Below are 576,716 nucleotides of genomic sequence, written 5' to 3'. Positions count from 1 at the left end.
CATCTCTTATTATTGTTGTTGTAGGTGCCCAGGATGAACCCCAGGCAGTCTCAAGATGAGGCCAAGCTGGGTCAAATGCTTAGGTGTCTCAAATGAGAATTTTGGCTTATGGTTGTCATAGCAGCATAGAATCATAGATTTAGAGCTAGCTGGGATGGCATAGGCCATGTAGGGAACTAGGTAATACAATGAATAGAGGACAGAACTTATAGTTAGGAAGACCCAAGTTCAAATCCTGACTGTTTGGCTTTAGGTATATTACTTAGTTTTTATTTGTCTCAGTTTCTTCATCTATAAAGTGGGGACAATATCTCTCAGGATTACTATGAGTTAGAAAAACCACTTTTGCAAATCTTAAAGTGTTATGATGATGATGATGATGATGATGTTTGTCATCAGGGAGGGGATGACATGACAAGCAAGTGAATTGGATGTGAATGAGGAGGGGCTGTGCAAAGTCAGGTCTCATTTTCTCCTCCAGAACTATCTGAGTCCAATTCAGATATGAATCGAGACAACTGGAGATGGCCCTGAATCAAGTGTCTGAGGTCAGATTTGAACTCAGGTTCTCCTGATTCCAGAGATGGGGTGCTCTATCCACTACAACACCTAACCCCTAAAATGTTATATAAACACTAGTTATGATAATTTTTTCTTACTGATAAAAAATTGGACAAAGAGAAATTAAGTAACTTATTGAAGATTGTACTTTGTAAGGAAGTCAGTATATGAACCTGAGTTCCTTTATTCTAAAGCTAATGAATACTCTTTCCCATTGGATCATATTACCTAAATTCCTACATAAATGTTCTACATAGGTTTATAATTATTATTATTGAAAGTAATTTATATACTCTCTACCAATCCCTATTTCTACCAAAGTCCTTTAGGAAGTTTATCTTTATTTTGCATTTGTATAGTGCTTGAAAAGATTTTAATCTTTTTTATTTTTAGGCAGCTGAGTGGCAGGGTGGATAGAGCACTGGGCTTGGAATAAGGAAGACTGATCTTGAGTTTAAATCTAGTCTCAGACACTGACCTTGGGCAAGTCATTTGACCCTGTTTGCCTCAGTTTCTTCTTCTGTAAAAATTAGAGAAGGAAATGGCAAACCACTCCACTATCGATGCCAAGAAAACATCAAAATGGGATCACAAAGAGTCCAACATGACTAAACAACAATAACAATAATACCTATAGGACCTATGAAAATGACTTTAAAATATTATCTCATTTGATCCTCATATCAACCCTGGGAGAGTAGTGCTTTTATCATCTCTATTTTCTAGTCAAAGAGACTAAGGCAAAGAAAAACTTACCCAAGTTACATTCCTAAGTTCATATAATGGGAATTAGGGTAGAGCTAAAGCAGGGACTGCCTTCCAGGGTTTTCTGCCACCAACCTAACCCAGCCCAAATCTGACCACTCATTCATTAAATATTGGCTGAGAAGCTACTACAGATGCTGTCTGTTCCCTCTGCACTTAGATACACATGTACCATATGTCAGTTTGTACTTGTGTTGTGGAAGTGTTTTTTTTTTTTAAACTCTTTTTGACCTAACAATTCAACTGAGATTGTTAGTTCATGGTTGGCAGAGCCTATGACTACAGCATCTGTGATTCCTCTTCTGGTGCCATGTATACATTAGGGGTTGTTGAGTGATTGCCATTCACAAAGAAGATAAGAAACTTTTGTTGTGGGTAACAGCAATTGGAGTTAACATTCTCTTCTTGCCTGGGAACACTAAATTAATTCCTACCTGAAGTTTTATCATATATTTTAATTTAGTGAAACTATACAGAACCATTCTGGGCTTATGTGGCAGCATAGCAGAGATGGCTACCATGGACTGGCAACTCTTTCAAGGCAAGGGACTCCTTCAATTTTTGTCTTAGTGATGAAGGGTCCCAATTAATGAACCTCCTCCCCAATATTCAGATCTGCAGTTGAGTGTCCTTTCTAGGTTCTTGGTAGAACCAGGAATTTTAGCTATATCTTAATTACTTCTGCTTTTGTCTAAGACCTTTTTGTCTTCTGGTTTTCTGTTATCAGTGACCATTGCTAAGGGTCATCCTTACCCTTTTACCTTTTATGTAAGGATTAGGTCTGGTCTGCCTAGTGACTTAATCACTTATTATTATAACCTGTGTTCTTTTTTGATGTCTAAAACCCCTCTTTAACAAGCAAGTTTATAACTTAATTATAAGTTCATAGGGCAACTAGGTGGCATAGTGGACAGAGCACTGGCCCTGGAGTCAGGAGTATCTGAGTTCAAATATGACCTCAAACACTTAATAATTACCTAGCTGTGTGGCCTTGGGCAAGCCACTTAACTCCATTGCCTTGAAAAACTAAAAAAAAAAGTAAGTTCAGTCCCTTCTAACTGTCCCTTAGTGGTACCAACTTCTGATGTCCAGACCCACTTCAAACAGACTTTATTTATTTGAGATCATTTTTTCTCTCTTCCTTCTTCTCTCCCTATATAAATGAGAATATGTCAGATTTACTAGACTGTCTCCCAAGTTTCAGGCCATTGTGCCATCACAGTGTCCAAAAAAAATGTCTATTTGCCTAGAAGACAGCCCATGGCTCAGGAATTCTTTCTAAGATATCTTACACTGAACCTCAATATTTTGGTACCCTGGGGCCTAGCACAGGACTTGGTATATGGGAGGTGCTTAACTAGAGCCTTGTTGAATTGAATGTTTGTTGGATTTAATTAAAAAATAGATCCTTCCTATTAGGAAAAGAACAGATCAAATTAGTCAAGAGACCAGAGTTCTATTCCTGAATGCCACTTACTATTTGGGAGAACTTGGGGTGAACTAACCCTCCTGGGGCTCCATAGAATCTTCATTATAAAATGAAGAAGTTGGATTATCTGTCCTCTGACAGTCTTCCTAGTTCTAACTCTATGATCTTATGATTCATGCACTGAGAGATGTTAAATTCCTTGTGGTATATTTTGATAAATTCCCCCAAAAAACCCCAAATCACAACCCTACTCCCATCCCCCTCCAAAAGATAGGTGGATTCTCCAAATTGCTAGAAGGGATCCCAAAGGTTTTTTGTTCCAGACCTCTCATTTTCCATCTCCCTGTGGTCCAGAGAGATTAAATTACTTGCTTACTGTCATATATGAGATTTGAACTTGTATCCTCTGATTTTATAGCCAATATTCTTTCTACCATATTACAGTCCCTTGCTGAAGGATAAACAGGCCAAAAGTAAGAAGCTGTATAAGTAATCATTGCTGAGGCACCTGTTTATACAGATGACATAGTTTTGATGAGGTAGGTTTATCTGATTAATGTATAAGAAAATAAACATTGAAACCAAAATGTAAGTATACAAGCCAGCTCCCAATGCCCTTGTGCAACAGAAAGAGCATGACTCTATAAACAAACAAGGAAAATAGCAGCAGCTGAAATAAGATCCCTCAAGATATTTCGAAAAGGCAGAGAAGACATTAAAAAAGTAAGTAATAAATTCAAACTAGGGTTCCCAGTACAAATACAAGGAGAAAAATATCTGGAGTTGAAGAAATGGTAAGCCCAGAATGATTGAAGAGTAGGCTAAGAAAAATGACAAAAAAAAAATTAAATACAAAAAAACAACAGGCAGAGGAGTAAAAGATCATGGAAAGATTGAAGGAGGATAAGAAAGTCTAGACTGAAGAGATAGGAAGAAAGAAAATGTAGAGAAGGGTTATGAAGGATGAGTTAATGTATACCACCTAGGGATGGAGAGGAGGACTAAAAATAAAGTTCCAGGTAGGGACATAAAAGTCCAGTTCTGGAGTCAGGAGATTTGGACCCAGTTGTTTTAGTTACTGGCTATGTGAGCACGAACAAATCATTTAACCTCTCTGGGTTCAGTTCCTCCATCTATAACATAAAGAGGTTGGATTAAATGAGCTCTACACCCTCTTTTAGATTGAAATCAGCTAAATGATCTAAAAAGTTTTTAACTCAAGGTCACTGAACTAGTCTTCAAAAATATTCTTTTAAGTGTATCAAACTGTGATTTAGGAAAGAACTAGATTTTAAGAAGCCAAGTTCTCTGACTGCATCCAGGGCCATCTCCAGTCGTCCTGATTCATATCTGGTCACTGGACCCAGATGACTCTGGAGGAGCAAGTGAACTGGTGACTCAGTACAACACCCCCTTACTTAAATTCAATTCAGTTGTATGTCATGGCATCACCTCCTTGATGTCATGGTTGTTTTCAAGAACAAATACAAAGATAAATGTATTTCAACATAATTGTTATCCTTTGCATTCTTATGAATTTTATGTGATGTATTTAAAAACATATAAGAAGGGGCCATCAGTTTTGCTAGACTTCCAAAGGGGTCCATGGCATTAAAAAAGGTGAAAGATCCCTGATATAAAATGTCATGACAACAGTAAAAATAATTCACATTGATGTAAGTCTCTAAAATTTAAAGAGAAATGGATCCCAGACTACCATGGGGCCTCCACTGGGGACCACTATCCATATATGTACACCCAGAGGAATTAGGCCATTTGGAAGCTTACTCTTTAAGCTACTCTTAAATGAGAATCTTAGTGAGTTTGCACAGCACCCCCTCACTTAAATTCAGCTCATTTGAATATCAAGGCATCACCTCCCTGATGTCATGATCTTCTCTGAAGGATAAACAACAGCAACAACAATGAATAACATATTTCAATGTAATTGGTATCCTTTGCATTTCTATGAATTTTACATGATGCCTTTAAAAACATGGCTTAGTTCAGGGATTCTTAACCAAGGGTCCAAGAACTTGTTTTTTAAAATATTTTGATAACTTTATTTCAATATAACTAGTTTCCTTTGATATCCTTTTATATGCATTTAAAAACATTATCCCAAGAAGGGGTATCTAGATTTCCCTAGAGTATTAAAGGGGAACTTGGCACCCAAAAGTTCAAGAATCTTTGGTTTAATATTTATCACTCAATTTTTGACCTGGTTTCAAATCCTGCCTTAGATTTACAATCACTTAATTGCTCTATGCCTCAGTTTCCTCATCTTTAAAGTAAGGAAATTGAACTAGATGTTCTCTAAATTTGTCATTTTATGATACATATAATCAATATAAATATAGTTACTTGATACTAACAATTGATGGGGGGGATAAAAAAAAGCAGAGTAGCCTTTCTCTAGCAACCAAACAGATTTGAGGGAATGAGCTAAAAGAAGCATTTGAAGTCATTCTTCCATCAAACTTCCCTCTCCCCCAATCTCCCCAAAGTATCTCATTATACTCAAAGAGGTATAATAAAGTGAGGAGACAAAGAGAAACAAATGAATTTGCCCAAAGTCACAGGAAAACTGAATTTCAACCCTTATTGAAAATGAGGATGACAACTATGGGGGCAATGACTTAACAGATTCAATAATGAGTATAATGGACTTTTTTTGTATTATATGAAATAATGACTATAAAGAATTCAGAGAAGCATAAGAAGATATATGAATTGATACAGAGTGAAAATGAGCAGTCTGGAAAATAATATATGGAAGTAATATATTAATATAAATAGAAAGAACTAAATGTTCTTTAATTATACTGATGAGCCTTGACTCAGACAAGAATTAAAGAAATTCACCTCACTTCCTTCTTTACAGAAGTGGAGAACTATAGGTATGAAGCAACATAGCATATTCTTTGATTCAGTTGATATGAATACTAGTTTTGCTTATATGCTTTTTCCACCCTCTTTTGTTTTTATTTTTGTTTGTTAGTAAAATTGGTTTGATGGGTAGGGGAAGGAAGAGGGATATACTCAGAAATAAAGATTTATAAATTAAATGTATCAATATTTTTTTAAAAAAGAATGGAATGTGACCTGTGCTTAATTTTCTCTGGGTGGTCGTGAGTTGACAACATAGATCTTTTTTCCTATCATACTCCTTTCTTTGTTCACTCTGCCTCTTAGATGACCTGCCTCCAGTGATTGACATGTCAAACTTTCTCATGGAGTCTCTGTGTTTTTAAGTAGTTTAATGTTACAATGAAGACAAGAGATCTTTACATTTGATTTAAACATTTTTAGTTAAAAGCATGTGTTTAGGTTACATTTATGCATAGTCAGCAGAGATTGATGGGAAAATTGTAGTTAAGGAGAGTTTGCCTAAAGGCTCTCTCATTCCTTGTTCCAAAGAGATCTGAGGAAAAGAACCCATATGCACACAAATATTTATAGCAGCTCTTTTTGTGATGGCAAAGAATTGGAAATTGAGGGGATACCATCAATTGAGGAATGACTGAACAAGTTGTAGTATGACTATGACGAAGTCATTGTGCTATAAGAAACAGCAAAAGAAATGGTTTCAGACAAACCTGGGAAGACTTAAACAAACTGATGCAAAGTGAAGTAAGCAGAACCAGGAGAACACTGTATTCAGTAAGAGCATTGTTATAATGAAGATCTACTATGAAAAACATGTCTCTTCTGATCAATACAATAATCCAAGTGTATAGGGTGTGTTTAAGAAAGATCTCTGGTGTGAGGGCTGCTGAGCCCTTTTCAGAGCTGCTTTCCACCTTAGATGTCCACCTGAGCCACCTAACTCTCACCCATGACTCCAAGAAGATATAGCATACACAGGGGCTACATTTCAGTAAAGCCTTTTCAGCAGGCAAACTAAACTAGGTTGAGAGTAACATAGGGAATCTCAAAGTACTTGATGAGTTGTGGTGGGGGGGGGGGGCTGGGGTGGTGTGGGAGATATCTGTCCCAAGATATCTTTGTGACATCTTCCTCTGGGGGCAGCTAGGTGGCACAGTGGATAGAGCACCAGCCCTGGAGTCAGGAGTACCTGAATTCAAATCCAGCCTCAGACACTTAATAATTATCTAGCTGTGTGGCCTTGGGCAAGCCACTTAACCCCATTGCCTTACAAAAAGAAAAAAAAAAGAAATCTTCCTCTGGTGGAATGAGCAGATGAGAACATTTTGTTCCAATGACCATGAGGGCAGCTGAAGCAAGTGCTGTGGAGTGCTTAGAACTTGGTCAGACATCAATAATGCCTGACCAAGTTCATCCACTGCATCTAAAGCTATCACCAGTTGTCTTGATTCTATCTTGCCACTGGATACAGAAGACTTTGAAAGAGAGAGTGTGAGGCTTATGTGCAATTCTGCCTCACTTAAATCCAATTTACTCATGAATCAAAAAAACATCACCCACACTTTACCATTCCAATCTCAAAATCCTGGGTTACAGGTGGCCCAGGCCATAGGGTTGTTTACTTACTGAAAGTAGCAATGGAACTCTGCAGTCCCCTGAGTGTCTGAGCAGTTTTTTTAAGGATAGCACTGCTTACCTCCTGGTATGAGAAAGAGGCTAGAAAAGATGCCCTAAAAAATGTCTGCTTGCTCAACTCTGGCCTGATTACCTTTGCCAGAGGGATTCCACCCAGAAGTTGAAACACAAAAAAGTCTACAAAAACTTCTTCAAAGAAGATTCCATTCACCATCTCACCATCACAGCATGGATCGTGTGTACACTCATAGACAACACAAGATCCAATAGTCTGAAAGAGGAACAGCTCTCTTGCAAGAGAACTCTACAGGTGTCATATCCAGTAGCAGCCCTGAGTGAAAGGATGCTGGCAAATGAAGTCCAGCTTAATGAAGTTGGAGCTGGATACACATTTTTTTTCTGGAGTGGCCACAGTGAAGGGTAGTCCATGTAGTTGGGCTAGATTTTACAATCAAAACTAATCTAGTCAGCAAGCTTGAATCCCTACCAAAAGGAGTGAATGACAAGCTCATGACTATTAGAGTGCCACTTGTAGGAAAATGCCATACTATTATCATCAGTGTCTAGGCTCCCACCATGATGAACCTTGATGAAGTCAAAGAAAAATTTAATGAAGACCTGAGACCCTTATCATCAATGTACCAAAAGATAAGCTGATAATTCTGAGTTATAATGCTAGAGTTTGCTCAGACTACCAGTCATGGCAGGGAGTCCTTTTGAGGAATGGAGCTAGAAACAGCAACAGTAATGGTCACCTACTACTGAAGACTCATACATTCCATGATTCTCATCACAAACACTCTTCCATTTACCTAAATGCAATAACACTTCCTAGATGGATACTCTTAGTAAATCTAATGGACTATGTGATTTTAAGGAGAAGAGACAGACATGTATATAAGAGTGACAAAGGTAATGCGTGGCATTACCAGCACTCTGGACTGATCACAGACTAATCCTTTCCAAGCTAAATATTCACATTCAACCAATGTGGCAATCCCAAGTCGAAATGACTACAAGAAGAATGCATATCAAGAGATTCTTTGTCTGGGAACAGTTTGTTGCTAACTTGGAGGGAAAGCTGAACCCAACACAGTTGGCAACAGTAAAGCAGAAAAAGAGGGAGCAACTTTCTGAGATCTGGTGTATGCCACTGCATCTGCTTATCTGGGCCAGAGCACTCACAAGCATCAAGACTGGTTTGATGAAAATGATAGGGAAATACAGAAGTTGCTAAATGAAAAATGAAAATTCCATAGGGTTTACCAGCAGGCTAGTTCATTCCATCAAAACTAAAGTACAGAGGTGGTAGGTGTAGTAGTGGAAAAGAGCAGTGGCCCTGGAATCAGGACTACCTGAGTTCAAATCTGGCCTCAGACACTTAAAGATTGCTTAGCTGTGTGGCCTTGGGCAAACCACTTAACCCCATTTACCTTGCAAAAAAAACCCCCTAAAACAAACAAAAAAAACCAAACCAAACAAAACTAAAGTACAAAGGAAGCTTAGAGAGATGCAGGACTCTTGGCCCAGTAAGAAGGTTGATGAAATTCAGTTTTATGTGGATAGTAATAATCCAAAGTACTCTTATGATGCCCTGAAGGCTATTTATGGACCAAAAACATATGTATATCTCAACTAATCAGAACTGATGGAGCCACATTGATTAACAATAGGGACATGATCCTAGAGAGATGGGTTGACAACTTCTATGATGTTTTTAACAGACTGTCATCAATCAATGCAGAAACCATTGACCATTTCCCTCAAATTGAGATCAGCCTCTGACTGAAGTTCCAACTGAAGAATAAGTTTTGAATGCCATTAGGCTTCTTTCATATGGCAAAGCACCTGGTGCTGATTCTATTCCAGCTGAGATCTACAGGGTGGGGGTGAATTGCTCATTCAAAATTGACTAAAATTTTCCAAATTATATGGCATGAAGAGATTATCACCCAGGAATTCAAGGATGCCTCCATTGTCGTTCTCTAGAAAGGTAAAGGAAATAGAATATCCTGTGACAAACACAGGGATGTTTCTCTTTTAGTCCTGTCAGAGACCTTCTCAATAGATTGATCCTTCACCTGGAAGCCAGTGTGGCTTCAGAAAAGATTGAGGAACAGTTGATATGAGGTTGGCTGAACTGACAACTCCAGGAAAAATGCCAAGAGCAGAACAGAGGCCTGTATGCAACATTTCTAGATCTGACCAAGACCTTTGATATCATCAATCATGAGGGTTTATGGAAAATAATGTCAAAATTTGATTGCCCAGAGAAGTTCATCAGCACATCAGTTTCATGAAGGCGTGTGTACCTGGGTTCTGGATAATGTATGAAGCTCTTGAGATTTCCCAGTCATCAGTGGAGTAAAACAAAGATGTGTCCTTGCTTCCATGGTTTTTAGCATGATGTTTTCAACCATGTCATCGAATGCTTTCACTGAGAATGAACACAGCATCAAAATCAACTACTGTACTGATGGTAAATTCCTCAACCTGAAAAGGTTTCAGGCTAAGACCAAAATGGAGGGAGTGTTGGTGTATGATTTTCTGTTAACAGATGATTGTACAGTCAATGAAGTTTCTGAAGCTGAGATGCAACAAAGTATAGATCTATTCTCTGGTCCTTGTACTCATTTTAGTCTAACAATTAACTCAGAAAACACAGGTGTTCCATCAGCCAGCACCACACCATCCATATGTGGAACCATTGATTACAGCAAATGGAGAAGTTTTGAATACTGTGGACAGGTTCACTTACCTTGGCAGTGTCCTTTCCAGGGAGATACACATTGCTAATGAGTTTGACACATATATTGCCAGAGCTAGTTCAGTATTTGGGAATCTTTGAAAGAAGGTTTGGCAGAGAAGAGGTAGCAGACTGACTACCAAACTGAAGGTCTACAGAGTCAGTGTGGTGACCTCATTGTTGTATGCCTGGAAACCTGGACAGTCTATCAGCACCATGCTAGTAAATTGCATCACTTTCATTTAAATTGTCTTAGAAAGATTCTGAAGATCTCCTGACAGAAGAAGATACCAGACACTGAGGGCCTTTCTCAAGCTAAACTGCCAAGTATTTAAATGTTACTACAGAGAGTGCAACTATGATGGGCTGATCATGTTGTTAGAATACCAAACTTATGCTTGCCAAAAAGACTATTTTATGAAAAATTCATAAAGGGCAAACACTAAAAATCTCTCTTAAGAACTTTAGAACTGGGGCAGCTAGGTGGTACAGTGGATAAAGCACTGGCCCTGGAGTCAGTAGTACCATCGTTCAAATCCGGTCTCAGAGACTTAATAATTACCTAGCTGTGTGGTCTTGGGCAAGCCACTTAACCCTATTTGCCTTGCAAAAACCTAAAAAAAAAAAGAACTTTAGAACAAATTGTACAGCACAGGATACTTTAGCACAGGATCACCCAGTATGGCATGTCCTCATCAAAGAAGGTGCTGAGCTCTATGAGCAAGGCAAAATTGAAACAGCTCAAAGGAAATGTGACATTCATAAGTTTGGAGTAAACACCCAGGTGTTCATATGGACCATTTATCCCCAACCTGTGGTAGAGCATTCCAAGTTCATATTGGTCTGAATAGCCACAATCAGACAGTGTAATTTGTCTCTAACATAGAAATGTCATTTTGATCTTCTTCAACAATGAAGGAAAAGAACAAACCCACCAACTGAATGACTTAAGACAATTCCAAAAGATTCTTCATGAAAAATGCTGTACACCTCCAGAGAAAGAACTGATAAACTTTGCATATTGAAACCTGTTGATCTTTTTTACTTTATTTTTCTTCCTTTCTTTTGGAACATAGTTAATATGGAAATATATTTTGCATGACTTCACATGTATAATGGGTATCATATTGCTTGTCTTCTCAGTGGGTGGTGAAGGGACTGGAGGGAGAAAAAGAATTTGGAACTAAAAATTTAAAACAATGAATCTTAAAATTTTTTAAAATATAATTGAGAAATAGTTAATGAAATGAATAAAAATATCTTAAAATGTAAAAATTAAATTAAATTAAAAAGTTACACTGTGTTGTAATTAGTTTTTCTGCTTGAAAAAAAGAGCAAGTGAAATTCTGTTTGGAGCCTGTGAATAGGCCTCATCTGTCTGGGGATCTGACTGCTTTTCACAGAGTGAGTCATTCCTTGTACCTTCTGGCTTTCTTCCCTTTCAGTCTGGGGGAGAGGGAGGCTAGGGAGGGTGGGAAGAAGATGAGATAACAACTCCTAAAGAACAAGAACAGCATCATTGAAAGCTCCATAGCTTCCTGGAATTCTTCATGCAAAGCTTCTTCTCTCCCTAAAGTCAGTGCTTTATGAAAGTCCATCCATTACCATTCAAAGAATGTGTCTGTCTGGTAACAGCCTGACTGGGGTCATCCCAGAAATGTTCCCAAGGCAATGTAATCTTAGGACCAATTATCATTTCAACAAGTCACAAAGGAGAATCAGAGTAGATTAGAGTAGACAGTGTTATAATGTCTCACAGTGAAAATACACAGTGGAGTAGCCTGGATACATTGTCTTGTCCAGGAAAAGGAATCATTTCTGAACTATCTTGCCTTCTGGGGGTTCACAATAGAAGTAGAGCAATAAATAATTGAAGGCTTAATATTCCTTGTCCTTTATTTTCATTTCTCTTTTTCTCTAGGATGTCTCAATGCTGTTTCTTTTTGAAAAATTCAAGAAAAAGATGGGGCTGAATTCCACAAAACAGTCAATACTGATAATTATAATTATTATGTTGGATATTTGAATTCATTGACTCTGTGGTTTCATTTCAAATGTGTATTTATGTTTTGTGTCCTTAAAATGAATATAAACTTTCATGATTTACAATGCACACGAGGAGAGGAAAATAATAGGGAAAAAAAATCAAAATTTATACTTGGCCCTGTCTATTTTCTTAGGATCTCTTATGTAACTCTAAGGGCAATGTGGGGACAGTGAGTACAGTTAAAATACTTGCATTATAGCCCTAGCCCTTGGAGTATATATCTCTCTCCTGCGCTGTTTCCCTTTAAAAATTGTTTCTAAAAAGGTCCAGTAATCATTTTCAGTTGGGAATTTGCTAACAAGAAACTTCTTTGATAGCTTGCAGGTAAGCTATTCACTATTTCTTTTGGTCTGTCAATGCAATTATACCCTCTCTAACAAACTAGCACTGTTGCTTACCTGTACATGTGCACTTATCAATCATGCCTGAATCTTTCTAGAAAAGGTAATTGTTAAGTGGAGCTTAGAGACAGACTTATTCAGGCATGTCAGTGAAATTTGAGGCTGGGAAAATTCGAATTTGAAAAGCTCCAATTAAGTATTCAGAAGTTGTGTGTAATGCCTAGCTTCTCTAACCTTCTGGGCTTCTGGGCTTCCATTCCTTCTGGGAACCTCAATTCATCAGTACTATGAGGTAGAGTGTGACTGACCAATGACAGAAAATAAATGGAATTACTTAGAAGAGGTCTATAAAATGCCACCAGCAGTGGAAAGCTTTCAACTAAATTATTTCATTTGGCCAATGTAGGCAGCTAAACTAGATAATTCAAGGTTAATTTGAAACCTTAAATAGATTTTTAGGTTTGGGTTTTAAAATCTGCCCATTGAAATTCTAGCTTATTCACTAAGTCCTGAAATCCTAGCTTATTCATTAAGTTCCAGTTCAAATGTTATTGCATGGAGACACAACGTGGAAAATGAAAAAAAAAAATGAGTAAGATACTGTCCATAACCTTCTAGGAACTTACTCTCTAGAGGTCAAGTTATCACTCTAGTCAAAGAATGAGAATATAAACTAGAAGATGAGGACATAAAAGGAGCACAAAGCACTATGAAAGACATACTGAAAAGAGAACTACAGCTGGAGAGAATCAGAAAAGGTTCCATACTCGTGTCATCTCTTCATTTCAATTCAATTCTGCAGCTAGTTACATAAGTGTTTCTTATGGACAAGGGGGAACTAGGTAGTGTAATGAACAGAGAGCCAAGTCTGGAATTAGGAATACTTAATTCAAATTTGTCCTCAGACACTTATTAACTATGTTATGCTGGGCAAGTAATTTAACTTCTGTCTGCCTTAGTTTACTCACCTGTAAAATGGGGATGATAGTAACAGTTACTTCCTAGGGTTGTCGTGGGGATCAGATAATAGCTTTAAGATGCTTTGAGATATAGTAGGCACTTGACAGATGTTTGTTCCCTCCTCTCCTTCTGTACAAAGCATTGTACTACAGATATAAAGACAAAATCAATAATCTGTGTCCTTAAGGGGCTTACAGTGGTCTAGAGAGATACAATTTTGATAGGGGCAAAGGAAGGACCAAGTAAATAGTTCTAGGAATATTTGAGGCAGAAGAGAACACTGTTTATTGGGAGCTTCAGGGAAATTCTCCTGGAAATGGTAATGCCTAAGTTGAGCCTTGTCAAAAGAGGAATGTGAATACATGGTGGATTTGGGGAAGGGCAAATAATTCAGTTTAGCTGAAATATAGAATAGTATAAAAGGGATTTCTATGAAGACAGTGTGGAAATCTAGCCAGATTGTTGAGGGTGAGCTTTAGATGCCAGGTTGAGGAGTAGATATAGGGGATCACTAGTGGTTTTTGAGAAGATATTGTAAATGGTAAGACGTATATTTTAGGAAAACTATTTTGGCAGCTGTATGAAAGCTTGCCTGGACAGGGGAGAGGCAGGAACTTTATTGGGAGTCAATTATGATAGTCCAGACCATGAAGTAATGAAAGCCTAAATTAGAATGTGAGTGGATTTGTGAATGGAGAGAAGAGGAAAGAAGCAAGCAATATTATAATCATGACCTGAGTTCAAATCTGATATCAAACACTTAATAATTACCTAGCTGTGTGACCTTGGACAAGTCACTTAACCCCATTGCCTTGCAGGAACAAAAATAAATATTATAATGGTGGAATTAGTGGAATTTTAGAATTAGTTGGATATTGGTGGTAAGAGAGAGGCATGATTCCAAAATTACTCTGAGGTTATGAATTTGACTAGGAAAATGGTGTATTTATGTGTATAGTAGGCATTTAATAAAAGCTTGCTGTTATAGACCTAATATCTAACAGTGTTTCCCCTCAATATGGATTAGATTCATACCTCTTCCATGTCTAATCATTTGTTAGGTTTCCTCTCCTTCCTTGCTATGGGATTAGTTCAATAAACAGGCTCTTTTTTTTTTCAACAAAATTTTTATAATGAACAGTTCTTAACCATCTACTATGTGTTAGACATTGTGCTATGTACAGGGAATCTAAAAAGAGAAAAAACTAGTCACTATCATGGAAGAGCTCACAGTCTAATTGGGGAGGCAATAAGAGAACAAATATGTACAAACAAGATATTTACAGGACAAATAGGAAACAAGAAAGGGGAGGATCTAGAATTAAGAAAGGTTGGGAATTGCTTTCTATAAAAGAAAGGGACTTGAAGCAAAACAGAAGGCAGTAGACAGAGATGAGAAGAGAAAGCATTCCAAGACAATCAGAGCACATGGCAGAAGCCAAGGGATGGTTCATGGAACAGGAAGGAGGTCAGTGTCGCTATGTAAAAGTATATGTGTCAGAAGACTGGAAAGATAGGAGGGGGTTAGCTTATGAAAGACGTTGTATTTGATTCTAGAGGCAATTGGGAGTCACTGGAGTTTATTGATTAAGTAAATGACATGTTCATCCCTGCTCTTTAGGAAAATCACTTTGGTGGCTGAATGTGAAGCCAGGAGAATGGATTTCTGGGAAGGGAGCTTGAGGATCTATGTAGGTTCATTTTAGGTGAAAGAAATCACCAAGCTCTCTGACTCAGGAGGGTAAGAAAAGGCATAGATTTTGGTTCAAGTGGTTACAGCGAAAAGTTCACAGGTTAGGTTCTTTGGAGAAACTTCAAGAGAGTGAGTTTTAGTAGAAGTAGAGAAGTCCCTTCCTCCCTGTCTCACAAGATGAGACAGCTTTATTCTCTACCAAAGCTAACCCCTCCATCTGCTCATGTGATCCCATTACAGCACTCTGGCCTTCACTGATAAATTCCAGGCCAAGCCCCATTTAATCATTGTTTGGGCCCTTATTGACTGGGAATGAATGCAAATAGCAGTTGTTTCTGTTTAGTCAGAAACCCTGAAAGTCTTTCTTTCCAGATTGATTTTTTTTGAGCAAGCAAAATCCTTTCCTTTCTTATCTAGCCTTAATCACCAAATAGGCTTCGCCTCTGTCAAATTGAGACCTGCTAAAGACCTTAGATTAAAAAGATCAGGCGATCTCCAGTAGTCCTGATACATACCTGGTCACTGGACCCAGATGGCTCAGGAGAAGCCCTCACTTAAATCCAATTCAGTTGCATGTCATGGCATCACCACCCCTGGTGTCATGGTCCTCTTCAAAAATTAGAACTAACAGGGGCAGCTAGGTGGTGTAGTGGATAGAGCACCGACCCTGGAGTCAGGAGGACCTGGGTTCAAATCCGGTCTCAGACACTTAATAATTACCTAGCTGTGTGGCCTTGGGCAAGCCACTTAACCCCATTTGCCTTGCAAAAAAAAAAAACCTAAAAAAAAATAAGAACAGCAACAACCTTTTTTCATGTCCTTCTATTACTTATTTTCAATCTCCCATTCTATTGACTTATTTCTTACTGCCTACAAACATATCCATGTCTTTCCTGTCATGAAAAAAGCCTCATTCTTGTATTCCCATTAATTATTATTTTAGATATCTTCTACCCTCTGTAGGTAAACTCCTTGGAAAAAGTCTTCTGCTTTAAATGATGTCTCCATTTTCTCTGCTCTCACTGTCTTCTTTTTTTTTTAATTTTACTTCAAGGCAATGGGATTAAGTGACTTGCCCAAGGTCACACAGCTAGGTAATTATTATGTGTCTGAGGTCAGATTTGAATTCAGGTCCTCCTGACTCCAGGGTCGGTGCTCTATCCACTGAGTCACCTAGCTGCCCCTCACTGTTTTCTTAATCCCTTACAATCCAACTTCTGACTTTATCATTCCATAGAAACTGCTCTCTCTAAAGTTACTTTCTCTAAAATGTTTTCTTGGTTGCCAAATCCAATGGCACAAGGCAACACCATTCCCTCAGTCCCTCAGGTTCATAGTGCCATTCTTAACTCTTCCCAGTCTATCCAAGTATGTGTCCAGCTTACCTTTGCAAACCTTCTCTCCTCTGATATTGTCACCATGCCAATGTAGGCCCTCAATACCTTATACCTGGTCTATTGCAATAACAAGTTGATGGGTCTACCTACCTTGAGACCTTTGCCCCAATTCCCAAATGAATTTGGTCCTAAATTGTTTGAAAGAAGAAGAAAATAGGGGAAATGTTAAGAGAAATAATGTTCTATAACTAATCTGTTCCCTCTGCACTGACCACATACCTTGCATTGACACTGACTCCCTCAAATCCCCTTGTCCAAGCTATGAGAAGAGGTCAATGAACTTTTAGAAAAGTACCTTGCCCCTCCCTGGCAAGAACCTACACCCCTCCACACACACACACAAAACAAAACTCTCATTTACATATCCCTAATTACCTCATGTTTGTTCTCTGATCTACCTACCCCCATCTTAAGTCTCCCTATTATCTTCCTTAAAGGCTTACTCAATCCTCAATTAAGTTTCTTGTCTTCCTTTAGGATTGTGGGAGTCTGATCCCCCAAATAACCTCTCACTTTCCTATTCCCTTCTAAACTATGTATCCCTTGTTTGCTTAACTTTCTTTGAGAGGCCAGCCCACTCTGGGGGAATGTGATTTCCCAAATAATCTCTCACTTTCCTATGCCCTTCTTTACTATGTATCTCCTTGCTTGACTTCCTTTGGGAGTGATCTCCCAAACTCTCCCATTCTCTTCTCCAGGCTACTGGATCCACATTTATCTAAACTCAGTCACCATCTAGTGGCTTGCCTCCCTCTTAGCTGTCCTTGATGTTCTCACCAACTCAGCTTAGGGCTGATATATATATGTATATATGGATAGACCACCACCCCTGAGGTCAGGAGAACCTGAGTTCAGATCCTCTGACATTTAATAATTACCTAGCTGTGTGGCCTTGAGCAAGTCACTTAACCCCATTGCCTTGCAAGAAAAGCAAAAAAAAAAGATATATAAGTAATATGTGATGGGGAATAGGAGAAAAGAAGAACCTCACAAAAATGGCTGCAATTTTTCCTATAAAAGATGAGATAAGGTTCTTGACTGAGAATATGGGTGGGCCATGGAAGGTTTGAGAAAGGATGAAAAACTTTGGAAGAGCCGCTCTGGAGTAAGGTAGTGAGTTACTAAGTGAGGGCTAGTAGGATTTTCTAACAGCCATGAAAGCCCAGTGGAGGTTGTATAATATAAAAGTATAGTAAAGGATTAATGTACCCTAAAAGGAGACAAAACTGTCTCCAGTATCTGAATGGCCTCCGCTTCTCCTAGTGCCAGTCCTGGTTCACCTCAGAGTTTAAAAAGTTCCACCCACACTGTGTTTGGGTTTCTATGACTTGGTGTGTTTGTGATACCCCATGAGTCACCATATCCTGCCCTGCTGATAAAGACCCTAAATGTCACTGTATCATTGATATATTATGGCAAAGAAAAACTCCTTTTATAGCTGTACAGTGTCTCATGTCTTCCCAAAACTGAACCTAAACTTACAGGGTACTACTGGCCTTAATCCTACCCCTAATACTTGGTGATTGATGTAGTTTCAGGGATTTAGTCTCCCTCTTTTCAGTTGCTACAACCTCGGAACATTAGGAGCAGATAAAACCGATGTTTTGAAGTATCAAAATTTCTCTGAATTGGAAAGGAAGCTTAACACTGGCTTTCTAAAGATTAACCATGCCTTTTAAAAAGCCCTAAACACTGAAAACAGAAAGCCTATATTTTAGTTGGGAAGTACTTGTGTAGAAGGTACTATTTGCATTACTGTCCTCTGTGGCACCTTGAGGTAGAGTTCTTCACCATTTAGGAGAGACTAAATCTCACAAGGAACAGATGCATATATTCTCCAGGAGCAGAAAAACAAATTAAGGAAGCATCCAGAAGCCCAAGATCTAGGCTCAGGCTTCCCTAGGAAGCATATGTACCTATGGCTATGCTCCAGAAGTCAAGACAATTGCCATGAAGTAGAAGAGGAAGAAGTAACCCTTCCCCAGCCCCTCCCCGCCCCCCCCCCCACCTCCAGAAAAGTCTATAGAAAAGATTTAAAGGAAGGGAGAGAGAGAAGATAAAGTCATTCCTTTTTTATTTTTAGAGGTTTTTGCAAAGCAATGGGGTTAAGTGGCTTACCCAAGGCCACACAGCTAGGTAATTATTAAGTGTCTGAGACCGGATTTGAACTCAGGTACTCCTGACTCCAGGACCAGTGTGCTCTAGTCACTGTGACACCTAGCTCCTCCATTCCTTTATTTTATTAAAAAAATTTTTAAAATTCTATTTATTTTATTCTTTTTTTTTTTTTTTTTTTTTTGGATTTTTCAAGGCAATGGGGTTAAGTGTCTTGCCCAAGGCCACACAGCTAGGTCATTATTAAGTGTCTGAGGTTTATTTATTTTAGTCTAAATTTAAGAAAGAAAACAAGCATTTCCATAATGTAGTAGAATAGAAAAAAAGATGATTGTACATGAAACTACAACTTTCTATTCCTTTTAAATATATAATAAAGTGTTCATGAACCTTTTTTTCCTGTTTTTCTTTCCTCCTCCCTCTTTCCCCACCCTAGAGATAGCTATCATTAGACACAAACACACACACACACACACACACACACACACATACATATATATGTATATGTGAAACCACTCTATACTTCTATTTATCAGTTCTTTCTTTGGATGCATCTTCCTTTGTATGTCCTTTGTAATAAAGGTGAATATAATAGTAAAAATGATTTAATTGCTCAAAGTTGTTCTTAAAATAATATTGCTATTACTGTTTTACTCTTGGTTCTACTCATTTTGTTCTTTATTATTTTGTATAAGTTAATCCATAGTTTTCTAAATCCATCAAGCTCATTATTTATTCTTTTCTTTTTATTTTTCAAGGCAATGGGGTTAAATGACTTGCCCAAGGTCACAGCTAGGTAATTATTAGGTGTTTGAATTCATATTTGAACTCAGATCCTCCTGACTCCAGGGTGAGTGCTCTCTCCATTGCACCCTAGCTGCCTCAAGTTCATTATTTTTTATGGCATATTATAGTATTCTATCACATAATATACCACATTATATAGTTACTCTTTTTAAAGCTTAGTAAGTGAATTGATAAAAAAAAATGAAACAATAGTATACATAATATCTGTGATGGGGTAGTGGGGGTTGATCTGGAGAGTCTCTGATCAGCTTGCTGTATCCCTCCAAATAACATGATGAATTTAGAGGGCATGAACCTTTGTTAGGAGAGAGTATTACCTCCCTTGAATCTAGACATGCACCCTAAATCCTTGCTAAGAGATGTATACCCTATTTCTTTGCTGAGAGGACAAAATGAACTCCCCCCATTAGTGACTGGGATTGCCTTCTGATGACTGCTTAATTAGCTCTAGCTCATTAGCCAGTTCTTCTTTGCAATAGTCCCCTCCAATTAATGGGGATCAAGGGATTGCTACATCAACTCAAAATGCTGTGAGGGGCAAGTTCTGCAATAGTGTTCTACAGATCACAGGGGGTCCTCTGTTTATCCCCATTATACAGAAACAGGGAAATTTGAAAGAGTGGCTGTGGAAGAGGGGATATTGATTATACTATATGGGACATGTTGCATTTGATATGCCATTGTAATTGTTTAGCGGGTGGTTGGGCATATGAGACTGGAATTTGGTAGAAAGACTATAGTTGGACATATATATGTGGACATCAAGTGTCTGTTGAGTATTGTTGAGTGTACCAATTAGTATTTGACCCAATTAATCAGATAATTGTGAAATTTTATTTCACTTTGTAAAGAATTGTGAACATTTCTTTTCAACCTTCCTTGGAAATATTCTCAAATTTTTCTCTCCTTTTTTTAGTAAAAGGTTCTGATGCCAAATCATTAAAGTGAGATGGAGTTCATGAAGACCAACAAAGAAGAGCAAAGAGGAATGCCTTTCCCACACATATATTGCCACTTTAACTAATCTCCTTGATTTCGGGTTCTCCTTTGTTCAGACTCCTCAAGGCCATTGTTATCCCAAATCTGCTTTGTGTGCTTTATAACAAAAACTAACATACTGGCTAAAGTTTGTTTGTGTAATTCATCCACTGGCAGTCAATCACATCCTATGGTAATGTAAAGTGGATGGGATTTCCTTAAGTCAGACTTCAAGCAGTTAAATTGGCAGTCAAGAATCCACAAGCATGCTCTTCAAATTAGGTACTTTTCCAAGGAACTCTGGTTAATAGACACTTAAATTTCATTTTAAGTACCCAAACAAAATCTGCTGCTCTAATTGTAAATCAGAATTGAAATTTTAAGCACAAAAGATAGAAATGATGCTTCCTGGAGCAATGTAAACTTCTAGGTAGAATGTAAGTTCCTTGAGGGCAAGGAACTGTTTTCTAGGTTTTTGTGTCACCCTATACTTTTAGGGGTTTGCCCTTGATTAGTGCACTGGATCATTTTGGATAGTTTTGGAACCTTGCAACTTATGTATCATTGTGACCTACAATCATAATAGTAATTCACATTTAAATACATATACATATACATATTTAAGGTGCTTTTAAAGAGTGCCTTCCCATCTTTGTAATATATGTAACCTATACCCCAGTTCTTTTTCCCCTCAAAGACTTTCCACTCACATAGATTGAGTCCCATTCTGAGAATTTGACCCCAAAAGTTAAATCTCACTTCTTTTATTCATTGGCTTAATATGGATCAATTTAAGAAAGCTATCAAAGTAAAATTTATCTCCTTCATGTCTTAGAAGTTCCAAATATGGGTGGTAGTGCCCCCAAATTTTGTACAGGCATTCAACATACAGCTTATTTATTTCACCCTTGTATAGAAGATATGCTAAAAATACTAAGGACACATGAGTAAAATCAGCAGAAGAGAGCTTTCAAATAACCCATCCTTTCACATGAAAAGAGATTTGATCTTGGGGGCAACTGTCAGGTTAACCCTCCATTATTTTAGTGAGACTCTCGTTCCCATAAAACCCTACACAATATCAGCAAGACTCATATTATCAGTTTGTGGTAAGTCTCTTCCAAAAGTAAATTTGCTTTGTAGTTTGCTGAGCACAAAAACACCTTCTCATAGTAATATTGTACAAAATTGGCAAGATACAGATCTACTGCACCGGCTTGGTTTGTTCTAAATTATCCAGTTTGAGGGTGATCCTGTTGACTAAGCTTGTCTTCCTTGGGTGAGTTTATGCTCAGTCTTGACCACAGTAACTCTGAGACAGGATATTTTGAACTTGACATTGTCTATTAGGTATCTACAAAAGCTGGAGATGTCCTTTCTCAGAACTGAGATGTAAAAATTACCATCTTTGGTCCTGAATAAGCATATGTTCCTCATTGCCATCTGCTTCTGCTATAAACTGCTATTTCAGAGGAATCTCCTCCCTTCTACCTTGCTACATTCCATCTTAGAAGTCCAAGGGTGAGAAAGCACAGAAAAAAGGTTTAAAAAGGGTACATAGTGTATGCTTATAACTGTAGGAATGGTTGTTTCTCTTACAAGAGTTGATTCCTTTGAGTCTCAATCAACTGGTCATTAGAAGGCAGCCCTAGCCACTAATTATAATGTATTGAGTCCTCTCAGTAAGGGATTAGTGTATAAGTCTCTTAACAAAGGGCTAGGATGCATGTCTAAATTCATGGAATATACCTCTTTTTAACAATGATTCATGCCCTGGAATTTCATCATTTTGTTTATAGAGGGATTCATTATATTAATCTGAGTCTCTCCAGATCAACTCCAGTTTTACCCAATGCAGTCATTACTTCATTCTCTCTGAAAAACTCTGGTATCAATTGTATGACATGGGGGATGCTGGCAGAGAGGACCACCCATCAAAGGCTACCCACATCAAAGTGAATATAAGAGAATTGAAGTAGCTCAAAAGAAATGCAAGATGCACAAATTTAGGGAATCCACCTCAAATATTCACATGGGTTATTTGTATCTGACTTGAGGTAGACCATTCCAAGTTTATATTGGTATTATTAACCACAGTTAGATACACTGTAACTTGACTCTAACAAAGTGGTGTCATTTTGGTACTCTGAGAATAAAGAACAACCAATCGATATTGCTTCATTTATTATTTGTTCCTAAGTCTTTCTGCACTTCTTTGAATTCTTTACATTTGTTTTTTCTTAAGAGAGTATAATAATAAGTTATTACATTCATGCTTGTTTAAGCATTCCCCAAATGAAGATCACCTACTATGTTTCTGATTCTTTGCTAGGGAAAAAAAGTGTTGCTATGAATATTTTGAAATACATGAGATAGTTCTTTCAGTCTTCGACCATTTTGGAGAACATGCTTAGAAGTGGAAACTCAGCATCAAAGGATATGGGCATTTTATTCACTTATTTTGAGGTTTTTATTGTTTTAACTTTTATTTTGTTAAACATTTCTCATTTACAGTTTTTTAACTTATTTATTTATTTAAGGCAATAGGGTTAAGTGACTTGCCCAAGATCACACAGCTAGGCAATTACTAAGTGAGGTCATATTTGAACTCAAGTCCTCCTGACTCCAAGGGTGGGTACTCTATCCACTGCACCACCTGGCTGCCCCTACCTTTTATTTTTTAAAAAATGTTAAACTTTGTTTCCAGTTACGTGAAAAATAATTTTTAACATTTATAAAAGTTTTTTAGTTCCAAATTCTCTTTAAGAAAATAAGCAATTTAGTATAGATTTAACATGTGCAGTAATGTTCAAAACATATTTTCATATTATCCATATTACAAAAGAAAGCACAAAACAAAATAAGAAAAATGAAAAAAGCAAAAAGAAATATGCTTCAATCTACATTCTGACTCCAGCAGTTCTTTCTCTGATGGGAAGGGGAGTGGATAACATTTTTCATAGTAAGTCTTCATAATTGTCTTGGATCATTGTATTTTCTGAGGATAGCTAAGCCATTCACAGTTGATCATACAGTACTGTCATTTCTATGTACAATGTTCTTCTACTTCTGTTCACTTCACTTTACATCAGTTCATACAAGCCTTTCTAGGTTTTTCTGAAATTATCCTGCTCATCATTTCTGCTTTGTGTGATTTATAACAAAAACTAACATACTGGCTAAAGTTTGCACAATAACATCCATCACAATCATACTACAACTTGTTCAGCCATTCCCCAATTGTGGTGTATCCCCTTAATTTTCACTTCTTTGCCACCACAAAAAGAGGTTCTATAAACATTTTTGCACATATAAGTCTATTTCCTTTTTTTTTAAGTTTTTTTTTGCTAGAAGATGGATGGATATGGCTTGGTCTGAGATAATGCAGTTTTATAGCCTTTTGGCATTGTTCTAAATTGCTCTCCAGTTTCACCAACAGTACATTTCACAATTTACATACAACCCTTCTAATATTTATCATTTTCTTTGTTTCTCTTATTAGCTAATCTGCTAGGTGTGGAGAAAATTAAAAAACCCCTACAAAATTAAAAGTGAATGTTGCAGGCAGCCAGATGGTGCAGTTGATAGAGCACTGGCCCTGGAGTCAGGAGGACCTGAATTCAAATCCAGCCTCAGACACTTAATAATTACCTAGCTGTGTGACCTTGGGCAAATCACTTAACCCCATTGCCTTGCAACCCCCCCCCCAAAAAAAAGTGAATGTGACAAAATTACTAAAATAAAGCATAGCCTCAGAGGAGAGATGGGAGAAGACACTCCTATTCTATTCTTTGCAGAAATAGGAATTTGAAAGAGTGGAGCATTGCATATATTTTCATGCTTTTAAAAAAAGTATTAAATGGTTTTGCTAATATTTTTTCTCTTTATCCTCTTTCATTTTCCCCCTTAAAAACACTTCTTGATATTAATGTCTCTGGGAGATTAGAGGGGGAGGAATAATTGTAGAAAATTTGGATGTAAAAGCAAAAGATATCAATGAAAAATTATTTATTTAAAATGCAAAAATATTGTTTTTTCATGAATGACAAACGTCCAAATGAATAAAAAAGTATTTGTGAAATGCTTACTATATTACCAGACATTGTGCTAAATCATAGAATGAAAACACATAAAATAATCCCTTCCCTCCAGAATTCACATTCTAGTGGGAGGGGAGAAAATGCATCTAGGGGAGTGCAGACTAGGGAAGAGTGAATTCCCAGATATTGTGAATGGAATCTTAGGGAATGGAGTAATGCCAACTTCCCAGAAGCAATAATAGCTTTGATTTGTTTGTTGTAAAGCATTTGGGTTGTTTGTTTGTTTTTTCCATAAAAACGCATCTGTTTAACTGTGAGAAGTAAGTAACCATCAGGACAGTAATTCTCTGCAGACCTACCTTTGAGTCATTATTCACATAGTGGTTGTCGATTTCAAGTTCATCATTATTGATTTTTAAACTAAACCAATAACAATCCAAAGCAACTATTCGCTTTACCACCAAATGTCAGCTAAAGTACAGAGAATAGACAGATCATGAAGGTGGAATGGTGAAATATTCTTTTCCCCCATACTCCTACTAAATAACAACCTCCCCAGCATCCCATAAATGATCATAGAGGTGATGGGGTTATATTTTAAAAGCATGACAATCCACAAGTATTTATTTGATCCCAGAGTGGCCAGTTTATTTGAAAAAATATTGGAGTTATTATAATAGGAGCCATTTAATACAAAAAACAGATTGTTTGGGAATACATTTGGGAAATTACATAGTATTTTGACCAAAATCTAGCACAAAAACCCATCTTCTACTTTAAACCTTCTTTCATTGCTACTATTTACTATTGAATAGAAGACCATAAATATCCAAAGAAACAAAATTGTAGATGCCTCAAAAGACAATGGAGAAACACATGGTGGGCATTCATTAACTGTAGCATATTATCCTCAATGACTTGTGTTCATAAAAAATATCTATCTAGTGAATATATAATCAGAAAAAGAGGTGACCACATCACCTAGACAGACAATTCAAATGATGCTTTGATACTCACATAATATTAAAAGACCTAAAGGAAGACCACCAGTGCTTTAGAGAGATGTTCTGTGGAGAATCAACTAATTAATAAACATTTAATTAAGGACCTACCATGTGCTAAGCACTATGGTAAGACTGGAGAGTTCATTGGATAGACAAGATGAAAAGGTACAATTGGTTTGCAGACTATCACTGGGGGCTACTATTGAGAAGGAGACTGCGATTCCATTGTAGTATGCCAGGAATGAATCAGGAAAAAGCAGAATGTTATAGTCTAGCCAATTTAAGAGAGAAAAAAAATACATCAGTCCTGTGTAGCCCCTTTCCATTCTAATAATGGTAATAGGATAGAAATAAAAGGGACTGGGGTTTCAAGGACTATCATCTCATGGAATTTATGGAAAAAGGAATATCAGTGCAACTAATTTGCCAAAATCTGTTATAGAGGATGAAATGATAGAGACCCTATAGAAAGTCTTAAGATCTTCCAAACTCAAAACAACCCCAGTTTCTGTCTCCTATTCAGTAATATCTATTGTGTCAGCTTAACCTAATCTATTCAAATAAGACTGATATTCAGTAACTCCAATAAAAAAGTTGATTTCCTTCACTTTTCATCAGATCATATAAGCCTTCCCATGCTTCTCTGTATTCTTCATAATCATTATTTCTTATAGAACAGTACCAATCCATCCCATTCATGAACCACAGTTTATTTAGCCAATTCCCAATCAATGAGAACCCAAAATTTTCCCAGTCTTTTTCTGTCACAAAATGTGATCCTAGTTTTGTTGTAAATGTAGATTTTTAGCTCTGACCTCCTTGGGTGTGTGTATGTATGACATATTCTTACATGTATGTACACAAGCATATTTGTTGTTCATCTTTTTTTTTTTAGTTTTTGCAAGGCAATGGGGTTAAGTGGCTTGCCCAGGGCCACACAGATAGGCAATTATTATGTGTCCAAGGTTGGATTTGAACTCAGGTACTCCTGACTCCAGGGCTGGTGCTCTATCCACTGCACCACCTACCTACCCCTCATCATTCATTTTCAAAGAGGACTAATCACAGCTTAAGTCATGACTTGAATGTGAATTGGATTTAAGTGAGACAGAGTTATACAAAGTTGTCAGCCTTAGTCTCTCTTTCTGAATCATCAAAGTCCAATGGCAGGACAAAAGTCAAGATAATTGGCAGTGGCCTGTGTTGCCCTCTTTTGCACCAAATAAACATAATCAAGCAAAGCAAATTTATGCATTTTCCAAGTCTGAAAATGTGTCATATTATTGGTTTCTAGTCTATCATGCATCTCTCTGTTGAGTAGTTGCTTCTCCATCAGCTGTTTGTGTCCAGTCTTGATGATTTGGAGAAAAGGTCAAAACAAATACCAAATTAGTAGAAAAAAAATGAGGGTTATGGCAGCTGCAATCTCACTTGTTTAAAGAACTTGTCAGTAAAAATCAATGATGCTATCAAGATTTCATAGAATAGGGTAAGCAACACAAAATTGGAAGAAAGAAGCTAAAGGATCCCCAAAACGATCTCAGCCAACAATTTCTTTGCCAAGTGAAGAAACATGGTAGCCAAGTACAACATCAGTTAACAGCATAGTCTCATTTTTAAACAGTGTGGATGACAATAAAATTATAAATATCATAAAACAAAACAGGAAGAAGCATTTAAGGGGAAAATGAATCTAGAGAGATCATTTATTAGATTTGGCTGTCAGATAATTCCAAAGACATTTGTAGATGAAACCAGAAGACAGCAAACAGATAAGAAGCAGAACAGATCCACTGTTGCATCTGCATTTGTCTCTTCTCATCAATGGCTACACCACTACATTTAGATTCTACAACTTCAGTACTCAGTGTGAGGAAGTGACAATGTCACTGAATAGAAAATAGAATGGCTGGACCAAGAGCCTTACGTAGCATGGTGTCATAAACACTTTGCCCCCAGGACACTGACTTCTGAGCTATATATTCTTTCTGTCTTTAGCGATCATGTCACAAAATCAGTCAGTGGAGAACACTGATGGGAAGCAAACTTACCCATTTGGATATCAGGACTCTGGGGAGCAGAAATGAGGCACTATTTCCTCTGCCTAATCTCACTCCCCAAGAGTCTCTTGTAGCTATCATATTCTCTCCTGGGTCACCACATTCTCATCACATTGTATTCAGTAATAGTATGCTGTTTTAACACAGTGTAAAGTAATTATTCTGAGGATCCCTGACACATGGTTCATCAAGAATCACTAGCAGAATCAGTGGTCGCTGTAGTCTATGTCTCTCCCTAAATATCCTGAAATTTTAGTCTCATCCCTTTATTGTTCAACTGTACTTGTTCCAGGTCTTGTAATTTCCACTTAGGGCTTTGGGTGGACTTGATCCAAGTAAAAAGCAAGTGCAACATAATTTTTTTTTTTACTTTAATGATATTTTATTTTGCTCAATTACATGTAAAAACATTTTTAACATTCATTTTTTAAAAAATTGGTTCCATGTTTTCTCTTTCTCCCTCTCTCTCTGAGACAGTAATTTAATATAGGTTATATGTGTGCCATCATGTAAAACATATTTCCATATTTGTCATCTTGTGAAAGATGAAACAAACAAAAATTCCACAAAAAATTAAAAAAATAGTTTGCTTTGATCTGCTTTCAGACTAGATCTGAATAGTATTTTTCATCATAAGTCCTTTGGAATTCTCTGAAATCATTGTGTTGTTGACAATAGCTATGTTATTCACAGTTGAATATCATACAATATTGCTGTTACTCTTATAATGTTCTGGTTCTGCTCATTTCACTTTACATCAGTTAGTTTAAGTCTTTCCAGGTTTTTCTGAAATCATTCTGTTCATCATTTCTTATAGCATAATGGGATTCCATCACAATCATATACTACAACTTGTTCAGCCATTGCCCTGAATTTCCAGTTCTTTGCCACAAAAAGAACTAATACAACTTTATTATTTTCCAATTACATGCAAAGATAGTTTTCAGCTTTCATCCTTGTACAAGTTTTTGAGTTTCATATTTTTGAGTTTCATATTTTTCTATCACCTTCTGTTCCCTCCTCCCTGCCCATGACAATCATTTTTAACATATTTCCATATTAGTCATTTTGTGAAAGAATAGGGATCAATTTTTTTTTTAGGTTTTTGTAAGGCAAATGGGGTTTAGTGGCTTGCCCAAGGCCACACAGCTAGGTAATTATTAAGTGTCTGAGGCCAGATTTGAACCCAGGTACTCCTGATTCCAGGGATGGTGCTCTATCCACTGCACCACCTAGCTGCCCCTGGGATCAATTTTTAAGAAAAAATTTAAAGTGGCAATTTGCCCTATCACAAAGATTTTTTAAAAAAAAATTATTGTGAAGTAAAATTATTTGCATTAGGGTAAAGGTTTTTTAAAATAGAAAATATCACAGACAATGCTATTACATTTTAAACAATCAACTGAGAAGATGAAAGCAATTACCAATCTTTGTCTTCCTTTTTTGTTTGTTTTATTTTTAATTTGGTTTTAGATTAATAATTTCCCCCTTTTTAGAAAAATAAATCAAAACATTTTTGTGACTTGATTAATCTTGTGCTTCCTTGCCTCATTAACTTGGAAGACCCACTTAATGATAAATCAGAAATAACATCTCTGTGCTGAGGCAAATTGCTCCTTTTTGAAAGGACAAAGAAAAGAAAGAATCATGGGGAAGGGAGATCATTATAATGGTTTGGGGTCTTTGGGAACAGACTATCTTAGTCACTATAGATACTCTTTTTAAAGTACTAAAAACATTTCTATGGGTAATACTTCAGGGGTCCCTGCTCCATTTCTAAATATCCTATTTTCCCTGCCCCTCCAATGTTGCTCCATTTTGTGGATCAAGGTCTCTTTGTGTGAGCCTCTCTAGGCTTGTGTTATACAGGTTTTTTAATAGAGTCAGATTTCTTCCAAACCCAAGTCAGGGATCCACATGCTTCACTGACATTCTAGATTTAGTTGGCCATCTTCCCCTCCAAAGTATGGGACTAAGAATGCAGGTCAAGTTGGCAGCAATTCCCAAGGGACAGATGAAGTCATGCGGCAGTTCCAGTAGCATCCATCAGCTCTGCATTTCAATTGACCTTACGTTGGTATCCACTTCCCTAAAAAGAGAAGCAATTTCCTGTCATTTCTTCTTAGTAAAAACCTGATTATTGGACTGAACCATTTCCTCTGTATTCGGGGGGGCCTTGTGATATTTCCCCACTATTGCATGTGTGTGAATACATGCATGTGTATATATGCGCAGCCATGTAATATAGGCGTGCCTGCCTGAAACTGTTTCTAGTGGAATCTGGTTTTATGGATGAGAAACTAAAGAGTTTTATCAGAGCTGAACAGCCTGAATTGGTTCACAATCTCCCTGAATTTTGCTTTGTTAAGATCCTGTTTCTTTGGGGGGGTTGTTTGGAACCGGGACCAATAAAAGGCTATACATCTGATCTTTCCTTGAGTTGTGGGCTTCTTCCCAGGTCCAACTCTCTTCTTTTTCTTTTCTCTTTAAAACTTTTACCAATATTTTATTTGTTTTCCAATTATATACAATAGTAGTTTCTACCTATCATTTTTTGTAAGGTTTTAGATTATGCAATTCCCCCCCGCCCCCATCCCCCACAGAAGGCAATCTGATAATCTTTACATTGTTTCTATGCTATATATTGATTGAATTGAATGTGATGGGAGAGAAATCATCCCCTTGAGGAGAAAATAAAATATTAGAGATAGCAAAATTATGTAGTACATAAGACACTTTTTTAAAAAAAATTGAAGGTAATAGACTTTGGTCTTTGTTTAAACTCAACCATTCTTTCTCTGGATACAGATGGTATTCTCCAATACAGGCACTCTAAAATTGTGCCTGATTGTTGCATTGATGGAATGAGCAAGTCCATTAAGGTTGATCATCAGCCCCATGTTGCTGTTAGGATGTACAGTGTTCTTCTGGTTCTGCTCATCTCACTAAACATCAGTTTATGCAAGTCTTTCCAGGATTCTCTGAAATTCCATCTATCTTGATTTCTTTCTTTCTTTTTGGGGGGGGGGTTTGCAGGGCAAATGGGGTTAAGTGGCTTGCCCAAGGCCACACAGCTAGGCAATTATTAAGTGTCTGAGACCGGATTTGAACCCAGGTACTCCTGACTCCAGGGCCGGTGCTTTATCCACTACGCCACCTAGCCGCCCCCATCTTGATTTCTAATAGAACAATGTATTCCATAACATACATATACCACAATTTGTTCAGTCATTCCCCAATTGATGGGGATTTCCAATTTACTCTTTTGCATGATCTCTTTAGAGTATACCCAGTAGTAGTTTTGCTGGATCAAAGGGTATGCACATTTTTATTGCCTTTTGGGCATAATTGCTCTCCAGAAAGGTTAGCTCCACCAACAATGTATTAGTGTCCCAGATTTCCCACATCTCTTCCAACATTGATCATTGTCTTTTCTGGTCATACTGGTCAATCTGATAGGTGTAAGGTAGTATCTCAGAGCTGCTTTAATTTGCATTTCTCTAATCAGTAATGATTTAGGGCAATTTTTCATATGAATATGGATAGCTTTGATTTCCTCATCTGTAAATTGCCTCTGCATATCCTTTGACCATGGGTCAATTGGGGAATGGCTTGTTTTTTTTTTTTATAAATTTGACTCAGTTCTCTATATATTTTAGAAATGAGTCCTTTGTCAGAAATACTAGTTATAAAAATTGTTTCTCAATTTACTACATTTCTTTTTATCTTGGTTACAGTGGCTTTGTTTGTGCAAAAGCTTTTTAATTTAATGTAATCAAAATTATCTAATTAATTTTTTTTTTACTTTTAGAAAGATTTTATTTATTTTGAACTTTACAATTTTCCCCCAATCTTGCTTCCTTCCCCTCCACTCCCCATAGAAGGCAATCTCTTAGTCTTTACATTGTTTCCATGGTATACATTGATCTAAGTTAAACGTGGTGAGAGATAAATCATATCCTTAAGGAAGAAAAATAAAGTATAAGAGATAGCAAAATTACATAATAAGATAACTTTTTTTTTTTAAACTAAAGGTAATAGTCTTTGATCTTTGTTCAAATACCACAATTCTTTCTCTGGATACAGATGGTACTCTCCATCGCAGAAACCCCAAAATTGTGCCTGAATGTGGCACTGATGGAAGAAACAAGTCCATTAAGGTTGATCATCACCCCCATGTTGCTATTAGGGTGTACAATGTTCTTGTAGCTCTTCTTATCTCACTCAACATCAGTTCACACAAATCCTTCCAGGCTTTCCTGAATTCCCATCCCTCCTGGTTTCTAATAGAACAGTAGAGGTCCATGACGTACATAACTACCATTTGTTAAGCCATTCCCCAACTGAAGGACATTCACTTAATTTCTAATTCTTTCAATACCACAAACAGGGCTGCTATGAATATTTTTGTTCAAGTGATGTTTTTACTCTTTTTCATAAGCTCTTCAAGGTTTAGATCCAGTACTGGTATTGCTGGATCAAAGGGTATGCACATTTTTGTTGCCCTTTGGGCATAATTCCAAATTGCTCTCCAGAAAGGTTGGATGAGTTCACAGCTACACCAACAGTGTATTAGTGTCCCAGATTTCCCACAACCCTTCCAACAATGGTCATTGTCCTTTCTGGTCATATTGGCCAGTCTGAGAGGTGTGAGGTGGTACCTCAGAGATGCTTTAATTTGCATTTCTCTAATAATTAGTGATTTAGAGCAATTTTTCATATGTCTATGGATTGTTTTGATTTCCTCATCTGTAAATTGAATTTGCATATCCTTTGGCCATTTGTCAATTGGGGAATGACTTCTTCTTTAAAAATTTGACTCAGTTCTCTGTATATTTTAGAGATGTGTCCTTTGTCAGAAAGACTAGTTGTAAAAATTGTTTCCCAATTTACTACATTTCTTTTGATCTTGGTTACAGAGGTTTTATCTGTGCAAAAGCTTTTTAATTTAATCAAAATTGTCTAGTTTGTTTTTTAAATGATGCTCTCTATCTCTTCCTTCCATAGATCTGACAAATAAACTTCCTTGATCTCCTAATTGGCTCATAATGTTGTCTTTTATGTCTAAATCCTGTACCCATTTTGATCTTCTCTTAGTATAGGATGTGAGATGTTGGTCCAATCCAAGTTTCTGCCATACTAACTTCCAATTTTCCCAACAGTTTTTATCAAAGCAAGTCTCTGCTTTTTCACTGTCTTATCATAGACAGGAAGGTTCAAAATACCAAATCTCATACAAAACAAACCAGTTTACAAGACAATGAAACAAACCAATTTTATTGAGGGGAGTTGATGATGATGATGATGTTTGTTCTTTCTTTTTTTGAAGAAGACCATGACAGCAGGGGAGATGATTCCATGACAATATGAATTGGATTTGAGTGAAGGGATGTTGTACTAAGTCACCAGCCTTACTTTCTCCTTTGGAACCATCTGGCCAGTGACCAGATATGGATCAGGATGCCTGGAGATGACCCTGGAAGTGAGGTGATCAGAGTTATCTGACTTGTCCAAGGCCACACAGCTAGTAAGTGTCTAGTGTCTGAGGCTGGATTGGAACTCCCATCTTCCTAACTCCAAGGCCAGTGCTCTATCACCTAGCTGCCTTTGAGGGGGAGATAATCACAAAATGAGGGGTAACTAGGTGGTCCAGTAAATAAAGTGCTAAGCCTGGCATCAGGAGGACCTGGGTTCAAACATAGCCTCAGGTTGTTGGGACCCTGAGCAAGTCACTTAATCTTGTTTGCCTCAGTTCTTCATCTGTATATTATTATATAAATTTTATGCCCTTTCTGAAAAGGTGACTAATGTTTAGGTCATTCTGAGTATGGAAAAACAAGTTCTAAGTTTCAAAAAATTTAACTACAAATGAACTTTTAGAGCATGACCTATTCAGAAACTGCTCATTGCCTTCTAAGCCCGTCTTATACAAGGTTGGAACAGTGTGACATTCAGAGACTCAAAAACATGATGAAAGGCCCAAGGGGAGAACCTAATTCATTTATCCCTTCAATGAAAGGCAGGAATGCTCCTTGAGGACTTTTGCTGTGGTATGTGTATTTTTGTTTATCTAAAATTTATAATCCAAGTCATTAATTCAGACCTCCAATCAGACAGTGAAACTTAGAGGACCAATTTGTTTTTAGAGGACCATTTTTGGCCAGTTTGATAACACATAGGGATGTTCTTGGTACTGTCCTGAATTATTTGGGGAGCTAAGATCTTGCAAGGGAAGGGAATACCCAGTAGCTATTTATTTAGCTTCCTAGTTTCTTTTTCCCAGATGACATTTAAATAGTTCATTGTGCATGGCCAAGAGAAGAACATCAGACCTACTTAAGCAGAACAAATCACCATCAGGTCATGGGTGGGCCAATTATGGCAAATTCTAATCTGGAATCCACAGATGTTAGAGTAGATAATTCTTGACTTTTTTTTGTATCCTGGCCTTCTTTGGCAGTCTGGTAAAATGTGATCGAATTCCCATTTCTGTAAGAGACCTTTGTTCTTTCCATATCCTCCTCCTTACCATTCAACCAAGACTTGTTAAAGACCTTAGTTTAAAAGGTCGAGGTCTCCCACAGCATCCAAGAACATTCCCAATCTTTTTAATCTGTATCTGGTCACACTAGTCATACCTCACTTAAATCAAATACACTTGCATGTCATGGCATCACCTCTATGATATCATGGTCCTCTTCAAGAATGGAGGAGAAATAACAACTCAATCACAGCTAGTGTCTTCCCTATCTTTCCTTTTATACTGTATATATATCTTATGTACTTAGTAATTTGCAGGTTGTTTCCATTATTAAAATATGAGTTCTTTGAAAGCAGGCTCTATATTGGTGCCCTTCTTTGTGTTTCTACTGAGTACAAAGACACACAGTGAGCACTTGATAAATGCTTGTTATTGATGATAATGATTAATAAATGCATAAAATAAAATACATAGGATTGCAAAGTTATCAAGATATATATTTTTAAAAACCAAATTCATGGACACCAGATTAAAAACTCCCTTCTCTAGAATAATTTTTTGAGTAGCAGAGCTAGAGAGCAGAGAATAAGATCCCTCCTAGGAATTTGGCTCAATTTCCCTTATCAAAATGATAAATTCTACTCATCCAACAAACTGGATCCTAATCCCCTTAAAAAAACTCAGAGGTTGGTTGATATAGTCATAGGCTATTCCTCTATCTGTCATATCAGCCCACACTCTGTGGTTCCTTACTGAAAAATTGTTTCCCAACACTGCTTGAAATTCTACTAGTTTAATAATAGCTATCCTCTTTCAAAATGAAAATACCACTAGGAGAGTTAAGGAAGATTGTAGTATAATTAGTTTAAATTGCTTTCCTTTTACCATGGAAGTTTGAGGGACTTTTACTGAGAAAAAGGGAAGGAAAAGAGAATTGCTCCAAACAATATTGATTGATTGCACAGTTAATTAAATTTATATTTATTGATGCCATAGGATTTTTAACATGGTCATTTCTTGTGTATCTTCCCTTCTAACTATATAGTTACACTTTCCCCTATAGCAAAGAAAAATAAGGAAAACAAGTAACACAACAGCTGAGTGTAAATCTATGCAACATTTTGCCCCTGTAGTCCCTCACTTCTTTTGCTGAAAGGAAGACAGTATATTTTCATTACTCTTCTATAGGACCAACTCTGATTTAAAAAACCAATTTTATTCCCATTTCAGTCTCATTTTTAATTCATGTTTTGAAAGTTGTGAATATTGAGAATATGAGAGAAAAAGGGAAAGAGAAAACTGTGGTATTTTTTCCATATTTTTTCAAATATAATTGATAGGAGCTTTTAAAAGAGGATAGCTACTATTAAACTAGTAGAATTTCAAGTAATGTTGGGGTATGATTTTTCAGTAAGGAAATATAGAGTATTGCTAACCCAACCTTTAGCCCTCTTTTGTTGTTGTTGGTTTTTTGTTTGTTTGTTTGTTTGTTTGTTTTTTTAGTTTTTGCAAGGCAAATGGGGTCAAGTGGCTTGCCCAAGGTCACACATCTAAGTAATTATTAAGTGTCTGAGATCGGATTTGAACTCAAGTACTCTTGACTCCAGGGCCGGTACTCTATCCACTTCACCACCTAGCCACCCGGGTCTTTTTTTTTTTCTTCCTCTTAAGGATCAAATATAAACTCCTTTTTAAAATTTAAAATTATTGGCAATCTGATCCCTTGTTGTTTTTAATATTTTACTACCCCTCCATGAATATTTATGATTCAATACAATGGACTACTTTAATCTACTCACCATACTCCACTCCTGTCTCCATGACTGTACACTGGCTGTCCTCCACGTCTGGAATGCCTTCCCTCCACATCTCTGACTCTTTGAATTTAATTTCTGGTTTTCTTCAAGACTCAGAGAAAAAATTCCTTTCTTTATGAAGTTTTTCCTAGCTGATAAGGCTCCCCTCACAAACTTACCTTACATCCTTAATATAGAGCACAAGCATAATACATAATGTGCTTTGGCTCTGGACTTACTCTCCCAACATTTCACTTAGAGCTCAATTCTTTCCATTACCTCGAGGCTCTAAGAATATACCTAAGGGACTAGGGCATATCTTCCTAATACTATACCTCATAAACTCCTACTAGTATGCTTCCTTCCACCCCCATGATTATCCATTGATATCAATTTGTTAGCCAAGCATTTAACTTTTATTTTTTTGCAAGGCAAGGAGTTGAGTGACTTGGCCAAGGTCACACAGTTAGTGTCTGAGGTCACATTTGAACTCAGGTTCCCCTGACTCCAGGGTCAGTGCTCTAACCATTGTTCCCCAGTTTAACTTTTAGGAAGTGATATTTACTATGGTAGTATCGTAAGTACATACCATTCTTAGCAGGCATGGAGTCCAAAATCCATGAGGAAAATGTTCTCAAGCTTATTGTTCATTTTTTATTCATATTCTACTCTTTGTGACACCATTTGGGGTTTTCTTGGCAAAGATCCTGGAGTAGTTTGCCATTTACTTCTCCAGCTCATTTTACAGATGAGGAAATTGAAGCAAACAGGGATAAGTGACTTACCCAGGGTCACAAGCTACTAAACTTCTGAGGTCAGATTGAAACTCAGGAAGATGAGTCTTTCCGGCTTCAGCCTGAGTACTCTATCCACTGTGACACCTACCTGCTCCAATTTCAAATTAGAGAGCATTTATAGAACAGAAGGGATTCCTGGAAATTTGTACTGGTATGGTATGGTACAGTCTTTCAGTTGGGCTCTTTTTACAGCCTTGAATCAGTTTTCCTCATTTTATCCATTCTGTACTTTACTTGTGATGCAGACATTACCACCAACCTCTGCTATCTGGAGGATTCTGCTAGAATACTGATGAAAAAAATCCAAATCCTCTTAAGTTCATGAGGTCCTCTTTTTGCCAACAGTTGTTGGGGAGGAGACCCAGGCTGAGGGTAAAGAACTCTCCTACCCTCCAAGGAATTCTTTGTCAGCAATCACTCTATTTCTTCTCTGCTGTCAAATATTCTAATCTCTGGTTCCAATTAGATGGATGATTTTATATAGGCTCCACAGGGCATAACCAACACCCTCAACCAATCTGGAGATTTCTGAGATTATTGAGGGAGGTGTCCAGGACGTGTTCACACTTAATGAAAAATCCAGATGTGTTTACATCTGAGAAATGCATCAGAATGCAGCATCTTGATACTTTAAAGAGGATGGATTGATTTGGTGGTCTGGCACATAGTAAACAAGTAATAGTTTTGTTAATTGATTGATTGCCCTTACTAATCACAATCTTATTGGTTTACTGTGACCTCTTTGGGTTCTGCAGTTTAAGAGGAGTTTAGGGAAATATAGAAAACACAGTAAAAAACAAGAAAAATGTTGAAAGAATTGGAAATTGTTACCTACATTCAGGACTGATTATCCTTTGTAACAGAGTTGAGGATAATATGAATAAGTGAAAACATAAACCTTGTTTTTGCCAATAATTTGAACATATGCTTTTTCTCCAATCGTGGGTGTATATAAAGACTAAGAGCCAAGTTTTGTCATGTGATTCCACTTGGCTTCATAGAGGATTATAAAAGAGTAATCTTAGGAATGATTTCCCATGGGCTCTTTGATTGACTAGAGCATTAAAGTTGCATTAAGGTACTTGCCTGAGCCCCTCCAGACCCTTTTGGAGAGGCAAAGCAAATGTTTTGCTCAGTGTGTATAAGGCAATCCCTATCCACCTTTTAAAAATCTTCCTTTGATACGAAAATGAATTTTACAATGGAAGTAAAAGACAGTTCCTGTCTCCCTCCTTAATAAATGTGCTAAGCCTTTGGCAGGGTCTTTTCTTAATTCATTCCTTTTCTTTTGAAAGTTTTAGGTTGAATAAGTCTTAATGCTGAATAAGAACTCTTGCCAGCTCTGTCACCAACTCCCATGAAATTAAGGGAAATGGTTTCATCTGTGTTTTCTATGTTTCTAGTCCTTTACTACCACAAAAAAGTGCTGCTTTGAGTGTTTTTAGTGAATAGGGACTTTCCTTTCGGTTTTTGACGGTTTTTTGGTTTCTGCCTGGTAAGGAAGGGGAATTGTTGTCATTGTTAGGCCTTTGTTGTTGAAGACCATGACATCAAGGAGGTGATGCCATGACAAGCAAGTGAATTGGATTTGAGCGAAGGAGTGCTAGGCTAATTCACCAGTCTCATTTCTTCCTCTGGAGCCTTCTGAATTATCCAGTGACCAGATGTGAATCAGGACGACTGGAGATGGCCCTGGATGTGAGGCAGTCAGGGTTAAGTGACTTGCCCAGTCACAGAGCTAAAAATTATCAAGAATCTGAAGTTTTCAACCCACCTTCTACTGCATCTTCTAACTAATTAGTATTACCAATAGGGAGTCAAAGTATATGAACATTTTAGTCACCTATTTCATTTTTAAAGTTTCAAATGGTTTTTTGAATGCTAAATCAATTCAAATCCCTATTAGTAGAATAATAATATTCCTGTCCTTTTATCATCTTTGAGAAAATTGCTCTTATGTCAAAAAAGTACAGTCCTTAGTACATAGAAGTTGTTATATTTATATATGTATGTATGTATGTATGTATGTATATAAATTTATTCCTTGGAGTCAAGAAGACCTGAGATCAAATTCAGCCTCAGACGCTTGATACTTGCTAGCTTTGTTACCTTGGGCAAGTCATTTAACTCAGCTTGGGCAATCTCCATTTGTCCTGATTAATATCTGGCCCCTGGACACAGATGACTCCAGAGAAGAAAGTGATGCTGGTGACTTAGCACATCCCCACCTCATTCAAATCCAATTCATGTGCATCACCTTCTCTGACATTATGGTCTTTTGCCTAGGAAGGCAAAAGACAGTCCCTGCTCTCAAGGAACTCCCAGGTTAATAGGGTAGACAACTTGCAATGAACTATGTGAAAAAATAATCAACAGAGGTAGGCACTAGAATTAAGGGGGAATCAGGGAAAGTGTCATGCTCAAAGTAAAATTTTAGTTGGGGATTTAATGGACTGCAAAGAAACCAGTAGGTAGAGATGAGAAGGTAGAACACTCCAGGTATGGGGAAATAGCCACTGAAAATGCCTGGAATGTGAGGATGGTAGCCAGTGTCACTGGATTGAAGAGTGATGCAGGGTGACAGAGCAGCAGATGAGACAGAGCCAAGTCTCACTTCTGATTGAGAAGGCCCTGGCATGCCTTTCTTCTTATTATGATTTTTCTGGTATTTGCAAGGCAATGGGGTTAAGTGACTTACCCAAAGTCATGGTAATTATTAAGTGTCTGAGGCCGAATTTGAACTCAGGTCCTCCTGACTCCAGGACTGGTTCTCCATCCACTGCTTCATTGAGCTGCCCCTTGGCATGCCTTTAGTGTATGGGCCAGGGGTATGCACTCAACCCTTAGCAATTAGAGATGAGCCTCAGCTCTGCCTCCCCTGAGGCTCCATCACCACACATCCCTAAATTACATGTGGGAGAGGCCAATATAAGATGTAAGAAGGCTGAAAAGGTGAGGGGAGACCAGGTTACAATGAAAGGAGTGCCGATCAGAGTGGGGAGAGACTTAAAGTAAGACTAAATACAATAGTATATTTATCAACCACCAGCCCTAGACTGGCTGTTTTATTTTAAAAATCCACAAAATGTTTACCTTCAAAGATCATATTAACTCAAAACCTGTACTATTATTAGTTTGACAGCTTCTCCTCCTCCTTCTGGAGTAGAAATTATATATATATATATATATATATATATATATATATATATATATATATATATATTTTACATACATATATTCTTATGCAAGCAGCTTTGACTTTGGGGGCCTGGAATCTCATGGAAAATGTAGTTCAGAATCAGATGCTAGTTCCTATTGTGCAGGTAGGTCACTGGAGAAAGCAGATTTATCTGCATCTGACCAGTTATATATAATGTGTTGGGTACCAGGGGCAGCCATAGGTAAAACTGAAAGGTTAAAAAAAACCAATTTCAATGAGCAAATTTCCCCACTTCTTTCCTCCCCCAGGATCTCTCATTGACCTCATTTTGTTCCCCAGATGCCCAATATCCCTCTTGCTTCCTACTGTGTTCCTCATGAAGGCTGCTTCTTTGAAATCATTAGAAAACTCAGCTTCCTTAACCTCATTCAGACATACATACGCTAAATACATAAGAAAATGTTGAATTGAATTAAAAGCCTTTATCCCCTTAGTGTAATGTTATCAACTGGTTTTTTTCAAAGGGAATTAATCTGATGAACTAAATCAAGCAAAGCTTTTAAAGATAGATTGGAGGGCGGCTAGGTGGCGCAGTGGATAGAGCACCGGCCCTGGAGTCAGGAGTACTTGAGTTCAAATTTGACCTCAGAAACTTGATATACCTAGCTGTGTGGCCTTGGGCAAGCCACTTAACCTCATTTGCCCTGCAAAAAAAAAAAACCCTAAAAAATAAAAAAATAAAGATAGATTGGAAAAATTCTGGGCAGCTAGGTGACATAGTGGGTAAATCATGTGGTCTGTCATTGAGAAATCTCATCTTCCTGAATTCAAATCTAGACTTAGAAACAAGCTGTATGACCTGGGCAAGTCATTTGTTTGTCTTATTTTCCTCTTAAAGATTTTATTTATTTTGAGTTTTACAATTTTTCCCCTAATCTTACTTCCCTCCCCCCACCCCCCCACAGAAGGCAATTTGCCAGTCTTTACATTGCTTCCATGGTATGCATGTCTTATTTTCCTCAACTGTAAAGTGAGAGGAAGAAAGAAATGGCAAACTGCTCCAGTGTTTTTCCCAAGAAAATCCCAATTGGAGCTCCAAAGAGTCATAAAAGACTGAAAATGATTGATAACAACAAGGAAGGTCTTTAGTGGAAATTGAGGTTGGAAAACTAGATTGGGTTCAAAGAGAGAAAAACTGGGCTTAGAATATGGAGACATAGATTCAGATTTTAGCTCTGCTACTTATTCTCCATATGACTTTGATTGGGAGGGCAGGCAGAGTGAGAGATTTAGGGAATGTACCTTGGTAGAGGAACTTTCCTTGAATCTCTCAAAATACACCAGACAATTAATCTCTTCATCTACTTCTTTCTTTTTCTTTTTTTTAAAGTTTTTTAAAAATTTATTTAAGGTGGGTGGCTAGGTGGCACAGTGGATAAAGCACCGGCCCTGGAGTCAGGAGTACTTGAGTTCAAATCTGGTCTCAGACACTTAATAATTACCTAGCTGTGTGGCCTTGGGCAAGTCACTTAACCCCATTTGCCTTGCAAAGAAAAAAAAAACCTAAAAAAAATTTATTTAAGATAATGGGGTTAAGTGACTTGCCCAAGGTCACACAGCTAGGCAATTATTAAGTATCTGAGACCGGATTTGAACTCAGGTACTCCTGACTCCAGGGCCGGTGCTCTATCTACTGTGCCACCTAACTGTCCCCCATCTACTTCTTTCTAAGGACAACCCCACTTGAGACAAGTCAAGAATTATTTTTTTAAGTGAACACACTAGGATAAGTGCTGAGGGGATTTCAGAAGAAGATTGGATTTTAGCTGGGACTTGAAGAAAGCCAGGGAAGCCAGATGGACATGAGAAAAGAAAGAATTACAGGCATGAAAATGCATGGAGTCTGGTGGAGATGGAATATTTTTGAATATTTGTGGCAATTAAAAAAATAGATTTATAGTCAGAAGATCTAGATTAGAAGTCTGCATTAAGTAATTTAACCTCTTTGTGCCTCGGTTTCTTCATCTGTAAATCTGGAAGGTTGGACCTAAATAAGTACTAGAATCTATATTCCATTAATTCTACAGCTCAGGATAGGGAAAAACAATCAGTTATTTGGATTTTTCTGAGTATTCGTAAGTTTGGCATGTGGTAGAAAAATATCCAGCTATTTGGCAGACTTGCTCAGTTTTCACCCGGATAGTTGGTGACCTGTAGAAGCAGCTCTCAGTAGGGACAGTGGTTGGTTTCAAATTTTGTCATCACTAGACCACATTTGACACTCAAAGTATGTTAAAGGAAGCGGACATATTTTCCAAGTAAACACTCTACTATACTTCTCCTCCCTTCCCCCTCTAAGCACTTAAGATGTTATTTTCAAAGGATAAGAAAATTTCTGAAATGGAAGAGGGGGAGAGTTGTATTGAAGTATTTCCCCATGGAGCTGAACCCATGTGCCTGGTTAAAGAGCTCATGTATGTATAACTTATATGAGATTACTTGCTAACATGGAGAGGGGGGAGAGTAAAGAAGAGGTTAGAAAAAATATGAAACTCAAATGTTTACAGAAAAATGAATGTTGAAAACTATTTTTGCATATAATTGGACAAAAAAAAGAAAGATCACTTAAAAAAAAGAGATGACATGTACAATCAAAAGGTCCCTGGTCTATTGATACAAAAGAGATAATACTTGTCAGGCATTTACCATAGAGACTGTTAGATCTTTAATAAAATGTTTATTCCCTTCCCATTCACTGTCCACCCCACCTCCCAACTTGTGACAGTCATGGGGTTGTTCCAAGGAGTGCTGGTGACTGATTAAGGATGGACCATCCACTCTGCAATTCAATTCAACAAATATTTATTAAGGTGCCAGACACTCTGTTAACCACTGGGGTTACAAAAAGAGGCAAAAAACCAAGTCTCTTCCCTCGAAAAGTTTACAGTTTAATTGGAAGGAGGGAGACAACATACAAACAAATAGATATAAAGTCAGCTCTATATAAGATAACTAGGAAATCATTTACAGAGGGAGGATGCTGAAATTGAAATTAAAGATGCTTGGGCAAAAAGAAATGGCTCTTGGTCTTTCCTGAGGTGGTCTCTTGTTTGGGACACAGTTAATACCCACTCTCTCTTGGACTTCTGCCAAGGAGAGGGGGTTTTCTCTTTCTTCCTCCATTCTCATTCTACGTGAGGAATGTGTTTGCCTTGGTGAGCCTGGGACTGCCTCTTCTGCTATATGCTTTTTACCCTGGATACAGCTTATTGAACAATGATCTTGAGACAGGAATTTCTCAGCTCAAATGCCTGCCTAATGTGTTCAAGGGCTATAGAGGTTTTTACTACCCCATAGTAGGTCCACTATTCTTGGAGGAGAAGATGGCATTGTCAGGAGGTGGACTCATACCCTAACTGGTTGGAATGGACTTTGCAGAATTAGTTGTTATAGTTCATCCTTCATCCTCAAAGTGGATCAATGACATCAGGAGGGTGATGTCTTGACTTGCATATGAATTGGATTTGAGTGAAGCAGAGCAGTACCAAGTCATCAGTCTCACTATCTCCTCCAGAGACTTATGAGTTATCTGTTAGGTAATCCCACAAGTATATTACAAATGATTTTTAAGGTTTTAAGCAGTTGATGAATGTTTAATAAGAGGGGGAACTATGCATAATGTTCTTTTTAGTATAATCTGCATTATTAAGATTTTTCTCTATCACTTTCATAAGTCTAGATAATTATCAGAACAATAAATAAAACCTTAATTTGTAGTCTTTGCCAGCTTCTGAGCTGCAAATATTCATGCCAAAAATTTAACGATAAACTCTATAGAGCTAGTTCCAGCACACCTCTGGTTTTAATAATGTGTGCATTTGTATTATAATCATCTGTGTTATGATAGATTATAAATAACTGTTTTATACCCAATATCTACTATTTTCTGCATGGATAATTTCTCTAAGAAGGGACCCCTTTTGGAGAGATTATGACATAAGCCATATCTAACCTTTGTTTTAGGGATGTTTTCTGATTGCCTATGGTAGAATAATAAGCCAGAGAATATAATGATCACTTTCATATTACAACTTTTCCTTTCATGGTTTCCATATATCAAGGATCATCGTAGGAAATTAAAAAAGAATTTTGGGGGAGTTTTGTAGAAGCTTGCAGATGACATGCAAAGGCCTACAGATGATGTAGAAAAAGTTTAGAAACTCAGAAATGCATAAAATATATGCATAGTATTATATAATATCAACCTAAATTTTATAATAAAGTATTATAAACACTACATAAAAGAAAAAAATTAAGATTTCTTCTCTGGTACAAAGGGAGGGCTGAAAATATTTATGTATTTTTTTTTCAGATTGCAGAGACACAATGCTCTTAAGCTCCATGATATAGAAGAAGGGATAAGAATAAACCTGGACTTCTCTTGGTCATCAAGTTGTCCCAGGACTGAAACTGGGTCCATTTGAGTTCAGAACTAGAATGCTGTTTGTAGAGGGCCATTTTTGGGCTGTCATCTCTGCTCTCCTCCCTCATTACTATTAATCACATCTTGATGCTATCCTTTACATAGATTCCTTCCTTCATCCTTAAATAAACATGAAATAAATTTGACAACAAGGTCAATCCATGTATGCATGGCAAAGCAGACACTGCCATTACTAGAGGTTCTAAAATAAACCAGAGACAGAGGACAAAAGCCAGGGCACTCCTTCTTAGTTCCATTTATTCATATAGTGTTGAACAACATTGTCTACTCTGAGATAATGTAAACAGCATTAATTTGCTAGGCCAATATCTATCTTCTCTCTACCCAAATGTTCAAATCAAAAAAAAAAAAAGATGGAGATTGTATTAAGTAACTTACCTATTGCAGAGGGTCATTGTATTTGTCTTATTAAAGATTTTATTTGAGTTTTACAATTTTCCCCCAATCTTACTCCCCCCCCAAAAGCAATCTGTCAGTCTTTACTTTGTTTCCATGTTGTACATTGATCCAAATTGAGTGTGATGAGAGAGAAATCATATCCTTAAGGAAGAAACAAAAAGTATATGAGATAAGATCAGACAATAAGATATCTGTTTTTTTTTCTAAATTAAAGGCAATAGTCCTTGGTCTTTGTTCAAACTCCACCATTCTTTATCTGGATACAGATGGCATTCTCCACTTCAGACAGCCCAAAATTGTCACTGATGTTTGCACTGAAGGAATGAGCAAGTCCATCAGGGTTCATCATCACCCCCATGTTGCTGTTAGGGTGTACAGTGTTTTTCTGGTTCTGCTCATCTCACTAAGCATCAGTTCATGCAAATCCCTCCAGGGGGTCATTGTATTTGAAAGAGCTCAGGTTGAAAGGTAATGGTGTATAGAATGTTAAACTTTGTATGAAGATCTGCATTCAAATCCTACCTCAGATACTAGCTATGTGGTTTTGGGCAGGTCATTTAGAGTATCAGTTTTTTCTTTTCTAAAATTATGTGGATCAGAAGATAGTGAATTCAGTTTGAACCTAGTAATGCTGGAGTCTAGAAAAGAAATTTTTCTTGCCTAATCTTGCTTTGAACAGTTTGTGGACTGCTTCCTAAACAATTTCTCAGGCGTGGTTAGGTAGTGCAGTGGAGGCAGGAGGACCTGAGTTCAAATCCAGCCTCAGACACCTAATAATTACCTAGCTGTGTGGCCTTGGGCAAGCCACTTAAACCCCATTGCCTTGCAAGGAAAAAAAACTAAAAATAAATTCTCTTATTTTATGTGTTATCATCGGTTTTCTCCCCTGTCCCAATATCTGGAATCTTTATTTCTGGTCAGAAAGTTACAGTTTGCTAGTTGATTGGTATTTCTTTGTCTATAACTTTGAAGGGAGGCATAGGTGACATAATGTATAGAATGATGGACCTGAAGTCAAGATGGGTCTTCCTGTGTTCAAATCTGGCCTGAGACTTATTAGTTGTATGACCCTGGCTAAGTCACTTAACCCAGTTTGCTTCAATTTCCTTATCTGTAAAATAAGCTGGAAAAGGAAAAATAAGCTGCCAAGAAAATCCCAAATGGGATCACACAGAGTTAGACAACTATAACAACCACAAGTCTTAAGAGATGGAAAAAGCTCTCAGTAGGATCTCCTCCTCACTCTAAAAAAATCTGGGCTTCTCTAGGCTCCCAGCTGCTCAGGCTGCCCTAAAGCACTGACTTAGGAGTCCAAGGGGATTCATTGGCCATATTCCTAGTCCTCAAGATCAACCTTCCCCATGACTCTTATGGACTCCTTTTTGCCAAAACCCGAAGACCGTCTTGCCAGAGGCTTCCTGGCGTATCCTTGTCTTAGTTCTTTTCTTTCCAGTCGTTAAAGGCAGAGTTGACTCAGGCCTGTATCCTGTTAGTTGAGATTTGATGTTAGAACAAAGTGAGATATACATAGAACATTCAACTGTTAATAAAAGCTTTACCCAGTCATAGCACAGAAAGGAGATTCCATAAGCATTCTCTAGTACTTGGTATGAGTTAACTCCATATAGAAATATGGCAGGCAACAGGACAGAGAATGTGATTCAGGTGACTTCTGACTTGCAAGGGCTTGGGATATCTATGAAGTCTGAGAGCCTATTCTCCTCTAGTCAGCCTTTTTTCTTTGGCCACCTCAGAGTTTTCCAGGTATGTTAAGGAAGGCTTCATCTCCCAGAGCCAATCGAATTCAGCAAAAACTTTGTCACCTTTCAGGGAGAAACTAGCTTAAGTTGCATGGGAGGAGTTAGGATATTGCTTCTTGCACACTAGTCTTTGTTGGGACCTAATACGGAGAGTTAGCAGTTGCCCTGGTACTCTTTCCTTGTTTCCCCATTCTTACCACTCTATATTCCCTTGACATTTTCAGTTTAGTCCTATGGTTTTTCCTGCAAATTTTCCAAATAAATGAACCTATGGCTTTTGGCATTGCTTAGTTCATTTAATTCTGCTGCAGATTCCTAGCAGTAGGCTGACAAAGGTATGATTAATAGGTGGTTGTTAATTTGAATTAAATTGATTGAATGGCAGAATTCTCTCTTTGTACTTTGGTTAACTGGTTTGACCAATTGACTATAGCATACCAAGTAAACACTTTGGAATAGTTGGTCTTAGGTTTTTTTCTCTGATTATTTGTTACATATGTTAGCTTTTTCTTTTTCTTTTTTTGGAGGGGGGGGTTAATTTTGCAAGGAAATGGGTTAAATGACTTGCCCAAGGTCACACAGCTAGGTAATTATTGAGTCTGAAATCGGATTTGAACTCAAGTCCTTCCTGACTCCAGGGCCGGTGCTCTATCCACTGCCACCTAGTTGCCCTGGCTTTTTCTTTTTTTAAAAAAAATTTAAAAACTGTTTTCCAATTACACATAAATCTTTTAATATTCATTTAAAAAATTTTTGGATTCTAAATTCTCCATTCCTTTCCACACCCCCCTTATTGAGAGAAGTAATTTGATATAGGTAATACACTTGAAGGCATGCAAAATATATTTCCATATTAGTCATGTTGTAAAAAAAAAAACATAGCTCCCCCCAAAAAAATCCCCAAACAACAACCTAAGAAAAATAAACGTTGCATAAATAGGCTTCTGTCTGTATTCAGACTATCAGTTCTTCCTCTGGAGGTGATTAGTTTTTTTCATCATGAATCAATCCTTCAGGACTGTCTTAGATCAATGTACTGCTGCTAACAGCTATTGTTGTCCAGTCATCCTGATCCATATCTGGCCAGTGGACTCAGAGGACTCCAGAAGAGAAAATGAGGCTGGTGACTTAGCACAACACCCCCTCATTCAAATCCAATTCAAGTGCTTGTCATGGTGTCACCTCCCTGAGCTGAAATGGTCTTTTTCAAGAATGATGGATAAGGGGCAGCTAGGTGGTACAGTGGATAGAGCACTGGCCCTGGAGTCAGGAGTACTTGAGCTCAAATTTGGCCTTAGACACTTAATAATTACCTAGCTGTGTGGCCTTGGGCAAGCCACTTAACCCCATTGCCTTGCAAAAATCTTAAAAACAAAAGAATGATAAATAAACAATACTGAGTACAGTGTTCTTCTGGTTCTGTTCCCTTTACTCATGAAAGTCCAGGTTTTTCTGAAAGCATCTTGTTCATGATTTCTTATAGCTCATTAGCATTTGTAGGGATTCAAATTGTACCCTACAACAAGAGACTGAATTCAGAGCTCTGAGTCAATGTCATTTTATTACAGAATTCATAGTTCCATCTAATGAAGTAGACCTCAGATCCACTCAAGATCTGAGATGTGCCCTTCTTCTGCTGTCTTCTTTTAATAGGATTTGATACCCAAGTATTCAAAAGAGATTTGGTGAACTATAGGATCTCATTTGTTGATAAATCTTACTCTCCAGTACCAAAAATGCCACATTAGCAGGGGGAGTATAGACTGAGTGAAGCATGTGTCATTTCCCTTGACTAAGTGGTCATAAGCTGTTCATAAGATGGATAGGCTATTTCTTAGGTTAGGCAAGAGGAGATGACACAGGCTACATATCCTCATTAGGTGAATGTAAGATGGTCACAAGGTGGTCCGTTGAATAGTCTGGAGGTAGAAAAATAAATTAGGAATTTCTATGCAATTGCATCATCTCTATCACAGATTGTGCAAGTGATTTTACCATTTGGATTTCATAGCTCTGGGACCAAAAATCACATCAGATTGATTGATACTAATTAGAATTGAGTAGTGGGCCTCTTTCATTAAATAACTTTCTTACATTCCATCAAAATTATGAACCACACCTTGTTCAGCTATTACCTAATTGATGGGCAGCCCCCCAATTTCCAATTCTTTGCCACCACAAAGAAGTTAATATCAATATTTTTGTCATATAGGTCCTAATTCTTTTTTTCTTTTTTAAATCTCTTTGGGATACAGACCTAGTAGTGCTATTGCTGGGTCAAAGAATACATAGTTTTATAGCCTTTTGGACATAGTTCCAAAATGCTCTCCAACAGTGTATTAGTGTCTCAATTTTCCCACATCCCCTCCCAACATTTGTCATTTTCCTTTCTTGTCATGGCCAATCTGATAGGTACAAAATAGTACCTCAGAGTTGTTTTAATTTGCATTTCTCTGATTAAAAGTGATTTAGAGCATTTTTTCATATGACTATAGATAGTTTTCATTTCTTCATCTGAGAATTGCCTGTTCATGTCCTTTGCCCATTTATCAACTGAGGCATGACTCTTCATAAAAATCTGAGAATTTATATATTTGAGAACTGAGATCTTTATCAGAGAATACATTGTCTCTTTCCAACCTGCTGATAAAATCCAAAAGGTTTCGGATTCTTTTGCTGATTTTTTTTTAATCCCAAGGTGGAACCTAGCCCAGTTGCAGGGGCACTTAGTAGGTATTGCATTAAAAAAAATTTAAAAAAATTAAAAAAACAAACAAACCAGCAAAACAGTCCTTGGCTAGAAGCAGGCAACACTGAAGCTATGTATGGATGCTACCACAGCAACAGACAATTGCAATGCTTTGTTTAATTGTTAATAATTTAATATTGAAGAGAAAAGTCACCCACTTAGATTTTGTGAAGGAGAACTGTATTTTTAAGGCAGAAAAAAATTCTTCAGTTTTATCAAAGATCTGTGAATTCTTTGGTGGAATATTGATGGCCACACACACACACACACACACACACACACACGTACAGTTGCCTGAAGTTCTGAGAGGGTGAGTCATTTTATTCACAGTTACCCAACTAAGCATTAGAGGTAGATTGTGATCCCAGTTATACTTCAGGTATAGATGCTGAGGTACATGGAGTAGCTTTCAATTTTTATAGTAAAGCAAATAGAAGATCTGAGTTCCAACCAATCAATTAAAAAATATTCCTTTGAATCTTGCAAACAACTTTCCATAGTCCCTTATTAAAATGCAAGATACTTGTGAAGTGCAGTCCTTCAAACATTTGATCAGCAGAAACCTGAGGTGTTTTTCCCCACCTGGGGCAGGGAAAGGGTATTTAAGAAAGGTGTTGTTGCCTTTTGTCCTTCATTCTCGAGGAGGACTGTGACATCAGGGAGGTGATGCCATGACAAGTAAGCGACTTGGGGTAGTGAGGGAGCACTGTGCAAAGTCCCCAGCTTCACTTTCTCCTTTGGAGTCATCTGAGTCCCGCGGCCAGATTTGGATCAGATGTGGAGATGGCCCTCATTTAGGAAAGGGATTGGTTTCTGGAAGACGAGTGAGACGGAAGACTACACAATACTTTTCAAGTTTGCCAAGGCAGTCCTGCGAAATAAATGACAAAGCAGCTTTTAAACTTGTTTGGAGCAGAACTGGGCTAAACATGGGGGCATAATTTACAAAAGTAAAGTTGAATCTGCCCTCAAGGAGCTTACTTTCTAAAAAGAAAGGAAGAGAACAACTAAAGGATTGAGGGCAGACTGTTTGTTTTGTATAGTCTTGCAATAGGTCAGTGGAATTATAGATCAGTTCATGGGCCACAGGCTTTCTAGAAGAAGTGGAAGTGCTGATTTGATTATCTAGACTTTTAAAATTAGTTTTGGTAAATGTGGTCTAACTCCCCAGTCCGGCCTCAGAGAAAGTCTAGTTTTTACATTTTTTGTTTGTAAGAGGAGAGGACGGACGGGGAGGGGAAGGAGAGCTGCATTTCTGAAACTTGGTGAAGCAACGAAGGTCACAAGGGTAAAAATACCAAGAGTTGTTTTTCTAGACACCCAGCATGTAGGAGACAGATTAGTTAAACATGGACAAAGCCTCCCTGGCATAGTGATATGGTCCTCTCCAAAGAAAACTTAGAGAATGGATTAATTTTGCTTCCTTGGAGGAGACAAGGAATGATTGATATATTTAGTATTCTGCTCAAATAACAAGGTCACTGAACGGTTCACCATCTTGATGCCTCACCTCTTCTGGGTTGGACAGCTGAGTTGACTGCAGATCTTTCCCTAGAGTATAAGCCAACAGCAGGGGAAAAGTCAAAGGTGGAAGGGGGGGGGTGGTGGTGGTGGTGGGGAGTGGAGAAGGGGGGCTGAAAATGTATACTTACGAATGAAGTAAGCAGAATAAGTAGTCATCTGTTTTCGATAGGCTCCATTAAAACGAATTCTCAAGTCATTGGCCTGGTCAATTGGTCATTGGCTGATCAACTTCAAACATAACCTTAAAGTTAGCTCATAGAACTGCAAAGGAATGTTTGAGATTCTTTAGTCCAATCCCTTCATTTTATAGGTAAAGAAACTAAGACTCAAAGTTTCCATTTAGAGGAATGATAACTTCAAGTATCTGACATGGACCAATGGCGATAGAATTATTCTTTTAGTCCTAGGGCAAAAGAGGGATAAAAAGTAGAAGTTACAAAGGGGCAGATTTAGGTTTACTGTAAGGAAAAAATATTTAAATAGAGCTATTCAAAAATGGAATAGATTGTAGCAGTATAATCGGTTTTCAACTCACCACAGTCTTCAAGCAAAGGTCAGATGGCCCCTTGTCAGGTCAGAAAGAGGATTTTTGTTCAGAGACTTAATGCCTTTCTGAAGTCCCAATTCTGACATTGTTTCTTTCTTTTTTAAATTATTATTAAATATTTTTAAAATTTATTTTTTCAACTACATGCAATGGTGGTTTTCAACAATCATTTTTTGGTTAGGTTCTGAGTTTTACATTTTTCTCTTCTCCCTTCTCCCTTCCCTCTGGCAGATAGCAATCTAATAGAAGCTATACATGTATAACCATGGTAAACATAGATCCATATTAATCATGTTATGAAAGAAGTCGATATTTCTGAAGGTCATGTGGGTTGTGATGTTGATGAGGGAGTTGTGCTTTGACTATACAATTGTTTCTTTCCACCATATGACCATAAGGGTCAAAGGAAATGGTGGGTGAACTTTTAAATTCTTTCCTCTCTTTCAGAAAGATTTATTTTTCTAAATTTTATATTTTGGGGAAACACCTTTTTAAAAAAAACACCAAAACCCACAAAAAAAAAATAAATTCTATGATACTTATTTCCCAGCAAAATGGGGGGGGGAAGAGGGGGGGGAAACAGTATGTTTGATAGCATATTTAATATTCCTTGCTTATACTCCCCCCCTCTGTGAAGAAGAGAAAACAGTACATCTTCTCACCTGAAGTCAAGCAGTTCCTGGTTTTTTCTTCTTTCCAATTATGTTGTCATCATTTTTTATAATACATTCCTGGTTCTGTGGACTTCTCTCTATGTCAGTTTATATTATAAGATTTCTATGCTTCTCTGAATTCCTCATGTTCAAACAGCACAGGAATATTCCGTTACATTTATGTACCAGTCAGTGTATTTAGCCATTCTCCAATAAATGGGCATCTATTTTATTTCCAATTATTTGCTAAGAAAATAAGTATTGCTATACAATAAAGATTGGTATATAATATATTTTTTAAAAAAACCTTTCCTGCTGTCTGTTACCTCTCTGAGGTGTAGGTCTAGCATTGTGATCTTAGGTCAGAGTATGGAACTTGGAGTTACTTTTTTTTTAAAGTATAATTCTGAATGAACATACTTTAAAAAAAAAGTAACTCCAAGTTCCATACTCTGACCTACTCAAAGTCAAGCAGGAATGTTTGAAAATCAAATATTTTGACCTCTCTGGAATATCTCTGACCCAACCATGAGACAAAATGATATGTTGAAAAGAGCACAGAGGCTCAAATCTGGCTTTTGTTGCTGCCTATATGATCTTGGGCAGGTCACTTAATTTATCAAATTTGTTATTTATTAAAATTAAAGTTCGCATTTATTAGGAACCTTTAGCTAGTATTTATAGTAGCTCTCTTAACAGTGGCAAATAACTGGAAATTGCAGCCTTGCCCATGAATTGAGGAAAAGCTGAAAAAGTTGTGGCATATATATATATATATATGATTGGAATGGAATACTACTGTGCTATAAGAAATGATGAGTTCAATGATCTTGGAAAATATGGAAAGACTTGCACAAAAAAACAAAGAGCAAAATGAGCAGAACCAAAAGAATATTGTATACAGTAACAGCAATATTGTTTTAAAAGTAACTTTGAGGAAATAAGTAATTTTGATGATTATAAATGAACCATCAAGGACATATGAAGAAAGATGCTATTTGCATTCAGAGAAAGAACTGATAAATAGAAATATATGGAATAATTTTACATATGTGTATGTATACATATATGTATGTACATGTATATGTGTACATGTCCCTCTTTGTGTCTAATGATAATTAGTTCTAGGGTGGGGGAAGGGGGGAGAAAGAAAAAACAATAATTTACATGATAGTTTTGTTATATATTTAAAAGAAATAGCAAATTATACATAATATATTTGCAGTTTCATGTGTAATCATTTTTTTATTATACTACCTTAAGGAATGCTTGTTTTACTCCATAAATTAAAAGTAAATTTGAAAAACATTCAAAACACAGGGGCAGCTAGGTGGCGCAGTGCATAGAGCACACACCCTGGAGAGTCAGGAGAATCTGAGTTCAAATCTGACCTCAGACAGTTAATAATTGCCTAGCTGTGTAGGCAAGTCACTTAACCCCAATTTTAAAAAAACATTCAAAACAAACAAAAGTTAAATCTAGTAATTATTAGGAGCTTTAAGCTTTGCAAAACACTTTGCAAAAATTATTTCTTCTGATCTTCATAACAATTCTGGGAGGTAGACAATATTATTAAGCCTAACAAGGCAAATATCTAAGGTCAGATTTGCCTGGTTTTAATATTCTAATAGACCTTGCCTACTAGTTATCTTCAAGTATCTGTTTCCTCTTATGCAAAATGAGAGCAATGACCCTGATGAACTCTGAGGTCCAGATCAGCCCAAAGTTTTATCTCTCGATTTACCTCTTTATCATGTTTTTTTTTTGTTTGCTTTTTTTTTAGTTTTTGCAAGGCAACGGGGTTAAGTGGCTTGTCCAAGGCCACACAGCTAGGTAATTATTAAGTGTCTGAGACCAGATTTGAACTCAAGTACTCCTGACTCCAAGGCCAGTGCTCTATCCACTGCACCACCTAGCTGCCCCTATACCTCTGTATCTTAAAAGTGCTATCAGAGGGGACAAATATGAATAAAGGTGGGACTTCCAAAATTTGAGCTCTCAGAAACATCTAAGCCTTTCTAGAAGTCCAAAATAACATCACTATGTTTGAGAAAAATTACAATGTGTCCGACTATGGCTGATCAGACCAATAGGAACTCAGAATGCTCTATCACAAGTTGGGCACAAATAGTCCATGTGAACATTTGGGGTGGGTATACTCTAAATTTTTGTATGTCATATTTCCTTTGAGCTGCTTCCATTCTGCCTTCCTCATAGAGCACAGCCCCCTCACTGATGAGGGCACACCATGTTGGGTGGTCCTGTGCCAGGGTCTCCCATGCTACACAATCAATCCTACAATTCTTCAATGAAACCTTCAGGGTGTCTCAGAATCACTTCTGACCCCGTTGTGAGTGCTTGCCCTATGTGAGTTTTCCATAAAATAATATTTTGGCAAGCATACATTTGGTGTTCTAACAATATGTTCGGCCCATCGTAATGTTGTAATGTTGGAATGCTAGGCAGTTTAGCTGGAGAAAGGACCTCATTGTCTGGTATCTTCAACTGCCAGGTGATCTTCAGAATCTTTCCAAAACAATTTAAATAGAAGTGATTTGGTTTCCTGACATTGCGCTGCTAGACTGTCCAGGTTTCACAGGCATATTATAACATTGAGGTCAACACAACAGTTCTGTAGACCTTCAGTTTGGTAGTCAGTCTAATTTCTCTTCTCTCCCATACTTTCTTTTTTTTTAATTTATTTTTTATTCTCATTTTGTACAAATTTTTTTTACATTAATAAAATATTCTTGTTTACAAGTAAACAAAATACCCTCCCCCCATGAATATAGATAGACTTGCTTGGGCGAAAAAAGTAAAGGGGAGAGAAAAAAATTAAAATTAAAAAAAATAATAGTAATAATTGTACGTATGGCCAGTTGGCACAATGGACGAAGCACCAGCCCCAGAGCCACGAGCACTCGAGTCCATATCCAGCCTCGTAAACCCAACAATCAACAGCCATGTGACATGCAAGCCACCTGATCCCCACTGCCCTGCAAAAACCAAAAAAAAAAGAGAAAAAAAAGACCCAAAATAAAATAAAATAGTAATAATAGTAGGGGTGGCTGGGTGGCAGACAGAGCATTGACCCTTGAGCCAGGAGCACCTGGGTCCAAATCCAGCCCCAGACACCCAAAGATCCCCCTGCTATGTGGCCCCAGGCAGGCCACCCAGCCCCACTTGCCCTGCACCCTCCCCCAAATAATAATAATAATAATAAATGTGCTTCAGTCTTTGTTCCAACACCAACAACTCTGTCATGGGTGGATCTCATTCTTTATGATAAGTCCATCACAAAAGTTACTTCCATATTTTTCCAAGGTTGCCATTGCTGATCGCAACTCCCTCCCTTCTTATTTCTCCACTACCATGTACTATATTTTCTCTCTCCTTTCACTATGACTCTGCTGTAGGGTCGCTGAGTGGCGCAGCAGACAGATCCCTGGTCCTGGGGCCAAGAAGCCCTGAGCCCCCATACCATCCCTTAGGCCCAGAATCCACCTGGCCCTATGGTCCTGGGCAGCCCTTCCAATCCCAGCCCCTTGCAAGAAGTAAAAAAGAAAATGTGTTATATCTGACCACTCTCCCCCCATGGTCCATCCTCTCCTCCTTTATTCACATCCCCTCCCCTTCCCCCTGTTCCCCCCTCCTTCTTACTCCAGATGTCTATACCCCATTGAGTATATTTGCTGTTTCCTCTCCTAGCCATCTCTGATGAGAGCAAAGGTTTCCTCATTCCCCCTTGCCTCCCCACTTCCATATCATTGCAATAAAAAAAATCTTATTATGTGAAATATCTTGGACTATTCCCCCTCTCTTTTTTCTTTCTCCCATTCCATTTCCCTTTTTTTCTATTGACTCCATTTTTACACCATATTTTATCTTCAAATTCAGCTTTCTCCTGTGCTTCAATTATAAAAGCTCCCTCTACCTGCTCTATTAACTGAGAAGGTTCATATGAATATTATCAGTATCATTTTTCTATACATGCAGTTCAACATCATTAAGTCCCTCACATTTCCCTCCTCTGCTCCAATCTCCATGCTTCACCTGAGTCCTGTATCTGAAGATCAAACCTTCTGTTCAGCTCTGGCCATTCCAACAGGAACATTTGAAATTCCTCTGGTTCATTGAAAGTCCATCTTTTTCCTTGGAAGAGAACATTCAGCCTTGCTGGATAGTTCATTCTTGGCTGCATTCTAAGCTCTTTTGCCTTCTGGTATATTGTATTCCAAGCCCTACAAGCTTCCAATGTAGTTGCTGCTAAGTCCTGTGTGATCCTGACTGCAGCTCCACGATATTTGAACTGTGTCCTTCTGGCTGCTTGTAATATTTTCTCTTTGACTTGGGAGTTCTGGAACTTGGCTATAATATTCCTGGGGGTTGGTTTTTTGGGATCTCTTTCTTGGGGGGATCGGTGGATTCTCTCCAGTTCTATTTTGCCCTCTGCTTCTAGAATATCAGGGCAATTTTCCTGTAGTAATTCTTTGAAAATGATGTCAAGGCTCTTTTCCTGATCATGACTTTCAGGTATTCCAAAAATTTTTAAATTATCTTTCCTAAGTCTGTTTTCCATATCAGTTGTTTTTTCCATGAGATATTTCACATTTTTTTCTAATTTTTCATTTTTTTGGTTTTGAAGTATTGATTCCTGATTCCTGGTAAATTCATCAATCTCCCTGAATTCTATTCTTTGTCTGAAGGATTTGTTCTCCTCAGAGAGTTTTCTTATCTCTTTTTCCATCTGGCCAATTTTGCTTTTTAAAACATTCTTCTCCTCAATAACTTTTTTGAACTGTTTTATCCATTTGACCTAAGCTGTTTTTTTAGCATGCTATTTTCTTCAGCATTTTTTTGGATTTCCTTGACTAAGCTGCTGACTTCATTTTCATGTTTTTGCTGCATCTCTCTCCTTTCTTTTCCCAGTTTTTCTTCCAACTCCCTCATTTGATTTTCAAAGTCTTTTTTGAGTTCTGTCATAGCCTGAGCCCAATTTCTGTTTTTCTTGGAGTCTTTAGATGCAGGAGCTTGTGCTTCCTCATCTTCAGACTGAGTATTTTGATCCTTCTTCGGCTCATTTGCAAAATATTTCTCAATAGTCTTCCTCTTATTTCTCTGCTTGCTCATTTTCCCAGCCTGGGCCTGGTTTTGGGGTGCTTCCTGAGCTTTTGGGACACTCCCATAAGGGTCTCAGTGTGTGAGGCTCTGTCCTCCCTCCTGGTCTGTGAATGACCATAAGCACCTCCCTCTGCCACGGGGCTGAGGTGGGGGGGCCCTGTTGTTCTATGGGGGGGCCTAGACTGCTATCAGGATCTGAATGTGGTCAGGGCCCCAGAGTCCTGTTCCAGAGGCAGAGGACAGAGCTCTGCAGTCTCTCTTCACTCTCCTACCTCAGCTCAATGGGCTCATGCCCTGGGTGCTCCTGCTTACCAGCTCCGCCTGCTACTGTTTCTGGGTCTGGGCTGGGGAAAGACCAAGCTGCTGGCTGTGTGCCCTGAGGGCTGGGCTCCACATGTTCTCTCTGGCAGAGGTCCTCCGCTTTTCCTCCACTTTGTGACCGGTGCACCCTGGGGTGCAGCTCAGGAGACTCCCAGCGCCCTGGGGCTGCCTCTGGGAGGCTGAAGTTCTTTCACTCTGGCGGGCCACCCCTCCGACCCCGGGGAGCAGAGCCTTTCTGCTATTTTCCAGGTTACCTTGAGTAGGAGAACTGCCTCACTGGGTCCCTCTGTGGGTTCTATCTCTCAAAAGTTTAGTTAGAGTCCTTAGCTTATGAGTTTTATCAGAGAGCTCCTAAGACTTGATCCCTTCTTGTCACCACCTTGGCTCCGCTCTCCCATACTTTCTTTCAGAGCCTCCCAAATACTAAGCAATGAGAGTGTCACTGCCAAGTAAGTGAACTTGTCCACAGTACTCAAAACTTCTCCATTTGCTGTAATCAATGCTGGTAAGATTCTTGACAGAGTCCTTCTCAGTAGGCTGATCCATTGCCTGGAAGTTGGACACCTTCCTGAGAGTCATCGTGGCTTCAGAAAGAGTCAAGGAACAGTCAATATAGTGTTTGCTGCCCAACAACTCCAGGAAAAATGCCAGGAACAGAGCAGAGGTCTGTATACAACCTTTGTAGATCTGATCATGATCTTTGATACCTTCAGTCATAAGAGTTTATGGAAAATTATGTCAAAATTTGGATCCCTAGAGAAGTTCATCAGTATTGTATGTCAAATTATGATGGCGTACATGCTCAGGGTTCTGGATAGTGGACAATGCTTTCAAGATTTCCCAATGGAGTAAAACAAGAATGCATCCTTATTCCCATACTCTTTAGTATGATTTTTTCAGCCATGTTATCAAACACCTTCAATAAGTATTAATATGGCCTTAAGGTCAGCTATCTCAGTAATGGCAAATCCTTCAACTTGAAAAGGCTATAAGCCGAGGCCAAAGTGGAAGGAGTGTTGGTGAATGATCTTCTGTGTGCAGATGACTGTGCTCTCACTACAGCCTCTGAAGCTGAGATGAATCAAAGTATGGATTGATTCTTTGCTGCTTGTGCTAGTTTTGGTCTTAACAATAAACACCAAGAAAATACAGGTGCTCCATCAGCCAGCCATCACACCATCCATATTCTAGACTAGAATTTATTGGAATGTAGCAACTATGACAAATAGGAGTCAATTTAGTTTCAATTCCCTAGGCCTATTTCTCCTGGTATTTGTATTACCTATTGACCATGTGAATGGTCTAACCTGTGAAGCAGACTAAGTCAAAATTTCATTCAATGACTTCAAAAGTCTGAGATTTCCTTGGTGTGGGTCCTCTGTCCACCAAGGCAGATCAAAACCTCTCAGCAACTTAGTAGATAGATTCAAGAATTTCTGAGGCCCCAAAATGCATCACCCTTTGGCCAATATAGTAAAGAGTCTCTGACTTTAGAGAGACTCTTTGATTAGTCCTTGATTGATGACTCAAAAAGCTAAATGTCTACTTTGGGTTGGCAAGCTGGTGAAGTAGATAGAAAACTGGACCTGGTGTCAAGAAGATCTGAATTTAAATTCAGCCTCATACACTTTCTAGGTGTGTGACTCTAAGCAAGTCACTTAATATCTGTTTGCTGAAGTTATCTGTAAAATGTGGCTAATAACAGTACCCACCTTGCAGGATTTTTGTGATGATAAAATGAGATGATATCTGTAAAGTGGTTAGCATAGTAGGTTGTTTATATACATGACACTATATAAAATGTATCTGCCTTCCCAACTTTGTCAGAGATTGTCCCAGGCTTTGGGGAGAAAAAAAAGGAAACTCCCTGGCCTCAAGAATATTCAAATGGGGAAGACAATAGGTAAATGAGTATATGAAATATATACAGATTCATTTGGGATACAGGAGAGCGGCAGCTGCAGGGTAAGGATGGAGGTGAACTGAATTAGGAACAACTTTATTTAAAGTGTTTCATCAAAGCAGAATTTTGAAGTTAATAATGGATTCTAAGTACATTCTGGGTGTGTGTGTGTGTGTGTGTGTGTGTGTGTGTGTGTATGTGTGTGTGTGTATTGTATGTGATAGCAAAAAAAAGACCAGTTTGGCTGTACAATCGAGTATGGAAAGAGAAATAATGTATAATAAGGATGAAAAGGAAGGTGGAGACCAGATTGTAAAGGGCTTTAATTTCCAAAAAGTGGGGCTCATCCTCAAGGTCTTTCAGACAAATTGTTTGCAATACTGGAATAATCTTCCAGAAGCCAGAAAGAATACAGAGTCATTTCCTCTCTGAGAGGCCATGAAGTATGGACTCTACTGGAGGGTTTTGTTTTGATTTTTAATGTTGCATTTGAAAAAACAGGAGTACATTGGCAGCACTGATGTGTGAATCTGGGAGTTAAAAGTAAACCTATAAAGAGAACATTTTCAAGCTTCTAAATGACTGAGAATTTGCTATAATGACCATATTTAAGTAATTGGATACATTCACTAGTAGGATGTCTGTATTTCTCTCCTACATTTTTTCCCAAATTATTAAATTCAAATCCCAGGCACTCTGTATTCCACCCAGCTGATGTATCTAATTGGCTACAAATTGAATATAAATACTTTGTAAAGCCAGTTTGCAAACTACACTATCCCTTAGAGAAAATGATTTTACAAATGGTCCCTATTGGAAATGTGTTCTTTTAGGTCCCAACATGTACGTAATGTTCATTGGCTTTCCACACTTCAGTCTAATGGGAACAGAGAACTCCCAAACCTTCATGTACTTGTACAATCTGTCTTAACAATTAGCTTTGGCAAATCCCAGCAGTCTTGAGTCCATGCAGACTTGCTTTACTTCAACAAATGCAATAAATCAAAACTGAAAGGAATAATATCATATCTCAAGGTTTGTTTGGTTTTTTTTTAGAAAACGCTAATTTATGAGGTTGCACTGACCATTGAGGCCAAGTAGTCCAAATTCTCGATAACTTAGTTTTTCCTCAAAGAAGCAAATTTTATTTGCGATTAAGTTCATTGCAAATTAATTGCAAAGTTGCAATTAAGACTGAAAAAATCAGTTCACATATTCTTCAAAACCATCTCTTAATTCAAGGGTTAGAGTAACAATTGTGTATTGTCTAGTATTCCAGAATTCCTGGAATCCACATTAGGTAGATATGGCTATCCCTTTGTTCAGACTGAGATGTCCATTCCAAAAGGAAACAACAAGCATGGGACAGCTAGGTAGTGCAGTGGATAGAGCACCAGCCCTGGAGTCAGGAGGACCTGAGTTCAAATCCTGCCTCAGACACTTAATAATTACTTAGCTGTGTGACCTTTGGCAAGTCACTTAACCCCATTGCCTTACAAAAACAAACAAAAAAAGAAACAACCAGCACTTATTTTAATTAAATTCAATAAATGTTTATGAAGGACCTACTATTTATTTGCAAGTCAGTGGTTTAGACTGGGGATACATTAACAAAAGCACAATACTCTGCAATCTAAGAGCTTCCATTCTGCTGTGAAGGGACATGTATATACAGTACACATGAGAGAAATCTTAGGGAAGGAAACTTCTTCTGTGTGTTATCAATGAGATTTGAATTTGGGTCTTCTTCACACTGAGGACAGCTCTCTCTGTCTACCCTGTTCCACAGGGTCTATAATTTTAGTTTTTTAAAAATATACTTTTGATAACTGTTTTTTGAGATAATTTTTAAGTTTTTCCTCTGTAATTCTATATCTTTTACATTGTGCATTTAAAATTATTTTTCTAAAAGGAGTTCATAGGCTTCATTAGGCTGCCAAAGGAGTCTATAACACAAAAAAGTTGAAATCCCTGCTCTTTAGAATACTAAAAAAAAATGGATAAAGATTGAACCTATAATTTCATTGAAATAAGGAACTCCTGTTCAAGAAACTGCCCTTGCTAATGCAAGTTAGATGGTACCTTCTTTTAGAGTTACCCAGATTCCTGGGGTTTAATGATTGGCCTGTCAGTTTGTGTCAAAGGGAGGTCTTGAACTCTTTTAATTCCCAGATCCCCTCTGTATTTGATACCATTCTATCCACAACCTCTCTTACAATTACCTATGTAAGTGGATATGAGATAATCTGAGGAGGAAGAGAAGGGTGCTCAGGAAGGATTTCCAGGAGAAGTCTTAAAAAACACTTGAGATTCTACAAGCAAAAGGTGAGAAGGTGATGCATTCCAAGTATGGAGGATGTCATCTCTGTAAAAGCAAAGAGACAGGAAATGGGAAGATGCTGAGAACATCCACTAAGTTCGACTTGAACCAGAATGTAGAATGAGTGAAAGAGAGTAATATGAAGTAAATCTAGAAGGGTAGATTGGAATCAGGTTGTGGAAAACTTTAAATGTTAAGCAAATGAGAGAGAGAGATGATCAGCAAAAAAAGTTTGTTTGGCTTGTTCTTCTGATATAATAGCAATAATATAGGTAGGTTTAGGCCAAGTTGTAAAGGGCTTTAAATAACAAACATAAGAATTTGTATTTGATCTTGCAGGTAACAAGGAACCATGGGGGCTTATTGACCAAATGAATAACAAGAGTAGATCCGAACCTTGAGAAACCTGTTTGACACCTGGGTGAAGAAGGGATTAGAGGAAGTTGGAAAATTGAGAAAGGGAGGTCTAGGAAGAGGCTCTTGCCGTAATTCTGGTAAGTAATGAACTAGGGTGGTGATTGAATAGAGAGAATGAGATAAATGGGAGATAATTCTGGGAAGATCAGTGAACTGATTTTGCAATGAAATGAATTTAATATATGGGAAGAATGAGAAACATTTGAAAGTAGATGGCCAGAAAGATGGTGGACCCCTCAATAGAAGTGGTTTAAGAAGAAAGAACAAGAACATCCTTATCTCTTCTTCAGGACCATTCTTCATCATTATAAAGATACCATATGCAGTTTTGATTTATTGTTTGATTTATATTGTTATGATTATTATGCTTGTTATTTTCTTGGATATAGATACCTCTGTATCAATTCATGTAGATCTTCAGATATGTAGTCAGTGCAACAGCCTAACCTCCTGCACCCTAGATTTTTCCTCAAAATGTATTGAGATTGTATTCTGGACTTGATTAACGTAGAAACTAAGGGTAGTTGTTATCTCTTCCAGATTTCTTGAGATAAAATAGCAGACCATAATGGGCACCGATAGAGGAATTTTGTTCAAGAAGTGAACCTCAAAGTGTTCTCAATTAATTTCATTGTATAGTTTTCTACTCTCATGTCTTAATTAAATCTGCTTTTGTTAACTGTTGAATAACCTATGAGTGTCTCTTTTATTCAAGCTAGTAGATTAGCTTGAGTCAAGCATAACCCAGAACAACTTGCTTTTCTGAATTCCCTGTTTGTCTATTCTTACAATGTAGTGACATTCCATCCCAATCATGACTACAATTTGAATATTTATGTTTGTTTCTAGTTCTTTATGATTACAAAGAGTGCTGCTAAAAATATTTGGTATACATGGGGCCTTCCTTTACAGCTTGGCTTCTTGAAGTCTATACCTAGCAGTGGGATCTTTGGGTCAAAACAATGTTATTATTTTTTTTTAGTTTTTTTGCAAGGCAATGGGGTTAAGTGGCTTGCCCAAGGCCACACAGCTAGGTAATTATTAAGTGTCTGAGACCGGATTTGAACCCAGGTACTCCTGACTCCAGGGCTGGTGCTTTATCCACTGAGCCACCTAGCCACTCCTGCAATGTTATTTTTAATAGGTTTAATTTGCTTAATGAAATTTGACTAAAACTGGAATCTGGTCAATAGGCAAATCGGTCAATCTGATATGTCTTCCTGCAGATCATACACTTTTCAGGCATTCCTCCTAGATGTAATAGACCTTCAGTAAGCATAGGATACTTCCAATAAGACCTTGTTGCCCACAAACTACATTGGCACATCCTCAAACAGAAAGTGTGATGGATTTGGAGCCAAGACATTTGGGTCTGAGTTCCTGCTCTTCCTGTTTATTGTGTGACCCTAGAGAAGTCTCATAAACTTTCTGAAACTCAGTTTCCTTATCTGTTAAATGAGGGAATTGTCTCTAAGGGTCCATCTAAATCTTTTTTTTATTGACATTTTATTTTATTTTTCCAATTACATGCAATAGTAATTTTTCAGTCTTCATCCATTTGCAAATTTATGAGTTCTACATTTTTCTATCATCCTTCCCTTCCCTCCCCCTCCCCATGGTGGCAAACAGTCTGGTAAAAGATGTACCTGTACAACTCTATTTAACATATTTCCATATTAGTCATGTTGTGAAAGAGGAATTAGTACTAAGGGGAAAGGAAAAAAAAGACATGAGAAAGGAAGAAAAAACATAAAAGAAGATTAAAAAAGTGATACATTCAGATTCCATGGTTTTTCCCTCTGGAAAGCATAGTCCATAGCAAGCCTATGAGAGTGGATCTTGGTCTTATAACTGCTGAGAGAAGTTGCGCCCATCATAGCTGATCAACTCACGTTGTTGTAAATATGTACAATGTTCTCTTGGTTCTGCTCCCTTTTCTCAGTATCGGTTTGTGTAATTCTTTCCATGTTTCCCTAAAGTCTGAATACTCATGATTTTTTATAGAACAATAATATTCCATAGTATTCATGTACCATAACTTGTTTAGCCATTCTCCAATTTATTGGCATCTCCTCAATTTCTACTTCTTTGCCACTACAAAAAGAGCTACTATGAATATTTTTGAACATGTGAGACTTTTCCCAGTTTTTTATGATTTATTTGGGATATAGACACAGTATTGGTGTTGCTGGGACAAAAGATATGATCAGTTTTATTACTCATTGGACATAGTCCAGATTGCTCTCCAGAATGGCTAGATCAGTTCACAATTCTACCAACAGGGCTCACCTAAATCTTAAAGAGATAACATATGTTAAATTCCTTGTGAACTCTCAATTTCCAATTCTTTGTCAACACAGAGAGAACTGCTATTAATGTTTTTGAACATATAAATCCTTTTCTTTTTCCCCCCTTTTAATCTCTTTAGAATACAAACCTAATAAAGTTATCGCTGAGTCAAAGAGTATGTATGCCCTTTGGGTAGTGTTCCAAATTGTTTTCCAGAAAGGTTGTATCAGTTCACAACTACACCAATAGTGCATTAGTGTCCCACATTTCCCACATCCCCTCCAACATCTGTCATTTTTCTTTTCTATCATATTAGCCAAATGAATAGTTGTGAGGTTGTATCTCAGAGTTGTTTTAATTTGCATTTCTCTGATTAATAGGGACTTAAACTTTTTAGGGACATAAAACTGTAGACAATTTGATTTCTTCATATGAGATGGTCTCTTCGTGTCCTTTGGCCATTTATCAATTAAGAAATAACTAGTATTCTTATAAATTAAACCCAGTTCTTTATGCATTTGAGAAATGAGGACTTTATCAGAGAATATGTTGTCTCTTTCCAACCTGAAGATAAAATCCCCAAGAAGTTATTTATTCCAAAATCCCATTCTGTATAACAATTCTTCCTCCCCACAAAACATTTTCAAAAGATGACCTCATTGTGTTTTGAGACAGCTCATTCTATCTGGAGGGCTTTAATTGTTGAAGTCTCTTTATTTTGAATTGAAATCTACCTCTTTTTCCCTCTGTCCCCATCCCACTGCTTTGGGGCCATCTTCAGTCATTCTGATCCATATCTGGTCACTGGAACCAGATGGTTCTGGAGTACAAAATAAGTACCTTGCACAGCTGCCCCTCCCTTAAATCTAATTCACTTGCGTGTTAGGTCATGGTCCTCTTCTGGAACAAAGAACAAACCACAACAACCACTTACCCCTATCAACTAATTCTGTGTAGCAACACAGGATATATTGGAGAGTTGCCCCCTCCACCTCCTCTTCTCAGCTGTAGTCAAATTTTATAAATCCCACCATGTCTCTCTCTGGCCTCCCTTGTGAAGGTTTCGTTAAATCATCTTTATTTCAGAACAATGATTATAGCAGTTTTCTGGCATGGGTCTCCAATTTCTACATAAATATACAGAAAAGTCTAGTATGAATCTGATGAAGCTAAGAGCCCCTTTCCAGAAGAAAGGGTTAGTTGTTACGGAAGAGGAATCACACAAATATAAATCGTGCTGATAAGTGTTTATGTAACTGGATTGAAGTTTAAACAAAGCAACTGGAGATAAATCTACAAGCCTTAGCTGCAAATCAAGCTTGGTAAAAGTCAGGAAAGTTATGAGATACATTTGCTTTGGTCTCTCTCCACACAGGGAAGCCATAAGCTCGAACAGATTTCCTGACAAATCAGATGACTCAAATCAAAATCTAAAAGTTAATTTCATCATCCTCATCAAGATGCTTGTACAATTATGATTGAGGAACTGAAGGATGAGTGGCTTGCTCCAAGCCACATAGACCTCAAAGAGCCAATGACCATTTTGATAACCTGACCTAATTCTGGTGAAAATGGACAATATATCTATATCTATATCTATATCTATATCTATATCTATATCTATATCTATATCTATATCTATATCTATATCTATATCTATATCTATATCTATATCTATATCATCTATATCTATATCTATATCTATATCTATATCTATATCTATATCTATATCTATATCTATATCTATATCTATATCTGTCTATATCATCTATATATCCTTGTTAACACAAGTCAACTCCCCAGAGCTATTTCTAATTTCATGAGACAAGAAACTTATCTGGGAGTGATGGAACCAGATGACCTAGTGGGACAAGGAAACATGACCAACCCAGTCAGTAATATTATCGTTTCTGTTGGAATTTTTGATCTTTGGAAAAGTATTTTGATCTAGTCTGAATACAACCTAAAAGAATCTGTAGAAATGAACTTTGGTGAATGTGGTTTGCTGAAGTGTATGAAGATATTATTAATTTATGTATATATGCATATATATGTGTGTGAGACATATATATGTCTGTATATGCACATAAACATAACATATACATATATGCATGTATTGTATATACACACTATTTTGGGTGATGCCCCCCCCCTTTTTAGTATTTGGTAAAGAAGGACAAATAATCAAGAAATAAGAGCCAAATGCTTAGGGCATCAGATAGGGAGGGAATCTTATTGCATTAGTGGGGTTCATGAACTGTCCATGCTTTTTATCATGTCACAACAATGTTTTATGTAAGTGTTTTTATGGTAAACTATTTTATATCATATGTGAATAATGACAAATATGAAATTATTTACTGAATTTTTAGCTTAAAAAATCTATAGCTCATTAATTTCAGATGTTGGAACAGCATTAGGTTTAAACATCATTAAGTATGTTTATAAGTAGGTTGGCCCAAATATTGGGAGTTATTTGGAGCCAAACTGAATAAACTGGGTGGGAAGTTACTGTGGGAGTGACAGGGTGACTTGATTTATTGGATCTTCCTAGACTCACAGATGTATGGTATGTGTTAGAACTTGGAAGACTTTTCTAAATCAACAAGGAGCATCTAGATGATGTAAAGAGCAGAGTTCTGAAATGTAGTTCAATCCTGTTCCTGATATGAACTGTGTAGCCCTGGACAAACCACTTTAACCTCTCTCAACCTCAGTTTCCTCATCTGTAGAGTGAGGATAATATTACTTCACAGGATTGTTTTGAGGTACCATATATTACACTTTCAAAACATTGAAGTTCTTTATAAAGGGTTATTATTAGTCTTACCATGTCATTTTACAAATTAATGTTATTTTTTTATTTTTTCAATTACATGTAAAGATAGTTTTCAACATTCATCTTTCTGTAAACTTTTGAGATACCACATTTTTCTACTACCCTTCCTGATTCCTAGTCTGGTCTCCTTTAAATCATATCATGCTTCCCTATCACAAAAGCTATTTTCAGTCCCATGATTTAGGAAACTTCCAGAAGTGAGTTTCTGGCCCAAAATAACTGTCCCTGTTGCAACTAGGTGGTGCCTAGTGGATAGAGCACTGGCCCTGGAGTCTGGAGGACCTGAGTTCAAATTTGACCTCAGACACTTAATAATTGCCTAGCTGTGTGGCCTTGGGCAAGTCACTTAACCCTATTGCTTTGCAAAAAAACAAAGAAAAAGATACAAAATAACTGTCTTTGTCCAAATTGATCAAGAACACTTCCCATTTTTGTGAAAGCATGCTATAACCCCTTCTCAATGGTAGCTGAATAATGATGAGAAGCATTGTGGCATAACCTAGTTATCTGTCCTGTACCTGCTCTGATACTACACCCTAAGGACCCCTGGGCCTTTCTGTCTGCTCTACAACTGAGCTTTTTCTATATGTGCTGTCTCCCACTGATTAAAATATGAATTCTTTGAACACAATGACTATCTTGGTTTTCTTTTGGTGGTTCCAGTACCAGCACTCAGTAGGTGCTTTCCTTTTCTATTCCAATAATATTAATAACTGAGACAATGTAGAGTTAGCTGCATCTTCTTTAATAGTCCAGTTAATTGCTAAAGCTAGGTAATTTTTGTTGGCAAAGTTGAATAAAAAGCAAAGATAATCCAAAAATCAATATAATTTCCTTTTGTATATATTTTAAAACTATATTTGATTATGATTCTGTAGAATCACAATATATGCAGTTCAAAATAATGAAGCCAATACTTACCATGTCTAACTCAACCTCTCTTCTACCATCTTTCTCTTTTCCTTCCCTACTCAACTCCTCTTTGCTAAGAACACTGCTGCCACCATAGTAATGAATGTAAGATAACAATCTAAGAATGGACCTCTGACTTTCTCCAAACTCACTATCTTCCTGACTCATTCAGGAAGCAATTAAAAATGTTGACTTCAAAGGCCTTTGCTTTTAAGCTATAGTAGGAACTAAATTGCCTAGAAAATGCTGTATGTCCTTATTCATTGTAGGTGAGGGGGAGAAGAATTCATAAGCAAAGCATTTTTCATTATTCAAAATATGCAGTGGGAATCAGAATGATTCCAGTTTTTTAATCAGAAAAAAAATTTTGACTACAGAAAATGTTTAGTGATATAATATAGTCCGGATTTTAATCTGACAAATGAATCTCTTTACTTCCTGATGTTACTTGATCTTTGGATGGTTTAGTCAGTTGCTTTTTACTGACTGTTGACTTCTTCCAACTTGATAAGAATAAAAAAATTGAACATTTATTCATTTCTTTCTTATTGCTTCTATTTCTGAATGTATCACTATCCCTCTCTTGCCAAGCCATCCATCCTGAGTAATAAAGAATGAAACAGAAAGGGAGGCGGGGGGGGGGGGGGGGTGGGGGGGGGGGTGGGGGTGGGGGGAGGTTGTTTAGTAATACCATTTAACATAGCAAACCAAGGTTTCACTGTTTTCAGTGTTAGTCATCTATGGTCCTTCACCTTTACAAAGAAAGGAAAATTTTCTCATCTCTTTAACAGAACTAACTTTGGTCGTTCTCATTATACATGGATTATTTTTATTGCTGTTGTTCTTTCCATTTGCACTATTATAGTTTGATGACAATATTTATTGTTTTTTCTGGAATTGCTTACTTCATTCTCTATCAGTTCATATGTTTGAGTTCTTCATATTTGTCAGTTCTTATGAAAGCAACTAATGGTATGGTGGCTAGAATGCAGGCTTAGAGTCAGTAGGACCTGAGTTCAAATTTGCCATCAGACATTTACTAGCTATGTGACTCTGGGTAAGTCACTTAACCCTATTTTCCTCAGTTTCCTCATCTATAAAATAAGATAGAGAGAAATAGCAAGAATCTTTGCTAAGACAACACAAAAAGGAAGTACGAAAAGATGGATGAGACTGATAATAACAAAAGATGGAAAGTAATATTTATTTCATTACATTGTAAAGGATGTAGACGTACCCATTCCCACAAAAGTGCTGTAGCTCTGGACCCACACAAACCAAATTTAGACCAAAGGGACCCTAATTCCTGAATGAGGAGATTTGGGTTTTTCTCATATTTTTTTGACTCCTTATGCATCAACTCTAGAATTCTAGAGAAAGACTTCTTAAAGTCTTACATATAGTTCATATGTAGAGACTCCTCTAAAAGACATTAATAGGGTCCCTTTTGGAAGAGGTACTGAGACAACAACACAGTTATTGAATATGGGCTCATTTCCTGTTTCATATAAAACAAAAAAAACTATAAGATATAAAAGACTGATAAGAATATATTGACAAATGCAGTAGATTCTCCTCATCTGTAGTAGTTTTGTTCCACAAAGTTGCTGGGAACATCGAATCAGGGCTTACCGAACCATAGCTCCTAGGGGATAGATAGGGTTAGGTTTCTGGGAGCCTCAAATCACAGTATCCTTGATCACTCTCCTGAGGAATCTCATGTACAGATTTCTTTTTTTTTCTGGATGTACTATATTGTTGATTAATTAACATTGAACTCATAGCTAACAATAGTATAACTTACTTAGTACATAGTTTCTCTTGAAGGAACATAATATCTTACGTGTACTTAAGAACACTAGACCCTACTTCAGTGCTATGCTTGGGGGGACCATTTAAAATGCCAAAATCACCAACAAAAAAGCAAAAACCAAATTAGAAAAACAACATTAAACAGAGAAAAGGATACTTGTTTACATTATGAAAGTTGAATCGAGAAGGCGAGCCTCTCCTTGTTTAGCTGAATGAGCATGTTAGGGGGAGTAAATTTTTTTTTGCCACTCTGTGAATGGCCACAAAAGCTTCTTAAGAAATGATAAATTTTAGGGAGTAGATAAATTTGCATATGGAATCCATAAATAATGAAACTTGACTATACTTAAAACCCGAAGAGGTAATCTATTGCTCCTATTATTTTCTCTTGGAAAGCAAAGGGAATTTTGAAGGATGATTAAACTGATATTTCATCAAGTCTCAGTACTGTATGACCGACTCTGAAATTCTAGATTTTCTTGCTAACCAGGCAAATAGCTATATAAAACACACTGTTTAGCTCCAGAATCCTGCTATTCCTACCTTTCTCCTCTGAGAAAATGTTGAGAAAATCAATGTTTGGATGATCGGCTCCCAACCATGGTGCTAGAAATGTCCATTTCTCAGGACTGGTATTTAGTGACCTGTTTTTCAGTGCAGGGAGGGGGAAGAAAGAAAAAGAAGAAACCACCAAGGATTTAAGGTCTAGTCTCAGAATTACCTATGTGGATAAATATTCCTGAAGCTTTTATAGGAAGTCTGACTTGCTTTCAGGGGAAGGGAATTTGAAGAAGGGAGAGTTAAAATGAGCTATTTCCCAACAAAGAAGGGAGCATTCAGGAGGAGTCCAGAACACATCTTTCCTTGTTTTGTGTAGTTGACAGAGCCAACTCTTTTTTTGAGGCTTAATCACCTTTAGCGTAGCTCTTAATCCTAGGGACTCACAGAGACTAGCCAGGAACCATTGTCTGTCTTTTAGAAAAGGGTCAGAGTTATGACTCAACACAAAGGAGCCAGGGTAAATATTCAGACATATTCTCCCTGTTATACAATTCCCGTTATGTAATCACTGTGATACAGAAATTTTACCACAATTTATTTAGTCGTTCCTTAATTGATAGGCAGGGCACCATACACACACACACACACACACACACACACACACACACACAGAGAAAAAATTAAGAACACTTTCCTTTTCCTATTGGTTATAATGTTTCAATCATTTCCATGTTTTTAATCTCCTTCCTCTCCTGGGCTCTCTTTCTCTGTCCTTACCCTCCAGCCCTTAAGTTGCCTTTCCATCATGATAAATAGGGATTTGTCTTTGCTATCTGAACACTGACATTGTGGTTTCATACTTCCACACCACAGTAACTGCCCTCCTTATTCCACATCTAGTGGTCCTCTGTTGGTATATAATGTAATCTGGCCACCACAGTCCCCATGCCATGGTGACCAATTGGAAACTTCTGTCTCTTTCCAATTTGAAGTAGTTCAGTCTTTCACATCACAATGTCCCATTTTCAGATTTTTCAAACTATATTCCTCACAGCCTGCTCTAGTCCACCTAACTCCAGATTGAAATTATTTTTGGATTAGTCCTGGAGAGTTACTGTTGGGTTATCTATTTCTTTTATCTTAATTTAACTTCATAAGATTTAGAAGCACAAGTAGAGGTGATGTGGTATAATCTCTTCACCCCCATTTTACAGAGAAGAAAACAGTCCCAGAAAAGAGAAATGTCTTGTACAGGTAGATTTGAATTCATGTGCTCTGATTCCAAATTTAACATTCTTGCCATTACATTGCTCTGTTTAGATACTACTTTCCTTTAACAATTCATTTCTACAAGATTTCCATTTTGTGTTTCTCTCAAGTCTGATCATAATACCTCACTCATCATGGGATGATGATATTGAGTTTCAAAGTCTAAGTAAGGGGTGTATCAGAGCAGACAGGTTTTACTCCTGGATCTAGAAAAGTGTTGTTATCTGAGGACAATCTTAGCTAAAAGTGGTGAGACACCACTATGTTGACTATAGGGTAGTAAATTTTTTTGGTCCCAGAAACTTTCAAAGGCTATCCAAGAACTTGTGAGTGATGGGGAGAGGGGTGTTGTATTCTGTACTGGTAGAGGGAGTACCCATAGTCACGAAAATCACATGTCCTCAGAATATTTTGTACTTTTTACAAAAGCCTTGCCTCGTAGTGGCTGCAAGGTAGATACTGATAATACCATTATGATTATTTTATAGTAAAGAAAATTACACAATTAACACTTGTTCAAACTGGAGTTCAAAGCCAGGGCTCATGACATCAGATTTCGTGGTCTTTCCACTGAATTACCCTGCCTCTTGTCTCTCTTCTGAGCTTTAAAATTTAAGGTAAATTGTTCCCTCCTTGTAAAGAAGGTTGACAGTGGCATATGAGTAATAAATTTCAGGGGAGCAAGCAGCATGCTTATTGCAGGTATTTTGTCCTGGGATCCTGAATAATTCATAGAAATAATGAGGATGAAAACCAGTAGTCATAAATCATCCTTGGTAACCCTCCAAGATACAGTTACATCCTAAAGATTTAAGAGAAAGCTGAATTGTTATTGCACTGAAAATGGAAAATCCCAGCCATTGGTAGAACTCATGTAAAATAAATGCTCTGAAGGTTGAAAGTCTGTTGATGCTGAAAGGACTGTTTATGTGCCTGGGCTCTTTTTAGCTGAAATGGTTCTATTTTTAGCTACGATATTCATGAAGGCCAAATTTCCCCTTCCTTGCTGGGGAATAGCAGTATAACATTAATCTGGTAGCCATTTTAGAAGACCTCCCTGTTGAGTATTGTGTGTGTGTGATCCCTTTGACATTCTGATGAAGGTTATGGACCCCATTCTCAGAATATATTTATATATTTAAACATCAGATGGAAATGCTAAATCCCAGAGGTTAGTGAAAATAAAAATATAAATTTTCCCCTTCATCCATCTATCTATGGATCTCAGGTTAAGAGACCCAAATGTAAAGAAAGGCCCTGAAGTTGAAGATTATTAGAAAGGAGAGACATGAGAGAAGTTGTGGTGGGGGTCACAGGATATTTAGAGATAGAGATTCTGACAGTGAGCCATCCCAAGAGAATGAGGACAAAGCCCTATGCTAAACCAAAAAAAGGGAAATATAATTTAAAAAGAAAAAAAAAAGATCATTAGAGTTATTTGGTCATAAGAGTTGTCAGCTAGCTGCCCTGGGGGACCATGCAGGATTAGTCCTTGAATTCTCCTCTTAAGTGCTCTCTCTGATTTAGTTGAGAATGATTCAGACATTATAGCACTTAGAGCCTTCCCTTGATGACTCTCCATAATCTCTTTGGTCTCTCCATTAGGGTATTTTCACGTGTAACTTAATTTTGTTTTTTCAGTTTCAAGTGACTGCTTGCTTCCAGTCACATCCCTTTGGACACATCTACTTGTCTCTCTCCCTTGTTCATCTCAGAGTTACCTTCTGATAGACTGCAGATTCATTGGCTGATACCATACCACCACTTGTCACTCCCACCCTTCCTTCTCCAACATTATCTTCTTCCTGAAATTTCACTTTTGGATTTTTTTCCCTTTTTGCTGAAGATGAATTTGTTAAAAATCAAATAAGCTGGTGAAGGAGTTGAGGCAGGAAGTGACATTGTAACATTACTGGAGAACAGAAAAGACTGATTTGGAAGGCAGGAGACTGGGTGTAAGCTTCATTTTGCCATTAACTGGTAGTATTGACTATGACAAGTCATTTCATCTTCTTGGGTTAAAAAAAAAGTATGGGTTGTTGGATATGAAATCTAATGTCAGTTTTTAAAAAAAGGTATTGATTAATTTGCTGAATTTTTTCCCCATTTCCTCTTCCTCTTTTTTTTCTATAAAAAATTCTTTGTCATAAGGTATGGTTCCCCGGGAGAGTGAAGAGGGTGGATATAGTGGAAAATCTAGGTGATGGAAAAACAAAAGATATCAATAAAGATCTATTAAATAAATAAGAAAAAACTGATTGTATTAGATGTTCTTTAGGGTCCTTTTCAGCTCTAAAATTCTTTATGACCCTATTTATACCTCAATGTGAAAGATTTCAATTCCTTTTTTTTTTAGGTTTTTTGTTAGTTTGTTTGTTTTTGCAAGGCAAATGGGGTTAAGTGGCTTGCCCAAGGCCACACAGCCAGGTAATTATTAAGTGTCTGAGACTGGATTTGAACTCAGGTACTCCTGACTCCAGGGCTGGTGCTCTATCCACTGCACCACCTAGCCGCCCCTCAATTCCTTTTTAAAAATCTTAATAGCATTTTCTCCCAATTACATGTTAAGATAGTTTTCTTTTTGTTATTTTATTTTTCCAGTTACATGTAAAGATAGTTTTCAGCATTTATTTTTGTAAAATTTTGAGTTCCAAATTTTTCTCACTCCCTCTCTTCTATCCCCACCTCCCCAACATTATGCATGCTCAATCATGTTAAGCATATTTCTATATTAGTCATGTTGTGGAAGAAGAATCAGAACAAAATGGAAAATCCAAATACAAGTCAAATAAAAACCAAATTAAAAAGCAAATAAAAATGTAAAAATGAAAACGTTTAATCCTCATTCAGACTCCATGCTCTTTATCTGAATGTGGATGGTATTTTCCTTAAGTAGTCTTGTAGAATCATTTAGTTGTTCATCATACAATGTTATTACTGTGCACAATGCTCTCCTGGTTCTGTTCACTTCACTCTGCATTAGTTCTTGTAAGGCTTTCCAGATTTTTCTGAAATCTACTTGTTTATCATTTCTTTACTTCACCTTCTTTTTTGCAAGGCAATGGAGTTAAGTGACTTGCCCAAGATCACACAGCTAGGTGATTATTATTATCAGAGGCTGAATTTGAACTCAGGTACTGCTGACTTCAGAGCCAGTGCTCTATCCACTGTTAGCCAACCCCTGTTCATCATTTCTTTGTTTTCTAAGGTTTTTTTTTTTTTTGCAAGGCAAATGGGGTTAAGTGGCTTGCCCAGGGCCACACAGCTAGGTAATTATTAAGTGTCTGAGACTGGATTTGAACCCAAGTACTCCTGACTCCAGGGCCAGTGCTTTATCCACTACGCCACCTAGCCACCCCATTCATCATTTCTTAAAGAATTTTCAGCTTCCTTTTTAAGGGCAGGTTTTGATAGGTAGAATTTTACAAGGATATTGAATGCCAGAAGGGAGGAGCAAAGAGCACCAATGAGGAAAATTAGTATATATAATAGGATGGAAAAGAAGGTCAAACTTTATTATTTTGTGAGTGGCCAACTCTGATTGAAGTCTTTAATTAACAAAAGGCACAAGTGACCACACAGTCACGGTGACCTTCATCTTTCTTATGAATTATTGCCTTTGGGGCAATGATTATAAAAATATAGTTTTATTATATATATACCTTCTTTTATAATCAGCATATAGCCTTTGCTCTCAGCATCTTCCCCCAAACTGGCTATACAAAATAGCCAAGTGCTTCCAGGGGACCTAGGTTTTTGAACTATAATTGACATGTGTAGTAACATTCCTGAGGGATAGGGTTATGTAAGCAGAAGAACATTATATTGGGATTGAAAGATCTATGATTGATGACTAGCTCTGCTGCTAACTTTCTGTTTGGCTATGACCTTATCACTTCAACAATTTGGGCCTCAGTTTCCTCATCTGTAAAATGAGTCAGTGTAGATTTAGTACTCTACCCGTAGCATTCAATGAGTAAAAAATGACAGTGGGGGAAGGGGTTTGCTGCTGCTGTCTTTTTCCCTCTATCACTCAAACTATTTCAAATCAGTGGAATGCTTAAACATCTATTGTGTGTAAAGAATACTGTTAGGCAGTAGGAGATATACAAATATAAACAACAATACATAATATTACATTACATATTACATTAAATCTAATTAAACTCAACCAACTTTTAGTAAGCTCCTATGTCAAGACATATGCATGATAAATGCAGCAGAAGAAAATGAAGTATGAGGTCTGAAGAGGCAGGATATCATTAAGGAGTTATGGAGAAAATGGCATCTTATCTAGATTTTAAAGGATAAATAAGAATTCATAGACAAAGTAGGAGAAGGTAGACATTCCAAGGATAGCAAATATTTTAAACAAAGATGTACTGCAAAGGCATGGAGGTGGGAAAGTATAGCATAGGTGAGGCAAACCAGATAACTCCTTTTGGCTGGAACATAAGAGTATTCCCTATGACTGAAATGTGATTACTGTAATTACTGATGTTGGTGTCCAATCATTGCAGTCGTGTTTGATTTTTTTGTGATGCCATTTGGAATTTTCTCAGCAGAGATACTGGAATGGCTTGCTAGGTCCTTTTCCAGCTCATTTTACAGATCAGGAAACTGAGGGAAACAAGGTTAAATGACTTGGCCAGGGTCACATAGCTACTAAGTAACTGTGGCAAAATCTGAACTCAAGTCTTCCTGACTCCAGATCTATTCACTGAGTCTACTTTAACTGTTACCTTTAAATTCTCATTAAAATTCCACCTTCTACAAAAAGCTGCCCCCAAACTCTCTTAATTCTAGTACTGTTCTTCTGTTAATTATTTCTGATTTATCCTGTATATAGTCTGTTTTGTATATATTTGTTTGCATATTGTCTCCAACAGTAGACTGTAAGCTCCTTGAGGTCAGGGGCTATCTTTCATCTCTTTTTGTATCTCCAGAACTTGGCAAAATTTGTGGTACATAAGTAGGGACTTAATAAATGTTCATTGATTGATTGATTGTATATAGGAGAATAATATGAAATAAAATTGGAAAGATAGGCTGATCAGAATGACATATCTTCAATACTATGGAAAGGAGTTAGAATTTGAGAACCAATAGGGAGCCACTGAAGTTTTTTGAGCAGAACACGATTAGATCTTTTTTCTTGAAATTTATTGATAGGGTAATAAAATTAGAACTATATATGAGCAATCATGTAAGGAGGGTGATAACAATAAGAAGGAAATTGTGAAGGTAGAAAGGATGATAGATACTGGAGAATAAAATTGTAAAGACCCAAAGGAAAAACAATTCATTTTTTTGAAAAATTTATTTAAGGTAATGGGGCTAAGTGACTTACCCAAGATCACACAGTTAGACAATTATTAAGTGTCTGAGGCTGGATTTGAACTCAAGTACTCCTGACTCCAGGGCTAGTGCTCTGTCCACTACACCACCCAGCTGCCCTGAAAAACAATTCCAAAGAGAAATATAACTAGGATTTGTCTAAAGAGCCCAGTATGAATAGATGAGAAACTTTCCAATTATATTGGATTTTTAAAAAATACATATATACCATGCAGTAGATAATATAAATATTATCAACCTTATTTAACAGATGGGGAATCTGAGACTCTGAAAGAGTAAGTGACTTGGGGGCAGCTAGGTGGTACAGTGGATAGAGCACCAGTCCTGGAGTCAGGAAGATCTGAGTTCAAATCTGACCTTAGATATGTAACCTTGGGCAAATCACTTAACCCCAATGCCTTGCAAAAACCAAAAAAAAAAAAATGACTTGCTCATAGTCATATAACTAGTAGATTTCTGAAATAAAATTTGAAACCAGATTTTCTTTCTCCATTATACAATGCTACCTTTTAAGAGTATAATGGGCTCAAATAACTTAAAGGGAATGAAAATGAAAATAAAAAATGAACACTTATGATTCCTGAATAGTAATGTGATCTTTGAATAAGCTTGACAAAGTTGCTCCATCCCATTTTTTTCTCTAAAGGAAAAGAAGATGGAAATGACAAAATATAGACCAGTGGGTTTGATTTTCTAAAATTCTAAAGTGTATAAATAATTTGGGAGGTTGCATGGTATTATGATTAGAGAACCAGCATTGAAGACAGGAAGACTTGACTTCATTTCCAGCCTCAGACATTTACTGTATGATGCTGAGCAAGGCACTTAACTTTTCATTGCCATAGGCCACTCTCTATGACTATAAGGAGCAAAGAAATTATTAACTTTCATTGTTATAGAATTTTCACACTCAGGAATTCCCTTTATCAATTCAATTGAAGGGTCAATCTTATTAGTAATGGGATGGTTTATGCCCATAGAGAAAGAGAAGTCATGGTGTCATCAAGAACAGGTATTGTTCAACAAACCTTTTTTTGATAGTCTTGTTAATCTGGTAAATCAGGGAATGTTGTAGACACAATATACCTGGACTTCATCAACAGATTTGATGAAATGTATCATTGTATTTTTCAAGATAAGATAAAGAAGTTTAGGCTAGATGACAGTCAAGTGAGGTAGACTCCAGAGCTTCTTAAGTCATAGGTTCCAAAGAGTAATTATTAATGGGTTGATGTCACTTGTGAGGAATGCCTCTAGTTAAGTGTCCCAAGCATCTGTCCTTTGCCCTGAATTGTTTGACATATTATCAATCATTTAAATGAAAGCATAGATGTCCATCAGACTTTCAGATGACACAGAGCTGAAAGTGATAGCTAAAACATTTTATTACAAAGACAGAATAAGAAAAGAAAAAGTCTGGCTTTAGATTGATGGGACAAAAATCATAAGATGCAAATTTGAAAGAGATGCATGTAAAGTCATGCCCAGGTTTAAAACATCACCTTGAAAAGTAAAAAATAAAGGACACTGAGTCTGGAGAAATGGTTTGATCACACTAATCATACCATATCTGAAAACTGCATTGTCTGACATCATATTTTCTTTAAATATTATTTTAATTAAAAAAATAATTACCTTTCAAAAATAAATATTTCCATATATAAAATAAAACAGAAAAAGAGAAGCTATATGAAATCATGAATCTCCATTACATGTAGCTTGCTTTTTAAAAAAGTATTTAATAAATTAAATATATTACTTCCAAATCTATCCTGTTTATTGCTTCCTTATGAATTTATCTTCTCTATGCATTTTAAAAATGCTTCAGTACCCTCTTACCCCCCCTTCTTTTTGGACAATACTATCAACAACTCCCCCTTTCTCCCTAATTTCTCTCCTCCCAAATAAAAAGAACCGCTGCCCCCGAAATTCTTGCAATCAAAAAGCATAGTCAATCAAAGTAAACTCACACATTGGTCATGACCAACTATGTATGTCTCATTCTGGGTCTTGAGTTCATCCCTTGATCTCAGGAGATGAATAAAATGCTTCATCATGGTTTGTCTAAAGGCATGGCTGGTTATAACATTGTTCATAATGCTTAAGTCTTTCAAAATTGCTTTTTCCATATACTATCATTGATTTTAAAAAATACTTTGTTTTCCAATTATATACAAGAGTAGTTTCTACTTATCTTTTTTTTAAGGTTTTGAATTTTACAATTCCCCCCTTCCCTCCCTCTACTCCCACAAAAAACAATCTTGTTTCCATGCTGCACATTGATCGAAATTAAATGAGTTGAGAGAAAGAAACATATCCTTGAGGAAAAAAATAAAATATTAGAGATAGCAAAATTATGTAGTACATAAGATAATTTTTTTTTAAATTGAAGGTAGTAGTCTTTGGTTTTTGTTTTAACACTACAATTCTTTCTCTGGATACAAATGGTATTCTATGTCATAGATACCCTAAAATTGTCCTTGATTATTGCACTAATGGAATGAGCAAGTTCATTAAGGTTGGTCATCACCCCCATGTTGCTATTAGAGTATAGTGTTCTTCTGGTTCTGCTCATCTCACTCAGCATCATGCAAGTCTTTCCAGGCTTCTCTGAAATCCCATCCCTCCTGGTTTCTAATAGAACATTTACACTGTCAGTGTTACTGTTTAAATTAATCTCCTTGTTCTGTTCATTCTTTATCAGTTCATCAAAGTTTTCCCAGGTTTCTCTGAAACTATCCCTTTTTGACATATCTTGTGGAATAATAGTATTCCATTATATTCATATACCCAACTTTGTTTCCAATTCTTTGCTACAAAAAAAGAATTGGGCATCATGTTTTCAGATGGACATTGACATGATTAGAGCATATAGGGAAGGATAATCTTCAAAACATGACTTATAAAGATTAGTTTAAAAAAAACTTAGGGCTGTTTAACCTAGAGAAGAGAATTTTTGGTGGCAAAATTTAAGAATATAAGCTGAAAATGATTTTCATATCCCAAGCTCCTATTACAATACCTAGCACACAGCTAGTCTTTAATAAAGGTATCTTTGATTAACACATGTTGTCTTCAAATATTTGCAAGGCTGTTATCTGTAGAAGGGATATACTTAAATCCCTTGGATAGATCTTTTTTTTTTTAAAGTTGGGGATAAGTTGGAATTGAACTCAAATGATGAGGTGTTGCCATATTCTGGTGTGCTGTATAGAATATGCTAGATTGTCCAACTAAGAACTTTATTTCCCATGAGATAGGGTAATTGAATTTTTATGTCTGTCAGTAATGGTGAAGGGTGATTGTGTCAACAGGGATCCAGAGATGACTGGGAGAAAGTAGTGGAAGTGACCACAATGTAGAGAAAGTAGAATGGAGCCATGGAGCCAAACAGTTTTCTATTTAGTGGATAGACTGGCCCAGGTAACTGGTAGCACTATGAAGAGTTTTTGAAGTCTGTTGTAGAAAGGTGGTAAAACCAAGTAGAGGTCCAGGTAGACTGGCCAATCTGGATTCAGTCACACCAAAGACTTTGCCACGCCTCCTCCATTCCCCATTAGTCCATGTTTGCATTCTCCAACTATATAGTTAGATTAGGGGATAATAGGGAGGATTAGATTGTATTCCCTGGGGAATATATATAAGGTTGCTCCATTCATTTGCAAATTATTTTAATACTGATTAAATGTTTTACTTTTAAATCAAAGCTCCTGCTTATCCTCTTCCCTCCCTCTTTTAAAACTTTTATTAATAAGTAAAGTTCCTGCTGATGAGAGAGAGGGAGGAGGTGGAGGAATGTTTTTGGGAATGAATGTGATGTTAAAAAAAATTAAAGGGGCAGCTAGGTGGCGCAGTGGATAGAGCACTGTCCTTGGAGTCAGGAATACCTGAGTTCAAATCCAGCCTCAGACACTTAATAATTGCCTAGCTGTGTGGCCTTGGGCAAGCCACTTAACCCCATTTGCCTTGCAAAAACCTAAAAATAAAATTAAATACTTATTCTATAATTGAGCAACTAATAAAAAGTTGTAAATAAAGTTGAGCAAATTTTTAAAGCTAGTCTGGCATGGAGATTCCTTAATCTGTCAAAAACTAAACCTAGTAATTACTATTTTCCTAGGATTGAATGACTCATGATTTATACTAGAAACAATGGATGGAAGTTAGATTATAAATTCTGTGAGGGCTGACACTATTTTTTGCCTCTTCTTATTTATTTATTGATTTTTGAAATCTGTAATTATTTACTTAGTAAACCTCTATTGACTGACTTACTGGTAGTTGTAACAAGAGATTGTGGTGATTCTGAAGCCTTGGAGCATCTAAGGATAAGGATTTTAAAAAAAATACACTATAGGACTTCAATATAAGGGGATCATTGATGACTCTTAGAGAAAGTTATTTCAGTTCAGTGGTGTGGCAAAGAGGGGCAGATATCTTTTTTCAAAGGTCTAAGAAGAAAATCATTTATGAGGAAACAAAGGTATTGGTAAAGTATTTTTTCAGAAAGAGCTGGGTTAGGGAGAAGAAGGCTAGTTTAAAAACTAAATGGAGGTAGAGTCATCTTTGTTGCAGTTACCTCATTTTTAATGCTGTGTCTGATTTTTTGTGACCCCATTTGGGGTTTTCTTGGCAAAGATACTAGAGTGATTTGCCATTTCCTTCTCCTGACACTTTACAGATGATGAAATTGAGGGTTAAATGACTGCCCTGGATCACATAGAAAGTAAGTGAGGTTAGATTTAAACTCAGGAAGATGTCTTCTTGACTTCAGACCTATTATTCTATCCACTGTGTCACTTAGCTGTTCCTTTCCCTTCAAGGGATATGGCTTCAACCTTTTCGGGAACATTGGAAATTAAGTTATCTATAATAAGTTTGGGGTTTGGGGGCTGCAATTTGGGATAAAAGGAAACAGTTTGAAATAGTTATGTGGGGATGTGTGCAAACATTCCAAATAAACAATATTATCTTCCTATAATGTTATCTTGTTCTGCATATCTAGCAAATATCCACATTTAAACATTGCCACATCAAGGTAAAGAGTTTTGTTTTTTTCAGCTTTGTTATAGTTATTTTATCAGGTCATATGGCCAAGTGTGCTAGATATGGGCCAAAACACTGATTCATAAATAGCATTATATTATTTATTCAACAATTATAATATATAAGAAGAAACTTTCCAGGTTCAGAGAATTCTAAAAGATTTAAACTTTCCCCCCCTTTTTATTGTGAATTCAACAAACAATAACAGCCACAAACATTTCAATATACAAGGAAGTACCAGAAATGATACTGGATAAGAATCAGCAACTTCTGCCTCATGGTTACTCCATGGACAGAACACTTAGCCTGGAGTAAGGAAGACCTGAGTTTAGATCCAGCCTCTGATACCTATTAGCTGTGTGACCTCTGGGCAAGTCATCTAACCTCTGTTAACAGAAGTTTCCTAAAATGGAGATAATAATTGTACCTCCCTTTCAAGCCTATTGTGAGGATCAAATGAGGTGATAATTGTAAAGTACTTAGCATAATGGTGGTATCTTGCCATAGTAAGTATTACATACTTGTTGACTATTGTTATTGCTATTATTGTGTGTTTTGAAGGAAATATCTTAAGGTAGTAACAAAACTGATCTATTGGTGTCCCCCTCTGCATTTATTTTTGCTTTCATCTATGCATATTTGAAAATGTCTTACCAAGGCTCTTTTTGTCAGAGGTCCTCTCTGCTCCCCTACACTCTCCCTTGCAACAAATATGTGTATATTTAGTCAAGAAAATCAAATCAAGCCATTAGTTGCAGTTGAAAATATAGATAGGACCTTATTTTTAATAGAAAATGGAAGGACTTTTCAAAATGGCAGAAGCTTTTGATTATTTTAGGTAACTACGAATAACCATGTTGGGGTATATAGGATGTTCAGGGATAACTAGTACCTCTGGAGTGAAGGCCTGCAGAGCTCTTTTCAGGCTGTTCATCTACCTTTGGGGGTCCTCCTGGCACTCACCTCTTAACTGTGGCTCCAAGAAGCAGTAGCACATGCAGTGACCATACCCCAATGAGACTGTCTTTGGCAGATGACTTGAACCAGGTTGAGGGATAAATGACAGAGCTTAAAACCATTGGTGAATTAGGCAGATGTCTACCCCAAGCATGTGAAGACTTCCCCTGGCAGAATGGGCAGATGACCACTATTTTTTCCAAAAGTCATGAAATTGACTGAGGCAGGTACTGTGGAGTGTTTGGAGCTTGGTCAGACATTGAAGAAGACAAGAGCATCCGCTGCATCCTGAGTCATTGCTAGTCATCTTCATTTTCTGTCTTGTCATTGAACATGAATGGCTCTGGAAGAGTGAGGCTGATGACTGTGCATATCATACACTTTCTTTGACCTTTTCACTGTTTTTGTGAGATCTTAACTCATGAGTGGATTGGATTTAAGGGAGGTAGTATACAAGGAAGTACCAGAAATGTTACTGGATAAGAATCAGCAGCTTCTGCCTCATGGTGACCCCATGGATCCCTTAAATCCACCTGTGATTTCATCTAAAAAAATAGTTTCCTTTGCACAGAAGAATCCTCATGGAGAGGAGAAGGGAGCAAATGTGAGCAGAAAGCATGGAGAGCTCCAATAGGGCCCACCTCAGGAAGCTTCAGTGCCATCTCACCGGCCCACTCCTGACATAGACCGAATGCTCCCCCAGAAACTTCAGCCAAGCTGTGAGGAGGAGGAGGAGGAAAAGAGGATAAGACTCCAATTTCAGAACTGTGTGAGATACCATACTGAGCCTGTGTTCCTCATATGCAGAGGCAGATGGAATTCTCAGATTCCTGTCTTCTCCCTTCTCTGTCCCCCCACTATATTAGACCAATGGGATTCTTCTTTGGAAACAGCCCATGTTTGCATTCTATTTTGCTAATTGCTTTAAAAGAAACAACTCTAAGCCTGTATGATCATTATTGTTGTACTGATTTATCTGTGTGTATACCCTTTGGGGCTACATGAAGCTAGAAGATAGCCAGCAGTTCATTTTCTGGAAACAAAGAAAGGCAAATGCATAGGCCCTACCTTCAAGAAGTGCCTATTTTAATGGGGGGGGGGGAGGACAACATGAAAAAAATCATTGCACAATCATGTTTGCCCTTCTTTCTCGAAGAAGACCAGGACATAAAGGAGGTGCTGTCATGACATGCATATGAATTAGATGGGGGTGTGGGGCTTTGCTAAGTCACTAACCTCACTTTCTCCTTTGGAACCAACTTGGACCATTGGTCATATATGATCAGGACAGTTGGAGATAGTCCTGGATGTGAGACAGAGTTAAGCGACTTGTCCAAGGTCACACAGCTATTAAGTCTCTAGTGTCTGAAGTCAGATTTGAATTTAAGTCCTCCTGACTCCAGGGTGAGTTCTCTATCCACTACCACTTAGCTGCTCTAAGATATATACACAATATACCATTATGTAGAGAGAAGGCACTAGCTGTGGGGTATGGGGCTGGGGGCTAAGGAAGGCCTCATAGGTGAGAGCTGTGTCTCTAAGGAATCTAAGTGGGAGGGAAGGGGGTAGGTTGCAGAGGAACTCAGGCATAGGGGACAATAAGTGATAAAGTGGCAGTGTTAGATTTTTAAGAACTATTCTTCCCTGGACTTAGAGAAAGATAGAAAAGATATTTTACTGATTCTTATTTTGGAGTTTCTCTCTCAAATGAATCTGGAACAAAAAACCTAGGGACAAATGGTGCCAAGAGCAGTCCCTGGGCCAGAGATAGGTTGGTGGGGAGTAGGATGAAGTTAGTTCTGCTGAGGCCAGTTGCTTCAAGTCACCTCAGGTTCCTTTGTTCTCCCATTTAGGGTTGAAGGAAGCCAATCCTTCTGAGGGTCAGAACTGAGGGTGTTGACTAAAGACCTTGAAAGCAGGAGTTGAGAATAAGTGCAACACCCACAAAACTGAGGGGTCAGCCAAGAGAGAATGACCCTTCTTCCTGTTCACTATCCCTTTGCCTAACCTAATCACACTGCTGGAAGAACAAACATTCACTATAAAGAATGTGTTAGAAAGATAAAGTTTGTAAAGCTCTTTGAAACCTTTAGAAAGCCATAGAAATACTAGTGATTTTTATTATTTAATCCATTTAAGGTTTTTAGTGGCAGCAGAGTCATATTCAGGAAGTGTTGAATTTAGAAATTGACAAGACCTGGGCTCATGGTCTGCAAGTTGGCATGAGCCTAGGACGGTCCTCCAAACTTTAGGTGTCTAAACTTCCACTTGGGGAGTTCATTTGCTTATTACTCTCTTAATATTGTTTAAGTATCTAATTTCATTTCTAATTTCATTTTCTTCATCATTAAAGTTTCTAATTTCATTTCTAGTCAAAGAGGGAGGTTGAAAGTGCTGTGTTGATGAGGCTGAGCAATTTATTTATCTATGGTTGTTACTTGTTCATTTTGTCCCAATAAAGGGTTCTCTGGCATGACGAGATTAATATCCAAACTTCGTGTTGAGAGCAGTCATTTCTTTTTTTCTTTTTTAAAAAGATTTTATTCATTTTTAATTTTACAATTTTCCCCCAATCTCACTTCCCTCCCCCTCCCTCCCACAGAGGGCAGTCTGTCAGTCTTTACATTGTTTCCATGGTATACATTGATCTAAGTAGAATGTGATGAGGGAGAAATCATATCCTTAAGGAAGAAAAATAAAGTATAAGAGAAAGCAAATTACAAAAGATAACTTTTTTTAAATTAAAGGTAATAGTTTTTGGTCTCTGTTCAAATTCCACAATTCTTTCTCTGGATACAGATGGTATTCTCCATTGCAAATACCCCTAAAATATGCCTGATTGTTGCACTGATGGAATGAGCAAGTCCATTAAGGTTGATCATCACCTGCATGTTGCTGCTAGGATGTGCAATGTTCTTCTGGTTCTGCTCATCTCACTCAGCATCAGTTCATGCAGATCTTTCCAGGCTTCCCTGAATTCTCATCTCTCCTGGTTTCTAATAGAACAATAGTGTTCCATGACATACATATACCACAGTTTGTTCAGCCATTCCCCAACTGAAGGATGTTCACTTAATTTCCAATTCTTCAACACCACAAATTGGTCTGCTATGAATATTTTTGTACAAGTGATGTTTTTGTCCTTTCTCATCATCTCTTCAGGGTATAGACTCAGTAGTGGTATTGCTGGATCAAAGGGTATGCACATTTTTTGTTGCCCTTTGTGTGTAGTTCCAAATTTCTCTCCAGGAAGGTTGGGTGAGTTCACAGCTCCACCAACAATGTATCAGTGTCCCAGATTTCTCACATCACTTTCAACAATGATCATTGTCCTTTCTGGTCATATTGGCCAGTCTGAGAGGTGTGAGGTGGTACCTCAGAGATGCTTTAATTTGCATTTCTCTAATAAGTAGTGAGTTAGAGCAATTTTTCATATGACTATGGATTGCTTTGATTTCCTCATCTGTCAATTGCCTTTGAGAGCCATCTTTTCTTAAGCAAGGCTAAACGATTCTTTTCACCAAGCTGTTTTGCTTATGTCAGGACTCTGCTTGGGCAGCAAAGTTGGTATGTGTGTTTTTTACTCTGCAATAGGTCTTGCTCAGATGCTTGATCTCCTTAATTAGTGCTTTCTAATGCTAAATCGTTGCTAGGTGATTTATTACCTGCTGTATTTCCTTCTATTTAGGTGCTGGACACTTTTCTCTATACTTATGTAAGCTCCTTGAGGATGAGTCAGGACTAAATAAAGCAGATTTGATCCCCACATATTTAAGCTGTGCTTTTTTTTAAAGATCTCCAAAATAAATGGAGCTTTATTAGAATTGCAAACTTTCTATTCAGTTTCTTATTCATATAACTGACTTTCTACTTAGTCTGATTTTTATCCTCTGTTCCAGATCATTAATAAAGTTAAATTAAACACAGGTTGGTATCAATCACAAGTTGCAAATACAAGCTGGTGGGTTTTTACTCAGTCTAGGTAATTATGGTGGCCTTTTGCAAATAGATTTTTGTGAGGCATGTTTCATAAAGTAAAACACATGGAATGAGATAAGTTTAGGGCATTTTGTAAATTGTAAAATGTTATATTAACTACAATTATTAAAGCTGTAGCAATCTTTCCTTTTTATTTTTATTTTTTTTTTGTCAATTCAAAATCCACTGAAGCAGTTAGCTTTGGGGACTTGGTTTTTGTTAGGGTTTAAAATTTTAATGACAGTGTTGGGGGAAGATCAGCCAGTGAGGGTCATTCATTAGAACATGTTCAGATGTACCCTTCATGGTTGGTCATCCAGAATCTGAATAAAATCTATGACTGATTTAAATCCAACAAAAGTAATTTTGGAGAGTTGGTTTCCAAGATATTACTCAGGGGTTGATATGCTATGATATTGAAAAGTCTTCTGAACAGCTAGGTGGGGGCAGTGGATAGAGGACCCATCCTGGAGTCAGGGAAAAAAACAAAAAACACACAAAAAAACCCCAAAAGTCTTCTGATTGGTTGCAGAGTGGAAGGAATTGATAAGTCACAAGAGGTTGAACCAGAACTAAGTCTGAATACAAAGGAGAAAAAGATCTTTCCTGGTGGCAAGAGAGATAAAAACTGCTATGAGATGCCAGATAAGGGAGTCATTAAAAGTTACATTCTCCCTACCCAGCCACCAGTTGTTCATGAACACATGGTACCTCTTTTTCCTTCATATTTTTCCTCTAATCTTAGGTGAAAGAGGATTTTGGGAGGACAGTGCTCAATGATCAGAGTTATTAGAGGCAATGTTGGCAACCAGCATTGGTAGCAGAGTTTGCTGTTGACAACAGGGAGGTGATACCATGACAAACATATGAATTGGATTTGAGTGAGGTGTATTGTAAGTCACCAACCTCACTTTCTCCTCTGGAGTCATCTGGGTCTGCTGGCCATATATGAATCTGGATGACTGGAGAGTTTGCTAGATCCAATGATAGAGGAAACAACTATGGACAAATTTTAGGATGGTGATAGCTTTAGAAACTATGATTCTTTGTGACAGAGAAGTTAGACATCAACACTTAGAGTCACATAGAGAGAGAGAGAGAGATATACCAAAGGAGATCCTCCTCATGACCCCTCAATGGAGAAAAGGACTTCTGGGGCCAAGAGTTGGAAGGAAGGTACCCTTGCTCAAATTATATCTATACATGTGGCTCATTACCATTCCACTCATCTAAATGGATAATTTGGGGTATTGTCTAAAATCAGCAATACTTTAAACACAATATTTCTGTTCTTGCAATATTTTTCAATATTGTATTAAAATAACTTGCAAATGAGTGTTTTATAGTAATTTTTGTCACACTTGCTTTTTTTATTTGACTGCTAAAAAACTGGAAGTGATCTGTGGTTGCAACCACTCAGAGCATGAGGATTTTGAGAGTTAATAAAAGAGCATTGACTTTAATTTAAAAATCTGGACTACTCTAACAAGGAAGAAAGGTTTCGAGTGAAGGGATTGAGTGTCAGTGTCTGTCATCTGAAAACAAACCTGGCTAGGTGGTAAGCAGTTCATTACCAAAGAATTAGCTTTCAGGTCAGGACTCCTCTTTGGTTAAGGCACTGAGTACCCTAGTATTCCAATAGATCTGTGATCTCAGTGATGTATCTACTACCTTTCATAATGCAGATAGCAACCCATCCAAGCTGACACAGTCTATGTGATTCCGTGTATTTCTTCCTGTATGTTCATCATATGGGGTGCTCCCAAAGAGTTTGGGGCTTTCCTTGAGTTATCGGAACATGCAAGAATGTCAGTGGAGCATGTAGGCTATCTATTATTGCTGATTGGTTAGCCCATTTCCTTTTTCATTCATACACTTCTCTGGTAGCATCACCTTTTCCTGCGTCATCTGAATAATTACTGCTTTCAACTTGTTGTAGTCTGGCCCATGCCCTTCTGTTTCTCCTTATTCTCCCTTTTGAAGTCCTTAATTATATTTCCTTAAACGCCAGTGTTTCATGACTCTAGTCATGGTAGAATATAAAAAAAAGGTATTTGTTTGAAGGTGAATCTTGGATTATTAAACAAACATCATAATTTCCCAAAGGAAATTTAGCTCATTCTCCTGTTCAATTCTTCATCCAGCTCATGGTCCATTTGCAGTAACTTAGGTAACATTTAGTTCTATACCTTCATTTTATAGATGAGGAAACTGAGACCCTAAGAGAGGAAGTGTTTTGCCCACCATCACACAAGTAGGAACTTGTAGAGTCTGTTGTTTCTCCTGATTACAAATCATGTGCTCTTTCTATACTATTACTACTGCTGCTGCTGTTGCTAATGCCAGACTGGAGAAGGAAAATGGCAAACCACTCCAGTGTTTTTGCCAAGAAAACCCAAATGGGGTCTCAAAGAGTCCAAAAACAACTGCAAAAAAAAACTGAACAACAAATGTGCCAATCACTGTGCTAGTATTGCTACTACTAGTCAATAAACATTTATTTATAATTATTTATTTATGGCTGAACAGGTTGTGCTATATGATCAAGATGAAATACTAATGTGCTAAAGGGAAGGATGAGCTTGTTGATTTTAGAAAAACATGGATAGATTCCACGAAATAATGAAGAGTGGGGCAGCTAGGCGGTATAGTAAGCAGACCATCTGCTCTGGAGTCAGAAGGATCTGAGTTCAACACTAGCCTCAAACATTTATTATCTGTGTGACCCTGGGCAGACCCTGAATGACTGGACCAAATCAAAACAAAAACAGAAATAATGACGAGTGAAATGAGTAGAATCAAGAGAACTTTGTATACAATATTGATTTAAGAAAAACTGAGCTATCGAGTCATTTTGACCATTATAAATCCTCAGGACTGATTACAAAAGGCACATGAAGGAAGATGGTATCTACGTCTGGAGAAAGAACTGATAAAAAGAAGTATGTAAAGAATGATTTTACATATATATATGTATGTGTGTGTGTATATGTGTGTGTATGCATATGTATATGCATACACATATTTGTGACTAATGGTAGCCATCTCTAGGATGGGGTGAGGGAAAAGAAGGAATAAGAAATTCACAGGATAACTTTATTACATATTTAAAAGGAACAGTAAATTGTACGTAATAGATTATAGTTTCCATATGCAAAAATATATTTATATAATGAATGAAATACCCATTATGTCCCAGGAACTATGCTAAATATTGTGTTGCTCTTTCTAGGTAATGTTTATAAACTATTATGCAGTTAATAAAGCAGTTTTGGTCATCATTATCTCTTTTGATTCTCACAATAACCCCAGGAGTTGGGTACAATTATTATTTCTATTTTATAGATGAATAAAATGAGTCAGAAACTGGTTCAGTGAACTAAGATTACAGAGCTATTAAGCATCTGAGTGAAGTTTCAACATAAGTCTTTCTGATTCCAAATCCCACAATGCCCCTACAACTCAGTGAAGTAAGTTAGTGTCTTTCTAGCTTTAACTTGTGACTTTAGAGTGCATATCATATTTTTTAGGGTCCCTTTCTCCAGAATCCATTATTCAATGAACAATGTGGAGGTTGCTTGACCTAAATAGACAATGGAGATAAGAGTATTGGATCCAAGATTTAGATCTGGAAGGGACCTTTCGGGTTAACTATTATAAACACACTTTCACAGATGAGGAAACTGAGACCCAGAGAATTTTCACTAAAATAACTTAGCAAATAAGTGATGGAGCTGGGATTCAAGCCTGGGTCCTTTGGCTCTAAATTCAGTACTTTTCCAATTGTATCATGTTATTTTCTCTCATTCCATCCTTCCCCTCTATCCACAATTGTTCAAATGGATCTGGGGGTTTATTGATTACCCTATCTCTATTTAAAGTGATTAGATCATATTCAGATACATTAATTAGGTGATAGCAAGTCTAATCAATTTATCATACACCATTGAGTAAAAAATCCTTGGATGACTTATAGAGACAATAACAGGAAGAGCTCAAATTGGTTCGGGAAACATGGTCACAGTTGAGGGTTGAGTATAAAGTAAGAAACTATTTCAGAATTCATGCTATTCAATTATCTGGAGGAGATTTTTGAGAGTATAGTGATAGAGATAAAGGAGTGGGAACATCTGGAGATAAACTGGAGAGAACTAGGATCTCAGTGGAAAGAGAAAGAATAACTGAGTTGAAAAGAAGGGAGATTTTAAGGCAAGTCAATGACCTTCTAAGCATCTAGCAGCAGGACTTGGACTAAGGCCAACTGTTATATATTTGTCTTCTTATTGATTGAGAGAAGTTCCAAGAAAAGGTCTGCTCTTTTCCTAACTGTATCTCCTGGACTACTTTTTAAAAATCAGTTTACATAATTTTCAATTCTATTTCCTCTCCCTCCCACCTCCCCTGGCCCATCTATTGAGAAAGCAAGGGAAAACAAAACTTGCTATAAACATAATTATAAATTATGCTATATATAAAATATATATATATATATATACAAATAAACATAAAAATAATCAAGAAAAACATTCATTTCCATTTTAGCCATGTCAAGAAAAAAATATGCATCAATCTACACTCTGAGTTCATCAGGTCTTTATGTGGAGGTGGATAGAATGTTTCATCTTGAGGTCTTTAGGAGTGTGATTAGTCATTGTGTTGATCAGGATATCTAAAACTTTCAAAGTTATTTACTGTAACAATATTATTGTTATTGCATAAATTGTTCCTCTGATTATATTCACTTCATTAGACCTCACAAGTTTTTTTGAAACCATACCCTCTGTCATTTCTTATAGCACAATAGTATTTCCATCATCTTCATATCTTATAATTTACTCAGCCATTTTCCAATTGATGGGCACTTTCTCTGTTTCTAATTCTTTGCCACCATGAAAATGTTTGCACATATGGGTTCTTTTCCTTTGATTTCTTTGGAGTATAGATTCAGTAGAGTTGGGTCAAAGGGTATGCAGAGTTTAATAGCTTTTAAAGTGCAGTTCCAAATTTCTGGGCCTGTTTATCAACAGCCACTGTTGATACTCTGTATTATTTTGCTCAATGATCTCATTAGCTCCCATGTTTTCAATTACCACTATTCAGATGATGCTCATATCTATTTATAGAGACTAACTGTTCTTCTAATTTCTAGTCTTGCCTTTATAACTTCCTGTTGGACACCTTGAAGTGTTATATCCTTTGGAACTCTTAACCTCAACATAGTCCAAACTGAACTCGTTTCTCCCCCAAACCTCCTCTCTTTTTAACTTCCCTATTAATACTGAGGGCATCACCATCTTTATAATTACTCAGGCTCAAAATTAAGGTGTTATCCTCAACTCCTCACTCTCACCTTATATATGCAATATGAAAGAAATTATTTCTTGCTTATATTAATAACCAATTATTAATTAATTAATATGAAGATTTCTTTCCTATTTCTTCATTCAGAAATAAACCTCTGTGGGTTATTACAGCCAGTTTTTGAAGGACTTTATTGACCTTGCCCCAAAATTTACCCCACCTAGATCATCTCATCTAGGTGGTATTATTCCCTACCCAACTAGAAAACCTTACAAAGGAAAATTCTTTTCCCTTTGTGCTAGACTGTCTAGGATTGGGGATAGAACCCCTTTGTCTAGATGCCCAAGGCTGGGGGTGGTCTGAGAATAAGAGTAGCATAATCAAAGTCCTGTCTCATAGTCTTTCATTAGAATCGGTCTGCCTCTAAGTATAATATTCATTGTTGCATTAATTGTTAATCAGAGTTGATTGTCACTTGTGGGGAATATCCTCTCTCTTTGAGGGGTTTTTGATTTATGGGAGAAAAACCAAATAATCATCCTTTTATTAACTATTTGCTAGCTATCATTAATAAATGATTTAATTATTCATAAATGATGTTTCTCCTACTTTTCATAAATTTCACTTTCATAGTGATTCTTACAAATATCAAGATCATAACATAAATATCAATTGATATCAATACTATTTGCATGCAGGCTCTTATCACCTCTAGCCTGGATTATTGGAATAACCTGGTTGTTTTCATTGCCTCAAGTTTCTTCCTAGTTCAGTCCACCTACCACTCAGTTATTGAAGTGATCTTTCTTTGCATTTCTGTGCTTAGCACAATGCTAGGATAAATCTTGATGACTGATGGACTGATTCTTTATCTTAATGTGTCTGGTATCCTGAAATTCTACCAGAGAGAAGCCAGGGGTTAACTAGAGATAGATATAAATATACATTAATATCTAGAGAGTCAAACCTCTATATAAATGTTGGGAATTTTCCTATCTGGGGACTTGGGGAGTTTGTGTTTGTACTCCTAAATTTTCATCTAAAATAAACTACCACAAATTATCAAGGAGGAAACCCTGTCAACCTGAGGAAACTTCATAGGCTTTAGAAGAGTTAAATATTGTTACACGGTTGTCCAGACCCAGGTGCTGCAGTGGAGACAACTTTGGATCTGGAATCAGGAAGACCTGAGTTCAAATTTGACCTTAGACACATAATAGCTATATGACCCTGGGTAAGTCACTTACCCAACAATTTCCTCATCTGTAAATGAGATGAAGAAGGAAATGGCAAAGCACTTCAATATCTTTGCCAAGAAAACCCAAATAGGGTCATAGCAGCATGACTGAAATGACTGAACAACAACAAAAAAGTCTATATCCATGTAAGATTTGAACCTGACCATCTGTTAAGCTGTGTTTATTATTCCTTCTTTTTAAAAAATATAAGTAGGAAGTAGTACATCATGAAAGAGGATGTATTTAGCTGTTCAGTAAACATTTTTCCTTTACATATAAATCTGTATGCTCATGTCTATTTGAATTATAGATTTGACAAAAGAACTACGAGCACATGACTACTCTGGTCATGCTGCTAGAAATTTGGCTTTCACTTATACATAAACACTGGCTCCTCACCCTCTGCTTGTGCTGCATCACTCTGTCTTCTGTGCTGTCTGCAGGGGCTGGTGTTTCTAGGGCAAGCCTTTCTTTGCTAACATTTTGATCTCAGGGTGGCACTTGGTTAAAAAATCACCAACAGTGTATTTGGGGATATTTCTATTAACACATTTTTAGAGACCAAAAGAAGCTAGAGGAGAGCAATGAAATGAGAACAAGGAAAAAAAACCCTTCAGATTCAGAAAGGCAGAAGTCTTCCTTTCTCTCCTCAGTTCTGTCTACTCCTCTCAAGTCCTGCTCCTCATCAGCCTTGTTATTGTTGTTGCTTTGTGACCCTATTTGGGGTTTTCTTGGCAGAGATATTGGAGTGGTTTCTTCTCTGGCTCATTTTATAGATGAGGTAAACTGAGGCAAAAGGGTTAATTAATAACTTGCCTAGGATTATACAGTTAAGTGTACAAAGCTAGACTTGAACTCAGGAAGATGAATTTTCCCATCTCTAGACTCAGAACTTTATTCATTCCAGTGGCCTGAAGGACTCCTAATGGGAACTTTGGTCAGTCTTAGCTCCTTCCCCAGTTTTCCCCCGGATTTATGAACTATATAGCAAGTATGGTAGTCTAGGCTGGAATGATGTTATCATCATACATTTCTTGCCTCTTTGACTACCTTGGAACAAAACAAAACCACTTAGTGCACAGGTCTAGGGTCGAGTAAAGGATTTACAGATGTAGAACTGAAAGAGAAATTAAATTTTTTTTTAATCCAACCTCTAGCTTTACAAAGAAACTGAAGTCTTTGAAGCTTAAATTTAAGATTTTGCTAAAGTCACATAGGCAGGAGAGATATCTTAGCTGCCCAGGTTAAATTGTGAAAGAGATTGGGGGGTTGAAAAAGCCAGGAGGTATTACCAGTCAATAAACATTTATTAAAGGCCTCCCTCAGCCTCCTCTCCTTTCTGATTGAAGGACTGGAGAGCAGAGTACCAAATTTCTCCAAAAATCTTCCTTTATAGAAGGCAGAAGTTGAATTTTCCCCTCACTGCACTCTGCATCTGCTGCCTTGCCGGGTTTCAACTCCATGGAACAAGATTCCCTTGCACTGAAACTCCCTGTTTTCTTCCCCTTCCTCCTTTTGTGTATTATCTTCACATTAGATTGTAAACTCCTTAAGGACAGACCTATCTTTCTTTTCCTTAATTGTATCCTCAGTGTTTAGCACAGCAACAATCTCATAGGTTCTTAATAAATAGTTATTTAATCGAATTAAATTGCTAGGGTCTGTGCCAAGTGCTGGGGTTACAAATACAAATTTAAAAAAAAAGGCTGTCCTGTCCTCAAGAAGCTTACCATGTAAAGGAGGAAGTCAACACACAAAAGGAAGCTGAAAAATGGAGGGAAAGAGGAGAAGGTACCTGTTGCCTAGACATGATGGAGAAGTCTCAAAGTAGTGGGAAATAGAGAAAAGATTATACTAAGCTTCCTTGTGAGACCCTGGACAAGACACTTTACTTTTGTCTGCTTGGTTTCTCCAACAGTTAAAATAGAATTAAAAATAGCATTTACTTCCTAAGATTAGAAACTCCTAAGAGAGTTTATAAAGAACCTTGCAAATCTTAAAGTGCTAGATAAATATAACTGTTACTGTTATTATCCTTAATTTTCAGGGTAAGGAAGAAAAGGATTGTGAAGAACCATGAGCTTTAACTTTAGCTAGGTAGATTCTGCCCTTGCCAGCTGTAATCATCACATCTTTCAGAAATATCCAGAGTGCTTAAATTTTCATGGCCTAAGCCATGGTTAAAATAGTATTCCATTTGATTTTCTGCTAGTCTTTGCAACATTCTGTTATACTTACTATAAATGCTAAATATAAATTATATATATATGTATATGAATAATATTTCTTTACACTTGAAACAGTATCAACTCTGTATCAATTAAGCATCTCATCAAAAAATTGGGTTTTCTAGAAAGAAAACCTCATTCACAGTAATTGGGGGACTTGAGTGAAACTTATCTTGCAGAACATCCACTATAGACTTATACACCAATGATACAATTTTTTGCAATAATTTTTTTAGGCCCATAGGAGTGTTCTGGTAAATGTTTAACAACTGGCTATCTGAGAAAAGAAAAAGTATAGGACACAAAAAGTTAATCTGATATAACAATTTTCTCATCACTTTAAATCCAGAAAATCAACAAAATAATAAATCAAGCCCTGATTAGTAGCATCTGCCAATTTTCAAGATTCCAAATGCTTATTTTGTTTTTTAGATTTTTCAAGGCAATGGGGTTAAGTGGCTTGCCCAAGGCCACATGGCTAGGTAATTATTAAGTGTCTGAGGTCAGATTTGAACCCACTCCTGACTCCAAGGCCAGTGCTCTATCCACTACGCCACCTAGCTGCCCTGTCCAAATGCTTAAAATGAAAATTTAACAATGGGCTCAGCTCATTGTTAGAGCTGATTCTAGCCTTTAACTTCATCTCCTGGATCATTCTTTAATTTTAAGGACAGTGGAATAAAAACCTCTGGTTATGAGCACCTACAAAAATATACTGACTCTATAACTCCCATCCTCCAAAGTGCCACTGAGAAGGGAAATGCTGACTTTTGAGATTAGCATTTGAGGGCTCTCTCCTGGCAGAGGCTCCCTTTCAAATTTTTGTGGCAGTCTTTGCTTTGCTCTCAGGAAATTCAAATATTTTGAACCGGAATTATTTTTTTTTTTTGTCCATCTGTGGTTGAATGAAATCTCAGATTAAAATGAAGCACCACATATCAACTGACACAGATCACAACAATTCAAAGCATAGAGTTCAGTATATAATGCTTTTAAGATTGAACATTTCTGAATAAAATTCATAATGACTATTTTCTCCTTGGAGAATGTATCAGATCCTTTCAAATGCAGCTGCTAGGTTTTGTTTAATTATTTTTATTTATTAATTTTCTTTGTTTAATTGTTCTTATTTTAATTATTTTATTCATATGATAAGGGAGAGAGGGTTGTCCTCTCCCAGGACTTGGTATATCATGCAATGATGATGACATAAAAGCAAAATTAAAAAACAAATTCAACTGTAGCTGGTACAATCAGAGAAACCCTTTATCATCCTTGATGGGCTTTGTTTAGGATACATCCCATTAAGGCATATTTGGAACTTGGTCCTTTAGGTGATAAAATAGTAAGATTCAAAGTATGTCTAGAGCAGGGGATTCAAATTTTTTTGGGGGGCCGGGTCATGGACCCCTTTAGCAGTTTGGTGAAGTTTATGGATCCCTTTTCAGAATGTTTTCAAATGTATAAAAGCAGTAGGGATTACAAAGGAAACACATTTATATTGAAATATAATTATAAAAATATTTTTAGGAATCATGGAACTCTTGAATTTATCTAATTTGGAATATATCTTTGGACTCCATGTTTAGGAACTGCTGGTTTAGGGATTACTAGTCCATGAAGATTATTCATTTAACTACCAATTACTGATTATTTACTATATGCAGTATACTCTACATATAGTAAAAAATCAATATGGACTTTACAATGTAAGTGCTGTGGCCATCATTTGACCATCTACATTGTTGTTATTTCTGGCACAATTGATCATTCACTTAAGAATTTCCTTATCATAGTGTTTTTGAAAAGATTTATCCCATCCTCTCTGAGGGGCATTTTTTTTTTTTGTCAGTGGTAAGAAGAAACCTTTCAACTCATGAAAGTTGTCAGTGTTCACTTTTGGCTTAGATATTTAAGAGAAACTTTTCACTTGGCAGATTCAGCTGACCTAGACTGAGAAAGTCTAGAAGGAGGAGAAATGTCTTCAACAGAGCACTTCTTTTTTTTCCCCCCCAGGCCCCATTTGGTAACCCCGAATCTTTTTTTCTATGATTACCACCCACTACCAATTCAGTCTTAATTAGACAGCTTGTTCTCCTTTTGTAATTGGCCAAGCCCATAATTTGTCTCACAATAGTGCTTGTTTCTCATTAGTGTTGTATCTTGATTAGTGGTCCTGATAATGGGTAGCTAGATTACACAGTGGGTAGAGAGCCAGTCTTGAAGTTAAGAGTTCAAATCCTACCTCAGACATTTACTAGTTGTATGACCTTTGATAAGTCACTTAACCCAGGTCACCTCATATCCAGGGCCATCTCCAGTCATCCTGATTCATATGTGGCCCCTGGACTCAGATGACTCTGGAGGAGAAAGTGAGGCTGATGACCTAGCACATTCAATTCACATACTTGTCATGGTATCACTCCCTGAAGTCCTGGTCTTCTCTGAGCACAAAGGATAAACATCATCATCATCATCATCATCACCATCCTGACTGGTGTAGAATTATTCTGATTCTTGTTGCTCACTGTATAAAAATGGCATGGCCCATGCTTCTTCCCTCATTCCTCTGATACCACTGCTTGGTTGCTTCAATCAATATGGCAGTCATCCAATTCAGAAGAGAGAAAGTCATTTCTGGAACTATAGGAACCAATCCGTTGGGAAACTGTAGAATAGTCAGCACTGAAAAAGATTGGGCTTAAATGACCTTGAGATACATTGCAACCATTTTCTGTTGTTTTTTTGACTATATCTTAGTGCTACTTAAAATACAGTACTTGCAGGTATTGTTGTCCATGCATGTCCAACTCTTTATGACCTTTGGTATGATCTTGACAAAAAGACTAGAGTGATTTGCTTTTTTCTTTACCAGCTCATATTACAGATGAGGAACTGAGGCAAATAGAGTTAAGTGACTTGCCCAAGGTCACACAGCTAGTAAGTGTCTCAGACTGAATATAAACTCATGAAGATGAATCTTCCTGATTCCAAGCCTAGTTCTTTAACCATTATACCAAGGTATAAGACAAATAGATTTAAAAGTAAGGCTCAGCTCTCAAAAAATCATTGAGACAATTTAAAAAAGATCTGCAATTCTATTGGTATTGAGAATCTGTCAATTAATTCTCTTAGTAAATGCTTTGGGAACTCTGAGAAGTTAGCAATAAAAGATCACATAGAAAGTATATGTCGGGGTGGCTAGGTGGCGCAGTGGATAAAGCACCGGCCCTGGAGTCAGGAGAGTACCTGGGTTCAAATCCGGACTCGGACACTTAATAATTACCTAGCCATGTGGCCTTGGGCAAGCCACTTAACCCTAATGCCTTGCAAAAACCTAAAAAAAAAAAAAAGAAAAGAAAAAGGAAAATATATGTTAAAAGGAGGATATGATCATCTTAAATTTACCATGTTCAAAATTGAATCTCCAAGGGGCAGCTAGGTGGCACAGTGGATAAAGCACCAGCCCTGGAGTCAGGAGTCCCTGGGTTCAAATCCGGTCTCAGACACTTAATAATTACCTAACTGTGTGGCCTTGGGCAAGCCACTTAACCCCATTTGCCTTACAAAAAAAAAACCTAAAAAAAAAATTGAATCTCCAATCCCTCTTCTCTAAGATCCTAATTGTTTTATTATTATTATTATTATCATTATTTTTTATTTTGCAGGGGAGGCAATAGGGTTAAGTGATTTACCCAGGGTCACACAGCTAGTAAGTCTCTGAAGACTCATTTTCACTCTGGACCTCCTGTTTCCAGGACCACTGTGCCACCTAGGTGCCCACCTCCATGTACTCACATCTAGTAACTGTGACCTCTATAGCTGTTCCTTGAATAAGAAACCCATCTCCTAATTCCAGGCATTTCATTGACTGTCTACTCCCCTTGCACCACCACTTGAAATTCTCTATTTCTTCATCTCAACCTACAAAGTATCTAATTCTGAACTCAATTATTTCCTACTGTTCTTAGTGTTATATGGGTCATATAGAGATAAACCAAATCAATCATGGATCTCCTGGATTTAATGATCTCTAAATTCTCTTCCGGATCTAAAGTGTGATCTTTTGTTTTTACCAGTCATCTAGGAGTGAAACCTCAGTCATTTTTGCTTTGTCCTTCTTTCTTTTTCAGCAGCTGTGTTCAATTGTTGCCCCTCCCACACACAAGGACAATACTCTTGTTCTGTCCCTTCCTATCTAGCTCATTATAAGAGCCTCTAATTCCATGTCTTTACTTCCACTCTCCCCTTCTCTAATCTGTCCTTCATAGGGTTGCTAAATTAGTCTTTCCAAGGCTCAGAGCCAACCATGCCATTTTCCTGCTTACACATCCTTTGGAGCCGTGATGTCAAACTCAATTAGAAATGAATCCCTGCAGACACATATTAGCCTAAAAAACCCTCAAATTAACATGATTTGGATTTTTAAAAATATATTTTGTAAAATATTTTCCAAATTTTGGGGGGATAAATTAAAAAATATTATGTGTTTTAAACATTCTTTTAAAAATTATGTTTTTTTGTAAATTTAAAAATTTATCATGTATATATTTTAAACATTCTAATCTCTTTGAATTTGGAGCTACAGATTCCCTCCCTCTTACCCCTCTCCCAGTAACTGAGAAGACAAACAATGAATCAGTTATACATGTAATATCATGTATAACATTTCCGTATTGGACACATTACAAAACAAAGCAAAAAAAAGAGAGAGAGGGAAATTAGGCTTCAGTTTCTAACTAACAGTTATATTTTAATCTGTTTCCTTGTTTTAGGGGAGTTTTGCAGGCTCTCAGGACCCTAGTTTTGACACTCTCTGCTTTAGAGTCATCCTATTGCTTGTAGAATAAACTAACTTCTGGCACATATCTACAACCTGACTCCAGCTTATCTTTCCACTTTGATTTCATATTATTCATCTTCTTATACTACTTGTACTGGTTAAACTAGACTATTTATTCTTCAAAAAATATTTTTTAAATTGATGCCCTTTGCTTTTTATTTCATCCTATATTTCTTTACCATCCCTCTCCTTCCCAGAGAACAACATATAATAAATAGTGTTTTTTAAGACCAAAAAAAGGGAAAAGAACCCCCCCAAAAAAAACCCCAACAGCATATCTGATCACTACCTCGAAAAAGTTCCAAAATATATGCAATGTGTAACACTAGCTTTTCCCTATCTTCCATTTCCATGAAGGGCTAGCTTGGGAGGTTGGGTACTGAATCTTAGTTCTTCCTCAACTTAATATTTCATCTCTTGTCTCTGTGCATTTGCATAAACCATTTCCTTTTCCTAGAATGCTATCTGATTGACCCCTCTTAGAATCCTTACCTTCTCTCAAGCTCAGTTCAAGTCCGCATCTTCAATGGTTTCTATGGATTCTTGATCTCCTTTCACCTCCCCAACAAGTTGTTAATGCTTTCTCCCTTCTCAGATTACCTATTATTTATTAATACAATTGCTTTTAATCTAGATGAATAAGTTTGTGGATAATGTAAGTTCAAAGATGGTTTTATTTTAGATCTCTAGATAAAGGCAAAATTCCCTTGTTCTGGACTATCTGTAAAAGAATATATATATATATATGACATATATTTGTGTTTTATATATATATACATATTTTTTCTTTTCTAGTTCAAGGTAGTTCCCCCCATCCAGTGCCTCTTATAGGCTTAGCTATTATATTATGTTATATCATAATAATATAATACAATAATGTTGTTAATAATATAAGGAGCTAGTGGTGAGAGTATTAAGAAGACTGTAGTCCTTTACTCATTCACTATTGTATACAAAATCCAGTATTACAATTAAATGCACTCTCTGGTCCCCATTAAGAAGCTTGACATCCCATCTCTGGGCTAATGCTTAATAATTTCATAAACTTCTCCATTGTAATGACATCTTCTTTTTTGAAACAGGTCAAAGTCCATCAGTTCTACCTGATCCATTTCTTCAGTCTCCTCTACTTCTTATCTTTCAGCAAGGAACTTTCCTAGTAAAGTTTTTTTGATGAAAGAAAGTTTCTCTGGAAAGGTTACCTAAAGTTCAAACTATTAGAACCTTTTTTTTTTATAAAATCAGTGAGAAATCGGCCTGCCTTCATTCAGCACACATTTGACATCTCCACGTTTGATAATCTGACCAGGGATGAGTCCTACTGTGTTAAGGGTTGGTATTGATTTCTGAGAGTCACCTAACTGCATAGTCATATTTATGAGATGGTCCTCACTCACCTGGTCCTTCTGATCTAAAATAATATCTCCTGGCTCACATTTTGGTTCCTAGTTAATTTTACCATGATATTTTATTTTCTGACCATTTTCCATGTCCTTGTCAACATGAATGTCCAAAATCCTTTTTCTCTTGAGAAATTATCTTTTCATAAAAATTTTTACAATCACATTTAGGGTTTATTAGATCTCCATGCCCTTGGTCTTGTACTCTAATACCACTGCAATTGGGTCAATGTTTTACAGTTTTCTTTTTCTTTTTTTCTACCCTATCCTTCACATTTATCACAAATTTAATTATTTTGTAAAATCAGTTTTCTTATTGCACTATAATATAAATCTTTTAAAGTAACCAACAACTGAGGAACAATATTTTTATTTCTCTATTACCTTTGTATTCTTCCAACTCCTCCAAAAAATTAGTTATTCATTAGGAGAACCAAAGTCACAACCAGAACCTTCTTTGTGAACCTTTGTCATATAAGTTTCTTTTCTTTGTATCAGAAAGCACTTCATAAGCTTGAGAAATATGTTTGAACATTTTTCTTTCAATAGATTTTTATTTAGTGATATTTTCATTTTTGTCTTTTTATGTTATATTCTTTTATTTTTTCCAATTATATGCAAAAATAGCCTTCAACATTCATCTTTTTGAAAGCTTTTGAGTTCCATATTTTTTTTTACCACCCTGTCTTCCTTCCCTCCTCATGACAGCGAGCAATCTGATATTGACTCTACATATACAAATGTGTTTAACATATTTCCACATTAGTCATGTTGGGAAAGAAGAAACATGAGAAAGAAAAAAACATAAAAAAAGTCTTTTTTTTTAGTTTTTTTTTTAGTTTTTTTTTGCAAGGCAATGGGGTTAAGTGACTTGCCCGAGGCCACACAGCTAGGTAATTATTAAGTATCTGAGATTGGGTTTGAACTCAGGAACTCCTGACTCCAGGGCCAGTGCTCTATCTAGTGCGCCACCTTGCCGCCCCCAAAGATTTTTCTTCTGGATATGTATAATATTTTCATTCACAAATCTTTTAGAATTGTTCTTGATCACTGAACTAATGAGGATCTGTGTCCATCATAGTTGACCATTACATAGTGTTGCTCTCTTAATGTGTACAAAGTTTTCTTGGTTATGTTCACTCTTTCCAGGTTTTCCTGAAGTCTGGCCACTCATGATTTCTTAGAGGACAATAGAACTCTAATACATTCATAATTTGTTCACCCATTCCCTAATTGATGGGCAATCCCTCAATTTCCAATTCCTTACTACCACAAAAAAAAACCGAGCTGCTATATTTTTTATACATGTGGATCTTTTCTCCTTTTTTAAGGAGTTTTTGGGTTACAGATCTAGTAGTGATATTGTTGGGTCAAAGAATGCGTACAGTTTTATTGACCTTTGATCATAGTTCAAGATATTGAATTTTACCCTTAAAACATCATAATGAATTATTTCTTTTACCATTTTCAGTAGCTAGGGAGAGTAGGATACTGTATCAAAATGTCCATGTCTGTGAGGGTAAATGCAAATCTCCCAGGAGCTGGTTGGGATGTTGGGGGAGTGAGTAGAAGAAAGAGTGTGTGTGTATGTGGAGGGGCAAGTTTTTGTGAACAGAGTTTGGGCAGTTGAAGCTGTTGTACTCTGCTTTTGCTTATGTTTTCTGGGAAGTTCAACATGATGCGCTTTACTAACACAATTAGGCACTAAGTTTCAGTCAAACTAGATGATTCGTTGTTTGATTTCTGTGATTCTCTGCTTCTAAACCACACCTTTTCTCATCTAGGCTTACTTCTCAACAGCAACTACACCATCTTTCACTTTCAACTTCAAACTTGGATTTATAGAATCTGTCCTTTCAAGTCTTTCTTCTTTCTGATCTTTCTGACTTCAGACTCTACATTGTCTCTGCAAATAATTCCAACTCTTGCTCTTGCCTATAATAAGAATATGAAACATTACATTTTTTCATAATCATATGGTTCTGATTTCCATATCTCCCCACTCTACTGAAGTTTATCATGTTCGAAGCATAGTAACAATTGCTTGCTTCAGAACTAAGTCAGTAACTGTTTTTCTTAGAATTCTGCCAGATTTCACTTAGTAAGGATCTTTAAGAGGCAGTGGTATACCCCAAGATGACTTGAATGCTCATCCTCTTCTCTCATTACTGAAAAGAATGTTTAGAAAATAGAAGATGAAGAGGTAGACAATAAACTTCTTTTCAATCATTGGAGTGGTGATGGAGAAAGAATTAGTGGCTCACATAATTATTCTCTGTAGGAATTCAATATAATGTAGGAATAGTACAATTTGGTGAACTGATATGCAAGGTTATTTTTATAAGCCCAAATTTCCTATCTTAACTGAAGTTAAGATAGGAACTAAAGTTCTTAATCTGGGGTCCTTGAATTTGTTTTTAAAAAATATTTTGATAATCGGATTTTATATATTTAAAAACATCCAGGAGTCATTTTATCAGATTATCAGAGGAATCCAAAACACACACACACACACACACACACACACACAAACTTTACATGATGAAAGTAGACAGGATTATATCAAATGCTGGTACAAATTAACTCAATGTAGTTTAAAGGCTGATTATATAAAATTACATAGTAAATATCCTAGAGAGCAAAGGCTAATGTTGACTCGATTTTAGATAGCTGTTATTTGTCATTTTAAGCAAAGTTACATTAATTTCTTTACTTTCAGAAATTTTTAAACAGCAATGGGCGTTGTATTTTATCAAAAGCCATTTCTATATCTTATGAAACAATCATGATTTTTGTTATTATTATGGTCAATTATCTATAATTTTTCTAATATTGAAGCTTCCTTGAATTCCTGGTGTGAATTTAGCCTGATCATAGTATATGATCTGTGTGATTATATTGCCATATTTTCCTTGCTAATATTTTCTTAAATTTTTTTTATCAGTTTTCATAAGGGGAAATTGATCAATTGTTTTCTCTTTTAAATTATCTGTTTTAGGTATCAAGACCATATTTGTGTCACCCTTTGTTAAAAGGGTTTAAAAAATCTGTAGTATTGGAATTAATTTTTCTTTTTGGTAGAATTCAGTTGTAAATCCAACTGGTTATCTATGGCTTGTTTAACTTCTTTTTCTAAGGTATTTTTTGTCCTGTTCTGTTAATCTGGACAATTTATATTTTTAACAATGATTCATTTAGAATGTTAGTTCATTAGTGTATAGTTGAGTGAAATAATTTTATTTATTTTATTTGAATTTTACAATTTTCCCCCTAATCTTGCATCTCTCCCCCCACCCCTTCACAGAAAGGCAGTCTGTTAGTCTTTACATTGTTTCTATGGTATACAGTGATAAAAGTTGAATGTGATGAGAGAGAAATATCCTTAAGGAAAAAAAATAAAGTATAAGAGATACCAAAATTACATAAGATTATGTTTTTTTTAAATTTTATTTTATTAAAAGGTAATGTCTTTGGTCTTTGTTTAAACTCCAGAGGTCTTTCTCTGGATACAGATAGTATTCTCTACCGCAGATACCTCAAAAGTGTGCCTGATTGTTACATGATGGAATGAACAAGTCCATTAAGGTTGATCATCAACCCCATGTTGCTGTTAGAATGTAGTGTTCTTCTGGTTCTGCTCATTTCACTCAGCATTAGTTCCTGCAATCCTTCTAGGCTTCCCTGAATTCCCATCCCTCCTGGTTTCTAATAGAACAATAGTGTTCCATAATGTGCATATACCATAATTTGTTCAGCCAATCCCAAATGATGGCTATTCTCTCAGTTTCCAATTCTTTGCCACCACAAATAATAATCAGTTGTTTTTGTTTTTAATTTTGTTTACCTCTATTTTTTTCAGGATTCATATCTTGGTATTTAAATAAGAGCTTTTAATTTGTTTTTTTTTAAGTTGCATGGCCAATTAGTTCTCCTTGATAGTGATGTTTAGAAATATATAATTTTCCAAATATTGCTTTGAAAGCTTCCCTCAAATTTTCAGAATGTTTCATTTTTAATGGAATATATTTTACATGATATATAATTTGACCCACTTTTTTTGGATTATCTAATTTCCAGTTAATTTTTAATCTTTGTTTCAATGGCCCTTTATTTTAAACAATTTTATTGAATTCTGGTCAGTAAAAATATAACTACTGCTTTTCTGCATGTGTGAGATTTTTAATGTCTTAATAGTCAATTTTTGTGAAGGTGTCGTGCATAGCTGAGAAGTTGCTATTCTCCTATTTCCATTCAATATTCTTCAGAGGTCTATTATACTTAACTTTTCTAAAAATCTATTCAAGTTATTCATTTTTTTGGTTGAGATTTAGATTTCAGAGAAATAAATCAAGGTCCCTCACTATTATAGTTTACTGTCTATTTCTTCCTACCACTCATTCAATTTTTTTCCCATTAAAATAATTGATTCTATGACATTTGGAACATGAGTTTAATATTGGTAATAAATCATTGTCTTTGATATCTTTTAGCAAAATGTAGTTTTCCTTTTAATTTCTTCTACTGAAGAAATGTGTTTTGCTTTTTGTCTGAGATCATGACTGCATGTTTTTTTTTCTTTCAGTTGAAGCATGCTATATTTCTCTCTGGCTTTTTATATTATCTGTCTTTATGTTTCAAAGTTTTTTTTTGGTGAGGACAAACTTATCTCTCATACAGTCATAGCTATTACTTGGTACTGTCAGAAATACAAATATGGTGTGTTCTTTTTTTTTTTATTCTCATTTTATACAAATTTTTTTACATTAATAAAATATTCTTGTTTAAGAGTAAATGAAATACTCCCTCCCCCCATAAATATAGACTTGCTTGAGTGATAAAGGGGAGAGAAAAAAATCAAAATTAAAATAATAGTAATAAATGTAGGTATGGCCAGGTGGCACAATGGATGAAGCACCAGCCCTGGAGCCATGAGCACCAGAGCCCACATCCAGCCCTGTAGACCCAACAATCACCCAGCTGTGTGACATGCAAGCCACCTGATCCCCATTGCCCTGCAAAAAACAAAAAGAAGAAAAAAAAAAGACCCAAAATAAAATAAAATAGTAATAATAGTAGGGGTGGCTGGGTGGCAGACAGAGCATTGGCCCTTGAGCCAGGAGCACCTGGGTCCAAATCTGGCCTCAGACAACCAACAATCACCCTGCCATGCGTCTCCAGGCAGGCCACCCAGCCCCATTTGCCCTGCACCCTCCCCCAAATAATAATAATAATAATAATAATGAAAAATGTGCTTCAGTCTTTGTTCCAACACCAACAACTCTGTCATGGGTGGATCGCATTTTTAATGGTAAGTCCATCGCAAAAGTTACTTCCATATTTTTCCAAGGTTGCCATTGCTGATCGCAACTCCCTCCCTTCTTATTTCTCCACTACCATGTACTATATTTTCTCTCTCCTTTCACTCTGACTCTGCTGTAGGGTCACTGAGTGGTGCAGCAGACAGATCCCTGGTCCTGGGGCCAAGAAGCCCTGAGCCCCCATACTACCCCTTAGGCCTAGCATCCACCTGGTCCTATGGTCCTGGGCAGGTCTTCCAATCCCAGCCCCTTGCAAGAAGTAAAAAAGAAAATGTGTTATATCTGACCACTCTGCCCTCATGGTGTGTTCTTAGCATACATTGCCAACTCTTTCCTTGTTCTCAAAACTTCATCAGATCCTCACTCCTTTTGTCTCTTTTTTGTAGTTCTTTTGAAATTCTCTACTATCTGATATCTATTATAGCCTTTTGCCTCAGTTTCTTTTTTTGGGAAAGGGGGCTACTAAGAAAGAATTATTCTAAGGGCAGGCTTCCCACCTTTTCTCATGTAGGAAGATACAAATTATTTCACTGTTTTATTTTGTAATTAGATCATTCTGGCGATATTCTAACACTAGTGGAAAGACACATTGATTCACAAGTAGAAATTTAAGTGGAGAAGCAAGATGTGAATTCTGATTTCTCTGACTCCAAGACTGGTCTTCCTTTATCTATACCAGTTTTTTTTTTTACCTGTGAGTTAATGTATTTTAATAACTGTCATCCTAAAGGATTTTTAGTAATACTGCAGTGTATGAAATGCTTTGAAATATAAAGAGCTACATTCTACAGTACAGTAAAGTGATTATGTATAAGGAAAATATACTTTACCTTAGAAAGAAGAGTTAAAGCAAGGAGGTCAAAATAATCATGAATGGAAAAATAATTTTGAAAACGTGTAACAAAATCTGTCCAAGACATCCATTTTCCCACCACAAATGATATTTTAAAATGTTTCTTATGCCACTTTTAGGATTTTTTTTTCTTTATTTAATCTATTTATTTATTTTTGCAAGGCAATGGGGTTAAGTGGCTTATCCAAGGCCATACAGCCAGGTAATTATTAAGTGTCTGAGGCCGGATTTGAACTCAGGTACTCCTGACTCCAGGGCCTGCGCTCTATCCACTGTGCCACCTAGGCGCCCCCGAACTTGGGAGTTCTGACCCTAGGAATTCATATTGGGATGAGCAGTTTTATTTTTAAAAAGAAGACTGGGTTTATTTAAAATGTTTAATGCTTTGGAACAATTTAAGCAAAGATACACAAAGAAACATTGAGGCTAAGGAAAGAATGACCAGGGTCACTAAGGGTTGTGCTCTAAGAATGAAGGAAAGATCTGCACAAGGAATCTTTTTGGAGGATGTGCCTTGGGGGAAATGAGCTATTTATAGTGATTACTTAACTTATATTGCTAAGAGGACAATGGGTAACTATTGTGCTTTCCCCAACTTCCATTTTATTTAAATTTTGTACTCTGATTAGGAAGAAGTTGGAAGGAAGGAAGGGTCAAGCAGTTTTGGAGAGGAGGGAAGGCTAAGGAAAAAGAGATAAATATTTATCAGACACCTAACCTTTAAAATGCACTCTCTCTCTCTTTGACTTAAGGACCTTTGAACTAGAATAGGGACTGAGAATTTTTTTTGAAAGTTATATATAGTATTTATTATATTTTAAAAGAAAAGTAAACTATATCATGGGTCCAATTTCATGAACAATTCTTTTTCTATTCTATGTATACGAAAATGTACATTTTAATTGTAATTTGTTAAATTTGGGAAAAAAAGTTTTAAGATGTCTGAGTAGAAAATAAAGGTGAAATAATCACCTGATCCAGATGAATTGCATACTCAGATACTGAAACAAAAAGGAATTCCCCAATAGATGAATATTCAAAAATATGAAGTCATTTTTCAAAGGAAGAATTCTCAGTTATCAACCACCATATAATGATGATGATGATGATGATGATTGTTGTCCTTCATTTTTTGATGAAGACCATGGCATCAGGGAGGTGATGCCATGACAAGCACCTGAATTGGATTTGGGGGGGGGGGCTGTGCTAAGTGACCAGACTCATTTTTTCCTCCAGAGCCTTCTGGATCTAGTGGCCAGATTTGGATCAGGATGACTGGAACCCAGCCCTGGATGTGAGGCAGTCAAGGTTAGATACTGAGATTTTTCATAAAGGAATGGAAGAAATAAAAATAAATTCTCAATGACCAAATTTTTTTTGTCTTGAAAAACCAGGTATTGAATATCCCATGTCTGAAGTACCTTAAAACTAATTTTTGACTGTTATCAGAAATGTCAAAGGAGAAGTTTAGAGAAATATAGGAAGATTTATACAGAATCAGGAAACACTGATGGAAATAAACATAATGATTAAAAATGAAGCCAAAGATTGTGCTTTTATAGCGACTAGTTAAGACCTTGGAGAAGTGGATAAATACCTTTCTTCTTTCCTTGGAAAAGTCAGTGACCATGTCCAATAGCAGGTGGTTGTTTTGCTTCAATGTTTTTCTTTTTGTTACTTGGAATATAAATGGGGAAGAAGAGAGCTATATCCAGAAATGTTTGTAGATTTTAAAAAAAGTTCTATAATAATAAAGGGGATTTCAGAAATAGTTAGAAACAAAGTGGTATTTATTTTGGTCAGCTCTTCAAAGTTCTTAAAAATAGAAATCCCAGGAAATGAGTATGGGAGTATGTGTGTGTGAAAACTTGAATAGCAATATAATTTGTTGCTTCTAGAAAGTAAAATTTTACTGGTGTTATAATCTTGTTTGACCCATTTATTTTCAGTTCAAGACAATATAAAAACACTCACAGAATAAAATGTTACACCTTTGCATCAAGAGCCTTTTTATTCTTCAATCTTTATAAAATAAGAATTATTTTCCCCCTGTAGAGTTTTTTTTTAATATTAATGTTTTTCTTCCTCTGGACATGGATAACATCCATAGGAGGTCTCCTAGAGTTGTCCTAGCTCTTTGAATTGCATCCATCAGGGTTGGTCAACTCACAGTGTTGTTGTTAATGTGTACATTGTTCTCATTGTTCTGCTCCCTTCACTCAGTTCCTGAAAGTCATTCTATGCTTTTCTAGAGTCCGACCATATATGGTTTCTTGTAGAACAATAATATTCCACAGTATTAATATACATAACTTGTTCAGCCACTCATTAATTGATGGCACCCCCTCATTTCCAATTCTTTGCTACTACAAAAAGCTGCTATGAATATTTGGACCGTGTAGGACTTTTCCCATTTTTTTATGATTTATTTTGGATATAGTTCTCGAATTGGAATTGCTGGGTCAAAGGGTAGAAACAGTTTTATTGCTCTTTGAGCATAGTTCCATATAGCAACATGGAATGGTTGGATCTGTTCACAATTCCAGCAGCAGTGAATCAATGTCCCAATCCTCCCACAAACTCCAACATTGATTGTAAAACAAGCATTCTTAAGAGTAAGCAGAGGAAAATGTTAATTTTAAAGAAACAGAAAATAAATTGTTTTTTCTGTCCAGTATGGTATAAATGCTTTTGTCGAATACTGTCAGTGTAATCCAAAGGAGACATCCTGAATGGAGAATAAATCTTTGGCCTATTTCATCACGGTTTGGGCACTGTGTAACAGATAAAATTCCATAAAATTCACTTATCCTGTGAAAAGAGAAGCCATGGCTGTTTCAGATATCTGAAAAAAAAAACCCCAAAACAAAACATAGTTTAGTGTAAGAGTGGCTACTTCTTCAATCATACTCTAACACAAATGGCAAAAAAGAAAGAAAAAGTGAAACCAAGTAAATGAAACTACTGAAAAGTTAAAGATGGGATGAGAGTATGCAAACCTTCTGTCTGTGGGACAAAAACTTTTGAAAAATACAGTGTAGACAGGAAGTAGGATGGATTATCTAAATTGTACTCTGAGCTTCACAGACGATTTACTATGGGACCTAAAGTTCCATGACTTCTAAATTGGACTTCTGTCTCTAAGAGTTAGTTTAGTGCAAATTGAAATTCCCTGACTCCAGAATGATGTCTCTTTTCTTTAGATAAGCTTTCCCCACTTTTATAATGGCACTAACCGGGCCTTTAGGTGGTGCAGTGGATAGAGCACCAGCCCTGGAGTCAGGAGTCCCTGAGTTCAAATGTGGACTCAGACACTTAATAAAATAAAATATAATGGCACTAACAGATTTGGGGGAATACATATGAGCTAATATGGTAGGGGAAGGGATTGGTAATTTTACTGTTTCAAACTTGCAAATTTTAAGTGATCAAAGATAATTTCCTGAAAATATAAAAATGTACCTTGAGGTACATTAAACTTTAATCTGAATTTATACATGTGGGAATTTATTTGTTTATCAAGTCCACTGAAATATAAAGCTGACCTTCCAGATTCCTAAAGAGTCTGGAGCCAGAAAGGATACCAGAGTAGTTTCAAAAGAGAAGACACGGATGAAGAAAGAGAATTAGAAACTTCAACTATTCATCTTAAAGTTCACTTATAATCAGGAAAGAAAACAGAATGCTGAGAGGTGGTAGCAACAGAGTAAATAGAAATAATAAGAAAGTATTTCAAATGGTCAAAGGTTGGGGCTGAGGCTGTTTCATATTCAGACACAAGGCTCCAATGAGGGAGTATTCAGAAAATTTCAGTCCTGAATCCACTGCCTAGTTACAGAAGCTGGAGTTGGGGCTAGGGCAGTAAGGTCACGAGGACCAGTGAGCATCTCAGGTTCCAGACAGCCCTGCCTGGTGATAGACCATTTCCCTGTCACATGTGCTTCCTTGCATCATATTTATACTTGCTGTATAACAAAGTATTGACTGCTTGTGGTCTCCTATTGAAAGGGCTGGCAAAGGTACAAAACTCTTATCTCTGTAAAAGGAAAAAATGAATTGAGATTTTTATTCAGTAAAAGAGTATATGTTAAATATAATGAGAATGAAAGAAATGGAGACTAAAAGAATGAAAAAAATGAAAAAATTGAATGTAGTACAAAAAGGAGTTGGGACACATTCTTTTTTAAAGAGAATGAAGGATGATTTAAAGCCATAATTGTGCTTTGAGGGTGGTCAGTTTTCCAAGTTTTTGCCATAATGTAGATACCTATATCGAACTGTTTTTCTTGTAATTTTTAAAGATTTTTGCAGACCCAGAAGCATTATATAAATGCTCGCTATTATTACTATCAGCCCTAAAGAAATCTGTTTTAGGAGGTTGCTATGGCCATGACAGTTAAAGCTGAGAAAAACTAACCCTAGTTCATTCTCCATCCCTGACATCTTTTAGCTGTGTAATCAGGATTGAGTCACTTAACTTTTCAATACCCCAGGCAAGTTGAAAAAATGAGAGATGAAGGGAGTTTGTACCAAAAGGGAATAAAGACTGTCAGAATGGGGGTGTTACTACACAAATTATAAATGATCATGGTTAACCAATTTTTATATGAAAATATGAATTCATAAAATTTTATACAGGGGCAGCTAAGTGGTGCAGTGGATAGAGCACTGACCCTGGAATGAGGAGGACCTGAGCTCCAATCTGACCTCAGACATTTAGCAATTACATAGCTATGTGACTTTGGGCAAGTCACTTAACCCCACTGCCTTAAATAAATAAAATTAAAAAAAATTTATACACATGGTGAGCAATTCCCTGATTTCTTCATCAGAATCTAATCTTAACTGATTAAAAGAAAAGTCACTACTCTCAATCCCCCACTATGCAAACCCCTAATAGCTAAAGACTACAGAAAGGGAAGGAGAATGTGATTTTGGATCTGTCTCCTCTGGATAAACTTCATGTGCAATCCTTCTAGGTGCTGATATCCAAAAGAATGAGTCATGCCCTCATTCTAACAACAGTACAAAGAACTGCAGGTGAGATCTTGGACTGAAGGAAAGCTTGGGTTCTGGCTACTTCTCAGCATCTCAAGTTCATATTACATTCTCACATTTTTTCCCTAGCAATGGGAGTGGTAAGGGTTGGAATTTTAAAGGAAAAAAGTCAATATATTTAAGACAATAATAATCTTTCCTTGTATGTGGTGGATGTCACTAGTATCTGCCGTAAGGAATAATAAGCTTATTAACATAAAGTTGAGTATATGTAATTTTCTAATCTAGTTTTATTGATGATAAAATACACCACTCAAATAGTTCATTTTATTTTCAACAGCCTATCTCAGTGGATTAAGATCCAAACTTAAATGTTCTTTTTTGTTTCATGCATCCTTTGTTAAAGTCTTTTTGTTAGCAGGAGGTAAAGTGAACTCTAATAACACAGTAGCAAATATGCTGGCTGGACCATTCAACTAAAGGGTTATACAAAGAATGTGAGGCTTTGTAAAAAAGGGCTTATCTTAGGAGACTGAATTCGTTTTTGGATTATCTGAGCTGGGTCAAATGATGAGTTCTGAATTACCATTCCCCAAGCTTACAAAACTACACAGAAGTTCACAAACAGGAAATGGAGCATTGAAACAAAAAAAAAAAATCCAACCAGAAGCTAAAAGTATCGACTTTTGCTTAAAATTTTGGTAAAAGACAGAGTTTCTACAAAGTTTGTCCTTTAATATCTAAACTTCTGTCATGCTGGATAAAACTACTAGCCAGGAGAACTAAAAAGTCTGTCTAAACAGTATCAGTTTGCAGTGTGGATAAAAGATCAATTATTTTTGTAACTAGAATTAAAATGAGGGAACCAATCCATGGGAACAGATTTAGAAAGTTATTTCTGCCCACTGAAATATCTATAGTAAATGGAGGCTTTTGGTGAATGATTAAATCTTTCGTAATAAGGTAAAAGCCAAACTTGTCTCCTTGATGCTTTTAGTGTATAAAGTATATAATATTAAAAATACCAATGTATAAAAAGATGTGTCAAACCATAAAGAAGATGGCAAAGAAATAGTGTAATGAATTTGACATGCAGAAAGAGGTTAGGATAAGGGTCCATTTTTAGTTTAAGAAGGCTGTGATTTTTTCCAACTGGCATCTAAGAAGTGACTAAACATTGCTTGATTGTTTTTTAATTATGCCTGATTCTCTTTGACCCCATTTGGGGCTTTTTTTTTTTTAGGCTTTTGCAAGGCAAACGGGGTTAAGTGGCTTGCCCAAGGCCATACAGCTAGGTAATTATTAAGTGTCTGAGACCGAACTTGAACCCAGGTATTCCTGACTCCAAGGCCGGTGCTTTATCCACTATGCCACCTAGCTGCCCGATTTAGGGCTTTCTTGCCAGAGACAGTGGAGCCTGGTTTGCCTTTTCCTACTCCAGATTAAATCAAACAGCTAGGCAATATAGTAGGCAGAATACCAGACTTGGGAGTCAGAAAGTCTTGAGTTCAAATCTGCACTCAGACATTTATTGGCTGTGTATCTCTGAGCAAGTTACTTAACTTCATTTGTCTCAATTTCCCTCATCTGTAAAATAAACTGAAGTAGAAAATGGCAAACCGTCTTTGCCAATAACTCCAACAACAACAATAATAATCAGAACTAGCATGACAATTTGGATGATTCAGGAAGACTAAACATTAGCACTCCCCTCAAAAGAAATGTAGTAGAGCAATTGTTAAAATGAAAAACCAACACTAGCTTTACAATCATAGCTAAAGATCCCAGACCGTTTGACTAAATTATATTACTTACTATAACGGAAAACATCTTTGAAAGATACCATAGTTCTGCTCAGTGCAATGACTGACCACTGATCATTAAAGAGGAATTATGGAGAGGAATATCTCACTTCTTTAAAGAGAGATGACTGATAGGTGCAGAGTGAAGCAGCCACAGATAAATCCATTGATTTCTTTTGCTTAATCCTACCTTGTTAAAAGGGAGGGAGTTTTATTTGTGAGGGGTGTATGTGTGTGTTCATGGAAGTTGTAATTTCTTTTAAATCGTTCAGGTTCTTGAATTTAATTTTCTACAACTTCTTTGGATGAGAATTTGATTTTTTTAAAAATGTATTTATTGTGTACAAAGAACTACAGGTACAAGAGGAAACAAAGAGAAAAGAGATCCTGGCCTTTCCCTTTGTTCTATATAGATACTGAATTAAAAGTGAATGTACTTTGCTACCAGTCACAGGGAAAGTCTAGCTTTAATAATAAGGTAAGAAATGGGAAAAGGTCTTGAATAAACTATGATCACCTGGAGAGAGAGTGAATGGGGTAGAAGTAGGGTAGGCTGAGGAGAAAGAGGATATTTTCTAAAAGGCAATATATAAACCACAACAGAACAGACAGTTATAAGTTTAGAATGGTTAAGGTAGTAAGATTATAGAAATAAGAGGGAAAAAAGCTCTCAAGTAATTCTGCATGTAATAATTTTTCTTCTCTAAAGGCAAGGAACTAGAGTCAGAGGATCCCAAATGACTGATTTAAAGTTAATTTCCAGTAAATCAATGAGGGTTTATTTTATTTTATGTAATAGGGTTAAGTGACTCGCCCAAGGTCATACAGTTAGGCGATTATTAAGTGTCTGAGGCCATATTTGAACTCAGGTCCTCCTAACTCCAAGGGCAGTGCGCTGTGCACTGTGCCATCTAACTGCTCCTCAATGAGGATTTATAAAGTGGCTACTATGTATTTAGCACTGTGCTAAGACCTGGGGATACAAAGAAGTATAAAAAGGTAGTCTGCTCTTGAGAAGCTCACAGTCGAATGGGGATGAAGACATACTGGAGATAATCAACCTAGGGAAGGACTTTTGGGTAAAGCTTCCTGAACAAAGTGGGATTTTAGTGGGGATGTGAAGGCAGCCAGAAGTTGGGGGCAGAAAGTGAGAAGGGAGAGAATTTCAGACAGTGAGAATGTTCAGAGTCAGGAGACATAATGTCTTCTCCTACTCAGGTACTCCTGACTCCAGGGTCGATGCTCTGTCCACTGCGCCACCCAGCCCCCCCCCCACCATTCTGTTTTTAATTCTTATTTTCAGTTCTAAATTCTCTCCTTAAGCCTTTCCCCCCACCATAGGGAAGAGAAGAAATGAGATATCTATTATACATATGAAATCATGCAACACTTATTTCTAAATCAGCCATATAGTGGGGAAAAAACAACAAATATTGAAAAAGAAGGAAAAAATGGTTCAATCTGCATTCAAGAGTCTTAAAGTTCTCTAACTGGAAGAGAACAGTATTTTTAATTATGTGTTCTTGCTGACTTTGGAAATGTAAGCCCACCTGCTCTCATAAGCCATTTCCCTGATTATTGGGATACTGAATAATATAAACCATAACTTTATATAATATAAATGGAATAATATAAGCTATAATTTTATATTTTACCCAAATTAGTACCTGGTAACTTTGTTAAGTAAGAATATCAAATAATATATTGGCTAATGATCACAGCCTAGGCACTCCAATATTGCTAACAGAGATAGGCTATAGAAGATGGGTTTTTAAAACTTGGGGTCCTTAAATCCAAGAAGGACAAGACTTTTGGAACCAATGCATGTTTTATAAAGGAGATTTATCTGTTGATCCTATTGAGAAAAGCCTCTAGTTACCTCTATTACTGGTATGTAACTGGGAAAATAACTTAAAATATACCCTTTCTGCTCTGAAATCACTGTACTGGAGGTTCTCATCACTGCATTCTGGACAATTTTAACAACCTGCTGGTTGGTTTCCTTGCCTTGAATCTCTCCTTATTCCAATACATTCTCCACTCTACCAGCAAAATTATTCTTCTATTTTAACCATATCATCACTCTTATTCAATTAAGTCCAGTGGTTCCTGATCTCACGTGGAATCAAATATACAAAACTCCTAATTTTGGTTGTTTTCACTGGTTACCACCCAATGCTCTCTCCTCATCTCTGCCTCCAATCTTCCTTGATTTTCTTAGTCTCAGCTTAAGTCTCACCTTATCCAGTCCTCCTCCACCTCAGACCCCCTTCCTCTGAGACTATCCCTCATTTGCTCTAGTAAATGTCATCTTAAAACATCATTGTTTGCACATTCTCTTCCCTGTTATATTGGGAGTTCTTTGAGAGCCAAGCCTATCCTTTGCATTTCTTTGTATCCAGGCACCATAAAGCAGAATGAACATTGTTGCAAATTACTTTTATGAGATGACATGAATATTTAACACCTTAGAGGCTGCTGTTCTAACCACCTTGGCAATATATCTTGGCAAAACCAATACCAACACCAACCCCCTCTACCCTCAGTATATGACCGTGCTTGTTTCCTTTATGAAGAGAAGAAAGAACTGTAGCTTACCCATTCTGGATACCATTCTTTTAGAATAAGCCTTTCACTTGCTCTGTTTCAGTATCAAGATCTATATCATAAAAGCAAGGTCGAGTAGGTAGTCCTGGCATGGTGCTCATCTGTGGAAACAATAAGACATTTGGACATGAACAAAACAAATTCAAGTGGTAAATCACACCGTGGATCTGATGCTTCTTATGATGTAAATTATTATAGCACATTAAAATATTAGTGCTGGATAGTACCATGGAGATCAGCTTATCAAATTCCTTTGATTTTTATTTTTGCTATTATTGTTCAATCATGTCTGGTTCTTCATGATCATATTTGGGGTTTTCTTGGCAAAGGCCCTTTTCTTTTCCAGCTCATTTTACACATGAGGAAACTGAAATGAACAGGGTGAAGTGACCTGCCCAAGGTCACACAGCTAAGAGTCTGAGGGCCAGATGTGAACTCATGAAGGTGAGTCTTCTCGATTCTGGGGCTGGCACTCTATCTACAGCACAACCTAGCTGTCCTTCTGATTTCATAACAGAAACTAAGATTTGAGAGAAATTGTGACTTACTGACAGAGGACCTTGGGTTATATTTCATTTCTAATATTTTTTTTTTATCTACAACAACTTTAGGCAAGTTAATCTCATTTACTTGTCTGTATAATGAAAGGTTTGGGTTAGATGGCCTAAAGCCCATTCAAGCTTGAAATGATCATAAATATTGTTCCACATAGTGTAGAACCATATCAAGTTAATGGTGGGTTAAATGGGCTTTTTGTAAGCTGGCCTGGAAACCAGCTACCCTATAACATTATTTCTATGAGGAAATGCATTTCAAGACAAATTACTTAGACATAAACTTTTGGAACATGTCCTATTTGTGAGGGGGGACTGTCTTATTGTTCAAAACTTTTTTATATCCAGTGTCATATTATCTTCATTAAGTTTATGCTTAGATGATGGGGATAAGATTCTTCTCTGGCATTTAGTTCAAAAGTCTCTAGAAAGAAAACTGTCAGCTGTTTTAGCTTCAGAAGGCACAATGTAAGCTCTGGCTGGAATAATTTATGATTTCTCTCATCACCTGTGTGACAAATCACTTAAGTCTATGAAGTTATTCCCTTGTATAATTAGATCACAATTTTTACATTAAATTTTTTTTTAATAAATCAGGAGGATAGACATGAGGTAGTGAAAAGTCATGTTTTTACTATTTCTTAAAATAAAAGATGACAGAAAATGGTGGAGTAATATGCAGAAGAAGAAATAGATTTTTGGATGTGGTCAACATAGGAATCTGTTTGGGTTGACTATATTTTATAGTATTCTAGGGTTCTCTAGTTCTCTTTGTCTTTAGAGTGAGTGGGAAATGGAAGAGAAGAAAAATAAAAACCTTTGATAAATTAAAAAAACTCATCTTCAAAATAAAAAAAAAACAGGGGGTGGGAACATACAGTTCAGGATGTGATATCACCATACTTAAACCCCTTAAATTAATACTGCAAGAGCACAGTATTGCTTATAGGTAGATCAGTAATGAATTCTAATTTAACTTTAACATGAACACTTAGTATATTGAATTTAATAATGATTTATGGATTAAAGAAGTAAAAATCTGAGAATTTACATTGCAGACTTGGTTATAATCCTCTTGGTCCCTTATCAGGATTTGTGATTTGTCATATAATTGTACATGCCAATTTTAGTTCAATCTGACAGCATCCAGTCCTCAAGAGGTTATTCTCAGACAATTTTAGTTAACTGTGTCTGGACTGAGTCAAGTCAACCACAGAGACAGAGACCCCGGAAGAGAAATACACCCCCACCTATCTCTTGGCTGTTTTCCCAGAAGGGTCAGTCTATTAGCAGAATGCTTGAGAACCTAGAGAAGGGGATGCCTCAGAGAAACAAAATCACCATTGCTGTCCTGCCTTATTATAACCAGAATCTTTAATGACTTCTAATACCTTTTCATGTATTCTATCTCTGCATCAAGATTCTAAGAGGTTGGTTTCCAATATGGTGGGCAAGATTTGCATTGGTCTTTTCTTCTTCAAAAATGTTGATGCCGAGTAGTGAGAATACCAAATTTAATCCTTTTACATCTTTGCAGTCACTCTGTGGTACCCCCTCCCCCCATCCCAATATTAGTAATATGTCTCTTCCTCTTTTTATAGACCAAAGCTGACCTAATTCCCTAAAAAGGATTCTGTATAAGGTAAATGAGTCCCACCCTACACTTAATGTGCACATTTCTTTAAAATGATGTCATGGAAAATGCTCTGAAGAGTATATAGAATCCCCTATAGAGACTGTCAGAGTATGAATAAGGGGATGGAGATCCAGTTTTGGAGTTGGGGAAGACCTTGAGTTTTAAGATGTACCTCTGATGTCTCCCAGTACTGAGTGGGCTTTCACAAATCACTTACAATCTTAGTGCCTGAGCCAGGCACTAAGATTAAGAGGCATAGAATGATGCCAATCTGCAATGGCAGAGGCATCTTGTTATACCAATAAAATCATAGACACTGGACCCAAGTTAAAGTCCTCATAGTTATATAAATCAGCCCAAGAAGGGTCATGAAGATTTTGGTGTTTCTGATTCTCCCACAGTATAGGTACAAGGTGCCAAGCAAATACAAGAAAGAAGGATGCACTTTTCTCTTGTTATTGAATTATCCCACCTGCTTAAAACTTACTTGGAAGTAACAAACACAAAAATATCAGCACTAGTGGAGCAGGGAAGGTAGTCCACTGGAAGTACAGCATATTATCATGAAGACTAACCATTCATTACATCCTTCTTATGGGTAGAATTAACATTATAAAGAATTATTACGTATAATTTACAGATTAACAATAACCTAAAAATCAGGTTGATGTCAGCTCACAGTGTCATTAAAAAAATCTAATCTGAAAGCACCAGAAGAAAATGAACCCTTTAAAATGGAGTAAATTTAAACTATCCTATTACTGTTATCATATAAGTTACCACATACCACTTTAATTCCATAGTCAGCCATGTCCTAATGAATGCAATTGAGGATAAATCAACCTGGATAGTTCCACAAACCTAACATTTCTAGATCTGGAGCTCTTTTTCAATGGAGAATCAGTTCTTATTTCCATACTTTCTAAGAAAGGCTAATTAAGCTAGCATATTGGATTGATTTGATAGGTTGAAACAAACAACAGATGACCACTTGTTGAGAATGCTGCGGAGGGAAATCTTTTTCATAAAGGTTGCACTAGATGGCTTTCCAACTCTGAAATTCTCTTTTCCTAAATCCCTCATCTCTACAACTTGGGTACTTTCTCCAACAACAAAGATCAAATCGCTTCATTTGTTATCTTTTCAACTTCTAGTCCATGTAGTCCTATAAATTTTGTAAAGTGAGAGTGACTAGAACTAATTTTGTTGTGCAAATAAAATTAGAAATAAATTTTTTATGAGGATGAAAGGGGAAATCATGAATAGAAATGTAATGAGAAACATTTGAATTTGTCACCTCATATTGAAGTACTCATTAGGAACATTTAGAAAAAGACCACCATAAATACAGTTGCATATTATTTGCTAACATCTAATGAAGAAGGTGAAAAGGTAGAATAACGCAACAACACATTCTAAATTAAATTAAAATATACTTTGAATCTCACTTTAGGTATTTTCAACTTGTGAATTATGTTAGACAGCTACTTAGGGCCCTTCTAGTTTCAGATGACCTTATTTTTCATCTTTCTTGGTTCTCAAAAAAATTATCACAACCAAGTTAAAGGTAGTTTAAATGTTAATAACTAGACTCAAAAGAAATGTTAGAACTACAAGGCTCTAGGTCTAAGAGGTGGAAGAATGGGAACCTGCAGACTTCCAATATCCAAGTCCACTGATGTTCCTACTGGACTATAAAACTTTCAGGGCATATATTTTAAGAAGTAAAGTCTTCTAGTTTTAATAAATTAAGCTAAAAGATTTTTTCATATTATAAGTATAGAATCAAGAAATTTAGTGCTGGCACAGTACTAGAAAAATCCACATGGAATTAATTAACCATTTGTGTGTGTGAGGGACATAAAACTATTTGTACCATTTGTCCTTTTAAATTAGTATCTTATCTCCTTTGAAAATTTAAATTGTTTGACATGATGATCCAATTAAAAAAAAACAATATGGGTGGCTAAGTGGCACAGTGGATAGAGCACCCGATGTGGAGTCAGGAGTACCTGAGTTCAAATCCGGCCTCAGACACTTAATAATTACCTTAACTGTGTGACCTTGGGCAAGCCACTTAACCCCATTTGCCTTGCAAAAACCTTAAAAAAAAAAGTCCAGTAGAAAAGTTAGAGGACAGAGAAGAGTGATACTTTGATTTATTATTATTATTTTTTACATCAGGGATTCATTCTGGCTTAAAATGGTGGAGGTAAAAACCTATATCTGTCAAAGGATTCTTTTTTAGTTGCCCCCCCCCCCCCCCAGGCAATGGGGTAAGTGGCTTTGCCAAGGTGACACAGCTAGGTAACTATTAAATGTTTGAGGTTGGATTTGAACTCAGGTACTCCTGACTCCACATGGGTGCTCTATCCACTGCACCATTTAGCCGCCCCTGTCAAGGGATTCTTTCAGATTTTTCTCCATAAGAACTCTCTATTATAAAATGGCCATCACTTTTATTTCTGGCATTCTGCTCTGAAACCCCGCCCCCCAACAAAAACCAAGTCAACCTAACCATAAACCTAGGGCCTTAGACAATGAAAAGCAAAGTCAAAAAAACAGGTGAAACTAATTTTTTGGTGGTGGTGATAGGATAGTGATGAGAAGAATCAATAAAAAAGACTTTAGTCTTAGAAGAAATTTTCTTTTTTAAAATGTCATATAATAATGCAAACAATACTAAAGGGTTAAAAATTCAATTGAAGACTTAAAAAATAAGCAGTATACTTGATAATAAAATTTAGAAATTTTAAGTTATTTTTAGGTTGTTTATATTTTTCCATTAAATAAAACCAGACATTATCAAAAATGACTGGATTCTAAAATAATAAATCCTGATTTATTATATTTCCAAATCTTTTACACTTATAAAAATATTCTTTTTTTAGTAGGTGATATCTTTAGACATTAAATATATTAGGGATAAGAAAATATTTTTAATTTGTTTAAATTCTAGTTTCTGTTTTATATTTAGAAGATAACATTTATAATCATCCTCCGAGTAAAAGAAAGAGCTCCAAGTAGTTATTATTATTATTATTATTTTTTTTTTAGGTTTTTGCAAGGCAAACGGGGTTAAGTGGCTTGCCCAAGGCCACACAGCTAGGCCAGATTTGAACCCAGGTACTCCTGACTCCACCCGTGCTTTATCCACTCACTATGCCACCTAGCTGCCCCTAAGCTATGTTACTTGGGAAAAAGCAAATTAAACCTACAATTCAGGAGACTTGGGGTTTTTGTTAATTATGTTATCACTCTTGAGGTAGTATTACAATGGGCAAGTCAAAATCTGTGTCTCAGTTCCCTTTCTATTCTAAAATTGGGAAGCTTTTCCCTTTCCAATGTCTCTTCAACAAATTTCATTTACTTTCCAGTTTTTTCCTTCTAAGTCTTATTTAATTTATTCTTTTTTTTCTTTTTTTGCAAGGCAAATGGGGTTAAGTGGCTTGCCCAAGGCCACACAGGTAATTATTAAGTGTCTGAGACTGCATTTGAACACAGGTACTCCTGACTCTAGGGCTGGTGCTCTATCTACTGCACCACCTAGCCACCCCGTCATTTAATTTATAAAAAACATTTTACATTACTTTTAAAATTCTTTTTTTTCATCTTTTCAAGAAATTCTAGTTGAATTTCTAGTGTCCAAACTGCTTTTCTTTTGATGCTTTGGAGTTATTGTCTTCTTCTGGGTTTATATAATGGAGCGATTTGTTTTTGGTTTTTCTTCCACACTAGGATTAGGCCCAGTTTTGTGGATTTCTGGCCTATGTACGTTGACTTTGTGTCCTCTAGATTTCTGCTGCTGCCTTTTTTTCCAGTAATGAGATATATCATTCTAGGATCTCCAAGAGAGCTGAGACTGGGGATGTGCAAGCTTTTTAGTGCTCCCCCAAATGCAGACATCTGATATATGGCAAAAATCTGTTCTCCTGGTTTGAACTCTGAAAATTTCTGGCCAGGTTTTGGGTCTGAGTAAAACCTGTGGGCTGGCCCCTGCTTGGAGTTCTGGTAGCCAGTGAGTGGACTCAGCTGCTATCTGCTGGTTCAGAATGACAGAACTGTAGGCTTTAGATTAGGCTAGATTTAGGCATGCCACTCCTGCTGTCAAACAAAACCAGATAGCTGCTGTTTGCATTTTGCTTTTGCTTTTCTCAGTACACAGATGAGGACCCACTAATATTTATCACCTTGGAATACCAAACCCTAGGCACAGTTCCCTTTTTCAGTCCTTCCTACATTTGGGAAGTGAATGATTATAGAGTTAGGTCCCTAGAATGCTCAGAGGGGTGGTTTCTGGCTAGTTTATAACTATCTCTATGCTAATCTGGGTTGGAAAAATCACTGTGTTTTTTTCCCTTGAATTTTGTCTAGTGCATTTTCTAGGTCCGTATGGAAGAGTTGTAGGGTAGAGTTCAGCTATTACTGATTCATTCTCCTCTGCTATCTTGGCTTTGCCTCCTCCCTATTTTAAAACAATGTCCATTAATGAAGCTCTGGAACACCTAAATACCACTTTTCACATGGGTTTGATTAGCAGCATCTAAGTGATGCAGTGGTTAAAGTGCAGGGCTTAGATTCAGGAAGACCTAAGTTCAAATCCAGCCTTATTAGCTGGGTGACCCATGGCAAATCACTTAACTCTATCTGCCACAGTTTTTTATCTGTAAAATGAACTAGAGAAGGAACTGGCAAACCATTCCAGTATCTTTGCCAGAAAAATACCATATGGATCACATCAATAACAAACTCTTGGTATGGCATGCAACCTCCATTTTGGTATTTTCAACTGTAAAAAAATTAATGATAATAACACCTACTTTAAGGGTTGTTGTGAGCATAAAATGAGATAATGTGAGCAACTTTACAGACATTAGGGTGCTACATAAATATTAGCTACATTACTAATTATCACCACCAGCACCACCACCATCATCATCAAGTTACCAAAAGAACTGGGCTGTTAAGTGACTTGTCTACAGTCACATTTATAACTAAAACATATGTCTGAGACTAGACTTGAACTCTTAACTCTAGAGCTGGTTCTCTATCCATTATGTCATAATGGTATTCCTCTATTCCTTTATAGTATTCAATATTCTTGGATGATGTTATTTCTTTAAGATTCTTTAATTTTCTAATTAAAAAAATTCTTTAAATTAAAATCCCAATAACCTATCATTCATTAGAATACTGATACTGAGTTTATGGTCTGAGGTATACTTTTTGGTTATTTCTTTGCCCTTCAGGCCAAATAACTCTAAGTTGGAAGCAAAATTTACTTGCACAAATCTTAAATATTCTACTTCAGGTAAAATTTCAGTATGAATAAAAGTGGGCTACTATTACTCAGGAGTTCAAAATGGTAGACTGAAAGGAACAAAAGAGCTTAGGAATCTGAGACATCACTTAAAAAAAATCTGATTTCCTGTTCTTTTGTGGTGGCATATCCTTATTTTAAACTCTGTAACCAGATCACTTAAAGAAAAGATTTCCGGGGGGGGGGGGGGGGGGGGAGAGTCATCCAAGGATGCTTTTTATGAACTAAAAAAATCCTATATGCATAAATTAATTCAAACAGTGGAAGGGGAGAATTTAGGATATATTTCCCAAATACTAAGGGGGGGGGGGAAGGTAACCAATCATAAGACAGAAAAACTCTTCTGACTGCCAAGGAATGAAGATGTGCTGGTGAGACAATGACTAAAAGTAGTGAAAGTCTTAAAGTAAAAGAGTTTGGATGTTTTGCTTAAGGAGAAAATTTTCTTGTTTGATGTTTAATGTTTACTTAGGACTGATCGTTTCAATCTATTTTTGGATAAGTGGATTAAGAACTGGAAAGGGGACTTGGAGGCCATTGAGTACAACCGTCACATTTTACAGATGAGGAAACATGGGCATACTTTCTCTTATAGGCATTACGTAAATTTTATTTATTAATTATTTATTATTATGTATTAGATATGTTATATAAATGCATTTTATATGTATTATATAAAATGAAATAGAAAACAGATCTGAAACTTTGGACTATGGTTCAAATCCTGAATGTGCTGCTTATGATGTCTGACCTTAGATAAATCACTTTAAATCGCTAGGTCTCAATTTCTTCCCTTTAGAGCCCATTCCAGATCTCAGTCTATGATCTTGTTAAGACCAGTCAAACCTCCGGGGAAATCGATTTCCTATCTCTCATAACTACATACCCCTGGTCACTGTGCCATAGGTAACAACATTCATAGAAAAATAACTGGTAATGCCATTGAACTACTTTAGTGTCAAATCTGTAAAAATTTATGTCAAGAAGATTATTGTAACATCATGTACTACCAACATGCCAGGGTAAAGCATTTTAGCCTTGAATTAGTATTTTCAAAATAAGCCCTGAATGATCTTGTTTCTCTGCATCTAGAAGAAAATCTTCTGTTCAGAGTTATGTAAGAGGTAACTTAATATCCTTGGGGCTGTATAGTACAACAATTATGAACGGGAAATAAACATTTCCAAAAGGTTATGCACTGACAGAATTGATTGGCCAAGGTTTCTTGCAACAGGCAAATAGCTGTCTTGATGTTCTTGGGCATGAGTCAGAAAATATGGATCATTTATACATTCCCCCAAAATGTAAATATTTTTCAGGTTCTGCTGACAAAGTGTAGAAATAATCATGAATGTCTTTTCTCTGACTTCCATAATTATAATTATTTATTTAAATATTTATCCCCCCCCCTAAATTTTCTTTGGTTATGAAATCTAGCTTATTGGCAAAGAACCAAGATGACATACTAACCCTTAAATTGGTACTGCTAATGAGCTAATAATTTTTGCGATGGAATTCATGCTTTATACAAACTCATTACTGAAAATATGCATAAAGGTCACAAATTATCTAGATGTTAAATTATAAGCATTTCACCCTTCATTTTCACACTGGAGAATTAGGGTTTGTAGAAGAAATGACATAAGCTCCTATGCATAATTGCTGAGTACCTCAACAGAGTCTCTAGTAAAGCAAATTCTGCTGAAACACAGTGGCAAATCCATTTACCTACTCACAATCACAAAGAATCTTTCACCATTCGTGGCTAATTAAACGACATGAAGAAAAATGTTTCCCAGATGAGTTATAGTTTGATTTCTGACTAGGCCGGGGGAAATCTAACTCCCTTAAAGCAATGCTAAATTTTTCTTGCATGTCAAAGAAAACAATTTATGTTGAAAATAATTAGGTTCTATCCTATCTTTCTTCATTATGTCACTATAATGGCCAAAATAATATTCTTGGTCATACTATTAGCTCCTTATATTTTGGGACTTGTGGAGGAAATGGAAGTTTGAAATCAAGAGTTTCTGAATCTTCAAATTTTCATCGTAGAAAAAAGTTGCTACATAAAAAACTACAAAGTTACATCTAAATATTTGATTTTTTGAATGCAATTGGATGACAAGTCCACTGAGTTACATATATTTAGGATACCATGAGTGAAGTCCACAATTGAAGAGAAGGAAGAAAATAAGATCAACTAGGCAAACTTTGCAGGGCTGTAACTGGAAAAGAAAATGCTTCTTGGTATTAAACCCCATTAAAAATTCTAATTTTCCTCTTGGAAAAGATATAAAGCTGTAAGTTTTGGAACAGCATTTTCTCAGAGAGTCAAATATATACCGGGTCAGTGTAGATGCAAGTGGGCTGTGGTATATTTCCACTGACAATCCATACACATAAATATTGTGTAAGGGACATCTTTAAGGAAATATATATTTGAAAAAAGGTGGTTTAGTAATAGAGCAAGATAATCAAGGCACATCTTTTTATGACAATATATTTTTAGGGAGATGAAAAGTTAATGGGGTTAATAGAAACAGGGACAGAGTAGAAAGGTGAGTTTACGTTTGGAGTACGGTTGTTTGTGATCAGAAGGTTTCCCTGGCTATGATACCAAGGTCTTTTCAGGAATCGAAAAAAAAAGAAGCTTGAGGAGCTCATATCCTCCATCTAAGTGCAAACAGAAAGTGAGTCACCTGTAAATAAGTGCTGGGGGGTGGGGGTGGGGAGAATAAAAGAGGAAATAGTCTTACAGAGCCACTGCAGAGAGTGAGTTGGTGAGGGCAGGAGAGGGATGTCCAGTCTTAAAATCCACAAGGATGGACTGATTGGGAGCAATGACTATTTTAAGACAGAAGCCCCAGTGAATTATGTTTTGGAAATACACAACAGAAAGCTAAGACTCTAAACTGACCTTTACAAGCCTTTAAGGAAGGAAAAGAAAATCTTTATATGGGCCACCAAATGCACTCTGTGTTCTGAGGTTGCTGGGCCTAAAGGCAGATCTGCTATTTAACAACAGTTTGCTTTGTGGGTTTTAGAATGGTCACAAACATGATGGAGCTGTCATCTCAGCTGCAGTTTTGACAAGTTTGTATACTGTGATATCAGCATCACCATCTGGTTTGGCAGATTTTGTTGTTGTTCAGTCGTTTTCAGTCACGTCTGACTCGTTGTGACTCCGTTTGCTGTTTTCTTGGCAAAGATACTGGAATGGTTTGCCATTTCCTGATCCAGTTTATTTAACAGATGAGGAAACTGAGGCAAACAGGGTGTGAATTGCCCAGAACTCGCAACAAGTATTTGGCAGAACCAAGCATTAAATAACATGCTCAGATATTTTAAAATAGAGAAATGTTAAATTATTCTAGGTATGAAATATGAAAAACAGTCATTTTACTTGTTTACAGTGTACACCTGAGAGTTATTAGTATGCAAAATCTATTTAACCCATATCATGGACCAGTTGGTTAGTAGCAGTTTCCTGTTCTGAAAAACACAGATAGTCATACTTGCATCCCACTGGGTTATTATTGCAAGGAAACTTTATAAGTTGTGAAACACTGTAAATAGACCCATAATATTTTTATTTGGAAAAGACTGCAAGGAATTACATACTGGGACATCTCAATCTGCTAAATCATTTAAGGAACATGCTTGAGTTCTTGCACTCCCACTTGAACATTTCCCACTACAATAAATCCATTCATTCATACCTTCTGACTTCTACACCCATTTTGAAATGGTAATTGCTCTGCTTGTAGAGGCTTTTTTTCTTTTTAAACTTAAAAAAATTAAATAAAAAAGATCATTTCCATTCTTAAAAGTATAACAGAAAAAAGATATGAAACTATGAATCATCATTATATAGCTTGTTTTTCCTTAAGTATGAATAAAGTCAACACGAAAATTTCAGAGCTATCTTATTTCTTTCTTTCTGTTCTTTTCTGTACATTAAAAAAAAGCTTCAATGATCCTGTTTTTTTGGAGGGGATGGTGGTGGTAACATTACAAAAAGCAGCTCTCAGTCTCTTAATTCTAGTGCTTTCCCTCTTTTAATTATTTCTCATTTATCCTATATATAACTCATGTGTACATGTCTTTTAGCTTGTTGTAGTCTTCCCCATTTGATTGTGAGTGCTATGTAGTCAGGGACTATCTTTTACCTCATTTTGTATTTCCAGCAGCTCTTAGCACAGTGCAGAGCAGGACCTTAATAATAATTACTTATTGACTGGACTGACTTTCCTGCCCAACTCCACCCTACCTACTTTAAATTCCCATACTGGCCATATCTGAAAATCTATCTTTATTCTGTCCTGAGTCTTTCAACTGTCAATCAAGAAGTGGGTAGCATACTCACTCAATAGTTTTCAGGAACTGGTTGATCACTGCATTGATAGAGTTCTTAAGCTTTTCTTTACAATGCTGTTGTTATAATTATTAGTTGAATAATATTTTATTTTTCTTGACATTTTAAAAAGCATTTTTCAACATTTATTTTGTAAGTTCTGTTCACTTTAATCAGTATCCACATTCAATTTGGATCAATGTATATCATGGAAATGAAATTTACTTTAGTCAGTATCAGCTCATTTCCAGCTTTCCAATTTCTTTTATAGCAAAATATTTAATTGTATTCATGATGTTCATGAATTTCCCAATTCATGAGTACTCTTTTAGTTTCTACTTCTTGGTGCTCCTACCTATCAATGTTATTAGAATGAGCATTATCACAGCCTACCCCCTCAAAAACAAAAAACCCAAAATAGGAAAACAACTTTTTATCCCCTCAAAATTTATGGGAAGAGGTACTTCTAGACAAATATGCCTTATTCCCTGACCATTCTTACCATGGGTTCACCCCCCCCTCCACCTTTCCCTAGTCTGGTATGTGAGATCCCCAAAGCACATCCAGTGTGATGGGGAGCTTGCACTAGACCTAGGCTGTGTAAGATTACTTTGTGCTTTATTAGCTAGGTGGTGGCATAGCACTGGGCCTAGAGTCAGGAAGCCTTAAGTTCAAATGTGACCTCCAATGCTTACTAGTTCTGTGACCCTGGGCAAGTCACCTAACTTCTATCTTGGTTTTCTCATTTGTCAAATGGAGAGAATAGCAATTACCTATTAGTTGTTGTGAAGCTCAAATGAGATAATAATGATAAAGAGCCTGGAGGCACAGTAAGCAATATATAAATGCTAGGTACTGTTGGTTAGTCCTGTCTGGATCTGTGAATTCATGGAACATCGCACACCAGACCCATCCATACTCTGCTACTTCCCAAAGTATCCATCTTATCTCCTGCCATTCCCTTCTCCTTTTCACTTCAATTATTTCCCAACATCAGGGTCTTTTCCAGTGAGTCCCATTTTACGTTTCAGCTTTAGTATTTGTCCTTTACTGAGTAGTCTGAATTAATTTCTTAAAATACTGATTGATTTGATTTCCTTGTTGTACTAGAGACTTCCAAGTTTTCTCCAGCACCACAATTTGAAAGCCTCAATTTTGTGGTGATCAGCTTTCCTTAGAATTCAAGAAGATAACATCTGACACTTCTTCCATTTCTGCTCCCACTATTTGTCAGGAAGGGACCAGTTGTCATTATCTTAAGTGTTATTTATTTTATTTTCTGGCTGAAAGAAGCCTAAGGCTCAATTTGGATGTTAACAAAATAAACCCTAAAATTAAATACTTTTTTCCTTTTTTTTTTTGGCAAGGCAATGGGGTTAAGTGACTTGCCCAAGAACAAAATGCTAGATAATTATTAAGTGTCTGAGGTCAAATTTGAACTCAAATCCTCCTGACTCCAGGGCCGGTGCTCTATACACTGCACCACCTAGCTGCCCTTAAAATTAAACATTTAACAAAATTCACTCCACTAAGGAAGTATGGGCAGTACAACTGTGGATCTAAAGAAAAAGAAAGCTAAGATGGGGAATGGAGGTTCTTACTCTCATCTCAATCTTCGGTGCTAGCCTGGAACTTTAGTCTGTTTGAGCTACTAAACTTGCTTAATTTTGTTTTGTTTTTATTTTTTGTTTTGCTTTTTAGGTTTTGTTTGCAAGGCAAATGGGGTTAAGTGGCTTGCCCAAGGCCACACAGCTAGGCAATTATTAAGTGTCTGAGACTGGATTTGAACCCAGGTACTTCTGACTCCAAGGCTGGTGCTTTATCCACTTCGCCACCTAGTTGCCCCCTTGGTTAATTTTGAATGGGGATCTTGTTTTCCATGCTAATGCTGCCCTTCCCACCACTTGACCTGTGTTTGGTTTGTCCCCCATCCCCTCCTGTTCCACCTCTTTCTCTGATGGTAACTGGCCATCTACTGCTTGAGGAAGGAAATTTATGCCTCTTTTTCTAATTTTCACAAATATGCATTATAGAAAGAGTTTTACTTTAAACAAGAACTTTCCAAGAAGTATTTTTTTAGATGATTTTTCTAGGTTTCTTGAAGTATGCCATATCATCTGCAAAGAGTGAGTTTTGTTTCTTCATTATCCATTCTAATTCCTTCAATTTCTTTTTTCTTCTTTTTTGCTAGAGTTATACCAGTTATTGTTTTAAGGAACACTCAAGGAAGAACTTTTATAGAAATCACAGTATTTTATCTTACTGGCTGGGTGACCTTGGGCAGGACACTTTCTATTGCTCTTTCTCCATCAGTTTCTTTTTCTGTAAAATGGGGGACTTAGCCTAGTTGACCTTTGATGTCTCCTCTAGTTTTATATTTATGATCCTATGAACTCTGGATTAGTCATTGCTGTCTAATAAAAGGAAGCAAGTATTTTAAATATTTAAGGAAAGTTGCTAAAATTGGTAGCAGATTCCTAGTCACATAACTCATGACTTCTTTTCTATGATATACTACCATTCCATCATTGGAATACCACTACCTTGGGAAAGTGGAAAACTGCATTGAATAAACACAAGAATAACTTAGTTTTAAGGGGAAGGACAAAGAATTATGTATTTCCAATGGCATCTTAAGAAATGGTTAAATATAAGCAAGGAACTCACTGGCTTACCTGGAAAGAAGGCTAACACATTAATTTATTTCCTCAAATGCAAAATAAATCTAGTGTCAAGGAGAGTTCCCTACCTGCCAGTGTGGTTAAAATGATTTACACAATACGATGATTATCATCAAAAAACTAAACAAAACACAGAAAACCCAAAGAAAATAAAACATTGGAAAATACCCTTCCCCCCTCCAAGCTTATGGGAATTAGAATAGAGAAAAACACATTTTCTGTTATGTTTGGTTTACAGGCCTAACCACAAAAGAAGATTCTTAAGTTACAGCCCCAGGATCCACTTTTTCTTAATCAAAACAAGTCAGTTTTCTCTGAACTTTTCTTCTTGGCAAGTCGACCGCTTACAACTCGACTGCTTTGCTGGTGACACAACCAGCAAGGAACCATTTGAAGTCCGACTTGTCTCCCTCTGTTGCCCTTTCACTGACCTTGGTAAATGAAAACTTCCCATGATGGCACATTCTTAAAGAAATATGGGAACCCAGCACTGGAGTCATTCTGTAGCATGCTCATGCAGGATAATACCATTGTACCAGTAGCTGTTTCCCCACAGAAGCTAAGTCAATGCCTTTTATTTTACTAAATGTGTAACAGAAACAATCAGGGCAGGACTACCTTACCACCAGCTAACACTTACATGAAGAGTGTCACTTCTATTCTAGGTTATCTTAGTTTTGACCAACATCTTACCTCTATTCTCTCTCCCTTTCCGTGAATATTCTATCTCTGTTTCTTAACTAAAGAGGATGCTTACATGTAAATAGGCAAAACTACAAAATTTACTATGAGGCATATTTAATAATCTAGGCAACACAGTGGATAGAATACTGGGTCCAGAGTAAGGAGGACCTGAGTTCAAATCTGGCCTCAGACACTAGCTGGGTGACCCTTGGCAAGTCACTTAACTGTTTGCCCCAGTTTCCTTATCTGTCAAATGAGTTGTAGAAGGAAATGGGAAACCGCTCCAATATCTTTGCCAAGAAATGGGACCATGAAATTAAGAAGGAAGAGAACTTTTATGGATTACCATGGAAAAGTTCATAAGGAGGTGGCACCTGAGCTGGAACCTGTAGGCAGAGAAGGATTTTAAAAAAAGACTGAAGAAGGAGGTGAGGAAAGAGTGTATTTCAACACAAGGGTATAATGTTAAATGCAAAGAGCTAATGAAAGAGTGCGTAGTGTAGCTGGAACACAGACTGTGAGATAAGTGTAGATAGCTATATTAAGATCACATTTTAGAAGACCTCAAATGCTGGGCTGAGCTTGAAATTTATCCAAATGGCAATTGGGCCTTGTAACTCTTTCAGCAGGTGAACCACACAACCAGACCTGCCTTTGGAAGATTAATTTGACAGTTTGGTGAAGAATATCTTGGAGGGAGATAGGTTAGAAGGCTAATCTTGGAACATGAGGTGAGTGCAAGGTAAGTAGAGAAGGGGATGAATATGAGTAAGAGGAAAAGTAGAATCTATAGGACTTGGCAAATGATTGCACAAGGACTCAGGGGCAGTACTGGCCCTGGCATCAGGAGGATCTGAGTTCAAACATGGCCTCAGACACTTACTAGCTGTGTGACCTTGGGCAAGTCACTTAAAGCAGACTGCATCACCAAAAACAAAGTAAAAACATAAATAAAATGGAGATAACTAAAAAGAGACTAAAGGTTAGTGAGGCAGGAAAAGAACCTGAAGAGAGCAACATTATAGAACCCAAAACAGGAGACATTATTTGGAAGGAGTCGATTTTTGAGGTGTTAAAAAAATTAATTAAGGAACCTGATTCAGCACTGTGATGGAGTTACAGTTAGTAGACTGGGATCTCCTAGGAGATCTTCAAACCCCACTTTCCTCCTCATTCATTTGCATAATCCACAGTTCCTTCTTACTCTAGTGCCTTGCCCCTACATCTGTAATCATTAGACATGGGAGAAATCAAAAGTAGCTCCTTATTAGGAAAAGTCAGGGATCCAGGACTATACATTAAATATACATAAATGATGAGCTGTATATATGAAAAACCATGACTATCTTTTTCTTTATGAATATCAGTCATAAAAGATAAGAGTTTAATAAAAACTAAGAGAGGTGGAGGTAGTGTTCATTCAGTGACTTCACCAAGGGTGCTAAGAAATATTTTATTACAATCAAAGTATGGAAGCCAAGTTCAAAGCAAAAGGCAGGATATTTATAGCTCTTAAAAACAGAACCCTAGCTCATTGATTAATAAATTCTTTCAATGGCAGGGAGTCAAAGGCCTTACCCTAGGCTGCTTACTGTTCCCAATGCTTTTGAATGATCTAGGCATCCACCAAGAGATGGTTATTTTTGGATAAACCTATAGTATATATGTATATATGTATTTTCTTTTAAAAAAGGTCTTTCTCTCTGATTTACTCCATCCTTCAACAATCAAAGCTGCTCTGATGCTGAAATTCAGGAAGTTGACAATGAGCTATTCCTATTGGGCCTACACACTACTTGGAAGTAAAAGAAACAATTTTATTTACCATTGGAATGCTAACAGAATAAGGACTATTGGTAACTGATATTCCTAACACATTACCTGTTGGGCCTCTGGTTGAAATGCTAGCTCTGATCCTTCTAAACTTATTTATCATCAGTACTTTGATAAATTATGACCAAGTTATAATCTTCCTAACTTGGGTACAAAGAAAAAATTAAAATAAAATGAGCCAAATTGTGGAGGCTCTAAATGCAAGAATAAATATTGTGTCCTTGGTCCACTGACAGCAGTGAACCACTTAAATTTCTAGAGAAAATAAAGATAGTTTGATAGGGTTGAAACTATTTGTAACTAAGGAGTATCATTTTGGCACATGTGACAGATGAAATTAGAAAACAGGAAATGGGAGATTGGATATTATAATTCTCAAAGGCCATATCAGTGAACTGCTAATTTAGTAAATGTTATCAAGCCAGAAAGGTTTCAAGTTTGGGCCTAGTGGTGTTTGCTACTTGATGGCTAGCCTAGCTAAATTCACAGAGGCTCTAACTTACTGGTCTAAGGGTTATAAAATGTTGACTCACAACTTCTAGAGAAAAAACTACATTATAAAGAGGCTGCCATCTTTATATTGGGGGGGGGAGAGAGAGAGAGAGAATAAACTGATGGAATTACAGGTCCTGGAAGTTATTATAATTAAATAATAGGTCAATTCTGAAAGAATGAAGAACTTTGAGCAAAGAAAATAATCAAACATGACTTCAGAGGGCTGATGAAGAACACTGCTGACATCACTAATCTGCAGAGTGAGAAACACAAATTTGCATGGAGCCAAAGTGGGGGGTGTGTTCTGCTTGATTATGCTTATATTTATTAAATTAGGATTCCTTATTTCTTTCTTACCTTCTGAATGAGTGAAAAAAAATAAATGCTTGATAATAGAAAAGATAATTTAAAAAATCATGACAAAAATCACTGTGGGCAGAGCAAAGTGGCCCACTGAAGGCTGTGTGCTCTCTATTCATGTGTCTAGAGTGAAGATTTAAGCTTCTGGGAATAGGAAACTTTTAGCTTAAGTAAAGGTTGAAAGTTGTAGGGGAGAGATCTTCTGAAGCTTTAATTAAATTAAATACAATTTATAAACATACAACTAAAGCTGTGGTCTAGAAACTGGAAATAAAATGGGTATCCATCAACTGGTAAATGGCTAAACAAAGTAACAACAAAAGAACAATAAAACAATAATAACAGCTACCAGCTGGGTTAAACACGTTAATGAAATATTATTGTGCCATAATAAAGAAAGAGATTCAGAGACATGAGTTCTTGTATGAATTGCTACAAAGCCAAGTGAATAGTAGCAGGAAAATACCTGATAAAGTGACTATAACAGACCAATGTGTGACTTTTGCTTAACGATATTTATTTGTTATAAGGAAAGACTTTTGTGGAGGAAGAATTTGGGGGAGAAGATAATGATGATGCTTCAAAAAAAAAAAAGGGGGAAAAAAATCACCCCAGCGAGATATTATAAAAATCTACAAAAAAGAGTAAAAGAATATTCAGAAGGGGTCACAGGCAAGAAGGGCTGTGTTGGTATATCATAGTAAATTTAATACAGTCTTAAAAATGGAAATTCTTATGTCTGATGATATTTGTCACATTTATAATAAAAAAAAGAAATTTAAAAAGTCACCAAACACAGTAAAAGAAAACAAACTGGTTAAAATAAATAAATCTACAGGTAATTACTGGTGCCCTTTTCAAGGTTAGTGATGAAGCAGACTAATATCACTGCTGATAATGGCGAGCATGGGAAAAACTTTGCTAACTGATTTTTTCAAAAACGTTTTAAGAACATTAAGAATCTTATCTGCATATCTAGTTTAATGAGTTTAGAGTTCAGCTATTTGAGGTTGCTAAATTTTTATTATTTGAACTCCAAAGACAAGATTGAGAAAGTTTGATGGAGACAAATATAGCTGGGTTATAGAATAATTAAATTATGATCATCTTCCTTTCCTCTGTCTCCTGGGACAGCAGAAGAGACCAGAAACCTAAAAGAGTATAGAAAATGAACTGAGGTCAGAGTCAATCAGAAAGCATATGGTTGCTATAACTGAGCATTTGGTTGGGTGATGTTCAAGAAGAAATCTGCCTATGGCAGATTGCTTACAGACTTGAGGACATGCCCTAGGATTGAAAGACTTGGTGGCATCATTAATCATCCTATAAACAAGCAGAAAAGAAAATATAGAAAATTCCAAAGAATCTGTCACTGATAAGACCTTGGCTTGAGCTCTTCCAAACTGCTTACTGTGGATGCCTAGGATCTCTATGAAATTTTCATTTAGAACCAGGGGAAAAAAATGTTCTTTTGTAGTATTTGGGGATACAAGGGAATTCAAAATGTAGCTGACCAATTTCATTAACATGATTTAGGCTTTATTTAATGGTCTAACAATATACTTACTATTAATTACTTAGAAAATTCTCAACTAATATATTTCTTTATATAGGCATGCCTGAGAATCAACTCAGGCTATTTTTTTCTCATCCTCTGGGAAAACTTTTCCTTTAGCAAATTTGGAGACTCACTGAAAATTTCCGACAGCCATCCAAGATTGTCTATCTGCTGTTGATGGGAATCAGAATTGTGCAGAAAGGAACAACTTAGGGTTCATTTGGGAAGTATGTGAGTCAGTTCAAAATAATGAGATTAAGTATGCTGAAAGCAGTCATCACTCAGACTCTTAGTCAAGGACTGATATAGAGTCATTTCATGTATAGGTGAATCATAATTCATGGTCAGAATGAGCTGGGTACCCATGTTAGTGTATATTTGGGATAAAAGTATTTGAGAATTTTAAGAATATATTTGCAATGTGCACAAACTATACTTAATATCAAATGGCAATGCAAGCTTATGGTGGATTCCTAGAGCATAGTGGAACATCTCCAAAGTCATGTTCACTTTGCTCTGGGAGATGGATATCTGAGAAAGATGAATGGCAGCAGGAACTGCAAGGAACTGCTGGGTGACAAACTTTCCATGGGAGAGAACACAAGTGGGTAGAAAATGAAGCAGACATATTACCGAAAATAATGCATCTGAACTGCAGGCTGTCTGGAACAAACAGTATCAGTCTCGTGTCCACCAGAATTGAATAAGCTCCTTTAGGAGCCAATTAGTTAGCCAACAAACATTTATCGATCAAGTAGTCTATGCAGGGACTGTGCTGAGAATAAACATTAAGATACCTACCTTAAGGGGCGGGTAGGTGGCACAGTGGATAAAGCACCGACCCTGGAGTCAGGAATACCTGGGTTCAAATCTGGTCTCAGACACTTAATAATTACCTAGCTGTGGCTGTGGGCAAGCCACTTAACCCCATTTGCCTTGGGAAAGGAAAAAAAAGATACCTACCTTATTCTTCAGTCACATCCTTAAATGGGATATTGTTTATATATGAATTCATTAGAAAAAAGAGCCATCGGAATCCCATTGGAAAAACAATACATGATGCAGAATATTAGCAGTAAATGCTGATGTTAAATATTATTAAATCCCAGCTTAACACATGTTTGTTAAGTTGGTAAATTGTCATAAGCAGAGTTTTGATGCAATGGTTTAAGAATATCACTGGGTTATAAAAAAAGTTAATGTTACATAGATGACTTTTATCAAATAGTTTGCCTTCTCAATGTGGGAGAGGGAAAGAATTTGGAACTCAAAAATTTAAAAAATGACTTAAAATTTTTATACGTAACTGGAAAAAAATAAAACATTAAAAATAACAAATGCTTATTTTCCCCTCTCTTTTAGCATTACCTTAAATGCTTACTAGGTGCAAAGCATTTCATAAACCTTTATTTTACAGTTAAGGAAACAGAGATTGACAAAAGTTATACAACTTTGTCAGAATCATATAGCTTTCTAAAAAATTTTTGATTTAAATCAATGGTATTAAGTAACTTGCCCAATGTCACACAGATTGGCAATTATGAAGTGTCTGAGGCCACATTTGAACTCAGGTCCTCCTAACTCCAGGGCTGGTGCTCTATCCACTGCGCCACCTAGCTGCCCATAAATCATATGTCTTTTAAGTATCTGAGGTCTTAATGTCAGGCTCAATGCTTTATCTACTGGAATTACCCAGATCTGCACCTGTTCCAAACTTTGCTGACAACTGCTTTGGATCTTAAATCTGATTCCCTTTCTATCACTTTTACAAGACCCCCTTGATACCCTGCTGGAAGCAGGGTGAGGGAAGGTTTTTTTTTTTTTTGGTTGACTGAATTGCAGACACTTTTCTTTTTCGATTCTTTTTTGCCTAATCTGGTAGCTAACCATTCAAGACCTACTTCCTGCTGCTCCCTGGAAACTGGAGGCTTTCTGGTGACTCATATTAGTACACAGTCCAAGATGTAGAGGACATTTTGTGACCTTAAGGAAGTTATTTAATTTCTATGAACTCCATTTTCCTTTTTTTTTAAATGGAAATGATAACATTGGGATTTCCTACCTTACAAAATTGTTCTGAAGATCAAACAAAGAGGTATTTGAAAATGTTCTGAAATCAAAGTGTTAGAGATATGCATGCTATTGTTATTATTAGTCAACAGTTTCCTCCACATTACTACTCATCTGAAAATATGGCAATGAAACAGAGGATGAAAAAAGATTTGTTGTTGTAGTTGTCATGTCTGATTCTTCATGACTCTATTTGGGGTTTTCTTGGCAGAAATATTGAAGTGGTTTATCATTTCCTTCTACAACTCATTTCACAGATGACGAAACTGAGGCAAACAGGATTCAGTGACTTGCCTAGGGTCACACATTAAGAGTTTGAGGCTGGTTTCAATTCCAAAAAGATGAATCTCCCTGAGTTTAGGCCTGGCAAAATACCTAACCACTGGACCACCTATGAATAAGATATGTTCATAATTTCAGCTTTACTGGTGGCTCACTTTTCACTGTCATCTTGCCCCTTCTTTCAGGATGTCACCTGTAATTTAGAATGGATTTTCCATTTCTGCCCAGTGAAATCCTTCTAATCTTTAATTATACCACGGCTGCAGTGTTGCCAGCCTTTATGGAAGTCCCCTAACCTCTCCAACTGTAAAGGATTAAAGGATTATTCCTTCCTCAAATTTCTGATAGCAATTTTTAAAATAGAGCTCTTTTCTGTGTTTAACGTTATGCTTGTATTAAGTTATTTGTTTACATGTCTTTCCTCCCTACTAGGTCACGAACTTTTTTAAGGGAAGAGGCTATATTGTTTCATGGTTCTATGCATTTAATATATGTTTATTGAATAGAAATTATAACTGGAGACCTTTGCTACCTTCCTAATCACATTGCCATGTAGGCTACACTACAACCAATTTGGACAACTAATTATACCCCTGAACAGCATCTGTTCTTTCTTTTTTCTACACATATTATATCCCTAAAGTGGAGTTCCCTATCTCCCCTTGTTGCCATCAAATCCAAATTTCAAACCCATCCAAAAGTAATCTCTCCGTATTCTATTAATACTTTTCTTATTCACCCCAACATTCCTTGATTATAAACTCAAGGGGCTTTGTGACAATCTGTCCAAAGTAAGGTTTGTATTATAATCTTTGTATCTTCCTAATGATTTGTACTAAGAAATGATTGGTCAATTCTTGGTCTTCAAATCTCCTTTTTTTCTATATTCTGTACCTTTTGATTATCTGTTTTCAAAGTTATTTATAATATCTTTTTAGTTTCAATATTACTTCTTACAGACTAGCTTTTCAAGGGGCTGGCCCTAAATTTTCTCTAGGAAAATGTCCTAATCCAACACTGGACAGCTGTTAGTCTCATCTGTTTCACCTTTTTGACCCCAGACTGTTGTCTCCTATCTAAATCCTGGTTGTTTCAACCCTAGAGGCTGAATTGTTCACTTTGTCCAATACATATTAAATGCATGGAAGATTTCAAACTGGAGCCCATCACAAGCCTCAAATCAGTCCAGATATTGATTTACTATCAAATGAATAAAGCTGACAGTTCCCCAATGTGATATACAATGGTTAGCAAAAGCCTTCCTTCATGGTCTCTTGTGCTGATTATTTGCATTAATGCATAGATGTGAAACAATTTCCTGAGTCAACTTTAAATACAGCATCATATACACTTTAGAAACCACTCTGAGAAAGTTTTCACCTCCACGTAATCCTTTCATGTACTTAAGATCTAAAATTCCTTTCCTATAAATTTCATAATTATACAGTCAAGTTTCTCAGCATATAAATATTCCTACATTTATTGTAATGGTTCAATTTTTTTTTTTCCAGTAGAGTCATTTTGTTCAAAGTGGTGGAAAAATGGAATGGAGATAGTTACTGGTCAAGGGAAGAGCAATTAAAAAAAATTAATTGATGGATTTTTTTTCCATCATCAGCATAGCTCCCTGCAGTATCTCTCTCCATCTAACAAATAGTATTTTTTTAAAGACCAAAAAGGGAGAGGGAAAAAAAAAAACCCAGCCTGGCCATGTATATGTATTCTTTGTAATTTTATAACATACATTTATTATTTTTTTTGTGGCAAATGTCTAGTTCTTCCATTATTTTGTAGTCGTTGTGTATATTGTTTTCTTGGTTCTGATTAGGAAGACAATTTTTTAAATGGGAAATGTTTTTACAAATCAATAGCATTATGTTAATATATTTATCTCTCTATGTATGCATATACATAAATTAGTGAAACTAGTTAACATTATTGAGAACAGAGATCAAAAGCTGGACATTGCCTAAAATATAATCTGGTCTAAATTGTTCATTTTTACAGATGAGAAACATGAGACTCATGAAGGGATGAAGGGAAGAGGGAAGAAAGGAGTAGGGCTGGTACTAGTGGTAGTGAGGGGAAAGTCAAGGTTCAGATCACACAAGTAGAATCTGAATCCTGGTCTGCAGAATCACTGTTTCTTCTAATCTACCACTTATGTCTCTCAGTAATTCATTTGTAACGTAAAGTCTATTTAAACTAGTAAAAAACAAAAAAGCAAAACCCAAACTTAACATTCATGGCAATAACAATGTCTATATGGATAAATCTGCAGTTGGTAAATCTTACCAATTGTGCAGACTTGGCCTGACAGGTGAGAACTCCTACTCTGATATCATGTTTCCATCTCACTGTGATGGTTTGTATGTGAAGTCAGGGGTAGGAAAAAGCTAATTTACAGCACCATTCATTGCATTCCTAATCTCTGAGCAACCTGTTTCATGTTTTCCCATAGAACAGAGAAGGAAGCACACAATTGTCTACTAAGCCCATCAAGCTACTAAACCATTTTCTTTTACATTAAACTACTTTTATCTAATCTCTTAAGCATCTCAAAACAGCAACTGATGAACTGCTTCATCAACTCTACAGTGCTGGAATATTCTGGGGGTAGATTAGAATAAGCATAAACTATGAAACTGGAAGATGACATTTGTTAACTAATATAGTTCATTATTCCATTGATTTATCACATTTCAAAATATCAAAAAACATTTTCAGGAGCATATTAAATTTGAAAGGATATTTTTATGTTCTTAAGCCAACCGAGTAACCACAAAGGCCCCTATTGGCTAGAATGATAAACTAAGCATAATTTATATATAACATTGCTTCTATCAGGATAAAAAAAATAAAAATACTTCCATACACCTGATTTAAAAATAAACATTCAGGAACACAATCTGATTGTGACTCCTCCCCCAAAATGAAATTCTTCCTTTTGACAAGAGTTTAGTCAAGCAAAACAAAGAAGCACATTGAGAGTGTTTGAAAACGTGTACTTCAATCCAAATCTATTGTCCATCGACTCTCTAGTAACAAAAAGAAAGAATGATTCCCTATCAATCTCCTAAAGTCACAAATGATCACTGCATTAATCAGAGTTCTGCAGGGAACTACTGCTTCCTTTTAAATTATTATGGTTTTTGTTCGAAATTTTCTCCTGGCTTTGTCTACTTTATTCTTTATCATAAAAGGCTTCCCAAGTTTCTTTGAATTATTCATAGTAATTTTTTTTCATGGCACATTCCATAAAACCCACATACTGCACAATTTGGTTGCTTCCCATTCTCTTACAAAAAAAATGGTTATGAATATTTTTTGTATTTATGGGGCCTTAAAGGTCCCTGAAGGATGTGCTTTTAGGTGAACTTCAAAGTACCTTCCAAATCTAAAATTTCCTACATTGATATGTAGAACTGGCAGAAGTAAATAAACCTGTTTAATAAGGAGAATATGAAGATCATATAGAACATAAAAGAAAAAGCAAAATACAAATTTCAAAGAAATTAAAGAGAACTTCCAATAATACAAAGGATATGGCACTCACCAAGCTTTTAAAAACTAGCATTTCAACATTTTGTGTTCTTCTATAAGGCTCAATAGGGTGTGGGGAGAACTGTACCAAACCCTCCTATGGTATCTACCAGAGATAGATATAAATCTTCCTTAGTTATACTTTTATATTTCAGTAGTGATCAGCAAGAAAATTCAGTTAATATAATTAGTTATTCTTATATGCCACTGAGAGGCAGACCTGCTTCTTGTAGTGTGGCCTTTAATGTATTTTTTTCTCCTGCCTTTTCTAGTAGACTATTTTGGAATATCATTAATCCCTCAAATCAGAGGACATAGGTCAAATTCTCACCAATTTTGCCACTGGTATGAATGTGGACAATTTGTACTACCTCTTCACACCTCAGTTTCCTCATCTGTAAAACAAGAGCATAAGGACTTTTAGAATTTCTACGAGCTCCTACTCCATGATTCCAGGGAGAAGAAAGGAAGAAGGATGCTATTTTTCCAGTTTTTTTGAAGGTTCAATTCACTTTTGCCACTTTTGAATGACATCAAAGCATCCAAAGAAGAAAATTTATTCAACATTTTCAGTTCTTTAAAGTACTGAAAAGTTGAGGATTAACTAATTAAGACCAGGGAGCTGAAAGAAGTTAATTAACTAATAAATTATCCTTTCTTTCTTATTATCCCAAACATTATGTCCCTACCTTTCTCCTCCTCCTATAAATCTAGGAGATAGGCCCTAGAAAAAACCTGGGATGCAGAAAAATTCCTTCACTACTTTATATCTTATAGTGACTGTATTTAGTATATTTTAATATATCAAATTTATGAACAGTTAAAAGATGTATACTTCTGTTCTTAAGGCAACAAAAATAACTGTAGAGCTATAGAAGATAATAAAGAAATTATGCACATTTCAACTGCTCTCCCTATTTCTGATCTCACCTTGACTGGTTCTCAAAGCTATTATCCCTTATGACTTAAAACATTTCCAGAAATCTGGTAGGGATTAGAGATTCTTAATGCTTTAGAAAGACTTCCTTCTTGGTCAGTGAGTCATTGTGATACATAAGCATGTTATGAGAACCCTCAGAAATCATCTAATCTAAACTTTTAAACTTTAGAGAGCAAAAAACTTCACTTCTAGGGCCTCTGTGGAAGTCTAATTCACAAATACAAGGTTAATATTGCCAACAGAGGAATATTGCACAGAATATCCTTAATTGCTTCCAGGTAAAAAGTAGGTAAAACAGTGTTAACAAAGAACACAGAAACAATGACATAAATGGACATCTGGTCCATAATATGAGAACTGATTTATGTGACTATACAGTTTTATTTTTAATAAATTAACAGTGTCATTAAAGCATAGCAAATCATATATGATTTGTTTCCAAAAAAACCAGTCTGTTTAAGCTGAGCTTGGTAGAATAGGCCTATCATTCCAGCTTCTTGGTAAGCTGAGTTTAGAAAATCTGTTGAGTTTGAGAATTCTGAGCTGCATCAGTGATAAAGCCAGTTGGGTATTTCAATTAAGTTTGAAACCAGTATGGCAAGCCCCAGGGACTAGAGGGATGCAGGCTGCCAAAAGAAGGGTGAACTGGTCAGGATGGAAATGGAGCAGGTCAAAACTTCCATGACAATCAGTAATGGTACTGGGCCCATTACTACTACAAGTTTGGACAAGAGGTAGACCTACTCTTAAAATTAAAACATTTCCTACTGAAAAGAAAGATAAAAAGGGCCCATTTCTGCTATTTATCAAATGAAAACTGGGAATAAAGGTATTTCAAAAAAGATGAATAGATTTCTTTTATCACTTTAGAATTCAATTACCATAGTATCTGGTTGTCTTTTTTCTTTCTCCATCATACACCTTTTTCAATTTTCAAAAAAAGAGCACATTCCATTCCATCAAACCTACCAAAATTAAATAATTACCACCAGCTGTCAAAATAACTTGGGGGGAGGGTTAAAGTCATTGTTATGGCTGTTCTTACAAAATAAAGAACTTTTGGCTCCCCATGCAGTGATTTTTCACCCACATGAAACTCATATTTAATTAAATTAAGTGCTTTAGAAATGGTACAGCAGACACCAAATGAGTAATAAAGATCCACATACTCAAAATTCATTACATATTAACTTGGGAGAATAATGCCAGTAACAACAGGGAACTGGAAGCACTATTGATGTGACCTGTCTCAACTTGAAGAAATGACACATTACAGACAAGCTTCGGTGAGATGTAATATAAATATGAATATATTCAATGCAAACTAAAAGCAGATTTTAGCAATAAGGCCAGAGTCAAGATTTACATTTTATTATACTTCAAACTGTAAAAGAGAACTTTTCATCTATCACAGGACCACTGATAATATGATTTTGCAGCTGGGAGATTTGGCCATTGCTTTTCCTTTCAAAATAAAACTCCACATATACTTACTCACTGATTGTTAAGAGTAGCAAATCAGGGAACTCACTATGAGTAAAAGAAATGAGCATTGGATAGATACATGCTCGCTGTTCAACTATGGATAATTCACTCAATTTTTCTTAGTCTTATTTCCCTCATCTATAAAACAGCACCTATCACACAGGAGAGTTGAGAAGATAAAATAACATATATAAAATGCCTGGAAAACCTTATTTAGTAAATTGTTGCAGTTTAATGATACTGAAACATGTTTTAATGCAAGTGTTTTAAATCTGGAATTTATAAACTTGTTTTAAAAATATTTTGATCATTATTATTTCATTGTAATAGTTTTCTTTTGTATTCCTAAGCATTTGGCTTATGAATTTAAAAATATATTCTGAGAAGAGGTCCTCTGGTTGAAACCAGAAGAACCTCTTACACCCTAACAGCAACATGGGGGTGATGATCAACTTTAATGGACTTACTCAATCCCATCAGTGCAATAATCAGGGATGATTTTAGGGTATCTGCAATGGAGAATATCATCTGTATCCAGGGAAAGAACCGTGGCGTTTAAACAAAGACCAAAGACTATTTACCTTCAATTAAAAAAAAAGTTATCTTTAATGTACAACATAATTCTGCTATCTCTAATATTTTATTTTTTCCTCAGGGATATGATTTTTCTCTCAACACATTCAATTTTGATCAATGTATAGCATGGAAACAACATAAAGATTATCATACATACTGCCTTCTTGAGGGGGGTGGTGGTGAAGGGAAGGTGAGGTAAAATGTTTAAAATTCAAAGCCTTAGCAAAAGAAGATATGTAAAAACTTCTATTGTATATAATTGAAAAACAAATGAAATATTTATATAAAAAAGAAATGGAGTAATCTATAAATATTTTTAATGTAAAAAACAAAAGTTCACAATAAAAATTCTTTAAAAAGAATGAATCATGAGTCACTCAATAAACATTTATTAATTGCTTAATGTTAAAAAGAACCCCTACTCTAATGAAAAGTAGTTAGTTCAATTAAAAGATGCTCTTAAAATACACTGACTTTACCTCTTCAAAGTTCTTTCCTTCCTTTGCAATCTCAAAGCACTCATGTACTATTTTTGTCTCTCATGTACAGTCTTTTTTTTTTGTGCAAGGCAGTGGGGTTAAGTGACTAGGCAATTATTAAGTGTCTGAGGCCAGATTTGAACTCCAGTCCTTCTGACTTCAGGGCCGGTGCTCTGACCACTGTGCCACCTAGCTGCCCTTCAGGTACGGTCTTGTGAGATTTTTTAAAATTATTTTTTAATTTGTGACTCTACAATTCAACTAAATGCTTTACATTAGAATTCCATGATCCATTTTGTCCTACTGCCATCCAGGATTTCTAAAATCTCAACCTTGGATTATCCCCCAACAACCATATCTTTTCCCCACTAAAGTGCTGTGTAAACAGTGCTGAAAGAAGTTACAGACCTGGGGTGGCTAGGAGGTGCAGTGGATAGAGCACTGGTCCTGGAGTCAGGAGTACCTGAGTACAAATCTGGCCTCAGTCACTTAATAATTACCTAGCTGTGTGACCTTGGGCAAACCACCTAACCCCATTGCCTTGCAAAATCCTTTAAAAAAAGGTTACAGACCTGTATTGACTGGGGGTCCATTACAATTCTGTTAATGAATATGACCTGGTCCTTCACTATAGCGAGGTATCCTTTTTATCTTTCCTAACTGACTATCAATACCTAGTCACCCCACACTGGCTGTTCCAAACCTCTCCAGAAAAGTCTATCACATAACTCCATGATTTTATGAATAGGGGAGAAAAAAGGACAAATGCCCAAAATAGATTCAATTCCAACCTCATTAGACCTTGGCTTTTCCCCTATCAATTCCCAAGTATTCTTTTAATACAGAGTCTATAGAAATATTCTCTATGCCAATTTCTGTAGGAACAGGAAATCAGAAAAGAAACTAATCGTAGTTCTTTCATGAGTTCAAGGATTTGGTGAATGTCTCCAAATGAGTCAATTAGCATGATGTGCAATAATCCTAGGAAATATTTCTAGGTACATTAATATTGTGCTTTAATTTAATGAAGAGATCTAGTTGGAATCATTGAAATCAAGTCACTCCATTAAAAAGTTGCTGATTATGAAACAACAACCAGAAAATAAATGCCATTTCCTGGAAAATGCTTTAAAACCTAGATCTAATGGACAAAAAAGCTTTACAAATGTTTAGCCATGCTAAGTTTCTCTGAGGAACAGATAATTATCAACTTTGAGTTCCAAGCATTATTAGTTATGATAAGGTCAAAGCTACATTAATTTAAAAAGAAATTACTGACATATTTTCCTTATCATTTTATCCTTCTCTTTTTTTCAATCTATAACTGAATATACAAACTCTTATCTGCAAGGGTGGTCAGCTATTCAATCTCCAAAAACTGCTAATTTTTTTCTACGCAAATTATATTTCCCTGCCACAAATTCCTTAGCATGTTCCAATTATATGCTTCTAATTAAAGTTAGACATGTTAGACTAGACTAGATAGAAATTTAATGAGCAACAATTTTCAGGGTATATTATAATGAGTTTTAAATTTGGAAGATTTGACTGCATAAAGAGTTTCTGGCTCCCATTCATTTCTCCTTAATGACCTAAAGAAACCAAACATGAAGAATAAGAGTAGTTAGGGAATAAGAAGCAGACTATGACAACAGGAGAGTGATCTTTAGTGAAGGAAATGAGGTAGGCCCAAAAGAAGACTTCACAGGGTCAGACAACAAAAGGAGTTAAAGACACCTGTCCCTCTGTAGGTTAGAAATCCTGAAACTGAGTGACACGACATGGATGAGGCAGGACCAGTACACTGAGAATTTAGCAGCAGTAGGTAAAAGCATCTGTCTACTCTATGACCCAGAAGACATCCTTGATTAAGGATGATATGGTTGGCAGTTTTAATCAATGTGACATTGATTCTCAACATCATATTCATATTAAAAACCTTGAAGCTACTTATTAGTGTGAGTCATATTTCTAGTATTATAGTTATTATCTTGTATTATAGTCCTATACAGATGCCTTATTGTGGTGTATAGGTAACCTTGAATTGCTGAAAGCTAAGCTTGGAAAGCAGTATGATTCATACTGATAGGATGCTGGATTTAGAAGTCAGGAAAGTCTGGGTTCTAAGAGGGTTCTGGTAAGGCTTAAAATGAGACATTATAGTCAAGGGACTTTGCAACCTTAAAGGGCAACATATTTTCCTGTTATCATTATGTAAATAGAGTACAAGTGTGGGCAGGTTCTGTAAAAGTTTCAATAATTGGTCTGGTTACCAATTGTGAGTCTGCCATCCAAAAACTAGTAAAACAATAAATGTTAATAAATTTTATTGAATGTCCAGGTTTGAAAAGGTTCAAATTTGGAAGGTTAGTCACCAGATAGTTAATATTTTTAATCACTGAAATTGAAATGCAATTGTAGTTTAAGCTATACTGAAAGGAAGCACACAAGAAATTACTAATCTTCCAAAGCATTAAAGAAATATATTCACATTTATAATAAAGGACTTAAGATCACAATTAAGCCCTTGCCCAATCATAAAAAATTCAACTTTAAATAGGAAAAGTAGATAATGAAATCAGAGAACCTTATAAGAAAGGCAAAAAAGGGGCAGCTAGGAGGGGCAATGGGCAGATTACTGCCAGTCCGGAGGACCTGAGTTCAAATCCAGCCTCAGACACTTAATAATTATCTAGCTGTGTGACCTTGGGCAAGTCATTTAGCTCCATTTAGCCTTGCACCCCCCCCCAAAAAAAGGGCAAAAGTTTTTTTACCTGAATTATGAACTTCCTCTTATGAATTATATAGGCATATATGTATATGCATTTTTGTATATACATATTTTAGTGTAGCCATATTTGCATACAAACACATGTGGAGAGAATGACAGAAAGACAAACACAGAGAACACCAGACTTTTGACTGTTTTAGGAAATTCTAGCTGAGTAAACTTCTACTTAAGCAGATTAATAACTGCTCAGGAAAATTAAAGTCTTAGGAGAACTGCCTCAGGCTCCAATATTAAGTGCCCAAGGTCACAGCTAGCCTGTATCAGAGCAAGGACTTAACCCAGTTCTTCCAGACTGAGGTCAGCTCTTTAACCACTCTGTAATCCTTTTTTCTCTACTCTGTTTAATCTTTGGAAATACACTCATGAGAACCATCTTCCTTCTGCTGTAAGCACATGGTTAACGGTCAATGTACTGAAGTGATGACATCTATATGACCTACTTATGGCATGAACATTTCCTGTCTATTAAAGGGACACATGCAGCCAATTTTCAAGAAAACCTCCTTAAGTTTGGACTGTCTGGGAAAAGCTCTCAATCACAACAGAACATGGCAAAAAAAAAAATTAGGCAACTGAACTCAAAGAAGGTGGTTAACAAGAGAAGAATAGGATATAGAAACTGCCCTACATCAAGGCCAGAAAAATAGAAACATTTAGGCGGGAAAAGGAAGGGTGCCTCTGCTGTGGATATAAGGAGAGCCAGAGGAAGAGTAACAAGAAGCTGAATGATGTGTCCAAAGGAATGAAAGGAAGAGGAAACTTGGCGGTAGCCCTCTGAACAGAGGACAAAGAGGTGAGAAACAAAATGACATTGGACAAGGACGTCCTCCTCACAGATTACAGGTCAAGTCTAGTCTGTTTCCTCACCCAGGGCAGAATGAGCAATTCCCAATGCAAGAATGTTCCAATCTCCACCAACTGGCCAGCTTTCAGTTAGGGCATGTCTAAGACCAATGTATTGTAGGAAGAAAAAGGAATGGGAGACTTCAAGGGAAGGAGTTGCTTTCTTTGGGTCAAAATGACTTCTGTAGAACCCAAGGTGAAAACGGTTGTTGATGCTCTTTTTGACTTGTGATGGGTGCTAACATGTTAATAAGTATAGCATTAACATCTCATTTACAGTGTGGTTTGGGGTGTGAGTGTTAAAATTCCTCACTGATCTAAGCCAGCATAAATCACTTAACAAGATGAGTGGAAATGGTTTTGACTTAAACCCACATGGTTTGGATTAATGTACTTCAGTGAAGGTCCATGAGAACAAGTTTGTGGCCCTTAGTAAGGGTGGAGGCTTAGACAAAAAAATTAAAAAAAAAACCACCATTCAGTTTGGAAAAAGCATCTCTGGCCTGAACCTGATTCAACAGGAAACTAAACATTCAGCACATACTTTTACAGAAGAGGGAGGAGAACAGAAAACAAAATGAGTTGAACTGAAACGTGAGAAAGTACAACATAGCAATTACTATCCAGGGTGGGACAGCAACTCTTTTTACATCTCCCCAATCCAATAATTCTCCACCCAAGCATTAGCTGTGAATGACCTCATTGGTTTCCCAAACACACTCCCGCAGACCTTCCTGCTCTGGTCCCCCAGATCAAGTCAAGCAATGATGTCAACAGTGCACCTGTGTGAGTGAGGTGGCCCAGGGTCAGGGCCATGGGGCTCAGAGATAAAAGCTTCCCTCCATTGGTGTTAATTAAATGAAGCTTTTGTTTTACTGCTCATCTTCTCAGTTTAATTTTCCTGGAAAGACTTCCTCATTTCTAAGAGATCAGACTCAAGTTCAACAGAAGGTTATCACCATATCTACAAACAGAATTTCCAAAGAGCCCTTCAAATACTTCACCATTAGGATTTCAGGGAGGGGAAGGAGAGACTGTAGTGGAGTTGTTGAACAGAAGGCAGGTAGGTGTGTGGAATCCTACAATAGTACAGTAGCAATTAATTGGCTACTTAGCCTTATCAGTGTTAAAGAGATTAACCTTAAAAATTCATATAGTGAGTGGAAAGGTTATTTTACTCCTAGTGTGCTATCCTGGTTTAACTACATTATTTTATTCCTATTCCTATCGATAAAGGAAAAAGCAAGTTATTTACACTTCAAAGCCTTATTATTAAATTTAATTAATATCAAATCTTCAATAATATTCTATTTACTTCTTTTACATTATGAAAGTACAAATAAAGTAATTTTAAATTAAGTCAAATCAAAATACAGTAAGCTTTAATGGCTTAAACTGAACTAGGACCTTCAGGGTCATCACAAAAGGAAGATGTACGAAGGACTAGCTCTGTATTATTAACACTGCAGAAAAGGGTTTATAAGTCAACTGTCTGCAGTTGAATGCCAATCAACTATGACAATCTGCTGTTTGTTTAACCACCACATTCATCACTATTTAAGGTCTTTATCAATAACAGTGAAGTGATTTGAACTCTACCAATTAAAAAGAGAGCTCAATACTGATATAACTCAAAAGATAAAATAGAAAGAAAATTGCAAAGAATAGAAAGTTTGCACAGCATGGAAGGGTAAGAGTTAGCTTCCTCTTTTTTCTCCATATAATATTCAAAAATGCTCCTTGGACTAACCAATTATAAATAGAACCTCTATACCTAAAACAAATTAAAACAGCCCAAAGGACATTTTGCTGAGACAATGTACAGAATTTTTCCATTGTTTTTACTGCCGTTAACCCAAAGAACAGAGAAGCTAACAGGAAAAAGGGAGGAGGAGGAGATTGATCACTGGGGTGATACAATTGAGAGTAGGAGAAAGGAGAGGTTGATTACTTTATGAATAGTTTTACTTATGTGAGAACTTCCTTGCAATGATATAGATGTTGGTATGGGTCTGAAGCCCATTAAGAACTTAAGAGAAAATTTTACATTCCGGTCCATCTCCAGTTGTCCTAATCCAAATCTGGCCACTGGACCAGATTGTTCTGGAGGAGGAAATGAGGCTGGTGACTTTAGTATAGCTCTCCTTCACTCAAATCCAATCCACTTGCTTGTCATGGAGTCATCCTCCTTATGTCACAGTCCTCTTCCAGAAGAAAGGTGAAACAACATTCACTTTAAGGACACAAGAGGAGACAGGCTTATGTATAAGGAGGGGGAAAAAAACTATAAAGAGCAGAATCATCCCTTCCTCCTTGCAATTTAGTGTTTTTTAGTGTGTGTTTTGTGTGTAGACACTCAAAAAATAATATGATGACTAACTGGTAATGATTTTCATTCCTCCATTAAAAAGCACACTATTTTCTTGACCTTACTACTAAAGATGAGCTGTATTGTTTACTGGAAAGATTGCTGGATCTGAAATCTGATGACCTGGGTTCATATCCCAGCTCTGTCACTAAATGACTTTGTGACCCTGGATAGGTTGTTTTTTCCTCTCTGAGTGAATTTCCTCATCAATGAAATGAATGGGTTGAACTCTTTATGAAGATCTTTCCTTCCATCCTCTGGAGTTTCATTGCTTTTTTACTGCCCACATTTACCACCCAAGAAGCAGCAGTTATACTCACTGTCAGAGTTGTTTAAATGGACTAAAAAACAACAACCGATGCTCTTCCCGTATTAGGAAATTCTATAGCAAGTTAAGAAATCCATTCAATGCACACTCACTGCTTCCTGACCACGTCCTTAGAAAGCATCCCTCTCTAAGGCCACAGTGTCCCAGTGACACAGCTTCCTCAACTCCAGAAACCTTTTTGTCAGGAACTACTTCCTTCCTTGCTCCTCACATTCCATTGTCTCAGAGGAATTCTACAACAATAATCCCAACGTTCATTGCCTTTCCCCAAATGTGTTGCTAAAGGAGGAAATAAGCTGTGTTCTGGGAAGAGGAGATAACTGACAGAACTCTCTCTTCCGGAAATCCAGTGAGTCTCCCAGTCCCCATTCTCGGACCATGCTGCACATTCACGCTGTAGCTAGTCATAACTCACAGTGACGTCAGAAGCAGGTTGGCTATTGTTCAAGAGCAAGATGTAGCTACTGAAGATCAAAGGCTAACCTTAGAAACTTCTAATTTCTTCAAATCTGTTTTGGTTTTCTCACAGAGGACAAAAAGGCCAGACCACATATTTATTCTATGCCTTTGTATTTAAAAATAAAACTGGCACATTCAGCAAAATAATTGCTATAGGATTCATATATTTTCTATTCGCTAAAAATTTTCTACCACTGTCAAACTCTCTTCTGACTACTTTTATCTAGACTGAGAACTTGCTGACAGAAGGGACTGTGTGGTTTGCGTATTCCCATATCCTCTCCAACCTAAGCCCCTATGGAACCCCAAACACAGGACTAGCCCTAGGTAAGATCTTTACTCTTTGTTGCCCTCATCTTCTCTTTGCTCTTGCTCTTCTTTCTAAACTAGTTATGTAGTGCCATCACGACTGAGTGGCTCCGCAAGATACCATCCCATGCTAGTCTGCTTATCCTGCTGTAGCATGCCTTCCTTTGGAATATGGACCCAGTCCACCTTTTAATCTACCAGGTACCCTCCTATCCCTTGCCTCTTCAATTGTTGCCCACACTACGGTCCTTCCTTAGTTAGGACTGGTAAATCAATCAAGACTTATATGATAAGTTAATGTGTCACTACTGTCACAGAAGTGATTATAGGTTGTATGATAGGCTGGAGGACATATTAGTTGTAGGTAGCCCTTTTTCTGACAGAATTCTTTCTTTTGGAAATTTGGTGAGTCTTCTGGTCCCTATTTTTGAGCCATTCCTCACTTTCACACTGTAGCTAGTCATTAACAAACAGTGATGTCAGAAGCAGATGAAATAAGTAGCCTCTTGTTTCAAATAAGCATATAGGACTGTCGGAGTTGTTCAAATGGGATAAAAATAACAATGGATGCTCTTTCCAGATTAGGAAATTCTGGTGGCAAGTGAAGAAATTTTTCCACAGACCACTAAGTTGGGTCTTCTTACTACCTATGTTGACTTGAGAAAGTTCTCTTACCTCCACTGCCTAAAAAATGAGGGGGAATTGGAGCAGATGTTCTCCAAGGCCCCTTCTAGCTCGATATTTATGATTATTTTTTTCCCATGCCTAGGTTTTCCCCCTGCAGTATTTCCAATTACTTAAAATATGAAGAATGAATATAAAACAATATTCCCATTTTGTGGGTAGTTAGGTAGCACAGTGGAAAAAGTACTAGACCTGAAATCAGAACTCATTTTCAGGAATTCAAATCTGGCCTCAGATATTTACTAGCTGTGTGACCCTAGGCAAGTTACTTAACCTGTTTTTCCTAGTTTTCTCATCTGTAAAATGAGCTGGAAAAGAAAATGGCAAATCACTCAAACCATTCCAACATCTTTCCTAAGAAAACTTCGAATGAGGTCACAAAATCAGATATGACTGAACAGCATTTTGCAACTGAAGGAATGAATATAAGTGTGGTAAAGTCACTTGACCAAGACTCCATGGTTCCCAAGTTGCAGAACTTGGGAGCATGAAAGGAACCTTTGGTTTGGAGCCAAAGTACACTGTATCAATGATCATATATTAGCTCTGTTGCTGTGAGACCTTAGATAAATAGAGCATTTTCCTCGTTTACAAAATGTTGAGATGTCTCTTTTATATATCTTCTTCAAAGACAATTGGTTATTTTCTGCGTTTAATTCAAATATTCTTACTACAGGACTGGTACTAATTGCAATATCTTAATTACAACATGGGACCATTCCTATAGTTTGGTTTCTTTTTTCCCTCATAGGCTTAAGAGCTCTATTTATTGTTTTATCAGATACATGGTAACTTAGTAAGTTATAAGTTTAAGACAAACAAAAAGTCAAGATGCTCATCAATTTTCTTTGAATTTGGTTCAATTTCCTAATTAATTCTACCAGTTTAAAGTATGGGTTTAGTAAAACCCATATGGATCAGCACTCAGGAGATATTTATAAATGGATGCTGATAATTCAGCATTAGGTTTGGCTATGAAAGACATTTGGTCTATTTTAAACAGTCAGATCTATTATCAAAGCATAATTTGCTAGCACTAGAATTAAATAATGTGCCAAAGGTTCTGAAAACCTTTGTGATTTGAAGAATCTATTGGCAAAAGCGTGCTCATTAATGGGGACTGTTTTGAAGGACAACGGTCATTTGTATATTTAAGTACTGATATCTCATTACCAAGTCAGGTTTATTACTTTTTTTCAATTCAACAGACACTGGCTATCAACTCATCCTGGGCCAGGACCACAAAGCCGAAAAACAACTTCGTCCCTGTCCTCAAGGATCTTAATGCTCTTAGTCACGAAAGTTCAGTAATAATAATAATAATAACACATAAAAACAAACTCATTAATCCTAAGAGGGTAAACTTAATTTTTCTCAAGTTATTTTATCCACTGTAAACAATTAAATAACATAAATTACATTTCAGGTATTAAATATTAAACATCAGATAGAAGCAATATTTTTTTCTCAATTTGATAAAAGAAATTAATTATTTGATGATATAGAAAGTAACGAAAGTCCTCAAGGAAATATATACCTTAGTTTCCTGAGTCTGTATGATTTCCCCCAAAATGGTAAAATCAGAGGAAATCATTTTTAGTAAAAATAAGGGATTGATTGGGTATTATCACTCACCGTTCCAACCAATGGGTAAATGAACCCAGCGCCAATGCTGGCCCGGACATCGTTAATTGGTAAAATGAAACCAGTTGGGACCCCTTTCTTCTCAGGCTCATGAGAAAGAGATAGGTGGGTTTTTGCCATGCAAATGGGCAAATTTCCAAAACCCTGAAGGAAAAGAAAGATTTGTGAGTGTGTTTATTTTTAAAACTAACATATTTCTCTACACTTGTTCAATCTTAACTTGCATTTCAGGAAAAGACCAGGGTGAAGGTCAATCCTATGCTAGGTAGGTAGGTGCAGACTAACCATTATACATGAAGCTGAAAGAAACATTCCTAGTATACATAGATTTCTGAGAAAGTGTTTGATTTCAGAAAGGAGATCTATTCTCTAAGGCTATCAATATGCTATTTATAGGAAGGTGATCTGGGTAAAGTATCCTTCAACAAGAGACTGTTAGTCATTCGCTTACTAATTCTGAATATATCAGGATGCAAAGGGTCCCCACTGTGTTAACTTATGAGTCATGGCTTTTTGATCTGGAGTTATACTCTAAGAACTAGAATGAAGTCACTCATTAGAACTTCTTATTTTCAAGGACCAAAGGCTAAACTTGAATCAGAACCCCAAAAGTGAAAGGGCAAGAAGTCACATGTGGTGTCTGACAAAAAAGTACAGTGTACTCAAGTAGTTTTGATTAAATAGTATATAGTGCCCTCTTTTAGAAGTATTTTATGAACTAATTACAATTCTAAAGATGACACATAATAACTTTTAAATTCTACTTTCTCAACTGGCATAGAAAAAGAAAAAAACTCTGCAAACGTAGAGAAATTAAAATAAAGTTTGGACTTTTTTGGGGGAGAAAATTTACTGAGAATTACAAACAGTAATCTCTTTAAAAGAGGGCCTGCCCCACTTTTACAGACTGAGAAGACTTGCCAAGGAGCAGATGAATGTGATGCATTCCACAGCCCTTGAGATCAATGCAATCACTCCATCACAGTCACTCTACAGAACAACATGAAAGCAGAATCTCAAGTGGACCGGCAAAGCACATAGACCATTCTAAGAATTCTTGATTTGCTGTCAGCCTTATGAAATGTGGAAAGTCTTGGGCAACAACTCTGGTGAAATCCAAGATCTCCATTGCCAACTTAAAAAAAAAAATGACAAATGATGATTAAAAAAACAGGGCAAGAAGATAAGAAATTCAAGAATGAGAGCTATATATGAGTTGCAGACCGAAGTGCCTGAGACTGTCCACAGCTTTTCTCATCCTTTTCCTGATATTTTTTGAATGAGAATCCTATATTCTACCAGACTCTTTGAAGGGAAAGAAAGGATATTTAGTTTGGCTGACTCTTCTGGGTAATGGTGATTGCAAATGTGTCTTTAGGATCAAAGAATCCCTGACACAATCAGCTAGCTCACTGGTCCTACTGAACAAAAGGGTCAACCAAGGACCTCTAAATACTGTGGCAATGTAAGTTCCTGTGTCACCTGATAGTTGATGGAGGATCTTTCAGGATTAATAAACCAACCAAGAGAATCCCAACTAAACATCATGGTCACAGCATGCTATTCATTGCTGTATAATACTAATACGTAAGAGTCATAGCCTAGTGATGTAGTTAGAGCTATAAAAAATAACTGGCTATAAAACAAAAGTCAAAGTTAGTATCTGGAGTCATTTTAACTCAGCTTAACAAGCATTAATTAAATGCCTACTATTTTAAACGCAGCGTGCTAGGTATTAGGGATACAAAGATCAATAAAAGGATGCAATCTGTATTCTCATTTGGCAAAAGATTGGGACAGGTACACAAATAGAGGGCAAAACAGAAATTGACTAAATACCTAAAAAAAGCCAAATGAAATAACCGAAGATATTCAAAAGGGAACAAAGACTGTCAACTAGACTTTGTGTACAAGTTAGGACCTGAATTAGATCACGAATGAGTTGATTTTGTCAATAGATGGAAGAAGATGAGACTGAGGAATGAACGTGTTTGAATGAAGGAGGATTTTAGAAAAGACTACTTTCTAGAATTTTACACATTGTGGCTCTGAGGTCACTCATTCATATGTAGTATATTTAAGTCAGCATATCATTGCATCTGGGTAGATAGTAGTGTCAGGTCAGGAAGACCTGAGTTCAAATTTGACCTCAGGCAAGGAAGTCCTACTTGCAAGAAAATACATTACACATGGGGTATCTAATGAAATGTTTGGCAGGTAGGCATGTGGAGGGCCTTGTATAAGGATGGTCACTTAAGTAGAGGATGCTAAGGATGGACGTTGGCATTTATATAATGTTTTAAGGTTTGTAAAGTGCTTTATGGGATACTATCTTCTGATCCTTACAATAACTCTGGAGAATAGGCATTATTAAGTCTTCAATTTACAGATGAGGAAACTGAGGCTGTTAGAAGTTAAGTAACTTGCTCAGAATCAGGAAGTTAAAAATTGTCTAGGTCTGGTGCTCTTCATTTAGTGACCCAATTGAGGGCACCACTGAAGTGAGATTACATAATTTGGAGCAGATTAAGTTCAGAACAATTTTATAACTTCCTAGCCCTACCCAAATTGGAGAGAGGGCTGATGCTAAGGGTTATTTAAGATGATAATCAGAGCTGAAACAACAGAAATTCAGTCACTCAGTTTAGGAATTCAGTTGCAAATTAGACTTGCAAACATGGATAATATCCTTAGCAATAATACTGTAAGGACCCCCTCCCCCCAATTTTCATTTATTCAACATTTTCACCCAAGGACCTCATAGTCATTTCTTGCTGAAAATAAACACAGATTAAAATAAATTCAGTTAATATAATCTAGCTATCTGTCAATTTCTAATTTTTAAATTAATGCCTGAGAATTACTTAGACAAAGCCCCCCCCCCCCCCCATTAGGTTTACCTGTTGTGTGTACCGTTCGATTTTAGATTGTGCCTCAGGAGAAAGCTCAATATCTCGGGCTCCATAGACTTTCTGAGCAATGGTTCTTATTTTTTCTACAATGGGAAGCTGTAAAAACACAGATGGGAATAAAAAATTGGCTGCAGCAGGCTGAAGGAATAAACTTTTAAAAAGTTTTTTGTTGTTTTATATTCAATTAACATGCATTTTTCATGTTTCCCCACCTTAAAATGATATAAGAAAAACAATATGTACAAAATGTGCACAGTCAAATAAGACATATTCCAACATTGTCCGATATTTCTCTTTGTGGGAAGTGGGGACAAAGATCATTATCAATCCTCTAGTCAGTACATGGATCAAAGTTCTTAAGTCTTTAAAATTGTTCCTTTTGACAATATTGGTTCCCTCCTCCCCATAAATTGTCATCCTGGTTCTACTTCATTTACCCTGTATCAATTCAATTGAGTCTTCCCAAGATTATCTGAAACCATCTCTGGTCATTCAGGTCATTCATTCACATATCATAATATGATAGAGAAAATACCTTACCTAAACAAATACTTTTAAAACTTTCAGTGGGAACATTTACACTCCAGAAATAGATAAATCAGGATTTGATTTATTGTTTTATTTAATGTCTAGACTTAAGAAAATGACAGAGAAAATGTAGAATTGTTTTAAATGTGTATCGTCTGTGTGTGTGTGTGTGTGTGTGTGTGTGTGTGTGTGTGTATTCCATTCCAGCTTGCTGATTAACATTTACCAATACCTCACCTCATTCCTAGACTATTCCCCAGTTAATGTGACAACCCTCTAGTTTTTTGACACTGAAAAAAGCTACTGTAAAATTTTTTTTGGGGGGATACATATAGGCCCTTTTCCTCTCTTTGATCTCTTAGTAGATATCACTGTGTCAAAGCACATTCATACTTTAATGACTTTAATACTTTAAAATACTACAGAAGGTCCCTTCAAGTTTTACTTTACTCACTAAACTTGTGAAAGAGATTCTGAATAGTAATTGAAGTACTTAGGTCACATTGACATTTTCTATGAAATTTTCTATAAACATTTTCTATAAACTGTCAACTAAATTTAAGAAGCCTAAAAAGCTTAGTCTTTTTTGGAGATTGGTTGAATAATTACTGGTCCCACAGTTGTAATTCAGCAATACACAAGAAGAGGAGCATTTCTTTGATATGCTTTCATAATAGACAAAAGTCTCCCTCTTTTAAAAAATTTTTATTTATTTAAGGCAATAGGGTTAAGTGGCTTGCCCAAGGTCACCCAGCTAGCTAATTATTGTCCGAGGCCCAATTTGAACTCAAATCCTCCTCCAAGGTCGGTGCTCTATTCACTGCGCTACCTAGCTGCCCCTATAAGAGTCCCTCTTAAAGAAAACAGCTATAATTTTTATAGAAAGTGAAACTTACTGTGAAAAAAGAATATAGGCTTAGTTTCTGAAATAAGTTTAGAATTGGCTGGAAGAAAAAGAATACATTAGAACAGAAGGATCAACCAATCTTAAGAGTCAAGTGGTGACAGGTTATCATCTCCTTTAATTCTACAATGAACTGACCAGTTGGTATCACAGTGAATATAGAACTAGATTTGGAGTTAAGAAGACTTGAATTCAGATTCGTTCCACTTACTAGCTGCATGACCCATGACAAATAATTTAACTTTCTCAGTCTCAGTTTTCTTAACAATCATTTTACCGACTTTTTAAGGTTTCTGTGAAGATCAAATGAGATAACATATAAGTGCTTTGTGAACCTTAATGGGTTATTTAATTGCTTGCTGTCCTTGGGTTGTTTTAGTCTTGTCTGACTCTATGTAACCTCTCTTGGGGTTTTCCTGGCAGAGATACTGGAGTGTTTTACATTTCTTTTTCAGTTCATTTTACAGATGAGGAAACTGATGCAAACAAAGTTAAATGACTTGCCCTAAGTCATACAGATACTAAGCTGGGGTTCAATTTGAGCTCAGATGCTACTGACCCCAGGGCTGATTTGTCACCCATCTGCCTAGATGTAATGAAATGCGTATTTAAATATACTACATGTGGGGTGGCTAGGTGGTACAGTGGATAGAGCACCAGCCCTGGAGTCAGGAGTACCTGAGTTCAAATCCAGCCTCAGACACTTAATAATTACGTAGTTGTGTGGCCTTGGGCAAGCCACTTAACCCCAACTGCCTAGCCAAAAAAAAAAAAAAAAAATAACAAACAACACATTTATGAACACTAGTTTAAAAACCTCTGTTCAAATGCTAAAGGTAAATATACTACATGTGAATGTGTGACCTCAGAGTCACAATGTGTAAAAATCTATTATTAGGAAGGACATAGCAGAGATAAACTGCATACTCTCAGTATTCTTTGAGTAATCATGCACAGAACAAGAGAGTTAAAGAACACAGAAGATAGGTAAATACTCAAAGAGCTAGCAAATGGTAGGCTATATTAATCTTGGTTAGATCTCCAGTTCAGTCCTCCTTCCTCTATACTATAACAAAAGGAGTCAGCTAAAGAGACAAAAGGGTCAGAGAAGTAGGAGGGAAGAGTATTGATGAAATTGAGTATTTGACAGATGAAGCTAGAGTATCTAATAGGAAATATAGTAATGACAGAAGAAATAGGAAGTGGATTAATTATTAAAAGCTGCATTAAAAATATCTTATACTTTATTTTTCTTCCTTAAAGATATGATTTCTCTCTTATCACATTCAATTTGGATCAATGTATACCATGGAAGCAATGTACAGACTGGCAAATAGCCTTCTGTGGGGAGAGGGAAGTAAGATAAGGGGAAAAGTGTAAAACTCAAAATAAATAAAATCTTTGAAAAAAAAAAAGGAAGATGAGGGAACACAGGAATGAGCAATCAGAAAATCATTCAAAATTTTGAGAGAGCAGGAGATTGGTTGCAAGGGCCTGAAGAGATATACCTACTTTCATCTCTGCATTTTTGCATCTATCATCTCTGGAATGCACTTCCTTTGCATTTCTGCTTCATAGAATCAAGAGTTAAGTACTACCTTAGTTTTTTTTTTTTTTTTTTTTAATTTTTGCAAGGCAAATGGGGTTAAGTGGCTTGCCCAAGGCCACATAACTAGGTAATTACTAAGTGTCTGAGACTGGATTTGAACCCAGGTACTCCTGACTCCAAGGCCGGTGCTCTATCCACTATGCCACCTAGCCGCCCCAAAGTACTACTTTAAAAAAAAAGTTTTATAGATGACTTGTTTATGCATTACAAATATTTATAGATTACTCCCACTTCCTGAGGTCTTTGTTACAACAGTTAAAAAAATTAATAGTGAGTGACCTTGTCTAAAAGTTCATAGAACATTCTGCATCTGTATTACCCCACCCACATACTTAAAAAAATGAACACAAATCTATTAATTTTTTCTCCTTTCTACAGCTCCCTCCCCAAATTGGGGAAGGAGAGAGAGAGAGAGAGAGAGAGAGAGAGAGAGAGAGAGAAAATTTCTTTTAAGTATCATTTCCATGACATTTTTTCCAACTGTTAGTGTTCAACACAAACTATCTTCTCTTGAACTTTGTATTCATTCTGTATACAGACTTCTATTTCAAATAGAGTGAAGCAATGTAAACACACACACACACACACACATATAGATCTATATCCATATGTATGCATATACACATTGAAACTGGTCATTTGGTATCAAAGTAGATATAGTATTGGACTTGGGAGTCAGGAAGTCTTGAATTCAGATCCTGCCTACTTATTAGCTGTCTGAACCTTGGCAAGTCACTTAACCTTATTTCTTCCTCAGTTTCCACATCTGTAAAAGGAGAACATAAAGAACATTCCAATATCAGAGATGTCTAAAGCTGGAACAGCTGGGTTGCTTTGTAAATATGGAGTGCATATGTATCATATGAAGATGTGTGTGTACATAAACATATACATATATTACTTATATGTATGCATGCACAAACATATACACACTATTTCAAGAGAGTTTTTCTACTCCAAACAGAATCAAAGCTCCTTGTGAGTGGGCAAGGAGCTTTGATTCTGTTTGGAGTAGAAAAACTCTCTTGAAATAGTGTGTATATGTTTGTGCATGCATACATATAAGTACTCTACACTGGAGCCAGATCCTTTTGTAGTGCCTTGTTTAATTCTGGGTATGACATTTTATAGGGGATGACAGACAAATGGGGATATGTGAAGAGAATGGTAGTAAGTCAATCAGTAAAGTATGATGGGTCTAAAGACTACACCTGATGAGAATTGGTTGAAGCATATAGAGATAGATAGCTTGAGAAAAACTCTAAAGGGAAGACAACACTTCAAATATTCAAAAATATTCTTTCCCATTGGGAAGACAGAACAGATCTGTTCTACATTGCTCTAGAGCAGGGATAAGGAATCTTTTTTTAAGGAGCATTTGGATATTTATAACATCATTCACCTGTTATTTTTAGTCAAACATTTAATTAATTCATCCAAACAACTCCTAGCTTTATTGAATTTTGAGTCATGCCTGCAGATGCTGTGGCAGCACCAGACCAAATGCTCTTTGGGTTGCATGTTCCTTGCCCCTGTTTTAGAGGAAGACATGGGACCAGTAGGTGTAAATTACTGGGATAGAGAGATTAGTGTAAAAGAAAGAGTGTTTCAACACTGGACATACAGAAGGCTGAAACGAAGTTGCTCTGTAAAATCATGAGTTTTCCAATGATGAAAATATTTAGCACAGGCAACAAATTGTTCAAGAATTTAGCGGGAGACCACAAGATAACAGAGTAAAGCTGGAAGAAGAATTAAAGGCATAAACCTTTCATTTTAAAGAGTCTGAGACCCCAGGTCAGACAGATAGCAGGTATAGAGGGAAGATTTGAACTGAGGTCTAACTTGAGAGTCAGTACTTGTCCACTCACCACCTCCCTATACGGTGATAACTGAAGAAATTGAAATTTAGAGCAGAAGACCTTTTTTGATCCCTTCTAAGGTCAAGATTTAAACAATATATAGTTGGAGAAGAAAGTATAGCTGGATTTAAATCTGCAGACAACATCAAAAGATAATTCCAGAGTAATTTCAACAACTGCCAAAATTTTAAGAAATCCCAAGTCGTTTTAACCCATAAGGCAGCTTTTGGAAATCTTCGAGGCAAGTGGTTGTGTCCAATTCTTTGTGAACCTGTGGAGCATAGCACACCAACACTATCTACAGGGTTTTCTTGGAAAATATACTAGAATAGTTTGACATTTCCTTCTCTAATGGACAAAAGCAAACACGTCAAGTGACTTGTCCAGAGTCACATAGTTAATAAGTGTCTGAGGCCAGATTTGAACTTAATTCTTCCTGATTCCAGATCCAGGGCTCTATCCAGGGAGTCACATAGCTGTATCTTTGGGCAAGTGCTTTTCTTTTTATTCTAATGGTTCTGTCTCTGGGATGAATTGACTTCTTTATCATAAGTTCACTAGAGAAGTTTCTTCAATATTTTTCCCACAGTTGCTATTACTAGCTATATTTCCCTCCATTCTATTCCTCCCCACTCTCATCTATTCCATTCTCTCTCTCCGTTCATCTTGTCCCTGTTCAGAAGTGTGTTGTATCTGAGTACTTCTCCCCTTCCCCCTTTGCTCTCATTTTTCTCTAGGGTAAGATAGATTTCTATACCCTATTAAGTGTGTATGTTATTTCCTGTCTGAGCTATTTCTAATGAAGGTTCATTCATTCCTCTTACCTCCCCCCCTTCACTCCATTACAAAAAGTTTTTTTCTTGACTATTTTATGTGAAGTATCTTAGTCCATTCTTCCTTTCCTTTCCCTTTCTCCCAGTACTGTATCACCCAGTGACTCCATCCTTATACCATATTATACCATTATATTCAACTCCCTCCTTTGCCATGTCTATATATGCTCCTAATTGCTCTTTAAATGAGAAAGTTCAAGAGTTATCAGTATCTTCCTCCCATGCTGGAAAACAAACAGATCAACATCATTAAGTTCTTCATGATCAGTCTTTCTCGTCCACCCCCTTTATGCTTCACCTGAGTCCTATACTTGGAAATCAAACGTTTTGTTCAGCTCTGGTCACTTCAATAGGAAAATTTGAAAGCCCCCTATTTCATTGAATGTCTATCTTTTCTCCTGAAAGAGGATGCTCAGTTTTGCTGGGTAGTTGATTCTCTTTTGCTTTCTGGAAAATCATATTCCAAGCCCTATGAGTGCTCAATGCAGATGTTGCCAAATCCCATGTAATACTAACCATAGAGCTGTGGCAGTTGAATTGTTTATTTCTGGCAGCTTTGACTTGGGAGTTTGGGAACTTGGTTATAATATTCTTGGAAGTTTTTCTTTTGGGGTCTCTTTCAGGAATCGATCGATGAATTCCCTCAGTTTCTATTTTACCCTCGGCATCTAGGATCTCAGGGCAATTTTGCTGCATTATTTCTTGAAAAATGAAGTCTAGGCTCTTTTCCTGGTCAAGACTTTCAGGTAACCCAATAAATTTTAAATTATCTCTCCTGGATCTGTTTTCAAGGACACTGTTTTTTTAATTTGATATTTTACATTTTCTTCTAATTTTTGGTTCTTTTGGTATTGTTTCTTGATTTCTTGCAAAGTCATCAGCTTCCTTTAGTTCCATTTTATATTTGAAGGGTTTTCTTCAGAGAGCTTTTATCTCCTTTTCCAGCAGGCCAATTCTGCTTTATAAGGTATTCTACTCATTTGTCTTTTGGGCTGCTTTTTCCATGGGCATAAACTGATTTCTAACATGTTATTTTCTTTAGTATTCTTTTGTATTTCTTTTATCAAGCTGCTGACTTGGTTTTCATAATTTCTCTGCTTCACTCTCATTTCTCCTCCCAATTTTTTCCTCTCCCTCCCTTAATTGTTTTTAAAGTCTTTTTTGAGACCATTTTCTATTTCTCTTGGAGGCTTTGGATAAAGAAGTTTCAGCTTTGTCACCTAATGACTGTGTATTTTGATTGTCCATGGGGCCAAAGTAATTTTCTATGGTCAGATTCTTCTTGATCTCTTGCTGAGTGAGTGTTTTTCCATAATTATTTAAAGTTCTTTTGTTTTTGCAAGGCAATGGGGTTAAGTGACTTGACCAAGGTCACACAGGGAATTATTAAGCTTCTGAGGCCATATTTTAACTCAGATCCTTCTGACTCTAGGGTGAATGCTCTATCCATTTCACCACATAGCTGCCCCTATTTTTTCTATAATTATTAAATTATATGTTAGGAATAACAAGGTAGGACCCTCAAACCTGCAGAGGGGCTCTGAAATTGCCTTACCTCATCACTAAAAATTAATAGGACACCCTTCAATAGTTCAGTAAATGCTTGGAAAAGAACTATACTTTTAAAAGAATAAAAGCTAAAAGGATGTCTGCTTTTCTGTCAGCAAGGAAAAAAATAGAGGAAATCAATGGTCATTTTTAATCAGGACAGGTCAACTGTCCCAAATACTTTATGTACTTCATGGTACAAAAGGAATAGAAAAGAGAAAGCTTCCACCCCTCAATTGTGTTCAGGCTCCCATCCTTTTGCTGAGGAGCTATAAAATTAATCTGGTACTACATCAATGAATGATTCCATTAAGAAAAAAGGCTTACATTGGAAAGGAACTTTTTTAAAAAGGAGGTGGCACTATTTCTGATGGTATATGGAGGAGGGTCATACCACACAGTATGCCCAATCCCCCAAAACACATCCCAAACCTCAAAACTGAACCCTGGCTCCAATTTCATAGATGAAGAAACTCAGGCTCACTGTCTGGGTCTTGAGCCTCAATCTCCTTCTAAGACACCAGTTCCTCTAGCAGTCTACCTCCTGCAATCAGCTTCTGAAACATTACATACTGTACTCCCACCATGTCTACAAAAGAAACATCCTGGCAATTTTTCTTATAATTCAGATTTTTTACAAAAAAAAAATAATTTATTTTGACTTGCATTCAATTTAGATCCTCTGATGTGCATATCAGTAGCTGGCCATGGAGGAAATGGTAGTGGCTCAGATGACATAACCTTCTCCCCAAACATCCAAGTTCATAACCTTGGTAATTATAGAAGAGGAATTCTTAAAAGTGCAGGTAGGTGGCTCAATCGAAAGAGCACTCCACCTAGAGTCAGAAAGACCTGAATTCAAATCTGGTCCCAGACACTCAGCTGTGTGACCCTTGGCAAGTCATTTTAACTGTGTCTCCTCATCTGTAAAACTGTGATAATATCAAAGTCAACACTGTTGTTGTGAGTATCAAATGAGATAATATTTACAAATTTTGCAAACTTTGAATTGTTGGGAACCTTTAAAAAGTGTTATATGACTATATTTCAATATAATTAATTTCCTTTGTAATCCTATTTTATAGGATTTCATAAAATTTAAAACTTTATCCTAAGAAGGGGTATATAGGTTTCTCCAGATCAGCAAGAGACTGAGATAAGAAAAAAAAATTAAAATCTTTGGATGAGACTCTTCTCCTAAACCTTCCAAATTCTAATTAGTTGAGCCTACCACTATAGCATCTTTCCATTTAATATGACTATTACCCTAATTACTAAAAAAAAATTCCTGATTTCCTTCTTTTGAGTCTTTTCTTTATGCTATTGCTCCATATTCAAAAGCCTTTGGTGGTTCCATAGAACCCATTAATAAACTCAGTCTATTACATACTTAAAGTCTTTTACAATCCAACTTCAACCTATCTTTCTATTCTCATTCATCTTATTCCCTACTACATATTCTTCTTTCTAGTCAAGTAAGACTTGCAATAGCAGCTCCAGAACCCATGAAATTCTACCTCTGGTCATTTTCCATGATAAGGGTGAATCTCTCCTTTCATCCAACCCAAATTCAAGACTGTTCAGGTGCTATTTCACCCATAGCATTTTTTTTTTGCTTCTTCTTCAAAGTCCTTTGGTTGTACCCTGTTTTTCTTTCCTTGCCCCTCCCCTGAGCTCCATGAGGACAGGGATTTTTTTTTTTATTTTGCTCTTCTATCCCCAACAGTCTCATGTCTGATATGTAAAAAGTACTCAATAAAAGTAGGTTGAAATGAATCAAATTTATACTGGTCTCTTTCTAAAATTATCCTGTTTCAAGTCCCTACCTCCCCAACTAAGTGTGCTCTTTTCAAAATTGTATCTTTCAAACAGTCTCCTGAACTCCACATGTGTTGGGCTGACACATCTGTTGAGCTTTGTTCATCAAGGTCAAACCACTGGCCAAATATAGATAACTAACACAGGAAGAAAATAAGCACCTACTATGTGCTCAGTACTTTTACAAATATTTCATTCGATCCTCACAAGAATCACGTGAAGTTAGTGTGGTTATTATTCTATTTCACATATGGGGATTTTAAAAAGCATACTTTTTAAAAAATAAGTTACCCAGTATGTGTGTGTGTGGTGGTGGTGGTGGTGGTGGTGGGAGAGATAACCACACAGCTAGTTAGTATCTTTGAATACGTGAATTCAGATCTTTTTGACTCTAGGCCCAGAGGTATATCCACTGTGCTTCCAGCTGGCCCTAACAATGCAAGTGGAATATTAGGTATGTGATTATGTGTGTAAAGTATGACATATACACACACATGAGGAAAAACATGAGCCAAAATGTAACTGAGAGGACTTTTTAATCCTTCCCCAGCCCAAGCTTGCCAGGGCTGACTGTATAGGACCAACAATGTATTCCACAAGCATGATGCCCCTTTACCTGAACATCACTAGTGCTGAAATGGCTGAAAGCATAGAGGATGCTGTATTTTTCTCTTCAGGCTCCTTTCCAGGTTTCAAAAGGCACAATATTATCTACTGAAAACTGGAGATAATGCAACATAAACATCCTGGACTCAAATCCTGGCAGGAATATCCTGAATGGAACATTCTAGTTTGTTCAGACAGCAGTCTTGGGAACCAAATTCCTCACCCCCTCAAACAAAAATCAAAAACTTTTTCATGTCAGTCATCATTGTAATCCTCTGATAAAAAAGAATTAGTGACAAATGTAAAATATATATATATATATATGCAGGTTTTGTCAATGAACCCAGAGTTAAATATGGCAGTAGATTAAAAAAGTAAGTATATTTGACTTATTTACAATTTAATATAACACATTTCTGTAGAAAAGATTAAACTCAGCTGTACTGCAATCAAGCACACTTTTCAGTTTAATAAATCCTACTTTTTTCATAGCCTCATGATACATTAAAAAATCCTAAATTGTTTCTTTAATCCCATACAAAATAAAAATGGTCATATCTTGGTTCAATAAATATGCTCTAATTAGTATTTCCCCACCAAAAAAGTATTATTTTTTGATTTTATCACTAGAAAGAATTTTAAAATACCTCAAAGGACCAAGCCAGTCAACTGAACTAGTGCATTAAAAAAAAAATCTATTAAGTCAAAGGAAAAGGAGATAATAGGATGAAAATTTTTATTTCAAAGCAAAATTATGTATTTACATCAGTTGACACACCTGGTCCTTCTACTGTTAAAAGGAGAGGGAAAATGATGTAGGTCATAAGCATATGGTCAGGAAGTTCAAGTCCTCACTCTAACACACTAGAACTGGGAGACCTCTGTAAATCCAGTTCTTTAGCTTCTTGAGGGTTCAGGTAACTCTAAATACATGAAAGTTACAGATGAATTTCTGACCTGCATTGCTGGAAGGAATTTCTACAACATGAGTTCTTCTATGTCAATTAAAAAAATTAAAAACTAACCTAAAACATACTCAGCTCACCTCAAACACATTCTTCCTCAATTACATAGAATCTTTAAAAGTTTTGTCAGTATAAGAAAAGCTAAAATCATTGTAGCTAGGTTGAAATGCTGTGAAAATTATTCAGGTATCCTTAATATTCTTTTAAGTTTTTTTTTTAACATATATTATTGCTATGACTATGGCTCATTCTTACTGGATTGTGAACAGTAAATGTAAATTTTTAAGATTAAGATTTTTATATGATTCTAACAGTTGGCTTGACAAAATTTTCATTTCAAAAAAAGAAAATATATAGTAAATTAAAAAATTAATTCAGAACATTTATCCATCAATTGCTGTAAAATTCTCTACAAGATGAGTAGTCATTAGCCTATTATTTCTATTTTGATAATATAAAGATCAAGTACTTGGTGAGGAAAAAGATCAGAAAAAAATTTCAGGGAATAAAAGGGTATAAAGGAAAAAGCAAAAGAAATTTGTTCTAATAAGATCTGCTTTTAAGGGAAAATAAAATTGGATAAAATTCTAGAAGAGATGTTTTAAAATTTTTCTAACATTGAAAATCCATTATCACTAGTGTAATCTGAAATGAGATGCTCATAAAGTTAAAATAAACTTCTGCTATAAATAGTTGGGGAGAGAGAAGAGGTAGTATAGCTTTATATGGACAAAAAATGTTTAAAAGTGTTTGAAATGTTTAAACAGAAGTGATCAGATGATAAACTTAAAAGTTGAATGGGAAGCTTCAGACATAATTGTTTTATTTACTTTTGGTCTCTTTGTATGTGTCAAAAATGGGGCACCTATTTTAAATGAATTATAAATACATTATAGGTAAACACAATTGTCAGAGAACTCCTAAATCTTAAATAATCCTACAAAAAAAATTGATGTTCATTTATGATGGCCGTGACACATGATACAAAGAGGTTAAACTACGTACACACTTCTAATTGTTAAAGTTGCCTGGGGTTGTTATTAAGAACAACAGGTTCCTATAATATTGATCTTAAGCACACCCATGACTCCAGACTAATCCATCCTAGACTCACATAGGTGTGTTTTTGTTCCTATGAGACTGGCCCTTAAAAACAACAGCAGCCACAAACATTAAACAATTAGTTCTAAGGTTTCCTTAATGAACCTCACTCTCCTTTGGTATTTATAGTCTCACAGAAACTGCCTGGATGTTAAGTGTAGATTTGCTGCCCAGAAATGTACATTTTTAAAAATCCCACATGGAAGATTAGTATAAAGATGTCACAAATTTAGCCTACTTTATTGAGCAAATAACAATAAAAATATTTATTAATCTCTGATTCAAATATGATGCACTGTGAACATAAAAGAGGAAGCAAGTAGTTACAATATAATGACAGAAATGAAAAAGAGTAAAAAGGTTGGCAGGGAGTTATCTATGATTAGTGAAGTCATTAATATTTAGTTGATGGTGAGATTCTTTTTTATGACATTATTTCTATTTAAAAAAGCCCCACCACATGGATTTGATTCTTCCTTCACAACATGATTAATATGGATCTATGTTTAGCATAATTACACATGTAGAGCTGCTATTAGATTGCTTTCTGTCAAGGGGAGGGAAGGGAGAAAAACATAAAACTCAAAACCTTGCAAAAAAAAAAAAAGGATAGGTGCAAACTACTGTTGCATGTAGTTGGAAAGACAAATTAAAAACAACAAAACCCCCGCCATCCTCATTTATTTTTAACACTTTAAGTTTCAAACTTGTTCCTTCTTTACTCATTCCTCACCCATTGCAAAGTCAAGCAATATAGTATAAATTTTACATGTGAAATCATGTAAAACACATTAAGAAAAGAAAAGAAATTGAGAAAATTATACTTCAACTTGCACTAAGAGTTCATTGTTTTTTTCTCTGGAAGTGGAGAGCATTTAGTTTTTTAAATCATGAATGCTTTGGAAATTGTCTTGGATCACTATGGTAAATAGAGTATCAGGGAAGTTTTTTTACAGTTATTCATTATTACAACATTGTTGTTACATTGCACAATACTCTCCTATGCCTTCTCACTTCACTGTATATCAGTTCATATAGGCCTTGCCATGTTTTTCTAAAAATCAACTCCCTCATCATTTCCACAATCATATGCCAACAACCAGTTCAGCCATTCCCTAATTGATAAACTTCCTGATTTTCTTTTTTTTTTGCCAGCACAAAGAGCGTGCTCTCACTCTCACACACATAGGTTCTTTTCCTTTTTATTTGATCTCTATGATATAAATCTAAAACTTTGTACAAAGTTCCAAATTGATTTCCAGAATGTTTGGACCAGTGTACACCTCTGTGAACAATTTATAAGTATGGTTCCCCCCATTTCCTCCAATATTTGTTGTCATTTCTCAAAGGCGTGAGGAGATAACTTATAGTTGTTTTAATTCTCTAATGATGATTTAGTGCATTTTTTTCATATGACTACAGAAAGTTTTGATTTCTTCTAGAAACTATACTTGTTCATATCCTGTGACCATTTTATTAACTGGGAAACAGCTCTTTATTTTTATTAAATTGACTATTCTACATTCAGTATATATTTGAGAAATGAGGCTATTATCAAAGAAACATTGTAAAATTTTTTTCATATTACTTCATTGTCTATATACCTTTTAGCAAATTGTTACCAAATAATTTCTCTTTCTGTTTTTTTAGATTTTTGCAAGGCAATGGGGTTAAGTGGCTTGCCCAAGACCACACAGCTAGATAATTATTAAGTGTCTGAGGCCATATTTGAACTTAGGTGATTTAAATCTAGTCTCTCTTTTTATTTCAACATAGAGGCTTCCTTTAAAAATGCTGAGCTATTTAGCTTGATTTCTAAAGATATTTTAATCATTATTATCTGAATATTTATATAATTACACTCTGAATGGTTGAGTGCTTACTTTGAGTTGGAAAAATGAATTCCATCAGTTTCATAATAAACCACATTTAAAAATCCATCATTTCAATTTTAGGTCACAAAATGAATGCATGATAAGTAGCTGTTTGTAGCTGACTTTTCATTCTCCTAGTCTTTCTACCAATGGGACTACTGAAGATGAGGAGGCACATTTATAAACACGCATAAAATAGCAATTGATTTTTTCCCAATTTAAAAGCAAGCACTTCAGTGACATTATAAGACCCTTATGATCAATAAGAATGAAATAAGAGAATGCCTAACTCAGAAGGCAGTACTTCAAATTTGATAGATACTACTCCCAGGCAGAAAACAGGTATTCTTTTGCAAGCTCAAATTACAAGTAGAAAGACTGAAAAAGTTTTTCTTTTCTCTAGCTATGTTTATATATGTCTTGGGAAGCAATAATCAACATTTTTCATTGAGTCCTGGTGGAAAGGTTCAATTGGATAGGCTTTAAGAGAGCAGGAATATCTGAGTTATTAAAGAAAAAAAAAGAAAACCCAGAAGATCAAAATAAAGAGAAAAAAACAGAAAAAAGAAAGATAATTTCTATACATATAATAAAGATTTTTACACAAAACAATAAATCTCTATTTTATACTACTTGCTTTTAAAAGGGTAAATAAATCTGTATGTTATTTTCAAAACTATCCTACTTTTCTATGCTCCTTTTCCAGGCATTATGAAAAAAAGTATATAAAATGAGTACATTTGATTCTAGTAATGAAATGCTTTATGAAAGGCAGTATGGTCATAGTGAAAAGAGATAGTTTGGAAATCAGAAAGATGCCAGGACAAGTCCTTCTTATGTAACAGATTTATGACACCATGCAAGTCACTTAACCTCGTAGTGCCTTGTTTAATGCTCTAAGACTGTAAGCTGCATTCTCTTGATTTTTCCCTTTTGTTCTGATTCTTCTTTGACAATACAATTAATATGGAAATAGGTTTAATAAGACTCTACATATATAACCTATATCAGATTGCTTGATGCCTCGGGAGCAGGGAGAAGAGGGGGGGAAAAGAGGAAAGGAGAAAGAAAAATTTGAAACTCAGAGTTGAAAACTATTTTCACACACAATTAAAAAATACAATTAATTAAATGAGAAAAATTTTAAAGGATTCAATTAAGAAAAAGGAAAAAAAGACTATAGATCACAGGAGTTGCTGTGGTCACTCCGATTCTACAGCACCCATCCCAATATTCCTCCCCAAAAGAATCAGTTTTAAATCAGAAAAAAAGTGAGGTGTAAATAAGTGAATGAAGCACTTAGTAAGAGAGAAGGGAACAGTCACATAGGCCAGGGTCATACTAAGAGAGCCAAGAAGAGCCTGGATTTTCTTACTAAAAAATTGATTATAATTACTATAAGAATGTAATGATAAGGACATCAAGGGTAACTGAAGTTTTGTAGGGTAAAAATAAAATATGTAGAACAAGAAACATTTTTGGACATGGACAATATGGGAATTTTTTTCTTGAATATATATATATATATAATACACACACACACACACACACACACACACACACACATAAAAGAGAGATCTACATCTAGGTGGGGTGGTCAAAATTTAGTGGGTATAAAGGATGTGGATAAAGTTTCCTCTGTTACTTCATTTCTTTCATAAAAATGGTCAGATCTTTGGCTTGGGACTGAGATCACTTAGGGAAGAATGGTGGGTGAATGAACTGAGGTAGTAAGAATGATTAAAGTATTACAGGATTCAGAGTCAGAATGGGGACTTGGTGATCACTCAGAAAAATGTTCTAACAAAGACAAATCTAATGATCACTTCTAAATACAAGAGAGAGGATGAAAGCCAAGAGTCTGGAAAATCCTTTCCAAGGAAAGAGACTGAATTCTATAGAGCATTTTTAAAGAGTAAGGAGGCCTAATGATGGATGTGTAAGCACTGATGAACCACAGAAAAGCAAGAAGACTGAGGAAGGAGCTGGGCAGGATGTCCACAGGCCATCCAAAGTGATGGATACCAGTAGTAAAGTGGGTAATTATGTGAACTGAAGCTCTTTCCCCTTTGTGTTTTTCTAATTCCTTTAATAAATATGCAGTATTTGTTTTTCATTTTGAAACTCCAATTCTAAGGCCAACTGAAGGTTGAATCTCAAAGCCCAAAGAGAACCTGGCACATGGTCAAGTTGGAAAGATTTAAAAAGCACAAATAACCTTCAACCACTCCCCATCTCTATAACATTCCCAGAAGGAAAAAAAAATCACTACCAAAAAAACCCCCCTCCCCCCTCCCCCCAAAAAACTTTAAGTGCAAGAGTTCACAAATTGCTGTCTCTGCCTGTGGCCTGAGACTTAGACTTATTTTAAAAAAAAAATTGATTTTCCTCCTCCTTCCAATCAGAACTGTATTCAAAAGAATGACTTCAAGAAAAGACCAGAAAGGGATTTTAATAAAAACAAACATGAATTTGCCAATTATTAAAATTATGCTTTGAAACTTTTCTAGTGTCATCAGAAAAAACAAATACTTCTTGAGCATATAATTCAGGAAAATGTTAATACTTTCATAAGTAGATTTCTGAGACAAATGTCTCTTTATTTAGCAGATAGACTTTCTATTATCTAATTACATGGTTCCCAATTCTAATGGAGAAAAATGAAATGATGCTACATATATTGGCTTAATTTGGTGACGCCCATGGATTATGAGTGCAGATGGGACATCAGTTTTACTCTCAGTGTGAAAAAAAGACGTTTTGAGTTGAAAAACATCACATGTAAAATTGAAAAGGGAACAATAATATAAAAATCTGGGGCAAGCTTTCTGTATGTTCATTTCTGACTTTTCACATTATACACCTTAAGATGATCACTGAGTACAACATTTTTCAACCCATAGGCTAATGAGAAATACAAAGTAAGTGAAAGTAAGATCAATGTATGTTTTGCTAATACAAAACATACTGATACCAGCTCATTTGGTTTGGATTGATTGCTAAATTTTTGGTCTGAGCATTCAGGTCTTGGGGGATTGGCAAACCCTATCAACTTATTGTTTTGTTAATTTTTTTTTAGACCAAATGATGGAAAAATGTTAATAAAACAGAATAACTTTTTGCTCACCTCCCCTAATATACTATCAAGTTGGCTGCATCCAGCTAATAAAATACCTTGCCAATAATTCTCCACCAAGATGCTATTCAAAATAGTTAATTTTAAGAGTGACTCTGAATTCTTCAAGGCTTTTTCAGGAAAATGTAAGTATGGCACTGGTGATAACTTGAGCCAGAGGTCCATCTTTACTAAGGTTAAGAGAAGCTCAGAACCAAAAAGCTAATTATGCAATGATTCCTTACACAATAATTCATAAGACTATCTTGCATATCATAGGAATTTAATAAAAATTAGCTTTATTAACCCATGTACTAAAATACAGAGGGACTGCAAAACTTATCAGGAGAGGGAATATACTTGACTGGTATGTAGTCGTGATTTTTTAATGCTATGCTAAGAATATATAAATATGTAAAATAGCTAGGTGCTGGGTTCCATCAAATATAAACTCTTATTTCAATTGATTTTCAAGTTTTATAAGCTATACATTGTTTTGGAAATTAGGTTTTTTGCATTTCATCTTTTTTTTTTCAAGGCTATGGGGTTAAGTGAGTTGCCCAAGGTCATACAGCTAGGTAATTATTTAGTATCTGAGGTCATATCCAATTATAACCTCAGTTCCTCCTGACTCCAGGGCCAGTGCTTTATTCACTGTGCCACCTAGTTGCCCCTTGCATTTAATCTTTAGTTCTATTTGGAGAGATGTCATCTCATCTGAAGCTACTTTTATTGGTTCTATATAACTGAATAAGTTCTCTAAATTGATTACTAATGTACCTGAGGTTTATATACTGCTAAATTTGTGATGCATATATTAATTTCAATTTAATCACGGAAAACTATCACATGATTTTTACCCTCTCCCACTCAAAAGCAGACTTTAGGTACTTTCCCCGATTTCAGATGGGGATGTCCCTCCTCCAAAGAGTTAGCATGCCAAGTCATTGGGCCACCCCTTTCTGCTTGCTCTGGGAGGGTCAGCCTGGTCTCCAAATTCAGGGTTGGAAACAACTAGTAACTTACTCATTTTATCCAGCAACCACACCCTGAATCCCAACAGTTTTCTGTATCTCCCAAGCCTCCTCATGTTTCTTCCTAGGAGGGGAAACCAGCCCTACTTTCTGAAAAGGGAAACCAATCATGGGGTGGGAGTACTAAGGCAGAGGCTACTGAATAAGAATCTAGACAGAAGGAAGCATATAGAGAAGTTTAGGCTTACAGGTGGCACAGCTTCCACTGGGATGCAAAGAGCCATCCTAGAGCGAAGTCCCAAAGACAGGAGGGTGGGCTGCTCCAGAAAGCATAAGAGAAAAACTTCCAAGTCATCCTATGAGAGCTCCTCTGAAACACAAGCTGACCCAGATGGAGCTAAGCCCGGCATGAGAGCAGACAACAAAATGTCATCATCTAGAACATAGGCCTGCAGAACATAAATCATTTGGTCTGATGCTGCCAAGGCAATGCATAGGCGACTCGAAAGTCAATAAATCTAGGATCTTTTTGGGAGGGTGAATTAATTAAATGATCAAATAGAGTGGGCCAATGGCCTGTGTGTGAATGATGTTATAAAATATCTAAATGCCCTTGTCAGAAAAAAAGCTTCCCCATCTCTGATCTAGAATTTGGAGTTGCCCCAGTATTACTTTTGCAAGATAGAATAGCACAAGCTTGAGCTCTGGACCTCATTGATTAAGCAGTTTAGAATATTACAAGGCAGGATTTAGTAGGGGCTGGATTATCCAAAGCTTTCCAAAGGGAAACAGGGCAAGCCAAGTCAGTAGTGCTCAGGTTTTTCAAAGGCTACCATGCAACTGTAGCCAAGGTACAGATCCCCACCTGTCTCCAACTGTTTCCCTTTTAATAGTCAAAGGGGTAGTGAATACAAATTGATCATTCCTCCTTTTCGGGGAAGGTCCCTGAAGTAGCTCCCACAGCCTCAGGACTTGGAATCAGAAAGACCTAAGGGGCGGCTAGGTGGTGTAGTGGCTAAAGCACCGGCCCTGGACTCAGGAGTACCTGGGTTCAAAGCCACTTAACCCCATTTGCCTTGCAAAAAAAAAAAAGATCTCACTCAATTTTAGTAAAATGAGTATCATAATAGGTTCTACTTCCTAGGGTTCTGACAATAAAATGAGGTAATTACTATATGGAAAGTACTTTGCAAATGTTGGGGCCAGTGAGACTGCTCAGAGGATAGAGTGCTGGGCATGGAGTTGGGAAGAGCTGAGTTCAAATCCAGCCTCAGATACTTCCTTAGCTGTGTGACCCTATGCTAGTCATTTAACCTCTTAGCCTTAATCCATTGGAGAAGGAAAGACAAATCACATCCTTGCCAAGAAAACTTCATGGACAGTATTGATGTGTTGTGTTTCACAGAGGTGATGAAAAGTCAGAAATGACAAAATTTAAAAAAAATACTAATTATATCATGATGTTTGGTACACAGAGATAGCAGCATACTGGGAAGGTAACATTAAGAAGACATTTTGTTTATAAAGAATAACGGATTTTGCCAAAATAAAAATTACTAGAAAGTTGTTTAGAAAACTGGAATCTCACTCACGGTCTTTTTTTTTTTTTTTATCTTTGCAAGGCAATGGGGGTCAAGTAGCTTGCCCAAGCTAGGTAATTATTAAGTGTCTGAGGCCAGATTTGAACTTAGGTACTCCTGACTCCAGGGCTGGTGCTCCATCCACTGTACCACCTAGCTTCCCACTCCCAGTCTTGATAATGATTAAATTAAATGCATGACTTTGGTTAGGTTGTAATACTTACAGCTAGTCCTTGTATAATGGAGTAAAGGTAAAAATCTTACTAGAACAAACTCCAAGCGATTGTTGACATTTCTACACTAAAACTGCTGTCATGCTGGACATATGTGGAAACAAGCTGCTGACCATCTCTGGGAAATATTTTTGTTAAAAAGGAATTTCCATTAGAGTAATATGTGAGTTATACCATAAGTTTCAGTGATAAAAAAGTTTCTGTCATAGAAAAAGTTTTTGTTCTATTTTTTCTTATTTTTAAAAGCAAAAACAGTGGGTGGCAAAGAACTGAAAATTGAGGGGATGGCTAAACAAGCTGTGAAATATGATTGTGATGGAATACCACTATGTTATAAGAAATGATGAGTTGGTTGATTTTAGAAAAACTTAGAAAAAACTTGCACGAAGTAATGAAGAGTGAATGGAGCATGACCAAGAGAATTTAACAGTAATATTCCTAAAAAGAACTGTGAACAACTAAGCTATTCTGAATATTATAAATTCTCAAATCAACCACAAAGGATCTATTAAGGAAGATGCTATCCAGCTCCAGAGAAAGAACTGATAAAGATAAGTATGCACAGTAGGAGTTTGCATGTATACTATATGTGTCTGTGTATCTATGCCAAATGGTGGCTTTCTCTAGTGTGGGGTGGGGAGAGGAAGGGAACTTAAAACTATAACAAAATAAATTAAATTAAAATAAACAAAAAAGAGATCAAATATCTTTAGCATCCCTAAATTAAATACTGAATAGAAATAAATAAAAGTACTGCCTTTGAGAGTTGGGGACAAAAAGGCAAATAGCAGAAAATAATAAAAAGGGTTCATCTCAGGGTTAGTGTATTTCTGTAAGTACTATTAAAAAAAACCCAAACCAACTCTTTTCCCTACTTAACCTTCTTTTCACCTGCAATTATTTTCTTGAGAAAAGCCAGAGTATATTTTAGTATTCCATCATCACTTAGAGTGGGTTAGTAGTGTGTGAAAAAACACATGCTTAGCCAGAACAGTGTGGGAAGAAACTGTGTGTGGTTGAACACAAGGTGCTGTTGACCTATAAAGAGGCAATGTCAGAGAAATGTCCTAAATGGAGTAATAGGACAAGAGCCCATTAATAGCCCACGTAAAACTAAATATGGTAATTATAGTAAAAAGTCCATCTTTACATGCATAGAACTTTCCAATTTACAAAGCCAAACTCTATATTACTGCTTTTTATAGTTAAATAACATTATAATTCCCAATTAGGTTTATGATTTGCTTGAAGGATGTGCTTTAGATAAATCATCTCCTCTGGATCCTGAAACAACCTTAGGAGGTAAATAAGTATTATTGGTTCCAAGAGACATTAAGAGACTAGTCCACGGACACCCAAATAGTAAGTGTCTGAGGCTGGTTTTCTCACACTAAAACCAGTACTCCATTAACTGTGTCACCTAGCAGTTATATGAAAAAATTTGTTTTTACATTTTAGTTAGGGAAACAAAGGCTCAAAAAATCATTTGCCCATGACCCTATAGCTCTATGGAGTAAACAGTGGGATTATAACTAGAAGAAAAGAAAGGATGGCATTCTGTAACCACTTAGAAAATGTATACACTGTGAGGGCTTAAAAGAGGTGAGGAATATATGTAGCCAAGAAATTAAAAAGCAAAACATCACAGTATTTACCCTGCTCTCTCTCTCTAGATAGATCTAAATGTATGTAGCTCTTGGTTTGAAATACATAAAATACACTATCTCTGTACAGATGGATATAAAGAGATATTGTGTATAATTCAAGTATTTCACAAAGAACTGCACATAGCTATTTCTCTCTACATGTGTAAATATACAACAGACAAAATCAATATATTTGTATCTATGCATAAATGTGTGTGTATCGATATGGGTAGAGAAACAGCTGTTACGAAAATGGAACCAAGAAAATTCTTAAGTAAGGGAATCAGGAGGGCCAAGATGAAATTTCTGATTAGACACAAGTTTTGGAATTGTTTATCTAGGGAGGGCCCAGCTAACCTGACAACAGGCCCAGTAATTAGAGATTTTTAAAAAGTGATTAAATCATATCCAACAAATTTGTAAACACTTGAAGATGGTAAAGATCAAAACTGAAGGAACTTTGAGGAAAAAGGCACAATAATATAGTTAGTGAAAGTATAAATTAGTCCAATTATCTTGAAAAATAATTTGGAATTATTCCAGAAAAGTCACTAAGTTATTCTTACAAAGCTTTTGAATCATCAATGGCACTGCTGGGATTTATACACCACAGAGTTCAAAGATAGAGAAGTCTCACATATACCAAAATGAGTTAGCAAAAAATCCCAAATCAAACCAAAACTAGAAATAAAGTGACTGTCCACTGATCAGGGAATGGTTGAAGACATGAAGAAAGAGATGATGAAAGTGAGGAATGCCAACAATTATGGGAAGATTTGCCTAAATTTATTAAAGAATCAAATAAATAAAACTAGGAGAACAATATTCATGATAACTACAATAATGGAAAAAATGATACTTGCTGGCCATCTTCATGTCATATCACCTGAAAATCTTTTTCTCAAATCACCAGCAATCCCCTCATTGCTCTACCACTCCACTCATCTTCTCTCTGGCTTCCCAGTTCAAAATACCCCTCCAAAAATACATTTTCTTTTCCTCATAAGGTCTTTCTTTTTGTACAGAGCACATAATAAATGGGCATTTATTAAGTGCTTTAGTATGCAAAAAGCACTTCTTGTTTAATCGTTTCAATCAAATCTGATTTTTTATGACCCCCTTCTGGGGTTTTCTTTGAAAAGTTATTGAACTGTTTTGTTATTTCCTTTTTCAACACATATGACAGATGAGGAAACTGAGACAAACAGGATTAAGTGCATTACCCAGGGTCATATAGCTAATAACAGTTTGAGGCCACATTTTTTTTTTTTAGGTTTTTGCAAGGCAAATGGGGTTAAGTGGCTTGCCCAAGGGCACACAGCTTGGTAATTATCAAGTGTCTGAGGCCAGCTTGGACTCAGGTACTCCTGACTTCAGGGTCAGTGCTCTATTCACTGAGCCACCTAGCCATCCTTGAGACCACATTTGAGGCCTTCCTGAATCCAGGTCCAGTGTCCTCTCTACTGGGCCATTTGGATGCCTCTAGATGTTCAGTTATTTCAGTTGAGCTCTACTCTGTGTGGTTCACACTCTGTGGGGATTTCTTGATAAAGATATTGAGGTGATTAGTGTAGATCACTAAGGACACAAATAGAAAAGATAGTCCTTCCACATGAAGGTCTATTCATTCATTCATTCTTTCACTAAAAGGAAGTCAAACTGAATAAAGGCTGTTTATGATATTAGAAGAGATAATAAAATGCACTTCTCTCCTTTTGGTAAGGAGACAGTGACTTTGAAATCTGATTGTACTATTTTTCTGTGCTAACAAGGAATTGTTGGGTAATCTTTCTAATCTTCCTAAAAGTGGCTAAGATATAAAAACAAAAAGAATGAACCCCTCCCCCTTTAAATGAACTTGACAAAGCTCTAGAAAATTCCATGGGGGAAATCTGTGATGCTTTTGTCGGGTCCAGGTAAGGTGTGAAACATCACAATAGTCTCAGTACTTGTTAAATCTTGGGAGTTAAGTGCTGACTTGTCACCTCCCTCCTCCCCTTCCCCTCCTTACTTGGACATCATAGAGGAATCGGAAGTGACTTCTTTGGTTTGCAGCTTCCCTCACAGCACGAGCCAAGTCCACGGACCCTCTGCCGCCAATAGACCAGTGATGGCAAGGGACAGCATCAAAGGCTCCAGCCCGTTTTGCCAGTTCACAGACCAAGTCAATCTCAGCACGCGTGTCATTCCTGTTGTTGATGGAAATATTGATGGATTTACTTAAAGAATGGATTTTTGAAACATCAGAAGGATGCACACCATGTTTAAACAAATGGGACTTTAGATTTTTATCCATCCTTCAAAATGGCTGCATGCTTTAGGCACAAGCTTTTATTGGATATGTTGTGTCAGTGGTTTTAAAACTATGTTTTAGGGACCTTATAGTCCTTGAGACCCTTTCAGGAGGGCCAAAGATGTCAAAACTATTTTCATAATAATACTAAGATATTATGGTAAATAGTGACAAATATAACTCACATAAAGAAAAGCTCTTTGAGGAATTCTCAGTAATTTTTAAGACTGTAAAGAAGACCTGAGACCAAAATGCTTAAGTACTGCTATTCTGGACAACAAGTCAAATACAATTATTGGTTCTTATTTTTTTTTTTTTTAAGGAAAGGTAAAGAATGAAGAGAAAGTCAAATAATTCTTTTGGGGTTCTGCAAGGACCTGAAAAAAAAATTCAAACAAAAAATCCAGGTTTTTAAAAACAATTCATCTGGTTCTCATAATTAGAAATGTGTTGTATGACACATTAGATATTCATAATAAAAAAAAATCCTAAAAGATCAGCTTACTGGTGATATTCTCTTTCCCTCACCTCTTAAGTATGAGGTCCCAAAAGAACAGAGAAATGCTGTTTGCCTCAAGGTTAGAATAATTCAAAAGGGAACTAATGATCCAATCTTGGTAAAAACATGAGGTTTGACTTACTTGAAGACATTTAGAGCAACCACAACTGGAACTCCAAAAAGTTGTGCAATCTGAATCTGCTTCTGAAGGTTACAGCATCCATCAGCTACCAGCTGAAGGTTCTGCAAGAAAAACCATTTGGCCCGGTGCATTATTTCTCAGGGAGCCCCATGAAGCCAAGAAAACCAAGAACAGCAGGAATGCTTTGGAGGGGTTTTATTTACAATTTGTCTTTACTTGTTTCTCCCCCTCTTCTAGAGTTACTTTATCAGAACATTACGAAACACCTTTTCCTAAAAAGAGGACTAGCTGCTTGTGAAAAGCTTCATCGACCACTTTAAAAGCGTAAGGCAGGATGCTGCTTCCTGGGATCCCCGACAGCATTAGTTGGCCGCCACGCCAGGAGCAACATGCCAAATACATCCGTGGGCTGGTTGACACGAGGCACAAGTAATGGGGTGAATCAGCGCCAGTTTTCCTTCCATTGTAGTCTTTGCTCCATCTTGAGCAAATCCCCAGTAGTAACAGGCCAAGGGAAAGATTATCTTAAAAAAAGATGGGTCTTGAAACATATTATTTCTTTCAAAATCTGAAATCTAATTTGATACCCACTTTCTGTTTGTGAGTCATACTGCACTCAACAGTATGTAACAAAGGCTATGCCAGGCTGCCTTCATTCATATATTTTCACAGTACAACTACCCAATAATTCACACTTCTTCCAAGTATCCTAGCCTGCTGGGTAGTCAATTTTTATTGAATTAAGTCTGTGACTAATTCTGAACATGAAGCATCCTACTGCTACTTTCTTCTGGACTAATCCGGTCCTATTTAGTTAAATTATAGAATCATGGCTTTTCTTCCTAGACTTTCACAATTTTAAGTTTGAATGTAATTCAGAGGCTGTTACAGAGATACTGCAGGAAGAATAGGGATTCTGGGATGAAATAATAGGTTGCCAAAGTAAAGGACTTACATAAAATAATTTTTATCTATCAAATACATTTATAAATTTGAGTTTCCTGATTTTTTTTTCTGGGTAAGAGAGAAGGGCTTGATTACTTCATGGTACCTTATAGACGGAGTACTTTTTGTTTCAAAATGGTCCTTCATGGATTGCATAATTCCAGATATAAGCCACCATCTTCTTTCAAAAGTTGATAAATAAATTCAAATGATACCATATAGCATATTTTTACACAACCACTCTTACCTCTTCTGTATATTCTCTTTTAAGAGGGACACCAGCAGTCACCTAAAATTAGGAAAGAGGTAAATTAAGGAAAATGTCATAAAATGTCTAATTCAATTTAATTCAAGTGACCAATGCTTTAATTCCATCTCCACTTTGATGGGAAAAATACCTAGGTATTCTCATGAAGTACAAGCTGAACATGAGAAAACAGTATTTGCAAAAAAAAGCCCAAAAGCTGATGTAATCTTATGCAGCAATAAAATACAGCGTCCACAACAAAGGAGGTATAAAACTTCAGGCTTCAAAGTGATCTAACATATATCATGTTTGTTACCATCAACATATATTAATTGTTTGAAACTATTCATTTATTCAGCCCTTCTGTGGACCATATGCTATCAAAAAGATCAGAGATGAAAATAATGAAAATACCAGGATGGAACTCTATAGCTAGGGAACCTGCTAATAAATGGAGAGTCTTCACAGAACTGATTTCTTTTCATAAATTCCAAGTTTTTAACAGTTTGAAATTTCTTGAAAATGGAAAAACAAATTTCAATAAAATAAAATTTAGAAGGAGCAAGGCATTTTCTTTTAAAAGATTAAGTTTTTGAAATAAATTCATTACTAAAGCAATTCAACACTAGGACATAACGACAGAACAACAAAATTTTCAGATATTTGATGAAAGATGAACAAAAGATCACAAAAATAAAATAATGAGAGACATTAAACATTAACTCATCCTTTGCAATTCTTCCGTTTTTTTTTTTTTTTTTTATTTTTCAGGGTGAGGACTTTTAGCCACCCCACTATTTACTATGTAGTTGTAAAATGTGTTAATTAAAAAAATAAATTCAAAACCTGGCACAACTCTGTGTGTCATTTAGAACTTTTCAGCCTTTAAGAGGCATGCAGTCACTGATGGAAGCAAAGAAAAAAATCAGGATAACTAAATGCACTGAAATGGATTAGCAGCTCTGTGTGAAAAGTTCCAAGTATGAAGTGTGTGCTTCATGAATGTTTAAAGCCAAACTTTTATGTGAAGATGTAGTGTGAACTTACGCTTGGGCCACCTCCATGCATCTTCAATGCCCTTATGGTTGCAACTAGAACCACTACGTTGGGAACCAAACCAGAAGCTCTACACTTGATATTGAAGAATTTCTCCATTCCAATATCAGCTCCAAAACCAGCTTCTGTGACTGTTGGGAATAAAACAAAATAATAATTATTAACATCTAAGAACATGATTGCCAGAGTAGCTACGGAACATCAATGTTGTCCATTTCCGGTGAATACTAAGCCATCTCCAATGAGTGATGTGCCAATCTAAAATCTTCCAATTTCCAAATTCCAAAGCAATGAATGACTACTGCAGTCTCTTGGAAGCTGATCAGATATGGCCAGAGGATGTCCCTAGATCTTCATCAATTCGGCCTTATTTGTTAAATTTCAAGGGGTACTATTTTTAAAAAATGCATAATAAAACATACCTTAAAAAAATAAAAACAAATTTGACTTTTCCATTTTGTTTCAAATAACACCAAAAGAGACTGGATAAATGTATCCATATGAAGGAAGACATTTTCAATTAAGCAACAAGCATTCACTATGCACCTAATATGATCAAGTCATTGGGTATATACAAAGTTAAAACTGAAAGAACCAATGTATTTTGATGAGTTTTATGTTCACCAATTTAAGTCAAGTAGATCTGTGGGCTAGAAACACTGTTAATGAGGCTGGAGGCTCCAGGACTGATTCATCTAAAAGCCCAACTGACTTCTCTTTGCTCTAAAGATGTCAGACACAATTTGTCTGTTATCTGCCTAGCAAACAAGTACCACTGGTCACAATGGTATATACTCTTCTACCATAAAGTGTGAATGGTTCAGTGAAAATCTGTTGCTACCAATGGAAAAGCACATCATAAAATAACAATGAATAATCAGCTTCATGTAAATCTATGCACACTTGAAAAGTGCCTTACAACCACACTGATTTTTCTTTTATTGTACTTGCATATTTTATGTAATATTAAATTATACTAATACAAATTGTATATGTAAAAGGAGACCATAACCATATAATGAAATCTAGCAAGAGTGAGCAGTATGGTGTTAGAGTGCAACTAATTTAAAATTACTGAAATTATAGTACAGGAAAAAGCTCTCATCAAAAGTTTTCAATTATGTATAAGCATTTTCAAAACTCAATTCTGTGAAGAAAACTACATATACTTTATACCTTTCATTCTTAAAGATTTTATTTTATAGTTTTTTGTGGAGTGATGAGAACACCATGATAACATTCAAAAAAATAAATACATTCTGTGTACAACTGAGGCTTGGATTACATTGAAAATAACTGAATGACTTCAGTTAAGACCAATTTATCCTTTAATAGCTTCTATGAATTTGACTAAGGATGGAATCCATTGATGCAAAATGGGCTCCTTTCTACATGCTGGATGTTAATGTATCCTATCTAGTATTGTCTTTCTTGGGATCACATTTCAGTTTTTGAGGTGGAAGAACAACAGGTACCATTCATTCCATTTCCTCATTTTATAGATGAGGAAACCAAGATTCTAAGAGTTAAGTTAAATACCCAAGGTCATATTGGTTTCATGGAAATCCTTTACTCTTTCCAAGTTTTCCAGGCTATTTCCCAAGCTCTTTTCTCATCTCCTGACATGATTAACATTTAAAATCAATTTCAGAGAATGTCATCCAAGGATCACAATTTTACACAAGTATATAATCTGAAGCCATTGTGGGAAAGGGCTTAAATATATTTTTGCTATGACCATACAATCCAATTAGATAAGGTTGAATCATGTCATGAAACATGAGAATGATGAATTTCTATTCTCCCATATCCTGCCCATAGCTTCAGTTTTTCACAAAGTCATAGGTTCAAGTTTGGTTACAAAAACTACCAATATGAGATCAGGTGGCATGTCATATCCCTCTTTATTCATTCAGAATTCCCAAAGCAAATTATATTTTCTCTTCTGCACTGAGCATGCATCAATACCCTACAAATACCTCAGGGTCAGGGATTTGCTTTATTTATCATGACCTCTTCACATAGCTCATCATTCATAATACAAAGTGGGTGGGGGGGTTGGAGAGGGCTTTACAAAAGAACCAGATGCAGCATCTGATAATGGAAAGAAAATTTTAAATATATATATATATACTGACTAACCACATTTAATTTTAGAAATTCTAGAGACAAAGGGAAAAAACCCCACAACAATGCTAGGATCAGCAGAGAAAGTTTAGCCCCAGCTGGAGGAAGTAAACAGGATACAGTCTCAAAGGTGAAAGGATGGCTTCCAAGGAACCAAAACCTCAAGGAGAATAGGAGAAAGTGACAAATTCTTGAACACAGAAAACTGCTTATGTTTGAATGTGCACTATAATCCTTTTCATAGTATTTCCTCCTCCTTCCCAAAGAAATAGGCAGGCCCAGGAGAATTAAAATTTTAGGTGCAAATTGGACAACAGCCAATCATTGCATGATACATGAACTGCCATAAGGTCATAATGAAGACTTATTAACTGAAAGAGTTATGCACAATCTGTGATGTGTTACTACTATTTATTTAGGACTATAGTGAGTAGTATGAAAATTTAATAATCAACTCTCATTTAGAGGCACTACACATCCTTAGTCTTTTCAGACACATCAGGAAGTCATTCAGTACATGAGAACTATAACTTATAGTTTGCCTAGTGGTCTGAAAGTTAATACTCACTAATGAAGACTGAGGTTTAACATGTTTTAGAATGAATTTAGCACAGCCAAAGGCATAATAGTCTATATTTTTTTTTTGGGGGGGGGAAGGGGTATAAGTAAGAGGAGTGATATTAATATGTAAGTACAAGGTTATTAGATACTGCTTGTGAAGCATAGCAGAAACCAAACTGCAAAAACCCACAATTAGCCCAAAAGGGAAGTTTTAATGGATTACTGGCTATTTGGATGTCTAATACTAGACAAATCTGCTCTTAATAAAAGAAGTTAACTGTAGGTCAGACTCAAATCCTTCTATGCCTTTGAAGTGTGTGTTAGGGTGGAGGAGGGGGTTAGGAAGAAGGGGGAAAAACATGGAAGTTGGGCATTACCAGCCTAAAAGAATACACCAGAGGGCTATTCTGTAATGTGTGCTGAATATATATTGGAGACCTGTCAACAAGCTGGAGAGTATTTCTGACTCACCAAATATCTAAAGGAACATTAAAGAGACAAGGGCATTATGGGATTATTTTTTTTGTGAGTTAGGAGGTTTAGGCTGGGAGAAAGAACACTGGACTGCTGGCCTTTATTTATAAAAATACTCTTTTTGACTTCCTCATCTCAAATAAGGCATTTTCAAAAATTAAGTTTTATTGATACCTTATTTTTATATTACCTTTGTCTCTCAATGTATTCTCCCTTCCTGTCCCTTAAGAATTTTAAGAGGAGGAAAAAAAAAGTTCATTTAAACCAGAGATTCCAATGATCCATGAGGATCCTTAAGATGTGTTCAGGAGGACTAGGAGGTAAAAAATGTTTTGGGCTTTTTTTTTTTTTTTGATAACACCAAGTTATTTTCCTACAACCCTCCCATGTTCAACTACATAATGGTTTAAAAGGGCCGGGTGGACAGAGTGCTGGGCCTGGAGTCAGGAAGACTCCTCTTCCTGAGTTCAAATCTGGTCTCAGACACTGACTAACTAGGTGACTGTGGGCAACTCATTTAACCTTCATTGCCTCGGTTTCCTTATTGATAAACTGAACTGAAGAAGGAAATGATGAACCGCTCTGGTATCTTTGTCAAGAAAAATCCAAATAAGATAATTTAGTGTGGACCATGACTGGATACGATGAACAACAACAGAAACTACCTGAAGCTGAATTATTCCTCATCTCCTTCAACCAAAATTATATCTTGGAAAGTGGAAGAAGGTATGAGAATGTCATCTGTTAAGTTGAATATTAGTTTTATGAAAATATGTAAAATAATGTTACACGCCTCACAATTTTTTTTGGAAGAGGATTATTAAGTTATTTGTGTTAATATATAATGGATCTATTAAGGTTATTATAAAATTAATTAATATTTTAAAGATTTACCATTTTTTCATTTCAAAAACAGTTAATTATCAGTAGATATAACACACACAAATAAAACTTCTCAATTTTTAATAGTATTAACCACAAAGTTAAGAAACACTGATCTAAACTAACCAATGTCTAAACATTCTGACAACATACATAATATTAGCCACCCATAGTTTCCCACATCTGCAATGAGGCATGGGGAAATATTTTACCAATTCATCTTTCTAAGCTTGGTTATTAGAATTTTGCAGGGTTGTTTTGATTGTTTTATTCCTGCTCTCTTTATTTTGATTCATGTAAAAATTTCCTTTTCCTTATTCTCTTCACTTCACATAAGTTCATGTAAATCTTTCTGTATCTTCTCTATATTCATCATATTCCTTATTTTTTTATAGTAGGCATATTTTATTACACTCAAGTAACAAAAGCAGCATGATGCAGAGGAAAGGGCAGTAAATTTGGAGTTTGGGAGCTCTAAGTTAAAACAAACTCCAATAAAAATACAAATCCAAATCTGTGAAACAATTACTAGTGTAACCCTGGGTCTCAGTTTCCTCATCTGTAAAATGAGATTGGTGGAATCAGTGGCCGCTAAATTTACTTGTCTTTTCTTTACTCAAACATTGGGCACCTATTTTGTTTCTGATACTTTGCTACTACACAAAATGTATGTTTTGGTATATATGAGGTCTTTTTTGTTTTTTGAGAGGGGGAACCATTGACTAACTTGGGATATTTGTCCCTCACTGGAGTCTCTGGGTAAAAAGGCATGAGCTTTTAGCCACCTTCTTTGCATATTCTAGATTGAAAATTGCATTTCCTTAATAGCTAGAATGGAAGAAATCATCCAGGTTCACCACATCATCTTATTCATAAGTAATTGGAGACCCAGAAAAATAAAATGGCTTGCCCAAAGTTATATAGCTAAATAATGGAAAAAGTTGGGGATGAAATACAGGTTTTCTCATTTTCAATCTAGTGCTTAACTATACTATGCTGCCCTGAACATCTGGCATTCTGTAAAACAGAATATTCCTTCTTAATGAGCACTTGGGGATATCAATTGACCCTAAAAGTATGACAAGGTCCTACAAAGCTTTCTAAAGAATTTTTCATGTACCAGGGTATTTTTTTAAAATTCAATTTCTTTGAAAAGTGACAAATCTCTGGATAGGTGTCATCTTATTACTCAGAATTTCCTATTCTCCAACCATGTTTGATCCAGAAGAATTTACTGCAACATGCTAGGTCCCTATTGTCTAGCTGGTATCTATAGACATAAATCCAATATGGCATTCTCATTCCCTTGGGATCCAAGTCATTCCTTGAGAATGTCAATAGATTCTATAATGGTGATGGTCCATATCTCTGCTACTTCTTTCTACCAAAACAGCAGGAAATTAAGCTGGTTAGGATATTTTCCAAATATTTGGTTGGCTCCTATGCTACAGGGGACTGAATAAATGCTGTGAGAGTAGGCTGAGCTACAGATTTGTCTAAACAACTGATTCTCCTATAGGACAGTTGACACTTTAATGGTATAGTGGTCAAAATAGATGGTCAGATTTCACAGTCACTTTTTAAAGGAAATAATTTCTTTAATCTTGAAAACTCATTTATAAAGCAGTAGCTCAATAATCTAATACAGTATGCTGTGTTGTCCATTACCTTTGGGCATGAGCTTGGATTTATGGGCTGCTACAGGAGTCAGCAAAGAATCAGGACTTGTAACCTGCTAATCTAGAAATGGACGAGATGAGAAACCTTTGCCCAAGGTAGCCTGGTTTGCTTAATCCTCAAAAAAGATTTTCTTGTAAAAAGGGGTGGAAAAAAAAGCTCTAACTCTAATTCAGTCAGCACTTTATTTTCTCACATCAAATCAGAAATAAAAACAAAGCCTTTGTGCTGGAAGAGGTATATGCTGGGATAAACTTCAACATTAAAGCCGTGAGCCACAATTCCTGAACAATGCTAAGGGAAATGGAAACTCAATGCTTAAGAATTGCTTCTTCACTCCCTTATGTAAACAGATCTGGTCTACTGCAGCTGTTTTCTGATAAACTCAGGAAAACTAGAGTTCAAAGTCACAGAAAAACACAAACCCTGAATCTGGAGCTTAAGGTGGGTTAGCCTTGGAGACTTTATGGTATTTTAGGCCTCCCCACCTCCCCCACCCCCAGTGACTAGTAGAGGCAGCAGCCAAAGTAAAGCAGGATGAATCACTAATTTATCTACACTGAAAAGTCAGGGTCATTACAAAAGCTGTCAGGAAGAACAGACCAGATGTTTGGCCATTTTAAACTCTGGAGATCCTTGCCAACTGAATTTAAACTTGGATCTATTAAACTTCTTAGAAAACTGCAAGTTTTCCTTGTTTTTAATGTTTCTCCTTGTAACCGAGCCTATTCAGGTTCCTGGAATGCCTTTAACATTCACATTTTCACAGAATGTGCACATAAAAGTTATTCTACAAAGTTATGCCTGACCTGCCGGGGAACATATATATATCAGGAAACAAACCAAAATGAAGGACAACTCAGGAAAATTGTGTTGGTGGTAGAATCATGACTGCCAAACACATAAATTTAATCTGGTTGTACTTTTTTGGCCTCAGAGGGGATATCCCAAAGAGTTACTTCAAAGAACAGAAACAGAAGAATTTACCAGTTTCTACAAGTTTTTTTTTTGGTGGAATAATTACTCTACTAGGTATTTTAAAATATAAGACTACCGAACTTATGCCCTATATACACTAAGTCTTTGTGGCCATTTCCATAATTTTTTAATGTAGGCAATCAATGTGTTCTAGTTCCATACTCCAAAAAAAGCAGTTAACATTTTAAAATAGTTCAATAAACAGAATTTATTGCAATTATACATATAAGAACTTGAAGCTCTCCACCCATCCCATCACTCCTTGTAGTGATTGGCAGCTGCTGATTGATAATGAACTTCAGAAGTGAGATAGGGGATCAGAGAACACAGCTGTAAAAGCAGCAAAGGAAAGATGAATAGAATGGAAAATGGGAAATTTGGAAAGAGAAGATGATTGGGGAAGGATGGTATGACAGGAAAAATGACTGGCAGGATCATGGGAGTGGGTGGAACAGAGCTGTCCACAGGTACCATCAGCTAGCAGAAATGTGATGGGTCTGGATCAGACTATTTATGAAGAACTTTTTGTTTATATTACCACAGTGAATGTATACATTGTTTTCCTGGTTTTGCAAACATGATTCTTTAAATCTTCCATTGTTTCAACAAATACTCCATTTTCAGCATCTTATGGTACAATAACATACCATCATATTAATACACCATAATTTCTTTGGTTATTCTCAATCAATGGCACCTATTCTCTTTCAAGTTATTTTGCAGTCATGGAAAGTGTAGCTGTTAAGTGTTTTGGTGTGCATGGGACCTGTTTGACTCTCTTTGAACTCCACAGTATATATTCTGAGCAATGGGATCACTAGGTCAAAAGAGCATGTATGAAGAGGTAAGTACTTTTCTGGCATAATTCCATAGTATTTTCCAGACCAAATGAAATAATTCACAGATTGACTAAGAGTTTAATCCTGTGTCTTTCTTTTCAAAGAGGAAGCATGTGGGAGTAGGACAGGCAGGAAAATATATTTCTTTGCTGTAGTGTGCATCACGCTCCCCCAACAGGAATAAAAATTCATAGAACATAAAAATGACCCACATTAAAACCAATAATTTTGGGCCACAATAAGGGAGACTTTCCATTACTAATAATTTCATTTTTTAAAATGCTGAAAAATTTCAGTGGAATATTAATTATGGAAAATGATAATAAAATTAAAAGATAAACAATGCTTAACTTCTTTCATAAAATTCAACTAATACAAAATTAATTCACTAGTTTTCCAGGTATTGTTGATCCTACTGTAGACAAAATTATTATTTATATATAAAGTGTTACCAATGTTCTTAACATCTGAACAAATTTTTGACAATGAACCAAATTTTAGCTTAAGTTTAATGATTTCAGTACTCACAATGGCATAAACCTTAGAGGTGCAATGTTAAAGCTTTAATAAGACAAGAAGGAGAGAAAAGCATACACATACGTTCAAAAATAATTTGCATTATTTCCAATTTCTAAAGTCTAGGATAATCAATAAAAAAAGATTGACACTGCGCATTTTTTAAACATAAATGTTCAAACTGAAAATAAAATTCAACAATGGCTCTCAGAAGTGGGTCAGGCACACTTTAGGACTTGTTCTCTGAAGTGTATTATGACACAAAACTAGGAAATGCCAAAAAATGCAGCTATATTTCTAAGGGAAAGCATGAAATTGGGGGGGGGGGGGGGGGAGAAGTCTTATGTAAGACAAACTTACATTCTTTAAGGTAAAAATGTCATGGAAAAACTAGATTTGGGAGTCAGGAGATGTCAATCAGTGATTCAACAATTATTTATTAAATATTTTCTATGTGATAAGCATTGGGGCTATAATGATAAAGATGAAAGTCTCTACCATCAAAGATATTATATTCCAAAGAACAAGACAACATGGACACCATCACAAAGCATCTTTGAAAGGGAAGGCACAAATAAGTTGGAACAGGAGGGAAATGTGCAGAGGAAAATCAGGAAAAAACTCAAATATATGGTGGCAATTTCAACTTTCATTAAAATAGTGGCTTTGATACTCTGGGATCACAGAAAAGTCCCTTTAAAAAAACACCCAAAGCCTCAGTTTCTTCATCTCTAAAATAGCTTGTTGCACTTCACATAGGGGTTGCTATAAATAAAGCATATCGTAATTTAAAGATACTATAGAAGTGTGAGCTATTGTCATTTTTATGTTCATAAAAAGATTTTCTCATAAAGTTGTGGAAGTCTTTGAGTGAAAATTGAATTTTCTTTCTTCCTTCACTTTTTAAAAAAAGAAATATGGCTAATAAGGAAATGTTTTTGCATGAATTCACATGTATAACTGATTCATATTGTCTGCATTCTCAATGGGTATGAAAGGGATACAAAGGAGAGAATTTGGAACTCAAAATTTAAAAAGAAAAATATACCCCAAAAAACAATAAATTGAAATGATCTAAAATGAACTAAAAAAAAAGTTATTGAAGTCATTCATTCAGAAGAGTCCTAAAATTAATGTGATGTTACCCTGCAGGTGTTGGATAAAAAGGATATGTGAATAAATAAGACAATGCAGAACAAAGTTTTAGAGATTTCCAAGAGGAAGAAAAAGAGATGGTATAGATTGGTGTTCAAAAAAGAAAAAAATGGAAAAGATGATATTATATAGTCATTTAGTGGGCATCCCCCAAAAATATTATGCTTATTAATACTTCTAAGCAGAGCACAACTATGCAAAACAATGCTGCATTATGTGGGAAAGCACTGGGCAGTGGGGTCAAGGGTCAGTCATCAATAGGGGAATGGCTGAACAAGTTGTGGTACATAATTGTGATGGAATACTACTATGCTATAAGAAATTGTGAGTTCAATGATCTTTGAAAATTATGGAAAGACTTATACAAAGTAATGAAGAAGGGGGCAGATAGGGGGCGTGGTGGACAGAGCACAGGTCTTGGAGTCAGGAGTTCAAATTGGCCTCAGATACTTAATAATTACCTAGCTATATGATCTTGGGCAAGTCACTTAATCCCACTGCCTTTCAAAAACCAAAAACCAAATCAAAATACCACAAAATAATGAAGAACAAAATGAACAGAACCAGGAGAAGATTGTGTACAGTAACAGGAATATTGTTTTAAGGACAACTGACTATTAATTTGACTATTATAAATATCCAAATTAACGATAAAAGGACACATGAAGAAAGATGATAATTGGAAATGTGTATCGAATAATTTTATATTCACATGGCTATTTGTAATGGTGGGTAACTCTAGAAATGATGGGAAGAAAAAATATGGAAATTCTCAAGAGAAGTTAAAAAAATTTGCTATAATGATGGCACATAGTTTATTTAAAAAAATGTATTTGACTAAATACAGTTGCCATTAATACTACGAGTCTTAAACAGCACTTTTATATAAAAGTGTTCTCTCAAATTCCCAGTGGAATAGGTCAATATCATCTTCACTTTCACAAACCAAGTAAGTTAACTGAAAATTCAATATGTCACTAAGTTCATGAACTAAACATAAACCTCATATACTTCCTTCCTTCATGGGAAAGTCCCTTAGGTCCTTGCACCGCACCTATCTACTCTTTATACAGTTCTGACAAACTTGGTTATCTGGTTTTCTGGCTAGCAGCAAAACAGAAGCAACAAATTTGTTCAGGGAAACTGATAATAGAAATGATAGCTCATAATGGGAACAAAAATGAAACTACAAAAAGTAGAGAGCTCACAAAACAGAACAATATGAAACAATTTTACAGGAGCTCAAACACCAATACTTTGGAGGCAGGAGGCTGGCAGTGTCTATATTATTAAATAGTACAATACCTGATGTTCATAATTATAGGATGATTCTATAGATTTAAGTGTTAGAAAGGACTTTGGGGGATTATATTGTCTAACACTCTAAATTTTATAGATAAGAAAACTGAGGACCAGAGGGAAGTGATTTACTCAAGGTCAGACATGTGGAATGTCATTTTCAGGATTTGAATAAGATAAAATTATTTTTCATGTTTTGTTTACAAAGGAAAAAATATACATGCAATCTCTTTTGAAAACATTTCCTTCCCTCCCTTTCTTACTCAACGATTTTCAATGATCCATTTACCTCTTGAAGTTTCCACCCCCGTTAAAGATTCAGCTCAAATGCCACTGCCTTCTCCAAATTAGTTCTTATACTTTTGGAATGTATTTTGGAAATGTAGTTCCTTCTTGTCTCCTCATTTGTATATTAGCTCCTTGAGGTAAGAATCAGTATTTTTTTTTAATTCTCAGGGCTTTAACACAGCAGGTGTTGTTTTAAAAAAAAGTTTTCTTAAAGTTTTGAAGAGTTATAGTGTTCTTTAAAATGGGGAGCTAAGGCAGCATGTACTGGTTGTAGATTTAAGAAACTTTTGTCTAATTTTTCAGAAACACATCTTTCTTGAGTAAAGCATAAATTTTTTTGCATCAAAGTCCCTTCAAACTCTAAATCTATCTGTTGTAGTTTATTTGTGCTTGACTTTGTGAAGATGAGTCTTTTTGATTTCAAGTGCTGCACTATTTACTGCACTACTTCTACTGCTCTAAATTTCTAGAATGATCCTAAAATAAGAAACATTAATTTTATTGTGCTTGAAGTTAAATCATCTCAACTTTCCACAAAGGGCCAGATTTCAGAGTTATCATGAAAGGAATTACAACTTAAGCCTTGTGCTGCTAACTTGCCCCCTACTATGGGGATAGAGGGTCAATAGCAGAAAACAGGCATTACAGCAGCTACTAAGAGTATTAGGATAGCCTTGTAATGGAAATATTTTTCACTTCAGCCCTTCAAAGAGTCCTTTTCCAGGGAATTAAAATTCATGGTAGAAAACTAAATGCAGAAATATGGTGAAGACTACATGTTATAGTATTGCTGTGGACATTTGCATTTATCTCTGAAGATTGGAAGATAGAATAGTGGGATCAAATGATGAAATCTAAAATTTAAGAGCAACAAAGTGTAGAATCTTTGCCATGGCATTAAAGCAAAAAGTAAAAACATATGGGCCCTTAGATTCAACACACATATTTAACATATCATCCATTTTGTTGGTGCCAAAAGAAATCTTATCTAAAACACAAAGCTCTACGTAGTTCCTTATTTGGGAAAGACAGACTACTAGGATTGGGGGATGGTGGTGGAGTTAAAGGTTTTTATAATCAGAAAAAAATCTAGGGGAAATACCTTTTATATTAGTTGAATCATTTAATAAGCACTTCAGTATATTTACTTTGATAAGAATGCCAATTGAAAGTCATATAGCTTAAAGCAATCTATTTCTATTTGAGGATTTTATATTTTCTCTAAATGTTAATAAAATAATGATAATAAATGGGATATGAGAGTCTCATTCAAGGGCCAAAATACATAATAGATTGTTTACACTGGGATCAATGATCAAAATCATATACTTTTGGTAAGATTCTGAATTCTCTTGATCACACTACAATGTATTTGAACAGCTTATAATATTTATGTTTTTACCATGCAATTTGTTGTGCATAATCTAAATGATTTTTTCATAAGGTCTAAACCTGACTTGCAAAAGACTTTACAAAGGCCTGATCAAATACTCAATAAACATTTAAGAGGCACTTATTATATGAATGGCAAACCACTCTAGTATCTTTGCTAAGAAAACCCATGACCCCTCTAGGGTCACCTAGAGGTGGACATGACTGAACAAATGAACAGGAGTAGCAGCAGCTAAGTAACTAAGTGCTAAGGATGCAAAAAAAGGGAGAAAAATAGCTCTCGTCCTCAAAGGCTATTACAATCTAATGGGCGAGACAATATGAAAACAAATATTTACAAAACATACTATAAAGGGGGGGGGGGAATAACAGAATGAAAACATGGGAATTAAGAGGGAGGATTGAAGTTCCTTCCTAAATAAGGTAGAAGTTCATTTGGGAATTAAAAGAAACCGGAGAAAAATGATAGTTACTGGCATACATTTTTGCCTTACAATTCAATACAATACAAAACAATTCAGCAAGGTATAAATAGTGACTATAATATATATTTGGGGGCAACTAAGTGGCACAGTGGATAGAGCATCAGCCCTGGAGTCAGGAGTACCTGAGTTCAAATCCGGTCTCAAACCAAAGTCAAATCAGGAATATTTTCTCATATTATACTTAATAAAGTCTCTGTTTACTAAACACCCTTTAATTAACCTCATTCTGTAAACACAGTAAGTGGGAATGGAATCTCTATTTTCTTGTCAAATGTACTAACCCAGTACACCAAGATCCTCTGTATAAAAGTTGTCCCAAAAGTTTGAGTGTATTTTAAAGATTTCATCTTGACTTAAAGGACATCTTGAAGTAAAAAGGTTCCACAGTTTTAGAATAGGAATTGAAGAACGTGTTATAAAACATGAAAACTCTTGGGTCAACACACTGAATATAACAGACACAATAAACATCTGACTAATTCAATCTATTTCAACAGAATGGAATTTGGTCAGTGGACCAATCTTTCATGAATAATGGTCAAAAATTTTAACTTGACTTCAATGGATGGATGCCAAAAAAAAAAATATTCACTGTGACACTAGGTCTGGACATGCCAACTAGACAGAATATAGATAGCAGACAAAAATGGTAATTTTCAGAAGGGTAATTTGGTTGTAGGAAATAGGCATTTTAGTCTGATTTAGGGAAAACAAGGAGGAAAAAAGACCAACAAGAGAGACATCCAATAGTTATCTTCAAAATAGCCAAAGATTTATCAAGTGGAAACATTTACATTTGTTTGGATTAACCCAAGAGGGGAGTACAAGGAATAAGAGGTGGAAGCTTTAAGGAGGCCAATGTAGGCTTGATTATCAGGAAACCCCTCCAATGACTGGAGATTTCCAAAAGTCAAATGGGCTACTTGTCTTTCAGCAGGGCTGAAGTACCATTAATCTGGTATATTTTAGTATATATTCCTTTTATGTTGGGTTTTAAAGTCCCTTTTAAATCTAAAATTCTCTATCTGACCTCAGTACACAAGTATTATCATACTGTTTTCCAGTTTTCTCAGCAATTTTTGTCAAAGAGTGAGTTCTTATCCCAGAAGCTGGAGTCTTTGGGTTTAATGAAACAGTAGTTTACTACAGATTTCCTACTGTTTCTTTTATACCTAAACTATTCCACTGATCTACCACTCTCTTTTTTTATGTATTAATGTATTTTATTTTTTACCAGTTACATGGTAAAAACAATTTTTAACATTTGTTTTAAATACTTTTGAGTTCAAAATTCTCTCCCCTCCTTACTCTCTACCTTCCTCAGTGAGAAAGAAAGTGATCAATGTTTCACATGTAGAGTCAAGAAAAACATTTCCATAATAGTCATGTTATGAAAGTAAACAAAAATAATAAATTAAATTTAAAAAGTATGCTTCAATCACTATTCAGACAATATCAATTCTTTCTCTGGGGGGATATACAACAACTTTCATCATAAATCCAATCATTCAGAGTTGTCTTGGATCACTGCATTGCTGAGAAAAGCAAAGTCATTCACAGCTGATCATCCTAAAATATTGCTGTTATTTTACATACAGTACATTTCACTTTGCATTTGTTCATGGAAGTTTTTCCACATCAACTCTATTTTTCAGTCATTACCACAGTTTTGATGTAATTTATAAAATAGTGTTAGATCTGAATACACATGTATTATCTAATAATTACTTAGATTCTATTGTAAACCTGCAGAAAATCTTCCAAATCATTGTCATTACTTGTTGATTCATGGGACAAAATTAAGTGAAGAGAGTCTCTTCACCTATTAACTTAAGGTCCCCTTGTCCTTTTTTGGAGATGGGACTGAACATCATGAAAGTCAAATCCTTGAGGTAAACACTGAACTAGACTTAGAAAATCTTCTTCTTGTGTCTGGCTCTAAAATTACTCCTCATGTGGGACATGCAGTCTGAGGGGGTTGATATTAGATGGCCTCTTGAGATCCCTTCCATTTCTGACACTCTGATCTGATGATATTCCATCACTCAAGCTCTATAAGCTTTCATCTCCTTTTCTGTAAAATGAATGCAATGCTAGCTATCTTCTCCATCTCATCAGATTATTATAAGGATTAGATGAGAAAAAAATTGAAAAATTTTCTAAAAAATTCAGAACTCTATGGAGATGTAAGGTATTACCAATTTAAAAACAAAACAAAACTCCTGAATTCAGATCACTCAACATTTACTAGACTGTGTGCACCGACAAGGAGATCCAATAAAGATGTTGATTTTCTAAACCATCTATCTCAAAAGAGAGAACCCTGAAGTGAGAAATGAGAAAAGAGGCTATTTTATAAAACAGCATGCAGAGAAAAGAAGGTTGTGAATAACCTAGGGGCAGACCAAGAGGAAGTGAGAATAGGCTCATAAAAGTGATAAATTTCAAAGGGGAGTATAAGCACCTATGAAGAAATCAGGACTGGTGGGGAAAAGCAAATCCCTTCATTGTTTCCCTGTATATGTAGGCAGGAAAAAACATCATCAACAACATTAGGTGTTTTATTTCCTGAATGGTGCATATAACCTTCAGCCAGGCTCTTCCAATACCCTACCATCTACTATATCCTGATTTAATTACTAACAAAATTACCAAGGAAGCAATTTGGAATTACTGTAAAAGAAAAATGAGATCCAGATAGAGCTGAGCATTTTAAAAATCCTGGAAAAAGAATTGAAGGTTGAGTAAAGTAGTGGGGAGATAGCTAGATGAAGGTGTATATATATGCACGGACCATTACCATGACCTTTGCCTGGCAAGAAGCCCTATGGCTCATGTCATCAGAGATTGAAATAGAACTTTTTTTGGGAAGACAGCAATATTAAAATTTGGATGATATGCTAAATGTTTTCAAAGCCTCTCATGACATCATTTTAAACCAGGACAAAGTCAAATAGTCTTGACTACCTTGTAAAATGACCCAGAATAAGATCTGTTAGCTGGAGAGTGCCTGGAGAAGATGGAATAAAGGGAAGGGGCACCCCTGGGTGTAGGCATATTTCCATTGCTTCATCTGCAAAATGAAAGTAAAAAACAAAAACCTCAAGAAATGTTAAAAGGGAAAACAGAAGGAAAAAAAAAGTCTAAAATTCAAAGGCTTAGAAAGTCCAAGAGAGAAATGCATGTGAATCAGTTTAGAAACAACTATTAAAGACTCAAGTCAGCCTTTTTTATAAAGCATGAGTGGTGTTTGATGCCAAAGATACATGTTCTGAGGCAATAACAAAATTACTCTATCATATGGATTGCTGACTGGGTAGAGAAATAGATAGTCCTTGGGGTGACCGCAGCACTTTATAATAATGCCCATGAAAACTTTTATTTTAGTCTGAGAAATTTATCTAATTAATTAAGAAGGTTTCTGTCTACTGTCTGACTAAATGGAGTATTGATTCCATTATCCTGGAATAATTAATGCAGACAAGACACAATGTTCCTAGCCAACGTGTATCATCAATGTGTCACATAATACTAAATGTCTACGTGTACGTCAGCAAAACTTAACAATAGAGAGAAAAGTCTTCTTGCTGGTGTCAGTATACTTTTGGGGCAAAACACCCTTATCTTGAAAGGCTTTAAGTTCACCAACAGAAAATGACAACAATGGTATGCCTGACCTATTTTGAATAGTTCAATAAAAACTTAAATGATTAGCTTTCCTAGGACACAAGATGCTGTGCCAAACTGCAGCGACATCATGACCCTGATTAGACTGAACTACTTCCAACATCAAAAATCAGTTCAGCAGAAATCCAAATACCACCCATGAAAGCAGGATAGAAGTCTTTTGGCACTTACATCCTATAGAAGACCTTAGATCTATGCATTTACAGTGCATCAAGAGTTTCCACCTTGACCAAGTAGAAAGAAAATAGAGGGAAAGTTGAATCATCTTCAGTTTTTCCTGTCAAAGTACCCATCCTACCATATCTAGAGCAGATAACTAGATCTGAAAATTTAACCTCAAAGCAGATAAGCCTGGAAGTTCTCATAATGGGGAAATGAGTCCAAAGTAAATTCTGTGGGGCAATTCAGAGAGAATCATGCCCTAAGGACTCACATCAAAATTAATCTTGTTTCAAATTGAGTAGATTTGGTGGAACTCAGGTTGGCTTAATTATGGTGCCATTCTTCCAGAGAAGGATATTATTTATGTATTCCTCACTCAAGCTGCTATTTCATAAATAAGAGTTACACTCACATTTTCAATGAGGTAGTAATAAAGTTGGAGACTGATAAAGTAAGGATTCAAATTTTAATCATTGATAAAATGAAATAGTATTTGAAAAATGAAATGAAAACCTTAAATTATTGTTATCTTATCTGACTCCTCAGAGTGGTTTGCCATTTCCTCCTGCAGAAGGATGAGGATGAGGAAACTAAAGCAACCAGGGTCACACAAGCTTGTCTGAGGCCAGATTTGAACATAGGAAGATAAGTCTTCCTGACTGAAGCCTTATCTCTCTATATGAACGGAGCTACCTAGCTGCCATTGTAAACCTAATTTTGTGTGTGTGTGTGTGTGTGTGTGTGTGTGTGTGTGTGTTTAGCAGCTGCTGCTGCTACTATGGCTAATACTATCTCTACCTTGTCCCACTAGGATCATCACAGGGATATAGGGCATAGGGAAAGGGAGAATTAACTCAGTTTCAAGCTCTTTCAATACTTATTGATTCACTCTTAGGGAATATGAAAGCTAATGTAGTTTTATGTGATAATGAAGTTTCTATGACCCATTCAATTGGAACTCTCAATAACTATAGTGAATGGAAAGTAGTAGTATTAAAAAGTACACGTTTCTAATAGGAAGGAGGATTTTCATGATTAAGATTAACATTCTCCTCTTTACTATAAATGGAAAGCTAGCCTCATTTTTTTTAAATATCTTGCAACAATGGAGTACATGTACGTAGGGCAAAAGAAATGACTTACCCACAAAACCTTCTTCACCAACCAGTTTCAGGGCAATTTTATCAGCCAATACTGAAGAGTTGCCATGAGCAATGTTAGCAAAAGGACCAGCATGAACAAACACAGGTGTTCCCTACAGCATTTGAGAAATTAAAAAAAGATGTTAAAAAATTTGTTTTTGGCATGTAATTAGAAGAAAAAATAAAATATATTTGAAAAAACAGAATGGTGGAGCTTCTGAAATGTATTTAGAGTTAGAAGGGACCTTAAAAAGGTCTAGTCCCAACAATAGCAAATATTGAATACATTCAACTGGAAAACAGAATCTGAAAATGGGATCCTAGCGATTTCAGTGGTAACTCAAGAAAGGGTCTCTGACTTCTTCATACCATCCTTGGAACATGCATAGAAAAGTCAAATAAATAAATAAAATTTAAAAAAATAAGAAAGGTTACAGTTAGAAGACTATATAAATACAGCAGGGGCCCACCCACTTTTGAGGTATTAAGAAATACCAAGCAGAGGAAGGAAGAAACTTTAAACTTTTTGTGGTTTTTTTTTTTTAGGCTTTTGCAAGGCAAATGGGGTTAAGTGGCTTGCACCAAAGTCACACAGCTAGGTAATAATTGTCTGAGGTCAGATTTGAACTCAGGTACTCCTCTGACTCCAGGGCCAGTGCTCTATCCACTGTACCACCTAGCCGTCCCTAGGAAGAAACTTTAGAAGTAATATCTTATTTCATCCTAAACACAACTTTGGAACCATTACATCTTCATTTTAACAGTTGAGGAAACTGAGGCAGACAGATTTTAAAGAACTTGCTTAGGGTCACACGGTTAATAAGTGTCTGAGGACTAATTTGAACTGAGGTCTTCCTGATTTGAAGGTTAATTGCCTCTATGAAGGACAACATAATAAATTCTTAAGTTGTTTCAAGAGCAATTGTGTCATTACAAGATGAGAGTGCCATCAAGGCCCTAGGTCAGAGAAAATGGCATCCTGCTTTTTGTGACATCACTGAAAAGATTATACGATAATTTAATTTTGTAAACAAGTTTTCTCATAATGGTTAAGATAATTTTTGCTTTGTTCCCCCCCAGTACTCATCATGTACTTAGCACACAGTAAGCATATAAATTCTTGCTGATTCATTTATCATAAGAATACAAATAAGGAGCTCCAAGGAACCAAAAAGTAAGCCAGTTAGAACCCTAAAATACAGTTGAGGAAATGAAGCCACAAGGGGCAAAATAGCTTGTTGCTGGTAACTTCTATATGGGTGCTAAGTCGAGGAGTCAGGACAGGAAGTCTAACTTTTAATTTGCCATTCTTTCCATTGCCATGATTTATTTTGGCAATACTTAACATGAAATAGGAATGTTTATAGGGCTATTATTTCTTTCACCAATTAACATGACTAGCTTGCAAACATCTATTAGGTCAAATCCCTCTGAGTAGGAATGGACATAACAATCAGTTTAAAGTAAAACTTTGATTTTGAGCAAATTAAATAACTGTATTTATATAGTTCAGGCATGGTCTACTATTTGAAGTAGTCAGAGAGAAGTCATAACAACCATAATAAATGCATTCTAAATGTTTAATTAATTGCTGTATTGAGATATATTTTTGGACACTACTAACTAAGCGGGATGGATCTTAAACTATATGAAAGGGGAAATCCAAGGAGCCCTAATTGACCTAAAAGTTGGATGTTAAAAAAAAAATTTTTTCAAGACTAAATTAATCTGTCAATACAAAAGAAACTGGAACCATCAGAGCACCTACAGAAACTAATATTTTTTAAGCAGGTTTTGGGCAGCTGTGGTTCAAAAGATTCTCTTAGGTTACTGTCAATTACTTCATATGGATTTGCTACTTAGAAATTATTTCGCTTAAATCCCAAGATTATTTTTTTTCTTTATAGCTTTCTTTCATTCTCTAATTCTTACAAATGCTAGAAATTTGTGAACTACTAAAATATTAAAAGGCAAAGAAAGCATAATTCATTAAATGTTTTGTTAATCTGTAGTAAGGGAAAAAGAAAGCAATTCTCCAAAAGGGTCAAATTTAACTTTATTGTCCCTCTAGGCTCATCACTTTAATCTAATTACATTTACATTTCACCTACACCAAATCTTAGACTTCAAATGGATGACAGGTTTTTATTATATAACACCAGCCTAGACAAAGCTGACCCAATACTATTTGGGGCCTGAACACATGAAACCATGGGCTCCATCTGTGAAAACACAAGCTGTTCTTTCATTAACTCAGTGGGAAAACAAGGAAAGAGGTAGGGGCCATGGGGGTAGGAAAGATTGAAAATTCCCATGAACCATGACAGGCTCCTTGCTTAACATGTTTCAATGATGGAACAACAGAACAAAAGACAGAAGAAAAAAAAAACAAAAGAAAAATCATTGCTGAGAATGACAATGATACAGACTATCAGCACCACTGAATCACCATCCCTTAAACTCAGTATTTACTTCCCACCCTCCCAATATCCTTGGGGGATGTAGCAATAAAGCTTCAATATTTATCTTAAACTTTTTCTACATAGTAATCTTTGCTCCCCTTAAATTCTATTCCTATGGAGACAAATCTTAAATCTTTGGGAACGAAAGAACAATATAGTTTCCATAATCTGTCAGTTTTTCCTATTTTAAAGGTTTCTAGCCCACAAAAGGTAATTCACTGGTCAAGTTTCAATCATTCTCAGTAAGGGAGCTGACTTTACCTTGAAATTCTACAGTCACAGACTGAACCCTTAACCCCATCACACTATTTGTCTCATAAACAAAGAGGGACTACGTGACAGGGAATTGATAGAGGAGTACAAATTCCTAGTGACAGAAAAATAATTCTAGAAGGGCATGGTCACTAGGTCAGTTATGCCATTTTTTATATACAAAGCTGTTGCCATTCAGTCATTTTTCAGTCACATCAGATTCTCCATGACTCCTTTTGGAAGTTTCTTAGGAAAGACACTGTAGTGGTTTACCACTTCTTTCTCTAATTCATTTTACAGAGGGTGAAATTGAGGCAGACAGGGTGATTTGCCTACAGTCACAAGGGTAGGTGTGGGAGGCCAGATTCCAGGTCCTACACTTTATTTATTGAGCCATCTAGCTGCAGCACTTTATTTTTTTTTTAATTTAAGGCAATGGGATTAAGTGATTTGCCCAAGGTCACATAGCTAGGTAATTATTAAGTGTCTGAGGCCACATTTGAACTCAGGTACTCCTGACTCCAGGGCTGGTGCTCTATCCACTGTGCCACCTAGCTGCCCCCTAACTGCAGTACTTTATTATTTTTTTTAGAAAGATTTTATCGATTTTGAGTTTTACAATTTCCCCCCCATTCTTGCTTCCCTTCCCTTCCCCCACCCCTCACAAAAGGCATTCTATTACTTTACATTATTTCCATGGTATACATTGATCTCAGTTGAATGTGATGAGAGAGAAATCATATCCTTAAGGAACAAAAATAAAGTATAAGAGATCACAAAATTATATAATAAGATAACAGGTCTCCCCCCCCCCCCAAATTGAAGGTAAGTCTTTGGTCTTTGTTCAAATTCCACAATTCTTTCTCTGGATACAGATGGTATTCTCCATTGCAGATAGCAAAAGTTTTTTAATTTAATGTAATCAAATTATCTGGTTTGTTTTTAATGATGCTCTCCATCTCTTCCTTGGTCATAAACTGATTCCCTTTCCATAGATCTGACAGGCAAACTACTCCTTGATCTTCAAGTTTGCTTATAATAATGTTTTTAATATCTAAATCCTGTGTCCATTTTAATCTTATCTTGGTATAGGGTGTGAGGTGTTGGTCTAATGGAAGTTTCTTCCAATTTTTCAAGCAGTTTTTATCAAAGAGTTTTTATCCCAATAGCTGGACCCTTTGGGTTTATCAAACAGCAGATTACTATAATCATTTCCTGCTATTGCACCTAATCTAGTCCACTGATCTACCACTCTATTTCTTAGCCAATACCAGACAGTTTTGATGACTAATGCTTTATAATATAATTTTAGATCTGGTAGGGCTAAGCCACCTTCTTTTGCACTTTTTTTTATTGAATCTCTGGAAATTCTTGACTTTTTATTTCTCCATATGAATTTACTTACAACTTTTTCAAATACATTAAAGTAATTTTTTGGAATTTTGATTGGTAGGGCACTAAACAGGTAATTTAGTTTGGTAGAATAGTCATTTTTATTGTTAGCTCAGCCTATCCATGAAGCTGCAGTACTTTAAATAAAATATGTACAGCACATTAAATAAAATGACTAATAGATAACTTTGATATAGGTATTATAATACAGTAGAAAACAGAGGATGCTGAACTGGTAGACAGGAATTCTTTGTCATGGCTATATATATATATATATATATATATATATATATATATATATATATATGTAATCTCCCTGGGCATGTATCATAGAGTTTCTAGATTTATTTCCTCTTCTACAAAATAAAGAGCTTGGACGATAAATTTCCCTTTGGCTCTAAATATCTTTATAAGACAGCTGAGGATTTTCACAATTGTTTCCCCCACTATATTACTCATTTTTTGTTTTTTTCTAAAGGTTTGTTTTGTTGTTTTGGTTTACTGGAAAAGTACATCTCATAAGAGAAGCAAAGTAATAAGAATTGTAAGATTGATTCAACTCAAAAGGAACATTCAAAGTCCATCTAGTCCTCTGTTGAATTAGGTGAAGAACCTGGGGAATTTATATGACTGATATAAGGTTAAGAATAGTAAACTGAAAGGCAGCTAAATGGTACAATAGATAGAGTATTGGCGCTGAAATCAGGAGGACCTGAATTCAAATCCAATCTCAGATATTAACTGAGTGACCTTGGGTAAGTCATTTAGCATGACTGCCTTAAAAAAAAAGCAAAGAGACCACAGAGACCAGAATAAAGGCCTCTTCAGCTCCCATACCAGGGCTTGTCTAAGTACTTTAGACAGTGAATTCCTTGATTTTCTACCTCTCATTATTTAGCACTAATACCATTGACTATGTTCTAACGCTCCCCCCAAAACAGAACATTGTTTGAACTCCAATTTTCTTAAATTATCCAAAGTCAATCCAATTATAAATTTATAAGAAGTTGATTGTACAGTTACTGAAAATTCAATGACCAAGTTAATTCCCAGTGCTTAGCTCAGTTAATGTTGTATGGAAAACAACTTCTTTCATGGGCATTTGGGAGTTGAGGAAATACCTAAAGGAAAATCTAATCTCATGGTCTGATGAACAAAGCTCAGAACATTCAACATGACAGACTTCAGAGATACCTCCAGAGAAGTAAACAATGATCAAGTTCATGGACATCCAATCTTACAGCTCTTCTGGGTTGCATCGTCCAAGAAAAACTTGTCAAAGGCCACATAGAGAAGTTAGTAGTTCTTTATGTCTACAATGTAACCCATATTACCAAGAAGTATAATATAAAATGTAATAAATAATAAAATGTAGCAAAGTGTAATAATAACGAGTATTATAAAACATTTACTTTTATATAAAATTAAGAACATGTCATTTTTATTATGATCAGAGCCTGCTCTGTCGATACCAGCACATCTACATTTAATAAGTCATATAATGTTTTAAAGATTCAAATTCTGATACAAATAGCTTTCATGAAAAACCAAACAAATAAACAAACAAAAAAGAAACAAACCAAAAAAACTCCAATGGTCTGTGAGTAACAATGTTAGTTATATGAAAAAGTCAATCCATGTCACTTAAGGGTTAAGCTGATCTGTGATGTCACAAGGTTGGCACATGGGTTCACCTGTTCCTTCATTTTTGGATTATTTGACTTGGGCAAGATGAATGGACTCTGAGGGCTGCAGGTTGGACAAATGTGCTCTAGTTGCTTGCTCCTTGTCCAAAAACTTACTGTTAATAGCCATAAAAACCATCCCCTTGCTTTATAGAAGAAACTGAGGCAAAGGGCACTTCAAAGAGAGGCAGCAGCAGTAAGTTCAAACAGCTTTGTAATTACAGTCAAGAGTCCGTGGGTGAAGTTCTCTCCCTTCAGTAGATATGGGTCAATCACTAGGGCAGGGAACGTTTCTCTCAGTCTACATTTCCCAGGATTGCTTCAAAGTGCTGTGTCAACCCTAACATAAACATGTACAATGATTACTCTGCCTATTACTCCCTCAATAAGTGCCTCAAGGGACTCTCTTTGCTTTCTGTAATTGTATTTCTGGATTTTAGTATGTTGCTCTGCTTTTCCTTTCTTTCATTTGTTCAGCTAATTCTCAGTATTCTTTAGTAGAAAACTCATTGTAAATTCATGAGACCTCAAAAGCTAAATGGTGGACCCTGCACTTTGGGAATTAAGTATCTGGGCTAATATTCTTCTTCAGATGTGAGACTGTAGACAAGTCATTTTTAACCATTCTTTGCATGGGTTTATTTATTTGATAAATGAGGAAGACATACTAGGAAGTCTATAAGTTCTCTTCCAGCTATAGATCTGCAGCCCTCCTGGCAATAGCTATAGAAGCATCTTAATATTTAATCATGCACTTTGCATTGTCCCACAGAACTGTAGGTCACAACTAACATGCCCTCACATTCAAAATCATACAAAAATATATTCCCAGAGTAAAATTATTTTTAGATTATTCTTTCTTTTAGACTGAAAATGCAATGTATTAATGAGGATAACTGATATTTATTAGTAGAATTGTAGAAGTCATCCATCCTTAAAATATTTCAGATGAAACTAATCTTGTTTGAATAGTCCACTTTCTTATCAAAATATTTCAGAATATCTTGTGCTTCGAAAGCAAAATGTCCCTGACCTTATTAAGAACAATCAAGATTGTTCTACCTGCAACTCTACTAACTTCCTGAATAGGATGGGTACTTTGTATCATTAAATAGCTAATTAACTGAAATCATGAATTAAATCAGCTTTCTGAAGCTACAACATTAAGAAAAACTGATTGGGTGGCAAAGGAGAGAGAAAACTAAGCTACTGTACCTCACACACATTTTGTTTTGAATCTTCCTGAAATGCTTCTGTGATGCCTGTCTCCCCAACATATACAGCACATCTTGCATTTAATTTGTCCAAATGAAGATGCAAAATGCCAGGCTTTTGATCCTGGTCTTAACATGATTATGAGGAAGGATATAATGAAAACATTATTTAATTATTATTATCCTCTAATCTTATTATCAATGGACAGAAAGAAAACTGATTAAAGAATAGAATAACGGTCACCTTTCGAGGTAGTTGTCCATGTGCTGCAGGGAATTGCTATCTAACAAAGACTGATCTGGTCTATGAAAGGTTTTATTACTTAGTTGTTTGATAAATACTTACATATTATTAATGAAATGTTATAGTATGCTTTCTCTCAAAAAAACAATGATTTCAATATTATAGGGAATTCCCTCTATAGCTCCAAGTCTTGATTGGCAATTGCTTTGTAATTTTAATCTTAAGAGTTTTTGAAAGGCAAAGGGTTAAGTAGCTTGCCCAAGGCCACAAAGCTAGGTAATTATCAAGTGTCTGAGGCCACATTTGAACTCAGGGACTCCTGACTCCAGGGCCGGTGCTCTATCCACTGCACCACCTAGCCACCCCTGTAATTTTAATCTTAAGAGAACTGAGAAGCTTGTGAAGATGTCATGTGTCAGAGGACTTAAATCCAAATAGTTCTTACTCTGAAGTTAGCTGTCTAATCATTAGTCTAATCTCATATTGCTTATCATAATGGTTCTATATAAATCTGGATCTTAAAATATATATATATCTGTATAGTCATAATGGTTCCATGATATCTTTGTGTTTATACACACATATATACATACTCACATCTCAGGGCTACTCAAAATCAAGTGCAGATGGCTAAACACCTCCATTTAATTAAGATTTCCATAAAAATCATATGGTAACTCAAAAACTAAATAATAATTTAAAAATACACAGTAAATCAGATAAAAGAAAAAAACTATAGGATTAGGTTCAGGTAGGACAATTTCAAAGGTTCATTCACTTCAGAAAAAGAAACAATCATAAAAGTGAAGCTGAGTGGAAATTGTATCATTCCACAACAGTAACCTAGTTATTTAGTAGTTTAATTAGGAAAACAAGACCTTCAAGTTATGGTAGGTTGAAAGTTAAATTTGGTACTCAAGCAAATGGGCTGATTCTTTTAGTCACACTTGGAATACAAATTTAAACCTGATTTTTTTTTTACTTTTGTCAATAGCCCATTATCAGCTGAAACACTGCCAAATGTGGCTGACTGAGACAGATTACATTTCTTTGGCTCAGAAAGCGACTGAATGTTGTATCTTGGCAATGGTTGTTTATGGGGAAAAATTACAACTGTAGCTATAAGATCAACTCATGGTTTTGGGGGGGGGGGACTGGGGGAGGAGGAGAATAAAGAAAATTGTAAAGAAATATGTGAAATTGGGGCGGCTAGGTGGCACAATGAATAGAGCACCGGCCTTGGAGTCAGGAGTACCTGGGTTCAAATCCGACCTCAGACACTTAATAATTACCTAGCCGTGTGGCCTTGGGCAAGCCACTTAACCCCGTTGCCTTGAAGAAATATCTTAAAAAAAAAAGAAATACGTGAAATTGGTAACTAAAAAACCCACCTCTAAGGTCTGCATCAGAGTTGGCTTAATTGCATCCTTCATCAAAACAGTCAAAGCGCCAGTCACTCCCTAAAAGAAATTACACATGCATCAAAAATTTATGCTTATTTTATTGTAATCAGATACAAGTATTAAGCTTTCCATCTTCACTTGGATATGTGTAAGCAAGCACAAGTCTGAAGTCAAATTCTGATCATCCATCTGAATGACCCGTTCTGTAACAGTCAAGCAAGATCTGCAGTCACTTTCTCCTGCCATGCTTCCAAGTGAGAGTTGGACAAATCACTTTTTCACTCACTCAAGTGACTCATTTCACTGGACCCTCAGGTCCAGTTCCTGGCTCCCAGACTTCCGAAACCATGTTTTTTCATCCTAAAACTCCCCTTATTCAATCACCCTTTCAGCCTTCTCTCAAGCTGGATCCCCCCCCCCACTTCCTGAGGCATCTCCTCACTTCCCACTGGGGAGATCTTTCTGGGAGCCTCAACTTTGTGGAGGGGTTAAGGGCAGCCTTCATTATCCTCCTGTTCCTCCTTCAACACCATTCCAGTACTGAGGGGTTTCCTTTCACCCCCAGCTTTTCAGCTCCCAATAGAATGTGAGGTCCTTGAGGGCAGGGAGGACTAGATTGGTGACTTCATGAGTGTAGGGAACTCCTGGGTGAGAAATCTCTCCTTATCAAGGGAAGTCAGCCTTTTTTCTGCAACTCAGTGTGAAACCTAATGAAAATACTGGGTAGTTACATGACTTGGATAGGGTCATTTTCTATGCATCTGAAACAAAATTTGAATCCTGGGTCCATTTCTCTTTGGGACCAGTTTTCTATCCATTAAATATCTCTCTAGCTATACATTGTATATTAATTGCACTGCAGAAGAGGAGACATTAAATCAAAGAGTGACAAAGCCCTATGGGAGTTTTAAAAGGGGAAAGATCAGTTCTCACTTTGATGGCATGACAGGCTGTGGGAGAGGTGAGGAAATCACCAAATGTTTCATGGAATGTCAAATTTCATCTGTATCTTGAAGAACAAGCAGGATTTCAAAAGGGGTAGGCAGTTTATATAAAAGGTGTAGACAGAAGGAAAAACACAAGGAATGGTATGGATTATATGGAAAGTGGAGCAAATGGGGGTTGGGTGGGGAAGATAAGGGTAAAAAGGAAGAATAATATGAAATAAATGGGAAAGGTAATGGATGCTACATTCACTGTCTGGCTAGAGTCTGGAGAAGTGAAGGCACTAAAGGATTTGGGCAAGTAAGAATATATGTGGTCAGGGGTGGCTAGGTGGCGCAGTGGATAAAGCACTGGCCCTGGAGTCAGGAGTACCTGGGTTCAAATTAGGTCTCAGACACTTAATAATTACCTAGCGGTGTGGCCTTGCCAATACTGGCCTCCTTGTTGTTCCTTGAACATGTTACTTTCTGTCTGAACTCCATGTATTTTCACAAGCTGCCCCCATCCTGGAATGTTCTTCCTTCTCATCTTTGCCTCTTTCTGGCTTCCCTCAAGTCCCAGCTAAAATTCTACTTTCTAAAAAAGCTTTTTCCAATCTCTTAATTCTAGTGTCTTCCCTGCATCAATGATTTTTTCCCTTATCTAGTTTGTAGCATGGTTTACAAATCTGTTTGCCCCGTCTCCCTCATTAGTCTGTGATCTCTTGAGAAGAAACACTTTCTTTTAGCTTTCCTTTAGTATTCAGTAGGTGTTTAATAAAATTTTAGATACAGACTGGCATTACAGAGAAGATTTATTAGAGAAGTAGAATTTTAATGGCAGTTTTCTGAACCATTAATAGTGGTTTGGTACTGCTGTATAACCATTTCATAGTAGAATATTACATTTGTCTTAGAACATTTAACTTTCAAACTTTTAACCTCTGTGACATAAGCAAATGCTTATTATTGACTTCTACAACAAAACACTTATTAAGAGGAAAAAAAGCATTCTCGTCTGATAAATACATTCCACACCCTGTCCTCTTGAAGTTTACAGACAGAAAAATCTCAAGTCAGTAATGCTCTGTCTCCATTACATGAGAGGGGCAAAAGAAGTGTAATGGCTTTATTTCCCGCAAATCATTACGGCTTGCCATCTGCAACCATGTAACATTAGCTAGGGAAACTAAAGAAAGAAGTAAAGCTCAACTGGATGGATGGCCCCAAGTAAGATGGTAGCTAATCAGTAGCTCATTCATCCGTGACACATTCCCTAAATGCTGCTCCTTAAAAATTTATAGAAGTCAAAATATTCTAAGTACCGCCTTATTGAAATGGATGAAGCCTTCTGTGGCCACAATTCCCAGCAACAGCTTTGGTGATCCTTAGAGCACTTCTAGTAAATACCATTTTTTCTAACATTCAATATTTTACAATCTATGAAAAAAACATGCCTGGAAGTAGTCTTTCTTCTTTGGAGGCGTGGAAAGCAAGGAACTTTCATTACTTAACTGTGGAGATCTCAAATGCAAAGATGAAAAATATAGACAAGGTGCTTTGGGAACTGAGAAACATAAGGCATTTATGGGCTGCCTACTACGTGAAAGGCAACCCGGTAAATAATTTACAAATATTATGTCATTTGATCTTTACCACAACTCTGGGTGGTAGGTGCCATTATTATCCATTTTTCAGTAAAATGAGGGGAACAAAATTTAAGTGACTTGTCTAGGGTCACAGATAATAAGTATCTGAAATTGGATTTGAACTCAGACATATCTGCTTCCAGGACTGGTGCTTGATCCACTGCAACTTAACTTAGGGTCAAACAACTGGTGAATATGTCTGAGAGAGGATTTGATATTTCTTTTTAAACCTTTGAATTCCAAATTCTCTCCCAACCTCCCTCATTGAGAAGGCTAGCAATGTGATATAGGTAATACACCGAGAGCTTTCAGACTCCAATGAAGCACTTTGGCTAAGTTAGCCTCTCCCAGCCTTAGTTTCCCCAATTGTATAATGGCAAGATAATAGCATGGTTTTCCCAGTACACTGAAAAGATGAGGTCATCATACTACTGGAAGACTGTCTTCATTTGTCAATCTTTTTAAATTCAAAGACTAATAATATCTCAAACATATTGACTCGTCCCTGGGAAAGTAGGCTGATGTGAAGACAGATAACTGAGGCCTCCTCTCATCCGCCTGTCTGGCCCTGACAGATGGGAAGAATGAAATACCATGCTACATTGCATTATTTCAGACAGACATTCATTCCTGGGGGGAAGCCATAAATGGGGGTTTTACTCAGGGAGAAAAACAGCTGGTGGTCATTATTATCCTCAGTTTGTGGTGAATGTGTATAATGATTATAGGTAACCCCTCTCCCCCTTTCTCCAGTAGCTACTTGCTTCTACCATGCTCTCATCTACTCAGGTTTCAAAGAATTAAACAAGAATTTATTATAAGCTTAATGCATGCCTATATTGAGGACACAAAAATTCTTGCCCTCTAGGTTACATTCTACTAGTGGCAAATAATGTATATATATATATATATATATATATATATATATATATATATATATATGTGTGTGTGTGTATGTGTATGTGTATATACAGACAAGAAAATGTTACAGACAGGTAGATATAGTTAATATAACCAGGGGAAGAACAGTGATATCTTTGCAGGATAAGAAAAAGATCTTATACTTGAGGAGGAAATTGAAAGAAATTAGGGACAATAATAAGGAGAAACAAGGAGGAAGAGTAGAGAATAAATGGGAACGGGGAAAGACCCAGTAGCTAAGTTCAAGTATTAAAGGGAAGAGGACCTGCACAAGGGTGCTGACAGTATTATACAGAGAAAGGCGTGCACATAAAGGAGATGCTACCAAAGTAGAGGCCTTGGCAACAGATCGGATGTGGGGATTAAAGAGTCAAAAATAATACCCAGGTAACAAGACAGGGAAGTGATGCCCTCAAAAGTAATAGGGAAATTTGGAAGAGAAGAATATTTCCATGAAAACATAATGGGTTCAATTTTTAGATATGTCAAATTTGAGATATTTAGAAGAAATACAGAGTTCTACATGTCTAAGAGGAATTGGAGATGTAAAACTGGAGACCACCAGGACTTAATGATGGGCCATTTTAAAGATTGCAGTAAGAAATCATCAGTATTAGTATACAATAGAGCATCAATACTTTTGAAGTAGTAGCAATTAGATGGTACAGTGGGTCTGGAGTCAGGAAGACTCATCTTCCTGAGTTAAAATCTAGCTTCACACCCTTGTTAATTGTGTGACCCTGAGTAGGTCAGTCAATTCTGTTTGCCTCAGTTTCCTCATCTGTAAAATGAACTCGAGAAGGACATGAAGAGTCAGACATGATTGAACAATAATAACAGAGAAAGTGAAGACAAAAAGGTATAAATGGCTTGATTTTTGTTTTTTAAAATTTAGCTGAAAAAGGGAAAATAAAAGATCAAAAATAAGAGGTAAAGGCTGGGTCAAATTAAGATTTTTTAAAGGATGTGGGAAATCTAGGTACGTTTGTAAGCAAAGGGAAGAAGCAGTGGGTAGATTAGGAGAGAAAAAAGGATCAAAGGGTCAAGGTCAAGTAAATCAGAGAGAAAGGAATCAGGACTTCGGTGAGGAGGAAGATTACTTCATTCTCAAAGCCTGAAAGAAAGGAAGAAGAGGGCCAAGGGACATTCAGGCATAGAACTGGGAAAAAAGAAAGCTCACATGAATGGTCAAAGGAGACTAGGATGTAAAGGAAAGAATAAACAACCTTTCAAAGTGAAAGATAAAGTCCAATATGTGTAGATATTTTCTTATCTATATGAAAAGGTACAACATATGGGAGGGAAAAAAAGGGACATATTGCTTCTTAAATCCTCAATTATCCAAGTATTTATGTTAATCTTTTGAAATTCTAAAGTGCAAACTCACAGAAATAGGAAAGTCTGCACTTTTCATTGTAGAACAAAGGAGGGGAGTTACAAATCAGGAGTTTATTATAAGCCTACCAAATCATCAGCGGTTACAGGTTGTCCTTTTTTATCACTGGCCACCACCATTCTTCCCAGACGTTTTTTCATATCCGCCAGGCTATTTGTTAGTGCCAAAACAGCCATGATCTCACTTGCAACAGCAATGTCAAACTGGGCCTGAAGTAGACAAAGCAAAAATATTTATTAGTCACTAAGGTGCCCTTCCAGGGTGTTCTAAAAAGGATAAGATCTATTCTGAATCATAAGAATAAAAATCAAATCTGTACCTGTCCTTCTCTTGTTCAATGTCTCACTTATCCATTTAACAAATATTAATCACTTAGTTGTGTCTTGGAAAATGCTGGCAATATTTCCCTTTGCTATTCATATTTTCTGCCTTTCCTCTTTGATGAAATATTTGCAAAGCTCTTCAGGCACAATTCCTAACACACAGTAGGTTTTATATAATTGCTCAATCTCTTGCTTATTTCCTTTCTCCTTTGTACTTAAACAAACAGAAGAACATTTGTGAATTCATTCCCTCTGATCTGAGAAATTTTTTTGGAGACTTTTTTGGAGACTGTTTTTAAACTAGCTCATTGAATTTTCACATCTGTTTCCAAGACTGTGGTCCTGATTAGGAAATAATAGAGAAACCTTTTGGATTAGCTATATTTCATTAGCTGAAAAGTTCACCACAGAATCAATTAATCTCACAGATTGCACAAAATCTCTCAGCTTTTCAGTGGCTAAGACAAGATGAATGATTTTATTTCTAACAACATGATATTCTTTTCTACTCTTCTGATTCTACTCATAAAGTCAGTTAGAAAACTATGGAGGGACAAAGGAATGTCAAGGAAGTAGGGGCAGAATTCTGAGGTCTCCTTTGATGGATTAAAACACTCTAAAAGTACTTTTGGTTAAAAGCATTTTATTTATGAAGAACCAACAATGGACAAAGCTCTGTTAGGTACTGGGGAAATAAGATGAAGATGAAACTTGGATATGCTAATAAAACTTAAAAAATTTTGAACCTATTTTATTTAGCTGGAATAGTTTTTAAATCAAGGAATGCTTTTAAGTGTTATCATAGTAGAAGGACAACCTGCTATTTTTTTTTTATTTTCCATTTGATTCTTTTAGTGACCTACAGATATATAGAGCTTATTTGCTATTAGGTTTTGCTAATAAAACCAAACATTCCAACTAACTATGACCTACCCTTTCCAAGAAAGACAACTGGATACACCCTCAGACTGGATGTCATTGGGGACCTTCTCTAAACCCAGCTGATTAGAATAGCAGGAGTAGTAATTAGCTAGTCATTGTGGGTAAAGAAAAAGTCAAAGATGTACTGACCCAACATAACCACTTCAAGTCACGTAAAAACCATGTTCTTAGCTGTATGTAAATTTACCCACCTGACGAAAAAATCCTTTTTCTGTCTTTGCCTGCCCAATGGTTATTTTTCGTAGAAATCGGTCATTTGTGTCCAATACTGAAAGAAAAGAGAAAAGATTAAAATAGGCTCACAAATAAACTCTTAGTTTTCCTAAACATTTTTAGCCAATATATTGTACAATGTCCGGCAATATATATTGAATGACAGCTAAATCAATGATTCTCAGCAAATAAGAAAAAGTTAAACCACAGAATTTTACCATAATTTAATCCTGTTTTCACATCTCTCCACATATATTTCTATAATTTTATTAATTAGAACATTCAATATACATTTGTTATAAAGCAAGGAGCCTGGGAAGGATAGCTAGACACAATAAACATAAAGAGCTCCCTCTGAAGGAGTTTACAGTCTAATAGGAAAGAAAGATATAATTTCATAACTATGGAGAAAGGGATTTGGAAATAAAACCAGAAGGCATACATACATAATAGAAAGATGACTTTATTTTTAATCAAGAAACTTTGTTACTAGCTGTATGACCTTGGACAATTACAAGCTTTTTTGATTCTCTAACTCCTCACAAAATGGGGGAATTGGAATGATTTACAAAATCAGTCTCTGAAATGACCAAGTTAAAAATTTTTTAAACTAAATCTATACCATAAAAGGAACCCCATTGTAATATCCTCAGGTAGTCACCCAATTCTTGCTTAAAGACATCCAGTACAGGATGACTTTACTATTCAATAGTGCCAACTATTAGGTAGTTTTTCCTTAAATCAAACCCAAATTTGCCCATTTGCCATAACTATCCATGGATCCTACTTTTGCCATCTGGGGCTAAACAATAAATTTTAACCTTTCTCCATATGACAGTCTTTCCAATACACATGTTCCCCACCGGAGTCTCTTACTTTTCTCCAGGGTAAATATATCTTGTTTGTTCCATTGATCTTCATGTTTTGGATTTGAGGCTCTTTAATAAACTAAAAAGAAGCTACCATTCTGGCTGCTTTTTAGTTTATTAATATTTTCTTAAAAAGTGACACAAAAAGCTGTAGACAATAAGGTGATGGGAGGGATTGGTCCACTTCGGCAATGATGTTGTGCAATAGATGGATGGCAGAGGAGACAGAATGGAGACAAGGCGGACATTTAGGAGGCTAAGACAATAGTCTAGCTAAGAAAGGATGAGGGCCTGCCCTAGGTTAGTTGCCAAGATAGTTGGGAGGAAAGATATGAGAAAGACAAGGGAGGCAGAGCTGACAGGATGTGTGGATGAGAAGTAAAGGAAGGGCTCAGATTAGGAGCCAGGGTCACTGGGAGGATGACTATGCCATTAACAGTAATAGATAAATTACAATGAGAGATTCAAGGAAACAATGCTATTAAGGTAGCCTTGTAAAGGGAGTACAAAACATTTAGAAGAAGATACTTTCCCCTCCTACTTTAACTTGTCCATCCCAACTTGCACTTTAACCAAGCAATGATGGGGCAATGTACATGATTTTAAGCCAGCCAGGGTTGCAGACATAAAATCTCATAGGAAAAAAAAATCAACAGTACAGGAGGGAAAACTTATTGAAATTCTTATAGGCTGCTGCCATTTTTGCCTGAGGCCTGTGGTACTTTGCACGGTTGCTTTAAAATATGCCATTTGAATAGATTACAACTTGGTTATAAAAAAGAAAAAAGAAAAAAAAAGGGAGAGTTCCTTCTCAGATCTGCACTATACACAACCTTGGCATAGGAGTAAAGTTTTCTTTTTTATCAAATTTCAAAAAAAGGCCAGCAACCAAAGTTCAGCTGGTTTTCATTTAACAAAGTTAAAAAAAAACCCAACCCACAAACACACACAAAAACCTCAGACAAGAAAGCAGCTGGGGAGATCTTTTGGAGTCGGTGGCATCAAAAGCCCATCTGCATCTTCAGGATGCCATCTGTACTAAAGGGTTTCTCACAATTTCCAATTTTATTGATGTTGAAGGAAAAAAATATGTACAAGAGCCAGAGAGAAATAATCATAGGTCACATTTACATATCAGTTTCAATAAATGAGAAAGTGAATCTAAAGGATTTCTCTCAAACCCAGTATGCAGACAGATAGTGGAAAGAAAATTACAAGTAAAGGGTAAAAAGTATTTCTGTAAACTCATCTCCCTAATCAGCTAAAAGGTTTCAAATCTGGTCAACCCACGGTGAGGTCTTGTCTGGTAATTTTTGTTGCATAATAGTCTTTGAACCCTACCATGGATCACAGCTATACGTAACATAATTCCTATTCACTAGACTCTCCTAGTTGAAGTTACACAGAACACGTGATAGACATAAGGCAGTTTGTTAGGTTAGCATTTGTTTTTAAATTTAGTCAGTGACATTGTGCTATGGTCATTGCTGAACCTCATGTTCTCAAACAAGGCTGAGTGAGACATGCTCATTCAGAGGTTGTTGTTCCTCGTCCTTCCTGAAGAGAACCAAAGACAGGAGGGCAAGGACTTTAAGTGAGGCAGGCCTGTGCAAAGTCATCAGCCTCACTGTTTCCACCAGCCATCAAGACATGGGTCAGACTGGTAACAATCATGGATGCAGTGGGAGGTCTTGGCCTTTTTTAAGATAAGGTCTTTCTCTCAGTTTCTGGCCAAAATATAAACAATTGCTACTTACACTTAAACTGAGCCATCAAAACTAGATGAGCAAGTGCACTTTGGGCCTATTATTGGCTAATTGGTAAGAACCAGAGTGATATGGATTTTAAGGCAGAGTCAAGTAGCTCTATTTAAATCCCAATGAGTTATCAACCTGGTTATCCAGAGCTATATTTTGAGAAATAATAAAAGAAAATGTAAGAAAAGAGTTAATTGTTCCAATTAAAAAAAAAAGCAAAGCAACAAACAATGGTAGAATAAATAAGTAGGGAAGAAGAAAAAAAAATTACAGCATATCAAACCAGCAAAAATTTACTGACATTCATTCAACAGGAGACTCTAGTAGAAAATATGTCTGCTGGGGCAGATTCAAATTTGTTTCACTGAAGACACAGATCTATAAGAGTACAGAAAGATCCCTCTAAAGCTCTGGTTTACCCACTATCAATGTGTCTTGAGGCAGAATCTCCAATCCAATTACATCCCTTTCCAACTGAGTTAATCTAATCAAATTTTAAAAAACCTAATTGTAATCATAAGGGCAAAAAGATATATTTGCTCTAGAGAAATAAAAAGCAATGGTTTCTCCTCCCACATCAGGAACACTACATAAGATCAATATGGTAAGGTTATCAATTCCAAATTCTTCTGACCCATGTATATTTACATTAACACCATAACTTTCCATAGATCAGTACCAAGTAGTAACATGATTCTTGTATTTATTGAAATAATTATTGGAATAACTTTTAAAAGCTGTCATGTCCTTTCATATTGATCCAAGGTAACAGAATACTTTGATTTGTTCTATCTTCTCAGAAAGAAATCAATCTGAGAACTGGTATTTGGAATAAGTCATCAGATGGAGAGTTTTTTTTAAACCAGGATCCAAGAATTGAGCTCACTGCTATATTTCTATTCGGGTTAAGTGACTTACCAAGGTCACACAGCTGGGTAATTATTAAGTATCTGAGGCTGGATTCAAATCCTGAAACTGCTATGTAAATGTGACCTATGATAATTTTTCTCTGGCTTTCACATTTTTTTCTCTTTATCATTACATTGTTAAAAAAAAATCCAAAAAACACAAAACACCAAACCCCACAAAACTCTTAGAAAGATAAAATCCACTCAACAAATGTGTACAAAGCTTCTCCTGGGCTGAACACTTGGCAAACAAGTCATTCCTATCTTTTTTATCAAACACAGAGGAAAGGTTTATCTACACTGATAAACATGCAACTAAGGAAATAAAAATAAAGGAATTGGTATTAAAAGAACAGAAGAATAGCTGCAAACAGTGCAAAGAAGAGTGACAGGGAAAAGATTTCAGGGAAGAAGTCATAAAATCAAAGGATCATTGGATTAGACTCAGAAGTGGAGGCAGCTAGGTGGCACAGCATAGAAGCCAGGAAGACTCATCTTTCTGAGTTAAAATCTGGCCTCAGATACTTACTGGCCATATGACCCTGGGCAAGTCACTTAACCTATTTGTCTCCATTTCCTTATCTATAAGTTAAATGAGCTAGAAAAGGAAACAGCAAACCATTCCAGTGCATCTGCCATTGGGTCACAAAGAGTTGGACATGAATGAACCACCTCAGATGTCATCTAGCCCACTGAGACTACATCTTACAGAGGAGGAAGGCAGGAACAATGAAAAGAATGACTTGTTCTAAAGGTAGAATGGGAATAAATATTTATTAAGTACATACTGTGCCTTACTAATGCTGTTAATTTGATTCTCACAATAGCCCTGTGAAGAGTTTTAGAGTTGAGAAAACTGAGGCAAATAAAAGTTACATGATTTTCCTAGGAACACACAACTAATAAAGTGCCTGAGGCAGGATATAAACTCAGGTCTTCCTAACTCTCTATCATATCCAATATCACTTCCAATTTCCAACACTATATCCACTGTGCAGCCATGCTAAGGTCCTCCTCCTTCAAGACAATCACCAGTAGTTCTGATCCACATCTGGTCACTGGACTCAGATAGCTCGGGGGAGAAAGTGAGGTTGGTGACTCTGCACAGCCCCCCCCTTCACTCAAACCCAATTCACCAAGATGTCATGGTAACACCTCCATGATGTTCTATTCTTCTTTGAGAATGAAGGATTAACAATAAAAAACAACACACTGCAACAAATTAAAAGGCTGAGCCAATGTTCACAGACCCCTGGTCTTCCAAATCTAGCATACTTTCCACTAAAGCATGCTGCCTCTCAAGGTCAGACTTCAGAGAGCCTTTGAGGTATAGGCATAATTTGGATGATTGCAAAGGGAATGTCTTTCTGGTTGAGAGAGAGCACCTGAGGGAACAAGAGGCAAGAAAGCGAGCTAGGGACTGTGGATCAGTCAGTTTGATTAGAGTAGACTGTGTGAAGAGGAGGTGGGAGATGAGGTTACAAAGGAATATTCCAAATAAACTGTTAAAGACTTTGAAATACAATTGACTTGATCAGGGAAGGGAAGTGATGAAGCAAGAGCAGGACCAGCCCAATGAGAACAGGGAGAGATCAGCAGGTGGAAAAGCCATTGAAGGGATGTCCCAGACACTGTCAGCTCAACAGAGAAAAAGCAGGGCAGGAGGCAATTCAGGGTAGGCAGGTGCAGTGAGGCTGCCAGAGAAGTTGTTGATGGGTTGGATATAGAGCCTAGCCCCCTGGAAATCTGTCACAGTCTCTGGGTTGTTTGGGGACTAAGCTAAAGCTCCATGGGAGGTGAGGGGGAGAGGACTTGGGAATTCTTCAGGTGCCCTCCCTTTTGGGTACATTCTCTGGAATGTCTTTACTTTAGGGAAAGCATTAAGAAAATACTATTTCCCTTCATATTAAGTCTTGTGAGTCAAGGCAAGGATATATTGGGTGGATGTCTTTCCATGCTTCAGAGATCTGTGATGCTAAACACATTGTAAGAAATGGCTTTGAGAATGATTTATCAAATTTGAGCATCACAAAATCTGAGGGATAGTTAACGCGGGGAAGAGTTATGTATGCTTCTTTGTATTCCTAGCACTTATGGCTTCTTGACTGACAGTGGCAAGATAAAAAAATACTAAGAAGCTAGTGTATTTGTAAAGAATCTAATAAAACAAAATGTAATAGGGATAAAATTTTTTTTAACTCAAGTACAAAAACCTTCCCAAGTACAAGATGGATGTGTTGCGACCAGAGAGCAATGTAACTGGAAAAAGATCTTGCTGTGTTAGTGGAATTCAAGGGGGGCGGAGCCAAGATGGTGCTCTCTCTGAAAACTTATAAACTAAGGATTCTAACTACATTTTCGAGAGACAGAATCCAGAGGGACCCAGTGAGGCAGTTCTCTAGCCCAAGGTAACCTGGAAAAGAGTGGAAAGGCTCTGCTCCCCGGGGAACTTCAGTCTCCCAGAGGCAACCCCAGGGCACTGACAGCCATGGCTCACGGTAGCGGGGGCAGTTTCCTGACCTACACCTGGGGGAGCACCGAGCACAACTTGGGGGATCAGCGGGGGACCTTTGCCAGAGCGAGCATGTGAAGCCTAGCCCTCAGGGCACACAGAGAACAGCCTGGTCACAGAAACCAGAAGCAGGCAGATCAGGTAAGCAGGAGCCCCCAGGGTATGACTGCTGAGCCTAGGGAGGGGAGTGGAGAGAGACTGCAGAGCTCTGTCCTCTGTCCCTGGAGCAGGACTCTGGGGCTCTGACCACATTAAGAACCTGATCGCAGTCTAGCCTCCCCCCCCCCCAATAGAACAGCAGGGGACCCCTCCCACCTCAGCCCATGGCAGAGGGGGGTGCTTATGGTCATTCACAGACCAGGAGGGAAGACAGACCCTCACACACTGAGACCCTTGTGGGAGATATCCCAATAATACTCAGAAGCTCAGGAAGCACTCCAAAACCAGGCAAAAGCAGGAGAAATGAGTAAGCAGAGAAAAAAAGAGGAACACCATTGAGAAATACTTTGCCTGTGATCCCAAGAAGGATCAAAACATTCAATCTGAAGATGAGGAAGTTCAAGCTCCTGCATCTAAAGACTCGAAGGAAAACAGAAATTGGGCTCAGGCTATGATAGAACTCAAAAAAGACTTTGAAAATCAAATGAAGGAGACAGAAGAAAAATTGGGAAAAGAAATGAGAAAGATGCAGTTAAAACATAAAAAAGAAGTCAGCAGTTTAGTCAAGGAGATCCAAAAAAATGCTGAAGAAAATATCAATGTTAAAAACCAGCATAGGTCAAATGGATAAAACAGTTCAAAAAGTTATTGAGAAGAATGCTTTAAGAAGCAGAATTGGCCAGATGGAAAAAGAGATAAGAAAGCTCTCTGAGGAAAACAAATTACTCAGACAAAGAATGAAACTGAAGGAGGCTGCTGATTTTATGAGAAATCAGGACACAACACTTCAAAACCAAAAGAATGAAAAATTAGAAGTAAATGTGAAACATCTCATTGAAAAAACAACTGAAATGGAAAACAGATTTAGGAAAGATAATTTAAAAATTATTGGAATACCTGAAAGTTAGTGGAGTTTAAGCTCAGAATGACTCAATATATGGAAGTCAAAAAAGGGAGGAAGGAAAGAGAGAGAATGAGGGCAAAAATTTGGAACTGAAAACTATATAAAAAAAAAGAATGTTAAAAGTTGTCTTTACATATAATTGGGAAAAAAAAGTTATCTACTGAGGGAAAAAGAAAGCAAAATAGCCTAAAGCATAAATTATCTAGGACCAAGGATAATGTAGTGAAGGACTGTATTCAGTTAAGAAGTATGAAGGCTCTCATGCTAATGCAAGACCCACAAAAGGAACTGGGGTGTTTCACTTGGAGAAGAGACAATTCTGTGGAAATAGTTGTTTTTCAACAGCTATTTTTAAAGGGTATCCTGAGGAGAGGGATTAAATTTGCTTTTCTTGTCCCTAGGGGACAGATCTTAGTTCCAAAGAGGCAAATTTATATTTGTTAGGAAAAAAAAAAAGAAGAAACAACAATAACAAAACAAAACCCCAAAACATCATGGTACAGATTGCTTCAAGGAAAAGTTAGATGACTGCTTGTTGAGGAAGGTACAGGAAGATTCTTTAGGTGCTTGGCCTGGATGAGCTCTACATTCCTGCAATAAGATTTTCCAATTATTGTTCCAATGTCTCCTTGGAACATGGAAGTAGTTGAACCCTTGAAAGGTCTAACATCACAGCAAAAACTCTGGCAGCTTCTTAGCCAAGCTGAAAAATATTAGATTACAAGGGGAGAGCCCCTTCTAGGCTTCAATGGGGTTGCACGATTTCTATCCCTTAGACAATTTTGTGTCAGAGACCTTATTGTGTGTTACAAAGTTTATACCACCTTAACTGGGTCTTGTTCACACCTCAATCTCAATCTCTCTCGCTCTCTCTCTCTCTCTCTCTCTCTCTCTCTCTCTCTCTCTCTATATATATATATATATAATATATAATACACATACACACACACATTCATTTAATTTCTTTAATTAAACCATTCAATATACATTTATTAAGGATGAGTTACCATAAAGCAAAGCTCTATGCTGGAAGTGGCTTTGTATGGAAACTACTTTTCACATGTACTCATCAACAGATGTATGATTAAGTATCCCATATATCTTTGCAGTAAATTGGTTTCTCCAAACCACATTTAATTAGGCTACTTATTGTTTTGTGGACAATGCAGAGTTCCTGTCACAGAAGCATTTAATAAATGCTCAATCTTAACCTTGGCTTTATTATCCCCAACTATAAAATGGAGATAATAATACTTTCCTTTCATACTACAGAAAGCTATGGTGAGGGAAGTGTTTTGTGGATTTGAAAACACCATAAATGTGACTACCTCTCTGCCATGTGATGGTAGCTGGGTCAATGTCAAGCCGGGCAAATCTGGTCATTTCTTCTTCTGTCAGCATGTGTGGATCAGTCTTATTTATTCCTAATTTCTATAGAAAAAAAAAAAACAAGTCAATGCAATGAAACTTACCAAATATATGTTAATATAACTCTTTCTCTTGGTTTTAGATTTTGCCCCCACAAAGTGCTTGCTAAGTGTTACCTTCCATGGCCACTATGTTCAGGACAGAGGAAAAATTCTGTCAGCATAATTGAAACTGTTTTGTCAGACTTGACATCTAATCCCAAATGCTGCCATTTATGACCATAAATATTGTTTTCTAGGTTGTTTCCTTCTAATTTAGCAAAAAACACTTAAACATTTTTTGAGACCTGCATAATCCCCCAGTGAAACATTACTTCCAAGACATAGTTCTAAAATGAGAACAAGAGGAGGGAAAGGATAAAAGTCTGAAAGCCAATGTAATGTTAGGCAAAAGAAAACATAAATTTCATGTAATATGAAGTGAAGAGGAATAGCATACTAACCACTAATCCAATTACTTGAATTATTCAGTGTCCTGTAGTATAGGAAACTTCCTGAAGCTTTAATCAGATTTCTAATGTGGACCCTGAGAGACTAGTACAGTGTTATTATCAGAAGGGTAGGTCTGATGTCAGTAGGTCCTGGGTTTGACTATTCCTCATAAACTTACTAGTTGGGTACCCCTAGGCAATTTAGGATCTTTGGCCAACACCCTAAATTCTATGCTGATTTTTTTTTTAGTTTTTGAAAGGCAATGGGGTCAAGTGACTTACTCAAGGTCACACAACTATTAAAGATTTGGACTCAGGTCCTCCTGACTCCAGGGCTGGAACTTTATCCACTGTGCTAGCTAGCCACCACCCTAAAATTCTTTTCTATCACTAAATTTGTGAACTATGGATCTCTTAAAAATTCACATCCATGTGAAGAGAGGCTGTTCTATCTGGGTTGGGAATTAATTCTTCCTCATGTAGAACTTGCAGTGGGTGCCCAACCTCCCAAGTCCCACATGCCCATGAGACCTCATGCCTCTTCAGTGTTCAGGCCAAACTAGGTTACATGTGAATCTTGTTTATACCAGCAGCAAATTCAGTTACTTACAGAGGTAGATTAAAAAAAAAAATCATACAATTTTAGCTTGAAATCAGGGAGCATGTAAAGTTTCATCCCAATCCATTGCCATTTAAAGGCTGAAAAATATGACAATCATAGACTTTTTTCTCTGCTCGAGAACTGGGGCAAAATCAATGTGATAATTAATGTATGCCTAAACTATAGGACCCTGAAAACAAGTAAAAAAGTATTAGAAGTGAATTTTGCTAACTCTTCAAAGCTAAACTCAAGTTCCATCTTCTGGAGAAAATTTTTTCTGTTCTCCTCAGCTGCTAGCTCCATCCTTCTTCCCCACATTTTGTTTTTGTTTAGTCATGTCTAACACTTCATGGTCTTTTTTTGGGATTTTCTTAACAAAGATAATAGAGGGGTTTGCCATTCAGTTTATTTTACAGATGAGTAGACTGAGGCAAACAAGGTTAAGTGACTTGCCCAGAACCATACAGCTAATAAGTATCTGAGAGCTTCTGACTCCACTGTTCAACTTGACTAGCTTTGCATTTACTTATATGTTGCTTCTTCCCAAATAGTATGAAAGCTCTTTGAGGGCAGACAGAGACTATTTTATCTTCTTGGTACCCTCAGACTTAGTAAAGGCTCTGGCACATTTTATTAGTGTGTGATGATGATTTCATTCATATAGAGAAAACTAGTGATGAGAACAACTTCTGCAAGCAAATGCAGGTTAGCATCTGCTCTAACGATTTATGGTCTAGAGCTATAATGTGTTGAACCCGTGCTCTACAAGTGCTCATTCCTGAAGCCTGTGGCCCATAACCAGATAATGAAGGAACAGGTGAGCACATGTACCAGCATTAAATCAAAGACCAGCATCTCTTTTTGGGAGAACATATGTTTTCAAGCAACTTTTTCTCCATATGAAGCATACAAAAAATAAAAATAGAACCCAAATTTCAGGCAAGCACCTTGAAAATTATCTTTGCATTGCTACAACCTCAATAAAACCAGTTATGGGCACACTGGTATTGAAAATGTAGTCTCAGTGTCCAAATTAAAAATGGCATGTTCTTTTTGTTTAAAAAGCAGATGTTTTACTATTAAACTCATTATTTTTATTATTTTACTTTATTGCATTATTACAATTTATTAGTATACATATTGGTAATATAGGTTACAGTGTAGTTATCAAGAAATATTAAATTCTTATGTGACCCTTGACAGGTTTTTATGGATGATGCAGTCCAGAAGAGCTAAAAGGTTGGAGCTCTAGAGAATATTCCCTGGGGCAATGAGAATTAAGTGATTGACCCAGGGTCAGGTATAGTCAAGTGTAAGACCTTGAACCCAGGGAATCCTGAGTCTAGGACAGCTCTGCTCCATGCCAGTCTATCTCTAATACCTGATGTATAATAAACCTTTGTAGACTGATGGAATGATTATATTATTTATACTATTGTTTTATCACCCAGCTCTATTATATTTATATATTTATAGAAATGACTTTTTTGGATTTTTGACAGAAAATTGAGGATTACAAACTAATATGAAACCACTAAAGAAAATCAAAAAAATTCTGATCTTTAGAAAAGAGGCCAAATATACTAAAATTCTGATTTGCCTGTTTGTTGACATACTTTTGAAAAACTTCACAGTACATATTAAATCCATCTTACTTCCATCTAAGTTTCAGAATATTGAGACAAAGTTGAGGGTAAAACAATTGCTAATGGTTTTTAAAAGGTTTTCATTTTACTGCAGTAGGTTCTCTCCATTTCCCCCTTGGAAAACACAAACTGGAAACTTACTTTCAACCGATCAAGTTGAATTCCTGAAAACTCTTTCACACCATTCACTAATGGCACCAATCGATTAAACAGTGCCTAAGAACCAACCAAAACAAAAACAAAATCAAAATCAAGTTTAATGGAAATATATAAACTTGGATCATTTACAGAAGCATGGTATACTTTGCTATCTGAAATATGGGTTGTTGAGATCAGAATCCACTAAAATTCTTTAATTTAACAAACAAGATAAACCTTAACTAAATTAAAAAAAAATTCAGTTAAATTTGAATATATCACAATCAGTTTGTATAAACAATTCCTTAACAGAAATCCTAAAAATTCTCAAATTAACACCTATCTGGATATGTTCTCTAGTTCTTATAAATGTCACATTAAACCTTTTTTTGACTATAAAAATTAAATTTTTTCTATTTACATGAAAAGATAATTTTCATCTTTATTTTTTGTTAGATTTTGAGTTCTATATTTTTCTCCTTGCCTCTCTACTTTCCTCCCTTCAAGTCAGCAAGTGATCTGTGATAGGTTAAAAAAGTCCAATCATGTTAAACATATTTCCATATTAGCCATATTGTGAAAGAACACATTAAATCTTAAATATTAATGCTACAACTCATGCAAAAATGTTGAGAAAACTATCTTCCTACCAGGACTCTATCTCTATAAGTAATTAATGATACATTCACACAATCACTGTTGAAATCTTCATTTTTGACTGCATGAGCCTGGAGATAATAATTTAAAAATGTTTAGCATATTTCCTGGAAACTAATAATCCTGGACAGTTGTTGGGGATACTCAAAAGTCAAATGATTTGCTCACCAATCACAAAGCCAATGGGTACTCCTTGACCTGCCAGGCCTGCTTTAGATCAAAGTCAGGTCTCTATTTATGCTACACTGACTCCTTAGGAAAAAATAGCAATGATGGTGATGTGGAGGAGGTTGAAGAAGATCATTTTTATATAAGTTTACATAAATTTGCAAATTACATCATCTGATCCTCCCAGAAGGTAGGTATTATTATTCTCCCCCCCCACCCCATTTAACAGTTGCAGAAACTGAAGGAGACAGGTACAGTGACTTCCCCAATGAGAAACAGCTATTAAGTATCTGAGGTTCAATTTGAATTCAGGTCTGATTCCACATCCAGTACTTTACCCACAGTATCACATAGCGATCTTAAATTACTGTACTGATTAGAATAGTGAAGTCTTCCACAATTAATCACTGTTACAATATTTCTAGTACTATTTCTACTCATGTCAGTTCATGTAAATCTTTCCAGGTTTTTCTAAACCATCCTGCCTCTTCATTTCTTATAGCTCAAAAGCATTCCAACACAATATATACCATAATTTATTTAGTCATTCCCTGGGTGATAGGCATCTCCTCAATGCCTCTTATGTGAGAGAGAAAAAGCTCACAAAAGCCTCAAAAAAAGACTTTGGCTCTACAAAAAAAGATCCACAAACACCTTAACAAACAAATCTATCTTCTTTCAATAAATGATTAGAGAACCAGATAGCAAGTGAAGATGAAAACCAAGGTCATCCTCACCTTATCTGTTTGAGTGCTTTCGTGCAAGATACGGGTATCAATAGCAGCAGCCAGCAAATTATTAGCAGCAGTAATGGCATGAATGTCACCAGTCAAGTGAAGATTGAACTACAAAAGAGATGTAAAAAAACTTTTTTCTGCTGTTCAAGGCTACCAAAGCAGTGTTCGAGGCATGCCTGAAATTACAAATTCTTAAAGCAGAATAAGCAAAATGAACTGAAGTAACAAAATTTTAAAAATAAATGTACAGTATTAGATTTTAATATTAATTACATTAATCACAATTACATTAATTAACATTATCACATAAAATTAATACATGTTAGGTTTATGTTAAATATAAATTTTTATATTTAAACATGTAAAATTATAAAAGGAAATTTATAAAAAAGAAACAAATGTATACCCTGTCAGCCAATAAGAAAAAGTAAGAAAAAAGGAATTTTTAGGACTTGTTTTTCAGTTAAATTTGAATAACTTCATACTCCAAATAAAGGAATACTGAAAAACTGGGACACTGATTTAAGACAGAATTTTTTTTTTCTTATTCTAAGTTATTATATTTTTATTTTTTAAAAAAAGGTCTAGGGGAGTCTTACTGAGAGTGAAATGATACCAATTGGCCTAAGTAAGTTTCAGAAAACTGTTTTACAATTCACTGTTAATTATCAAGACTATTCTCACCTAAAAATAATTATACTTTAATATTTACTTTTAAAAGTTTTGGGTTCCCAATTCTTTCCCTTCTTCTGTATATACCCAATGAGAAGGCAAGTAATATGACATTAATTATGCATCAAGTGAAAGCCTATTTCCATATTAGTCATGTTGAATAAATAAAAAGTAAGAAAACTAAAATTACCAAAAAAGCATGCCTTCATCTGCATTCAAGAGTTCATCAGTACCCTGAATATAGATGGCATTTTTCTTCATGAAGTCTTTGAAGTAGTTTCATATTATTGCTCTGAAGCTAAGTAGAGCAGCCAAGTCTTTCACAATTGATCAGTTACAATTTTTGTTCCCATAAACAATGTTCTGCTGTTTCTGCTCTCTTCACTTTCTATCAATTCATGTTTTTCCAGATTTCTCTGAGAGAATTCTAATTGTCATTTCTTATAGCACAACGGTATTCTGTCATAATCATACAACAACTTGTTCACCCATTTCCAAATTTATGGACATATCTTTCAACTTTCAATTCTTTGTCACCAAAAAAAAAGAGTTGCTATCAACATTGTTGTGCATCTAGGTTTTCCTTATTTTGATCTCTTTGGGATCTGACTCACTAGAGACAGAAAACTGTTTTATAGTCTTACAGACTAATACAGTTCTATAAAATTATTTCCAAACTGTTCTACAGAATGGCTGTTCAGTTCAAGATTCTACCAACAGTGCATTAGAGTAGTTATTTTCCTACATCCTCTATAGCATTTTGTCATTTTAGCCAATTTAATAGGTGTGAAGTGATACCTCACAGTTGTTTTAATTTGTATTTCTCTCATCAATCAACAGTAACTTAGAGCATTTTATCATGACTATTGATAGTCTTATACTTCTTTTTTGGAGGACTCAAAATTATTTTAGATCAGTAATTTCCTAAACAAAGGGGCGGAAAAAAGATTAATAATAATTTTGACAAAAGAAAGGAATACAAATGGAGCTAGTGCTGTTGTTTTTTATTATTCAGCTGTTTTAGCTGTGTCTGACTCTTCACAATCCCATTTGGGGTTTTCTTGGCAAAGATACTAGAGTGGTGACATTTCCTTCACTGGCTCATCTTATAAATAAGAAAACTGAGGCAAACAAGGTTCAGTGACTTGCCCAGCTAGTGAGGCCAGACTGAAATTCAGGAAGATGAATCTTCTTGGCCCAGCACCCTGTCCAAAGTGCCACTCAGTTGCCCCTGAGGTTATGAGAAGGAAAATGCTAAGGTACTAATACCCAATGTGATCTCTCTTTATGCTCTTACCTCTTCCATGGGGATGACTTGTGCATAGCCGCCGCCTGCAGCTCCACCTGCAATAAAAATTTCAGCAAATCCTTTAATAGCTGGACTATGATTGTTATCAAAAAATATTTATTACCCTAATGAATGAAACTGATAAATAAGTTACAAACTTAACCGATATGGGGAAGGAAAGGGAACAAACGTCTATCAAGTTCCTACTATGTACCAGGCTAAACACTTTACAAATATTACCTCAATTATGAGGTGGGTAATATCATTATCCCCATTTTACGGTTGAGGAAACGGAGGCAAATCATAATTTAAGTAACTTGCTCAGAGCCACATAGATCATATCTAATGTCTGCTTTGACTTTGGGTTTTCCTGACTCCAAGCTCAGCATTTCATTCATTGCTAGCTAGCTGCCTCTATAAAAGGCAAAAGATGAAGTGATCAAGAATATTCAGAAATCTACATTAAAACACGGCAGGACAGGAAGAATTTATAGCCTATATAAGTGAAGTAAGTGAAGTACTCAAATACATTAGCTATAATAGACAAAAGAGCCACATGAAAAAACATCTCTGAGACAAACATTCCTGGAACAGGATATTCTCTTAAGAGTTTCATGATTACATTTATGTGTTTAAACTGCATACTGCCTGGAAGCAAAAATACTTTAGTATGACACCTGTCATTTTTCATTATTATCAAGAAGAAAAAATATCTGTTTCTCAAATGAAGAGAGAATGAGATGCTATGTGTAGTTATAGGATAAAATACCTTTAACACCAAAAGTAGGTCCTTGTGAAGGCTGCCTCAGACAAGCAAAGGAATTAATGTGCAGGTGTGCGGTCAAGGCTTGAACAAGTCCAACTGTGACTGTGCTTTTCCCTTCTCCCAGTGGTGTAGGAGTGATCCTTATACAAAAATAAACAAATACTGAATTAACCCAAAGTAAACATAACCAGGTGGTCTCCAATGCTAGAAAGAACACACCATTCCAGGTATTCATTTCTTGGACTCTGTTATGATCACTGAAATTTGGTTTTCTAAGGTGAAGTCTAACAATGTCCTTTTTACTCATCATTTTTATGTGACTGTTTATAAAAAGGAGTTAGAAGAGCATTTTCAGAGTATTGCATGGTATACCTTCTCTCTTCTCAGACTTGACTATTTACTAAATCTGCCAAGAGATATTAAAATACTTAATATGTTTATATTTGTGAGAGCTTTACTATCCACCCAACAATGGCAAACAAACTGAAAGCTGCCATGTCATTAAAACCTGCCTATACCACTCAAATCTTCTTAGATAAAACCAGAATACAGATGAGTGCTTTCACACCAAGAGGATAATTAATAGCCAGTGATACTAAGGAAATCACCAATTTCTCTCATGTCCCAAGAAAGAGAATTTAAAAATACTTCAAGAGTTTATTCATATCATTTCCTTACTCACTGTATTCAGTTACTCATTAATTTAATAAAAATTTATTGTTACTCACTATTTGCCTTGACACTTTACATGCAGCTCAATAAATATTTGTTGAATTAAATAAATGACAGGATGCAGAAGCAAAGGATAATATCAGAAGTCATGTCACACTATAGCACTCTAACTGGTATATTCATTTGGTAATTTGTATCATTTGGTAATTTATATTACACATGGGTCTCAGAAACTAAGAAACAGAAACGGGATGAGAAAAATGTGTGAGGACTCAGATGATTCCTGGGTTCTTCAGATACTGACAGATGAAACGAGATTATGTAAAGTATTTGTAAAACTTTAAAACATTTATATAAATGTCAGTTACTGCTTATTATTACTATCAAAAGAAAACAGTTGAAATGATTCTGATATAATGTGTGATGAATGAAAAGTTTGAGATATAATTTCTGGGTAATTAATCATTTTATTAATTATGGCCAATGAATAATCAATAAAAGGATAGTCATTTGGTGGTCTTTTGTAAACCAGAGTTGAATCAGGACAGCCAATTGATGCTTATATGATCTTGAAAAATGAAAGTTCTTGACTTCAACCAGATGAGTGGTTAGCAGTTAATGAGAATAATGAATATCACAATGAGAAATAAACCTAATTCTAATGAGGGGTTAGGGGATTAGACTGACTAGGGATAGACCCTACTCAAGAGACCTACCCTTCATTTACCAAAGCCTTAATAGAAAACAATGGGCTTCCCCAGCTAGGTGGGGTCTGACAAGATTGAGGAGAATGTTAAAACCAAACTCATTAGCCCTATTCTTCAGGATATGATTTGACCCAGGAGAGAATGAGAAAACAGGAAGGGAAAGAATCCTGGATCTCTTCAAAAGTAGCAGGTTATTAAAATAGGAGAAATAATAATTTCTTTCAATAGTTATTGCATATTTTTGTCTATGTACTCAACTTTCCTTACCTTAAGGACTCTAAGACCCATTGCGGGGCTAGGATTGTGCTCTGATTATCTTAGCTGATTTAGAACAACTCAATGAAGGGACAGTAGTATTCTTTGGACCTAGCAGATACTTAATAAACTAATTTATTGAATAAAGATAGAGTGAAACCAAGGTAATTGCAAAAGAGTGGCAAGATAAAGTCAACATTAAAACAAACTTTAAAGGGGATAAGGAATAGATAATAGGGAATGGAAGAATGAACCACTTTTCACAGACTTGAACTTAGGAACAGCCAACTCTTGCTAGATAATTGCTAGAAAGAAAAGTGATGGGTAGAGAAAAAGACATTGCCAGATTAATCTTAAGACATTTTAAGACAAATAGGACATTTAAATATACCCAATAGAATGATAAAATGAAGTCTAAGGATTTTAAGCTGAATTCCAAACTAAGTGTGTAATCAGCAAAGGAAAAGACTTTGGGGGAACTGGTTGCCTACTGTTCCACTCCTGGGTAACCCCATTATATAGATGAACTATAGAATCACAGATTGTCATAGCAAACTAGCTCTCACCCTGGAGAATCTACTGGCAATACTCACTAGGCTAATAAAACTATCTGAGTGCTCCTGAGAATTCTGAAGAATTTCAAAACTACTAAGTATGTTGACATAATATCTACAACCACATCTGTTTATGTGCCAAATTCTAGAATCATGCCAACATCTTCAACCTAAAGGATACTCAGATCATAGTTCTGTCTTCCTTGTTGCCTACCCTTCTAGGAGTGACCTGAAGAGTTCTGAATTCTGTTCATTCATAGTCTTCTTGCAAAAACATATAAAGGAAAAAATGGTGGAGTTTAAAATTCTTCCAAGTTCATATCTGTGAGGTCTTTTCTTTTCACCAAGTAGAATCTGTGCTTCTTTTCAGCTATGTGACACTGAACATCATATTTTTCATTCCCAAGGAAATATTAGTATACTTGCCTAAGGGAGCCAAAAAGGGACACGCCTAGTTAGTGACCTCTTCAAAACTTGGACTAAAAAGACAATTTTAATTAGAAACATATTATTTCCCCATGTCTTTTGGGGCCATTTTTTTGCCATTGTTATTACAATTCAGCAAAAGTATGAAAGTAGGAAAAAAAAAAACAAAAAATGCCTTATATTAAGTGAAATAATGAATGATATTAAAAGGAAATATACTGAAAATATATCTGTTCATTCTTTACATGAATATTTTGCATCAAAATTTGGTGGGATTTTTAATAAATGAGTTTATATTTAATTCATTCTTAGTCTAGTATAAACAAGGTTATTATACAACATTTTATTATATAAAATAATATAAATATTATTATATTATATAGTACAAACCAGGTTATAGTACAAAACAGGTTAATTAACTAAGGAACTTTTGATTATGCTACCTCAAGGTCCTTCCTGTTGTGACCTTAGATTCTAGAAAGCTTTAACTCCTGGTTGGTCTTACCAGTCTAGAAAACCTTTGAAAATGTGACTGGTGATAGACTGTGTCTGTTGTCTAAAAGTAGCCTGGCTTTCAGAATGGTCAAGAATGATATTTTTTTTTTTTAGCTACAGTTTATCTCAATTCATTTATTAAGTTACAAAGTGATTTTTGTGGGGATGGAAAAAACACCTATACCTAAAATTACAAGTACATAAACCATAACCAATGTTTTATTGTGAACATTAAAACCACAATGATCACACTTTAACTTGGAATTATCAGTTTCCAGAATCAATTTTACTTTATTGTTTCTATGAAAGCAAGGTTCTTCTAAAATTAATGTGTAAGATAGCCAGGGGAAAGAAGATACTGAACTGACAAAAAATACTGTGAAGCTTTTAAGAAAACTAGTAGGATGTTTAATTACTAAGTATTCTTAACAATTCATTAAAACAGATCCCCAATAAGTTGTTTCAAATACTTAATACTTAGCACAATGACCTTGGGCAAGTGATTTAACTACCATGCCTTGCAAAAACCATGCATTGCTAACCCTTCAAAATAAAGAGTCCCATTTATTTGATAAGTTAGTCAGAGAATTCTTAATATATATATATATATACATATATATTATATAATTTTTAAAGGGATGAATAAAAGTTCAAACTGGTTGAAAAATTAATTACAAATTTCCAAATACTGTATGTTATCATCAATTTAATACTTCAGTCAGATCTGATCCTTCCCAGGTAACTCCCCATCAAATCACACTCAGGAAACTTTCTTTTAGGATGAATCAAGTATATTATTTATTATCAGACATTCTTTTAAGACCTGATCTTTAAGAAGAAAACCAACTACCTGTACTGGCTACAAGACCCTTTACATTTGCATTTCTTTTATAACACTCAGAAGTTCAAATTAAGTATAAAAAGTTCAAGGATCCCTGGGAGTAAGTCTATTATCTAAACACAGCTGTTGTGTTCTGCAGACAACAGAAAGCCAAGTGACCTGAGACAAATAAAGCCCAATAGAAAAAGCTACAAGAAAGCTGCAAAGACAGCTTTCAAGGCAGATTCAGTAGAATACCAAAACAAATGACTAAATAATGAAAAGCTTTTAGTCAAATCAATTATTTTTTTTAAGATAATTTAAGCAATTTAAGGGGGAAAACATGAGGGTTTAATTAGTTAACTGGTGTGGGGGGGAGAATCCCACTGATTGGTGCTAAAAACGAAAACATAACAAAAACCTAAGCAATTGGGGGGAATGTGGAATTAGAAAGTTCTGAGTTAATCCTCTTTACATACTTACTTCCTCTGTGAGTTCATTAGCCATGATTTCCCCATAGGTAAAATGGGAATAACACCTATCTTCCAGGGTTTTTGTGAAAGGAAAAGAAAAGTGAAGAAATATCTTCAAGTGTTTTATAACCAATACTCCATATAATTCTTGGCAATTAATTCATGTGTAGACCAAAAGTACAATTTTTCTGTAAATTTATTTTTAAAAAATCCAAATCATCATGAGTAAATATGTATTACAGTAAATATGTATTACAGATGTTATGTATGGTCTAAGTCCACGCACATGCATACACGCACACACCCATTATGTATACTATGAGTATGTATTATGGATCTTCATTACATCATATATATCATGTATATTCATAGCCATTCATACAATGTGTGTTTGTAAAAAGTCATCCTTTTATCTCTCACTATACAAATATATAATTAATAAAATGCTATTTATATTTCATATTACCAAGTAGCCCATATATTTCTCCCTCCTTACACACACACACACACACACACACACACACCATGCCTTTTAGCAGCAAACAAATAGAGATTAGTCCTTAGGGGTCAAGGGGGGGGGGACAGTGGAGGTGCCCAATCTGCTTGTGCTATGGGGTGGGGAATGAAGCAGGTAACTGCCAGAATCAGGGTGGGGGCTGTGGCAATGGTTAAACATGTGCATTATTAGATATTACACACTGAAGAGGGCCTACAGAAGGTCCTGATCCTGTGTGGAGCCCATGGTGAGCAAAGCAGGCTTTGTGTATATAGAGTAGAGCCCTCCCGCAAGGGCTAGCTGAGCTGTCTGGGGAAGGGCCAGAAACAACTCTTAAGCAATCCCAGAGGACTTCACAGAGAAAGTGCCAGGTCTTCTCCCTCCCAGACATAATTTAGGTAGGGTGCGCATGTGTGTGTGTGTGTGTGTGTGTGTGTGTGTGTGTACACTTAACCTTCTCAGATAATTTTGAAATTGGGATTTACAGAGGAGTTCACCTTTGAGTTCATCCTCTAGGAGTTCCCTATATTAATGAAATCACAAGAGGATAGTCTAAAGTACACAAGGAGGCACTTACGCATGTATCTATTTCACCTTTAAGGATCTCTCTCTCTCTCTCTCTCTCTCTCTCTCTTTCACTCACTCTAACATATTGTGGATATAGTATGAGTCTAGTTCTCAAACCAAATTCTTTCTTGTTAAAGTAACTGGGAAAATATGTAAAACTCAAGAGCCCTTAAGATTCTCTGGCATATTTCCCTGAACAATTCCCAGTGCTTTTAGTTTTGTCAGGCAAAGCAAATAAAGAGATGTGTAGGTGTAAACACCATGAGATGTGGAGCTGATGAAATACAGATGATCTTGACTGATCGAGAAATTCCAAAGTTTAATCTGTTCAGCATTTAGGTTATCTGTACTATAGTTTCTTGGAGAAATAATTCATTGTTCTAAAATTCAATAAAATTTAAAAAATGCAAAAGTGAATTTTAAGATCATTGAAGAGTATTTAAATAGTTCTATCTTGAAATCTGAAAATATTGAATGGGGTAATGCATTACATTATAATGATGAAATGAACTATTAGTAAACTATTCAATAAAGACCAAATTTTCCATTAATGATCCATCAGAAATCAAACGATTACACTGCTACACATTGGGGCTGCTAGGTGGTACAGTGGATAGTGTGGGGCCTGAAATCAGGAAGACTTCTTTTCCTGAGTTCAAATCTGAGCTCAAGACACTAGTTGTGTGATTCTGCACAAGTCACTTAACCAACCCTGTTTGCCTCAGTTTTCTCAGCTTAAAATGAACTGGAGAAAGAATGGCAAACCACTCCAGTATTTTTGTGACCCAAAGAGTCAAACATGACTAAAAACAAAAAATGCCCGAACACCAAAAATTACTATCTCTCTCTCTCTCTCTCTCTCTCTCTCTCTCTCTCTATATATATATATATATATATATATTTGATGCCCTTGTAAAACAGAACATCTGTTAAACTAATCCTGAAAATACTTTAAGAAAGTTGTAAATTATGATATGGTTTATTCAATCACCCTTCTACCCCTCCCCCAAAGAAACATTTTAGTCCCTTTGAGCAATTGTTTCCCATAACACTACAGCTATATAATCATTTATTTAAAAAAAATGGCAGAACCCTACAAGCTTTAATGCTGTTGCAGAGGAAAACTATATCTTCAAAACTATCTGTTGGAATACCCTTGTTCACTGTACTAGATATGTAATTTATATGTTTTGAAAGTTTCCTTTGAGGAAGGCAGCTAAGGCTCAAATAATAAAAAGTTAAAAAAAAAAAAGAGAAGTTGCTCTCTTGAGATTAAACACATTCATTCAGATTTAAGTTACAGACACACATGCTCTTTTGTTATATTTAATAGAGTGTCAGCAATAGTACAGACCAGGTACTGCAGTCTAACAACTAGCTATATCACTCTTTAACTTGGGGCAACATGAATAACTGTGGCTTGTGAGCCAGACTTTGTTCTGCAGCAACCTTGTGCAGCAAGTGCTACTGGGGGTCCACTGTCATTCTCAGGAGAATGTCAAATCTGATGACTAAATATCATCATATATGTGTGAGAGTTTCTTGGGCCAGCTTGTGACTCCTCAGAGCAGATGCCAAAGCAGCCCTAGTCTGATGTCATTTTACATATTTTATGGCTTTCAAATTCACTCAACAAACATTTATTTGTACTAGGAAAGGCACTATACTAGGTCTGGGGATAGAAATAAATAGAGATCTTGCTGGCAAATAAAGCAATATATATGAAAGAGCAAAAACAACTGAACAAGTCACTGTGATAGAAAGGAGAGTGAGTTGAGAAAATGAGTGAGTGTAAGGGAGGGTTGTGGGCAAAGATGAGTATTCTGAGCAAGTCATTTAACCCTAATGACTCTGCACCCAGGGCTATCTCAAGTCTGACCCATATGTCTTCACTGGACTCAGATAGTTCTGAGAAAGTAAGGCTGGTGACTTAGTACAACATCCAATTCATGTGCTTGTCATGGCACCACCTCCCTGCTGTCATGACTTTCTTCAAAAGACAAAAGACAAACATCATCATGAAAATTTTAATGAAGAAATGACTTCATTTGGGGAAGGAAAATGAGGGAAAATCTTCAGATAACATATGAGTGAGGTTTTGATGCATGGGACAAACTTCAACAGAACATAAAGAAAGAAGAAAAGGGGAAAATCTCTTCCAAGCAAGAGTAATTATAATGACCTTCTATGTTAGAGGTGGAAAGATTAGGGGAGTGTACATGAAGGAGATTAGGATGTGCTATACCTGAAGATGTAGCTGAAAAAAATATTATCCTCAGGTGGCCAATCTGATGGGGAGTTTGAAAGTCAGGCTGCTTCTTGGACAACAGACACATTCTCAAAGGTTTTCTAGATCAGGAGCACCAACTAGGACGTATACCTTTTTGGGCAAAGCTTTTTACAATCCAAGGTCCGAATGAGACATCGTAAGAAGACAAACCTTAAGCTAACAGAAACAGAGTAGATAGACTGTGCACCTTACTGTAAAGTATAACTACATAGTTCATTAAAGTATACATATAAACATATGTGTATATACCTACACATACACATTTGGTATTTTTGTTCAAAAGTTTTATATGTATCTCCAATGACAGGCCTCAAGATAATGACATATGAATAAAGGTTGAAGGAATGAGGTAATTTTTAGCCTGCAAAATGGCTAATGTTTACATATCATTTTGGCTTTTTTTTTTTGGCTATTATTTAACTTGATCTTTACAACAATTTTTTGAGGTAGCTGCAATTATTATCCTCATTTTATAGAGGAAGAAATTGAGTTCAAGAGGGGCTAAGTAATTTGCCCAGCCATACAGCTGATTGAGGCAGGATTTGATCTCAGGTCTTCCTAACTCTAATTCTAATATTCTAAGAAGAGAAAATTTAGGGAGAATAAGATAACTGTCTCCAAAGACAAGCCTTTCTAAAAGTCTTAGTGCGTTTTATCCTGTGATAGATTTAGGGATATTGTAGCAACACCCTATATTTTAAATATTTTCACCAGGGAGAAGAATTAAAATTATTCTAGTAATATTGGGTATAAGAGGTCCAGATACAAGTTTGGGTTTGATGTAAGGACAAAAACTCCAAAAATTAGACTGTCAGAAAGGTGTAATGAATGGGAACCCTGAAGAGGTGAGGGGTTCTTTCACTTTGGGGTCTTCAAGCAGAGCCTGGATGTCCAGGTGCATAGAAGTTAAAAGAGTAAAATTCTGATATGTATATAGTGGACCAATAGGAGCCCTGTGGAATGGGCTGCCCTGGAAAACCTACAGTGGAGTTTTTTCTTCCTCAAGATTTTCCAATGGGATGTGTGAATTTTCTAGGGTATATTGCAGACTGAACCACATTTCCAAGAATATTCTCATTCCTTTCTCTTTCTCTCATGGCTTCCAATATTCCAATGCTGGTATAGCTTTATGTATTATTAAAACCTAGGTTCCAAATAATATTCATTTTTGGTTTTTGCAAGACAATGAGGTTAAGTGACTTGCCCAAGGTTACACAGCTAGGTAATTGAGAGCCCGAGGTTGAATTTGAACTCCAGTCCTCTAGACTCCAGGGTCGGTGCTCTATCCATTTTGTCACCTAGCTGCTCCTTACGCATTTCATTATAGAAATTTTCCATGCTGAGCTGAATGGAACATCCTTGAAACACATGTCCCAGGGTTTTTTTTATTTACCATCAATGAAAGAGATCAAAGACAGGAAAGGAGAAAGTAAGGAAGTAAAGAAGAAAAGGATGAAAACTTCCACCTATTTAAAAAACTTTCCACAACAGTTAAAGTACATGTAGGTAAACTGAGTTGACTGTAGCTTAATGAACAAGGCTTTGTAAATATCAAGGACTTTTTATTACTACTCATATCTCTAATGCAGCCAGATCTAGTCTTCTGAGTTTTAGTCCATATCACCAATTGCCTATTGGACATTTCCAAAGGAAACCTATAGTCATCTCTACTCAATATGGCCCAAACAGAATTCATTATCAATAACTATCTTCTAACTTCCCAGCTTCTGAAGAGGGCATCACCAATTCTTCCAGTCACCCATATTTACAAGATGGCATCCTTGCCTCTTTACTCTCCTTCATATCTTTTGTACCCCATGGTCTCCCTTCTCTTCAATTCTTTCATCTTCCACATATTTTTTATGGCATCAGTATAAACAAGTCACACTCCTATATAAAAATGTTCTAGAGATTCCTATTGCCTCAAGGGTAAAACCAAAGCAATCCTGTTTGGCATTTAAATTAAAATCAATGTAAATAAAATGTTCTATCACAAAATAATTAAAAGTTAATATTGGGGGCAGATAGGTGGTGCAGTGGATAGAGCACTGGCCTTGGAGTCAGGAGTACCTGGGTTCAAATATGACCTCAGACACTTAATAATTACCTAGCCGTGTGGCCTTGGGCAAGCCACTTAATCCCATTTGCCTTGCAAAAAAAAAAGTTAATATTGGAAAATTACAGATAAAAGCCCAGTTCCAAAGAAGAGATATGAGAAGATAGCCCTACAAATTTGCTGAGGTTAGAGATTCTTGGATGAAACACAGTGGAAGTGCTTTTTAGACTTTTTAATGCATTGATGAATATTGCTAATTTCCCTTTTATTTTTCATTTTTTTTCTTTAAAAAGTATTATTTATTAAATGAGATGACTGTCTGGGAGGAGGGTAGTGAGAGATAATGGGAGAACTGTGATACGATAAAAAATCAATCTGGTCTTCTCCAGTCTGCATTTCCAGGATTGTTATCACTACTCACCATCTGGCTAACTCTTAACCTTTCCTGCAACTACTGCCATATGGGCTATGTGATATTTTCCCCATCCTACATTCTACCTCTAGACTCAGAGCCTTTGATCAATCTATCCTCTATGCCTCATATGTACTTCACATATCTGCCATTCACAATTCCTAACTTCTCTCAAAGATATATACTTACAGTGACCATATACTTCACAACTAAAAACCAAATACAGTAGGATGTGAAAACTTAGGGATAGTTTGTATATGACCTGGACAAGATAAACTATATTTTTTCATTACGAAAAGGGGACTCAGGTTCAAAGATAACAGAGTTAAACCTTCAGAATGTCACTTTTCCTGACCACCATGTGAGCACTTGCCTTGTGTGAGTCCAGTATTTGAACAATATGGCCAGTCCACTGGAGTTGCCCTCTTGGCAGAAGAATTTGAATACTTGAAAGTTTAGTTCAAGAAAGGTAACAAAAGGTAGTGAGGTTTTGAACAACGTTCATCTAATTGCAAGTCTAGTGCTCTTTCTACTGGTCTTTCAGTTAGTATATACTATCCACTAGGGCAGAGAAATAGCTTCATTTTATAAAATGGAGCATCATGAGGCTATTGGTTAAAGCAAGATTCTTTTTATGTAAACTTTGAATGATATATAGGGGCTCTTTTTCTCAAAATTCAAAAACAAATATTATTGTATACTGCCTACAAACCACTGCATACGTTTTCAAAGTAAATGAAATGAACAAAGTATTACCTAGTTGAAAAACAAAAAGATAAACATAGAGTGAATTTGAATTTCATAGAAGACAAAGTGCTTAAGTGGGAATATTTTTTGAGGACAAGATGACATTAAAAAGGAGGGTAGGTTAATCACGGTCTTACCCAGCAACTAAGATGTATTTTCCATCTGCTTGATCCTTTAGCCTTTCTAAAAGGGACAAGCGTATTTTGGCTTTGCTTTGGCCATAGATTTCAATTTCATCTGCAAGCAATCCTATTTCCTTGGCAAGGACATCAACAGCTTTTGGAGTCTGTCCTCTGGAAATCTCAATGTCACTGGAAGAAAAAAACAAACACAAGACAAGGAACTTCTCAGCCTAGGTGGTCGACAACACAGCGCAAAAACAAGTCTTAGGCCACTATTATCTGTTTAGGGCTTTTCCCCACAAGCAACATGCCCAATATATTATTTATATCACTCTTTGTTCTGAAGGATACCTAAACCTGTGCTTTGAGTAGATCCTTTTATGTTCTTTAGACATTCACATATCAAAGGTTACTTAACATTTTTATAATGGTTCAGTCACATGCATCCCTTCCAGGTTTAAGGATACAAAGTTGGGGGGCAGCTAGGTGGTGTAGTGGGGGGCAGCTAGGTGGTGTAGTGGATTAAAGCACCGGCCTTGGAGTCAGGAGTACCTGGGTTCAAATCCAGTCTCAGTCACACCTAGCTGTGTGGCCTTGGGCAAGCCACTTAAACCCATTTGCCTCGGAAAAACCCTGGAATTTCATTTTACATGTGGATCATTTGCTTTCTTTTTCCTACATGTATTGTCCCCTCTCAGTAGAATGAGATTTCTGAGAGCAAAAACTACCTTACTTTTTTCCATTTGGATTTTCAGTGCTAAGAAGAGTGCTTTGTAATGGGTATCTGCTTAATACATCTTTTCTTTTCTTCTTTTTTCTTAAGTCTCATTCTAAATGCAAAAAATATGCTTCAAAATAATTTATTAACAGCTTAATTCAGATAGAGAAGTAGTGAGGCAGAGTGGATACAGGGCAAGTCTCAGCTTCGAGAAAACATGTTTGAAGTCTGGCCTTTGACATGTATTTACTGTGTAAATCCACATTTAGCTAAGTCACCTAATGTCACAATGCTAGCAGGAAACTTTGATGATAAGAATCATAAATTTAGAAGAGACCCTTAATAGCCCAACCCCTTCCTTTTACAGATGAGGAAACTGAGGCTGGGAAAGGTTAAATTATTTCCCCTAAGATCACTTATGTAGTAAAGGGCAAAAAGATGAGACCCACACCCAAACTTAATGCTCTTTTCAGGATACCACAGTGGGTCTTTGAAGGCAGTGTAATTTACAGAGCCTTTGCCAGTGTTCACAGAGAACGTTTTTTTGCTTGTGTGTTCCATGCACCAAGGAAATCACAAGTCACTGGCAAAAAAGCTAACAAACAAAAACACTGATCAATTTCTCATTTAGTTAATCCAGTTTGGATTGTGCCTAGAGAATACTGGGAAAACCACAGAGCCGATCAAATCTAAATCTCTGTAAGAACAGTGACATTCTGCCAAAGTCACACTATTACAGCTCTTGTGATTTCCCAGCGTGCCACTCAGCCTGCTCCAAATAGGTAATGAATCTTCTCTAATCTCCTCTCTAACTCTGCCCTTCCTACGGCTATAGACAAGTTCATCTGTTAGCCCCAACGTCAAATCCTACCCCTCCACCGTGGCTTCCCCCTACTGTATGATTAATTTAGTGAAGGATATGAAGCCAGCCACATCCTACAGGGGGTCTACTACATGTTAGGCATGCAGAGGGCGTGAGATCAGAGTGGAGGATGGAGGATAAACTTACTCACTGAAGCAGAAAAGACAGAATGATACCTAAGGAACAAAAAGTCCAAAATGAGCTCCACAGACCTATGATGCATGGAAGAGTAGAGCAATACATGTCCCTCTGTGGACCTAATCAAGTTCCTAGCATGCTTATTTCTTCCTACTTCTTCCTTTTATCCCTCTCTATTCCAACATTTTTTAATCCTCTGAATCCAGTAATGTTAAATCAGTAAGACAGAATTTTAAAATTCTTTAAAAATTATTTTCTAACTCCATGCTAGCTTCATTTAAAATTTTTTATGACATAAAAATTCCCTCAATATGTCTTGGTTTCAGGGGCACAGGAGGCCAAAAATTGCAAAACAAATTAATGCATCTTTAAAAGAAAAAAATTTTACTTTCCAAAGGTTAATACAGAGATTTATTGGTTGACAAGAGATAGCGAATCTACTATAAAACTCAGTGAAGGACTCTATTTTTGTATAAACCTGCTAACTACAATAGGTAAAATGACTTTCTGCTAGAAATACTACACAGTTTCAAACAGGGAGCTTACAAAGGTAATGATTTTAGGTAATAGAATTTTTTTTAACTACCAAGAAAGACTAACTTGGCTATATTACTTATTAAGAAATGACAAATAATACAAGGCAAATAGGGGAAATAAATGATGAGCTTCCAAATCACATAATTAGAAAACACATCTAGATATCAGAATAAAATATATTCTTTTACCTTGGTACTGGTGAGAGTGGCTGAAGTTTCAAACATCGGAGCTTCCACCTTCTGTACTGTTGCTCCCGAAGCCACCTCCTCCCACTGTTAATTACATTCTTGATAAAAGGAATAGAAAAAGTTCTACATTTTAAAAATCATAAGCTATACTTAAATACAAAGAATGTGAAAATACTTAGAGAAGCTAAAATATCACATTAGTAAATATTTTCTTCTTAACAATCTTCCAAGGTAGATAAAAGTAGTCTAAATACTAAAAGATAAAGCTTCCTGCAACATATTTAGAGTCTGCAGGATTTTGACTGGGCTGGGGTGGGGGTGGGGGCTGGGAGAGGAGGGATTGTGTAGCTAAGAGGTTAAAAAAATTGTACAAGCTGTATACTGTTAGCAAAAATTAAAACAGGATCAGGCAAAAAGATAATGAGCAAGTTGCCTTCAAATGCAGTTATTCCATGTTTAGTTTGCCAGTACTACATATTATGGAAGTAATTCTCTTTTCCTACATCCTAGGGTTTTTTGAGGAGTGAAGGGGAAATGTGGAAAGCACCTTTACTTTAACTTTTATTTGCTAAGACGCTTTTCCTGCCCCACAAGAATAGTGGAAACATAAAGTTATTGAGGCAGGAGGGGTTTAAGTGGAGGTTTGACAGAAGTAAAGAGTTAAATTTTACAGATAGGATCTGCTCTTTTATTATTATTATTTTTCAAGTTTGTTGCTTGAACTTCAAAAGGGTGAAAAATAGGATACAAACAACGGGTTTATGTGTCTACAAATGTCCCTTCCAATCTCTCAACCTCTGTCCATTCAATCACCACTATCTCAAATACTTTCAGTAAGACTGTATTCTCATGAGGAAAATTAAAAATAACAAATCAGCAAATTACTTTGGGTCAGATGCTTCACAATTCTTGTTATTCGTATTTGCTTCCTTTCAAAGTGAATTAAGAAAGATTTAAGATATATGTATGACTACAACGGGGGTAGGCTGGTCACATTTCAAGATCAGAAGCTATCAGCCCCCCAATTCCTCCACTGGTATCCATTAAATACCAGGAGATCAAAGAGGGATACCTCTAGCAAGCTGGATGGATACCATATGGAGGATGTGCAGGAAGACACAGACAAGAGTTACACAGGATAATGAAGGTTAGGGTTCTAAAGGACAGGGGGCATCTGTGCCCTGGAGGAAGTATTCTCACATCTGTCCTGTTTTTCCCACAATACTGGAATATTTGGCCAGCAAAAGGTAAAAGGTCTAACATTAGGAAAAAACTTTGATGGGGGGGGGATAGAAGTGCATAAAAAGGAAGATATATTTGTCTCCAAATCCAAAAGTTACATCTAAATTATTCTTGACTTTCTAATACTCTAATGAGGAATAACAACTCATAATCATTCTCCCTCCCTCTCCCCCATCAAAAGAATACAAGGTTGCAATAAATGGTCAACACAGATCACTGCTGATAAGCTTACCTGTATAGAACATACACTCCCACAATACAGCTGTCCCTTTTTTAAATACTTATACTTCCAGAATAGTAGTGTATACTGTATACAGTATATTCAAGGTTATACTTAAGGACAGTTACTGAAAGGACACCCTATTACTGTTTTATTAAAGATTTACAGTGTTCAATAATAATATTGTATTGTTTTGTGGTTTAAAAGTTTCACCTGCTTATGGTTCTTGTAAAGAAAATAGAAATGAATCATATTTTGTTTCTATAACAGCTATCCATCCAATTTAGATCTCAGGTTTCTTCTCTTGTAAAGAATGTCACTGCCAATTACTGGGAACACAGCACTGACAACAAAGAAGAATCAATCTGCGCCTTGTCAAACATGCAACCCAGTGAACTGAGTGAAAGGCAAACAAACCTGAATCCTCAGAGCTGCTGCAAGGAGACCTACATCATCTTCTACAGTCAAGCCACCGAACTGAACACCATATTCATGCTTCTCTGCAAAATGTTGGGAAAAAACATCATTGTGAAAGTTTGTTCTGATGAATGAATAATCCTTAAGAAGGTAGTCACAGGCATAGTCAATAACCTAGCAAGAGATTTATGATTCTGGGGATAGATTACATCAGGTCAGCAAAAAGAGGTCAGAATTTAAATCTCTAATTCAGACCTCTTCCAATATAATAAAACCATGGCTGGCATGGGTATTTAATGAAATACCCCTTACTCAAGTTTTTAGCTATGAAAAAAATTGAAACAGTGCCATTTATTCAGTGATATAAGCTTTTCTTCTATTAACTAAATAAAACATACAAATTTCAGAAAAATTTATTAGCACTAAAACCTTACCACGGAGAAATATATTCCATTTGTTCACTAAGCAAATTCCTTTGAGCAAGATTGAGTATTATATAATTAGAATTGTTCATTTAAAAATATGATTAAATTAGAGCTACAGCTAATTGCCCAAAACAATAAAGCAGGACTTTTACTATAACAAAAACAATTCAAGTGAAAACTCTGAGTGACCTATACCCTACAGAGTGAAATTCTTCAATTAGAATGGCTCCCCTGACAAGGAATTTCAGTCCTATCAGAAACTGCTTTGTTCTTTACTAGACAATGTAAATAAACTAAGAGACTAGGTTCTAGAATACAAAGTTAAGCTATAAGGCACCCTCTTCAATAATAAACCAAAAAGAAAAAGGGAAAAAAATGGGAAGAGGTCAGAAGGCTTAGTCAACAGGGAACAGGTTTGCTTTGAAAATCTCAACTTGAATCACAAAACTGACCTGTCTTATTTTTCCATCAAAGCAGGATATAAAAACTATTAAATTTAGAAGCTTTTTGGCAAAAATATCAGTCTATACCGACTCTCTTTTTTTCCCTTTAAAGTTTTTAAAATCTCTTTCATTACTTATGAGTGTGTAGAAAAAATTCAGGTCACCTTAGCCCCCTTATGGATTTTTTTCTATGATACCATGCTCTCCTGCTTCTCCTACCTCTCTACCCACTCCTCGGCTGGCTCTTGCCCAGTAACCATGGGTTTCCCCAAGGGACACATTTTCCGCATTAAAATGTCATGACTCCTACCATTAGAACATGAATTCCTTGAAAGAAACTGTTTTTACCTTTCTTTTTTTTTCCCCTGGTGTTTTGCAGAGAGCTCAGAGATTAGTGAAGGTTTGTTATATACATATATATTCTATACAAACATTCCAGTGATAAATATAATTAAAAGTAAATAAATAATATTTTCATGGCACCTCTGATGAAGGAAAAAATATCGACTATGGTCATGCTCTGAAATAAGGATCTTTTTTTTTTTTTGCTTTGAATCTATTATGCTCTTAAATTATCCATTTTGCTGACAACATATTGGAAGAAACAGCACAAAATACATGAAGTGAATGTTTTTGTCAGATTTCTTGAAGGCATTAGAAAGTCCCTCCCTCAGGTATTGTGTGAAAATTAGCAGCCTTTCACTTTTATAAATTATCTTTAGGAAAAGGACAGAAGTCCAGTTGGCTTCACCTCTAGAGATTTGGGCTCCAGGCCTCATCCACCCACCAGTGAAAAGAAATGTGCTATTCTCATTCTTGTCCTCGTCTGTTTAAATCATAAAGCTGGGAGTGGGGAGTGTAAGTCCGTGGAGGATGATGCCCACAGAATGAAATTGCTTCTTTCTAATTTATCTTTCTTCTTCCTCTTCCTTCCCTTCCCTGTAATAGATATACTTCTAAGCATGGTCCCACAGGTGGTAATGTGGAAAATCTTTCATGCTCTTTTCCATATAATGTTCCATTTCTTTTAGTTTTTAATGCCTTTCCCTTCATGAAACTTCAGGAACATGTACGAGCTGCCTGCATTTATGTATTATAAGCACAAAGTAGTTAATGAGACATTCTTAGCAAAAGAATTAAATCATCCCACAAATAACCCCAAATTTTTTTCACGGCAAGTAATTAGTATTATCTTCATTTAGAAAATTTAAAAAACTGAGTTGAGAAAATTCAACACAGTTAACAAGAAATGACTAACATGTATATGTTGTTCTCATTAGTCTTTTATCCAAGCAGAAGTCAATCAAGTAAGCAAGCAAACACCAAGTTTCTATTATGTGTCAGACACAAACAATGGTAGTAGATACAAAGACAAAATTAAGACAGTCCCTGTCTTCAGTTTACATTCTACCAAGGGGGAAGATCTCTGTCAAAGACAGAGACACTCTGTCTTTGTCTCTCTGTCTCTGTCTCTCTCTCTCTCTCTCTCTCACACACACACACACACACAGACAGACACACACACACACACACACACACACACACACACACACACACACAGACACAGACAATAGCATCTGGGAGGATTGTGCATAACAATGTTATAGGTGAACATGGAAGGAAACCTTAGATTCCAAGACTTGGAAGACAAAGAGCATTACAAGCATGGGGGAGAGAGCCAGTGCAGAGGCTTGGAGAGATGAGATATGAGTATTATGTGCGAGTAACAACAAGGGGGGCCAGTGTAACTGGGTCAGGTCCAGATCTTTAGAGCTATTATATCATGCAGTCTTACAATACAGGCCAGCAAATTATTTTAAAAGATAATCTTTCATTTGTAATCTTTCTCATATTAACTGATTTTTTGGAAGGTTTTATTCCTTTTTTTTAAGGATAACATATTGCAAGGTTTTTCCTGGAAACATGAGCAGCTTTTACCCCGGTCACTAACAGATACTGGTTGTTTTGAGATCACCCATGGAACTTTGCCAGCACAATAAATGAAGTGGGAGGGACCAAGACAAATTCCTTTGTCCAACTGCCATCTCTGTTTCATAGAAACACTTTAGCTTTTTATTTGATTTGGCTGTGGGTGCTTTCCTTATCAAGAGAAAGAGAGTTTGGGTGAACACAGAATGAACCTTGTTTAGTCCAGGTCTGCTTCACTCTGTATGGGCCATATAACTCTGCAACATTTATACAAGACCAGAAATTACTAAAATGTAGATGCTGTACTCATTAATACAGAAAAAGGGCTTTTGATTAAGTGTAATTTTCAAAAAGGAGAATTTTAAAGAGTACTCTAAAAGATTCTAGAACAAAAATCAAAAGGAGCAAAAGGAAATTTTATAATGGAGTTTTGAAATGGAAGTAGAATTACAACAAAAAAACCCCCCAACAACCACAACTTTATAAAATTTAGAGTGCTTTCATTAATCCCAGAAGTAGGGAAGATGCAAATCAGAAAGGTGGAAAGAAAATTAGTAACAATCTCAACACTAATATAAATAGGGATTTTCAGAATCATGGATAAAGGAAACCATTGGCATATTTTTTTTAAAGTATAAAACTTTAAAACTGAAAAGTAGAAATCAAATAATATATGAAAAAAATCCATGAAAACATTTTTTAGGTTTTTTTTTTTTTGCAAGGCAAATGGGGTTAAAGTGGCATGCCCAAGGCCACACACAGCTAGGTAATTATTACGTGTCTGAGGCCACATTTGAACTCAGGTACTCCTGACTCCAGAGCTGGTGCTCTATCACTATGCCACCTAGCTGCCCCCAGTCCATGAAAATATTTAAGATAAATTCTATATATTTCTATTTATTTCCTTTTTTTTGCTGTTTATATTTATATATGCACTTATTGACCCTCCACCTTTAGAATAAAAGAGGCAAGTAGAAAGGCATTTCCTCTTATTCAAGTTGAATCTATTAGAATTGGAACACCAATCAATCAATAAGCACTTAATATGTGTGTGTGGGGGGAAGCATACAAGTACACAGAATGGAAACATTTTCTATTTGTAAGCAATTAGAATTGAGAATATTACTAACTTTATCCTCCTTTCTTATAGAAAGTAGTTAATTAAGAACAAGACAGGGAGACAGGACACTGAGCGGATGGACCAGGAAAGACCATGTAAAAAATGTACAGGAGTCATATCTTAAAGGAATGTAGTGTTTCTGTAAGGTGACAGTGAGGAGAGAGTGAATTCTAGCTTGTGTGTGACTGCCATTGTGAAGACTTATATATGGGAAGGGTCTTCAGAGCATGTTAATTTGGTTATGTTGAGAAGTGTGGAAGGCAGAATAATGTTGAGGCTAGAAAAAGTCAAGTCAAACTGAGAATAACTTTTGTATATGCACAATTCTTGCTATGGCTTTGCAATACTAATCTTTTCTAAAAAGCTAGGAGACAGATCACTAGTACATTTGGAGAGAATAGTTTTCGGTTGTGTAATATTGTGGAAAGCCAGAATTAAGAAGTGAGAAAAGAGAAAGTGTAGACAGAGAGTACACACAGCTTTTTCTAGGAGTTTGTCTGAGGGAGGAAAGAGAGATCTGGTTTATGAGTTTGATTGAGTGGTAGGTATTAGTGAAAGTTTTTGAAGGACTAGGCAGAGTTGGGCATGTTTAAAGGCAACAGAGAAGGAACTAGCAGAAAAACTTACACTGCAGGTTAAGGAAAGATAGGGAATGATTTAGGATAGAGAAGGTAAGGAGATGAAATGATTTTTTAAAATTTAAAATCACAAAATAAATACTATCCAATGTCCCCTTAATTTTCCAGATCTTTTTTCATTCTTAAAATTCTCAGGTATTATTTTAAATATCAAATGATATTCAGCTAGTAGGAGGAAAGATAAACCCAGAAAGCTATTTTTATGATTTTTTGGAAAAGGACATTTAAATTTTAAAGGCATAATTGTACATATAATTCTTAGAGCTGGGAAAGGCCTTTGCCTAAAACTCATATGTATGCGATACACACAAAAAGAAGAGAAGGTCAAATACACTGATGGTCACTGTTTTCTCTTGGAAACCAAAGACCCTAATAGAGACTTCAAATGACTTAAATAAAATTTTTTTGGTAGGGAATGTCCAGAGGAGAAATCATCCCTGATAGTGAATGATTAATGAGAGGATAGACATTTAAATGAGGGGAATGGGCTAAGTCTTCAGCATCTCTTGCTAAGAACTTGATTTCCTCATGAGAATTAGCAGCCTCCAGAAATCTACACAGAGAAATCCATCTCCACCCAGACCACTCTGCTTGGTTTTCTCCTTCATGAACTGGTTCATTCTAAACTCCAATGAAGGGATGAAAGGAAATGGCCTCATTATTCTCTCGGGGCAAAAATTTACCCAGATTAGTTTCTGTTATACTTCAAACAGAAATAATGTCTCCTGGTTGGGCAAGGTCCTACCTAAAAATGGTATATAAGCCAGCCCAAGGATTAGGGCAATTTCCCCTATCAGTCATGTCCTTCGGAGACTGGCTGACTGATTTACAGGGGCTGGTCCCTGAATGAGGAAATAATTCTGGACCCCAATTAAAAATGGGTTATTTATATAATAGAAAATAATAACTTCTCTCAGCTGTGTCCTCTGGGTCCATCTGAATATACTTCAACTTTCACTGAATTTTTTACATTACAAACACTATTATAGTGAGGTCACAGAAAATTTCCAAAGTTTTAATTACAACATTTTGAAATAATTCTTATAATAACTGATCCCTAAACATCTTAATATCCCTGTTTAAAAGTATAAATGTTTGTTTCATAACATAACACAATGATAAGGTTCAACAAGCAAGGTGGAATGATTTTTCAAATGTATAAATTCTGAGATACTAGCCATATGGGACCTTTCTTCTGAGATTAGTTACTCAATAAAATAGCTCTATAGAATTACTTTATCATAAATCACTATATCCCATTTATTTCTTATGGAGAAAAAATAGTAAAGATTAGAGTGAAAATTCCATTATAAAACTCTTGTCTTCACCCAATCATACATTTATTAAAAAAAACAACCCAAAACGCCATCTCTTCCTGGGAAGAAGTTTCTAGTTGCTGACTGGAAGAAATATAAATACTTTTTTCTTTAAGAAAGAACCTGAAGTTTTCTCAGTGATTTTCAGGGGTGAGTAGGAAATAATATTTTTCTTCAATAACTTACTGTCTAAATTTCATACATCTTAAAAACTGCTAAAGTTAAAATTTTACCCCATTACGGTTGGGATCATATTACCTTTATGATGGTTGAGGACACTATTTCATTGTTAGATTTTCTTTGTTTTAATTATCATCCAATCTTATTTAAAAAAATTAAGCACAAAAACCTTAGGATATTGCTGAGTCTGAGACACTTCAAACTACATGTGAAAAAGTAAAAATGGCAACTACATATTTTTGAATTTGTGTTTCACAGAAATCCACACCCACTCTATAAAGCCCAAAAGGAAAGTCAATGCAATCACCAATTTGGGTCCAAGTGAACTTAAAATGAACTTTTAATGATCAATCTATTGAGAGAACTCTAAAAAATAACAAAACTTTGACATTCCTAAATTATCTGTTCAAGGGGAATTTTTCAGATTAAATTCTAATCTTTCAGAGATACCAATAGAAACTAGATTCTTTTACAAGGAAAATTTGCACAAAGTACTATTCAATTACCAAATTGCACATGTCATTTTTCATAAACTCATGGAGACTTGAAAGGTTTAATAGATTTTCTTAATCTCACTGGGATTCTGAAAATTTCTACAGATGAGAAAGCATTTCTTAGCTCAAACATCAGAAATTATGGACTAGTAATAAAAAGAGAACAGTAGGAATGGAATAGTAAACAGAAAGTTGATCTTTGACAGCTGAAAGAACTGTATTCATCTTTAATGCAAGGTGACTATATGACCTTGGGAAAGCTACTCATCTCTTGGTGCTCCCAGTCATTCTTCAAGAATAAATATTGCAGAATATCCTTCTACACAGTAAAAAGTAGAACAAAACATTTTCTTCAGTTATGAGTCTAATATTCTTGGGTCATGAAGAAGCTTCCTTTCTCATACTTATCTCACAAGAATATAAACATTCTCTCTTGAGAGAGAGGGCATTCTTAATTACTTTGAATGGTTGAAATTGGGAGGTGATATGGGAGATGAGGAGAGATCTGATGAAACTGGCACTCTGGTCAGAAAACCAAAATGTGGATGCTAGTGCAACATTAATGGAACTGACGTGATTTAGTTATCTTTCTCATACCTCTCCTTAGCAAAGACTCCAAGAAAATGTGTTGGAAGCTTACCTGAAGGAAAGTTGTGGCAGCAATTGAGAATCATAGTTCCTGGTTGTATCCAACTAAGTGGAATTTCATCTGGCTTAGGAGAGCCTATCACCACAATTTCAGCCTCATTAAGCTAAAAAGAAAATTCACAAAATGAGATTTAATTTGATTAATTTTCAAAAATGTTCATTATTACTACTGTTAAGTATTACTTACATAGTTCTTCCTATTAGTCTATATTTTCCCAAGAAAATAAAGATGGTAACTCAAAGGAACTTTCCAACTCTCTGGACAATGTTTTGCATAAATATTTGTTGAATCAGAATGAATGGAAGTTACAAATTCATTGTAAAACAATGAGGATATAATTGTAAGGGAAGGGAGGGGGGGATAAAGGCAGGGTATAAAACTTGAAATCTTTAGGAACATAGTTCTCCAATTTCCTGTTCAAAAAGGGGGTGTTATCTATGATTTCTTATAAATAGGTTCCAAGCTTACTTTGGTGATAAGAAATTGGTAACCTATTCACTCTTATACACAGCAACTTATTTTATGCCATGGAATCCAAATTAGATTTATTAGAAGTTGTATAAGGACTTTTTTTGGGGGGGGGGGGGGGGGCTTTGGCAAGGTAGCTAGGTAATTATTAAGTGTCTGAGGCCACATTTGAACTCAGGTCCTCCTGACTCCAGGCCCAGTGCAAGTAGGTATAGGGACAATTTAGAAGCTCAAGTAAGACTCTTGTTTACAAGAGGGGACTTGGCTATATTATTGCCAAACTCCCTAACTGAGCTAGGTAACAAAGTAATCACTTTCACAAAATATATTCATCATACTTACTGAATTCATTTAGTATGGATTTTAGACATTGCAATGATTTGTAAAAAGGAATTTGGTCTGGGAAATGGTTCTGTACTGATATCAGAATAAAAGGAGCCTAACTGCCCCAATACATGGACTAAGGGAAAGAGAAGAATCTTCTCAATCTTTTATCAATGCAAGAGAGTTTACAGATCTGATGGCCAATCTCTCCCTTCAAGCCCTTTTTGGAGTAGTTAAAATATGTGAGAACTTTCATGCCCTTTCACCCTCATTTCCACTCACTTTTCATTCCTTGCTTGTCTTTGTTTTTTAACTCCTTCAAAAAAATAGAAACAGAAAGAGTTAAAGGACAAGAGGGAATGGGAAAGAAAATCGTGTTTCTTTAATAAAATATCAGATATGTTCATGCCTGAGGGTGAACTTGGGACTGGGGAGAAAAGAACAGGGGGTTTGACATTTTACATACTAATGAGAACAGTTACAAAAGAGCTTCTTCATAAGTATGATTGCACTTCAATATCTGAATGTTAAAAAAAAAGTTCTCCAAAATATTTTTTTGGGATATCCTTAGTATGGACTAGGAAAAAAAAAGTGATGCAATGATGATAATTTCTTGGATTTGGTAGTATACATTATAATTTTGTTATTTCTTCTTCTCCCTCTCCCTCCACTCCACAGACAATCAGAACAATGGTATTTTCAAGATTTTGTGACATTACTCTCTCCTGGTTCTTCTATTTGATCTGTCCTCAGGGATCTTAAAGAAAGACCTTCTTCATCTATGGGTGTCTCACAGGTACTATCCTCAGTCTTCTCTTATCCCCCATAGATATGGATCAGCAGTCAACAAACTGGCCAAATCTATCCAGATTCCTTTTTTTGTATGGTTCTTAAGTCATACAAAAAATGGTTTTTATGCTTTTATAAAATAAAACTTTAAAAACTATTCTTAGCTTAAAAATGTGCAAAAAAAAAGGCTGTAGTTTGCTCACCCATGATGTATATTTAGTTCACACGATGATATCATCAGCTCCCATGGATTTAATGTTCAACTCTGCTGATTCGCAAAAATCTCTTATTTAGGCCTAATCTCTCTCCTCACCTCCAGTCTTACACCTCCAATTCTACATTAGATATCTTAAACTGGATGGTCTAGGCATCATAAATTCAACCTATCCCAAACTGAATTCATTCTTTCTTCCCAAACCTTCCTGCCTTGTAAAGTTCTCTGTCAAGGACTCTTCTATCCTCCCAGTTCTCTGGGCTTGCAATCCATCCTTGACTCCTCTTTGTCTCATTTTCCCTGCCTACCACCATATCCTACCTATTGCCCTGACCAGTCAATTTCACCTTACAACGTTGCTCAAATACACCCCAACTCTTTTCCTGTGCTCCCTCCACCACAGTACCCCCATCTCCTTACACTGGAGTATTGAAACGGCCTGCTGGTGGGTCTACGTGCCTCAAGTGTCTCTCCATTCCAGCTCATTTTCCACTCAGCTATCAAATTGAGCTCCCTAAAACACACATCCTATTATATCAGTCACTCTAGTCAATAAATCTGCAGTTGGACAGGATGGTGGATAGAATGCTAGGCCTGGAGTCGGGAATACTCATCTCCTTGAATTCAAACCTGGCCTCTTACTAGCTGTTCAAATCATATATTCCTGCTTCCCTCAGTTTCTTCCTCTATAAAATGAATTGGAGAAGGAAATGGTGAACCACTCCAGTATGAACCAAATGGGGTCATAGAGTGGACCACAACTGAAATGACTAAAAACAACAGCAAAGGTCAATAAAACCTAGTGACTTTTTTATCCCCAGTATGAAATATAAATTCCCTGTTTGGCTTTCAAATTCTCCCCTGCCCAGCCCTGTTTTCCAGTCTTGTTACAACTTAACTCTTCCCTTATACTCTGTAATCCAGAGATAATAGCCTCCTAGATGTTTCCCTAACAAGACATACCATCTCTTGGTTTAGGATTTTCTCTAGCTATCCCCCATGCCGGGAATGGGTTTGGCAGCATCTTTTCATCTCTACCTCTTGGCTTTTTTCAAGTCTCAGCTAAAATTCTACCTTTTATGAGAAGCCTTTCTTGATTCTTCTTAAATCTAGTGCCTTCTTCTGTTGATTTATTTCCAGTTTATCATGTCTAATCTTGTTTAAGCATTGCTATCTTCCATGTTGTTTCTTCCATTGGATTATTATTCTCCTTGAGAGCAAGGAACTTTGTGTCTCCCGCACTTTGCATAGTAGGACCTTAATAAATGTTTATAGATTGTCTGTCTAACATATAAATGATGAGATGATTACTTAATTCATCTCTAGAAGGAACCTGAAAAAGCAGAGTCCAACATAAGTATGAAGGCAGGGATTAAAAATAAAAAGTAGCCAACCTATGATTCCTCTGTCAGAAAACAGATTTGCTGTGATTCACTTTTAAGTAATTACATAGAGCCAATTAATCCTCACTTTAAAAGTCTGTATCCAGAGGGACTTGATCAGTTTGAAGGCATGCAAGAAGGAAATACAAAAGTTCTAATGTTGCTATAAGGGAGTAGCCTGATTAATCATACTATAAAAGGGCAAAAAAAACCTAACCCTACGAACACTTGCCTAAACAACCACTCTTGTTTCTATAACTACAGGATCACAACACAGAGAAGCTGAACAGAAGACATGAAGCACAGTATTTTCTGCAGCCCAATATCAACAGCAGTTGGGTCAGTTCAAGCTGCACATGCTATCTGCAAGCTTATCTAAAAAACAGCTGGACATTTGGGTGATGTCACAAATGAGAAAACATTTTCCAGTGGGTGGAAGGCTTTAAACATCTGCATAAAACAACAGCTTTTCCATACACACACACACACACACACACACACACACACACACACACACACACACCACTGTACCACTGTCAGAAGCTGAGCCACAGTAAAGGGCAAGCTTTCAGACAGCTGTATTAAAAAAAAGAATCAGTTATTCAGCAATTCAATGCCTTGAGAAGGTATCAAATAAGAGCAGTAAAAAGGTAGCCCTTTAAATTTGCATGCAAGTGAAGATAATACCACCAAGACTTAAATGTTCAACTTAAGAAAAATGAAGTACTATATGTATCAGGTTCCCTCAGGACCCCCAAGGTTTGTTTATTATGCATTGTGTCTCTGCTACAACTAGTACTTTCTATGACTTATAAATCACTTAAACATCAGCCTTACCTCCTCCTCCAATTTATAAACACGTATACTCCTAAATCAAGTGTTAATATACAACTAGGGGACAGCTAATCCCACAGTGCAAGAGAACAAACTATCTTCTTGTCGCAATAATCATAAGGCACAAATTATAGTATACTAGGGGCAAAGGCAGGGAGGGAAGGAGCCAAGAGAGAAGGCAGAAAGTTGGACAATCAAATGAATAAGCAATCCACTACAAAACAAGGAAAGATTCCAGTGGCTAGGACTCTAGATATATAAGCAACCACACTGTCTGTTTTTTCCCCCCATTCTCCAACTTAGGAGACCTGTGCCAAGAAATGACTTAAACTAAATTCTTTTTTTTTCTCCAATGAGATGAATACTTAGAATGAACCACCCATTCCCAGGATGAAAAAAATATGAAATCAAGATTAAAATTAAAATGAAATCAAGATTACTAATGATACTTGATGGTATGGAATGACCATACAACACAGATGGTCCAAAACCTATTCTCTAAGTGTTGGATTACTAAAATTTCCCATACCCCTTTTACCATATTAAGAGGACAGATTTTGGGGCAGCTAGGTGGCGCAGTGGATAGAGCACCGGCCCTGGAGTCAGGACTACCTGAATTCAAATCTGGCCTCAAATACCTAATAATTACCTGGCTATGCAGCCTTGGGCAAGTCACTTAATCCCATTTGCATTGCAAAAATTTAAGGGGAAAAAAAGAGATGGATTTTGAAAACAGAAGATAAAAATTGGGTATATGTTATTGTTTGATATTTTGGGAAGTTTTATTACTATTTTTTCACTTCTCCTTATTACAAGAGAGGACTTAGAGAAGGATGTGGGGAAAATATACCCAGCCATGATTATAATAGAAATAACAAAAAGCATCATAAAAATCTATTTTAAAAAACTGAACATGAAAAACATAGATTAATTTTATACATATATTCACACATAAATGCATACACACACACACACACACACACCCCCACACCCACACCCACATCATATAACATTTTTTTAGTCCTTAGAGCAGCAAAGACCAAAATAACCCTTATCCAAAAAGTTCAAAGACTTAAGATTCAACTCCCAGTGTGGAAACCATCCACAGCAATGCTGAGAACTCTTTGGTAACCAATAATCTTAAGGAATTGCCTGGGACTTAGAAATGGTTAAGTGACTTGTCCATACAGCTAGTACATATCAGAAGTGGATCTTAAAATCATATCTTGTTGACTCCAAGGCTTTTCCTACTGTAAATAGAGGGAATTCTCAGCCTCTTAATTGCAAACTGTTATTCCATAAAGAATTTCACATTTGTTTTCTCCTCTTCCCTGAAACTGCACAAAAAGTTTACACTCACCCTGACTTCATATCAATACTTCCCTGGATCCATGATTATTTCAGTGCAGATATTCCCTCTACTACTACAAATTTACATTAGTATTTTGGACATATACATCATAATTGGTGTCCTGTATACCTCTTCTTAGATTCAAGTCATCCTTAGTGCCACAACTTACTTTGTTTTGTTGTTTTTCAGTTGCATCCAATTCTTTATGACCCCATTTGGGGTTATCTTGTAAAGATACTGGAGTAGTTTAGCATTTCCTTCTCCAGATCATTTTACAGATGAGGAAACTGAGGCAAACAGGGTTAAGTAACTTGCTCAAGATCATACAATTTAGTGTCTGAAGTCAGATTTGAGCTGAGGAATATGAGTCTTCTAAACTACAGACCCAGTCTCTATTCACTGTATACCTAACTGCCCTTCCTTATACATCTGCAATATTATATCTTTCAAAAATGTCATTTTCCAAGATTATTACTGGAAGAATAGTAATGCTTAATTCAATTTAATTGTGCTAGAATCTTTCAATTACCTTCTATGTCAGAGACACAAATACCAGAAGTTTTTTTATTCTCTTAGGAATCAATAGAAACTAGTCTTAGACATATAAAAGTCTTTTGTAATCTGGTCCCAATTTACCTATTAAGCCTTATTAAGCATTATCCCCTACTCAACATATATTATAATCCAATCAAACAGTTTCTCATACATAGCATTCCTTCTACAGCTAACTCTATGTCTTTGCCCAGGCTCTCCCTCATATCTGGAATGACCCTCCTTTCTCAGAATCCCTAGTTTTCTTCAAACCACCTTCAACATCAAACTTTTCTTGATACTTCTAATTGCTAATGGTCTAAACTGCCAAAAACAAAATAAAACCTAAAGAGTCCAAGGTCATACAATGAAGTTCTTTTGTTTTTCCATACAAGCCTGGGTTCTAAACTGGTACCCTTCACACTACATACTAAGTTTGAAAAAGATATCAAATGTTTCTTGAGGTAGGTTCTAGGTTCTTTTGACTTCTTCATTTCTGCTGACTGTTCTACATTCTTTCTCGATTTTCTAAATTAAAAAGGATGAATCCTCCTAATGACATACAGTATGTTTTTATCTTTGTTCTTCTCTTTCCCCCCCCTCTAATATTGAAATGGCTCCCACTTTGTAACTCATCATTTCCTATTAAAATGTAGTTAATTTTTTATGGAAGTGATTTCCATCTCTATTACAATTTTTTTTGGGGGGGATGGTGAGGCCATGAGGTTAATTGACTTACCCAAGGTCACACACTTCTTAAGTATCAAGTATCTAAGGTGGGATTTGAACTCAGGCCTTCACGACTAGGGCCAGTGCTCTATCCACTGTACCACCTAGCTGCCGCCACCAATAATATTCTTAATGACAGTACCAGAACTATGAGTAACTGATAAAAAAAAAAGCTTTTCACTTCTTTTGTTTCCTAATCCTAAATTTCCTAATTTTTTTTTTTGCTGTTTCTTAATGTATCTACTTTTTCATCAGAATTATTACATATTGAGCTAAGTGTTAATTTGGATGATCTTTTAAGTCTTTTGCATAATGTCTTTACTAAACTAATTTCATCCTTTGTGACAGATATTGCTGCAAAAGCCACAACTATCTTCAGGGTGATTCCCACAGTATAATGTAAGTAATGTAAATGCAAGATGACCAAGCATTCTATTAAATGATGTTTCTTGCAATCATCATCTCTGTCCATTCTTTTATCTCCCTCTCTGAGTAGAGACTGTGAATTAGTTTTCCAACTATCTTCAACTTCTTTATGGCTGATGCAAATATTCTAAATTCACAATACCTACAAAGTGTGCCGAAAGTAACACCCAGGGCCAGTGCTATTGGTAGAAAAGGGGAAAAAAGGCAGCAGAGACAGATTTTGGACCCCTCCTGCCTGAAGTCTTAAATAGGACATGAAATGTTTTCCTGTGAAAATGTTATAAAATTTAGTTCAGTAATTCTACCATTATGGTTCTATAATTCTAGCATTACAGTTTAGTTATATCATGGGATTAGGAAGTGTTTTGTGGGCTAGTCTGGAAAACCAATCACCATTTATTAAGTTTATTTCTCTGGGAAAATGTATTTGGAGTTTCAAGCAACTGACTTACAAGTGAACTTTTGAAATCCAACCCATATAATAAAAATGGAGACTGCCCAAAATTAAGTTTAGACCAACATCTTGTAACACATATCACAATAAGGCCAAAATGGATGTACAGGCTATACCATAAACTTAGAAAAGACAGATACCACATATAACCTTTATCAGATGAGGCCAGTGAGGGAATTCTTAACCAAGTATGGGACAGTGACAATCACAAGAAGATAAAAGAGATTATTTTAACTATACAAAAACCAAGAAACTACTACAGTAAGAACAAAGTCAATGGGGGGGGGGGAATTGCACTGAATATTTTTAATAAGTGTTTGATAAGTAAGATAATAGAGAACTAACAGAAATATGATAGAGCTGTTTTGCTATAATTAGTTCAAATTAAATGAACATTTCTCAAAAAAGTCAAACTGTTAACAACAATGTGAAAGACTGTTCTAAACCATGAATAAGAGACGTGCAAACCACAACTGTTATTTTACTTTACACCAAGCTAATTGGCTAGGATGACAAAGGATAGGAGCAATTAATGTTGGAATGACTATGGAAAGATCCAAACATTAAAAGTGTTGAGTATGCTGTGAATTGATCCATTTATTTTTGATAGCAATTTGAAATTACGCTAAGAAGACTGCTAAAAATGTCCATGTCCTTTGATACAAAGATCTATGTCACTGGTAGACATATACCTAAAGACAGAAATAAAGGTCCCAAAAAGGACTGGCATTTTTGTTAAATATACTATATGCTGCATATTACAGAATATGACTACATCCTAATATGAACTACAGAGAAACATGGGAAGATTTATATGAACTGATGCAAAGTGAAGTTAAAAAAAAAAGAAATTTAAATACTCAAGATTATAGTACATAAGCAGAAAAAAGGTAAGTAAAAATGAACTGATAGTTTTTATTAAAATAACCAAGTTTGATCCTGAAGAACAGATGAGAAAATGTGCTACACTCTCTTTAACATAGAGGTAGGGGTCTATGGACAGAGAACACTGAATGTATTGTTTCTTTGTACTGCCCAATTATCTTTTTTAGTCTTTGTTATAATTTTGTGGAGTGGGAAAAATATACACATGTATTTGGAAACAAATGAAAGCAAAATTAAATAATAAAATTATTTTTTTAAACTGGAGAGGAATATATTATTTTATCAATTTATATCAATCCCATTTTAGAATATAACCTTCTAGAGGGTAGAGGTCTTGTGAATATTTTCTATAGAAAATTTCTAATGTAAAATCATTACTTCTTGGAAGTGAATCAATGTAAAAATTTATTAAAGAAACAACTATGTCAACCACTTTCACAAAGACATTACATAAGTACTCAGATTTTGGCAACATAATTGTACTTTTCAGCAAATGGTATTTACCCACTTCACAAACACTCAGTCAATGATTCAGTGATCTCACTGCAGGAGAATTTTTCTGCCTTTCAGAAACTGGGTATATTTATTATCCCTTTTCTCATTTGTGATCAGAAGAAAAGATTATTAGCTTTTGAAATGAAAAGCACTTCTTAATGTTATGTCATAAATTAGATCTACTACAAGCCAAATGAATTCAGAGGGAATTGTCATTATGACATAAGTCTACCAAAGTTTACCCCACAGATTGTAAATGACCTTCCTCTAACTAAATACTCCCAAGGTCACCTCTTACTTTATCATTCAGTTTATTTACTATTCAATATAAGAGAATTTCAAAGATATTCATCTGAGCCCAAAAATGAGTTCATAGAATGTATTGTAATTATGACAGAAAATTCAAGAAAATGTAACAGAAATATTGCAGAAGAAAAATTACATTGCTAAATTTGTTTAAAATAATTTTCCTTCTTGGGGAAGAAAAACTAAAAATGTGTGGGAATGCAAATGGGTTTCTTTTAACATTAAAAAAAAAGCACTTTTCCTAGTTTCCCAACAAACAGAGAAATCCAAAGTTCTGAACCTCAGAGCAAAAGAAATCAACACAGGTTATATGAAGACACAAGAGGATCACTGAATTATGTATATGCTGTTAACAATATTTTTAATTTTGATTTAAATATTTAATACATATAGCATGGTTCAAGCTAATTTGAATTAAAAAAATATGGCTGTGGGGTGGGAACATAGGCCTTTTATCTCCTGACATTTGGGATTTTTGATATTGAACTTCCCATTATGTTAATAGGTTTCTGCATGTTGCGGCCTTTGATTTTAAAAACATTCTCTTTGTTAAATTAAGGGGGAAAAAAGGAGTCCATAACAGTCCATGAGGTATAAAAATTAGAAGAATAAAAGATTTTGTCCTTCATATAGGATGATGATGATGTAGAAGCCACACTGTGATGTTGGGTTCTGTTCCCTAGGGATGGAGAAGTTTGAGTGGGTAATAATGAATTATTTGGTGGGTAGGTAGATATTCTATTAATATATGCTGCCTTTTTAAAGGGACTTTTTCCCTCCATAAGCCTAGATTTCAAAAATAAGAGAAAGGGCGAGAGACTAATGAAATACCATAAGATATAGATATCTGAAGCAAAAATTGAAAGCTCAGGTTAAAAATAACCATTAGGCTGAAGGAAGACTATATCTGAGGATCACAGAATCACAGATTTGGAGTTGGAAAGGGTCTTAGAAGGTCATCCAATGAGAGAGGGAATTAACAGGCTCAAGAGATAACAGGGACCCTTCTACTGGGAACAAACACGAGGGAAAACCAGTTTTCCCTCTTTATAGTCTCTGACACTGTCAATCACTTCTTCAAATTCTCTTCTTTCTAATTCCAAGCCTTTCATCCAGGTGGTGCTTGTTAACTGTGGTGTCTCCAAGGATTCTCATCTGGATCCTCTTTTCTTTTCCCTCTATATTATTTAGCATGGTGATCTCTTCAGTCACCATGAATTCAATTAGTCCTAACTTCCAGATATCCTGAAGCTACAGACTCACATCTCTGTCTGACAGCTTGGATTGTAGACATCCTAAAGTCAACATGACCAAAATGGAATTCATTATCTCTCTTATTCCAAACTTCCTTATTAGTTCCAGAGTACCACCATACTCCCAATTACCCAGGCATGCAACCTAGATGTCATCCTCAATATATTTTGTCATTCCCTATATCCAATCTTTTGCCAATGCCTATTCATTTTATCTTCATAAAATCTTTGGCATATAACCCCTTCTCTCCTCTGACACTGCAAACCACCCTAATGGAGGACCTTATCCCATCATGCCTAGAATCTTAGAATAGTCTGTGGGTTGGTTGATTTTAAGACTCTTACTATTTTAGATCATCTTATAATCTGCTGTCAATGATATTCCTAAAGTATATTAAACTAAGGATTATAAGAATCATAAAATTAGAGCTGGAAAAGATCTTGGAGGGACATCCAATGAGAGAGGAATTAACAGGCTCTAAGATATCAGGGAACCTTCTACTGGGAACAAATAAGGCAAAACCAGGTCTGACCCCTCTACAGTTGGCGACAAGGTCAATCAATTTTTTCTCCTTCATACTCTCTTATCTCTAGGTGGCTCCCTATGATTTCCAAGGCCCAGTAGAAAATCCTGTTGTGCATTCAAAGACCTTCATCACCTGGCCCCCTCCTATCTTTCCAGTACTCTCACATTTTGTTGTTTGCCATCTCTTTACAAGCTCTGTAACTTAGGGACCTGGTCTACTTCCTGTTCTTTGCATAAAACACACCATCTTTGGCCATTTTCCCTGGCTGTTCCCTAAACCAGCAAAGTCAGCTGGACTAAAAGCTAAATAATTGTTTTTACTTTCATTCATTCTTTCATAGAGCCTGAACAACTTTTGCTAGCTATCCAACTTGCGCAACATTTTCCTTAGCTGTTTATTGGGACTGGTTTTAAATAACCTAGCAATAGAAAGAGAATTTAAGTAGGGGTGGATTAGTCTACCTCAAACCCCTCTGACTAAAAAAAATTTGTTCTCCATACAGTTGAAAGTTTGAAAAAGTGCCATTCCTGCTGACTCTGGACATGTGAATAGTCAAATTCTCTGGAGGCTGAGGAAAATTCGAAGAACATGGGAGTTGAGAGTCTGGAGATCTGAATGAAAATCCTGGCTCTGCAATTTAACCAGCTGTGTGACCTCAAACAAGAAGGTTCACATCTCTAGATCTCAGGTTTCTCCTCTCTAAAAAAGGGGATTAGATGAGATGATCTCTAAGATGCCTTTCAGTTCTTATTTGCTCTTTCTCATTTCCAGTAAAGGGGAAGGCTAAGATCCAAGTGAAGGAAGAATGAGGTAGAGGGTAGGAGCTAAATGGCTTTTTGGTGACATATCCAACATAAGAAGGAAATATAAAATGATAAGTTATCAGCAGCAACATTACAAGTAAATTTAACCCAACTATCATGGTTTAGGAGAATTCAGATAATAAAAATATTAGTTGACATTTATAGGGCATCTTTTGGCTTTTACATCTGTTCTCTCACTTGCCTTGAAAGGGCTATAGCAGGAAGAATACAGGACTCAGAACCAGAAGTCTTGGCTTGTCCTTGAACTTCTGGAAAGCTCAATTTCCTCATTTGGAATGCAGAAATAAAATTTGTATCGTATGTATCAGAGTTGTTGCAATGAAGAAAATGCTTTTCTAAATCTTAAGGTATTTTGTAATTGGAGTTATTACTTTGTGGTAAGAAAATTTTAATATTGCTACCATTTCCTTGAGGCAACAAGTCACACTATTAGCCAGAGCTTGTACAGTTTAGCTGAGGTATCAAATTTTCAGCTCAGCTGAATAACTAGTAAGTGATAGAACAATTTCTGGTTCACTTCTATTAACTAAGATTATAATTGAGTATTTCTGCTCATTAACTGTAATTCTGCAAATTCCTTTAGTGCTTACTTGAACAGTTTATTATTTTACCTGCCTAAGATCTTTTACCTTTTGCTATTGATTATCTGATATGAAAATCTTTATGTTCCTTTTCTGCCTTCTGTAAAATTTCATTTTATCTGTTTTATTGCTGGTTTTTATATACCATGAGGCTATGCTCTGAGCAAACAATAAACAGGTTATTAAAATATCTCTTGACGGAGCCAAGATGCTGGCATGAAGGCAGGAATTCTCGGAAACTTGTTCCCCCCAAAAGTCATCAAATTAGGACTAGCCAAAATTTAGAGGGCCAGAACCCACAGAAAGACTGAGTGATACAATTTCCCAGTCCAAGACAACTTAGAAGATCTGCAGGAAAGGTTTGTTTCACCAGAACTGGGGGGTTGGAAAAAGCTGCTGTGAGCATAGCCCCAACGCAGCCCAGTCCAACCCAGTGCCTAGATCCCTGGGGACACCTGGGTCCATGGCAGAGGGGGCAGTTTCCAGACTTCCTGGCCAAGGGATCATTGGGAACAGCTTGAAAGGGGTAGTGAGAGAACTCTATGGGACCAGCTGGTCTCAGAGCAGCCCTGCAGTGAGAACCTGCAGTGGGAATCAGGGAAGCCAGCCTGCATTCCAGAGCAAAGCCCACAGATGGTAAGGGGGTTGGAGTGTCTGCAGAGAGATTTCTCTCTATTTTCCCTGGAGTAGGGCTCAGCTGTTTACCCACACTCCAATCCAGGTTTTAGGCTGGGCCCCCACAACACCACCAGAGCCAAGCAGGGGGACCCTCCTCACAGCTCCAGAAGGGAGGGCCTGAACACAGGCAAGAGAGCAGTCAGAGCCTCTCATAAGACCTTGGAGGAATTAAGGTCCCAGTTGGGTGTCCCAACCCCACCCCCCCAAGACTTGGGAGTGCAATAAATCAGTCATGGGCTGAGGAAATGAGCAAACAACAGAAAAAGAAGAGTTTGACCATAGAAAATTACTTTGGTCCCATGGAGGACCAAAATTCATACTCAGATGATAACAAAATTGAAGCTTCTGTATCCAAAACCTTCAAGAGAAATAGAAAATGTGCTCAAGTTTGGATGAGTTCCAAAAAAGACTCTGAAAAAAATTAAGAGAGGTAGAGGAAAAATTGGGAGTAGAAATGAGTATGATGCAGATAAATCATGAAAACCAAACCAGCTTGGTGAAAGAAATACAAAAAATACTGAAGAAAATAGTATGTTAAAACACCCATTTAGGCCAAATGGAAAAAGCAACCCAAAAGGCAAATGAGAAGAATTCCTTAAAAAGCAGAATTGGGCAGCTGGAAAAGAGATTAAAAAACTCTCTGAAGAAAATAATTCTCTCAAATGCAGAATGGAACTAAAGGAAGCTGATGATTTTGTAAGAAATCAGGAAGAAATAAAATTATTCCAAAAAACCCAAAAATTAGAAGAAAATGTGAAATATCTCACTGGAAAAACAAATGACCTTGAAAACACATCCAGAAGAGATAATTTAAAAATTATTGGGCTATCTGAAAGTCACAACCAGGAAGAGAGCCTAGACTTCATTTTTCAAGAAATAATACAGCAAAATTGCCTTAAGATCCTAGAAGCAGAGGATAAAATAGAAATTGAGGGAATTCACCGATCACCTCCTGAAGAAGATCCCAAAAGAAAAAGCCAGGAATATTATAGCCAAATCCCAAAACTCCCAGGTCAAAGACAAAATACTAAAAGCTGCCAGAAACAATCAGGATTACACAGGATCTGGCAGCATCTACATTGAGGGCTCATAGGACTTGGAATATGATAGTCTGGAAGGCAAAAGATCTTGGTTTACAACAGAGAATCACCTACCCAGCAAAACTGAACACCCTCTTTCTGGGAAAAAGATGGACTTTCAATGAAACAGGTGACTTTCAAACTTTCCTACTGAAACAACCAGAGCTAAAAGAAAGTTTGATCTCCAAGTACAGGGCTCAGGGGAACCACAGAGGGGATGGACCAAAAGGACTAATTATGAAGAACTTAATGATATTTAACTGTTTGTATTCCTGCATGGAAAGAAGGTATTGATATCTCATATAAAATTTCTCATTTATAAGAGCAGTTAGAAGGTGCATATTTAGGCAAGGCACAGGAAGGAGTGGAATATAATGATATAATATAATAAAAAGATGGAGTCAATGGGCGATAAAGAAAAGTATTGGGAGGAAGAGAAAGGAGAGGAAGAAGGGGCTAAGATATTTCATAGAAGTGTCGAGAAAAAATCTTTTTAATGGAGTGGAATGGGGGAAGATGAGAGGGGAATGAGTGAGCCTTCATTCTCATCAGAAATGACTCAGGGAGGAAATAACATACACACTTAATAGGGTGAGGAAATCTATCTTACCTTAGAGAAAAATAAGAAGGGACAGATAAGGGGGGAAGGGGGGACAGGTGCTAGAAGAGAAGATCATGGGAGAGGGTACTCAGATACAACACACTGCTGAACAGGAACAGGATGAAAGGAGAGAGAGACTAGAATAGGTGAGAGTGGGGAGGAATAGAGTGATGTGGGAAATACAGCTAGTGATAGCAACTGGGAAAAATATTGAAGCAACTTCTTTGGTGGAGTCATGATAAAGAAGGCAACTCATCCTAGAGATAGTCATTGGAATCTGAACACTGTCTCACTATTCTTGAGGTTTCTTATCTTTTTTGGGGGGGAGAGGGGTTTTATGTTTACTCTCACAACATGATTATTTAAACAAAAAATATGCATATACATATGGATAAATGTTGAAAAACTTTCAGAACATGTATCTGAAAAATAAAATATCAATTAAAAAAAGAAAAAATCTCTCTGTTTTGCTAAGTAAATTGGGCAGCAATACCTATCAACAAATCCTTGGACAACTTTCATTTCTACTAGAAGTAGTAGCGGCAATAATAATAATAATAATAATAATAATAATAATCATAGTAATTTTCTCTTATGCCACATAATCACATATAATTTTAATTTCTTTAACAAATCATCTAGTTAAAATGCTAATGAGCAAATGGAAAGGTCAAAAGATATCAAAGAAGAAGAGAATTGGGATGAAGAAAGGAAACAAACGAAGGCATACTTATGGCCCAAAGGTTTCAAGTGCTGGTTTTCTAAGTTCAGTCCCAGGAGCCAAGAATGTTATTTTACATTTTAAATACAACAAAAATTTTATTTAAAAATGTACAAACCATTCTTAGCTCTAAGGACCAAGAAGCCTTCGTTTGAAGACACCTAATCTAGAGAAAACTATGCTATCAATACATGAATACTACAACCTTCCTTAAAAAAAAATAGTATTGTTTATTTTTACATTAGAAAATTGAGTAGGGATAGCTTCATCTTTTTTATTTGTATCTCAGGTGCCTATCATAGTGATGGACAAACAATAGATATTTAAAATGCTTATTGCTTCACATTTAACTCTTAGTTAACTATTAAAAGGCTAGGCAATACATTACTCTCATAGTTTTGAGGTACAAAGTTTGAACCTAAAAAAGGATTTCTAATTTGGATTCCCACTACTAATTTCTTGCACAGTACTCTACTTACAGTAGAGGCACTTAAAATGTTTATTGAATGGAATCTAATTTTTGGATTACGCCTGTTGGCAAGGGGCTGTTTTCATTACTCCAGGACCTAGGTCAAGTCCAGGGGGAAGAATAGATCCCAATCACAAAGGTCTATGCTCTATGTTGGCTCTAGTCTATTGCCTCTAAAATTAACATTCACTTTTATATTGCACACAGAAAAGGTGATTCACCCAAGGCCTCATTGCAAGGTAAATGACAGTTTATATTAAGTGACACAACTTGAACTCATCAAGTCACCATCTCAATGATTCATTTTCATCCTCTGATATGAAGCACAACAGTCATAGGACTTTAATAGGAAATGTAATGAAAACATGGGTCTCCACACACTTGGCTTCTATCTTCTATCATCTATGTGGGTACTTTAGTTTCTCCAGATTTTTTTTAATGGAAACTTAACAAATGGAAATGTATACTTCTAAACAAGTCATGTCAACTTTAAAAGCACTCTTTTGATAAAACAAAATTACCACAAGCTTCACTAGAATACCTAAAATTAATGGGCCCACAATGATAGCTACAATTACTTACAGAACCTCCTAAATCACCTTTAGAACCTTTTTTTCTAAACACATCAAAATTAGAATTTGGTCTTGAGATCTATTTTTTGGTTGAATGTATGTGAAGGATCTCATTTATTTTTACTTCATGTTGATATACCTCACATGTGAAATCCATCTTTTTTTGAGAGCTTGTGGTTTGGGAAAACAAGAAACAAAATCCACTGGAGCAGAGTAAAACAAACAGCCCTCTGTCTTCTGGCTTATTTCTTCTACACACAGTTGGGATTTACCTGATTTGTCACAGCTGGAAGGTCTTTAAAATATGACCTTCCAGCTGTGCCTTAGATCCTGGCCTTAAACCTATCACCCAAGAGAATGGGTGTGCCTTCTACAGTCTCTCTACCTGGCAGTGCCACCACTTCATGGAGATCTGCAGGTTTCGCAGCAGGCTGCTTTACAAGTAAGAAAGGGTGTTGCCTGGGGGGATGCATGTTCTGGGTGCAGGGGGCTTCCTTTAAAGCCCAGGGTGTCCCCAAAAGTGGTTTAGTTTTAGAGCCCACCCCATAATGCTAATATAGATTAAAAGTGTTCTAGAGACTATGAAAGGGTGTAAGAGATGCCTCAGACCTCAAGGGCTAGATTCAGGTCAGGGCTTTGGCTATAGAACAACCATCAGCACTTTTTAGCATATGGTTAAACTGGCCAAATGCCCAGACATTCCCCTCCCCCACTCTGGGAAATGTATATTGAATGCATTCCCTGCCCCCCATTTAGGGAATCTCAAGCCCAATGAATAATGCATTAGGAAGATCTCAGGGAGTGCTCAGGAACCAAACCTTGCACTCAGCTCCTAATTCTCCCCATAACAGCAGAAGCTATTCCACCATGCTGCTGTTGTTGGCTTCTCCATAGAAACGTAGAGGCCAGTCACAATTCCTGCTTCTGCTGCATGGGGATCACACGGATCATTTGACTCCACATTTAAAAAAAGGAAAATACTTTAAACTGTAAACTCCCAGAACACAGGGCTCACAACTGAGAACAAACATTGGGATGTGCTTAAGATGAACTTTTCCATTTGGATAACATTCCCTAAACTCAGGACCACACAGGAGCTGGCCCACTCCCTCCCTAAAATCATAGGTAAAAAAAGAATCCTACAAAAGTCAACACAATTTGATGACCTGAGAGAGGGCTTTCCCTGGATTCTATTTACTCTGATGATTCATTTATAATTTCAAATAACTGTTAGTTTATCAGTGGAGAAAAACCGACCTTATATTCTTACAGAGTTCTAAGTGGTATACTGGAGAGGAAACGGAAACCTTGGAAAAATCACACATTTACATTGCCTCATGCTGGATTTGCATTTTAATAAAATATTTTCCAATTAGAGTTATCAAGGTAGATACTACTGGTGTAGTAAACTGCAGAATTTGGAGTCAAGGGGATATGAGTTCAAATCCAGCTTTCCATACATTTCCCAGTTGAGTGACCCTGGGCAAGCCTCTTAAAAATTCTCCCAGTCTCAGTTTCCTTAATCTGTAAAGTAAGGATAGTAACTATTGCCCAGGGTTGTAGCAAGGATCAGATAAGGTCTTTTATCTAAAGCACTTTGCAAATCTTTTAACAGCTGTTCCAAATATATTAGGTATTTTTATGATTGAATCAATCAATAAAGCTTAATTATAATAATTTTTACATATACATGATATTTAACTGAAATTCAGAAGGTATAACATCATCCTTTTTGGCAGTCAGCCCAATTACTTGACTGGGTCTATTTTAGGAAAAATATCTATTAAGCAATTACTAAATAAGAGTCACTGTGCTAAATACTTTTACCAATTGATCCTTAAAAAAAAGAAAGAAAAAAAACAGGAGGCTGGATAGAGCACTGGCCCTGGAGTAAGGTGGACTCAAGTTGAAATCTAGCCTTAGATACTTAATAATTACCTATCTATGTGACCTTGGGCAAGTCACTTAACCCCACTGCCTTGCAAAAACCAAAAATTAAAAAAAAAAAGAATAATATTTGGGTGCAAAAGTCACAATTCCCTGCTCTTTCCTTTCCTCCCCAAATTCAAATCACATGTGAAAATACACACCAAATTTTTCCACTGTTGTGCATAATACTGAGCCAGTGGTTTGGGATTTCTCCCAACTCTCATTGTACCTCTACTACCCTTAGCCTATTGTTGCTTTCCCCAGCCTCCACATGCCAAAAAGCCACTTAAAAAATTAAGCTGAGGGACCAATTAAAATTTCTGTCTCTCTCCTTCAGAACCAGATATGAGCAAAGATTCTTAACTGACATGTGGGAAATTGTTTCCCAAAAAAAACCCTAATCAGAAAAAAAACCCAACTTCAACATAATTGGCTTCCTTTATAATGTTATAAAGGCTTTACCAAATCTCTGATATAGAGGGTACATTAAGTGTGGCCTTGGCAATGACCTGTAGGGAGCAAGCTCTGTGGTTGAGTGCAATGTTGCCTGTTGTTACCTCCCATCACAAATTTTGAGTCTAAATTCCTGAAGAATTAGTTCTATAAATAAATGTAGACCATTAAATGTAGACCAATATCCAGTCCTTCCAAGATTCAAGAGCACCTAAAAACAGTCATGGCATCTGCTGCCTCCAAATCTTGTGGCAATCTGATAAACCCAGTATACTTGGAGACCTGGGTCTGACTGCCTTGAGGTCAGTCACTAGGCTCAGTTCCCTTATCCTATATATAAGGGAGTAAGAACAGAAGCACCACCAATCTTGAGGAAAGCACTCCATAAAACTTCATAAAATGGGATTATTTTTCTGAAAATTAGCATTATCATAGAAATAGAAGAGACCAAGAAATGAGTAATTAAAATCAATGACAAGAAAGGAAATTTATATGGAGAAATAAAAAGTCAAGAATTGCCAGGAGCTTAATGAAAAAAAAAAATGCAAACAGAGGTGGCTTAGCACTACCCGATCTAAAATTATATTATAAAGCATCAGTCATCAAAAATGTTTGATATTGGCTAAGAAATAGAGTGGTGGACCAGTGGAATAGACTAGGTGTAAAAAGCAGGAGAGGAGTATAGTAATCTGCTGTTTGATAAACCCAAAGAGTCAGGCCACCAGGATAAAAACTCCCTCTTTGATTAAAAACTGCTGGGATAATTGGAAGTTAGTATGGAAGAAACTTAAGATTAGACCAACACCTCACACCCTTTACCAAGATAAGATCCAAATGGTTACAGGACATAGACATAAAAAACAATACTATAAGCAAATTAGAAGATCAAGGACTAGTCTACCTGTCAGATCTATGGAAAGGGGAACAGCTTATGACTAAGGAAGAGTTGGAGAACATCACTAAAAACCAATTAGATGATTTCCATTACATTAAATTAAAAAGTTTTTGCACAGATAAAACCAATGTAATCAAGATCAAAAGAAAAGTAGTAAATTTGGAAACAATCTTTACAACTAATGATTCTGACAAAGGACTCATTTCTAAAATATACAGAGAACTGAGTCATATTTTTAAAACAAAAAGCCATTCCCCAATTGACAAATGGTCAAAGGATATGCAAAGGCAATTTACAGATGAGGAAATCAAAGCAATCCATAGCCATATGAAAAAATGCTCTAAATCATTAATTATTAGAGAAATGCAAATTAAAACTTCGCTGAGGTACCACCTCACACCTCTCAGATTGGCCAGTATGACCAAGAAGGATAATGATCATTGTTGGAAGGGATGTGGGAAATCTGTAACACTATTACACTGTTGGTGGAGCTGTGAACTCATCCAACCCTTCTGGAGAGCTATTTGGAACTATGCCCAAAGGGCAACAAAAATGTGCATACCCTTTGACCCAGCAATACCACTACTGGGTCCATACCCTGAAGAGATGAGGAAAAAAGGGTAAAAACATTACTTGTACAAAAATATTTATAGCAGCCCTGTTTGTGGTGGCAAAGAATTGGAAATCCAGTAAATGTCCTTCAATTGGGGAATGGTTTAGCAAACTGTGGTATATGTATGTCATAGAACACTATTGTTCTATTAGAAACCAGGAGGGATGGGATTTCAGGGAAACCTGGAGGGATTTGCATGAACTGATGCTGAGTGAGATGAGCAGAACCAGAAAAACACTACAAGGCCTATTCCCTTTAATTCAGAAAAAAAAAAAAACCCAGATGTCTTATGGTTTGATCTGGTACCTCGAAGAATTTTGTTCTCTTTAAGGATATGATTTCTCTCTCATCACACCCAATTTGGATCAAGGTACAACATGGAAACAAAGTAAAGACTGATGGAGTGCTATCTGTGGGGTGGGGGTGGGGGGAGGGAAGCAAGATTGGGGGAAAACTGTAAAACTCAAATATCTTTAATAAAAATTAAAAAAAAAATGAAAATTAAAAATGGGCAAGGAAGATAAATATTCTATGTGCCAACAAGAAACAAACAAAACTGAAAGAATGAAAAATAGAATAATGTGTGAAATATCTCATTAGAAAAACAATTAACTTGGAAAATTGATGGAGAGATGATTTAAGGATTATTGGACTACTTGAAAGCTTAGACATCATCTTTCAAGAAATTATCAAGGAAAACTGTCCTGATATTCTAGAACAAATGGGCAAAATAGAAATTGAAAGAATTCACTGACTACTTCCTGAAACAGATTCCAAATGAAAATTCCCAGGAATGTGTTTCCCAGAGTTCCCAGATCAAGGAGGAAATCTTGTAAATAGTCAAAAATAATTCAAATATCATTAAAATATGAGAGAGCCATCAATACAATGATCTATATCAATTCCAAAGGACTTATTATGAAAAATGTTATCCACTTCCAGAGAAAGAGCTGATGGAATCTGAATGTAGATTGAGGTATACCTTTTTAAACTTTATTTTTCTTGTTGTTTTTTTCTTATTGTTTTTTGAGGGGAATAGGATTTGTGTTTTCCTTCACAACATGACAAATATGGAAATACATTTTGAATGACTACAAGGGTATAGCCTTTGTCACATTATTTACTTTCTCAAGGAAAGAGAAGGAAGGAGAATTTGGAACTCAAAGCATAAAAAAAATGTTAAAAATTGTTTTCACATGTAATTGGAAAAATAAAATATTTTAGAATAAAGAATAATGGTTGCCTTAAAAAAAAAAAAAAAGAAAGGAAAAGGAAAAGTTGCCCTCAACTCCTGTGTGGTTTGACCAGGATGGGCCTTCACACTGTGCAAGCTACTTATGTCACAGCTAAAAAAGGCCTGTGTTTTCTGGGGTTCTGGCAGTTTTGTCTGACCAAGTCAGAAGGCCAAGGAGAGGAAACCGTGAGTCCATTCCCTATCTCAGAGCCAAAGTGAAATTTCTTTTTTTAGATTTTTCAAGGCAAATGGGGTTAAGTGGTTTGCCCAAGTCCACACAGCTAGGTAATTATTAAGTGTCTGAGACTGGATTTGAACCCAGGTACTCCTGACTCCAGGGCGGGTGCTTTATCCACTTCACCACCTAGCCGCCCCCAAAGTGAAATTTTGAAGGCAAAGCTTGGGGAAATTCAGACCTTTTTTTAGTAGGAAAAAGTAAGAGAGACAGCCACAAATAGTAACGATGGGGGTGGTAGCTGGTATGGATGGGATTGATGACACCCTAGATGATGTAAGAGCCATGGATGCTCAGGTCTCAAGTGTTTCTATATAGGCTCTTTAAGAAAACCTGAACGTCCACATATTTCCTGTAGAAAAGTCTCAAATTGCTTATTCTGAAAAATTAAGATGTTAGGAGACCTTAAAAAAAATGTAACAATGACTTTTTTTCACTCTGAAGATTCAATTAAAAATAAAATATCAGGGGAAAAGGACAGATGTACAAAGTAAAAAGGACTTCTTAAAATGCTGTATTGTTTCAAAAATAAAAATCAGACAGCAAAAGCATCTGTGGCAGCTGTGAAAGCATTCAGCTGCCAATGGAGGTATTTTCTCTTCTAACCACAGCTGTTCAGCTCAAGGCATATTTTGTTTTCCTTTTACACTGAGCTTCTGAACCCAAAATTATTTAGCTCTAAAATATGATGGTTTGAGTTGGCTGCCACCTTGTGGAAATCTCTGGAAAAGTAGCTGACCCTTCATTGCTGTTCAAAAACCATCCGGCAAACTGGCCATCTTCACCAGCTCTCAGAGTCTAATGGTAGTCCAAGAAAGACCCCCAAGAAATCTAATGTGCATTGGATAGATTGCCTGAACTGAAGTCAAGAGGGACTCAGCTTGATCAAATTGGGCCTCAGACACATATTAGCTGTGTGACCCTGGGCAAATCACTGCCTACCTCAGTTTCCACATCTGTAAAATGAGCTGGAGAATGAAATGGCAAACTACTCCACTGTTTTTACCAAGAAAACCCTAAATGAGGTCATGAACAGACATGACTGAAAAAATGACTAAACAATAGATTTTTAGAAGTCCTTGAATTTGGATGGATGAATGAAAAAATATTTATTTTCACTACTTCTAACAGAAATTTAATTTCTCCTTCATTTAGGAAGGTAGGCAGCAAACTCTTGTAATATTAGTTGGCTGTCCTCATGGCTTTGTTCCTAATAGAACTCCCAGATATTTCCATATTCTCATTAGTTGTTGAAGTTATTTGAAATAGTATATGCTCATAACTATTTTGAAATTACTACACTTATTAGACTCTTTAACTTACCTATATTTTAAATGCATTGTTTTGCTATTCAATTTGTCATTAAAAGAAACCATATTACTATGTTTAATTTGGTTTTTAAAGTACTTTATAACTATTTCAATATAAATGGTACATATTTGATAGCTATTTCAATATACTCCAAATATATAAATGAACCTTATAGTATATGCTTTTTATTTTATGCATTTAAAAATATTCTTTCTGAAGATGGGTTCACCTGTGGCTTCACAAAAGGGGTCCAGGTCACAAATTAGTTAAGAACTCCTTGACTAGTCCAACTTTTAATTGATTCAAAATCTCATTTACAAGTCTCACATATTTTAGAGGGATTGTGCCAAATTTTACTAAGAATTCCAAGAGTATGATGAATAATGATTGTCAGATAATTTCATCATTCCAAAAATTTATCTGAAGTACAAATTATGCTCTTCAATTTTTATATGATAGGTGAAGGTTTACTTGGAAAATGAGGTGTGTTTGTGAGAGAACTAATATACTACTTGGAGTTGGTTCTATACTTCAGACTCAACAAAAGCATCAGCACATACGCTTAGAATGGAGGTCACCAACTTTTTTCAAAAGAGCATCTATTTTCCAATTCCAGGAAGGCTTAAGATTGACTGTGAAGAAGGAAGGAAAGGAGTGGAACAAAGATGAGCCAGAATCCTGAGGGGAGAGGGACCCTGTCTAAGTATTGACGGTGAGTGGTGGAAGCTAAGGGTACTGGGGTAGTGGGAAGTGTAAGGGGAGAAGAGTACAGGCTGCTACATCTCTCATTCTATGTATAATGGCCCAAACTTGACAAGGAAAGATACTGCAGACCACTGGTCCCATAATTAATCAGATCAAGCTTCATCTTAGACTGGTCAATCAGGAGAACAATAGATGAACATCTAACACTGACATCGAATAATAAATGCATGATGACTACAGAGAGTCTAGACTCTCCAAGACAGGATAGTCATTCTCTTTTTAATGGAATAAAGTGCATTTGGATAATCCAGTATCCTAGACACATTTCAGTAACAGAAGTACCCTGCATGTAAATTATGACTTCAACTAAGCTGTTGTAACTTAATAGGTTGGAAGAAAGAAACAGTTAGCTCAGAACTATGAATGATTATAATCTAAGGATGAGAACCAATTATAGATGATGACCACATTTAGGCTAAGAAACACTAAAGCATCCATCCACTTCCTGTCACAAATACAGGTCAGTCACTAGGATAAAGTCATACATTGTAAATGCCTGAAAAAGAGTCAGTGCAAAGGACCAGGTGAATGATGAAAAGTCATTGCCAAGGTGAGGAGGTATCAGGGAAGGTTTCATGGAGTAAGCAGAACTTTACTTGGGTTTTAAAGAATCCAATGAGCAAAGGGTCATTGTAGGTTTTTACCCATATATTGAGGAATCTGGACAGACTGGTCTTAAATGCTAGGCACAAGAAAAGCGACTTCATTCAGTAGACAACAGGGAGTCTGTACACAAAAGAATTCTTCCCAGGTGACTGTAATTAATAATCTTTTTTTATGCTAAGTCACACCCTTTCTTTTTCCTCTAAATATAAACAGGGCACTCACTCTCCTCTCTTCCAATCCTGGCTGGATACTTACAGCCGGATTTCCAGGGAATAAAAGCTCTCTGGGTAGCTCAGCAGCATCCAGCTCCCCAATGCCACTTCCAATATCGGCAGCTCAGTGGTTGGCTTAAGACTTAAGTGACCACCTGAGGATTGCTGGTTGTGCAGTTTGTGCTTTCCTGTATAATGGCCAATGACTCTTAACATTTTCATTTCCTTGGAAGGATATTGCCACTCAAAACCACCAAAATTCCCAGTCTACTTTTTCAAAAACTTTGAGGCCCAAACCTAAATTTGAGGAAATAACTCAGAGTTCTGCCCTGCCAGGGCCACCTGGGAGGGCTCTTTACCTTGCTTTGAAGCTGAGGAGTTTTCCAGGAGCAGATCATTGTCATGGCTCCCTTCCTCTGGAACAGGCACTGCAGGGAGGCTTCCAAAGGGCCATGGGCCCCTACCACGAGCACCTTCTTCCCATCTATGATAAAATCTGAAAACCAAAAAAATTTTTTTAAAAAATCCAATCTATCATCACCATCAAGACTTCTGGTCTTTTCTCTGAGTCCTAGATGTGAAAAAATAAAAAGCCCTGCTTTTCACAATAAACCAGCTGCAACTACTCAGTGAAGGAGAAGCAGCATGGGAACAATCTCTCCCACCAGAATGCTCCCTGGGGTGTGGAAGGTTCAGTTCTCCCCAACCCAGGGAACAGGCCATTCAGAGGAAATCAACTGTTAACTGATAAAATCTGTTTCAATCTTTGTTATAAGGAAAAAGCCTCCCTACCCTGCATTCCAAAAACGTACCCTCCCTACCCTAGAAGGGACAGCCCAGCTATCAATGAATCTGTGATCTGACTGCTGTGGTTAATTCCTTCCACTGATGCAGAATAGAACCAATTCTTACTTTTCTCAGTCTAATTATTGTTTAAGAGCTGATCTATATATATATATATGGTATAGATATTGGATCCCAGTACAGCTCTGGAGGAAAAAGTGTGTGTGTGTGTGTGTGGGGGGGGGTGACAACACAGTAACTCCTCACTCAAATCCAATTCACACACGACCTCTCCTCCCTAATGCCATGGTATTCTTTGAGAACAAAGGACAAATATCATCATTAATTACTGTTCATATTTTCCCACAGTTCCTCCAAACAGAATCTAATCAATATGAAAAGAAGTATTCTTTGGTTCTTTCTTTTTTATAAGCATGTGCATGTGTGTGCATGTACACAAATACACAACAGGGTAGCATTTGTTTTGTTCATATTATCTCTCTTTTCCTGGATATATTTTTCTCACTCATATCCTTTATACCCATAAAAAACTGCAAAAATTCTCTTCTTCATTTAAAAAAAAATAAATGAAGGTTCTTTTAGTGTCTTATGGGTGATCCCTCTGAAAAATACATATAAACTAACCATCATGCAGATGGTGTAGTCACTTGGGCTTTCTGTATTCAATGACCCAAAGACGAGTCCTAGAAGTAGATGCTTTAATAAATGCCTGCTATAATCTTGTTGTGTTGGTCATTTTTTTTCTTTCTAAAAGTAAACTGCTTAAAATAAAATGCACTTGAAATTTTATGTATGCTATGATTAAGGATAATGAAATAGCATATTCAATATGCTACATATCCTATAATCATTTATTCATTAAACTGAACAGTTGTGAGGAAGAGAATACTGCTATCTTTATACATAGAAGAATTCAAGCCAAGGGGATAAACCTGAATAATCTCTGACAGCGCTGCTTAGAATGGGGCTTCACACTGAAGAGGCTCCTCTAGACTCCCATTCATTGAATTAAATAAACTATAATTTGTTATGCTGCTCAGGAGGCTTGACCAAGATTCAGAAAAGACCCAGGCCCTACTCTAGCCTCTACTAAGAGCTAGTTGCATGACCTCAGCAAGGTCACACTTTTCCTCTACAGATCTTAGTTTTCTCCCATGAAAATATCTAATGCAATAATTCCAGGAATCTATGCTGATTCAGGATAGTCTTTCCAATAGCAAAATATGGTGGATTTTATGGTATTCTAATTATCCCAGGTATAAAAATTAGTCAAGAAAGGATGACTCTTAACTTCCCATCTCTCCAGTTAAATGATTTCAGGGAGAAAAAAAAATTTAAATTTTAGATTTCAACTAGAATCTCATAAAAAGTCACCTTTTTCAAATAGAACAAAATATAACACTGATGTCTTAGATAACTTTTTATAAGATACTATTGGAGGAAAGAATACTACACTTGAAATTAAAAACCTTGAGTATCAGCATTTAATTACTTTACTGGGCAATTACAGGAGAATAAATTACTTAATCTGACTGTTCATTTCCTCAAGTTTAAAATAAAGTTAATGATACCCTGTCCTGCCTAACTTAGAGGGTGTTGGAAAAAAATCAAATCAGAAAGCATATGTAAATCTATTTGTAATAATAATAGTTACTGCTAACACAGCACTTTAAAGGTTTGTGTCTGAGGAAGGATTCAAATTCTGGTCTTCCTTACTCCAAGGCCAGTCCTTCTATCTGCTATCTCTAAGGAGAGTGAGTCAAGGGGCAGTATGTATAATAGCTAAGTCAAATCAGATCCCCTCAGTCTTTTAGGAGCCCTGGGAAAAGTAATGCTCCTCCAGTTACCATATGTCCTCAAAGGTCAGTTCATGCAGTTTATCTTTGAAGGGAGAAATCTTGGTACAGCAGTGGTCCACCTTACTCACTTACACCAGTAACAATTGATAACCAATTGCCACCAGTAGATAAAGGGCAACAAAAGCCCTAGGAATGCCAGCCCACCCCAGACTATTTCTTCTTCTTGCCCTCACCAAAGATCAAACAAGTGACCCAGGGCCTGCAGAAACCGCACCCTAAGGGGCAGCGGCAAGTCAATCCATTACTGCCACTCTAACTGCCATCTCCCCTCAGACCCTGATGTTTTCCAGGTCTGAGAATCCCAGAACCTTGGGAACAACAGCACTTTCTGCCATCACACTGGAAATGCTACCCATATGGAGAGAGAGCTAGGGAACAATTCCTGCAGGTACCATGACCACAGTTACCCAAGACCCAGGAAAGAAAGTCCTTGGTTGGCACTGTTCAAATGGTTCAGCTTCAGAAAATGGCATGGATTTTTAATATATACTCACATATACTTCCATATTACTCATGCTGTGAAAGAAAATGATATAATTTTACTGATGAAGATTCTAAAAAAGAAGCATTTGCTTTGTCAACACACTGTAAAGACCATGAGACATTTCCATCTTACTTGAAGCTAAATCCATCCTTTCTCCTTCCCTTCTTTCTTTCCATCTCGCTTGCAGCTGACCCTTTTTTCTTCTTCCATCTCTCCTTTCAACACTATTTAAATGACAATTATTATTGTTGTTGATATTACCTGATTTCTCAAGAAGTTCAACCACAGCTCTGGCAGTAGGTGAAACAAAGCATTCATGGGCATCTCCACGTACCAACTTTCCCAGGTTTACATCTGTCACCCTGAAGCAGAAAACAATGAATGAATGAGATATATAAATGAAGCAGTAGCAAATTCATTCTAGAGAAGTTTGAAAGAAACATGAGCCAAGTGCTTGACAAACTGAATGTTTAAAAATAAGATTAAAAGAACAGAGAATGAAAGAAATTTACTTTGTAATGAACACTTCCTGGAAGAATTTTTACTTTGACCCCCACAGGCCAACAAGGAGATGGCAATGGGAGACATAATTTATTTTTCAAGCCTTAAATTCATGCTTCAAGATTGTTCTCAAGTCTACTGCTAACCATTTTACCTCTGGATAACTCAGAAGAGTCAAAACTCATAAATTCACCCCCATGTACATTCCAACTCTGTGACTGTAGGACCTTGGAAAGTCACTAAAGTTCTTTTTCCTCAGTTTTCTCAATTGCAGAATAAAGACAATATAATAGATAATTTCTAAGGTTACCTTCCTGCTCTAAACTTATGTTACTATAAACTTTTGGTACGAAAATGATTAAAGTACAGGTGGAAAAGCGGAGATGTAACTGAGTTTAATGTTGGTCAGTTCAAAATCAGACCAAAGTGACCCATATTCTCTAAAATGAATTAACATGAGTTGATGGTCTTGATGCAAAAGATTATTTACAAAATATCTACATTTTTGTAAAAAGAATTTTTCATATTTTGTCACTTTATTTGAAAAATTTTGAACCCAATCACTGAAGGTGATAAACTCACTTTCAAGTTTTAGAAGTTCTCATTCGATGAGGCTTAAGGGTAATAATAAGGATTCATAATTTAAAAATTCCTTGTAATGTTTTCCACTAACAATACAGGGTTCATCTCAAGACAGCATGTCCCTATGACACTTCAAAAGTCATTATCCTAAATTGAGTAGTAAACCTTGAAGGAGGATATATATATATACTATCTAATAATTAATACAAGGCATATATATTCTTTTTATCTAGATCTATTAAGCTCCAGATCCAGCCTTCTATCCACTGTACCACCTAGTTAATCCAAGTGGCTGATATTTCCAGCACAATTTTGATAGGCAACAAAAATGATCAGTGTGAGGACCTAAACAAGGAAGATCTTAAACATGTTTTAGGGAGCTTGAGCTCCTTTAACTGAAAACAGTTAATGACTTTAAGAGCATCTCATCACATAAAAACCAAGCACATTCTTATATGGGGTTAATAAAAATAAAAAAGTAAAAGAAACAAAAATTCCATTTACAAAAATCATTAAAATCTTAGGAATTAATTTAATTAAGACACACACACACATGAAAAGTAAAAAGAGAGCCAGAAAATTTCAATAACTGAAATAAAAGGAGGACCTAAAATGCTAAAGGGACAAACACTGTTGCTGGGATGAATTGTATCAATGCACTAAATAAGAATGATAATATTCCCCAAATTAATTTGCAGATCTAATTTCAACAGTAGTTAGAAAATGAGCTGGGTTCAATTTCACCTATGGGATATATTGGTGGTGTGAATCTCTGTGCTCAAAGCAACTAAGGAATAAATTACAGAAAAGGTATCAACTTGCATGGGTAAAGGGAGTTCCTTACTGGGAACAATTTTTTTTTAAAGGTAAAAACTATTTTAAATATCAATTGATTTTCTTAAAAGGAAACATAAAAGCAATATAGCAGAATGGAAGGAGTCAGAGGACCTGGGTGAGTTAATCACCTTAGTGACTGGTTTCAATTTTTTAAGTGGCAAAATGTAAAAAATTCTTTTTTTTTAAAAAAAAAGGTAAATATTTTGCAAATAACTTTTTGCATCAACACCATTTTAGCTCTGCTACTACTGTGTGATCTTGAGCAAATCTATATGCCTGTTTCCTCATCTGTAAAAATCAAGAGGGTAAACTAGATGATCTTTAAAGTCAGTTGTCTCTTTTAGCTCCAAATCTATGTTCCTAATGGATATGTTTATTCACATCAACCCCATCATACTCCAGGATCCAAATAATTGCAGCAGATATTTACTATTAAATGGTATTTATTTATTAAAAATATTTATTTATTAATTATTTATAATTACATTTAAAAATAAATCTTGTAATTTCAATTGAAAAGACCTTTTTTGGTTGGGTTTTTGGGGGTCCTGAACTGGGTTAGAGATGTTGCAATGTACAGTGCAGTTGGAAAATTAGGTTCTTGGATGAGTAAAACATGGAGCAAATCAAGGGAATGGAAAGAGAGTTTGGCCATCTTTGGTAATTAACTAAATGACTTCTTAGTGATTCAAAAGATTATCTCATCAGAAATTATAATGGGGTTTTTACAAAGAATCAAATCACATACAGAGAATTTCCAAGAGTTCTCAACTTTTCTGATTTGTTATGAGTAAACATGAATGAAACGAAATCACCTTATGAAAATGAACTAAAATGGAAAGTCATTTTATTTTTCTGCATGCTTAAAAAATGTTATATTCAATGAATGACTACAGTAACTTCTTACCCATCCACATCTTTGTCTGGTTTCAAAGCATTCAGTATCTTGTTACTAAATGAGCTGATAGAGAGTTGAAGAGTGAGACCATGAATTCTAGCATCTTCATTGAGTTTCACGATTTCATCTATAATCTAAATAGAAAAGTGGTAAAAATTAGTTTGGTTAAACAAACAATTACCACACATTTTATTTAATAAAAGGCATTTGATTTAAAAATGAATTCCTCTTTTGAGCTGAATGTTGGACACAAAAAAGCAGAGTTGGGCTCTTCATTTCCTTCATTTTTTTCATGATATAAAATTTTGATAAAAACATGATATTCTCTAATGCTCAGGGATATTAGATTTCTTTTCTGTGATTCAATTTGATTTTACAAAATGTTTTTTTAATTTTTTTATTTTTATTAAAGATATTATTTGAGTTTTACAATTTCCCCCATCTTGCTTCCCTCCCCCCACCCCCACCCCACAGATAGCATTCCGTCAGTCTTTACTTTGTTTCCATGTTGTAACTTGATCCAAATTGGGTGTGATGAGAAAGAAATCATATCCTTAAAGAGAACAGAATTCTCAGAGGTAACAAGATCAGACAATAAGATATCTGTTTTTTTTTTTCCAAATTAAAGGGAATAGTCCTTGTACTTTGTTCAAACTCCACAGCTCCTTATCTGGATACAGATGGCACTCTCCTTTGCAGACAGCCAAAAATTGTTCCCAATTGTTGCACTGATGGAATGAGCAAGTCCTTCAAGGTTGAACATCACTCCCATGTTGCTGTTAGGGTGTAGTGTTTTTCTGGTTCTGCTCATCTCACTCAGCATCATCAGTTCATGCAAATCCCTCCAGGTTTCCCTGAAATCCCATCTCTCCTGGTTTCTAATAGAACAATAGTGTTCCATGACATACATATACCACAGTTTGCTAAACCATTCCCCAATTGAAGGACATTTACTGGATTTCCAATTCTTAGCCACCACAAACAGGACTGCTATAAATATTTTTGTACAAGTTGTTTTTACCCTTTTTCCTCATCTCTTCAGGGTATAGACCCAGTAGTGGTATTGCTGGGTCAAAGGGTATGCACATTTTTGTTGCCCTTTGGGCATAGTTCCAAATAGCTCTCCAGAAGGGTTGGATGAGTTCACAGCTCCACTAACACTGTAATAGTATCCCAGATTTCCCACATCCCTTCCAACAATGATCATTATCCTTCCTGGTCATACTGGCCAATCTGAGAGGTGTGAGGTGGTACCTCAGAGAAGCTTTAATTTGCATTTCTCTAATAATTAATGATTTAGAGCATTTTTTTTCATATGGCTATGAATTGCTTTGATCTCCTCATCTGTAAATTGCCTTTGCATTTACAAAATGTTCTTGAGGCCCATTCTTCGTAAAACATTATGCTACCCTGGGCGGGGGGGGGGGGGGGGGGGGGAGCTAATTAAGATGCTGGCCCTGCCTTCAATGTTGGAACAAATTTGGAAGATAGATATTACAGATAATAAATAATAAAAAAATAGAGCATAGCTAGGTACAAAAGGCTATTCTCAAAGTGTTCTCTCCACTCTGCAAGCCACAGAATGTCAGTACCATAGGAAGAAGACCAGGAAGCAATCTCATTATAATTGCAAAGGGCAAACCTCTATAGATTCATCCATGAGTCAAATGCACAGAAAATATTTCACAAAGCAGTCAAGAATAAAGGCCCATGTAGTCTCACAAGGGCAGAGTCTAGCATGACTATCATCTCCCTTGCTCTGGACTCTATGCTATACAGTACAGCCTGAGATCTTTTTTGACTTGCATATTGAAGTATTGGCTCTTTAGTCTGACCATCCACTGCATGAGGACCCTATCTGATGGGGGATTCCTAGGATCCCAGAATGTTAAAAAGATGGAAGGGCCTGTAGTTCAAGTCTGCCCCATTCATTTTTACAGATAAGAAAATTGAGGCTTCAGGACATCTGAATGACCTGTCCAGCTAAGTAATAAGTGGCAGAGCTGGATCAAAGTTAACACGCTGCCTCCATGATGATCTATTTTGTCACATTTTGACAATTTTCTCTATCATAAGTGTTTATCTAATTTTCAAAATATATTCCCTGGTAAGTTTGATGAAAAGCTGAAGAAAAGACAAAATTATAAAGCAATCTATGCATACCAAGAATCGCTGGCTTACTCATCCTCAGAGAATAGGTCTATGTTCATGTCTCCCATTCAACCCCAAATGTAAAAGTAAATGTGAAGGATGCCAACCATACGCTGCTTCTGAAGGTGAATCTCTGTACCAGTTAAAGCAACTAGCTAGAGGTCTGATAACCAAGGTAAAATAACAGTTATTTAAATAATAAACTGCTAGGTGATGCTGTGGATAGAGTGCAGGGGCCGGGAATCAGAAAGACTTTCTCAGTTCAAATCTGGCCTCAGACACTCACTAGCTATGTTAACTCTGGGCAAATCATTTAACCCTGTTTGCCTCAGTTTCTTCATCTGTAAAATGAGTTGGAGAAAAAAAAATGGGAAACCATTCCAGTATCTTTGCTAAGAAAACCCCAAATGGGGTCACAGCTAGATATGACTGAACAACAAATTTAAATATTCTATTTCATCTGTTAATCTGAGCAGTTTCTATTTTGTAAACATTCATTCATTTCACTTAGATTGTCAGTGTTACTGGTAAATAATTGGACCAAATAACTGCAACAATAGTTTTTATGGTGTTGATGCAACTTTTTCATTTTTGATACTGTAACTTTTCTTCTTTTTTTAAAAAAAATCAAATTAATTAATGGTTTAACTATTTTATTTTTACACAAAACTAGCTCCTAGTTTTATTTAGTAGTTCAATGATTTTCTAACTTTCAATTTTATTAATCACTTCCCTAGAGGGAAAGAGTTGCATCTTATTTAAACCTCTCACTATAGTATGTGGCTTTGCACAAAGGCCTTTAATACATGTAACATAAGCAAAGTGAAATTAAATACAATAATAGAATTTTAATTCCTTTAGAGATTATCCAATTTAAACTCATCATTTAAAAGATAGAAATACTGAGCTAGAGAAGAAACAATGACAAGGTCACACAGTGAAATTGAAAGACTGTTTCTATCAAGTGGGAAAGATACATTTCTTTTAAATTCTTAGCCACAAGAAAAGATTGGATCTCTTCCAGTTGGCAATATTAATAAAAGGAAGACAAGAGTCTATTACCTCATCTTCACTGCTTTCAGGAGGCAGGCAAATGTGAGTAATGTTCAGACCAACCTGAAAAGAAAGAATCAAATTATTTTAAAAACCTAAACATATCATTCAAATTATAAAGGAACAAAAAATTTCCAATACTCACCTCTTCAGCCAAGTTTTGGTTTATCTCCTGCATCCAGTTATCAACACCTGCCTTAAGGGAGGGGAAAAAGGAGAGGAAAGTACATTAAAAGATACATAAAAAATGATATGTAATTATTAAGAATAAACCTTCAGAGAAAGAATTGATGGAGCCTGAATGCAGATGGAAGCATCTTTTTTTTTTAAACTTCATTCTTGTTAGGGTTTTTTTTTTTGATCTGTGTTTTCTTTTGCAACATAATCAATATGGAAATGTTTTTCATGAATTTGTATCAAATTGTTTGCCTTCTCAAGAGGGGGGGGAATGGATTGGGGGAGAGAATCTGGAACTCAAAATTATAAAAAATGAATGTTAAAAATTATTTACAAGTAAATGAGAAATATTTATTGAAATACATAAAATATATTGGGGGAAACTTTGATTATAGAATTATAAGGGAAAGTAAGGTATATACAAATATAATTTATTCACACTTCCATCAAAAGAAACCACTGAATTGCATTTAATTTTTGGTCAAACTTCTGATGCAAACATAGCAATATTATCAGTATCACTGTACAACTGGGGAACATTGACTTCAGGAGTCCATTAACTAGAGACTTTCTCTTAACCCCTTATCATTCCCCTAAGATTGTTTCTCTGTCTTAAAAGGAACATGAACACCTCCTACTGTGACTGGCAGATAACAATAACAATAATATAATAATAAAACACAGCATTTATATAGTGCTTTTAAGATTTATAAAGCAATTTACAAATATTATTTCATTTGATCCTCACAACTTGGGAGGTAGTTACTTTTAATACTCCCATTTGACAGATAAGGAAAATGGAGCAGGAAAGAGATGAAGTTATCCCTTCCATATCACAACTTTCCCCATCATTACATATATATCCCATGAGTTAGGTGATGCAAGAAATTAAATGGAAATTTCTTTTTGAGTTTTGCAGATGACAGGCAAAGATCAGCAGATGATAAAATGTTTATAAACTCAGAAACACACAAAGTATATATATATAATTATAGTGTAATATCAACATATTTTATATTTTAATACTGTAAATATCCCATAAAAAGAAAAAAATTCACACTTCTTCTCTGGTATGAAGCAAGGATCAAAGAATTTTATGTGGATTTTTCAGATTTTGGGGTCCCATGTCCCTAATCCCCAAGATCTAGAATATTTATAGAATTGAAAAAAAATTAATTCTAAGACTACTTAAAGGTGGATATTCTTTTCTCAGTATTCACATTTTGCCAAATTAGATTAGATTAGATTGGGGGGGGAAGGGAATATCCTCTGAACGGGGAAAAAACCCTACATATTTATTTTCTAACTTCTAACAAAAATTTATCATTTTCTTCAATTATTTACAAACATCCCTAGAGAGAGTCCATAACACATAAAGTCATTTGGGGATGTAAATAAATTTGGGAGAGTTTGAGCCCAAACTTAGAAAGATCAATCAGCAAGATTACTATAGTATACAAACAAGAATTTTAGCATACAAACAAGACAAAGGGATAGAGTTCTGACTTGGAGTCAAGACTCATTTTCCTGAATATTTAAATCAGGTTTCAGAGACTTAGAAGCTGCATGACCCTGGGTAAGTCAATTAACCCTGTTTGTCTTAGTTTCCACATCTATAAAATGAACTGGAGAAGGAAATGGCAAATCACTCCAGTATATCTACCAAGAAAATCCCAAACAGGATCAAGAAGAATCAGACATGCGAAATGAATGAAGGACAACAGAACCAGTTCAACTACCACCTTCTAGACTGTAATGATTTCATCTAAAATCCTGTTTAAAATGATAAACTATTTAAATGGATTTAATATTATAATAAAAGGATTTATGGCTCAATATTATGATTGTTATTTACTGAAGATGAGTGGGGCATGGAACTAGTTAAAGTCGCCGAAACACAAGATATCAACTACAACTATGTTAATAACTGGTTAGTTCCTACTACTCTCTATGCCCTGGCATAATAAACTAGTTTTTTTTAATCTTATCTCTACACTATCTTTGACCCTCAAATAATTTTTGCCACAGTGCACTAAATATCTACTGAAGCTTAATTTTTTCCAGAGTAAAAATTAGCAAACTTCATTCATTTTGTTCTACATTTCCATATAGAAGTCTCAACTCACTAAAAGAATATCCAGTTTATGCCCAAAATACTTCTGAGATTTCATTATTGATCAGATCTTTTTAGGATACTTTAAAAATAGGAAACACAAAAGCTATTTGTTTCTTCTTGATCTCTTTGATTTCAAAGTTAAACAGCAATCCTAAACAATACTCTCAATCTTACCTGGACAACTGCAAGTACTGGCTTAAAGGTAGGGTTTCCCTTTTTCAATAAACTCAGAACTTCTTTTGAATTCTGAATTATTTCTCTGTAACAAGAAGAAATACAATTCAGTTAAACATCTAGTAAACAAAGAACTATTTCAACAATGTACTAATTTGTCAAAAAATGTAAAAAGAAGGTGAAATAACATGGGTTGGGAAGAAAAAAAGAATTACAATTAGCAAGAATAGACATTTATTTAGTATCGATTATGACCAGATCACAATACTAGACACCTAAAGATAAGAAAAATTTGATGATTAGCCCCTACCCTCATAAAGATTACAATCTAATAGGGAGATAAGACAACAATGAAGAGCTCTTGATACAACTTATTCCAGAAAAATATTGGAGAGGTACAAAAATGGAAAAAGAAGTTCATTATCAAGGATGAGAAATTTAATAACTTCTTATTCATATAAGTATTTTTTCATTTCTATAAAAATTTTTAAAGAGTATCACCACATAGAAAAGGCTTTCTTAATGCAGGTTATGAGAAAGAAGTAGGTTATTGCCAAGACTTAGCAATGATAACTGAAGATCAATATCATTTTCCAATCATAAGGCAACCAAAAAGTATGAATACAAGATGGTATTATAGTTATTGACTATAAAAAGTATGATTCAGTAGAGCAAAATGCTCTTCTTCTATGCAAATGTCATAATTATACATGATTGCTATAAAGATGTAGTAAGATTACTTTGTTCACTGGGGCTCTGATTATTAATAACAGGTCAGGTATAAACAGTAAGAAATATGCCGAAAGGCATCAGTCACTCCTATTGATAATGACCAGTATATAGTCCAAAAGTTATTTCAGGGTTCATGTTATGGATTATGTTTTGCTGATTTTGCATCAAGTGCTGCAGAATGGGTCAGAACTTGGCAAATGTGATCCAAAAGCCAAGTTGATTGAAGATTATGTCTTAATCATAATCTGACCATGATAGGCCATAATATTAAATAAATTTGTAAAGTTTGGATAGAGTTGATTTGTGCAGGACCTTAAGACACTCAGCTGGAGAGTTTCAATGTTATTCTATTTTTTTTTTTTAAGGTTTTTACAAGGCAATGGGGTTAAGTGGCTTGACCAAGGCCACCCAGCTAGGTAATTATTAAGTGTGTGAAACTGGATTTGAACTCAGGTATACTCCTGACTCCAGGGCTGGTGCTCTATTCACTGCCCCACCTAGACACCCCTATTTGGAAGCTGTGTGATGAATGAATTAGAGAAAAGAGACCAGGGAGAAAAGATAGTGAACATGGAAGAATGGGACAGATGTAAGAAATATTATGGAAAAGGAATTAACCAGACACTGACAATTTGTGGATGAGTAAGGCAAAATTAAGTGTAACTATGAAATAGTAAATGTGGATTAGAAAGATGGAGGTACTCTCAACAGAAATAGGGAGATTTAGGGGAAGGGTAGAATGGATTCTTTGTTTTGTTTTTTTAGGTTTTTGCAAGGCAAATGGGGTTAAGTGGCTTGCCCAAGGCCACACGGCTAGGTAATTATTAAGTGTCTGAGCCCGGATTTGAACCCAGGTACCCCTGACTCCAGGGCACGTGCTCTATCCACTGTGCCACCTAGCCACCCCCTAGAATGGGTTTGGAGTTTAAAAAAACTGAATTCTATTTTGGAAACAATGATTTTGAGAAATATAGACATAGATATCCAAGAGGCAATCTAGTAATATGAGAATGGAGCTTAGAACAGAATAAAATGACTTAAGTTGATAAATTATCTTTGTAGATAACTGAAACAATAAGATTACCAAAAGAGAAAGTTTTATACACGGGAAAATGACAACATGAAAGGCAAACAATATTTAGTGAACAAGAAAGGGAATCATGATATCACAGAGAAAGAGTTATATGATAAATAAGAAAATCACAACAAAGGACCAGTTTTGCTCAAGTCAGGGAGAATTCTATCTGCTAGGATAAATGTTTAACTTTTTGTTAAAGGGCTTAATTTTGCCAAGAGTTCAAATCTGGTCTCAGTCACTTATTAGGTGTATGACCATGGGTGGGCATTTAACAACCATGCCTCAACTGTAAAAAATGAGATTATAATAATGGTGCCTACTTCCAGGGATGATGTGAAACTCAAATAAGATATTAGTAAACTATATTTAGTAGAGCCTGGAACATAAAATAGATGTTCATTTTCTTGTCTTTCTACTTCTGAGAGAAAGGGATAATTGAAGAAATTCTAGTGCCCAATGAGAAAAGATAATCACATTTAGGAGTCATGAGAGCATCAGTCACCTTGGAGAGGCCAGTTATAATCTAGGGCTGGTTTCAAGACAGAGAGCAAGTGATAGAGAATTGAGGAGGGTGTGAAAAATCTGTAGATAAATAAGTACCCATGACTATGTGGAAGAAAGAAAAGGGGGAAAGGACTTGAAAATTAGAGTAAATGAAAAGAGTTGCTTAATTATGGGGAGAAAAGGAGCCAGTACCTAGAGAAGAAATCACCAAAGGGAGTCTCAAGAGTTGATAAGATCTAGGGCATAGGGCAGCTAGGTGGCACAGTGGATAGAGCACAGGCCCTGGAGTCAGGGGTACCTGGGTTCAAATCCAGTCTCAGACACTTAATAATTACCTAGCCGTGTGGCCTTGGACAAGCCACTTAACCCCATTTGCCTTGCAAAAACCTAAAAAAAAGATCTAGGGCACAAATAAGGGGCCAATCTTGGCTAAAAAAGGCTCCCTCTTTTTCAGAGACCCAGATCAATCAAGTGAGAATGGGAAAAAACAGATTTTTGAGGGACAGAGAAGTAACCCCTTTTTTCCTTACTGTTCAACCTCTCATGGCAATTTAAATTGCTTAGGAATCAGTGGTTTCCTGCCTTTTAGTTTTTAGTCTCTTTCCCTTTAGCTTATGCTAATCACAGCAATATTTAAATAATCCTCTTTATCCCTAAATTTCTTCAGTGTCGGAGTCGGGTCTTCTACATGATTCTTTCATGTTCTTCCCCAACCTTTAGCCAGCTTGGCAACATGATGGCCGGCGTCCCAGACTTGAACATTTTTCTTGAACTTCAACACTAACTACACATAGGGAGAAGGGGGAGGAAGAAAAACAGGAAATATTTAAATACAAGATTTTAAAAATTATGCCACTCTGGTAAATGATGTCAAATCTAAAAATAACTGGAGGTTAATCAGGGACTAACAAAGTCCTTTTACAAACAAGATTTCTTTTGGGCCTGGGGGAGGTTTTGCCCTAAGGGTTGCCCCCACCCCAAGGGGGACAGTTGGAGCTTCTTTTCACTTTCCGAAAAAGGCACAAGAAGTTATTGAGAGTTCTTACATAACCTCTAGGGGCAAGCTTTCCTTGTCTTCACTAAGTTCCTTTCTGGGCCTTCCTGGGGAGGCTGTTCCAGCTAGTTAAAGGATATTCACATCAATTTAGAAAAGCAAGTGCAAAGAGGAAACCTAGGCTGAAGCAATGGAAGATGAATAAAGCAGTTAAGTGACTTCATCCAAGTCACACAAAGGCTGGAACACTGTGAACCCAACAAAGTATCCACTAAGACTAGACCATGCTGACCTTCATTAAATAAATGTTTATTAGACTGAAACAAAATAAAATTAAGTTTAAGCAAGGACAGAAGCTTTGACCTTGATTTTTACCAATACCTCAACCCCCTCTTAATTCCTAGAGTACAGTGGAACATATCTAGAGTTAAAGAGGCAGGATAATTGTCTAGGATTCAACTAATTAATTACCTTTAGGATGTCCCTAGTCAAGTCAAAGAATTTCTCAAGGCTTCAATTTCCTTCAGTATAAAATGAGAAGGGTAGAGTTTAAAGAAGACAATATTATCAGCTAAATGAATAAAATTTCTTCTCCTGGCAATACTTTGAATCTACCCTTACACCCCAAGTCCAAGGTCCCAACTCCCCTGAACTGACCTAGTTAAGAATGCTATAAAAAATACCAGAAATAGGGGCAGCAAGATGGCTCAGTAGATAAGTACTTGGAGTCAGGAGTTCAAATTCAACCTTAGATATTTACTAGCTATGTGATTCTGGGCAAGTCACTTAATCCCAATTGCCTCAAAAAACCAAAACCAAACAAAAAACACCCACAAACCCTCCAGAATTTGTAGATCTTTGAGAAAGTGGTCCATTTCTACCCAGGACCCAGTAGACTCAGTTTCTAGTCTTTTACCAAATGACTGATTTTTGTGTCCTATTGTACTTGCCATGCTTACAGTCCTGGATTTTTGGTACTCTGAATACTCTGGACTGAGCTTTTCTTAAATCAGGGTGGTATTTATTAGATAGTTTCACTTGAATGTTATACTTTTAGAACTAAATAATATTTTCCAGGCTTAAGTTCGTATAACTTTTGTTTTAGAAATCAAGGATTGCTCCATTACTTACTTGAAAAGAACAGTCCATTACCACTGTCTGTGTAATAATAAGTAAATACAAAGTATAATAATAATAATTATTATTATTATAAGTTTTTTACAATATTTCCGGTCCAACTGACTTTCTTAGCTGTTATGAGAAATGGAATGTGTCCTGTTTTAGACCTAGTAAGGAAAGCTTGTCCGTTCCTCCTTAATCCAGGAAAGATCATGTACACCTTTAGACTTGGAAAGGAGCACCAGTCCTTGTCCTCCTGGTACGAAAAACTCAAGAGACTTTCCTCAGGCAAGATAACATTGTAGAAGAAAGATTCTTGGATATCAAATAAAAGAAGAAGATTTTATCTAATCTTGTTACATATTCTGTCCTCCTCCCCTTGTGTCTTGCCCTTCCTCTTGTATTGTGATCTCCCTCAGCTTGTAATAACCATTACCAGAAGGGCCTCCACTATAATAGACTTTGTCTAACCTGTATTTTCTGTCATTTTATTTTAACCCTATTTTTTTAAGGTTTACAGTTTTTTAGGGTTCACACCACTAGTCAAAAAAAAATGTTTCTACTTGTGAATTTTCCTGCCACTGTTTTGGAAAAAACTTGAGTTAATTATGAACCTCTTGGAACAGGACAATTGGAAAGAATAATTAGTTAACAGGAACACTAATAATTCTGCTTTCCTTAAAGTAGTGTTTCTCTCTGGGTAATAAATGATAACATAGTCTGTGAAAAGATGAGAAGACACAATTCATTTCAGACACAACACAAAAATCAAGGGTATATTTCCAGGGTGAAACCAATCAGTTGAGAGCTTCCTAGGTTCTAAAATGCTAGATTGAAGAGCAATAATATGTAAAAACACTGGAATGAAAGACTGGGCTTTAATTATGAAGGAAATCAAATGCAGACAAAGTGGTTAACAGTTGGTCCTATATGGAAATAAGAGGGCAGCTAGGTGAGGGGGGGCGAAGTGGATGAATCCGAGCACTGGGTCTGGAGTCAGGAGAATTTCAGTTCAAATCAATCCTCAAAGCACTGAATGGCTGTATGACTCTGGGCAATCCAATCAAACCCTTTTTGCCTCAGTTTCTGCATCTGTAAAATGAGCTGGAGAAGGAAACGGCAAATCACTCCAATACCTTTACCCAATAAACCCCAAATGGGGTCATGGAGAGTTGGATGACCCAACAATGACAACAAAATGTGATGGGGAATGCTGAAATTTACTCAGGGGCAAGGAAGCATTATAATCAGATCCAAGCCTTTGGGAAATAGCTTTGATGGTTACACTAAAGGATTAGAGTAGTGAGAGCTAAAGACAGAAGAAACAACATCCAGGAATTAATTGGCTGAACAAAAGCAAAACCCTGGAGGATACATTTAAAAAATTATACTATTCAATTAAATATTCAAGTCAACAATTATTAGGAACTTACTATGCAGGAGGTTGTTAATCTAAAATTATGAACCAGAAAACATAGTTAAAATAACATAACAACAATAATGAAATATATAGCTTAGAGATGAAGTTCTATTCTCTGGGACTTACCCATTACTAGTAAGTAATGGAGATCAATCTGAGATGGTCTCCATTACCTTCTAGTGGTGGTGGGCAAATCCCAGAGAATTGAACTTCATCTCTAAGCTATTTTTTATTATTGTTGTAATTTTAACTCTATATTTCAAGGTTCTTAATTTTAGGTTAGCAGTTAACAACATTAGGAGGGAGTGCATATTCAGTTCATGAATCCTCATTTTTTATTTTTTTAAACTAAGTTTATAAGGATATAATTTTCTCCAAGGAGAGTTTTAGCTGTTTACCAGAAACTTTGGTAAGTTGTCTCATTGTTTTCTTTTATATAGCTATTCATTGTTTCCATGATTTGCTCTTTAGCCTATTCTTTATGAAGGATTTCATTTTTTAAGTCTCCATTTGTGGTCTAATTCGTTTGTTGTCTCTTAAGCAATTATATTTTAATTTATTATATTTGTTAAAAATGTATTAACTATTTCTGTTTTTATTTTTCAATACTTGTTTACAGTATCTCTATCCCCTATTAGAAGGTCAATTTTTGTAAAAGTTCTATGTAATCTGTCCCATTTAGAAGTCTTTTATCTCTGGAGCAGCTTTAACTCCCCTTCCACCCCTCCCATTCCCCCCAGGCAGGACAAGCACATACAGTACAAGATCCCTATCTCCTTCAAGGTCTAACTATGCACTTGGGGGAGATTTACCTATTGAACCCCATCTGGCCACCACCCAAGCAAGGCCTCCTTCCTTTTCAATTCCTCTTCTACCCCACTCACTCCCTGGGTAAATTCTTCCCTTCTCACACAAAAAGTCATTTACTCCTAATTGCTAGTCCTCAATTTGACCTAGGCACATCATCTGATCTTAATATTTTCCCTCCTGTTTTATCTGTTTATGTTAGAGATCTTTGAGTTTTCTTCTGGGAGATCTTCAAGATCTCACATTAGACCCACTCTCAATTTTCCTCTTATCACCTTTTGATTTTGTCTCTTTCAGGTGATGGTGATTTCTTTGGAGACTGTATCTCAAAACATCTCAGCCACTCTTCCACCAAAATTCTCAGCTCCAAGTGATCCAATTGGCTTCAGATGGAAGCAGGAATCTTTCCCTTAGGCTTAGGGGACCATCAATAAAAGAATTATATAAATAAAATACTTTCAAAGAGAATCCTTCCCTCTAAAAATCTGTTAGCAATTGGAGCAGCTAGAGGATGGGGGTACCAGAGTTCAAATCCTATCTCAGACAGTAATTACCTAGCTGTGTGGCCTTGGGTAAGCCACTTAACCCCATTACCTTGCAAAAAAAAATCTGTTGGCAACAAAGTCTATTATTGGATAACCATCTAAAATTGGAGCTGAGTAGGAATTGAACCACTTAGGTTCTCTGGTTATCTTTTTTTGGCCTGGAGCAAATTCACTGAAACCATCTACTAAGGAGGAGGCACTAAGGGGTTACAATTTCTGTAGGGAGGATGTATAAAGTTGGTTCACAGACCAAAAAATGGCCACTGCCTTGAAATGCTGTAGTTAACCATCACTTATATTGCTTGCCAATCAACAGACCTACGACTGTTCTTCAATTTCTTTTTTTTTAATTGAAATTTTCTTTTTCCAAATACTTGCAATGGTAGTTTTTCAACACTCTTCCATCTGCAAATTTATGCGTTCTGTTCTTTAATTGCTGATTACAGTGTGAGATGACTAACCTTAGGGAAAAGAAGGATCTTTGCCGGTTCTAGAGGAACCGGGGATGCGATGGATGCTCCACCAGCTGGAGTGGTTTAGGAGAGTTTCCTAAGTCCCATCCCCACCCAGGTACTTACAAATTTCGGGTTTTTTAGGAGCTAAAAGGTTTTTTTTTTGCTATTTAAACAAGAGATTAGATTTAGAGTAGCTGCTTTCCCCCATTTTTACATGTAGCCAACGTTTCAAGATTGTTCAGCCCCCCAGGCACATCCCTCAGAACCCCACCAGGTAGTCTCTCCCGTTACTTTTCCGTCGTGAAGCCTGGCTGTAAGTGACCAAGTGTAAACACACCCGTTTTTAGTCAAGGTTACAATGTTACAAGGCTACAATGTTTCCCTCCCGAAGTCTCCCGGATTTCCCCCAACGGCCCGGACATGATTCACGTCTGGGCCGCCAGGGCCAGCTGCCCATTCGTTCCCAGCCACCGCCTCTGGAGCAAACAACAAACAACTTTCGGGTGGGGAAGCGCCGCCCGGCGGCACGAGGCCACCCCGATGGGGAAGGAAGGGGGGCGCACGCGGCTGGGGGGGGGTCCCCAAACTCCAGGCCCTTCCCTTGCCCGGGCAGAGCCGGGGGATGGCGGGAAGCGGCCGCTGGCCCGGGGCTGACAGGGCCTCCTCTCCAGCAAGGCGTGACGCGCTTGCATCAGCCTCCGCCGCGCCTCGGCCCGGCCCCGGGCCCGGGCGCACGTGGGGAGCTGTGGGAGCCGCACACGCGCCGCCGGCTCCCCCGGCCCGGCTCCCCCGGCCCGGCTCCCCCGGCCCGGCCCGGCTCCCCGGGCCCGCGCTCGGGCCTCTCTGCCGGGCTCGGCCAGCGGCCACAAGGAGGCTGCAACAAGTGGGCACCGAGCGGACCCGGGGCCACCCCGCCCCCACCCGGCCCCGCGGCTCTCCCGCCGCCCAAGGGGCCTCGGCGCGACCCCCGTCGGGGCAAACCGGGGCTCGGGAAGCTCACCTGACCATGGCGTCCGGCTTCGGCGGCGCCTTCCCGCCCGCGCGGCCGCCGCTCCCGCTCGGGGGCTCCCGCAGCCGCCGCTGCCCCAGCAGGCCCTCGCCGGCGCCGCCGCCGCCCGCTGCCCGGCGGGGCGCCTGGAAGCCCCCGCAGGAAAGGAGCAGCCGCGGCGCGGGCGCGGCGAGGCCCCGCTGGCAGCCCTGGGGGGAGTGAGGGGCCGGGGGCTGCCGCGCCCAGCGGAGCCGTCTCAGGGCCCCAGGCAACCTCGTGCTCATGGCCGGGCTGGCCGCCGCGGTGACCCGGGAGAACGGGCGGCGGGCTCGGGAGAGGCGCCGGCGCTCCGCGATGCGATGCGATGCGATGCGGCGTGGGCTGAGGCCGCGATGCCGCTGCCCTCGGGCTCTGCGCCGGCCGGGCGGAGCTGGGCGGGACTCCGCGGGACCCGGGAGCCGGCCCCGCCGCAGGAAGCCCGCGCGCGCTTCCTTCTCCCGGGACCGGGAGCCGGCCCCTAGGGGGCGCCCGACGCCGGCCCGCCCGGCCGCCCGGGGCTGCAAGCTCCCGCACCTGCCCGCCCAGGTCCGCAGCCTCCAGCCCGGGCCCGCACCCTCCAGCTCCCGCACCTGCCCGCCCAGGCCCGCAGCCTCCAGCCCAGGCCCGCAGCCTCCAGCCCAGGTCCGCACCCTCCAGCCCGGGCCCGCACCCTCCAGCTCCCGCACCTGCCCGCCCAGGTCCGCAGCCTCCAGCCCAGGTCCGCAGCCTCCAGCTCCCGCACCTGCCCGCCCAGGCCCGCAGCCTCCAGCCCAGGTCCGCACCCTCCAGCCCGGGCCCGCACCCTCCAGCTCCCGCACCCTCCAGCTCCCGCACCTGCCAGCCCGGGCCCGCACCCTCCAGCTCAGGGCCTCGCCTTAGCCATATTAAAATTTACATGTAGAAATGGAAAGCTAAGGAGATAGGATGCTGATACAACTCCACGCGGACCTTGAGGGGAGAGTGCTGGCTGCTGGTCCCCGGGGGGTTAAAATGGGAAAGAGAAAAACCACCGCAAAGTAACAAGTGTGGAGTCAACCCGGGCTTTTGTGCCAGTACACCCGGACTGTCCGGGGACAATACGTGATTTCCACAACCGCTAACTTAAATTCAGCTCTTCCTTCAGTTATTATTCAGGGGGGTCTCAGAGTGGCAAAGGTCCACCACACAACAGACGTTCATCACCCTCCATCTCTCCTAAGGGCCTTTCCTGTCTGATCTGCTTCTTGTCCCAAAAAGAGGGTTTTTGTTTGTTTGTTTGGCAAAGCTGTGGGGTTAAGTGACTTGCCCAAGGTCACACAGGTCTGAGGTCGGATTTGAGCTCAGGTCCTCCCGACTCCAGGGCCAGTGGCTCTGTCCTTTGCCCCACCTTCCCCAGAATGAGGGTTTTTAAATCTCTGGTCTTTGTCCAGTTGTTTAATCATTTGGACATATATATATGTGCGCGCGCGCATGTGTGTGTGTGTGTTGTATGTATGTATATATATATATATATATATATATGTATTTGCCCCAAGTACAACTAATTTTACTCTAAAAATGGAATTTCAGAATCTTAAATGGTGTGAAATCCAAGGGGAAATTCCTCTTCCTGAGATAGTCATTGCTAAGGGCCAACAAGTAATACTAGATTTTGTTGAACTTTAGTGGTTGTGAATTCAATTGTTCTTCAACTTTTTGTCTCTTTTAAGGACTTTCTATTCTATTCTATATTATATTCTAATGGCACAATATTTTAAATTAATTGAATGTCAGAGAGATAGAGACAGACAGAACAAGAGAAAAAAAAAAGACAGACTCAAACTCCATTCCCACAATATCTGGAAATACTTCAGTAATAAGTTCTGGACAATCCATAAAATAGACTCTCAGATTCTTCCATTTAGCAGTAAAATTATTTTTAAAAGCTGACCTTATAGTTAAATAAGAGGTCCTGAACAATCCATAGACACTTGCATTCTAATATTTTTCAGTAATATTATTTTTTTTTGTTTTTTAGTTTTTGCAAGGTAATGGGGTTAAGTGGCTTGCCCAAGGCCACACAGCTAGGTAATTATTAAGTGTCTGAGGCTAGATTTGAACTCAGGTACTCCTGACTCCAAGGCCAGTGCTCTATCCACTGCGCCACCTAGCCACCCCGTAATATTATTTTTAAAGATGACCTTATAGCTATATAACTATTATTGAAGATAGGTTATTATATCATTATTATTTAGCAATTAATTTTTTTTGCAAGGCAAATGGGGTTAAGGGCTTGCCCAAGGCCACACAGCTAGGTAATTATTAAGTGTCTGAGACTGGATTTGAACCCAGGTACTCCTGACTCCAGGGCCGGTGCTTTATCCACTATGCCACCTAGCCACCCCTAGCAATTTTTAATTTGGCTGACCCTGCATATGAAAATTTAATCTTTTAAACAAAAACATCACAGAATGTGTTAAATATTTAGATACTGCAATTCAAAATATTACAAATTTATTTTATTCCAATAAATATATTCAGATATTCCCCAGTGTTTTTTTTAATATATTATTATTATTATTATTATTTTAGGTTTTTGCAAGGCAATGGGGTTAAGTGGCTTGCCCAAGGCCACACAGCTAGGTAATTATTAAGTGTCTGAGGTCGGATTTGAACCCAGGTACTCTTGACTCCAAGGCTGGTGCTCTATCCACTGCACCACCTAGCTGCCCCCTCCCCAATGTTTTTAAGCTCTGAAATTGCTTGTTGATTGGCCTGAAAATGTTTTTGAAAGTGAAGATGTAATAAGTCATGTGACATTTCCTCTCAGTGATGCTTGCTATGTCATTTACTAGTAATCCTTACATAGAAGCGACCTGGCAAAGTAGCTAGAGGGCCAGTCTCTCATCCAAGAAGACCTGGTTTCTAACATATAAATACTGGATGACACCTTGAGCAAGGTAGCTACTTTGTAGAACAGGTGCTTATTTGCCTTTCAGAAATTTCCCTATGCAAATGAAGTCACAAGTCCAGTCTGTTTTATCCTCTAATATTCACCTTATGAATTCATTTCTTTAGTGCATTATAAGTTTTTAGACATTTATCATAAGCATGAACTGAAAACTCTTCATATGGCATAAATTACATTTCCCTTAGGGTTTGACATATTTATTTAAATTTAGGTTGGAAGAAAAACAAAAATAAGAACTAGGTTTAAGAGTACATACTTTATTTTTAAACAAAATGAGTCATGGAAAAAAAAGTGCAACAAGAAGCTCTAAGTCTTATCCATAGGACAAGATTTTACAAAGCTAAAATGTAAAATACACACACACACACACACACACACACATATATATATATATATACATAGACACACAAACTAACAGAAATGTTGAGGAAGTTACTTCTCTTCTGTCAGGAACCTTTCTGGCTGGTGGAGATGAGTGTGGCTGCTCTTACTCAGATATAGAACCATAATCACAATGTAGTGAATTTGGGAACTCTCTAGGCAATGTCTTATAAACTTTTGCTCTTTACAATGTAGGAATCTCTCTGGACAAGATTTTTTTTTTTTTGTGTCAAATAACTTTCTTGCCTGTATTATACTAAAATTAAGCATATTACTTAATGCCTGGTTATATCACCTACATTCATGGCTCATTGCAAACTAACTTTTAAAAATTATTCACATTTTCTTTCCTCCATGAGGCTTTAGTTAATTCACATTCTTCACGAGGAACACCAATTTTCCTTTCATCAGTTTTTTTAAAATTAAACTTATTATCATCAATCCAAACTTTTTTTTTGCCTTAGGGTCGAATAGCACAAAAGAATATCTATCTGGAGGACTGACAAGCTTAAAACCCACCTTTAAAAAGCCTTCAAAAAGGTTCTTTCCTTCACCCCAACTCCCCCTCACAAAAAAAGGTCAAGAAATATATATTTTAAGCACAATCTGGATGAGTTTATATTCAAGAATGGAATTGACTTTAGTTTACATATTCTACTAATCTTAATATAACATTTTAACAGTCATGTTTCTCTTTTTAATGAGCATCAGATAAAATTAAAATTGCAAGCAGTATGACACTAATTGACCCTGGACATCTTTTTTGCACTTTTGGAAAAAAAAAACTTCAATAAACAAGTGGTCCAGATTTAATTGTCTAGGGGTGAGGGGAAGTGTGGAAGGACACATTGTGGACTTTAGGCCAATTTAGCTACCTATTAGACCCCTTCTCCAAAACAACTCTAACATATTTCATTTATTTCAATTATATTGAAAATTGCAGGAACTGGCCTACTGGGAAACCTGTACACTGTTCTGACCCTCATAAAATTTTGTATCAGGCATGTTCATAATATGTGAGGTTATTGAGTCCTGTAGTTGAGGGCAATCTGGGAAAAAGGGAAAATCTGATTTTTTTAGCTAATATATATTGATTCACACTATAATTTACTTTATACTTTACAAACTTTATTAAATAATGGACATTTCTACGGTTCGTTATATACACTATTTTAAGCTGTTTTAACTGGAGGCAGTTCCCATAGGTAGTATTCTATTAAGTGAAAATTGAGCTTTTTTTTTTTTTGAGCATACAGTACAGGGATTTAATCAGACAGAAAGACACACATCTAAAATGCACAGAACTTTTGGTTTCCTGGAAGCTTATATAGCAATACAACATATCCCTGGCCATTTAAAGACTAAGTCAAAGCATACAACTGATGATTTGAAGCATCAAGTCACAATAAAGGTATATATACACAGTCCTCAAAATCCACACCCTATAATAAAAAGAATTCATTTGAAGACATAAAATACAGCGTTGCCTAAACATGTAAATACAATGATATGTACATATTCACTTTATACAATAAAGGGAGCTATTTTAAAGCTGTCATTTGCAGGATGTATGTGGGGTATTTTATCCTTTCAATAGTAGACATCAAAACCATGCAGTTTGCAAAGCAGCATCAATTTGAAGAATCATTTTTTTTAATGAAAAATGATCAACTTATTGTTTTCAATTATTCAATTCATACCAATCATAAAAATGGGGTCAACTTCATTCCAGGCATTTTAATATTCAAGTTACTTTTTGTTTCCCAAGGGAACACTGCATGAGTTTGCTGCTTTTAAGACTTCTATGAAGTCAAGAAATATGAGATTTTTATGGCTTTCTCTCTTTTTTTTTTTTTTTAAGAAACAGCTTGATCCTGAATCTCCAGGATACTGCATTTTTTAAAACTTATCAAAAGGGTGAAGGGTTCATATTAACCTCCCTCCCCCCAAGATGAACACTTTGGGTGAATAAAAAGAGCAGCAAATAAGCAGAGTGATTTGAAGATTGAACTATATAGTATTTTTTTTAAGTGTCCTAACTATCCATCACTAACAAAGAGAATCACATTTATAAGGAAATGAGGCATTGGATTAGAATTACAAATAAGATGCCACCTTGATTTTGTACTTTTTAAAGTTGTGTTCATTAATGACTATAACATAAATGACCCTAAATATCATATATAATTGTATTTGCTTATCCAAATAGAAAAATGTGGTGATGGGGGGGAGGGAGAAGTAAATATCTATAACTGCTTCAGGTAAGACTTTAAAGTTCACATAAGATATTTTGATTTCATGGTTTCATTCATGGGACTTGTGATTAAGTAGGATCCCTTCAAATAAAAAATTAATAAACCTGCTACCACATTTCCCAGTTTAAAAAAATTCCCAAATGAAAAACTGCATGGAAAACAGGGTTTATTTTGTATTTGGTGACTCTATACACTGCTTTTTAGATATAGTAATAGCCACAAGATTAAAATGTCAATTGGCAAAACTTGTAAAGAGATTTTGTTAGGGGTCTCTATAAATATTTTTAACATAGATTTGTATGTGAATAGACCCAAACATACACCACATGTATATAAAAGAAAATCAAGTGGCATTCACAATTCACTAGTAACTCTTGGGAAATGTTTCAGTCAAGTCCCAGGCCCATGAGGGTGCAAATAGGAGAAGGCCCTTTGAACATACAATCTTTGAGGAAGGGGGGGGGCAGTTTAAAATATGCCTTGGTTTATATAAGAATAATCTATTTTCTTTGCCTGTGAATTGTACTTTAACATATTTAAGAAAGATTTTTGTTTCATTCAACTTACACTAATGGAAAACAAACAATTCCTAATGTCAACTCTTATAACTAACACAATTTGACTTTTTGATAGAATTGGATTTTTTCAGGAATCACAAAATTGGCAATGTGAGTAGTAATCTTATTCTTAAGATTTTGTTTTCAAAGAGCAAAAGTGGTAATTGTGAAAGAATCTAACTATGTAAAAATCTCAGAAAAGATTTTCTTTTTTGTTCTAATGTTTTGCTCCTGGGCAATCTATTTCATTGTGTTTATATGATTTTTGCATGCTAAATTAGCAACTTATTTGAGCTTCCAGCAGAAACCAAAAAATGAACATCATATTACACTACCCCCCCCAAAAAAAGGGCTATTCCAACCGATTTTGTCAAGCACTGAGGAATGCAATAATGATGAGAACTTATTGCAGATAACAAATTGATCCAGATATCCTTTAGATAATGTTATCCTTGGTCTTGACTTTTAACCTAAAACTCTTGCTCTGCTATTATAATATTTTTACAAGAAGTACTAAATTTCTTAAAGTCTGGACAGAATTATCAAGATATGAAAGAAAGTGACCAGATCATAAAAAAGACCAAATTTTGAGGTGAAAGCAGAAGATAATAAGAACCTAAGGATGTTCAAGTAAAACTGACTTAGGAGCAATCAACCCATATCCATAATATATATCACTAGATGTTAATATTTGCTACTAGTACAGTCCTGCCTTTTTCAATCCTTTCAAGTTATTGTGCCATATCTTATAAACCTACAGTTTCATATTGTCATGTGAAAACTATATTGAAATATGTCATTAGTATTTTGGAATACATGTGTATTGTAAAAAGACAGTACAGTCAGAAGCTATGAGGTTCTTCAGGCAAAGCTACTTGAGCTGAGGCACTGAAATTTTTCTCTTAGAGCCTGGACAATGTTCTGCTGATTGGGTGAGGAATTACTCCACAAGTAGTCATTTAGTTTGTCAGAGTCATCATATGTTAGGTAAGGTGAAAGGTTAAGTTTGCTGTTGACTGGTTTTGTGGAAGAAGCACAAGGGCTGCTTAAAGAATAAGAGGTGATGTTGCTATGGTGATCATCAGACAGCTCATCATGCCTAAGTTTTGGATCAGATTTCCTGGTACGATTCACATTTATCTCTAGGTCTGATTCATCTTCTTCTGATTTTATTTCTACATAATCATCTTCATCTCCTTCTACCTCTTTGAAATTGGAAAAATAGTTCTGTGTGGCTATCTGGGCATTTAATGGTAAATTTTTATTCACTACCAGAATCTTCTGTGAATCTTGGAGAGTCACATCAGAGCATTTTTCAGTACCTGAGACAGTGGTACCTAGTAACAAATCCTGTTGACTATCACACCTTGAGTTTCTTTGTGAAGAGAGTTGTGGTTTCTTTCCCATTTCATTTGGGTAATTGATAGAGTCTACCAATTTGTTTAGCATGACTGAAGAAGCAGACTGGGACCAGCTGTATGACTGGGATTTATTACTCATTCCTTTCCTGCCCAAAGAATTGTAAGTATGGATGTGACGTAAATTTTCTTTATTAGGTTGATTTATTACGACACTCCGTCTTTGGACAGGACCTTGCAGAGGGGTAGATGTTTGAAGAGAAGGCACAGAACAAGCTGTTGGCAACTGCTGTGGAGTACTTTTTGCATTCATCTCTGAAGAAGAGTGTCTTGACTTGTTATCTTCATGAGGCCAGGCACGGAAATCTGCTAATTCTCCATTACTGTATGTAGAGTGCAAAAGCCAGTCTTCTCCTTGAGTGCACTCATCATCAAACAGAGAATGGGAAAGAGATACAGGTGGTGGTGATGAAGAACAGAGGATTGGTGATTCTCCAGGACTAGCCCAACCATCCTTCTTTGTTTTAAGTGTTGTCCCTCGGAATACAATCTGATCATAAAGTTGGGAATATTCAGCAATCCTGGCACCTAGAAGATATAAGTATTTAAACAATTAAACACTCGTAGGATAGTTTCAATATAATATAAAAATCAATAGTATTTCATATGAGCACTAAATATGATATTCAGGTTAAGGCTGAGGATGTGAAAACATTAAACAGGTGTCAATATCAAATAAGCTATTCTTCCAATTCTATGAAATCATTCCATATGAGGATTACTTTATGTTTTATAAATATTGAGTGTCTGATAGGCATACACTAGAGTCAATATAAATTTCTAATTATTTTCACAAGTTTGAAATAGTGATAGCATGCTAAAATGAGACACCACAAAATAAGAATGTGAATGTGTAAACACTAACCAAAAATAAATCGAGGCATTTTATTAAAGCAGAAGTAACTACAAATTTATTAAAGCAGAAGTAACTAAAATTCTTTAATTAATGATGTTTTTTGATAGCTGTTGAACAATGCAATCCAGAGAATTCTAGTCACTACAATTATTCTTGTACTCAAGCAGCTGGTAGCACAGCATAGTAGATAAAGCATAAAATTTAAGGAAATCTGTGTTCAAATCCTAACTCATACACATAGCTGTGTAACCCTGGCAAGTTATTTATCCACTGCTTGTCTCAGTTCCCTCTTTCTGTAAATGGGAACAATAATGGCACTACATCCCAGGGTTGTTGTGAAAATTCAGTGGTTTGCACATATTAAAACGCTATATAAATGATAGTTTAGTCATTTTCAGTTATGTCTGATTCTTTGTGACCCCTTTCTAGGCTTTTTTAGAAAAGACACTTGTGTTGTTTATATTGTGCTCTCCAATTCAATTTACAGATAAAGAAACAGTCAATTAGGGCTAAGCAACTTACCCAGGGTTGCACAGCCAGTAAGTGTTTGAGCCTAGATTCTGAACTCAGGTCTTTTTGACCTGAGGCTTGAGGTTTCTCCACTGTATTTTCTTGCTGCCCAACTGCTATATAAATGCTAATTATTATTATTACTACCCCATTTTTACTTCTCAAACTTTTCCCAGTTTTCTACTTTACTTTTCATCATTTCCAAGTCTTTCTAAGATCATTGAAGTCATCATTTCTTATAACACCGTAGTATTTCCTCCATGGTTCAAATAAGGTTTTTAAAAAGTTCTCTGCTTGTTTGCCTAAAATCATGTATCAATCCTGGAATCCCATGACCTGCACTTATTCAAAGAAATAAGGTCATTTCACTCTCCTTAGTTATTCCTACCTACTCCAAAGAACTATGGGATATAGTTCTCAATCTTAAAAAAAAGTGAATTGTCCTTTTACTAAATCAGTGATTGTTGTTCTTAATATTATTATTAATTTGGTCACTAAGTACTTTCTTGAGAAAAAATTTCCTTCCAATGAAGATTTCAATGTTTGAAATTAAGTTATGAGGATTTTATTCTCTACTCTTCTTTCTTCCTCCACTTCTGTGTAATCATTTCTAAGAAGATTAAATAAAACAGAGTATGCAGTCAGTTGTCAAAGTAATTTTGGAAGTTTAAGTTGGAAAAGACCTTAGAAATCAAAATAACATAGTTCCTTCCTTTTACAGACAAAGTAACCAAGGCCTAAAATTGGTGACAGTACCATTCTTCCAGAGACCCAAGAAGGACATAAGAATCACATGTCTTTGTGTCTTTTTGTTCTGCTTCCAGGAAGACAGGATACAGTTGACCACTATTTTTGGCCAACTTCATAGATTTATTTTCCCCTTAGATGTAAATAACTTTGTCCTCAATGGCCCAATTTCCCAACCCTTTCTTTCTCTGGTCCAAATTTCATGGTAAGAATGAAATGTTTAGTCTAAGTACAATTTGTCAAAAATAACAACAACAACAACCACCCCATCATTTTATTCCCTGAAAGTAGAAAATGGAAATTTGGCAGTGCAGTTAAGAGACAAAGGCCGCATACTCGCCCAAAAGTCCATATTATTCAACCTGAAAGTGGCAATGTTTTGCCAACCTTGTGAAATCTAACCCAGGAAAACTAAACCCAATCATTCATGAAAATACCAACTGACATTTGTCCAGATTTTACTCATTCTGATCTAGATGAAGGTAGTTTAAGTTGACTTTTAGGAGAGACAACCTGGATCTTCTTAAAGCAGAGTGCAGTGATTAATTTCAGAAAGCATCTAAGAAGTTCCATAATACTATACTTTCAAAGGAAAAGTTACTGTTGAAAAATATGAAAATGTAACTATAAATTCTTGCAAGAACAGTCAATCATGGGGATTGTCAAACATAAGGAAAGAAGTTAGCTTGAACTATAGGTAATAGGTCATAGCAGAACTCATTAAATTTGGAGTAGAATTGTGAGAATTAAATGAGATCATATTAGTAAAGTCCTTTCCTGGCTATATAGCTGGTGCTGAAGAAATACCCACTGATTACTCAGATGTTTTTAGGAGGGACATCAAACATGCCTGCCTTTTTTCTGAGGTCAATATTAAAATTAATTTGAATTTCTTCAGTATATACCATTTAATGGCAAGAAAAATCTTACAAGGAAGAATAGGAGGTCAGCTTCTAGTGAAAACACACCCTACCAATAAAGTATCAAGGATATTGATTATATAGTAGCATAAAGTTCCTTATAGCTCTAAAATGCTTTAAGAACTAAGAATTCCTTATATACAATTTTGAGTTTGAGAATAAGGTGCCCCAAGAAGTAGAAAATGTGTTTGAAGAATTTGGTTTCCAATTTGTTCTCATGAGAAACTATAAATAGACCCATTGTTACCCTACATGAGAGACAAGTTACAGAAAGATATCTCAGAGAGATGGCCAAATTGTCTCCTTTACAAAAATCTAAGATGCTAATATGTGGATTATTATGGACTTAGATATAATGAGGAATTAACATGTATACACAGAGACATATATATCAGATACACATTATCATTAAAATAATAGGAATAATGCCTGAATTATTCAAGGATATTTTTTTCTTTTTGTTGATAAGAATACTTGGAGTTTTGGAGAAGAATTTCATCATCTTTTGCTAAAATAAGTACAAAGAAAGGGGATGAAATGACTGAAGGAAAGTCATTAAGAGTCAATATTTTTGTGTCCAATTAAATTTAGAAAGACATCTAGGATAAGGTTTGACTTTGTATCAATGAGAAGAATCCTTCAATTTAATAGGATTTTCCCCCAAAATGAGTTATCAGAAGAGTAGTAACTCAAAGGTATCCTTTGTCTCAAAGGATCTCAGGAAGCCTGCCAGCATGCTACAAATATTTTCTAAAAATATGGGAATGAATGGACCTGCTTGGGTGACTTTTAGGCGAAAACCTGACCCAGGCCCTATAGACCCAGGTTAGGCATTCAATAAAGATGTTCGAGAGTTTCAGCCGGGGGATAGCGTGCTCCTCCTTCCGCACAACAACGAGAGCAAGCTCCGGGCAAAGTGGAAAGGCCCATACGAAGTAGTCTGGAGAATCGGTCCAGTCGGTTACGTGTTCCTGTGCCCAGATAAACAAGAAAGAGAAAAGGATTCATCATGTCAACTTGTTGAAATCCTAGTGGGCACAGGAAGCTCTCTTGATTCACCCAGACGGAGGAGGCGAGGATTTAGGTTGTCAGGTCCAAGAGATGGCAGGCTCTAGGGACGTGCCCATAGCAATGGAAAACACACAGTCTCAGGAAGATTTTGGAGATGTCTTCTCTTTGTTGGGGAGAATGTCGATAGTAGCCCACCATGTCAAAATGGACCCAGACACAAATCTGGCAAGAAGATCCTACAGGATCCCCAAAGAAGATACCAAGAGGAAAAAAGAATCACTAAATTAATATTTAAAAGTATATAGGAGAAATTCATAAGTGGCCGCCATGTTGCTAATGGTTTAGTTTCTTAATTCTTCAGAAATAGACATCTCACATTTTAATAGGTGTTCCTTACTTAGAGAATTAGGCACAAGGCATTATTATTTTTATTCACTCAAATTCTACTATTGCATACCATTAATACTATCTCTCTTTTATTCTGGGATGCTCAGGTAATACAACCAAATACAACCAGTCCAAAGTTAATGGCTGTATTACCATAGCATAAGTCTCTTTTTAGTCACCATTTATTACCTAGATCTATGTGCAGAACTCAGTTATTTTCTCCCTTTATGTAAATGAATGTTTTTCTATTAATGCAAAATTTGGAAAAGAGAGATCAAATGTAACTAAGTAGGTAGGTACAGATTTATTTAGTAAGGGAAGTCTCTGAGATGTCACCCAATCTCTGAGATCAAAGGTTCAGATGTTGTACTTAGACTACCTATGATAAATAATTTCTTTTAAAAATTATGCTACTTTCTATGTTTATTGCATTTCATAGATCACAAAGTCTCTCTCTCTCTCTCTCTCTCTCTCTCTCTCTCTCTCTATATATATATATATATATATATATATACATATGTATATAAAATCTCATTTGAGCCTCACAACATCTTCTATGGTAGGCAGGTAAGTTATTAAAATTCTTCATGTTTCTAATTTACAGAGGCTGGATTGAGGCTCGGAGTGGTTGAGTGACTTTGCCAGAGGCACTTGAATGTAAGTATTCTATTTCTCTAATTCTCTCTTTCATTCTGTTATGCTTCCTTTAGGAATTTCTAACAAGATGATTCAATAACATTCCTCCATTATTGCCCCTCCAGGGTTCTTATAATCCTAACTACCAAGGAAATTCTTCCTCATATCTAGCAGTAAAAAATCAGCAGGCATCTGACAAGACCTAAAACTTTTCAAACAGTTGAGATATTGATTCAGAAAATCCCATTCTCACTACCCTGGTCTACTCTCAAAAGAAAGAAACAAATCTCCAAGGTGAAATATTGATGGGACCAATATAGTCAAATCTTCTAGGTCACTAAGAAACAGCTTTTTGATAAACCTATCTTGAATATTCTAAATTAGCCTCCATATATGAATTTCATTTTGGGATTATAGTAATTCCTTCTCAGAAATCCTAGGATACTGAAAAACAGTCCATGCTTTATTCAAACAGATGCTCTACCACTAAAATATGTGTACTGTGAAGTTTTGACCTTAAAAAACCTTAAGGAAAAGTTAGGTAGTTCTCTAATAAGAGAATCACTCAAGTCTCTGGCACCAGCTTTGCCTCCCCCCAAAAATTGTACACAGTGTCCTAGCCTCAGGCTCTTCCTACCTCACAAGAAGACTTATGGAAAAAATTTTATTAAAAGCATTTTAAAATGCTTTATTGATGTCTTGGGCTTTTTTATCCTTTATAACATAGGCATGTCCACCCACTTCAAGACTGAACCTTTCTTCATGTGACAAAGAAAAACAACTAATAAAAATTACTGAATACAGAAGTCATCTGCCAACATACTGTCCTATATCAACCTACCTTCACTGCTATGAGAAGCAGGAAGAATTTTAATTTTTTTGATAGTATATATAAGGGAAAGAAAAGATAGATAGTTCTTTACTAAGAAAATCACTCAAGTACCTGGCACTAGCTTTGCCAAAAAAAAGGCATGTGATAAAAGAATAGAAATCCAGAAAACCAGTTCAATTGGATTGTTATTATTATTATTGTTTTAAAAAATAAGTGTTAACTATAACATATAAGGAATGAAAAGAAAAGACTAGTGAGATGTTTCTAAGCAGAACAATTGAGAAGATCTGGGAAAAGATGCTTATTCTTATTTTTAACTTTATTAGGGTAAGTATTTTGGTTTGACATCTACTCCTACCACTATCTTCCTCTTTTAAACTCCAAAGTTTATCTCAGCTAGATATGTTTAGAATCCTCTGAACATAATGATACCCAAATAAAAGACTAAGGACTCAAACCCTTAATTTGTTTTTTTTTTTTGTTTGCATTTCTTATATTTCATCTTCATTCAGAGAGGGAATTTTTACTGACAGGAAATATTACAAAGGAAGTCTCTATTTTCATTTTTCTTGATATGCCAACTATATTACTAAAGTTACACTTTCAATGACAAATTCCTAAATCATTGGCTATAGAGAAAGATGATAATCTTATCAGCCTAAATCTTGCTATAATTTGGAATCCACTCAATGGTTTATGGAGACAGGTAGATTCCAAAGTTTCTTCAGCAACTGAGCCCCACTATCTATGAAATCAGAGTACTCAATAATAGGAGAACGTGACCACAGGTTTTTTTTAAAGTCATATAGATTCCTTTTTGAAATTCAAATTCATTTAAACATATATCTTACTCTCAAGAAAAAAAAAGAAAATATTATCAACATACCAATGGCAGGACCTCCTTGTTTCTTCTCTTCCAATATGGCAGCAAGATCTTTATGTCTTGATTTATGTGGCTGACTGGCTGTTTGTTCTCCCTCTGAACCTTTCACTTTTAAAAGCTGATTAGCCTTCTTAATCTTCTGACTGTATTGTCTTGCCATCAGAAAAACTCTGCTTTTGGATTTATCTGCACTGTTCACTCTTAGGTCAGAACTCTCAGGGTCTGCATGGGATAAACTGCTATTAATTGATTCACAAGGACTCTCTATAGAAGGTATTTCACTGGCCAGAGAAAGTCTATTAAGATTCATTAATGAGTTTTCTTTGTAAAGCAAGTCTTCCTCAAAAGGGAGATTGGTCCTGCTTAACCTCATACCTTTATTTTTTACAGGCTTAAGGAAAACAGGGTTTTCTGGCAGGGATAGAGTGGATATTGCATAATCTACATTTTTGCTAAGTTCAGGTGTGCTTCCAATATGTAACCTTTCTTGGACATCATCTTTACTGACAGGAAATGCAGCAAGGAGGCGGTCCCTTGTTTTCTCTTCATTTTTCTTGATGTAGTTTTCTAAGTCATTCCAAATTTCATCTACTTCTTCAGACAGTTTATCAGCTACAGACTTGTGAGACAGGGAATCAGAGTTAGAAGAACTGTACAGTAAACTTAAATAATCCTTCTCCAAGGGACCACGATGGTAAGGTGTTTCATCTTCACTGAACTGGAGGCTTTCTTCAGAAACAAATGGTCGCAAGCTGTCACAACAGGCAAAGTCTGTCTCCAGTCCTAAAAAGCTGCTCCGCTTTGTACATTTTAGGTAATTGCATTTAAAGTTCAGTAGTGGTGGGTCTGGGAGCTGTATAGTATCATATATATTTTCCTCAGTAATGTTGAGCTCATGTGAGCTTAAATCGGAGGCATCTCTACTGGATAGGGTTCCATCTCTTTTTTTAGGGATAGAGGCATTATCTTGACTTTCTTGCTTCTGGGGAGAGGCTAAGTCTGGACTGCTTTGATGGTGTCCCCCTTGCATAGAATCCATGATTGATCTCTGGGGAATATATTCAGGTACCTCCCTTTTGGTAAAATCCATCCGTTTTAGATCTTCATAACTTATATTATCATAGACATGGTCTATGTCAGGAAGGGGCAAGTCTGTATCAAAGTAAGCCTTCTCATCACTTTCTGTTCTAGAACCTCTGTCCACTTCCCTCTGTGATCCATGCTGAACTTTCTCACTGTCTCTATTTCGTATTTCTGGTAGACAAGTATTGCTTTCACCAGCACTGCTGGCCCGTCGGACAATCCTATGACTAGCATTGGTAGTTCCTGGATCCCTGGTTTGCATCTGTCCCAAATGCCAACTACAGGGTCTACTGGAACCATTATTCTCCTCGCCAAGCCTGGTGGAATGCAAATCAGATGAAGATAATGATGGCAAGAACATATGGTAATCATCTTCTTCCTCCTCATTCTCTTGGGTTGAGCGTCTACTGGGAAACAGGGCTTGCCTGATCTGGTGGTCTGTCCAGATATTTCTCACCCCAGCACCACCTCCTCCCAGGACATTCAAAAGGACTGGGTTATTTTGCTGAGAGGTCCGTTGTGTTGGGGGATTTCCAGCTGATGTAGAACGTGGAAGGTCTGTAATCAGTGATGAAGACACTTCTTCGTCATCTTTGGAAATCTGAAAAAAAGTTTGAAATACAACAGTTGAATAAAAGTAACAGAGGAAAAACAAGAATCAATTTTAAAATATTATTTATATTCAGTCTTCTCAATGAGTTCAAAGATTGGCTTATATTTCTTTGTATCTTTCATAGTACCACATATGACCCTGCAAGCAGGAGGCATTATTTATTGATTTTAGTTCAATTTAGAAACATTTTAAATAGCCTATAGAATAGCTAAATTCAACTGAACAATTATGTTATTTAGATACTTCAAATATTTCAAATATATGGTGGTTAAATATCAGCAAGATGAGAAAATGAGTACATGAACATGAGAGTATGTAACTTATATCCTACTAAGAAGCTGAAATTCAGCTCATAATTAAGTTCAGGCAAAGCCCAATAACTATCCTAGATAAGGCTCCTTAAACATCTTCTAGCACTAATATAATTAGGAGCTTCTTAAAAATCTGGGATGAGAAGGAAGCATTTGTTGGGTGACAGGACAAATCCACAATCAATCTAATGAAACCTTTAAGAGAATTATTCAAATTAGATTAGAAAGCAGATTAGAAACCTTCATTGGCTTTAGGCTATGACTATTATAGAAAATAAAATGGTCTTTTGTTATCAAGATTATCTTCCTTCATGAAATGTGATATGTATCATAGATATTCAGACTGATTTAATTTAAGAAGTTATTTTACAGCAGCCAATCAAGTACTTTAATAAGGAGTATATTGGTCTGAAAGAGTTAATATTGCTTGCCAAATACCTAATATTTCTATTATGACAATTTACTAGAAATGTCAAATTTGTAAAAAAAGAAAAAAGGATCCTTCATCCTTTAAAGGATCTGGGGAACATTGTTTCATTGAATTGCTTTAAAAATAATCTTTTGTGTTGTTGATCAATCACCTTCTCTTCAAACAAAGGCTAATTTCTCTCCCCCCCCCCCCCATCTATCTATCTGTCTGTCTCTCTCAGCAGCAGTAAAATAGATCACAAAATATGAGTTTGATTTAATGAGGTATCAAGTCATTTAGATGGCATTTAGTGGCTAGAGTACTGGACCTGGAGTCAGGGAGACTGAGTTCAAATTCAGTCTCAGACACTTGTGCTACCCTGAGCAAGTCACTTGGTTTCCTTAGTTATAACACAGGGATAATAGTAGCATCTTCCTCTTAGGGTTATGGTGAGGATATTTGTGAAGCACTTTGTAGACCTTAAAATTCTAGATAAATAATGTTGTTATTGTTATTTTTATTAGCATCATTATTTGAAAGACTGATGGATTGAGAGTTATAGGTCTAGGATTCAAACTCTGCCTTTCTTCCTTGCTATCTGTTTGACTTTGGGCAAATTCCTTGACTTCTCTGTGTCTCAGTTTCTTTTTTTTAGGTTTTTGCAAGGCAAAAATGGGGTTCAGTGGCTTGCCCAAAGCCACACAGCTAGGTAATTATTAAGTGTCTGAGATTGGATTTTAACCCAGGTACTCCTGACTCCAGGACCAGTGCTTTATCCACAGCACCACCTAGCCGCCCCTCTCAGCTTCTTTATCTGTAAAATAAAGAGGGCTGATATCAGGCTTTTTAAAGTTCCTTCTAAATCTTAATCACTGAGCCCTGTCTAACCTACCTACTTGTACTGTGGAATAATTAAAGTACAATAATAAAAACTCTTAGAGGCAGCTAGATGGTTCAGTGGATAGAATGCTGGACCTTGAATCAGGAAGACTTGAGTTCAAAATCTCCCTTAGATATTTACTTGCTATGTGACTGGACAGATCACTTAATCTCTGCCTGCCTCAGTTTCCTTATTTGTAAAATGGGATAAAATACTTACCTTCTAGTGTTATTTTGAAGATCAAATGAGATAATATTTGTGAAGTGCTTCATACGGTAGTTGGCATATAACAAGAACTTAATATTTAATTGATTAATTTCCATCCTTGATTCCTTTCTCCATTCTTTTGTTCTTTCCTTTCTATTCTTTTAATTGCTAAATCTGTCACCAGATATTTTGATAACAGAAGGCTAAGTGCTTTAGAAATTAGAATAAGTCAGCTAGTCACGCTGAAATATGTTTCCAGAGTGATAGTACCTGGGCTAAAATAACAATTATACTGTACCTTTCATATTATTAATTTTTTTTCTTTTTTCATTATTACTAAGACTAGGTCTTTTTTTTTTTTAAGCTTAGACTCCAAGTGGTTCCATTCAGAACAATAAGGCATTTTAACCTGCTTGGTTTTCTGACTTTGGCCTTTTTTTCCCTCCTTAGGCAAAACAGTGGCTTCTCACTCCTAGAGGTTCATCATATTAATGCTAGACTTAGTATGGATCCTCTTTTGGTTTAGCCCATGACAGGTCAATACTCTCAAGATCAAGAGAGTACTATATTTTTACATTTATTTGGTACTTATGTATATTGGTCACATTGAAAATCAAATTGCTTTCTTTTCATACAAAACTGCTTTAAGAAAATAAAATGGATAAATAATCATATCATAAAATTAGTCTTTATTTTTTTTAAAGGTCCATGGCAATTAGATTTTCAATAAAATAAAAAAATAGATTTTGTGAAGTAGAAGGAACAAGAGAAAACTAATTATAACACCTATATATCAGGAATATAGATAATTTCTAAAAAAAGGGCAAAAGAGTATATGTAACTTACATTCTAATATCAACAGAGAAGTTACAAACAGAAAGTTTCCATGGATTCTTTAATCAACCAAATTTCCCTGCAGCCATAATAAGATCAATTCTAGATTATACATGCATGGGATATATAGTAGATGGAAAAGCAATAAGAACTTTGAATTTGCAACTTCCAGTAGCATATATATATATATATATATATATATATATATACATATATAATTTTTGCAAGGCAATGGGGTTAAGTGGCTTGCCCAAGGCCACACAGCTAGGTAATTATTAAATGTCTGAGGCCGGATTTGAACCCAGGTACTCCTGACTCCAGGGCCAGTGCTCTATCCACTGGTCCACCTAGCCACCCCAGCATATACATTTTTACAGAGAAAAGATAGTGATCTCCCTATGCCTTACTGTCTTTTCTAAGAGAAGAAACTTAAATATGATGTCTAGTCTTTATCTCACACTTTCTCATAGCCCAAATGACAACAATAAAAACTTGTCCCCAGAAGGTTACTTCCAGAGCTCTGTGCTTGGGGTACTGATCAGTTTTTTTAGACTAAGCAAAGACTTCAAGTTTCTTTGAGTGGGGACACTTTTTAAATGTGGTGAATCACGTCAGTATTTTATCCCTAAATAAAGTAGTCACTAGCTAGAGTGCACTGTAAGATATATTACAAGAATGAAGTCATGGTGACTCCTAGAATTTGAGATTAGCAAGAGGAGCATGCAAAGATTATTAAAAGATATGGGGGGAGATATAAGGCAGAAGACAGGGAAAGAAGGAGGGGAAGGAGGTAGGGAGAAAAGAAGGAAGGAAAGGAGAGAGGGTTAGGGAGAAGAAAGGAAAAAAGGAAGAGAGTGAGGGAAGGAAGGGAGGAGAGAGGAAGGAAGGGAAGGAAGAAGAAAGAAAGGAAAGAAGAAAGGGAAAGGAAGGGAAGAGGGAAGGAAAGGAAGAGAGAATAGAATGGAAGAAGGGGGGAAAGGAAGGACAGGAGGGAGGAAGAAAGGAAGAAAGGAAATAAAGATTTATTATGTGCCTGGTACTATGATAAGTACTTAACAAATATCTCATTTGATCCTCACAACAAATCAGGGAGGTAGGTGCTACTATACTCATTTTATGGTTAAAGAAATTGAGACAGACCATGGTTAAGTGATTTACCCGGAGTCATGTAGTATGTGCCTAAGGTTAGATTTGAAATCAGATCTTCTTGAGTTCAGGACTAGATCTCTAGTCATTGTACCACCCAATTCTTTTCTTGGATCAACTTTAAAGACAAACATCTTATTTACTGTGAAGGTAACATTATTCCCAGGTATATGAAGTAAACAACACACAAAGCCAACATGAAATGTAGCAAATCTTACCTTTTGTATGTCTTGTGTTGTTTCTGGAGAAAAAAATTTAAAAAGTTAATAATTCAATAGCTATTATATGTTAGCAAATATTAATTAGTTTATAGATGTCCTTAATCATGGCTCTTTATATCATCCACTGGCACCTAACAAGGCTCTTTAAACAAAAACTTCAGGATATACCATAGTCACTCTGGTAATAAAACCTACACTATGCAGTATACCACAAATGTTATGTTCAGTATCCTTGGGAACCCTGAATTTTTTTTTTCCTGCTTGGTTAAGTAGATATCAACCTTACTTTTTAAAGTAATCATGGCTGAGTGGAGAGATAGCTGGTTTAGAAACCAGGAGGACCCAAGGTTTAAATTCTGTCTTTGACATATACTGACCTTGAGACCCTGAGTAAATCACTAAGTTTCTCAAATCTCTGAACTATCTCAGATCTCTAAACAATTCTCTAAGGTTCTAAGGAGCAAGGAAACTACCTCCATTGGTAGTTTTCTCTTTAAGGAGGTATCTGTACACCAATGAAATTCACAGGTTCTGTCTTTATTCCTAAGAAGGGAACTTGACTGGATAAATTGAAAACCTTCTTTGGAGTCAGGAATACCTATGTTTAAGTCTTGCCTCATAAATACTAATTATATGATCTTGAGCACATTATTCTCTAAGTGTTCCAGAGACATCTCTAAGGCATAAGGAACTGTGAACTGTTGAGAGGGGCTTTACACCTAGAGTTCCCTAAGTAGATGAAATTACAAACCCAGACCCCAAAAAATCCAACCTCAAAACAAAAAAAAAACTTAAGAATAAATATAATAGTTATGTTTTCTGACTCACCACTGGATTTCAAAACCTTATGCACTCTAGAGGAAGGTTCTGGAAAAAAAAAGCCATTATCACTTTCATGAAAAACTCAAATAATGTTTAAGAAAAAGTAATCACTCAACTATAGATTGTACAGGTCTATTCTTACATAATTCAGAGCAATCAAAGTCCAGTGGAAAGAGGCAGTCAAGACACAGAGTCAGGACAACTAGCAATGACCCAGGATGCAATGTGTGGCCTTGACCTATCTAAATGAAGATCTTTCCCAGGTATCCCAGATATGCTTATGTGAAGCAACACCCATTCAATGACCTGGGGCTAAGCAAGAATTGTGACAAAAAAGATGGTCTAAACACTAACAACTAGGAGAATCAGGAAAAGTCTCATGGAGAAGGATATAGAAGCTCTTGAAAGGAGCTGGTGATATCATTGGTCTTCTTCCAGAATAAAGGATCACCACCAACAACTTTGTAAGCATCTGTATTTAGTATTTATGTATATGATTGGGGATGTTTTATAATTAATAATTAATAGAGAGCAAAGTATATCCCTGCTTCTCAGATTTACCCTCCTGGTATTTCAAATTGACCAAGGAGTTAAGAAAAAATATCTAGACTGACTAGTAAAGAGACTACTTGGGAACTGCAAGGAAATTCATGACTTTTCAAACTGACAGGCGCTATCAATATCTCGAATTCCCATAGCAACCTCATTCTGAATGATCTGCTGAGTTGGAAGATGAAGATGGTATCCTTAGTTGGTGGGATGGTAGAATTAAGAAATGGGAAAAAAGAGTTAATAAACCCTTCTGTACACAGGTAGGGTGGATATTTAAAACAAGTAAGTATTAGTTGTTTACTTCTCAAAAGTTGTACAAATTATATTTCTTAATTTGATTATACTCCCAAATTATTCCTATGAAACTCAACATTTAAGAAAAAGGGAGGAATGCAACTTAATTTTTTAGGCAGATTACATAAAATACTAATCACATTTTCAACACCACCAGGAAAGCAGGTTTTTTAATTTTTAGGTTATTTTAAAAAAAACCCAAAGTATTTGTTGCCTCCTCTCCTTTATGGCTCAAATACAGGACCATAGATGTAAAAAACTGCATGGAATAATGTCAGACTAAGATTTTTAGTTTGACTGAAATTGTTTCCCCCTCAAACTTTTTATTCTTTTTATTTTAATTTTTTTAGAAAATTTTAAATTAAAAAATTAAATTTCAAACTTTTTATTCTTTAGTACTAGGGTTGACTTCCTGAGTTGGGAAGGAAAGAGGAGAATATTCAGAAATGGATTTTAAAAACTGATATAAAGAAGTTTATGTAAAAACAAAATACAGCAATAAAGATCAAAATGAAAAATGTTGAATATACTTCTCAAATTTTAGGAGAATAATTCATTACTTTTAATCCAAAAGATACTTTCTGGTAGGGGCCTTATACTTTAAGAGTTATAAGGTGCTCACTTCAGCAGCACATATACTAAAATTGGAATGATACAGAGAAGATTAGCATGGCCCCTGTGCAAGGGTGATATGCAAATTCATGAAGTGTTCCATATTAAAAAAAAAAGAGTTATAAGTATTCACTATCACATGAGAATAGCAATACCTGGCTTTAAGAATTTGATTAAAATAAATCCTGTTATCTATTTGCATATTTTCCATCTATCCTAATATCACTTTGAAATCTACCATCTGAAATGGTGGCTACCATTCTAAGTTAATAATAGTTGAGTACTGGGCAAGAAAAGAAGGAAAGTTATTAAATGACAGTTTTTCCAAACTTCAGACTGTTTAAGAAGATTACAGATCTTGAATCTTAAGTATATTAAAATCAAAATTGCCACCAATGAACATAACATGGTTCTTAGCATCAGACTCAACTTTTTGATTTCTGACAATCAGGAGAGTCAAAAGTTCTGTGTTTTGAGAATAAGCACATTTGGTAGTGAGGGTCACTCAATTAAAGTGTGAATTTTGAAATTATTGTCAAAAAACTAGCAACAAAACACAAGATGGATGTTGTTTGAAGGCTTCTAGAAGTCCAGGCTCACAGGAAGTAGACTAAAAACTAGGAATTCTGGGTTGTTAATTTATGAATCTCTCCAATTTATATGTGAGATGTAATCTTGGGCTCTATAGTCTGGCTAGAATGATCATAGTTCCAAAGTTTGTAGGGTATAGAATCTTCTTGTACCAGAGACTACTCCTTGCCCATTTAAAAGCCTTACCCTATATGACAGCTTCACTTAATACTTCCTGCCTGTCTGTCACTGTGACAGATTGTGACATTAAATAGTACAACACCCAATTTACCAGATTTTCTTCTCAGACGATGGGGAGCAGTGCCTTCTTTTGAATTGGAAAATGCCTTCCTTTCTTTCTCAGGACTATAGTAGAATCCTGGATGATCTGTAAGATACCCATATATCTCAATTAGAATACAAGATTCTGTGATACAACAAATCATTGTCAGTGTGCAGTTATTATCTTTTATAGGGCTCTCCTATTTGTTCACAGTAGGCCTTTTAAAAACTTTAGGGAGAATGCAAGCCCTGCAGGAAAAGTGATCACATATTTGGCTCTATTTGAAAACTTCCTGGAGACTTCATTAAAATGCATAAGAACAAATGTTCATTCTAGTGGAACAGATGGAAACAGTTTTATGATTTAGAGCAGTCACAAACTCCATTTAAACAAATAAGAAAACTTTTGGTTGATATTTTAAAACGGCTTTTATTAAAATGTTGATTGGAACGAAGTATGGAAAAAAAACAGCCCTAAGACTGCTAGGTATTAATGTTTCACAAAACATCCTGATTTTACTACATCTAGTAAAATCATTCATCCTATCTCCCATGTTCAAAATTGTTCAAACATCTTTGACCTCTTCCTTCCTTTTTCCCTCTCATATATCATGTATATTATTTTATTTATTTTCCTTTTAAATTATTATTTAAATTATTTAATTTAATTGATTTAAAAATTATTTTATTTAATCTATTCATTTAATTAATTACATTATTTATTTATTAGCATCCTTTTATTTTTAAATTTTGAGTTTTAAATTCCCTCCCTTCAACCTCTCCTCATACATTGAGAAAGCAAGCAAAATGATATCAAATAATACATGTGAAATTACACAAATCATCTCTGTATTAGCCACATTGAAAAAAAAAGTAAAATTGATATTACCTCCTCATTTCTCCCATTTGCCCTTCCTCCCTATACCCACTGCCAGCTCTCTCATTACTGGACTATTGCCAAAACCCTGTCTCATCATTTTCTCTGGCCCCTCCACACCCATTAACATTTTTATAAAACTGCCATAACAATTTGTCTTACATAGAAATCTGGTTATATCACTTCTCTGGCCAAATTTTCAATAACTCCTTACTTAGCAGAGTAGAATTGAAACTCTATGTTTGGCAATTTAGACTTTCTCTAATCTGATGTCACTCTATTTTTTCAAACCTCATTTCAGACTATCCCTCTCCAGTCAAAGTGGACCCTCCCTTCTTTCTTCAATTCCTTTAGACCTAAAGTCCAACTCAAATGTCATCACCTTAATTAGTGGCTCCATTGTCTACAAAGGTTCTTCCCCCTCTCTAATTTTACAAAAACTTTCATTTTGCACATAAATGACATAAAATGTATGTTGAAGTTTTCGCTGTGTTCTCTGCCCCTATGAGATAGTAAGGTCCAGGAGGGCTTGGAATGATCTCTTTTCTAATCTTTGTATCTTTTTGAGACAACATTGTATACTGCTCACAGGAGGTACCCCACTTAAGTAATAACACCTTGGTGAAGGAAAGAGTAAGAAATTTCATGAAAGAGTCCCAAATCAGTATTTTGCAACCAAACTATACCATGAATTGGCAATATATATACATATATATATATATATGTGTGTGTATATATATATATGTTTACACATGCATATGATATATACAATTATATGTATACATTTTCATGTATTATAAATTTATAAAGCTTTTTTTTTAATCTCCATCTATTCTACCTTTCTTATAGAGCCACCTGATAGCTCTATGAGGGATCATTATCTTGGGAAATTAAGAGGAATGTAGAGAAAGGGAGTTAGTTTTAACTCTATCTAAGAAAATAGAGTTCTGGACCCAGAGTTAGGAAAACTTAAGTACAAATTCAGCTTGAGACCCTTATGAATAAGTCACTTAACTGTCTGCTTCAACTGTAAAATGGGGGTGATAATAATATTGATCTTGCAGGGTTACTGTAAGAATCAAATGAGATAATATTTGAAAAGTGCTTAGCATGGTACCATGTAAACAGTATGTAATTAATAAACACTTATTCCCTAACTCTACCCCCCACCCCCATTAAAAGGGCCTTTGGTAAGAAAAACTCTGGTACCCTGGCATGTTAACTCTATGCCAATCCATGAAAAAATCATGAGAAAACATTACTCTAGAAATCACTACTTCAGAATCCTATGCCTCTTATCAGTTGTCAGGTCCTCCAAAGGCATCATAAGTTTAGAGAGAGATTTGAAGATGGATCTGCAAAGCTCCATAATGTGAGCCATCACGTACAAGTACAAATAATGAACCACGTGAATGAGATAACCCATCTTGTCATCCCCACAGCAGGGCAAGTCAGGATAATTCCTTAGGTCATGATGTTCAAGACTGGCTAAGCAGAGGGAGAGACTTGGGGATACATTGTGGGGTCTGGGGCGGGGGTAAAGACAGAGGCAACAACAGTTGGAGTTTAAAAAAGAACTTAAAATGATTATAATAAGCATAATTCAAACAACCTAGACTGAATGGTTTTCCTGTCACCATGTTTCTCTTTAATGTCGCTCCATGTTTATTTTCATCAGATTTAGAAATGGGGGTCATAGAATATAATTTCCTCTCATCCATACCTAACCAGTGTAGAACAATCTATGAAGGGTCTTGTGTTCAGATCTTTTTCCATACTAAGGAGGATTAGAGACCTCAAAAATAAAAATTGGCTAATGATGGTGCCCATAAAAGAAACTACTGTTCTTTAGATGGATAAAATGTAGCTTGAAGAGGATAAGTTGACATAATGAAAAAAGCCATTCTTATAAGACTTTATAATAAGAGGATCTGGGTTTGAATCCAAATCTTGAACCTTTAGTGTTAATTTGAACAAGTGGCTTAAATTCTTTGGGTCTCAGATTTTTTTATCTGTAAAGTGGGCAAAATACTTACTATTGGTACTACTTGCTTCATGGGTTGCTATGAGGATCAAATATTATAATACATGTAAACCAGAAAGCAACATGTAAATACATGTCAGTTATTATGATGCTGGCAGGGGCAAAAAATTAATTCCTAGAATAAAACTATATGATTCCATGATTGGGATGAAGCTACTGGAAAGATACAGCCATGACTAGAAAGCTTTAAATTTTCTCTTGTTTCCTCACAGTTGATCTGCTAGGAAAGAAGAATCTGATACAAGTAGTAAAAGTTATACTTTAGAGAAAAAAGGTAGAACTAAGTCCTGAATCTGGGCTACATGAGGAAGAGGGTTGGAAACAGAAGGATATTATGCTTGGTAGCCATTGACTTTTATAGTGTGCATGCACAGAGTAAAATAGTAATGACACCGACAGCTGGCTGATTAGTAGGATTCTTGTAGTTAATCAATCTACATTATTCATCAGCACAACCTTCCCTACCAAAAAATAGATTACATTTTCCTTTAGGACCTTTTCGGTGTTTCCTAAAGTGTAAACAAATACAGGAACAGACAGAGTTGGCTAGAGATCAACTGATTCACAGATAAAATGGCAATGAAAACATTTGTTTTCAGATTTTTAGGCAGAGATAAAGGGATTTAAAGCCTCATTTTGCCATCTCAGTGATTATAGAGCTACTGTTCTATATTGATTTTTAATCTATTGTACTTAATGGAGTTTTAACTAAATAGGATATTTTATTCTTAAGAAAACAATACTTACGGATAGCATCCATTTCCAGAATTGCTTGCTTGGCCTGAAAAACAGAAAATATGATTCGCTAAATTTTTTGCTTCAGGAGCTAACCCCAACACAGATTTCAGTCCTATGGAGTGTTACATAAAGATTATATATTTACAGTTTTAAAAAAGTCATCCAAGATAAAAATTTAGATGCAATCTTTATATTTTTAAAAGCTTGACCAAATAATAGTTTTGTTAGTGGCAATATTTATATCTTTACACATAATGCAGATGGATTCAAATATTCATGAGACTCAATATATGGAGAAATACAGTGTATGCTATTTATAGTAATATAATATAATATATAAAATACAATACAAGATACAACATATGTAATGTAATATAATATAATATCATATGATATATACTCTATACAGCTGATAGATTACTGTTGATTTTCCCCTTTCTCTACTCTCTCTGCCCCTCCTCTCAAAACAAAGCACCCTAATATATATATATATGCATATATATATATATATATATATATTTTTTTTTTTTTTGCAAGGCAATGGGGTTAAGTGGCTTGCCCAAGGCCACACAGGCAGGTAATTATTAAGTGTCTGAGGTCGGATTTGAACTCAGGTACTCTTGACTCCAGGGCCGGTGCTCAATGCACTGCGCCACCTAGCCACCCCAACATCCTAATATTTTATTAGTATTTCTTTCCCTCTGGTAGAAACGTATGTTGAATGGGTATTGCCACAGATAAATTGAGATCTGGAAAAGATATGAGCTTAAAAAGGTCAAGATCTTTCTTACTGTATCTGGGTCATCACTAGTCATCATGACCTCTGAAGATTGGAGGAGAGAGTGAGGATGATGACTTGGCACAAACCTGTTTCACTTAAATACAACTCACTTGCAAGTCAATATATCACCCTCCTCCAAGTCTGGAAAGACTTGTATGAACTGATGTTGAGAGAAATGAGTAAAACTAGAAGAACATTATACATATTAACAACAATGTGCAGTGATAACCAATCATGATAGACTTGTTCATCATTGCAAAAATCAAAGTCTTGTGCTGGAAAATATCCATGTCCAGAAAAAGAACTGTGGAGTTTGAATGAAAAACTTTCAATTTCAAAATCTTTTCAAAAGTTTGTCTTATTTTTTATCTCTTTTTTTTTCTCTCTCTAATGTTTTCTTTCTCCCATTTGGATCTGATTCTTCTCTTACAACATGTTCAATATTGATCTATGTTTAGTATGGTTATAAATATAGAACTTATATCAGATTGCTCCTTTCAAGGGGGAGAGGGAAGTGGGGAGAGAGAGAGAGAGAGAGAGAGAGAGAGAGAGAGAGAGAGAGAGAGAGAGAGAGAGAGACAATTGTAAAACTCAAAAACCTAACCAAAAAAAAGATTGATTAAAAACTACCATTACCTATAGTTAGAAAAACAAATAAATAAAATATATAATTAAAAAAAAGATATCACCCTCCTTGTGTCATTGGTCTTCTTCAAGAATGAAGGACAAACAAGATTGTTGACAGGCACAGGAATTTGTTTTCTAGTTAAAGGCAGTATGGCTGGTTTAGTAGAAAGGGCTTTGGGTTTGGAGTCAGAGGCTAAGTCTTCTACTTAACTACCTGTGTGACTTACAGCAAGACACAATCTCTGAGTCTCCTTTATCATTTTCAAAAAATGATAAAGTTGGATTGGATCATTAAGATCCTTCCCAGCTTTAACATCTGACTGACTCTTTTTTAATCCTAATCAACACTGATTGTAATGACTCCAAAAACAGTAATATGGGGGTAACTTTAGGATACTATTTTCTCCTATTACTACCACAAACATTACCAGTGGAGGTGATCACACTGCCAAAACCAACCTTATATTCTTCCACCTTTGCTTGTTAGTGGCATAATAATAAAGAGGGGTGGGCAGATAGCACATGAATAGAGTGCCCAGGTCTGAACTGTATTCTTCTCTGTTATATTTCAAATGCCATCCTTCTATGAGGTCTTATATAGTATATAATGTGTATACACATATATACATATGCTTATATTGATGTTTTATATATATGTATATTGAATATATATTTTCTTTCTTATTAGAAAATAAGCCTCTTGGGAGTAAACTTTTAATTTGTCTCTTTATCTCCAGTATCTAGCACTGAGTCTGACATAAAAGACAAGAAACAAATGTTTTTTGATTGATTTCCAGAATTTGAAATGTTCAAAAGTGATATTTCCATATTGCCCACTAGGTGTCAGATGTGAACTATCCCTGTGCTAAAAGAGTAGAAAAAGCTAACCAAGGAATTTCCAATAGTTGCATGCACTTTTTTTTAAAGGTTTTTTTTGCAAAGCAAATGGGGTTAAGTGACATGCCCAAGGCCACACAGCTAGGTAATTATTAAGTGTCTGAGGCCGGATTTGAACTCAGGTACTCCTGACTCCTGGGCCAGTGCTCTATCCATTGTGCCACCCCCTGCACTTTCTATTTAAGTGGAAGTTATGTATAGGAAGAGTGATTGAAGAGATGGTTGCACTAGTACAGGGAACTCTCCATGAGGAAATTCAGATCATTGCCTTCTCTATAACTTATAGTCATAGAAAGTCACATTTCAAGTGACTTGCCAAGGATCACTCAGGTAGGATTCGAATATAGACCATACTGGCTTTGAGACTGGTTCTCCATCCAATATGATCTCCCGTTCATATTTCATTTGGTAGGAATATAAATCTTTTGTTTCAAAATTCAGCTAAGCTATAAATAACTTTAAGAAGGATAAGTATCAGCTGAATTAACTTTAGTTTATAAAGTCATATAGGAAGTGAATTTTATATATATATACATATATATGTATATATATATATATATATATATATATATATATATATATATATATATATATGTTTGTTTGTTTGTTTTTTGCAAGGCAATGGGGTTAAGTGGCTTGCTCAGGGCCACACAACTAGGTAATTATTAAGTGTCTGAGGTCAGATTTGAACTCAGGGACTTCTGACTCCAGGGCCAATGCTCTATCCACTGCGCCACCTAGCAGCCCTGAAATGAATGACATTTTAGTAGTTATTTGGGGCAAAAGAATGATATTTAAAATTTAAAATGATTCAAAATATGGAATCTTATTTCAGCTTGTAAAGAATCATTTCAGCTTATAAAGATTCCAACCATTTAAATTCTACCTCTTGAGGGAAGTCTTTTCTATTCCCTTTATTTGCTAGACACTTCTTGTCTCAGATTACCTTCCATTGACTCTGTATTCTTTCTGTGTGTATCTATTTAGCGACATGCCATTTTCCCTATTAGAATGTGAGCTTCTTTAGTTCAGTGTCTTTTTTTATCTTTTGTCATATTCTCTTTCCCTTGAATGTAGCACAGTGCTTGTGACATAGTAAAGATTTAATAAATGTTTATTGACTAAATACATTTAGGCTCATAGGATGATAGATTTGGAGACAAAGGGGACCTTAGAGGTTTTCTGCACCAACTGTTCCATATCATTTTACATAAGAAGATACTAAGGATGAAAGCTATTCAGTCATACTTGAGGAAGAATGCCTAGAATAGATATATGGTGTAGGAGAAATGTTTTAAAAAAGGGTATTCAAGTTATTCTTTTTTGCACCTGAAGTGATTGCCCTTAAAAGTCCTGTGAATAATTGTCTTTTTCAAGGAACATATAAACTGTAGGCAGGGCATGTCAGTAAAACTATGCCATTGTTCAGAGGGATATTACAAGACATGAAATGGAAATGATTAATCACAAGAAAATATAACATCCCTCTCACATGAATTACTTTGAGTTTCATCATATTCTGAGGAAAGGGAGCTTACACTAAAAAAGCACACACCTGTGCACATTCATTTCTTGATGACACAATGAAAACTGTCAGTTATGAGAAACACATACACACACACACACACACACACACACACATTGGTAGGAAAAGTTAGTATCCCTTTCCTACAATACTTTAAGGACAAACAGAAATACTCTACCAAATAGATTACAAAGTTGGCACTTTAAAATTCAGGAGTAAAAGTGTATGAACTATGACGGAATCACTGAAACCTGGGGAAATACCCTGGGGGGAAAAAGAACTAGGGACTTCTGCAACATAGTCTAAACCTCACAATGTTGTTCAAAATCTCTCTCAAAACTCCCCAGTTTCCTTTAGGTTGTTATCCAATTTTTCCTTTTACTATCAGCACTCTACCCTCCATCAATTTTTCTTATTTGTGGTAGTTGGGTGGTATGGGCTTGCAGTTTCATTGGTAGAACCACCTTCCAGCTTGAAGACTCCTTCCATTAGTGCACATCAACATTACAAACATTGTTTATGTAGGCATTGATAGTTTGCCTTAGGTAGAGAAGTAAAGTGACTAATACATTACACTGAGTGCATCAGAAATAATACCTGCCTAAACCTTGGATCATTCTGACTCAAAGGTTGACTCTATCCACCAAGCTGTTCTGCCTTTTCTATTTTCTAATATTAGCTCTCTAAACACTTTCCAACAGTTTTCTTTCTGAATTCAATTAACCCTCCATCCCAAGAAAAGAAAAATTATAAGTACCATGTACCAAAGGGGAAAATAAGTTAAAATAAGTAAATCTTTTCAATATCAGCATTGAGTGCTGTTTGTTTTCCATGTGTATATGGTTTTAAAAATTATATTAAATTACTGTTCTCTATAAATATTTTTTTCTAACCTCAAACTCCCTGAATGGACAAGTCTAGTCATATCCAAGATTCATAGATTGAACCCTCAACAAAAGTAGGGACAGGAAACACTACCTGCATTCAAAGAAAGAACTGATATAAAGCAGTATGAATAGAATAATTATATATTCTATATATATTCTATATATATATACATATATATATCTATACACACATATTATCTATTTGTGTTTAATGATAGCCATTTCTAGGGTAGGGGAAAGAAGAAAAAATAAAATTGAATGATAACTTTATTGCATGGTTAAAAGAAATAGCAAGTTGTACATAATAGACTTGCAGTTTCATATGTAGTCATGGAATGTAATCATTTTATTCCATAATTTAGGAATAAAATAAATGTGAAAAGGAAGATAATCACATCCTGAGTTGTATTGGTTAAAAAAATAAACAAATAAAAGTAGGATCAATGTTCAGGATGATCCCAGGCTTGCTGAAAGTTATCTATACAGGAATCAGACTTCGGGATGACACTGGGGTAGGTCATACTCACCTAGAGTATCCCATGTTCCTGGGGTGGAACAAATAAAGAACCATCTGGGGAGTTTGGATCCACTGCTTTGCTCTTTGTGTATTCCCATCTATTCCCTGGATGTGTACCTCTATTCATGACTCCTCTAAATCTGAGTATAAGTTCCATTATAATTTATTGGTCACTGAAATTCATTTTAACTAATTTCTACCTTGACAAGTTTCTCTCCAGTTTTGACACACAAGTCAGTTTTATACTTTAAAAGAAAATTTTCCTGATATTGAGATGAAATATTTTCTCCTATTTGTGTTTTTGAGTATTTTGTTATTATAGAAAATGTTTTGTTATTGGATATTTTATTATTTCCTTTTCTCAAAGTAACTCAAAGTACTCAAAGTAACTTTGGAGATAACATTCTTAGGACTTTGTAAAAATCTTTGAAAATACTCAAGAGCACTCAACAGGCAACATTCTTGGAAAGGAGACAGTGTTCATCTCTGTAATAGGGTCATTTAAGTCACTGAAAGGTCACTTCTCTTAATCTATTATGCACTACTGCCAAAAAAAATTCAGACCTTATGTTCCTGAATTCAGTTTTCTGACTCCCCATATACCCCTGATTTCAATATTTCTTTCATTTCTAGTAGAACATTTCTTCTGGTCAGGCTATATTTCTAGGGCTTGAAAAGTTTTAAATTACATTTTACCTTAGCTGGAATTTTAGCAGCATGATTTTCTAGGATAAGTCTCTTCAGGTGTAGAATCCAAAGTCGTTTATCCTGTTGAGATTTAGCCTGTCAGGAGCAGATTGGAACAGTAAGATAACTTATATCTGCAAATCCAGAAAATACTAAGACCAATGTTAATGACTGAAAAACTCTGCTAGGAAATGTAGGAAACAGATCAAATAGATCAAAAAGAAGACTTGGAGCCACAAGAATCACACTGAGAAAAAAAAATAGAGGATTTTTTTTTTTACCTGCACTGTATGTTGAATCTTGGGATTTTTATAATGAAAGACACTAAAACTAAGTGGTTCCTTGGGAATCATTTCCACAAGCATGAGGTTGCCACACTAAAACAGAGAAAATATGAAAAGCCAGTGAGACATTTTTAGAAGGGAATGAAGACTCATAAATTATTTCAATATCAATGCCATTTCTAATACCTAGACATACCAGTATGTGAGCTTTGTAGGTAAAGGTTTCTTCTCTTTTCTTTGTGATCAGAAGCAGTTTGTCAAACAGGAACAACGTTCGCTCATTTTTAGCCCGCTGGATGCGGAATGTTCCTTCCAACACTAGCTCCCCATAGCTGGTCAGGTCTGGTCCCTTCCAGTTAGTCAGTAAACTCTGTATCTCCTGGAAGAACACACACACACACACACACACACACACACACACACACAAATATATATAAAATTGATTATTTATATTTATTATTTCCACAATAAATACAATTTGCAGATTATATATAAATGGGGAAGAAAGTTAAACAATTAACAATTAATTAATTGAATTTATATTCCAAGTTTGGTGGCATGACAGATGAAACTTAGCAATATACCTGCTAATTCAGGGCATCACTTAAGACTTAATAAAAATGAAGTTTGTGGATGATTATTTAATTGCTAGCACATTATTAATAACCCTACAAAAAACCCTCACTAAAGGTAATATTTAGCTGTTATATATTTTCAAAAACTTCATAAAGGGACTAATATATGAACTGCCAGTGGGGGAAAAATTGCTCTCCTCTCTTCTTAAACTTCTCCCTTTTCCAGATAACTATCTTAGAATGATTGATTTGAAAATCTTCCACTGAAAATTCAATTCCTTATATTGCATATTGAACTAAAAATTAGAGGAGGCAAAGAAATGATGTGTGGAAACTCTCTTGAACTTCCCACCCCTCCAAAACAAATAATTAGGAAGATAAAAGTTAACCAATGAGGAAGGTTTAATACTCCCTTAACATTTAATTAGGAAAATGCATACTCTAGCAATGAAAACAAAATCCATTGACAGGAAAATTCAATCAAACAAGGAGACAAGGAGAACTCACCTGCAGCCTGATTGCATGTTCATGTTTCCTCTTCATGTCATTAATGTGCCAGGCTACTCTCTGCATTGTGTCTATGGCCTCACGCACCACATCATAGCCATCAGTCTCCTTGTCAAGGTGATTTTCTATTTCCTAATGAAGTTAGTAAAGAAACATCTATTTTTTTTTCAAGGCAATGGGGTTAAGTGGCTTGCCCAAGGCCACACAGCTAGGTAATTATTAAGTGTCTGAGGTCGGATTTGAACCCAGTTACTCCTGACTCCAAGGCCGGTGCTCTATTCACTGCGCCACCTAGCTGACCCCTAGAAACATCTATTTTTGAAACATTTCTTCCACAAACATTTTTTCCACATCATTTTACAATGAGAAAATACCTACGTTATTTTGGGGGCCTCAGTTGTCTCATCTATAAAATATGGAATTCATATTACATGATCTCTAACACCTTTTTCATTTTTAGCCTTCTAAAACTTTCTTAGCATTTCATACTACTACTTAACCTTACCACTGGAATACTGCAATTTCAGTGATAAGAAAAAGTCAGAAAAATGAAATGAAGAAGTATAGCGAATTTCCAATGTTTGAATTTAGGGCTGGAGAGGTCCTCTAGAATGAAAGGTATGTGGGGCATGGTAGAGAAACAGAGCACTTTAATCTCTCCTACCCCCAGATTAAGCTCAGATAGCAAATTTAGAATGAGAAAGACTAATTTTGTTTCTTTGCTCTTATTATTATTATTATTGTTCTAAGAAATCATCTATTCTCTTTCAGGATTTACAATGTAGCAAGGGGATTCCTAAGTAGAGTCTTTTTTTTTTTAAGGTTTTTGCAAGGCAAATGGGGTTAAGTGGCTTGCCCAAGGCCACACAGCTAGGTAATTAATAAGTGTCTGAGACCGGATTTGAACTCAGGTACTCCTGACTCCAGGGCCGGTGCTTTATCCACTATGCCAACTAGCCGCCCCAGCAGAGTCTTTTCAATGTGGCTTCATTTTTTTTTTTGCTTCAAGTATTAAGATTTATGAGAGGTCATACCCAAATCCAATATATCATGACACAGAGAAATATAATTTACTTTTTGAATTAGCTATAATTTTAAAATAACCCCTGCTACTACTTTTTCCTTTCCCTTCTTTAGTCTTTTCACATATAATCAAAAGGACTGTTATTATATATTAACTACGGTAAGATTTTTTTTTTTTGCAAGGCAATGGGGTTAAGTGGTTTGCCCAAGACCACAGAGCTGGAAGATTTGAACTCAGGTCCTCCTGACTCCAGGGCCAGTATAGTAAGATTTTTTAAAAATATATTCCATTGGAAAAAATCTGATTTAGATGTTACATCAGTCAGGCAGGTAACACTACTGACTAGAATATGTCATAGTGAGACTGTTTAATTTGCAGGGCTAGTCTTGGATGATGCCATGGTGGAATTCCTGGCACAATTTGATGTTTTCAAGACTCATTTAGATGATGGAATAGTAAATAAGTCTATAGTTGTCAATAGCTTTGCAATGTTTTTAATTTTGAAATTAGGAATACTTGATAATGCGTTTTGATGGGCAAAGGAGTTTCAAAAGATGAACTCTCAGGGCTTGCACACCTAACTGAGTAATTCCAGGTGAATCGCCTGTTCTGTTATACAGCTAGATCCAAACTGAAATTATATAGTTTTAAACCCACAATATGTTTAAACCAATATAAACTGAACTTAAATAAAATCAATCCATTTAAAGGTCACAAAATAATTTTAAAAACATCTATAACTTTAGAGTCACTTTGTCAACAAAATTAATTTGAGAGGGAAATTAGTTAAAATTTTAAAAATGTGGATTTTTATATAGTATAGCTTTGACCTTCCTATCAAAGGAACAAAGGAATACCAAATGCAACTGAATATTTTTTTTATAAAATATCATTTTGATTCTTTTACATAAAGTCTTTCCTGATGCCTCCTGACTGCTAGTGCCATCTCTCTCTATAGTACCTCTCACTCTTTTTTTCCTTCCCTCCCTCCCTTCCTTCCCTTTTCTTTCTATCTTACTTTTTAAAAATTATCTATGTATATATGATATTCCTCACCTTCCATCCCCCAGTACAATACAAGGTTCTTGAGAAGAAAGACTATTTCATTTTTGGTTTTGTATTCCCCAGCATCTTGCAAAGTGAATGAGAATCAGTTAATCAATAAAATATACACTAAGTACCACACTGTATTAAGAGCTGGGGACATAAAAAAACACCAGAAACAAACCCATTCTCAAGGATATCACAATGTAATAGGGTACATATGCAAGGTACATATCATATATAGATATATTTAATAGTAAAATATAGCATAACAGTATATATTAAATATATTCTATTGTTAAGAAATATATTACCAATTAGCTAAAATTAAATATATAATCAATGTATTACTATATATACTCTGACTAGAACAGTTTAAATTTCCTCATCCATAAAGTGAGGGGGGTTAGATTAAGAGCCTCAAAGATGATTCTCTATTACTGGTAGGATGTTTTATCCTAGAGACATTTATAGTTCATCAGAACCTAGCTCCATCGTAACTATTCCAGTCTTATTACATGCTGTTCCCTCTTGTCTATGTGCTCAACAATTCAGTCTTATTACTTTTCCATAGAGGTCAATGAAATCTCTCAAATCTGTGCCTTTGAACTGGTTATATATCTCATGTCTGGGATGGTCTCCCCTCCTCCCACTCACCCTTGTCTCTTGAGGTCCCTTCCAAGATTCATCCCAAGTGCCATGTTTTGAGAGGTCTTTCCTGTTTTCCCCAGCAACTAGTGCCTCCTCTACTTTGTGTATATTAGGCATCTCTGTATACATGCAACACACACACACACACACACACACACACATACACACACACACACTGTTTTCCCTATATGTTCCATGAGGGAAAAGAACTCAATTCACTTCTGTTTGTATCCTCCAGTGACCAGAAGAGTTCTTGGCAGACAAATACTTGCTGATTAATTGATTGTTCCATCTCCAAACATATTACACAAAAAAACCTACTTTGCCTTAGACCTAATTGTTTTGACTAGTAGAATAGATTGAGAGAAAGGATTATGAAGAGGTATCTCAATTTAAATTATCTTGTTTCCACAAAGTTATATAAAACAGCATATAAATATTGACAAATGAAATGAAAATTTATATGTTTACTGAGAGCAAAACTTATTGAACTGTTCCCATTTTCCTCTTTGTGGGTTACTGCCACACCAAATCAAATCTAGGACAAATAAATATCCCCATGAAGTCTAGCACATGGGAGACAAACTGCTTTCTTTTAAATTATAACTTCCTATTTGATGCAGGAGCCACTCAGCAAGACCATGCCCTAGGACAGGCCTGGTGGCCAAAGACATTTAAACAATATTAAGAGTCCCAGAAAGGTATAGTCTGCCAGTAATTCTCCCAAACAAGAGATTTATTGGACATATTCATTGGACTTTTTTTTTTTAGATTTTGCAAGGCAATGCGGTTAAGTGGCTTGCCCAAGGCCACACAGCTGGGTAATTATTAAGTGTCTGAGGCCGGATTTGAACTCAGGTACTCCTGACTCCAAGGCCAGTGCTCTATCCACTGTGCCAACTAGCCGCCCCATTCATTGGACTTTATCTTGGACATATTCAACAATACTACATGCTCAGTATCCGTACTTCAGAAACTTCTTAATTAAAATGTAGAAGTCAACTGTAAAGTGCAAAATACAAAAAAGAAAAAAAAGAACCCTCATATGCCATCCCTGCAAATTAAAATGCACTCAAGTACTTTAGACATAAAGATATTTTGTAAAGATATTTGTATATTTTGAAGATGCTTACATGTAAAAGCAAATGATACTTGAGGATCCGCTGAACAGGCTTCAAAAGGTACGATCCTAAAGGAAGTGAGTGATGGAGAGTTTCCTGACGTTCTCTGAAGAACTTGGCTACCATTTTGTTCCTCATGCACTCTGTTAGCACGGCTACTGATCTGTAAATAAAATCCATGATGCACAGTGAAGACCCATAACTGATATTTACTAAATCATTTAAACATGTTATATGAGGAAGATGATCATTTGTGAGGCTGTGATGGGGCATTTTATATTGGAGTACCTAGATTTCAAAGAACAGTCAAGCTAATTGGTTAGTTAATCAGATTATTAGATCATCTGAAATATGTGACATCTCACAAAGTAAAGAAGATACAACAAAAGGAAATACTATCGATGTCAAACTATGCAGTTATGTAGGGGCATAAGGGACTTTTCTCTAACATTCCACATACTGCACCACTGACCTTCAATGCCTTTTTCAATTCTGTCAGTCTATTTTCATTACCACCTTCAAAATCTTGCTCAATATAACTTTAATGTTTGTATCTGACTGGTTGCTCTTTTTTCTTCATACTTTTTAGCCTTTATATATTATACATGCTAGGTTAGTTTGTACTTATACCATTCTGGGGAGTTATTCACCTGTTTCATAGAATCAAAGATTTACAACTGGAAGTGATCTTAAAATTCACAGCATCCAACCTCTCATCTGTAAAACAAAGGAGTTAAACCAGGTAACTTTATAGTCCTTTCTATCTCTAAATCTTTGTGGGCGAAGGTGCTCTTTGTAGGCAGGATCTATGTCCCTTCTATTTCCTTTGTATTCTTTTCATGCTTTCGATAAGTGCTATTCACATAATAGGTTCTCAAATGCTGTTATAATTGACTTTCTATTTGGTTTTTTCAACCTGAAGCATTAGGCATATAACAAAATAAAAGAGAGATTTTGTGGGTAGACAAATCTCGAACTCTCTAAACATAGCCACTTTTTTTAAAAGAACATTTTCATTACTAATAAGGTCACTTAAAATATCACTACATCACAGATTATTACCATATTCTAAGGAATAGTAGCAATTATGAGTTATAAATTATAAGAAGAAAGCAAAGTTTGGTACATCCTGCTTTAAGGAAACCCAAGAGTAAGATTGCCAGGTACCCCAAACAGTCAAATCTACTGATGCCAGCCTTCCCTATAATGTATATGTTAGGCATCTCTATAATGTCTGAGACATGCAGTTGTAGAAGACATTAGCACAAAACTAAGAAGAGTTGAGAGCTCAAAGGTTCTTTTCTAACAATATGCTTCTTAAATTTGAGGCATTAAAATGAGATTCTTTTATAGAAGAAACCATAGAAATAAATTGGTTTACTACTGCTCTCATTATCAGTACCAAGAGAGGTATATGTTGCCAGAGGTGTTCCTCGTGGTCCTGAAGGATGGCCTGTGAGATGATCTAATAAAAGAGAAATTCCACTGGTCCCCTGGATGCTTCTGTTTATGGATGCCATTGCATAAATTTAATCTTCAGAATACCACCAAGCCTCCTTAATGAGATCCATCACAATCTATGATGGGAGCAATTTCTAAACATCTCACCCTATTCAAGTTAGGTTAGTTTTTCCCTAAAGGATTGAAAATTACCTTGAGATTTATTTTGATCAGGAGCCCAATGTTACTAGCTGGCTATATGAATATTAAACAGTTTCATAGAGTCTTGGGTCTGCTTTGATGTTTAGCTGGTGGACCACAGTGGTCAATTTAGAGGCAGGGGAGCTTTACTCAGCTGAGTTAACTTAGGGTATTCTCAATGCATCATCTTCTCTCTTTATGGCTAAGTAAATCTCCTTTTGTTAACTCTTTAATGAACTTTGAGTATCTCATTTTTCATCCAAAATGGAAGATAAACTACCAGAGGATTGGTCTGAGCCAGGCCTAAACTAGAAACACCACCCAAAAATCTGGGTCTAAAAGTTTTCATAGGAAAAACCAAGTAGATGAAGAAAGTCTATTGCCAAGACTTAGTTGAGTGAGCAGGTTACCATTTTAGTCTATCAGCACAATTATTTTGGGCAGTCACTGTAAATGGATAAAAAGTTAGGCCTATAACTGAATAGAAGAGGACGAGAGGGCTGAATTGCTTTGGGGAAATTGTGGAAAGTTTTTTATAATATCAAGTTACTATCTTTTAAGAAAATACCAATATTATTACAGTGATGTTGGGTACTAGAATGAAATGTAGTAGAAAGATGGCTGATTTTGGAGTTGGGAAAATCTGGTTTCAAATTCTGCTAAAATTAATGTCTATGTGACTGTAATAAGTTACTCAACCTTTCAATGTCACTGGGAAGCTAAAATTATATAAGGCTAAAAAGTTATGAGTATAAAGATGTTGTTGATCTATATTGGAGAAAGATGTTTCTATTCCAGAAATTACCCACACTTAAGAAATCACAGGGACACATACACACTCTTCTCATTCAATTAAAATACATTCTTATAGTAATACAACACAGCAGTAAGTCACAGAATATCATGTATTCTAAGTAATGTAAATTTCAAGTTATTCAAAGGGAGATGGAGAAATGCAAAAGTGGCATAAATAGGCTGCCATATATTATTAATAATGTAAAGAAGTATACAAAAGTAGGCAAAAAAGTCATCAAGGAAATGTGTAATCAATAAAGAAATAGATTGTATCAGAAGAACGAGAAACAAAAGAAGGAGCTTGAATTCTGTAGTGGCAAAGAATCTGAATAAAAGCCTATATAGTTTAAATAGATTCTTCATAGATAAATTTTTGGAAGATCTGGACAAAAATTAGAAAAGTCTTAGAATGGTTACAAAATTCACCACTTGAGGGCATACTTTACTTTTTAAATATATTCTGGGAAGTGTGTACTCAAGTGTCCCTAGCTTTCTTCAAAGCTCAGGTCATATGCTGTCTTCTCCTAGACTCTCTCTCTCCCTCCAATTATCATCTATATGTTTATCTATAAAGATATATCATTTGAAAAGAATGTAAACACTTTAAGACCAGGGTCTTTTTTTTTGGTTTTGTCTGAATTTATACTTCCATTGAATGAAGTAATTGATTAATAAATGGTTGTTAGTTATATTACCTTCATGGATGCTGATAACAGATCTACCAAAGTATTCTTCAATTCTAGAGAAATGTATACTTGAGCAATTATTGATTCTAATTTCCAAGAATTTTAAAGCAAGCCACATATTATTTGGGTTCATAAACTATTATCATTCCATAATATTCTACTTTTTAAAAGTCGGATTCAGAAATTATAAGTAATTGATGCAGAAGGAGAATTTACTGATTTAGTTTTGGGAAATGTCAATGGGTTTTTTAAAAATATCAGTTCAATAACAAATGATTTTTCATGCATTTTTAATGTTTCCCCTTTTGAATTTTTATCTATCCTTTTAAGCCAATATCAAATGCCACTCTCTCCAGGAATTCTTCCTCAGCCCTTTCCCTTCAAGTAGAGAGGACAAATTTTATTTATAAATATGGATTTTCCTTGCATCTCAGATATATACCTTGGATAATTGGTGCAATACTGTGTATAAATGTGAAAATCTTCACTCTGCAAGAGAAAAAAGAGTTAAGGCTTAAGTAATCAAAGACCAAAGTAATGAATTAACAAAAAGAATACATTTCAGGTTTATATCTATCTATTCTATTCTATTCTATTCTATTCTATTCTATTCTATTCTATTCTATTCTATTCTATTCTATAGCTATCATATATTATATCTATTTATCTGTACATATACACATATGAATATAACATATTTATAAATTATATAAAAATATAAAAATCAAATAAATAAATAAATTTAAATTTTTAATAGGTAGTTAAGTGGAAAAATGGGTAGAGTGCTAAATGATCCTGGAGGCAGGAAGACATAAATTCAAATCTGGTCTCAGACATTTACTAGCTGTGTGACATTAGTCAACCTGTTTGCTTTAGTTTCACCTACAAAATGAGCTGGAGAAGGAAATAACACTCCAGTATCTTTGCCCCCCAAATATCAAATGAGATCATGTTAAGTTGGACACAAAACAACTGAACAACAGCAACAACATTCCCTTCAATTACTTAGTTTAATGGATGACAACTCTTTTCAATAGTGCTCTTGGGTTACTAATATCTTTTCTTGACAATTCCTTACACAAGTAATCCCGATTCAGTCTGAAATAGTGATCCTGCAGCAAAGAAACAATATAAAAAGCTAAGAAGGAGCCCTGTACTTGAAAGGAATGTGAAAAGATTTCTCCTCTTGATAAAAAAAAAAAACCCATGACAAAACAGGACTTGGCGATCTAATAGATTAACTTATGAAAACATTTTCAATAGAATTCTGAAAAGGAAAAATAATTATATGAAAATGTCCAGACCTTCCGGTCTTGTCACTCCATTTCACACATAAAACAAAATTTAAATAATGGACTCCTGAAGGAAGGGGCTGAGCTTACCTTTCTTTGTACTCCCCAGCACTTAGCAGAGTAGCTGACACATGGTAAGTGCTTAATAATTACTTAATGTCTGCTCAAAGCCAATTTTATACCTGAAATGAACTATTCAATATCAGCCTTTAGAACTTCATTTTAATTTTTTAAAGAAGTCTTTTTCTGTACAAATCAATTTATGATTGATTTATCATAGCTGTGCCATTTTCCAAAAAGGGAGATATACATCGTTCTGTCAAAGGGTTCCTCAAAATATATTCAGGTCCATAAAAACATCTGGTTTAACATTAGTTAACGTGATCCTGAACCTTGGAATAGTTTTGCTATTGGCAACATTTTCCATGGATGTTTACAGATGCTCATTTACCAATTAGATAAAGAGTTTTGAATTACAACCTATTATAGAACATTTCTGGAAGAAGAGTTACAACCCTGAAAAGCACATCAAACTTAGAATTAGGACAAATTATGATAAAATTGTTTTATTTTCATAAAATCATTAATAATAGAACCAGCATCTTGAAGTCAAAACTGCAATGAAGTGGATTAAGATTATTATGAATGATACAGTTCATCATCTATGATTATGAATATATCTAAGTTATAAACATGTACACAGGAGAACTAGTGTCAGAGTAAGAAGGGACCTTGGAAGTTATTGAATCCAACCCTTCATTTTACAAATGAAATTCAGGGGGCAGTTAGGTGGTGCAGCTGACAGAGCACCTGCCCTGGAGTCAGGAGGACCTGAATTAATCAAATCTGGCCTCAAACACTTAATAATAATTACTTAGCTGTGTGACCTTGGGCAAGTCACTTAGCCCCACTGACTTGCAAAAAAAACCCCACCAACAACAAAAATGCCAAAAGAAATTCAGATACTGAGCAGGAGAATTATCTTCCAGAGACATACGTGCATTTATAGTAGGATTCAAACTCACTTCTTCTTGACTCAAAATCCAGTACTCCATCTACTATGCCACCTAGCTATAAATACCCATACAAATGCAATATTATGATGTATTGTTTAGTAATTTTGATTATGTTTACTCTTTATGACCCATTTTGGGGGTTTTCCTGGCAAAGATCCTGGATTAGTTTACCATTTCCTTCTCTAGCTCATTTTACATATGAGGACACTGAGGCAAGTCAAGTGATGTCACTTGCCCAGAGTCTCATAGCTGGATTTGAGTGTCTGAGGCTATATTTGAACTCAGGCCTTCCTCATTCTTGACCCAACATTCTATTCACTGTACCACCTAGCTGCAGTAGTACTAATTTCCATTAATGCAGACTATTCAAATTCAGAATTTAGAACGTATTTTAACTAAACCTGACACAGCAAATCTCATTTATAAATGTGAAAAATTAGAGATTATTATTAAACTTTTCAAGAGACTTAATTGAAGCTCAGAAATATATAATTCATTTACCAAAAATGCATAATTTTTCAGAAACATATCTGAAAATATTCTATAATAAGCAAGAATGAAGTTTTCCTTTATGACTTTTCTAATGAACATAAAGATTCTTGAGAGAGTTAACACATTGACTTAAATGATTATAACTGATTGGGAGCTGAGATAAGGGATAAGGAGAAATAGTTAAGTTTGATGGCACATGAAGTGGATGACAACATCCCTGAAAGTGGTAAGATAATTAGGTTCTCCAGGAAAGAATTTCCATTTCCATTAGTAGTCAACAATTCTACTATAGGAACTCTCTTCTCCTTTTGCAAGGAACAGGTAAGGAACAATTATATTATTCTTTGGTAGAAAAAGTTTCATTTAACCTTAAAGATCCCTTCTCCACCCCCCAAATAAAAAAAAGGTCAAAAATGAATCCCTGTGTAGGCATCAGTGATTTACATGAAAGTGGGAACCTGCTTAACATCTTTCATTAATGGCCTGCTCAATTTAAAGTAATCTTCTATGCCTCCCCCAGTTAAACAGCTGGTTTGACTTCAGAAAACCTAACAGTTCTAAATTTCAGGGTGCTGAGTGAAAAATGTTCCATGCCAGAACCAAGCTCCCTCAGAGCCTTCCTTACATGTAAATGTATGGAGTGCTTAAGTAAGCCTTCTAATTAAACCTGGCAACATTACAATGAAGAAGGAGGCTTGGGAAATGCCAATGGGATATATAAACAAACTTTTATGTGAATAATTAAGCCAGGGCTAAGCTTATGTTCCCACCCCTTTAATCATTGCTCCTGATTATAACTACCATTAAAAGCTAAATGTTTCCGAACTCTTCTCTCTAACTGATGATCTGTGGCTACTTGAACATAGACCTTCTTTGATGGATAAGAGCATCTCTTTTGGCCTGTTTCTTTCTGTCTTCTTTTTATGTCCCTACTCTTCAGTATTTTATAATGAATAATTATTACATGGAAGTAAATTGTGAAAAGAATAATGCGTATATGCTGTAGTTACCTTTTGTTTTACACTGAGAGCAACATCACTTTTTAAAAACTGATAAAATACAGGGTGGTATGTCTGGATTAAAAACCACTCATACTTTATAGTCCTTGGGTAGTAGCTGCAGAGAGGGGCTCCCCATTTAGATAGGAGCACACTTAGCCTATTTGTCTGAAACTGGTCAACTTGAGAAAGAGTAGAATTAGATATGTGATATTATTGGACTTGAGTTATAAATAAAATGCCAGTCTTTTGTAGAGTTCAAAGTTACTCTCAGTGACTTTCGCAAAAACCCTGACTATATTTAAAACCACAATTGCACAAATTATGTGACACTTTTAAAAAATTCTATTTTTAATTTATGGAGTAAGCAAGCATTTCTAGAACACAGTACAATAAAAAGATGATGGTAGATGAAACTTCAAATCTATTATGCACAACTTATTCTTCTAGTCAAACATACAGCAAAATTATCATATAAATTTCTTTTTTTTCTTCCTTCCCTCCCCACCTACCCCTAAAGATGGCTACTATTAGACATAAATAGGTACATATAAAACTATTCTATACATATTTCTATTTATCAGTTCTTTCTCTAGATACAGGCAGCATTTTTTTTAAAAGATTTTTTTCAGTCTAATAGTACATTATTTGAAGCCTGTGTAAGTTACTGGAAATTTCAGAGAAACACTATTGCTTTTCTTCATCTGAACCTCAGACTCCTCTGGGCTCATCTCCAGATTCGAGAACTTCTTGGCCATTTCAATATCATGCAGTTTTCCATTCCCATTCCACTTTCTATCCACTACTTAAATGTTTTTTAGTTTTCCTTTTTTGCATTAGTTTGCCCAGTGTTGTTGAGACACGGTCCTATTGTTCAACATTCCCTTATTCTTGCCTCTCTCCTGTCCCCTAAAAGCTCACAGTTTTTTATAGGATAAAATAAACAATTTATTTCAATTATAAAATTTCATCTAAAATAATAAGATTTTTTTCTCTGTCATTGATCTTTTTTCTTGAAGAAACTGCAATTATAATATTTGCACATTAAAAAGAGACTATTCTTTAAAACTATAAAACAAAAGCAATTGTATCCTTGCTGGTCAACCCTGGCACAGACTAGTAAATCGATCTTACCTTAGATACAAAACATTCTGCTATGGCCACTGGATCATTTTCGCAATTTTCCAAATCTTGCAAAAGTCCACTATTAACAAAAAAACACAAGCAAGTAAAAAAAAAAGTTAATTTGCAGTCTTTCAGAATGATTGACATTTTTATTTAGTTATATACAAGGGAGTTTATGGTGCTAGGTGGTACTGAACTTGGAATGCAGAAGACCTACTTCAAATTCAGACTCTGATTCTTTGATACTAGTTGTGTGTTTCTGGACAAACCACTTAACCTTTGTTTCAGTTTCCTAACCTGTAAAATGGGGATAATAAAAATAATAATGACTTATTTCTAGGGTTGTTGTGAGGATAAAATGAAATAAAATTTTTGAGTTGCTTTCTATAGAGAGCACTCTCTAAATTATCTTTACAAGTTAAAATATTACAATTGCTTTTCTCTGCCAAAATATGATAGCTGCCTTAAATACTATAATAAAAATAAGATTTTAACTCAAAAATTACAAAGAGCAGTTAAAGGCAGGTTTTATTACTCAGTAAATGGTAAATAATTCTTTTTTTTTTTTTTTTTGCAAGGCAATGGGGTTAAGTGGCTTGCCCAAGACCACACAGCTAGGTAATTATTAAGTGTCTGAGGTTGCATTTGAACTCAGGTACTCCTGGCTCTAGGGCCAGTGCTCTATCTACTGCGCCACCTAGCTGCCCCTGGTAAATAATTCTTACCAACTGTCATGAATCACTCTAAAAAAGGAAATACTTTTTTCCTTAACAAAAAGGGTATTGATTTTAAAGTCAGAAGATTTGAGGTCAAATACCATATTCATATATTTTTCTTTCCTGACTCCATCTAATACCACATCACTATCTTTTATTCATCTTGGATGTCTTACAGGCATCTCATAGTCAACATGTCCTACTCCTTGGCATATGTTATGATCCCTCAACACTGGCCTTTTTGCACTTCCTTTATATTCTATCTTACAACTTGTACCTTTTTCTTGTCTATCCTTATATTAAGAATGCCCTCTTTCTTTCCTCAGCCTCCTGCCTTCTCAGCTCAAATCCAACCTTCTGCAAGAAGTCTTTCCTAATTCTCCTACTCTCTCTCTCTCTCTCTCTCTCTCTCTCTCTCTCTCTCTCTCTCTCTCTCAGCAATGGGGTTAAGTGACTTGTCCAAGGTCACACAGCTAGGTAATTATTAAGTGTCTGAGGCTGGTTTTGAACTCAGATCCTCCTGATTACAGGGCCAGTGCACTATCCACTGTACCACCTAGCTGCCCCCTTTTGTTTCTAACCCTCAGAAATTATCTGTAACTTATTTTATCCACAATTGATTACATGGCATTTACTCCATTAAAATATGAGATCCTTGAGGGAAGGAGCTACATTTTTGCCTACCTTTGTACTTTAAGCCCTTAGCACAAGCCCTGACTTGTGTAAGTAGTAGATAGCAAACACTTAATTATTACTTGCTGATTCATGGACTGTCTTATCATCTTCCTCCTTCTATTTTCCTCCCTTCTTCAAATCAAGGGTACCAACATCCTCCAAGGCAGCCACACATACAACTTAATTGTCATCTCCAACTTCTCATTTTCCTGACTTGCTTTCACCTTTGTCCAATATATTGCCAAAGCTTGTCATTTTTAATTTCACAACATTCTCCTGTACATTCTTTCCTTCCTCTTTTCTTCTAACATAGCTCCTACTCTAATATAGGCCCTCATTACTTTTACCTAGATTATTTAAAAAAAAACTTTTAAATTTCTCCCAATTCCATTCCATTCTTGATTCAGCTTCCAAAGTGATTTTCCTTATGATACCTCCATGTAAAGTCTCTATTCCTTTCAGAAACAAATATAAGATCCTCTGTTTGGCATTTCACAACCTGTACTATTTCTATCTTTCTAGTCATCTTTATACTTTACAAACTCTACAATCTGGCTACATTACTGGTTGTTAAGCACAAAGGACATCTCATTTCTAGACTCCGTGTCTTTGCATTGGTTATCTCCATGCCCTTGAATCTTCTTCTTCTTCTTCTTCTTCTTCTTCTTCTTCTTCTTCTTCTTCTTCTTCTTCTTCTTCTTCTTCTTCTTCTTCTTCTTCTTCTTCTTCTTCTTCTTCTTCTCTCTCTCTCTCTCTCTCTCTCTCTCTCTCTCTCTCTCTCTCTCTCTCTCTCTCTCTCACACACACACACACACACACACACAAAATCTACTTGTTTTCCTAAGTGCTGTCAAGCTGTCAAGACTCAGTTCAAATTTCATTTTCTACAAGAGGTTTTTCTAAGTCACCTTCCTTCTTTCCCCACCTATGTCATTCCTCTGTAAATACTTTTCATTTACTTTATATGTATCTTGTATGTTCAGAAATTATTTATCTGTTCTATTATCCATTAGAATTCAAACCCTTTAAGAGGAGGGATAGTGTTTTTACCTTTATATTTTCAATGCATAGGCCTGGGTTTACCATGTTAATTGGCTTTAAACTGGTCTAAAATGATATCTGTAAAGAAACTCTAGAAGATGATATTAAACATGGGAATAAAAGCTAATGAAAAAAATGGCAGACAGGAGACATCTAGGACAGATTCCTTATCAGTCATATAATTAGCTTAAAAATACTGACAATCTTATCCTGACAAGAAATTACTCATCTACTCTAATTTTGAAATAATCTAGAGCTTGTGAAATATGGATTTACATTCACTATCATTAACAATAAACTTTATCCTAGGCATGTATTACATCTTGAAATGTTAAATAATGCTAGTATTAAACTATAATGGTAAATAAGACATTTAGGAAATAAATTTTTATGCCAAAACAGTCATATTATCATAGTTAAGTCATTTAACTTCTCTGGCCTTCAGTTTCTTCAACCTTTGTAAAGCCAAGGGATTAGACTAGTTGATTTCTAAGGTACTCCCTGGATACACAACCTAATGACTTGCAAAAACTCCCATATCTCTATATGGAAACTTGGAAATGGAATTTTCGAGTAAGTTTAAAAAAAACTTCAAAATAAAATTTTTCAAAGGCATCTTCCAATTAATTTCTTTAAAGAAATGAATTGACATCAGGGAAGATGGAAATGAATCATCTCAATTTCCACAAAAGCCTGAGGTTAAATGGTAGATGGAATTGAAAAATGAGTACCATTACAATCAGTGCATCTATTAACACACATCTTCCTTTGGAATTGAGGTGTCTTTTTGAGCTATCTTTTTCAGTTAAGACAACTATGAAAACAAAACATGACAATAAACAAAACTTAGAATCAAATCTTAGAATTGTGGTATCAGAACAAAAATCAAACCAAGATTTAAAAAAATAATGAGAGCAAAAGTCTTTTTGTATAATAATATAAAATGATTTATTTAAATCTTTTAATTTTTCAATTTGTTTTATAATAAAAATGATATGTTAATATAGTAGCACATGAATTTAATTCATAAATGAATATATATCTATACACACATATATTTAGGGTGTTTTCCAAATTATTTTTACTAAAGTATTGCAAGATCACTCAGTCTATAAACATTTATTTATAGTGCCCTACTATGTACTGAGCACTATGATTATGAAAAAGAAAGATCTCCATATTCTCAAAAAGTTTACAGTCAAAGGGGTGAAGATAATACATAACAGGAAGCCTAGTAGGAAGAACAGAAAGAAGTTGTCCATTACTATGCCATGATGGAAAAGTCTACAAGAGTGGAACCACATTGGAAATGAAGAGATAACTGAGCTGGTATCCTTCCTGAAACATAGGCTTTGGAGTTCATGGCACCATGTCCTATGATTATAGGGGTAGAGTGAACATATGAGATATGATTGCCAAGGCAATCACATGCTGAGAGACTACTGGTCTATGCACTTCATTTACTATTTAATTATCCAGTTTTCTTTCTTTTTTTTCTTAAATTTAAGGTTATGGAGTTAAATGACTTGCCCAAGGTCACACAGTTAGGCAATTATTAAGTGTGTCTGAGGGCAAATTTGAATTCAGGTCTTCTTGACTCCAGGGCTGGTGCTCTATCCATTGCGCTACCTAGCTGCCCCTAGTTTTTCATCTTTTTAATATATTCATCTTTTATCTCTTCAATGATACTACCTGCTCCTTAACCATGGAATCCTTTCTTATACTTCTTGTATTCTCTTGACACTTACCTATCTTACAAAATAACTGTTGATTGATTCACTATTTCTTACTCGTTCATCCTGGGGTATAAACAAATATGCTTTTGCATTCAAGCCAACATCTGTATATTTTTGCATTGACTAGTACTTTCTCATACTGTTTAATTCTGTTTTACATTTTCTCTGACTTAATATCCCCAACTCTTTTTTAGTTATTTTGTCAACATGCCTAGATGAAAGGGTTAAAAATGAACTTTTCAAGTATCGTCTCCCCATCCTTCCTCACTCTTGTCCAATTCATATCACTAAAGATAATCAAAACTAAAAGACAGGAAAAGAGTGGATGAGAGTGTTTTGACCATCAGGTTCAATGGATTTAATAGAAGGTCAGAGGGCAGAAACAGTTAAAGATGAAGAGAATATAAAAAAGGTATTCCAGTTTGGTGCCATAGTGGATAGAGTGCCAGAGTTGCAGTCAGAAAGACCTGATTTCAAGTTGTACCTCAGACATTTACTAGCTCTATGGCCCTGGATAAGTCATTTAACCACTGTTTGCCTCAGTTTCCTCATCTGTCAAATAGGAATAGTAATAGCACCTATGTATTGTTGATTAAATGACATCATGATTTTAAAGTGCTTAACAAAATGCCTGGCTAAATAAATGCTATATAAATGTTAGCTATCATCATCATGAATAGCACTTGGTAGTTTGCAAAGAATTTTCTTCACCACAATCCTGTGAGGTAAATGAGGCAAACATTCCCATTCTATAGTGAGATTTTAAGAGGTTTAATGAATTGCTCCTTAGTCACAGAGCTGAAATATTCCTGAGGCAGGATTCAAACCCAGGTGTGAAGCTGAGGGTCAATTTTCCATTTCTACCATTTCTTTCCCCATATTCTCTTCTATTATTTTTCCCTAAGACCCAAGAAATTTTATAGTAAAACACAAAATATCAACAAGGAATCCAGGGAAGGAAGATCATCAATATAAAGTGTGAAAGAAGTGAGTGGAGTGGGAGAAAGCGCATTTTAATGTACTACTCTTGGAAGGAACTAAGCATTCTCAGTTATATCTCATAGATTCTTGGACCAGGTACATACAGATACACATTAAGGCTAAAAGGAAGAGAAAAAAGGAGAGATAATGGGGACAAAAAAGAAAGAGAGTCAGTGAAGCATTAGAAGCAAGAAAAGAGAGAAGAAAGTGGGGGTTGTATCTTAAGCTTCAAAGAAGGGAGTGAGGACTTGTTTGCTACCTTTTAAATGAATAACCTGGGGAGGTTTGGAGTTTTTTTTTGTTTTTTGTTTTTAGATTTTTCAAGGCAATGGGGTTAAGTGGCTTGTCCAAGGCCACACGGCTAGGTAATTATTGTGTCTGAGGCTGGATTTGAACTCAGGTACTCCTGACTCCAAGGCCGGTGCTCTATCCACTGCACCACCTAGCCGTCCTGAGTTTGATAAGACCATTCTACCTAACCTATGTCTTTTCTGCTGCTATGAAGTTGAAAACACTGGAGAGAATCTCCCCCTCACTACATTCTTTACCCCTATGTTTGGAGAATTCTAAACTTTAGAATTAACACATCTCTGCCCCTTGTCCATCAATTTACAGTCAAGCAGTCAGAAAAAGCCTGTATTCTATCTTAGTTGCTGTTCACCCTTAAATTTTGAAAAAAAGACTAATGACATCATGATCTTAGTCATGTCTTGACTTGCATGTGAATTGGATTTAAGTGAGGCAGAGTTGCAAAGACATCAGTCTCATTCTCTCTTCCACAATCCTCTAAATCCAGTGGCAGGGCAAAAGCCACGATGACTGATGATAACTTTGGATGCAGTGAATGACTTTGGCCTTCTTGGCATTTGACCAAGCTCTAGGTGCTTGCCCTTTCAAATATCTATTCTCATTCTGTTTTGAGTTCAGAGGTATCTTTGGTGTATGGATGAACTAAATTAGTACTAAAAACAGTTTCTGACCTCAAAGAACTAAAAAGGTAGATAAGGAATATATAAAAGCAGAAAAATATTATTTCAAAGTTATAAAAACATGATAAAGGAAAAACTCAGGACAGAGATTATGTTTACTTCTTAAGACAGTAACAATATTACAGTTTTCTGGACTTTAGGGTTAGAATAATTTTTCCTTCACCCTGTCCATCATGAAGGGCGTGGGGGGTTGAGAGTTGAGTGCATTCTTTGTGTGTGTGTGTGTGTGTGTGTGTGTGTGTGTATGTGTATATACATGCAATAAAAAATGCTTCCTTTTGTACAGTAACAGATCTATCAAACTGTCCCTGGACCATTGATGTAAATGTTAAAGCAAGAATTATGTCATGACCTTGAGGATTTCAGCATTTGATTATGAATGAGATCCTGAAAGGGAGCCACTCCCATTTAAATCTGAAATTGGCTCCATATAACACTTCCTTTCTCCACCCTTCTAACTGGGTCATTTGGCACCTGAACTTGGAGCATCTGCAAGGGGTTTGTGTGCCCGTGGGAATATAAAATGTAATAAGCTATAAACAGCACCAAATTCCCCTTAAATTTCCTAGCTACATTAGCTCAGACCAGGGTTGCTTTCTGGGAAAGGGGAGGGACAAAGATGGGATGTCTACTATTGTCTTGGAATTACAGATACTTGATGATGCCAAAGTGTACTTAAAGATACAAAAAATATTACAAGCTGATTTTTACTGATGGAGAACAGGCTATATAATTGTATCTGTCTTGTGTCTCACCTCTAATAACATGGTATAGGCAAGAAAGATGATGGCCCCAAATCCATTTTGGTTTCAGAAAAGAATAAATTGTAGCCTATTTGGATGAGAAGTAATCTGAAGAAGTCCCAATTTGAAAAAAAATTATTTCTAGTTTTAAAAGAATCTAAGGGATGAAGAAATTTTGCTATGGCCCTTTTTGACAAAGATAGAGAAAGAACCTTGGGAAAAACTTTGGATGCTTTTGATAAAAGGAGGTCTGCTACTCTATGTAAAAGCAAAGCTTCTTAACAATTAGAACTATCCAACAGAGTAATGAACTACCTTGGGAATTATCCCTCCCTGGAGATATCTGAACCAAAATTGCCATGGAAGAAAATGTACTGTCTCGTTGTGACTGATCATATCAAGATGAGCTTGGAAGACTCTTCCATAGGTCATGCACAAATAGTCTGTATGACAATTTGGGAGGGAGCTGTCTCTAATTTGCAAACTTCATATTTCTTTTGAGCCACTGCAATTCCACTTTGCTCCCAGAGCACAGCTCCTTCTCTAGTATGGCACAACATGTTGGAAGATCCTGTGCCAGTGTCTTTCATGTCTCACAATTGATACCAAAGTTCTTCAGAAAGAGACCTGAAAGTATCCTTAACTCAATTCTTTTGACCACCATTTCAGTGTTTGCTTTGTATGAGTTCTCCATAAAAATCATCTTTTAGGCAAATGTATGTTTGGTACACAAATAAAATGCCCAGTTCATTGGAGTTTTGCTTTCTACAGAAGAATTAGAATTCTTGGCAGTTCAACTCAAGAAAGGACCTTAGTGTCCACTGTTTTATCTTGCTAGGTGATCTTCAGCCTCTTCCTAAGATAATTCAAATGGAATTGGTTCCATTTTCTGGCATGGCACTGGTATACTATACAGGTTTCATAGGAATCCAATAATGAAGTCAGAGCAAAGGCTATGTACGTAGACCTTCAGTTTGGTAGGCAGCCCAAGTACCTCTTCTCTCCCACACATTTGTCCTGTGCCTTCCAAATACTCTGCTAACTCTGGCAATTATGCATCAACCTCATCATCTATGTGTAGTAAATCTATGTGATTTGCTCCTATGCGTTTTAGCATGATGTTGTAGTTGATGTTGTTGGATGCTTTTAATGAGTACAAAAACAGCATCAAGGTCCACAACCATATTCTGATGATAAATTATTTATTGAAATTTATTTATTGAATATATTTATTTAAATATTGGATATATTTATTTAAATATTGAATATATTTATTGAAAAAGCTAAAAAAAGCTAAAAGCCAAGACTAAAGTGGAGAGAGAGTTGATGCAATACTTTTTGTTCATAGTTGATTGTGTGCTCTGTGTAGCTTCTGATACTAATACTCAACAAAGCATGGATTGATTCTGTTACTTGTGCTAATTTTGGCCTAACAACTAACAACAAAAAACAAAACAAAACATATGGTCTCCATCAGCTAGCACTGTATTCATATATGGAGCCATCAGTTACAGAAAATGGGTAAAATTTTGAATGCTGTGGATAAGATCACTTAACTTAACAATATACTTTCCAGGGATGTTCATATGGGTGATGAGACTGATGCACTGAGATCTTATTACAGATACATTCAAATCAGCATTTAGAAAATTTCTATTCTAAGGAGAGGATGTTGTACAATACCATTGGCATTTCTTTCCCTTTGATTCCCATAATAAAAGAGGGAATAAGTGGATTCCTTCATATCTCCTTTCCTCTCCCCTTAAGACAATTTTCTGGGCATTTAGGGATTTATTACAAACTTGGATATCTAGACTGTTTTGTTCATAATTGTATGGGAAACAACAATATACATATATATATTTACATATATCCATACATGTAATATGTAAAATAAGAACATATATATCTAAAGTTCATCTCTTTCAATTAAGGCTTCTACATCTATGTAAGCATATATGTAAATATTATAGCTATATATACTCAATTATTAAACATATTCTATTATCTTTGACAGAAGAATTAATGAAAAGTTACTTTAAATAATTCAGCTAAAGCATCCAGAGAGAAAAAAAAATCAGCATTTCTTTTTGACTGGATGAATTATAAGATTTCAAATCTTGCTACTGTTTTGACTTATATGTGTGGAAAATCTTGCCAATAATTTACAAGTGGTAATACAGTTCTGAAATTTTGTTTTATAACAGGTATCCCAAAAGTCTTAATCTGTTGCACTGATAGCTGAAAACTACACTAAAACTTTTCAGACACTTTGTAATTGTGTCTATTAAAATGATTGTCATAAGAAACAAACCAACACTTTACCATTGTCAAGAAAGATAATATTCATGACTATATTCTGTGTGTTACCATAGAAGTCCCACAATTGCTGGGAAATATTATCACTGAAAAGAAGATATTTGAATACTTGAAAAGTTTTGATTTGAATTACTGAAATAATATTTAAAACCAAGGAAATGAGACAAGGAATGCAAAATAACACAAACAAAAAAACCCCTTCCATTCATTCTTAAACAATAGCACATTTTCCTTGAAGATGATGACCAGAACTTGAGATGAAATGAAATAAAATAAAATTTTCAAAATGAGACAGTATTATGTATATGTGCATATAAACATGCAAAATTATGTAACTACATGGATATCTCACCATAATGTGCCATCAATTTTACTCATTAATCATTCATTCATTCATTTTAGTCCTTTCTTTTTGTCCCCCCATAAGATCTTTTTAATAGACAATTCAGGAATGCAAAATTTTTCTTGGAAACAAAACTAAATTTTGTTCTTATTTCTGTGATGACTAACATGTTTCACAGAGCACTTTCCGTATTTCTCTGATGCACTAATTATCTATCTATGGAATAATAATATCGTATAATCAAAAGGTTTGTTGAATAGAGTAAATGAGACAGTGTATATAGAGTGCTTTATAAATTCTTTCTATTTTATTATTTATTAGGCGTCTTAAATCCTTATTCTCCTATAAGCACCATGAGGTCCAGAATTCCTGCCTTCTTGTTGTCAGTCCCTCAGAAAATGTTTTGCACACAGGGAAGGATTAATAAATGTTTAGTGAGTTGGAATGAATTTATTCTATGTCCTTGGAGCCATCTTGATGTTCACTTCTACCCAAGGGTGAAAAACAGTCCTGGAATAAATCATATAATCTTCAAAGGAAGGAAAATGCAATCATTTCAGATAGTATCAGTAAACTTTGAAAGTTAGGTGGACACAACTCTCCTTTCCCAAAGGATTAAAAGCTAGAAGGTAACAAATATCCAACTCTGGCCCTGTCTAGGAACTTAAATTAAATACTTTTAACACTGGCATATTACAAAAAGACTATAAAAGTATAAACCCTCAATTTACCTTTTGAATTTGATGTTTGTTTTTCCCTTTTTGCTCCATACACATTATAATCTTGTTTCACTTCATACATCATCCCCATAAAAATGCATGTTATTTTGTAAAGACTACAAAATATTACACTACAAAGGAACCCAACTAAATTATAATACCAAGGTTCCTTAGTCCTCTTTTTCCCTTTTCTCCCTATTCTCTCTGTAGATAAGAACAATTTGGCATAATGAAAAGAGAGATAGTCTTAAAGTCAAAAAGACCTGACTTCAAGGTTTTTCTCTGACATTTACAGTTCTGTGACTCAGGAGAAGTCATTTAAATTATCAGGGCTCTCAGGTAATCTCTAACATTCTTACTTGTAGAGAAGGAGTCATCTATACCAGTCAAGGTAGTTTCCATGAACTCCCTCAGTAGAATTACAGATTTAATTCCTACTCCTATACCTCAGTCTTTTTTAGTGAATTTCATCAGCCCCCATTGCCTCAAAAAAACACCTTGCTGTAGATAACTCTTACAATCTCTAAATCCTCTTTCCAGGTCTCTGCTTCCACATCATGAACTACCCTTTAGATATTGTTTGCAGATATTTCAAATTCAACTTGTCCAAAACAGAACTCATTCTCTTCATAAAACTCATCTCTCATTCTATTTTTCTTATTTCTGAATCAGGAGCTATTATTGTTATTACAGAATCCAAGTTCTCAATCTCAGTGTCACCTGCAGCTCTTTATTATCTCTCCCCGGCCTGCTATAACAAATGAAATGAAAGGTCTTACTGATTTTTATCTCCACAGCACTTCTTGCCCCTTTCCATTTATCCCCACCATACAACTCCTGTAGTCCCAGTCATTATCTTTCCCTTGGACTCTTCCAACAGCATACTGATTGTTCTGTCTCCAATCTCCTTCCCCTAGAATCCATTCTCCACAAAGGTGCTAAGGCCCAACTAAGTTATTTTCTTGTTCAAGAAGGTACTCTGAGTTCCTGTTGATTATGAAATAGAAATTCTTCTTTTGGAATTTAAAGCCCTTAGTCATTTGGTACCAGCCATCTTTCCAACCAAAATGCTCTACTTGCTGTTCCTTTTAAACCAGATTCAATTTCCCATCTTGTTACCTTTTATACCATTGTCCTCCTGGACTGGAAGGTATAGCCTCATCTCTACTTCTTAGAATCTTTAACTTCAATATTTTATTCAAATGCCAACTCCTACACAAGGCCTTTTAAAAAATCCTCTGAGTTGTTAGGTCTCTCTCTGGCTTCCCCAATATTCATGTATGTGTTTATACATACATACACATATATGTCTTTACTTATCTTTGTACTTATCTTTATACACATTATTTCTCTATTTCTCTAAAGAAAAATACAAAATTTATAAGGACAGTTTGGGCTTAGACTTTGGATCTCCAGTTCAGTTCCTAACACAGAATTTGATCATGGCTGGCAATTAGTAAATGACTACTGAAGTCAGGAATATGATGATGAACTATTTGTAGCCACAAGATATAATTTTTCTCCCCAAATTGAGGAGCTATAGCACAAAAATGTTTTTCAGTCAGATTTAATTATTTTAATCAACTAATGAAATATGTTTCAAGTTCCTCTGGGCTCAGGATTGTAATAGGTACTATAAGAGATACCCAAAAAATATTTGAGAAAACCCATAAAACTCATAACTTTGAGTCTGCACACTTTTTGTATAGAAGGAAAATAACCCTGATCATTCTGTAGACCTATAATTAGATCATCTCTCCAGGGATTGCAGGATAAAAGAAGTTTGATGAGAATAAATATTGTACTTAGGAAACTATATAAGGACTTAAATTCAAATTTTCAAAGAATGATAATCCTCTGAAAAGTGGAGGATTACAGATGGTCAGTTTTCAAGAGTTAGATCTCTTAAGAAGTTAGGCTACATAGATCTTAGAAACTAATAATCTGGTTGTTTTCAAATTGTCCATAATTCAGTATTAACTTACCTGTTGAAATGGTAGATATCTTGTATGTTTCCAAAAAGGGCGGATCTTTCTTCAGCCCCCAGAGAAAGCTTGGATTGGTCTTTGATACAATCAAGATAATCCTGTGAAAGCAATGAGAAGGATACCTTAAAAACTCCTGTTCTTTTCAGTATCAGTAATAGAGTTATCTTTAATTATGTAAGATGAATCCTTCATATCAGTTTCCAGTTGTCATTTCAGTAATAATGCATGTAGTAATACTACTGTGAGAAAATAGTCATTCTTTTATTAAAGATAACAATACTTACTTGTTCATTGACCTCTAGAAAATAAGATAAATTGAATAGTGAGAAACATGTAGGCAACATGAGTATGTTTATATATTCACTTACAGAAAAACTGTATTTAGATTTTACTCACATTGTGATTGTATAATTGGTGTTGTTGTCAATAGCCACAATTAATTAACTGATTTAGACAAAGTTTTTCCATTTTAAAATATGTCTTTCAATTATTGGTATGAGAGAAAAATCTAATGATGTTCCCCGAATGCAATTTTGGAACAGCTAAAATCAATGTGTTTTAAAATTAATCTTCAATAAATAAAAATCCTCAAGAATCCTTCATTCAAATGTTAATTTATAAATGAACAGTTTTTGCTAAGTGATATAACTCATTGTTCTATTCTGTAGTTATTAGTTTTGCTTATAAGCATATAACATTTAATGAAGCATGAATCCATCAACTTAAAGGATTTTTTTTCTAACAGAATAAAAGTTTCTGTACAAAACCTCGATTTCTATAGAGGTGTTGATTCACAGTGAGTTGAATTTTATCTGTCTCAACTTAGAGACTCTATCTGAGCTTGCTTAGATAGAGAAAAACTGCTCCCCCAAGACCTATGTCTGAGAGTACTAGTCAAAAGATCTCATAATGAAATGGCTCTCAGTAATGTTTGCAAAAGAACACTGCAGGAGGCAGGAAAAAAATAAAGGAAAAAGTGAAAACAGCTGAAATAACGTAAAATGAAAAATAAATAAAACCCCCTACCCTGAGCTGAACAATGTAGTATGGCATTCAACCAAGAGCAACATAACATTCCATGGCCCCTCACTTTGAGGAAGTAACCCCATGAAATGTCAACTAGAGCATGAAAATCTTTACACCATTACTGCATTCCAAAATCTGATAGCAAACACAATGGTATTTTGATGCACCAGTTAAGGGAAAATTGAAACTTAAGTGCAACACACAATTGTTTCATATACCCTTCTATAATCAACACTCATTATCTTATTTTCTGATGAACTCACCAAATAAGAGTGCCTTTTCTTAGCTTCTTTGCCAAAAAAAGAACAACTTCTTGAAAATCATAGGCTTGGGAGAAGCTAGGTGGCTCACTGGATAAAGTACCCACCATTGAACCAGGAGGACTTGAGTTCAATTTTGACCTCAGGCACCTAATACTTACTTAGCTGTGTGACTCTGGTCAAGTCACTTAACCCCATCGCCTTGCAAAGAACAAAAAAGGGGGAAAAAAGAAAATCATGGGTTTGGGGAACAATCCTACCCAGAGACTTCAACTGGATATCTTCAAAAAAGTTCTTCTTACTATCCCAAAGCAATCTCAAGGAAACCACATGGTTACTGAGCAATGTTTGCATAAAGAATAATGATATCGAAGTCCTGGGGCTTCTCAACCTTCTGACATTTTGTTTGTATCTCAGAAATCCGACAAAAGTCAATAGCCTTGGGAGTTTGTGGAGGCAAGAGTGTAAATTGCTACAAACTCCAGGATCAAGGAGCCCAGCAAGAGTTTTTCTTTGAGTTTGTATTTATTTGAATAATGAATTTAAATTATCAAAGCAGAACCAAATTGAACTCAAAGCAAAGATTAAGCAAACAGGGTGATGGGGTAGGAAAAGTGAAACCTCAAAGTGATAGAGAAAAATCTACACAATAGATGGTAGAATTATTGTGTTTGCCATCATATTTCTGGGAAAAACCATAAACAAATTCATGAATTGGAGTTTCTTATACAGTTATCCTATGAAAAATGTATTATTTGACAGCCTTGACTCTAAAGGTTTTGCCTCTAAACACAAATACTGACAAATGATAAGCTTGTTGAAAAATACAAGAGATGAAATTTTAACATACTTCCAAATATCTTCTTTTACTGAATGGTAAATTGCTTTGAGGTGAAAAATTTGAACTCAAACAATTATCAAAATAAGTTTAAGGTAAATTTTAATGTGTTTATTAACAACTTTTAGAATCAAATTTACATAGCAATATCAATATTACCACTATCACCCACCATTACCACCCTCATCATCATCATCATCATCATCAATCAATATTCACTGTGTCAGACACAGTGAGGATGTAAAAAAAAGAGACACAATTCCCACCCTCAAGGAGCTTCCATTCTCGTAGGTGAGACAATATACACACAAGACATAGATAGTATAACTAGGAAGTAAACTCAGAAGGAAAAGCACTGCTTAATCTATTTCCCCATGTTATCTTTTAGAATCTTCAAATTTTATTTTTTAACCAAGTTAACAGATATTTGAGAGCCATCCAAATTAGGACATTTTCCAAGAGTTTTTTTTTTTTTTGTGGGGAGGTGGTTATTTGAACTAGCAGGATTAGGTTAGTAAAATCAGATCTGCTAAAGATTTTCTTGAGTCTGTTGACTAATAAAAGAGAAAGGTTCAGATTCAGAATCTCTATAGTGTCTTTCAAATCAGACTTTTTTTTTAATGATTCTCCCAAATTAAATATAAGGTACATTTAGAGAAGCAAAGTCAATACAAACAAGTCGAGATAGAACATGAAGAACAACAAAGGTCTAGTTCAGAGGTTGTCTGTGTGTGTGTGTGTGTGTGTGTGTGTGTGTGTGTGTGTGTATGTGGTACAGACCCCCAGGTTAGTTTGAAAATGCTTATGATCCCCCTTTTTGAATAATACTTTCAGATGCATAAATTTTAAAATATAGGACTACCAGTAAAACCAATTATACCAAAATGCAGTTGACAAAATTTTGCTGTTGGTTTTTTTTTAAAGCCCATGGAACTCAGGTTTAGAATCTCTGATCTAGTTATATTGAATTCCCACTGCCTGAGTCCCAGAACAGCTGCAGAAAACTACAGAATAGGAAACTAATCCTCCCTCCTCACTTGAAGTTCAAGGTTTGAGAGATTTGCAGGAACCAGATACTAAATTCCTTATGTGAGGAAAGGATTGAGTTAAAGAGTACTAAGAATTTCAAATGGGGCTAGGGACAAAGAACCATGGCTCTTCTCCAATAAATCATGGCCCATCTCCAACTGAAAAGACTTCAAAACACCAAAACCTATAGTATAGAGAAACTGTATTAAAAGGATGCTTATTTTCTGAAATTGTTCAGAATATAGAGTGTTAGGAATCCAACTTTATGTAAGCCAACTGTTGAAAGCAGATCAAAGTTGTATGGTCACAACTTGCTCCCCTCACCAATCCTAATTAAGTCTTTTAAATATGATACTTTAGCCCTAAATCAGTTACTGAAAACTACTACAGAACACACTATATTAACAGTTGTAATCATCTGAAACCATAATGAAAGGCTTAGCTCCCAGATAACAGTCTATGGAGTATGCATAATGACAGAACAGCAACAAGGGAAATTTATTGGCTCAAAGTCACTGTTGTTTATTAATTTCATTTGTTTCTTGTCAGTCCTTATGGCTATTCCACTTTGAAGGAAAAAAAAAACTATGAAAAGTCATAATGAATTCTCCTGGTTTTTTCCCTTATCAACTACTTTTTTTCATTAAATATTGAACTTCTAGTTATTGGAAATATTTAAACAGAGGCTAGATGTCTTCCTGTCAAGGTATCTAGAGAAGATATAATTATATGACAAAAGTTGCTAAAATGTGTTATTTTATCCTTTGATACAAGGAAGCCAATGATAAGACAGAAACATTAGTGAACATAAAAACAACAATAAAACACATTAAATCAAATGAATACCTTGATCAGTTTTATTTCTTTTCCTGGAGGATCAATAATAAATAGTGTAGCTAGGTGGCACAGATAGAGTTTGGGCCTGAAGTTAGGAAGACCAGAGTTCAAATGCAGCATTAGAGACTTACTAGCTGTGTGACCTAGTCAAGGCATTTATTCCTGTTTTCTTTGGTTTCCTCATTTGTAAAATGAGCTGGAGAAGGAAATGGTAAACCACTTCAGTAACTCCACCAAGAAAACCCCAAATTGGGTCATGAAGAGTCAGATAATGACTGAAATAATGAATATATTTTCTTCTTCTCAATAAAGAGTCACCAGAATGTAGTATATCCTGTAAGAGGCAATGGTTTTGGTTGGTTTTGCTTAGCTGGCATTATCCATTGGATATAAAAAGTAAAAAAAAGCATCATTTAATTATCGAAAAGATTAAAGTGGTTATGAAGGCTGAACTAGATTATCTTTTTAGACTTCCTCCCAATTCTAAAGTTCTAAAGACATTTCATTCTGAAATAGTTTCCTTCTTGATTCTATTCTGAAACTATAATGCAATAGTCAAATATATCTGTGATTTCACAAATTCTAGAGTCTGTTCCAATGATACCAATCACTCATCTGCAATGACTCATTTTGTATAATTCTCATCCATAGTTTTCCAGGAATCTGGCATAGGGGACTGACATCCTGCTGGAGGTCTAGTTTACCTTCTCAAATTTCAGGTGTACAAATAGGTGCCAGTACTCTTTACTTCCAGCTGTCAACCCTTATCCTTGCCATATGATTAGCCCATCTTCCCTATCATTTTTTGATGAGACCCTTTTACACTGATTATTCTTGAGAGTTGCTCATTTGCTATATGTTGGAGCCTGTTCACACCGCTATGAGACTTTTTATTGCTTTTTTTGCACAATGCATTTTAAAGTCTTCAAGGGCAATTCTTCATGCTATGCAGCAACACCAGTGAAATGTTTGTCTTGAAAAGATGAGCCTTTGTTGAGATTGGAAGTTTGGAGTCAGTAAAAGGTCCTTACAATTTTCTGAAAGTGGTACAGTTTATTCTTCTACTCTTGTCCAACTCTGGGCTCAGATCATTGTCCATCTGATTTTTGTCCCAGAAAGAATATGCTGTTTAATAAATTTTCTATGTAGTCTTCTTTCTATGCAAGCTGAAATATGGACAATAAATATTCTTCATCAGTTTGGTCTTTTTTGAGTGACTGACATATCAAACCTCTTTGAGTGATTAAAAATCTGTAAAAGGAGTCTCTGCTCTTGGGGCTTGATGAAATCAATGGATTGTCACCTGGACAAGGGTCTAGTTCCATTTCTTATCTGAGATGGGTCACCCTATACTGTGTACTGCTCTGGAATGGATTGGGACATCTTAGTTGTCCAAGTGCAGTTGGTCTGGTCCTATCTTCTGCCTGAATATGGTTGGAGCTTTTGTGTTGCTCACAGTGGACCTGGTGGTTGCTTTAACCCTCTCTTCAGAGTTGGGAATAAGCTGTTTCAGTTTCCCCTTCCATCTAATTTAGGATTTTACAAGATTCAAAAATTTTTTTGGACAATATGGAGTAATTTATAACTGATTCTTTTTAGTTTCATTATCATACTTTTGTGTACTTCCTTGGTATGTTTTGGGATCCTGATATCCTGCCATCTTCCCCCATTTCTAGCTCAAATTTATTTTGTTGTCTTATATTCTGAGTTTCCAAGGCACTCAGCATATATCAATCTACTATTCAATTAATTGTTTCATGTAGGAGCAAATAAGCGAATATTTGGGAAGAATTTTAAAGATCAGTCATTTTTTTTTGCAAGGCAGTGGGGTTTAAGTGGCTTGCCCAAGGCCATACAGCTAGGTTATTAAGTGTCTGAGGCTAGATTTGAACTCAGGTACTCCTGACTCCAGGGCCGGTGCTCTATCCACTGCACCATCTAGCTGCCCCTCAGTCATTATTGTTACTGCTGCTCTCAATCTATTGGAAGTTCTTGAAGAACAAATATTATATATTATTATAAATTATAGCACAGAATACACTCAGTAAATACTCATTGACTTAAAAAACTTTTTTCTACTTAAAAAGCACCAAACCTACCAAACCTACAGATCTACTAAAGAATGTTTAGTAAGTTTGAAGAAGAAAAATGAGTTAGGGGTATAGGATGAAAGAGAAGAGAACATATTTTTAGTTAGTACCCTCTAATAAATCACATATTTGAATTTCCAAGCTCTGATTTCTGGAAAAACATCTAACCTTCAGTCATTCTCCCCACTGGTCTTTAAACAGCAATGTAAATGGGAGAAAGAATAAGTCACACAAAAAAGAGAATGGGGGTTAGAGGTGCCTGATCACTCTGCTAGAATACAAAACTTTTCTGTGTATAAACACTGCTTTATCTGTGTGTGTGAGTGTTTGTCAAATATACAAACATACATACACATGCATACACAAAATATGAATTTCACAGGAAATTATTTTGAGAATGTCATCTGTAGCAAACAGGATAAAGTTTCTTGTCAGTATGCTTTAACAGCAAAGTCTCAAGCTAAAAACCAGGAATAACTACTTTCCTAATATTCTATTTGACTTTAAGCAAATTTGTATTTGAGTTGAAAGTCATCTACACCCTTTCACTTTTTTTTTTTTAGGTTTTTGCAAGGCAGTGGAGTTAAGTGGCTTGCCCATGCCCTTTCACTTTTGATCTTTTTAAAAAACAATGCAAATGATTACAGATGCTCTGAATGGATAGCTATAACCAATTTTTCTGATCTCTTAGTTTTATTTATCTTTTATAATAAAAGCAACACTATATCTGGGGAAAACTCAGATTAAGTGCCCATTGAAGATAACTGAAAGGAAGCGTAGATTTGGAATAGCTTGGAATCACAGATTTACTGATGTTTAACTGGCAGGATTGGAAAGCTCCAACTCCAAATCTTTTCACTAGCCTAAGGTGTCTAAAGTCTGGGATTGACATTTCCTTTGTATCTCTGTGTAGGTCACTTATAGGAACATTATTTTTTCATATGACTTAAATGGAGGGACTAAAGTAGATTACTGTTGAAGTTCCTTCTATGTTTGAATTTCTATGATTCCATGAAAAGTTTATTACTACCCTTTTAAAAAGGTGATAAGAAAATGAAGCAAAATCCTTCATAACCATGTTTGCCACTGAGTAGGAATTTCATGATTACTCTAAGGAAGGAAAAAACCATTAATCAGACATCTCCATTCATTAATTGCCCTAATTGCTTAAAAACAATTACTCTGGTCTGTCTTGTTTTTTTCTCCAGTCATCTTTTTGGGGTTTTCTTAAAATGGGTTTTAATGTCCTGTCTACTGGGCATGTTGGTTATTTCAGTGATCTAAGCTTCCCTCCCTTTTCTGATTTGTAATCAGTAATGTTAAACTGTATTCAGAGAAGGAATGCTGAGGTTTTCTAATTCTGCAGAACAGTCAAAATAGATAAATGTTCTACTCCTTGGCCATCAGATGACCCATTTTTCTGTTAGGGTCAAGAATCAAAAATAATTGTATAATGGTCAGGAAACACAGTAACCTCATTCTCCTATACTTCTAATTTCTGTTTTGTTTAAAATCTCTTATGAACCGTTTCCTTACCTAACTTGAAGTTCAGAATTCACAGAAACTGACAGACACTTAAAATCTTCAAAGGGGAGAAGGGAATTGCCTTCTTACAGAGGTAGGAAGGTAATGTCTTGGCAAAATTCTAAGCAATTGAAAATCAGGAACTGAATCATCTCAATTATAACTATGTGGCTGGTAGGATAACTTGAAGCATGGTGATTAAAGAGAAATTAAATTAAACCACTGATGAGCATGTGCTAGAGAAAAACATTTTTTAAAAATAGCTCTATAAAAAGTTTCTATCGCTGAATACAATTTGACAAATTCTCTATACAAGATGTTTATCCTCATATGATAGAAGACGCTTTGCTGACATCTCTCTTGGAGGACACTTGTTTACTGCTACTTTGTTGGACATGATTTAGAAAGCTACTAACACATGTGGAAGAGTAAAGGTTTTTGTTTTGTTTAGTTCTTTCAGTTGTATGACTCTTTGTGACCTCTTTTGGGGTTTTCTTGAAGAAGATACTGGAATGGTTTGCAATTTCCTTCTCCAAATCATTTTCTAGATGAGAAAACTGAGGCAAATAGGGTTAAGTGATATGCCCAAGGTCATACACTTCTCTTCTTTCAGTTAAAAATATAATCCAATAAAAAGTACAATCTTATTTTTTAGTCCTCTTTCCATTTATTGCCACCTCACAAAGATTGCTTTCTAATTCTTCTACATATTTGCATTTCTCTTTTCCTTCTTTTCCACTAAAAGAAGCCTCTTTCAAAATTCTCTGAAAACTTCAGTGTAATATCCTTATTACATTATATTCATTGTGTGATTTCAGAGTCAAGGGATGGCAAGTGAATTTTTGCCTTAGAGTGATGCTATAGAGAGGAGTGTTTCTTGCTGTGCTGATTTCAGTCTCCCCTCCAACTCATTTTGCAGTTTTCCAAGGCCAGTGCTGACATGTAGCACAACCACCACAGGGGCCCCACCACTTGGGTTTCATCACTATTACATCCTCATCCTAAATCCAACTTCCTTCCCAATCTTGGCAGGGAAGAGGACCAGACTGCTTCCTCTCCCAATGTGACCACCTGTGCCAATTATTTTTGCCTCAGGTTTAAAAAGTCCTAGTTTTGTCTATGTGACCCCTCAAAACTTTTATAAACTCCTTAATTTACTATAATTCATTATGTATAGTACACACACACACACACACACACACACATATATATGTATATATGATAAATGCCACATGTGTCTGAGGTTGTATTTGAACTCAAGTCCTCCTGAATCCAGGGCCTGTTCTTTATTCACTGCACCACTTACCCGTCCCCTTAGTTAATTCTTTATAATATACTAGTATTACATCACATACATATACCATAACTCGGGTAGCCATTACTCAATTGATGGGGCTGCTATAAAATTGTTGGGGTCTTTTATTATTTTTTTAACTCTTTGGAGTACAGAACTCATAGAGGTATCACCAGTTCAAAGGGTAAATACAGTTTAATAACTTTTGGGGCAAAGTTAAATTGCTTTCCAGAATGGTTAGACCAATTCATTGTTCTACTAACATAGTTCTACCTCACATGCCCCTGGCATTTGTCATTTTTCCTTTATTTGGCACCATTGTTAATGTTATGGTGTAAAGTGGTACCTCAGAAATCTTTTTTTTACATTTCTCCAATTATTAGTGATTTGGAGCATTTTTTCGTACTGCAACTGATGGATTGACCTTATTAAAAACTGCCTGTTTATATCCTTTGATCATTTATCAATGGGAAAAAGCTTCTCATTCTTATGAATTTGGATCAGTTCCTAATATATTTTAGTTCCTAAATCTTTATTAGAGAAATTTTTACCATCTATATCTTTTTTGAAAGTTAGCTAAATTAGCTTTTTTCTGTGGATTTTTAATTTTATGTAATCAAAATTGTCCCTTTTACTTTTTGTGAATGTTCTCTCTAATTTGCTTCTCTAATTTGTTTATGATGTTCCCTTTTATGTCTAAATCATTTATCCATTTGAGTTTGTTTTTACTTAGTTTCTGCCAGACTAATTTCCAGTTTTCCCAACAATTTTTATTGAATAGTTCTTGCATTAATAACTGGAATCTTTGAATTATCAAACATTAGACTGTTGTTCTTTCAACAAGCATTTATTAAGTATTCAGTGGATGACAAATACTATGCTAAGGATTGGGGATAGAAAGGAAGGCAAAAGAGAATTCCACTCTCAGGAGAGAGAGAGAGAGAGAGAGAGAGAGAGAGAGAGAGAGAGACAGAGAGAGAGAGAGAGAGAGAGACAGAGAGAGAGAGAGACAGAGAGAGACAGAGAGAGAGAGAGAGAGAGAGAGAGAGAGAGAGAGAGAGACAGAGAGAGAGAGACAGAGAGAGAGAGAGACAGAGAGACAGAGAGACAGAGAGAGAGAGGAGGCAGGCCTGCCATGGGGACAGTCAGAGAAAATGCAGTCTGGAGACAGAATGCTCTGTTCAAGGAATGACACGAAAGCTAGTGTTATTGGATCACATTAGAGAAAGACTTGAAAGGCAGAAAGGGGCCAAATTTAAAAAAGGGGTTTTAAATGAGCAGCTCTGAATTTACTTCCTCATTTGTAGATAGGAACTATACACAATGCATCACAGATTTTCACAGTTGGAAATGGAAAGGTAGTCTAAGTCAATCTGAAAAGACAAATGGTTATCCTGAAGACCCAAAGACTTCCAAAGTAAGATTCTGTTGTTGGACAACTTTAAGTGTTAGGGAATTATTTTTTGATATAAAGTCTAAATTGACTCTAGGCAGTGAATTGGACCCAGAAGTGAATATGAGAAAAATGGAACTGCATTTGGGAAGTTGTTCCTGACTTTTAAAGATTCTAAGCTATCCCTGTTATTCATAACACATATCTTCCTGCTTATCATAGTCAAAGATTATAAGCGACCCAAAAGGCAATGCAGAAAGACCTAGTGGGCTCAGGGAGTATGTAGCATATCTCCAATGATGGCCAATATTTAATAAATAGCATAAGGGACATTACTTTGAAAATGGTGGGACAGTCATTTATTGATAGCAAAGGTTAACAGATAGACAGCAACAGATGGAGTACTCCACTGGTTCTCAGAAAATAGGAAGTTTTAATTCAGGATCTATGAACTGACTTTTTTTTTTTAAATCTGAAAAAGAAGAGAAATGAAAGAGAACCATTTTTTCTGCTTGAGGTAGTTTTGCAAAATGAACATTCATCTTTCCACACTGAGGCCAATATCATTTGGTATGTCCCTTGGTTATTCACCAGTAATGTTAAGCAAAAATTTTCCTAATAATAAAAAAAATGCCATTGACTTTTCATTGAATTATTTTATATGATTTTATATGATTTACTAGATGCAATTTTAATTTACCAACAAAACTACTCCCTCCTTTTCATGAGCAATTGAATATTAGAATAATACATTCATCTCTGTAAAAACTGGTAAATTCAGAATGCAAAACTTAATTAAATTAACTTCTAAAATTGTTGAGAAATTTTGAACACTTGAAAATAGGTAGTTTCTGTCTATTTTTGTATTCAAAATCATATAGCCATTTTGACTGGATCCCCTACAAATTTGTTATATAACCTCACTTGAACCCTCACTGCTGCCAGGTAATTCTTTTGTACCTGCCTAATTAACTCTGAGTTACTCAGAATAACCACTCACTAAAGTGGCTCATAAAAATCTTTTTATTTCTTATCAAACTTCTTGTCATGGTTCTTCCTCTCCTCACTCTCTCAGCTGAGAAACTTGCCTCTTATTTTCTTGAAAAAAATTTAAGTTTTGCTAAGAGTTCCCTCTTCTCTCCTGCACATCTTATATCACTTATGTGCCTTCTGTTCCAATTTCTCCCTTCGCCCTTGTTTCATATGAAGAAACACTCTTTTCCTTGATGAGGCAAGCCATCTGTACCGGCACAAGGTATGACATTCTATGCCATCCTCCCCTGGCAGACTTCCCAGGCTATTATCTTTGCCCTCTCATCTTCTCTTCCAGTCTTATGGTTGCTTCTCTACTGTCTACAAATATGCAGGATATTCTCAAAAACCCTCATTTGATTCTTCCATTCTTCCATTCCTTACATTTTTCCATATCTCTCCTACCTTTTGTGATTAAACTCCTTGAAAAGGTCATTCATTTAATATAGGTGTCTCCACGTCATTTCCTCTCACCTTCTTTACACCCTACAACTTGACTTCCAACTTTATTCAAATGAAACTATTCTCTCTATGGTTACCAAAACTTCTTGATTACTAAATTCAATGGTATTTACTCAATCTTTAATCTTTTTTGATCTCTCTGAAGTCTTTGACACTGTCAATCACTCTCTTCTCCACGATATTCTCTTCTTTCAAGTTTTTCCAAGATAAAATTCTCTTCTGTTACCTCTCTGACTGCTTTTTCTCAGTTTTCTTTTTGGGATCTTCCTCCAGGTCATACCAGTCCTAATCATGGGCATCTCATAGGGCTTTGCCCTGGGTCCTTTTTTCCTTCTCCTTCTACACTACTTCATTTGGTGATGTCATCAGCTCATATAATTTCAAATATCATCTGTATGCTGATGATTCTCAAATCTTATCTGGTAGCATGAACTATTCTCCAGAACTCCATTCTCTACATCTCTAACTCCCTATTGGATGTCTCAAACTGAATGTCTTTTAGACATCTTAAACTCAACCTAACACTGAACTCATTTTCTTTTCCCTCAATCCCTTCCCACTTCCAAATGTGCATATTGCTATTGAAATCATTGATATTTGCCCCTCCCCACTTACAACTCAGATGTCATTTTCTACTTCTATATATCTCGCACTACTTACCACTTACATATCCAATATATTGACCATGCCTGTTGATTTTATCTTTGCCATGTCTCTCAAATATTCCCTTTTCTATCCTCTGATTCTGTCACCTCCCCCCCCCCCAGTGTTGACATATCTCTTTTTATTTTTGGTTTTTGCAAGGCAAATGGGGTTAAGTGGCTTGCCCAAGGCCACACAGCTAGGTAATTATTAAGTGTCTGAGGCTGCATTTGAACTCAGGTACTCCTGATTCCAGGGCTGGTGCTCTATCCATTGTGCCACCTAGCCGCCCCAGACATATCTCTTAACACTTGGACTGTTGCAAAAACCTGCTGGCTGTTCTTGTTCTTCTTTCTCTCCACTCCACTTCAGTTCATCCTCTATTTGATTGCTAGTGATTTTCCTAAAGTACAGGGTTGACCATGTTACTCCCCACTCTATAAATCCTGTGACTCACCATCACCTTTAGGATAAAGATATAAAATTCTCTGGCATTCAAAGTTGTTTATAACTCAGTTCCCCACCTTTCCAGTCTACTTAGACTTTACTCCTTCCTTAGATACCCTCCCCTCTCACCCCCAACACATTATTTGGTCCAGCAACACTGGTTTCCCTTCTTTTCCTCAGACAATTCCATTTCTCAAACCTGAACATTTTCATTGGCTGTTGTTCATGCCTGAAATATTCTTCCTCCTCATCTCTGCTTCTTGGTCTTCCTGGTTCCCTTTTGTAAATCATTTCCTACTTATTCTATGTATAATTTGCTTGGACATACTTGTCTACTTCATGTCTCCCCTATGGATTATGAGTTTTTCAAGGGCATGGATTGTCTTTTACCTCAATTTGTATCCTTCATCTTAACACATAATCTGCTATGATGGATGCTAATGAATGTTGGCTCCTCCTCTGTCTTATGACACCTAATTTCTTTAGACTTCAGTCCAAGTATCTTTCCTTAAGTCATACCGCTTTCCCCCCTTTTATCTTTGTATCTAATTATCTGTATTAGCTTTACCAGATTGTCAAAAATTTACTGCCCAAGAGCCTTGCTGATTTGGGAAAGATATGGTCAAATTTATCCACTGATCACTAATTGTCCTGATCTTACTATGTCAGATCACTAGGTTCACATAGGATAAGAAGAATGATTTCTTTGCACAATGACCCCTCACTTTAATCAATCTTATGTGCAAATTGTGACATCACCTACCTGATGTCATGGTCTTGCATCGTGAAGGACTATTACTAATTTTTAGTGTATACATTTCCTCACAATAGGCACAGATTTTCTTTCCTTTTCTTTGTATCTTTAGAGTCTAGCATAGTGTCTGGCAAAGGAATACTTAGTACTTGTCAAATGAATGTCAACTTTGAAGATTCTAGTTGCTGACTGAGTCAAATGGAAAAATCAAGAAAATCATTAACAAACATTATCCAAAAGAAGGGAGCTACAGCTTTCTTCATAGATCAGTTCATGTCCATCTCCCACATAAGGCTTCTTTCCTCAGCTTCTAATGTCTCTCTCCTCATTATATTATAATTACATTTTATACATTTGTACAGTATGTGTACATGTAGTTTCTCCCATAGAATGAGAGTAGGGGCTCGTTCTTGCCATAGTAAACAATTCATTTATTTTCAAAAGAGATTCTACTTTGAATGTCCCAGTCTTTCTATCTAGCCCTATCACAAGTTGGCTATTGATGTTGGAAAAGATCCAATATTCACCTACTGCAAGTTGACTTTCCCAGGACTACTACAAGCCTTTTCTTAACAAAAATACAGTTAACACCTGCAAGCTTTGAGCATTTGCTAACAGGAGAATAAATCTGAGACTGAGGGCAAGGGTTAACAGATTCACTGGCTCTTATCCTCCAGGCCTTTAAGCCACAATGGTTTTCAATGCACTTTACTCAATAGCGACCCAATCTGACAACTCTCCCAGATTCCCCCCCCCCCCCCCATCACTCTTCAGTGTCAGAAACACAACCTACTCTCTGGGAGGACAAGGGGTCCTAAATGAGGCATTTCACTTTTAACTACCCTCCTACCCACCTTACCCAAGCCTTTCTAAAAAGAAAAGAATCAAAAGCCTTTCAGATCAAAAGTAGATTAACTCTCTCCCTTTTATCTTGGGACCATTTGCATTGAGAGTCCCATTTACTGGGCTGTAAACACTCTGTTGGGCTGAGTGATTCACCCATGACTCCGGGAAAAGCAGACAAAAGCAACCCTTTAAGAAGCTCTGGTGTACTGTAGCCAGAGGGCCTTTCCCCCCTTCACCAGAAACTATCTCAAATTTTCCAAAGATTAACAATATAAACCTAAGCCTCAATTATTACTAGACATATTTGAAATATCTCTTGCTGAGTCAAAGAGCAAACAAAAGCTGTGATGTCAAAAAGAAAAATATTTCCAAATTGAGTTTCATACACTTCATAACCCCTTAGAGGCTTTGTTGGCTAGTAAAGTAGAAAAGTCAGGAATGCATTTTGTCTTAGGAAATGGTGAAGCTAGGTGGCCAATTTGACTCATTTACCAGATGGTCTGGCCAACTTCATCTTAAGTTTGGGAATTGCAAATTATTCTTATATCAGTTTGTTTCATAATGATTCACAATGAGGTAGGACTTTAAGGTTCACAAAATGCTTTCCTATATGGACCCTGTAAGTGGAACTAGTATTATTTCATTGTACATATGAAGATACTGAGATTCAAATTTAAGTGAGTTGCCCAGTCTGCTTGGTGTCAGTCATGATTTTAAGTCAGGGTACTTGGGTCCACATTAAGTGGGTTTTCCAAAATTGTGTTCTATTTTGTATATACCTATATGCACCAGGCCTGGAGTCAAAGAAGACCTGAGTTCAAATGTGACTTCATACACTTACTAGCTGTGTGATCCTGGACAAGTCACTTAACCATGTTTGCTTCAGTTTTGTCATCTATAAAATGAGGTGGGCAAAGAAATGGAAAATTACTCCAGTATCTTTTCAAAGAAAACCACAAATAGGGTTACAAAGAGTTGGATACAATTAGCAAAAACAACACACACACACATATATATACATATATATATACATATATATATATATGTATGAAAGACCTGGGATATAAAAATCACAATAAAATGCTTTATTGGTTGATTTCTGCTAAATAAGCTATATAGATTTCTGAAATCAGTTTAATAATTTAGAAAGGTGATTGGTTTTTGTTGTTTTTGTTTGGATTTTTGCAAGGCAATGGTGTAAGTCTAGACAAGTGATTATTTTTCTACGACACCCTTTTATTATCCATGGTATAAAAAAAGTCTATTAAAAACTCTGACTCCCATTCATTTGGAGTCACAGAGAGAATACCTGTGCGACTTGCTTTTCTTTGGGAATAAACTCATATATAATTAACATACATATAACATTTAGAGTTTTCAAAGATCTTTGACAATTGTTATCACAATTCATCTTCACAACAACTTTGACAGATATGAAGTTTCATTGTCCACAACTAGAACCCAGCTCTTCTCAACTTTTACTCCATATATACCCATTACACAAATATTAGGATCTTGCTCTAAGAAAATTTCTGTGTGGAATGAGATATCAGAAACTCTACTAAAATGTATGGGATTAAATTGAATTATTATTGTTAGATAAAGAACTATATTATATTAACAAATTTTCTGGATAACTGATTTTTTTAATACTAGACAGCATTTTTTTTGTTTGTTTTTTATTTTTTGTTTTTAGGTTTTTGCAAGGCAATGGGGTTAAGTGGCTTGCTCAAGGCCACACAGCTAGGTAATTATTAAGTGTCTGAGGTCAAATTTGAACTCAGGTCCTCCTGACTCCAGGGCTGGTGCTCTATCCACTGCACCACCTAGCCGTCCCTTAAACAGTATTCTCTAAAAAAATAAAAATTATTCATTTTGTATGATATATACTTCTTGTATTTCTCAAAGTGTGCTTGAATGGGTTTCACTTTTTTTTTTGAAAAAAAAAATAACTGTGAAGATCATCAAAAGTTGTACTGTTTTATAGTACACTGGTATTTTCAAGACTTCCTGGTTCAATGCTAATGAGTTTTTTTAATTTCTTGTTGTAGCAAACATGGCAACTTTCAGAAATCAACTATGATTCCTCTCCTCTCAATAATATAATGCCGACTGAAAAACTAAATTGGACCTAAATTAAGAGTAAACTAGATTGAGGAAGGGCTTGAGAAACTCTCTTAGAAATAAAACTTTTAATGTAGAACCTTTGTGCCAATACAGTTTTTTGCTTAGAAACTTTTTTTGTGGTAGCATAGAAGGACTGCAAACTACTTCTTAGTTCCTGGTTGTATTTCATATAATTTTTGGTGATATGGGTGTTTTTTTCTACAACTGTGATTTTATTTGTGTTGGTAATTGGTGTGGAAACAATTTCTGATTCATATTAACAACTAGTAAGCAGAGTCTTTGAGAGCTAACTAGGGCAACCAAAAGAACAAATGATTTGACCACAGGCCTTTCTAATTACAAAACCTGACTCTCAGTCTCACTTATTTTAAAGAAACATGGTTACCAAAAGAAAGGGCCTCTGGACATAGGAAATGCTACTCTAGGAATTCTGAAATGTCAGAGATAACCCTCAGTATAATCTAGTACACTATCCTCATTTTAAAAAAAAGGAAAGCTTAGACCTAGAAATGGAAAAAAGACTTACCAAGGATCAAAAAATTCATTTGTAGCAGAATTGAAATAAGAAGTCTTTCTAAGTCTTTTGACTTAGAATTATTTTCTGTGACATTTACTTTGGCCACTATTCATAATTCTTTTTTATGATGGTGGATAGGAAGGTATGTAGAAGGAGATAGATCAATAGAGGCAGACAGACATATAGATTCATAGGCACATAGACAGAGAGATAGGCCAACCCACAAACAGACAGAAACACTTATCAAGCATTTATTATGCACTCTTCTAAGAAAGCAAATATCACCTCTACCTTTTAGGAGCTCACATTTTAATTAGGAAAAAAAGACATATAGAAGAGCCAGACAGAGTTGGGGTGAGGAGGGAGGTTGAGGAGGGTAGAGTTCTCTTGATGGGGCAATGTGGCCAGTAATGAGAAGCTAATGCATGAAGCTCAGGGAGGAATTTTCTAGAGCAGTAAAAAATCAGGAGAGGAGAAAGAATTCTAGAGAGATCAATGACATATTCTGAAAGAATAACTAGGACCCTTTCTGGATATGCTCAAAGATACTGAGAGAAGCTGCTTCTGGACAATCACATATATGTAGAGATCATGTTAAAGGGCTTCAGTGTGTTAGGATGGTTTCTTTTGACCAAACAGGACTAAACGGCCAGCAAACACAAGCCAGAACAGTTTCTAGCTTGATCTCTTCCTTGGACACTCCCACCTGCCTCTCCCCATGTGCCTCTAAAACATCCTGGAGGAAGGAGTGGTGCTCTTTCTCACCCCATTTACACAATGACCATCCCCACTTGACAGGCATTCAGCTAGACAAGCTTGGGCTTGGGTCACTGGCTACCTTTTCCCCATTTGTGTTTCCCTTCTTGAGTAGGTAACTAAACATTGATTTCAAGGTGGATGTGTTTAGACTTGAAGATGAACTTGTGAGTTCGAGAGATCTGGAGCATCTAGGTTCATCGCTGTAACTGGGAAGTTCTATCAGAGAAGATAGTATATTCACAGCCGAAGGAGCTCCCTCAACCCTTGACTTGATATGACAGGAGACATTAGCTTTGAGACAGACAGTGACAGTTGGGATGAATGTAAAATGTCCAGTCAATTTTCTGCTGATGCTTAGATTAAATGATCCATTTCCTAGCAGGCTATAATAGTAGTGTGTACTAATACTTATTCTTGTTTTTGTCAAAAAGGTTGAACATCTGTGAACATTCTGTGTTCAGAATTTTGTGTGTGTGTGTGTGTGTGTGTGTATTTGTCCTTCACTCTCAAAGAAGACCATACCATCAGGGGCGATGCCATGACAAGCAAGTGAATTGGATTCGAGTAAGGGGGACTGTGCTAAGTTTTCCCATGGAGCCAATTGGATCCAGTGGCCAGATATGTATCAGAATGAATGGAAATGGCCTTGGATATGAGGCAATTAGGGTTAAGTGACTTGCCTAGGGTCACGCAGCTATTTGTGTCAAGTGGGCAGGAAATAAGAGTTGAACTATACCAGACTTACATAGTACACTGGATACAGTATCTCCCACTTCTGCACTTTGGGTAAAACACCTTGGTATTATGCAGTTTTTCACCAGGTGTCTACATTGGGAATAAGGAGTCAATGAGTGACAGAAAAAGAATCTGACCCTTCTTTTCAAGATGGTATTGAAGTCCTGCAGGATTGAACCTAGTCTGAGGCACATTCATAGGTACAAAGTAGATGGGCTTCTTACAGAAGCAAAGAGCAAATGTGGGCATCAGCTCCTTGTACCCAGCGTTGTTTAGATAAAGCTTCCAATATGGTAGAGTTGAAAGAGTATGGGATCTGGAGAAATGGATCCTGGATGTGAATCTTCCTTCTCCTATCTATCTGACTTAGAACAAATTACTTTACCTTCCTAGGACTCAACTTTAGCAACTCTAAAAATATGAGGGTTAGACTAGGTGACCCCTAGGTCCTTAACAGTTGCAAATTCCATGATCCTTTGGCTATTCTGTCAAGTTGGACAGAAATCAGCCATCTGTAAAATTGGAAATTATTTCATCAAGTTCAAGTTTTAAAATGGCGATGAATTGAATTCTAAAATTAGTGTAATTTTATCTCTATATCCACAGGGGAGGAAGAAACTCAACAGATTCCACTGAACTATATTTTAGGTGGAAATTAACTTAGTAATCATAGAATCAGAGAATGAAGGCTAGAAAAATCCTTAGAGAGTAGCTCATGACTTTTCTTGTTATTTCCCCCAAATACAGAAAAAAATTCATTTTGCAAAATGAAGTGACAGAGGTCCAAAGAGATCAAGTGATTTGTTTGACCTAGGTCACAAACCAAATTAGTGACAGCCTGGACTAGACCCCAAATTTAATTCCTAGGCAAGTTCTTTCCAGAATACCATTACTCAATCTATTGCTCTCTAACCCTAGGCAAAGATACCTTTTTGAAAAGCACAGTTTCTACTTCTATTAAAGTGATTTATCTTAGGTGGTTACTTTTAATTACTTAATTAACAGTGTTATTAGAGCTGTTCACATGGTGTTTTAATAACATTTGTGAAATTCAGTTTTCAACCAGATATCAAGTGTTTTCTATAAAAAGACTATTAAAAGGTTTATTATTAAATGAATTCTTTAAGTAGAGATTTTCATTCAGTAATGGACAATTGACTCTTAATTGAATCAAATTTGGTCACTTGATTCCAGTTCTTTACTCCAATGCTTCCAAGTTGTATTACCCTGGGTAAGTAATTGAATCTGGGTTTAGTTTCATTATTGGGACAAATACTTGAAATTGAGCTTTTTTTTCTTTATAGGGTTGTTGGGAAGACAATACATTCTTTGAACATGAGCTATAACTCAATTTTTCATTTTCAGTTTTTTCCTTTTTTTAATTGTCCCATTTCCCCTTACTTTTTTAACCAGACAAATTATTTCATCAGTTTATGGAGCTCTCTCCATTAATGAAAATCATCTCCTGTTCTGCATTTTAAAATCTTATAAAGTTGCCTGGGGCACTGTGAAGCTAAATAGCTTTCCCAGAGTCACACAATATGTTTGAGACAATGCCCTTTGTTTTATATCACATTAATTTCCATTTTTTTCAAGTAACTAGTTTTTTGTCTGTCTGTAATTTTTCTATCCCTCACTCCCCAGAACTGAGCAATTTAAAAAACACTGAAAAACAAATTACTTAACACCCATCTAGCAAAATGTATGGGCGGCTAGGTGGCTAGGGGATCCGGTCTCAGACACTTAATAATTACCTAGCTGTGTGGCCTTGGGCAAGCCACTTAACCCCATTTGCTTTGCAAAAAACCTAAAAAAAAATGAATGCTACATTAGTCATATATGAAAATGTATATATCTTTCTGCATTTTAGGACCTCTCTGCCAGGGGGTGAGTGGCATGTTTCATTATCATTTTTCTTTCAGATTGGTGGTTCATCAGTGTTAGTACTTCTAAAGTCTTTTGAAGTTGTTTTTCTATAATTTTATCATTTCATAAATTATTCTCCTGGTTCTACTTACTTTGTTCTGCATCAATTCATAAAGATCTTGCCCCCAAATCTTTCCTTTGAAATTATTCATTTCCTCATGTCTGAGGACACAATTATAGTCTAAATAATCATATATTCAATTTGTCAAGTCATCTCCCCAGAAAAGTACTCCTTAGTCTTCAATTTTTGGCTACCCTGAACAGAATTGCTTTAAATGTTTTTGTGTGCATATATTTACATATATATTATATATATATATATGTTAAAATATATTTTTGAAACATAAACCTAATAGTAGTAAACCTGAGTCAAAGTTTAGTTTTCTGGACATAGTACCAAATTGCTTTCCAAATGGCTGGGTCAATTCCTAGGTATAACAACAATGTAATAGTGGTAATAGTGTACCTATTTTTCCAGGGCACCTCCAAAATTTGTCATCTTCCTCTTTTGTGATCTTTGTCAAGTTGATTGATATAAAGTTGAATTTCAAAGTTACTTATTAACATTTTCTAATTATTAGTGATAGAGTATTTTTCATGATTATCAATAGTTTCCATTTCTTCCTCTGAAACCTGCTTATTTACATCTTTTGTCCATTTATCTATTAAAGAATCACATTCATTTCTGAATACATCTCTTCCTCTGTTCCTCCAACTCAGCAAGCCTACCTTTTATCAAAAATAAAAAATAATAAAAATAAAAAGAAGCAATTTATTCAGTAGACTTAAATATTCAATATAGAAAATAATCTAGAAAACTCATTTCAGAGCTAAAGTGAGCCTTTTACCTAACTGCAGGCTAAGAAATATATATTTATCATAATAGCAATTCAATTTTATTAATGTAGTGCTTTTTCATTTTCACAAAGATTTTTTTTACAATAATCCCATGATACTGGCACTGCAAGTATGACTGCTTTGCTTTTAAAGCTGAGGAAACTGAGGTTCTGAAATGTATGATTCTGAGCATCATACATAAGTTCTTAACTGTCAGAAATCTACATCTTTCAACTCTAAAACAGCACTGTCTCATTTAAGTTCTGTAGTGAATCTGAGAAATAATAGAACCTCCAGTATCTCAATTAGGTTAAATATGGAAGTATTATCACACAAATCCACAAAGATTTTTATTTTTTAAAATAACAACTACCATGAGAATGAATTTTCTGAAGATGAAAATCATCTGAAGGTACATTTCCTCAAAAATGAGTCTCCAACTTAATTTCTTATTTACGTTTTTGTCTTCCTTGTAATTTTATAAACCTGTTGCTTCTTTGATACAATTCTAATCTATGCCTATATCTCAGAGTATTTGGCACTGAGAAGTTTCATTCTAATTTTTAACTTTAGAAATACACTACTTTTATTGAGCTCTTAAGTCTTCTTGCTGTACTAAGAAACTTATACTCTATAAATAGTGTAATAGTTTTGAACCTAATTAGCAAATCCTTTCCCCTCCAGAATAGGGCTTAATTCCTTTTAGCAATTTGTATTTACAGGTAATTAATATTGTTCTTCCAAGTTGATGGCACAAATTCCCTAAATCTACATTTTTAGCTTAAAATCAAGAAATAATGGCCTGAAGAACATAAGAATATATCTAATAAATATGATATTCTGTTCTTTTTTCTGAAAGATCATATCTCTACAGAAAGCAAATTGTATGACTCTCAATTTAACAAGAGGAGAAAAACCTGTTTGTAAAAAATGCTATGCTGCTCAGAGGAAATTATGAAAGCTCCTAGAAACAAAAACACCTCCATTTATATCCATCTTCTCTTTCATCAAGTACATTCTCCTATTTACGATTGTTAGGTCTTTAAGACCAAGAAAAAAAGGATATACACACACACGCGCGTGTGCAAACACATGTATAGCATTTTCTATATTGAAGGCAAACTTCAGAAAATGTGCTCATGATGGCAATGGATATAAAAAAATCACAACATACAGCAAAGTCAATTCTCTATGGTAGGGTAGGGATGAAGGGAGAGAAGAGGTCACTGGGATGAGGCAGCTGAGAGGCAGAGGAAACTATTAGAAACTTCCTATTTTAACCAGTTTTTCTTGCCAGCTTGGTGCTAGCAGCAGGGAAATTGTATAAATACTTTGTAAAATTTCAGTGACTCAAAAACAAAGACTCAGTTGTCCCACCCTTATTATAGCTCTCTTATTATTATAGCTTAAAACTCAGTTTAAAACTTCCCTAAAAGCTCTGTTACTTATGCCACAACTGTCTTTCTCATTATGATTCCTTGTATCCTATAAGTAAGGTTTTAAAATTAGAAACTCAGGGTTACAGTAGCTCCCTCTTTTACCTGTAATTGAGAAATCTTAACAAAGAGACATTGAGGAATGCTACAGCCCTCATAGTGAATACTATCTGGTTTTTCCCCTTTTGTCACAAAGTTTAGCAAACATTAAGACATTATCTCTTGGCAAAGGCTTGTAACACTAATAACCCAATCTGTTATTTCATCAGTGGCATATTCTTCCAAAAGTTAGCCTCATGGTGCTGGATACAAAATCATAATGTATAGCAAGGCTATGTTCTATAGTAGGGTAGGGATGAGGGGAAGGGAAGAGGTCAAGTGGAATGGGGCAGCTGAGAGGAGGAGGAGGAAACTATTGGAAATTTCCTATGTTGACTGCAACTTTTTGTTTTTATGGAAAAGCTTTCAACATGATAAAAATAAATAATTCTTCTGAGGGCAGAGTGGGGAAGGGAAGAAAAAGATATAACCAATGGAAACCCCCAATTTTTTCCTTAAATTATGATCTTCATATATGTCTCTCTAAATATGCTCCCAAAGGAGGATCAATGGAGGGAAGAGAAAGGAGGAAGGAAAAAAAAAGGCCATTTGTTTGTTGCTTAGTATTCTTATTTACATAAATGTTATTAATATGGGACTAGCCTAAATATAACAATACTTTAGATCTTCAGACGGAGCAGTAACTAGCTACATTTGTAGAACAGGTTACTCATCACAAAAGGACTAGGAATGTCTAGTAGCTACTGATTGCTAGATAGGGGGTCTCTGTATAGGTATAGGCTGGACTGGATGGCTACCAACTCTGAGCTTCTGTAAAACTATGACTTGGTAGATTCCTTTTCATCTACTCAAACCTTCCTGCCCCAATACTTGTGCACAACTAGCAAGTGTAGAGCACCCACTGCCTATGAAACTAACAGGGCTCTGTCATATTTATCTGTGAGAGCTAAACAATACTCTCCAGTTCCCATGTCAAGTTTTAGGAATAGGTAGAGAGGGAAGAAGAAAAAAAGAGGAAATTTGGGGAAAAAAGTAATGAGAACAGGTGAGTCTGGAGGGATGGGGGGGTGGGAATACTGACCTCAGAGAGAATATCAACCAAGAACGCCACAGCTACTAGGCTAGGAACAGTTATATAGTAGAGATGATGTCTAAGAATAATAATAAGCATTTATATATTGGTTTAAGGGTTGCACTTTGTAACATGTTACCTCCCTTGATTCTTATAACAAACCTGTGAAGAAGTACATATATTATTTATCCTCATTTTACAGATGAGGAAATTGAGGCTGATAGAATTTAAATGACTTGCTCAGGGTCACATAGGTTGACGTCCCTTTTTTTCAAGTCTCCTTCCCTGTCTGCCCCTCAGACAAGGTATTTACCTGTGGACTTCACCTTGGCCTCCTGACTTCCCAGGCTTTCTTCAAAAAGCCTTGCCCAGTTTTCCTTAGTCCTAGTTCCTTCCTTAGAGAAGTATCCTGTCTAAATATGTTTGTACATAACTGTTAGCATATAGTCTGTCCCCCAGATCATATGATCCTTGAGGGTCGAGATAAGTTTTTGTCTTTCTTCATTTCCCTTGCATATTGTATAGTGCCTGAAACATAGAGGAGACAATAAATATTTGTTGACTTGTAGCTTGTAAATGTTTGTGGCAGAAGAAGATCTCAGGGCTTCCAGATTCCAATTTCAACTCTTCACCCACTGCAGTACCTAGTTGTTTTCAATTCTAAAAATCTAACTAAATGACTAAATGTATATTGCTTAGATTAGTGAGACTGAAAAGTTGGGGCACCTAGAGAGATATGAGAACAATGAAAGCTGCAAAGAGCAATATTGAATGGATGTCACTAACTCCTCATCTCCAATTATTCCATTGAAGTAAGGGGTGTAAGGGGTGAAGCAAGGCCTAAGGGGTGAGTTACTCTCAGTCACTCCCATGCTATGGAATTCTATTGAGAGGTATAAAATACTCAGCCCACCTAGCACATATATCAACTTCTAGTGTAGCCCAAACAAGATAAAATGTAACTGGGAGATTTTAACAAAATAAATATATGATAGAATATAGGTAATGTTAATATGTGTTTTTTCTAAGTCAGTTTGAACCCATTCAACCCAGTCTTTATGGATGATTAGTAGCCCCTACTTATATTATATTATATTATATTATACTATACTATATTATATTATATTATATTATATTATATTATATTATATTATATTATATTATATTGACACCTCTGATGACTCAGTGGATAGAGCACTAGATCTGGAATCTGGAGTCAGGAAGAGCTGATTCAAATCCAACCTCAGACGCTTACTGACTGTATGATCCTTGACAAATCATTTAACTTCTCTTTGTGTTAACCCACCAGAGAAGGAAATGATAAAGGACTACAATATCTTTGCCAAGAAAACCCCATGGACTGCATGGGGTCCCAAAGAAGTGGACATAGCAGAATGAACAGTAACCATCACTGATCTGGTACCTGTTCTTCCCCTACCTTCTCTTTTAGTAAGACAGTTTGCTTTTCATCATATTCATCATAGGGGGCAGGAGGAGAAGGACCTCATAGTATGAATCCTGTACCTTATAGGGAATTTCAGAATCTCACTTGATAAGTTTTCAACATTTCCTACCTCTGGCACAGTGGATAGAGCATTGGACCTGGAGTTCAAATCCTACCTCAGACACTTACTAGCTGTGTGACCTTGGGCAAGTCACTTCTACTCTCTTTGCCTCAGTTTCCTCATCTATAAAATGGACATGATAGTAATAGCACCCACCTCCCAAGATTGTTGTAAGGATCAAATGAGATAATATTTATACAGATTTCAGCATAAAAACCCTGGCAAAATGTTGGTATTATATTAATATTTATTCCCTTCCCTAGGTTTTTAGGAGAGCTGTTGAAGTAAAAATAATTGCATTTTTCTTTCTTTGCTGATACATTGCAAATGCTTTTAAGACTACTGAAAGGTCCTAAAAGGTAGAGAAAGCGGGGGGGGGGGTGCGGTTAGAGGAAGGAAAAACCACCAGTTGCTGGCATCACCCAATTCAGAGTTGGCTAGACAGGAGGAGCCTGGTCCTGCTTAACCCCAGGAATAAAGAGGCTCTCAATAACTGATGGCCCTTCAAATGATTCACTGAAAAGCTTGGTGATACCTCTAATCAAATGAATAAAAAATAACTATATCCCAAACAGCAGCCTCAAGCTCAGGGGTTGGAATCAGTTCCAGGAGTTTTAAATCAATGTTACCATTTACAATCTGTCTCACCCAGAAGAAATGGGACCCTGCTAACATTTTAAAAATGATTAATTTGGTTATTTGAGAAATATCTTTTAGTGACTAGCAGGCCCAGTTTAGGGAGTTTGCTTCTTAAATGGCAAACATACTTAAATTGAGCAAAATAAAGATCTCATTCAAATGGCTGAATGAAAAAAGCTCTAGGGGGGAAAATGAAAAAGACACACTGCTATGAAAAGGGTCCAAATGCCACTTAGAAGACAAAACCCATTAAAATATGCTAGTATGATAATCTAAGTTCTTTATGTAACTGACCCACATAACAAGTCTGTTTAAAGACAGTCCCTTGACAAGTCCTATACTGCAGCATTGACCATGACCACATTCTTCTCCTTGGTATTTAATCAAGTTCCCTGGAAAACCTTATATAGAAATCTCACAAAGTAGAAAGAAAAATTTGTAGGGAACATTCTGAAAACAACATAAAATTGATCATTTCCTCATTCTCCTCACTACTTCTCACCCTTGAGTCAAAATCCCTTTTTGCAACATAGATGGCTTAGTATGTCTTAGGTTATACCCATCCTTGCTTATTTACTAATGATTTCTCACTATCCTTTCTCTCATATATAATAGCCTGGCAATTGTCTTTTGCCATCACCCTCAAGAGGTAAAGAATGGAAAATAAAAACATAGGAAACAAATAAATTCAATTGATTATGTTTATTGTGTGGAAAGCTCTTTATAACCTGGCCCTATACTATCTTTCTAATCTTATTGAACTGTTACTCCCAGACAAAACAGCCTTCTTTCTTTTCTTCTATTTCTCTTTCTATTCCTCTTTACTGGTGAACCCTCATGTCTAGCATGTATTCCATCCTCAGCTCTGCCTCCTCAAATCACTCTTTTCCTTCAAGATGTACCTCAAACACCCCCTTTATATATAAATCTCCCAAATATCAGTGCCCTTCCTCCCTAAACTCTCTTATATTTAAATGCTTTATATCTATATATTGTTTTTATGTTTATTCTTATATAATTTAGTGTATAATTTCATTTAGAGAAAGGTTTATTTCATTATTATAGTTATATTTCTAATACCTCACACAGTGCCTGGTACAGAGAAGTTGTTTAATAAATATTTGTTGATTGATAAAACAAAGCCCTGTCCTTAAATTCTACTTGCATTCTATCCATGTCAAATATAGTCTATTATGGTATTCTGTTATCCAAAATTAGTGCTTTTTATTGTGAAATGAATAGGCTTTGGGTCAGCGAATATCTAACATCTTCCATAAAAATCAGATTCAGATAAGTTTTCTCATATGTAAATGAGATGACTCAAACAAATAGCTTCTAGAGACCTTCCAGTTCCAAATCCAAGGTCCTCTCTGTCTACTCCAAAGTGGACTCATGCTGAGTAAGAAAAATCACAGTCACGTTGCAAAAGTTGTAGTTCTTTAAGATGATTAAGTTCTTCTTTAATTATTGGGAATTAATTGTTTGAAAAAATCCATGTCTTCATATATTGGAGGGCTGAAGTAAGACAACATCCAAACTTGGGGAGATTTTTGTTTTTATTAACTTTATACATTGTTTATTTCTGAGAATTGCCCTTTCCTAAATTGCATTCCTTAAAAAAGTGATTCATTGATTCATTTTAAAAAAATAGCTAAGCATATTGAGGAAAAGAGTCTTTTCTTCATGAGAAATCTCTTAATTCTCTGTTATGAGTCTCAAAAGGGAATTGGAAGTCTGATTTCCTCAGTGTAAAACTTCAACTTTCATGGCACTACATGAGGACGTCCAGAAAATCAGAAAAGACTGCAGTTAACATTTGTATGTCTAAATCAGTTACAAACAACTGCCTTACAAAGTAGCTAAGATTCTAGATGCCTTACTTAAAATGATTAAAACACTCCAACTTTTAGAACTAAGTAAGCAAAGATACACTGTACAATCACTGAATAAACTCATGGAATTTTTTTATTCCTTCCACTTTTCTCCACTCATATTACACTCCCTACAAATTTAGGACGTCTGCTTATCAAAACTAAGATTTTCTTTTGCCTCTAATTTGATATCACCAGTGTTAAGACCACCTGCTTTTCGAAGCTAAAACAATGATACAATGGTTTTCAATTGTGTTTCAACTGACTGAGTTTATGAAAAGCCCTTTTCTCCTTCTCCACCCTGCCTATCAACTTTCTATTTGGTTTTGCACTAAATGGAAAATTGTTAGGGCCTTCCCCCCCAACTTCTCCCCCCATCCAATTTCCCTGAGGATAACATCTAACTTCAAGCATGGTAGATGGGCTGAGCATAGGTCTCTCTCATTAGTCAAAAACATTTCTCAATAGGTTGTCAGATTTTTATCATTTATTTTTTTTTTACTTTACCCTAATTTCCAAATATTTTTCTTTTCTCCTTAACTACCCGGAATTCCATCTCTTATAGCATGTAAAATTTATTTATAATTTGTTATCATCATTTATTTGTTCATTTATTTTGTGGTATCATAAATGTATGATTTAGAAGTTAGAAAATGCATTAGAGAGCTGTGGCTGTTCTTTTCTACTTGTTTTTTATTCAATATGGTCTCATTATAATTTAGCATAAGGTATCAAGAATAATATGTCTACCCTTGGATATAAGGCAATCCACCATAGGACATTAAGGAACTGGTCAAAATAGAGAATGTTTAAATTGTCAATATTGTCCAATGAGACATTAGAGATGGGGAAGGGTGGGTCAGGAGAGGGTGACTGGGTGACAGAGTAGACAAAGGGCTGGGAGTCAAGTAGATTCATCTTCTTGAGTTCAAATCTAACTTCAGATACTTGCTAGCTATTCGATCCTGGGCAAGTCACTATCCTGTTTGTCCTCATCTGTAGAAAGAGCTTACGAAGGAAATAGCAGACCACTCCAATTATCTTTGCCAAGAAAACCCCAAATGGGGTAATGAGTTGGATAGGATTGAAAACAACCAAAAGCCAGCAGATGGAAGGAAGGAAGGAAGGAACCTGAAAGATAAGGCTTTCTCTACTAAAGGTTAGCTTATTTTACAATTTACATATGGTCTTATATTGCTATATGAACTTGAAGTTTAAAGACTAGTCACCAAAGGAACTAGTTCTATCTAAATTATAATAATACTCACTTTTTAGAAATGTTAAGTTTTTTTTTACCAATTTCGTAAGAATGAAATTTTTGATCCTCACTTATTTCAACAAGTGTAGTGAGAGAGAGGGGGGAATTATTGTTCAACCATCTTGTACCATGGGACAAGATTGATCACATACTTCCGGATCTGGTTAATAATCTTCATCAGTCTCATATAGCCAATGTTCACAACTTTTATGTACTAGTCAGACTATTTTGTATGTCAGATCTCTCCTAATAGATTCCATAAGGGAGAGAGAGAAAGGAGAGAGAGAGAGAGAGAGAGAGAGAGAGAGAGAGAGAGAAACTAGTACCCTTAATGCAAAGTTCTACATATGTAATACCATTCTGCATATGTAGTCTCATAAAAACTACTTACTGAGTGAAAGATTTTGGTGAGTATGGTAGGCAATTTGAAGGGATTAGTGCTATGTAGAATATTATTGATGTGGGTTGTCTCTCCTACAGGGCAGATGGCAAACAACCATCCTTATTCTATGCAAATTTTATTCATGTTTTCCCTAATTTTCTCTGCTGGAGTTCTACCCAGCCTTGGAGAGTCTTTTTCTAGGTCAAAAGTTCTTAACCTGGGGTTTATGACTTAAAAAAAATATTACTGTATTTCAATATAATTAATTTCCTTTAAAATATTACAAATTTTACTTTATTCATTTAAAAATTTTATTCTGAGCGACCTTTAACCAATAATTAATATCCTGAGACTACTGACCAAATAGTCCATAAACATTTAAGCATTGTACTAAGGGTTGGAGATACAAATAAATAAAGAAAAGACAATCTCTTCCCTCAAGAAGCTTACAGTCTAATGGGGGAAGACAACAACAACAAGAAAGGAATAGCAAAGTTACTTGGTACTAGAGTATAAAACAAAAATCCAAAAGTAGTGCAGCTGGTGGGAACTGGGGAGCGGTGTGTGTGTGTGTGTGTGTGTGTGTGTGTGTGTGTGTGTGTGGTCCCAAGTTCAAATCTGGTCTCAGATACTAAGTAGCTATGTGACCCTGGACAGTCACTTAATATTCTCGGAACAAGATGCTCCTCTCGGATAAGCTCTATCACTTCTGACCTCAATACTATGTTGGTAACTCAAGCTTTGATTGACACCACCTCCCTCAGTCTCCTCTCCCCTCTGTCTGGAGGACTGGAAGGCTCAGTAATAAATCCTCCCAAAGCCTTCCTTTATAGAGGGCAGAGACTGGATTCTCAGTTCATTCTGTTCTATTTAGATTTTCATCATTTCCCCTGTCTGGGCTCAATGCCATTGAATAAGATGCCCATGCCCAGGGCTCCATGCCCTCCCCTGCCTCACTTTTCTTTCCTTTTGTGAGTTGTCTCCTCATATTTGATTGTAATCTCCTTGAGAGCAGGGACTATCTTCCTTTTCCTCAACTGTAATTCCAGCGCTTAGCATAGCATACAGTGGATACATTAATCTTAACTTCTGTCTACCTCAAATTCCTTAATCATAAAATAGGAATAATAATAGCACCAATCTTGCAGGGTTATCATAAGGATCAAATGAAACAATATTTTTTAAAGCACTCAGTATTGTGTCTGCCTCATAGTAGGCACAATAATATTGACTGGTTGAAATGAGATAATATTTTGTAAAGCATTTGGAACATAGTAACCTCTTTGCTTGGAAGGAGTAGAATGGAAAGGGATAAACCCTTTATCATGCTTTTTTCAGAAGGCATTAAAGGACACCATGGTATGCTCTTGCAATCCATTTCTACTGAGAAGATTGAGGCTTTTAGAGCTATAGAAGGACCAAAACCAGTAGGATGTCCAAACCACTAATCTCAATGTGATGAGCCCTGGGCACAGAGGGTCATCAGGCTGCTAAAGGAAGGGAAAACAAGTTTTAGGTCTGAAAACAGATCAAGTAAGAACTTCCCAGAGGATTAAGAGTTGAGTTAGGAGGTGAGTAGTCATTATACTTTTAGGTTTGGTGAGATGGTGGGCCCAATCTCAAAAAAAAATGTCATTAAAGATGAGTTTCTAAGATAGCACGGGGAAAAGATCTGTGGTTCTAGAGACAAATTACCTGGAAATAAATCTGTCTTATGCTTACCAATCTGTGTAACATCAGACAAGTCAACTTACTTCTCTAACCTCATGATTCCAATGAGAGGGTTGGATTGAAGGATCCCCCAACTCTATACTTATATTTCCACAGTCCTTTGAATTGAGATTCCAGAAGGGAATGAATGGCACAGTTGAAAGAAAACCTGCCATCACACATTTTACTTGGGAATGTTTTATGTGAGAATAACTTAATGAATTTTCTCTACCCCTGGATAAAGTGAGCATACATATGAAATGCATGTCATCCAAGAGACAGCAAAGAATTAGTTGCAGGTCCAGATGCCTTCAGTGAAATAAGATCATATACTGTCATTTTCAGGCAAAAATCTGGCAGAGTAGAGCTTGCTCTACTGTACCTGCTAAATGCTCATTCAGTTTTCTGATGCACTTGCAAAACTAGTGTAAAGGATAAAAATCAATACTTTAAAATGTAGAGTACTTTCTTAAAAATCAAAGCCTACCAAAGTCCTATACTAATAAGGTGATAATAAATAAGAAAACATTTTTCATTAGGGAAGATAACCAATATGATTTAAATCAATTTGACTAGTCATTTAAATTGGCTGGATAGAATTTATTAAAAGGAATAATGGGCAAATGAAGGGGAAAAAAGATTAAACAAGGCTCCCTGAGGAATAAGTATTATGTAAAAGAGTAAAAAAAATCTCTTTTTTGAATAAAACATATAAGATCATCCCATTGGTGAAGAGAGGTTAGGTGGACCCAGTAAAGTCTATAAGATTAGTAATTTTTCCATTCTAGGATAAGGCTTTTAAAAGAATTTTATTTGGCATCTGGACTTCTGATGTCATCATTCCTTCTAATGAAACTCTCTTCTACCAAGAAAGATGGGCAAGTGTTCTATAACTTATCAGTCTTACCAGGACAGTGAAAGGTAAAAGAAATTGCCTGGGTTCATATATATATATATATATTAAACAAGTCTTTTCTGGTGTCAAAGAACTGGAAATTGAGGGGCTTTATAACAGTTAGAGAATGAATAGATAAATTGTGGTATGTGATTATGATGGAATACTATTATTTTTCTATAAGAAAAATGGCAGAATGCTCTCAACAAAACCTGAAAAAACTTACATGAACAGATGCAATGTGAAATTCACTGCAGCAATATTAGAATGATCAACTGTGAATGACTCTGTTTTTCTCAACAGTGCTGTGACCCAAGACAACTCTGAAGGATATACAAAAAAAGAATGCTATCCATTCCCAGAGAGAACTGAGGGTATCTGGGTAGAGATTGAAGCATACTTAAAAAAAAAAACATTTTGTGATATGACAGACTTAGCTCCTCTCACCCGTTCAAAGATCAAGGACAATTCTAGAAGATTTATGATAAAAAAATGCCATCCACATCCAGAGGAAAAAAACGATAGAGTCTGACTGGATACCAAAGCATACTATCTTCACTTTTTAAGACTTGTTTTATGTTTTTAATCTTTTTTTTTCTTTTCTCATTCTTTTGTCCCTTAGGTCTAATTTTTCTTTCATAGCATTTCTTCACAGAAATATGTTATACATGAATGTACATATACATCACCTAGATCAAATTACTGTCATGGGGAAGGGGGAGAGGGAAAGGAGGTGAAATAGAAAAATACAGAACTCAAAAGCTTACAAAAAGATGAATGTTGAAACCTATCTTTGCTTATAATTGAAAATAAAATAAAAATAAAATAACATTAAAACAAATAATCAAACAAATAAAAAAAAGGATTGAGACCCGAAATCAGGTCTTCTTGACCTTTAGGTTTGCTCTTAGATAAGTAGCTGACAAAACTGAAATATTAGAGGAGACCCTCAGGACACAAACAGCATAAATGAGTTAGGAAAATGAAATCAATGAGGAAAGATTTTAAGGAGCTAGGTAATGATATTTTAAAAACAGCTTAATCTGCATTTTATTAATTTTATTTTAATCTATGAAATAAAACAAGCATTTCCATAATAATATAATAGAAATATTATAAAACAGTTTTACATATATGAAACTGCAAATCTAGTAAATACAACTTGATATTCCTTTTAAATATATAATAAATGCTTACGTAAATTTCTTTTTTCCTCCCTTTTTCTTCCCTCACCCCCTCATAGTTACTATTAGATATAAATATTATATATATGTAATCATTCTCTATATGCTTCAGTTATTTCTCTGAATACTGATAGCATTTTCCTTCATCTGTCCTTTGTAGTTAATTTGGGTACTTATAATAATACTGATCTTTTTTAAAACAAAAACCTCATACTATGAATATAGATATAGATAAAAAAGATATAGATATATCTGCCTCAATCTAGCTATATTACATATGTTGTATATATGGAGAGAGACAAGGACAGACAGGGAGAGAAGAAGGGAGAGGGAGAAGGGAGTGAAGGAAAAGAAGAGAAAGAGGGGAGAGGGAAGGAGAGAGGAGGAGAGAGTAGAAAAATAGGAAAAAACTGCTCTTTTTTATTAAAGGGGTTGGGGGGGCAATGAAAAGGGCTCTCAGTCCACTATTAAACAGAAACAAGCTATTGCAACAGAGAACTTTATAGCTTGAGTGATCCATTTGGAATCGGTAAGAACTGATTCCAAATGTCAAATTACACTATGTGACTATATTCAAGTAGATTAACCTCTCTGTGTTTTAGTTTCTTTATCTTTAACATAAGAGGGTATGACCATTAAGCTATCTTCCAGGTCCTATCCTATGTCTCAATGTGTCCAGGTAAGAAGGCTGCTTTCCTTTTCATCAGGCAAACACAGTTCTGTGGATAAACATCTATTCCTGTGAATCCCATTTTTTTCCCCCTAGGAAATAATTAAAAGAGTTAAGGGGGGGGATAAAGAACATTTGTAAAGATAAAGATTGATGAAGCAAAAGCTGACAGTTACCACCAAATCACGAACGTTTTGCCTTTCCCTTTCTCTTTTTAACTGTTTCCCTTCATATCATTCTTATACGCCTGCTATATCGCTATACTATATCCCTTCACTGTAGTGAATGTTTTAAAAGAAAAAAATATTCAAACTCTCAGGCAATAATTATTCTGTGACAAGAACAGAGTTTGAATGAACTCTGAGGATTTGTTTGTGTTTTAACTCAAATTTATTTGTAGTAGAGGGAATGATCTGTTGATTATGGGTCTTGGTAGCTATTTGGATAAAACAAATTATGATTATTGTTAAACTGAAAACACTATTAGTTATTATATCTGGGTGGAAGATGGTAATGAGCATCTGGATCAAGAAGCAAAACAAGAATATCTGGACTGTTTAGCACCATCAGAATATTAAGAAGGGATCTGCAATGGGGACAAGTACAGAATAAGAAGAGTAAAGCAGAAAAACCTGGAGCATCAGAACAAGGTAGTCCCTGGGGAGAGGGAAGGAGAACCAGCATCTGTAATTCCAGCCCGCCATCTGGTAACTTCCAAATTTATCTAATTATCCCTGATTACTAAGCATTAAGTATTGGTGTTTCTATGCTGTTCCTTACTAGAGGAGGCCATGAAGTTTTGATGGATCTGGAAAAGGCAGTGAAGAAGGATATCCCTGCACAACATTCCCCTCACTATAATCAATGTAACACAATGTGTCAGTCATATATCATCTTACATTTGATGTCATGGTCTTCTTTGATTATGAAGGACAACAATTAATCAATCAATCAATCAACCTACCAACTCTATGCTGCTGAAAAATTGCAAGGGCTATTGCTATCCTCTTAAATTTATCTTTGGAGTAAACTGGAGTTGCTCTGCCCTAGTTATGGCTCTGGCAGTGCTAGAGATAAAGTATCTTTAGTAAAATTGAACTGCCTGAATTCATTAACTGTTTCTTTCCACTCAAAGTTTATCAAGTTTTTTAAATGAAACTAATATACATGCAATAATTTTCCAGTTAACTCCTTTAGTCTCTCAGTAAAGAACATTATAGGTGGAGAAAATTTTTTAAACCACTTAGAAGTAAAGAATGCCTTGAGAATCTTAAGTGGTGGGTTTTTTTTTTTGGTAAGAGCTTGTAAAATTGTTGGCAGTTGCACAGGTATTTTTCTTCAAACACAAATGACATCATTGCTGAAATTTCAAGATCAGCCTCATTTATTCTAGTTTTGGTATGATATATTGTTTCTGTTGAGCATCAATTGCCTTTTTTATTTCACTGGAAGATTTATGTCATAACTATTTTTAGCATGCAAAGTCTGGTTCTATCACTTTTGGAATTCAGCTAGCAGACAATCACTCTTTAGAATTTGTCTAAAATTTAAGTGCATATAATTTTTTCAGTAGAGAGAGTTCTGATTAGCAAGTATTAATCCATTGTGAATTATACTTGACTACAGAAAACTTAGAAAACCTAGGCAAATGTTATCTGCCAGCAGAGATAATATGGTTGAACAAGATGAAAGTTAAGACTGAGATCTCTAAGTCATGTGTTTGTGATATCATTCAATCTATAAACATTTATTAAGCACATAGTATGCTTACCAAATTTGAAGCAAGCTAAATGCAAGAAAATTAACAGAGAGGGAAGGTGCTGGAATTAAGAGGGTATGGGGAAGACTTCTTGTAGAAGGTGGAATTTTAGTTGGGATTCAAAGAAAGCCAGGAAAAGTGATAGTTGGATGACCAATTAGCACAGCTTCAGAACCCACCTATCATTGTTACTTAAAATTCAATTTGTTACCCAAATTAACTATAAAAGATATATGAAGAAAGGGTATGCATTGAATAATTTTACATATATAAATATAAATATTTGGGTCTAATGGTAGCATGTCTAGAGTAGAAAAAGGGAAGAAAAAAATTTACAAGATAATTTTGTTGTTTATTTGAAAGAACAGCAAGTTGTGTGTAGTAGATTTGCAGTTTCACCATCATTTTTATTATACTATGTTATGGAAATGCTTGTTTTATTCCCTAAGTTAAAAATAAAATAACAAAGAACTATTAAAATGAATGTTACAATTGTTTCTACATGTAATTCAAGAAAAAATATTAAACAAATTATTAAAATTATTCAATTTGCTGTTAAATTCAAAAGAGTGATCAGTTTTCTGGATTAATGACTTAGCAAGTGCTTAACCTGACCTAAGCTTACTCACAATTTAATTATTCACATAAATCTATTTTTTTAACTTAAAAAAGCAAACAGCAAGAAAATACTGAAGAAATGACCTGAATTGTTTCTACTTGCACTCAGCGACTTCTGGGTCAAAAATGAGTTGAAGATGGCATAACCCAGGAAGTAGAATTTATAACAACTCAGCAGTCAGGAGACTTCAGGTTCTGAATGGTGACAAAGTTCAACCTTGGCCTTTTTAAAGTCTCCTCGTGCTGTTTGACATTTTGAGATTCTTTGATGAAAAGATTTAAGTATGCAAAATATTTTTTGTAAGCACAGGCTTGTATTAGTTGCCTATGAATATAACAGGTAACCAAAGGTAACAATATCGGGGTTATGCTAAGCATAATTTTGGTGCAGTCCTTGGATGCTTTACAAGTAAGACAGAGCTAATACTAAACATGCGTACAAACCAAATGAGCAGACAAGGATTCTTAGAGGCAGACAATCCACATCATTCTCTATGACATGATTAGCTTTGGTCTTTCTTTACATCTATTTTATTTAAAAAATAAATTCCCTTACCTTCACAATACTTTTTAAATCTTGTACGTAGGTCCTCTCAGTCTCCAGAATTTCTTGCACTACTCTATCCACATAGAGAAGTTTAGGACTTGTAGTAGATTCTGCAACCAGGGAAAGGGTAACATTTTTACTTGCACCTTTTGCTTCGGTTGTCCTAAGCATTCCTTGCCACTTTTCACTGTTTTCTTCCATGTTATGTTTCTCCTCTGGGGGATTCCTTCGAACTTCACTGCTGGAGAATCTCCTCGTTGGCATCAGTTCGAGTTTTATGGCTCCCGTTTCCTTATCTTGGCTATTAGCCAAGCTCAAATGGCCATTGGAAGCTAAGGTCAATCTACTGCCAAAGGAACAGTGGCTGTCCCTGGAAGAGGCAGAGGAGGATGTTGAGCTAAAACTCACAGGCCGGTCACTGTCTGACAGTTCCATGGTCTTTGGTCCACGGTATAGTAAATGCCTTTTCTCCTGGTGAAAAACTGCCTTGCAAGCAGTAATGTCTGTCACAGCTGAAGAAGCCTGAAGAGGTAACTGGTACTCATCTAAATGTAAACAAACAAGCAAAAATAATAAAATTGTTAAGGAACACTAAGTTTGTGCTAATCAGAGTGTTAGGAGATGATTTTGAAAACTAATGATACTCAAATTCTAAACTACATTAACAGAAGGAAGTACAAATTTTATATGAGCTGGAAGACTTTAGGTTTCACAGTAACTTCAAACTCCCTAATTTTGGACCCAACACCCACTTTGATTTATCCTTAATAAACTAGGATTCAGACAACATTCCTGGTACATGATATTCCATCTCCTGGTTCTGTGCTCTTTTAGAGTCCCATTCTTAGAATGCTGTTCTTCTTACTTCTTGGAATACAAACCTCTAATCAAGGAGATATAAATCAAGTAAAATAAGGACATTTCTAATTTAACAATAGAATACTAACTTTATAATAGAAAGGTGATTTCAAGTATATCACAAATAACACCTTTTTACACGGTGTTTACATCCTTAGAGTTCATAAATTTTTACTTTATTAAAGCCCCTGTTTAGCTCAAATCATTTTTTAACCATCATGATGGCTCATACTTTGTCGTGAAAATAATAATAGTCATTAATGTTCTTACCACAAGCACTGCTCAATCAACATAAAATGAAAAAAAAATAAAAATGAAGGAGTAATAAAGAAATTCTTGGAAGATGATGCATTATTTTACCAATAACTACAGATATGTGGTATGTCTACAACACTTTTTAGAACTTTAGCAATCTTCTTTCTGCTAGATTTTTAGCAATTTTATGCTCTATAAAACATGGATTAGTTAACATAGTTAAATGCACTTTCCCTTAAAAGCCTGCTATAGAATGATTATGGCATGAATCCAAAAATATAGCAGTGCATTTGAATGCACTTGTAGGGAAGCACATTGTGCTAAAGTCTAGGTCACTTTTTTAAAAATGATTTAAAAAATGAAGTTGGATTGTCATCCCATCTGCTTTCTCCAGTATTACTGGCTGATCCTATTCTAGGATTTACATTCTATCCTAAGAAGGAGAGTGGGGTTCAAAATGCTTTCAAGGAGCTTGAACCAGAACTAGATCCTCTTATTACAATAGATTCTGGTGAGCTGATTCTGATTTGGAACCAAAGACTGGTTTGAGGTATACTCTAGTGCAGGCTGAGATTTATGATCTGCTCTGCTTATGATCTGATCTAGTTATGTCCTAGAAAATAGGACTTAAAGTCTAAAATTATTGGTACAGACCTTCTAGTTAAACTATGTTATCTAGTTAAACTATCATCACAAGTTAACAATTAAAGGGTCCTCAAAAGCCAGGAAGGTTAGTTCCTTCATTTTATGGATTTAAGCATCACTTGTATATTAAATTTTGTGAGGATCAATTAATCTTACTGGACCTCAGTTTTCTCATCTTTAAAATGAGAAGGTGATAATAATATGAAAAAATCAGTCCCTTCAGAATGAAAAATTAACCTCAATTATTTGTCATTAGTAGAAAGTAACAAATATAGCAGATAAAGGAATTGGCATCGAATTTTTTATTGCCTTACTTGCCCTTTAATATTACTAACCAGAGAGCTAGCAAGAGCTAGGTGGAGGAAAAGAAGAGGGGCGGGATAGGAGACATTTGGAGGAGATAGGACTAGTAAGGAAAAGCAATTAAAAAGTACCTACTATGCATCTGGCACTTTGCTAAACATTTTACAGCTATTACCTCATTTGATCCCCTGAGAGGTAGGTGCTGTGATGACTCCCATATTAGGCAAAAAGAAGTTCAGTGACTTGCCAAAAGTAACACAGTTACTAAAAAGCTGCCTCCAGGTTCAGTACTCTATCCACAGTACCATCTAGACATCTGTAGTAGAAGTAACCATGCTTTCCTAAGAATCAGCAAAATATCTCTAAGGGCAGAAAAGATTAAGATATTAAATCCAGGACAATGAAACACCGAATCCTACTACCAACTGAAAAATATTCTAATTGATTTTTCTGAAGATATTTCCCATGTCCCAAAATATCAGGGCAACTAAGCCCAGATTATCATTTCATTTTAACTATGAGGTTACATTCTAAAATTGAATTCTTTTGGGATTCTTGAGATCCTTACAATCCTTATGACTTTTCAAAATATTTTGAACCAAGTTCAGCCAATATTGCTCAGTTCTTTCTGTCCCAAAGGATACAACTTAAACCTGGCCTTACAAATGGTGAGAACAATAGGAAATAAATTTATAAATATTAATGAAGGATAGCATTTTTAAAATGTGGGTTCAACAAATAGAAATGATAATTACATATTTTCACACAAAAGGGAAGGTGTCTCAATGAAAAATGTCTCTTCTATTCATACTTTCTCATATCCAATTAAGATTTTACTGTCTTATCTATTCCTTGTTTTCCCCTTACTAACATTCTCATTTAAGCATCTTCTGCTACATTATAAACCTACTAAATTAAGGGTAGAAGTTGCCTAAATGCTTTGCTCAGCTCAAATGTCTGTAGTGATCTGTGGATTTGGTACATCTCAAAGTTGTTTTTTTTCATTTAGTTTATTATATATTGTGATGAACTTGCGTAGATATATATTTGTGCTATTAGGGGCTGGTTATCTGCACCACTGATTTTCCACAGTCATTCTTATGTCATATTCTCAGACAGATAATTATAGAGGAAGAAAAATTCTCCTCTGCCCTGGGTGAAAGGAGTTTGTTTTGAGGGAAAGCAGATGCATTATCCTATGGGTGATTCACTCTTCCCCAACAGTAAAGCTGAGAACATAGGTGACTTCTAGGTTTTTCCTACAGTCTACTCTACCCGCTATACTTTAGAAATTTCCTGACACATCAAAAACAAACTGGGCCAACTTCACATGGGACTTTGTAGGCCTGGTTTGTGGTAGGGGGAAGGATAGAGGAAAGGACTATGTATCTTCTTTTTGGCTCTTGATAAGAAAGAAGGCAGGGAAGTATTGCTGAAAGCACACAGTATACAATAACAACACAGTGTTAATGAAAACAACTACTACAAAATTTTGATAATGAATGATGCAATATTATCACAAAAAAATCTTGATCCCAAAGAGTATAAGAAGATATCTCTTCCCCCCCCCAACCCTACTTCCTTGTAAATTCAAGGTGGGACATTCACAAATGTAGAACATTGTATATGTAGTCAAATTTTTTGGGGGGGAGGTATGAACTTAACATTTTTACTGATTTTTTTTTAGGTTTTTGCAAGGCAAATGGGGTTAAGTGGCTTGCCCAAGGCCACACAGCTAGGTAATTATTAAGTGTCTGAGACCGGATTTGAACCCAGGTACTCCTGACTCCAGGGCCGGTGCTCTATCCACTATGCCACCTAGCCGCCCCTTTTTCTTTTTTTCTACAAAAAATTCTTTGTTCTAAGGTATCACTATCTGTGAAAAGGATGTATATAGGGAGATTTAGGTAAGGCACAGTAATAATTTATCATAATAAAACATGTTTTAAAAATAGATTGGGGGGTGGCTAGGTGGCGCAGTGGATAGAGCACCGGCCCTGGAGTCAGGAGTACCTGGGTTCAAATCCGGTCTCAGACACTTAATAATTACCTAGCTGTGTGGCCTTGGGCAAGCCACTTAACCCCATTTGCCTTTCAAAAACTAAAAAAACAAACAAACCAAAAAAACCAGATTGGACTAGGAATTGGAAAATTTGGGGTAATTTCTTCTGTAGAATTAGTACATATTAGATCTATGATCCTGGGAAAGTTGGTTTAAATTTAAAACAACTAGGGCTTTAAAAGAAAGTGAGGAAACTGAGTTAGAGCTCTATGGTCAAGTCTATTTCTAAAATTTTGTAATTTTTTGTAAGTTTTTTGTGATTCCACTTTATTCAATAGATATATATTAAACACTTTATTAGATACTGGGGATTAAAAAATGAAAAGAAGAAAGGAGGAGAGAACAAATGCAAGAGTTAGGATAGTAGAGACTGAATTGATAGGATGGTTGCACATAGGTGGTGAGAGAAAGGAAAAAATGAGAGATAAATCTAAGATTTTGAACTTAGGTGACTGAAATAGAGAAGTAAAGCAGGGGATGGGGGAAAATCTTTTGGGGGTAAAGCTAATGAGTTTGGTTTCAGATTCAGTAAGGCTTAGTAGACCATCTGAGCTTTTCTTTGTTTGCTATTGAAAATGATCTTGGAGCTCTGGGGTGATATAAAAACTTAGGCATTCATATAGAAATGAGATTTGAAGCATGAGAGTAGACGAGGTCACCAAAGAAGTGTAATAAGTAGGACAAAATAAAAGGACTAGCATTAGGAACTTGAAAGATCCCCAATATTGGGAGTAGGAGAAACAAGAGAAAACAGTTAAAGAAAGTGGAGAAGTCAGCGAATATTTATTCGAATTTTAAGTTAAATGCTATTCTAATGTGATGAATATCTTCTGTGTTATCTTTTATAAGAATAAAATATCTTTATCTCCATGTATTTGTACTTATTCTTACATATATTATATGTATTAAGGTATCATTTCTAAGATATTTTTATTCCTAAAACTGCAATTTGTTTGCATTTTCTTTCAAAATACTAATCATTTTTTGCACAAAGAGATCAATCCACCTTCCCTGAGTTTGCATGTAGGTTTGAAAGGAGACTTTTTTGAGCCCTGTTCATTGTTATTCTCATTGAGAGACACCTCTTGTAGCACAGGAATAGGCACCAATAGAGAGTGGGATGACAAATTGTTGTTTGTCTCACACATCATTTCATCTCCAACTCTGTGCCTTTTTATAGACTGTCTCCCATTCATTCTCTACTTGCCTTTTCCTCTAAGAAGCTCTAGTTTTGTTCAAGGATCAGCTAAAATACCATCTCCTCCAGGAGGTCTCTCCTGATCCCCCCCTCCCCTGTTCTCAGTTATTAGAGCCAGCCCTAAGAATTACTTTGTATTTTCTTTGTATTGGGATAAGATAGGAATTGGACTTATGATTTCAATAGTATAGGAAAATCCATCTATTACTGTAGGTCTGCACTTACTTCTATAGACTTGTCTGGGCACTGAGAAGTTAATTAATCTGCCTAGGGTTACACAGCCAATATATTAGAGAGCTAGGATATGAACCCACATCTTCTTGGTTTCCATTCCATCATTCTGCCACTCTTTTCAAGTATCATATGTATGTTCATATTTACACAAGTTTCACCTATTGCTAGAATTTAAGATCCTTATGGATAGGGGCTGTTTCATTTTTCTTTGTATTCTTAGTTGTACAAGGCCTTGAACATGAGTAGGGATTTAAAAACTGCTTGTTCATTGCCAGTGGAACACTACATGTCTCATGACACATATCTCAGGAAGAGAGAAGAAAGAAAGAAAGTGCAATGTGCAAATGAGAATTTCTTGTGAGACTTAGAAAAAGATCTGATATTAAAACAACTTTGTTTAGCATAGCAAAATGACAAATAATAGAAAGATGTTAAAAACTATGAAAACCATTCATGTACTCATGCATTCATTCAACAACCAGCCATTAAGTACCTGAAGTGCTGAAGGTACCAATCATTTGTATAGCATAAAGATGATGCTCCTACTTCAAAGATAACTTCAAACCTCAGACACAATAGACTAATGAAAAACACCATTTGGGATAGTAAGTCCACAGTAAGTGAAAAACCATAAAATGATATGAACTTCCATATCCTGATTCATTGAAATAATAACATGATTACTGTACTAATAAGAGGATCAGGCCAATAATTCCATATATTTCTAATTTCATACTCCAGCTTAGAAGATATTGCTTTACAAGTCAACTTTATATTGTGGAAGAAGGTTCAAAGTCTAGTTCAACCACTTACTAAGTGTTCTTGGGCAAGTTACAACTTATCTAAGCCTTGATTTTCTCATGTGTAAAATGGTAATGATACATCCCTGCTTTCCTCAGAGATGTTCTAAAAATCAAATTAGATACTATGTGTGTGAGCAATTTGAAAATTAGAAAATACTATACAAATGTGAAGTATTTTTTATCACTTCATAGTATCATTCCTTTCTTCTGACGTCTCATTCTTTACTACTAGAATTCAACAGTGAAAAGTTTTTGCTTCTATAGTGACATCTGTCAAACTACTTCTATGGACAGATAGAAAGAAGTATATACATATATATATATACATATGTATATGTATATATATATACATATATATGAGAAGAGACACTTCAAAGGAATTCTAACAAAGAAGAAAGATCTTTTTTGGTCAGAAGTGCCAACTATTACACTTCAAAGGAATTATATCAAAAGAGGAACCAACAACTATGTCTGTGAATAGATAATAGAGTAATTAACTCACATTGGTTAGATAAAAAAAATACCAATGCTATGAGAAGGGAATCCAAAAGCAATCAGAGTTCATCAAGAACTCATCATAATTTCATTCCTTGGATTCCTTGAAGAGATGTCAGTAGTCATTTTGTCTAAACTCTCATTTTAATGAATGATAAGTGAAACTCAACTCTGTTACCTAGACAATGAGAGAATTGCAGTAGGCAACCATCTCTTCCAGTTTTTAATTCTTTATGTGAATAAATTTGCAATAAACAGAAAAATGCCTAACTGCACATCTGTATTAATCTCCAATGTCCCAAGTTACTGCATAAGCAGCAATTACATTTTGCTTGGAATGTCTTCTATCATCACCTCCACCTCCAACTCTAAGTCTAATCTCTGATGCTGCATCCTATGAGAAAACTTTCCTGGTCTGCTTACTTGTTAAGAATCTCCATCTCCTAGAATTTTAACCAGGGAGGAAGAAAGGTGTCAAAGAGAGATAAATGTAATTTAAAGAGTGCTGAAAGCCACTGCATTTCTTTAGCAGTGAATAAACAACAGAGTCTGTAAGAAAAAGTGAATACCATGGGAAGCTGAGAGCTGGTGCTCTTCCCTATTCCAGGTAAATCAGCACTCCTCCCCTTGTCCCCTTTGGGAGTTTTCTCTAGATACTTCTCCCAATTAGTCTTGAAAGATTATTTGAAGTCACACTCTGTACTACTGGCCCTAGGTGAAATTAAAATAAAATAAAAATAATAGCTATGTTTCTACTCCTTCAAATTATATTAAATTGATTTCTCAACAACAAGCATTTATTAAGTATCTATTATGGTCCAGACAAAGGAGATAAAAATACAAGGAATGAGACAATCTCCGCTTGCATGGGGGTTGATATTTAATGGTCCTATTTTGCATCTCCCTCCAATACCAAAGGAATATAAACTCTCAGAGGACTCGGAATGTTTATTTGCAGTCCCAGCTCCTAGCACACTGCGCTATATTTAGTAAGTGCTTAATAAATGATGACTGAATTGAATTAACTTTCAATTCTAATTCTTGGTCTTGAAGATAAAAAAAATGACATCATCTTTGCCAAAGTCATAAAGATGAATTTTAAATTCGAAATGAATAATGGGAAATCAAAGTGGATGCAGAACTTGGCTGAGTGACTGGCAAGTAGTAATGGATACTGTCTTATCTCATGGATCTCTCGCCTAGTTCTCCGTTGACCCGGAGCAATCAGCACAGCACTTTCTTAATGATGTGAAAATTCGAGTTGGTCTTTAGGCTGAAATCTATGCCACAGAGGCATAGCATGGATAGAGCAATTTCCAAAACAACAGAGTTAAAACCACACCTCTCTTTTCGGGGGAAATATTTTTTAGCGGAATCTGCATTTAAATAATTTATTTAATTTGATAATTAATAAAGTATCAGAACTCATTTTCAAAATATTTGGGCACAAAACATCTGAATATGTGAATTTAAAGGTTAGAGCACCACTACTGAAGTAAATGTACTCAATTAAACTTGCGGACTGACTGAGTCCTAACTCCAGTCTCACCAGATGCTCCTGCCTCCGATTTTCGACTCGAGAGCATCAGAACAAGTGTCCCTAACCAGCCAGTGCTCTTTTTTTATTCTTTTTTTCTTCTGTGCCTATTGGAAAGGTCCATCTGATTTTAAAGCAAAGGCTGCCAGCGGATGTGTTTGGCCAAGGCTAAATCTCTAGCCTGGAGCTTGCTGCTTCTCCCCAAGCATTTCCCAAGCCCCTTTAAGAGGCTGCCGGGCAGCAGGCAGTTCCCAAAGAAAGCCAGCGGAGACGTGGAGACTCGCTTTAATGAGACTTGCTTAACTGCACAGCTTCCCCCCAGAAGCAACCACGAGAAGTCTAGATAATTCAGTCGAACTCTGGGAAATGAGGAAAGTCAACCGAGAGCCTTCAGCCCAGAGGCAAAGAGAATGCAGAGACTAATTCCGAGGCTTGAGTGGCTCTTTCTACAAGAGGCAGGATCCTTCTCTGTTCCCTCGGGGGGGAGACTCATCTATCTCCCACCCCCCGCAAAGTGCAGTAGAACCCCCCTCCCCGCGACAGTCTCTCACCCCTGTGGAATGTCTCCCGGTCCCCCCTCGCTCCCTGCCGAGGGAAGGCACCCCTCCTCACCATCTCTAGGGAGCTCTGCCCCGCTTCACCGCTTACCTGTATCCCATTGAAGCCCAACATCCCCGGCCTTCAGCTGATACAGATTACCTCACTGAGGGCTCGCTCGGCTCAGGTAAAATGAGAAGCCTTTACTAGTCCGAGCAGCTCCTTCACTGGAAATATTGCATGAGTCAGCTTTTATCTATCAAAACCTAAAACACAAAGGCTTCGCAGAAACCTGATTTGCAACTTTCTCGCTGCCTCCCCCCGCCCCCCCCAAACACCCCTTCCACCCCCAGTGTGCAGACCACAGCCTCCAGCATCACTAAGAGCCTTAAATGAAACATGACATCATTCAATTCAGAAACAGGACAATAGACACCACTGTGGGTAACTTGAAAATGCTCCACTGAACAACACCCTGCAAATTCTATTCTTTTGTGCAGTAGGAACATCAAATACAACCCACACTTGTCTAGCATTCCTAATGCTTCACCTTCCTGGCTCAGCAACATAATTCTCATTAAAGCGCTGAGCAAATAAGGCAAAATTCATGTGGAGTTAAAAAATATTTTTTCCCAGAGTAGAAAAATCTATTTAGTAGAAGAATTTATTTAAAATAAAAAAATTGATTAAAATGAAATAAAAGTAAAATAACATGAACTACTTTTTGTGTTTGTAGATTTCTTCACATAGATGCATAAATATGCACAAATACATGCTATAGACATACATACATATAACCAACAGAGTATATAGTCATCAATTTCCATCAGTAAAATATTTTCTTCATTTTTTTTCAAGGTGTAAAGTTAAACTAAAATATTTTCAACTTTTGTCTACAAGGGGTTTTAATTCATCCTTATGCTTGGAGCGATTTACAGGGGAAAAATAAATCAGTATTTCCAAGATATCCTGCAGAGAGACCAGCAGAAATTCACTTCTGATGACTGTAGTAGCAGTGGTCAGATGTTTGAACATTTTAATTACTGGACAAGTTGTTTTCCATCTTTGATTTTCTACTCCCACAATTAATGCTACTGCTTCTCTTTAGCAACCATATTAATATTTAAAGTTAACTCTATACACACAAAATATTCTGATTTCTTGAAATGAAATGGACTTCAGAAGTCCAAAAGTGTTGATCTCACTATTCCACAGCAATCAATTAATGTGAAAAATAAATGGAACTGATTTACTATAAACATCTAAGATTGAATATTCCTCCTAAAACAACAGGTAAATATATCATAGTAGGTAATATATAAACCTTATTTATTAAAGTACAATGTAAAGTACAAAGTAAAATATAAGTTAGCAATATAATTTGACAACTACCGCATATATCAACTCCCAAATAATGAATGTTATATAGTACTGGGTTATTAAATAGGCCTTTTTGATGGAAACTGACCTGATAATTAAGGCAAACATATAATAAAAATGATTCCTGGCACACCCTTCTCTCACTTTAATAGCTAGACAGAAATCACTAATCATCTTGGCATCATGCAGACTGCCTTTGGGGCAGGTGACCCAGTGGATGGAGTCAGAAGGAACTGAGTTAACTCTAGCCTCAAACTCTAGCTGGGTGACCCTGGGCAAGTCATTCAATACTATTTACTTCAGTTTCCTTATCTATAGAAGAAAATGGCAAACCACTTCAGCATCATTGCCAAGCAAATCCCAAATGGGGTCACAAAGAATCATACACATTTGAAAAATGACTGAACAATAACAAAGACTGTTTATGTGATTTAAGATTTGTAGAGTAGCTTACATATATTACCTCATTTGACCCTTATGACAATCCTGTGGGGTAGGACCCAATATTACTCCCATTTTACAAATGAGGCTCAATGGTAATTTGCTAGTATCACTATGAGTGTCTGAGGTGGGACTCAAGCCCACATAATAATAAGGAAGATAATGCTTGTTTGAATTTAAGAGACCAGTGGAATCTAAAAGCTTAAGTCTTATGTGTCTTTGATTTCCCTTGTTACCTCATGACCCTCCCTGACTTTGCTCAGACTAGTCCAACATTAACCCTACTCAATCTACTCCTCTCCCTCTCTCTTTTCTTGTTTAAATCCTACTTAAAAGTCCATGTTCTTTCATGAAACTTTCTCCAACTACTTCAACCTACGCTGTTCCCTCCCTTCTCTGAACTCCTAATTATATTTATAGTCTATGCCACATAATTTAACATGTAATTATTCTTTAATTGTTTCACATGGATAGGCACTTTCTCAAACTCTAGAAGCATTTTGGGAGGACAGAAGAGCACTTTGGACTTTTAAGTTGGGAGACTTGGGTTGAAACTTAATTCTGACACTTAAACTATATGACCACTGGCAAGTCGTTTAATTTCCAGGAACCTCAGTTTTCTCATTTAAAAAATGGATTTATAACAGTTACACCCAACTACCTTACCACATTGTTACTAGGAAGCCTCAGTGGAAAACTTTAATGCACTATATAAATGTTAATTTATAATTAAATTTATAATTTAAAGCACTGTATAAATGCTTGTTTGAAGCATTATATAAATATTAATTATTATCATTATTTTTATTGTAAACTCTTTGATTGCAGAGACCATATTGTTTAAAACAATGCTTGCCAGAGAGTGGGCACAAAATGTTGGTTATGCTGTATAGTAGTATAAAGGCCTTTCCAATAATTCTATATGATCCTAGACCTTGAAGGCGCATTGACATGGTCCCACCCCATGAAGCTCAGGTACACGGAAATTGATTTGAATCCCCCTAAAACTGACTGTCGGAGTTCCTGTTTCCATGATGAAGTCAAGTATCTAAAAGGAGGAGTTGGGAGGTCATGCTCTCTGGTCCAATCCCACCTACCACCTATTTATTTTAGTGATAAGGAATACTCTGAGAGTGAAAGGAAGTTACAGAAAGAGAGCAGTAGAAGGACGAATGCTGAACTAAACAGAGGTTTGCTGATCTATTCTATACCCATGCCATGCATTGTTACTACCAGAGTTGGGACACTCACATAGCCCAAAGGGGACTATAGCCGCTCTTGGACTACACTTAGATTGAGAGAGTTTGCTGATTTGAAACTTACTGTACAGGAGAATTGGAGTCAGGAAGGACTGTGTAAGAATTCTAGCTAATAGCAACTTAGGGGCAATTTAATTAAATTCAACATTTATTAACAGTTATTAGTACAAAGATGGGCAGCTAAGTGGCACATTGGATGGTGTCCCTGACCTGGAGTCAGGAAGACTCATCTTCCTAAATTTAAATCTGCCTCAGACACTTTACTGTTTCTCCCTAGTCAAATTGCTTAACCTTGATTACCTCAGTTTCCTCATCTGTAAAATGAATTGGAGAAGGAAATGGCAAACCTCATCAATATCTTTGACAAGAAAACCCACAATGGGGTCAGGAAAAGTAGGACACAACTGAAATGGATGAAAAACAATTAGTACAAAGCACTATAGAGGAGACAACGTTTAAATAAGGAAGTCTCTGTTCTTTTGCATCTTATAATCGCGTGTATCTGGATATCAATAATACTACCTAGGGATAAGGAACAGAACCTATGATTTCATGAACTCTCAGGTGAGAAAAATCTCTTTTCCAATGAAGGTTGGCATCGTCCCTGCAACTTAGTCTTTGTACACGGGTTAACTTTTTTATGTTATGGATGTCTCTGGAAATCTAATGAAACCCATGGACCCTTGTTAGAATAATCTTTTTAACCACACAAAATAAAAATTTATTATTGATTATAATAGAAAATGAGGTAGTATTATATAATGATATATAATACAACATTATATTGTTATAAACTATATTACAAAAGAAACCAATTAAAGTAATATAGAATTAGTAAATTTTTTTTAAAGTTCATGGATCCACTTAGCCCCATTGACTTAAATAAATAAAAAAAAATAAAGTTCATGGAACTTAGTTTAAAAACCTGAGAACTGCCCAAGGCACTAGAGGGCTAAGTTGCCCAGGGTCACCCCATCAATATGTGTCAGAGGCAAGAAATTCTCTGCTTGGACACAATAACACCCATCTCAAATCCTGACATTAGATGTATCTTTTCCAAAGCCTTTTGGGCAACAGTCTTGTTTTACATAAGCCCATCCTCAATTTGGAAGATTTCCAAAAACAAGTGAGAAGTAACAATAATTATATCTATAGCTATTCCTTTTTTGAGTTCCTTAGAAATTATTTGGGGAAATCACAGGTGAGTCCTCTTTTTAATTCTAATACTATAAATCTAAATAGATTTTAGCAGAAGCCACAATGTAATAGAAGCTTCCCAAGAAGGAAAGCAATGGTTAGGGAGCAAAAGAAGTTTCCATTCTATTAGTGACAAACATCCCCTAAATATTCTGAGGAACAATTTCCTCCAGCAATGTAGATCCCAACCCATTCCTACCTGCCCATCCCATGTAAACCTTGTCCAAATTCTCCCATACACCATAGAATAAGAAAATGACCTCGATTGCCCTATCCCTGGGACTGATAGGAGAAAGACTACCACACATAGTGGACACTACCAGCAGCATTGAGAGCATGGAGGAATGCCAGAAGGCTACAGAGTAGGGGTACAGGCATAGGGGAATCAAAGGAGCATTATCATCCTTATTTTATTGATGAGAAAATTGAGATTCAAAACTATTAAATGAATTGTTTAGCATCACAGTTAGAGTCTAAGGTAGGATTCAAGTCCAGTCTTAGCTTCAGGCAGGTCCATTTCAGGTACCAAGTTTCCATTCATCACCTATCTTCTGTCATTGATTTTAAACTTCTTCCTCTTCTTGTCTAGACTCTCTAAATCTTTTCTTTTTATTTTCTCTCCATAGTTTGACAAGAAGTATAAGAGTAATGGGACAAGGATCTTAGAGCTGCTTTACATTATTCATTTTACAGATGAGAAAACTGAGGCCCAGTTTTGTCTGTGATCCTAAATAATGGGTTAGAACATCATTTTTACAAACATTTAAAAATTTTTTTCATTTAATTAAGAACTTAAACTTCAATAAATATAAACTGCAATATACAGAGAATCAGTAAAGATTGTACATGAAATTATGAATCTCTATCATGTACAATTTTTTAAAAGTATCTATGATACATCTATAATGTATATTATATTTAATAATGTTATATATTTTACATAAATAATGCTACCAATGTTGACTTGCTTGTGTCCAATTTTGAACTTAGATCAGCATTTTTGACTTCAAAATAATCAAAATTCTTAACTAGATCTGTGGTCTCATTGATGTGGGTATTTCCTCCAGCAATGCAAATCCCAACCCATCCCTGCCTGCCCATCCCATGTAAGCTTTGTCCAAGTCCTCTCATACACCAGACACAAGGGTTCCCCCAACATTAATGGACAGAAAATATTGAGAAAAGCTCTTTAGATTTTCAGACTCAAAGACTGCATTTAGTATCTAAGTGATTATTTGTCTTATTATGGATTATTTCAATTTCACAATACAACAAACCTAAAAAATCTCTACCTTCTGAATTCTTTAGGATTATGAAACTTCTTCAGAATTTAGGATGGAACACAATCTTATTGTAATAATAATAATAATAATAGTTATGGTCAAGTATCTTTTAAGTATTTTATTTAAAAATAAAGCCTAAATTTTCTTATTATATTACTTAAAAAGAAAATAGGTAACACCAAATTGTCATGATTTTTAAGATCTGAAGAAATTTACTTGCTCTTAAAGCCAGTGACATGCAGAAGAGAAATATATTCATGTTCAAGGCCATCTGAAGGACGTACTGGCATTTTTATTGAAAGTGTTCTGTAAGCTATTAATAACTCTCTGCAATGCAGGACTTTTTTTTAAATCTATAGACAGAATTGTGGATACTATAAGCCAATGACATACCAAGAGGTATATGTATGAAAATATGTGAATCCTTTAATCTTTTTATAAGGTTATTATTATGATGTTAAGAGTGGTGTATTTTCTGATATGGTTTAAATTTTACAAATGCAATAAAAGCACTGGGTAAAATGATGGAATGGAAAAAGCATTAGTTTGGGAACTTGATGTATAAATCACTGTGTGACTTTGAGAAAGTAATTTCACTTTTCTGAGGCTCAGTTTCCCTCATGTATAATATCAAGGAGATGAACTTAATAATCTCCCAAGGTTCCCTCTAGCTTTAAAATTCTTCTTATAGGCAAGAAGAGAATAAATCACATTCATAGTTAACAAAAATTAATTTTTTTTTAGTTTTTTTTTGCAAGGCAGATGGGGTTAAGTGGCTTGCCCAAGGTCACAAGCTAGGTAATTATTAAGTGTCTGAGACCGGATTTGAACCCAGGTACTCCTGACTCCAAGGCCAGTGCTTTATCCACTATGCCACCTAGCCGCCCCCAAAAATTAATTTTCAAAGAAACAGTATTCTTAGAGAGGTAGGGAGGAAAGCTTGATCACCTGAAATGGCAATAATGATCTTTGATTAATGGCTCATTTGTCATTGAACAAAGTCCTATCAAAATATTTGAAATAGGTTCCATACAGCTTTACTGCAAAAGGGTTGAAATACACTTATTCTATTTTCCCTTCCTTCTTATGCCTAACTAAAGATTACCCTCACCATGCATGATACATTTGTTAAGCAGAGAAATCCAATCCTGCTAGAACCAGTTATAATGGAACTGAAGATGAAATACTCTCAGATTCTACCATGGGATTATGTCATTGGATTCTCTCCAAGGGATCTTTCCTCTCTCCCACTGACAATTATTAGCTCTATTTTTCAGTTTGTCCTTTTTATAGGAATACTTTGGTCTTTATTAAATGAGATGATGAAATCAAGCCATAGCTATTTCTGAACCAGACCATTTTAGAAGCTGTGCCCACAATAGATTATAAATAGTCTTTCTTCCTTTCAATAACTTGTATTAATACAGTCTTTAAAGACACTGAGGTCAGTGCTTCGATATCAAGTACAATAAGTTAATTATCTTAATAAGAATGCTGACTGTTTCTAGAAACATTTTTTCTGACAGATTCATGACTAAAAGCATCTATCATTATATTATTGTTTTAAAAGAAACCAAAATTTAATTTATCATAATTTAAGGCTAAATTAGGTATTTTTAAAAATTATCATTTAAATCGAACATACTATTTGTGAGATTGTTGGCAAGGCTTAGGACCTTTGTCTGGATCTTCTATGCATTTCAGAATTCTGGTGCAAGAAGAAGACATTTCTATAAGCCATATCTGCCACATTCACTTTGTGCCAAATAGGATGCAAGAAGGGGAGGGGGTACTACCAGCAATTCCTTTTTATAATGGTTCTTAGGTTCATTTTTTTTTTGCAAGGCAAACGGGGTTAAGTGGCTTGCCCAAGGCCACACATATAATGGTTCTTAAAATCCCACAACAATATCAAAGAAACAAAACTACACACACACACACACACACACACACACACACACACACGTCCAAACTTCTCCCATAGTAGTCTCTTGATCTTTCTTAGAGCTTGTCTCTAATGACTTCGACTGAATTGATAAAAATGTATGACTCTTTAAAAAATTTTATTCATTTAAGGCAATGGGATTAAGTGACTTACCCAAGGTCACACAGATAGGTAATTATCATCTAAGGCTGAATTTGAACTCAGGTCATCCTGACTCCAGGGCTGGTGCTCTGTCTACTGTACCACCTAGCTGCCCCAAAATGTATTACTCATACATGATCAAATCATACCAGCAGATCAGATCCTTGTCCTAGCTCTATCTTGGAATATAGGATATGATTCTTAAGGATAAAGTCTCAGTTTACTTTTTCTATAGTACTTTAAAATTTCTGGGAATTTCTGTAAAATAATCTTTTGAGATAGGGAGAATATTATTATTTCTATTTTACAAATGAGGAAACTGAGGTCACATAGGCTAAATCAGAGGTTCTTAATTTCTTTTATGTCATGAACCCCTTTGGCAGCCTGGAGAAGCTTATGGACCCTTCTTAGAATAATGTTTTTAAAAGCATAAAATATAACACATGGGATATCAAAGGATACCAATTTTATTAAAATAAATATGTAGTTATTTTCCCCATATAACTTCATAAGCCCCCTGAAATCTATCTATTTGCTCCTTGAAGGGTTTTGGGCTCCAGATTAAGAACCTTTGGGTTAAATGAATTGCTGAGGGTCTCAGACGGGGATTATTGGTTTCAAGCCAAGAACTCTCAGAAGTGTCAAATATATCTTTTCCACTCTCCAGTGTGACTTGAACAGATTAAAATGTAATTGGGAAATATTTTAAAAAATAAATAAAAATACAATGAAGTATGTTTTATATGAATATGTGGTTTTCTAAGCCAATATGTGGCCCACAGGATGCTTCTGGATAGTTCACTGGCCCTACTTTCTAATTGAGTTTGACAACACTGTTCAATACTGTATTCCACAACCTCTTCAAATATTTAGTAAGGGTCCTACCAACTCAACTTCTAAACTTTTAAGATCTATTACACGGAGAGATTTGTAGTCATTAAAACAGGGATGGGACAATAGCTTAAACTAACTCTTGAGTCATGGAAATGGCTTTGGAATTGGAAAATGAGGCTCAAACTTTGGTTCTGTCAAAGGTATGACCTTCAGCAAATGTCACCACCTCAGTTTCCTCATCTAAAAATGAGGGAGTTGGATTAGATGATCCTTAGATTATCTTCCATCTTCCAGCTGATTCTATGTGGACTTTCATTCATCTCCATAGGGCAACTAATAAGAAAGAAATCTGTTAGTATATGACCATGGCTATGAAAAAAATAATCAGCCCCCATGTTTTTTTTTTTTAAGACCTTGAAAGGTCCCAAGATGCAGGTGTCTCTCCAAGAGGCTAGACCTTTTCCCTTTGTACAGTAAGAACAGGAAGTTAGCTTTTTTTGTTACTGTTGGAAATGAGGAAACAGAAGGACTACAGGAACACCCTGTAATGCAAGTTTGCTTCTAAATTTGAGGTAGGAATTAGAGCATTTTTCATTACCAGTAATAGCAAGTCTTACTAGTCTCAAGTTTCTTAAAGGGGAGTGATTTAAAAATACTTTTACTAATAAATAAGTCAGATTTCACTTCTGGCCTTTCTCTTTCCCTATTTCTTTTTCCTTGCTATGCACTCAGAACTGTTAAGGGATCACAGATTGAGAGCTAAAAGGGAGCTGAGAAACCTTCTAAATCCTCCTCCTTTTATATTATAGATGAGGAAACTGAGTCCCAGAGTTAATTTGCCCAAGATCATGTAGCTAGCCAGTAATCTCATGGGGAAAAGTATTGTTAAAAATGTATTACTTTTTTTTAAAAAAAATTATTTATTTAAGGCAATGGGGTTAAGTGACTTATCCAAGGTCACAGATAGGTAATTATTAAGTGTGACTCCAGGAATGGTGCTCTGTCTTCTGTGCCAAGGAAAAGTAAATATTTAAGAACTATGGAAACTCTACAGTAAGATCATTTTATTCTCCACTAAATGACCAAAATTTAAAAGATACATATTTTTCATATTGATCACATAGTTTTATGTTTTCATAATTATGTATTCATATTATTTATAATATGTATTCATATTATGTTTTCAAAATTTTATAATCTTAATTGTTTGATTTTGTAATCATAATTATCGATTAGATTACATTGAGAGAGAAATAACATACCATTCAGAAGTGAGATCCCTTTTCCTGTGTGAATTGAACTGCTATCAAAACCTAGTGGTATATTATCAATGTGATTCTTCAACACATAAATTTTGTCTCCCAAAAACTAAATTAAACTATCTTTTTTTTTCTAATGATCTTCTACTTGTGGTCACAGAGGAAAACCTGGAGAGTAAGCTCAGCTGGATGTTTCTTGCTTCTCCAATTTAACTAATTGCTCCTTAAGCTAGAAGTAGGATCTGTTGAAAGATTTTCTGGCTCTAAACACTTGCTTACTTCCCAGCACCCAGAGTTACACTAGAAAGCCATGTTTACATGGAGAAAAACAAAGAAAAACCCCCCAACTTTCCTTTGAACTAACCATATAATTAGGGCAAAAAACCAGTTATAATAAAAAAAAACAACTCTGCTATGAAAAACTTAAGAAATAAAATAATTTTTGATAAAGGATAAGAGGCAGTATGTTTTAGTAGATAGAGAGCTGACCCTGAAAGTCAAGAAGACCTGGATTCAAATCCTAATACATATTAGCTTCTTGCCATTGGCATCATAATCTCTCTCTATTTTTTTTTTTTAGTTTTTTTTTTGCAAGGCAATGGGGTTGTGTCTTGGTCATCATAATCTCTCAATGTTCTGGGTGACTCTCTAAGATTACTAATTATAGAGAAGTTGACATGCATTGGGAAAAAGTTTCTTTATCTGAAACTTTGCTACATCAATGACATCACAGATCTAGCCAGGAATGGTATTACTTAGCCTGGAATCCCTACTACTGGGGAAACTGAGGCTGGTAGCTCTCTTGAATTTGGGAGTTCTGTATTGCAGAGAATAAAGCAGATTGAGTATGTTTCCCAAGTCTAACTGGCTAAGATGAACATCATGGAGCTGTGGCTGTTGTCCTATTAAAAGAAGACCTTGACATCAAGTGAATGATGACATGCCAAGTACATTTGTTGGTAAAAGTGAGGGGAATGTTGTGCAAAGACATCCTTCTCACTGCCTCTTCCAGAACAGACTTAACTCAGTGACCTAATAATACAGAAAACAGGACTTCTGGGAGAAGACCTTGATCTTTTAATAAGTCTTTAGTAAGTCTTTCCCAGATCATCATTGACGTTATGGTAAAATTGGGTAGAGTATCAGTGTGGCATTTTTATATCAATAATCTTTTGACAGTAGGGTAAAACTAACCTGTGATCACCAGGCTGCCTAAGGCAGGGCAAACAACCCAGAACTGAAGCAGAACAGATTTTAAAGCTCCACCCCTGACTGGGAGTAGAATTGGGCCAGTGAGTTACAGCTACACTTCCTAGATTAACTGAGATTTCGAGATTTAGGCTCAAAGACAAAGCAAACAAAAATCCACCCCCCATCTCCCTAAAAAGGAGTCATGGATCTAGTACCTATTATCTCATTTTAATTACAGAATAATTGGCTTTTAAAAATATCTACACATGGAAAATCTGGTAAATGTTATTCCCACAATTTATGTTTGTAGACTGAACAGTGAATAGTTTTGCCCCCACTTTACAGATGAGGAAACTGGGGTTCATTGAATTGAAGTGTTTTGCCTGTGGTTAATCATGGGCAGTTTAATATCTGAGATGAGATTAAGATCCACATCTCTAATAATTCAGAATCCAGCACTGTTTCTAGTGCTCCCTTGCCTTTGTTCATATTATTTTCTACATTGTACAGAATGCCTTCTCCCAGTCCATTTTCTACCTGTTAAAACCCTATCCTTCAACAGCCAGTTCAAATATCACTTCCTCCATGAAGCTTTACTTGATTTTCTGCCTTCCTTTAGAATGGATCTCTTATTTTTTGAGCCTTATAAAGTGACTTGTATCTAACGAATTGGCTCCTAATTTCAAATAGCATCTAAGTGCACTAATTGTTTGAGGTTGCTAACCATGAACTTTTTTCCTGGAAAGGAAAGGAGAAAATCCCAAATTCACCCAACAAATGAATATTTCTAAATCTTGGATGGTAAAAGTCTTATTACAACAGAAGCTTCACTGGGATTTGTAGGCTTATTCATTTCTTCTCTGAAGAGGAAACTTTTCTGATATTTGATCTTTCCCTGAGGAGAGTAAGGAGGGAATAGTGAAGAAGATAGAAAAAATAGTTTGTTACCTTCTCCTAATCTTGATCTAGGGGTTAGGAAACAAACATTTAGACAAACTATGGCTAAGTACAATGCTGCTGCTGCTGCTATTTGTCCCTCATTCTCGAAGAAGATCACGACATCAGGAGGTGATGCCATGACAAGCACATGGATTGGATTTGAGTGGGGGGGGCTGTGCTAAGTTGCCAGCCTCACTTTCACTTCTAGAGTCATCTGGTCCAGTGACCACATATGAATCAGGATGACTGGAGATGGTCCTGGATATGAGGCAAGCAGGATTAAGTGACTTGGCCAAGGTCACACAGCTATTTCGTGTCGAATGTCTTAGGCTACCCAAATGCCAAGTGCTTTATGGATATATAATTTGATCTTCACAAAAACTCTAGGAGGTGGGTGTCTTTATTTTATAGACAAGGAAATTGAGGCAGACAGAGGTTAAGTGATTTGCTAAGATTACACATTTGTTACGTGTCTGAGACCGGATTTACATTCAGATCTTCCTGATTTCTAGTCTGGCATTTTATCCATTGTAACCTAGCTTCCTAATTTTACCTAAAAAAAGGTAAAGCACAGAGTTAAAATCTTCCTTCAGGGAAAACTATAAGTTAGGGAAAACAAACTCAATTTATTTTAAGTTAAGGGACCAGAACAATAGAAAGAACCCACTACCCATCCTTCATTTCTTAAGTCTGAAAACCTTAGGATAAAGGATGTTGCAAAATTTTTATAATGTGATACTCAATTCCAATCAGAAATAGATCTCTTGATCTTCTCACTGTTAACTTTACACATCAGTCTGACCTTCAGAGCACAAGGAATCTCTGAGAAGCTTCTAAATTAGTATTCAACCTAAGTAAGTAGAATGCCTGTTTAATTTCAGGAATATTCACTTTTCAAATCCCAATCTCTCTGGAAACCCTGACAAGAATCAGGTTTATTACCAAAATCCTTATGTTGGAAAGAAGTTGATGGTTCTCTTGTCTACATTTTCCCCTCTTGATTACAGTCAAATCCCCTCTGTGTAAGTTTCCTTCAGAAATGTTTTTTTAAAATGAATTCCACTAAGCCAAATACAGTAATTCTTCACACGAACTCCTTTGTCCTTTATTTAATCATTTGTTAAGCACAACTGGGACATGGGCATTTTGTCTCATTTATAGCTAAATGTGATTTAAACAAAGCATGGTTCAAGGATTAAAATATACAAAAAGCTCTCAAGTTCAGGATGCCACACACACACACACACACACACACACACACACACACACATCTACATTTAATGACTTTCCTGCAAGTTATTCCAGCACAGGGCATGATTACTGCTTTATAATTGCTGTATTTTTATTTTTTTTCAAAATTTATCCTGAAAATGACCACACATACTTCACAAATCAAATAGTCCAAAACTGGGGGAAAAAAGGAATCTATTTAAATTATCCTTGTCATGGCACAAGTAAAGCTTATGACCAAGTAGGTTGAAATGCAACATAAACACCATAAAATACTGTCTTTTTAAAACCAGGATGTCAAATCACAATGTGATTTGATTAATTGAGCATGTACAGAAAGATTCAAAGGGGAAATAGCCCAGAACTGTTTCCCTTCCAACTTTACAAGAGCTTTCAGAACAACATGGATCTTATTGAAAAAAAATTCTCAATTTACAATTCTCAAATTACAAATTACAAAAAAAATTGCCAAAATTACAGAATTTTAGAATTGGAAGGGATATTGGCAGCTAGCTAGTCTAGAGGTTCCTTACCTTTTGTCTGTCATGAACCCCTTTGGTAATCTGGAGAAATTTACGTATATTTCAAATACATATGATTACAAAGGAAATCAATTACATTGAAAAAATAAGATATTAAAAAAACAAATTTGCAGATTTCAAGTTAGGGAGTCTTGATTTAGTTCAACCCATTCCCCTAAAGAATCCTTTCTTCAATGTTCTTAACAAATTTTCTGAGGCAAATTTTCTTCTAGCTTAAAGACTTGCAAAAAGGAGAACTTACTACCTCTCTTAAGAGGGATAAAATTGCACATGAAGTGGAACTTGAAAGAAGGGAGGAATTTCAATGGAAAGATTTTTGTGGATTTTTTTGGGGAGTGGGATGGGAGAAGAAGTCATTCCAGGACTAAACAAAGTCATGGAAACAAGAGAGGACAGGATGAGTCTAGGGTGGGCAGGGTAGAGAGAGGGTTACAGTTTGACTAGTACATAGCATATAAAAAAGGGAGAAGAAAAATGCTTGGAAAGATGGAGGAGAGACAGAGTGTCTTGAATGACAGCATAAGAAGTCTGTACTTAATTTTATTAGGCAATAAGAAAGCAACCTAAAGTTTTGGAATAAAAAGGTCGACATGTACATTAGTTATATGATAGAAAACTTACTCAGGTAAGGAGAAAGAAGAATAGTTTGGAGAGGGAAGAGAAACTAGCAAAAGGGATAATAATTAGAGTAAGAGTTCTTACTCTGGGGTCCATGAACTTGTTTTAAAAAAATAGTTTAATAAGTGTATTTCAATAAATTTGATCTCTTTGTCAAACTATGTATTTTATGCATTTAAAATATTATTCCGAGAAAGGGTCAATAGGCTTCACTGGACTGTTAAGGGGGTCCATGACACAATAAAGATTAAGAAACCCTGAATCAGAGACTATCACAATAACCTAGGTCAGAGCTACAAGGAATTTCACTGATAGTGGAAAGAATGACTTCAGAATACAAGACATATCTAGAGGATTGGCTGGTCTGGGTAGATACAGAAAAAGATAAAACACTTAGATTTTGAGCTTGAGTCCTTAGAAGAATGACTTTAATATCAATAGAAATGAGGAATGGGCAAAAGGTAAGGGAAAATAATGCCTTCAGTTTTGAGGTAAAGATGCTAAACACAAAGGCTGGAGATGAGGGTGTTGAGCTTAAGGGAAGAGACTCTGTGAAATGAACTTTAGAATGTTGTACAGAAGTGAGCATTTGAATCATTGGAGAGGTGGGAGACAATATAAAGAGAAAAGAGAAATCTAAAATAGTAATACCATTTTTTAAAATCATATTGGTTCTATAGAAAAAACTCTGAAATGCAATAATGCTGGAATATTTTAAATTTTGATGATATATGTATATAATATATAATAGAAAAAATCAACAAGCATTCATTAAAGGTCATTGTCAGGCACTGAGGACAATAAGACAAATATGTAAGATCCTCTGATCTCAAGGAACTTATATTCTAGTAGGCAAGATAAACAGGTATTTATGTGAGTATATATGCACATTCACCCATATGCCCACACATAAACATGCTTGTGAGTATATGTGTGTATGTGAGTATATGTGCTTATGTGTATATATTATGTTTATATACACAAAATATATGCAAAATTTGGGGGGAGGGAAGCATTAGCATTTGAAGAGATTAAGAAAAAACTGATAAGAGATGACCCTAGATCTGAGTTTTGAGGAAAACTAGGGATTTTAAAACATGAAGAAGTTCATTCCAGGAATGAGGTACAGCCTATGCAGAGTGAGGAATAGCAAGCTCAGTTTGACTGGATTTTAACATGAATGAAGTTTAGAAAGGCGAATTTGAACCACATTGTCAAGGGCTTTAAATATTAGGCAGATAAGTTTATACTTAATCCTACTTTCTAGGTATTAGGGAGCCACAGAAAGAAAGAAAGAAAGAAAGAAAGAAAGAAAGAAAGAAAGAAAGAAAGAAGGAAGGAAGGAAGGAGGAAATTAGTATTGATTGTGTCTGGTGCATTTTAGATATAGTGCTAAGCCCTCTACAAATATCTCATTTGATCATCACAACAACCTGGTGAAATAGGTGCCATTATTATTCCAATTTTACAGATGAATGGAGATTAAGTGATTTGTCCAGTGTGGTGTAAGTGTCTAAGCAAAATTTGAACTCAGATGTTTCTGACTTTTGGACTAGCACTTTTCTCATCATGCCACCCAGCTGCCTCTGTGGGCACTGGACTTTAATAGCTCTAATACCCTAAAGCAAACCAATCACACTCAAGATGAGTCCTCTATGGACTACTAGTGTATTCTACTCTTCACTCCTCTCCTTCCAATCTTTATTGAAGAAAAGGAGAATGTCATTAGTAGGGGATGAAAGATGATCTTTCCTTTATTTCAAGAACTATATTATTCCTCTTTAATTACTCATCACACTTGGTCAAAAACTCTTGGTTAGGCTCCCAACCCATCTCCTTATGTCTTATTTTTGTAATCTGAAATAATACATTTCAAAAAGTAGGAATGAAATCTGCCAAACAACAATACCCATCCCCATGGTCTTATTTGTGATGGCAAAAGGGAGTATTAAATAGTTTACCTTTGCCTTGCAAAAGATTTTTATGCACCAAAACATTGAAAAACCATTGCCAGAGGAGAAAAATTTGCCTGTTAAAAAATATTTGAATCAATTTGTTATATCTTCCGAGTCAATTTTCCCTCACTTGCCCAAGATTTGTCTTTGAAATTATCATTGAGAGGTTTAAGTTGTGAAACTTCCTCAGTGCCCATGAATTTATCTCTACTTTACCAAGCCACTCCTAGGGATGGTTACACCTTACTAATCACTATCACCTGAAACTATTCCACCTCCAAAATCTTGATAGCTGAAATTTCTCTAATTACAGTCTCCTAATCGTTTACTTCTCTCATCAACTCACTCCTCCTAAACTTATGTTTTTAATTCCTGGTTCTTGAGCAGTGAGGTGGTAAAGTAGTTTAAGTGCTAGACTTAAGCAAAACCTCAAATCAAATCCTGCCTCCAACACTTACTAGCTATTTGACAATAGGCAAGTCACTTAACTTCTCAGCTTCAATTTCCTCATCTGAAAAATAGTGATGATAATAATAGCACTGGCTTTACAGGGTTGTTGTGAAGCTCAAATGTTTATATGTCAAGTACTTTCCAAACTTTAGAGTGTTCCATAAATGTCAGCTATTATTATTATTCTAGTCAATCCATCAATAAAGTTATGGATAGTGGAAACAGTTCTTCTACAATTACAAGTTGGTTTTTAGAATTACAAAAATTAAGGTGTGTGTGTGTATATATGTGTGTGTGTATGTTCCCTCCTCCCCTCTACCACTAAATGTTTCGATCATTTATCACTTTTTACCAATTTGAAAGATGTGAGGTGAGATCTATTTTTGAAATCTATGATACTACCAAATCTTATCATCTTCTGAACTGCCTAGATTCTAAACTCAAGGGTTACCTGTGATTCTTTAACTTTCATTAAGCACCTGTCATGTATATATATATATATATATATATATATATATATATATATGCCAGATATTATTCTATTATTCACTCCATTATCCCTGTTTTCAGGTCTCACTTCCCTCCCTTCAGTCAACACTGACCTGAAAGGTCGTCTGTTCAACAATGTCTTCCACTTTTTAGTCCCTTGCCCTACTTTGTCCTTCCTTTGTTTAGGTCATGCTAACCTCCAAACCCTCTATTCTCACTATCTGTGTTTTCTCTTCCTATTCTAGGGCCGCTGAATACTACCTGAAGAAATCATGAATCACTGAATAGCCCCAGTACAAATTTACTTGATCTAAAAGCATCTGAACCTCCATTGTTCAGTTCTTTTGTTGTTATTCAGTTGTTTCAGTTGTAGTGACTTTTGTGTCTCCATTAGGGGTTTTCTTGCAAAGGTACTAGTAGTTTGCCAGATCCTTTTCCAGATAATTTCACAGTTGAGTAAACTGAGGCAAACAGGGTTGTGACTTTCCCAGGTTCACATAGCTAGTAAGTGACTCCAGGCTCAGCATTTTATCCACTGTGCCACCCAACTGCCCCGTACTCCTTTTATTCATCTCTAATTCCTTTCCTGCTCAGAGGTCTAACCACTTGACCCAACTTTTCTGAGATTTAAGCATTCTATTGTGAAATGCCTCATCTAAATTAAGCTATCGAAGTACATACAGTATATAAGTGTTAGTTCTCTCTATCACTTTTCTACATCTCTTTTTGCTCAATCTCAGAGAATTAGGATATTCTCCTTTTTAAAGGTAAGTACTTTTTCATTTACCTTTCTAGGGAGGGGGTGAATCCCTTCAATTCACTTGTCTCTCACCTTCATTTTCTCTTTCTCTCCTGACTCTCTTCCTGACTACTTAGAATCATAGTCTAGAGTTAGAAGGAAAACAGAAAGCCATATAGTCCATCCCTTTCATATACACCTGAGGCTCAGGGAGAGACGTATGTGATGATTAAGGTTATACAGACAACAGAGGGATCTGAACCCAGGTCCCTAGTTCCAGAGTTAGCTTTCCCAGAGGAAAGAATTTTTCCAGAGGAAAGCACTGCTTTCCTGAATCAATATTAAAATAAAAATGAAAATAAAAAAATAAAAAACTTTCTCCTGATCTTATCATCTCAATCTTCCATTCTATTTGTTTTCTCCTCTTTGTTGAGAAATTCCCTCATACCCCCCCCCCCCCCATAATTTGGTCTCTACTCTGATGATGCTCTCTTAAGACTTAAGTCACCTGTGGCTCTTTTCTCCATCCCTCATCTTTTATATCCAACCATTTACCAAGTTGTGTTGATTCTATTTTTACAGAGTCTCATTAGTCTCCTTTCCCCTCTTCCTTCACTGTGACCATACTAGTTATCTTTCTTGTCTTGCTCATTTGGACTGTATCAGAAAACTTCTGACATTTATCTTTGCCTCCAGTCTTTGTCTTCTCTAAGCTACCTTTTGTTGACCTAGCTACCAAAATAATCTTCTTATTGTTCAAATCTAATCATGTCAAATCCTTGTTCAAAACAATTCCATGACTTCCTATCACCAGTAGATGAAATGCAAATTCCTTAATTTTCAATTAACTTTTCTAGCTTATTTCAACTTATTCCTCACATATTCTATACTTCACTCAAACCAGAATATAGGCTATTATAGAACTAATAAGATATGTCTCTTGCTACTATGCATACTCTATTTTCCTTTACTTTTCAAAAAATATCTTTTTTCTTCCTTTAACTCAGGACAGCTAGGTGGCGTGGTCACCAGCCCTGGAGTCAGGAAGACCTCAGCTCAAATCCGACCTCAGATACTTCATAATTACCTAGCTGTGTGACCTTAAGCAAATCACTTAACCCTATTGTCTTGCAAAAACAACCCCCCCCCCCCATAAAAAAAGAATCAACTCAGTTGGGGCCATCTCCATAAAACTTTCCCTAATTTTCCCTCCCAACCTTCAAGTGAAAATGTCCTTTCATCTCTCAGATTTTCCTCAAGACCTTTGTTTGAATGTTTCCTTCATTTCCTACATTAACATTATACTTCTCTTTGTCTATGTGCCTCACCTACAGAAAATAAAGGTCTGCACTATTTCTGTGTTTGAATTCCCTGGATCTAGCACATATTAAACTCAGTTGTTTGCTAAATTGAATTAACAACTAAACCCAATCACTTGTAATATTAATCTTAAAATTTATAAACTAATGTCTACTTTATGAAGCACATAGCTATCAAATTACTGGAACTCAATAAAAAAGATGATCATGATTATAGTCAAAGTATCTCCTAAATTATTTTATATATAAATGAATAAACTTCAATGTGAAAAGAAATTCCTCCCTCAATTGTTAAATTCTCAGGTACTTTTCTAAGACTAATTCTAATAACTTGTTAACTTGTAATGGTGGCAAGTTTCTCATTAGGTGCTCCTTATGCTAATGAAATCACATTATGATTTCAGTGCAGATACCCCTTCTATCAAATTAGCTCATAAGATTCTTATCCATGATTTCTTGTAAAGTCTTCACAGAAGAGCCACTTAACATAAAGAGCAAACAATTATTAAATGGGACAGTCTCTACGCTGAGTGTTGGGATATAAATACATGAAATAATCTTAATTTGCAAGGAGTTTATTCTAATGAGACAATATTCATTGTAAGAAACTGATCTATAAGCATATGCCCAGAAAATAAGGTGAGTTAGTCTTGTAACAGGAAGAAGAGCCAGGCACTAATTCTGTCTGTCTGTCTGTCTGTCTCTCTCTCTGCCTATCTGTTCCTCCATCGCTCCCTTTCTTTTTCTTTCTGTATATATCCACAAGCACACACACACACACACACACACACACACACACACACACTCACACATATATAACTACATACAAACATATGTAAATATAAGGGAAAGTGAGCAAGTGTCTGACATATATATCTATACACAGATATATATATATATATACATATATGTATATATATAAATATATATATAAACATATTTATATCTCCTTCTAAGCAAGTTTTTTCTTTGGGTCACATGCTTTGGCCTACTTTTGACAACAGCGTATTGCTCTTTAACCCTTTGTCTTATCTGAAGTTTGATTCTTTAAGTCTATAATTCTTCAGGGATTGTAGACTTCTTCGATTTGTAGTCATTAAAGCATTACTGGGAAAATGTCAATGCTAATGAGAGGGGCTTTTGTGGCAGTGAGTAATTTGGCATCACTGACAGAAATACAGAATTTCCCAAATGTGATCTGACTTACCCTTCTATTTAGTTCTGGCATTACAGGTACTGTCAATCTGAAGCACCATCCAAATTATATAAACTGATAAAATACTTTTATCTACTTAATTCAGTATTTAGAACAATTACTGCCATAAAGTAGGCCTTTATAATTGCTTCTTGACTTGACTTATCATATAGCTACCTGTTAACCTGGGCAATTTTTCATCCATTTTGCATTTCTAGTGTGGCTAGTTTTATACATTTCTTTTAAATCTCTATAGATTTTCCTAAGAATAACTTATATTTTTCTGGGAATTGATGAAAATATGGCATATACATAGCACTATTTAGTAAATATAACAAATTTGGGGACAGGAAAAGTTTTTTTTCCATTTTGCCAAAGATTTCCCCTGCTTATGCTTCATTATTCTGGAATTTTTTCAAGGACTTTAATTTGTGGGCTTTGAGAAAATATCCCAGATCTTAAAATTGCCAAAACAATTTGGAAAATATTGATCTATACTCATTTTTTTAACATTTTCTCTGCCCAGGTGAAGCAGTAATACAGAGGTCTCCATCATATCATTGTAGTTTACTTTCTAATTCTCAGGAATGCCTGATGAAAATAATTCTTGATTTTCCTTTGCAAAATTTCCATTATTGCCAATAAAAATAGTGATCTGTTGGGACAGAATTCTTCAACTTTACTTTATTATTCATTCAACAAATATTTATTGAGTTCTTATTCTATGCAAGGTGCCCTGTAGGAGACAAAGCTATCCAAAACTTGTGTACTCACCCTTAAAGAGTTTATTATCTAGTTAAAGAATTGAGATAGTTACAAACTCAGATCATAAACTCATGGAATTTTACAGCAAAAATGTCCTTGAAGGCTTCCAAGTCAAAAATTTTCATTTACAGATAAGGGCATTAAAAGTAAGAATAGCAAAATGGCTTATTCAGGGTCATTTAGCTGGTTAGTGAAAGAGCTGGGTTTAGGACTTAAGTCTCTGATTCCATTTCAGTACCTTGACCCCCTTATCCAAATCTAAGTTTTCTTAAACAATTTTTCTTGACATCTTTTGCTGTTAATTTTCCTTAGTTTATATTATATAATATTCATTATATATACATAATTTGTAGATATTATGTACATCTACTCACAAAGTGAAAAACACAGCTCAGAAAAACCAAATAATACATCAACTGAGTAATGTTTCCCACTCATAGCCCCCACCCCCCACCTTTGCAAAGAAAGAAGCAAGACCCATTTTCATATCTTTTCTCTGGGTATAAATTTGATTATTATGAAAATATTATTATGATAATTAATTTTCTGTTTTTATTTTCTTATACATTTCCATTGTTAGTGTGTATTTAGTTTGGTTGGATTTTATTATTTCACCTTGTGTGAATTTTCATCATGTTTCTCTGTATTCATCTATATCTATATCATCTATATCTATCTATCTCTATCTCTATCTCTATCTCTATCTCTATCTCTATCTCTATCTCTATATCTATATATGTCTATATCTATATGTTAAAATTTTTGCCAGGCAATGGGGTTAAGTGGCTTGCCCAAGGCCATGCAACTAGGTTATTATTAAATGTCTGAGGCCGGATTTGAACTCAGGTACTCCTGACTCCAGGGCTGGTGCTCTATCCACTGGGCCACCTAGCCGCCCTCTGTATTCTTTATAGTCTTTATTAAAAAACAAACATCATAGTGATAATCTACTAAATTGATATATAATAATTTATTTAATTACTCTTCATTTAATGGTCATTACTTTGTTTCCACTTCCCTGTTACTATAATAATACTGTTACAAATACCTTGGTATGAAAATATGTGTAATCTTCTTTTCTATTGACTTCCTTGTAGTATATGCTTAACAACAGAATTTTTTGGTGAAAGTTTTGTCATTTTCTTTCTTTTTTTTTAAGTTTATTTTTTTTTGGCAAGGCAATGGGTTTAAGTGACTTGCATGAGGTCACACAACTAGGTAATTATTTAATATGTCTATATCTATATGTTAAAATTTTTGCCAGGCAATGGGTTTAAGTGGCTTGCCCGAGGCCAGGCAGCTAGGTAATTATTAAGTGTCTGAGGCTGGATTTGAACTCAGGTCCTCCTGACTCCAAGACCGGTGCTCTATCCACTGTGCCACCTAGCTGCCCCTGTCATTTAGAATTGAGTTAAAAACCCTGCCTACAATAACTATTAGCTATGTGTCTCTAGGCAAATCATTTAATGTCTATCTACCTCAGTTTCCTCATTTGTAATGGGGATAATAAAAGCACCTGTTTCTCAGAGTTGTCTTAAGAATAATATGAAATAATATTTATAAAATGCTCTACACTTTTGCAGTGCTATAACATTATTATTTATTATTATTATATATGGAAACTGAGGTACAAAGAGGTGAAATGACTTGCCCATGGTTATATAGCAAATTAGTTACAGAACCTAGGATAACTAAATCTTAGCTTGCATTCCATCAGTAAAAAGATTCTTTGTTCTTTTTAACTGGAATTTTCCCTCAAAGTTTCTAAATTTTCTCAATAAACAATTTCAAGAAAGTTAATTTTTACAAAAATGTAATTTATGGAGCATTTTTCCTAACAGTGGCATTCATTCAGGAAAATTTGCAGGAGCTATCACTGTGTAAATTTGAGATTACAGAAGGGAGGGGATATGGTTACTTGTCAAGAGAATGGAGTAATAGATGAATCATCCAAGTGTTTCATTAAAACCCATAAAACATAAAGATATCTCTAGAAAGATATTTAGCATATTAGGTAGATTCCCCGGAGAATCTCAAAGGAACCATGGACAATGAAGGTACAGTTAGGTTGCCATTAGCACCAATGGAAAAAATACTGCCAATCCTGAGATCATAGATTCACTGAGGTATGAAAATACATTGAAATATATGTATCTTGTATAAGATATATGGTGGTAATAATTTTAATGAACCATCAAAATACCAAATATTCTTACCTTTTTTATCAAAAAGTCACAAAAATATTATAGTATAAAGGTTAATGCTAGTGATTATATATATATATATCACATTAATATAAAAGAGAGAATTATGATCACTAACCAGCAGGAGGCATTTATAAATAATGAATTTCTATTTCAGCAACTCAAGGGTCTACTTTGTTTAAACTGAGGATAATTGTTTTCCTTTTTTAAAAAATTGCATTTGTTAATCTTCCATCAGTATTTCCATGGCCAATATAAAAAAGGAGCCAGTGTGTCAAAGCGCAAAGCAAATGAATTTCTCTTTTAACTGCACAGAAAAAATTATGGCATTCTGTAGTGGCCTAATTTGAATTCTAGCCCGCAAACAATTTGTACCCTTCATCCTTAAGAATAGAGTGTTGACAATATTAGGAGACTCCAGATTTATCCCAGGTAGAATTGGTGTAAGAGAATGAGAATTCTGACCTTGGTTAGTAGCCCTTTCCTATTCTATATTCCCTTACTTGATTCTCATACTCTTTCCCAATTCTTGACGTCATTTCAAATACTTGGGCCTTTTTTTAATGATCCCTGTCTTTTCTAGACTGTTCATCATCTAGATTACTATCTTACCTACAAACACTGTTATTCATATTTTAGTAATTATAGTTATGAATTCAAGAGATCAACTACACAGATCCATGTTGATATGATAGTGAAAGAGATGTAAAGGGATAGAAACTGATTTATTATTTCCAGGCATGGTATAGATAAAAAGCTTTATGTATTTATTAGAGAGCTGGACTTGGGTTCCCTTTCTATGCTAAGATTCTAAAATTTTGTTTTTCTTCTTCCCAGCTGATAGAAATACTTTCAAATAGAAGCCTCCTGGAGACAATGCTCTTTGCTTTTGAGTTTAACCCAAAGAAGTGACTTTTAAGAACCTCAAGGCACTAAAGAAGGTGATGTTATACCAAGCAAGAAAGATTTTTTTGCAAACAGATCCTCTAGCCTGAAATCATACCAGTTAGAAGCTTAACACTCAAAATGTATTTTTTCCCCCAGCACACTGACCCTCTCATAAGAGGTTTCCAAACACAAGAGAACAGAGTGAGATAACTGAAGAATTAAATTCTTCCAACTGTGGAACAAGAGATAATTAAAATTAGCTTACATATATAAAGATGTTTAATTTTAGAGGTTAAAATAAAATGCAATGAAATACTGTCAGTCAAAGAAAAAAGATTTCATTCAATTAAAAAAGACATTGTAAATCCTGAACTCAGTTCAGATGGATTTATTTGTAAAAGAGAGAAGAGAGAACTTCATAAAGTCTAGAACATCAAGACATTTGTTAACTATTTTTTCTAGAATTTTAATTATAAAATATATCCCTTTTTGTCCTCAGGGATCCTTCTATAGGGAAAAATTTTAATTATACATGACAGATGGAGTTTTTCATCTGAAGGAAAAGGAGGGTTAGATGGGGATAGGAAAACATACAACTCATTGACTTCACATAAAAGAAAGCAAATATTGGGAGACATCTGTTTGGGTAGATAATAAAGACAACATTTTTTGAAGAAGAAAAAAGTTGAATTCAGCATAATCATTTTCTATTATAACTCTAACAGTTCTTCCCAGTCTGATGAAAGATCTATGATCCACTTAATGCCAATCACTAAAAATCTAATTGCTTCGAGTGGGGCCAATTGGAAATGACATTCTATAAGAGGAGCTAGGTATCACAAAATGAAATATAGATAAATGAGAGATTGATTTTTAGTGTCACTCACAAATATTAAGTAGGGAAACTTGAAAAGGAAAGCAGATCCAAGTGCTTTCCATTCATTTGTTTATAAGATGTCAAATCATTCTATGGTCATAAGCAGTCAAAATCTAAACTATTCTACTTTCAGGATTACTATTTCTGAATTCATTTTAGTTACTTCATTTTAAAATACATACCAAAAAGCACATTTAAGATTTTAATACATAAATGATTAAAGCCATCTACATTTAAGTCAACTTTCAGAAGACTACTTTACAAAAATCTCTTTTAAAATTACTACAAACCATACCATACCGAAGTGTTGATTAGAGAAATGAAATCTCTCTCAAATTAAAAGAAAATCCCAATCAGGTTAATAAAGAGTGTGCCAAAAGGTCTTGGTACAGTTTCAAGCTTTAATAGTTATTTTATATAAAAAACTTCTATCAAATATTATTTACATTAATATTTTATTATTTATATCCAATATTATATCACAATGAATTTATTAATATTAAATATATATATATATTATCAAGTTATTAAAGCCTGAAATTGCAATAAGACTTTAGGAACATCCTGTATTTTATAAATTGTCTATATTTTAAGCAATCCAAAAAAAGTAATTTTATTCTTTAAAAGCCTTACAAGTCTGCTAAGACAAGGTTAAAGTACAAAGAAATGATCTTTGCAATGGCTTTCAAGCTCAGTTTTGAACGAACAATAGCAACTATCAGCAGAATCAGAAACAGACACATAACAAAAAAACCAAGAACATATTTTAGAAAGAATGCTTACCTCAGATGTTTTTACTACTGCACATCCACACTAATTTTTTCCCACAGATTTAGGTTCAAAAGCTCTTATAAAACCATCCTTGTATTCCAATAAGTCCATCATTAATTTTTCAAAGGCTAGTTGGCTCAAAACTCCCTCCAAGCATTTGGCATCATGATGGAGGCTGTTACTCAGAAATCAATCAGCAAAGACAGGTAAAGGTGTAGAGAAAGGGACCTGATGGGCGAGCTAAGGCAGCTTTTAAGAAGTCTCATTAAGTAGTCACTTGCAGAGTTAACCCAAGATTAACAAGTGGCTAAAGCCTATCATTGGTTCCAAAGTGAAATCTGCAGTTTTGATACTAAAGCTGGCAAACTGCCATCATTGCAGGCCTCAAAAGGCTTCAGGGCTGAGAGAAAAGGAAGAAGAGAAAAAAAACAACCCAAAACAATAATCCACCACTACACACTGATTGCCTAGGACAAATCTCCTCAGGCTGCTCATGTGCATCATTATCATTTGTCTCATTGATTCTGGGTCAGAATTAGTGCTGACTCCACAACAAGACTCTACTGAATTTATTTGACTAAAGGCATTTAAAAATCATTTAGAGATATCTGAACAGAGTACTTAAAGAAATACATTCTTTGCTGTTTGAACTGTTTGAAAAGGCAACGTTGCTGTTTAATTGAAAGGTCATTAGGTTTGGAGTAAGAATAAATTGGATTTACTTAGTTACTATCCATGTAATAGTTTTTTAAAAAAATTTATTATTTAAGACAATGGGGTTAAGTGACTTGCCCAAGGTCACACAGGCAATTATTAAGTGTCTGAGGTCAAATTTGAACTCAGATTCTCCTGACTCCAGGCCAGTACTCTAGCCACTGCACCACCTAAGTGCCCCCAACTCATGTAGTAGTTCACTTGGATAATTCACTTGACTTTTCTGGGGAGGGGAAGAGGCACAGCGATCATAACCCTGGATTAAAATCGGGTAAACTTGGCAGCCTGGACCCAATGGAGGGTTGGGGTGGTGGGGTCAGGCAGGCGTTTGAAGTCTCATTTTTTATAGGAATGTTTTTGGGGAACAGTCTAACTTTTATCTGTGCTACTTTGGTGTTAGTTCATTAACATATCCAGGTCATCTCAAAGTTGTCAGTAAAACTTTGAAGTTAATAAACCCACATCATCTCAAAATTATCATACCATTGGTGTTCTGCTCATCATACTGTATGTCTGAAATTCATTTGAGATTAACGTATCATAGAACCAAAGGGCCTGGAGAGCAAAAATTAGATGACTTCCCCTGACTTGGCACACATTGTTAAGTTGTAATTTTATCTTAATCTTTGTCTCATTTTGCTCATTTGTAAAATGATCTGTAAAAGAAAATGCAAACCATTCCAAGTATCTTTGTCCACCTGCCCCAAATGGGGACACGAGGAGTCAGACACAACTGAAACATTTGGACATACAGGATTTTCAGATTCTGCTTTGCAATCTTTTGTTCTACTATTGCTGCTTTATACTGCTGCTTAGAAACTTATTTACTATGCTGACTAGAAGGGAAAGTGATCAGGGAGAAGAGAACAAGATGCAATTTTAACATAGTTTATTTAATGAATATTTTAAAAATATGAACAATTATGAAAATAGAAGATGAGAGACAGTTAATGGATCAAGATTCTAAATTTTAGTTCAGCTAATTTTGTCAGTCTTTTGACTTCTACTTTCTGAAATAAACTGAAAATAATATAATGAAGTGGTCATTTGATGAAGAAATCTGATAGAATTTTCATTATTAAAAATAATAAATATTAAAACATTTTATTACCCTCCAACTATAGGCTCCAAAAAACTATGCTAAATACTTTATAATTATTGTTTCATTTGATTCTCACAACAACCCTGAGAGTTAGGTGCTTTTACTGACTCCATTGTACAGAGGAGGGAACTGAGACAGAGGTTAAATGACTTGTTCAGGATCATGTAGTAAGAGTCTGAGGAGATTTGAACATGGGTCACCTTGACTTTAGGACTATTTTGTTTCCATTGTGACACTCTAGCTGCTTCTATCAATATATCAAATGTTTTGGTTCAAAGAGTATTTGCAAATATATGAGGCATTTCAAAATAGGTAAGATTCTAAGAAAGCCTATTTAAACACCAAAATATAAAAGACCAATTTGACAAGAAGGTACCTCTTTTCAATCTGGAATTCTCTTCTACAGTATAGGGATATAATCTAGACCAATGCCACCTGAAAATTGACCTCATATTTAAGAAATTAAGGGAAAATCAATTCCTTTAATGTTTGCAGAGTAATTCTCCCAATTCCATTCAACAAACCTTTATTGTTAATTTAGAAGCAGGTCTTTAACAAAAGCTGACACTTTACTCAATATAGTACATTGCCTCTCTTGAATGATTACTAGGAAAAATAACAGAAGGCACCAAGGCACTTTCAAGTTTTAGAATCAACATCATCAACCAATTTCTTTGGAAAACTTCTGGGATGAAGAACTTAGGTCACCTTTTTAAAATAGGGCAAATATTGTTCTTTGGAACAGACTTGTTGCTGAGCCTCTCCATGGAGCAAAAGGCACAAAAAACAATGTTCACATGGAAACAAAAACAACAGTGACTAAAATATGGGGACACCAACAGATACTGGACTTGTTCAAATTCTCTTTTAAGAGATATAGCAGGCTATTGCATGGAAGATGTAGGAAAAATAAAACATAAGCATTTTTAGTGTTTTTGATAATATGCTTGAATTTAAGCTTATACAAGTAATAGGTTTTGTTCAAGTTTGTCAGCTTAAAAGATGTATTGATCAGATGATAAGTGAGAACACAGTTACTGAGTCTAAGCCAGTCAGAGGCCCTAGATGATGCTGTGAAGTGGGGAGAGGGACAGATCATAAATAGACCACATAAACAAAGGACGATTACCCCCAAATCTGCAGAAAAGGAAATGGATTATGACAGATTATAACCCTGTCCCTACATTTTCTAAATGGAAAAAGAAACTCTGATATATTCCCCACCATTCTCTCCAGACATGCTGTCTGGTCATGAGTATGCCTCTGAAATGTAAAAATAATCATAATTTAAATATAATGTGTCACTAGAAAGCAATGAAATTGACTCCATATATAATCTGCCTCATTAATTTATATATTATATCATTATTTTTAGCAGGTGTTTGTAACCTTTTTATGTTATGGTAACCTATTAAAATTTATGAACCCTTCTCAGAATAATGCTTTTAAATATAAAAAACAAAATGCATTAGTTACAAAAGAAACCTATATTAGAATAGAGTTTTCACTTTATTAAAAAAAGAAAGCAAGTTCCTGGATATCAGGTTAAGAACCCCTTCTTTATGGTCACATGCCAGAATTAAAATATTAGAGACCAATCTAATCTATTATCAATTTCATACTGAGTATTTATTCAGCAGAGAGTTTTATACTATGAACAGAGTCCAAGGTAGGGCCTAAGGAGACAAGAAAAGAAAAATTATATAAGGTATTGGATACCAAAGAAGTCATATAGCATGGGTACCAGGACATTTCAGAAGCAGGAGAGTTCACAGAGGGTTGGGGCATTCTTGGAAGACTGCAGAGAGATGAGGTTCCTGAATACATCAACAATCAATTTGAATTATGTTATGCACCTCTTGGCAGCCCTTCCAGAACCAAAACTTACAAATTCTTGCACTTAATAACAACCCCCCCCCATAGATTTTAAATTGCCTCTGCTTTTAGAAAGGACCCTGTAAATAGTTATAAGAACTTTATCAGTTATGCCCAGTGTCTTCTTTCATTTTATTTATATATTTGCTCATGGCTATGTGTATACAGCTTTCTGTTATATAGTCCTAATTTTACTTTTAAAATTCTTCTTTTTTTTTACTATACCTTAAATCATTCCAAATATACCTAATCTTATTCTTAATGGCATGATGGTATTCCATTAGAATGGAATTAGAAGAACAGCTAGGTGGCTCAGTAGATAGAGTGCTGGACCTGGTGTCAAGAAGATAAGTTCAAATCCAACTTCAGATATTTATTAGCTGTGTGACCCTGGGCAAGTCATTTAACTTGTGTGCCTTAATCCCACTGGAGAAAAAACATAGCAAAGTGCTTCAGTATCTTTGTCAAGAAAACCCCATGTACAGAATTAGTATTCTATGGGATCATAAAGCATCAGATATGACTGAATAACTGAACAATTCCATTAGAATAATAAAACAAATTTTCAATTATTCCTCAAATGATGGGTTTTCAATTTTTCATGATTATCAAAAAAATTCTGTAACAATAATATATGGCTTTAATATAGCACTTGGCGAACCTCAGAATACTTTAATGCATTTACTATCTGAAATTCATAATGATACTTGTGAGAGACATTCCTGGCAATATCCCCATTTTATAGAGAAAAGAACAGAAACTCAAAGAGAATACAAAGTTTGCACATGGTCACTTAAACTATTAAGTCTTACAGACAGGATTTGAACCTAGGTCTTTTCTGACTATGAGTCTAATGTTCTCTAACGGTGACTTAAACTTTTGAAAAATGACTCCATCAATTAAAAAATAATTTTTTTGAGTATGCTCCCCTAACATGTACATTTATTTATTTGTAAATTATAGACATTTACTCTTTTTTTTGGAGGGGGAGGGTTGCAAGGTAATGGGGTTAAGTGTCTTTCCCAAGGTCACTAAGCTAAATAATTATTGTCTGAGGCTGAATTTGAACCCAGGTCCTCCTGACTCCAGGGTCGATACTATATCCACTGCACCACCTAGCTTCCCCCTACATTTACTCTTTTATTACTTTTATTACATTATGAAACACACAAAGCATAATGAAAAAAAAAGAATATAGAATCACTAGAGAGTCACTGAGTAGAAGAGTGGCAGGATCAGTCCTCCATTTAATAATTATCACCAAAGATCACCTTAATTCCACAATGTGGAGTGGGGAGAGACCTGAGCCAGGAAGGACATTTAGGAGGCTATTTTCATAGTTCAACGAAGAGGTGATTTGGGCCTGAGGCTAGTGGTTGTGTGAGTAATGAGACAGACATAATAGATGTGGGAGCAGGAAAGATAAGATGGCAGCCTGGGTGACTGGAAAAATGGTGATGATTTCAACCAAAAGAGAAGCATGGAGGAAGAGGGAGATGTGTGAAGAAATATAATATAGTAAGATTCATTGTGCATAATGTATTCTATCCACTTATTTTCAATTTGTACAGATTCATTCTGTTTTACCTAAAATAAAAAGGGGGGAGATGGGGCTTTTACTGCTAACTATCCACCCAGGACAGGGTCCTGGTTGTGAAGTGACCTAAAAGAAAGGGGGATAGGAATGAGTGAGCAGGAGAATTTTTTCCTGAGGGGGCCAACTGCCAGGAAAGAAGGGAGGAGATTTTGAACTTTCACACAATGGAAAGAAGGGATGAGTTGAAGGAGACTAGAGGATAAAAGTAGGTGTGGTTATGGTAGAATAAGTCCCATCATTGGGTATCACAAAAAGGATACCCAGCTTTCCATCCTTTGAGTAGTCGAATACAAACCTCTCTAAAGTAGACCACCCCTAAGAGGCTCTGGCCCTTACCTTGTTGCTATGTTTCTTATAGTTTCTTTTAGATGACACTTTTAGGATATATGCCTAAAAGTGATATTATTGAATCATAGATGATTAATAATTCTAATACTGTGCTATTACCATGTTTTCATCCCAAAAATTTACTACTCCACATACAATGTATTATGCTTTTGTAATTCAGGAAAAATAGCACATAGTGACAAAATTAAGTTTGGAAAATATGAAGAAATGCCTCTAGTTATTTTAATTTTCACTTATTTGATTATTAAAAAGCTTGATTATATATTTAAGTGATTGCCTACTTTTAATTTTAATTATATATTTGTAGGGTAATAATTGGATTCTTTTGATTGCTTTTGATTCATATCAAAGGGCTTAGCTTTCTTGTTCCTTTACTCTCTCCTCCACAAAGATATAGAATAAATTATTATGAGAACATCCAAAACAATTTTGGCAACTTTAAGAAAATATAAGATGAAGCCATATATCTATATCTATATATCTATGTCTATATCTATATATCTCTATCTCTATCTCTATATCTATATAATGGTCAAATGGGCTATAATAAAAAAGCAACAAAAATCCAAGTGTGTTTACCAAATACATTTATCCTTACAACCAGAGATGCGCTATCTACTGATTAACAACTGTTTCTCCCCAAAAAGTACATGTGATACATTTTAAAATTTAATAAACTTTATTAATATTTTCCCCATTACTTTCTTAAGTCAACAAAACAATAAATCAAGCCCTTGATTTCTGAGATGTAAATGCTCACACTAAAAAATTTAATAATTACTAAACAGCTGGTTCAAACTGGATCCAACACAGCCCTGCATGCTTTCTGGATAAAAAGATACTGAAGTGCACTGTTTATTTACATCACCTTTGTCTCTATGGCCATATAACCCAAAGGAACCCTAAAAAATGGACTCTGCAGCTGCTCCTTATGCAAACATCACAGGTCTTACAATGAGTAAGGGAAAAAAAGAGGGACTATTCAGAATCCAGAGTGGTTAGCAATATTTTAGCAAAACTAAATTCTGCTAAAAAATTTTTGTTAGATACAAGGCTCTGGGAAGACAAAGAAGAAAGATGCCTTTATGCTAATGGGAGGATGGGATAATAATCAATATCTATGCAAATATGTATGATTTAGGTCACAAGAAGGAAAGGAGAGACAAATTGTTCTAGGAAGGAAAGAATATTTTCAGAAAGGATGGGGAAACCAAGCATGCATTCCAGAGTCAAAATATAAAATATTTCTTAATGACTTTAATGTTTCAAAGTATTTTTTCCCCTAGGAACTATATACAAAGGGAACCGTATAAGCAATACTGTTGCCATTTTACAGATGAAGAGACAGAGCTCTAGTGAGTTGCTCATGATCATAGTCACCTATTCTATGATACTAATGTACGCTAGAATTTGAACCTGGATCTTTTGACTCCAAATTCAGATTTGCTTCCCTAGCAAGGATTATGACTCAGGTGTACTAACTTATTATTTCTTAGGGCTCTATCCAGTATTAGTAATACTGCTAGCATCTTCTCACATAGTCGTCATCATAAATATTTACTCAGCACCCACTGAGGGTGTGGTCTATTCTAAGGCATTTTCAAATCTTCTTTAACTTAAGTTTTATTGACTAAATCAGGTCAAAACATTTATATAGTATTATATGTGCAGTTTTTTAAATAGGTAGTCATGTTTGATTTACATTACAAAGGCAGTTTGGTGAGGGGAGTTAAACATTCTGTTTATATACTAACAGTAATTGCTTCAGAGAATATTGCTGATGAAAGTGCTTTGGCCCCTTATAATTCTCAGAATCTATTATTTCTGTAAATAAACTACCAGTTGTTGTCTCATTGGATAGTCACATTTCCTTCCTTATTTTTTTTCCTCAAGAAGATCTTATTTATTGCTTAATTTTATTTTTTAAATTTATTTTTTTAATTTATAGAATAAAACAAGCATTTCCAAAGTATAATTCAATAAAAATATGATTGTACATAAAACTGTACATCTTTTATGGACATATTTCCTTTTATATGTGTAGTGTAGATTGACTTTATTAAAAATTTAAAAGGTGATTTTATGCTAGACCAAAAATAAAACCAAAACTTTTAGTCTATAGGAAAAAAAAACCAAACACGTTGATTACTACAGAAGGAAATTCTCCAGCCAGTGACAACTTAAGCTAACATTTAAAATACCATTGAGTGAAGAAAGGGCCTGAAGGTTGTTTTGACCATTTAAGGCCAAATCCAGTCAAAAGAGAAGCATAGACCTTTCAGAGTTAAGTATTACCTGCTCAAGTTAGTGATCATTTATGACTCTTGGGAGGTCTGAGGAGTTGTCAAATAAACTAAACAAACTGGAAGGAGTAAAGAGACTTTATTGAAGTGGAAGATCTGCTACTATCTTGGGTGTAGTAACTGCCCCATTCTGGGCCTCTGCTGCCACCAGTAAAATGAAGATATGCTCTAAGATACCTTTTACCTACAAATCTAGGATTCTCTGATCCAGTCATGGTTGTCAAGCATAGAATTTTGCACCTGAAAGGGAACTGAAGGATCATAAGATCTACTCCTCATTATCCAAATGAGAAAATGGAATTGTGTAGTGAGCAAATTATTTGTTCAAGGTCACCCAAAGTCAGAATTTGAACCTAAGACCTTGACTCCAAAGCGATTGCATTTTATGTTATACCTCTGCCTCAATATTTTGATATCTTTAGATTTTACAAATTATGACAATATCTATATAATATATCTATATCTATATAGAGATATACATATGAATGTATATATCCCTAGCAGAGAATACCTGCTTACATTTATTTTCATGGGCTCAATAAGTCATTTATCATTTTGGGTTCTTAATTTTCAATGAAACAAAACAAAAATATTGTCCCATTGGCTTTTTTATCTATGTTAAGAGAACTGTCTATTTTTGTTATTAATGGTACCACTAAGTCACTTACATAAATGAAACTGAATAAAAATGAAAAGCAAGTTAGGTTAAAACCAAGAAGTTGACCCAATTAATTTCTGACTAATTTCTCTTATTACAAATGAGTGATCCAACCATTTGGCCAGATCAAGAATAGAAAAGCTAAAAAACCTTTTCTTTTCTAAAGAAGTCAGATAAGCAACATGCACAAAATAGGGCTATCTCTTAATTTCTACCTTCAGCTTTACTCCTGGGAGTAAAGATAATAATAATAATAATAAGCATTTATTATGTTAGAATTTGTGAACTCTAAAGAAATAATTTTCTAATTCATTCTCCTTACTCTTCCAAAAATTAAGAAGAAAAAAATTATATACAATAAAATTATTCTGAACCTACCCAAAATCTGGGTCCCATCTTGGAGATGTGGAATTGTCATTTTTCTTTCTGCCTTTCCAAGAGACTTTCGATTCCTCCATCCCCTAACCAGTGTCTCTACCATAGCTACTGACAACATTCACACAGATGCAAGAAGATGAATGAGAGAGTTAGATGCTTTGGTTAAACAGCAACTGTAGGAAGAAACATTTCCTCATTTGCAAATATTGCTCTGTGCAGGGAAGACAGGTTAGTGCAGTTGTCACCTTCTAAGGCCTCCACCCACTGAGTCCTCCACCCACATTCTTATCCTCTTTATTTGACTTCAGCATGACAGAGAATTGGAGGAATCTGGGAGGTAAAATTATCAAGAATATGGAGAGTAAATGAGAAGAATCAATCAATTGTAAACAAATATTTAACAATTGACTTGCACTGAGGCAGAAAATGGAGACTTTCTTCATAAATTGTTTGCAGGTGCCCCCTAATGGCCAAGTGTACACAGGTAGTTAAAAATAAGAGACTTTTAAGGGAGTAAAAGTGAAATAAGGATACAAAACTAATCCAATATCACAGAATCTCTAAGGATACAAAACTAATCCAATATCACAGAATCTCTCTCAAAGCTCTTTTCTTCCTTCTTCCATTTTCTCCTCTTCCTCCTCCTCCTCTTCTTCCTTTTCCTCCTCTTCCTCTTGCTGTACTCTCTCTTTCTCCTCCTCCTCTTTTTCCTCCTTCATTTTTCTTCCCCTTCTCCTTCATCAAAGGAAGTTTCACAGAAAAATGAAACCAGGATGGTTTTGACTGGGAGAAAATGTCAGTAGTATTGTCTGAGGGGCTCTGATAATTTTTCAAGATTTTTGGGACATCCACACACATTTTTCTTCATGTCCAGTATTTTTTCCTATATAAGCCCTCTTCTCTGAAGCTATAATTAATTCATATGTGTGTGTGTGTGTTCAGCTCATTAAATGACAAAAACCATTCCAGTTAAAACAAAATGATCGTATGCAGTTGTGATGAAGAAAAACTATTAACAATTCTATTTTAAAATTTCCCTTTAATTTTCTGTTTATTTTGATTTAACTAGTTGATTCAGAGTGAATTTCAGAGAAAATATTGAAGTTTGAAGCATTGGAAGTTTGAAGCAATCAACACAATGCATTGGAAGTTTGAAACAATCAACACAATGTCATATGTAAACAGGAGCATCTAAAAGAACTCACTATCCATAGGGAATCTCTCTTCTATTTAGATGCAGTATTGGATAGAACGTACAGGGGAAGGGAAGGGAGATGGAATTAAAAATTTATTATGTCTTCTATGTAACAAGCACTGGGCTAAAAACTGCAAGTATTATTTTATATTCATAACATATGTATTATAATGATCTTCAACTCATGGTTGAGAAGAGAAGTATCTGAGGTCACATGTGAACTCAGTCTACTTGACTCCAGGACTTCCTGATTTCAGGTTCATGGTTTCATCCATTACACCATCTATCTGCCTCCATGACAGCATTAAACACCTTTAGCAAGGATGGGGCTTCCTGTTTTAGATCTCAATGCATTAATAGAAAAATTTAAACAAAAGCTATTTCTGTTGTCAAATCTATCAAGTCTCCACATGATTTCAATAATGTATGGCATCATATCTTGTTGCTTAGAAATCTGCTGTGAAGAGCCATTAATCAATATTTTGTTTTACTGGTCAAATGATTTTTTAAAAAATCATCCACAAATTATGAGCACAGTGGGAACATGTTCTTTAGACCTTTTAATCAACTGCAAATAGAGTATATATAGTTTGAAAAAAACCTTTTTATTCTTTTCTCTTGTTTTTTTATCAAGAAATTTTATCTAGAAATGATAAATGTGTTGGCCATCTACCCTGGGAAAAACAAGTGGATGAAAAATGACTATTGTCTAAGCTATGATATGCAGTTGACTGAATGAGCCAAGGAACTTTGTTGTATAGACACTAGACAATGATCTGAATTGAAAATGAAAAGAAAGATAAATAGCAGCATGGCCTTTGAAGAATTTGTGTTTTTAAAAATGAGGCCTTTGGTAGTCCCAAAAGTACTGCTGCATAAAGACTCAAGAAATGAAATGGAATCACCTTTAAAGAATTAAAGGTATATAGTTTAATGAAAAGGCAAATTAAGAGGTGGATAGTAGGTATGCATCAGCTGCAGCACGTTATCAGACCAGACTTGCACAAGAGAGGTGGGACAAAAGATGTCATCAGAGAAATATATGACTGGAAAAGCAGGTAGTTTGGTCATATAACAAGAATAAAAGATAACTGATAGCCAGTCCACAAGTTAAAGAATTAGAGCAGTGAAATCAAACTCAAATAGATAAAGGAATCATGAAACCATATAAAAAAAATCCTTGTGGGTTGCATATTAATATTGTTAAGTTGTTTCAAATTCTTTGTAACTGCTTTTGGGGGGTTTTCTTGGCAAAGATACTATAATGGTTTGCCATTTTCTTCTCTGGTTCATTTTAATAATTTTTGGGGGGAGGGATTTCAAGGCAATGGAGTTAAGTGGCTTGTTCAAGGCCACACAGCTAGGTAATTATTAAGTGTCTGAGGCTGGATTTGAACTCAGGTACTCCTAAATCCAGGGATGGCGTCCTATCTACTACCTAACTGCAGCCCTCTGGCTCATTTTAAACATGAGAAAACAAACAGGTTTAAGTGACTTGCCCAGGATCATACAGCCAGTAAGTGTCTGAGGCTAGATTTGAAGATGAGTCTTGCTCACTTTAGACCTGGTTCTCTATCTACTGCACCAAATAGCTGCCCCACATATTGAATTAGAAAGCCACTTATAACTAGATAACATCTCTGTTATTGTTAGCTATTTCCCAATTACATTTTAATCTAATTCAGACAGCACTTGAGAGTGATGTGGGTGCTGAGAGTGATAGATATAATTGGTACCTCTGTTCTAGAGCATTGCCTGTGGTGGAAAATGTCTAAGTGGGTATGGGTAAGAATAGTACAGAAAGTAAGGGTATAGGTGTGTTATGGTTTTTACTATTGAAAGAAGTACTTGGATGAAATCAGAGATACTTAAAGAATATAAAGACATTTAGTTTCTTCAGCATTGATGAGAAAGAATGGGAAGAGAAGTTATAAGTAGAAAAACCAACTCAGACTTCAAACTAGAGATTGCAATATATGTATATGAGAATGGTATTTAGGGACCATTGGAGTAGTTGGAGTTTGGAAACTCAATTTCCTCTCTGGTAAAATTAAAACTTGAATTAACTGATCTCTGAGATCCCTTCTATCCCTGCATTTATGATCCTGTGATCATTCCATGTCCACATTGGGACTGACTGTCTAAAAATATCCCTCCAATCTCAGGACCCAGTTGCCCTTTCCAATAGAGGTGTCCTTTTATGTTCATTTTATCTTAATTTTACCTGAATAAAAACATTACTTTGACTAGGCAGCACCCCCCCACTTCAGAGGTAGCCCTGTCTTTGACCTCAGATTCCCAGGAGTGTAACTGTTCCTGAAAGATCCTGATGGTTATCTCTACTTCTTTTTTCCTTTAAAGGTCCTAGTGAATGAAATCAGGATTTAGGCTCAACAACAGAACACTGCTCCTCTGTTTGCTAGTTTTAGCAGGTGGAAATATGGACTCTCCAGTCAGGAAGCTGAGTAATGACCATTATTGCTATGGGAAGCGTGATCAGGAAGAGGAAGAAGAGTAATGTTCTGATATTGTAGGTCAACCCCACCCTTTCCAGCCCATACAAATGTACTTCCTTTAACTATATTTCATTATCAAACATTGCACTAAACTAGAGATTTATTATTGTCTTATCTGCCAATTTGTCAATTGTGAAAATTTAAAAGACATAAAGATCATTCAAGTACCAGTCTTAGATTAAGGCTCCTCTCCCCCTCTTCTCCCCCATCCCCATCCCCATCAAGAGGAGGTCATACTGAGCAGGGCCCATCAGAGTTATTTACTAGGAATTCTTGCCTTGGATGCAAAGTCAGTTGGTTAGTACAGCTGTACAGGTATAGTTACAACTCAAACTTTGAAGACTATAGGTTATATATAACTTGGGGCTATGGTCCCTAGAATAAGTATGACACAGTTACAGGAGAGAACCCTGAAGCGAAAAGAGTAGTTACTACAGGTAAGGAAGAACTGGTTTGCACCTATCATTCTGGCACCCTGAAGTAAAGGCCAAGTCTTCCTCAGCTAGTTATAATTCTAAGTTGTTTTTTTAACACAGAACATTAAAAGCTATATCAATTAATAAGCTTGAGTTGATATATGCTATTTGACCCCTTTTACCACAGTGAATAGTCCGTAAATTCACACTAAGCTTCCTTAGAGAATTAGATTGAACCCAAGTACCTATTTGCAAGTTATACCATACCAGGTATTGTAAGGATGAGTTGGAAAAACATTTAACTAACTGTTCTCATCTAAGACAGAAGAGTGAATGATGGCATAATATAAAAATATATTGATAAGTGAGTGAAGATTTCATTTTCTACACATAATCCTAAATACATTAATTACTTACCCTACTTTTAGAACCATAGAAACAGAGCTAGGAAGATCTTGGTGGTTACTTAATAACTCATAACTGAATTTGTAAAGGATCTTTACTATAACCATCAAGATGAGAAGTAGTGATCTAACTTCTCTTGAAGACCTCTGCTGGTGTGGATTTCATCATTTCCTTAAGTGATCTCATTTCACTTTTGGTTTTCACAACACAGCAATGTGTAAACATTACTAAAATGATAATGACTTTTACATTGGAATGAACTGTAGTCAATCATTTTCTTCTGCTTGGTTGATATGCACTTGTCCTCCTACTGTTTGCAGAGCTGGTTATATACTTTCTGTGCTCAAGAATACCTTTTCTCTAGGGGCGTCTAGGTGGAGCAGTAGATAGAGCACTGGACCTGGAGTCAGGCATACCTGAGTTCAAATCTGGTCTCAGACACTTAATAATTACCTAGCCTCAGACAAGCCACTTAACCCCATTGCCTTGCAAAAACCTAAAAAAAAAAAGAATACCTTTTCTCAGAATAAACCAATACATAATCAAAACTGATATGACTTGTTATGCTTCTGTTAGGTAGGTTAGGCTAAGGAGTTCAATAAACACCTGTCTGGGCAGGCAAACCAGGTGTTTAAGCTTATAAGCTTACAAACATTTTATACTAACAAAAACCACAAAGTTTTTGATGCTATTGTTTACAATTCTCTTGTATCTGACCACTATAAAGATAAGGTTGGATATATTACAGACTAAAGTCATATTGAAATTCTATAGTAGACCTTGATCAGTAATGATGTACATACTATTCTGGATATTCAGAGTAACTCAGTCTAGGATCTTGTTAGCTGGCCATGAAGGGACATTTTTACAATGTTGTTTCTCCAAGTCAGACTTGATATTTTTTCCTGAAGATAGTAAAAGCAATGGTATCTTTGAAATAGTTTAGTATTTTCTCAGCATTCTTCTTATTGAAGAAAAGTCCTTGGAAAAAGTAATAGTTCTTTTCCTCCAAATTTGAAAAGTTCTGGGAGACAAGTCATTCTCTCATGAGCCTCCCGGTTGGATTTAATTTATTTATAAGACAGTTGAAAATCTATTTTATTACAATATTATAATTTCTTAATGACCAGCACCAGGATCACATGCATAAAAAACAGGACTCCTATCCACCTTTAAGGTAGTTGGAGAAACTATATATGTGTTATTGAAACTAGAGAATCAGTAGCAAAATATAATCAAATTTCAGACAGCATAGGACAGACATGCACTGCAGTAATTTGGAGAACGGAAGAATCATCATGGGAAGAAATCTGAAGGAGCTTGAAAGGAGCATAAAATCAGGATGGCAAAAAGTAATAGAGAAGGCATGAAGGGAATAGTATGTAAAAGTATGGGATGGGAATCAGTATAGTGCCTGAGTGTACAGGGTCTCTTTTGTACAGAGATATGAGATAAGACTGAATAGGTAAAGTGATGCCAAATGATGAGAGACCTTGAATGTCTAGTTAAAGAAATGACATTATATACAATAAAGAAACAAAGAAATGCAGCATTTCTGGTCTACCTGATCAATGAGATAAATTGGGGGCATATGAGACACAAAGAAAGTACATAAAAGGCTACTGCAATAATCCAAGCATGAACTATTTTCAAATCAGTTCCATCAATGGAACTACCTTGTAGGGTGACAAATTCTCAGTTACTGGAAGTGCTTGAGAAGAGACTAGATGATTAAGCATCAGGGATGTCATAATCATAGTAGATAATCATGCATTTGGGAAGAGGTTGGTCTAGATCCCTAAGTCTGTGAGCCCCAGGCAGCTGGGGAAATTGCTCAGTGCAGGTGGAACCAGATTAAAATGTAATTAAGAAATCTTTAACAAAATAAATATACAATATAGCATGGATAATATTAATTTATGGTTTCCTAAGACATTAAGTGGCCAACAAAGATCCATTTTAGAGTGTGATACTACTGGGTCTAGGTGACTTCAGTGGTTCCTAACAGTTTTATAGGTTTTATAATTCTTAAGTATTATATATAGCAGAAAGCTGTAAGAGAAAGAGTATAAAGTAGAGGTCTGGCTAGGAAGAGACCATTAGTAGAAATTAATAATCTAGCAGATTAATATTGGTACCAAACACTCATATAAATGATTCCCACTTTTTGTATTTTAATTTGAGATTGGCTTTTTTTAAAAACAGATTTGCAAAAGGAGAAAAACAATGGCATATACTCTCAGATTAGTTTCAGATCTAGGTTAACAATTCTGCAAGAAATATCTATTAAATCAGTGCAAGGACTAGATAACATTATTTTTTATTGCTTTCTAATCAAGTATGGAATGGTTCAACAGCCTAGGACAATAGAGTCAAGTAAATTCTGTGAACAGTAGGAGAATAGTGTTATCACTTAAATGATCCTTGTGGTATTCTTTTGGTTAACAATAAAGCAAATCCCCTCTTAACTCTGAACACATTGCAGCTATAGAAGAGGGGAAAAGAAAGAATGCTGTAATTGATGATGTTCTGTGGGAGAATCATGACTATATCACAATCACAAACGCCTACTACTGAACTTTAAGTTTAGCTCTGAGGTCAGTGGAGTATATTGGGATGCTTCTGCTTGTAAGAAAGAAATTCATCAAGAGAAGAAACTAGTTCAAACTTCTTTGGACAGACCTGAATCATTTACATCTTTCTTTTTCATTTATTTCTTTATTTCTTTATTTATTTTATTCTCATTTTGTACAAATGTTTTTTTTTACATTAATAAAGTATTCTTCTTTACAAGCAAACAAAATACATGAATATAGATAGACTTGTTTGGGTGAAAAAAGTAAAGGGGAGAGGAAAAAAATTAAAATAAAAAAATAATAATAGTAATAATTGTAGGTATGGCCAGGTGGCGCAATGGACGAAGCAACAGCCCTGGAGCCACGAGTACCCAAGTCCACATCCAGCCTCGTAAACCCAACAATCACTCAGCCGTGTGACATGCAAGCCACCCGATCCCCACTGCCCTGCAAAAACCAAAAAAAAAAAAAAAGAAAAAAAAGACCCAAAATAAAATAAAATAGTAATAATAGTAGGGGTGGCTGGGTGACAGACAGAGCATTGGCCCTTGAGCCAGGAGCACCTGGGTCCAAATCCGGCCCCAGACACCCAAAGATCACCCCACTATGTGGCTCCAGGCAGGCCATCCAGCCCCACTTGCCCTGCACCCTCCCCCAAATAATCATAACAAAAAATGTGCTTCAGTCTTTGTTCCAACACCAACAACTCTGTCATGGGTGGATCTCATTCTTTATGATAAGTCCATCACAAAAGTTACTTCCATATTTTTCCACCATTGCCATTGCTGATCGCAACTCCCTCCTTTCTTATTTCTCCACTACCATGTACTCTATTTTCTCTCTCCTTTCACTATGACTCTGCTGTAGGGTAGATGAGTGGCGCAGCAGACAAATACCTGGTCCCGGGGCCAAGAAGCCCAGAGCCCCCATACCACCCCTTAGGCCCAGAATCCACCTGGCCCTGTGGTCCTGGGCAGGCCTTCCATTCCCAGCCCCTTGCAAGAAGTAAGAAAGAAAATGTGTTATATCTGGCCACTCTCCCACCATGGTCCATCCTCTCCTCCTTTATTCACATCCCCACCCCTTCCCCCTGCGCCCCCCTCCTTCTTACTCCAGTTGTCTATACCCCATTGAGTATATTTGCTGTTTCCTCTCCTAGCCATCTTTGATGAGAGCAAAGTTTCCCTCATTCCCCCTTGCCTCCCCCCTTCCATATCATTGCAATAGCTCATTGTAATAAAAAAAAAATCTTATGTGAAATATCTTGGACTATTCCCCCTTTCCTTTTTCTTTCTCCCATTCCATTTCCCTTTTTTTTTCTATTGACTCCATTTTTACACCATATTTTATCTTCGAATTCAGCTTTCTCCTGTGCTTCAACTATAAAAGCTCTCTCTACCTGCTCTATTAACTGAGAAGGTTCATATGAGTATTATCAGTGTCATTTTTCTATGCAGGAATACATGCAGTTCATCCTCATTAAGTCCCTCATATTTCCCCCCCCCTCCTCCAATCTCCATGCTTCACCTGGGTCCTGTATCTGAAGATCAAACCTTCTGTTCAGCTCTGGCCATTCCAAAAGGAACCTTTGAAATTCCCCTGGTTCATTGAAAGTCCATATTTTTTCCCTGGAAGAGGACATTCAGCCTTGCTGGGTAGTTCATTCTTGGCTGCATTCTAAGCTCTCTTGCCTTCCAGTATATTGTATTCCAAGCCCTATGAGCTTCCAATGTAGCTGCTGCTAAGTACTGTGTGATCCTGACTGCAGCTTCATGATATTTGAACTGTGTCCTTCTGGCTGCTTGTAATATTTTCTCTTTGACTTGGGAGTTCTGGAACTTGGCTATAATATTCCTAGGGGTTGGTTTTTTGGGATCTCTTTCTCTGGGGGATCGGTGGATTCTCTCCATTTCTATTTTGCACTCTGCTTCTAGAATATCAGGGCAATTTTCCTGTAGTAATTCTTTGAAAATGATGTCAAGGCTCTTTTCCTGATCATGACTTTCAGGTATTCCAATAATTTTTAAATTATCTTTCCTAAGTCTGTTTTCCATATCAGTTGTTTTTTCAATGAGATATTTCACATTGTCTTCTAATTTTTCATTTTTTTGGTTTTGAAGTATTGATTCCTGATTTCTGGTAAATTCATCAATCTCCCTGAATTCTATTCTTTGTCTGAAGGATTTGTTCTCCTCAGAGAGTTTTCTTATCTCTTTTTCCATCTGGCCAATTTTGCTTTTTAAAGCATTCTTCTCCTCAATAACTTTTTGAACTGTTCTATCCATTTGACCTAAGCTGGTTTTTAGCATGCTATTTTCTTCAGCATTTTTTTGGATTTCCTTGACTAAGCTGCTGACTTCATTTTCATGTTTTTCCTGCATCTCTCTCCTTTCTTTTCCCAGTTTTTCTTCCAACTCCCTCATTTGATTTTCAGTCTTTTTTGAGCTCTATCATAGCCTGAGCCCAATTTCTGTTTTTTCTTGGAGTCTTTAGATGCAGGAGCTTGTGCTTCCTCATCTTCAGACTGAGTATTTTGGTCCTTCTTGGGCTCATTTGCAAAATATTTCTCAATAGTCTTCTTTTTGTTTCTCTGCTTGCTCATTTTCCCAGCCTGGGCCTGGTTTAGGGTGTTTCTTGAGCTTTTGGGACACTCCCACAAGGGTCTCAGTGTGTGAGGTTCTGTCCTCCCTCCTGGTCTGTGAATGACCATAAGCGTCCCCCTCTGCCAAGGGGCTGATGTGGAGGGGGGCTGCTGTTCTATGGGGGGTCCTAGACTGTGGTCAGGATCAGAATGTGGTCAGAGCCCCAGAGTCCTGTTTCAGGGGCAGAGGACAGAGCTAGGCAGTCTGTCTTCACTCCCCTTCCTCAGCTCAATGGGCTCATGCCCTGGGGGCTCCTGCTTACTGGCTCCGCCTGCTTCTGTTTCCTGGATCAGAGCTGGGGAAAGAAGATGCTGCTTGCTGTGTGCCCTGAGGGCTGGGCTCCATGTGCTCGCTCTGGCAGAGGTCCCCCACTGTTCCCCCACTTTGTGCCCAGTGCTCCTCGGGGTGCAGCTCAGGAGACTCCCCCCGCTGCTGTGAGCTGAGACCCCCAGCGCCCTGGGGCTGCCTCCGGGAGGCTGAGGTTCTTTGGCTCTGGTGGCCCACCCCTCTGGCTGGCCGCCTCTCCGACCCCGGGGAGCAGAGCCTTTCTGCTCTTTTCCAGGTTACCTTGAGTAGGAGAACTGCCTCACTGGGTCCCTTTGTGGGTTCTGTCTCTCGAAAGTTTAGTTAGAGTCCTTAGCTGATGAATTTTATCAGAGAGCTCCTAAGACTTGATCCCTTCTTGTTGCCATGTTGGCTCCGCCCTCCATTTACATCTTTCTGAAAGAGTCATTCTACACTTAGTGAGGCAAATAAGCTTATTATTAAATATATAATGTTTAGCCTACATAGAATATTAAAATAAAATTTATCATTCAGTAGCATATTTTTATATGTTCCATGTAAATTTTTATAGTATCTTGAGATCCACTGTATAAAAAAAGGAGATGCAAAGAATAATGATGTCCTGTCTATGGGTCCTGGAGAACAATTTTGCTATTTTAAAAGAAAATGGGCTTATCATAAGAGCTTTACTTGCATGATGTATTGTTAGCTATGGTCATGATTAATTTTATTTTAAGGATCTTGGTCATAAACTGTTAGGGCCAAGTCTGAATACAATAGCTTATTACTTTAGGTTTGATTTTGGGATGAAATGAGGCACTCATAAGTCAATGAACAGTTAACAGCAATAAACTTTGTTTTAATATGGCAAGATTACATAATAAGTGGCAATTAGTTTTTCTTGACTCAGCCCTTTATTGCCCAATAGAAACCTATCTAGTCAACAGACTTGGGTATAGTGACTGGCATGGTCTTCAGATATACATCACATTAGTGGAGCTCTAACTTCACAGGTGTAGGACTTTTTTTTAAACCCTTAAGCAACCTGAAAACTTGATCAAGGGAGTCAGAGACCAATCAGATTCTAGAAATAATTTTGTTGACTTTAGGGAAAATTAATCTGTATTCTAAAAATATTTATGCTGTAAGTTTGAGAGACTAAGTCATAAATATACATATTATAAATATACAAATAAAAAAGGACATATGAAGAAAGATGCTATCTGTATCCATAGAAGGAACTGATAAATAGAAGTGTAGAATAATTACACACACACACACACACACACACACACATTTATAGTTAATACTAGAGATGCAACGTTGCCGTGTGTGTGTGTGTGTGTGTGTGTGTGTGTGTGTATCCCTATTTATGTCTAATAGTAGCCATCTGTAGGGTGGTGAGAGGGAAGAAAAAAAGGATAAAAAAGAAACATACATGATGACTTTGTTGTATATTTGGAGAGAATAGCATTTTGTACTTGGTAGATTTGCAGTTACATAGGCAATCAACTTTTTTATTGTATAATGTTATGGAAATGTTTATTCTACTCCATAAATTAAAAAATAAATAAATTAAAAAAAATAGTAGAGGAAAAGCAAAGGTAAAAGAATTAAAAAAACTAGTGCACTTTGGACATTTCATTTTCCTCATTTGGATAAGTAATCCTTTAATTTTTCTAAAGGAAAAATAAAGATACAATTATGAAATAAAAAAATTAATAAATGTTGAGGGTAACTGGGGAGTCCTGGTCCTATCTCAGAAGCCTAACCCCTCCAATTGTAATGCTAGCTCTTTTTTAGCCTTTTAAGATTTGCAAACTGTGTCCATGGGGGTGGGGGAAAGAATCCTTTAATGATAATTTGAGGACAGAGTTTAGAGGAAAAAGTGGAGATCAACAGCATTTTTTTAATTATTGGTTATATGATGTTTTTCTAAGTTCATAGGTTCACAATATTGACATTTATTGGCAATGAGGTATAGAAGAAAGAACACAGTACCTGGAATCATTAGAGATTAGGTTTCAAATCCTGCTTTACTGACTGGGGGATCTTAGGCAAGAATTATAACCTCTCTGAGACTTGACTCCCTCATCACATACAGAAGTAAATAAAATACTTTTATAAAACAGTTTCCAGGATTATTGGGGTTTTTTGCAAGATAACAAGATTAACTGACTTGCCCAAAGTGACACAGCCCAGGAATTATTAAGTATACAAAGTCAAATTTGAACTCCGGTCCTCCTGATTCCAGGGCTCTATAAGATTTACAAAGTACTCATCTACAATACTTCACTTGCATTGTAGCATTTCACTGTCCCTCGCCAGGATTACTGTTAAGTACAAATGAAGTATTGTAGATGAGTACTTTGTAAATCTGATAGCACTCTATGTGTCACGTATTATTGTTTTACAATTACCTACCATTCACGTAGGTAACTGTCGTTATTGTTTAGTGCTTCTTGCTTTTTTATACAATGCATGATCCAGTCATACAAAACCAGCAACATAGCTGTTTTTGACAGGCATACTACATTCTGGTACCTTTCCAATGAGGAGAAGAAATTACATTTAATTATTTGTTGTTGCTGTTCAGTTGTTGAAGATATACCCTACTCTCCATGATTCTATTTGGGGTTTTTCTTGGCAATGAAACTGGAGTGGTTATTTCTTTTTCCAGCTCATTTTACAGATAGGAAATCAGACAAACAGGATTAAGTAACTTGCCCAGGGTCATATAGTTAGTATGAGTTTAGATTTGAACTCAGGTCCACCTGATTCCAGGTCCAGTGCTCTTTCCCCTGTTCCACATGGCTGCAACAGATAATTGTCATGGGGATCAATATTTCCTAACCACTCTAGAAATTTAATAGATGATGCTAACATTCACACACACATATTTACAGTTAATACTTGAGATGCAACGTTGCCAAGTGTATAGAAGACTGGCCTTGGAATCAGGAATCGATCAATCTATAAACATTTATTAAATGTATTATTATTGTTATTATTATTATTATTAGTATGTAGATGGTGATTATGATGCTACTGTGCTAGGGATACAAATACCAAAAGGAGCCAGATTCAAGATTCTGATATTGTACTAGAAGATCATAGTGGAGTAGGCATAAGGAAGTCGTTAACCTTTCTTCTTAGTCATCTCTCCATAAATTATAGTTATCTCTAGTTTAAGGACAATGTTGTTCTGCTTTGGTGGAATGAGTTTCCACACTGTGAGTTCCAGACCCTCATGAAATCAAAATCCTGGACACTGTCATCCCATACCCCCAAATAAGACTCTTAAAATTAAAACCTAGGATGAAATGCAACATAAATTGTGATAAATACAGGTAATTTATGAAACCATCAAAAATTATAGCAATAGTATAAGAGTGGAGATACTTTCCTAGTGCATGCCAATCTCTTGAAATAATGTGGAGGCCTGCATAACATTTTCTATTATATAACAGAATTATAGTATCAATGAAAAACACTGCAATGTTTTAATTTTCATAAATCAAACTCTTACTGCTTTCATCCTAATTCTTTTTTTTGTTTTTTATTTTAGGTTTTTGCAAGGCAAATGGGGTTAAGTGGCTTGCCCAAGGTCACACAGCTAGGTCATTATTAAGTATCTGAGAACGGATTTGAACCCAGGTACTCCTGACTCCAAGGCCGGTGCTTTATCCACTACGCCACCTAGCCACCCCTTTCATCCTAATTCTAAAAAAGACTTCTTATTCAAGTATTCATTTCTATCTCCCAGTTGTTACTGATCAGTAACAATCTTTGAATATGTATATATATATATGCAGATGTCAAATCACCAATAATAATTCTGATTTTTTTGTAGAGACAATTGTTAGGTAATAGAACAAATTTGAAGATATGAATAAATATAATGCCATTCAATTTAATTCGCACATTTAAAAGATATACCAGTTATTTTATTCCTTCATGATGAGTTCATTTGCCAACTATCAGATGTTTTTCTAACAAAATCTCAACCTCAGCAATTTAATATAGCCATCTGCTCCAGTGCTGCCTCTGTTACTTGCAATTTTACCCTGAAACATGAACTCTATTCAGAATTTTAAAACTCTCCATTAGTTCAGCACAGTGATTTACACTGAGAGGACTCTAAAAATCCCTTTCTTCCTTTTCTCTCCCTCATACACCTTTTTTTTCTTCTCTAAGTATGTGGATAAATTACAAGGTACTGATTGACCTGGATTAGCCTTTATCCCTGGTCTGCACAAAATAATTCCTACCATTTACAACAATTAGGTTGAAAGAGAATGGGCAACTCAAGATGAATCTGCTTGTAAAAACTTCAGTTTACCAAGGAGTCCTGGATTAACACAGGTTTGCTAAGGGAACAATGCCTTTGTTTAGAAATGGAGTTATTTATAGCAGAAGTTAAGTTAAACTTCTGAATACTCTTTGAATTCTTGATGCCTGAGCTTAGGCAATTTGACATTTTTGTTTCTAATTGGGGAAGACTGAATTTTTTTTTTTACAACAAAGAAACAATATATTTACCTTTTTAAAAATCTAATGTTGTTTTAACTTTTAGTTCCTCTAGAAAAGCCAATTATGAAAGAATTTCATTAAAAAGAGAGGATAGCTTATAAAGTTACATAAATCTTTAGTAAATTTGTTTTTTAAGAAAATTCTAGAATGGTTGGAAAATGGAAAATGGAAAATGAAAGGAATACAGAAAGTTCCTGACATAAGAATACCTATCTTACTTTACATTCCTTACTCATTATAAATGTTTGTCTCAGCTGACTTCCAAGATTAAAGGAATTTCCACCATCTTGCTTCCTTGCACCAGATTTTTAGAATTATTTGTCAGTTGGAACTGTTTTTGGGAATCCTTTCCTTGAGTTTTTTTCAACTTCTCAGGTACCCAAGTATCAAGAACTGGTGCTAGCCAGCTACTTTTTCTCATTCTTGCTATGTACCTGACTAATGAGATATGTCTCATTGTTTTTAACATAAATAAAACATGCTGTCATCAAAAGAAAATTCAAGACTCACAAAAATTTGTTAAGTGCTACTATAAGCAAAGCACTGAGAAAATATGCAAGATTCAGGTATAATCACTTTTCTTGTAACATTTACCATATAATACTAGATAAAAATAATATTAAAAATTATGTAATGTGTATTTCAGAGATACAAATAAAATGCCAAATGAAGTCTGGGTGTGGGGTAAAAGCAAGGAGGTCTGTCTTGTGGGAAACCAAAAAGTTCTAAGGAGGAGCTATCTTTAAACTTTAGTTTTAAAGCAGGGATGGGGAACCATTTTTCTGCCAAGGGTCATTTGAATATTTGTCACACCATTGGTAGGCCTGATAAAAATTATCAATTTAAAAATTAGTCTGCTATATTTGGTCAAAATTTTGATTAATTCACCCCTAAAAAGCTCCTAGATTTATTGAATTTCGAGTCCTGCCTGTAGTTGCCTTGGAAGTACCAGACCAAATTATTTCACTGGCCTTATATGGAATTGCTGACCCTGATTTAAAGAAGGTAGAGAAATTTAACAGGTCTCCTAGTTACATGGGGCTAAATTTAAAGACTGGAGAGGTGATCTGAATCTCCTCCTCATTCTCCCACATCTAGCATCAATTGCTCTTCAAAGAAATATATGGAAAATGTTATTTCCATACCACTAACATGGGAAAACAAAAACTCTACACACAACTCATACATGTTCTAGAAGAGTTAATTGAGGGCTATGGTACAGCTGGCCATATCTTGGCTAAATAGCAAGCCCATAAATCCACAGTTTCCTTTACAGGTGCCAACATTAATGAAAGACTGTTTTTCCCTGAGGTCTATTTTTTGTGTCCTTAAAGGATGAGAAAGAGGGAACTATACAGAAAATCCAGGAGTTGAAACAAAATCAAACCACTATATTCATATACCTAGTAGTTCATTGTAGACAGCTTTATTCATAATAACTATATAGAATTTTTATCAAACTGAGGTCATAAAGAGTTGTGAACATTAATCTAGACTTTTAAAACATATTCATAGTCTCAAGTTCCCTTACAACTTCACCCCCAGCTTTCAAAAGAATATGGGGGGGGGGAAGCTAATGAAAAGAAAATTCCTGGACAAGTTTTTTAGAAGGGCAAAACTGTTTTCCATTTTCATAGTTGAACAGACTAGGAAGAAAGTTCAGGTAACATCAGAGAGATAAAACCCAGGTGAAGGGACAGGGATAAGACAAAACTTCTGATTTTGACCAATATGGTAATTAACACTATTAAGGCTTGTTGGCAACTTCTCTACAATATAGTCTCAGAGCAAGGATTCCTGGTCTATTTTTGTGTTGTGTATCCTGTTAGAAGTCTGATAAAGTCTTTGGATCCTTTCTCAGTGTATTGTTTTTAAATGTATAAAATAAAATGCATAGGATTGCAAAGAAAACCAATTACATTGAAATAGTTCTTGGACTTGAACTCTCAGTTAAAAACATCTGTTTAAATAAATAAACAGGTAATTTAAAAAATCTATTTAGAGACTTGCCTAGAGTTGACTAGAGTCACACAGTCATATGTGTCAGAAGCAAATCTTGAACCCATGTGCTTTTGGCTTTGCTACTAGTTCCCTATCTACTATGAAGGCTGCCTCTCAGTCAGAAGGAGAAGTAGTAGAAGGAGAAGAAGGGAGAAGGAGAAGGAGAGGGAAGAGAGGATAAAGGAAGAGAGGAAGAAGAAAGTTTAATCTATTGAGATTTTCTATGATCTTCAATGCATCAGATCTCCCAAAAAGAGAAAAATATTGTTAAAAACATTTTTAGTTATGATTCATTCTACACATTGATTGTAAACTGAGATTCTATCACAGTATACTTAGTACTTGGCAGATTAGGTGATTAATATTTATTGAACTCAACACAAGAAATCAGAATAAAGTCTGGATAGAGTTTATAAGCTGGAAAATGTTGAGGACAAAACTCATCAAGTTATGAGTCTGGAATTTTCTTTTGATGACAGTATATTTTATTTATGTTGAAAACAATGAGACATATCTTATGTTAAGATGAGCTTAGTCAGGTACATAGGAAGAATGAGAAAAAGTAGCTGGCTAGCCCCAGTTCTGGCTACTTTGATACCTGAGATGTTGAAAAAACTCAAGAAGAGTCTCCCACGTGTTCAGGGCATTTGCTATTAAAAAAGAAAGACAAAAAATGACACAAACTGTTGGAAGTTGCCTCCACATTAATGAGATCCATTTAGGTGTAGTGGGATATGCTCAAGAATTTCACTGAATCATTGTCTCATTGATGGGGTTTTTGTTTTTGTTTTTGTTCAAAATAATAACTTTCTATGATGGAAAATATTAATTTCTGAAAGTTTTTCATGCATATGAAGAATGGCAGATTGTTACAATCTATACTAAGAATTGTAAGGTGCTTCATAATTAATCTAATCCCTTTATTTTAAACATGAAGAAATATGCCTTGGGGAGGGGAAGAGACTTATTCCAAAGTACACAGCATATAAGTGGGAGAGTAAGAATTCAAACCCAGGCTTCCTGACTCTAAATTAAAGTCACAATTCACCCCAGTTCACATTCCAGGACAAAATTTAAAATAAAATCTATTATTTCACTATTAGAAATCAAAAGTAAGGACTATACCACAATAATCCTCTTGAGGATAATTTTTATTATAGTAATCTCAAATGTACAATAGTCCCTTATCAAAATAAGCCAAAATTTTCTTATTACTTAATTCAGTCTCTGATGAAGGTTAGGTTTCAAGGGAAGCATAGGACAATATAACTCTCAGGTCACTGGTATAAAAGTACTCAGGTTATCAGAAAATGGGATATGAGGATTAGCTGAATTTTCCGATTATGATCCCTTATTGGTACAGCAATTACATTTTGTAAAATCTGTTCACCAAGTAAATTTTAGAGAAGTTTGCTAAATGTATTGTGAATGTGATGCTTCAAATAACTCTGACAAAGGCAGGGCAGGCATTATCATTCTTGTTTTACAGGTAAGAAGGAACTAAAGAAGAGAGGAATAAGTCTTTGCTGAGTGCTTTACAAATATCATGTTTTTTGATCCTGTTAAAGTTATTATTATTATTATCCCCATTTTACAGTTGAGGATACTGAGATGGGCAAATGGCAAGTGACTTTCCCAGGATCATATAGCTATAAAGTAGATTAGGTCTTCCAATATTCTAACCACTCTAGCTTCCTTCAGTACTGAGGCATAGAATGTTCAGAGAGCTGCATGGAGTGTCACATAGCTTAGTCAGTGGCAGATACAATGATCAGGACTCAAATTTCTGTGTGGTTTCACTCGATCATCCCCGTCCCACTCTTTTTAGCCCTTGCTGAAAATCCAGTCTAAATGTATTAGAGTAATTTCTTCTTTAATAAATTACCAATGTGACCTTGGGAAGCTTCCCACTTCTCTGGCTCTCCTTGTCTACAAGATAAATGGGTTGGGTTAAATCATCTTTATGGTCCCTTCTAAAACTAAATCCTAATGATTCAGGAGCTTGCACTGCTTTCAGAGTCATCATTTTTTTATGATATGGGAAGAAATTAGTTAACTATATTCCAAGATGTTTGGAAGGGTATTTGTCATTGTTGTTTGCTTTACATAAGTACATGATATAAATTTGTTTTATTTTTTATTTTTGCCCTAAAGGCAGAATGCAGAAAAATTCTCATTAATTGAAGGCAATAGTTTGATTAGGTTTTATGATAAGAAATATTAAGTGGTACCTTAGTGGACTGACATAATTCATTTTCATTTTAAGAATCCATTAAGCAGTGACAGACATTAGGAAGAATAAAATCAACATTTATTATCTATTGAGCTATTCATCTTTATTCAAAGGCAACAAATTAAGTTACATATTTCATTTCAAAATAATTCTGGATGAACATGATATATATTAATATGAAGACACTGTTAAATAAAGAAAGACCCTGTACTTGGACATCTCTTCTGGTTTTACCTTCTCTTCTTCTACAAAAGTCAATTATAATCTGGCTTAACTTCAGTCATTAAAACATCTGCTGGGAGGGAGGGGTGGGGAATGCCAATTTCTGAAGATCTAAAAATGGCGGATGTGTCTTCAAATTCTATTCCCAGACACAAATTATATTATCAGAAATATAACATCCAAACTGAAACATCAAATAGTTTTGCATTCTGGCAGACTATGAAAAAAAGTTTGGATGTTTGAAGTAAGCATTTGTTTATATAATGCAACCAACCAAGACTGCCAAACACAATAATTAAATGCTTTAACAAGTGAGAGACCTTGGCAGAATATGTAATTTGAGGTGGTGGTGGGGCCCAAAAATAAGCATAGAGTTAATATGTAGCAGAAAATGTTGAATTATTTATCTTTTCCTAAACAGAAATAGGTCCTTTTGTAAGTATACCTGTACAGAAATGCAAAGAAAAAAGAACTTTTCAAATTGAGGGTCACAAGAGGTCCACTTAATTCTTCCCAAACTATCCATAATAGGATTCATTTTTACTTCCCAAAATACTTGAAAGATATCAAAGAATTCTCATCTTCCTTCTATAGTAAAATGCCTTTGTAACAGAAATCTGACACTCACAAAGAATACTGGAAAATTATAGTTTTCTTCTACTCTTCACTCAATTATTTCCCCAAATATACCTTGCATTGCTTATGCATTAGCTTTGTTGGTTATGGAACAGAGAGTAGCTGAAGATTTATGGAATTCATATTTTTTAAAATTTCAATAATACATGGGATTATGCTGACCTCATTAATTGGTTTGGGAAAACATGACAAAAAAACAGAGGAGAAATTTGTCCAAGAAACACAGGGATTGGTTTCAGAGCTATTGGATAAAGAATTCTACAAGAATGTGGTTTGGCTATGATATACTAAAGCCAGCTACTTTTCTGAATATGGTTGCTGGCCTGTGTATATTTCTTGTTCAATGACAATTTTGCAAAATGTATTGTGAATGGGGTGAGAAAAAGTGGTTTTCCCCACTGGACTGATGAGGGTCATTCCCTAGAGTAGGAGTTTTTCCCACCTGAAAATAGAATAGAAATGGTTTCTCTGATGGACATGTGACCATAAGGGATGGAGAACCATGTTAGGTGCTGCAGATTAGGGATCAGGAGATCTTGGAAAATGCTGTGTCAAAACCCAAGCAAGTCAAAAATGGTATCTGTAGCGATAAAATAAGACAAGAGTTGAAGATAGATAGAGTGGGGAGGTAAGTAGGGGAAGCAAATAATCCTAGATATAGATTTCCAACCTTTCGCTAAAGACTTTGATCCCTGGACAATTTAAACTAGTATATTCTGGCTATGAGCAGAGTATAAGCCTTTGCAATCTATTATCCAGGGCTAAATCTTTTTCCTTTGAATTATAAAGATTTTATTTATTTTGAGTTTTACAATTTTCCCTTAATCTTATTTCCCTCTGCCCAGCCCCCACAGAAGGCAATTTTCCAGGCTTTACTTTGTTTCCATGGTATACACTGATCCAAATTGAATGAGAGAGAAATCATATCCTTAAGGAAGAAACATAAAGTATAAGAGATAGCAAGATCAGACAATAAGATAGTTTTTTCCTAAATTAAAGGCAATAAATAGTCCTTGGTCTTTGTTCAAACTCCACAGTTCTTTCTCTGGATACAGATGGTATTCTCCATTGCAGACAGCCCCAAATTGTCCCTGATTGTTGCACTGATGAAATGAGCAAGTCCATCAAGGTTGATCATCACCCCCATGTTGCTGTTAGGGTGTACAGTGTTTTTCTGGTTCTGCTCATCTCACTCAGCATCAGTTCATGCAAATCACTCCAGGATTCCCTGAATTCTCATCCCTCCTGGTTTCTAATAGAACAATAGTGTTCCATGACATACATATACCACAGTTTGCTAAGTCATTCCCCAAATGAAGGACATTTACTTGATTTCCAATTCTTTGCCACCACAAACAGAACAGGGCTGCTATGAATATTTTTGTACAAGTGATGTTTTTACTCTTTTTCATCATCTCTTCAGGGTATAGACCCAGTAGTAGTATTGCTGGATCAAAGGGTATGCACATTTTTGTTGCAGGGCTAAATCTTTTAAAGAGTTCATTTCTCAAGTTACTCTGGTGGAATCAAGAAACTGTTGAGACACATAATAATGTTTCTGTGAAGTGATGCCGGTCAGGTCAATGTTATAAGAGATATGTTTGCACTATTATCAGTTATCAATCTTTTTTCTCAGAAAAAAGAATAATCTCTTCAGTCTACAGATTTTTGGGGTCCATTGATAGATTTTAGGGAATCATGAAGTGCTTGCAAGTTAATGAGAAAAATACATATTCATTTCAACATAATTGGCTTCCTTCATTGTCCTTTGTATTTTTCATTCATTTAAAAATATTCTGAAAAGATTTTCAGAGGTAATGTCAAATTGCCAAGGAGGTCTATGACACAGAAATGTGTCATGACACTTATACAACACAGTGGTTAAGAAGAATCACTGCTTTGTTGTTGTTGGAGTTATGAACTGATTCACCATTCTGGAAAGCAATTTGGAATGGCCAAAAGGCTATAAAACTGTGCATACCCTTTGATCCAGTAATACTACTTCTTGGGTTTATCCCAAAGAGAGCATAAAAAGGGAAAAGAACCCACATGTACAAAAATATTTATAACAAAGAATGGGAAATTGAAGGGATGCTTATCTTTTGGAGAATGACTGAATAAATTGTGGTAGATGAATGTGTTGAAATACTATAAGAAAAGATTTCAAGAGTTACATGAACTGATGTTGAGTGAAGCGAGCAGAACCTGGAGAACATTGTACACCTTAACAGCAACATTGTGTGATGATCAACTATGATAGACTTAGCTCTTCTCAGCAACAGCAAAAATACCTAGCAAAGACGACTCTAAAAGACTTATGATAGATAATGTCATATACACCCTTCAAAAGAACTAAGGAGTCTGAATGCAGACCAAAGTGTACTATTTTCATTTTGTAAATTTTTTTGTGTTTTGTTTTTCATGTTTTTTTCATTTTTTTTGTTATGATACTTCTTTCACAAATATGTTGGACATGATTATACATGCATAACTTATAGCAGATTGATTGTTGTCTTGGGGAGTGGGGAGAAAAGGGAGGGAAGAAGAAAAATCTTACAAAAATGAATGCTAAAAACTATCTTTACATGTAATCGGGAAAAAAATAAAAGGATTTCTGCTATGACCAGTATGGTGGCACATGCATATAATCTCTGCTTCTAGTCTAGAATTGGCAGATCTATTGATGTTGGGATTTCTACTTATGAGTGTCTCCACTAAGTCTGGCTTTAATACAGTAAGGAGAAAGTTAAGTCTACCCAAATAAAAATGGAGTAGGTCAGAGCTCCTATGCCAATCAACAATGGAATGGGTCTGTGAGTGAACCCTGTATTTTCAGCCTGAGTGATACAAGTGCAGTCTTTATTGAACAAATAAAAAAAAGACCATGCTCCTGCTGATCTCTATTATCTTCAAGTCTAAAATTCCATTTCACCAAAAAAAAAACCCCAAAACGACAAATCTATTTGCATGTGACTGAGAAGATGGATCCAAGCTTTGGAACAGATTTCTAAAGAATGGATATGTCCCTATGCTTCAAAGTGACTATGACACAAATAATGCAAACATCATTTCTTATTCATCTGAAATAAAAAAATGCTATGGAAATATGGAATCAATGATATGTATGTTGACATTGGGCAATGTGACAGTTTTTTCAAACTCTAAATTTCAAGGCAAATAAAAATTCATTCATAATGTTGGAAATGTGCTTGGAAGAATAGTTTGCTTTCACCCTGTAACTTGAACAAACAGAATTAAAGAACAAAATAAACATCAATAATAACTTTGATTTGCATAGTGCTTTACATCTTCAAAGTACCCACACACATGAATTGACTCAAAGGGTATCCGGTTGAATCGAGTTTCAATAATCTCCATACTTCTGAAGGAAATCCAAGGGCAGAGAGAAGTTAAACAATTTGTTTAAAAACCATTTAATGGAAGAATTCAAATTAATCTTCAATTTCATACTGCAACATGGCCAGAATCTAGACTGTTGGTCATTAAATTTGTCAATTATAGCTATCCCAAAGTGGAGTAAATGTCTTGAGATGTGGGTGGTTCAAACTCCTTGGATGCCTTCAAGCAGGGAATGAACAAACACTTTGTTTAGATATATAATGGTAAGTGTTCCTTTGGGATGGGTTGAACAGAACAATCATTTGCCATTAAGGTCTCTTCTAGTTCTTAAATTTCATGAAACATTCAAGCACATTGCAAATAATGAAGTCATCCTTGGTGCCATCTAGATCTTAAATGAAAGGTTACATTACTACTCATTTTGCTAAGAACTGGGCATATAAAGAAAGACAAAAGCAGTTTTTACCCTGAAGGAGCTCACATTATAATGGAAAGACAGGTTAAAGTGGAGAAGATCTGGTGGTAGGTGCTCCTATTAAATGGAATCTGGAAAGGCTTCTTACATAAGGGTACAATTTTGGGTCAGATCTATAGGAAGCCAGGAAGAAGAGATGAGGAGGAAAAGAATTCAATGCATGGGGGATACCCATAGATAATGATACAAGGACTTGAAAAGAGGTCAGTTTCACTAGATCACAGCATGTGAGAGGAATAAGATGTAAAAAACTGAAAATGTAGGAAGGATCAGGATGTGAGGGTCTTTAAAAGCTAAAGAGAAAAATTTATATTTGTACCTGGGGTAAAAGGGCAGGAAGGAAGGTGGAGATAGGTTGAGGAAAAAAATACATGGGACTTTCCATTGCTCATGCAACAGTCCTGCTTGATAACCTTGTTCAACTGCCCTGGTGGGGGAAAAAAATCCTAATTCTGCCTCTGGTTACAGTTGATAAGCATCAGCAAAGAGTAGAAGAGCTCAATTTGTTTGGCTCTCCCATTCTCACTCAGATGCTTCCGAAGCACTTACCTCAAACAGAGTATCAGTATAATATCATCATATGCATTTCCCTCTCTGTTACTTGAGAAGTATGCCTGCTTAGGTGTCAGGCAGAGAATGATTAAAAAAAACCCAACCCCCAACCCCCCCCCCCAACCCAGAAAAATCCCTGCTACTAGTAGTTGAATTACAGGGTTGTTTACTTTGATTTATAGACCTAATGGATCTAGGCTGCCAAAAGGCACTCTCTCTCTCTCTCTCTCTCTCTCTCTCTCTCTCTCTCTCTCTCTCTCTCTATATATATATATATATATATATATATATATATATATATATATAAAAACAGGAAAGGAGGCAGTCTAAATGTAAAAAAACAAAGAAATGAGAGAGGTAAAAATGAAAAGTTAGTAGTTGTGAAAATCCTTAAAGGAAATTTCACTTCACTCTACCCAATATGGAATTATCAGGTCCATGTCCCATCTTCATATTCTTAATTATCTTTGCCTTTTATTCTTAAAATATACCACCCCATTGTGGACTATATGAATTCTTGCACTTGTGAGTCACTGTTCTCCTTTTGAAGGACCATATTAAGAATCAGCTATTACTCTGACTTCTTTAGGAGGAAGAAAGGAAGGAAGAGGGAAAGGAATCAGTCAGAAAGCATTTATTAGGTCCCTACTATGTGTCTGATTCTGTGTTAAACACTTAAGTATGCCTTTTTGTTTATATGTATATATGTGTGTACATAACACATAAACACATTTCCAATTTGATAGAACAATTCTGGGAAATAGGTACTATGATTTTTACAAATGAGGAAATTAAGGTTAAATGACTTGTCTAGGATCTTAAAGTTAGGTTTCTAAAATCACATTTGAATTTGGGTCTTTCTGACTCTAGGCCCAATACTCTAATTTCTGTATCACCAAACTATACATTTGTGAAGATTTTATAAGTCTATCCCACTCTTCAAGGATACTAATAGGAGAATCTTGGTTTGGGTGTTGGAAGAGGTTGAATGAGAGTACATTGCTCAAACTATTAAATTTATAAAGTTCAAACTGGTATTGCTGAGCTTACTTAAGTTTATTTGTAATTCATTAAAATTATAAATAAAAGCTTGAAGTCAATAAGACATTTTAATATACTGTAGGCTAATAGTCTGATGCTCTTCAGAGAAGTAAATGGCTTTATTGTATTCACTTGAGGATTTCGCAGAATCTTGAAGGCAAGGTAACAGAGAGACAATCTATTCTTATGTGTCTGTAAAATTTAGGTATCTCTTTAAAACATTATATTGGAACAGCTGATACTCCTCAGGCATCAAAGTAGAGGAAATGAAAACACTACTCATCACAAGTAGTTAAATTGCTTATTTAGGTGAAGGCACAAGATGGGGAAACATCTTGTTAACATATTGGGTTGGGAACCACTTAGGGACCAACTGCTTTGGCTGACATAAATTAAAGGGTAACAGAGGATACCACCTTTTATAGTTTTAAGTAACATGAGAAAGCAAAAATCCTAAATAATCAGATCACAGTACCAATGGGAACCAAGCAAAGCACTGGTTAAGCATTAAGCATTGGCCAATTGAAAATTGGGGAACTGGACATCAATTAGGATTGAAAGGCAGGAATTCAAACTGAGACATGGATCAAGAAAAATTCTAAGACATGACAAAGAGGCAGTTTGGTGGAAGCAACCCTTACCCTAACCCTAACCTTCTGTAGGCTTCCTTGACTTGGATGGTTCTCTGGACCAGTAACTTCAAATAGAAATAGTCCATATATAAAAATCTCTGCAGGCCATTTATTGAATTAGAAAATGACATAGTAACATTAACAATGTATTATTGTATTTTTATTTATTTTGTTAAATATTTCCCAAATGTATTTCCATCTGTTCACCTCTGTTCTGGATCACTACAATCATACCTGAGAGTTGATCATTGCTTTTATTCTTAAACAGTAACAGTAATAAAGAGTAATAAAGAGGTCATAATCTCCCAAGGCAGACCACTCCCTTGTGAGAAAATTCTTCCTTTATTGAGTCAAGATGACTTCCCAATAACTTCCACCCATTGGACCTATTTTTGGCCACTGGAACTGTGTAGAATAAACTTAATCCCTATTCCTTATGCTCTCCCTTCAAATACACAAAGACAGTTCTCAATTCTTCCTTAAGATTTTCCCCCCCTATCCTGTTTAAATAATCCCATTTTTTCAAATTTAGATTTCTAAACTTCTTTAAAAGTTCCAGTTTGTCAACAATTCTATTAAAAAGTGGGAAAAAAGAACCAAAAACAAAATTCCAGATGTGTTCTGAACTGAGTACAGAGAAGCTATTATCTCCCTTAATCTGTATTCTATGCTTCAAGTAATAAAGTCTCTGATTATATTATATATATTTAAAAAACCCAGGCCTGTCACATTAGTTATTGACTTCCATAAAGCTTATAGTCAGCTAAAACCCCTAAGGAATTTTTTGGCACATGAACATTAAACCATGTCTTTCCTACTTTCTATACGTATGATTGATTTTTTTTAAAACATAAGGACTTCAGATTGCTCTATATTAAATTTCATCCTCCTAGAATTTCCCCAATGCTTTTACTACTGCTTCTATTAACTGATCAGCAATACTTCATTCAATGCTAAAAACGATGAAGAGAGGTAAAGGAGAATGAGGAAATTTCAATTTTCAGAAGGATACTAGAACAAGAAGCAGTAATTTGAAAAGAAAGAGATGAATGGATGGTGTGGAAATGAAGTAAGAGAGTATATTCTTTCTAGGATTTTTACAGTGAGAGGTAGGTAAGAAGTAGGATCTATATTTTTGAACTTAGGAGAATAGCAGAGTGAAGACTTTTTGTCTTTTTTAAGTGAATGTACCATAGCAAAATGAGAAAATGATTAAGGCAGTACTCTCCGAGGGGAATGGTTTTGAAAGTTTAACGAGAATAAATAACCATAGAAAGAAGGGTTATCTTTTCTTCAGATTAGAGGAATAAAAGAAGAGAAGATAATTGGAGAAACAGAAGGGAAGTGATATATTCAATAAAAGAAATTCACTAAGTCATTTCCCTTTTTAAAAGGTGGCTATGTAGCATAGTAGATAGAGCCCTGGACTTGGAATCAGGAATACCTGAGTTCAAATCCAACTTCAGACTATCATTGTGATCATGGGCAAATCACTTCATTCCTTTTAGTTTCAATTCCTAGCATCTACTTTACAGGGATAGGGTTGTTGCTAGGGTAAAATGAGATCACATACATAAAGCATGTGGCAAACCTTAAATACTATAGAAATGCCAGCTCTTATTATTTTCTCAGTAAAGAAATAGCTGAGGAAATCAGAGGGAGAGAGCGAGAGTAGGAGGGAGGAAGAGAAAGAGAAAGAAAGAGAGAGAATAATGCAGAGACTCTCCAATGCAGAAGTGAGATGAGAAAAGGTTTGCACTGAGGAGAAAGGGATAAAGATTTAATGAAGAAAAAAAGATTAGTGAAGGTTTGTCTGAGATTAGAAAATATGAATTTGTAATGTACCCAATTGGCAGAGTAATTAGTTTTCTTTTGCAGTGTTCAGTATCTTGGTAAAATTAATTAAAAAGGAATTTCCTCTCCGTTGACATTTTCTAGTCTTTCAATGGCTGCTTCTGCACCACCCCCTTTAGGTGTATTCTCCCTTCCCAACAGGAGGTGAAGAAGGTAATATACTGAGCTTAGGGTGAGGAGGACCTGAATGTAAATCCAGCCTTAGACATATCCTAAAGTCTACAGAGGACTGCATCTCCCTCCTTTTCATTTCAATTTATTTTTAATTTCGAACACAAAATAAAATAAAATAACCTTTTCCATGTAAACTGCAAAATAGGAAAGAACTACACATGAAACTGTGACTCTGCATTACCTAGAACTTCTTGTTGTTTTTTAGTGCATAGATTATAGTCAACATGTTAACTTTCAGAGTTGTCCTGTTTGTATTTCATTCTGACATTATGTTTTTGTTCTTTGGGGGAAGAGAAAGCCTATATCTAATCACCTATCAGCTCCCACTCAGCACTTCCATTGAAGAAAACAAATCAAAATCCTTGTAACAAATATAAACAGTCAAGCAAAGAAAAATCCCACTCCATTGGTCATGTCAAAAATGTATATCTCCTTCTGTATCCTTTCTCTGAAAGAAACAGTTAACACACTTCTTCACAGTCCTCTGAAGTTGTGCTTGGTCATTTAATTGAACAGTTTTGAAGTCTTTCAAAGTTGTTTCAATTATGATATTATTGGTATCATATAAATTGTTCTCATTCTTCATTCACATTGTATCACTTCATGTAATACTTCACGAGCTTCTCTGAAACAATGTTTCATCATTTCTTATGGAACAATCACAGTCTATATTACCTTCATATACTATGATTTACTTGACCATTGCCTAATTTATGCTTACTTCTTTAGTTTTCAATTTTAAAGGGCTGATATAAATATGTTTGAACATATGAATCTTCTCCCTCTTTTTTTGATCTCTTTAGGGAAGTGTTATCCTGAACAAAGGATATACATGGTTTGATGATTTTTTTTGGTCAGAGTGCCAAATTGCTTTCTACAAAAGCTGGACTGGGGGCAGCTAGGTAGCAAAGTAGACAGAGCCCTGGAGTCAGGAGGACCTGGGTTCAAATTTGACCTCAGATACTAAAAAAAAAATTACCTCACTGTGTGACCTTGGTCAAGTCACTTAACCCTATTACCTTGCAAAATTAACTAAAAAATCCCAAACATCCAATAGACCAATTCACAGCTTCACAAACAGTAATGTACTTGCTTCCCCATAGACCCTCCAATGACTAATTCAGTCTCTCTCTCTCTCTCTCTCTCTCTCTCTCTCTCTCTCTCTCTCTCCCTCCCTCCCTCCCCCCCCCATATTTTCCAGTCTGATGGGTATTAGAACTTCAGGATTGTTTTAAATAGCAAGCATTTCTCTAATAGTGATTTGGAGCATTTTTGCATATAAAGTTAACGCTAGCCTAGATTCCTTACTTTGAAAACTGGTCAAATCCTTTGATCATTTATCTGTTAAAGAATTGCCTTTTGTCTTATGTTTAAAATAGTTCCTTATATATTAGATGAACCCTTTGTCAGAGAAATTTGCTATAAATATTTTTCCTACTTAACTGTTTCCTTTTTCCTTTCTAATTTTAGCTGTATTGATTTTGTTTGTGCAGTAAGTTTTCAATTTTATGTAGTTATAATTGCTCATATTTAATTTTATGTAATCTTCTTTGTCCCTTGTTTTGTCATGAACTCTAACACTTTGCTTAACTTCTAAGATATTTCTCCCCTTGCTTTTCTAATTTCTAATTATATGGTCTTCCTTTTTATTATTATTTTTAGTTTTTTTTGCAAGGCAATGGGGTTAAGTGGCTTGCCCAAGGCCACACAACTAGCTAATTATTAAGTGTCTGAGGCCACATTTGAACTCAGGTACTTCTGACTCCAGGGCCGGTGCTCTATCCACTGTGTCACCTAGCTGTCCCATGGCCTTCCTTTTAAGTCATATCTATTTGGAGATTTTTCTTGGTAGATGGTGTGAGGTATTGGTATATATCTAATTTCTGTTGAGAAATTTTCCCAGAAGTTTTTGTCTAATAGTTAATTACTTCAGAAGGTGGAGTCTCTGGGGTTTATTGAAGACTATATTATTAAGGGCAACAAGGTGGTACAATGGATAGAGCACCTGGCCTAGAGCCAAGAAGAGCTGAGTTGAAATCTCACCCCACACACTTATTACCTGTCTGATCCTGGGCAAGTCAATTAACCCTGTTTACCTCATTTTCTCCTCTGCAAAATGAACTAGAGAAGAAAATGTCAATCAATGCCAGTATCTTTTCAAAGAAAACTCCATAGGGGGTCATGGAGAACAACAACAACATGGTTCTGTGTTCTTTTTACTACCCTGAGTCCCTAGCCTGTTTCACCACTCAACCTTAGTAGCTATTAAATCATAAATCATTTGATAACTATTGCTTAGGAGATCTGGTACTGCTGGGTCCTCTTCTTTCTCATTTTAATCCATTATTTCTCTTAAGATACTTGGGTTTTTCTGAGACACTAATGCATTATTGGTGGAGTTGTGAATTGACCCAACCATTGTAGAGACCAATTTGGAACTGTGCCCAAGAGGCTACAAAACTGATCCAGCAATACCACAATTAGTTCCTAAAGAGATATTAAAAAGGTAAAGAGAAACAGAGGTACAAAAAATTATAACTGAACAAATTGTGGTATATGATTGTAATGGAATTTTATTGTTCTTTAAGAATGATGATGGGGTGGCTAGGTGGTGCAGTGGATAGAGCACCTGCCCTGGAGTCAGGAGTACCTGAGTTCAAATCTGGCCGCAGACACATAATAATTACCTAGCTGTGTGGCCTTGGGCAAGCCACTTAACCCCATTGCCTTGCAAAAACTAAAAACTAAAAAAAATAAAAAATAAAAGAATGATGAGCAGGAGGATTTCAGAAAAACCTGGAGCTAATGCTGAATGAAGTGAGTAAAACCTGGAGAACATTGTATACCTTAACAGCAAATTGTGTGATCAATTATGATATAGACTTAGCTCCTTTCACCAATACAATAATCAAAGGCAATTCTAAAAGACTTATGATGGAAAATGTTATCCACATTCAGAGGAAGAACTAGGAATCTGAAGGTAAATCAAAACACACTAATTTAACTTTTAAAAAATTGTTTTTTTAAATTTCTCATGATTATTTCTCTCTTATTCTGATTCTTCTTTCATATCATAACATGACTAATATGGAAATATTAGTATATGTATAACCTATAGCAGATCATTTGCTGCCTTGAGGTGGGGGGGAGGGAAGCAAGGGAGGGAAAAAAATTTGGAATTCAAAATTTTACAAAAATGAATTATTGAAAACTATCTTTACATGTAATAAAAATTAAATACTTTCTTTTTAGTTTTTGCAAGGCAATGGGGTGACTTGCCCAAGGCCACACAGCTAGATAATTATTAAGTGTCTGAGGTAGGATTTGAACTCAGGTTCTCCTGACTCCAAAGTCAGTGCTCTATCCTCTGCACCATCTAGGTGCCCCCCAAATTAAATACTTTTAAGTGTAAAAAAGATACTTGTATTTTTTTTTCCTTCAGTGAATTCTGTTATTATTCTTCTAGCTCTATAAAGTAATCCTTGGAACTTTGATTAGCATGACACTGTATAAATAAAATAATTTAGACAGTATTCTTGGGATTTTTGTTATTTTAGCTTAGCCTAATCATGACTAACTATTATTTCTCCAATTATTGATATCTATCTTTATTACTATAAAGAATATTTTATTCTATTCATATAGTTCTTTTTTTAAGGTTTTTGCAAGGCAAATGGGGTTAAGTGGCTTGCCCAAGGCCACACAGCTAGGTAATTATTAAGTGTCTGAGGCCGGATTTGAACTCAGGTACTCCTGACTCCAGGGCTGGTGTTCTATCCACTGTGCCACCTAGCTGCCCTATTTATGTAGTTCTTATAAGGATTAGAAGACATACTCCCAAATATTTTATAGATTCAATAGTTATTTTTGAATGGAATTCTATATTGCTTCCTGCTGAGTTTTAGTGATAATATCCATAAATGCTGATGATTTCTGTGCATTTATTTAATATCCTGAAACTTTGCCAATATTATTTCTTACTTTAATTCAGTCTTTTTAGTTGATTCTCTACAAGAAAACCATCATATTATCTAAAAAAGTACAGAGAAGATTTTAGAATTAAAAATCATCAGGTTAAGATTAAGAATCATGGAGATAAAGATCTAAATTAGAGAATTTAAGGAAATTGATTATTCAGGAGAATAGTATTGGGGTATACTCCAAAAGGAAGAGTAGTTGTTCAGTGATTGTGGCAGAGAGACAATCTGGAAATATTAGTGGAGCAAGAGTGTGCTAATTTATCACACTGCCCTGGTGTGTTGGATGAGACATGAGAGAAGGAACAAGCAACTATGAAAAGGTGACCAAGGAAAAGGTGTCTTCTTGATAGAACCACATTTCTGTGAGTAGAAGATGAAAGGTGTATAAAGAAAGGTGATGCTGGTAAACAAGAGAGCAGAGTTTCTTGAGGAAATAATGGAAAGGAAGGCAATGGAAGAAATGGGCTAAGTTGTTTGAGAGTTGAGCTTGAGTGGTACAAAAATGTGGGGAAGAAGCAGGAAAAAGTTAGATGACTTGATGGATCACTGAGTCTGGAGTCAGACAGATCCAAATTTAATCTGGTCTCAGACATGTAACTGTATGATTCTGGGTAAGTCATTTAACCTTACTTACCTCAGTACCTCATCTTTTGAAATGAGTTGGAGAAGAAAATGGCAAACCAAACAGAGTCATAGAGTTGGACACAATTTAAACAAATGAACAACATCAAGCAGGAAAGAGAATGATTCTGAATTCTGAATCACAAAGGCAAAAGGAATAGGAAGTCAGAATTTGCTCTCTATTGGACTGGAAAGTTCAAATTGATTTTGGCATCTATCATCCAGGGTCCTCTGACAAAAAGAAAAATGTGGCACCAATTCTGGGGTCTCTTTAAATACTGGAAATCAGAAATAGTGTTGACAGAGAGTTTGTCTGAGGCCTGCATCTCCAGATAACCACTGTGTGACAATGACATAAATGTGTCTCCTTCTGAAGATGAATGAGAAAAGAGACATGAAGAAGATGGATATCCTACATGTGGAATACAACCTTCTATCAGGATTTTTGCTCTGGTCCTTTTGACATTTGTCCTGGTGTTTGAGGGTCAGAACTCATGAATAATACTTGACCTTTGTATAAGGTTTAAGTTTTTCTGAAGCTTGGTATCATTCACCATTTTCCTTCCTAGTTTAAATCTTCTACAAATATGATAAGCATATCTTCATTTAAATCATTGATAAAAATATTAAGCAAGACAAACACAAAATCAGAACTCTGAACTACTCCACTAGAAACCTCCCTATATAGGTTGATATCAATACTTCAATTGATAATCTTTGGATAATACCTCTCTTTCTCTCTCTCTCTCTCTCTCTCTCTCTCTCTATATATATATATATATATATATATATATATATATATATGCTTTTTAGGAGAACAAAATCAAAAAAGAGTCATTGATCAGTTGGATCCAGTTTTGTTCCTATGCCCAAAGAACAAAGAAGCTCTTCTTTCAAAGACAAACTCTAAGTGCTTCTATTTAGGTTGAAAGAATAGCTTCACTCAAAAGTATATAAATTGAAAAAAGCATTTTCTATCCAAAATTAGGCTTGAAATATAAAAAATAACTCAGCTTTTTCATTGGAGGAATAAGAAGAGTAAAATAAATATCAATCATCAAAAGGAGCAAATAACTTTAATATGAATATATTGTGTTCTGTCTTAGGAATGATTTCAAATAGAAATTAATCATTATATTAGAGAGATCAAGCTTTGCGTTGGGCAAAAAAAGTTTACAAATAGAAAGCTTAAGTATCAAAAACTTGTTTGGAGCCTATGAATCATCCTTCATATAGGTTCTCAAGAAATATTTCTGAATCACCTACATAACCTATTAGAAGAAAAGGGACCACAACATGGCCTTAGAGACAAGCCAGAAGATAGCTAGTTGAAATTCATAAGGTACATAAAGGTCTCAATTTCACTACCAAAGGTGAAACTTCAAATTTTTAAAATGATAGTAACTACTCTAATTTGCTTCTTATTGTGGTGATTCAAACTTTTGCAATGGCAGAGGGACAGAGCTATCAAACCACACATAGCAAGAAAGAAAGATCTGTACCAGGTTTGTCTTAAAAGCAATAATAAATCATATAGTGTAGGGGTGTCAAACACAAATAGAAATGGATCTCTGCTATCACACTGGGACCTTTATTCCTCCAAGGTCTTATGCTCTCTTGCCTGTGCTTTGATATGTAGGTGACTACCTCACTTCCCTCTGCCCTAGAACTGTAAGGAGGGGTCCTGCTTGGCTACTTAGTATGGAAGCCCAAACTGCAACCTGGATCTGAGTGTAGGCAAACAGCAGAGTCATACCCTGAGGGAGAGTAGAGAAATTTCTGCAGTCTTCCCTGACCCCCTTACTGTCTCTGGGGGTGCAGGCTGCTTTCTCCAGATTTTTGCTGCAGATCCTGTGGCTCCTTGCTGCACACTCATTCTGGAGTAGCAGAGTTCTCTCTACACCCCTTCAAGCTGTTGCTGGTGATCGCTAGGCTGGGCTGGGCTGGGCTGTGCTGCAGCCACAGCTTTTTTCCAACCTCTGGTCCTGGTGAAACACACCTTTCCTGCAGAACTTCTAAGTTATCTTGGACTGGGAAAACGTATCACTCAGTCTTTCTGTGGGTTCTGTCCCTCTAAATTTTGGCTAGAGTTCTAATTTGTTGACTTTTGGAGTTTTGGCGGGAAGGAGTTCCTGGGAAATGCTGCCTTCATGCTGCCATCTTGGCTCCGCCCCCTAAAATTTAATTTTCTTAAACATATCCCAAATGCATTTTAATTTGGTTGGGTGACACTCAAGTGGCATGTAGCCAGTGGGCTGCAATTTTGAATATTGACTTGCATGCAGGAAGAATTGGGTTCAGATTCCATTTAAGAAACCACTTGATGACCCTCAATAAATTATTAATTTCCCTGTGTTTCAGTTTTCTCAACTATAAAAATTAGGGAATTGGATTCAATGGCTTCTAAGTCCTTTCAAACTTGAAATCAATGAATTTATGATCTCACAAAACCAAAGCAATGAACATTAGAAAGATGAGGCTAATCAGGCTTAAATATTAGAAATAAATTTAACAATCACCTTAAAATAGCTTTCACTAAATATTATCTTAAGAATTCAGTAGTAGTAGTGGTGTTGATATCCATACCAGGAAGAGCCAGAACAGAGAAAGAAAATTATAGACCAAATTCTTTAATGAATACTGATGCAAAATATTTAAATAAAATATTTGCAAAAAGATTACAGCAAGTTATCATTAGGATAATAAAAACTATGATCAGGTAAGATTTATACCAGGAACGTAGGGATGGTTCAATGTTAGGAAAATTATCAATATAATTGACCATATAAATAATAAAACTGACAAGTCATATAAAGACCATATAAATAAAAAAACTGATAGATGCTGAAAAAACTTTTGACAAAAGATAATATTTTCTAGAGAATTAGAGAACATTTTCCTTAAGATGATAATTAGCATCCAAAATCATTATCAAGTATCATATGTGATAGGGATAAGCTAGAAGCATTCCCAATAGATCAAGGATGTAACAAGGATGCCCATTATCACCACCATTATTAAATATTATATTAGAAATGTTAGCTTTAGCAATAAGAGATGTAAAAGAAATTGAAAGAATTAGAATAGGCAATGAGGAAACAAAACTTTCACTCTGCAGATGATATGATGGTATACTTAGAGAAAACTAGAAAATCAACCAAAAACTTCTTGAAATAATTAATAACTTTAGCAATTGCAGGATATAAACCCACACAAATCATCAGTATTTCTATATATTACCCACAAAGCCTGGCAGCAAGAGATAGAAAGAGAAATTACATTTACAGTAACTATAGACAACATAAAATACTGCCAAGACAAATTCAGAAGTTATGAACATGATTACAAAGCACTTTTTACACAAATAGTCAGAGCTAAACAATTGGAAAAATGTCAAATGCTCACTAGTAGGCTGAGCTAATATAATAAAAAAAGGATAATTCTACCTGTTAAATTAATTATTCAGTTCTATCAGTTATCAATTAGTCAAAAAATTAATTTATAGAGCTAGAAAAAATAGCAACAAAATTCATCTGGAGGAACAAAATGTCAAGAATATCAACACCATTAATGAAAAACAAAATATAAAGGAATGTGGACTAACCGAATCACATCTTAAACCATATTATAAATTAGTAGTCATCAAAACTGCCTGGTACTGGTTAGGAAATAGAGTGGTAGATCAGTGGAATATGTTATGTGCAAAAGAAATAGTAGTTCATGACTATAGTAATCTACTGTTTGATAAACCCAAAGACTAGCTTCTGGGATAAGAATTCACTATTTTACAAATTACTGGGAAAATAATATGGTAGAAAGTAGGCATAGACCCACATCTAGAAAAGAGTATAGAATTTAGACATAAAGGGTAATACCATAAGCCAATTAGGAGAACAAGGAATAGTTTATCTATCAGATGGATGGAGAGGAGAGGAGTTTATGATCAAGGAAGAGAAGAGAACAGTATAAAATGCAAAATGTATCATTTTGACTACAGTAAAGATTAGAAGGAATGCAAAAACTTAGGAAACAATTTTCACAACTAGTGTTTCTGATAAAGGTCTCATTTCTAAAAATATATAGAGAACTGAGTCAAATTTATAAGAATACAAGTCATTCCTCAGTTGAAAATGGTCAAAGGATATGAACAGGCAGTTTTCAGATGAAGAAATTAAAGCTATCTATAGTTATAAGAAAAATGCTCTAAGTCACTATTAATTAGAAAATACAAATTAAAACAACTTTGAGGTACCATCTCATACCTATCAGAATGTCTAAAGTGATAAAAAAGAAAATGATAAATGTTGGGAGGAGATGGGGGGGGAAATTGGGACATTAATGCACTATTGGTGGAATTGTGATCTGACCCAACTATTCCAGAGAGCAATTTGGAACTTTGTCCAAAGGGTTATAAAACTGTATACCCTTTGATCCAGCAATATCACTACTAGGCCTATATTCTAAAAAAGATAATAAAAAAAGGAAAAGAACCCCCATGTCCAAAAATATTTATAGCAACTTTTTGTAGTGAGAAAGAACTGGAAAAGAGGGGATACCCACCAATTGGAAAATGGCTGTGCAATATGGATGTAATGGAGAACTATTGGTTTGTAAGAAATCATGAGTGGGTGGATTTCAGAAAAATCTGGAAAGACTTTCAGGAGAAGATTGTGCACATTAACAGCAGCACTGTGTGATGATCAATTATGATGGGTTTAGCTCCTCTCAGCAGTTCAGTGATCAAGGACAGTCCTAAAAGACCTGTGATAGAAAATATCATTCACATCCAGAAAAAAAATTAAGAGTCTGAATGCAAAGTAAGGTATACTATTTCCACTTTTTAATAACTTGCTTTATGTTTTTTATTTTTCTCATGTTTTCCCTCCCTTTACTTCTGATTCTTCTTTTACAACATGACTAATATAGAAATATAATACAGATATAAATATTTCTATATAGAGATTATAGAAATATATATGATTATATAATTATATCAGATTACTTATGGTCATGAGGAGGTGGAAAGAAAAGGAAGGAGGTAGAAAATTGAAGAACAAAAGCTTACAAAGGTTGAATGTTGAAAATGATCTTTGCATTCAATTGAAACAAATAAAATAAAATATCATTCAAAAAATATTCTAATAGTGATGTTGATTAGGTAATAGAATATGCTTGGTCTTATCTCTATTTTCTAATCTAAACAATAAGAGTTGTAATAATTTATTATATCTAGGATTTGTATGTTGTCGTTTGCATCATCTTCAACTACTTAGAGGATGGGAATGTATGATTTCCTTGCAACTTTTAAAAATAACTTTTGTCCTGGGGGGAAGAAACAGGAAAACATTTGCTACACTTTTATATCTATTATCTTACCTTTCTCTTTCCCACCTCTATCCCCTCAAAAAATAAATCCCAACAACCCATATCCTTTATTTTCAGTGATTAGATGTCAATTATTTCTCTCTCAAAGCCCTTGCCTCTAATGTATCAGTTCAGGACTTATTAAAACACCAAATCACAATTGAATAGAATACTAAACTTATAATTGGCCATCAGCCAGCTAGTCTCCTTGGAAGCTCCTGTGTTCTACTATCTTGAAGACTATCTGGGTATTTAATATTCTTCTCAACTCTACTCAATATCTTATAAACTTCATTTTTTATAATTATATTTTCTCAAATGGCACATTAAATTTTATTGTATATCAATTGCAAAAATGTCACAGATATTTGTCAAGGGAGTTATTGGTCCCAAAAGAGGAACTCTTTGTTGGAAGGTACATACTACACAGAGCAGAAGAATATAATAATGAGAACAAAGGAAGGTCAATACAGTTCATGACAAAAATATATTTGATGGGATTTTAGCTTGCTCTGATTCCCATTGTCATATTTTGCAAGGAGAGAGGTACTTTGTCCAGAGCATATAAAGATAAAAATGACAGAAGTTCCTAGTCTTTCTGTGAGTATGAAGACAAGAAAACAAAATGGTATACCTAAAGGGAGAGTAGTTTCAATTGCATACATAACACTGTTATCCAATTTGCAGTATGATTCTAAAATTTGAGAGCAGTCAAAAGTAGTTTAAATTCAATATTGACCATTTATTGCTGTGCTATGTTAGTTTTGTTTCACTTATACCTCCTCATATGATAATCTTAAAGGGTCTTCTCTCTCTCTTTAGGTGAAATCAATTTTATTTTATTGGATTGTGAAGGTAATTAATTTTTTAAATTATTTTGAGTTTTATAAATTTTCCCCCAATCTTGCTTCCCTTCCCCCATGTCCCACAAAAGGCAGTTTGTTAGTCTTTACATCATTCCCATAGTATGCATTGATCTAAGTTGAATGCGATGAGAGAGAAATCATATCCTTAAGGAAGAAACATATAGTATGAGATATAGCAGAATTACATAATAAGACAACATTTAAAAAAATAAAGGTAATAGTCTTTGGTCTTTGTTCAAACTCTACAATTCTTTCTCAGGATACAGATGGCATTTTCTATTGCAGATATCCCCAAATTGTGCCTGATTGTTGTCCTGTTGGGATGAGCAAGTCCATTAAGGCTAATCATCACTCTCATGTTGCTGTTAGGGTATACAATGTTCTTCTGCATCATTTCATGCAAATCCCTCCAGGCTTCCATGAATTCCCATCCTTTCTGGTTTCTAAAGGAACAATAGTGTTCCATCACATACATATACCACAGTTTGTTAAGCCATTCCCCAATGATGGACAGTTTCTCAGTTTCCATTTCTTTGCCACTACAAACAGAGTTGCTATGAACATGATGTTTTTGTCTTTTTTCATAATCTCTTCAGGGTATAGACCCAGTAGTGGTATTGTTGGATCGAAGGGTAGGCACATTTTTGTTGCCTTTTGGGCATAATTCTAAATTGCTCTCTAGAAGGTTTGGATGACTTCACAGCTCCACCAACAATGTATTAGTGTCCCAGATTTCCCACATCCCTTCCAACATTGATCATTGTCCTTAAAGGGTCTTCTCAAAGGGTCACCATATGATCAGAAAAAAGGTCTTAAAGTCATCAGTATACAATGGCATTATAGACACCAGAGAAGTCTGCTGTGGGATAAGGGTTACAGACAGAAAATGAGGATTTGGGAATTAACTGGGCTACTGGGAGAAGAAGGAAGAACTCTAGCTACCTGGAAAAAAGAAATACAGCTCTAGAGTTAGAAAGGATATTGAGATCATCTAATATAATCCTTCAATTTTATAGATATGGAAACTAAAACCTAGAGAGGTTATGGGACTTGCTTAAAGTTACCCACTAAGAAACAAAGCAGGAATTTGAAGCAAATGTAACTCCAAATTCAGGGATCTCATCTTATATTATTTTGGCTCTTTTAAAGAACTCAAGATCTTATGGAACATTTTCCTTGATAGTCAAAGGTAGATTATTCTGACAAACACTGTTTTCAGTTTTTACCTGTTACATGGAGAATGACTAATGGAAACAAACCTGAGAATGAAAAGACCTAGTTTTTAGTCCTAAATCTAGGTTGGCAGAGAGGTTACAGGTTCAAATTATGGCTTAGCCATATAACTTGGACCAGTCACTGAATTTTTCTTGACCTCAAGTTTCCTTGACTTTAAAATGGGGCAACAGAAGGGAGAGTACTGGATTTTGATCTTGTTTTTGGAATCCCTAGATTTTGGACTCCTTTGTTTCTCTGAAAGATTCTAAAGATAAGCAGCCTGCGATTTGTCAGTAGGTTGTTCTATAAAAGTTGGTTTGGAAATTAATTGTTTGAAATTTAGAACATTTTTCCTTGTAAATAATGTTACAAATGGTGGCTAGGTTCCCAGATTAGTCCTTAAAACCTATTTAACTATCATTAAAGCAATAGAACAAGTCTGAATCTGGGAATATGGATCCAGGCTGTGTTTTCTCTTTCTTTTTTGGAGTACATTTCTTCAAAGTACTGAGTACATGTATAATCTCTTCAAAACTAATTTGAGTACAAACTCAATTGTAAAAGAAAAATCTTTCAATTTGATATGACAGAGCTCCACTGTTTCAATACATCTGTTACAAATAGGTCAAAACTGGCTCCTCAGTTCCATATGATTCAATACTTCAAGACTCAAGACATTGAAACCTTTCAAAAATAAATAATCTGACCCAGCTATAAAGTGTACACTATACAAATATATCCTGCCTCAATCTTTTTTATTACTGTGGCATCAAGCCAACACAATGACATCATTTAAAGGTTTGTTTGTGGATTTCAAAAGACTTGACTGAGCAGATAGCTGAACAGCAAACAATTCATCTCTCAGGATGGACCTTCTGTCAAATGCTAAAAGGTTCATAAAAATTTCCATAAAATAATTTAAAATAGAGTTAGAAGAGGAATCAACCTCTGACCCAGTGTTGGGATTTTTCTACATCAATTTGTAGGAAGTAGATTTGTTACTTTTTTCTTTTAATAATAAATACATATTCACTTGTGCCTTAACACAAGGACACAAAAATCCTGCCATCTTAATGTCCAATGGGTGATAATACTAATACTAAAATAATCCTGAGTATAGCTTCAGATCAAATCAGTATTCCCAATTATGATGCTGAAAAATCAATAGCTGTCCTCAAATTCAATATTGACAAACTTAAAAGCAAAATTTAAAGATCACAATTTAACAATCTGCCCACTTCATTGTATGCGGTATGATTGAGAACATCAAAAAATCTTTTCATACCAACTCTATTCAGGGCATTATGAATAATAAAAAATATGAAACTTATGTCAGTGTAGGCTTCCCTGCAATGGGAAGAACATTTCTTTAAGGAAATCTGAATCCTCAGTCCAAGTTCTATCAGTTACTGTGTGGCTTTGTGAGTCTTTTTTTATTTTTTAAATACCATTTTTATATTTGTAAAATGAGGGAGATTAGACTAGAAAATCACCAATCTAAAGCCTTAAACATTATATGGGCTTAAATCTAACCCAGAGACCAAATTCCTTTTAGTAATTGATTCTAGACACAGAATGGAGGCAAGAAACAGTACTTTCAGTTCTAGGTTAGGAGAGACTTGGAAAATTCCTTGAAGGCAGGCACTATTTTAGATTTGTCCTTGTATTACTAGAGAGGGTAGTATTCTGTCAGATGCATCCTAGGTGAGTATGAACTGGGGAGTGGATGAAGTGAGAAACACCATTGTGGTGCTTAATAGTGTCTCTTCATCAGTAAAAGAGAGAGAGGCAAAGTTAGATACACATTTGTGTGGAGTTTTATCACTGGGTAAGAAACAGGTGGCAGCACTCATTCCACTTGGGTGGTGTTTCACCTCAAACATCATCATTATTCACTTTCATGATGAACATTTAAGAAAGAAATGGACTCATGATTTCACTGGGGTAAGGGAACTCCCAGTGAGAAACTCTCTCTACTCATGCAAAGCCAGTCAGAGCCTTGGAAAATTGCCTGGGACACTGGGAGGTGCTTAGAACCTGTCTGGGTCACACAACCAATATTTGTCAGAGGCAGATTTCCTGGATCTTATATAGATGTTAAGGTATTTATCAAACTTTAAGAAGATTTATATATTTATTTATTTTTAAATATGACAAATAAATCCTTTGATAACTGTTGTTGGAAAGTGCTTTATCAACTATTAACTGCTTTATAACTGAAGCTACCCTGAGAGATATGCATTGCAAGTTCCTTTCTTTGGTCACCTTATTAGCTATGTCAACTATGGACAAGTCACTTAAGTTCTCTAAACCTCAGTTTCCTCAATGGTAACATGAAGAAAAAAATTTATCTACTTACTCCACAGACTGATTGAAAACTGTTATATTCTACGTAAAATTGAGTTATCAATAATGGTGATGATGATAGCTAACATTTTATATGCAAAGCTCTTGTTTATCTATTTGATACAATACTCCTATGAATAGGTATTGCTTTTATTGCCATTTTACAAATGACTTTCTGACTCCAACTCTTATATGCTATCCATTGCTCTACCTGATTATTTCATTTAAAGCTCTCAGGGAAAAGCAAACATACTCTGGTGCTAAATGATAGTTCTAGACAAAAATGACTGGGGTAAAGTTTATTTCCATAGAAGAAAATTATAGTTGTATCTTCTCCCATAGAAATTTTGGTGAAGGTTCAGAGATAGAGAGGGAGAGAGTACTAGAAGAATAGGAGTGAATAAGGGGTGGAAGGGTGAGAAAGGAACAGATATGGATGTTTATAGACATCAGATAGATGTCTTAGTGAATACAACACTAGATTTGGAGTCAGGAAGACCTGAAGTTTGAATCTTACCTTAGGCACTAGCTGTGTGAGTCAGGGCTAATCATTCAACTTTCTCAGTTTCACTTTCCTCATCTATATAATGGAGATTAAAAGAGCACCTACCTCACAGGGTGATTGTGAAGATCAGACAGATAATATATAAAAATCTTGTAAATCTTAAAATGCTAAATAATAAAGCATTATTTATAATAATGTTTCCTCTCAAAACTGCTAGTGTTGTCAAGAGGAAGTTTTTCATAACCTATTTCCCGCCACACACACCTTTCCAGTCTTCTTACACTTTATCTCCCTCTCTCCCCACCTCCCATGTAATGTGCTCTCTCCAATGACACTGACCTCTGCTATTTCTTGAGTTAGATACTCCTTCTCTGGACCACAAGCATTTTCACTGACTGTCCTCCATACTTAGAATGCTCTCCCCTTATCCTCACTTTATGCCTTCCTTCAAAGCCAAATTTAAACCTTGACCTTTTACAGGAAGTCTTTGCTGATTCCCCCTAAATTCTAATGTCTTACCTCTTTATTCCAAGTTATTCTATACGTCCGTTGTTTCTAGTCTTCCCACTAGATTCTGGACTTCTTAAGGGTAGAAACTGTTCTTAGTTTTTTGTTTGTATTCTCAGTGATTAGCATAATGCACTTTATTGACTTCTACATAGCTAATATTTAGGCAGGAGAGGAAAAAATAGTAGAGGTGTGGGGAGGGAATGGTTAAAAGAGGGAGAAAAGTTTTTCTAAGAATAGTTATTCCTTCCACATGGTGAGGCTTAGAGGTATGTGCAGTGCCCCAGTACCTGGAAAATCCCCATAAAAATTATGTCACTCTCTTCATACCAGAGAAGAACTCTGAATTATTATGGCATTAAAATATAAAATGTATATTATATAACAAAATACATATATTTTATGCATTTATGATTTTCTAAACTTTTTCTGTGTGGTCTACTGGCCTTTGTGTTTTTTATGTGACTTCCCATAAATTCCTCCCAAATTTCTGTTTAATTTCTATTTCTAGCCCATAAAATAGCAAAGTTGATATAGGGGAAGCCATGATATGAAAAGACTAGGAGGCATAATATATAGAATGATGGGACTAGAGTTATGAATGCCTGAGTTCAAATCTGATTTCTGACTCTTGCTAGCTGTGCGTTCCTAGGTAAGTCACTTAACCCTGTCTGCCTCAGTTTCTTCATCTATATAATGAGCTGGAAAAGTAAATGGCAAACCACTCTAATAGCTTTGTCAAGAAAACTCCAAAAGGGGTCACAGAGTCAGACATGACTGAAAATGACTAAACAACAAATAGGAGGGAGAGGAAAGGGAAAGAGGAAGGATTCAACTCTTGCTAGTATGAATGGAAGGGGAATACTAAGTAGTAATTTATAAAAAAGGGTAATAAAGAAATTGGCTGAAGATAATTAGGGGCTTTTTGTATTAAAAACATCATTAAGGGGCGACTAGGTGGCGCAGTGAATAGAGCACTGGCCTTGGAGTCAGGACTACCTGGGTTCAAATCCGACCTCAGACACTTAATAATTACCTAGCTATGTGGCCTTAACCCCATTGCCTTGAAAAATCTAAAACAGATAAACAAACAAACAAAATAACCATCATTAAATCAATAACAGATAATCCCTGGACAGGATCCACAAGTTTGTTCAGAGCATAGTCAAACCAACTATTCCAGGTGACCAAACTGACCTCTCATAGGAACACAGATCTAGAAGAGAACATTCAGTCCATTCTGTCTTGTTTAATATGAAGAAGTGGAGGTTCAGTATCAGGATTCAATGCCAATTCCATTGAATGATACTATTTCAGTCCTTACTGTTTAAATCTTTCCCTAACTACCACAATTCATTGCTTCTCTGGAATTTGTAGAGAGTAAAAGCCCTTGGTAATTCAAAACATAGTTTCCTATTAGAAACCCAACTCTTTCTAGCCAAAGGTACATCCCATTTCAATACTAGACCCACTCAGGAGTTTCCGTCAGCAAGATCTTACATTTCTAAGTTTCAGCAAGGGAAAGAATAAAAAAGACAAAAATAAAAAGAAATCTGGTTTCAGTACCAGAGTTGTTGATCAAAAGAACTTGGGGATTACATATCAGGAAGGTGGAATAAACAATGAAATAACCATATCTCCATTTTATAGATGAAGAAGCAGGCAGAGAAGTCCAATAATTTGTCCAACCACTCACTGCTAATGAATGGCACAGTCAAGACTGAAACGAGAGAGAGAGGGAAAGAGGGAGAGAGAGAGAGAGAGAGAGAGAGAGAGAGAGAGAGAGAGAGAGAGAGAGAATGAAGAAAGGAAGAAAGGGAGAAAGGAAGGAAGAGAGCAATACTATGCTTCAATCTTCATTCAGACTCCATTTCTTTCTCTGGGGGTAGGTAAAATTTTTCACAGTAAGTCCTTTAGGACTTGTGGATCATTGAACTTTTGGATCATTGTATTTTTGAAGTCATTCACAGCTGTTCATCATACAATAGTGTTGTTACTGGGTACAATGCTTTCCTGGTTCTACTTGCTTCATTCTTTATCAGTTAGTGTAAGTCTTTCCAGGTTTTTTTTTCCTGAAATTCATCTGCTCATCATTTCTTATAGTACAATAATATTCTATTACAATTATCTATCTCAACTCATTCAGTCATTCTCCAGTTGATGAGTATACCATTCTTAGTCACTACAAAAAGAGCTGCTATAAATATTTTTATGCAATTAGATTCTTTCTTAAACTTTAAAAAAATCTCTTTGGGAAACAGAATTAGTAATGATATTGCTGGATCAAAGGGTATTTATAGCCCTTTGAATATAGTTCCATATGGCTCTCTAGAATGGTTTGATCAGTTAACAACTACCAACAGGGTAATAGTGTCCCATTTTCACCTCATTTTCTCTAACATTTATCATTTTCTTTTTCTGCCATATTAGCCAATCTGATAGAGGTGAGATAGTATTTCAGAGTTAGAAAGTGAATTATTTTAAAAATAAGAATTCCTAAAACAAAACACATTAAGTTGCCAATTCTAGCAAAAGTTAGAAAAATGAAGGGAAGGCTCACACAATTCTGTCTATGGTGCCAGTACAGAGAAAGATTCTGTTTTTCCCTCAAGCTTGATACTTTTCAGGTCAATGCCACCAAGCTTAGACCTATGCATTTTGCTATATGTACCAAAAGTCAATGACCCTTGTACCACAAGTCACTGGCCCCAATTCACATTTTTCATCTCTTTCAATATAATGTAGAGATAAGTTAAGACTGTAAACATTGTCTTATTTAGGATGCTACTAAATGAGGGATTATTATCAGGACTGGACTTAATGATTTCAGTGGTACAGGGAGCTCCCAGTGATAAATTTTGTCTTTCAATACATGTCTCCAAGAGAGCTCTTAGAATACTGAGGGGTCAAATATCTTGCTATAGTGAGAGGACTTGAACATAGGGCTCCCTGATTCTGTAACACTTCAGACCCTTTATTTCTTTCACTGGTTAAATTTTCATGTAATTAAAACATTTTGGGACACAAACATCACCCTTCAATAGTCTGAATACCATCTATAACTTAGTTGAAGGATTTTCAAAGAATATTGGTTTAAATAAATTGGGTTTCTAATTTCATTTGCATTCTACTGAATAGTATTCAACCCAATTTATATAAGGAAGGGAATAAACATATACTATATGTCAGACACTGTGTTAAGGGATTTAGAGAGATTATCTCACTTGATCCTCACAACAACCTTGGAATTATCCCCATTTCACAGTTGAGGAACTGTGGGAGACAGAAATTAAATTGCCACCAGCCAGAAGTTCACAGTCCTGCTACTATGCTGGAGTGTTAGATTTAGGATTAAAAAATCCCTAGGTACAAACCTTGTCTCCTCCATTTCCTTATCTATAAAATGAAGAGTTTGGATTAAATGATCTCTCAACTCCTTTCTAATCTAAATTTATGATCCTGTAATTCTGCTACTGTATTTGTTACTATGTCCAGAGTTTCTGGCACTCAATATAGTTTTATTTTCAGCATTTTTTATTTTAGACCTTAGATTACACTATAATATTATTGTTACCCTATCAGGAAGTTATAAATTTGAACAAGGTGGGAAAGGTCATCTACATTCTAAAGTGTAGTTTAATCTACAAACCAAAATATTTTTCCATTAAATTATTCCATGGGAGGACTTAGTTAATTTAGCCTTAAATTTATATTAAATATATTATGTTTTGTTTAAATATAAAGATATTATATTTAAATTACATTTCACTTAATGGTTAAACAGATCCATTATACAATTAAAGCAAGGGATATCTTTATACAGTATTTCTCCTGCACCAAGGATTTGATTTTTCTTATTTTCCTGATCTTTGTTGCCCTTTCCTACATAAATAGCTTGAATGTTCACCTTGAATGTGGATATCTACTACTCTGATTATCCTTCTTCACAGACTTCTGGCTCCAAATATTTTAAAAGTCCTTCAAGAGAAAAATATGGATTGATATGTGGTTTAATTTAATAATAGTTGCTGAAAATTTTTCAGTATTTTGACAATAGTAACTTTCTTGTCAGGGTAGGGCTGTCACTTCTAGTGTTTTATTTGGCATCTAAAAAAAGCAGTTTGGTGAAACTTGAAGGACACAAAGAAGAAATAAAAACATTTTTCAACAAAGCCAACAGATTCCCCTGGAAGGACACTTTTCTACAGGTGGGGATTCCGTTTCAAATCATACTAAATTGTTCTGTTCTTCCCCTTGATTCTTTGCAGGAAGAATGCCATTTATGGCAACAAACACTTCCAAAGTACAATATAGTTATAGATAACAAGCATAAGTACAAAGAATCAAGCATTTCTTTTCTTGCCTTTTTTAAAAAATAGGAGACAGCTTTTAATCATTATTTTTTAATATAGAAAAATGTTAAAAGTTAAAAAAGATATATTTTTATATGTGCATACAAATAGAAACAATTTGTTTTTACTTTTACTGTTTTACATTTACATTTTACATTTACTTTTTTTTTAGGTTTTTGTAAGGCAAATGGGGTTAAGGGGCTTGCCCAAGGCCACACAGCTAGGTAATGAGGCCGATTGCCACCTAGCCACCCCCACAACCATTTACTTTTCACTGATCCATGTATTGTTAGAAATGGTTGCCCTAAGTTATATGTAGTATTGAACTGTTGAGAAGGTGTCAGTCTGGAAGTCACTTTAGCATTTTTATTTTAGACAGGATTTAAAGAAGATGAATTGTGAAAACTAGTTCTGAATAGGGAGTAAATAATACTGTGTCATTTAAATGGTAAATGAAGCTGAGGCATTAGTCAAAAAAAATTCAGATTATTCTTAAGATGAGAGAAATTGGATTCATAATATTCAGTAAAATATGCCAGTTCTAACTTTTATTATTCAACTAACACTCTTACCAATTCTATTAACCACTAGGCCTTCCCCATGATTGTAGGAAATCCTAGTTAATTTTGGTAAATGTAGGAATAGATGGGGGGGGTAGGTAATCTCATTCTAGCAGTCACTTAAAATTGAGAAAAATGTTTTTAGGGGCAAAGTATGGGGCAAAACTATTACTTATGTCAATTTGATCTTCACTCAAGAAAATCAGAAATGACGGTGTGCAGTCATGCCTTTAAAGCTCAAAGGCATTTTAAAATAGCTATTTCATTACAGCAATTGGAAAATTATCTTGGATGAATAGAAAAAATTGTTATACTTTAAAAAACCTTTGTAATATTATGTTCTAAATTTGAAATAAAGAAATTGGAGTATAACTTGAAATAGTACAGTATATTGAACTTAAAAATTCATATGAAAGATTTTTACAGCTAAGTTTGAAGAAATTTAATGAATTTACATAAATGATTGACATTTCCTAGTGATTGAGAAACAATTTGTGAAGTTATTAAACCTCTATGAAATATAACAATTAATACAAGAGGTAGTATAAGTTGTGGTGCCTGTTCTAGAGAAGCCTACAGTGTTTCTGTGGAGTCAGTAAATAGAATTTAGTTTTTACTTCATAGGCATTCAGGAGTCATTAAATTTGATATTTACATACATACACAAGCATATATATATATATATATATATATATATATAGTAAATTCGTGGTTTCAGCTATAATCCTTTTTATTCTTTCTTTATAGAAATATTCATAATTTATTACCATCAAGTTCTTAACAAAAATATATTTTTTTAAAAAGTTGGGGAGTTGAAAAGGGAAATGATTAAAGTAATCTTTTAGGAAAACAAAGTGGTAAAGGTACAGAGACTATTACAGGATTCTAGAGGTCAGAGAACAGTAAGTTGTAAAGTAGCAGAGGGGCAGAAAAGGAAGAAATATGATATTAGAGAATTAACAAGACTAAGTAACTGACTGGATATGTGAAAGTCTAGATGAGACTAAAGAATCAAAGATGATGCTGATTTTTTAAATTTAGAAATTGAAAAAAATTGATATCAATAACAAAATGGCAGGGGTAAGGTTGCAGATAATTTCATTTGGAGACTAACCAAAATTTTTAAACCTTAAAGTTCTCCTTAGTTACTACAAAGTATAAATAATAAGTAGAAAGGGAGAATATAAGGAAATAAAACATTCAAATTAAGGTCAATTTCAACCCACTCTCATAGATTTCACGTACTATGTTTGCATTAAACTCTTACTGATATCTCTGAAAAGTTTTATCACGAAATTAATCTTACTTAAGAATGGATATGTATGCTTTCTGAAAAATTTAGCATATAAGAAGCATACTGTCACAACCAAGAAAAATACAGATTTCTCAGCATATTTTTACAATAGGAATTTGAACAGAAATGTCAAATGTCAGGATCTGGTGGGGGCAGAGAGAGAGAAGACTGGGCAGAAAAGGAGTTTACACTGACTCTAGTTTATTCACATGAATGCAGGCCTTGATACCTAAAATGCTACTGGAGAACTGTTTATTTCAGCCTCGAAACTTGGTGAATCGGGTTTGGTTCTACTGTGAATTTCTCTAGTACTGTAGTTAATAGGCTGCCTCAAGACACTGGATTCATTATCTATGGTCACTGCACTTCATTCTGGCACAGAAGTCTCATCTGGGTCTCCTGACAGATTTTATGTGTCTGTTCTCCTATGCCTATTAAGATGGCTTTTAAACAAGCACCTGGCATGTCTTTCCAAACCATAAGTTTTAGGTATTAAAGATGAAGTCTTTTTCATGGATGTTCTAAAATACTCTCATTTATTAATCTGGAGGCATTTTATCAGATTCCCAAAACAAAGTCATTACCTTGCATGCAAACTCAGAAGTAGGTAGACTTCCCTTCACTGCTCCAGCTGGAAACCAACTCAACCCTGTTCTTATGAATTCTTATTAACAATTTGTATTTATGTACTAACTGTGGGTCATTTTATTTTGTGGTCATTGCTATATACTATTTCTTAGTTTATCAAATGAGATAATAGTTAAAAAGTACTTAACATGGTATCTGGAACATAGTAGGTGATTTTATAAATGATAGTTCCCTTCCTCTTACCAATTTTGCTGCATTTAAAACATCTCCAGGGGAGGTACCTATTCTTTGTGTCAATTTTTTTTAATGAATGATCATTAGTAAACAAAAATAATGACAACACAGTAGTTTTAAATAACACATATTGTACATTAACTGTATACATATACATGTTAAATCTAAATGATTATAAGCTTCCCTGCCCCTATTTTTAATAATGTGATATATAATATTTATCCACTTTTGGCTTTATCTATCTATCTATCTATGTATCTATCTATCTATATAATAAGATAATTTAAATACAGCAAAATTTAGGTCTAAGAAAGCATAGTTTCATACACCAAAGTTATGGACCCACGAAAGAGTAGTATAGCAAAATGTTTCAAGATATCCCATAAGGTATTATCAGTTGTTGATCTATGTCAATCCAAATAGAAGGGATGAAGGCAAAGAATGTAGCCATCAATAAGCCCAGGAGTAGACTCAAACATATAATGCATCAATCTAAGTAGTATGTAGTAGAATATTTATACATGGTATTGGGGGGGAGTGGGTGTCACTATTTAGCATGCCTTTTAGGATAGCAGCACTAGCTGCTCAAGTCTGGAACTTTTCTAAATTCTTTCATATAATTGACATGGCTGCTTGTACCCTTTTAACTATCTCTCTGCTAAGCTTCAGTCCCAGCATCACCAATTGCTTATTTGACATTTCAAACTGTGTAGCTCAGAGACATCTCAGAATAAATAGGACCCAAACTGATTATCAACTTTCCTCCAATCTGTCCTTCTAAACTTCCCTATTTTTATAGAAGGTATTACCATTCCTTCAGTTTTCCAGGTTCAAACTCTGGTATTACACTTGAATCCTCACTCTCGACTTTACATATCTAATGAGTAACCTCATCTTTTTAATTCTACCTTCAGAATATCCTTGCATGCAAACCCCTTTCTCTACTCACAAAACCACTCCCTTGGATCCTTATCAATTTTCACCTGGATTACTATAGCAACCTCCTAACTGCTCATCCTGCATCAGGTCTCTATTCAATGATTTTTCTTAAGCATAGATGTAACTTCATTACTCTATTACTCAATAAAGTTGTTTTCTATTACCTATAGGATAATAATATACTCTTCTATTTATCTTTTGAAGCCTTTCATAACCTGATCCTAACCCATCTCTACAATCTCATTATCCATTTTTCTTCCTGTAGCACTCTGTGATTCAGCCAAACTGATCTCTCTTTTTCTCACAAACAGGAATCCAATTTCTAGGATCCCACATCCCATCTCCATGTTTTTTTTTTTGTACTGGAAATCCCAATCACCTACAAGGCACTCCTTCCTCACCTTGGCTTCATATAATCCATTTCCTCCTTTGAGACATAGTTCATGAACTTTCTTCTATATGATACCTTTCCCAACTCTCTCCAACTGCTAATGCCTTCCTGTCCAGACCACCTTGTATTCCATTATTGTGAATTTTTTTCTCTGTATATCTATTTTAAATGTACATTCATTATAGATAATGAACTTATTTTCCTGTTAGAATAAAATTCTCTCAATTGCAGGAATTGTTTTATCTTTGTACTTGTATCCACATCTTTCTAGACGGCATAGATAATACCACATATTGTTGTAATTACTTACAAAACATAAGCATTTTTATAAACACTAGCCCTGAAAACCATTAATTCCTAAGACACTGCATTAAGATATGATTGGCTCCAATCTGCTGTGAAAGAAACCAAAGTCAAGCACTTAATGCATTGTATGATTTTTACAAAATCCCTTAGGTAACTATTCATGTCCTCTTGCCCCTGTGCCAAGACCATAGATTGCTGGTTATTCTATTTGAAATGGCAGGCTTAAAACCAAGGGCAATTTTGGTCACTATGTAAATAATTTATGTTACATTTGCTGATAAATCTACTATTATCTCTATGTCTTACTGCCCATCAATGTTAAATAAGAACATTTAAGGCATTAGGATTGTAGCAGCAAGGTCACTTCTTTGTGGCAGAAAGTACAATATCTATGATTTCAACAAAGCAACTATAGCTCATTGTTGGTGAGTCTCAAGGGTAAGAAAACCACATTCCTGCAATACCACGAAGCACTCAAATTTAAGGCTATACATTTTTAATGTGCCACAAGTGACCGTGGTCCTGAAAGGGATACAGTAGGAGGTCTTCATGCAGTTTCTCATGGAAGATCAATTTTCCTTTACAAAATAGAAATGCTGTAAATAGAGGATAAGAATACAATCTAGATCCCTTCAATAAGGGTGAGAGTTAAACTGGATCCAAAGACGGACATCATGCAATAGGCACCAAGACCAATACACCAATACTTTGGAGAATATGGGGGAAACTCTTAAATTATAAACCTTTGTGTACCTTGGAAAATGGGATCCCTTGTCTTTCCTGTCATCTTACTTAGCTGCATTAAAAGAATTTAATTAAATGACTGAGAAAATAGGGGATATCAAGGGGATATAAGGACTCCCCCATCCTTGAGGGTTGCTTGAGTTTCTCCTATTGAATTACTCTGCATTGTAGACAGTTCTGCTCTGTTTATCTATGCTCTCAGGCAACCCACTTTGCTACTTAAACCTCACCTCGGAGGATGAAGGCATTCAAAACAGGACTAAGCAATAAGCTAGAGGGAAATTTAAAGACACTATTATTCAGAGAAAAAAGTCAGATAAATAAGGCATTTACAATTCTCTGAGGAATCAGTGAACCTTTGTCTAAAAACTCAGGAGCATAAACTTTAAATGCATTTTGGCCAGTCTCCATGAATTTTTTTTGCCAGTTGGGATTTGACTACCCCAGAGGTCACCTCTTCAACACTGTGTGACTAATTAAGACCAGTTGTATTGCATCTGCTCAAGAGCCCCACTTCAGAGACTTTGGGAATTAGAGGTGAAACATTTTTCTCCCTGGGATTCCCTTTTTCTCCTGGTTTGATGCTAGATACATATTGGTTTGGCTTATAGCCATGAGGAGAATCCTGATAATTTTATGTCCAAAACTGTCCATTAGAAAATGTTATTTCTTATGGATGCCAATCAGCAAGTGTCTGAGGTCTAAGATTTGAATGCAAGAAGATAAACTATCCTGATTCTAGGTTTGGCACTCTATCCACTGAACCACCTACCTACTCCTAGCCTTCCCTAAAAAGATTTACATGTATTTATGTTGAATATAATTTTTATAATAATTATATATTGATGTGTTATATTCCTTAATAGAACATAATCTCCTGAAGGGCAGAAATTCTCAATTTTGTTTTCATATGTTTAATGCCTGTCACCTAGTAGGTGATTAAGAAATATTGGTTCACTGATTCCTTACTCTAAGACCAAACCTCTATTCAATAGACCATATTGTCTTTTAACAAAATTCAAACAATTTGGAAATGGAGTGTGGGAAGGAACAACTTTGATATAAAGATCTATGAATTTTTTTATGGAGTCTTCTGTATATTACTGGTACAAAGTTATAAAAAAAAAAGCAGAAGGTGGGGGGGTATTCTGGGAAGAGGGAGGAGTAGCCCAGAAATTTCCAGGCTCTCCAGATTTCATCTATAGACAGAAAATTGCCACAAAATGAACACAGAGCAGCAAAAATAAAGGAGTAAAGAAATTGTCCTCCTAAGATAACTTGGGGAGACTTCAGACAAGGAAGGACCTCCAGGAGATGAAGTTTGGCTCAAGTGAAGCATAGATACCTTTAAGTTAACTCCTCTGAATCAACAAACAGTGGGCATGAAGGCAGCTCCGTTGGGAAGCAGACAGACATATTTCCTCTTGGAGTTTGTACAAAACAGCAAAGTTTCAGATAGGATTAGGTACACAGATTGGACCTGTTGTTTCAAATTGACATCTCTGCAAATTAATATTTGGAGAGTGGCCTCAACCTCAAAAACTTTTTCAAAGTCAAGCCCTTCAAACAAACAACAGTAACTATCATCACACAAACTCTAGTGGATCAGTCATAATGGTGAAAAATTTCATCATTCCATAAGTAAAGAAAAACTCAAATCCCAGCGTCTAAGCACACAGTTAATGTAAGAAAGTTACTCTTATTTCTGAGCACACAAACATACTATTACACACATATCTACGCAGTACAGGTGGAGTGCTTGGTCCATCAGTGAAACCAAAGACAGAGGGTAGGAATCCTGAAAGTCAAGTCTTTCTCCTTTTTTCTGCAATCGTATTACCAAATAAACACAACTCCATTTGTTCTCTGGAATGAACTGTTTTTATTTCATTCTATGGAAATGGAGTTGACAATCATGGGCTTCTGACCTGAAACTTTCACAACTGAAATAATGGGGAGGAAAAAAGTTATTTGGACAATGATTAAATCTATGCCTAAAAAAATCATCTTTTCTTTGTAAACAAGAACTCTGGTAATTGAAAGGAAGTTTGGTTCTAATGGGCAGCCATGCTTGAGGATTTATTTTGGCAAACACATTGATCTGAAAATGAGGGATACCAACCATTTCTCTTCTGAACTCAGAAAGAAAATCAACTCCTTTACAAATAGCACACTCAGGCAAATTAATTATTACCTATAAGGCTCAAAGGTCACATAAACATATGTTTATTGTACAAGTCATTATTCTAGGCACCACTACCTTTTAGTTTCCAGGTTCCAAAACCTTCCAATCATAACTTATTCCATCCTTCCCCAAGTTATTAAAGGTCTTCTTTCCATCACTGACAATCTTTAGGGAAAAAAGACAGTTGCTGATGTGAAGCATTGTACCAAATATTGCTGGATTTTGAAGCAAAAATAAAATTCATCCAATTCTTTGAATTCTACTAATTGTTATAATAAGGTTTCATTCTCAAAGAGGACCATGACATCAGGGAGGTGAAGCCATGACATCCAAGTGAATTGGATTTAAGTGAGGAAGTGCTGTTCAAAGACATCAGTCTCTCTTTTCCAGAGCCATGTGAATCCAGTGGTCAGATATAGATCAGAATTACAGGAGATAATCCTGAGTACAGTTGAGCTAAGAAGGAAGAAAAAGGAAAGAAAAGAAGGAAGAAAGAGAGGATAGGAAAAAAGGGAAAAGAAAGGAAGGAAGAAATGAAGGGAGGAAGGAAGGAAGGAAGGAAGGAAGGAAGAGTGTTGTCCAACTAGCCAATTGCAGTTTGAACTACTCACATAGGTTATGACTAACTTTAAAGGAAGAATTTTAAATATCAAATATTTATGACACTATCTATTTAGAAAAAGAGAGTCTAAAATGTTGCATATGTTATGATAATTGCATTTTTTGGGTTTTTCTTTTTTCTCCTATTCTTTCTGTTGCTATGAAAATATTATTGTTTAATTTTGAAACACTTGTCAATTTTAAAACATGAAGAACTTTTCATTTACTTGAAAAATGTACCATGACCTGAACTTTTTAGATTTACTTGCATGCATCTCAAACCCTAGTAAGCATTAAAATTTGTTTATGCTCCTTTAACATTTCAAGTCTTTATAGATGGCTTATAATGTGGTCAGAGTCTGGTAAACTAAAGTGCTTAAGTGAGAGTAAAACTGCTGTCCCGGATCTACAGAGGAGCATATCTCCTTCCTCTCTTCCATTTCCAGCTTCCTTGAATGATAAATAAAGCAGTTATCAAACTATGGTTTATTAAAGTAACATAACAATAAAATAGCATCGAGGTTCTAAATTTAGGAGAAAGCCAGGGTTAAATAGGGCAAGCAGATTTTTTCCCTACCTCATGAGAAACATTCCAAGGAACAACTCATTTATTAACAATGAGTGGACCAAAGGGAATGAATACAGAAAGCTTTCTTAATGGTCTACCTTCTGGACACTCTTTCTTCCATCATTTTTGTCTCCTCTCTCCAATAAATTTCATGCTCACTCTGTAGTATTTTGTAAATAGTTTGTAAAATAATTGCAATGAACATTTTATTACATTGAATAATGAACATCCCATGCCATTACAATGAAAGTGATATTTTATTATCCAAAAGCACCACCAGAGTTGTTTCTGTATCTGAATATTCTGACATTTGTTCAATACAAAAGTATTTAAAATGATAAGTAACTTACTTTGTAAATATGAAGAATTTTCAGTGTGTTCTTCTACAGCAATCCCTCAATTCCCTCTACCTGAATGGGAATATAAAATGAAAACAAAATTACTTTAGATCAAGCAAAATGGTTTATTTAACTAGGGCTTTGGAAACAATGTCCAAATCTTTGTAGAGAGATGTGACATCAAAAATAGTTAAAATTTCCACTTTCCAATTCATTGGAAGAGAGAGAGAGAGAGAGAGAGAGAGAGAGAGAGAGAGAGAGAGAGAGAGAGAGAGAGAGAGAGATAAGGGATATCTAAGTCCATAATATGAAACTATTGATTCAACAAAAGTAATATAACTTTTGTCTTGGGAGCATTTAATACAAAAATGGGTTAGGTTCAATCTGGCAGAACATTGTGAAATTTCAGAAATCCATAAAAATCTAAAGTATATTATCGGCAAATCAGCATTCAAAGTCCTTGTCTCCTATCCCACCTCCAACCTTGATAATCTTGTTACCATTATTCCCTAGATTAAAAATAAAGACTCATGTTTTTACTGAGCTTTGATTGATAGAATACTATGATCTACTGTGAATTGGATGACTATAAAAGTACTATTATTCTCATTTTATATATGAGTAGTTTGAGATTCAAAGAAGTTGAGCAAACTCCTTATGATCATTTAGGCAGTATTATCAAAGCTGGGATTCAAACTCAAGCTTCCCCATGTGAAAACATATGTTCTGATGAACCATCTCAATAGGTCATCCTTGCAACTATATATATCATTGTCTGAATAAAAAGCATCCTCTATCTGCTTAGTTTTTCAAATGTAGATTGTTAGATCAAGCTCTATTGAATGATCTTATATCTTATTTAGGTGGTACTTAATAACAAAGGTAAACTATTATTATCATAATTTACTTATTTATTATCATAATTTCATTCCTGCTTTTATACTTCATAGGTTAAAGGCTGGAAGGGATCTTATGTATTTTTTTGGTTCATCTTTCTCACATTTTAAGATGAGATTGAGACTTGGAAAGAAACACTTGATTAGGAAGTGACAGAGCTGGAATTTGAACCTATATTCTCTCATCTAGTGATCTTTTCATATAGCATGGAAAATGCTATATTGAAATGTCATAAATGTTACAATGACATGGACTATTCTAGTTTTTTTAAAATATCATTCCTACTTTGAATCCATTGTAATGAACACATTTTCTATTAAAAAACAAATGTAAAGATTATTTGTGTGTGTGTGTGTGTGTGTGTGTGTGTGTGTGTGTGTGCAGGTTATTCTTTCCATCTGCAAAATGGACAGTTAAGTCAACTATAGATATAACAAAAAAAATTAACAAACTAAAGATCATATAAGTAGTTTCCAAGTGAATGAGAATTCTTTACAGAAGGTTTACCGGTTTTTGTTTGTTTTTTGCAAAGCAATGGGACTAGGTGATTTGCTCAGAGTCACACAGCTAAATGTCTGAGGTTAAATTTGAACTTGGGTCCTCTTAACTCCAGGGCCAGTGCTCTATCCATTATACCACTTAGTCATAGCTGCTCCCTCTAGGATATCCTTTCTAATTACATTTTATTTGATAACTATAAACAATTTTTATTTCCTTTGAGCATAATTCTTGCTGATAATGTGGACAGGAATGAACACTTGGTTGAGCAATTTTTAAGCTAACTATGATAACCCACAAAATGGATAATCAAGTCAACTACAGCAGATTTATAATCACGTTTATAATTCAAGAAGGTTGACATTTAACCCTCTTCCTTCAATAGAAAACAATTCAAAGTGCATAAAGGCACAAAATATACTTAAGTATCAGAAATATCTATGTTACTCAAAAAATGTAAATATGTTGAGAAATTTTAGTCCATTAGGCTCTGATGATACATATACAAAAGGAGGTTGGCCCTTAAGGAGTTGATATTTTGGGAGGGGGGAGAGGGAATACAGCATATACAAAGAAAATTAAAGAAGACAGTCTGAGGAGAAAAGAAGCATTAACAATTGTGAGTCAGGGAAGGCTTCAGAAAACAAGTCCTGTAAGAGAATAACTGTGGAACAGAATGGAATGAATCCTAGGCATGGAAAATGGATTATACAAATGCACAAAGGTGGGAGATACAATATCAGATCTGGAAAACAGCTAATTGGCTAGTATGCCTAGTACATAAAATACATTAAAAGCAAGTAATATAAAGGCTGAAAAAGTAGATGGCAACATGATTACAAAGGGTCTTTAAAACCAGGTTGAAGATTCTATATTTCATCCTAGACCCCTAAAAATGAGAAGAAAATAACGTTGTAAGAGTTGAATCTCAGAAACTATTGTTACAGAGACAAGGAGGATGGATTAGAGAATGGAGAGACTAGAGGTGGTAAGAACAATCAGGAAGCTATTAAAAAGTTTTAGGTGAGAGGTGATAGGGAGGGGGCAGTTTGAACCTGGGTGGTGGCTGTGAGAACAAAGAGAAGAGTAAGTTTGGGGGAGAGGTGGAGGTAGAACTAATGGAATTTGACATGATTAAATTTGAGAGATGAGAATGTAGAAAGAATTAAGATTACATGCCTGAATTATAGAAATTAATGGTATCTGCAACAGAAATGGAGAAAGGGTGGTCTAAACCATCAATAGAGAGAGAGAGAGAAAAGAAGGTGATCAATTCCATTTTGGACTTCTTGAATAGGAGATAATAATGAGATTCTGAGGTAGCCCAATAACCAATAGGAAACTGGTGCTATAGGAAGTTCAGGAGAGAGTATAAAATGATAAACAGATTGTGGGGCATTTGCAAAGAAATAATGAAACCCATCAGAGCTTAAGAGATCATCAGGGGAAAGGATTTAAAGAGAGAGAAAAGATAAGAACCTAAATTGATACATATAACAGTCATCTATGCCTAGTAAGCAAGAAAGATGATGATGATCCACCAAAGGCAACTGAAAAAGGATAGTTAGACAGTAAAAGGAAAAACAAGTTTATGGAATCCAAGAAAAGACTGTCTAGACTAAGCCAAAAGTCCTATAAAACTATGCTATCCTTTATCCAGCAATACCACTACTAGGTCTATATCCCAAAGAGATCATAAAAATATTTAGAGCGGCTCTTTTTTGTGGTGACAAAGAATTGGAAAATGAGGGAATATCTATCAATGGGGGAACAGTTGGTCAAGTTGTGGTACACGAATGTAATTGAATACTACTGTTCCATAAGAAATGATGAGCCGGTGGATTTCAGAAAAACTTGGTAAGACTTATATGAGCATCAGTGAAGTAAGCAGAACCAGGAGAACATTGTACTCATTCATGGCAACATTGTGTGATAATCAACTATGACTGACTTAGTTCTTCTCAGTTATACAATGACGCAAAACAATGCCAAAAGACTTGTGATGAAAAATTTTATCCACAACCTGTAAAAGAACTATGGAGTCTGAATGCAGATGAAAACATACTATTTTTCATTTTTTAAAATTTATTTTTTGTATTTTCTTTCTCATTTTTTGTTATGATTCTCTTTCATGACATGACTAATATGGAAATATGTTTAACCTGATTGTACACGTATAACATCAGATTGTTTGCTGTCTTGGGGAGGAAGAGAGAGGAAAGGGAGAGAGGAGAAAAATTTGGAACTCAAAACTTACAAAAAAGGAATGCTGAAAACTTTTTATATATAATTGGAAAAAATAAAGTATTATTAAGGACAAAAAAAGAAAAAGATATCTGGAAATTTGGAAGTAGACAACAATGTAAAAAGTGCAAAACAATAAAGGCATGGAAAGATTGAGAAAATGTTCCTGGATTTAGCTGTTGAGAGATCATTGATAATCCTAGAAAGCAATTCCATTACAGTGAGAGGGTCTGATTGCAAGACAATGATAAATGACTTGCTAATGAAAGAGTGGCATCACAGAACATAAATAACACTGTAAGTCCAGAGTCTTGTGACATAAAGAAAAAAAGATATTTAAATGAGAGAATGGCAACACTGAATAAAGTCTATTTGGGAGTAAGGACCAGGGAACATTTGTACAGAAAAAGATTAATAAAAGATAGAAGAGTAAAAGATAAAAGATTAAGATTAAGATGAGAATGATGGAATGATTAATGAAAAAAAAATTCCTGGAAAGGATGAAATCAAGTGAACAAATAGAAGATTAGCTTTAACAAGGAGAAAGGTTACCAGCCTCCTCAACCTTATAGCAATAAAGTAAATGGTGGGTGAAGAAATAGAGAGCTTTTGAGATGAAGGGTAATTTTATTTCAATTACATGCAATGATAGTTTTCAACATTCATCCTTTTGCAAGCTTTTGAGTTCCACATTTTTCTATCACCCTCACTTCCTTCTCCTCCCCTATGGCAGCAAACAATCTGATGTGGATTGTATATGTCCTCATGCTATGTTATGAAAGAAGAATTAGAACTAAGGGCAGGGGTGGCTAGGTGGTGTAGTGGATAAAGTACTGGCCTTGGAGTCAGGAGTACTTGGGTTCAAATCCAGTCTCAGACACTTAATAATTACCTAGCTGTGTGGCCTTGGGCAAGCCACTTAACCCCATTTGCCTTGCAAAAACCTAAAAAAAAAAAAGAACTAAGGGCAAAAATATGAGAAAGAAAGAAAAAACATAAAATTTTTGAAAAGTAAACATAGTATTCTTTTCTCTGCCTTAAGATTCTATATTTTTTTCCCTCTGGATATAGATGACATTTTCTAAAACATGTTTCTCAGGATTATCCTTGATCACTGAACTGTTGAGAGGAGTAAGTCCTCATGATCATCTCACAATGTGTCTGTTAAGGTGTACAATGTCCCACTGGTTCTGCTCACTTCACTCAGCATCAGTTCAGCAAGTCTTTCGAGGCTTTTCTGAAGTCCCAACACTCACTATTTCTTAAAGAACAATAGTACTCCATAATTAATATATCATAACTTATTCAGACATTTCCCAATTGATGGGTATCCCCTCAATTTCCAATTTTTGCCACTACAAAAAGAGCATAGCTCCAAATTGCTCTCCAGAATGGTTGTATCAATTCACAACTCCACCAACAATACATTAGTGTCCCAGGATTCATTCATCCTCTCCAACATTGATCAATTCTCTTTTATTAGCCCAATTTTAGCCAATCTGATTTGCATTCTCTAATCAATAATGATTTGGAACATTTTTTTCACTTGACTCTAGATAGTTTTAATTTCTCTGAATGGTCTTGATTTTCTCAGCAAGTAGTGGACAAAGTTTTCTTTTGGGAGGGAATGAGGTGAGGGAAGTCTTGAAGGCTTGAGGAGAAGGTTTGGAATGAAGACCAGGATAATGAATCTTTTAGGAAAGAAAAGGAATACCAAGTAACAGTAAGGTCTCAGTTGAGATTAGAGGAAGCAGTGTGGGAGGAGAAGAGGTGAAAGCAGGTGGCAGTTATGAAGAATCAAGTATTGACAGGGTGTGAGTGGCAGTAGGAAAGGGAAGCAAGGTAGAGAACAGAACAGAGTTGACTGGGCAACCATAATGTCAAAACTGTGTAAAGATAAAAGTGATATCAGAACAAGGTCAACAACAACCTCCTAGTTTTCTAGTTCCACAGTATCTTTAAGTACCATGATATGCTTCTTCATTCTATCTCAACCATGTGTAGAGATGATCACTCCCTGGCTTTTATTATTACCTGTAACTATTCAAATTCCTTAATAAAAAACAAAACTCTGATAGTCTTATATCAGATCACAATCTCTTATCATTATATCTTTCCTAAACCTCATTCCTCTTAAACCTAACATTTTCTCTTATTGTAACCTTCATTTCCTTCAGGCCATTAGCCTTGCTTTAACTTCACTTCCCCCCCTTCCCATTCTCAACCCTACAATTAGTTCATTTCCCCATGGTACTCAACTCTTTAACCACTTTGCTCTTGCCCTATTGTCACTCAACCTTAGTTGAACCTCACCTCTGAATTATTTCTAATTTATTTTTTATAATTTATATTTTTTATAATTCATAATTCAAATTTGATCCCACCTCCTTACTCACAAAATTACCTACCACTTTAGTTCAGGTCCTTATCACCTAATTATATTATTGCTACAGGTTCTAAATTACCTATCCTTCCTCAAATATCTAGGTTCTGGTCCATTCTTCACTCTGCTGCCAAGTTATTTTCCTTGATTATAGTTTTAACAACTATAAACATCTTATCAATAAAATCCAGGGATTTTCTATTGCCTTTAGGGAAAAAAATTTAACTTCTCTGTTTGTTTTTTTTCACAAACTGGCTCTAGCTTACCTTTTCAACCTTATTGGAGTATAACATTCTGCAATGGAGCAAATCTATGTTTTTCTCACACACAAAATTTGATCTTGGATCTTGTACCTATTCATTGTTCATCCTCCAAGCCTAGAACTCATTTCCTCTTTACCTCCACCTCTTGGAATACTCTTCTTCCCTCAAGCACCCTCAAGACTCAACTCAAGCACCATGTACCCCAGGAACCCTTTTCTGATCCTCTCAATTATTAGTGTGCTGCCCTAACCCTCCCCCCCACAACTATCTTATATTTAAATACTTCATATTATTTTTACTTATATATATATGCACATACAAAATATGCACATGCACATATGTACTTGTAACTTTCATTAGATTATAAGCTACTTAAGAAAAGAGATTCTTATATTGTTTTAAATTATATTTTTAGTACCTCATACAGTTCCTGACTAGGAGAACAGCAGGGAACAAAATGAATAGAGTGGCAAAAAAAGAATAAGAGGGAGGCAGAAGAAGAGATAGAAAGATAAAAAATATGATAATGAAGGGAAATTTCAAAGTTTAAGATCATGGATTTAGCAAGGTTCTGAATGATGATGAAATGAAATATAACATAACAAACTAGGAAGAACACAAGTTTGGAATTGGAGGATCTTGGTATATGTTAGCCCTGTTAATAACTCACTGTGATGACTTAATCTTTCTGAGCCTTTGTCTCTGCTTTTGGGAAAGGGTGGGAGGGTTGACTAAATCATTTCTAAGTTCCCTTTCCATTCCAAATCTAAGGTGATCTAAAGTATGATCATCTTTCTGGGGATCAGGAGTAGAGTGAAGAAGCTGAAGAAGCTAATATCTTAGGGGATATTAGTATTTATACTGAAGATTCCAAGTATAAGAACAGAAGTAGAGGCGGAGAAGACAGAAGGAAAAAAGGAATAGGATGAAGGACCTAATATTACATGCCCATTCTGCTATACACTTTACAAATATTATCTCATTTGATCTGAGTCAGGTGATCTTAGAAGGAAGGGAGAATAACCATTAAATTATATCTATGAGGATCCTGAATAATTGAGACTTATGAATTGAAGAAAGGTGACTGAATGATGGTGGTTTAGGAAAGATCTGAATTTGGTAAGAGAAATATAGAGTAATGTCAACTTTACCTTACGGTACAAATGCATGAGGTGAAATGAAAGAAATAACCAACACCAGAAAGCAGAATGCATAATGCATGATACAAGCAGACAAATTTAAATCTAATATCAGAGGAAGAAAAAAATAACAATTTTGCATGGATTCTAATATAGAGCTATTCAAGAGTGGAAGACTGCCTTGGGAGCTAATGGGTTCACCTTCAATGAAGAGATTCATATAAAGGCTGGATGATCACTTACCATGTATACTGTTACCATGTACACTGTTAAGAGGGGCTACTAGGTGGTACAGTGGATTGAGCACTGGCCTTGGATTCAGGAGAATGGGAGTTTGAATCCGGCTTCAAACACTTGCCACTTACTAGCTGTGTGACCTTGGGTAAGTCACTTAACCCTGATTGCCCCATATCCACAGTCATCTCCAGTCTTCCTGATTCATATCTGGTCATTGTACCCAGATGGCTCTGGAGGAGAAACTGAGACTGGTGACAGCACAGCACTCAAATTCAATTCATGTGCTTGTCATGGCATCACCTCCTTGATGTCAGGATCTTCGAAAATGAAGGACAAACATTATACTATGAAAATTCTTTTTCAGAGACAAAGTAGACTACCGAATTGTTTCTGGAAAAAAATCTCTTGTGGGAAGAATTTCCCACAGGAAACAGAGCTATATGAGTGGAAGACTACCTTCCATTGCCTTGGGAGGTAATGGATTTCCCCTCAACTAAAGAGTTGACTTACTACAACCCATACACTAAGCCATTCCATATTTCATGGAACTATGTAAAAATAATTAAATAAGATGTACCACTCTACAATAACTAAGATTCCCTCATAATATATCACTAGATCACTTTAGGGTTGTCTGAAAATATTGCAAAATGACTTTAATGAAGTTTTGGGCAGGTTGTATAGTTGATAGATTACTGGATTTGGAGTCAGAGAGATTAGACTGTATCCTGGCTCTGCTTAATACTTGGGTGACCTTTGGGTTGATTTATTTATGAAACTTTCTCTTTCAGCATCTATAAAAATGAGGGCATTGGACCAGATATTCTCTAATATCTCTTTTGGCTGTAAGTGATTTGGTCAATTTATCATTAAACTAAAAATGCTATCCTGGGCCCTTCATGGAATGGAACTAATAGATAATGCCCCAATAATTATCATTCTATAATCTACTCTTTCCCTATGAAATGAGAACATCTGTGGGACAAGCAGAGCTGCTTAGAGCTTGGAGATGCTAAAAGAAGTTAGATATTGAATAGCATAGAATAAAATTCTATTTTTTCAATGCAAATAGAAATAGGAGTGAATTCTAGGCAAAAACTGGGGCTGAGGTAGGGAAAGTGACAGCTAGCTGGCAAGTGGATAGAGCACCAGCCCTGGAGTCAGGAGGACCTGAGTTCAAATGTGACCTCAGACACTTAATAATCACCTAGTTGTGTGACCTGCGGCAAGTTACTTAAACCCATTGCCTTGCAAAAAGCAAAAAACAAAAAACCAACAAAAAGGAAATGAGGTAGGGAAAAGATTAAAAAGATGGGTAGGTGATCTCAGAAACCTCTGTTAAGAACCTGTTTGGAACTTAGATTAGACCAACACCTCACACCCTATACCAAGAGAAGATCCAAATGGATACAGGATTTAGATATTAAAAAATACTATAAGCAAATTAGAAGATCAACGACAAGTTTACCTGTTAGATCTATGGAAAGGGAAGCAGTTTGTGACTAAGGAAGAGATGGAGAACATCACTAAAAACAAACTAGTTGATTTCGATTACATTAAATTAAAAAGCTTTTGCACAGATAAAACCACCATAGCCAAGATAAAAAGAAATGTAGTAAACTGGGAAATGATCTTTACAACTAATGTTTCTGACAAAGGACTCATTTCTAAAATATACAGAGAAGTGAATCATATTTTTTTTTAGGTTTTTGCAAGGCAAATGGGGTTAAGTGGCTTGCCCAAGGCCACACAGCTAGGTGATTATTAAGTGTCTGAGACTGGATTTGAACCCAGGTACTCCTGACTCCAAGGCCAGTGCTTTATCCACTACACCACCTAGCCACCCCATTCATATTTTTTTTAAAAAGCCATTCCCCAGTTGACAAATGGTCAAAGGATATGCAAAGACAATTTACAGATGAGGAGATCAAAGCAATCCATAGTCATATGAAAAATTGTTCTAAATCATTACTTATTAGAGAAATACAAATTAAAGCCTCTGTGAGGTCCCATCTCATACCTCTCAGACTGGCCAATATGACCAGAAAGGATAATGATCATTGCTGGAAGGGTTGTGGAAAATCTGGGACACTATTACATTGTTGGTGGAGCTGTGAACTCATTCAACCTTTCTGGAGAGAAATTTGAAACTATGCCCAAAGGGCAACAAAAATGTGCATACCCTTTGATCCAGCAATGCTACTACTGCGTCTATATCCTGAAGAGATGATGGAAAAAGGGTAAAAACATCACTTGTACAATAATATTCATAGCAGCCATGTTTGTGGGGCAAAGAATTGGAGATGAAGTAAATGTCCTTCAATTGTGGAATGGCTTTAAGCTTTGGACTTTTACTATTTGGATTTTCTTTTTTTATTAAATCAAATTTTATTTTTCATCAATGAAAATCTTCCTTTTTTCCTCACCCTGTTCATTGACAAAGCAAGACAAATAAGATCTCTACTTACAAACATATATAATTAAATAAAACAAATTTCTGCATTTGCCATGTTCAAAAAAAATCACAATCTACACTCTGCATCTATTGGGAGATGGGTAGTATGTTTTATCATGAGTCCTATGAAATCAGAGTTAATCACTAAATTAATAAGAGTTTCCTAAATGTCCCTCAATTGGGGAATGGCTTAGCAAACTGTGGTATACGTATGTCATGGAACACTATTGTTCTATTAGAAACCAGGAGGGACGGGATTTCAGGGAAACCTGGAGGGATTTGCATGAACTGATGCTGAGTGAGATGAGCAGAACCAGAAAAACACTGTACAACCTAACTGCAACATGGGGGTGATGTTCAACCTTGAAGGACTTGTTCATTCCATCAGTGCATCAATCAGGGACAATTTTAGGTTGTCTGCAATGGAGAATACCATCTGCATCCAGATAAAGAACAGTGCAGTTTGAACAAAATTCAAGGACTAATCCCTTTAATTTAGAAAAAAACCTGATATCTTATTGTCTGATCTTGCTATCTCTTATACTTTATGTTTCTTCCCTAAGGATATGATTTTTCTCACATCACATTCAACTTGGGTCAATGTACAACATGGAAACAATATGAAGACTGACAAATTGCTTTCCGTGGGGGTGGGGGTGGGGGAGGAAAGTAAGATTGAAGGAAAAATTGTAAAACTCAAAATAAATAAAATCTTTAACAAAAAAGAACCTGTTTGGCTCAATTGTTTATTGTTTAATGTATATATATCCTAAATCAACTCCTACCAGAACCATAAGTATCACAGTTATTTGTATGGGATTGAAGAATGGCATGAAATTGAGGAGGTAGTCTTCTGATTCTAGAATGGTTAGATATCAATAATTCAGAAATAATTCCAGGGATAGCATAGTCAAAAGGGCTTCCTGGTCTAGAGCATAATATATAAAAGGTAAAATTTTGCTTCCAATCCTCAGGGGAAGTTGAGAAATAAGCTATATTTGTTACAGGGAGAGGATACATGGGGTACCATAAATATAACCATATAATAGCACTTCTTACGGTAGCAATGGTAATTAGAGTTGATATTGGTACTCACTGGGAAATGGCTAAAATGTTGTGTTATCTTCTAGTGATGGGAATTAAAGGTGCACAATGAGAAATGACAAAAATGAGGAATTTGTAGAAACTTGTGAGAACTTATATGAACTAATGCAGAATGTAGAAATCAGAGCTAGAATACAATATACACAATAATTTGTGGCTGATATATGTCAGTTGATGTAGTAACAGTATAAAATCACAGATGATGATGTGATGAAATAATCTAAGAACAAATTAATATCTTGTTATTCTTTTATGAAATATTATTGGCCATGCCTGCAAGTTACCCTTAAAAAAACTCATTCTAGGCTGGGAGCAGTTATGAACTGTGATCTCTGAATCTTTACATTAGGAAGCAGTAGGGAAGAGCAGAATTTTTCTTTTCCGTCATCATTACACTTCACAGCTCCTAAACTACCTGAGTTACTTGCTCAATAGAAAATACTTCATTCTTCTTATTTGTCATTTCTTATTGTATAATAATATTCCTATCACTGTATATACTCCAATTTTATCTTAGCCATTTTCTCAATTGGTAGAGTACCAATTTCAACTCTCACTTTCATAAGAATCAGTGTTGTATGTTCATATGGGATTTCATGTGTCTTCTCCCTAAACAGACATCTATTTGCTCAGTAGAAGACATCTCATTCAAAGAGTTTGAGAAAGTCAGAGGCACAGTTGAGAGAGAGCCAAGTCACACAGAAAGACAGAGACAGTCTCTTGATGCCAGAGGAACTTCATGGAATATGACCTCTGGCAACACGAAGAGAGCTAGTGATGAACTTGAGATCCTGAGATCCATCCCTGAAATTGAGAGTCAACTTGCCAAGAGGAGCATACTCCAAGAGCCTGGAAGACAGAATGCCCAGAAGAAATGCTATGCCCAAAGAACTACTGAAAGGATCAGGATGAAAATGCTTTGGAATTGCAGGACCTAAAGGCAAAATAAGGTAAGGCTGGAGGATGTGTCATCAGAAACAATGGAGTTTTTGACTTTCATCCTGTGAATAGCTAAGCAGACCAGGAAAGGGGTCAGTACACTCTTGATAGGGCTGTGTTTCCATGTCAAGTTGTCTTGGTTGGGTAGACCCCTTCTCCCTACCCAACCCATGTCTTCTCTGAAGTTCCCCTTTATTATTGAGAAAAAAATTATTGTTCCAGTTATTCAGGTTCAAAACCTTGATGTTATCATCTATTACTAATTTGAACTCACTCTAATAGTTTTTATATCTATCTCTATCTCTATCTCTATCTCTATACCTATACCTATATCTATATCTACATCTATCTATCTATCAATCTATCTATCTATAACTAGTAATACTACTATTATCACCACCACCACCACTACCTTTACTAACACTACCACCACTACTACTGCTGCTACTACTACTACTACTATCACTACCATTACCACTACTGCTGCTGCTACTACTACTACTACTACTTTTTTATTCTCTTAGATCTGTTCCCTTCTCTCAGTCTACATAGTTTACTTCCACATAAGTTCAAACTTTTCACTTTTTTTCCTTCCATACAGTTTCCATTTTCCTTAAAAGCAGGTCTGACCGTGTCATCCCCTACTTAATAAATTTTAGAAAATTTTTAAAATAAGACAACCTGGCCCCATCCTTCTTTTCCAACATTATTACCTATTACTCACCTTTCAAGCACTCGGAGGCTATTCAAATAGTAAGTGATGGGAAGAATATGAAACCAGATCTTTGGGCTGCAAATATAGACCTCTTTCTACTTATTACATTACTTAAAGTCTCTATTTGCTTTAGGGTAAGGATGGAAGTTAATTTGCCTATTTTGAACTGAGCTAGACTCTTCCCTTAAAATTCTCATGCTTCAAGTATTCATTAAATACTGTTTCAGAAAGTCACTTCTATTTTACTTAGTGGGCTTCAGTAATTTAATAACATTTAGTAAAGTTGCATAAAATATAGATCTTCTGATGAGTCAAGGAAACAAATAACCCACTTTGGCATTGCTGTTTTAAAAGCAAAAGATAATAGAGAAAGTAGCCTCAAAGTTTTAAAAAACTGGAACATTACAGGCCCTTCACAGCAAAATGTCATGACTGTCAGCATATAACTAGGATTGTGAAATACAAATAAAGGTAGAAGCAAGGAATCTCCAAAATACTAAAGAGGGGGTACAAACTGACAAAATAGTTAGAATCTAGCATATATCAAAATGTAGAGTTTTATTTAGAATTTTTTAAAATTCAATTTTAGTTTTTTATTTAAAAACACACATAAAATAAAATATCTTACCGCTAAAGATAGGCATTTCAAAAGATGGCCAAAAGTTTTACAACTCCATGTAAGTAGATGCTTATAAACTACACTTTAATAAATATATTGATCCAAACAATTCACTAGTTTTAAATATTTCCCCAAATAGTTGCTTTTTTGTTTTGTTTTGTTTTTTGCAAGGCAAATGGGGTTAAGTGGCTTGCCCAAGGCCACACAGCTAGGTAACTATTAAGTGTCTGAGGCTAGATTTGAACTCAAGATACTCCTGATTCCAAGGCCAGTGCTCTATCCACTGCTTCACCTAGCCGCCCCCCCCCAAATAGTTGTTAATCTAACTTATTGTGTGCCTTAGATCAAGTGAATATTAAATTTTCATAATTTAATCTGTATTGATTTCATTCTATTTTTCCTTTTACTCAACCCACACAATTAGGTACATCTTTCTAGAAAACTAAAGACCAGAAAGAACTATGAAAGTTTAAAGGCATAATATTATTGTCAATATTTGAAAACCAGTTTATCCAGGTAGTGCAATGGATAGAGTACCAGATCTGGAGTCAGGAAGACCTGAGTTCAAATCTGACTAAAGACACTTGCTAGCTATGTGACCCTGGGCACGTCATTTAACCCTGTTTGCCTCAGTCCCTCATCTATAAAATTAGCTGGAGAAGGAAAGGACAAAGCACTCCAATATTTTTGCCAAGGAAACTCCAAATGACCTCATTAAGAATAGGACAGCACTGAAATGATGGAACGACAATAATAACAATTTGAAAACAACAAGGATAAGCAGCAGAAATAAAATTCTGGTTAGAAATGGGAGAGATTTCAAATCCTTTATTCTCCCAAATATTCTATAAGAAAATTATTTAAATAGATAAGTTCCATGGGCAAAAGAGAAAAAGAAGGTTATTTGCCCATTCTGAAATTGTAAAACAGTAGAGTTGAAAAAAAATAAAGGTTTAGTTTAAAATTGTTTGTTTTGTTTTCTCCTGGGAAGAAAGCTGAATATAGATAGCAGCATATGGATTAGTGAGTTCATTGTAGAACCCATAGTTCAATATTAATTCTGTCCTAATGAATGCTGTAGGCATTCTTTACTATCTTGAAAGTCTCCTTAGAAATTTCTGCCTATCAGATTCTGTATTCCTATTGATTTCTACCATAAGAAGAATTTCATTTTATTGGTCTAGCCTTGTGATTTCAGATGTGCAGGAATTTTTGTAGTGGAAAAGCTTTCCATCAAAGCAGATCTATATTCTTGTTTTTTAACTTACAGTCTGAGAAATTACATAAGGGTATTAGGAGGTTAAGAAATTTGCTTGCTTGCTGGTATGTGTTAGTGGCAAGATTTAAATCAGTCTTCTTGACCCAAGACTAGCCCTTTATCAACTTTGCTCTACTGCCCATCCTAAGTGATAGCAATATCTAAAAAAATTTAAAAAATTTAATCAATACATTAGGATACATTTAAGAATAAGTTATCTTCCATAATCACATACTTAAATGAAAACATGTAATTCATAAACCTATAAAATAAAAATTATAAAACTGAAAACACTGAAAACCTTTGTGGTTACATAAGATATTGGAGAGGTCATATGTATATAGGTGAAAGAGGTATAGGCAAAGAAAAATGTATCAATCATAACAACAATGGACATTTATATAGTTACAAAGCATTGAGGCAGTCAGTGACCCAGCAGAGAGATGCTAAATCTGGAGTTAAGAAGAGCTGAACTCTATATGACTCTGGGACTATCCCTTGATCTCTCTTTGCCTCACTTTCTTCACTTATAAAATGGTGACTTCAGATACCTCCTAAATTTGTTATCAGAATTAAATGAGATAAATTCGTTAAGCACTTAGCACAGGGTCTGGCACAGAGTAGACACCTATTTTAATGTTGTTCAATTCTTCTTAGTCACTCATCTTGTCTGACTCTTTGTAATCTCATTTGAGGTTTTCTTTGTTTTTGGCAAGGTAATGAGGTTAAGTGACTTGCCCAAGGTCACATAGCTAGGCAATTATTAAATATCTGAGGATACATTTGAACTCAGGTCCTCCTGACTCGAGGGCTGGTGCTCTATCCACTGTGCCACCTAGCTGCCCTGGTTTTCTTAGTAAAGATACTGGAATGGCTTGTCTTTTCCTTCTCTAGTTCATTTTATATATGAAGAAATTGAGGCAAACAGGGTAAAGTGATTTGCTTCCCTCAGTAACTTAATTCATGCAACTTCCTTCTTTCCTTCTATCCTTCCTTCCTTCTTCCCTCCCTCTCACTTTTCCTTCATTTCTCATATGCATTATCTCTGAGGATGATGTCCAGAATTATGGACTACTATTTGGCTGTTCCATTGGCAACAGGACTTTTTGATTTAAAAAATAAAGTTCAGAAAGAATTTCTGAACTATATTCTCTAAAGAGATTCATCATATTAACTGCTCCCCTGGAAGCTTTAAAGATATATGAAGAATGTAAGGATGGTAAGCCTCAGTATTAAAATAATCCAGTACTTGCTTATTTATGACCATGGAGAGCTACCACAACTGGACAGGTAAGGGAATACTACCAAGTGAGCTGCTAAATGTCCTGAAGAGGGTCAGGATCATAAATTTAGAGCAGAAGAATCTTTACAGTTCAGTGAATCCCATTCCCTCATTTTACAGAAGAAATTGAGGTCTAGGTAGATTAAATGATTTGCTCAAGGTATATAAGTAACAAATAACAGAGTCAGGATTTGAATCCCAGGTCCTTTGTTTACAAAATTCCTCATTCTTTTCAATATACTCCTACTCCTCTTTTCAGAGGAAGCCTCTATATTTATTGCTTTTCCTCAAGAAAAGCCTCCTTAAGAGATTTCCTTCTTTCTTCCTCTACCCCCCCATCTCTTTCAGAAAAAGTTGTCTCCATAGGTAAGTGAGGGATGTAGGTTTTCATCAATCAATCAAATAATTTATTAAGTACTTTGTATTGATCAGGGTCCATGTAGGGGATTCAGACAAAGGAGTAAAACAGTACATGAAGCTTATATTATACTGGAAATAAAAGTGCCATGCATATGTATATAGGTACATGGAAAATGAATACAAAGTGATTTTTTTTCTTTTATGGTGAGGAATGGTTCTAGAGCTGAAGGGAATCAAGAAAGTCTTTATGTAGGGCACTTGAGTCTTGAAGGAACTAGGAATTCTAAGAAATAAAGATGCTGGAAGGATTATGTTCCTTGCATGAGAGACAGCTAGTCAATAAAAAGGCATTAAAATAGAAAATGAAGTCTATGCAGAATGATTTTTGAAGATTAGGTTGACTGGACCATAGAGTATGAGAAGGGAGGAGCAGTAGTTACTGAAGTTAGAAATGTAGGTTGGAGTCAGGTTGTAAATGATTTTATATGCCAAGGGATGTACATTTTAAGCTAAAAATATAATAAGATGCTACTGGAGTTTATTTAGTAGAAGAGTGAAATGATCAGATCTGGCCTTTGACCAAATCACTTTGGCAACCATGTTGAAGACAATTGGAGTGGGAAGGTGGAAAGAATGGGAAGGAAGGAAAGAAGGAAGAAATAGAAGAAAGAAAGCAGAAAAGAAAAGAGGGAGGAAGGAATGAAGAAAAGAAAGGAGGAAGGAAGGAAGGAAAGAAGGAAGAGAGGAAGAAATGGAAGAAAGAATGAAGGAAAGAAAGAAGAAAAGAAAGGAGGAAGAAATAGAAGAAAGAAGAATGGAATGAAAAAAGAAAAGAAGGAAGAATTAATTTTCCACCTATTTTGTACTAGGTACTGTACTAATATTACCTCTGATCCTCAAAAGTAAGGAAGTAAATGCTATTATTATTTCCATTTTTACAGTTAAGGAAACTAAGGCAGGCAGCAATTAAGTGACTTGACCAGGGTCACATAGCTAGCTGATAACTGTCTGAAGCTATATTTGAACTCAAAGGCTTCCTAAATCCAGGTCCAGAACCCTACTCATGATACCACCTAGATGTTCTAAAATAGTTAGAAAACTATTGCAGTAGTTCAGGTGAGAATGTGGTTAGAAAGAAGAGGATGGAAAGAAGAGACATGGAGATAAAAATGACAAACGCAGCTGGTCAGCAAATAGTTATTAAGAACTTTGTGCCAGTCACTATGCTAGGCCTGGGGATGAAAAGAAAAGTAAACTAAAGGTACCTACTCTCATTGCAATCTAATAGGAGAAACATACAAAATTGATGTACATATATGATATGTAAATCATATATATCATGTGTGTATGTGCAGTAAATGGAGAATAATCTCAGAAGACATTGAGGAATAGGAGGATGACAACTACTCCATAAATACTTGGGTTCCAATGCTTTTTTGGGCAAATCACTTCATTTCTCTTGACCTTAAATTCCCCATTTATTAAATGAAGGGGGTTGGATTTGATGACCTCTAAGGTCCTTTCTAGTTTTTAATCTGTGGTCATTTGGTCTAAGATCCAACCTACTTTCTCTATTATATTTCCATTTTTCAGTTTTTGATTAGAGTCTTATGGCCAACACATATGTTACTGAGGAAAGTGAAAGGTGGGGTAGAAAGTGACATTGACAGGCTCATCATTGTGCATCATCATTAGAGAATTTTTATGAAGTAAAAAAAAAATCTGTCCACTAAACTCAGATTTTCCACATATCAGGTTTGCAATAGCTTCTTAGGGCTTGCATATAAATGGATAAATCAATTTTCCTTTACTGAGAAAAGAAAGATTGAACTTTTAGTTTAAGGGCAGTCAGTCTCATGTGTGAATTTCTGAACTCTACAGATCGCACATCAGCACAGCATAGGGCTATGCTAAAGATCATAAAAAGCTATTGGATTAAAACCTTAGACTCTGGTTCCCAAGATGCTGACACTGGCAGCTTCCCAACTGTAGCTTGTATATTTTAGGGAGTATGTGGCTTAGAACGTTTCCCCTCCTTCAACATATTTTATATGTTTTTTAAAAAGGAAAATTAAAAGCAGATTGAGACAAATAGTACTTTTGTATGTCAGATCCCGATTTCTTCAATTGAATGGCTAAATTCAGATTTGGCTATTTCTTGTCAAATGTACTTTAAATCCCACCCCTACCCACCCCCAACTTCCCAAAGGGGGCAAAAAAGCAAAAAACTAACATCAACCCAATCCTTTCATTTATTGTGAGAAGTTTACAAAGTGAAGTTACTTTCTCAAGATCTATTTTTTGCTGGTTACTATTAAAAAACAAAACAAAACGCTTCTCTGTGCCTTATCTTGAAGAGAGAAAGAGATGTAGGAGACAGAGGAAGGGGAGGATACCCTTAGATAAAGGAAATTCCAACACTCTTTATCTTTATTTTACAAAGTCCAAGACAGTGCAGGGGAGGAGAGGAAAGAATTGTGAAGTGGGTGAAGTTTGATTTTGGTATTTTGCTACTGAAGATAGTGATGTCAATGAATAGTGACAGAGTCTTCCACTCAGCTGGTACTGATAGTACATAAACTGATTTAAGGGACAAGAGATATTGAGACTATCTGGACCTTAAGGGCCTCACCTTAGTCTCATATGTTAATGCTAGTTCTATGAGTTAGGATAATGGATGTTGACCTCTGAAAGTCATCTAGTCCAACTTCTGCTTTCTTCAGTGAGAAAAAAGATGAAATGATTTGCTCAGTGGCATATAAATAGTTTGAAAATCTTGACTTGTTCTATATTTACCTGACATGTTTAGGCAATCAATAAACCATTTAGAATAAACCAAAACAATAAACCATTTAGAATAAAAATACACTTTCTAAGGTGGTTTTAACAACACCAGGACCAAGTGCTACATTTGATGAATTACACCAAGCAATTTAAAATGTCAGAATCCAACACCTTCCTTTCCCTCACCAAAAAAAACCCCAATTCAACAAAGCAAAAAAAAAAAAAACCCCAAAACCCCTAACCAAATTTAAGTCAGCCAGCAATTGTTAATTAACAAACACAGACACAACACTCTCCAAATGGCAGAATTCTGATGCCTGTGGCTTAAAGAATATTTGGGCTGTGTTGTAATTAGAGGAAGCTTAGAGGATGGGAAAAAAGAAAGTATGATTTTTATGTATTCATTCAGAAGAGAATTGTTTTGTTGGTTGTTCCATTCATTGCCATCTTGAAGCTCAGGTAGCTTCAGAAATATGAATTTTTGGCCACAAACTGTATTGAATGAAGGCACATTGACTTTTTCTCTCCCTTTGACTAGTCTTCTGTGAGAACACTACTTCTATTCAAGGAACATATGGAAAATTGGTTACATCACTTAAAAATGTTATATTGGAAAGGTAATTTCCTTTAAGTGAATGCCTTTTTTCACCTTTCTACATTAGAAAGAAAACATGATCCAGACTATCAGTTGTATAAAATTAACTATCAGACATATTTTGGAGTTCCATTCATAGCCTATTTTATAAGAGATTTCATTGAATTTTCAGGAGCTCTTGAAAACAAAAACATTAAAAATGTTTTCCTAGGAAATTCAGGGAGATTCTAAAACATATATACATGTCAGAATAAAGGATATGTGCCAATGATTTTGAATAAATGTACTATTAATACTTTCTTGGCATCTAACTCTCAGTTAAATATAAATGGATACATTTATGTACATAAATTCATGGATTTAGACCTGGAGGGACTTCAGAGGCCATGCAGTTTGGCCCTCTCAATTTGCAGATGAGGAAATTAAGACCAACAGAGGTAAAAATAATGTAACCCACATCTTACAAGTAGTAAGATGACAGAGGTGGGATTTGAACCAAGATTCTCTGAATGCAAATTTAATTCTATTTTTCTGACTATATAGCATGCTATCTTAGACTATAGGTTGAAATGAAAGCATTGGTAATTCTGATACATGAAGAACAGTCTAGCTGAATTACAAAGTATATATGGGAGGTAGAGATGTTAATTAGAATGTACAGAAGAAGCTTTTCATTTTTCAATTTGCATTTTCAGAATAAAAAAAATGATGCTGAGAGTTAAAGGGCCTAATGCATGGATAAGTATATGTGTTCACCACACAGTTGAATTAAAGGTTCAAACCTGAGGAAATCATCAGTTTGAAAGCCTCATTTCAAGTAGCCTGAACTTAAAATGAAAATCTTTTCAAGATAGCTTTGTGGTTTTCAACAGGCTACTGACTTAACAGTATATTGAACATACTTTACTATAGTAGCATTATTCTTATATGTTATATGTGATTTACATGTTACAACCTATATCATATTGTTCATTGCCATGTGGACAGGAGGGTTGTAGAAAAACTTGCAATTCAAAAACTTGCAAAGGGGTAAATGTTCAAAACTATCTTTGCAGTTACTTGGAAAAAGTAAAATAAAAGGTTTGTTGTTGAAAATATCCTTCCATGGATATGCATACTTATAAATGTTTTTGATTATAGCATCCCAAAGAGTTCTTTGTTATTCAAGCATTTTATATTTTCCCCATATGATCATCCAACTAATGTAAATGCCTCCTATATGTTAAGTGTTGGGGATTCAGGCTATATTCTCTAGAAAACTGGAATTTTATGGTGGGCAGAGCAAAAACTTTTGCATCAGAATTAATTTGAATAAGATAAATATGGTGTGTGGGGGAGATAGTGAGGACATTTACTTTGAGAGAAAATGAGTTTGTATCTGTTTGCTATACTTTGATTTCAGGAGCACATCCATTTTCCATTTATACATTACAAATACACATAGATACATTAAATTTAGGAATCCTCTAGTAGTACACAGATTGATTCAAAGGATTAAGTACAACTCTTTTTTAAAATTTAATTTAATTTAATTTTTCCCTGGTTACATGCAAAACCAAATTTCAACATCCATTTTTAAAACCTTGAGTTCTGAATTCTCTACCTTCCTCCCACCCCACTCCCTCTCATTGAGAAAGCAAATTATTTGATATATATATAGGTTAAAAATATATAGTGATGAAAAACATTACTGCAACAGTCATGTTGTAAAAGTAAACATAACCTCCACCCAAAAGTTAAAATATAAATAAATAATATATAAAATATTAGTATAAAAATAATATAAATAAATAAGAAGAAACAACATGTATAAATAATATTTAAATATAAAGTTTAAAAAGTATGCTTCAATTTATATTCAGACACCATCATCTCTGTCTTTGGGATGGATAGTATTCTTCATCATGTCCTTCAGAGTTCTCTTGAGTCACAGCATTATTAAAGGTAGGTGGTTGCTCTACATTAAGTACAACATTTAGTGTGGGTTGTCTCACTTTCCCAGAAATAAGAATCTCAACAATTCAGGTGATAGAGTCAGGGAACATTTTGATTACTCTACGGAGAGTACCACATGTGAGTGGTTTGAAGATTTTAGGACTAAATTAGAGATTTCATTCAACAAATAATTAAAGTTACTACTAAGTGTGATGCATCTCACTAAGGACACATGATGAAATATCACAATAGTCCCAATTCTCAAGAAACTTAAAATCTAACAAGGGAGAAAAGAAATGAATACAAACAAGAATAATACAAGGTAAAATATGCTAGGATAAGAGGCCAGGATGTGATATTAGTACTACCCTCTGGGGGGAAGAAAAGTATTTTAAAATTTATCAGTGTAACTTTTCTTCTAAAAACTTCAGAAGATTTCTATTTTATAGAAAATGTGATAAAACTCCTGTCTGGCATTTATGACTTTCTACCATTTCTTATCACCCTCCGTTATCAGCTTTAACTCTTATAACCCCTTTGTACACACTCTGTAGTATAACCAAAATAGATTATTTTCTGACCCTGAATATGTACTGTGCCCTTATCATCTCTTTACCTTTCTTCACAATATTCTTTAAGCTTTGGATTTTTACTATTTGGATTTTCTTTTTTTTATTAAATCAAATTTTATTTTTCATCAATGAAAATCTTCCTTTTTTCCTCACCCTGTTCATTGACAAAGCAAGACAAATAAGACCTCTACTTACAAACATATATAATTAAATAAAACAAATTTCTACATTTGCCATGTTCAAAAAAAATCATAATCTACACTCTGCAACTATTGGGAGATGGGTAGTATGTTGTATCATGAGTCCTCTGAAATCAGAGTTAATCACTAAATTAATAAGAGTTCCCTAAATGTCCCTCAATTGGGGAATGACTTAGCAAACTGTGGTATATGTATGTCATGGAACACTATTGTTCTATTAGAAACCAGGAGGGACAGGATTTCAGGGAAACCTGGAGGGATTTGCATGAACTGATGCTGAGTGAGATGAGCAGAACCAGAAAAACACTGTACACCCTAACAGCAACATGGGAGTGATGTTCAACCTTGAAGGACTTGCTCATTCCATCAGTGCAACAATCGGGAACAATTTTTGGCTGTCTGCAAAGGAGAGTACCATCTGTATCCAGATAAGGAGCTGTGGAGTATGAACAAAGTACAAGGACTATTCCCTTTAATTTTAAAAAAAACCATATCTTATTGTCTGATCTTAGACTTCTCTTCTCTTCTTTAAGGATATGATTTCTCTCTCTCATCACACCCAATTTGGATGAAGGTACAACATGGAAACAAAGTAAAGACTGACAGAGTGCTTTCTGTGGGGGGAGGGAGGGAAGCAAGAATGGGGGAAAAATGTAAAACTCAAATAATATCTTTAAGAAAAATAAATTTAAATTAAAAAAGGGTACCCAAGTCCTTCAAATTATTTTGACTTTGCAATACTGTTATTATTGTATAAATTATTCTCCTGGTTCTTTTCATATGACTCTCTCTCTCTCTCTCTCTCTCTCTCTCTATATATATATATATATATATATATATATATATATATATATATATATATATATATATATATATATATATATATATATGTCCAGAATTCTCTGAAATTGCTCCTTTCATCATTTCTTACAATACAATCATATTCCATCATATTCCTATACCATAACTTCTTCAACCATTTCCAAATTGAAGGGGACTCTTTCAATTTCCAATTTTTATCACTGCATAAAGAGATGCTATGATAATAATCATATTAAATTTTTTTTGATATATGTTTCCTTTTTCTCTTTTTTTGCTCTCTTTGGGTGTAGACCAAGTAGTGATATCACTAGGTCAAAGGGTATGCACAGTCACTATTGAATTTTCTTTTCATCCATTAAAAACTAAATCAAATGTCATCTCTTTTTATGAAATCCTTCCTGTCCTTCTGGTGTCTTTTCTTCATAGAACTCATATTATTTAGAAACTCTCTAATACACTTATTTACTCTTGTACCTATGTGTTGTATTTTCTCTTCCTACTAGACTCCTTTAAATTGAAATATGGTATTTTACCTAGAAACTATTATATTGCTTTGCACATAGTTAGCATTTAATAATTATTTCTTGAATGATTTTAGATATATAAGAAAAATAAGAAATTAGGTCATAGAGAAGATTCAAATAAGAATGATGTGGAAGAACCAGAACCACGAAATCTCAAAGCTGGGTCTTTACAATCACATGATAGTTAAGATTGCAGATAAATTACTTTTGATAAACATCAAACCTGCAGACTTCAGAAAAAAAAGAATTATGTTTTAGACATAGATTAAGGAAAGCTGAATTTATAAGACAGAGGTAGCATACAAGATAAAAATCTCATAAAATAAAAACTTGAATTCTCAATTAGTATTCTGAATTCATACTGCTTGCCCATCTGTATGAGTCACCTTGAAAGGGTTATGCTCCTGAACCCATGCTGTTTGTCATTTGTGTGAGCCCCCTTGAAAGTTTGTGGAGAACCCTGCTTGGTCCCCCCATAATTGTGACTCAGCCTGCACATACCCATATCCCATAAGAGGTAACAGAAATTTATTCTGCCCAGTCACTTCTGGGAAGGATGGAGCTAACTGGATTTGGAGTGAGGTAGTGGAGCAGATGTGCATAGTAGACAATTAACTAGAGGAGAATGAGCTTTCCAAGGAAAGGGCTTGGAAGTCCAGATAGGATTGGTCCTCTCCTCTGGAAATTTACTTTAGCCAAGGACTTTGAGATTAGGATAATCAACCAGGCTAGGAAGTGGAGGGATGGCAAGTTGGAAAAGAGGAATTTGCAGCAAAAGGAGGGCAGGAACCAAAGAGTTCAGAATAAAAACAGGGAAAAGTAATTAGGATCATAAAAGAAAGTCTGGTTTAAAATCTAGCTAGCAAGCAGACAAGCTAATAGAAAAGTTTATAAAGAAGTGAGTAAAGATGTAAAGAGAGGCCAGAATAAGAGTGATGAAAAATTGACCAAATTCCATAGTGAAAAAGAACTTTGGACTCTGAGTTTATGGAACAATAACAAGAAACATCAAAAGCATTCAAAAGAGTAATAAAAAAGATATTAAAAAGATATTAGGAATGAAATGAGTTTTAAAAGAAAAACAACAGACTGTAAAACAGAAAACGTTTAAAGAATATTTCTGCATTAAGAGTTAGAAGAAGAGAATTTGAAGAAGGATTTGAAACCTTTAAAGATACAGATATGGAAGAAAATTTAGCAGAAGAGAAGCCAAATGTGACAATATCAAAAGAAAACATAAATTACATTATCTGCCAAAATGATGAACCATGAAGACAGAATGCACAGTAATCACTTAAAGATCATAGGTCACAAGAAAAACATGATCCATGAAAACAGTTGAATACAACATTGCAGGAAACAACAAAAATACACTGCTCAGAACTTTTTAATACATCATAGAACCAACTGACTTCAAATATTGCTGCCAGAGAAAAGGTATTGGTGCTTAAATTTCATTTACCATATAATGACCATATAAATTTTATAAGAAATTCAATTTTTTTAGCTAGTTGCAAATTTGAATAAGGATCATTCTATTTTCACAAGAAATCAGAAAAGAAAATGTAATAAAATATTGTCCAAATCACTCCACATGACTGACTGCCTTTAGTTTGGTACCTTCTTTTTGCAAAGCAGAGAATTTTCCCTTTTATGACCTAAGTCTCCTTGGAGGTGGGAACTATAAACCATAAGATCTTTACTGTTCCTCTCCTGCTGCCTTGACCCACTAATTACCTGTGTGACCTTTGGAAAAATCATATCACCTCAATTTCCTCATATAAAATGAGGGGGTTGGCAGGGAAAATTGTCTCTGAGATCCCTTCCAGGATGATCTGCTGTAAGTATTCAGGGTTCATAGGGGCAGGGTTAGAACAGGGGCATGAACCCTCTATTATACTCATAAAATCCATGACTAGAAGGAAAATGGTAGGGAAGTACAGCTAGAAATGCACCATTGTCTCTCACCAACCCCCACCATGAAAGATGATTGGTAACTTCTCCCAATACTATTTTCTAATACACTATTGGTCTCTGGGATATAAACCTAATAGATTGCTGAATGATTGGGTATGGAGAGTTTTTCCATTTTCCTCCCATGATTACATATATATATATATTTAGAACCAATGTACATTTTTGCCAGCAATGTGTAGTCAGCCTCTCCAGTTTTCATTATTTACATTTTTAAGATTTTTTTCTACTTTAGGTGATGTACAATGAAACTTAGTTTTAATTTTCCTTTCATTAATAATGTTGATATAATAATGACAACAATGGAAATGGCTAACATTTATATCATCTACTGTGTGTCAAGCATTCTACTAAATATTTTGCAAATATTTCATATGATGTTTACAACAGTGTTGGAAGGAAAGTTCTATCTTTATCCTCTTTTTTACAGGCGAGGAAACTGAGGTAAGCAGAATTTTCATGACTTGCTCAAAGTCACAGAGCTAATTAAGTATTTAAGGCTGCATTTGAACTTGTCTCCCTGACCTGAAGATTAACCATTTAAACATCTACTATGTGCCATCTGTTGCTTTTCAGTTGTAACTGACTCTTTGTGACTCCTTGGCACATATTGTCCATGAGGTTTTTTGCCAAAGATTTCAGAAATATTTGTCATTTCCTTCTCTAATAGATTTGGGCAAATAGATGTTAAGTGACTTGCCAGGGTCACATAGCTATTAAGTGTTTGAAGTCCTGACCTCAAGGAACTTACAATCTAAAGGTGGGGGAGACAACACAACAAAGGAGGGGAGGCAATAGTGTGAAATGAGACACCTGAGGTGCCTGGTATCTTGTTGCATAGACTTAAAAGTGGCAGAGCAGCAAATACAAAGTGAAATGACTAGAAAATTCGGTTTCTGCCCTCAAAAAAGAAAGGCCCTGGGAGTTTGTTATTTTGGATAGGGGAGCCTGAAGGAGATGGTTTCAATCAAGACTTGAGTTAGCAGCATGGTGGTGAGTTTAGAAGTGATGAACTTATCCTGGGAGGGGCATCTTGTTGCAGCGAATTCAAACCAGGCAAGGCAGCAGATGTTAAGGAGAGTTCCAAGTAAATTAAACTTCACCAGACGATTTCAAAGGAAACCAATTATATTGAAATAGTTATCAAAATATTTTTTTAAAAGAGTACACAATTCTAACCTAAGAATTCTAGATTTAGAGGCATATATTATGTTTTTAATTGAAAAACAATCCATTTCTTGAAATGAGAAAAAAAACCCAAACAAACCCTGAATTTAGACATTAGCCAAGCAATTCTCAGCATCACTAATGGGAATACTGAGGCTGAGCTGAAAACAATATGATGAATTCCTTTGACTTTTAAAGGTGAACACAATCTACTTAGCTCAATACATACCCAAAGGAATAGGTTTCAAAAAGGAAATAGTTGAAAAAATAGCATAAACAATATGACCCCATTCATTAAATGAATGGAATTTGATAATGTTTACATATGTGGTTCTCTCCCTTTAAACTTAAAAGTCTAAATAAATTTTAAAAGCTATAAGCAAAGCACTAATTTACTGAGGCAAAACCACAATGGAATTCCAGTAATGCTTCTAGATTATATAATTTAATTGCTTGCTACATAAGAGAATTGTAATAGCTTCTATTTTGGTCAACTATTCAATAGTTCATACTTAGAAGAATTTTGGCACATAAAGTAAAACTGACAAATTAAGTTTCAGTCCAATTAAGTTTCTTAGTGGAAGGAATTGATGTGCTACCAGAAATAGAGAACAATCAGTCCTTGACTTATAAAGTCCTGACTTACCACCACCCTTTACACAAGAGAAGTCATTTAACTGGATATCACTACGTGACCAAGTCTCTCTGACCCTTCCTTGTTAATGCTGTTGATACCTGAGATTGATGAGATGGATTCAATCATTGCATATCTAGACATCTCTAAGAGCTAGTGCCCCTTTAAGTTAAGGAAATTATAATACTATTTTACTATTTAAATAATAAAACAGTAAAGTATCATATATATATATATATAATTGTCTATATATGCATGCTTTAAAGGTACATAAATCTTTTTATATAAATTATTTCATTTGAACTTTGTTTTTAACAATCCTAGGACATAAGTATCAAATATGAATGCTCCTTGAGAACATGGACTATAACTTTTTCCCTTTTTTTTGTATCTTCAGTATTAGCACAGTGTCTGACTCATAACAGATGCTTCACATGTACTTGTTCACTGACTATTACAGAAAAGAAAACATATCTATTGAGGTTAAGTTACTTGCCTTTGGCCACACATAAATAAACACTGGAATAAATGCTTATGGATTTAATTCTTGGCCTAACTCCTTTTCTAGGCAGCAAGCATGTATAATTGAATAGAATTTAGGGTGGGAAAGGTTTTAGAAATCCTTTTGTCTAACTCTCTCATTTCATAGATGAAGAAAGAGGCGAAGTGTTTTGTTGAAGGGAAGTCAATAGCAGAACTGTGATTCAAATAGAGGTTTTCCTGACATACAAAGCAATACTCTTCCATAATTCAATGCTGCATTTTCTAGTAGTAATATCCCCAAAAAGCTATCAAAAAGGCATCAGAAACCCCTTGACCCACAGTAGCTGTGTGACCCTGGGAAAGTCATTTAATGCTTTTAGTCTCAGTTTCTTCATCTCTAACATGAGCTAGAGAAGGAAATGACAGTATTCTTACCAAGAATACTCATGGGCACTATGGGCACATCATATTACAAGGGGGCCAAAAAGAGTCAGACACAAGTTAATGATTGAACAACACACAGATCTTGTGTGAGTTCCAGTATATTGATTGCAAAAAAATTGTTACTAGCTGTGTCCCTTAACTAGCAAGTCACTTAACTTCTGTCTGCTTTAGTTTCTACAACTATTAAACGGGCTAATAATAGCACCTCCTTGGAGGGTTTTTTATGGGGGGGGGGTTCAAATGAGATAAAATTTGTAAAAGTTCTTAGCACAGAATTTGGCACCTATATAAATGCTTATTTTACCTTCCATGCTTCCCTGCTCCCTTCCTGTTTGAAGAGGCTGAGTTTGTGATGCCTATCAAACATTTATCTGGTCACTTTGCCCTAGTCTTCCTCCACCTGAAAGGGAAGGGATACAGAAAGAAAGAAACACTGAAATACTGGGAAAAAACAAAGGGGGAGGTGTGGGACAACAAAGGTGACAAAAAAGGAATGGAAGTTAGCTAAGCAATTCTCAAGAATTTATCCAATAATGATAAGGAAAATGGCAGAAATAACATGGTTGGGATCAGGGGATGAGGTTCAAAGACCTATTCAGGCAGTCTCTATTTGACATCTAAAACTAATGATAGTGTAAAGAAAATGAGGGAGCAATGGGAATCCCACAGAGGAGCATGCAGGGCATGGGATCTCAATTCCCTCCAGCATCTGTAATAGAAAAGATGAAGTTGAAAAACAAAAAAAAGGAAATAGAATCCAGAAAAGAAGGGGAATTCCTATGACAGGACCAGAAGAGCAATGGAACCTGAACTAGGGCCACTATTCATACCTAGGGTCATTAAATAAGTCAGGGACTCTCCATATATACAGGATTTCACAATTATTTGTGCAAGGTGTAAGTTGTTAAGCTTGTTTTCAAGGGCTATTATCTTCCTGCTAATGACAGTTTCATCCCTTAAAATGAGAACTTGCCTATCAACCTAAAAGAATGAGGACAGAAATTATTTTTCCATTGGCTTATTTTCGTCTTAGAATTGCTGCCTATTAGAGTGGCCTGGGGACCATCGGAGAGATGATTGGTCCGGCAGATCTTTTTTCAAATCTAGCTTCTGTCTTATACTAACTGTATGACCATGGGAAAGTTGCCTGACTTTTCTGAGACACAATGAAATGGGAATAGTAATACCGATACTACCAAACAGGATTGCTAAGAACCTAGTGAAATGTGTGCAAACATTAAAACAGCTACTATCATTATCATTGTCAAAGAACACCACCCATACAAATGAAAGTATTCTGACAAGTTTTTGGTTCATCAAAAAAAAAGAAAGAAAAAAAAGAAGAGATGAGCCTTGTCAAGCATGACTATCTAGGTAAAGCTGCAAAGCAATGCTAGTTGTTGTGGTGGTTACTGTGTCACTTAGTTGTGTCTGACTTTTCATGTCTCTATGGGCTTGTCCATGGGGGTTTTCTTGGCAAATATATTGGAGTGGTTTGTCATTTCCTTCTCCAACTCATTTTACAGATCAGGAATTGAGGCAAACAGTGTTAAATGGCTTGCCCAGGGTCACACAGATACTTAGTGCTGAGGCCATATTTAAATTCAGATCATTCTGATTTCAGGCCTACTCATTGTACCACCTACTCACCTCATCCAAAATCTACTAGCCTATCAATTTTTTTTAAATTAATGCAGTAAGAGGTCTTAGAGGACAATTTTACAAATGAGGACATAGGAGAATGTCATGTAAATAATGTTGTAGGACTTTAAAAATACTAGAACCTAAAAAAATATTAAATTTAATTTATTTAAGGAGAGCCCTTTAATGAAGTACATAAAAGCTGACCAAATAACTAATAAAGTTCAAAAGCTACTTATTCTTTAGGAAATCAATTAAAATATGCTTAGTATTTGTTAATTTTCTGAATTCTAGAGGCAATACAGCCACTAGAAAGAGCTAAACTGGGAGTTTGACTTGAGGGCAAGAATTAAGCTCTTGTTCTTTGAACTTCCTGTAGTTTCAGATTATTAAGAGTTTTCTATAAACTTGAAACTGTGTTAAACATGAATAAATCTACATATACTAAATTTAGTTATTAAGTTTTTTAAATTAAGAAATAGTTTAATTTAAGAAATAATACATAATTATTAAGAAATAATTTAAGTTTAAATTAAGAATTAGTTTAATTTAAGAACAATTTGAAAAGCTTTTGGCATCCCTAACTCACTGCCTTTTTTTATGGAAATAAAAAAATCCTGTAAATACCTATCCACCCCCTCACTAAAACCAATTTCAAGACTGTGGTTTCATCTATCAGGCAATGATACTTGTGCTTATAATCATCTCAAACCACGGAAATGATGATGTGCTTCCAAATATTTGAATTGTTTTCTCTTTAAGTTAAAGATTTAGTGTTCAATTGTTTTTATTAATTTCATTATTCTAATGACTTTTCTTCCATTGCTAGTCCTAATAGGCTTTACAAGACTCAAAGTAGAAATTTTCCATCAATCTGATTTAAATCATCTGAATTTAGTTGCTTGAGATGCAGAACTTGATCAGTTCAGTTAAAGTACTAAAAAACATTTAACTCCCTCTCTCTTCTGATGTTCAAAGAAAGTTTCACTTCAAATCTAGATTTCAGCTTTACAAAAATTTCTTGAAGTACCTAGAAGTCAACAAAGCAAAAAAAAAAAAACAATTATTAAGCACCTACTATATACTTCTGCTCATGCTCATCCCTTCCATTCATCCAAATACTATTGATTATTCAAATCCTAACTAAAATCTTACCTTTTCCTTGAAACCTTTCTGGACTATGCTATTGCACAGTGATCTATCCCTTCACTGAACACTATGCATTATGAAGCACTCTTCTTCACTGGTTGATATTATCTTTGTATGGAAAATATATTTGTCCATTTCTTTGTTTATTGTGAGACCTGGAATCTAGAGAGGGTGAGTCAAGGCTGTGAAAGAGGGACTTTCCAGAAGACCCTGGCCTCAGGAACTACAGGAAAAGAAATGAGATAGATGTGCAAGGTTTATGGAGATAACCTAAAACCCTGGGGAAGAGTTTTTGGGAAGAGTCCAATGACAGAAGGTACTCTCAAATCAAGGAGCCAGGGCTAAAGACAGAACTCATTCAATTCCATAGCTAGGAAATGAAGAAGGTTTAACAATGGGACATGATAGAAAGAGGAGTGTCTATCAAGGTCAAGGCTTCTTTCTGTAATGAGAAATTAGGATGGAGTATGTACATTCTAGAATGGTTAACACATCCACAGCTTTTCCAAATAGTGCACATTTATATAGCACTTGAAAGTTTACAAAGCATTTCCCCCCACAACCACTTTCTCTTTTAGTTAAATATTGCTGTCCTTATTTTAGAGATAGAGAAGATGAGGCATAAAGAAGGTCAAGGGAGTAATACAACTAGGGAATTGAAGTCAAGTCTTCTAATTTCTGATTCAATGTTCCTTTCACTATACCACTTTGCTTCTGACGATCAAAACCCCAGAACTGTGTTAATCGAGATAACATTTGGTGCCTCTTCAGTGGCTACTTGATTCTGAGGACAAGATCCAAGGAAGAGGTTCACTCAGATATCAGACTGTGGCAAGGTTTGATTACTCCAAAACACCTAGGACAACTGATCAACAAAATTGTTATTAATCTCTCTTCCTGCCTTGATTTTTTTATTGTAACTTTATCTTTTCCTGATGGAACTGTATGCCTGTCTTGGAATATGCGTAGCAAAAACTTTAAATACAATCTAAAATGGGGATATGCTGTTTCTAAGAAGTCAGGGTAGGGAAAGATTTGTGACATTTTTTTTCTTGAGTAGAGAATACAACCTAGAAAAGAGAGAAGGGCTGCAGTTATAAAACAGGTTTAGAAAGCATAATTCTAAAGTTTGCTGTTTGTAGAAAAGAGTGTATCAGGGGCCTAGTATTTTCCAGTGTTTAAAGATTTGCCAGGGCTTTACATGGGTTCTTGTAGCTCTTTGATCATGGCTTAAGTCTTGGAACACTGAGACCTTTTTCTTACTTGATTAACAACAGGGCTCTGCAGTCCAAACATTCCCCTCCTTGTTAAATATCAAGTTTAAGATAAGTCAGAGAATCATTGCTTTAGAGATAGAAAGGGCTTTAGAAACTATCTAGTTCAACCCTCTTATTTTTGAGGTAAGGAAACTGAGATCCAAAGAGTTACATGATTTTTCCAAAGTCACACAGGTACTAAGAACATAAAATAATTAGGATTTAAACTCAGGCCCCCTGATTCTGGGCTCAGACGGAAAGTTGAGCATTGTAGCATGATGCCTAAGAATGTTCTGAAAATTAGTCTATACAGCTCTACACATCAGAGAGAAGATTTAAACAGAGTTCTTTTGAATCCAAGCCCATCATTCCATTCACTAGGTAAAGTTTCCTTGATAGTATCTGTCATTGGTTTTTAACATAATTCAAACTTTAGAAGAATATCAGTCCTTCTCTCCTCCAAAACAGTTACCCCACGCCTAAGAGTCACGGTGGAAAATCCTGAAGGAAAAAAAAAGTTGTTATTCCTTGGGATCTCAACAACAACTCACATACTACTAAATATCATAGAAAATGTCACAAAACCATAGAGGCTGGGTCCACTCTAAATTTGTTCACTAATCTCAACTGGTCTTTGCTGCTGGGTGTCAATTCCATTATTCTTCCCTAAAAATATTCCCTCAAGGTTTTCCAAATGTTCTCTTTTCTCTTGAAGAGTTACACTATTCTCCCTCTCAGATGACTTTAGCTTTAGGGGGGTGGCTAGGTGGCACAGTGGATAAAGCACTGGCCCTGGAGTCAGGACTACCTGGGTTCAAATCTGGGCTCAGACACTTAATAATTACCTAGCTGTGTGGCTTTGGGCAAGCCACTTAACCCCATTTGCCTTGCAAAATCCTAAAAAAAAAAAAGAAGACTTTAGCTCCCATTTTATTGAGGTCATACTGTGTTCCCTCTTGATCCATATTTCATACTTCAAAAACCCTACACATTGTTACCAAACCTTTCTCCTTTTTGCTTTCCACCCTAGGGAAAAGTTGGATGTTACTCTTGCTAAAAGCAATCCTTTAATCCCATCTCTTCCCATCTACTCTAGGAGTTTTTCCCATCAATGATTCTCATTTTCTTTTTTTTTTCACCTCTCTCTTATAAACTTTTTCTCTCTTCTTCATTTTTCCTTATCCACTGACTTTCCCTCTTCTGCCTACAATCACGCTGAAAATCTCCCTCAATCTTTAAAACAAAACAAAACTTCCATTTAACCTTGCCATCCCTTATCTCTTTTTCATAGTCAAAAGGCTAGAAAGTTATTCATACTCATTGTTTTCACTTCTTAATTTTCCCATTCACCTAACAACCCCTTGCAATTTAACTTCAGTTCCTACCATGAAACAAAGAACATCCTTGGTCACCAATGATTTAACTATCATTTTATCTGTCCTTAACTTATTTGCAGCTTCTAACAATGCTGATTACCTCCTTTTTAAAAGTTTTTCTTCTCTTTCTTCAGATCCTCTATTTTTTTCCCCTTGGGTTTCCTTCTAATCTGACCATAATTTCTTGGGTTTCTTTGTTGGACAATCACCCATCTTCTAGCCACTAAACATAGGTGTCATCAGTGGACCTTTCTAGAACTCTCTTTTGTCTACATTCTGTATTACTAATTTCATCAGCTCACACAAATTCAATAATCTCTATGAAGAAATTTCTTAATCCATATATCTAGTTTTAAAAAATCCACTGTTTGACATCATCAACTGTCTCCTTAATGTCAAATTCAACATCAAAATGGAATCTTCATTATTGTTTTTTGTTTATAACTTCTTCCTCCTAGTCTCATCCTTTCTACAAAATTTTGCTATTTCTAGTGAAGATACTACCATCTTTCCCAATTACCTGAATTAATAATCTCAGAATCATTCTTGTCCATTTATTTTTTCTTTCTTCATAAATAAACAATTTTTAAGCATAACTAATTGACTACTAGGTCTTGTGGATCCATTCCACAAAATCTCTTAACTCCTTCATAACTTCTACCATTGCCATCTTAATTCAGACCAACATTAATTTCTTCCACTGCTATAACAATATCTTTCTAAGTGGTCTGATTCTGATTTCTCTTTTTAGTCCATCCTCCACACAGCTGCCAAATTAAAACAGAGGTCTGACATTGTGATTCCACTTCTCAAAAACCTTCAGTTATTAACTATTCCCTCTAGAAAAAAATAAACATAAAACTCCTTAGCTTGCCACTTAAAGTTCACCATCATCTGGTTTGAACCTACCTTTCAAGATTTATTTCATATTCCTCTTGTCACAGGTCCTATATTCCAGTCACTTCACTTTTCACCTTCTATAGTTATTTGCACATAGGTTGTCTCTCTCACATCAGGAAGGCACCTGCTCATCAGCTCTGGTTCTTGGATTTCTTAGCTTACCTAGAGGCTAAGCTCAGCTACCATCTCATCCAAGAAACATTTGCTGATTGATCCCTCTAGTTATCTAGGCATTCTTCTAAAAAATACTTATTTGTCTGTGCACATTTTAACTTTCCTGTAGATATAAGTTTCTTGAGGGCAGGTGCTATTGGCTTTCATTTTCTATCTATCACATTGGAGGATAGGAATCGGAAAGGCTGGATGACTTGTGATTTCATTAATGTAGGGTGTTTCAAGCTCTCTGGCCCAATGCTGACCAGCAGCTCTTATGTAAATTATCAAGTCAGAGAGTTGGCTGGGGCATTAAGAAGCTGAATGATAGGGTCATACAGATGATAAATGCCTCAGGTAGAATTTGAATCTAGATTTTCTTAACTTCAATTTTGGTTCTCTATCTATTAAACTATGCTGCTTCTTTGCCTGGCATAAAGTAGGAACTTTGTGTATAACTGTCACTTTCCCACCCAAGAAGGTAAAATCACTATGATGAAAGCTAAATTGAACAGAAATGAACTTGACTGAGGTTCCATACAATATTTTAAGACTTCATGTGTCAATGGTTAACAGCCATTGGCAAAATATCAGCTATACTATCCAAGAGAAAAATCTAGTGAAGCATTATAAACTATAGAAACACACACACACACACACACACACACACACACACACACACACACATATATATGTATAAATATATATATATATATATTCACACACATATATTCTTTTGGTACATTAATGCTTGAAACCACATTATTTCTCACACAGCAACTTTTATATAAGCAAGACATTGATTAAAGAGTGCACCAAAATCAAAAGAGCCTGATGACAGATTCCCACAAATATTCTCTTATCTGAGTACAATTCTTCTATATTTTTCCTTGTTTATTTTTTCCTACATCTGTAAATCTAGTGAAGAATTATAAACTATAGAAACATATATTTATATATATTCACACACATAAATTCTTTTGATACATTAGTGCTTGAAACCACATTATTTTTCACACAGCAACTTTTATATAAACAAGACATTGATTAGAGAATGCACCAAAATCAAAAGAGCCTGATGACAGATTCCCACAAATATTCTCTTATCTGAGTACAATTTTTCTATATATTTTCCCTGTTTATTTTTTCCTACATCTGTGAAAGAACAAGAGGCTTTTTCCCCTTAAAAAGCAATCCTTGGATCCTGATCTTTATTCCTTCCTGAACTCATAATCACAAAGATAATTATAAAACTGTAGCTGATGTGGTCATATGGAGGTTAAAGACAAAAATCAGCTGAAAGATGGAGTAGATAAATACTTACAAATTTACTTACAAAGCAGATCTGATTTTATTGCAAATATTTCCATTTATCTGTATGAAAAAAAGATCCCTAAACAAATTAAATTTCAAAATCCTCCATTTATTTTTTCAGATTTTGTGCAATTTTTAACAAGAAGTCACTAAGATGATCTTGGTAGTAAGATTAGGCTGGGTGCTTCTCCCTTGCCATAAATTGTGTCCTGAAATTAGAAAGCCATTTTAGTCTTTTTGATTTTGAAAAGGGATGGGCCAATTATGAGGGAGGGCACAAGGACTAGCAAATTTAGGGAATTGAGGCATCAACTTGATCACTTGTGCTTTAAATAGACATTAGAGAAAACTCTTAATAATACCATTATTAACTGTTTGGCTGTTTTCAGCCTTAAATTGTCATAGAATTTTTGAGTTGGAAGTGACCATACATGCAATCTAAAACCTGTTCCAACCCCAAAATTATCATTACCACATCCCCAACAAGTTTCCTTTCATCCTTTCCTTAAAGACCTCTGGTGATGGGGAATTTCCTTCTTCTTGAAGCAAACCATTCCCTTTTGTTCTTTGATAAAGTATTGAAAACTTGGGAAGAGCAAATTTTGTTACACAATTTAATGCACTCAGAACAGACCTCAGAAAGCCAATGTATGAATTTGCTAATTGTTCTTTTATTTTCAGTTTTTATGTTCTAGCCTCAGGTATAAGAATTGTGGTAGTATCACTGACAGAAAAATAAGCAAAGGGTTTAACCAGCACTGGAGGAAGGAGAATGGAGAAGACCTTGTGAAAGGTTCATTTTGGGAAATAAAAAATCACTAACATAAAGAATTTTGAGGTTTACAAATCATTTCACATACATTATCAAGTTTATCCCTCATAACAATTTTTTGCAGGAAGTACTATAAGTAGTATCCCCAATTTTAGAGGTGAGGAAACAGAACAAGAGAGTTTACTTACAGATATATGGGAGAGTAAATTTTGGAGATAGGACTTGAACTTGTCTCTCCTGTTTTCAAATGAAGCTCTCTTCCTACAACTTTAGGGGGTTATTTAACTATTGTATGTCATGAACTCCTTTGGCAGGCTGGTGAAACCTATGAAATCAGAATAATCATCTTTTTAAAAATTCATAATTGATGGAAATGCTAAATTTCAGTTAGAGGTTAGCTATAATAACTTTCCTATCCAAGTTAGTTGATACCCAGAAATCTATCCATGGTGTCCAGGTTAAAAATTCCCATCCCAAAGCAAATGGGAACATTCAAGGAACAGGAGCTGTAGGACAGAAACTTGGGATGGAGGAAAATATCTTAGAATTATCAACATTGGGCTAATAGTTGAAGTCAGGAGATTAAATGTGATTTTTGAGGGAGAGACCATGGAGAGATAAGAAGTTTAGAGCAACTATGCTGAAGGTTGAAGGCAGCTTGCTCATTTAGCAAAAAATATATATATGAATTCCTGGTTTTCAAGCCTTCTATTTTAAAAAAATCAAGTCCTCATTCTAATAAACATTTTACACACACACACACCCCTATCATCAGCTTCAAGGATTTCCTCAAAAAGTTTCCCCCCTCAATAAGAACTCCCATCATTTGAAATGCCTTTTCTCCTTTTTTTCCTAGCTCCCCATCCATATTCTACTAAACTTAAAGAGAGTTGCACCTTCTCCACATAAATTATCATAATAGAGAAGGTATCATGATGTCATGGACAAATTGCTAGCCTTGGAGTCAAGAAGAACTGTGTTCCAGTCCTACCTTAGACATAAACTAGCTGGGTGATGCTGGACAAGTCATTTAACTTTTCAAGTTCTTTAGACAACTCTAAGACTATTAGTTGCAGAAAAGGTGCTGGTCTACATTGGTAGAGGAGTTTCTTCACCAGCTTCTTCATCAGCTACTTCACCAGCTGTCCACATTTTTTTTCTGTAGGGATACTTGGATACATGATTACTCTTGGGTGATCATGGATGTCACAGAAGATCCTATAATATGCTGATACTTAATGTAATCACCAGATGATCATCTGGAAAAATTAGCACCTGGAGGAATTTGCCATCTCTAGGAAATCCCTTTGGATATGCTAAATGCATTATCCACAATAATGGTGAACATCTCTTACAGTCTCCCTATTTCATACTTTGTGGTATGTCAACTAATCAGTATAATTTGTGAATAAAAGCACTACTGAATAGTATTTTTTTGTGGTTAAATTTACTTGGAGATCTTGATTAAACTTAATATATAAGCATGACAGTCTTTGTTGGAAGAGAATCCTTTAGATTAGATATTCTTTATTCAAATAATTTTTTTCTAGAAAGTCAACATACACATACAGTGGACTCTTGTATTCTTTGATCCTTTGGTTATATACATATAATTTTTTTTTACCAGTATAAATATATATATATTGTAGTAAAAAAAGTCCACCTGATTTCCAAGGTTTCCAACAGGAATCTCCTCATTACATATGCAGAGCATTCTCATAAAGATTTTATAAAGATGAGACCTGATATATATAGGTTTGTAGATATTGATGTTTTTCTTGGTTGTATAATAGTATTGTCTAGTCTTTCATCCTTTCTCTTTTTGCATCTTCCTCTCCCTGAACTATTATATATATATATATATATATATATATATATATATATTCACTTGATGGATTTTATAACATCTAGTATGTGTCCAAGATATCATTATGATTTTTTTCTCACATATAATTTCAAGTCTGTCACATAGAGCACAAAGGAAATGAAATATTAGATTCCTAGGGATGTAATATCCACTATCACTGATTATGAAAATAGATTAGAGAAATGCAAAGCTGTCCTTTCTTCTATTTGTTGTCCTCCTGCCAGTTTCTTTTATGAATGTGAGAAGGCACAGTTGAGTCTTCTGCCAAGAGCCAGAAAGATCTTAAATCAAATCCAACCTCAGATACTTACTAGTCGTGTGACTCTAAGTAAGTCATCAAACCTCTGTCTTAGTTTTTCATCTTTAATATGAGAATCATCATAGAACCTAACTACCAGGGTTGTTATTAAGATAAAACAAGACACATTTTCAAAGTGTTGTGCAAACCTTAAATATAAATGCTATTATTGTTATTATTACTGCTAATAAAAGTTAACATTTATATAGTGCTTACTATGTGCACTTATGATTATCACCTCATTTGATCCTCACAACAACTCTGGGAGAGAGGTGCTATTAACCCCATTTGACAGATGAGGAAACTTATATGATTTGCCTACTGTCTGAATTTGGATTTGAACTCATTTTAATTTTATGAGGGTCTTCCTGACCCCAGATCCAACTCTCTTTCCATTGTGCCATCTAGTTCCCTCATTGATCCTTCTATGACTGCTTATTTTTTTTTTTTACTTTTTAAATGAAGTGACCATTCTTGTGATCTTCCATTCTTCCCAATAGATACAAAGTTTTCATGCAAACCTGGCATTGTCCTTAGCTGCCATGGCTCTTTGTTTTACAAGGCAAGTTGGTTTCTAGGCTCTCCTGGTTTCCTTGTCTTACTGGTAACTTTATATTAGTTAAAGATTTTAGAGGAAATGGTGCCAATCAAATCTTTGCTCCCCCCCTCCATTTCCTGTTTTCCAGAATTGATAGTTTTGTTGATTAAAGCTTAAGCTGTTACAGTGATGTATAGCATCTTCTTATCTTTATCATTTCTTTTCATTTGATGGTGCTACTTAGTTGATGATCTGATTGTACCCAACCAGGTAATTCTGATACAACTCACATCAATAACCAGTTATTTGCTATCATCAAAATATAGTAAGTTTCATTTTATGTGTGTGATGTTTTTCAGTGTTTTCCAAATCTAACACCTTTATCTCTTCTGGAATAATATATTCTGACATATAGGTGTGAGGCTACTGAATATTCCATAAGAATTTGGTTTTTAAAATGGAATCATATTTTTAAACATATCTTCCCAATTCCAATACCTCAAAATAATATGAAAGTGACCCATGATTTTCAAGGGCTTTACCAGTAGAGGTTATGCTCAGAATATTCTACCATTTTGGAAAGTGTGAGTACCATCTTGGTGACAGACTGTATCTGCCATTTAAAGAAAAAGATGGCAAAGAGTAGAGAAGCTCAACTTCTACTAGCAAAAAATTATTTGACTAAGATAACTCATGGAAACAAAGGAAAAAATTACAAAGTGATCAAAAGTGGTGTGTGTGCCTCCCTTCCCTCACCTCTAAATGTTTTTGGTATTTATGATGGTAGAATTTTGTAAAAGGGGGTAGAGGTTGCTAAAATTCAGACAGGTTTTAGACTACAGGAACTAATTTAATTTATATCCTTGAAATTTGAGATCCTTGTCCAATGATTAATAAAATTGAGATGCTTGTGGAAAAATTAATCTATACCAATATTTATGTTCTAATCATAAATGAAACTAGAATAAAATAGGAAGTTAACATTCAAAAGAAAGTTAGCTGAGAGATTCTGCTTAAAACATTTCAAAGGGTTCTTTTCCTATCTCATTTCATAGTAGTTATAAGCAACATTCACCATAATTTCAAAGGATATAGAATCTAAAGCTACGAAGACCCTCATCAGTTCGTCTAAGTCATGCTAACATATACTTTGAGTCAGACAAGGGTATGAGGAGAAAGTAAAACAATTGTTTGTTTTTTTAAAGAGACCACATATCAGGGATTTTCCTAGTCAGTACCAATGTCAAGAAAAATTTACTTATCATGAAAATATCTTGTTAGACTGTGTGTCTCCCAATTTGGACTTTAGCAAACTTATCCACTTTTCTCCAAGTATCCCAGTCCATGAAGATATTTACTGATCACCTTAAAAATCACTTCCATATATTTCATACTTAGGATTGTCTAATTCTAATTTTTTAATCTACTAGATTATCAGTTGAGGAGGAGCCATTTCTTACACTTGTTTCTTATGCTGATAGTATCTATACCTTCTATACCTATAAAATGGGAACCTAATTTAAAAAGCTTAGGGGCAGCTAGGTGGTATAGGGTATGGAGTACCAGTCCTGGAGTCAAGAGGACCTGAGTTCAAATCCAGCCTAAGACACTTGCTACTTGCTGACTGTGTGGCCTCGGGCAAGTCATTTAACCCCATTGCCCACAAAACTAGCTTTCTAGTTGAAGAAAATTTTCTCAGCAAGGAATATGATTTCCTAAACCTTACCATGGAAGGGCATTGGTCATTCACACCTATTACTATGTGAATATGAATTCTTTGGAGAAAACCAGTGAAGAGGTTTCATGCAATAAAGCATTTTACTGTTACACATTTTTTCTTATTTGATACTTATAACACTGAAATAGATATCATAGATATTATTCTCCCCATTTTATAGATGGGGAGAATAAGGCCTGGATTGTGTTTTTAAAGCTTGATTGTTATTGGTAGAAGGAACTTGACATGGGACTAGTAAGTAACGAAGCTAAAATCTGTCAATATTCCTGCCTGAAGATGATACCAACAACAGAAAAGAAAAAAAATACTAAACAGCAGCAATTTACAATAAATCAGAAAATAAAATACTAAAAACACAACCAAAAGGAGACTATATTTCAAACTTTTAAAAGGAAGAGTTCAGATTTCCTAAGTGTTCTTTCATTGTCAGCAGCATGTGCTTTGACAGGCATTTCAATATAACCAAACTTATAAAAACCAAGCACTCTGGGTTAAATCTGCTCTCCATATGTCAAAAATACAAAAGAATGTGTTACTTTGGCAGCATTCCTTTTGCCTATCTTGCAAGAATAAAAAAGCATTATGAAAAACCCCATTAGTATGTGGTTAGATTATATCATTTAAAATAAGCATCAACATAGCCCTATATCTGCTATTAAAACACAGAATGAAAGTCTATTTTCCATAAAACTTCCAGTATATTTAGACATAATGTGCTTGGCAACTCTACCAGAGCATACTAGGACCCCTTAATAAGCAGCTGCATATCCTTAAGTTGTTTATTATGTAACTGCATTGAATTAAAGTTCCTAATGATTATTGCAAAAAGCATTTAAAGTCTACCTCAAGGCAGGAAGAGGGGCAGAGGCAGAATGGAAACCTATTCTGGTAAACAGTTCTGGGAGTCATTTTTATTATACACACAAACACATACAAAGCCAATGTTGTTAACTTGCAATCAAAAGATATATATTTATATCTATAAAAACACACAAAACCAATGCTGTTAACCTGTTATCAAAAAAATACACATATACACACACACACATACACAAATCCCCAGATTTCAGGTATATGACCATCCTTTTTATCTCATAAGTATTTTTCCTATCTTACTCAAGGTCAAAAGAACAAAGTTTAATTTCCCAGAAGGAAACCAGATGTTTACATTTTCTTCTCCAAAATGATGCTGGTGCTGATAAAAAGAATGATCCATTGCTCTTACTAGTGAGTTCAAGTTTCACTCTCTTCACCCTTGAGATTTGTAGTATGAAAGTTCTTTAGAACTGTGTTCATGCTTAACACTTTCTCTTCTGTTAATAATCTTATCTTTCAGGGGAGATTTACCACCACAACTAGCAGCAGCCCAGCTTCATCCAAGAAAATTAATGAACAAAAGTCAAATTCTAAAAGTGATTTTTCTTTACTCTCTTTAAGTTATTACTTAAGATTACATACTGAATCCTATACATTAAAAAAACTCACAAGATCTTACATTAAGAGATTTTTTAAAATCTTAAAATTTTGGGCTTGTTTTGTCTCAATTGTCACCATAGCCTCAAAAACACTTTTAAAAATGTAAATATTTTTCATTTTTCAAATATTGCTCCCCAAATTTGACATGATATAAATAAACACGTCCTTTATTTATTTCCTTGCCAAAAGTTTAGTATTCTAGCTCTAGAAATAGATACCATTAGCTGATTTTTTCCCCTTGATGTTTTGTAACATCATCACAGTGTCTAGACAGTCTCTCTATCTGTCTCTTTGTCTCTCTGTCTTTCCCTCCTCTTTCCATACCTGAAAATTCTGTTTTCCATTAAGAATGAACTATATTTTAAATTTTCTCTATTTTTTGTAAGTTCAAAACAACTGATACCCTCTTTCCCCCAATTTTAAACAATTTAAAGTTAAATGCAAAAAATAGGACATTCCAATGAAGTACAATCCCTTGAGATAGAATAAGTACAGAAAAGAAGTATCTTAACCACATTGACTATTAAAACTCTCTAAATGTTTAAATATAATCTTTCACAAATAATTTTCTGAATAGTCCAAACAATAGTCCTAAAGTATTTGGTAGTGCGCCTTTCAGGAGACATTTGAAATGGAATATGAAAACACTTGCTCTGAGAGGTTTCACTTAATTTTACAGTCATATCCTGTAGGGTTGAGCTGGTGCCACAACTAATCTTCGACAACCCAAAAACTCTTGCCAACAGATGCAGACTAAGTCTGATGTCCTCAAGGGTCAGAAACCCTTTTCTAGGAGGCTTTTCCTATGGCCCTACTGAAAGTGGCAAGACTAAGTAGATAGCCGTGTGTGTGTGTGTGTGTGTGTGTGTGTGTGTGTCTCTGTGTGTGTGTTTGTAGTTTTCAGTCATTTTTTCAGGGTTATCTGACTGTGATACCATTTAAGGTTTTCTTGATATCTCTTTTTCCATCTCATTTTACAGATAAGGAAACTGAGACAAATAGGGTAAGGGATTTGTCCAGGGTCAAATATCTAGTAAGTATCTGAGGTCAAGAAAATGATTCTTCCTGACTTCAGGCCCAGAATTCTATCCACTGCACTACCTAGCTGCACCACCCTATATATGCATACATATAATATAGATAGATAGGTGAGATCTATTGATTATTTATATCAGAGATGTCAAATATACATTCCCTGGGTCATATGTGGCCAGCAACATATTGAGTTTAACTCAAATCAGATAAAATATAATTGGGAAATATTTAACAAAATAAATAAAAACACAACAAAACATAATCTTAATAAGTAACTTTTTAATGACCCCAATTTCTATTTGTCTCCACTAGTTATATAAACGCATAACATAAATTATACAACAGACATTCTGCCCTTCTTTGTTTTTCATGGAAGATGGGTTAAATTATCAAGTTATTGATTTTTTTATGGACAGCCAGGGGATGAGTACCAGATCTGCTGTCAGAAAGACCAGGGTTCAAATCTAGTCTCAGATGCTTACTAGTTGTGTGACCCTGGGAAAGTCTCTTAACCCTGCTTGCCTCAGGTTTTTGCAAAATGAGCTGGAGAAAGTATTGGCAAACTACTTCAGTATCTCTGATTGAATAAATTGATGTTTTTCTTAAGATTCTGTAATAACTCAGACCTTAATACAACCAGTATAATATTGTCAATAAGCAGAAACATCTAGACTCTGCAGAGAGGTCAAACTCTCTGTCCATGGGCATTATACCATCAGCTAAACTGAATATGGTTGGGATCAGATACCTGACTAGAATCAATCTTTTCTCACAATGTTTAATAAGATTAATTAAAATATAATCAAACATAGATAATGTTAATTTGTGGTTTTTAAGTCAATATATGATACCACTCATCCAGAGGACTTCGTCATTTCTATAGAATCTATTTTCCTCTTAGAAGTTCACTCTGCATTTCCTTCATCACAATGGCAACCATATAATTCTTGTCTTATGTCTTGAATAACATAAAAAGGTCTGGATAGTTATATTTTGCTATATTTTTATGTTTTTTTCTTTTTTTTTTTTTGCATGGCAAATGGGGTTAAGTGGCTTGCCCAAGGCCACACAGCTAGGTAATTATTAAGTGTCTGAGATTGGATTTGAACCCAGGTACTCCTGACTCCAGGGCCAGTGCTTTATACACTGCACCACCTAGCCGCCCCTATTTTGCTATATTTTTAATGAAATCTTGATGAATGCATCAAAGGTACCTTGATGGAAGAATCTTTAAAGGAATGTTTTGTTCTATTCAATGAAATGTTTTTTATAATTAATAAACAACAAGCACAGAAAGAATTTATATTTCCTTTGTTTTCAATCTATTTTGTGATGATAAAAGTCTAATCTAGTGTGGAATACTGATTATAATAATTTATCTATTCTTACTGATGCTGTAAGGATGGTATCAATGTATTTAGAGATAATGCTTTTACAATTTTATATAGAGGGCAAGTAGAATATTTCATCATATTTTCCTATTTACCCTTTTCAATATTAATAAGTCCAAGGTTTTTTCTATGCCTTTTGTTTCTTCTTTTTCAGATCCCTCAATGCTCACAAGATTATATCCTATTTCCATTTTATCTAATTCCACAATTTTTATGACTTTTTTCTCATTAAAACAATTCCTATGTATTCTATGAGGACATCCAGGACTATCATATTAGTCTAGGTGTTGTGATGCCACTCTCTTTGGATATTCAAAAAACATTATATAGAATCAAAATTCTGTCCCCTACTTGCTTAAAGAATGATAACCAAATCAATAATGCCATTACCCTTTGGAAAGGACATTTTACTAGGCTATCTTATTCTTCCCCTCACTGTCTTTATGACATCCCAAACTAAGATCCCCTTCCCTGATTACCTCTCCCCCTCCATGGGTTGTCTCTCCCATTGGAGTGCAAACTTCAGCAGGGACTGTCTCACTTTTATATTGATATCCCTAGAGCTTAACACAAGGATTGGCATACTGAAAGTATTTAATAAATGCCTTTCATTTATTCATGTCAGTAAGAGGCACCCCTCAATTTATCTCTTAGAGGAGAGAAACAACTGAGAATCTGGAGTTGACATTCAATTGTTTGGAGGGTCACTCCAAATTAGCATTCAAGAGGTTTCTCAGTTTAAGAGCATACATTCAATCTCATCTTGAAGGCCTTGTTCTAGTACTTTAAGGAGAAAATCATATATGTTGGTTGATGGCTGAACATTGCTTAGATTCACTTCTCTCTTTTGTTTATAAAAAACTATCTTAGAACTATAGAGGGTGTCCAAACTATGAAATAATGGGGCTAGATCAGAGAATCTCTAAGAGATCTTCCAATTCTGGCAATCTATGGTTCTACAATATTCAGGGATCTAGAACCTGAATGGGACAGGATAATAGCATTACAGAAAATAAACCAAAAAGTACTAATTCACCTAGATTAGTTGTTGTTGCATTTTTATGGCAATAAGCAAGAAGGAAGTGACCATAATAGTTAGAACAGAATCCAAATTGCTATCCTCAGCAATGTACATGTACAGATTTCTTGTCTACAACAAAAAGGAGAAAGGATAGAACCTATCCTATGATATGACTATGCTATGAACTATAGAGAGGAGGACATTCTCAGATGCAAGTAAGCATATTATCTGTAGTATTTAGAGTTGCCTTAAGAGATTAGGCAATGAGACTAAGATTACACAGGTGTCAGAGAATGCATTTGATGCAGGTCTTCAAGATTCTAAGCCTGGATTTCTATCTTCTATGTCATGCTACCTTTCCTTTTGTGAAATGGGGGGAAAAAGATGCAGGATCACCTGGCCCACAACTTCCGGAGAATGTCAGGAAAGGCAGCGGTGTTGGAGGCAATCATGTTAAAAATATGCTAAATAATAAATGGAGCATCAGACTGGCAGATTGATCCTACAAGACTACAAATGGCAGGTTAGAAAGAAGTCCATAAACCCAACTGGAAAAGCCAACAATCTAGATATAAGTGATAAAGCAGCTAGCTGACTCAGAGCATAGAGCATTAGGCATGGAGTAAAGAATATCTGAATTCAAATTAGGCTTCAGACACTTGTTAAATATGTGATCTTGGGCATGTCACTTAACCTATTTGCCTTAATCCATTGAAGAAAAAAATGGGATCCAGTATCTTTTCTTTTCTTTTCTAAATTTAAGGCAATGGGATTAAGTGACTCACCCAAGGTCACACAGCTAGGTAATTATTAAGTGTCTTAGGTCAGATTTGAACTCAGGTCCTCCTGACTCCGGGGCTGGTGCTCTATCCACTGCCACCACCTAACTACCCTGGGTCCAGTATCTTTTCCAAGAAAAATCCATTGCCAGGATGAGGTCACAAAGAATCAGACACTACTGAACAATAACTTAATTAGAAGAATTAAGATGGACAAGTAGTTTTGTCCAACCTCTGATTAAAGACTTCTAAGGAGGGGAAAACACAGCTTTTTGAGGGAACCCCCTGCACTCTGCACAGTTCTAATTTTTAGGAAGTTTTTTTCTGACATTAAACTGAAATTGCTGTCTTCTCAACTTCCATCCCTTAGTCTTGGGGTCAAATGGAATAAATAGAGTTCCTCCTCCTCATGATAACTCTTCAAATAACTGAAAACAGTTTTATTCTCTTTATTTTCAGGCTAAACTTGCCCAATTCCTTTAACTGAGACTCATCTTTTAGGAATTTGAGATACATCACTATCCCAGTTGCCTTCTTCAGGATTCTCTCTAGCTTAACAATTCTGGTCTTCTTGACTCCAACTCCAAAACTCTATCCATGATCCCATCTAGCTACCTATGGTAACAGAATCACATTAATATAGTATCAGATGTGAATACAAAATAAAAACAATAAAGTCTTGACTTTGTTACCTTGCTATTCTATTTTAGTTACGTTTGAATACTTGATCTGTGGCTTCTGCATGATGTGTGAATAGAATATGCATTGAAATAGGGGGTTCTATTACTTGAATAGCTACAATTAAACAAAATGCCATGCTAAATTCAAGGTTATCAGGGAGGACCCTAGTATTTTGGGGCATTAGTTGTTAATAGACTTTTTTGTGGATTGGCCTGGAAAGTCATTTACCCTTGGAAACATTGTTTTGAAAGGAAGATATAATAGAAAAGTTTTGAATTCAATCAAAATGTAAATTGGGGAATGCCCAATAGAAGAACAGAGACTTGGTGGTGAACATGGCAGAGATTACCCTACTTGTACTGTTCACTGAAACCAGAATTCTTTGTATCCAAATTTTTTCTTGGGCGTAGTCGGATTGAGACTATGTGAGGACATGACACCAAGAACATCATAGCAGTTACCAGTTTACTCCCACTACAACAATTTCCCTAAACTGATTTTTAAGTAATGAGTGCAAAAAAAGAAAGAAAACTCCAAACCCATGCTTTTATTTTCTGTCTCAAGTCTCTAAATTTGTTAAAATTATTAAGAAACACATTATAATTATTTTTGGCATGTTCATCTAGAATAGACTAACAATCTCTCTAAAACTTTACTTAGTTTTGCTCTTGTTTTATTTTAAATGAGGAGCCTCATGTTGTGAAGCATGATTAAACAGGTGTTCGTAGGCATTCCGGAGAAATTCTGAACTCAAAGCTTAACCAAGAAATGATTGGACACTTGTTCTACTACTTTGCTAATGAACAATTGGGCAAAACAAAACTATTTGGAGAGGATACAGGAAGATTAATTTGATTTTTATTGTGTTGAGTTTGAGATAGTTATAGAACATTTGTTTAGAAATGCTCCATAGGCAAATGGAAATACTTTTTTCCTTAAGTTCAGAATAAAATAAATAAGCTTTTTTTGAAAGTTAAAAAAATACTTATGCAGGGATAGGAGAGTTAGGTTAAAGTTATCTACCTATCATGGAAGTTGAAGCCAAGGAGTGGGTTGTGGGAGAATGAGAGAGAGAGAAAAAGCAGTGACAGGAGATAGATCTTAAGGAACATTTCTGCAAGAAGTTCTTAAACTACTGGTGTCCATAAGTTTGGTTTTAAAAAAAAACATTTCAATATAATTTGTTTCCTTCATAGAAATCCTGTGCATTTTATCTTTTACATTTAAAAAAATTATTCTGAGAAGGGCTTCATAGACTAGACTTCCAAAGGGATTCATAACTCAGAATAGATTAAAGACCCCTAATTCAGGGGGTAAGATGTTTCATTAGGTAAGAGCTAGAAGGAAAGGTCAAACAGTAGGAGAAACAAGATGGTGTACCTCTGACTACATTTTCATTTTTATTTTTATTTTTGGTTCTAATTGATTTTTTCTTCTGTTGCTCATTTATTTTTAATTCATGGAATAAAAAAGCATTTTCATAATATAGTATAATAAAAAGATGATTGCAAAAATATAAAACTGCAGATCTATTATGTGCAACTTGCTATATTCCTTCTAAATATATAAGGTTATGTAAATTTTTTCTTCTCTCCCTCCACCCTGCTTATTTATGTATGCTTAATTAATATGTTTTTAAAATCTAGTTCAAAGGAAATGATTATTGAGAAGGTAAAGGTTTATGATGAAAGAAAATAATTCTTTCAATGGTGATTTACCTTTAATATAGAATGCTGAGCAAAACACAAAGGAGATTGTTAAGCAACTTTCACTGTGGTAGAGGAGATGAATAATAGAGACACAAGTACAAAATTCAATTGGTGTTATCACTTTTAACTGGTTATTGAGGAGGTGGATATTATGCAGAAATCAATGAAGGCTTCTGAGAAATTACTGTTTCTCCCTTCTGTACTTGATGGAATGTGATGTGAACTTGACAGGTAGAAAAAAAAATTGGCATCAAGTACGCTGTGGCTGAATGAAACTACATTATTTTACCTGAATCATTTAGAATGCCCCAGGGAAAAGAGAGGGGAAAACAATTAAAAAGGAGCCAAGATCTGCTTTTATTACATAAGAGACATATTAGTCAAATGGACCACGGTCAGTAACAGCTATCCAAAAATCTATTTTAAATATTAGGTAAAAAAATTATTTTTAAAACAGCAAAATACAAACTAGTAAAGAAAACTGCAGAAGAAACTATAAAGTATTCCAATTTTATTCATAAATAAAAAATATAAGAGGTTTATGGACCCATAACCAGAAATTGAATATTTATCTGAGGGAGGTGGATGAGATCAGCTTTTGACTCTAAATCCCATCATTCTTTGAATAACTATATGGCTCAAACCCAAGAATGGAGAACTATTTATGGCCACACTAAAACATCACAGCCATTAACTATATTAAAAAAGAGAGCCTTTCTATGCATTTCAAAGACTCTGGTAAAAAGTAGGATCATAAAATGTGGAAATCTGATGGCAGGAGATCTGATTCCTTATATTGCCTCTGTCAGAAACTTGCCAAGAGATTTTGCCCAAGGTCATGCAGCCTCTCTGGTCTCCTGTTTTCTTATTTAAAAGGAAGAGATGGAGCTAGTTCAACTCTTCCCAACCTGATCATCAGCCATTTAGGACCTAATCTATATATGACACTGTCCTAGGCATTGGGGAGTCAAAAATAAAATGAACAATTAGTGAATTGCAAAATGGAAAAAAACCCTGAAAAAACTAACATTTTACTGACTGGAACTAATATTTCTTCTCTTTTGTCTCTTCTCAACCTCCTCCCTATCTGTCCTCATTTCCAACGTGAGAATCAATTCATATCAGCATCCATTCTGTAACAGATGTCTTTGAGAACTACTTGAGTTACTGAAAAGTTATCTGACTTACCCAGGGTCTCAAAGTCAGTAAGAGTCAGAGGCAGGACTTGGATGCAACTTGTCCTTGCCTCTGAGGCCACATATTCAAATATTAGGCCACATTACTTCCATTTTCCTCTTCAGTATAAAAGGGGAATTATAGCAGGAACTTGATAAAATAAGTAGATTTCACAAGGGGCTTTGCAAACTTAAAAGTGCTCTAGGAATGTTTTCTTGTTCAGTCATATCTGACTTTTCATAACCTCATTTGGTTTTGATTTTTGCAAAGATGCTAGAGTGGTTTCCCATTTCCTTTTCCAAATCATTTTACAGATGAGGAAATTAAGGCAAACATGGCTAAATGACTTGTCCAGGGTGACATAGCTGTGTCTGAGGCCAGATTTGAATTCAAGAAGACAAGTCTTCCTGCTACTGGATCTGCTGGTCTACTGGCTGTACCACCTAACTATCCCTAAATAAATACTAACTATTCCTATTCTGGTTGTTATTATAATTCTAATTAGACATTTTTTTTAGTCTATTCTAAAAGTTCAATGTCTAGTTCTCTTAAGTTGGTGTGTTTGTCCTGAAGATATTTGACATTTCATTATTGTGAGTTCTGTTATCACAACTGTTTTGTCAAATTGAAATAATCTAGCTCACCTCCTTAAAACATACACAAGAAAGTCATTTTACCAGTATTTTTCCTTGTATAAATGCTATTTATATGACTACAAAATGCTATATACCCAATAACCACTAAAAAAAACCTAACTTGTGCCGTAGGATGTGACTCAAGTGAACAAATAATGAGCACAGAGCCTCATCTTTTCAAGTAGAGGTATTATTCAAGATGGAAATTTTATGAACCACCCCCAACTTCCATCTCCAATTGTGTTTTCCTGTGTACTGGTTGCACCTGTGTGACTTAGAACATGTCCCCATGCATGGCTTAAATTTATTTTTGTAAATGGGATGGGGGGGTAGTGAGGGGATAAACACTTCAAGAATGGGTCATTGCTACACCGGATGCTTAATACAAACAACAGATGTAGCATAATCAAGTTTGCTCACTCACTTCCTAAAGAAAAGTCACCTAATTAAGGACACATATCTATTGGATGCAAAAGGAAATATAAACTGGTCTCTGATAGACTGAAACAATAGCCATTGACAGGATCTTGCTTGATGTGACAAATTTCTCTCACTAGGTGGTCATTACTTAGCATATGATCATTAATCACTTCATTTTTTATTTTTAACCCCAAGAAAAAACAGCTGTATGATGGCTATAGGGCATATTCAAATATATACCTCATTCAAATATTCAGAGACCATAGTGTCTCCGAGATAAGAGGGAAGTGTGTGGATGCTCCTGTTCTCTTGATAATGAACTGGTGTGGCTTCAAGGCTCAAGATGCTACAGTGCTGCTACAAAAAGACCACAGTTCAGCAGATAAATGCAAATATGAGTTCCTTGAGGTTATCCCCTCTCCTATAGTTCTCTGGGTGCTAGGGATATACCTCCTAGACAGGAGTCATGTTAAGTTTCTTTCCCATTGTTACTGGAGAGAAAAACATTAGAAGCTGAAGCTTCCTTGCATTTAGAGAAAGGGTTTGGATTCATAGTGATGGGAAGCCCCACATCTGAAACCTTTCCTTTCTATTTCACAAGAAGTATTCTAACACAACAGTGAGCATATGTTAGGCAATTCATAGGATCATGGATTTAGAGCTAGAAGGGATATTAGAGGCTATCAGATCTAATTTCCTCATTTTATACATAGGGAAACTGAGGAATAGAATGATTAAGTGACTTGTCCAGGGTCAATGTAGCTAGTTAAATGTCTGTGGAGGGACAAGTCTTCCCAAATCTATGTCCACTGCTCTACCCTATATATCATAATGCATCTTTAACATTTATACAGCATTTTAAGGTTTGTAAAGAGAACTAGTATTATATCCATTTGACAGATGAAGAAACCAAGGTATATAGAGACTGAGTTAACACCCAAGTTCACATAGCTAAGTAAGTATTTGAGATAAGTTTTAAACTACGGTAAGCCTGACTTGGAGGTCCATAAGTATGTAAATCTTAATTTCTTCTATTGAATAGGCAGTGTACTTTTAGGCAGCTCTCTAAAGTTATAACTTGTTGAGAAGGAATTGATTGGCACTGATAGAGAAGTTTTCATTAACATATGGTGATGAAATCACAGAACGTAATACACAAACGCACACACAAGCAGACACATACACACATCATAACTTATGACTTCCATTCTTTATATGAAGTAAGAAATGATGATTTCTTACCTCTCTTCTCTCTCCCTCTATAAATTTTTATCAATATTCATGAGGCAGTGTGCTATATTAGAAATCTGGAGTCCAAGGACCTGGGCTTGAAATACTTACCCCCTATATCTTATTACTTCTGTTACCCTGGGTAAGACATCCTGACTTCTTAGGGTCTTACTTAACCTCGCCTATAAAGTGAGAGGATTGAATTTGTTGGCCTCTAAAGTCTCTCAAAAGGTTTAAATTTTATTTATTCCACAATGAATGAATATTAGTTGAAGATTACAGATTCAGCCAAGACATTGTAATAATAAACATTTATATAGCAACCATAGGTATTCTGCCAAGAACTTTATATTATCTTTTTTTGATCCTCACAAAAACCTTAGGAGGTAGGTGCTATCATTATCCTCATTCTATGGTTGAAGAAACTAAAGTAGATGTTATGTAGATAGTTGTGACCAAGGGAAAATATGAACTCAGGTTTTCCTGACTCCAAGTCCTGGACTCTATTCACTGTACAGCCTCCCTGCTTAGTTGAAGACATGAAACTGATCAAGTAGTTTTTTTATTTTTTTTAACTTTTTAAAAGTAAGAATTAGTCCACATTATACTGTCACTAGTTTGGTCTATCTAGTAGAAGGGTGTGTGTGTGTGTGTGTGTGTGTGTGTGTGTGTGTGTGTGTGTGTGTATTTTACCTTAAATATTCATGTTTGCAACATGCCATCTTAGACGGTTGGTTGGTTGTTGTCTTTCATTCTTGAAAAGGACCAAAATGACCTCACTATCTTGGGGTCAAGGTACAGTGTGTCTGACTGTGGCTGATTAAATCAATATGGTTTAACAGTGGAACTTGGATAAGTCCACCACAGATCAGACACAAATAGTTCCTTTAATACTCTACTGTTAGGCAGTAGAAGAGATATGAAGTTAGTAAGTCATGGTCCCTCAAAAAGTTTACAATCTAGTACAAGGGGAGAAGAGCTTTATATAAATTAAAATGTGGAAAATGCCATTAATAGAATATAAAATATTGTGGGCATCCACATTATTTCCAGGGTTTCTCTAAAGGGGAATTTGTTTACATGGAACCCTTCCTCACTCCCAACTTCCACAAATAGAACATGGGTCTGTGGCAAGATGAGAGTACACAATTCTAAGCAGATGGCTGAGGCAAGCATCTGCTTGGTCAGGAAATGGGGGTGGGGAGCACATGTTCCAGGCAAAAAGAAACAGGGTCAGCGAAGATCTGGCCCTACTTACAAGCCTTCCTGCAAAGAAGGTGAGCAGGAAGTTGGGGTGCAGCTTACTAGAGTTTCCTGTCTGTCCATGGATTTTCAGAAACCATTTTTATAATATTTTAAAGAGCAAACTTTTAAGTCAATGTATAAATAGTTTCCTCCTTTAAGACTCATGGCTCTCACTTTTAGATAAACAAGAAAATACCAATTTCCTTATGGTCACATTTACTGTTTACAAAGTACTTTCTCACTGGAACCTCACAATGACCTTGAGAAGAAGGGAAGCCATCCAAATAAATCCTTAATAAAGAAACCCCCAAATTGACACTGTTAATATGTTATCCCCAAACTAGACTTAGAACCACAAGTTGTCTAGTCACCCACTTGTAACATTTTTTCTATGTAACTGACAGTTACATAGTACCAGTAACCTTGCTTTTAGGGAATATATGCTTGTGTTTTTACAGGAAAAAAAATGTCCATTTTATAGAAAATCAAATTCAACATACCCCATATACACATTTTAGGGAAAAGCAAATGTTCAATCCAGAAAAGGCTGATTTTCCCAAGGTCATACAGATAATTAGTGGTCAAGCTGGAACCAGAATCCAAGTAATACTATAATCCAATAGGCTTCTTTCTGCTATAGCTACTGTCTCCTCCAGGAGTAAGGTATCATTATATAGAGGGAGAACCAAATAGGAATGAATAGTATTAAATGAACAAATTGAAATGACACTGGTGAAAACATCAGTCTCAACAATTGGGCAACAAGCATTCATAAGGGTCTACTATATGCAAGAGGCAGTTGAGTGACATAGTAGATAAAGAGTCTGACTGGAAGTCAACAAGACTCATTTTCTGGAGTTCAAATCTAGCTTTAGACACTTACTAGCTGTGTGAGTCTGTTTGCTCAGTTTCTCATCTATGAAATGAGTTGGAAAAGGAAATGACAAATCACTTTGTCAAGAAAACACCCCAAATGGGGTCAGGAAGAGTCAGAACATGATTGAAATGGCTGAGCAACAACAACAGCTATATGTAAACTAAAAACGAGACCAGGTAGTTAGAGAAAACTGAATGCCCCAGAAAAATGCTTCTTAGTTTAAAAAATATCATACAAGAGGGATGGAGTGTAGAAAGGAGATCAGCATTATAGCAATCCTCAGCTTATCAATAGTGCTCAGGTTATTTTCCAGAAGTTGGTCTGTAAATCAGTTATATAGAATCTAGAACACATTTCCATATAGAAATAATGTGATAAATGGTGATTGTGCTCCTATGCCAGTCCATTCTTTAGCCATGAATATAACTTAAATTTTAAAACTAGTCATGGACATCTTCCTGATGTCATAGTTCTGAGAACAAAGGACAAACTGTTATTAAAGAAAAGATACAAAGGAGAAGAGCATTCTTACCTTTTCTTGAGCAGTCTAACTAGGGGAAACTAAATCTTTGGCAGCCCCTTTTCCTTTTCTCCCCTCATGTACTTAACATTCTGTACCTCATCTCACCTTCCCCTATTTCTTCCTGCCTCCTCAGAGTATGAAATTCCCATTGCTTCATTATTCCCAGCAAGAGTGTGAACCACTGAATTGTAGAGTCTCTTAACCTTTCCAGAACTATTTACATTTGGAAAAGAGACTGCTTATTAATGCAAATGAAGTTCTAATTAGTAGCAATTTAGGCACTAAGATCAAATGAATATTTTTTTTTTTAAGGTAGAGGGACAGAATAGGGAAGTAGACATCTTATTAAAGAGAAGAGGCACCTAGCATAGACCAATGTACGTCTGGTTGGTTGACTGCCCTGCTTGTCATTTCCCATTAACTGTCTTTGCTTCTCACAGCTTCTTCCCTTTCTTCCCTTCTTCATAGACTTCAAGTTCTTTAAAAGCTCCAAAATGTTTTTCTCTTCACAAAGGCTCTCATGGCAACAGGACCTCAGCAGGACTCCCAATAGCCATTTCTATCTCATTGGCCCTTTGTAAGGGGAGTGGGAACTGTGGGGGAGGAAGAACTCTGCTTTACCTTTTTAAAAAAATGAATTTACCTCATGCTTTGAGGGAATGTGTCCCTAGCTTCAGCATTTTCTTATCTCTTTTTAGGACTAAAACCTCCTGAATTACCATGATTTTAACCATTCTTAATCACTTTTTAGGCGTTATTAAGACAGATGGTTCATGGGATAGCATGCTGGCCCTGGAGTCAGGAAGATCTGAATTCAAATGTTGCCTCAGATTTGTACTGGTTTTGTGCTTCAAGGTATATCACTGTCACTTAACTTCTCATAATCTCAGTTAAGTCATCTATAAAATAGGAATACTACCTACCATCACCCTATCTCACAAGCTTCTTGTGGGGAACAAATGAGGTAACATTATTTAAAGTGATTTTAAAAACCTTTAAATTACCATATAAATCGTAATTATCTTAATCTTTTTTTGCATTGTGTACACTGACAATGTGAGAAAACCTGTGAATATCTTCTCATAATAGTGTTTTTAAATATATGGCATTATAAAGGAAGCAAATTATATTGAATATATGTTTGGACATATATGCATGCACACTTATGCATGTTAATATAAACATATATAAAATAAGTTAAGCAGAAATATACAAGTTTTACTAGACTGTTTGCTGCTAAGGGGAGGGGGAAGGAAGGGAGGGTGGCAGAAAAATGTACAATTTATAAATTTGAAAATGGATAAATGTTGAGAATACCAAAGCATGTAATTAGAAAAATTTAAAAAATCAATTTTAAAAACTTAAAAAAATGTAAACATATATAAACCCCCAGCTCTGCTTCTGAAAATATCTTTTACTGGCTATCTAAAAACAGATGCTTGGTTGGTATAGTAGATAGTGTTGAACTTAGGGTAAGGAAGATCTGGATGGGAATCTGCCCCAAGTATTTATTAGCTCTGTGATTCAACACAAGTCATTGGACCTTAGTTTCCTTTTTTGGGGTGTCTGTGAAAATAAGTGTTGGACTCAATTAATTTCAGCTCTTCCTCTATGATCTTAACATTCAAATATTCTTTTTCATTTCAGTCCGATTAGAAATTCCTTTCCCTTCCATTTTTCCTAGGGTCTTTTCTCTTCTACCTCTTTCTCTCACTTTTTTCCTCTATCTCAAAGTCTGGATGTCTTTTCTAGCTTAAGACATGTTCCCACACCCCAGGCACTTCACCAAAACAATGCTCACTGATGGACTCCATCAATAAGCTGTAATAGGTTTGTCTGTCAAGTGTCCCAGAGAATTGCAGGAAATCCTTTGCATTTATTTGCTCAGATTGGGGCCTCTCTGCTCCACCATACAACTGCAGATCTTAAGTTATACTAGCTTGGTCCCTTCACTCATTGTTCCAGAAGTCTTTGTTTCCATTCAGAGGTATTTGTCTCTCTTCAAATGCCTAAGTCCAGTTAGCTGAACATGAAGCTGGTAAAGAACAATATAGGAAAACGCTGTAAGGTGTTTAAAAGTAGTTACAGGGTGCTAACCTTTTGCCTTTTAAAGTAATGACTTTCTAGGAAAGTAAGATATAAAATGTGGTCTATTGTTATTATAATTATAAATATCTATGTTTTAAAAACTGGCAAAAATATTATAGAATTCTTTAAAAATTTAAATAAAAATTGAATTCGATTTGAGTCAAGCCAATGTTACTTTGCAAGAAATATAGATAGTTCTTAAATTTTATTTATATACATATAGAGTCTGATTTTAATTTTCCAAGATAAATCAAATCCTCTACTATTCATGCCAGGAACCAGAATGAAAAGACAACTATTTTAGCTCAACTTTTTAAAAAGTCTTCCAGTTTTTTCCTGGATCACCATGAAAACAGGTTTGATTAAAGTGATTGTCTTTCTTCAAATCCAGTGAAGCATAAAAAGTCCTATAATCTCTGCCAAGAGCACAATATTCAACAAGACCACCATACTCAGGATACCCTCCTGCAAAGGATTTCCTGCAATTCTCTAGGGACTTGACAGACAAATGTTCATTTACAGATGCAAATTAAAAAGTTAGAACCAAGTGTACTTCCAATTTTTTAAAAGTCATTTTAATCTCCATAATTTCCTCAAGTTATCAAAATTTTATTTTTTTACTAAATTTCTATATATTCATATACATTTCACCTCCTTACTTTTCATTTCAGCTATAGAAAACCAAGTTGAAAATAATTTATTAAGATATTTAGCCTAAAAGTGCTTTGGGAATATGTCACCATTTCTTTAATCCATTACCCCACAAATAAATACCCTACAAAAGCATATGACTATTCAGATCCTTGTCAAGTATCCAAGTTCTTACAGGATATTAAAGAGAATGAGGTAATGAGCCCACATTCATTTTCAGGTGTTTCCTGATTGTTACAGAAAGTGATTACCATCCTTATCAGTTCTTTTTCCTTGTCTACCACTTCTTCCAAAGAGCTATCCTCAGATAATAATGCTGACTACATTTATCTGGCGCTTACCATACTCTAGGGAAGCATTTATTATGCCTAGGTATTGTTGAAATATTAGACATACAAATAAGTTCAGAATGATGCAATTCTCATGAAGTGCATGCATCTATTTCAATTCATATTATTTGAAGTTATAATTATATAAAATATAGTCATTGGTTGCAGCTTAATGGAAATATGCAGGGCAAATCTGAATAATGTGACTTCTGGAATTCTAGCTTTAAAGAAAATAAAGATCAATTTAAACTTCTTTAGCATCCCCCTAGATTGGGTATTCTAAACTAAGTTCCATGGAGGGGATCTATGGCTAGATTTCACGATATTTGTCAATTTAGAATTTCTTATATTCTTGTAACTATTTTTGTTTGTTTGTTTTTTTAGGTTTTTGCAAGGCAATGGGGTTAAGTGGCTTGCCCAAGGCCACACAGCTAGGTAATTATTAAGTGTCTGAGGCCGGATTTGAACTCAGGCACTCCAGACTCCAGGGCTGGTGCTCTATCCACTTTGCCACCTAGCCACACCCCTAATTTGTTTTTTTTTTGTTTGTTTTTTAGGATTTTGTAACTATTTTTATAAAGTTAGTTTCCTCCATTTGTATTTTGGCAACTAGGAATTTTATCTGACACAATTTATTATATATATTTTCATTTTTTAATTTAATATTTAATTTAGTATTTTATTTTTCCTCAGTTACATGTAAAAACAATTGTTAAGATTCATTTTAAAAACTTTTGAGTCTCAAATTCTCTCCATTCCTCTCATATCTATTGAGAAAAGTAGCAATTTGATAAAGGTTATATATGTATAGTCAAGCAAAACATTTCCATAATACTAACCCAATTTAAGAACATGATTCTGAGAGTCCTCAAGCTTAATTTGATTGCCAAAGGTGTCTATAATGGAAAAAAAAATCCATTCTTGGTCATTTCTAAGATCTTTTCCTACTCTAATATTCTACATTTCAATCAATCAATTTATTAAGTATCTACTTTGTGTTGGCATTGCTAAATGATGGGGGAGGAAGATGTAAAAGACAGTCCCTGTCCTCAAGGAGCTTATAATGTAATGGTGGAGACAATATGCAAATAAATCTTTATAAAGCATACTATATACAGAATAAACAGATGATTACTAGAGGGAAGATGTTGGAATTAAGAGGGGTTAGAGAAGGCTTCCTATGAAAGGTGGGAATTTAGTTGGGAATTAAAGAGATTCAGAGAGGTCAGTAGTCAGACTTGAAGAGGGAGACCATTCCAGACATGGGAGGCAGCAGGAAAGAATGCCTGGAGCCAAGGGATAGAGTCTTGTTGGTGGAACAGCCTGAAGGCTAGGATAACTGGATCAGAGAGTATGTATATATATCAGGGAATATTATTAGAGGACTGAAAGGTAAGAGGAAAGTCTTGAAGTCAGTTATAGGAAATCTTTATTAAGTAGCTAATGTGCCCAAGATGAGGAAAGCATGAAGCATTTACTCTGGCCCTCAAGGAGTTTCAATGGACAGCCAAGAACCCGGAAGACAACAGTAAGAAAATAATTATGGACTAAATAATGTTGAGTTGTATAACTGATATCATATTACTTGCCTTCTCAGTGAGTGGGGGGGGTAGGAGGGAGGAAGAGAATTGGGAACTCAAATTTTTTAAATGGATGTTGATTTTTCCATGTAAATAGGAAATATGTAATGAAATGAATTATATACATACATACATATATGTATATAAAATGTGCAGTTCAGAAGAGGGAAAAGAATACTTTGAGCTGAAATAGTCATTTATGAAAGAGATTTGGGACTAGATGGGTAGAAGGTAGACTACCATAAAGAAATGAGAAAGAATTAAAAAAAGATCCCTCATGTCACTAACAAATATTTCCTGGGTTTCTTCTATTCATACCAAGTACTATTACATCTGGAAAGGGTGGGGGCAGAGTTTCTAGAAAGAGTGAATAGAATAAAGAAAGAGAAGGGACCATGGATCATTTAAATACAAGGTAACCAGGAATAAGATTGGAAGAACAGAGTGGATATGGCTTATAAACTTTAGGTAGAGGAGTTTCAATTTGACATAGTAGGTAATTTGAAATAACATGATGAAGAGATATTTTATAAAGATTGACTTGTCAGCAGTATAGATAAATTGAAGTAAAGAGAGATTGGAGTCAAGTACTGGATTGTGGAATCAAGAAATATCCCAAGCATGTTTGAGGGAAAGCTCCTTTGGAGTTCCAAGCTTTCCCTGGGGACCCTCTGGGATGGGAATGGAAAAGAAACATTGGAGATGTGCTTGATTTTTTTCCCCCATTCCCAGTCAAGTCTCTCTAAATCCTCTTAAGTTCCACCACTGGCCACAGGTTGATGACATTTATACAAGGACAGCACAGAGTGCCCTTTCCCAAACTGGGTTCCAAAGACCTTTGGTTTTCCATGCAATATGAAGAGTGCTTTGGGAACATTTCAGTGACAGTGATATTTTTTTTTTCTTTTGACATCTTAAATATGAAATTGTGCATGACAGAGCAAAGCATATTATGTTCATTTTTTTTATTTTTCCTTTCTTTCTGCATGGTTTTTCTCCCCTTAATTCTAATTCCACTTTCACAACGTGACTAATATGGCATTATGCTAAACATGATTGTACATGTACAATTTTTACTAGAGTGTTCACTGCCATGGGGAGGGGGGGGGAGAAGGGAGGGTGGTAGAAAAATGTAGAATTCAGTAAACTTGCAAATGGATGAATGTTGAAAACTATCTTAATTGGAAAAACTAAATAAAATTTCAATAAAGGTTAAAAAAATCAAATTGTACATGAATCACATGCAGAGGCAATATGTTGTCATGCAAAGAATGCTGAACTTGAAGTCAGCAGATATCTGGGCCTGAATATCAACCTGAAACTTGGTATTGACAATTCGGCAATTACCCTCTCTGAGCTTCATTTTCCTTAATCCGTAAAATCCCACCCACAGTAATTCCCTCCCAGGATTTTTTTGAAAGACAAATGAGAATATATTTGTAAAGTTTTATATAATAAAAGTAAGAGTCTTGTAAAGTAATTATATAGTAAAGCATTCTATAAATATCAGCTATTGTGATTATCAATGATACTTGTTTGTTTTTTTGCAAGGCAAATGGGTTTAAGTGACTTGCCCAAGGCCACAAAGCTAGGTAATTATTAAATGTCTGAGGTTGTATTTGAACTCAGGTACTCCTGACTCCAGGGCTGGTGCTCTATCCACTGCACCACATAGCTGCCCCTGATTATCAATGATGCTATGTGGAATTTTTTTTAAAAACCCAAACTTTAGTATGGGAATAGATTTAATGCTCTCAATCCCTCTTTGTCCTAAAGATATACCATATTACCAGGCTCCTTGGACCCCCATTTGTGGATTCCATCAGCCTCATTTTAAGTCCAGAGATATTCCACGACTAAAAATAGTTTGGAGAATGGTATTATAAAGAATCATACAGCCTGGACAGGTTGTCTGCACAGGTAGACTAGGTAGCAATATACAATTTGCCCTAAAAGGTGCTAGAAGGTTCCCATATCATGAACTTTAACAACCCTTCCCTATTCATCTCAATCCTTTCTGCCCCTACTGACCTGAAATTTCCACTATCAGTCATCCTGTTATTTTAAGGAATTAAAGGTCTTCAGTTTTGGGTTTTTTTTAAAGGTATGAGAGGGGAAACTGTCATGTCCATAAAAACAATAAATTGATTCATAAAGATATCAAAACCTTAGCAGAATACCAATCAATCACCTAGTAATGTCCTTCGGAATGACAGGGTAATTCTCATTGAGGGTAGAGGGAAGAAACTGAAGAGGAAAATTTGGGAGTGTGGAAGCTGCCAGGAAGACCAGAGCCAAACCAAGAGACAACAACAGCCGCTAGCAAACCGCTAGCAAAAGAAGGATATAAAACAGTCTCTACCGCCTACTCCACACTTTTGTCCAGAGCATACAATCAGCCTTCTCTTTCACTGGTCACATTTTGTGTATTTTGGAATATAGTTAAACTTTACTATTTGAGTCTGGAAAATTTTAGATTATAATAAGAAATGCTTATTACCTTTGAGTCCTTCTCATAACGCAAACTAGGCTAACATGTTGGATTTATGCCAACTTGGAGAAGTTCTTTAGGAATGTGTCTTAATAAATTGAATGTGTAATTAACATAACAATTGTCTTATGTGCTTGAAAACAGCTTGTTCTCAAATATTTTCAAACCTTCTCTGCATGGTCTTAGTTACTCTGTTCAGCTTGTACCCTGAAGGAATGGTATGTTAAGCACACTCCAAATGACCACAAATTGGGAATTTGAAGAGTCAAGAATTAATGAAATTATCGGGGTTTTCCATGCCTTTTTACATTTTTCTGATAACCTGTAATGAAAACATCCATTCAAATACACAGACTAATGCATTCCAATTACCAGTAAAAAAAAATGGGGTTGGACAAAAAGATAATAAGCAGTCTCATGCATAAATTCCCTCCAGCTTCTCCCATCATTCTTTCTACTGCACCTATAGGCTACTTATATGCTTGGAAGAAAATTGATTTCCTTCATGGTTTAGCATAATAGGCATTCAACTGGATGGGATTTTACAAAGACCTCTTACCATTACAAGTTCACTGGACCTGGAAGCTTTGCCTGATGTTTGTTTCTGTGCCAGAATAAATAGAATCCCTATTGAGCTTCCAAGCTGGTTTGGTTTAATATAAACTGAACCAGAGGCAGGCAATGGATGCATGACACCAGGAAAAACAGTACTACCTTTACTATGAGCTCATAAAATGTTTAAACCAAATAGCTACTTGACTTTCAATTCTGGAGGAATTTGAAACCAAATATATTCCAAAACACATTATTGAATATTAACTTTTTATTCATAGACCCAAGTTTATAGAGGATTCAATTGTTTAGTTGTTTTTTCAGTTATGTATGACACTTTCTGATCTCATTTGGGTTTTTCTTGGCATTGTTATTAGAGTGGTTTGTCATTTCTTTCTCCAATTTATTTTGCAGATAAGGAAACTGAGGCAAACAGGATTAAGTGACTTTCCCAGGGTCATATAGATAGTGTCAAGGGCCAGTTTTGAACTCAGGAAGATGAGTCTTCCTGACTCCAAGCTTAGAATTCTATCCTCTGTGCCACTTACCTATCCAATAACTAGATTGCATTTCAGTTGTATCTGACTCTCTGCCACTCCATTTGGGGTTTTCTTGCAAGAGATATTGGAGCAGTTTGCCATTTTCTTCTCCAATTCATTCTTCAGCACCTAACTGCAGGCCAGATGTACCATCAAGCTGCCCTATAGAGGATGCTAAAAAAGATTTGCTCTGTGAGCAATTAGCTGAGAGACAAATTCCTTTAATTCTTCCTTCAAAAGTTTACTATTTCCAAAATGACTGTGCAAGAGGTAGTCTCAGAATCCAGGAGGTCTGGGTTCAATTTACACTTTTGCTATATCCTGACTGTTTGATCCTGGAAAAATTGCTTAACCTCTTGATACCCTGCAAACAGTGATTAATTGCAGACTAGATGCTGATCTCTATTGCTAGAAGGAGTTTCTCATAGGTCTGGGGCAAAAATCAAAGCAGAACAAAAACACTACTTTTCATCCACAAAATACAAGTTTCACTTAGAAACTTATTCAAGAATCAGAATTCACAGGGCCATAGATTCAGAGATAAAAGGGATCTTCAAGACCTTTCTTATCCTTGTTTTGTAGATAAGGAACCTGAAGAATAGAAGTTAAATGACTTTTCTTGGGTCACACAGCTAGTACATGAGGCAGTATCTGAATGGGGACTCTCTTTACTTCGAATTCAGTGCTCCATCCATCATAACTATGCTTGAAGTTTTTTAATGGTATAATTTACAAAAGGCATCTAGGTGATGCGGTGGATAGCATGCTGCACCTTGAGTCAATGTGTTAAAATTGAATCTAGGTTTGGTCTCCATAATTCCTCTCCTCTCCCTTATAGTTTGTATAATAAATAAATTTAATAGTAGTCAGTGTAAATATCATCAGCAGGAAGTAAGATTGCAAAGGGAAGCCTAGAAATACCATACAAGTTTGGTGGTTCAATCCTAAAGATCAAAGGAGCATAATTTGAAAAACTGCATTAGCTGATTTGTAACAAATGAGGGTAAGTCATCTGGACTTTGTTGTTTTGATATGTTATGGATCGATGAAATGTTAATCTGAAATAAATTCTAGACATCTTGTAAGAAAGATCAGCAGAATACCAAATAGAATTATCTCCACTGGGTCCATGGTGCTGAGTGGTCCCACTCTAACCCATGTTTCCCTGAAAACCTCCTTCTCTCCCCATTCTCTTCCCCCTGTTGTCCATACCCCTTTTTGTTTTTGTTTTGTTTTTTAGATTTTTCAAGGCAATGGGGTTAAAGTGGCTTGCCCAAGGCCACATGGCTAGGTAATTATTAAGTGTCTGAGGTCGGATTTGAACCCAGGTACTCCTGACTCCAAGGCTGGTGCTCTATTCACTGCGCCACCTAGCTGCCCCTGTCCATACCCCTTTGTGCTGCTTGCCTCTAGACCCTCTGTGACTTATTAAAGTATGGCTGCATTCACATTTCCTGCTCCCATTGTGGTCTTTACTCATGATTACTCAAAGAACTGTGTGTGCCTGTCCTATTTCAGAATTTAATAAATGACCAATTCTGTCGGGAAGACAAACTCAAATCCAACCCTAGACAGTAATTGTGTGAGTCTGGGGTGGGGGGCAAGTTACTTAATGTCTCTCTGCTTCCATATCCTCAACTATAAAATTGAGATCATAATAGCAACTTTCTCCAGGATAGTCTCCCAAATATCCCAAATGAGATATTTGTAAAGTGTTATACAATAGGCACTTAATCAATGCTTATATCCTTATCCCCTATCCCCAGACTTCTTATTAAAACTTGGGGATATGGCAGTTGGTTGGTTGGTTCTTTGTCCTTCATTAAGAAACTTGAAAGTGTGGTAGTGCCATATTGATTTCAAACTAATTTCTCAAAGTTCCTGTATACTAAAAAAAAAATAAATATACAATGTAATGCTTAATCCTAGCATTACAATAGGACAGCTAAAAACAGAAACAATAATAAAGTATTGCCAGACCATGGACAGGGGAAGTGAATTCTTTTCACAAAACAACTTGTTTGTGGTTTCTGATGTGGGAACCAGAAGAGGACAGGCTGAATGAGGGAAACTACTCTGTAGGCAACCTAAAGGGCAAAAGCTCTTTCATATGAGTGTTTCTGTTTCCTTTAACAGCCAGTTTCTCAAAGTACCCCAACTCCGACCCACAAGATCAGTTCCACTGGACAAGTACAGTAAGGTAGAACTAACTCTAGTTTAAGAATTGGAATATCTTGAGCTTGGTCACTGCCTAGTTACTTGGTTCTAAACAATTCATTTTGAACTCTAAGCTTTAGTTTATCATCTATTAAATGAGGGGGGTAGAGGTTCACTAAGTTTCCATTTAACTACCAAAGGCTATGATTGTAAGCTGTGAAATACTATTTTTATAATTTAAAACTGTGAAATATTGTTTTACCACTAAATTTTCAGCCTCATCCAGTCCTGTTACCTCTTTTGTTTCCCCTCTCACTCCCCCATTCTCATCTCCTCATAATTCTCCTATGGATCTCACCTTCAGAAACCTTCCAACTTCTCATTTCTCAGATGACAGAGGATATAGAATCAATGATTCTTTAATTTTTTCAAGAGTTAATAATTTCATCAGTGAGTATTAAGTAACCAGGTATCTCACTTTCAGATGATAAGCCTTTTAAAAAATTTATCTAAGCTTGTTCTTGGAAAACCTGAAGCCTTTAAAACTTGTTAAGACTTGACAGAGGTTTGTCCTCCTGGAAAAAAAAAAACTTGCTAGAAGTGTTGTTGGTAGAGTTCTTCCTCTGGGATTATTATTTTTCTTTAATAATTTGAAGCTCATTTTATCCACTGCTACCAAGATATGACTGAAGAATGAAATAATGAAATAATATTAAAAACTCAAAACCAATAGAAACAGAGTATATATATATATATATATATATATATATATATATATATATATGATAGAAATACTGATGTGCTAATACTGATAATATAAATCTTCATATACTGGAGCATAATCATTTGTGAATATTATATAGAAATATATAAAATTACATATAGAATATTATATAGAAACACTTTCAAGAGAAGTTATCTTTTTATGTTACAAACCAAAACTACACAAACCATAGAACATTTGTTATTAACATCTTAACAATTTATTGTTTAAATGTATTGCTTTCTTCCAGGAGAATGCAGGTGTCTTGATGGAAAGTATCATCTTGTTTTGTTCTAGTATACAAAGAACCTAGCACAGTACTTTGTACATAGTTAATGCTTAAAATATTGTATGAATTAATTTTAAATTTGATTATTCAAATTATTATTATTATATTATTATTATTCAACTAATATTTGCACTTGTACCTTTCCCTTAAAACTAGAGCACATCTAATAACTATAGTGGGAGCAGCAAATTGTAGAGAGGAAAGGATCCTGGAAACCTATATGAATAACCAACCTAGCAGAGATTCTTGTATCCCTTGGGAGCAATGAAGGGAGAAAGGATACTGAAGCTCTGAAGTACTGGGGGGTATAAGTTGCCTTGGCCACATGATTTCACTACATTATTATGAGTCTTCCCACAATTGCTAAATGTAATCGTCAGCGAGTGTACCCTAGGTTCACTAGTTTTGTAGTTACTAGTCTTACTGTCCTATCTTAGTAAAGCCTTTTTCTTGGAGCCACTTATGTCTTTTGGTAGATTGTTAAAGGGAAGCTCACTAATGGGGGCTCATAAACAATAATTTGGGACAGGCCCCTAGAAAACTTTAACCCCTAGAGAGCTTTAGGTCCAGTTTGCAGTAGCCATTCTCCAGGGACTCAATCTAGGAGTGCATTTTCAATCTTTTCCCTCCCTCCAGGGGAGTTCTAGATATAGAATCAAGTTCTATATATATAAAATCAAGAAAGTGGCTTCATATAATAGAAGACAATACAGATAAAAACAAAATTCTTTGTGTTCCTCTAGCTTTCTAGATTGAGACATGAAATTGAATTAGCATTATAGCTTCTTTTTTTACAAAACATTTTTAAAATCATGTCAAAGAAATTTCTCTCTTTCAAATTGTTTCACAAGGAAAACAATTTAAAAATGAGAACATGATACTTTTTTATTAACCATGGACTATTCTTTGAAATCATCCCTATTCTTAAATGTTTTTAGAGTTGGGATTTCAATTTCAGTTTGAATCTATTGACAGGTCCACAGGGATCACAGTGACCATTTTTGGGACCCAGTCATTTTATCACATATTTCAACAATTAAATAGCTCAGCAGTACTTTACAGTCATTTTAATTTAAAGAGCAGACCTCACCCAGAATTCTGGATCATCTTAAATGACATTATATAACCTCTAAATGGAAATTACATAATTTTAAAATGAAAAAACAATAAATTGTTTTGTGTTATCGTCTAATGTGAAGGAAAAAAGCCAAGACCACCAAACTTTTTCTTTTTCCCTTATGGCCCAGTAGGAGAGTATGCCAAGGTCTCACAATTATAAACTCCAAATTACTTCCCCAGATGGATGCCAGGATTCCTCAGTCAATCCAAAAAACTGTGCTTCCTTCTGTTCTGTTACTACATCTGTATCATTCTGACAGCCCCACCCTAAATATATTCATTTCTTCATAATCCATGAAAATGTCAGTGTGTAAAGGGACCTTCATGGTTCAGCAGGAGGTTTTTCTTTGAAAATTGATTTTTAAAGTCACTGTCTACTCTTACATTCCAATATTCTGTCACATTTAATTTCCACTCTTTCAAATCACTTAGATTTTTTTTGGAAGGGGAAATTATTTTCTTTAGTCATTTATGTTTTTATAGTTTTTAGTTGTTATATTATACTTAGTATATAGTTATTTATAGTTTTATTTAAAAAGAGTTGTGTAAATTGTATTTGTATAAAGGTTTTATTCCATTTTCTATTTGAATGCAAGCCATTGTAGAGGAGAGATTAATTTTTTTTCCTAAAACATCTATCCTTACCTTGTGTAATACAGACCCTCAAACTTAGTTTATGTTCAGGAAAAAAAGGGAGGAAGCTCAGGTTCACTTGCATCAGAAATTACAGCTTTTCCTTTTGCAGCAGCACGTAAGAGAAGTCCAGATGTTAGAACTTGAGGTCTGTCTGTAATCACATAAACCACTAGGACCCTAATGCTGTAATGGCAGCATACCATCAGCCTCCACCCCTTTCTCTGTGACCTCACCTCTTCACTATGCCTCCCTTGTATATTCTCCCTCCACATGCTTTCTGAATTCCCATTCACAATATAGGGACAGCATCAAATAATGCCAGCAAACTTTTATTAGCATAGCCCCAGATCCCTATCAAAATGTATTGCCCTCTACTCCTCTACTTAGAGAGCTGCCATTCAGTTCTATCAGGAATTCACCTGAAGAATTGCTAAGAAAACACCAGGGCCTTTCATCCTATGATAAGGCCAAGGGAGGTGCTAGGTAGGAAGAGAAGAAAATAAATGTACTGAACTTTGTTCATTGTGAGGAGGGAGGAAGGGAGGGAACTTTCATCTTTTAGAAGGGCCAAGTGGGAAGCAGACAGGGGTCTTTTCTTAGGCTTCAGTGAGTAACAGGTATGGGACAGGGGGTGTGGGAATAAAGAGAAGGAAAAGACTCATAAATTCCAGAATAGATACCAAGGGGACACAGGGTAAAGAAGGAAGGTTATGATTTATATGTTGCCCTGTGTTAGGGGCTTCAAACTTTTTAATCACAAATTGAAATTTACTTTTATAATTACTACAAAATCTAAAAAAATGAACATATTCTGTTACCATTAAACAAATCGAACTATTGCCAAGGTCTTCTATTAGGGCAGCCAGACTCTGAGAAGTTAAAGGAGATGGGAATATTAGGAGTGAGCAGCAGCTGCTTAAAACTTAATATATGCAACATTTTGACCAGAATCATGAGTTTAGAGGGTTGTCAGGAGAAAAGAGATTTGGGGACATTTTTCCATATTAACAAGAAGAATTAGGAAGGATAGGAAGAGAGCACTATGTCAAAGGAGGGGCAAAGTGCTGGAATAGAATTGAAGCCCCTTCCATTTCATTGTTAGAAAGGACATATTTAGTTAGCAGGTCGATTAGCCCCTTAGGATAGGGGATGATAAAAAAAGACTATTTGTATTAAATGAAGTCAAGAAAAGTAGAAGGAACCTCACACACGCGTTCACGTCTTTATTGCTCTTTGGAAGTAATTTTAAATACATTTAGTAGTCATGCAGTTCTATATAGAGCTTCCAAAAAGGAATTACTTTATCAGAATAGCATTCAACTTTGTTCCTTAGAGAAGGTCAAGAAAACTAAAGTCTCAAGACCCAAGGTGAACATTTTTAACCACCACCACCAATGATAATTGGAATAATTCATATTCATATGGAACTTTAAGGGAAGCCCAGGTAGGAAGGGGAATAAATTATACTATCTCCATTTTTTTGGTAAGAAAACTGAGGCTAAGAAAATTTCAGTGACTTTTTTCAGTCATAATGATATGTATCATGTTGGAGGTAAGATTCAAACTCAGTTCTTTCAACTCTAAGTTCAAAGTTCTCTTGAGCATGCTTTATTATTTGGATTTGCTGTGACTCTTTTTAGTGTCTGTAGCACGCAATCTATGTGAGACAATTGAGAACTAAGAATCAAAGAAGGAAATGTAATTTGCAAACTAATCATGACTATGCTTAAACAAATGCACCAGTCCTCACCTGTACAGTATTACATGTGTATACTATAATAGTGGATCATTCATTTATCTAGCATCTACTGCACACAAGGAACTTTGTATATGGGGAAAGGAGGGGAGGGGAAAGAATAAAAGGTCTTTAGAACCTGGAGCCTGTCATAAAGGACCTTTTCTCTCTTACTGGATGGTAGGTGTATATATACAAGTGTCAGTGTGGCAAATGCTAAGTACTTACCTAAATAGTGGGGGGGGGGGGGATGCTTTAGAAGCTGAGACAGAATTCATTTCTAGCTGAGGTAATCATGGAAAACGTCATGGTTGACTTTTGAAGACTTTGGAGGATGGGTAGGAAGGATATTGGATGTGAATAGAAGACAATAAAATTTTTTTTCTAATGTCCTTCTCATTTTAATTTTTTTTTATTTATAAAGGCAATGGGGTTAAAATGATGTGCCCAAGGTCACAGCTGGACAATTATTAAGTGATTGAGGCTGCATTTGAACTCAGGTCCTCCTGATTCCAGGGCAGGTGCTCTATTCATTGTACCACCTAGCTGTCCCACAAATAGAAGACAAAAGGAGAGAAGGGTATATGTAAGAAATATCCAATAGAACAGATTGGGAGAAACAGAGTTCACATGGGAATTCAATGTAAAAAGGTCAACCACAAATACATTGGGAAGGACCTCAAATTATTTTCACTAAAGTCAACTACAGATTAAGAACCATAGGGATCTGAAATTCTACTGCATAACATAAATAGCTATATAAGATTTTTGATGACAACAATTTAACACTCATTCAGAAATATATGTCACATGAGAAAGGGAAGGAAATAAGTTTCTCCTACCACACTGGAACAGCTACAGAACTGGAAAGGGGTCTCAGAGACCAAGTACCTCCTTGTACTGGTGAAAACCTGAGGATTAAATAGGTTAAATGATTTGTTCTATATCATATAGGCAGGAAGTATCAGATGTTAGATTTGAATGTAGTCCTCTAGCATTCTTTCCACTATTCCATGCTGATTGAATCTTAGAAAGAGGAGTTATAATTACAGGTGCACATAGTTGATTGGCAGAGTACAAATAGATTGGATAAAGCAGAGGCTGGTGGGGGTGGGGGATCCCTAAGCTCTATCATCACAGCAAACATTCCTATGTAATGCCATTTTGCAGCAATGTTTTCCAGTTGCAGAGCAAGCAACTCTGCTTTCATTCTTTGCTCATGTTATTATGACTAAATACTAAAGAGGCTCATTCATTCTCTATCCCCTGCCACTCTACTCTCCATAGTGCAGCATAGTGCAAACAAGCAGAGAATGATGGAATTTTCACTCTAGTTCTCAACCATGATTTTCCAATAGAAAACGACAAGGAAACACTAAAATGGATCTTAGCCCTTTATAGAACAAATGAGGGACAACTAGGTGGCATTTATTGACTGGAAAGCCATGAAAACTAGTTCAGAGGAACAGTCTGTTCTTGATCATCTGTGGACTGATAATCCAGGCTGATGTGGAGCTCATTTGAACCTTCTTGTCTTACATGCTACTCAGTTTTGACCCCTCCCCAACTAGGCAGATTTTACAGAGGTTTTCAATGATCTCTGTTTTAGTTAATTAGAGTGTGGATGATAAAGTATTCAGTTCTTAAGGGAAAAAAAGATTCACAGTCAAGTGGATAAGCAAAACTCCATAGCTCTGAATGGATGAATGATTTTCAGTTCAAGTTTTCATTCTTTAACAATGTGCCAACAAAACAATATTATGGTTGTCTACAATACACAATCATCTTTTATTTTTTCTCTGCACTTGTCCAGTAAATGTCTTGACTTTAAATTCCTGGGCCAAAGGAGAGAAATATAAAATAAACTAAGAAATCTTCATTGATGATATTAGTAAGTACCTTTATAAAGCATTTTAATATTTCAAAGCACATTTCAAATGTTATCTCATTTTACTCCTACAATAATCCTGTGAGGTGGATATTATTACTACATTTTACAAATGAAGAAACTGAGGCTAAGAGCACTTAAATGACTTATATGGGGCCATGGAATCTGAATCTGAGCAAGAATCAAATAAAACCAAGAATTTTTCTATACAATGGAGAAGTGAATTGTATATGAAGTTATATAGGTCCAACATGTAGAAATTAGCAGGTCTATTTCATTTACATTTTAGCTGCAAGAAAAATATTTGGAAAAGAACAATATCCTGGGAGTTTCCATTCTCTGATGTCTCTTCACATTTATTATTTATTAAAGAGTAAAGACTCTTTCTAATTTTGGCTAAAATTTTGGTTTTAATTTTGGCTCTGTCGCTATATAGTTGTGAAACCTTAGATCTCAGTCTCATCAGGGCTCATTTTCCATATACATATATATATATATATATATATATATATATATATATATATATATATATATATATTTATATGGTTAAAAAGAAAGATGGCACTGAACAAAAGAATCTCCAACATCCTTTCCTATCTCTAACTATCTTATACAAATAGGTTGAAAAGATCCTTTAAAATTAAAACAAATTTTAAAAAGAGGTCAAATATGTGTATGTGTATATGAAATTAAATATTTGCAAAATGCTTAGCATGATATCTGGCACATAGTAGTCCCTTAAGCAATGCTTGCTTGCTTCCTTCCTTCCTTGTAGATTTTTGCATATGAACATATGCATGTGTTTATAAATGTAAACTATATACGCATGTTTATAAACATACATGTATATGCAGCTATTTGTGTATGCCTATGAATACATATGTATATGGGTATAATATATATTGTGTCTATGTATATTTTGGGTATATATTTTTCAAAAATTTGTACAGCAGGGACTTCTAAAAATTTGTACCAATAAGTCTCAAGTTAGGTGAGTGTGTATGAATGGGGAGAATGAGAAAAAAAGATTCTTGTTTTCCCCCAATTAATGTAGTTGTTCTCCCTAGTGTAGTCACTTCCTTTCATCTGAAAAGGAAATTAGTCAAAAGATTTTTCTGTGACGTGAGGTTGCTACTTCACACTAACCTGCGATGGAGGGGGGGGCACTAAATGTTAGTTAAGTTCTTTGAATTACAATGTCAACCTATTACAGAAGTAGTAAAACTGAAGTGGTGAGGTAATTATCTATGTAATTCATTGTAGGGAGGAGGGTTGCTATTGAGGAAAAGTAGGATGTGAATTACCTTGATGACATACATTTATCACATTAAACAAGCCAGTGCTTAATAACTCTACTTTGCCTCTACTATAAAGTAAGAATTATACTTTGGGTCTCTATGTGGATGATCTGGGGAAGACAAAAGTATAATGATTATCTTTATTTAACAGTGAACTGTTGGAGAGGCGGGGAGAGCAGTGATGTGGGTGGGCTCAGGGTCACACTGGTAGTGTCTCAGTGTGGATTTGAACCCCGATCTTCCTGAGGTCCCAGAACTTTAAATGATTTGACTCAGGTCACAAAGGTGGTAGACAACTAGCTGGGATGGTGAATAGTGACACTGGAAAAAGGTCAAAAACCTAAGTTTGAAATTAGAAGGATTCTTAATGAAAATATTGTCTTTTACCTGAGACTAAAGCTAAATACCAGAAATAAATCATCTTCTTTTCTTGTCATGCTGAATTTAGTTGTGATTTTAAATCCTTTTAGACAACTAGGATTATGAATTATTACTTCAAAAAGAATTATAAAGACTTAGAAACAAAGATAACAGCAAAAATTCCAGTATTTACAATTTAAGCTACGTAGCTTGCTCTGGTCCTCCATTTCTTTATATGTAATTTAAGTCGGTTGGACTAGATTCAATTCAATAAACATTTATTAAACAACTACTACAAGAAAACAAGGAACTAAGTACTGGAGGTTTGTGTGTGTGTGTGTGTGTGTGTGTGTGTGTGATTTGAACTCAGATCTTCCTGAGGTCCAGGGACACAAAATGATTTGTCTCAGATCAAAAAGTCAGTGGACATTGGTTAGACTACAGGGCCTAGAATCAGGAAAACTCATCATCCTGAGTTCAAATGTGGACTCAGATAGTTACTAGTTATATGACCCTGGGCAAGTCACTTAACCCTATTTACCTTAGTTTCCTTACCTGTAGAATCATCTGGAGAAAGAAATGACAAACAACTCCAGTAATAGTGCCAAACTTCAAATAAGGTCACAGAGGATTGAACTGCACAGGACTGAAATGACTAAACAACAGCTTCTTGATTCCAAGTCTGAAGTGTGATCCATTGAACTACTTAGCTGCCCACTACCTTTGAGACCTGAGTCAAATCATTTAATGTCTCATGAACTCAGTTTCTCATCAGTAAAATAAAGGAGGCAATCTTTCCAGTTATTAGGAGCTATGATTATAATGAAAAAGTAATTTGAAGGACTCAAAATTATTGACTACTGGGCCAGAAGTTGTAGGGAGTGTGTAAAAAAAAAAAGTCAGGAAAGGCCTTATGTGGGAAATGAACTATGCTTTGGAGGAAGGTAGGGATGCTAGGAGAAGGGAAGAGATTATATTCTAGTTTTGGGAAACTATGGTGAGGAGGTGAAAAAAAAACATAATCAAAGAGCTTGGCTCTCTAGGAGGGTGTGGGAGGTCATATAATCAACTCCTTCATTTTATACTAGAAGAAAATGAGGCCCAGGATCTTTAAGCCCAAGCTGAGCAAGTTTTAGAGATAGTATCTGAAAGAAGGTCCTTTGCCAGAGTGTTTGCCCTTTTCACTAATTCTCAAAATCTAGAAACTCAACATGCTATTTCCTTAGTAAGAAAAAAAAAACCTTTCTCTACATCTCCCATTAGATAGTGAACTCTTCTGAGGGAGGGATCATCTTTTGCTTTTCTTTATAGTCTCAGGGCTTAGTACAATTTAAAAAATGTTATATTATTTTATTTTTTCCAATTATGTGCAAAGATAGTTTTCAACATTTATCTTTTTGTAAGCTTTTTAGTTCCACATTTTTCTACCACTCTCCCTTCTCTTCCCCCTAACCCAGTGAGTAATCTGATATGTTATATATGTACAGTCATGTTTAACATATTTCCATATTGGGTTGTGAAAGAAGAATCAGAACTAAAGAAGGGGAAATCCATGAGAAAAAGAGAAAAACATAAAACAAGTTTTAAAAAGTGAACATACTATGTTTTGATCTGTATTCAGATGCCATCGTTTTTTCTCTGATGTGTGTGGATTGTATTTTTCCATCACAAGTCTTTTAGGATTGTGCTTGAACACTGTACTGCTGAGAGGAGCTGAATTCATTATAGTGGATCATCACACAATATTGCTCTTAATGTGTACAATGTTCTCCTGGTTCTGTTCACTTTACTCAGCATCAGTTCATACTTTACAGGTTTTTCTAAAATCTGCCTGCTCATGCTTTCTTCTGGAACAATAGTATTCCATCACATTCATATCATAATTTGTTCACCCATTCCACAATTGATGGTAATCTCAATTTCCAATTCTTTAACATTACAAAAAGAGTTGCTATAAATATTATTGTACATTTTTTTTTTTGTGATCTCTTTGGGATACAGACCTAGTAGTGGTATTGCTGACTCAAAAGGCACACACAGTTTTATAGCCCTTGGACAAAATTCCAAATTGGAATGGTTGGATCTGTTCACAATTCCACCAACAATGCATTAGTGTATCAGTTTTCCCACATCCTAACATTGATCATTTTTTCTTTTTTTTCTTTTAGCCCATCTGATAGGTGTGAAGTGTTACCTCAGAATTGTTTTAATTTATATTTCTCTAAACAATAACAATTTATAGCATTTCTCACATGATTCTAAATTGTTTTAACTTCTTTATCTAAAAATTGCCTGTTCATATTCTTTGGTCATTTAAAAATTGGGGGATGAGATCAGTAGGCATTTAATAACCAGTTTTTGACTGACTGACATTAAAACTGACCTCTCTAAATCAACTTCCTTTTTTAGGGGACTCAGTCTTAGCTACTATAAGAATACACTCTTTAAAACTTCCAACTCATGGTAGTTTATGAGTCCTACCATTCTTCCCAAAATGTGGATTCTGGGGGCAGATAGGTGGCGAAGTGGATAGTTTACTGGCCCTGGAGTTAAGAGGAACTGAGTTTAAACCCGACCTCAAACATTTAACAATTACCTAGCTGTGTGACCTTGGACAAGTCACTTAACTGCATTGCCTTGCCCCCCCCAAAATAAGGATTCTACAAAGCAAACTTCAATTCACAACTAAAAAAAATTGGCCTCATGGCTCATAAATGACCAGATGCAAAATGCAGTATTTTTTTTTCCTGCACATAAATGAAAAATCATCATGACTAGACATAGCTTAGGAACTCATTTCTTAAGAGCACACAAAGACAGGGAAAGTTGACCCTGTCTCATAGAGATCAGTAGCTGCTTTGAAAGGGACTGGCTAAGCATTGTTTAAGGACCCCCCCCCCCCAACCACCCCTGCCCACTCAAATGTCAGAAAGTTGAACAAAGTTGAAGCGAACCAGGTGTGACGCTTCACCTCCTAGGAGAGGTGCTTGATGCTTTCCCATTTTCCAAACACACATCATTCTTTTGAACAAGATTATCACCGTTAAATCTCATGCAACCAAGAACCTTTGTTTTTAATGGCAAATCTTAGTGTCTTCTAAGTTGGAGCTGGGGCGCCTTAGCTCTTCCCCCCAGGAGAGACTAGAAAGAGACTGTGCAATCTTCTGCACGAGCACCGGGAGCCTTGCAGTGAGCAGGCAGATGCCAGGGGCGGTGGGAAGAAAGTCTGAGGCCAGGTTCAGAGTTTTGCTGATGGGGGCGGGTGGGGGGTGGGGAGCCGGAGGAGAGAAGGGGGGGGCTTGGTGGTAGTTCCTGCAGGCGCTGTAGTAGTATGCCGAGATCCAAATAGATAATGTTTCTGCTGGGAGGTTGCAAAAACTCGCAAGGACTGAAAGTAAAGCCCTCGGGCAGCCGAGAGTGCAGGCATCTAATAACCTCCAGGTGGCCCCGGGCTGAGCAAGGGGGTGGGGATGGCAGGGCTAGGGTCAAGGTGGTTCTCTTTAACCCTGTCCGGTGCTACTGGGAGTGGCGTTCCCGAGCATGAAGGCTCCCCCGTCCCCATCCGCCACCGCCCCTCTGGAATAATGGTATTTACACAGAACCTGGCAAGCGCTATCTCCTTTGCTCCTTGACACTTGTTATCTTGCTGGAGATCTCCTCGGGTTCAGTGACCCCCCCCCACCCCACCCCATAAATCTTCTGTCCACGCCAACAGGAGACATCGCCCCCTGCCCCTCACAGCCAGCCCACGATGGGTGGGGGGGGGGCGGCAGAGGAAAGTCCCAATCCCAGCCTCAACTTTTAAATGTGCAGAGAGGAGCCTTAAGCCAGGTGCTGGCATTCCCATCCGCATCCCTGCTCATCCCCCGGCCGGAGGGGACAGAAGCGAGGAGTGGGGAGAGCGCGGCGCCCCCTTCCAGTCCCCGGCGGCCAAACAAAGCCCCCGAGCGTGCCTACTCACCGGAGCCGGGCAGCCTGGGCTGGGGACTGGGGCTCTGCAGCCATCCAAGGCCCTTCGCCGCCGAGGCTCTCGCAGGTATCCCGGGGCCGCGAGCGGGCGAGGGCAGGGCGCTGGTCCCCCGGACCAGGCAGGGCAGCCTGGAGGTGGCCGGTCCCCACGGAGCTCCGCCAGCCGCCCCGACTCTGCGGAGGGCAGCAGGCAGGCAGCCGCAGCCGCAGCAGCTCGGACGCCAAACTTCCTCTTCCTCTGGCTACTGCCTCCGCTCCTCAGCCCCGTCCGCCACCCCTCCGCACCAGCCCCCTCCCCCCATCCCCTCCTCCTCCTCCTCACCCTTCCTCCCGCTCCTCCAGCCCCAGCTCTAGCGCCGCCGCCGCTGCCCCAGCCCAGCCCGCCCCTCCCCTAGGGAAGCAGAGAGCCCCGGCTCGGGGCAAGGCTCAGCCTCCAGCCACATCAGGCTGCGGGGCTGCTGGCCCTTGTCTCTCCCTCCCTCCCCCCAGCCCCGACACTTTCGCCCCCAGGGACATAAAAGGTGGAAGAGCGGGTGGGGATTCCGGGAGGTTGGGATGAGACATAGATGAAGCACTTGGACTTGTCTCTGGAACAGAGCCAAAGAGAGCAGTCCAATTACAGCCCCCGGGGAGGAGAAAAGGGAAAAAACAAAAATGCCCCAGCTTCTGTCCTCTCACTCACAGCGCTTCTTTCCATTTGCAGAGACCTTAGCATTGTCTTTTTTTTTAGTTTTGTTGATTCAGCCTATCTATCGAATTTCTTTAAAATAGATATTCTTTTTTATTGAGTCAATTTGGAGGTTTTAGAGAAGATCAATTTCTAATATTTGAAAAGAGGGAAAATGCCACCCACTTTTTTTCTGGTACATCCACCAAATAAAAAGTTGGCTGTTTCCACTTATTTTAAAGAAATACATCTATTTAAGAAATTGCATCTTTGTTTGGGGGGAAAGGGGGGGGGCAAACCTTTATGATGGACCAGACAGATTTTTTATTTTTAGGTTTTTGCAAGGCAAACGGGGTTAAGTGGCTTGCCCAAGGCGACACAGTTAGGTGATTATTAAGTGTCTGAGACCGATTTTGAACCCAGGTACTCCTGACTCCAGAGCTGGTGCTTTATCCATTGCGCCACCTAGCCGCCCCTACCAGACAGATTTTTTTAAGGTTATTTATTTATTTTTAGTAAAGTTAAGTCAATAAAAAGAGTTTTTTAAAAGATTATCTTTGGGGCGGCTAGATGGCACAGTGGATAGAGCACCGGCCCTGGAGTCAGGAGTACCTGAGTTCAAATTCGGCCTCAGGTACTTAATAATCACCTGCTTTGTGGCCTTGGGCAAGCCACTTAACCCCATTGACTTGCAAAAACCTTTAAAAAAGTAAGTAAATAAATAAATAAAAGATTATCTTTGAAGTTTCACTCTGATTCATGTCTAATTATCAGTTTTCAGTCTTCTCTCCTTTGGGTCTTCACCTCTCTAATCTCATAGTCCTCACTCTAAGAAAGTCCTAATTATCATTATTTATGAAAAATTATGTCAAAATTTGGTTCCCTGTAGAAGTTCATTAGTATTGTACATCAATTTCATGGCAGCGTGCTTGCCCAGGTTCTGGTAGTGGATGATGTTCTTGAGATTTCTCAGTCGTCAATGGAGTGAAACAAGGATGTGTCCTTGCTCCCATACTTTTAAGCACGATGTTTTCAGCTATGTTATCAAATACCTTCACTGATGATGAACACAGCATCAAGGCCAGCTACTGCACTGATGGCAAATTCTTCAACTTGAAAAGGCTACAAGCCAAGACCAAAGTAGAGGGAGTTTTGGTGCATGATCTTCTGTTTGCAGATGATTGTGCTATCAGTGCAGCCTCTGAAGCTGAAAAGCAACAAAGTACAGATCTATCTTTGCTGCTTGTACTAATTTTGATCTAACAGTTAACATCAAGAAACACAGGTGCTCTATCAGCCAGCACCACACCATCCACACACACACACACACACATATATATATATATATATATATATATATATATATATATATATATATATATATATATGTGGAACCATCAATTATAGCAAATGGAAAAGTTTTGAGTACTGTGGGATAAGCTCACTTACTTCGGCAGTGTCCTTTCCAAGGAGGTATATGCATTGACACACATTAGATTGACT

General features: G+C 35.8%; 2 protein-coding genes, 1 non-coding gene and 1 pseudogene across 6 annotated transcripts; 1 reads left to right on the top strand and 3 right to left on the bottom strand.

The window, feature by feature from the left end:
- Positions 1–101,461: 101,461 nt before the first annotated feature.
- On the bottom strand, positions 101,462–109,939 carry LOC141489420 (dnaJ homolog subfamily A member 1 pseudogene; annotated as a pseudogene).
- A 100-nt stretch (positions 109,940–110,039) lies between these two features.
- On the bottom strand, positions 110,040–301,106 carry MTHFD1L (methylenetetrahydrofolate dehydrogenase (NADP+ dependent) 1 like). Its single transcript, XM_074187818.1, has 28 exons — positions 301,005–301,106; positions 292,351–292,435; positions 290,029–290,079; positions 289,893–289,946; positions 286,689–286,813; positions 284,123–284,223; positions 281,074–281,210; positions 255,960–256,071; positions 248,775–248,857; positions 246,896–246,993; positions 244,468–244,641; positions 233,364–233,500; positions 232,604–232,650; positions 230,635–230,742; positions 229,076–229,150; positions 226,158–226,260; positions 217,699–217,775; positions 216,311–216,451; positions 211,342–211,410; positions 202,703–202,814; positions 185,029–185,168; positions 183,982–184,023; positions 182,790–182,890; positions 181,867–182,044; positions 158,648–158,755; positions 155,739–155,891; positions 117,460–117,569; positions 110,040–110,906 (listed from the first exon to the last, which is right to left on the bottom strand). The coding sequence occupies exons 1-27, from the start codon at positions 301,010–301,012 to the stop codon at positions 117,480–117,482; spliced, it is 2,709 nt and encodes a 902-aa protein (XP_074043919.1). The 5' UTR covers positions 301,013–301,106; the 3' UTR covers positions 110,040–110,906; positions 117,460–117,479.
- A 2,565-nt stretch (positions 301,107–303,671) lies between these two features.
- Positions 303,672–574,643, bottom strand: PLEKHG1 (pleckstrin homology and RhoGEF domain containing G1). 4 transcript variants are annotated; one of them, XM_074187815.1, is made up of 17 exons: positions 574,539–574,643; positions 496,388–496,447; positions 396,321–396,856; positions 359,268–359,368; positions 347,030–347,099; positions 342,540–342,586; positions 338,988–339,138; positions 335,136–335,267; positions 334,250–334,432; positions 334,051–334,146; positions 333,779–333,865; positions 327,858–327,891; positions 324,200–324,295; positions 321,886–321,924; positions 321,055–321,077; positions 315,357–317,037; positions 303,672–309,099 (listed from the first exon to the last, which is right to left on the bottom strand). In XM_074187815.1, the coding sequence occupies exons 3-17, from the start codon at positions 396,744–396,746 to the stop codon at positions 308,015–308,017; spliced, it is 4,251 nt and encodes a 1,416-aa protein (XP_074043916.1). In that variant the 5' UTR covers positions 396,747–396,856; positions 496,388–496,447; positions 574,539–574,643; the 3' UTR covers positions 303,672–308,014. The 4 variants fall into 4 exon arrangements, with proteins under 4 accessions (XP_074043916.1, XP_074043915.1, XP_074043917.1 ...); XM_074187814.1 differs by lacking the exons at positions 496,388–496,447; positions 574,539–574,643 and adding an exon at positions 440,125–444,028; XM_074187816.1 differs by lacking the exons at positions 496,388–496,447; positions 574,539–574,643 and adding an exon at positions 405,350–405,490.
- LOC141490379 (U6 spliceosomal RNA) lies at positions 323,340–323,446 on the top strand. The gene has a single exon (XR_012469206.1). It is a non-coding gene; the product is annotated as a U6 spliceosomal RNA (small nuclear RNA).
- Positions 574,644–576,716: the final 2,073 nt, after the last annotated feature.

Source organism: Macrotis lagotis, chromosome 5 (genome assembly GCF_037893015.1).
Source record: "Macrotis lagotis isolate mMagLag1 chromosome 5, bilby.v1.9.chrom.fasta, whole genome shotgun sequence".
Classification (NCBI taxonomy): domain Eukaryota; kingdom Metazoa; phylum Chordata; class Mammalia; order Peramelemorphia; family Peramelidae; genus Macrotis; species Macrotis lagotis.
This window is presented reverse-complemented; position numbering and strand designations above follow the sequence as displayed.

Coding starts and splice junctions, on each gene's coding strand:
- MTHFD1L (XM_074187818.1), bottom strand. Junction 281,211..284,122: donor TGAACTTCTTGAGAAATCAG/GTAATATCAACA, acceptor TTTGGTTTTCAG/ATTTTATCATAGATGGGAAG. Junction 117,570..155,738: donor TTTACCCATTGGTTGGAACG/GTGAGTGATAAT, acceptor TTGTTTCCACAG/ATGAGCACCATGCCAGGACT.
- PLEKHG1 (XM_074187814.1), bottom strand. CDS start 440,242: ATGTTGTCAGTAGCTATGGTAGAGACACTGGTTAGGGGATGGAGGAAT. Junction 339,139..342,539: donor TATTGCACCAATTATCCAAG/GTATATATCTGA, acceptor TTTTATTTACAG/ATCAGTAGCCGTGCTAACAG. Junction 321,925..324,199: donor TCGTCTGAGAAGAAAATCTG/GTAAATTGGGTG, acceptor TTTTTTTTCCAG/AACCTTCCTCTAGAGTGCAT.